The 567117-nt window shown below is 52.3% G+C and overlaps 7 protein-coding genes, 1 long non-coding RNA gene and 1 other non-coding gene across 51 annotated transcripts in view; 5 read left to right on the top strand and 4 right to left on the bottom strand.

Annotated features, from left to right (window-relative positions):
- The first annotated feature begins 25717 nt into the window (after positions 1-25717).
- PRRC2B (proline rich coiled-coil 2B) lies at positions 25718-113697 on the top strand. 12 transcript variants are annotated; one of them, XM_045082612.1, is made up of 32 exons: positions 25718-25922; positions 54485-54654; positions 55489-55666; positions 58675-58777; positions 61260-61332; positions 65028-65171; positions 67719-67960; positions 68420-68541; positions 68974-69116; positions 74127-74217; positions 76881-77067; positions 80697-81012; positions 82762-82946; positions 84928-85123; positions 91131-91347; positions 92059-94122; positions 95370-95566; positions 96047-96192; positions 96722-96863; positions 98576-98658; positions 99104-99292; positions 99440-99637; positions 100064-100150; positions 100864-100968; positions 101121-101313; positions 102109-102206; positions 103133-103260; positions 103812-104052; positions 106861-107040; positions 107610-107701; positions 109815-109896; positions 111139-113697. In XM_045082612.1, exons 2-32 carry the CDS (start codon positions 54540-54542, stop codon positions 111271-111273), a joined length of 6672 nt encoding a protein of 2223 aa, XP_044938547.1. In that variant the 5' UTR covers positions 25718-25922; positions 54485-54539; the 3' UTR covers positions 111274-113697. The 12 variants fall into 12 exon arrangements, with proteins under 12 accessions (XP_044938547.1, XP_044938546.1, XP_044938549.1 ...); XM_045082611.1 differs by having other exon boundaries at positions 54489-54654; XM_045082614.1 differs by having other exon boundaries at positions 54489-54654; positions 99107-99292.
- Positions 105893-105976, top strand: LOC123392838. Its single transcript, XR_006607519.1, has one exon. It is a non-coding gene; the product is annotated as a small nucleolar RNA SNORD62 (small nucleolar RNA).
- A 3607-nt stretch (positions 113698-117304) lies between the features above and the next one.
- On the top strand, positions 117305-133937 carry POMT1 (protein O-mannosyltransferase 1). Of its 6 annotated transcripts, none has more exons than XM_013058616.2 (20): positions 117305-117519; positions 118338-118489; positions 119478-119584; positions 120125-120175; positions 120675-120821; positions 121355-121466; positions 122059-122124; positions 122212-122305; positions 122532-122687; positions 123862-123992; positions 124466-124561; positions 125769-125861; positions 127416-127512; positions 129013-129105; positions 129428-129548; positions 129878-129975; positions 130730-130843; positions 131523-131649; positions 132572-132749; positions 133191-133937. In XM_013058616.2, exons 2-20 carry the CDS (start codon positions 118368-118370, stop codon positions 133363-133365), a joined length of 2178 nt encoding a protein of 725 aa, XP_012914070.1. In that variant the 5' UTR covers positions 117305-117519; positions 118338-118367; the 3' UTR covers positions 133366-133937. The 6 variants fall into 6 exon arrangements, 5 of the variants coding, with proteins under 5 accessions (XP_012914070.1, XP_004757144.1, XP_004757143.1 ...); XM_004757087.3 differs by lacking the exon at positions 117305-117519 and adding an exon at positions 117665-117932 and having other exon boundaries at positions 118338-118963; XM_004757086.3 differs by lacking the exon at positions 117305-117519 and adding an exon at positions 117665-117932.
- UCK1 (uridine-cytidine kinase 1) lies at positions 133933-139601 on the bottom strand. 5 transcript variants are annotated; one of them, XM_045082626.1, is made up of 7 exons: positions 139371-139600; positions 138852-139011; positions 137987-138083; positions 137641-137783; positions 137399-137561; positions 135722-135770; positions 133933-134118 (listed from the first exon to the last, which is right to left on the bottom strand). In XM_045082626.1, the coding sequence occupies exons 1-6, from the start codon at positions 139476-139478 to the stop codon at positions 135749-135751; spliced, it is 693 nt and encodes a 230-aa protein (XP_044938561.1). In that variant the 5' UTR covers positions 139479-139600; the 3' UTR covers positions 133933-134118; positions 135722-135748. The 5 variants fall into 5 exon arrangements, with proteins under 5 accessions (XP_044938561.1, XP_044938559.1, XP_004757145.1 ...); XM_045082624.1 differs by having other exon boundaries at positions 137467-137561; positions 139371-139599; XM_004757088.2 differs by having other exon boundaries at positions 133933-135217; positions 137467-137561; positions 139371-139598.
- A 2709-nt stretch (positions 139602-142310) lies between these two features.
- LOC123392824 (collagen alpha-1(I) chain-like) lies at positions 142311-146013 on the top strand. Its single transcript, XM_045082916.1, has 2 exons — positions 142311-142736; positions 145474-146013. Exons 1-2 carry the CDS (start codon positions 142311-142313, stop codon positions 146011-146013), a joined length of 966 nt encoding a protein of 321 aa, XP_044938851.1.
- On the top strand, positions 145971-182512 carry PRRT1B (proline rich transmembrane protein 1B). Of its 3 annotated transcripts, XR_006607461.1 has the most exons (6): positions 145971-146125; positions 157244-157704; positions 158489-158635; positions 176786-176829; positions 177431-181405; positions 181663-182512. XR_006607461.1 is itself a non-coding variant. In XM_045082634.1 (4 exons), exons 1-4 carry the CDS (start codon positions 146116-146118, stop codon positions 159770-159772), a joined length of 768 nt encoding a protein of 255 aa, XP_044938569.1. In that variant the 5' UTR covers positions 145973-146115; the 3' UTR covers positions 159773-161048. The 3 variants fall into 3 exon arrangements, 1 of the variants encoding a protein (XP_044938569.1); XR_006607460.1 differs by having other exon boundaries at positions 176786-181405; XM_045082634.1 differs by lacking the exons at positions 176786-176829; positions 177431-181405; positions 181663-182512 and adding an exon at positions 159623-161048 and having other exon boundaries at positions 145973-146125.
- LOC123392791 lies at positions 154032-155925 on the bottom strand. Its single transcript, XR_006607462.1, has 3 exons — positions 155213-155925; positions 154921-154996; positions 154032-154394 (listed from the first exon to the last, which is right to left on the bottom strand). It is a non-coding gene; the product is annotated as an uncharacterized LOC123392791 (long non-coding RNA).
- On the bottom strand, positions 176748-311015 carry RAPGEF1 (Rap guanine nucleotide exchange factor 1). Of its 17 annotated transcripts, none has more exons than XM_045082628.1 (27): positions 310771-311015; positions 243529-243668; positions 242823-242936; positions 238016-238194; positions 233446-233602; positions 221804-221892; positions 220971-221123; positions 220389-220512; positions 219808-219991; positions 218202-218693; positions 212814-213013; positions 210533-210691; positions 196679-196951; positions 195773-195865; positions 194003-194088; positions 190970-191081; positions 189116-189191; positions 186780-186864; positions 184906-184998; positions 183854-184039; positions 183100-183184; positions 182854-182948; positions 181532-181610; positions 181337-181438; positions 180086-180183; positions 179194-179322; positions 176748-178899 (listed from the first exon to the last, which is right to left on the bottom strand). In XM_045082628.1, the coding sequence occupies exons 1-27, from the start codon at positions 310829-310831 to the stop codon at positions 178749-178751; spliced, it is 3795 nt and encodes a 1264-aa protein (XP_044938563.1). In that variant the 5' UTR covers positions 310832-311015; the 3' UTR covers positions 176748-178748. The 17 variants fall into 17 exon arrangements, with proteins under 17 accessions (XP_044938563.1, XP_004757131.1, XP_004757130.1 ...); XM_004757074.3 differs by lacking the exon at positions 310771-311015 and adding an exon at positions 287981-289166 and having other exon boundaries at positions 210533-210688; XM_004757073.3 differs by lacking the exon at positions 310771-311015 and adding an exon at positions 287981-289166.
- An 88687-nt stretch (positions 311016-399702) lies between these two features.
- The window catches only part of MED27 (mediator complex subunit 27), a 192159-nt gene continuing 24744 nt past the window's right edge, over positions 399703-567117 (bottom strand). The window contains exons 3-8 of one of the 5 annotated variants that reach the window (XM_004757071.3): positions 527809-527939; positions 464683-464776; positions 428375-428482; positions 418575-418616; positions 402459-402536; positions 399703-400299 (exon numbers count right to left, since the gene is read on the bottom strand). In XM_004757071.3, coding sequence (XP_004757128.1) covers positions 400165-400299; positions 402459-402536; positions 418575-418616; positions 428375-428482; positions 464683-464776; positions 527809-527939 — 588 coding nt within the window. In that variant the 3' untranslated portion in view covers positions 399703-400164. Of the gene's footprint in view, positions 400300-402458; positions 402537-418574; positions 418617-428374; positions 428483-463508; positions 463678-464682; positions 464777-527808; positions 527940-538074; positions 538099-567117 lie in introns of those variants that run through there. The other 4 variants (XM_013058611.2, XM_045082635.1, XM_013058612.2 and 1 more) reach the window with 4 other exon arrangements.

The raw sequence follows: 567117 nt of genomic DNA on the forward strand, positions 1-567117 counted from the left end.
CCTCTTTAAAATGAATAAATCAATCTTAAAAAAAAATAAGTTAACAAAGAAAAAAATCAAGGAAAGCAAAGTCCCAATCTAGGGCTTTTTAACTTGTTCTTATTCGCGATTTTCAGAAGGCTCAAACCTCCCCTGAGTCGGGGCTCAGCTCAAGGGTGGCTGAGAGTCCTGACCACATCGGCCACCACCTACCCACTCCGCTGCTATCTTTACACCCTGTCATTACCTGACATTGCGGGTTTCTCTGTTTCTTTGTTTACTGTCTGTCTCCCCTTCCTGGATGCCAGCTCTCTGCAGGCAAGGGTTTTTGTCTGTGGTTCTCTGCTCTGGCCCCCATGCCTGGAACAGGGCCTGGGACAGAGTTGGTGTTTGACAAGTATTTAGATGGACGGATGGATGAACGGACAGATGGGGGGAGGGATGACGGACTGAATGACGGAACGGCTGGATCAAGCTTTGAAGTGAAACCAGGAGTTGGACTTTTAAGGGACTGGATCACCCAGGTGCCCCTGCCCCAGTACACAGTGTTGTTAATAAGCAATTTGTATTTTATTTTCTTTATAGTTCATACAAAAATATATTGGCCCCCTTAAACAGTATTAGTATTTTAATAAGAAATATAATAATATACTTCATCTTTTCCAGATTTTGACTTACTGCTTTTATAGGTATTCTAAGCTCTTCAGGTCATTTCAACGCTGGCTCGGCCCTGATGTCCTTGACAGCTGGGAAGACACCTGATCAGGACACGTAGGGATGAGGGGAAGAGTATCCTTGCTAAGAGCAGTAAACCAGGGCACAACGTTTTTTGTCAGTTCCATCTACAATTACATGGAAGTTTTCGGTTGCTTTTGGCTTAACTTTCTTTCTTTTTTTTTTTTTTCCCCAAACTCTGCATTATGCAGAATTGTGAACAAATTCAAAGTCAGACGGAGGAGTATAACAAAGTTCCCTCTGACCCAATGTGCAGCCATTCACTCCCACGACATTCTATTTTTTTTTTAAGTAGGTGCACGCCCAACGTGGGGCTTCAACTCACGACCTTGACCTGAGTTTGAGAGCCACATGCTCTACCACTGAGCCGGCCAGGCGACCCCCATCACCTTACTCTACAGCAAACCCCAACCATCGCACCCTTTCCCCCGCCAAGGATTCTATCTCTAGCTCTCCCAGCAGGATGCTTCTAAAAACACACCAACCGCAATGTCCCACCTGAAAACGAGAATCCCTTACTATCCTCCAATACCCACTGCGTTCAAATTCCTTGTTATCTCGCCGTATCATAAATTGTGCAAGACGGTGGTGATGAGGATTAATCAGGTTAATTGATAAGGTTTTTGTTTCACTTATTTCCAATGTGGTAAAATACCCATAACTGACTAATAGGAAGTGTCTCTACGTCTGGACGGTCCCCCTTCACCTCCTACACCTCCCCAGAGCAGCCCCGCCCCAGCCCCACTACTGTGCGAGTCGGCCTGGGCTGCAGGAACAGAATCCCACCTTTGCTGACCCTTCTGAAGGTTGGAAGTCCGAGATCAAGGCTCAGCGGGGTGGGTCTCAGGAATGGTCTCTCTTCCTGGCTTCCAGATGGCTCCTTCCCCGCTGTGTCCCACCCTGTGACCTCATGGAACCTTAATCACATCCTCACGGGCCCGTCTCCCAATGCAGTCACATTGGGGGGTGAGGGCTTCTACTTATGAGTTGGGGAGTGGTGGGGCACAGTTCAACGCATAACAGGCCCTGCCCCCACCTTTGCAACTTGTTGGAGAAACGTGGACGTTTGTTCCAAGAGTTTCCCGCTGTTGGAGAGCAAGGACTGTATCCTCTGGATAGATTTTAGTGCGTGCCTTTGGGCTCTGCTTTTCCTATAAATTAAGAGTTGGATCTAGAGGCTTCCAGGAGGCTCCAGTTTGGGGGCAGTGTGTGCGTGTGTGTGAGTGTGTGTGTGTGTGTGTAAGACAGTTTGTTGGGAGGAAGGGTTTTACTGTCTCAGGACACCCATGTCTGGTAGTTTCTCTGTAAGATGAGCAGAGGTCAAGGCTGAATATCTGGTTTTGACTGAAGAAAGGTTCATTTTCCACAATGTCTACGAATTGTCCTGACAAATGAAAGAGGAATCATATTTTTATGTCATTAACAAGTAGATCAAAAATCCATTTAAATTCTTTGTTTGGAATATTTTTTTTAAGATTATTTATTTATTTGTCAGAGAGAGAGAGAGCACGCGTGCACACAAGCAGTCAGAGTGCAGGCAGAGGTGGAGAGAGAAGCAGGCTTCCCGCCAAACAAGGAGCCCGATGCGGGACTCCATCCCAGGACCCTGGGTTCACGACCCGAGCCGAACATAGCCGCTTAACCAACTGAGCGACCCAGGCGTCCCAAGGTTTTATTGTTTTTTGTTTTTTTTAAAGATTTTAGTTATTTGAGAGAGAGTGAGAAAGAGCACAAGAGTAAGGGGAGCAGCAGAGGGAGAAGCAGGCTCCCCACTGAGCAGGGAGCCCGATGCAGGAGTCGGTCCCTGGACTCCAGGATCATGACCCAAGCGGAAGGCAGATGCTTAACCGACTGAACCACCCAGGTGCCCCTGTTTGGAGGATTTTTAAACAGATTAGAAAACTCTATTTCCGGGGTGCCTGGGTGGCTCAGTGGGTTAAGCCTCTGCCTTTGGCTCAGGTCATGATTCCAGGGTCCTGGGATCGAGTCCCGCATCAGGCTCTCGGCTCAGCAGGGAGCCTGCTTCCCTTCCTCTCTCTCTGCCTGCCTCTCTGCCTACTTGTGATCTCTGTCTGTCAAATAAATAAGTAAAATCTTAAAAAAAAAAAAAAAACCTCTATTTCCAACATATTTAAGTTTGCAGATGTAAGAGCTCTTATGTAGGACCCAATCATGTAATACTAGAAATATTCCAAATGTCCATTTTTCATAATGACCTGTCCCTAGCAAAAATCTGTCAAAAAGTAATTTTTGTGTCATCCTCTAGCAAACTTTCCTCCACAAAGTGCAGATAGTGTGTGTGTGTGTGTGTGTGTGTGTATGACAGATTTGTTGGCAGCACATTACTGAGAGCTATTGTCATCTCTGAAAAGGCCAGTAAATTTGAAACATGCGACTTTTTGTAAAAGAAAAATGCAAAAGTGGAAAATTTTTAGTTTAAGTTAGAGTAGTCCAAGTCTTTGCCTTGAGATAAGCAATGAACTTTTCTGTAATGCAGACATTTTTATGATCATCCCCTTCCTTTTTGAAAACCACTGAAAGATTCTACTACGTGAACTCTATTCTGGGGGCACCTGGCTGGCTCAGTCATTAGCGTGTGCAACTATTAATCTCAGGGTGGTGAGTTCAAGCCCCACATCAGGGGTAAAGTTCACTTTAAGAAAATAAGGGGACGCCCGGGCCACTCAGTCTATTGAGCCTCTGACTCTTGACCTCAGCTCAGGTCTTGATCTCAGCGTCAAGAGATCAAGCCCTGCATTGAGCTCCACACTGGGCATGGAGCTACTTAAAAATAACAAAATAGGGGCGCCTGGGTGGCTCTGTGGGTTAAGCCTCTGCCTTCGGCTCAGGTCATGATCTCAGGATCCTGGGATCAAGCCCCAAATCAGGTTCTCTGCTCAGCAGGGAGCCTGCTTCCCCCTCTCTCTTCCTGCCTCTCTGCCTGCTTGTGATCTCTGTCAGACAAATAAATAAAATATTTTTAAAAAATAACTAAAAAAATAAAATCAACTGTACTTGGTATACTTCTGGCTTCATTCCTTCCCCAGGAGTCACACAGGGAGTGATTTTTATTTTTTCTCTCCGTAACTGCCTCCCAGGGTCCTCGGTTCGCTCTGGTCCAAAGCAGCTGCCCTGTCGGTGATTATTCCCCCACAGTCGGGTTTGTTTTTTCCATGAATCATTGTTCTTATTAAATGACTCACTTTACTGCCAAGACCGTAACTTCTCCGGTTCGTCTTTGCTTTGGAGACTCACAAATTAAGAAGTAGCACTTTGGTCTTTCATTCGCGGAGCAGAATCTGGCAGATGCCAGAAAGCTGAGACGCGCTGAAAACACCTGTCGCCCCACCTGCCTGCGCGGGTGCTGGGCTGCCACCTGCGTCCCGGGATGTGCTGTCAGCCACCCCCCGACCTGGCCCTCCGATAGTATTCGCTGATGAAGAAAAACCATCAAGAAAGAAGGAGAAGGAGAGGAAGCGGAAGGGGAAGAAGAAGGGAAGGGGAGAAAGAGGAAGAAGAAGAAATAAAATACGTTTTAGTCCTTTGCCATGTTGTTTTTATTTTTGTGACAGTTCTTACTACAGATAGTTTTACTACGGCAGGAAGAACAGCGACTCCCAAAGGTACTTATACTTCTGATTTTGCTATTAAGAAACCTCACAGGGGCACCCGGGTGGCTCAATGGGTTAAAGCCTCTGGCTTCGGCTCAGGTCATGATCCCAGGGTCCTGGGATTGAGCCTAGTCTCTGCCCGGCAGGGAGCCTGCTTCCTCCCTCGCTCTCTGCCTGCCTCTCTGCCTGCTTGTGATCTCTGTCTGTCAAACAAATAAATAAAATCTTAAAAATAATAACAATAAAATAAAATCTTAAGACAATAAAAAAATAAAAAAGAGACTGGCTGGGGCGGCTGAGTGGCTCAGTCAGTTAAGCATCTGTCTCTTGGTTTCAGCTCAAGTCATGAGCTCAGTCAGGGTCGTGAGATCAAGCCCTGCATCGGGCTCTGTGCTGAGTGTGGAGCCTGCTCTGGGATCTCTCTCTCTCTCTCTGTGTGCCCCTCCCCATCCTTTAAAAGAGAGAGAGAGGGCGCCTGGGTGGCTCAGTGGGTTAAGCCGCTGCCTTCGGCTCAGATCATGATCCCAGGGTCCTGGGATCGAGTCCCGCATCGGGCTCTCTGCTCAGCGGGGAGCCTGCTTCTTCCTCTCTCTCTCTCCCTGCCTCTCTGCCTACTTGTGATCTCTGTCTGTCAAATAAATAAATAAAATCTTTAAATAAATAAATAGATAGATAGATAGATAAAAGAGAGAGAGAGAGAGAGACTGGCTGAAAACACATATCTCAAGTAGTCCTATGGGTTAATTAGAGCCCTGGGACTGGGGGAAGGGCTGGAGTTCTACTTTCAACATCACTATTACCCTGAGCTAGTCTTGGCCTTTTCCTAGATGCCTTCATTGTTCTTTCGTGGCTTTATTGACGTAAAACTCATGGACAGCAAACTGCGTTTAAAGCACACAGTTTGATGTGTTTTGACTGTACGCAGGCACCCATGAAATCATCACATCACTAGATCTCTTTTGCCTCCACAAGTCCCCTTTGTCACCCTCCTTCCCCCCTCCCCCATCCCCAGGCACCCACTGATCTGTCAAAGTAGACCCATTCACATATTCTAGAATTTTCTATAAATTGACTCACATGTCATGCACTTTGACCCCTTTCATTCGGGCTACTTATCCTGAGATTCAGAAATGTTGAGTGTCTCGGAAGTTCCCCGGGCTCACAGGCAGACCTTCTGCCATCTTCGAGGAGCATCCTTCCAGCCTGTGTTCCTGAAGTCACACCTCTCTGACACCAACCCTCCGGCCTCCCTCTTCAGAGGACTTGGGATTATACTGGAACTGCCCAGATGACCCCGGATGATCTCCCCACGTCAAGGTCCTCAACTTCATCATCGTGTCTGCAAAGCCGTGTAAGGTAACAACCAGAGGTTCCGGGGGTTAGGAGAGGGACATCTTTAGGGAGCCATTATTCTGTCTGTTATGGTTACGATGAACATCTGTGTCTAAGTATTTGTGTGGACATACGCTTGAGTTTATCTAGGAGGAGGATCGTTAGGTCACAGGTTAGTGTAGGGTTAACATTTTAAGAAACTGCTAAACTGACTTCCAAAGCGGTGTGCCATTTCGCGTTCCTGCCAGCCATGTGTGCAGGGTCCTGGTGCTCTACGTCCTTGGGATGGCAGGTTGTCTGTTATTGCTGTTGTTTTTTAAAGATTTTATTTACTTATTTGAGAGAGGTTGAGCTCAGGCAGGGGGAGCGGCAGAGGGAGGGGGAGAAGCAGACTCCCCACTGAGCAGGGAGCCCGATGCCAGGCTCCATTGCAGGACCCTGGGATCATGACCTGAGTTGAAGGTAGATAGTTAACGGACTCAGCCACCCAGGCACCACTGTTGGGTTTTTGTTTGTTTGTTTGTTTGTTTTTTAAGATTTTATTTATTTATCTGACAGAGATCAGGAGTAGACAAAGAGGCAGGCAGAGAGAGAGGGGGAAGCAGGCTCCCTGCAGAGCAGAAAGCCCGATGTAGGGGGCTCAATCCCAGGACCCTGAGATCATGACCTGAGCCGAAGGCAGAGGCTTAACCCACTGAGCCACCCAGGCGCCCCACTGTTGTTTTGTTTTTTTTTTAATTTGAAGGTCCTGGGACCAGGCCCCCACACTGGGCTCCTTGCTCAGTGGGGATCCTGCTTCTTCCTCTCCCACTCCCCCTGCTTGTTTCTTGTTTTGTTTTGTTTTTGTTTTTAAGATTTTATTTATCTGAGAGAGAGAGCAACAGCCAGAGAGAGAACAGAAGCAGGGGGAGTAGGAGAGGAGGGAAGAAGGCTTCCCGCCGAGCAGGGAGCTCGATGTGGGGCTCAAGCCCAGGACCCTGGGATCGTGACCTGAGGCGAAGCCGCCCAGATGTCCCATCCCCTCCCCCTGCTTATGTTCCCTCTCTGGCTGTCTCAGTGTCAAATAAATAAATAATTAAAAAAAAAAAAAAACAACAAAAAAAGATGGCTCCTTTGTGTAGAAAATAAAGGAAATTATTAATTGTAAAAAAAAATTTTTTTTAAGATTTTATTTATTTATATGACAGACAGAGCTCACAAGTAGGTAGAGAGGCAGGCAGAGAGAGAGGGGGAAGCAGGCTCCCTGCTGAGCAGAGAGCCCGATGTGGGGCTCCATCCCAGGACCCTGGGTTCATGATCTGAGCTGAAGGCAGAGGCTTTAACCCACTGAGACACCCAGGCACCCCTAAAAAATTTTTTTAATTAAAAAAATTATAAGTAGAGGTACTGATACTCGTGGATAGTTTGCCACCTACCAACTAAACCACATGGAAAAGGTAGTTTTTTTGTTTTCTTTTCTTTTTTTAAGATTCTACTCATGTATTTGTCAGAGAGAGCGAGCGCGGGTGCACACAAGCTGGGGAAGCAGCAGGCTCCTTGGTCAGCAGGGAGCCTGATGCAGGACTGACCCCAGGACCCTGAGATCATGACCTGAGGGGAAGGCAGATGCTTAACCCACTGAGCCACCCAGGCGTCCTGTTTTTTGTTTCTTAAAACAAAGGGAAGACACCCCCCTCCCATGTAGGAAATGAAACTTCTAGGACTTCGGCATGTTCTATGAAACACTGAGGACCCAAATACCGAACTTCAACTCTACTTTATACTCAAGTTTTTTACACTGTGAGTGGATTCCAGAATGACTCTTCCCCAACCCCTGGTGTGACCCGGGGCAGAGCCTTTTCTTCCTTGCCGGCTGTGTTCACGGGCTGTACCAGCCGTTGGCTCTTTACCCATCTAACGGCATCATTTCGCACTGTGTGAAGTATTTTGTCAACCTCTGATTGCAGAAGACTTCAGACTATCCAATGCCAGAGCAGGAGCGGGAAAACCACAGCCTCTGGCCTCCGTCTGGCCCACTGCCTAGTTTTGTGAGTGAAGTTCTTCTGGAGCCTGGCCACCCTCGTTTGGTGATTGTTCACTGTCCGTAGTGTTTTCACGCTGTGACAGCAGATGAAGCAGCCGCAGTGAGACCACATGACCCGCAAAGTCTGAAATAGTTACTCTCTGGCGCTTTTTTTGGCCAAGCCCAACAGCTAGAGTAATTTGGCCTTTTGTAAAAAGGAATCTCCAGCTTATATTGTGAGGAATATGTGCCTGGTAACGAGGAGATAAATACATGTGTAACCCGCTTACCTGCTGGTCGGTCTTCTAGCAATAAGCGCCTTCAAATCATATTCTTGGGGTGCCTGCCTGGTTCCGTTAACAGAGCATGCAACTCTTTCTTTTTTTTTTTTTTTTTTTTAAGATTTTATTTATTTATTTGACAGAGAGGGAGAGATCACAAGTAGGCAGAGGCGCAAGCAGAGAGAGAGATGGGGAAGCAGGCTCCCTGCTGAGCAGAGCCCGATGCGGGGCTCAATCCCAGGACCCCAAGATCATGACCTGAGCTGAAGCCAGAGGCTTTAACCCACTGAGCCATTTAGGCGCCCCCCCCCCTTTTTTTGAGAGAGAGATGGTGGAGAGGGGGAGAGGGAGAGAGAGAATCTTAAGCAGGCTTCATCCCCAGCACAGAGTCCCACACAGGACTCAGTTCCACATCCCTGAGATCATGAACTGAGCCGAAATCAAGAGTGGGATACTTAACCAACTGAGCCACTCAGGAGCCCCCAAAATAAAATCTTTTAAAAATATATATATATATTCTTTGTTAAGATTTATTTATTTATTAGAGAGAGAGAGAGAGAGAGTTGGGAGGAGGTTGGAAAAAAATCATATTCTTAAACCAGAAGTAAAGGGGAAAAAAGATCTCTGGGAGCAAGAAATCACTGTCACAAAGATCTTATAATAATATAAGATTATATTATACAATTGTTATAATAATAATATTAATAATTAATAATATTAATGATATTATTATAATCATAGTATCTTTTAAAAATACAATTGATAGGGGCACCTGGGCAGCTCTGTCAGTTAAGCCTCTGCCTCCAGCTCAGGTCATGATCCCAAAGTCCCAGGACTGAGTCCTGCATCGGGCTCACTGTTCAGCAGGGAGTCTGCTTCTTCCTCTGCTCCTCACCCAACTCATCATACTAGCTCTCTCTCTCTTAAATAAATAAAACCTTTAAAAAATTAAAAAATAAAAATACAATCCATAATAAACTTATTTGGTTTCTTAGCTCAAAGCATTTTATCAGCCACACTGACAGGGATAAGGGTAGAGAAGGTAAGGCTGGAGAAACGAATTATTTGAGGCAGACTATGACCACAGGTCTGGCAGCCTGATAGAAAGGTAACAGTATCCCAAAAAATAAGACAGAATTCTATTAAAGCATAGGACAATAATAAATATTAATAATAGGGCATGATCAGAAAAAGGTTAACTATATGCAAGATTCTCTATTTTAAGTCACTTAAAAAAAAATAAGATTGCTATGCTTCTCCCTCTCCCACATCCCCAGCTTGTGTTCCTGCTCTCACTGTCTCTTTCTCTGTCAAATAAAGAAAAACAAAACCTTAAAAAAAAAAGTAAAAAATTAAAAAAATAAAACACACAAAAACTTTGGGGCACCTGGTGGCTCAGTGGGTTAAGCGTCCAACTCTTGATCTCTGCTCGGATCTTGATCTTACCTAATAATAAAACAAACAAACAAAAACAACTTTGGCATTGAAAGGGCTCATTTTGGTGATCTGGAAAGCTAATTTATGGGGAAGAATTAATATTACTCTTAAGACGTTGTTTTGAAACGGCCTGTCAGATTCACAAACCGTGTTGTAACTTGTTATCAATTAACTGGCCTGGATGGACAGAGCTTGGGGGGTGGGTGTTAAAAACCCTTGTGTTTTATAATATTCCTCATTCACGAATGTCAGTAATCTTACAGGATCCATTTTGAGAAGGCAGATACTGATATTTTAACTTCCGTGGAGATTACACAAAACGTGCTGTGGCACAGAAACCATCATTCTTTGCCAGAGCATGTCCCTGGATGCCCTCTTGGGGAGATGATCAGCACAGCCTAATGACTGAAAGTAGAGGACCCACTGACCATGGCTCAAGTTCAAACCCTAGCTCTGTCATTGACTAGCTGGGCTCATAGCTCAACTCATCCAGCTCTGCTGGTCTTTCTGAAGTGGGAGTGATAATAGTATCTGCTTCGTAGGATTAGTGCAAGGATTTAACAAACTAATGCGGGTAAAGCACTTGCAAAGGGCCTGGATGCACACTGAGAAGATTAGCTATTTGCATAGTTAGGACTAGTGAGGATTATGAACATTTTAGCACACAGGCCCCCTGCTGGTTCACGAAGAACACAGGGAACTTTTTACTTTAGCAACTTAACCTAAGTGAAAATTCCCGGTCATTTTCCGGCAGTCCTATAGGGATGGGATAATCTTGCGTGTTTTTATCACCCTACATCAATGTTCATGACTTGGGATGCTCCTAATGTCCTGATTTGGGAGTATTTTCAAGGGGACTCTAAGGCAGAATGCAGTTCAGGTTGCCTTCCACCGCACCCCTTTATAGGCATAAGGGTCACTGTTCCCATGGTGACTTGGAGACCCCATCACGAAAGCGACTGACCTAGGGAACTTCACCTCTTGGGATCATCAAGTCAGTTACCCTCGTTGGACAAGAGATTTCTCACTAGACAGAAAAGCCAGCTTCAGCGTATTAAATACAACCGAGCGGCATCACACGCAGGGTCTCCCCCCATCTTTCCCGGCGGCTTTCTCTCTGCTAACACGGCACCTGCCCCATTTTGTGGCTGTCGCTGTTGCCATCCTTGCCGGTGCGTGTCAGTCCCGCAGCCAGCCCGGGGAGTCCCGGGGGCCTCGGAAAATCCCCCTCTCTCAGAAGCGCAGTCCAGGCTCTCCTGGGCCTCAGGCGTCCCCGCGAGGCAGAAAGACTTTTGGCTTTTTGCAGTGGTGGAGCTCTTGCGAGTCTTCGGCATAACTCCTTCAACCAGCTCGGGACGCTCTGCAGATGAGCTCGGTGCCACCGGTGTTCTTCCCTCCTGCAGGAGAATTAGTCCGGGACAAGGTGTCCTTGCCCCGGGTCACACGGCTGCCGACACGGGAAGCCGAGCGCAGGGTTCTGCCGGTCACGTTTCTCCCGGACCCTGGCCCCTGGCCGGAGGGCTCAGGTCCCGACCCCCAGGCGGCTCTCGAGGGGCTGCGCAGGCCGAGGGGCTCGCGGAGGGCGCTCAGGGCTTTGGGGCGCTTCCTCCGGTCCCCGCTCGCGAGCCCCCGCGCGGCTCCTCTGCCGCAGACACGCCGCCCGTCCGGTCACATTCGGTGTCCCGCACCTGCACCTGCTCCCGACGGGTCGTGCGCGTCTGCGGGAGCACTCCGCCTTCCGGGCCCGGGCCCCGGGGTGTCCCGTGTCCGCCGCGACACCTTGCGTCACGCGCTCTCCTCCACCCGAGGTCCCGCCGCCGTCTCGGCCGGTCCCGCGAGGGCCAGCCGCCACACCCCGCCTCGCCTGCGGCCCCGGCCCTCCCATCCCTCAGGCCTCGCCGGGTGACCTGCCCCAGACCCCTGGCGCCTGGGGCTCGCGTGGCGCCGCCCTAGCCGACAGCACCCGGAAGGGACCGCGGGCCTGCCCCTCGGGTCTCAGCCTCCCAGTCGTAGCTTGGCAAACCCCACCCCCCACAGCACTTCAGCCAATAGAAGCTGGTCACCGGACGACAGGCGGCGACTCTGTCCAATCGTATCGCGAAGAGAAGAAGCCAATAACGCCTCCAGGAGAAACGAGGAAGGCGGGGAAAAAAGGGGGTGTGGCCACGGGGCACCTCCTTCCATTCTGAGAAGCTCAGGTTGTGCGCCTGCGTGAGGGAGCCTGGGGCACTAAGGCTAGGTGGGTACCTAGGCTGGGGGTCCTGTCGTCATCCATTCGTTGCGTGAATCTTTTTAAAACTGCCTGTGCACACTGGGAGAGCTAATTTTTTTTATTTTTTATTTTTATTTTTAATTTTTTTTTTTAGAGAGTGGGGAAGGGCGGAGGGAGAGAGAATCCCAAGCAGGCTTCCTGCCCTGGGGCTGGTTCTCAGGACCCTGAGCTTAGGGTTAGGGTCAGCAGGATCTTGCAGGATCAGAGCCTAAATCGGGAGTCCCTTGTGTAATGACCCAGCTACCCAGACCCCGGGGGAGGAGGAGGGAGCTAGTTTAATTAAAACTAAACTTGCCACACTGATCCACTTAAACAAGGACCCGCTGCACGTGACATCTTCTGTTTGTTCTTTCTAAAACAAAACAAAACACCCCACAGCGTATTAAATTGTATTAATATGTATTATACAGATCGATCCTCAGCGGAGTGAAGGTGCCAGGGTCAATCCGTACAACACATATTAGTGAAGCTGAATAACAATCTGATTTTTTTTTTTTTAAAGAATAAAGATAAACACAAACAGAAGGATTATATTTATTCCCCTGGTACTCGGGTGGACCAGCCTGCGTCCTCAGAGGGTGGTGGCACGTCACTTCTGCCCTAGAACAATTTCTTTTGTTGTCGGTAAAGAGGTAGCAAAGGAGGGGTGCCTGAGTGGCTCAGTCGTTAAGGGCCCTGGGATGGAGCCTCACATCCGGCTCCTTGTTCAGTGGGAAGCCTGCTTCTCCCTCTACCACTACCCTTGCTTATGTTCCCTCTCTTGCTATCTCTCTGTCAAATAAAAAAATAAAATCTTAAAGAAAAAAAATGTAGGAAAGGGGCAAAAGTGTACTTAGACACTGGAGACAGACCACCTGGGTTGGAGCCCAGCATCTGCCATGGAGTGATCTCAGCTAAGTCTCAAGATCTCTGTGCAACTTCCTTATCTTTAAAATAAGGGTGTTAGCAATATCTCATAGGATTTTTGAGAGGATCAAATGAGTTAATATGAAAGTGCTTAGAACAATGCTTAATCTATAGTCAGCACTTAATCTATGACAATGATGTTGAGTGGGACGGTGTAGTCTCAGAGCAGGTAGGGGCTTGCTAGTGTCCTCTTTTTGATTAGTCTTTGAGTTGAAAAGATTAGGTTCCACATTGATTCAGCAAGCATGAGCCTTTCACCTCATAAAATTTACTAAAACTTCCTGAGCCTCAGAGGCACCTGGGTGGTTCAGTCGGTTAAACATCTGACTTAGGCTCTGGTCATGATCCCAGAGTCCTGGGATGGAGCCCGAAATTGGGCTCCTGGCTCAGCAGGGAGTCTGCTCATCCCTCTCCCACCCCCCACCCCGTGCACTCTCTCTCCCTCTGATAAATAAATGAATATTTGAGAAAGAGAGCTTGACAGTGCCTGACGTTTATTAGATGCTCATTCAGTAAATGAGACCCATAACAGAGACTGGTCTGTGTTCAGCATTCCTCACCTCCTTCTCCTCTAGGGCAACCATTAGACTACAATTCCCAGCCTTCCATGCAGTCAGGTGGGGCCACGAGGCTGAGTTCTGGTCAATGGAATTGGGCAGAAGTGATGGACACACTCCCAGACCTGCCCTCCTCGCCATTTCCTCGTCTGCACAGCTGGGAATGATAGTGGAATCATACAAGGAAGGTACCTGAATCCCTGCAACACCTCCTGGAACAGAGGAATTCAACCAGAAAAACACGTTTATTGTGGTGTACCACTGAAATGCTGGGGTTGCTTATCACAGTTGGTAGTCAACCTCATACACAGTCATTTTTTTTCTTTTAAAAGACTTATTTGGGGGTGCCTGGGGTGGCTCAGTTGTTAAGTATGAGTCTTCAGCTTGGGTCATGATCCCAGGGTCCTGGGATCGAGCCCCGCATTGGGCTCCCTGCTCAGCGGGAAGCCTGCTTCTCCCTCTTCTCTTCCCCCTGCTTGTGTTCCCTCTCTTGCTATGTCTCTCACTGTCAAATGATACATAAAATCTTAACAAAAATAAAATAAAAGATTTGTTTATTTGCGAGGTAGAGAGAGCAGGGGAAGGGGCAGAGGGAGAGAGAGAATCTCAAGCAGACTTCCCACTGAGAGAGGAGCCTGATGTAGGGCTCATTTCACGACCTTGAGATCATGACCTGAGCAGAAATCAAGAGTTGGACACGTAACCACCTGAGTCACCCAGGTGCCTCTACATAGTCATTTCTATTATTACAGTACGATTACTAATTATTTTACTTTCTTTTTCTTCCTCAGCACTCTGGTTTAGTTGCTCCAAGATTAATTATACTTTTTGAAGGTGTGCTGTTTTGTGAGGGCATTTTAAATGTGTGCCCGCTGCTGCTCAACAAGATTGTAAACCCTTCTCTGGGCTCCGTATCTTTTCTGGGCCCTCCCCCCAGCCCTGTGCCTCCCATCACGGCTCAACTCTTCCAGCAATACCTGTGGAATGACAAGAATGGTAAGTATCCATAGGTAGGTGGAAAATTTGTTTCCTACTTCATTGAATTCTCATCCCGCCTCTCTTTCTTTTTTTAAATTTTATTTACTTATTTTGTTTAAGTAAGCTCTATGCCCAGCGTGGGGCTTGAACTGACAACCTGGAGACCAAGAGGACCCAGGAGACCAAAAGTTGCATGCTTAACCAACTGGGCCAGCCAGGTGCCCCCCTCTCTTCTTTTTTTTTTTTTTTTATGGATTCCTTCGTTCGTCCATTCACTCATCGATTTAGCAACTATCTACTGAGCTCCTATTGTGTGCCAGGCCCAGTATGAGACTCAGAGATACAGTCCTAAGCATGCTAATGCCATCCCGGTCTGGGGGGGGGGTTGTCTTACAGTCTAATGGGCAAGTAAGGCAAGCCAACAGTGTTAGTGATATCAAACACTGGTCCATGAGCTTCATGAATGTTCTATCTGTCTTGTAAGCCATGGCTCCTGGTCCCTAGGTCCTGGTCCTGACCCAGTGAGAGCGGTAAGAAGACTGGTACTCTGACGGTTTGGAGGTGGGCACCCATGGGAAGGGCTCTTAAAGGAAGTGACGTCCAAGCTGAGGCCCAAGGGTTGAGTAGGATTCTCTCAGGCAAAGGAGGTGGTGTGGGCAAGGCGGGGGGTGGTTTACTCCAGGCAGAGAGAGAACAGGTACCAAGTCTGGAGACGAGAGAACACTATGACTCTGGAAAGTGAGGAGGCATAAGGAAGGCTGGAGGAGTCAGTAGGGGCCAGAGTAAATTCGGGAATGAGCATCTGACAAGACTGGCAGCTGGTCTTTGACTGGTTAATGCCTCCCCTGAAAGGGTTAGGAAAAGCAGGAGTGATTCAGCTCAGCCTCTCAGGGGTGGGACAGGGGATGAACACCTGGGAAAAGCCACTGTTTGCCACCATGAGAGAACTTCTGCAGGTGTGGACCCTGACCTGTGGGGACACAGCCCAGGGAAGCCCAGCTGACTCATTATTCTTGCTGCATTTTAATTTCCACACCTGGGCCCCACTGGCGCGTCCTCCCCCGACCCAGCCCGCTATTGTTTGTGTCAGGGGCCCCACCGGGATAATGAAAAACATGTACACCCAGCCCTTGTGAGAAGGGACTCACAGGGATCACCTCCCATCATTCTTTTTTTCTTTTTTTTTTAAGATTTTACTTATTTATTTATTTATTTGACAGTGAGAGAGGGAACACAAGCAGGGGGAGTGGGAGAGGGAGGAGCAGGCTTCCTGCTGAGCAGGGAGCCATGGTCTGAGCTAAAGGCAGATGCTTAAAGACTGAGCCACCCAGGCGCCGCACTGCCCATCATTCTTAATACACCTTCTTTAGACCAGCCTTGCCATCAGACAGCCACTAACCCCTCTGGCCCAGGCCAGTGGGACAGAGTGTGTGTCCTCACTCACGTGCGTTGGCTGGGTGGTACACAATAGATTCATCAAGGCAGCCTAGTTATTCAAACTTCTGTACAAAATTTCCTTAAACTTTCCTTTAATTATTTTCCCTTTTTCTTTCTTTCCTCCCTGGATCTAACTCATGACCAAAGATTTTGCTGCCAGTCAGATTCAGTATGGCACGGTGGTTAAGAGTAGAAACTTTGAGGGGCGTGTGGGTGCCTCAGTTGGTTAAGCATCTGACTCTTGATGTTGGCTCAGGTCATGATCTTAGGGTCTTGAGATCAAGCCCCGCACTGGACATGGAGCCTGTTTGAGATTCTCTCTCTCTCTCTGCCCCCTTGCCCTGGACACTCTCTCTTTAAAAAAAAAAAAAGGTATAAGCTTTGAAATAAGACAAAACTCGGTTTGACTCCTAGATCTGGTCATCGCTAGATGTCTGAGCTGCCATCTTCTCTGAGCCTTGCTTTTCTGGTCTGTAGAATGGGGACGTTAGATTCAGTAAGACAATGCAGGTCAAACGCTTAGCACATTGCTTGGCGTGGTAGGAGGAAGCCATTATTCAGGATTCAAAAAATGTTTATTGAGCTCCTACTCTGAGTCATGTGCTCCATAAATAACTCAAAGTGAGCCTGCTTCTTCTGGGGGGTTTATCTGTTCTGCTTTTAAATTACCATGAAGGAAACAAGCTGAAACGGGTAGTTTTCAAAGCATGGTCTGCAGACTCCTGGGCGTCACTGAGACCTTCTCTGGGACCTGCAAGAGTCAAACCTGTTTTCATAGTTTTGCCTTTTTCCCTGTGTCAACTGATGGTGCAAAAACAGAGGTTGGTGAAACAGCCAGCACCTTAGCGTACATCAAGACAGTCCCTCCCAGGTGTCCTCGTAGTTGTTGCCTTCTTCAGTTGCCTTGTTCTTGCAGAAAAAAATAAAAGCCAGTTCTATTCTAGAGTGTCCTTGTTGAAGCAGTAAAAATCATTTTATTAAATCTCAGCCCTTGAGGATGGACCTTTAGAATATTTTGTCCGACAAAATGGGAAGTACACAAAGGGCACTTTTCTGCACATACCAAACTACAGCGATTGTCTCCAAGCAAAGCACTTGGAGGATTGAGCTGCCAGTTGAAGTAGCTGCTTTTTTTCAGGGACCACCGTTTTTATTTGACCAACCTGGGTTATTCGGACGAGACAGACCTTTTTCTGAAAGTGAGTAAAGGGAGCCTGTTAATTCAAGGAAAGCCACTGCCAGGATTTGTTGCCAATAATACAGTTTGAACTCAAACAAAAGTTAGAATTTTGGAAACCTTGTGTCAGCCATTGTGAGCTTGTCAGTCTCCTAGTTAGTTTCTGTGAGAGTTGGTAGTGATCTTAACCAGTGTGATTTTGAAGTGAAATTACTAGGTTTGCCAGCATTTGGGAGATCTGCATGAGTCAGTGAAATCAGTATTTTCCAAAGGACCGATGCCTGATGTTACAGAATGAGTAAAGGATCCCAAGTGCAAGGGAAAGATAGACCAGTGGATTTCGAGATCACAGAGTAAGCAAAGTTCAATGTTATGGTTTCAGCTTCAACCTTGCCACTAAGAAACGAAAACTTGGCAAGTTTTGGTGCACTGTCAAAAACTCACATCCAGGGGCGCCTGGGTGGCTCAGTGGGTTAGAGCCTCTGCCTTCAGCTCAGGTCCTGATCCTGGGGTCCTGGGATCAAGCCCTGCATCGGGGGTCTCTGCTCAGCGGGGAGCCTGTTTCCCTTCCTCTCTCTCTGCCTGCCTCTCTGCCTATCTGTGATCGCTGCCTGTCAAATGAATAAATAAAATCTTAAAAAAAAAAAACAACAAAACTCATATCCACAACAATCTGAAAAAGCTGTTGAAGTAGCCCTCCTTTCTCCAATAGCATCCCTATGCCAGGCTCCATACTCTTCTTGTTCTTCAACTAAGACAACATATCACAATAGATTGAATTCAGAAGCTTCTTTGAGAATCTGGCTGTTTTCCATTAAGCCAGTCATTAAACAGATTTATTAAAAAAAAAAAATTAATGCCAGTTTCCTTGGCAAGGAAAAAAAAAAGGATGTTTTGGAAAATTATTTTCCTAAAACCATAGTATTTGTGTTATTATGTAAGGGGCTGATTGTTACTTTATTTTTTGTTAAAGATTTATTTATTTGACAGAGAGAGAGAGGGATCGAAAGTAGGCAGAGAGGCAGGCAGAGAGAGAGGAGGAAATAGGCTCCCCGCTGAGCAGAGGGTCCTGCGCGGGGGCTCAATTCCAGGACCCTGGGATCATGACCCAAGCTGAAGGCAGAGGCTTTAACCCACTGAGCCACCCAGGCGCCCCTTTAACTACTTTTAAAGTATGCAATTCACGGGCATTTAGTACCTTCACAGGGTCCTACAACCATCGGCTCTGTTTCCATATCTGTTTCATCTTCCCAGAAGGAAACCCCATGCCCATTAAGCAGTCACTCCCCTCCCCCAGCCCTGGGCAAACACTAATCTGCTTTTTGCCTCCGTGGATTTGCCTATTTCAGGGAATTGCATATTAACGGATCATACGACATGTGGCCTTTTTGTCAGGTTTCTTTCTCTTAGTGTAATGTTTTTGAGATCCCTTCATGTTGTAGTGTAGATCAGTACTTCATTCCTGTAAAATGGCTAAATAGTATTTTAGGGTGGATCTACCATGTTTCGTTTATCCACTGTCAGTAGATGGACATGTGGGTTATTTTTATCTTTCGGTTATTGTGAATAGGGCTGCTATAAACATTCAGGTATACGTTGTATTTGAACATCTCTTTTCAATTCTTTAAGGTATGCCTACGAGCGGAATTGCTGGGTCATAGGATAAATCTATGATTAGTTTTATGAGGACCCACCAGACTTTCTACAGTAGCCGCACCATTAAATGCCCACCAGTGCACTAAGAGTGCTCCCATATCTCTCCGTCTCTCCTGACACTTGTTACTGCTCATCTTTTCGATTAGAGCCATCCTGGTGGGTATGCAGTTACATCTTGTGGTTTTGATTTACATTTTCCAGGTAGCTAATGATATTGAGCATCTTTTCAGGTGCTGGTTGTCCACTTGTGTATCTTTGGAGAAAGGTCTTATTCGAGTCCTTTGCCCATTTTTCCTGTGGGTTGTTTGTCTCTGTTGTTGAATTGCAAGTGTGTATGTGTTGTTTTAAGATTTTATTTATTCATTTGGCAGAGAGAGAAATCACAAGTAGGCAGAGAGGCAGGCAAAGAGAGGTGGGGAAGCAGGCTCCCTGCTCAGCAGGGGCTCGATCCCAGGACCCCAAAATCATGACCTGAGTTGAAGGCAGAGGCTTAACCCACTGAGCCACCCAGGTGCTCCAGTTGCAAGTGCTTTTGATACATCCTGGTGATTAGACCCTTACCAGGTATCTGGTTTACAAATATTTCCTCCCATTCTTGGGTTGTCTTGTCTCTTTCTCGAAATCAGGTTAGATTTTGAGATCTATTCTTTGTCTAGTGCTCACCTTTCTGAGAGTTGTAACCACAGAGGGCAAGACATGGCTACTAAATGTCCTTGCCAGCGACTTTCCTTCATTCCCAATTTGTCACACCACCCCCACCTCCCGTGGCAGCCGCCGTGGTTGGTGTGGATGCTTCCTGGAACTCCGGGTTGGGGAACACTCTGAAACAGCTCACTGGAAAGGTGGACCTCAATTCAGGGGTCCGGCCAAGGACTGGTGCAGAAACCAGCAGGCGGGATGTCTGGCTGGTATTTGCCATCCCTGTCCTTTACTTGGGAGCCTCTGGGGAGAGCTGGCTCTTCCTTTCTTTTCTTTTTCTTCTCAAACTGCACCCCTCAATAATTGCTGCTTTTTCTCAGCTGAAGTTGCTGAATTTTCAATCTTACCCTCAATCTTCTTTAATCTCCGGTCTTGACTCTCTCCTACTTTGCCTCCTCCTGTCTCTCCCCTTGGTGGGAAAGGGTGGGCAGATTTTTTTTTTAAAGATTTTATTTATTTATTTATTTATTTATTTTTGAAGATTTTATTTATTTATTTGACAGAGAGAGATCACAAGTAGGCAGAGAGGCAGGCAGAGAGAGAGGGGGAAGCAGGCTCCCAGCTGAGCAAAGAGCCCAATGCAGGGCTTGATCCCAGGACCCTGAGATCATGACCTGAGCTGAAGGCAGAGACTTAATCCACAGAGCCATCCAGGCATCCTGATATTATTTATTTGAGAGAGACAGAGCACAGAGGGAGATTGAGAGGAAGAAGCCACCACTCCCTCCAACCCTGCGCTCCCCCCCCCCCCCACGGAGCAGAGAGACTTGACATGAGACTCAATACCGGGACCCTGGGATCATGATTGAGCCAAGCACCCCATGTGCGCAGATTTGTAAGAATCTGGTGTGATGTGTAAAGAAGGGACTGAGCTCTCTGCCCTGGACACTCCTTGTCATCCAGACCCTTATAGGAGGCTGTTTTTAGTCTCTGTGTGTTGAGTGCTGAGACTCAGATACTGCCCACTGTGGTGTGAGTTTCTAGGTCTGTGCAGGGCCCCCTGATGTGCGTTCAGACCCAAGTGTCGTATTTTTAGCTCAAGGCTCCCATTCCTACTGGAATGCACATTCCCTAGGTTGGGGCCACTTTTCCAGTGGCCACCAGCCAGCCTGTGCTCCTCTCCCAGTGCCCAGACACTCCCATCTCCAGGCCTTTGTTCAAGCCGGCCCCTCTATCTGGAATGTTGATGCCCAGTCTCTGATTAAACTCCTCTCTTCCTTCAAAGCCTGGCATCAAATGCACCTGCACCAAGAAGGCGCCCTCATACTCCCCGGCTGTTGGAATCCATTTCTCCCTCTCCCTGGACTATTATCCCCCCGCACACATACCCCAGTTAAGATGACTGAAATAGGGACTCACGCTTTCTCTCATGAGTGCAGTGCACTTCGGAGAATAGGTGCAGTGAATAGGAAAGCAGGCCCTTCCAGGAATCCTGGAGCACATGGTCACTACACAAGTCATAGGCCTCCCATTCCTGGATTGGATGGCAGGCTCCTACAATATCCTGTAGTACTGGGGAGCGAGGAAACCCCAGATCAGGCCCGGCCCAGTCCCTGATGACTCGGACCCTCTTCAGGGCCACGTCTGGCAGGTGTGAGAGCCGGAGAGATCAATTTTTCTTTTTTCTTTCTTTCTTTCTTTCTTTCTTTTTTTTTTTTTAAAGATTTTATTTATTTATTTGACAGAGAAAAATCACAAGTAGGCAGAGAGGCAGGCAGAGAGAGAGGAAGGGAAGCAGGCCCCCTGCCGAGCAGAGAGCGGAACTCGATCCCAGGACCCTGAGACCATGACCTGAGCCGAAGGCAGCAGCTCAACCCACTGAGCCACCCAGGCGCCCCTCTTTTTTTTTTTTTTTAAATTCTATTTATTTATTTATTTATTTATTTGTCAGAGAGAGAGAGAGTGAGCACAGGTGAGATCAGTTTCTCTTATTGCAGTTTTGTTTTGTTTTTAATGCCCCTTAATTTGGGAGCCTCTTGAGTGAAAGTGCAGATTTCTTTTCTAACCATTCCTCAGTGCTCTGACAGGCCTGGCCATGAGAGAGCTCAGTAAACCTTTCATGCCGTCGGGTGGAATGTCTTCATTAGACAGGATGGGTGGAGGTTTGGCTTAGGCATGGGGTGGGGGAAAGCAAGAGGTCCTGAGAACCTGAAAGCTTATGGACAAACAGGTTGCCGGGCAACCTTTCACTCCCTGTACACTTTCACAGCTCCTGCCCTCAAGAGGGGGTTTATTTCCCCTCCCCCTGGAGTCTGAGCCAGCCCTGTGACTCCCTCTGACCAACAGAGTGCAGCAGAAGTGACACCTCAAGGAGGCCTGTCTGCTTCTGCTTTCCCTGCTTTGGAATCCAGCTGCCCCGCTCTAAGAAAGCCCGGACTGTACCAGGTGGGGCAGAGGAACCAGCCGCAAACTCAGCAAATGGTGAGAAATAACAAGTTGTTTTAAGCCACTAGTTTTGGGGGCTGTTTGTTACACAGCAATGGAAGACTGACAAGGGACATCGTTCTCTACCGTGTCTGAGAATAAGAAGGGCAAACAGGAGTAACAGGTATGTACTCATGCCTTCTAGATGCCAGCTTTTGCCCATAGCCGCGGCACATAATCTCATTCTACTTGCACCATAGACCTCCTCCCCAATTTTCAGAGGCTCAGAGAGTGAGAGTCACTTGTCTAAAGACACACAGTAAGTGAGGATAGAGACAAAATTGGAGTTAGGTCTGTCTGACTCCAAATCCTGCACTCCTCCACCATGGCTCCATGCTGAAGGCCAGCCTGGGGCAAGGGCACAGACCCAGTGCCTGCTTCTGGGTTCACCCAGCACCGGGCCCACTGAGGAGCTGAGCTGGAGTGAGCTTGCCTGGGCCTCTGTGTACTACGGAGCCAGCGAGAGTATGAGAGTATGCGTGCCCATGTTGTGGACAATACTCAGGCTGGAGTGGCTAGAGGAAAGCTGGCCTTAAAGCCAGGTTTCAGGAGAGACCCCTAGAGTCGCCCCCGGGCCCTGTGCCTGCGCCAACTCTTTAATGCTGGCCCTGGAGTCTGGATGACCAAAAAACCTCTATTAACCACAGTGATAGGACAAGCATCTGGCAACCAAGAAGGGACGGGTGAATGTCCAAGAGCCTCCTTTTACCAATCTGTAAAATGGGGGCAAAGAGGCTGTGATAGACAGAAAGTGGGTGTTGGTACCCCAAGCCCTCGGCAGGTGTGCGTTCCCACTCCCAGCCTCTCTCTTTTTCAATTCTGCCACCAGCTCCGTGTGTGAACTCAGGCTTATCCCTAAGCCTGTCTGCATTTTAGTTTCCCCATCTGAAAGTGCTCCGTAAATGGGACTCTCCCCATTAAATGGATGAAAGAAGCTCAGCAAAGCCTTAGATTCTCCAGGCGATGGAGTGATTCATGGAAGCTCTTTTGGATTCCCCGTGAGGCCGGGACTGGACACGCCACCAGCAGAGGTCAGATTCCTTCTCTGAGTCTCAAATTCTCTCTGCCTTAAATTTTGTCTTCTTTCTTTCCATAGCCTCTCATTAAACACCTACTGTGTGCCACAGATTGTGTGCTGGGTGCTGGAGAATTCAAATGGAATAATTAGTGACTGTTTGGATGAGCTCCTAGTCTTGTAGGATGTATGCAAATGACGACCACAGGCAAGATGGGGACTATCATTGGAGAAATGTCACAGTGTGGTGGGGGTTAGAGAAGAAGAAGCCAGAGCACAGGGAAGAGAAAGAAGAGGGAGAGCATAAAAGGAGGTAGCTTTCCGGATGAGTTCAAAAACCACCACCACTACCACCACCACAATAGACCACAATGACAGGGTTTCGTAGATTCCACAAGAAATTCATGTGAAGGAGAGCCACATCTAGCCATACTGAGGTTCAACAAAGAAAATCATGGATAAAGAAATACATGTGTAAGTATTATGCAAAAATATTAAGTGGCAATATAATAAAACGCAGTGATCACATTTTGGGAAGAATTAGATTATAAATATGTAAAACCTGCATTAGGTCTCTAGGGATGGATGAAATTCCCCGTCTGCTCAGTTTTTGGGGGTCTGAAGAGTTTTCTCCACCCACACGCAAAGTTCCAAGATTCCTGAGATTTAAAAGGAAACAAACAAACAAACCCACAAATGAGGTAAACTGTTGCTCATTGAGTCATGCCAACTCTCCCCAGCTTTGTGCTGCTTGGTTCACTCCTTCCCTCTTCTCAGTAGTCCCACTCTGGACAATTGCTTTTTATAGTAACTTTGATGCCATGAGAAATGTCCCCTTGAATGTCCCCCTCGACTTTGCAGGCAGTCTCTTGGGGCTAAGTGACCCCCAGAGCCTTGATCCAACCCTCATGCTCCACTCCCTCTTTCTTTCTTCCTTTCTCTGGTCTGTCTGAGTCCTTGGTTCTGAGAAAGCCTGGACAGGCGGCTCCAGAGTCCTGGAGAAACCTCAGATGCCAGCCCTACCTGATGGCCTCCATCCATAGCCAGCCCCCATACCTGCTGGGGCATCTTGGCTTTGCTTTCCCTTAGGAAAGGCTCAAACTTCAAAGAAAGGCACTGCTGAATTCCAACCCTTACCCTATCATGAAAGCCAAATTTATGCCTTATCTGAGGTCACTTACCTTCTGACCTCAGTGTTCTTATCCAGAAAGCGGGAACAATAGTAACTGTCTCCCAAGTATTAAGAAGTTATCTCTTGTAAAGTGCTTAAAAGCATGGCTGGCCCAGAAAAGGTGCTCAGTAAACTGGCACCTAGCATTGTTGGTGTTGTCACTCCAGGGAAGTGCAGAAAGAGGAGTGTTTCCTGAAATCTCAAAGGGATTTGGATGCCGCCAGATCCTTGGGTTTTGCGAGTGCAGCATCTGGGGCCAGTGAACTCCCCAGAACCTAGCAGCCCTCCTGTCCCCAGAGGGCAGACCTGCCAGGGGAGCAGAGTGCTTGTTGACTTGACTTTATCCCCTTTGTGGTCATTAATATATCCTTTAATTATATCCTTAATATAGCTTCTGTCTTTCCAGAGCACTCAAGACTCAAGCTTTTCATCTTCTCTTCTCTCTTTTCGGGTAATTAAAAAAAAGATACCCCCCCCCTTCTTCCAGAGTCTACAGCCTAAAAGTCACTCATTTCTCCTTTCAACAAACCAACCGATATTTACATAGCACCTACTGTGTGCGGGCACTGTGCTCTGCTAGAGCTCTAACCCTATTAGTTAGGCTGAAGGGGATGGATCTTCCTCCCAGGTCTTGCTTTGTGGCCTTGGGCAAGTTACTTAACCTCTCAGAATCTCCATTTCTCACCCAAGAACTGGAAAAATAACATCTGCCCCAGGGCTGGATTAAATGAGACAAACCACTCCAAACCAAGGCACACAAGAGTTTGGCCTGTGGCTGTTGTTTAAAGTGTAGGTGAACAGGTGTCACAGACAGGGGCGGAAGATTTGGATTCCAGGTCCCAGCTACATTTCGGTTTTCGCTTTTGCAAATCATTTGTTTTTCTAATTGCCAATTTTTCGGAAAATCGAAAGCGAGAATTCTCGGTGGCTCTCCAGACTTCCGACTGCAGGCGTAACCAAGAGCGCGGAGTGCATTCTCCCAGACCTTTTGTTTTGCATTCACACAAATACACAAACGCCGAAGATGATTGGTTTCTTATTTTTCATTTTACAAAAACGGATACAGTATCTATATTGTGCAACAACGTTGCTTTCGAGTTAACAATGTATTGTTTCTGTTTCCTCTCGGTGTATACATCACATAACAAAATCTGGGCTCACTGTCTGTCAGGAAGCGCTGCAGTTCTGAAAGGGGAGGGGGCGGGGATCCGGGCTCGCGCCCCCTCCCTTCTCAACCCTCCTTCCGTCTGGGCCTCATCGCCCCAGGCTCCCTCTAGCCCAGCCCCCCTCCTTCCGGACCACTCATTCCGGACCCCCCTAAACCCCCCCACCCCCGTTTCGCCCCAACCCCCTCTCCTGGGCCGCCTCCTTTTTCCCTTTCCAGGGATCCCCTTCCCCTTCTCTTCCTGGGCCCCTTCTCCGGGCCCCAGTCCCAAGTTCCACCAGCTTCCCAGACCCCCTTCTCCCGGCTCCCTCCCCTAGTCTCCCCAGCCCCAGTTCGGCCTTTACCCTTCCCCCTCAGGCCTCTTCCCCTCCCCGGTACGCCAGTCCCCCTCCTCCCGTACCTTTTCCCTTGCATCTCCCTGGGACCTCAGCCCCCTTTCTCCAGTGCCTCTCCCCACCCTCTCCTCTCCCCTGGACCCCATCCCCCACTTCTCCCGTGCCCGGCCCCGCCCCTCCCGGGATCCCAGCCCCTCCTTCTCCCGTGCCCCTCCCCCCACGTCTCCCCAGGACCCCAGCCCCCACTTCTCCCGTGCCTCCCCCCCCACCCACGCCCTGTCCGGCCCCGCCCCTCCCGGGCCGGGACCCCCCCGCACCCCCCACCGCTCCTTCTCCCGTGCCCTTCCCCCCAGCCTCCCCGGGATCCCTCTCCTCCCCCCCGTCCGCCCGCTGCCCGGCCCCTCCCGGGGCCCCCAGCCCCCCCCTCAGGCCGGGCGGCGCGGCAGGGGGCGCTGCGCGGGCCGAGGCGCGGCTGCGGGCGGCGGCGGGAGGCGGAGGCCGGAGGAGGCGGGGGCGGCGGCAGGCGGGGGGCGGGGAGCCGAGCGCGAGAGGGAGGCGAGCGGCGAGACACAGGCTCCGAGGCTCCAGCGAGCGAGCGAGCGACGAGCGAGCCCGGGAGGGAGGGAGGGAGCGAGCGAGCGAGCGAGCAGCCGCGCCGCCGCCTCGCAATCCGCCGCCATCCCGCCGCCTCCGCGCCCGACCGCCGCCCGACCGCCATCGCCCGGCCCAGTCGCGCCCGCGGAACCAGACCAGGTGGGCCGGGGCGGCGCGGGGCGGCGCGGGGCGGCGCGGGGCGGGCCGGGGCCGGGGCGGCGGTCGGGCGCTAAGATGGAGGCGGCGCGGCGGCGCGGCCCGGCCGGGCTTTGTCTCGGCGGCGGCTGACTGACAGCGGCGCGCCCGGGCCCGGCCGCCCTCCGCGCGCGAGCGCCGCCGGGGGCCCGCCGGCCGGGGTGAGGGCCGGGGCCGCGGGGCCGGGCGGGGGGCCGGCCGGACGGGGGAGGCGGCGGCGGCGGCGGCGGCGGCGGGCTGGCCGGGCCCGGGCTCGCCATTGTTGTGCGGCGCCGCGCGGCCTGGGCGGGCGGCGGGGCCGGGGCTGCGGGGCTGCGGGAGCCGCCGCGCCCCGGGGGCCGCCTCCCGAGCGTCCAGGCCGGCGGTCCCGCGCGCCCCGCTGCTCTGGAAGGGGCCGGGGCGGCCTCCCCGCGCCCCCCGCCCCCTCTCCTCTCTCGGGCCGACCTGCCCGGGCACCACCCCGAGCGGGAATCCCGGGGTCGGGGCACCCCCCACGGCCGCAGGGCTGGAGGGAGGGGGCGGGGGGCGCGGCGGTGTCCCCCCCCCACCCCCCGCGGGCCCGCGGACTCGGCGTTCGGGGGGGCAGGGGGCTCGGAGCCGCCGCCGGCCGCGGTTTCCGTGCGCGAGCGGCAGGATTATTTTCGAAATACTTAATGCTCTGTTCCTGAGAATGTTTAATAATAAACAGGATGTCGCTGCTCGGGGCCTGCCAGATGGGGTTTTGTTGTTTTTGTTTTTGTTTTTTTTTCCTCCTTCCCTTCTTTTTTCGTTTTTGTCCCTTCTCCTAAGTCAGAAACAGCACTATTGAAATCGTGGGCCTCTGGAGTGAATTTGCCTATACAAAATTGGAAGGTGGCTTTCTCTTTTCTCCCTCGCTTTCTAAATATCGTGGGAGGTCCGAGCCCACCTTTAGGCAAGAAGAGGAGGTGTTTTTCCAGGGGATGGTTAGCTTGGAGGAAGCGGGGAGAACGGGGGCTGGGGAGGCTCTCAAGACTGTGTCATTTGCTAAATGGCTGCCAGGGAGAAACCTTCAGAAGCCTTTGGTTTCCACGATTGTTAAATTAGCCCTGAGATCTCCCCGCCACCTCCTTAAGATCGTGTGTGCATTTTATGTGGCTTTATACATTTTCTAGTTTGGTTTTGGGAACCATCCGTTAGAAGTCCTAGCGTGGTTTCCATCTGCAGCCTTCTGGCCCTGTGTACGGTGCTGTGTGGTGTGAGGGACTGGGAGGCCCAGGCTTTGGGGTGCCAATCCTGCTTCTGCCAGAGAAATCTAGGGTCCAGAGAACCTTCGCTGGCATAAATAGTGCATTCTCCGCCTTGTAGGGTTAGGGTGAGGGTGAAAGCGCTAGAAGAGCCTGGCACACAGTTGGTGGTAAATAGTTGTTTCTCCTGCTGCTGTTTCTGTACCTGCCATCACCCCCCTGGGATGGAATCCAGCCGCTTCGTTGCCACCCATAGGGCTGACCCGATCCAGCCGTGGATGCCACAGGTGCTGGGGCTAAGACACTCAGCCCATGGAACATCTCTCTCTGGGCCCTTGTGCATTCAGTGCTGGGCCTCTGTGGAGAGACAAGTGCCCTTTGGAGCCCCACAGGAACTGGCTTGTGTGGTAATGTTACCGTCCTTGGGTCTAGGGGTGCCTGTCCCTTCTAAAGGCAGGTCTGCAGCTTGGCTGAAGGCAGTTCTAGAACAGTAGGAGATACTGAGAACAACAAGCAGAGGCTGGGGACTCCTGCCTTTTGAGGATGACTGCTTTCCTTTGGGAATGGCAAATAATCACCTGGGGAGCCTGTGCTTGTTCGGGCAGGTGTCTCTTGGAGCCTGGATTCTGCTCCTTATTGGGTTACCTTATGCAAGTCCCTGAGCCGCAACTCCTCCATCTGTCTGTAAAATGGGAATAATTAATGCCTTGACTTGGGTATTTGTTGGGGCTCTTGTGAGCCTCACTTTCTGTTTGTGGTAAACTGCTTCTGTCCATAGGAGGGTGATGAAGATGTATGTTGTTTTTGTTGGTTGCCGAGTTTTCTGGTCCTTGCTCCAGTCCTGATCTTTTTCTCCCGTTCCTCTGGCTGATGGCCCTGTGACTTCCCCACCCTCAAATTCTATCCCTCGGTGATTTTTCTTTTTAAGATGTTATTTATTTATTTGACAGACATTTCACAAATAGGCAGAGAGGTGGGGGTGAGGGGGGTGGGGGTGGTGGGAAGCAGGCTCCCCGCTGAGCAGAGAGCCCAATGTGGGGCTCCATCCCAGGACCCTGGGATCATGACCTGAAGGCAGAGGCTTTAACCCCCTGAGCCTTCCAGGTGCCCCCCTAGCTGATATTTTTCTATTACGACTACTACTTAATGCCTGGAAGCACTAGACTGGCCTAGAACAGCTAGGCCGCTCACGACATTTATTGGTGAGCATAGCAGGGACTGAGGCTAACAGGGGAAATTGACCCCAGTCTTGGTGACAGGTGAGGGCTGGGACCCAGGCCAAACCTGTAGCTTGTTTGTAAATGTCCCTGGAGATCGTCTCTTGGGCTGAGTGATTCTGTAGTCTGTTGGGCATTTGTTTTGGTGCATTTTGACATTCCCACAACCATCTTGGTTTTGTTGTGTTTTCTTAAAACCTCCTTGGAACCTCCTCCAGGCCCACTGGCTGTGGAACTGAGACATCTTAGCGGGGCCATATCACCCTGTCAGTGTTCCCAGCTTCCTGCCTCTTGGCCCTTTTTTTCTATCTGATTTCATTCTGGCCAGGTCTGGCTCTGGACTGTTTTTTAGCTGGTTTGTTAGGGAAGGAGATGAATACCCTGCCCTCCCCAGCAATCTTTTGGTTTACCTGTGAATTTTCAGTTTTCGAAGGCTGCATGGAGGGGCTTTATTTCAGCTCGCGGGGGGGTTGGGGAGGTTTGGGGTCGGTGGGAAGAGGCTGTTGCTTACAGTGGCCTGGGTCCTCTCCAGTCTCCTTGGAGCCCAGATGGGTAAAGAGCCTGGGGAAGGGAGAGCCAGAAAACCCCGGGAGAGTGGAATTTCAGGAATGGCAAGTCAGAACTAGTTCCAGCACGGTCTGCTTGCCTGGCCTGGCCTGGCCTGGCTGAGGGATTTTTGTTAGGCCTGTTCACCATCCCCCACCCACTTTTAAATTTCAGTTCTCTTTTTTTGCAAAGGATTATTTTATTGTACTTTAAAGCTTTTTTTTTTTTTTTTTTTTTTTTTTTTTTTAAGCTTGCACAAAGTACTGACTCATGTTGCTAATGGCTGTATGCTGGTTATATGTCTCATTATTCTACCATTTAAGATTGATCATTTCTATGTTGGTTTCTGTTTCAAACCAGAAGAGGCCAGGTGGGCTAGTGTGGTGTATTTCTAAATTTGATAATGAGGCTTCTTTACCGTCAGGCATTTGTATCTTGTTGTGGTTTGGCAGATATCAGATAGGATCTGTCTACATGGATTTTAAAGCAGTATCTTCCCCTTGAAATATAAAATTTCCAGCAGAGATCTGTTGGGTTTTATGCTCTGAATTTCATATCTTGGTCAGGCCTAACTAGACTGTCTGCTTTTCAAGTCATGACTCAATTTCTTTCTTAAGAAAGTCGCATTTTTTCTGGGTCTTGTATAACCTTAAGAACCTTTGGTCTGTCATTTGGACAAAGAAAGGGATCGCCTGTGGTGCTCAGGGGAGAGAGAGAGAGACAGAGGAGAAAGACGGTGAGATTTCTGATGAAATAAAATTGGTTATGACAAGCTTTTAGGTTTTAAAGGTGCCATTTGGACCAGGCCTCCTCACCTGGGAGCTCCAAACCCCCAGCTCCGCTGTCGGTGGTACAGGTCATTGTTTTTCTCTGTGGCAGGCCTGCGGGGAACCTCTGCATCGGAGGGAGGCTGCCTGTGTGACTCGAGCCGTGAGTCTTGGTTGAGCCTTGTTGTTCCCTATACTTGTTGATGTCAACCGTGGCTGGGTTGTGCCCAAAAGATGCCGCCAGCGACCTGGGCTGCCTGCAGAGGGAGGGGCGGGGGTGGGGGGCAGAATGCGGTCGATCTGGATCTTAACTTGCTGGGGGTCTTTGACGGTCTCCCTGAGAGTGCTTCCTTCCGCTCCCACCTCTGCAGCTGGTTTTGTAGCTGTGCTCTGTATCCTTTCCTCCTCCTCCCAGAGAACCATTGGTCTTTTCCTCTTGGTGGTGTTGCAAAAGCAGTGATTTGTTGATTTTTGAAGTCCTTGTCCTGCAGCAGGTGCCCCTGGAGCATGTGGTCTTTGCCGGGCACTGCGCAAAGGCCTGTTACAAATGTTTTTCCCTATTCGTAAAAGTAACATTTTTACTGGGAAGGAAATTAGTGAAAAGAATAAAGATAAAAATACAAATACAAATCACCTGTGACCTCACCATCCAGAGAGAACCGCCGTAAAGGCCGGTGTATTTCCTTTGAGTGTGTGTTTGTTTTCTCAAAATCAATAAACTACTGTATATGCCACTCACAGTTTATAGTTCTTAACATTATAGGGTATTTTCCTAATACTGTTATTTTTAAGTAAGCTCTCCGCCCGACATGGGACTTGAACTCATGACCTCCGAGATCAAGGGTCGCATGCTCTACCCCCTGAGCCAGCCGGGAGCCCCAAAAATATATTTTAACAGTTGTATAATTGCTTTATATGGATATGCCATGATTTATTGAATCCTCTTTTGTTAGACATTTGAACTGTTGTTACTCACTTCTTGTAAACAGATTTTTAGGGCGCATCCTGACACGTACATCTTGGGGTGCATTGCTGATTATTTCCTGTGAGGGGCATTTGCAGAATAGGGAGGATGCAGGCTCCTTCTTCAGTCCTTTTTGGCACACAGTGGGTTTTCGCCTTCATCCCTTGTCACTTTTTTTTTTCCTTTTTTAAGATTTTATTTATTTATTTGAGAGAGAGGCAGTGAGAGAGAGCATGAGTGAGGAGAAGGTCAGAGGGAGAAGCAGACTCTCCGCGGAGCTGGGAGCCCGATGCGGGACTCGATCCCGGGAATCATGACCCGAGCCGAAAGCAGTTGTCCAACCAACTGAGCCACCCAGGCGTCCCGGCCCTTGTCACTTTTGACTCCAGCCTTGTCTCCAGGGTGGATTCTTTCCTGGGCCTCTAAGTTCTGAGTATCTCGGTCCAGGCTGTCTCAGTCCTAGCTAAGCCCCATGCTGAGTGAACCCTGAAGTCTTACTCCATTTACCGGGATGAGTCTGAACAAGTGTCTTGACTTAAATGTTTGCTGTTCTGGGGACACAGAGATGTGAGTGCCACACTTGGGTTCCTTGGGAGCTCATGGTCCAGTGGAGAGAAGGCAGCACCTCCTTAAAGAGGCCTTTGGGAGCGTCTCAGTGTGACTTTGTCATCATGCTCCCATGATTCTTTCCTCGCCTCTGTTGCTTTTCTTTGTAGTTCTTTTCACAGCTTTTATTTATTTGAGAGAGAGGTAGAGAGTGAGTGGGAAGGAGAGGAAGAGAGAATCTGAAGTAGACTCTGCCTGCGCCAAGCCCGTCATGGGGCTCGATCTCACAACCCCAAGATCATGACCTGAGCTGAAAGCAAGAGTCGGATGTTCAACCAGCTGAGCCACCTAAGTGCTGCTTTTCACAATTTTAAATACCCTTGTTTAAGACAATATTTTGTAGTAGAGTATACATAGGTTTATCATTTTTTTCCCAAAGGTTTATTTATTTATTTGTCAGAGAGGGAGCACGTACATGCACAAGCAGGGGGAGCAGGGGCAGAGGGAGAAGCAGGCTCCTCACTGAGGCGGGAGCCTGACACGGGCTCGATCCCAGAACCCTGGGATCAGGACCTGAGCTGAAGGCAGACGGCTAATGGACTGAGCCACCCGGGCCTCTCTAAGGTTAATCTTAAAAATTTTAACTGTTTTTTAAGAGTACCAATTCAGTGCCCTCACGTGCATTCCCAGTGTGGTGCAACCGCCGCCCGTCTCCAGAACTTTATCACCTTCCCAAACTGAACCTGTACCCTTTGAACACGGATCCCTCATTCCCTTTCCCTCAGCTCCTGGCAACCACCATCTCCTTTCTCTCTCTCTCTCTCTCAGTGGAATCCTACAGCGTTTGCCCTCTTGTGTTTGGCTTTTTTCACATGCTGTTTTCAAAGTTCATCCGTGCTGTAGTAGGTGTTAGGACTCCATTCCTTTTCACGACTGAATAATACTCCACATCCCATTTCATATATCACCATGTGTTTATCCGGTCATCTGTCAGTAGAGGACAACTGTTGCTTTTTTTTTTTTTTTTAAGCTTTTGTTTATCTAGTTGACAGAGAGAGATCACAAGTAAGCAGAGAGGCAGGCAGAGAGAGAGAGGGAAGCAGGCTCCCTGCTGAGCAGAGAGCCCGATGCGGGGCTTGATCCCAGGACCCTGGGATCATGACCTGAGCCAAAGGCAGAGGTTTAACCAACTGAGCCACCCGGGCGCCCCTAGATGACAAATTATAAATGCCCTCTTGCCCTTGATTATTGACTGACATTTTCCCCGGTGGAGTGAGAGAGGGAGTGTGGGCCACGGCTTCCTGGGGCTCGCTGTTCTCGGTGTCTGGCAGGGAGGGTGCCCGCGTGCAGAAGGGGCGGCGGAGCTGTGAGGAGGCTCTCATGGAAGTGTGCGGAGGAGTCAGGGCCACTCAGCCTGGGTAGGCGAGGGAAGGTCCTGGAACATGTAACAGACTTGAAGTCAGCGCCTGGCTGGCTCAGTCAGTGGAGCATGTGACTCTTGATCTCAGGGTTGTGAGTTTGAGCCCCACGTTGGGTGTAAAGATGCTTAAAAAACAAAAGCTTACAAAGAGAAAGAAAGAAGTAACCGTTGAAAACAGTATGCCAAGCCATGGAGTATTAAAAGTGTGTTTCTAAGTTGAAATCAGAATTGTGTGGGCTGCAGTAGAAAGCCTGTGGGTCAGCTTGCTTTCCGGAGCGCTGGAGCCCTTTGGATGGGAACCTGTTGTGTGAGTACTCCGCCGTGGCTGGTCACCAGCCTGGGGGAGGGCAGGTAGGACTCGGGCCCTGGGAAGCGGGAGGTGACTCTCCCACTGACCTTGCAGATCACCTTGGAGATGGCATCCTTGTGTAGAATGATGGCATGCATTTCTGCAGGACCAGCTGCGGAAAGAAGGTCATCCCAGCCGCGCTCCGGGGCTCCTTTGTGTCTCCTGGAGCTTGTTTCGGCCGGCAGGTGGTGTTTACACACAGTGCAGAGCTTCAAGAACTGCTCTGTCCTGGGCCGCACGGAAACGCACGCCTGTCTGGGAGGAGGGCCTGTCCCTGCCGCCTGGCTGACCTGCCGTGAGGGTGAATGGGCTGAGTGTTCACAAGTTGCTGGGGACAGTGGAGACCTTGTCCTCGAGCAGAAAGTGGGATTTTCTTCTGATATAAAATTAATTGCAAAAGTGTACATACTCATTAAAAACAAGAAAAAAACAAGTGTATGGAGAAAAAAATGAAAGCTCTTTCCTCCAGCTTCCCAGGCAGTAAGTACTGTTTATAGTTGGGCGTGTTTAAACTCCCAGACTCTAGATGCGCGTGTAAATGCGGCCCTTTGTAGGTAGGCTTCTAGAACACAGATGGGATCATACTGCTTTTCTTGTACCACAACATGCATTTTTAAACGTGTCAAGAGAATTTTTTCGGATTAATATATACAGATCTATCACACTTTCAGTGTTTTTTAAAAATAATATTTATTAAGTTTAAAAAATCTACAAGTGTATGAAGAAAAGAACCCCAAAATAACTTATAATTCCATGGCCCAGATGTTTCCAGTTTACTTTTTAAAAAAGGTAGAGGGGGCGCCTGGGTGGCTCAGTTGTTAAGCGTCTGCCTTCAGCTCAGGTCATGATCCAGCATCCTGGGATTGAGCCCCGCATTGGGCTCTGACGGGCTCCCTGCTCAGCAGAGAGCCTGCTTCTCCCTCTCCAGCTCCCTTCTGCATGTGTTCCCTCTCTTCACTGCCTCTCTCCGTCAAATAAATAAATAGAATCTTTTTTTTTTTAAGTTAGGTAGGGGCTCCTGGGTGGCTCAGTGGGTTAAGGCCTCTGCCTTCGGCTCTGGTCATGATCCCAGGGTCCTGAGATCGAGTCCTGCATCAGGCTCTCTGCTCGGCAGGGAGCCTGCTCCCTCCCCCACCGCCTGCCTCTCTGCCTACTTGTGATCTCTCTATTAAATAAATAAGTAAATAAAAAAAAATCTTAAAAAAAGGTAGTTAGAAAATATAAGCTGTATTAAAAGGTATAAGAGCTCTTTTTCAGTCTCTGCAAAGAAAACGCTATGAGAAGTTTCTTGTCATTCCTTCCAGAAAAGAAAAATGGCGCACATTATCCCCCACACACATTTATATTCTTAAAGCAGGCTTCCCTTTGCAAGTAATAAAATAACGTGTGCTCCGCGATGGTCTCTCCGACGGATTACGTCATCTGGTTAGCAATTGCAGAGAGTACTTTGTGCATATACTTGATTTAACCTCTTTCCTATTGATGGACATCTGGGCTATTTCTAATTTTTGGATGTTACACAATTTTGGTAAAATCCTGTCAGATTTTTCTTGAGGAACATATAATTTGTGTATAATAGCGTGTGAGGGTTTCTGCGGCGTGGACTGGACTTGGATGGCATTTTGGTAAGAGTTCTGCTGAATAACTTCAGAAAACTGCGTCCGTTTGTAAACAATAGTATATGAGAGTGAGTGTTTCTGGACCGTGGACTTCACTGAATGAGTGGCCTTTATGCATCATTTTGGATGAGCTTATTTCCCAGATCAAAGGCACTTAGTGTTTCAGGCTTGCCACAGTCCGGGTAGGATCCTGGATTTTGTTTGGGGAGCGACATTTACCGTGGTCTGGAGGCTTGGAGAGTTGGCCATGGCAGGAGGTGCTTTCCCTGGGGGAGCGCCAGGAGGGGTTGCGAGGAGAGGCACAGGGTAGCCTGTTCGCACAGATGTTTTCTTCCAGCCTTTACACACCGGAGCCTAGCCTCTCTGGAGGTTTCTGAGGCTCCCATTTTGCAGCCCTTGGTGGTTTTTTGCTGTTAATATTTCTCGCTGTGTGGGACTAACTTGGAGGCCAACCCTCTGTTGCATTTCCTGATCACTGCTGTCGTGCACGTCTGCTCAGCCACTCAGCCTGCTCTACCCCTTGGCCTCTCGGCCTGGTCTTTCCCCATCTGGTTATTCCAGGAAATCATGCTTCCTGGGTGAAGTGACCGCAGAGATGAAACCCCTGGAGATGCCCGGATGATATTTCGTCAGGCCAGGTGGGGAAGGATTTGTGCTTTGGTGAGAGAAAGTGCCCAGTGGGGGTGCAGTTTGGGATGGTGCCTCTGGCCCTGGAAGGTGTTGTCCCTAGCTTGACCTGAGAGAAGTCACCGGCAGAGGGGGCGTGCCTGGCTCCCCCCTGCTCCTTTCCTGAGGGGGGTACCCCTTGGCTTTGAGGTCCACTGCCTTCTTCCTGGTTGAACCCAGGTTCAACCGCTTGCAAGCTGGGTGATTCAAGGTGGTTTCATCTTTCAGAGTCCCTGTTCTCCTTGTCTGCAAAATACGGCAGTAACGCCTTCCTTCTGGATGGGGCGAAGCCTTCAGCAGGTCGCTCGCCAAAGTGTTTCTAAGGTACCTGGCACTAGGCAAGCAGGCTCGCAGTAAACAGTAGCTATTAATGGTTCCTGGATGCAACACCAGCCGAGGCCTAGGGGTTTGGGGTAGGCTGCCGTATACACTTGGGGCTCATTTGTTGACTAGATGTTAGTGTTTCTAATAGTGTGCTGGGCCCTGTGCTACATGCAGAAAACTGAGACCCAAATCAAAGGGCCCCTGCCATCACCTCCAGGAGCTCAGACCCCTTGACCAGGGGTCTCCCCGAGGGGCAGGTGCATCAGAGCACTCTGCGGTCCTTCTCTCTGTCCCAGGTAAATACCACCTTGCTGGGGTGTTGGGTTACTTGCTGCCGCCCTGTGCCGAGTCCCTGCTATTCCTGGAGAATTTGGGGTAAATACCTTGAGGAGTAAAGATGAGTGTGTTCAGGTAGTTGATGGGTGCGGGGCAGGCTCTGCAGCGTGCCAGCTATGACCCTGGCTCCCCCCGACTGGGCATCGGGCAGACGGGAGTGTTCGTTTCTGTCCCTCATATCTGCTTGCAGTAGGGGCTTCAACAAGTGGGGTACAGCCTTTGAGCCTCTGTTTCCTGCCAGATGGGATGAAACCTGTCTTAGAGTGTTTGCTGTGACTGTGGCCCCTGCTCAGCTCAGAAACAAGGCAGAACGTTGATTCTGTGTTGCTCAGTTTACCCAGACCTTAAAAACAATGTGTCGGTAACCATACAGGCTTGTTAAAAAAACCCAAACATTCGAGAAGTGCACAAAGTAGAAAATGAGTCATTTCATCCTGTCTGCTATCCCTTTTTCAGATCAAGAGATGACTGCTGTCTTGAGAACAGTTTTGTTTTCCACTAATGGGAATGCTTTAACTCTGCATATGAATTTTAAGTGACCGCTGGAAAACAGGAGACAGGAATTTTATAGGCACATTTTTTTTTTTTCCTGAGAGAGAGGGGCGGGGAGAGGGGGGTGGGGTGAGGAGCAGCAGAGGGAGAGCGAGAAGAATCTTAAGCAGGTTCCGCTCAGCGCAGAGCCAGACACAGGGCTTGCTCAGGCAGGGCTCGATCACGATCCCGAGATCATGACCTGAGCCGAAATCCAGAGTCGATGAAGTCGGGCACTTAACTGACTGGACCACCCAGGTGCTCTTATCATTATATCTTAATGTCAATAAAGACAAATAAAAGACATTTTACTTTACATATGGTTCCCCAGCATTGTCACTGGGTCCTTTCTTGTTCTCTTAAGGAATAAAAAAGGCCGTCACCTTGTTCTTTGCCACTCTGGATGAGTCAGGACACTGCGGGGTTGCTGTTGGTGGCTACAAAGAGCATAACAGGCGCATGCAGCCCCGCCCGAGGTCTTCTGGTCATATAGGGTTTGGTGGCGTCCTGGTAGTGGGGGGCAGAGTAGGCCGTGCACTCTGGGACGGGAACCTGTCTAGGGTAGGGAGTGGCACAGTGTGGTGTGTGAGGACTGGTGGGGGAGACGATGGGGTGGCGAGGGGGCGGCAGGATTGTGAGAAGAGAGTTCTAGCAGTGCTGGTCACATTGCTGTAAGACTCCTTACGAATAACAAGAGAATTACCTTGGTGTGTTTCCACCTGTGCTCCAGGCACAGGCGCGCTGGTGAAAGCCCCTGGGAACACTGGTCCCTTATTTTCGGGTTCTTCCTTTTAGTTACTTCACACATTGGTGGCCCAGTGACGGTAATCTTCCTGGGCTCCTGTAGCATTGGAGGCTCCCGGAATGAATAGCATGTGGGTTCCGGGGTCTGGTCCTTGGGCTCGTTGGAGATCGTTTAAACCAACTCGGTCCTTTTAGCCTCCCCGCCTTCAGCGCGTGTGGGTGAGTTAATTTACTTTCATCAGAGAAAAGGTGGATTTCTGGGGCCTGCGCTGTTGCTGAGCCGTCTCTGTGAGCAGACACCCCAGGGCCTGGAGCTCGGTATATGTGACAGGAGGGGCTTGACGGCAGAGGACAGAGTGACCTCAGCCCGTTCCTCCTTCACCTGTGGCCTCCACACCGGGACTTTAGGACTGCTCCTTCTGCAGTGGTGAGGACGGTCCTCTATGCAGTGGTGGTGGTGGTGGTGGCAGCGGCAGCGACCCCGCAGGCCTGGGGCACCTGCGGGGCTGCTTCCTCCCTCTGATTAAAGGGCGCCTTTCCCTCCAGGTGCAATGCCTTGTTGCTCGGGAGTCTCCTTTGGGGCTTGTCAGGAAGTCCCTGTGGCCTCTTTTCTGCCTCCTCCCGGTGGCGCTCTAGGCGTGCCATGGTCAGAGGAGGGCTGGAAGATGGGGCCCTTGTTTTGTGGTGAGTGGCTGTTGGAGGGCGTTTGCCTTCCGTCCTTCACCTGGGTGGGGGGTCTGGGGTCTCCTTTCAGCCTTTCAGTTCCTTGGTCCCAAACGAGAAATATGCTTCGTAGAAATGTCAGACAGTCCACAGATACTGGCCCAGGTGTGTCTACGAACCCGTACTGGGAATTGGCTTGTAGCATTGTTTGTCGTAGTATACAATTGGAAATAACGTTTCCTTTCTTTTCCTTTTAAGATTTTGTTTATTTATTTAAAGGTGGGGGACGCAAGCAGGGGGAGGGGTAGACAGAGCCCGACAAGCAGCCTCCCCGCTGAGCTCGGCCGCCTGATGCAGGGCTCAGTCCCAGGACCCTGAGATCATGACCTGAATCCAAGTCACGGGCTTAACGGACTGAGCCCCCCAGGTGCCCACAGTTGGCAGTAATTCCTACATCTCTCCGTAGGGCAGTGGGTAAATGTGGCACAGTTACACAGGGAAATACTAAATGTAGGCCTTCAAAAGGATGAGGAGGATTGGTATATTATTTTCTTAGATGACCAGGGTGTGCTCAGAGAAGAAGGTGAGCTGCTGCACACGGGGGAACTTCCCCGTCGGTAGAGCATAATTGACCGAGAGCTGCTGCTGGGTTCGTGTGAGCTGAGGGCCGAGGCTATGAAGGGTGTCCCCCAGGGCTAGTGGGAATTAGCTTTTGAGCTGGAGGGGCTCTTCTTGCATCCTTTAGCATTATTTGCATTGATGAGGCTGAATGTGTGTTTGTGACATCTAATGGTTGCAGAGAACCGGTCACAAAGGTCACCCGTGTGGATGTGAATGACATACATGCTTGTGGAGAGCGGTCCCCGGACCGGGCAGTCGGTGCATTTTTGGCTCTTCTGTGGCAGGTGCTTCTCCCAGGCTCTGTGTTTTGCTCAGCCTCCTCCCGAGTGCCCTGGCTGCTGGTGTTGGGGCCCTGGTGGCTCAGACGACTCTAGCCGAGTCAGTCACGTGTGTCTGCTCATCTGTCGGTGGCCCTCGGAAACTGCTTTGTTGATCTGGTTAGAAAGAACAATCCAATACAAATACCATCTCCAGTTTCTGTTCTCTGCTAAATCAGACTGTACCAGAAAGAACATAGATTTTAGTGGCATTTGCCGAGAGCTGCTCACTTGCTGATTCACCGCTCTCTGGAGGTGGAAAAAGGGAGGAGGAATCCAGTACAGGTGTGTGTGTGTGTGTGTGTGTGTGTGTGTGAGATATGTTTTTTTTATTTGCCAGGTCCCTGGTAAGTTGTGACCCTGGGAGAGAGAGGCCTGTGTGTGGCACATCTCTCCAACTGTCCCATCTCCAGCTGTAAATTGAAATTGTCTTTTCTTGTTGTTGTTAAATTAACCGCATTTTCAAAAGAGGAGTTAGGCCAGGAACTCTTACCAGACTGCAGTGGATTTCTAGTCAAGAGTCCTCTGCAGGCTTCGGCCCACGCCCGTGAGCTAGGTATGTAGGGACTGACCCCCTGGCCCATGAAGAAAGGAGCCATAACAGTTTAAGTTGGTCAGGAGTGATGACAAGGGTCACTGAAACTGTCCGGCAGGTACTGTGGCTTGGAACTTCAAGACAGACCCCTGTGGATGAGGAGCTTGGTACTGCCACACCTTCTGGGGCTCTGGGACCTCTGTTGGAGTCCCTCCCCGATACAGTGCCTGCCCAGATCCCACTCCAGCACACCCTTAATCCGCACCCTCCCCACGGCACCGGGAGTACTGGCAGAGCCTGGGAGTACTGTGGGCATCGTATCCTGGTGGCCCCATGATCATTCTCGGGGGCCCACTGAGTGCCTGTGTTTTGGAGCCGACTTGGATGTCAGGCTGACCTGGGTTTGAGCTCAGGTGTTCCAGTGTCCTGACTTGTCGGTAGTGACCGTGGGCCAATCTTGCAACCTCTCAGACTTAGTGTCTTGTCTGTAAAATGAGGTGCACATACCGTTTTCTTTTTATTTGACAGAGCACAAGTAGGGAGAGCAGCAGGGAGAGGGAGAAGCAGGTCATTGCAGAGCAGGGCGCCCAACTTGGGCCTTGATCCCAGGACTGTGGGATCGTGACCTGAGCCAAAGGCAAACGGAGCCACCCAGGCGTCCCCACATACCTTTTTCTTGGTGGTTTATCTGTTTTATTTCTTGGTTCAAAGAACTATTTTTTTTTTAAAGATTTTATTTATTTATTTGACGGACAGAGATCACAAGTAGGCAGAGAGGCAGACAGAGAGAGAGGAAGGGAAGCAGACTCCCTGCCGAGCGGAGAGCTGGATGTGGGGCTCAATCTCAGGACCCTGAGATCATGACCTGAGCCGAAGGCAGAGGTGGCCCTCAAATAACTATTTTTAATTCCATTTTATTCATTAAATTACTTTTGGCTTGCTCCTCATTGATTGTCTCTGCATCCCTCAGCATTAAGTCATGTCTTTTCTTCTTTAGGGAGAGTGGGGGCGGGGGCAGAGAGAGAGAGAGAATCCCAAGCAGGCTCCCCTGTCAGTGGGGAGTTCTACACCGGGCTTAATCCCACAACCCTGAGATCAGGACCTGAGCCGAAACCAAGGTCAGATGCTTAACCCACTGAGCCATCCAGGCGCCTCCATCATGTCTTTTTTCCAACTTCTAGAATTGGATGCTTAATTTTATTCTTTTCTGTTAGAAATTTAAGGTTTTTAGATTACTAAATGTCTTCTGAGTACAAATTTGTCTATTTTAAAAGTTTTGAAGTTTAGTGTTCTTTTCTCCATCTGTGCTTTTCTAGGTATTCTGCAGCGATGATTTTGAATTTCCCTTTTTTTTTTTTTTTAAGATTTTATTTATTTATTTGACAGAGAGAGATCACAAGTAGACGGAGAGGCAGGCAGAGAGAGAGAGAGAGAGGGAAGCAGGCTCCCCGCTGAGCAGAGAGCCCGATGTGGGACTCGATCCCAGGACCCCGAGACCATGACCTGAGCCGAAGGCAGCGGCCCAACCCACTGAGCCACCCAGGCGCCCCATCCCTTTTTTTTTTTTTTTTTAAGATTTTATTTATTTATTTGACAGAGAGAGATCACAAGTAGGCAGAGAGGCAGGCAGAGAGAGAGGAGGAAGCAGGCTCCCCGCTGAGCAGAGAGCCCGATGCGGGACTCGATCCCAGGACCCTGAGATCATGATCTGAGCCGAAGGCAGCGGCTTAACCCACTGAGCCACCCAGGCGCCCCTTGAATTTCCTTTTGATTCAAAAAAATTTTTAAGAGTTTTAAGGTTTCCAACCGATGGGATTATTTTGTACTTCTGCTTTCATTATGTCTTCTTTTATTGCACTGTGGTCAGAGATTTTTTTGCTTTTCATATTTTGGGTTTTTCCTTGAAGTTTCATATGTAGTCACTTTTTCTAGGGTAAAGATTTTATTTTTAAGTTATCTCTACTCTAGTGCAGGGCTCGAACTCACAAGCCAGAGATCAAGAGTCACATGCTTTGCTGACTGAGCTGCTGGGAGCCCTTGGTCACCCTTTTTTTTTTTTTTTTTTTAAAAGATTATTTGTTTATTTGGCAGAGAGAGAGAGATCACAAGTTGGCAGAAAGGCAGGCAGAGAGAGAGAGGGGGGGGAAGCAGGCTCCCCACTGAACAGAGAGCCCGATGCGGGGCTCGATCCCAGGACCCTGAGATCATGACCTGACCTGAAGGCAGAGGTTCAACCCACTGAGCCACCCAGGCACCCCCCCCATGATCACTTTTTGAACATGTTTGCTGATCTGCCTTAATTAGATCATCTGTTATCTTCTCTATTTTGAGTTGGCTGGATCCACCAAGGTACAGAGATTTTTTTCCCAGTGTTTTCTTCTTACAGTTAACGTTTTTTTCATTTTGAGGTAACTTGGTGTGTAATAGGTTTGTGCCTGTTGGTGTTTTCGTTATGGACTGCCTGCATCTCTGCTCTGCTTCTTTCTTGTGTGTGCTGCTTTCATTCAACATTGTATCTGCGAGTTTCATCCATGTCCTTGTGTGTGAGTTTATTCATTCTCGTTGCTGTATAGTGTTCTGTTGTGTGGATGTAGTATTGACTGGTTCTACTGGTGATAGACTTTCAACTTGCGTAAGTTCCTGTCCTGAGCCATTCTGCATGCTGCTGCTGGTGACGTTTGTACACATCTCCCGGGATGCGTAGATGTTCTCATGCTGTTGGGTTCATACCTAGAATGGAAGGGTTGGGTTGCAGGGGCGGCATATGGTCAGCTTCAGCGGACAGCTGACAGTTTTCCAGTGACTGTACCAATCGGCACGCCCCCTGGCAGTGGGTGAGAGTTGTCCTTGCCCCACGTACTCCCCAGCACTGGTGAGTGTGACCTTGTAAAGATATTAGTTCTCCTGAGTTTAAACTCTGGCTTCCATGTAATTCCAGTCAAGATCCCAGCAGGCTTTGCTTTTGTTGTTTCATTTGGAAATTGACAAACTGATTCTGATCGGGAAGAGCCAAGAATAAGTCAGGCATTCTTGAGGAAGAACAGAGCTGCAAGACCTGTCGTGCGAGATGTGTGGGCTTCGAAGAAGCTGTGGCAGTGAGGGTAGCCCGTGTCGTCAGAGGGATGGACAATAGGCTGACAGAATGGAACAACGATTCTGAAAGAAACTTCACAGAAGTAGTGGGTTTATGCCACAGGTACCACATGATAAAGGGAGAAGGTGGCCTTTTCCAAAAAGGCACTGGGACCATGAGTCTTAATGCTTCAGATCATATCCAGAATCATGCTTATGTGGATTATAGAGCCAACTGAGGAAGATGAAACAGTAAATCTTCTAAAAGAAAACATAGAATATCTTTAGGATCTTGGATAAGACAAAGTCCTTAAGTGGGACACAGAAAGCACTACCAGAATAGGTAAATTGATACATTGAACAACATTGAAACTTCTGTCTTCTCCTTTTTAGAAACGCTCCAGTAAAAGGCAGCAAATGCTATTTTGTCATTGCCCAGCGACCTGTGATAATCTGTGAGTTTATCCCATGGAACCGTCTGTCCTGCTCTCATTGGGTTGGGTGCTGACCTGCCTGTTGTGCCGCGGCCATCTTGGGCTTCCTTCGGTTGTCATCTCTGGGGCTTTGTCCCTCTGTTGGATCATTTGTTTCGTGGGTAGTTGGAGTATCAGTAACCGTGGCTATCTTAAGCGGCCTTAAACAATGAGGACGTGATTGCCTTAGGTATGTGGAAGTCCACAGGGGGCAGGTTTCCAGTTGGTTGGTCCAGTCTGCCATGTTGTCATTAAGGACAAGGTATCTTAGTTGTTTGGGTAGGTCACCGAGGAGCCTTGTTGAGCAGAGGGGCCGTAGAGGGAGCGGGTTTCTCTTAGAGCGAGCCTGGTGTGCCCCCCCCCCCCCCCGGGTGTGGGGCAGCCCTCGCTGTTGCTGGGGAGGGAGGAGATCACTTCCTCCAGGAAGTAGGAAGGAACAATGAGCTGCTGTGACATTTGTCTCTGTGTTGGATCGCTCTCTCGCTTGTCAAAGTATATTCCTCTGCAACTTTCTGAGGTGTACGTTTTGAGCCCTTGTGTGAGTCTGAAAGTGTCGTTTTCTTTTTTTTTTTTATTTCTATTTTTTAAAAAGATTTTATTTATTTACTTGAGAGAGAGACAGTGAGAGAGAGCATGAACGAGGAGAAGGTCAGAGAGAGAAGCAGACTCCCCATGGAGCTGGGAGTCCGATGCGGGACTCGATCCTGGGACTCCAGGATCATGACCTGAGCTGAAGGCAGTCGTCCAGCCAACTGAGCCACCCAGGCGTCCCTGAAAGTGTCGTTTTCTATCCCCACACTTGACTTGGTCAGCTGAGTATTAGATGCTAGGTGGAAAATCATTTTCCAGGGAGGGGAATGATGTTGGTGAGAAGTACAGAAGTGCCTCGTTGTTGCTCTTAAGACTTCTTTGTCATTTTGGTTGTTCCTCCTGGGATTTTTTTTTCCTTGTGGGTGGGTGGGGCACTTTCATAAGCTTTGAGGTTCTTCTCTTAATCCCCGATGTACTTTGATCTTTTGGTATCTGTTATTCTGAGCATTACATGGGTACTTGCAATCTTGGGTACTCAACCTGGGGGTTTTTCATGTTTTTTCTTTCTTTTTCTTTTTTTAAGATTTTATTTATTTTTTTGACAGAGATCACAAGTAGGCAGAGAGGCAGGCGGGAGTGTGGGGGGAAGCAGGCTTCCTGCTGAGCAGAGAGCCTGATGCGGGGCTGGATCCCAGGACCCTGAGCCAAAGGCAGAGGCTTTAACCCACTGAGCCACCCAGGAGCCCCTCATGTTTTTTTCATTTGATGAATTCTTGCCTTTTTCTCCAGGAAATCCTGTTTCTACACTCCTAGTTAAGTTTGGACCCCTGGGTTCATCCTTTAATTTTGGGGTGGGAGAGGAAGACCAGCATTCATCTTCTTGCTACTTTTTCTGAGATTTCCTTAATTATATCTTTCATTTCTTCTGTTGAAATTAAAATTTTAAAAAATGTAGAATAGGGGGCGCCTGGATGGGTCAGTGGGTTAAGCCTCTGCCTTTGGTTCAGGCCATGATCTCAGGGTCCTGGGATCAGGCTCTCTGCTCAGTGGGGAGCCTGCTACCCTCCCCCGTCTGCCTCTCTGCCTACTTGTGATCTCTGTCAAATAAATAAGTAAAATCTTTTTTAAAAATGTAGAATAGTTTGGATTTACAGAAAAGTTTTAGTTTCTGTATGCCATACTGCCAATTTCTCCATGTTATAAAGTTCCGATGTTAGTATGATACTTTGTCCCAACTAGTTAACCAACACTGATACGTTGTTGTTCACTGAAGTCTTTACCTTATTCAGGTTTTGTTAGTTTTTTACCTTACCTTCTTTTTTCTGTTCCAAGAGCACACATTTAGTTGTCTTTACTCCTTGGTTTCCTCCAGACTGATACTTACTGGATTTTCCTTGTTTCTGATGACCTGGACAGTTTTGAGGAGTACTGGCCCCGTGTTTTCTAGCATGTCTCTCCGTTGAGATTTGTCTGATGATTAACGTAAGGTGGTGGGTTTGGGCTTATCATATGTGTAATACGTCTTAGGACTTTTTCTGATTGTCCCTTACGAAAAAAATTCTGTTTCTGTTGTAGGAGTGTAGTATCTTCTCTTAGTTTTCTGAGGATACTCATTTTATATTACTTCCTTTTTTTTTTTTTTTTTTTTTTTTTTTTTTTTTTAATCTTTGGTTCCTGGCATTGTCTGTTTCTTCCAGGTACCTTTTGTTTGTTGTGTATTGGTTTGTGCCGTTTCACTGAGGCCTTTTGGATGTCTGTGGTCTCAGGCACACACAGCTGACTGAGGCCTGAGTGGCTGGGTCAGTGGGGGCTCTTCCCTGTAGGGTGAGTTGGTGGGAGGGCCCCAGGTTTTTGTATCTGTTGGGTTTCAAGAGACCACTCCTTGCTCTTTGCCAGCGGCAGCCTTGAGTGTGTGCAGCCCGCAGTGGCCACTCTTGGCAGGTGCTAGACCCAGCGTCTGTCCCTCCTCCCTCTGGTGTGTTTATAGCAGTGGATCTGCTATGGCGGGAGCGGGGGTGGCGGGGGATGCTTTCCACGGGGCTCAGACCAACCCTTCCTGCTGCCTGGCCTCCCTCTGCCAGCCCAGCTTCCAGCCTCTACAGTGACGTCATTCCTGCGGGAAGGCTTTGGGTATACACACAGTGACTGCGGGGACTCTCGTGCCCTGCTTGGCCTGTCAGCAGTCCTCTAGAAGCTTTCCTTAAAATCATTTTTATTATTTTCTTAAACCAGTAGCGAATTGGTTAAGAATTTAGTTAGCAGTGATTGATGACTCTCATTGCCGAACTCTTTTGAACTAGGAAAGAAGGACAGGGGCGAGCAGGGGCGCAGGAGGCAGGCGGCCCCGTGTGCTGACGCGTGTGCTGGTGCAGGGAGACCCGCCAGTGTACCCGGAGCTGGTTCACCATCGTAATTGCTGTATGTTTTAAAGCTTCTATCGAGCATGTATTCCTTTTGTTCCTGAAGAACATGATGGATAAACAAATGAATGGGGCGAAGACACCACCCCCCCCACCCCCCCACCCCCCCACCCCGCTTGGAGCAGTGTTGTCACACCGGTGTGTGATGGCACCGGATCCTCAGGCCGCTGCCCTGAAGCTGGGGCAGTTTTGCCTCCTTTGAGATGTAGACTCGGTGGCTGTCTTTATCTCAGGAGGATTTCCTCAGTGTGAAAGTGTGTCTCTGCCTCTTGGAAATTTATTACAGGGCCCACCACCAGATCCTAGATAATTCTCGGGTTTCTCATGGTGGTTTTGGAGGCCTGCATTCTGCATTGGGGCCCTTCAGCTGTGATGCACCTGAGTGGGGACAGGTTCCTTGGTCACAGGAGCGGGTGGAAGCACAGGTGGGAACCAGAGGTGGGGAGGAGGAAGGCTTCACCACTTGCACAGTCATCGGAGGGAGAAGTGTGTGTGAGGCTGACGGAGGGGCTGGGCAGCCAAGACATGAGGTGTGTGGATTCAGGGTGACAGCTGCCCTTGGCCGAGAACCTTCTAAGAGCAAACAAGCACCGGGTCACACGTGTCGTGTTCCTTCTCTCATTTATTTCTGATGTCAGACCTGGGAGGTGGGTAACACTATGTTCATCCCTGTTTAATCCACGAGGAAACAGCCCGGAAGGCATAGCCAGTGTGGGGCGGAGGCGAGATGCAAACCCCGAGTTTTGGAGAGATGAGATTGGGGGCCGTTTGGGGCCAGTGTGTTGGGCTGGAGGTTTGGTCTTGTCCATGGCACGGTGAGATCCTGATAAGGGTGTGATGGCAGGGGCTTCTGATCTGGTTGGGCCCTGGTTGGGGTGTGGGGGGGTGCAAGGGCCAGTCCGGAAGAGCTGTGTGTGGCCCAGGGAGTCAAGGGTGGGGCTTACAGACCCAAGAGTGCAGAAGACTGGGCTGGGGAAGTGCTTTGGTCTCTGCAGCACATGCCTTATTTCTTATTTTTAATTTCTGTTGCTTCCTGAACATGGGGGCGGGGTGTCTTTTCTGGTGGTAGCTAACAAACATGGGAACCAGAAGCCCCATTTTATCCCAAAGTTGTTCCCTCACCTTTATTTTCAAGCAGCTTGCTCTTAGAGAGGTTTGTGCTCTGTGTCAGCAGACACCCCTCACGGCTCTGCAGAAACCTAGAGGCTGCGTGTCTGCTGGCGAAAGGACTGGATAGTGCCACAAAGAGCCCAGCTTTTCAGACAGGCTGCTCCTCCCAGCTGGGCTGGGCAGGGGGGCTCACAGCCAGAGGACACAGAAGTATGGGTCCCTGCTTTTCTGACTGCTGCCCTGTAAGGAGCCTCTGAAAGGGGGAGGTGTGCAGGATGTTTGGCCTGTGCTGTTGGTGGGGGAGGTGGGGGAGTTCCCCTGCCAAACCCAGCCAGGATTCCCCTCCGCCCACCGTCCTCCGTCCCCAGCTCCTGCTCTGTCCTGATGCGTACGTGAAGCTCTTTCACTTGAACTTGCCTTCCTGTAACACGGTATTTTCCTTTACGGGTCAGAAAACTGCAGCCCCGCATCCACCTGCCTCCTGTTTTTGTAAATAAAGTTTTATTGGAACACAGCTCGGCCTTTGGTTTGTGTTGCCTGATGGCTCCTGTGCTGCAGTGGCCGGCTGGGTCAGTTGAGTAGTTGACGTGGGGTAAAGCCAGATGCGCTGTCCTTTCACGGGAAACAGTCGTGTTCTGGGGATGGGGTCTCTGCTGACAACACGTCCTGGGCACACACATAATGGCCAGTGCGGGTCTGAGGATTTGAAGTAGGGGGTGCGGTGCCTCCCTTAAGTTAAGGTTCTCCTTTGCCAGACGATGGCATGTTGGCGAGGGGTGGGCTTACTTACTAAGGTCGGACCTGGATTTTGTGACGACTCTCACGTGTGGCTGAGCTGTAACGGGGATGCTGAGCAACGAGCACGGCCTTCCTGGCCCCTCTGGGGGTTTTCTCAGGTGTCTATCCAGTCTGCTGTCAGTTTTCCGTTCCTGTTGGGTCATGTTTTTTGATATGTTTTGTGTCTTTGGGATCTTTCCGTTCCGTCTGTGCAGAGACACAGGCGAAGGCCGCCTTCGCCTCTCCCCCACCCTCAGGTCGGGGGCTCCTGCTCTGGCCTCACTGCGGTGGCGCGCATGCTGGCCTCACAGTTCCAGCGGGTCCCGAGGATCTTCACCCTGTGACTGCGCGCGGGGAGAGCAGGGCCGGAGCTGGAGCACACAGTAGGCCCTTCTTCAGTGTTGGTGACGTCTCCAGGTCCTGAGGGTTGAAGTCTGGTAGTTTTGTGACCTTGGACAATGTACTTCTCTGTCTGGACTGCATCTTAGTGTCTTCTGTAAAGCAGGCTGGCAGCCGTAGTATCTTCCAGAATGAGGGCACGTGGGTGCCCAGCAGGAGCCAACGTGTGGCTGCAGTGCTTCCCTGGGGAGTGAGTGAGAGGCCGGCGGGATCACCTGGCCAGGTGGGTGGCTGGAGCAGGCAGATACCTAGGCGGAGGGAGATTAATCCTGTCCCGGGGTGAGTCGGAGTGCAGGAGGCTTTCCCTCTGGCAGGCAGCTGGCACGCCGACTTGGTGACCTGTGTGACAGGTGGGGCTCTGTCTGCAGAGGCGGGCTGATATTAGGTTGCTTCTGTGGGCAGATCTTACGGGTGGTTCTTGTGCCAGGGGATCCTGGGCCTCTCAGAGCACTTCTTTAGATGACTTGCCAGAATATGCAGACCTGAATTTGCTTTTAAATGTTCTTTTCTTCAGGGCGCCTGGGTGGCCCTGTGGCATCTGCCATTGCGTCCCAGGGTCGGTCCCAGGGTCGGTCCTGGGATCAAGCCTTGCATTTGGCTCCCTGCTCAGCGGGAAGCCTGCTTCTCCTGCTCTCCCTGCCTGTGTTCTCACTCTTACTGTCTCTCTCTGTCAAATAAATAAAATCTTTTTTTTTTTAGATTTTATTTATCCATTTGACAGGCAGAGATCACAAGCAGGCAGAGAGGCAGGCAGAGAGGAGGAAGCAGGCTCCCCGAGAAGCAGAGAGCCTGATGCAGGGCTCGATCTCAGGATCCTGGGATCACGACCCGAGCCGAAGGCAGAGGCCCCAGCCCACTGAGCCTCCCAGGTGCCCCAAATAAATAAATTCTTTTTAAAAAAATGTCCTTTTCCTTGTAACACAAAGCTATCTTCCTGTGGATTTTGGACCTTTTTTCCCTTCTGCCTAATGGTGATATTTTCGTGCAGGGCAGCCCTTCTCAAAATGCCCCGGGGCCCCCTGGCATGCTTCCCTGGTGTGCCTCAGAGTGGCTGCCGTGGGAAAGAGCGGCGTTACCACGGAGCGGGTGGGGGGGCAGGCAGGACCCCTCCTGGCACGGCACCCTGGGTTCCTATCTGTTATATATGGAATACTGAGGATCCAAATTAGATTTCATTTTGGGGGGAAAAATGAATTCTGTTACCTACCAAAGGGAGAGAGAGCCGTGGCGACGAGCCAGGCTCTGTCCGCGCCCGTCTGCAGGGACCTGGTGTGCCTCAGCCGGTTCTTGTCCACGGGTTGGGGTGTGAGTCAGGCTTGTGTGAACACGCCTCGGACCCGCTGAGAAACACGTTCTCTCGTCTCGTCCGGCTTCGAGATTCACATCCAGATATTTGCCTGCACTTTTCTGCCATCTGGTGAGACCAGTCAGGCTGTGTTTGTGTGTCTCTCGATGGGTAGAAACTCAGCAGATGCCTGTGAGCTGTTCACACTCCTACGGACAGGTGGTGCTCCTGGCCTGGTGTTTGTGACGACCATGGGGCGAGCAGAGCGGCCCCGCTGTCCTGGAGAGGCCTGCGGGCAGAGATACCCAGATGATTGATTCTGTGCCCAGGGAAATCTGGCTTAATGAAAGAAACACTGTATGCTTCAAGGCCAGTGTCTGTAACCTTATCTTGTAAAGGATCAGGCAGTAAATAGTTTATGCTTTGTGGGCCCTCCAGGGCTCTGCTACATGTCCTTCTTGGGCTGACAATAACTTGGGGACTCCTGTTCTAAAGGAAAATGGCCTGGAAGAACCTCCCTCTGTGCAGTCTTCCTTAAAAAGTGTGCAGCCCCTCCCCCACAGATGCTGTTTCCATAGCGATGGGGGCTCTATCGCCTTGCCTGTTAGCCTCACAGCTTTAGGTAGGAATAGAGGACCCGGTACGGGATGTGTGATAAGAGATGACTACTTTGGCAGTAAATCATTTGTACATTCTCTGGCAGTGGGGCTATTAACGCTGATGTGTTTGATCTTTAGAACCATCTGGGACTTGGGAAATCTTGTCTTGGCCCCTCAATTCTGTAGACGGGGAAACGGAGAGCCAGGGAGGCCCACGATGTGTCAACAGGTGCAAAACTTGGTTAAAGAGTGGGAGGAGGAGGCGCTGCAAAAAATTGCATGTACGCGTTTAATGCAGGCCATTTGTCCAGCGTGTGCCGGTGCTCTGGCTTCCCCAAGGTGCACTGGTTGCCAGGGGAGGGGGAAGCATTTCCCCCGCACATAGTAGGTGCTCAGATAGTATTTGCTGAATGCTTCGTTTTCTCAGGAGGGTTTCAAGCAACAGTTGTAGACCAACTAACAATCCTAGACGCGATTCTAAGTTCCCAGGAGAATGGATCCTGTTTGCCCTGGGTTTTTCTTCATTTTTTTTTTCCAGGAGTGCCAGGACTGGGGGTGTGGTCAGGCTTCTGGTCTCCTAGTGCTTTCTGGGGGTGGGGGTGGGGACCGGTTCGTTCTCAGAAGGGTGTTGTCATCTGGAAGGCCCAGGAGAGCTGTCTTTGTCCACTGTAACCTCTGGCCACAGGACCGGGCGGTGCAGAATCAGGGAAAGGTCTGTTTGTGTCCGTGAACTGGCAGAAGTTTGGAGCAACAGATTTTAAGAATACTTTCTAGCCCTATTTGTGGAAACAGGTATTTTCTGGTCAAGTCTCAGAATTAAAAGACATTTGATGTGTAGAAGTTAAGCACATAAGGATTTCGTGTGGAAATACAAGTCCAGAATGGCTGGTAAATAATTTTTCCTTCCCTGGCCTTAGTCAGTTTGGTTTTTAGTTTAGTAAAGAACTCTGTAGTTGGATGAATTTAAATGAACAGTGCTAAAGCTGTAGTTCTGCCAGGTATGGGGCCGGGAAGGAGACACCTCGGATTTTATTCAGAAATGTTTGTAGGGTCACTGGTCTGGTCAGAGCTGTGGTCAGGGACAGCAGAGAGGTAGCTGCCAGGTATCATTTTTCATCATTTTCTGGAACCGGTTTCTTAATAATTAGCTCTGTGACCATGGGTGGTCACGTCATTCTTCTGGCTATACGGGGCACAGCTGGGCCTTCTGCTGCATCCCACGCCCAGCTCAGTGCTGGGCACACAGTGGTGCCTAATAAAAGCCTCTTAAATGAATGAGTGTTTTTCTGTTGTTGTAACCAATTACCATAACTCTAGTGGTTTAAAACAATGCAGCCGTAGGGGCCTCCGGGTGGCTCAGTGGGTTAAGTGTCTGCCTTTGGCCCAGGCCCTGCTCTCAGGGTTCTGGGATCCAGCCCCAGGTGGACTCCCTGCTCAATGAGGAGCCTGCTTCTCCTTCTCCTTCTCCTACCCGCCTCACCCACTCACACACACTCTCTCTCAAATAAAATCCTAAAAAAACAACAGTGCAAATGCATCCTCCTACAGTTTTGGAGGTCAGAAGTCTGAAGTGAGTCTTTCTGGACTACGTACAGTCAAGGTGTGGGTGGGGCTGATTCCTTCTGGAGACTCGGTTGGGGGGGTAGAATTCTTACTTCGCTTTTCTCCAGCTCCTTTTCTCCAGCTCTGACAGGCTTCTGCAGCCCTTGCTGGGGCCCCTTCCATCCTCAAAGAGCTGTCCAGCCTCTGCCCTGAGGTGCCACCGCTTTCTGACTCTGGCCCTCCTGCACTCCCTTCTAGGGACCTTGTGGGCTTGCACACATAATCCAGGATCATCTCCCTATCTCGCTAGCCTTCTGTTAATCACATCTCCAGAATCCCTTTTGCTGTGTAAGGTAAGGAAGTCACAGGTTCTGGGAATCCGCATGGGAGCTTCTGCCTGCCACAGAGTTTGTGAAAAGAGTACTAAGTAGAAAAGTCTGGAAGTGTCTAGACACAGTCCACAGGGTAATCTCATTTTGGGGGCCCTGCCCCCCTCCTGCTTGAGTTGTAGGGCCTCTCCCAGGCCACCCAGTTACTGCCCACCTGGAGGCCTCGGAAGGTGCTTGCTCAAGACTTCCTTTTAGACGCAGGGCGGGCAACCTTTTTCTACTTGTGGCATTGTGGGCCACATAAGGTGTCACGGATTCTTTGTTTTTTAAAACAAATGTGGAAAGTGATTTTTAAAAAAAAGATTTTATTTATTTGACAGAGATCATAAGTAGGCAGAGAGGCAGGCAGAGAGAGGGAAGCAGGCTCCCCGCTGAGCAGGACCCTGGGATCATGACCTGAGCCGAAAGCAGAGGCTTTAACCCACTGAGCCACCCAAGCGCCCCTTAAAAGATCATTCTTAATTTGAGGGCTTTTACAAAACAGCTCGGATGCTGACCAGTGTTTGCCAGCCCCTGTTCTAGACTGTAAGCTCTGTGAGGCAGGGGCCCCACGTCCCCATCACCATGGTGACAATCTCAAGGGCTTCTGCTAATAGAGGGGAGGAAGAGGGGGGAGGGTGTGTGTCTGTGTGTGTTTCACGTTCCTATCCGAATGATCTTTTGATTTGACAGAAGTGCCTGAAAGATCTCATCCAATCCTAATGGAGAATTTCAGGTTGATTTACATTTGAGATCCTGTTAAATACCAGTTATTCTGAGGAAAATCAAATCCAGTTCCTGCCCTGAGGGGCTTACCGCCCAGCGTGGGGGAAGAATGCTGTTGTTAGTTGTGACTGTTGGGCTGGGAGCAGAAACTCCCTGGAGCCAGCTCCGGGGAGGGAGATTTAAAGATAAAGGGATGTGTTATAGAACCTCGGGGCACCAGAATCAGGATTTGGACACTTTGGGCGAGTTTCCGTGCCTGGTCATTCTTTGCTCCTGGCCCAAGAGGCAGACACACTTGGGGAGGCTCCGACATGTAAGCTTGGGAGCTCTGAGCACTTTGTAGCGTTTGTGGTTTCTGCCTTCATTGAGGCTGACTCTCCTACAGATTTCATTCATTTTCAAGATTTATCAAATGAATGAAAGGCTGGATGTACCCAGTTTTGTGTAAGAACCAGCTTGGTTTGTCTTCAGCCTGGCGCCAGGTTCCATGAGCCTGGAGGTACGTGATGCCACTGTCTCCTGTTCCTTTTTTTTTTGGCCCCAGTTTGTAACTGATCTTTGCTCCCTGTGCTTTATATAAAAGTCTTGCATCATAATATATAGAATTTTATCGTCCTCCCTGGTTTGGCAGAGTGCTTTGCCAGCACACTGAAGGTGTTTCTTCTGGCCTGTATGGTTTCAGAATAGGGTAAGACAGCAAACCATCCTGCGGCCGCTGCCACCAGGCGTCCTTCATCATCAGCGAGCTGTTCGCTCTTACCTCTGACATGCCTTAGCAGTACGTCTGAGTGACTGCTGTAGCTTTAGCTTTAGCTACTGCATGTAGCTTTCTTCCGCTACATGAATTCCAGAGGGAAGTAGTGATCTCTCATACAAGTTTATTTTTCGTGATCCAGTTTTAGAAACTATAGCCAAGAACCTCTTGGGTCTAGGATAGAAGACATGGAAGCTCTTGGTCCCCAGGTGAGTCGCCTACCATGGGGCGCTCACTCACCCTTGGCAGGCACACGCTCAGTACCTGAATGAATGAGTGAGTAACATGCTAATATTTAGAGCAGCCCTAGGAGAGCAGCCCATAGGAAATGAGAAAGTGCAGAGGGAAGGAGCTGCCTTCTTGGTCGTCTTGTCAAAGTTTTCCAAGTGGAGGGGGCAACGGAACCCGAACAGCTCCCCCTCCCCCGCGCAGTCTCTCCTGGGGGTGCGTCTGTGTCCGCACCTGCGTGCGCCCCAGGAGCCCTGCTTCTTCTGTTGCCTGAGCCCGTGCTTTTTCTCTGGATGCAGGTTCTTTGGTTTGAGAAATGCACACACCTGGCGGGTCCTGCGGACCACCCTGACTTGCATTGCTTCTCTTGGATTTGGTTTTGCTCATCCTTGAAATGAACGGCCTTCATAAGCATGTTGTGTACGTCCCATGCTCTGCCCGAGTTCTGGTGTTAACGTGGGTGTGCTGCAGTGATGAGTATTTCTTCTCCGTCTTGAAGAGCTGTCCTTGACTTGGCCCAAGGACTCAGTGTGAAAAGGTTTACATTTCAGTGTCGTTGGTGAGCGATAGACTCTGGCCAATTCAGACAGAATAGGACTTCTTAACAGTTGGGAGTGGGGGAGGGACTTCCAACAAAATGTTCTTTAAGTGTGAACAGAATGGCCTGTGTGTGGTAAGGGCAATTCTCTAGAGACAGAATCCAAGGCTTTCTTCAGGTCTTCAAGGCTTTCTTCAGGTCTTCAAGGAGATCCGTGATTCCTGAAGAATTCAGTCTCCATTGCCTTGGGTGTTCTGGTGGATTGACGCTCTTTTTTTTCTTTTCTTTTCTTTCTTTCCTTTCTTAAAAAAAAAAAAAAAAAAATTTTTCAAAGGCAGATCGGGAGTGGTGCCGAGAAAAATTTCCTTACTAGATGACATTTCATCGCAATGTCCGATCGTTTGGGGCAAATAACCAAGGGCAAGGATGGGAAAAGCAAGTATTCGACTCTCAGCCTGTTTGATAAGTACAAAGGAAAATCCGTAGACGCGCTCAGATCCTCAGGTAAGATCCGGGGTGAGGCCAGTTCTCTACGCTTTTCCTTACGTGAGAAACCCCGGTTAGGAATGGTGAAGACCCAGAGTCCCCCTGGTCACACTGCCTTCTGGGCATGGAGTGGTCACCTGGCAGATCTGGGGATGCAGAACCCCACTCTCCCCTCCCCCCGGCCCCTGCTCCTGTTTGTGTCTGATTTTGGTGCCAGTTCCTGAGGCAGAAAGGGCCGCTGCGGACAGGAAATCCTGACTCTGCCTCCATGGATTGTGTCCTCCTGTGTCTTACCTCCTGGAAGCCAGGGACAGGTTCCTCTCCGTGGGTAGACTGGAACTTCATTTGCATTAGTTACCCTGTTTTAGGCTTCGTGGTTCTGATATTCTGGAGCGTGGGGGGAAGGTCCTGTTGACACTGTCCGCACCCTGGGAGGATTTGGGGACTGTTGAGGGCCCTGCCCAGGCCCTGCTCAGGCCCGGCCTGTGGCTAGGCAGAGGCTGACCCTTCTGTCCTGCTGCGAGGCGCCTCAGCTGCGCAAGGTGGTCACCGTGTGGGGCGGAGGCTTCTGGGCCCGGCTCCCTGCCCATGGTGTAAACTCCCTGTGCCTGCTCCTGCTCTAGTAAAATGGAAGCCTCGGTGCAGATGTCAGCCTCTCCCGTGGCTCTGAGGCCTCTGCCACGGCCTTGTGAAGCAGCTGAGCAGCTCCCTGACCGTTTCGTTGCTTGCAGGCAGGCTGCCCCTTGCGTCTGTTCGGCTGTCTTTGTCATCATCGCTTAGAGTGTGAAAGACCAGTTGCCTCCCGGCCTCTTTCTTCTGAAACTCGCCTGTCTCCACCCTCTGTCCCCACAGTTATTCCTAGACATGGCTTACAGAGTCTCGGGAAAGTGGCCACAGCCCGACGCATGCCACCACCTGCAAACCTGCCGAGCTTGAAGTCTGAAAACAGAGGAAACGACCCCAACATTGTGATAGTTCCCAAGGACGGGACGGGATGGGCAAACAAGCAGGATCAGCAAGACCCAAAGAGGTGAGAACAGGGGGGCAGGTGGGGGGGCTGTCACCAGAGCTTCATGGAGCGCCGCGGCCCACTTTGCTTCTGCAGAGGGCAGTGGCTGAGCTAGAGAGCTGGGGAGATCGCAGAGGAAGCTTCTTTTGCCCTGACTCCTGCTGCTTGGTTGTTTCTTGGTCTTTGCCTTCGTTTTCCTGGCTTCAGGAGCAGCAGCAGCAGGGCTTCTGTGGGCTGCCTCGTCCCCGGTGACCAGTGTCCCCCGTGCCTTATTAGGAAGGGCCTTATCAACCCAGAGGAGCTTATGCGGCGCCTCGGGGCCGGTGTCTGAGCCAGTGCGGGCCCCACGGACAGGGCAGGTGCCCAAGGGTACTCCGCTCCTGGTCGTCCCTTTGCGCCAGTTCTGGGGTGAGGAGGAGGCTGTCTTCCCAGCTTCGGGGATAGCAGCTCTCTGTAAAGACTGCTGCAGTTAGTTGCTCCAAACAGACCCAGTTAGGAAGGAGAACAATCCAGAATCCTCCTTATTCAGGTTTGGTATGCAGCCTCCCTGTGGGCTCGCACCACTGCCAGCACGGCACTTACGGGAGCCGTCGGCGGCGGGTGTGGCACCGAAGCCATTAGAGCAACAGCAACTGTAGGGGCTGCTGTTGGGCAAGAGAGGGGGTGTGGGGTGGGGGGTTCCAGCTTGGCCTCGGGCACGTGACCTGGGCCCTTCTCTCCCACTTTCCACTCTGGGTCTCTGCTGCTGGGCGCCAGCAAGCCAGAACAGTATGCAGGAGAGGGGATTTGGGATTTGTACAGGGAGGGGACCAGGGAGGGACAGGACCTTGCTAAGGCTGGCCCGCAGGACCTGCTGCTAGGGTTTGCCTGCTGGGGAGTGAGAACAGCACAGTCTGGTCTCCTGTGTCTTCCTGCCCGCGATCTCCTCTTGTGCTCTGGCTGCCAGTGCTCAGGATCCAGAGAGTAAAAGTGACCTAGAGTGCGGCCTGCCAACCCGTGTCCTTTTCTCTCACTGGAAATGGCTATGATGGCTTTTTTTTTTTTTTTTAGAGAGAGAGGGAGCGAGTGTGTGAGCGCAGGGGTGGGAGGAAGGGGAGGAGGAGAGGCAGAGGCAGAGAGAGACTCTTAAGCAGGCTCCAGGCTTAGTGTGGAGTTGGATGCGGGGCTCAATCTCACGACCCTGAGATCATGACCTGAGCTGAAACCAAGAGTCGGGTGCTTAACCGGCTGAGCCCTGCAGACATCCTGGCCATGGCGGCTTCTGCAAAACTTCCTGTACTTACTTCAGACAAGATGTAGAGAGTAAGCACATAGTTCAGTCGGGTGAGCATGGAGGAACAGTAAAAGTGGGGTCTGAAAAGCTGTTTTTACATTTTTCCAGTTGTTTATTTAGGGGTCATACAGGTTGGTGGTGAGGCCCAACTTTGAGGATCAGCCAGGCCCTGGAGCCTGGATAGTGATCTGCTTTGTGCGCTCCGGTGTCCTAGGAGATACGGGGACACCCGGGTGGTTGTAGGACATGGAGGGGCTGATGCAGGTCGGTCAGCCGGCACGGAGAGTGCTGGCGGTGGTCCGCCGCTGCTGTCGTCTTGTTCAGACAGTTGACGCCACAGACTCTGTACTGACATGGATATGGTACATTTCAGCCCAAGAGTTGACATGCCTCCATCCCAGTTCCAGAGAGTGAGGACAGGGCCCCACTCCCTGCTTATGTGGCTCCTGCCGTCATTGGCACAGAAAGGGCCAGGGGACCTGAGTGAGGCCGATCTTGCAGAAGCACATCAGCTAGGGGGAAGGTAGAGACGAGGCAGTGGACCGCAGGCGCTGATCCTCTGCTCCCCTGGGCCATGTCCTCCCTCGGGATCACAGGAAGGGGACGGGCTGAGGGCCATCACCACTGGGACTCTGTGCTTAGGTTTGGAGAACACAAAAGCGACGCTATGCAGAAGCTTCTGTTGTAGGTAGAAGGTGATGTGAGAGGAGATTGGTGGCCTTAACTTTGTGGTGATGCTGTCCACGGGGCTCCTTGGGTCATGTCGGCCCCCGCAGCATATACATGTGTAGCATCTGGCCTCAGCCTACTGGTGAGCCTCCGGCATCGGGGGAGACTGGCTGAGTGGATGGCGGCCCTCCTCGGGTCCTATCAAGCAGAACAAGTGACCAGAAGGCTCTGGGTGAGCGGATGTCGTCCTCACAGCCCCTGGTTGCTTGTGGAGTGTGCAGCAGCTGACACAGTCGTCTTTGCAGGGCCCTCGGGCCATACTTTGTCAACTTCAAAATTCCTTTTGACCCAGCAGTTCCACGTCTAAGAACTTAGACTACTGAATGACACAGAAGTATGTGAAAGATTTGTATTAAGAAGTTCTCATTGAAGTTTGGCCAGTAATGGGGGAAAAATTGGGGGTGGGGCCTATCCAGTTGTACTGTATCTCTAAAACCAGGAGTCGAGCCGTGTGCCTTCCCAGAGCACATTAGATACGTTAAGTAAAAACAAGTTACGGATTGTATGTGTGGTGTCAACCCACTCATGTTAAAAAAATACTATGCTAATATATATAGCAGAATCTGCTCGGTGTGCACTCTGGAGGATGAGATCGTGACAGATTCTGTGTTAGATATACTTATACATTTATTTTTACTCTGGGCACATATTTCTTTTATAAGCCAATGAGCAAAATCCCATCTCTCAAAGGCATCAGTCCCCTGCACTGCCGTGAGCGCTTGGTCAGGAGTCTGGGTCTCGGAGCCCCTTCCCTGTGTGACTCAGTTTCCCTGTTGGCGGCTCCTCTAGCCCTTGCTTATGGTGAGCTACCATAAGCTGCAGGGACAGCTCTGCCTGGAGGCCGAGGACCGTCCTGCCCAGCAGACGGGTGTGGCTAGGCCTTGGAGGGGGCCTAGCTTCTCGTGGGCTCTGCAGTGGGAGAGTCTGCTGGGGAGAGCTGATGTGCTGCTGCCCAGGCTCTGGGAGGCTCGGAGGGGCCTGTGTGCGCCCACACCTGTCTGACCGCCGTACCCCCCACCTTGTCCAGTTCCAGTGCGACGGGCTCTCCGCCGCCGGAGTCGCTGCCGCAGCCGGGTTTGCAGAGGCCTGTCTCCAGCTTACAGAAGCCGACACAGTCGAGCAGCCAGGAGGTAGGTGCCGCGTGACCTGCTCCTTCTGGAGGCAAGCCTGTCAGGGGGCCGTGGGAAAGGTTCACAGGACATTGTCACAGGTCCCCTGAGGTGACTTGAGTCTGCCGCTTTTGGAGAGAGGCCCCAGATCCAAAACAGAGTACGGACACCTAACTTGCTTTCTGGTGTCTTACCTTGAGGGGAGGTCACTGGGGTGAGCTCCAGGCCAGATCAGGGGCCCCTGGTCATGCTCCATGGGGACCGGTTAGGTCACAGGAAGGTTTGGGGGTCAGTTGAGAAACAAAATTAAGCAAGCTCCTTTACTGTCAGACCTCTCATCAGTGTCTTTCGTGTGCTTGTGTGTGCTGTGACTTTGCAAAGACAGTAAGTAGCACTCCCTGAACCCATCTGTCCTAGGAAACCTGTCTAACTTAACGTCTTTAGAGACAGGTGTTTCCAGGAACATACTTTGGGAGATACTGATATGTGGCCCTTCGCTTGTTGATGCATTTAAAGACTTCTGCTGGGGGCGCCTGGCTGGCTTAGTTGGTGGCACATGTGACTCTTGACCTTGGGGTTTGAAGTCACAAAGAGATTACTTAAAAAAGAAAATCTTAAAAATAAATAAATAAAGAGTGTTTTCCTAAACAGAAAACCAGGATTTAATCAGGCAAGGGATCATCATGTACTCAGGCCATCGGAGTCTGTGGATCTCGTGGGTCAGTAGGCCGATACACTTGGCTGTTAGCTAGAAACCCAGATGAGACGCCTGCAGATCTTTTAGACCACAAGACGTGTAGACCTAACATTGCGCAGCTGTCTGGAAAACGACCTGCACTGCTGTATTTTCGTTTAGTACTGCTCCCTGGGCAACAGAAGGTCTGAGATGCCATCCCCAACCACTGGGGGGAGTGTATGGCCTCGCCAGAAAGGCACCCTCCCCCACTTGACACCGAGCTGCGCTTTCGATATTAAAGGAGAAGGTGAGAGAAGTCCATACTCCCGCGAAGGTCCCCTTTTCACTGGCCTGAATCCACGAGTGCCTGGCGCCCAGCCAGAGTCCAGAGTTGCGCTCGGCTCTGTCTCCTGGACTTGGAAGCGAAGAGACTAGGGCAGCCTTGGTTTGCCACCCTTGCTGTCCGCCGGACTCGCCTTGGGAGCTGCTAGAAGTGGATCTGTGCCTGTCCCCCGGGACTGCAGAGTCTTGGCTGGGCCTGCCATGGGCCTGGTCTGCTGAGAAGAGCTGCTGACCGTGGCGACCAGCGTGCTGGTCACTCTGCCCCGGGCTCCACTCTTCCCACGGGATGGCAGTGAGAAGGGAGTCCCAGTATTTCCAGCAGCTGAAGCCTCGCCCTGAGAGACATGACAGCACTTGTTAGAGGCATGCCAGGAGTTCAGACGGCAACATTAGTGCCACTTCTCAGATCTGGAGCCATTCTCTTCCCGCTCGGTGCCTTTGGTGGGCAAAGGCAGGGGCACCATGGTGCGGGCTCAGACACCACATGGAAGGCTGTGGGATGCCGGACTGCCCCGTCCCAGCAGCCCTGCCCTGTTTCGTCACTGGTACAAGCCTTCTGTGGTCTGTGCGCAGGGGCCTGTGGCCATCCCAGGGCACCTGGCCACTCCTGATACCTGAATGGATCGTGAGACCTAGTCAGCTCTGCATGGAGAGTGAGAGAGACTGTGGTGGTGCTGGGGGCAGCGCTGGGCGGAAGGGGTCGGTACTGAATGTGAGGTCTGACCCTGCAAGTGTTGAGATGTTCTGCTGCGGCAGCTTTGTTTTGTGCATTTTTACCTTCTGTTGGGGGTGAGGGAAGCTGCTAGGTTGAATGCTCTCTGGGAAAGGCAGGTGGGCTCCGTGGCTGGGGACTCAACTGGGCTTGGGACACAGGCTGAGCGGGGACAGGTCCCGGTCCTGCCCTCCTCACTGGGACTAGTGACTGGTTTCTGAGCCTCAGCTAGGAGAGGACTGGAACCTTCCCAGGGTGTGGGTGAGTTTGCTCAGTGAGGTGTGCCTCGCATAACACCTCACCTGCCGGGAGCTTTCAGTACAGCTGCGTGTGAGCCCGATGAGTCCAGATCCGCAGAGAAAGGCCTCCCTTGAATTGCTGTGCCTCGTAGGATGACAGTAATTACTGAAGGTGGTGTAGCGGCCCCTCTGGACAAAGATGAGGCTCCGGGCTCTTGCTGGCCATGGTACATGGGTTTTGAGACATGTGCTGGAATTGGGGTCTGGTTGTTAACCTCTGGAACCAGGCACAGTAGCGCTGTGTGGGCACGAGAGGTGACCTGACAGAATGTTCTGGAGTGCAGTCTGAAGGGGACATGGGCTTGAGTCATGGCTCTGCAGCAGGACCAGGATGTGAGCTGGCCCTCCCCTCCGTCCTGCTCCTCACCTGTGCTGTGGGCCCGGCAGCTCCTGACCGTCTGGCGGCCACACAGGTGGGAGCCGGGTGGAAAGCCAGCGGCACTGGATTCATTCTCATTTCCTTCCTCCTTTCAGAACACAAATTCAGTGCCAGGTGGACCAAAGTCATGGGCACAGCTGAATGGAAAGCCAGCAGGACACGAAGGTGGTAAGTGTGGGCGGTGGTGTTGGCCTGGGTGTGTGGGAGGGACGGGTACCTTTTCTGGACTGTTCCCTTGGGTCTTGGCAGCCCTTGGCCTTGGGCTTTGTGGCATCTTTGTGACTGAGCTTCTGGTCCGTGCAGCCTTTCCCTCTGCCCCAGGGGTGGGAGCATAAGTCTGCCAAGCTTGTCAGCTCTGGTTTCCAGAGTGCTGTGAGTCAGGGCATCCCTCCTCAGGTGCGTGGGGAGGCTGGACACTGACCTGCCGCGCTCTGACCTGGCAGAGCCACTGGTAGAACTGAGAGCTGCTCTGCTGCGCGGCCGACAGGTGTCTGCTTCCTCTTGCCCCGGCCTGCGGGGAGGCAGTGTGGTGTGGTGGGGTGTGAGCTGTGGGCCTGGGCCCTGGGAATCGAGCAGCTTGCGTTTTGGATGGTGACATCAGACTTGCTACTGTTCACGGCCTGTCCGACCCGGGAAGCACTTGGGCCAGCAGAGCTGCAGCCAAAGCGGCCTCGCAGAGGGAGACAGGGAGGAGGAGGAGGAGGAGCTCAGCTCCCGGTGACTGCAGAGGGGACTTCCAGACTCCTCCCCACCACCGGTGACCAGAGCCCTCAGAGAATGCAGGCCCTGGCTCGTGGGTACTTTTGAGAGAAGCCAAAAATCCAGATTTTTCCGCATGAGCCCTCCTAACTTGTCCCTGTTAGCTTGAATATTTCTAGCACACTGCACCCATGCAGCTGCGCGATGCCTCCACGCTGCAGGGAGGGGGCTGCTGGGGGGCGTGGGTGGCCATGAGCGCTCTTCCTCCCACGAGAGCATGGGCTGCCCCGTGTTCTGCCCCCAGTCCTGGCGGCACCTTGGGCCTCCAGCATGCCCGACAGCCAGGGCTTGGCCAGCTGCCTTCTGTAGCTCGTGTAGAAGTGCAGCTGACGCCCACCTGCCCCGTGCCCTTCCCTGCTTACTGGCGCACATATGCCCCTTCTGGGAGGGAATTGTCGGTGCTTGGAGGCTCTGTCCTCAGTCTCCGGTGCAGAGTGACACATCAGTCAGCAGCGTGCTGCGTGCTGTCAAGTCCCAGCTCCTTCAGAGGAGCTCAGGGCCCGAGAGCTCGGCCTGCGTGGTCCCATCTGCGAAGGCATTTTAAGGATTCCAGTCTCTGGATGAGGTAGAGGGGGCTGATGAGTGGGGGACGGCAGGGGGAGGGCGGCAGCAAGTATCTCAGTCCCCTACAATTAGGTCTTTAAAGAGGCTTTATCAAGTGCACTCGCTAGATTGTCTTCACAGTAGTCTTTATATATAAGGCTTGAAATTTTAAAAAAGAGACTTATTTATTTGAGAGAGAGAGAGATGGTGAGAGAGGAGCACCAGCAGGGAGGAGAGGGAGAAATAGGCTCCCCTCAAGCAGGGAGCACAATGTGGGGCTCGATCCCGGGATCCTGGGATCATGACCAGAGCCGAAGGTAGAGGCTTCATGATGAGGTGCCCTGGGAGGCTAGAACTTTTTAAAAGTAGATCAGATGTGTTAATTTGTATATAGAAAGAACTACAGGGGTGCCTTTGGCTCAGGCCATGATCCCAGGGTCCTGGGATGGAGCCCCCTAGGACCCCGGCATTGGATTCCCTACTCAGCAGGGAGTCTGCTCCTCCCTCTCCCTCTGCCTGCTGCTCCTCTGCCTGTGCCCTCTCTTCTATCTATCTTTCTATCAAATAAATAAATAAAATCTTAAAGAAAAAAGAACTACAGAGGTTAAAAAATCCTAGTGAAGTTGGCACAAGCCGCGGAGGGCTGCGCGGCCGCCGTCCAGGCACTGATACCTCCGCCCTTCGACCTGGCCGTGCCGCTCTGTGGAGGTCTGCCTCGAGGGACGCTTCCTGTGTGCGAAATGACACACGGACAGGATGCTTCCTGCAGCACTGTAAGAGCAGAAGACTGGAGACAGTCACATGAAATGTCCACCAAGTTTTGGTGCTTTAATGAAATACTGCTTTCCAACAGAAAAAACCTTTTACACGGATCTGGCAGTGGTACATTCAGAAATGATGGATAGTATAGAGTGGCACATGCAGTACGTACTACTCTTCATGCAAAGATTGGAGATGAGGGAAAATACACTTCAGAAGCATGTCTGTGCAGTAGAGAAGAGTCTGGAAGGGAGCCTCAGGAGGGGAGGGAGTGGAACTGGAAGCGGCCTGTTTTCTGGGGTGTTGGAAGGGGCAGTGGGAGTGTTGGGGGCTCATCCGTTTGTGCCTTTCTCAGGCTGCTTTTGAACCTTGTGACTCTGTTTCCTATAAAAAATAAGACATGGTTCAGAAAATAATTCCAAAACGTGACAAAATCATTTGTGAATGTTGCATCGCTCTTCTCGGTGGCGGCAGACCCTCCCGTGTAGAAGGTGCTGGTCAGGCCTTTTCCACCAGCACCGGCTCCCCGGGGCCTGTGGGGTGCAGGCTGAGGGCGGAGGCTCAAGGGCTCCCGCACCACCACCGAGGGTCCCGCCTGGGACCCTTGGAGAAGTCCCCAGTATCCCCACCTCGGGTTTGCACACAGGGAACGCGTAGCCCTGGGGTTGGCGGCGGACCCCTCGAGCACGGACACCTTACGGAATGCTGTTGCTCTCGTTGAGATTATGTTTTTTGTTTTTTTATCTGTGAAGGTTAAGTTTAATTCATGCGTGGAGTGAGACCGTTGGGACTGCTGGGGCAGGAAAAGTATGGAGTGTTTTTAAGATTCAGATCTGTATTTTTAAAGTAAGACTTTCATATTTCATCCTTGTCAGTGGTTTTTTAACATGCCTGAGTGACTCTGTGAGTCGAGGTCCCCCTTCACAGAGCAGCAGAGCTCCTTCGTGACACTTGGAGATTGTCTCTCAGGTTAATCTTCGGTGAAGAATGTGTCGCCTTGTCACCCCAGCAGGTTTATGTGGCCCTAGATTTTTTCACTGAGTGGGTTGTGATTGAGTTGTTGCCTCGTGCGTCCACGCCAATCCCATGTTTCCGGCCCAGGCAGCCATAGTGCATGGGTCTGTGGGTCCGCCAGTGCTGCTGGAAGAGTACTTGGGGGGAACTGGACTTGGTCGTCTAGGGAGCCAGGCACGTCACAGTCGGAAAAAAGAACTACAGAGGTTATGTTTACAGGGTGCTGGGCATTTGGTCCAGATAAAAGCATCAGATCCCTCTGGACCCTGAAATGCACCATTTGTTATGAGGCATTCATCCGAAAGATGATTTCAGGTCCCGGTGTTCAGTGCGGGGAAGGGCTCCCAGAAAGTTAAAGAAGGGTTTCTTCTGAGGAGCCTGTAGTACTGGGGAGTGGATGGGAGAGCCAAGGAAGGATCAGACCCCAGAATCACAGGAGTGAGATGTTTATTGTTCACGAGAGTAGATCTGGGGTGGCGGCCGCCGGAGGGGGGCACAGGCACCTTCTGGTGGATTTACCTCTACATGAGAGCCATTGACCTCCTTTGGCTGATTTCCCCGAAGACCGCCCTTTTCTAGGAGCGGGGAAGGGTCTGGGCTGGAGCGGCTGTGATCTGCTCTCCCTTGCGCCATGTTAGCAGTAGCCCCTACAGGCCATCTGCGTCCGGCTCTCCTTGTCCCTAGGGGAGTACACGGCGCCTGCGCAGGCTGCGTGGCTTCCGACCTTCAGAGCTGCTAAGGCCAACAGCGTTCTTGCCCCTCACCAAGTCCTCTGCTTTTCTCGGCAGGTTTAAGGGGCTCAAGCCGACTGTTATCCTTCTCTCCCGAGGAGTTTCCGACGCTGAAAGCAGCTGGAGGGCAGGACAAGGCTGGCAAGGAAAGGGGCGTCTTCGATCTGTCGTATGGGCCAGGACCAAGCCTCCGCCCTCAGAGTAAGTGCACTGCGCTCCCTGTCTGGGCACGCGTGGGAACAGCGGACCGCCTGCCTCCTTCTGCCTTTCTGCGGCTTAGAAGTGCTCCCGGGCCCCAGGCTCTCTGCCCAGAAGGCGTGCTTACTGACCCTGTAACCTGTTCCCTGCCTCCGCGCGATTTACTCCCTAGGCTGGTCTGCAGGCCACTCCTCCTTTCTCCTCCTCCGGGTTGGGCCAGGCCTGTCTGCTCCGCACGCCCCCCCGCCGCCCATCAGTAGACATTCGTGCTGCTCTGCTCAGGTGCTCATGGCAAAGACAGACCAAGGGCCCGTTCACTTTGTCCCGGATGTTCAGAAGGCTGTTTTCTTTTTCTTTTTTTAAAGATTTTTTTTTTTCCTAAGATTTTATTTATTTGTCAGAGAGAGAGAGAGAGGGAAAGCGAGCAAGCACAGGCAGACAGAGAGGCAGGCAGAGGCAGAGGGAGAAGCAGGCTCCCCGCTGAGCAAGGAGCCCGATGTGGGACTTGATCCCAGGACACCAGGATCATGACCTGAGCCGAAGGCAGCTGCCCAACCAACTGAGCCACCTGGGCGTCCCTCTTTTTTAAAAGATTTTGTTTATTTGACAGAGAGCACAAGTAGGTAGAGAAGTAGGCAGAGGGAGAGGGAGCCGAGCAGGGAGTCTGACACGGGGCTCCATCCCAGAACCCCAGTATCTGACCTGAGCTTAAGGCAGATGCTCAACTGACTGAGCCACCCAGGTGCCCCTGGAGCCTGTTTTCTAAGCCAGGGGTTCCTAAACCGAGCCAAATCCTATCAGGAGCCTTCGCGGAGTTTGTTAAAAAGTCTGATTGCCAGCCCTGCTCCATCTCCAGCCAGGTTAGCGTCTGTGTTTCAGTGTGCCCTGCTGGGGATTGTTTGTACCCAGCCTAGGACTTGTCTCCACAATCCCCTCATCTGGGGTCTGGCCAAGGAGTTGCAGGATTATAGAGCAGTACTTGTAGGTAATATATATATACACACACACATATATATATATATATATATATATATATATATTTTAAAGGCCTTGAGTGGTCAGAGATTTAAGATTTTCTTCGGGAATGAGATTTTTCATCATTTCCGACCAGAGATTTTGAAATGGTTCTTTTTTGGGTGTGGGAGGGTGGAAGGCAGGGCATGATTAGGTCTTGAAACACGAGGGACTTCTGTCTTCTTGTCTTCATTAATCCGCAAGGCACCCAGCATCAGAACTGATGCCCTGTAGACGACGTCCTCACGAGGAGACACTTTAATGGCGCATGCTACCTTCTCAGTGGCCTGTGCTGGGTTATTTTGTCAGCTCCAAAGAATGTCACCAAATTCCTCAAGCCAAGCATTGTAGCTTTCTGGGATTAAAATAAGCTGCTTTGTAGGACTATAAAAAAAAATTAGACCTAGAAGAAGCTTCTGGGATCAGTTCCATCTGAAGCACATGTGGCCAGAGTGGTGACCAAAGCCCTCGCCCAAGACTGCATTCAAGGTGGTTGAATTGCTGGGAACCGACCCTGGTTTTGTGGCTCCTATGCTGTGTCTCTTTCTCTTAGGGGTCAAGTATTCAGGGACCTTGTGCTTGACTGAGAAGGGTCAGGCTCATTTGGTTTCTTGTTGGCCTCTGATTCCCCCAGAGCTTGTTAAACTTGACAGTGGGAAACCTCATCTGGGACAGACAGATGGGTTGGCAGGTTGCGGTCTGGGACCTGCAGGAGAGACCCCTGAGCGGAGCAGGAACAAGTGGAGGTGTAGGCCTGGTGGGTAGGGCCACAGACCCTTCCACACCCCAGCTCGCAGGGAGAGGGCTTTGCTTTACCTTATGAACTGCGGAATTTCTGACCAGAGCTGTCACGGTGAAACATGTCAGTCCACAGACCCTTCCACACCCCAACTCGCAGGGAGAGGGCTTTGTTTTACCTTATGAACTGTGAATCTCTGACCAGAGCTGTCATGATCAAACTGTTGAAACATGTCAGGACTGAGACCAATTTTCAAGGTTTTATTTCTAAGTAATCTCTACACCTACCTAACATGGGGTTTGAACTCACAGCCCCAAGATCAAGAGTCACATGCTATACCGACTGAGCCAGCCACATGTCCCAGGACTTACTCCAGTTTTAACGTAAAGCCAGGTGCTGAGCCTAGTGCTGATTCTGATGGTCCGTGTTTGTGGGGAAAATTAGCCCAAGGCTATTTTCATCAAGGCTGTCCTGATTTCTTTGTGTGTTAGATCTGTGGGTATGTGTGCTTTCTGTTAATTAACGGAAGACCATGTCTTGTTTATACTTGCCTTCTCTGTGAGTGGACCTTGTTTGGCATTTCTCTTACAATCAGACTTCCCGCAGCGAGTTCGTAGTCCCCGGCCAGGTGCCTGCCCTCCACCTTCCCTGACAGATTCAACCACTTGACTCGACTCTTCACTTTTGGGTTTTTTGTTTTTGGTGAATGAGGGGGTCTCTTGACCTTCAGAACCTCACACAATCCCTCCTCCCCCTTCCTCTGTCCCCCCACCCTTTTGCCCCCTTTCAATTTCCAGATGTGACAAGCTGGAGGGAGGGCGGTGGGCGAAACATAATTTCTGCCACGTCTCTGAGCGCCTCCCCAACTGAGCTGGGCAGCAGGAACTCGAGTGCGGGAGACGGAGCCCCCTCCTCGGCATGCACCAGCGATTCTAAGGACCCCTGTCTCCGCCCGGCTCAGCCTGTCCGCAAAGGGGCTTCACAGTTCGTGGGAAATGTATACCACCCACCTACATACCATGACATGCTTCCTGCTTTTGTAAGTTTCAGAGTATGCATTTTTTTCCCACGAAGTTGGATTGCTCGTGTCCAGCAGAACCTCCTCTAAGTGGTTGAATGTCCACCTCGGTTCTCCTCCCGGTGTCTTTGCCCTGATGTGCCCTACCTTGGAAGTTTGCATTACTTCTGCATTTTTCTCTCCCGTTTTCAAATCTTAAGGGTCTTCGGCGTTCTTTCCCTGGTGATGTGGACATTATTTGAGCCTTGGTTCTTTAGAAAAAGGAGAGGCAGGCATGCCTATGACTCCCCAAGTCCCCTGGTGTACTTCCTGACGGCAGGAAAGAGATGGGGGAGACGGGGGTAGGATTAACTGGGCAGCTCCAAGACTCGCCCTGTCTCTTCTTCCCAGTTTCCATTTTCTAAAACAAATACGAATGCAAGTGGAATTTGGCATGTGAGCCATTACCGGAAAATCCTGTTCATTGATGTTATGTTTCAGATGTGTTCACCGCAGTCATCAGAGAACCAGGGTACAGTGGAACGAGGATCTTTTCCCCTTCCCCAGCTCCGTCTTGAACCCCGTGTTCCTTTTAGACAGTTCCAGATGAATGACCAAGATGGGTAAGGCTTCTGTGTTACGTCCTGCGTGGAGAGCGCGCCCCTGTTAGGGGGCGTTGCGCGAGGTAACGGGCTGATGTACTGAGGCGCTCTGTCTTCTGCAGACCGCAGTGGGCCTGGAAAGCAGCCTCGAGCTGCAGGGTATGTGGGGTGGACGAGGTCGGGCTGGGCTTGTGCGTTTGGGACAGAGTTGACGTTCTGGAACGTGTTTGTGGCTGCTGCCCTAGGCGTTAGTGCCGAGTGTGTAAAACTGAGGCAGAGCCCCTCTTTGGTGTACTATTGTTATAGGCTTCTTTTAAGAGGAGACGATTCAAATGTTAAATGCAACTATGAGCCCTTGCAGTGTGGGACTTACTTTTGGGAAAAGTATTAGGTTTTGCTTCCATCTGTATGCCTGACATGAGGCCAGATATTTACTCTTCTCGCCCTCATCAGGAAGGAAAGCAGGCTGGGCACGACTCGCCCCATCCGCCCGCTGAGGCAGCTGGTGGGCCGGGCCCCGCGGCCCACCATCATCAACGCCGAAAACCTGAAGGGCCTGGATGACCTGGACGCCGACGCCGATGACGGCTGGGCAGGTGGGTCTCGGGGCTTTCCGGGCCAGAGCCACTCGCTGGGCAGTTGATTGGGTGTGTGTCTGTCAGCATGCGGGCGTGGGCTGTGGGGCGGGCGGCAGCCTCAGGTGCACCCCCGTGGGTGCTCGCTGGCTGTCCCTTCCTCACCGAGCCGTGTCCTCTGTTGGTCTTTGGTCTTGCTCTTAGCTTTAGGGGAGGTTTTGCTAACTTCCGAAGAAGACATTTTAGAATAGAAAAGTTAAACAAAACTATCAGTGGGGCAGTGAGCCCCAGCTTCCCATCACCTGGCTTCAGCAAGTACCATGCCCTGTCAACCTGCTTGTTTTCTCTTATAATTCTTTTTGTTTATTTGCTTTCAAATACATTTTAATTACATGGAAAGGTGCTCATCTTCACTGTGCAATTTTGACAGAGGGACACACGTGTGTAGCACATTTCCCATTGAGAAGACTTTCTGGAACTTTCCCCTGCCAGCCGGCCAGCCTTCCTCCCCTAACTCTGCCCAGGGCCTCCCCTTTTGTGAGGGAGGTTCCCTTATGAATAATATTTTCATTTGTCTTTGGCAAATACCCAGGAGTGGAATTGTTAGGTCAAAGGGAAGATGAGTGGTTGGGCCTGTGAGACCCACCCACACCTTTTCCCCGTGGTGCCCAGGCCAGGTGACATTCCTGGCAGCACGGTTTGAGAACTGGGTTTCTCTGCGCCCTCACAACACTTCCACGTGATTAGTCTTTTTAATTTTAGCCGTTGTAGTGGGTGTGTAGTGGTGGCTCCTTGTGCTTTTGATTTGCATCTTGCTGATGACTAATGATGATGAACAAGTTTTCATGTGTTATTTGGCTACTGGTGGTTTGTTTTTTTGAGCGGTAGGATACAAGTCACAGATACGAGTCATTTGCAACTTCATGTTTTACAAATATTTTTTCCCATTGTTTGCCTGCCTTGTTTTTTGTTTTTTTTTAAGATTTATTTATGTATTTGAGAAAGAGAGCATGCGCATGTGTATACAAGTGGGGGAAGAGGCAGCAGGGGAGGGAGGGAGAATCCCAAGCAGACTCCGTGCTGACCGCGGAGCCCGGCATGGGGCTCAATCCTCGGACCCACGAGGTCACAACCTGAGCCAAAAGCAAGAGTCAGACACAACCGACTGAGCCACCCAGGCGCCCCCTTGTCTGTTCACTTTTTTTTTTTTTTTTTGCATTGTGTTTTGATGAGCCAAAGTTTCTTTCTTTTGAAGAAGCTTAATTTATTAGTGTTTTTTATAGTTATTTCTTTTGTGTCCTGTCTAAAAATCTTTGTCTCTCCTTGACAACAAATATACCCCCTTATTGTCTATAGTTTCAACTCTCGTTTTTGGGTCTGTGGTCTATGTTGAATTAATTTTTGTGCATAAGCCAAGAGTCAAGGCTTGTTCTGATCTGTAAGGCTGTCTAGTGGTTCTGTACCACTTGTTAGGACTTTCCTCTTCCTGTTGAATTTTGCTCTGGCACCTTTGCCAAAAATCCATTGACTAGATAAGTGTGGGTCTATTTCTGGACCCTGTTTATTTCATTGATGTATTTGTTCATCCTGTAGGTTTATAGTAAGTCTTAAATTCAGGCCATGTAAGTTTTCCAGCCTTGTTCTTTTTCAAGATTGACTGTTTTTTTTTTTTTAAGATTATTTGACTGTAAAATCTTTTCATTCCCATATAAATTTAGAATCTGTCTATCATATTTACAAAAGGCCTACAGGCATTTTGGTTAGGACTGTGTTGAATTTATTTCTGGATAAAATGGTATCTTCCATTGATACCCAGGAATATCTTCCACCCGGGAGCTTGGTGAGTCTGACTTTTCTCAGCTGTGTTTCAGTTTTCAGTATGGAGGTCTTGAACAGCTTTTGATAACTTTATTCCTAAATAGTTTATGTTTTTTGATGCTGCTGTAAATGGCATTGATTTTTTAAAATGTAATTTTATTTTGTATTTGGTGTTTTATATAAACAGTTGATTTTTGTGTATGGACCTGTACCAAGCACTTTGCTGAATTAAACTGGATCAGTTTCACCAGGTTTTGTTGATTTCTTAGAATTTTGCCTACAAATAGGGGAAGTTTTGTATCTTCTTTTTAGATGATATGCCTTTTATTTCTTTTTCTTGCCTAAATGCATTGTGGTACTTCTAGTTCAGTGCTGTATTCAGGTTCTTTGTTCTTGGCCTTGGGGAGAAAGTGTTTAGTGTTTCACCGTTAAATCTGATGTCAGCTATAGGATTTTGGGTGTTCTTTATCAGATCGAGGGATTTCCTTCTATTTCTAGTTTGCTGAGTGTTTTGTTTTCTAAATCATGAATGGGTATTGAATTTTATAAAATAACTTTTCCTATGTCTGTCGTCATAAGATTTTTGCCCTTTATTTCGGTAATCTAGAGTACTGTATTAATTGATTGGTTGATATTTATTTATAAAATATTTTTTTAAAATTTATTTACTTGATAGAGCACAAGCAGGCAGAGGGAGAAGGAGAAGCAGGCTTTCTGCAAAGCAGGGAGCCCAACTAAGGGCTCTATCCCAGGACTGACCATGACCCCAGCCAAAGGCAGATGCCTAACTGACTGAGCCATCCAGGCATCCCTATTTATTTACTATTTAATTTAATTTATTTTATTTATCTATTTAAACCAACCTTGCATTTCTAGAATAAGCTCCACCTTTTGGTATGCCTAGATTCAGTGTGCTGATATTTTATTAAGGTTCTTGGTGTCTGTGTCCGTGGCAGATATTGGTCTCTGATCTTCTTTTCTTTTAATATCTATGTTGGGTTTTGATCTTGGGTTATGGTGGGCTCATAAGAGGAGTTGGAAAACATTCCTTCTTTACTTTTTGAAAGTTTCTGTAAGTTTGGTAGTATTTCTCTCATAAATACCTGGTAAAATTCACTAGTGAAATAATTTGACCCTGGAGTTTTCTTGATGGTGACATTTTTTGATAATAAATTTAATTTTTTTTGTTTAGTTGCAGGGTTACTCAGATATCCTTTGTTGTTTTTGTCAGTATTTAATAAGTTGTATTTTCCAAGGGATTTGTTCATTTCTTTTGAATTGAATTTATTGGTATAAAGTTGTTGATCTCATTCCTTTTCCTTTTGGCATCTGTAGGCTCTGTAGTGCTAGACCCTCTTTCATCCCCAGTAACTGGGTAATTTTCTGTTTCCTCTTTTTCTTACTCACTTCATTCAAGGAGGTGTTCTTTTTATTAATCTCCATCTCTCTCTCTTTTTTTTTTTTTAAAGATTTTATTTATTTATTTGACAGAGAGATCACAAGTAGGCAGAGAGGCAGGCAGAGAGAGAGAGAGAGGAGGAAGCAGGCTCCCTGCTGAGCAGAGAGCCCGATGCGGGACTCTATCCCAGGACCCTGAGATCATGACCTGAGCCGAAGGCAGCGGCTTAACCCACTGAGCCACCCAGGCGCCCCAATCTCCATCTCTTAAGAGGCAGTTTTGACCTTTAATTTTCTCCATTATTGGATTGTTTTCTATTTTATTTATCTGTTCATTTTCATTATTAGGGCTTTTTGGATTTCTAATTTAATTCCATCATAGTTCAAGAGCATGTACTGTATGGCTTCAGTTCTTTTCAACTTACTGAGACTTATTTTATGACCAGGACATAGTCTGTCTTGGTCACTGTTCAAGTGCATTTGAAAAGAATGCGTATTGTACAGTTGTTAGGTGTCTGTAAATATCAGTTTTGTTACTCTCAAGGTGGTTGATAAGTGTCCTTCAGATTTTGCCTACTTATCCTTTGTCTGATTCTCTCGGTTACTGAAAATGAGGTGTGGAGATCTCTACTGGGACCGTGGATTTATGTTGCTCCCTTGAATTTTATCAGGTTTCTGCTTTGTTGATTTAGAAGCTGTTATTAAGCATGTGCACATTTTATAATTTTTATGACTGGTGTATTGACCTTTTGTATTGTTTTTAGATGTCCTTTATCACTAGAAATGCTTTTTGTCTTGGGGGGTCCCTTTTGTCCCATGTGAGATCATTGCTGTAGTGTTATGTTTTCATGGTGTGGCATTTTTCTTGAATCCTTTTCCTTTTGACCCATTTGTGTTTGTTTAAACTGAAGATCTAGACAGCATATAGTATTCGCTTTTTCATCAAATTGGCTTTATAATTGTATTGGACTTTTTGTTTCCTTTTTTAAAAGGTATAGTTCATGTAACAAATTTCACATACCATTAAATCCATCCTTTTAAAGTCCACAATTCAGTGGGTTTTAGTACATTCACAAGCTTGTGCAGCCATTTCCACTGTCCAGTTCCAGAACATTTCCATTGCCCACAGAAGCAGCACACGGTACCATTCATCAGCAGCCACTCCCAGCTACCCCCCCCCCCACATCCTCTGACAACCACTAATTTACTTTCTGTCTCTGTGGTTTTGCCTATTCTGGACATTTCTTATAAATGGAAGCACACAGTATAGTGTGTAGCCTTTTCTGTCTGGCTTCACTGAGCCTGTTTCAAAGATTCATTTTGTTGAGCTGTGTGTTCATATTCATTTTTATGGCCAAAATACTCTTCCTCTGTATGGATCTCCCAGATTTTGTGTGCCCACTTGTCAGCTGATGGGTACTTTCTGTGCTCTGAGCCCCTCAGGCTGGGGAGTGCCCTAGGACACAGCAGCAGCTCACAGATCCCACTGACCATGGCTCTGTGTTTCTGGGTTGGACTCCCATCTAGTTTCGCCTGCTCTTTTGTTCACTCTTCTGTATCTTCTAAGACATTTGTAAAACATTTTGTCCAGATTTAAGAACTGTTGTCTGTGGAAGGGCTCTTCCGACCAGGGCTGCTTTGCTGTCACCTGAACCCAGAGCGGTCCCTCCCTTTACCTGCGGTGTTTGTTGCGGTGGCAGCGGGCCGGGTTGCCCTCCTTCTCCTTTGGGCCGGTATGAGTCCTGACTGGAGGAAGCCCCCAGCGTGGCACTCAGCCTTGGCTTCTCGGTCTCCCCGGCCCTGCTCCTGATGTAGGCCTGCACGAGGAAGTGGACTACTCCGAGAAGCTGAAGTTCAGTGATGACGAAGAGGAGGAGGACGTTGGGAAGGACGGCAGGCCCAAGTGGTAAGGACCCCCCCGTCGCTGCTCCTAGTGCCGCTCCCGGGGCTGGACCAGCGCGAGTGTGCGTGTGTCACTGCTTATCGGTGCAGCCGTGGGCTGGTCATCCTGCCGAGTCCATTTCCTGGTCACGGGCAGCCTCATACGGGCTGATACCGTTTCTCTTCTGTGGATGGGACAGCCGTGTGGGCCTGGAGCCGGGGTGTGCATCCCGGCACGGTTGGCTGGCTGAGCACTCGGGGTGTTAACCACTGTGCCGGTGTTTTCCCGAGTGAGTGTGTACACCACTTGCTCCGCAGATGACCTATGGATATGGGGCCCAGAAAGGTCTCTGCCAGGCAAGTTTGGGAAACCAACGGGCTTCACCTAACTCCTTTACTCCATTGTTGCCCAGAGCCTCTGACTGGCGTGCTAGAGCGTGTCAGGGATCTTTGGGGAGGTGGGACGAGCACCAAGTGGGGCACGCCACCTTTCCTGAGCTTAGTGACCATTTCATTCCGTTTCTCTTTTTTGAATCATTTCATTGGACTCATTTTACCTGTAATGCCCTTTGGAAAATACTTCATTGCACTTTGGTCCCTCTAGTTTTTGTCATAATACCAATAGATTGATTGGCAACTACTTTTATTTTTAAAGTAAATTCCATCCCCAATGTGGGACTCAAACTCATGACCCTGGGATCAAGAGTCTCATGCTCTACCAACTAAGACAGCCAGACTCTTTGGCTAGTACCTTTTTTTTTTTTGAAAGAGTTATTTGAGAGAAGGAGGAGAGAGAGCACAAGCAGGAGAGGGGCCGAGGGAGAAGGAGAAGCAGACTCTTGGCTGAGCAGGGAGCCTGACTCAGGGCTCGATCCCAGGACACTGGGATCATGACCTGAGCTGAAGGCAGATGTTTAACAGACCCTTGTATCCCGGCTAGTACTTTTTAAATAGTACCTATGGCTGCTTTAATTTGCTTTTTAATTTAATTTTTGATACCAGCAATTATGAGTGTTTTCCTTTGTGTGGGATTGCCTATTTCCTTTGTACATATATTTACTAGACTTACTGTATCTCCTTTAAAATGTGATTAGTGTTTTATATTGTTTTGCTATTAATGCTTTGATGTTTTTCTTTTTGTCAGTTTTATTGTCAATAACTGAATGTTTACATAGTTGAGTCTGCAAGTCTTTTTCTTTGTTATTCCATGTTACTTACTTAAAAGTCCTTCTAGAGGGAGTGGGTAAGGATCTTCTGCCACTTTTTCTCTGATACACAAAAAATAACTAATTGAGGCTTCTTTAACTTATTTTAATGCTGCTTGATTTTAACTGAAGCTTTGAATGCACTTGGGAAATCTCTATGGGTCAGTTCTTGGAACACTAAACCCAGAAGGAATTTTGAGCAAGAACTTAAATTAAAGGCAAAACCATACAATTTTACAGACTTACGGAGCCATCGGACACTGCTCCTCGTCTCTTTCAGCTGACGTGAATGGAATATTCAACTGAAAGAGTTAAGCGTGGGTTTGGACCCAGCTTCACTGCTGGCTGTGACCAAGGACATCTCAAACTGAGAGTCCCCAAACCATCCCCTCCCTGACTCTGCACTCTTTTCGGTGTTTCCTGAGTTGGTTGTGAGTCTCCTCCTCCACGCTCCCCGGTCTTCCTTAACTCTTCCTCGTTTCCCCATCCGTGATGGGTTCCTGACACTTCCCTGGACTCCATCCCTCCTCTTCATTGTCTCTGCGACCCTGGGAGCACATCCTTTCTTCTCCCGCCCTTTCAGAGGTTAGCCAGCTCAGCTCCTTCCTCCGTTCTGTGCCTTGTCATCTTTCCTGGTGCGTCCGGAGCCTTGTGTGGTCTCAGCGCCTCTCAAAGTGACGTCGGGAGTCCTAGCAGTTGCTGTCCCGCTGTGATCTAAGGCAGCTTCCTGGCCTCATCCTCCCGCTGCCCTCCCATGCCCGTGCGCACGGACACGCGAGGACACACACATACTAGCCACACCTGACCTGACCCGCTGCTTTTCGCTGAACTCCTTGACGTATGCCGGGCGCTGCTTTCGCACGAAAGCAGTGCTTGGTAAATGCCCGCATTTTTTTATCCTGGTGCCTTTGTTTCCCTGCAGCATGTAAAGGTGGGCACTGTGCAGACCTCCACTCCCCCCGGCCTCCGTTCAGAACCCCTCTTCTGCTCCGTGCCGTGTCTGCTCTGCTTCCTCCTCTTGCTCTGTCATGGCATCGTCCAGGGAGATCTCGTTTGCTGTTCTGAGGAAAATTGATTGAGCTCCTCCTTTATGCAAAGCATAGGGAAGGAGCCATAGTCTAAGAGGAAGGACCTTCCTCTGGGATCTCAGGTTCAAATCTGGTCGCTCTTCCTGGGAAGACAGCTCCCCAGCGTCTCGAGACTCTGTTACCCATTCTTTAAAATGGGGGAGAAAGGACTTAATTTCCTGTAAACCAGGTAATGGATGTGGACGTTTTTTGGTGTCAGAGTGACTTGGTAAATGTTGGTGCTGGGTTTTGGTGTTGCGGGCGTGTCCTCTCACCCACGCAGGCTAGGTCTGTTCCGGGGAACGACACTGGTGTGTGGACAGCTGGCCTGGGGATTCTTGAGGCCCTCTGACGGGTAAGACCACAGCGCACTTGGGCTGACTGGGAAAACTCACACTCACTGCGGTCTGTCCCAGGAGCAGTTGGGACCCCAGACGGCAGCGGCAGTTGTCCATGAGCTCCGCGGACAGTGCTGATGCCAAGCGTCCCCAGGAGGAAGGAAAAGACTGGGGTGAAGCAGTGACCCGTGTCGTCCGGAAAGTGCCAGAACCTCAGCCAACTTCTAGGAAACTTCACAGCTGGGCATCCGGCCCTGACTACCAGGTACCGTGGTCACTGGAGGGGTTCTGTGCCTGTGGCTAGCTCGGGAGACACGTGTGCTCGCGTGCACCGGCTCTCCTCAGACTCCTCTCACCGAGCTCCAGGACCGCAGCACAACGGGTGTCTGCTTGTCCGCCCTCTACAATTGCACTTCACGGAGTTCGTGGTTTCTGAGAAGTCCTAGGTGGACATTTCTCTCTCTTGATTTTTCATTTACAAAGTTTAGTTTTAAAAATTTGAAACAGTCACAAACTTACCAAAAAGTTGGAAGCACAACACAAAGAATATTTTTCTCTGAACCATTTTTAGAGTAAGTTGCCACCCTGGTCAGGCCCTGTGCCCTCAAAACACTTTGGTATTTATTTTCTGCCTCGTAGGTAACCACGGTTAAAACCAGGAAATCAGCATTGGTGCCTCACCAGCATCCGATTCTCAGCCCCATCCAGCCTGTTCTGTTTGCTCTGTCAGTGTCCTTGCTGCAGAAGAGTCCCCTTCCGGGTCATGGGCTGCCTCCGGTCTGGAGGAGCCCTCTGCCTCCCTCACGCTCATGGCTCTGACCCTTACCGAGATTGCAAGTCATTTATTTTGTGGAATTCACCTCCAGTTTTCAAGATTTCCATTTTTGGCTAGAACATCTCAGAGATGACACTGACTCTTCTTGTATCGCCCCATGTGACTGATCCCACTCTGTCCACACTCTGACGGCCACCACTCTGATTGCTCTCTTTTTTTCTTTTAAAGATTTGATTTATTTATTTGACAGACAGAGATCACAAGTAGGCAGAGAGGCAGGCAAAGAGAGAGGAGGAAGCAGGCTCCCTGCTGAGCAGAGAGCCCGATGCTGGGCTCGATCCCAGGACCCTGGGATCATGACCCGAGCTGAAAGCAGAGCTTTAACCCACTGAGCCACCCGGGCGCCCCTTAACTAAGGTTTTAATGCTCACCAAATTTCACACCATGGAGTTTCTCTCATCCACATTTGTAACTGATAAGAAATTTGTGGGGAGCTACTTTGAAAATATAACTATTCTGTTTCTCATTAAACTTCCGGTTTCCTTATTCATATCAGTGGGTTATAGTTTGTTCCTCTCCTTGTTCTGAAGCTCCGGCTATCTTTGATTTGGTTGTCAGGAGCCTCTTCAGGCTGGTGTCTGTCCTTATGTGTCCCATCCATTATTAAGCAGTTTCTTTGCTTTCTGATAGGAGAAGCTTTTTTCTTTTCTCTTTTTCTTTTTCTTTCAATCGTCTTTTTCCCCCAGGTAAGCTCTACACCCAACATGGGTCTTGAACTCACAACCCTGAGATTAAGAGTTGCATGGTTGGTCTACTAGGCAGACACCCCAGGATAGCTTTTCTAAGGTCATTTTGTGCTTACCTTGTCTTGCTCTGGAATCAGCCCTTAAGATACTTAGAAACCAATATATGGTATCAGGAATGCTCCCTCCTCCTGGGCCTGCTTGGCGGACAGGGTGGGGACAGGTGTGTGTGTATACACAGATGCGTGTGTACACACAGACGCATGTTCGTGTTTTCATTATTCGTGTATCTGTGTAGAGAGCCGTGACTTCACAGTGTTAGCTCTGGTTCCACACAACCCAGCTTGGTTCTTTCCCACCGTGTACCTGTAACTCCTCTTGCCAGCAGTGAGCTATCTGCTCCCGTCGTCCCCAGTGTGCTCGCTGCCGTGACCAGTCCCCGTGTGAGCGGTCTCCCGTGTCTGCCCCTCCCTCTCTCCCCTGCACCCATGCCCTCCTTGTCCTCTCAGCTGTCAGGGCCCCATCCCCCGCCCCACATGGATGCCCTGAATCTTCCTGCTGGGCCACCTCTCCTTGGGAATGGCCTCCTCACCCAGCTTGGTTGGGCTCTAACTCCCCACCAGCCGCACCTCCACATGGATACCATCGTCCTCCTGCCTGGGCTCTGACCGCCTGCTCTGAGCCACCAGGACTGCCTGGCGCCACATGCCTGCCTTGCTGGGCCATGCTTCAGGACTAAGGGATTGATTGTCCAGGAGGCACAGAGTTAGGTCTGAGAAAGGCATTAATTGAGATACATTTGGGAAAATAATGCCAACAATAATGAAATTGCCATTTTTAAGGCACTTCAGCACTTAAGGGACTCTGGTTCCACATCATATAAAATGAAAATGCTTTTATCTTTAGTCTTTTGTGTCAAGTACCTGTTGTGTGCCAGGCACTGTGCCTAGGGTTAGGGAACCACAAAAGTGAAACAGAATTGACACAGAGCTGTTCTTAGAAGTTACTGTGCAGTTAATCCAGATTTCATTCCTATCTGGGGGTTACTCAGTATTCCAAGAAGGTTTCACTTTGATCTGCTCATAAACAACAACGTGAGTTAACTGAGTCAACAAAGAAAAAAAGATCTCTATAATTTCATGCATTCAGGCTTCTGAAAAGGTCAGATGCTTTGCAGAGCATGAGGTCTGTGAAACGGCAGCTACTGTTAGGGCGCTCCGGGTATCTTGTGGAGTTCCACACGTGCCCTTTCATTTCTGGGAGCCCTGGGGTATGAGGTAAATGACGATGTAGGCCCTGGGGTGCCTACAGAGCGTTCAGAGCACGGGGGCAGGCCTGATCCTGGGCAACTTGAAAGGACAGTGCTCTCTCGCGCCCCAGTCCCATCTTCTGAAAGTGCTTCTCTGCTTCCAGGTTCCAAGTTCCTAATCCTCTCTGGTTGTCGTTAATGTCTCTTGATCACGAGTAGTTAACTTTCAGGAGGAAAGTCCTTGACTGCAGTGAATGTGTTGCATGGCACTTTTGTGGAGGGCCCACGAGCACGTGAGGAAAGGCACAGATCTTGTTTGTTGATTTTGGAGGACTGGGGACCCTTGTATGCATCTGCTACGAGCACCTGGCACAGGAGGCTGCTTTGGAGGGTCATTCCCCACTGGAATTCCGGTGACTGGTGCTGAATTACACCTCCCCGACGTCTGCTGCGATGCTCTCTGCCTGCAGCTCCACTCCCTCTCCACTCTCCACGTGGGGACCCCCCTCTCCAGGGCTGGGAGGGCGTCCCACTGGTTGCCCAGTGACTGGAAACCAGTGAGACTCAGAAGCAGATGAAATGGCCCCAAAGAGATGTTTTTATATGAAGAGTCACTTTGAAACCGTATGTGTGACGGTGAATTTTTAATTTCTTGTGCCTCTTTACACCGGAGGTTTCTATATTTTCATGGGAGAAAGAGGAGAGCCGTTTTGCAACTGAGATGATGAATGTGGGGGTGTCTGCTCCTTTCCACTAGCCGGGGAGGGGGCCCTGACGTTCTCGTGTGCGCATTAGCTGTGGTGAGAGCATCCAGTGCTGTTCCCCGTGTCAGTCACGGTGCAGAGCACTCTGCACGGCCTTCATTGCGCGTGCACTGTCCCTTGGGCCTTCTTTGTGCCCGGCTTACACAGGGGGAGCTAGGGTAGGGGACACTGGCACTTGCCCAGACCTCACTGCAGATTAGTAAAGGGCCAAGCAGGATTGAAACCCAGGTTCAGTCGGCACATGACTACTGCTGCCTCTTAAAGGTGCTCAGGGGTCTTGGGAAGGAGAGTTGATCGCATGGTGGGGTGGCCTGTCTCCTGGGCTCGGGCCCGTTGTTTCATCCAACTTCATTCTCTGGGCAGAAGTCCTCACTGGGCAGCATGTTCCGACAACAGTCTCTTGAGGACAAAGAGGACAAGCCAGCCCCACGGCAGAAGTTTGTGCAGTCAGAGATGTCCGAGGCTGTGGAGCGAGCCCGAAAGCGCCGGGAGGAAGAGGAGCGCCGAGCCCGGGAAGAGAGGCTGGCTGCCTGTGCCGCCAAGCTTAAGCAGCTGGATCAGAAGTGCAAGCAGGCTCAGAAGGCGGGCGAGGCCCAGAAGCAGGCAGAGAAGGAGGTGCCCCGATCTCCAGGCACTGAGAAGCCGCCCCCACAGGAGAATGGCCCTGCTGTGCGCAAAGGTAGGTGCTGGGCCTGGTCCTGTGAACCGGCCACCCTGGGCTGTTGGCCATGCTCTGTTTGCTTCTTCCCAACTTCCCGGTGCAGCTGGCTGCGCCCGCGAGGGGATGCGGGAAGCACGGTCGTTGAGTTCTGGCCTGAGTTCACATCCTGTTGTAGCCACACTTCGCCTCCCTGGTGCTTGTTTCCTTGTCTGTAAGACGGGATGGAGTAGTGTGTTCCTGCCCGCAGGCCGGGGCACGGCAGAGCACGTACAGAGAGCGCTGGGCGCAGCTTCCAGATACGGAAAGCGTGCGTGTTACCCACTTTGTCCTCATCGTCTTCGTCGCTCTTCTCGTTCCTGCCCCGCCCAGCCAAAGATGCAGGCTCTAGCACAGGGTCCTTAGCCAAAGATGCAGGCTCTAGCACAGGGTCCTTAGCCAAAGATGCAGGCTCTAGCACAGGGTCTTTTTAGCTCATTTAAGAAAATCACAAAGAACATACCTTTGTGGCATTGAGAGAAGTCCGCCTGCTCTGCTCGTTCAATTGCGTTCTTCCTGGCATTAATTGTGCAGGGAGTGGATCACGTGGCTCCGTAAGGGACGTTGAACTGCGCTGAGTGGCGGAGAGGGGCTCCTGCAGCGGTTTGAAAGAATACGGCCAGCTTTGTTCTTTGTGATTTCTTTCTTTCTTTCTTTTTTTTAAGATTTTATTTGTGGGAGAGGGGGAGAGAGAGAATGAGCCGGGAGAGAGGGAGACAGAGAAGCAGGCTTCCCGCTGAGCAGGGAGCTCGATGTGGGGCTCGATCCTGGGATTCTGGAATCATGACCTGAGGTGAACGCAGACACTTAACTGACAGTGCCACCCAGGCACCCTTCTTTGTGATATCCTTAAATGAACTAAAAGCCACTCTTTTTAGGAGAGAAGAGCCTGATGCTGGGTTCAGTCCCTGAAGGCTGCTCATGTGGGTCCTGTGGCCGGCGAGCTCTGAGAAACCCACAACTGTTCTGTCCGTTTACTTGCCCGGAAGTCTGGGTGTAGCCTGTGCCCAGTCCCAGTACTCACTGAGCTGGAGAGTCTGGGAAGCCGGTGCTTTGGTGTGAGCACTGCTCCGTTGAGACAGGTCCTCGGGCGGACCTGGGTGCTGCGTGTGCCCCTGCCCTGTGCTTCTGTGGCCTTCCTCTGGGACATACCGCCAGGTCTCTGGGGTTTGCGTGGGGTTTGATTGTCCCCTGCAACAGAATTAAGAATGCAGGCATTAATTATACTTTAATAAAGCTGAGGGACCCCCCCCCCCCAAGTGCAAAGCTAGAAAACTGGAATGGGGCCAAGAAAGAGGGACTGTTCTCTGCCTTCGCGGGGAGGAGGCGGGCAGGGAGAGGCGCCGTGACTTTGGGGTTGATGCCCGCTCCTTGGATGATGGCTGTGGGCTGTCCCGAGCTGGTGGCTGCTGTCCGCTTCGCTGGAGTCTTTTTCAGTAAAACCTCTCTTGCCTGGAACCCAACCCCAGCCTCACCGCACACTGTGTGACCCTGGCAGGTCACCGGACCTCTTGGCCCTTCGCTTTCTCGCCTCCAGAGGGATGGCGTCGCGGGGCGTCGGTGAGCTCACACGTGCAGGGCAGGTGTTAGCACGGGCCGGGGCTCGGGATTGGGGACCGGCCAGCCGTGGAAGGTCTGTGCCAGCAAGAACGAGAGTTTGCCATAAATGTTTGGCCAGCCCAGCTTTTTGTGAGCTCACTGCAGACATTTTTCTCATTATTTGTCCTCTAGGCTCTCCTGAGTTCTCTGCCCAGGGAGCCCCCAGCACGTTTTCAGAAGAAGCCCCCACGGCATCTCCAGCCGTGGCCCAGAGCGGCGGCAGTGAGGAGGGGGCCAGGGAGGCCGGCTCCCCCGCGCAGGAGTTCAGCAAGTACCAGAAGTCACTTCCTCCCAGATTCCAGCGCCAGCAGCAGCAGGTAAACAGGTCTGACAGCTCAGCGGATGTCCCCTCCCCCTTAGGGGAAAACAGCTGGCAGGAATCTGCCCTCGAATACCCCCATCATTGGCAGGGGGGCAGGGGTTGCGCCTGAAAACTTAGAGCCTTAGGAGAGTGGCCCTGGACAATTTTCATTTTTCCAAGTGATTTCTCCTATGAAGGAATAGAACTGCTGCAGGTAGCGGCCGGCCATGTTGTCCGATGTTGGCAAGGAAGCGGTGGTGGTGTTGGCGCTCACCCAAGCAGTGCGCTGTGGCTTCTCCTTAGACCAGTGGTGTCCACCCTAGCACCCTCCCAGGGAGAGAGGAGGCCCAGGAGGGCTTGCAAAGCTGTTGGAGAGGTGTGCTAGCTTTGGGCTGAGGATGTAGGTTTGTAGGTGTTGAGTTGAATGGATTCTGATCCTGATTGTGCAGCTTCTCTAGTCGGGCGTGGCCTTGGGGCCCGGAGGAATGAACTCCTGCCTCCGCTTGGCAGCCGGGCCCTCAGGGCACCTGCGGACTGGCTTATCCGTGCCATCAGTATCCCCTGTATTAGTCCCTACACCTCAAAAGGGACCTTGTCTGCCCTGGGGAGGATGCCGTGGGTCATTGTTGTCATCACACCAACTCTGGTGGCCCCGCTGGAGCACTCGCTCACACTCTGTCTTCAAGGAGGACGCGTGGAGGCACAGGTTCTGCTGACGAGCGGCGCGCTTAGTGGGAGACAGGTGGCATGTGGACATCACGTCGCCCGGCACCCAGATGTGGTGTCCGTCGTGGTTAGACATCACTGGGTGTGGATCAGAACATGTGTGCCTTGGGGAGACACATCAGGGTCTTCAGCCTTTTCTAGAATCTCTTTTAGTTGCTTTTAAAGCCTTTACCTCAGCTCCTCCTTTCCGCGGGCTCTCGTGAGGTGTTTTGGAAGCCCCTCAGCTCCTGAGCTGCAAACAGCACGTCACATCCCTGGTGCTGTGGCAGTGCAACAGTGTGAGCCAGCGCTGTGCGGTGATTCGCAGGCTCGGCGGGGAGTTAACAGACCAGGAGGATCTCCGAGGTAGCTCCAGCCAGACACAGCCGTGAGAGTAACGCTGTGGGGCGGGGGCAGGGGCAGAGACCGCTGAGTCCTTCCTCCAGAATAGAAGGGAGTCCGAACACACCAGGGCAGCTGAAGGAGCCGGCCAGACAGACCGTCTGGTCAGGTTCCCCGAGGGCCTGGGGGCCGGACAGGGGAGCTCTGCCTGGAGGCTGGCAGCCCGGAACCCTGTTGGTGGGTGCTGGTTGGGGGTCGCAGAGCTGTCTGGCGCGCCTGGCCCGGGCCTTCCTGTTTGTAGAAGGGAAGGGTGCAGCCGGTCAGCTCTTCTCCTTGTCTGCCTCTGCTCCTGACTCCTGCTGGAAGGCTGGTTTGGGGTGTGCTTGTGAGGGCGGCCCCGGGGTCAGTGATGCAAGGGGCGCAGGGCTGGAACTGAACCCTCACAGGGTCTCGGACCTTGACTAGAATGTTCTGCTGATACTCATCTGTTTGTGCAGCGACTTTTCTGTGTGCCGTGACTGGTGCTCGGAGGCAAGGGTGCCACTGCTGTGAGGGGAGACGGGTGATGTGAAGCCCTCACCTGCCGTCAGGGCATCAAGGGCGGTCCCAGGGCCGCAGGGCAGAGGCTGGCCGCCGGGGCCTGCCATGGACTGCGGTGGGGCTGCCCAGAGCAAGGGCAAACCTCTCAGTGCCAACCTGAAGGAAGAACAGGGCTGAGCCAGGATGGTGGAGACAGGAGCCTTCTAGGTGGAGGGCCCCATGGGGCATGGTGGGATTCGGGCTGCTCCGCCGAGAGCCGTGCGGAGCCGTCAGAGACTCCTCGAGCCTGGGCTTGGTGTGACTCGGTGGGGGGAGGGGGTGTGTGAGTGTATGTGTGTCATATGTGCGTACACACGCAGGTGCAGGCTCTGCCCCGGCCCATGTCTGACCTGGTCCTTCTTCCCGGTCAGGAGCAGCTGTACAAGATGCAGCACTGGCAGCCAGTGTACCCGCCGCCATCACACCCGCAGCGCACCTTCTACCCCCACCATCCCCAGATGCTGGGCTTCGATCCCCGGTGGATGATGATGCCTTCCTACATGGACCCACGAATCCCGCCCACTCGCGCCCCCGTGGACTTCTACCCGTCTGCCCTCCACCCCTCGGGTAAGCAGCTCCAGGGGGCCACGGGGGGAGAGGCTGGGAAGGTGTGGGGGGAGGGGCGTTCCTTCAGGAGGTAGACCCCCCCTGGACTCCAGTCTGGCCTCTCCTGCAGCTCACGGACCCGACTGAGCTGTGGCTTTCTGTTGTTGGCATACGGTCATGGTACCAGTCACATGGAACCCTGGGGAGTGTCCTTCCGGTCACGTGTTATACATCGTTTGAATTAGTTCTGGTGTTCTTGCTGTGTCGTTTAGTCCTGCTCTTTTTTTCTTTTTTAATTGAAGTTTATCTCTTTCCATTTGCCATGTTCTTTGTGCCTTTTTCCTTCCTGTTTGTCCTTGATTTGTCCTTCCCAAGGTTTGCATAATGCCATTTTTAAAAAGCAGCTTTTGGATTTCTTAATTCCTTTATTTTATTTGGCTTGTATTAACATTAATTTCTGTCTTTTCCTCATTAACTCCTTTGAAATTTTTCTGTTCTTTTTAACTAACTATTTATGTTGAATACCGAGGTCATTAATTTGTGATCTTTTGCTATAAGTATTATAAATTCCCACGAATGGAAGTTTTTTTTTTTTTTTAATACAGTTTTTTTTTTTTTTTTAAGAGATGTTATTTATTTATTTGACAGAGATCACAAGTAGGCAGAGAGGCAGGCAGAGAGAGGGGAGGAAGCAGGCTTCCCGCTGAGCAGAGAGCCCAATGCGGGGCTTGATCCCAGGACCCTGAGATCATGACCTGAGCCGAAGGCAGAGGCTTTAACTCACTGAGCCACCCAGGTGCCCCAGCCATGAATGGAAGTTTTAAGATAACAGCATTTTTATTGTTGTACAGTTTCAAATGTTAGTTTGATTTTGGCTCATCACCCTTTTTTCGTTGATGATTTTTAATGGTACGTTGTAAATTTTCTATTGAGTTTTAAGATTATCCTTGTGGTATTAATTTCTTTTTTTTCTTTTCTTTTTTTAAGATTTTATCTATTTATTTGGCAGAGAGGTAGGCAGAGAGAGAGGGGGAAGCAGGCTTCCTGCTACACAGAGAGCCCAATGCGGAGCTTGATCTGAGGACCCCGAGATCAGGGCCTGAGCCGAAGGCAGAGGCTTTAACCCATGGAGCCACCCAGGCACCTCTTGTGGTGTTAATTTCTAATGTGGTTGCTTTGTGTTTAGGAAATATTATTTGGACGATAGAGAAGAGGGATCAGGAAACCTCCCTATAAATGCCACACAGCCAATATTTTAGGCTTTGAGCACTACTCCATTTTACTGTTCTAAAACAAAAATGACCAGAGATGATAGTAATTGAACGAGCCTGGTCACTTTCCAGTAGAGCTTTATTTTTAACAACAGGTGGCAGGTCAGATTCACTCTAGAGCTTTTGTGCACCAACCAGTTCCTGTCTAGATTGCTTGGCATTTGTTGAGATTTTCTTTGTAGGCTCTTACATGATTTTTTTTTTTTTTTTAAACATTCTAGCTTTGCTTGAAAACCATGTTATCCTCCGATTGGACTGGCACGTTACCTGGAACTTGCTGACTGTGCTGTGTGCACGTACCTGTCCCACCTCGAGCTCTTAGCCCCGCTTGCCCTCTGACCGTGGATCGGTCAGATCCCTGAGCCTGTTGGGTTTTACTTCCGTTGTCCTGGAAGCAGACAGGCATGGAGCGACGTGTCTTGTTCTGTTCTTCCTGTCGTCACGTGGCACCTGCTGTCCCTGGTTGCTTCCTCCCTCGGATGTTCGCTCTGTCGGATATCAATGTCATCATTCCGGTTTTCTTTTCATGAGTGCTTACTTGGTATCTTTTTTCCATCATTTTACTGTCAGCCTCTCTGAGCCCTTTTATCGGGGGAGTTTGTACATAAAAGATGTGTGTGGTTTCACACTCGGAAAAATCTGACTTAAGCGCCAAAGTGCCTCACTTTAGATCTTGGGGATTATTATATTCGGATTTCCTACTTTCTGTGCTTTCTGTGAATCTCGCCTTTCTGTGCTTTTCTTTTTCTTCATATTTTGGAACAAATTTCCCTATTGTTTTGGTGGTTGTACTCTGCGGTCTGTTTCTACTCTGTTAGTGGTCACACGACACTCTCACGCACGCCTCCGACTTGCAGCAGCCAGTCAGCGTCCTGACTGCTGACCTGAGCTCTCGTGACCTCGTCAGTCTGTCTTCTTCTTGTTCCCTAGGATTTTAGTTCCGTGTGTTTCTGGCCACCACGTTAGTCATTACTGTTTGTGTTGCTTCATGGAATCTGTCCTGGCCGCATTTGCCTGTCCACACACTGGTTTCTTCACTGCCTTCTCTGTCGCATTTTCCTTCCATCGGGGTGTGGCGTTTCTCCACGAAGTATGTTCTCGTGAGTTCTTCGGGAGATTTTTCTGGCAGTAGGTTTTCTTTGCCTGAAAAAGTCTTTATGACACCCTTTCTCTCGCTGGGTGTAAAATTCTAGGTTGGCAGTTGGTTCTTTCAGGACCCAGAATATAGTATTTCCTTTTCTTCTGGCTCCCGATGCTGCTGAGGGTGACTCATGTCTGCGTAACCTGCTCTGTTTGCTCTCTGGCCACGGCTGTTTTTTTTTCCCCTCCAGTTTTATAGTTTTGGGTTTTTTTTTTTTTCGATTTTGTGTATGTATTTATTTGAGCACGCAAGCAAGGGGAGTGGGAGAGAAGCAGGCCCCCACCAAGAAGGGAGCCCACCATGGGGCTCAATCCGAAGACCCAGTGATCACGAGCTGAGCTGAAGGCAGACGCTCAGCTTACGGAGCCCCCCAGGCGTCTCCCAGTTTTATACTGTTATTTGATATTTAGCAGTTAGTTTTCATCCACGTTAACTGTGGGTTTTTGAAAGTGGCGACAGGTCCATAGTAACTAACATGGAGAGCGCGTCTGGTGACTCTTCGTCCCCCTCACGCTTTCTGGATGTGGTTCGGGGCATTCCTTATTCCTCTGGCCCAGACAGCGTTGTCGAGCATGGCGTCCGCGTACACATGTGGAGTTCCCATCTCCTTCGTGGCAGATTTCTGGGACTGTTTGAGTGCCAGGGGGCCATGCCTCTTGAAACTCACCTAATGGATGCGATTGTGACTGTTGATGGTATTTTCTCTGGTCACTACATTGCTGGTAGCAGAACACCCCTTCTTTGTGGGAGCCTTTCTGCTGGGCCTCAGCTCACCCTGGTTGCTTTTAAGATCTCCTCTTTCTCTTTATTACTGGAATTTTTTTTCTCAAATTTGTGTTTTTTTTTTAAAGATTTACTTGTTTATCTCAGAGTGTGCGTGTGTGAGCGGGGTAAGGGCAGAGGAGCAGAGAGAGATAGAGCGTCCCCAAGCCGACTCCCTAAGCAGATTCCCTGCTGAACATGGAGCCCAGCATGGGGCTGGATCCCAGGACCTTGAGCTCACGAGCTGAACTGAAGTCAGATCAAGTCTATTGTGCGTGTGCATCATAAATTTTTTTAAGTTCTTAATTACTTTGTTATGCTTTTCCTAATTCTTAAAACGTAATTTCTGGTGTTTATTCTGTTATTGAAGTTCTCAGGAAGGCACATAACTCTGACCTGCTGCGGGCTCGTGGCGGGCTGCTTCCCATATATGCTGGTGATTCCGGGTTGTGAGTTCATCTTCAGCAGAGCTTTATTTATTGTGGAAATCTAGTATGTCTCAAGTGGAGAGTCTGTCCCTCCGGGCTGGTTTTCCGCCAGCCTAGTACCACCTATTCCCCTAACTTGGGAAATTTTCTATGCCACTCTGGGCGTATAACCCTGAATCCTCCTCCCCAAAGCTATATGAAAGCCGGCATAGCCCCATAGTCCTAGGAGCAAACTGAGTTTTCCCCACTGGCCCAGACTGAGACATAAACCTCCTGTTTTCCGTACTAAGGAGCATACGTTTTAAAATCTACCTTTTGCATTGAGGGCCTCACCCTTTGAGGGTCTTTGTCTTGATCAGCATCCCAGTTACGGCACTCTGCAAAACCCCATTGCCCCTACCTGCTGGGACTGATGGGTGTTTCCCTGCTTCCGTCCAAGAAGCACCAGCTTGTGACTTTGGCCTGGGGCTGTGGTTTCAGCCCCTTGGGGTTTCCCGTGTTCTTGGGAACCTCTGTGGGGGCCAGGGTGGGGAGAGGTTTGACGCACTCTGCATGGGATCTTTGTGGCAGAGAGTGTCTGTGCTAGCGGGGTTTTTCGGGTCGTAAGAGCCACCACATTGCCAAAACCAAGCAAAACCAAGCTGACGTACAGTGTCGACCGCTTTAGTGTGCCTCGCAGTCAGCCCTTAATGAGCGGTCTGTAACTGCCGATTTCCAGAGAGGGTCTCTGCTCCTTGCCCCGCACTAACTTTATATCAGAGTCCTGCATCAGGGCCTTCCACAGCTACCGGAAAGCTTGAAACCCTCTGGCTTAATGTCAAACCGTTTTCCAGCCAGATCATCTCAGTAAAAGGTGGGCATAACATGGAGTGTGGCTGCAGATAAGCGTCGTGAAGAGAATATTTGAGAAATCAGATCTTTTTCTCTCCACAGGCTTAGGCCTGGTGAGACCTTTAATTTCTGCACGGCCACCCCCACCCCCAACCCCCCCCCGGCCCCAACTCGATCCACATGGACAGAGAGGCCTTGGGGCACACACCTTCCCCAGCCAGCATCTGTCTGGGCACGAGATGTTCTCTGTCTCTCTCTCTCTCTCTCTTTTTTTAAAAATATTTTATTTATTTATTTGTCAGAGAGAGTGAGCACTGGCAGGCAGAGGCAGAGGGAGAAGCAGGCTCCCTGCTGAGCAGAGAGCCCGATGTGGGACTCGATCCCAGGACGCTGGGATCATGACCCGAGCCGAAGGCAGCTGCTTAACCAACTGAGCCACTCAGGCGTCCCTCTCTCTCTTTTATTTTAAAGATTTATTTATTTGAGGCAGCGGCAGGGGCTGGGGGAGAGAGAGAATCTTCAAGCACACTCCCTGCTGAGCTCAGAGCCCACCGTAGGGCTCGATCCCATGATCCTGAGATCATGATCTGACCTGAAACCAAGTCAGACGCTTAACCACCTGAGCCACCCAGGGGCCCCTGTCCTCTGTCTTGTAATCACCTCAGGTCAGTTAATAGTTTGTCATCCTCTGTGTGTCCTCCTGCCCCCATTCACTGTACAAAAATGTGGAGAGCTGCGGTCAGTCTCAGGGCCAGAAGTAGAAGGAACTGGGGTGCTTGTCTGGCACATCTGGCGGGGCATCTGACTCTTAATTCTGGCGTTGTGGGTTTGAGCCCCATGTAGGGTGTAGAGAGGACTTAAAAATAAAGTCTTAGGGCCTGGATGGCTCAGTGGGTTAAGCCTCTGCCTTCAGCTCGTCATGATCTCGGGGTCCTGGGATCAAGTCCCGCATTGGGCTCTCTGCTCGACAGAGAGCCTGCTTCCTCCTCTCTCTCTGCCTGCCTCTCTGCCTACTTGTGATCTCAGTCTGTCAAATAAGTTAATTAAATTAAATCATAAAAAAAAAAGGACCTGAAACCAAAATCCCCTCCCAAGTCTTCTGGCTCAGGTTTTGGAGCAGGCAGAGCCCAGGTCTCCGTCCTTGTAAGCCTCTCCGGCACACAGCTCTGTTTCCTCCATGTGTGCAGGAGACCTTGGCGTCTGCTTGTAGGCAGACCCTCGTGGCTGACCCATTGGCCCCTCCGGCCTTCTGCTGACAGGACCAGCTCTCCACTGGACTATTTCTGGTTTCCCTCTGCCAGTTTGATGCCAGTTGATTCTCCACACGGGGTTCCGGACCTGGGAGCGTAGGCTGGACGCCACGGGTCCCCGACAGCTCTTTGGGACACTTAGTGTTGCACGCAGGTGTGCATTCAGAGGTTGTGTAGTCAGAGAGCATGGAGAGCCTGATGGTGATGGCCCGGGGTGCAGTGGGGGAAGCTGCTGTGTCCACGTGACGGGGTAATTGTTGTCTCCTTTGGACCTCTGGTTGCCCATGACGTTGGAACGTGGCTCTCTGAATGAGCTGGTACAAATGAGTTCTTTGCCTTCTTCAGGACTGATGAAGCCCATGATGCCCCAGGATGCCCTTGGGGGGGCTGGCTGTCGCTCTGAGGACCAGAGCTGCGTGCCCCCGCTGCGAGAGAGGAAAGCGGCCACCCTCGACCCAGCCCCCGTGTGGAGCGCCGAGGGTTACATGGCGTTGCAGAGCAAGGGCTACTCGCTTCCCCGGCCGGAATCCAACGACACTTTGGCCATGGACATGCACGTCAGGTGAGATGAAACATGGCCCTGTGGTCCTACATTTGAAGACAGAATCTCAATGTCCTGCTTGCAAGGGGCTCTGGGATGAAGCTCTGTCCCTGGAGGCATTGCCTGGAGAAAGGGCACTTTGCAGGGACTGGCAGTGCTCTCCGGGGATGGAGAATTGATGAGGTTTGCTCGAAGGCTTTTGTATGAGAGGCGATGACCTGCCGGCGAGACTGGCAGCGGCTAAGGAGAGGTCCCGGGTCAGAGGCAGATCTGTGGAACCTTGGGTCAGGGCGAAGGGTGGGGCTCGGCGGGGTCGAGTGCCCAGGTCATGGCTCCTTCCTGTGAAAGTGAAGCAAGCGGGCCCTGCTGGCCCAGTGCCCCAGACTCTCCACGGACTCCCAGCCTCCCGCCTGTCATTTGGACCAGAGGATTCCCAGCTGCTCTGCCTCCCTGTGGCTCGCTGAGTCCGCCAGCAGCCACCGCACTCTTCAGTCTGGATGCCAGGGGCCACCCAGCAATCTGTGGCCCAGCAGCTCTAAGACGTGTTTAAAGATAGAGCAAATGTTGGTGCTTGTGGAGGTTTTTTTTTTTTTGGTGGTTTTTTTTTTTTTTTTTTTTTTCATTTTCTTTTTTAAAAAATTTTTTTCTTTTTAAAACTAAACTCTGTGTTCAGCATGGAAACCAGGAACCAGGCTCCAATCACATTGACTGATTTTTCTGGTTCCTTTTCAGGAATGAAAGCTCTTACTCTGCCTCACCCGGAAGGTCAGGGGGCGTAGGCGCCCAGCGCGATCTCCTTGAGGAGAGAGGGGAGGAGTTCTTGAGTGCTTTTGACAAGAAGGCCCAAGCAGACTTTGACAGCTGTGTCTCTTCTCAAAGAATAGGCCAGGAGCTTTTGTTTCCACCCCAAGACCATGTTCAGGAAGCAGGTGCTCCTGGGGGTCACACCCCAGACCTCAGGTGTTCCCCGCTGGAGCCCGACTTTGCCCCAGCCGAGAAAAAGCCAGAGTATAACAATTGGGACGTTAGCCACCCACCAGAGGCCACCGACACAGCCAACAGCATCGAGAAGGGGGCGCCCCGGGAGGAGCCCTCATTTAACGCCTCCTCCTGGGAGAAGGAAGGGAGCCCCAACAATCAGCCGCCCCTGCAGCCTGAGTGGACGCCTGAGCCCCGGGGCCCCAGCGGCCAGCACCCAGAGCAGACCAGCAGGACGCGGAGGTCCGGGCCCATCAAGAAGCCCGTGCTGAAAGCCCTCAAGGTAGAGGACAAGGAGAAGGAACTCGAGAAGGTGAAGCAGGAGCTGGGGGAGGAGGGTGCCCGCATGGCCAAGGAGAAGGGGCCGGTTCGCACCGCGGACAAGGATGAGGATGAGGAGAACGACCCTGCGCTGGCCAATTCCTCCCCCGCCCCGTTGGAGGACCAGGGCTCCGCCCGCGCTGGCTTGGGCCGTGAGGCCGGCAGGTGCGAAGAGGACGAGAAGCCGGATCGGGCCTGGGAGAGCAGACCGCCCCGGGAGTCCAGCGACACTCCCCCGACAAAGAGGAACAACTGGATCTTTATTGACGAGGAGCAAGCCTTTGGGGGTCGAGGGCAGGCCCGGAGCCGCGGCCGTGGCTTCCGAGAGTTCACGTTCCGAGGGCGGCCTGTGGGCGGCGGTCCTGGCCTCTGCAGTGGGGGGGTACTCGGGGCGCGGGGCATCTACAGCGGCGGCCCGAGGAGCGGCCGCGGCCGGGGGCTGCGGGACCTCGGCCAGCCAGAAGACTTCCCCAGGGCCAAGCCGCGGCGGCGAATCGCCAGCGAGACCCACAGTGAGGGCTCCGAGTACGAAGAGCTTCCCAAGCGGCGGCGGCAGCGAGGCTCGGAGAACGGGAATGAAGCCTCCCTCCTGGAGCGGGAGGGCAGTGCCCTGAGGAAGGGGGACTTCAGGGACTCCTGGCGCTCCAGCAAGGTGTGCTCCGAGGACCACAGCAGCCTGGAGGCTAAGAGCCGAGGCCCTCGTGCCTTTGGCCGGGCGCTCCCTCCCCGGCTGAGCAGCTGCGGCTACGGGCGGAGAACCTTCGTGTCCAAAGAGGCCGCCCACTGGCAGAGCAAGAGCCCGGGCTCCTCCTGGCAGGAGTACAGCTCCCCAGATGCGTGCGGGTCCCGGCGACCCGCAGACAGGGACTGTGTCCCCGATGCCTACAGACATTCTGACTCTTTTGGTGCCAGGGCCTTCGAGGACAGCCGCCTGGAGGACAAGAGGCCTTTCTTCCCTGACGACCACACGGCCGACCCAGAAGGCACAGAGAACCGGCCGTTCCGGAGAAGACGCCCCCCTCGCCAGGACAAGCCACCACGCTTTCGGCGCCTCCGGCAGGAGCGAGAATCCCTGGGCCTCTGGGGGCCCGAGGAGGAGCCCCACCTGCCGGCAGGGCCATGGCCAGGCCGGCCCAAGCTCTGCCCCGGGGATAAGAGTGGGTCCCCCGAGCTCTCGTACCAGAACTCATCTGATCACGCCAATGAGGAGTGGGAGACGGCCTCTGAGAGCAGCGACTTCAGCGAGAGGCGGGAGCGGCGTGAGGGCCCAGGGTCTGAACCCGACCCCCAGGCGGATGGCAGCCTGCCCGGGGCTGCTGTGGGCGAGAAGAAGGAGCTGGCCAAGAGGAGCTTCTCCAGCCAGAGGCCCCTGGCCGACAGGCAGAGCCGAAAGCTGGAGCCGGGGGGGTTTGGGGAGAAGTCAGTTAGGCCAGGTGGTGGTGACGCTTCTCCCCGTTATGAGAGCCAACAGAGTGGGACGCCTTTGAAAGCCAAAAGGTAAAACACAAACCCAACCCTGGGCTCTTTTCTGTTGCTGTTGTTTTGTTACTAAGCCTGTTTTTTTAAGCAGCACTCCATGCATGCGTGTCCCGCCGTGTGTCAGGAGCCGACTCTGTCCCTCTGTTGTGCCCTGGGGCGGGTGGGGGGGGCTGCCTGCCAAGACCATTATGTATGAGCGTCTCCATCACTCACTCCTGCACTGCTTGTCTGCTTCTTTCATGTGTGGTTGTCATTGTTGTCGTGGCTTGGACACCAGAACTTAGAGTCCCTGCCCCAGTGGCACTTGTGTGGTGGCCACCCTGCTGAGGCGGCGCTGCCTATGGACGGTGCCAGCCTCCCAGATCCCTCCGCCCTGCGGCTGCTGTCACCCAGTGGCCTTAGGGGCCTCTGGCCTTCTGGCCCTGAGTCTGCTTCTCGACAGTGAGGAAATGCGGCCCTGCTTTGGGGATTAACCCCCTCCTTGTGGAAAGAGCCAGGCCATAACAGCAGGGTGTGAGGTGTCCGAGGCCCTGTGAGCATCTCTCATGGGACCTGGGGGTTTTGGGGGTTGATCTGTGCTCTGGGGCTGCTTGTTGCCCACAGACTGCCTGGAATCTGGGAAGGGGGGAGAGCACATGCAGGGAGTCACTTGGGTCGCCTGATCTCCTGACCACACACAGGCCACAGCTCAGGCTGAGGAAGGCTGCTTCCTACCTCCTGGCCTCCTTAGAATCCAGAGCCAGAAACCTGGGGTGGAGCTGTCTCAGAGCCCCAGAGGAGGGGCCCTCTGAGAATGCTGGTCCTTCCGGGTGTCTGCCCAGCCTCGCTGTCCCGGCCCCAGATGCCAAGACTTGGCTTTGCTTCTGACTTCTGCCGAGAGCTAGGGTCAAGTCTGGCTCCTTGCTGGCCAGTTTTGTGTGCCTAGGGCAGAAAGTTCTGTGGCTCTGCTCAGGGCAAGCCCTTCATTGTCTCCTCTGCACAGGCCCGCTGAGTGTGGCACACTTTGGGGAAGGAACAGAGGTGCTGAGCCCCGGAAGGGGCGGGGGAGGAGTGGTGCTCCCCGTGAGTGGGCAGAGCTGTTGAAGCGGTGTGTGGGGGGGGTGCCACGGGGCCTCGCACACCATGCACGGCTGCCGGAAAGCAGCATCGACCGAACGACGGGATGCTGTAGGTCAGGGCGCTGTGTCCGTGCGCGCTGGTGCACGTTCCCTCCTTCCCCGGCCTTCAGCCGTGTCCGAGCTGACGAGCTCCTCCTTCCTTTACAGGTCCCCAGACGAGGCCTTGCCTGGAGGTCTTGGTGGAGGCGGTGGTGGGAGCGGCCACTACGCGCTGGAGCGACCAGCCCATGCCACTTCTGACGCCCCCGACGTCCCCCGCGAGAAGGCAGAGGAGACCAAGCTGGCTGTTCAGAGGGCGGGTGGACAGGGAGAGACCATGGAGCAGTTTGACCTGAGCTACGGAAGTGAGTCTGTCCTCTCGCGACTTCAGAGGGAAGAGCAGCGGCCTCCGTGGGGCTGCGGCGTCTGCCCGTCGCAGAGCAGATAGGATTCCTCCCCCTTGTTGCTCCCAGCCTTGCTGATGCCCGGAGCTGCCCCGCGGTGTCCCAGTTTCAAAGAGGGGGAACCGCGGCCCAGAGAGGTTGAAGGGTTTGTCCGGGAGCAGAACTGGGAGTTTCTGTTTCCAGAGATTGTCTTCGTAACTGTAGTGCTCCTCGGGTCTCTGGTTTGGGATAACCAGGTGCCGAGGGGTTGCCGGGAGGGTGGAGAGAGCCCAGCGGGCTTTCCATAGACCCTGCAAGCATGCTCGTCCTGGAGGCCTGGAGCCGCCTACTGCCGGCCTCCTGAGCTGAACCGTCCTTGGATTCCAGCAGCTGGTAGGGCTGGGTTATCCTTTCTGCTGATGAATGGAAACAACCGTCCCTTCTTGTGAAATCTGGGTTCAGATTCCATCATTGAAAACTGCGGGTCCAGCCCTGGGGAGGAGAGTGAAGTGGGCCCCATGGCGGGTGAAGGCTTCATCGAGGTCCTTACCAAGAAGCAGCGCCGCCTGCTGGAAGAAGAGAGGAGGAGGAAGGAGCAGGCCGTGCAGGTGAAGGGGCCGGGGAGCTGGCGGGCCGGGACACAGAAACCCAGAGCCAAAGGAGGCGAGTTCTGAATGAAGCCCAAGATAGAAGAGGGGAAGGGGGGAGTACTTCTGTGGCCCCCATTGTCCTATGGGAGGAGGTGGGAGTATCCTGTTCTCCAAGAGGGTGATTTGTCCCTGGTGACGACGGTAGGACGCCAGCCTCCATCAGCCTCTCCAAGCCCGCTCTCCTCCCGCTGCTCTGGCTTGTGTGGGATGAGATTTGTCACCTGGGGCATCACGAGGCTCGGGGACTTTGTCCTCAGACGCAGTCAGGGCTGTCCGCTGCGCACACGGCCTCTGCGGCCCCTTCTGGGGCAGTTCAGTTGGCAGTGCCGTTCACCTGTGGTTGAGGCATCAGGAGGCGACTATTCCAGCATCTCTGGAACAGTTTCTGGTGGGGGCGGTTGGGGGCCCAGGGTGTTGTCCCTGCGAAGAAATTGTTGCTCTTTATGCTTCATGTCAAGACTGGACACATCATCCTTTTTCTCCTCAGATGCCCGTCAAGGGGCGAGGTCTTCCCTCCCGTATTCCTCCCCGGTTTGCTAAAAAGCAAAACAACTTGTGCCTGGAGCAGAGTGACATGACCGTGCCCGGCAGTAGCCTGGGCACCGAGATTTGGGAGAGCAGCAGCCAGGGTAAGAGTTGGGCGCTTGGGCTCAACTGCTTGGCTCAGGGCTGTCCTCTGGGCCCAGGGTCCCTTCTCGGGAGCATCCTGCTTTGGGGCTTTGAATGCCCATGTGGCTTTCTGGGTTCCCTGCCTCCTCTCCAGAGCCCCAGTGTCCCATGCAATCGCATCCCCACCCCCGCTGGTGTAGCCCCTGGACAAAAGTAGCTGCTCCCTGCCTGAAATTTGGGACAGGAGCACACCCCTCCGTGTGTCCAGTGGTCTGGATGACGAGAGCCCCGTCTCTGCTAACCCTAACCCTAACCCTTCCTTCTCCCCTGTGGAAGAGCTGCAGTTGACTGCTAGGGAGGCGGAAAGGGTCCAAAGCTTGCCTGTCTATGCTGCAAGCCGGCCCGGACCCCGACTCCGGGGGGTTCTGTCAGTTTCTCCTGATGCTCTCTCAGCAAGAGAGTGAGGGCACCTGATTCTTGGAAAATTTATTTCCCCGAACTTTAAAAACAAAAAAAATTCTAATTCAGTGTTCCTTTTCTGGTCTCTTCATTTTAAAATATAAAACCATTTCATTCAAGCAGGTTTTTCTTGAATGCCTACTCTGGGCAGAGCCTTACAGAGTACACAGGTGAAGGAGAGAAGGGAACACATGGTGCCTGGCAGGGGAGCTTAGGGTAACTCGTCTGTTTCCCATGTGCTCTGCGGAGTAGCCAAGGTCTCCAGAGCGCAGTGACGTGACCCCAGAGCCACAGGACAGACACCCGCAGTTCTGGGTTCTGGGTATTCTTTGAGTTTGACCATGTGATCTTGCTTCCAGCATGTTAGAACACCACCACTGGGGGAGAGGGGAGCCTGCCTGACTGAGCGGATTAAGCTTTTGCCTTCAGCTTAGGTCACGATCCCAAAGTTCAGGATTGGGCCATGCCCCGGGCTCCCTGCCAGCAGGGAGCCTGCTTCTCCCTCTACCCCTCACCCCCCCACTTTGTACTCTCTCGCACGCCCCCTCTGTCTCTCCCTCTCTCAAATAAATCAAATCTTAAAAACACCCCCCCCACACACACACAAAAACCATTGGTAGAAACGTAAGCTTTGATTGGAAGTATAATGATCTTTAAGCTGTCGCTGTCCGATGATTCGGTTGCACGTGTGAGTGTTGGTTATCACACTCTGAACGTCCGCAGATGCCTCCCCGCTCATCCCTCGGAGCGGGCAGGACTCCCCCTGCCCCTGCTCTCGGGGCTTCGCTGTTAGGCCTCTCCATCGCATCCCGGCTGCTCGTGGGCTGGGGGTATGGTTGCTGGATCCGAAAACAGTGCGTCGGGTTCTGTGGTCTGTGGCTTCTGTGGGACTCTTGCAGTGGTCCTTGAGCTGGCAGGAGTTGAGTGATCCTGGCTTGAGTCTTTGTGAGGGCTGCTGGCTTGTAGAAATGAATCCTTGGCTTAAGTGAGAGAAAGCTACGCTTCGCAGGGATGGCGGTGCAGAATCCTCCCAGATGGGGTGAGACCTGCCGGAGCACCCTGTTGATGGAGGACGAGAAGTGCGTTTATGAGAGTCTGAGCTTGCTGGGAAGTTGCGTAAAGCTCCCGGGGGTCCCGTCTCTCCGGCGCGCTGCTGACAGGGCAGGGAGGGCGGGTGGCGGCCTGGGTGTGTGTCGGCGGCACCCGGGCTCGTGGCTCCGGCCTCAGGCTTCCTCTGCGATGCCCTGACGCTCTGTCTTGCTCCCTCGGGCAGCCCTTCCCGTTCAGGCCCCGACCAGCGACTCCTGGACAAAAGCTGCCACTGCCTTCGGCAGCGCCGAGCCCGGCTCCGCCGAGGTGAGTGACCGCCTCGCTGCTTGGGCCCCCTGCGTGCCCACCGCAGCTGCGGAGCTTGGCCCCGGGGCCGTTTCCACAGGCCCCGGCTTGGCACTCAACTTCCTTCTTGACTTATCATCTGTGTGAGGGCCCGGTGTGAAGGGGAGGGGGTGATTAACCCGAGTGGGTGGGCAGCCGGGGCCTCTCGCGCGAGCTGGTGGTGGCGGCCGGTCTCTCTGACCTGGGTCACAAGGGCATGAGTTTGGCAGCCGTGTCCCTGGCACCCACTGTGTACCTTGTGCTTCCAGCCGTGTCTTCAGGTGTTGGCCGCCATCGGTGGGTCAGGGTAGAGGTCCGGACAGGCGTACTCGGGGGCTGTGTCTCAGCCACGGGCTTGGTCTTGCTTCCTGGTCCCACGCTGGGGTTCGGGGGTCAGGACTCCTGACGCATTTTGTCCGTCGCACAGCAGGGTTTTAAGAGCAGCCAGGGGGACAGCGGCGTTGACCTGAGCGCAGAGTCTCGGGAGTCGTCTGCGACCTCCTCCCAGCGCAGCTCCCCGTACGGCGCCCTGAAACCGGAGGACATGCACGGGCCTGGCCTGGAGCCCAAGGCTGACGGCCACAAGGAGCAGGCTCAGAAGCAGTCCGAGCCGAAGGTACGCTGGACGTGCGTTCACGGTGGCCTGGGCCAGGGCAGGAGGGGCTGTCACCCTTTGTCTTCCTCCCCTCTTCCTGGGGCTCAGGGGTTGGGGGTTGGGGTCCTTCCAGTGTGTGTTTCTCAGCGTCCCTGGTTTTCCATCAAGGATGCAGAACAAGGGTCAGGACAGAGCAAGGAGCACAGACCAGGACCCATCGGCAATGAGCGGTCTCTGAAAAACCGAAAGGGCTCGGAGGGGGCCGACCGGCTGCAGGGGGCCGTCGTCCCGCCTGTTAACGGGGTGGAGATTCACGTGGATTCTGTATTGCCGGTGCCACCCATTGAATTTGGAGTCAATCCAAAAGTAAGGCCGGGCTGTGTTTCCTTCCTGCCCTTCATCCTTCTTTTTATGCTTGGAGAGAGAGGAGGGTGCGGACATGGGGTTGTCAGTGAGAACAAGCAGCAGGTGGGAGCTAAGAGTACTCTGGGGGACGTGTCAGTGTGCTGGACACGGCAGGCACGACTGAGCTGCCTTCTGGATCATTCTTCTGGCACTAGCCAGGTTCTCAGGCTGAGTGGACGGGTTATTTTCACTGTCTCCATTGGGTTGCCCAGTGGGCACGGGCAGGGGGCACAGAGGGAGTGGCAGGGGGTGGCATCTTTTCTTGGATGCTGTCTGGTGAATGCTGCTCAGTCGATTTTTTGAGTCACTGAGACTGTGGGTCAAGTTGATGTGTGCCTCTGCTGAAAGGTGGGCCGATGATTTCAGTGGTCTCTTCGTCCTCCTCAGGACTCTGATTTCAGCTTGCCGCCTGGCTCTGCCTCTGGTCCTGCGGGGAATCCGGTCGTCAAACTTCAGGATGCCTTGGCCAGTAACGTGAGTGTGCTTCGCCCCCAAGCTCCTTTGTTCTCTGTGCTGGCAGGCCTGGAACGAAGGGAGCAAGCCTCCTGGGGGGCTGGAGGGCAGCGTGAAGCCAGAGGAGGGGACCAGTACCAGGTTTGGGGGTCAGCCACCTGACCTGGGTATGAGGTGTGCCCCATTTGCTAGCTGGTTGCACGACCTTGGGCAGGTTGTGTAAATGTTCCATACCCTGGTTTTGTGATCCTAAAAGGGGAGAATGTAATTCCCAAGGTTTGGTTTATTTGGCACTTCCCAATTCTCTGATCTTCCAAGTTCTGTGCTTACGTATGTGTGATGGGGCCGGGGTATTTTTATTCTGAGTAGTTTCTCACAAGCCCTGTAATAGGTTTATGGGCACTGGGCACGTGTGGGCAGGTCTTTTGAGCACATATCCAAAGAAATGCTACAAGGACCTCTTTAGTTTTTGGCGGCCAAGACAGGACCTGGGGTCTCTAAGCTGGGTTCCGGTGCCTCCGTGTGCCATGGGGTGAGCGCGTGGACGTGGCTCTCCATGGATTCTGCTGCGGGAGTCCGTGAAGGCAGCTATCTGGAGGAGGCAGCCGTGGTCTCTGTTGCTCGCAGCCTTGTCCCAGGGTCGTGAGCACACGAGGCCCGAACTGAAGGTGCATTTCGCTGCGCTGTCGTTCTGCCTCTGTGCCTGTCGTACCCCATGGTCTCCTCCTCTCCAGGCGGGCTTGGCCCCGAGTATTCCCATCCTCCGGCGCGACCATCACATCCAGAGGGCCATCGGCCTCTCCCAGATGTCCTTCCCCACCGCGGACCTCACCCTGAAGGTAACACCAGCACAGAGCGACGGGGTTACTGCCTGGGGGCCTTAGCTGGGGAAGAGGCCAGAGCAAGCAGCCCCACCCGCCGTCCCCCATCCTCCATCTGTGCCAGACACCGCCTTCCTGGTGGTAATGCTTCCGCTCGCTTTGCTTTTCAGATGGAGTCTGCACGCAAGGCTTGGGAAAACTCTCCCAGTTTGCCAGAGCAGAGCTCTCCCAGTGGGACGGGCTCAGGCATCCAACCCCCATCGTCTGTGGGAGCCTCCAATGGGGTCAGCTACAGCTCCTTCGGTGGGGTTTCCATGCCGCCCATGCCTGTGGCCTCTGTCGCGCCTTCAGCTTCTCTTCCAGGTATGCCCGCCCGACATACACACATACCCATCCCTGCCCGAACCAGCTCGGGCGGTCGTCCCCCATTCTCAAGAGAAGCTTGGATTGCTTGCGTTAAGGAGTGTGCAGAAGTAGGAGCTGGTGTGCAGTCAGGAGGTCATAGCTTCCCAGGCACTGCAGATAACTTGCCTGTCCCGCTTCCCTGCTCCCCTCCCCAGGGAAGCCGCTGGTGAGGGGCTCAGCCCCCTGCACTGCAGCCCCTTCGTCTGTGAGAGAAGACTGGCTGTCCACGGGTTAGCCGATGAGACGAGGTCATAGCTGGAAAGTGCTTCGTGTCAGTCAAGCCCTCAATGAGTGGGAGTCTGCTTCCCCACAGTGCTGGCGTTCAGAGGGCCAGGGCAGGGTTTTGAGGGCCCAGCTGCCCGAGTCCCAGTGATGCTGTTCCTATAGACCGTTTCTAACCCTCCTCTGTGGGCTTGGTGCGGGGGGAGAGAAGAGCCAGGGTCCGAGACCCGGGCCATGTCTGCAGCAGTGGGGTCATTCCCGACAGTGCAGGCCAGCGGTTGGGGGCGAGGGTGGGATGGAGCCCGTTGCCGCCCTGGGCCCTGATGCCGCCACCTGCCCGTGTTCCCCAGCAGGTGAGTCCGAGTGGGGCTGCTGGAGCACAGGGCCAGCAGCACGGGGCTAGCGGCACGGGGCTGAGCAGGTTCTGCACACACTCCCTCCCGCCGCCTTCCTAGGAAGGCGAGCACACGTGAACATTCGGGAACGGTGAGGCTTGACTCCGTTCTGTCTCCTCTGGGCTTCTGTTCGCAGGCAGTCACCTGCCGCCTCTCTACCTGGATGGCCACATGTTCGCAAGTCAGCCCCGGCTGGTTCCCCAGACCATACCTCAGCAGCAGAGTTACCAGCAGGTGAGGGCGGCCAGCCAGGTGGCTCCGTGGGGGACGGGGGAGCAGTGACCTCCTGCGTTGACCTGTGCATTGTCTTACGTCCTCGTCCCTCCTATGTAATGCCCAGCTCCCTGTCCGTCCTAGCAGCCAGGAAATGGTCAGTGAACGGACACAGGAGAGACGGGGAAGAGGAATGGAGCTCTGCACTCCAGACTCTCCGTTTCCCTCTTTCAGACTTCTTCCTGTGTCCTAGCTGGGGAATTAGCTGAAATGGAATTCTCTTTGGTATCCTTTGGTATCAGGTATCCTTCTGATGAAGAGAAGAAAGGCCTAGAGTCCCAGGCATGGATTCGTTAGAAAGAGGTAGTTTTAGAAATGTGCAGGCGTTTGTTTTCATGCAGGATGGGCGCGTTTTCTGTGCCGCAAGGGGCGGAGTTCTGGAGTCCCCCTCCTGAAGCTGTGGAGCCTTCGTACGGTCCAGCACCCTCTGGACCTCGGTGCCAGGATGGTGGCTCCCTTGGGCAGAAGCAGATTTGGGGACCGAGGAAAGAGGACTTGGCCCATCCCAACCTCTTGATAAAACATTTAAAAATATCACGCTGTTTAGATTTATAAGATGTTGATCTTCGCGTGACCAGATCGTACTGCACGCACTCTTCGTGTGCGTGTCCCGCTCACCGTTGGTTCCAAAACGCACGGCTGTCAGTACCTGTAGCTAGGATTCGTTCTCGCTGTTGTACAGAATCCACCGTAGGAACATACCAGCATTTGGGATTACGACACGTTTGCTTTTTCCCAAGAGCAGGGAGAGCACCGGAGGAACACAGCCCAGTGTGCATTCAGGGCAGTGTTCCTGCTGCCGCGTGGTGCGGGGGTGGGGCGCGGCGGGGGGACCGGAGCAGCAGCCTGGAGGGCCCCGCGGTTACTGCCCGGCTTCCCGTCCGCAGGCTGCCGCTGCCCCGCAGATCCCGCTCTCCCTTCACACGTCTCTGCAGGCTCCAGCCCAGCTGGGACTGAGGGGCGGGCTGCCCGCCTCCCAGGCTCAGGAGATCTTCAGCTCCTTGCAGCCCTTCAGGTGAGATGCAGCCTGGGAGGTCTGCGCCTGCGGCCTGTAGGCTCGTCCCCTTCGTTGTGCAGCTGATCTGCGCCTCTCTGCTTTTGGGGTGGAGGGGGGGATCGCAGTCACTTTGGAGTCCTTCCTAACTGCTGCAGAAGCTGCACGGGCTTGATGGTCCTCCCCGGGCTTTGGTTTTTTTCCCCACGTCATCCTGCCCCTTCCCAGCCTCTCCCTGTCCACCCTGGGTCTGCTCTTCCCATGTGTCTGAAGTCCCAGCCTTTGGCGTCACCCAGGTTTTCCCGTGCCTTATACAGCCTGGATATGTATTTTAGTATAGACGCTCAAACTGTGGTTTCTAGACCAGCACATCCCCGTCTAGGAGCCTGTTACAAATGCAGGTCCTCAGACTCTGTCCCAGATCTCCTAAGTCAGAAATTCGGGATGTGGGGAGCAGTGAGGCCAGCGGTCTGGGTCTCAGCATACAGGGTGTGGGGAGCGTGATGTGTGCACTTACTTGAGGTCCGCTGGCGTGCTCCCGCCTCTGACCAACCGCGTGTCTGGTTTTGCAGATCTCAGGTGTACATGCATCCCAGCCTGTCACCGCCCAGCACCATGATTCTCTCTGGAGGCACAGCCTTGAAGCCTCCGTACTCGGCGTTCCCAGGCATGCAGCCCTTAGAGATGGTGAAGCCCCAGTCCGGCTCCCCCTACCAGCCCATGAGTGGAAACCAAGCTCTGGTGTATGAGGGCCAGCTGGGCCAGGCTGCTGGCCTGGGCGCCTCCCAGTTGTTGGACTCCCAGCTCCCACAGGTTAGGCATTCAGTCCCTCCTGCTCAGAACGCTAGGCCGCTTTCTTTCATGACTCTTTTTCCTTTTTGTCTGCCTCTTGAGGTGTGGTCTGCTGCTTGTGACCCTTGTGACTGGTCCCTGGGCCGCTAGAACTGAGGACAGGTTCTCTGGCTGATGGGAACGGTGCGGTCTCCTATCTATCCCCCAGAGTGCTGCTGCTCCCACGGCCTCTCTCCACCCTCCTCCTCTGGGTCTTGGAGATGGGGTGCTGTCCTTGCGCACCCAGTGATGCATCTAGGCTGCTCTCCCTCCTCCTCCCCAAAACCCCAGCTCTGGAGCCTGTACTGTGCACTGCTCCACTAGCCTCCGGGGGGCTGTGGGTCCACATGATGAATCCAGTGTTCGGTTTCTCGTCTTCCTGTCCCGTGACCATCAGCAGTATGAGGCGGCTTTGAGTCTCCCCAGCACAGCTCCTAATCTAGCCGCTCGTGGTTTTGATGTCTGCATAGGTGATTGCCTGGTCTCTGTTCCACAGTCCCCTTGCCAGCAGTGCTCCGCTGTGCTCACGGTCCGTCTGGGCTGGTCAGTGCCGGAAGCTGTCCCTCTTTTGTCATCTCAGGCTTAAGGGTCCTGCCATTCACCAGCTCTGCTCCTCTAGCTCTCCCCGTCCAGTGACCCAGGCTCTGGCCACCTGTTTCCCACGTGCCCCAGTGGGTTCACGGCCTTCCCTCCCCAGCTTAGCAGAGCTGGGCCATTGCTTTTGCCCTCAGTCCTCCTCCGGTGTTGTCATCTCGGTAAAGTCCGGTCCTGTGTCTGCACAGCCGTCTGCGCCCGCGGAAAAAAACAGACCTGCTTGGGCTACGCACAGCCACGCACCGACAGCCACCTTCGGGAGCGCCCATGTCCCTGCACCTGGCCTGTCAGTCCCCTGCCCCCACGGCGGGTTTCAGACTTTCTCCTCCCCGCCTTCCGCCTGTCACCATGTGGCATCTGGCTTCCTGTGTCACTGGAGAGATACAAGCAGGGACAAAACGAGATCTTGTACAGAGTGCCCCCTGCTGGGTCTCCTGGCCCGGGGGTGGGGGGGTGGGGGGTTGCCTGGCGGTGCCTGGGCGAGGCCCTTCAGCCAGGCTCCTGCTCCTTCCCTCAGGCGCTGTGGGGCCTGGCTCTGGAGGAAGAGCCTCCTGTGGACACGCAGTTGACCCTATTATTCCCCTTATCCCCTCGTTAAAGAGACAAAACCCCATAAAACTTTTTCTTAGGACACCCGCAGCTCCTGATGGTGGTTTTTTCCTCTCAACCCCCCACCCCCGCACCAGCACCGCACCTGTTCTCAGGCAGCGTTCCTTCTGGAACCCTCTTCCTCACCTCTGTGCTCTGCGGGCTCCCTGTGCACCCTGGGCTCTGCCCTCCAGTCTCTGTTCTGCACCGTGGCTCTAAGTCCCAGCAACATGGGTCTTCCCAGTCCCACCGGGTGTATGTTTTCCAGCCTGCGGGCTGCCTGTCCCTTCTGCTCCGGCGTCCTACGGTATCTCAGACATAATAGCGAAGGCATCAAATCCAAAGCCTGATTTTCTCCCAGTCGTTATGGCTGTCTTGTCCATGTAGGCCGCTGCTTGCCCTCATGCCCTCTCTGATCCTTCAGGTGCTCTTGGCTCTACCTTTGGAAATTACCAGAATCCAGCCATTTCTTGGGCCCAAACGTTTGTTCTCAACACAGCAGCCAGGGGGCCCGTGAAACACAAGTGTAGCCACACCACCCTTAGCTGGAGCTCCAGCAGCGTGGCGCCAGCCTCCTGTTCGTCCTGCAGCCTGTCGTGTGCAAGAAGGAGCGGGGGTCTAGAGACTCTGGCGGCCACCGTCTCTGTGATGCAGTTCCAATAGATCCTTCTGATCCCCACCGTGGACTCAATGCAGGGGGATGAAGAGGAAAGTGACTGAGAGACAGCAAGTGGCCTCCCTGCCCCAGTCCAGAGTCTCCAGGCTCCCCTCCCTGTCGCCACGCGGTGCTGGACTTGACAAGGAGTCTCACAGAGCTTGTTGTCACCACGCCCCCCACCCCTGCCCCATACACCTTCTGCTGTCATAATAGCCTTCAGAAGCCTCCAAGAGTCTCCAGTTCCAGGAACCCTGAACCCCAGAACCCAGCTGAGTTTTCCATCACCTTTAGAGGCAAAACAGTTAAAGGGATTTTGCCTTTTTGTGCCTTCCAAAGGGGTACATAGATACACGTCCATACAGTATCTCTTCTCAACATAGCAGCCGGGATGCCAAATACATTTGCTTTCAGGGGTTTGTTGGCCATTCTTTCCTAAGAGCCCTCCTGCCCCTAGGCACAGGGGTTTGCTGCCTACAGTCCCCACGCTGGGTCTGCATCCATTGTGGCCCTGTCCTCGCTGTGCCCTGAGTCTGACCATGTCCTCGTGCTTGCCCCTGATGCACATAACGTGCACTCGGTAAGCCTTTGCTGGTTGGAAGCAGTAAAGTCTGGGGTGCACGTGGCCCTGTGCAGTCCCGGAGAGGAGCCTCTCACATCCCATGCCCCCCCAGGAACACCTCCTAGCGTGGCAGTCGTTATGGCAGTCTCCGGCAGGCACGGTCCTAAGCTTGTCTTCTCCACCTGCCTGGTTTCAGCGGTCACACTTGCCTCCGAGGCTGTGCCCTAGCAGAAATCCCGAACCTGTCTTACCGTGCACAGGCTGTGCTTGAATTCTGTGGAAGTGAGAACCTGATGTGTAGCGCGTGTTTGCTCTCAGGGTCACATGTAAACAGTAGTTTGTGGCTTCCTCCCCAACATCCATTTTCGTCTTAATTATCCCTGTTCTCTAGCAGCTGACGATGCCGCTGCCGGGCTCCCAGCTCCCCCTGCCACGGTACGGCTCTGGGCAGCAGCCCCTGATTCTGCCGCAGTCCATCCAGCTGCCGCAGGGGCAGAGCCTCTCTGTCGGGGCCCCCCGAAGAATCCTTCCACCCGGCTCCCAGCCTTCGGTCCTTACCACCAGCAGAGAGGTAAAGGAGGACTCCATCCCACTCTGTCCTGGGGAGAATCGTTGCTAGTCAGGAAGCACTCTGGGCAGGAAGTGCCAGAGGTTGGGGTGCGAGCTCTTGGCCTCACCAGACCACTGGTTTCCTGCTCATGGTAAAGTCCTCTAAGAACCCCATGGCGGGGCCCCCTTGGTTCCTTGTAAGCAAGGGACACGAGCCAAGACTCAGAGCAGAAAGATGTGTGGAGTTGACGCGCCAGGGGGGTTGCGCTGGGGCGTATCAGAGACTGGTCCCAGACGTCCCCACCGACCTTGTCTAGGACTGGGCTCCAGGCTCTGCTGATGGGCATTCTGGTGGTGCACAGTCCTTTCTTGCTACCCTACTGTAAGAGAACAAAAACGGGACAGTTCTTGGTTCTAAGAAGAAGCCTCTTGAACCCCAACGGGGGGGGGGGGGGGGGGCGTGGAGGGGAGTACGGATTCCTTTGGACAATCCCTCTCTACCCCCGGGGATTCTCATCGGCTGTGCACGGGTGAGGGCCGGGCGTCTCTGGGGCCCTCAAACAATTGCTCATTCCTTCTTGATGCCTTTAGTCCTCTCAGATGGAGATGAAGGGCTTCCACTTTGCCGACAGTAAACAGAATGTTCCTTCCGGAGGCTCCGTGGCGTCACCGCAGACTTACAGGTAAAGAAATGCCCTGGGGGTCGGATGCTGCGTCCCGGAGTCCTTGGTCTGGACGGGACTGAGTTGTTCAGTAGAGTCCTAGGCGCCCGGGGAGAGCTCTGGAAGGGCGTTGAGGCTGGTTCCCCTTTGAGGCCCCTTGTCACCTTGAAGTTCAGTGCTGGGACACACGCATGTTTTAGGCAGCCACGGGGAAGTTGTGAACTGGCGGAGTGGTTTTGCTTTTAGTCATCATGATAAAATGCTCTGGTTTGGGAGAGCTTTCTGGAAAGGTAGAAAAAGGAACGTCTGACGTTTTAATAGTGTAAAACCTGGCCTGACTATTCTCAGCTTTCTCACGAGGTTTTCCAAAGGATTCACTGGCTGGGAAAGTGTGCTCCCTGGAAGGTGGGAGACTTTCCTCTCCCGGGGCTGCATGTTCCCTGCACTGGCCCCCTGGTCCCACCAGGGCCTGTGGCTGCTGGCCTTGCAGGGCCGTCTGTGCCTCTCACGGCGCGGACTGGCCCCTTCTCTCTGCGTCCTTGATCTCCGTCTCTGCCTCCAGTAACTGCCCCAGGCCTTCAGCTGGGGGTGGCTTTGGGTGAGCCTGGTGTTGACTTACTGATCATGCTAGAAAGTCAAAGAACCCCTGGTTCTGCTGAGCTGTTGGGCCCTGAGGAGGAGTGTGCCGAGAGAGGGAGGCAGCACGCTCGGCCGGGGGCTCGCAGGTGGGTGAAGTAGGCTCTGTTGTACGCGGGAGATGCCTGGCGCGTCCTCCTGCTTGTGAGCGGGCGGAACAGACGTGCGGGACTTGCAGCGCTCCGTGGGAGGTTAGCAGCAGGGCGCCAGGGCGCCCCGAGGCCCGTCTGTTGGTGTACAGCTGCCCTCCAGTTGGGGAGCACTAACGCAGATCAGAGCACCATCTCGTCTTCCTGCCGCAGACGCGGTGCCGCTTTGCTCTTGGAGAGTCGAGGCCGCGTCCCTGCCCCCCCCCCGTCGGTCCCCTCATTCCCCGCTCCACCTGCATCTCCAGAGAAAGGCGTCTGTGGGACCTTTGCCTCATTCCATCGTCTTTTCTGTTCTTATGTCACCCTCTTGGCTTCATTTATTTCTGTTTATTGGTTTGTTTTGTGTTCCATCTTTTTGACATAAACCAAAACAACAGAATTTAGGAAAACCACGGACAGACAGCAGCACAGAAGGATGAGTATAATCTCGAGTGAGGAAGGCAGCTCCGTGGATAAGCAGATGCTGCCCTCCCCCGGCCGCTGTGGGTGGCACTGAGCAGCGTCGGGTCCCAGAGGCAAACCCAGGCTCACAGAGCAAGACCCACCCGTGTCTGCTTAGCGTAGGAGAACAGCATCGGGCCCTTTGGAGAACATGTAGAAGGTAGAAGTGCTCCCAAATGGCCTTTGTTTTGTCGGTGCTGTAGCGGGGTAGGGAAAATTGGTGTTTTATAGACTGGTGTTTTCCACGTTTTCTGGAAACGGGGCTTCTGAGGCATGCCCTGCCAAAGAAGGGTTCCCTGGTCAGACACCTAGGGCTCATGGTCTTCGGCACAGGGTCTGAGCGCCCCCGCTGTCAAGGGTCCTGATGAACTCTGTTGTGCACAGCACTTGTCGGGACTCTGAGCCCTAGTCGGCATCCAGGAGAACAGGTTGTCCGGTCAACGGAACACATTCAGAAAGATGTTCCAAAAGATTTTTGTTGCTTTTGGTTTCTCTTTCCACTCACCACACCCCCACCCCCACCCCCACACATAGACACATACACATGCACACTGCCTAAAAGAGTGAAAAGTAGGAATAAACTTGGCCCCATTCTGAAATCAGCTTCAGAGACCATTTGGGTCACAGAATGCTGTTGGTCCAGACCCTGAGAGACGGTCAGTGGCCATCCACCTGTCCGGTCAGTGCTGCCCACAGCTGGGGCCTCGGCCCCCATGCCCTCAGCCCCCGCACCCTCGGGTGCGTCTCTGCGAGCTGCTCTGGCACCCTCTGCCCTCTGGCTGGCTGAGGTCTTGGCTTTCCTCCGTCTGAGAGGGCGCTGCCTGAGCTAGGGCCGTGCCACATGCTAGGCTTGACTCGGTTTCTCTGGCGACGCGTGTGTTCTCACCCCCTGCCTTTGGTTTTTTCAGGCCTAGCTCTGCTAGCCCCAGTGGGAAGCCCTCTGGATCAGCAGTTAACATGGGCTCTGTGCAGGGACACTACGTTCAACAGGTAGAAGATGGCTTTGCAGACCTCCAGCCCTGGACACTTAGGCCTGTCTCCAAGCGCCAAAAGAGAAGGGACTGTCCAACCATTTGAGTGCTCCTCTTAAAAAGAGAGACGAGCCCTAGCACTTAGAGCATGGCGCCGGGAGCCGGCAGCCCAAGTCCCTCCTGGCGAAGGCATTTCTCCTCTTGATGGGCGTCTGGATCCTTCCTTGTCCTGCAGAGAAGGGAGGATGCGGATTCCTCTGAGGAGGTGGCGCCAGAAGGTGGACCTCCCTCCCTAGTAATTTGGGTTGTGAAGGCGCGGGGACTCGGTTAGGTGTGTGGGTCAGCTCTAGAAGCCGCGCGTGTGTGCGTGCGTGTGTTAGCTCTAGTAAGTGCTGTGTCTCGTCTGTGTCTTGGCTGGGTGGGGGTACCAGTGGAATGAGGCTTTCCCATTTTGTAACAAAAGGGGTTTCTTGGTGTCTTTGCCTTCAGGCACTGTTCTGAGCCGCTGCTCTAAAATGCCATGGGGTCCTGAGCTCACACCCGTCAGGCGTGGCTTTTTAATAAAACCGCATTCCTGGCTGATGGAGGCGGAAGTTTGATCGCTCATTTCACTCCTCCTAACTTGGTTCCCTGGAGGGTCGTTCCTTGAATTGCTTGGACTGAGCTGCTAAAGCTTTCTTGCAGAGGTCACACCCTGGTGGGGGGCAGAGTCGAGGCTGGCCACAGAGCTGCAGGTTCATGGGATCCTGATGGGAATCTCCAGGCCAAACGAGGGTTCAGGGGGGACGTTTCCGGAGAGCAGGAGTTGGGGGCAGGGTGTTGAAGACCAGGGAGGACCAAGTCCACGTGGTGGCCCCGTGCCCCTCTGCAGGCATTCGGGAGTTCGACTCGTGCGGTGCACTTGGATCTGCTCGAGGGCTTTTTACCCTCGGGGCACAGGATGCACTGATTTGAGAAGGCCCTTCCAAGTCAGCCTTGGATGTGTGCCTGCTGCACAGGCCCATGGCCATTGCAGAATGGTTCCCAGAGGACCCGGCACCTTCTTGCCTCCCTGAATCATTGCCTTCAGCACTGTTGGGAGGGGAGAGAGCAGTGTCCGCCCGTGTCCTTCCAAGTCTGGTCCTTCCACCAAAGGAATGGGCTTCTTAGGGTAGCTTTTTTCTGTGACTCAGAAGCAGGCAGGGGCCAGTGGGACTTATGTATCCAGACAGATGTTTCTGCATAAGGGTAACTGTCTTTGTCCCCGTTCATCTGTCCAAAGGCCAAACAACGAGTGGACGAAAAACCCAGCCTGGGAAGCGTGAAACTGCAGGAGGCCCCCTCAGCCGCCTCCCAGATGAAGCGAACCGGAGCAATCAAGCCTCGGCCGGTCAAAGTGGAGGAGAGCAAGGCCTGAAGGTGCTTGGCCACGCCTCGCCCCCACCTCGAGGACAGGGCTGCCGCTCAGCCTGGACACAGCCAGACTCGCAGACATCTCGGACACCTCGCCAGATCCACCGTCCAGCCACCTGGCCCAGACTGAGAGACCTCCCTTCCCCTCTCCACTCCCGAAAGCTCTGTGTCCAGCCAGCTTGCCCCTGTGGATGTGTGGCATTGACCTGCTCGCTTTACTACGAAGCAAACAAGCAAGCAAACGACCCCGTCCCCGTGTCGTCCCCGCCTCCTGTCCACAGTGACCGTGGAGTGACTCGAGCCTTTGTGCAGTACAGATGACCCCGTCCCTCCCCCTCCCTCCCTGCCCCCCCCCCCCGCACCCCCGGCCCCAGGCGTAGTGGTTTGGCAGCAGGGCCATTTTAGTTCGAGGCTTTTTGTTTTAAAAAGCAGCTAAGTTTTTACAAAGGAGAAAGGAAAAGAAAACAGAAACAGAAGCTATGTGTGCATAGCGGAACTTCTCTACACTCGCCATCCTTCCGCCCTCCTCCGACCCCGTACCGCACGCCCCCTCTCTCTGGGGCCGCCGCCGCGCCTGCCTGCGATTCCTTAACACAGGACTTTCGGGCAGACGTGCCCCCGCCCCCCGCCCCCCGCACTCCCTCAGCGGGTCAACTGGTACCGGTGCTCGCAGAAACCGTGGGGGGCACGCCGGCGGGCAGCTCCGTGTTCGGGGCAGCGAGGGAGAGAGGCGGGTTAGGCTGGTGTTTTGGGGGGGGGGGGTCCGGCCCCTGGCCCGATGGTCGGTCGCTGGAGCTTCGGGGCAGCCCAGTGAGGCCGGTTGCATTTTTGGCGTAATCGTGACACGCGGTTTCTGTCCCGGACTCTTCTAAAGCCAGTGGACATGCTAGCACGGGGCAGCTGAGGTAAATCCCGGAGATGCATAGTCACTGGTGTTTCCCGGGGCTGTCATCGGACCCTCACGCCCTTCCTGGAAGCCTTCCATAACACGCCCTCCTCCTCTCCTCCTGAGCCTGTCTCTTTTCTTGTCTGGGTCCTCCTGTCCCACCACCTTGCCCACAGCTGGCCCCTGGAAGCCACGAGGCTCCCTCACGAGGGGACAGGGCCCGGGGACAGGGCCGCGCGGCCGGCCACCTGCTGGGGTCTGTGGCCCGCAAGGCTGCTGCGCGAGCTGACTTTTTCCTCCTTGGCCCGGCTCCCACCTGCACACCCGGGTGCTGGGGGCACAGTGGCCTGAGCTGGGCCGTGGGCAGCCGTCCTGCCGGACAGCTGGGGCGGGCTCCGAGGGGAGGGTGGGTTGCGGGTCTGACTTTGCTCCACCGCAGCCGGGGGCAGCCTTGAGGAAAAAGCGTGGAGGGCCGCTGCCAGCAGGATGTTTGTGTGAGCCATCTCATGCTGGGTTTTTGTTCTTTCTGTTTTAAAATAAGACCTAGAAGGAAATCATCCCCGATTTTGTCATTCCAAGGAGAGGGGAAAGGAAATACCAAGTTTTATACATGCTCTTCAGGGTAACTAACTGGCCAGCCACGTTCCTCCACGACAGGGAGGAGGACCTGGCTCAGGACGAGCAGGAGGTGAGCGGCGATGAGGCCCTCAGAGTCCAGGCTCGGGTCACTGCTGCTGTGTGACGCCCCATGGCCCTGAGCGCTGTGTCCAGCCTACAACCCGGTAGGGAGCAGCGCCTTGGGTCCCTTTGCTGCTTTAAGGATTCGGGGTGCGTCCCGCCAGCGAGAGTGCTGGGTTGACGCGAGGGTTCTCCGGACAGGGCCGCCGTTCTTGAAAGACGCTCTCGCGCTTCCTGACAGCTTTGTGTCGCCCTTCCCGCCTCTGCCCTCAGACCGGGCTTCCGCCAGCTGGCCACCTCCATGCCTGAATCTTGATTCTGGGGTCCCTTCTCCGAAGGCTGCTCGCTTGACGAGTTGCCCGCTCTCGCCTGTCCCGTGTGCTCATCTGCTTTCTCTTCCCTGCCAGTGTGTGACCGCTGTCCCTGTGACCGGCCACCCTGCCACCGTTCCCCTCTGCTGCCACCTGCCTCCCCTGTCCGGCTGCCCCTGTGGGAGCCACACACATTCCCTGCTGCGCGCACACTCAGAAACACGGCCAGGCCCGCACACCTAGTAGCGGTGCATGTTGTATGTCAGAAGGAAGGAAAAGGTTTTCTCACTTTGCATTCCAGCAGAGCAGCCCTGGATGCTGTTGGAAACACAAGGTGTACCCTTCAGGTGGACCTGCCCTCAGCAAGACAGTGCTTCCTGTTTGAGAAAAAAATAAAAACGAAAGGTCACCTGTTCGCCAGCCCTTTCCTCTACCCTGGTATTTTCTCTCCTCCCCCTCCCCAATAAAAACAGAAAACACTAGAATTTATTTATATGTATTGATGTTGTAGGTCTAGGTGAAAAAAAGTAAATGTTTCACTGCTCTATTTATATATAATGTCTGAGTTCTTCCGTGCAGGAAAGGCCAGGAAATTGCATGTGAAGGTCAGTGCGTTCACCATCTCCGTGTGCTGGAGCTGCGGTCTCTTTCCCACTAAGATTCAGATTCTAAATTGGGCTTGGGGCAGAGGGCAGGGCTGAGGCCTGCCTGACCTCCCCACCCCACTCCAGTCCCTTCCTCGGTCTGATTAAATGCGGTGTTTAGTGCAGATAGGTTTTAAGGTGCAATATCTCCTTTTCATTTGGTTTTAGAACCAAGCTCAAGGTAATAGGGCTTAGGGTCTTACTTTGGTTTCAGAACCCCGTCCTCAGCGCATACACATGCAGAGGCTTCTGCCAGGATGCTACGGGGCCGTCGGTGGGAACAGGTGAAGACCAGCACTTTCCTTTCTGGGGCTTCTGAGATGGGGGCAGGGGGCAGTCAGAGACCCCTCACCGCACCTTTGCTGCCTCCTGATGCTGGCAGCTTGGCCCTGGCCATTGATGGTGCAACTCATTGCTTGGCAACCAGTGACCCCCGCAATAGTGTCCTTGCAGTGTCAACTACTCAGTGGGGGAAGTCCTGGAGTGTGGGGTCAAGTGTCCAAGAGGCATTACCCCCCACACACACCCGCCGCCAGAAACTTCTCTGCCAGTTATATTTGGTCTCGTTTTCTTAACTATTGCTTCCCCCTTTTTAATCCACACCATTACTATTTTCAGACTTGGAATTCATACACTTCTAGCTCTGGGTTCCTTATGAGGGAAACCAGAGGATGACTTAGGACATTCAGAAATCTGTTGAGTTCCAAAGCTGTGGCCGTTCCAGCCACCTCTGGGGATATTGGGGAATCCTGTGAAATACTGACCTCGGGTCCCCCCAGCTCTGCCCTTGCCCTCCTGTCTTCTGGATCTGCCCTCTGGATGGGTGATGAGGTTTGTGACTGACGCTCAGAGCCAAGGAGGCTGAGGATGTGCACGTGGGTGCACAGCCGTGGTCAGAAATGGCCCACTGAGGCAGTGTGTGGTAGACTGGTACAGCCCCTCCCTCCCAGCTGTTCAGTTCCTTTCCACCAAGTAGCTGCATGTTGCCTCTCCAGTCTGTATTTGTCCCTTTTCACTGCTTGCAGAGCAAGCCTGGGTTAGGTCTGTGGGAAATGGCCTTTGACGACCAAGGACACCAGTGTGTGCTGTGTCATGTTCTGTGCTGAATGGGAAATGCAGACTTCCAGAAAACGAGCTCTTCCTGCTTGAAAATGTGAGATGGACCCAAGAGATCACCTGGGACAGGGTGTTTCAGTGTTGGGGCCAGGCACTGTCCCCTAGCCATGCCCTCTGTCAGGACCACCAGTGCATACTTGGCTAGTGGTCTTCCAGGCGCATCTGACCATGCCGTTAACCATTTCCCCACCCTGGCTGCGTGGCAGTGTCCCTAGGACCCTGTCTTCAGCATGTTATGAAGCTTTAGAGTGGAAATTTCTATGAAGGCTCTGTGTGGGTGACTTTCTTCCATTGTTTAAAGGGGATTCTGTACTCTTAAGCTGTTGACCTCATGCCTTGCATAGTAAAAAGGGTTTGGGTTTTTGTTCTTGAGGGTGGTTTTGTTTTTGTTCCCTTTTGCTTTTAGTTTGGCCTTTCCTCTTTGTCTTTTCATGTAGACCAGATATTTGAAAGGGCAGACGATGGCTAAAGGTGTCTTGTGTTTATATATTTTTTGGTAAGCTTTTGCCTTGGATGGGAAATGGAATCATGGATTCAGCAGGCCATGGTGGCACACTCACCCTTTGCCCTTCCCTCCGGATCACTACCTGTTGTTTCTCCTTTCAAATATGTGATTGTACTAGCTCTTTCCATATGAAAGAGTTCTCCTTATTTAAATAAAAAAATTAAAAAAAAAAAGAAAAAGAAAAAGCCCTAAAGCTGAACATGCTTTCTCAGGCTGTGTGTCCCTCGATTTTCATTTGAGGAGAGAGACGGAAGGGTTTTTAGGGACATCTTCTGTGGAAATCGGGAGTGACTTGGCCGAAATGCTCTAAAGCACGGTGGGGGAGAGAAGGGATTAAAACCTCTAGACAAGGGTTAATATTCCAAATGGGTGGACGTTCGTGCCCATGCCCCTGGTGGGTGATCTCCGGGTGTGCAGGACATCTGCCTGCCCTTTGCCCTCTCCCGACTTCCCCCTAGAATTGGGCATGTCAGAGGAGAAGGCATCTGATTTGTTATGGTTTATTTTTTTAATTTTTAAGTAAGCATCTGACCCCAAGATCAAGAGTTGCGTGCTTTACCAACTGAGCCAGCCAGGCTGAGTTGTGTGAGCCATTTTATGCTCTGTCGTGGTTTTTGTTTGCTTTTGCCACTTCTGAGTGACCCTTATCTTTTGGATAAGGAGGAGAGGCTTATGCTGCACTTTGGTAGGAAAGAGGAATGCTCCAGTCGTGGGGAAGTGAGAGATCAAGCGCTTGGGTTTGAGTCCCAGCAGTGAATGTCGGGTCTGCCCCCAACCACCCCAGCTGCATGACTTGGAAGAACACTTCACCCCCTGGAGTCCCAACTGTAAAATGCCGATTTAACAGTACCTAACGTCCGGGGTAGTGTGGCCTCAAAGAGGTCATGGGCACCAGTTAAGAATGTAGGAGACTTCTAAATCACCCCTGCATAGAACACCTTCCATGAGGAAAGACTGCAGTTTCCTCCAGCGCCTCTTGACTAGGGAAGAACAGGGACCTGGGCACCGGCTGTCTCGGCTCTAGCGGCCAAACGGTTCCCTGGATTCACTGCCAGGGACAGGGGGTTCCCGGAACTTCAGGAGTCAGCCAGCCCCACTGCTCCGGGGGCCCAGGGAGCCCCCGGCCTCAGGCGGGGTGAGCCCCAGCTCCCTCCCTCTCCACAGCCGTGGGCGAGGCACGGGTAAGTCCGAAGTAACCCCACATTCTCCACCGGTGTCCTCTAACGCTGGGCTGACCAACATTCGCGGGGCAGAGAGATGGTTCGCGAACCACCAGCACTGTAGCTCTTCACCCTGCAGTACCCACCCGTGAGATGAACACACACGAGAGGACCGGGAAGGGGAACACTGGGGACGAGGGTGGTGGTCCCGCAGGTGAGCCGTCCCGCCCCGCCAGCGGGGGACCGAAGAGCGGCGGCGGGGGGAGGCAGGGCCGCGAGGGAGCCCGAGGAGCGGTGGGCCGGGGCCGGGGGAGCCGCGCGCCGTGCGGGAGCCCGAGGCAGCCGGGGCGGGGGGCGGGGAAGTGGCGGCAGCCCCGACCCCGCCCGCCCTCCCTGCGCGCGAGCGGGCCCGCGGGCCCCGGGCAGACCCCCGCACGCGAGCTGCTCGCCGGACTGCACTGTGATGCACACGGCTAAGACCCAACCGTCTCGTTTTTTTAAAAACACTGGAGGGTCCAGCGGCCACGGGGCTCCGGAAACACCAAAGCTGTCAACCGCGCACTACAGAGGCGGGTCTCCGCGCCGCTCCGGACCCTAAGGGCCCCGGCGGCGCACGCGCGGCGCTCTGACCCAGGGCGCACGCGCGGCGCTCTGACCCAGGGCGCACGCGCGGCGCTCTGACCCAGGGCGCACGCGCGGCGCTCTGACCCAGGGCGCACGCGCGGCGCTCTGACCCAGGGCGCACGCGCGCCGCTCCCGCTAAGGGCTCCGCAGGCCAGGCGAGTCGAGCGTCGAGCAGGCGGTGCGTGCGCGGCGCAGAGTGCCGAGCGGTCTCGCCCCGGCGCGCGACCAGAAGCCCTAACGGTGGGCGCCCCCCCGTCCCCCGGCCGGCGGATCCGAGGCGGGGTCGGACGCGGGGAGCAGCTCTGCGGGAACTCGACGGAAAGAGAGTACGTTTGAGGCGCCGGGGACGAGCGACCCGTTGAGAGCCGAGAGTCGGCGCGGGCCGCGCGTGCGCGGCTTGCGGACGACCTGGGCCGGGGGCGTCGGCGTCCGGCGGGACAGGGGGGCGGGGCCGAGGGCAGGTGCGCCCCTGGAGGGAGGGGGGCGCCCGGGCAGGTGCAGGCTTGGGAGAGGAGGGAGTGCTCCGGGGCGAATGAAACCTGCGGGAAGGTGCAGCCCGAGAGAGACAGGGAATGCCTGGAAGAGGAGTGGGGGCCGCCCCGGGCCCCTGAGGTCTCTGCAGAGGCGGGGACCGCCGCAGGCCCGATGCAGCTTTGTCCGGTGCGAGAAGGAGCGCCCAGCGAAGACAAGTGGCGCTCAAGGGAAGATGACGCCTCAGGGAGGAAACGGGGGCTCCTGGGTACAGACGCACCCTCGGGGTGCGAACGGGGGCGCCCAGGGGATGCGCTGCAGCAGCGAGCGGGGTGGGGGAGCACTGACGCAGATGAGGAGCCTTCTGGGGCCCAGGAGGGCGAGGTTGGCGAGGCCCGGGGTCTTCCCTAATAAGCAGCTCCTCTCCGGGAAGCGCTCAGGTGGTCGCGGGGTGGCTTGTCGAGTGACTGTTCAGTCCTGAGGCGCCCGAGTTCTCACCTTAGGTGACTGCTGGTGTCCTCCGGACTTTCTCCCAAGGACCCCCCCCACCCCCTCCAACAACGTCTGGTTCTTCGCGGTGCACCTGAGAGCTGCGGTGGCTGCCGAGCTCTTCCTCGAGTCTGTGAGCTTCTGGTTGCTGCTGCTTTACCGATGCGTCTCTGTCCTTCTCCAGGGCATCTTGCAGGACCCGCTTCTCTACGCGATGTTGGGATTTTTGGAGCGCCCTGTGGTGGTGACGGCTGACATCAATTTGAACGTAGTGGCTCTGACTGCAGTGGGGTTACTGAGCCGCCTGTGGCAGCTCGCCTATCCAAGGGCTGTGGTGTAAGCCAGACAACCCCATTCAGGACGGATCGGAAATTGTGATGTGTTCATGCGCTGGGGAGCGGCACTGCCCTTCTGAACAGCAGAAGCCAGAGAGTGGAATTCAGGGCTTCTCGGTGATGGGTGTTTGGGGCAGAGGAGAGGACAGTGGGTCCTCAGGACGGCACCTGCTGAGTCCACCTGTCACATTTGCCCTGTAGTTCTCTGAAACAGGTGCCCCTGAAACAGGTGGTACCCATTTAAAATCAGGGGTAGAGGATCGATGGGTTTGGAACCGAGTCTCCACTGACCTCCAATTGTGGTGCTCTAAGGACCGATGACGGCTGGTGGCATGACAGGGCCACTTGCGGTCTGGCTAACGTGTGGTCAGAGAAGAACATACATTGTGGAACCCATTAAACACACACAAAAGTAGGGAGAATAGTATAACCCCCACCATGTGTTCATCACTCAGCTTCAGTGGACTTTTTTGAGGCAAGTCATAAGCATGTTTCAGTAATTTGGTATCTTTCTAAAAGATGAGAACTTAAAAAACTGTATTAACGTTATCACGCCTAAGAAATTGACAGCAATGTTGACGGTATCCTTGAATGTCCCCAACTGTCTGAAAACAGTTGCAGTTGGTTTCTGCATGTCCCCCCATGACCCCTGCCTCTGGTTACCAGGTGTGATTCTGACCCTTAGTCACAGACGCAGCCCCGGGTCTGGGAGGCCCCTCAGTAGACGGCCTGCTCGCACGTCCCTCAGCGGACCCGGGGAGGGTGAATCGAGGCTGTGTAGGGTAGACACCGGGGTGTGTGGCTGTTGTCGGCGAGTTTTCCCTCCTGTCCTTGTGGATGCATGGCGCTGTGCCGCTGTCTGAATATTTGGGGACTGAGTGCAGGTGCAGTCAAATGAGCACACGTTGTTTGGAAACAGGGATACATTTACCCCCCACCTGTGCGAGGGCATCCGCTTCTAGTGACTGTCGCGCATGTTTGCTTTGCAGCTTTGATGAAGTGTACTACGGGCAGTACATCTCTTTCTACATGAAGCGGATCTTCTTTCTGGACGGCAGTGGACCACCATTTGGCCACATGCTGCTGGCCTTAGGAGGTAGGATTCGTTAGCAAGAGAAGTAGCCATTTTTTTTTTTTTTAATTTTTTATTCTCTAAAGATTTTATTTATTTGACAGATCACAAGTAGGCAGAGAGAGAGGGAGAAGCAGGCTCCCCACTGAGCAGAGAGCCCGATGCGGGGCTCGATCCCAGGACCCTGGGAAGGCAGAGGCTTTAACCTACTGAGCCACCCAGGCACCCCTAGAAGTAGCCCTTTAAAACTTCTAAGTGAGGGGCTCCCGGCTGGCTCAGTTGGTGGAGCACGTGACTCTTGATCTCAAGGTCGTGAGTTCAAGCCCCACATTGGGTGTAAAGATTATTTTAAAATAAATTAATAAATAAAGCGTATTTATAACACCTAAATAAATAAGTTAAATTGTGGTCATTTGTTTAAGAAATCATTAAACTCGTAAGTGGAATTTCTTGAAGGCAGAAACTGTGTCTAATTAGTCATCAGTGTTACCCTGCAGCTGTCAGGGTTTGGTACTCCCCAACTCTTGCTGCTTGGGGTAGTTTCTGACTTGTCTTTTGTTTCAGGTTATTTAGGAGGATTTGATGGTAACTTTCTGTGGAACAGGATCGGAGCAGGTAATAGGTCATTTTCACGTCCCTTGTGACTTTGGAATATTAGGATGGAGAGGGTTTATTAATCCGTCCAGCGAATGATAAATTCGGTACACGTGGAAGGGTTGTGAAAGGCCCGGCAAACATCTTAGTGTATTCTCACAGCGCGCACTCTGTCCTCGGTTTTCGGTCCATGGGGCAGCGTCTGTGTGTGGCATCTGATCGCAGTTATCTTTTTTCCATGGAAGTTTTGTCTCTTGCCTCAGTGTTTTGGGGAAAAGGCAGGGCAGATTTATAAACGAGTAAAGCACTAACTACTTTCAGAGTTATGAGGCATTACTGCACACGGCCAAGGTCAAGGCTTTTATCCGCAACTTACACATGCCCTTCTGACATGGTGCCTAGTTTGGCAAACTTGTATTTTGGGATCTGTGAACGTGACTCCATGTTTGAAAACACACCTGCGGCGTAGGAAGGTGGTGTGTGCCCCTTGTGGTCAGCTCTGCTGTGGTTGCTTTTCCAGAATACAGCAGCAACGTGCCCGTGTGGTCTTTGCGCCTGCTGCCGGCCCTCACCGGGGCTCTGTTGGTGCCCATGGCCTACCAGATCCTGCTGGAGCTTGGCTTCTCTCATTGCGCCGCCACGGGGGCCGCTCTGCTGATACTTATCGGTGAGACCCAGGCCTCTGCCTGCTCTGGTGCTGCTCAGGGAAGCCCCCAGCGTTGGCCCTGGTTAGGTCACAGCGTGCAGCCCAGGAGAGCTCGTGGGTTTAGTAGATGTGCCCCCGCAGGGCCTCCTCCTCACAGGATGAAAGGAAGTGTGCCCAGTCTGCCCAGATTTGACTCTGGGAGGGCTCCGTGGCCCTCCTCCCAGGGTGTGGGCCGGGAGAACTGTGTGGTCAGACTTGTGAAGCCGCATACATCCACGTACCACAAAGTTGGTATTCCTTCTGTACATGACGAGGATAAAGACTCAGAAAGGTTTGGTGACTTGCCCGAGGTCACACAGGCCTTGCTAGGTATGATTCACACCTCAGAACTCGCTTCTGTGGTTCTGGAGCCCATCTCCTCCAGCCACCCAATCCTGAACTTCCCATGGCCACGTTCTGTGGCCTGTAGAGGGTGTCCTTTCTGTGGGTGCACCCGTCTCCCTGTGTCTGCCCTTACTCCCTGACAGCTGACGTACGTGTCCTCTTTCTAACAGAGAACGCTCTCATCACTCAGGCAAGGCTCATGCTTTTGGAGTCAGTGTTGATATTTTTCAACCTGTTGGCTGTGCTGTCCTACCTGAAGTTTGCCAACTCCCAAAAGCAGAGGTATGCAGCGGGGGGCACGCCCTTCCTAGTTAACGGGAGGGAAGAGTCCGGGTGGCTTGTTGACCTGAAAGGGTCTGATGCCTTTTCATTTGGGGGAGCCGCTTGGGGACTTTGTGTCTTTCGCCTTCAAGACTGGCCCTTGGCTCTTGACTTCACAAATACATTCTCATTTTTGTGTAATTAATTTTTTTTTAAGATTATTTATTTGAGAGAGAGAGCAGAGTGAGCAGGAGAGAGCATGAGGCGGGGGAGCAGCCGAGGGGGAGGGAGAAGCAGGCTCCCTGCTGAGCAGGGAACCTGACGTGGGGCTCAAACCCAGGACCCCGAGATCATGACCTGAGCCAAAGTCAGCCACTTAGCCGAGGGAGCCACCCAGGCGCCTCTGACTTCTGTATAATTTAAACTAACTGGAAAAATGTTCTGGCCAAAAAGAAAAAATTTCTGTCGGGACTGAGATTTGAGAGACGACGGTGCGTCTTTCTCGTCGTGGAGCTCAGGACGGCCCTCTGATCCCGAGAGCTCTGGGGGGTGCGCCCCCTCGGGCCGTGTCTTGTGATCCGTTCCCAGCTGTGTTCTTCTGCTTTGACCCCAGGCCCTTCTCCCTGCGCTGGTGGTTTTGGCTGACGCTGACCGGAATGGCCTGCTCCTGCGCAGTGGGGTGAGTCCGGGCTGCGGGCCTCAGGCAGCCGTGGCCGCCTCCTCGTTCAGTGCCTTGTTGGAACGATTTCTCCTTGGGTCTTTTCAGCGTCAAATATGTGGGTGTTTTCACGTACCTGCTGGTGCTCGCAGTGGCCGGCGTCCATGCCTGGCACCTGATCGGAGACCGGACTCTGTCGCATGTAGGTGCCCATGGAGTGGGGCGAGTGGCCGTCCCGGGGTGGGCGGAGGTCGGTGTGATGTGAGCATCTGGGGAGAAAGTCTTCTCTAGAAGACAGGCTTTGTGAGCCTCTGGCCAGAGGCTGTGGGAAGCCTGGAGCTCTGCTGCCCGCTTCCTCCGGGCCTGCCTGTCTGGAGGGTGCACCTTCCCGAGCGGCTGGACATGACCTGTCCTCTGTGTGGCGGCAGGTCCGTGTGCTGTGTCACCTGCTTGCCCGAGCGGCAGCGCTGCTGGTCGTCCCGGCCCTCATGTACTTGTCATTCTTCTACGTCCACTTGACTCTGCTCTGCCGCTCCGGGCCCCACGACCAGATCATGTCCAGCGCTTTCCAGGCCAGCCTGGAGGTAAGGAGGGGCTCCACGGCTGCCTCGGAGAGGGGACAAGACTAGGCTCAGGGTTTTCTTTCTTTCTTTCTTTTTTTTTTTTTTTTTGAGAGCAAGAGCATGCTCCCCACGGATCAGGGAGCCCGATGCGGGGCTTCATCCCAGGACCCTGGGATCATGACCTGAGCCGAAGGCAGACACTTAACCGACTGGACTCTGAGTTTCTTATGTAAACACTGTCAGGCGTTAGGGGGGAAAACCAAATCAAGACATGAAGAAGCCGCTTTAGTTTTTCTAAACAAGCTGTGCATGTGTGGGCAGCGTGGAAACGGGCTATGGGTCAGCTCTTCAGTGTGGCCTGCCTGAGGACATGGCAAAGTCCCACAGATGCGGGGCAGATGCCCACACGTCACAGGACAAGCTCGCCTCTGGCATTCCTTCCTGCTGACTTTGCAGAGAGAGTGAGACATACCAGTTGGGGGGTGGTGAGGACTGGAGAGTCCGATGGGACCCACTCCTGACACCCAGGCATGTGTGTTTGGGCAAATTTCTTAGCTCATCCAAGTGCTCGGCTTCTCGCCTTTTTTTTTTTTTTTTTTTTTAAGATTTATTTGTTTGAGGGGAGCCTGGGCAGTTTAGTTTTCGGTGTCAGCCTTCCTGCTCAGCAGGAAGCCTGCTTCTCCCTCTCCCTCTGCCCCTGCTTGTGTTCCTTCTCCTGCTCTCTCTCTGTGTCAAATAAATAACAAAGTCTTAAAAAAAAAAAAAGATTTATTTATTTGACAGAGGACACAAGCAGGGGCAGAGGGAGAGGGAGAAGCAGGCTTCCCGCTGAGTGCAGAGCCCGTCCTGGGGCTCGATCCCAGGACCCTGAGATCACAACCTGAGCCGAAACACAAGAGTGGGACACCTGACCCACTGAGCCACCCAGGGAGCCTTTTTTTTTTTTTTTCTTCTTTAAAGATTTATTTACTTGAGAGGGTCTCACCTTTCAAATGGACAGGGTTGCACTTCTCGGAGGACGCCTGTGGCCGCTAAGCGGGAGGCTGTGTGGAAGGGTCGGAGTAGGTCCCGTGTCCTCATAGCTAGTTCTGTGACTCAACAACGACTGCCACCGCCCCAATACGCCCCCGCCCGGAGGAGGTGTGGCCGTCCAGAGGCTCTCTTGCTCACGGGCCCCCTCTTGCTTTTGTCTTAGGGCGGCCTAGCTCGGATCACGCAGGGCCAGCCCCTGGAGGTGGCCTACGGCTCCCAGGTCACTCTGAAGAACGTCTTTGGCAAACCCGTGCCCTGCTGGCTTCACTCCCACCAGAGCACCTACCCCATGATGTAAGGAAGGCGAGCGTTGTAAACCGGAGGTTGTAACGTGTTTGGCTTTTTCACGTTTCTGCTGTTACCAGCTTTGACTCGAAATGAAATCTCCGAGGAAGACGTTGAGCTCTCGGGTTCTGTTTATCAACAAACCTTGTCATTCCTGTGTATGGAGCAGAGGGACTCGGGGGCAGAAAGCCCGGGCTCTCCCACAGCTGCTGCGTGGCATGCACACCGGGCTCTCCCACAGCTGCTGCGTGGCGTGCACACCGGGCTCTCCCACAGCTGCTGCGTGGCGTGCACACCGGGCTCTCCCACAGCTGCTGCGTGGCGTGCACACCGGGCGCGTCCTGGCCCTCTCGGACGGACGCTTGCACGTCTCATCCTCGTTTCCGCCTGGACACCCTGCCGGTGGCGTCGGCAGGAACCTCGAGAGAAAGGCTGATGGCGGCCCCCGGCGGACACGTGGTTGTGTTGGTTCCTTCTCGCAGATACGAGAACGGCCGAGGCAGCTCACACCAGCAGCAGGTGACCTGTTACCCCTTCAAAGACGTCAACAACTGGTGGATCGTGAAGGATCCTGGGAGGTGCGTGCGGGTGCTGGGACCCCAGGGTGGGGCGTCCCTCGTGGCGCCCTCTCCGTGGTCGCTTCCTCCCGCGAAGCTTCGAGAGCAGCTCCCCGGTGCTGAGCCCGCGGTTCAGGGGTTGGACGCTTCCTCAGGGAACTGCCCCCCGCCCCGCCCAGTGTCTCCCCGGGAGCTCCCCAAGCTCTCTGCCAGCACCACCTGTGCTCCCCACGGCATTCCCTTGCTCAGGCCTCACGGACGGAGGACTCCCTTGTCCCCCTGCCCCGTCCAGTCCAGCAGCCCGTCCGTGGACTTCTGCAAACGCGGTCCCGAACCATCCTGGCCTCGGTCTCCCCCAGCCGTCTCCTGCTCCAGTTCTAGCTGCCCCACGTGGGCTTTTAAAATGTCACTCATGGCAGATCACGGTCGTGCTGAAACCCTTCCGAGCTTCTGTTGTCCCTCCAGGGCCACCCAGGGCCATCCAGACCCCTGACGGTGGCCTACAGTGCCTGGCCTCTGTCCCGCCTTGTGCCGGGGCCTCCTTTTTTTTTTTTTTAAAGATTTTATTTGTATATTTGACAGAGAGAGAGTGAGAGAGGTAACACAAGCAGAGGGAGAAGGAGAAACAGTCTTGAGGAGCAGGGAGCCCGATGCAGGGCTCGATCCCAGGACTTGGGATCATGACCTGAGCCCAAGGCAGATGCTTAACGACTGAGCCACCCAGGCAGCCTAGCCGGCTTTTACTTTCTTTTTTTTTTTTTCTTTTTAAAGATTTTATTAATTTATTTGACAGACAGAGATCACAAGTAGGCAGAGAGGCAGGCAGAGAGAGAGAGGAGGAAGCAGGCTCCCTGCTGAGCAGAGAGCCCGATGCGGGGCTTGATCCCCTGACCTGGGATCATGACCCGAACCGAAGGCAGAGGCTTAACGCACTGAGCCACCCAGGCGCCCCTAGCCGGCATTTTCTTAAAACCTGACTGTCGCTCCTCTGGGAGGCTGCCTTGACCACCGTCCTCTGGTCACAGGCACGTCGGCGTCCCGGTACCCCTAGTGGCGCAGCCCGGATGGCTGCTGGGTTGGCCGCTTGCTGCAGCCCTGTGAGGCGGTCGGCCATGTCTGGCTGCTCCACCGCGCCCGCCATCACCCTGCTGGGCCTTCGGGGTGCGTGCGTGGGGCACGGGGACAAGGGAGGCCCCCTGACGAACCAGCCGGCTCTCTGTGTCCGCAGGCATCCGCTGGTGGTGAGTAGCCCGCCGCGGCCCGTGCGGCACGGGGACGTAGTACAGCTGGTCCACGGCATGACCACCCGCTTCCTCAACACGTGAGTGCCCACGGTCGGCCCTCCCCGCGCTTCTCGGCTCAGCCCCCTGCTGCCCCACTGCCCCCACGCCGTGTCTGGCTCCCTCGGGGCAGCCCCGCGTGTAGCCCGCACTCCGTGTTAGGAGGCGCCCCCGGTGGTGGTGATGACGGCGCACACGGAGGGGTGGGGGGGAACGGAGCTCAGCAGGGGAGCCCGCAGACCCCGCGCCGCCCTGGACCCTGCAGCGGGAGGTGGCCGGGGGCGGGGAGTGCTTCGAAAGACAGGTGAGGGAGAGCACGGGAGGGCTTCCCATATAGAGCCAAGCGCGGCCACTTCCCTGAAGTTGAATGGCTTAAAGTACGCGTGAGTTCAAGAGGCGTTGGAATCCGGCCATGCAAGGTCCAGAATGGTCCCTGCGTTTCGGTGCTCGGCCCTTTCCTGACTTGACCCGCGCAGTCTCTGCAAACCAGCGTGCCCTGGTCTCCTCCCTTCCTACCTCCACCAGCTTCTCAGGTCTCTCCGGGCTCCTCATGCCTCCCAGATGGTGCCTCGAGTCCCTGTTTGCCCCAGGCTCCTGGCCTCTGGCCTGCTTCTCCCTGGAAGAAGCCAGCGCTTCAGCCGCCGCCCCGGCTGCTTCTCTTCCTTCCGCTCCCGCCATGGCCCAGTCGAGGCCTGATCCCTGTGCTGTCGGGGCCGGTGCCCTGATCTCCTGCCTCCCCCCCCCTACCCCCCACCACCGGTGGTGCCCTGTGAGCCCACACCGTCTACTGGCCCGGCCTCCCTTCTCGGCCAGAAGCCTTCCAGTGACTCCCACCACGTGGCCGTCACGTTCAGAATAATGTCCCTACTTCTCCCTGGCCACGGGCCCCTTGGGATCCAGCCCCTGGTGACTCCCAGGTGAGCTTTACTGCAGTCCCCGGGCTTCCCTGCTGTCCCCAGATGACCAACCGCAGCACCCTTGAGACCTTCACACCTGCTCTCTGCCTGGAATGTTCTCGGACTCACATCCCCTATGGCCCGCTCGCTGTGGTCATGCGTCAGCTGAAATGTCGCCTCCTCAAAGCCTTTCCCAGGCGCTCCTGCTCTCTCGGTTTTGTCGGTAGCGCCCCACAGCCTGGTACTCTTGGCCGTGAGTGTGAAGGTCTGCCTCCTCCGGGTGCGAGGGAGGTTCGGGTCCTCCGGAGCGCCCGGCACAACGTAGGATGAAGTGTGAGAACCACACAGATGAGGAAGGTGGCTCTTTCTGGACATTGGAGGTCGCCGTCCCTGAGGGCGTCTCAACCCCCCACATGTTCCTAGTCCCGCAACCATTTCCCAGACTGGCTTTGTCGCCCATGGTGGAGTGGTGACACCCGTGTGGCCTGGGCTGCTGTCTGTCTGACCCCGCCTCTCGGGTACTGCTCCCCAGGAGAAGGGCTGCCGTCTGTCTCGTGATCCGCAAGCCCTCAGACGGTTCCCCTCGGGGCCGCTGCTCCTTCAGGCGGAGTCGGGTTTGTGTCCGGAAGTGAGTTTTTGCCCTTTGAGGCGTCACCATGGGCAGGAGAAGCCCCCTCCACAGCACGGTGTGTTTTCCAGGCACGACGTGGCGGCACCCCTGAGCCCCCACTCGCAGGAGGTCTCCTGCTACGTGGACTACAACATCTCCATGCCCTCCCAGAACCTCTGGCGACTGGTGAGTCCCAGCTGGAAACCCCTCCGTGGCCATCAGGAACGTGTCCTTTCAAAAGCGCCCTTTAGAGTAACTGATTCAGATGTGAAATTTTTAGCCCTATAAAAAGACCCAGGTGTTTTCGTGGGAAGGGAGACGTCTCCATGGGAGGGACGAGCTGGCTGAGCAGGTGGTCTATGGTCTGTGCTGGCCGTGTGGCTCTCGGGGCCCTGCCAGGTGAAGGTGGCCTTGGCGGCCTCTCCAGCCTCAAGACCAGGCCATGGATGCACAGGGTCGGGCCTCCCCGGCCACCCTCCCTTGACCAAGAGGCGAGCCTCTTTCATTGAGCCTCGCCTGGTGTGAAGGAACACCCTGGTCACAGGGTTTCCCTGGGGACAACTGGGGCTCTGGCCGGGCCTCTGAGCATCCAGGAACACGGGCTGACCCCCTCCAGAGTCCCTCTCCAGGGCTGCACGCGGCCTGCTGGAAACGGTGGCAGGAAGAGACAGTTGTGTCCCCGGGTCCTTGCGCTGCTGTGAGTTCAAGGACATGCTCAAAAACGGTTTTAGTCCCGTGTGCACGCTAATCCCCTGCAGCAGCAGCCGCCCGCCGAGCACCGGTCTCCCGCCCTCTGTTCTGGGCTCGCAGGTGTGACCGGCAGGACGTGCTGGGTGCCGTGCCGCTGGCAGGCCCTCCCGGCAGAGCCAGGGGCTTCAGGGCTGCCGTGTGTGTCTGTGTGTGTGTGTGTCGGTGTGTGTGTGTGTGTGTCGGTGTGTCAGCAGCGTCCCTCCGGCCCCCGCCTCGCCTTCTTGGTGCTGCATGTGTCCGCCTACCTTCTGCTTCTCCCTCCTGCCCTGGGCTGTCCGCACGGGATGGGAGCGCTCCGCACCCGGGCCCCGTCACTGGGACCTTCTCCCAGGGGCCCACCCACTGCCCTTCTACCAGGCCTCGGACAGCTAACGGCCAAGCCCCCTCCTCTCCCGTTCCCGCCGGCAGCACCTTCACCCTGCCGTGCCCACATGTCCAGGGACTGCGGCTCATGTGGCCAGGAGGGAGGGCAGCCGACGCGGGGTGTACCGTCAGCCCGGCTCCTCCCCGCTCCCGCAGAGCCCTTGGGTCCTCCGGTCCTCCCTGACAGCCACACGCCTGCACGGGCCGTCACGGGGCTGCCATAAGATACAAGGCCAAGTGCTGTCACGATGTTAGAGGTTCTGTTACCTGCCAGCAGCCCCTCGCGCCCCGCTGAGGACACCTCAGGGATCATCTCCAACCCTTACCTGAGCCGTCTGTGCATTTGCCCGAGCGAGAAGGCCGAGTGTGGGGCTCTCTCAACTCTGCAGCAGGGCAGTGAGCCCCCGGCCCGGCCAGGGGCTTGCTGCATGGGCGGGAGCAAGGTCGGGGCAGCATCCTGTTAGCTCCCTGGAGCTTGGCCCCTAGTCTCAGTGTCGTCGGTGATCAGTGCTCACTTGACAGGTCAGGAAATCGGGGAAGGAACGAGCTCATTGACAGGACCTGCTCTTACAGGACATCGTGAACCGAGAATCCGACACGGAGGTTTGGAAGACCATCTTGTCCGAGGTCCGCCTGGTGCATGTGAACACCTCTGCGGTCCTGAAGGTAAAGGGGCTCCGGCTTTGGCTCACCCATCCCGGCTGGGGGCGGCTCATGGCACAGATTACCGGACCCTCCGGGCTGAACGGGCTCTTCACGGGCAGGACGCCTGGCTAAAGCCTTTGCTGTGTTACACGCACATGGCAGGGGCAGGATTCCGGCTTCTCAGACTGAATCCTGACGTGGCGGGTGTACGGGGGGGGGGGGGAGGCTGCCGCCGTTGGCGGCTGTGGATAGAGTGACCAGGTGGCAGGGCTGGTGGGGATGAGTGGGGTCCCCGGGCCGGCGCGTCATGCCCCGTCTCCCCCACAACCCACTGTTTCGCTAGCTGAGCGGGGCCCACCTCCCGGACTGGGGGTTCCGGCAGCTGGAGGTCGTCGGGGAGAAGCTGTCCCGGGGCTACCACGAGAGCATGGTGTGGAACGTGGAGGAGCACCGATACGGCAAAAGTGAGTCTGGCCTGCGGGCTTCCTGTCACTTTAACAAGACACCCCCCTTGCCCCCTGCCAGGGGCTCGAGTTCACTCGGGGACAGGACGCCATGCGCACTCCCTGCTGAGCCAAGCCCTGAACAAGCCAACTGTCACTCTGAGGTAGCGCCCAGGGGCAGTGCAAGCTGAGCCTTTTGAGTGGAAAGATCTGGATTTGATGGGGCTCCCGCAGATGGCCGGGAAGGCCAAGCGGAGCGATGCCGTGGGCTGTCTGAGAAGAGGGACGTGGGCTTTTCTCCAGGCTGCCAGTGCGTGGTGCCCCTGACCTTCTCCTGTGTGTCGTGCCAGGCCAGGAGCAGAAGGAGAGGGAGTTGGAGCTGCACTCGCCCGCCCAGATGGACGTCAGCAGGAACCTGAGCTTCATGGCCAGGTTCTTGGAGCTGCAGGTGACCGGCGGGGGTGGCCCGGATCTCCCTGGGGCACGGGCTTCTCGCCGACAGGAGCGCAGTGCTGGGGAGAGCTGCACCCTTCCCCTTGTCTTCCTTCACCTGGGGCCTGGCTGAGCAGGAAGGGTTCCTGGGTCTTGGCCGTAAGTGGTGGAGGCCACATGGTCGGCCCTGGGCCTGTGGCCTTGTGGGCAGGAATAGCCAGGAACCAGGCAGTCACACGGCCAGAGTATACTTGGAGTCCCCCATGGTCATGTCAGTGTGGCCCAAGGTCAACATGGAGAGCCCTAGTGACGTCAGAATCAGAAACCAGGGGTCCTGAAACGTCAGAATCAGAAACCCGGGGTCCTGAAACGTCAGAACCAGAAACCCGGGGTCCTGAAACGTCAGAACCAGAAACCCGGGGTCCTGAAACGTCAGAACCAGAAACCCGGGGTCCTGAAACGTCAGAACCAGAAACCCGGGGTCCTGAAACGTCAGAACCAGAAACCCGGGGTCCTGAAACGTCAGAACCAGAAACCCGGGGTCCTGAAACGTCAGAACCAGAAACCTGAATCTAAAAGTGTCCTTAGCACCAAGTTGAGTCCCTTCCCCTGACAGACAGGCTGACGGGGGCCTTGGGGTAGGACCTCAGCACCGCCTGTGCTGGGTGGTCCAGGTGAACGTGGAAGGGACACCCCCGCCCCTCAGACAGGCCTCCGAGCGAGGGTGGCTCTGGCGCTGTGCTCGACTCTGGCCTCTGGCCCCCTTGCAGTGGAGGATGCTGACGGTGAAGAGCGACGACTCGGAGCACAAGTACAGCTCCTCGCCGCTGGACTGGGTCACCCTGGACACCAGCATCGCCTACTGGCTGCACCCCAGGACCAGCGTACGCAGGCGCGCGGGCAGGCGGCGGGCGGGGCGGTCACTCGGGGCTCCCCGGGGGGGGCGGGGAGAGCAGCCGCTGCCTCCTGCGCAGGCCTGGCTCGGCGCGGGGCCTCCTGCGGGGCGCCGGCGGCGCGGGGCCGGTGCTTGCGTCAGCCGTGGGGGTGAGGTCCCGGCATGGCTGCACGTTGGAGGAAACCAGGCTTTACTGCTTTTGTGGGAGCGCGTTGAGAGTGGCTTTTAAAGTACTCCCGCGCTGTCCTGTACAGAGCACGGGTGGGCTCGGCCACCCGTGCTCTGTGCGCATCCGTGCTGTCCCTCCTCACGCCGTCGGACGAGCAGCCCGGGAGCCGGCACCCTGAGCTCCAAACACCTTCCAAAAGAGTTCACGCTGAAAACGCTCCCCTTCCTCCTCCTCGGCGTGGAGACGAGTGGCCACTTGCTGTGAAGTGGGGTCCTTAGCTGCGCGTGGCCCCGGGTTCACCCTCTGCGGGGAGCTGTTGTCAGAGCAGGAGTGTCGGCCTTTCCGGTTGCCTCGCTGCTTTGCGCCCTTCCTGCAGCAGAGGGCTGCGGTTCCAGCCTCCGCCCGGGTTTTGGCTGCAGGCTGGCGGGCACGCGGGTGCTCTCGGGGCTGGGTCCCTCCAAGCGGCTGGTGGCTGATGGGGTCCCCTGTGCCCTCACAGGCCCAGATCCACCTGCTTGGGAACGTCGTGATCTGGGCCTCGGCTGGCCTCGCCACAGCGGTCTACGCGCTGCTCTTCTTCTGGTACCTGCTTAGACGCCGAAGGTGCATCCGGGACCTGCCCGAGGGTCAGTGTGTCTTGCTCCTGGTGACAGCCAGCCTCACCAGCAACCTGGGTCTTAAGGCGATCTCCTTGTTTCTTCGTGGAAGGGGCTCAAATGTATCTTTTTAAGAAGATTGTACTTAATTTGACACAGAGAAAGACCCAAGAGAGGGAACATCAGCGGGGCAGAGGGAGAGGGGGAAGCAGGCTCCTGCCGATAAGGGAGCCCGAGGTGGTGCTCGATCCCAGGACCCCGGGATCGTGACCTGAGCCGAAGGCAGACACTTAACAACTGAGCCCCCTAGGCGCCCTGTGTTCTGTCTTCCTAGAGATAAAATGTTGCAGTTGAGCGTCCCATGTTGTGTTAGAGGCTCGTGCAGGGAAATGCAGGGGCCAGGCAGGAGTGGCCCTCTCCCCAGCATGTGAGCCCTGCCTCAGTGTTTGCTTGCTCAGGGATGGCGGACGGCACGGAGTGGTCAGCAGGCCCTGAGTCACTCGGGGGTGGGTGGTTTGCATAACAGAAACTGCTGTGGACCGTCTTAAAACAGACAAGGACAGGGGGAGCCCCAAAGGCCTCAGCAGTGTGGCAGCGTCCACAGTCTTTCCGCTGACTGCTGCCCTGGGGGCAGGGCAGGTACCCAAATACAGCCCCTCACAGCTCTGGCTGCCGAGAGTCCGACCTGCCTGCCGGTGATCCTGGAGGAGCCGGGGCCTCAGGGGGGCAGGTGTGGCTCGGGGGGTCGGGATGGTGAGGACCCCGCAGAAAGGTACAGGAGGTTCTTGGGACATTGTTCTTTCTCCAGAGATCATGGGAAGGGTTGGGGGTGGGAAACAGAGAGCGTGTGTACCTTGAAGACGAGGAAGGCAGCTCGTGGGACTAGCGGAGAGCCTTTGCACGCGGGGCCCGGGTCAGCAGCGCTGGCTCAGGGCAGCCTCTTGCCCCGCAGATTGCTGGCTGCGCTGGGTACTGGCTGGGGCTCTGTGTGCCGGCGGCTGGGCCGTGAACTACCTCCCCTTCTTCCTGATGGAGAAGACGCTCTTCCTCTACCACTACCTCCCCGCGCTCACCTTCCAGATCCTCCTGCTCCCTGTGGTCCTGCAGCACGTCGCCGACCACCTGTGCAGGTACAGGGCCTCGGCGGCTGTGCCCCCCGGGCTCCAGGTCCGGGGGTGTCCCAAGGGAGGACTTCGGGTGGCGTGGGAAGGGTTGGGGGCACCATGGGAGGCAGGTGTGGCCGGCTGTGAGGGGGATGCGGGCCGGGTCGCACGGTGTGTAGTGGAGCGGAACCCCAGTGAGTTCTGGAAGCGGGGCCAGAGGGCATGGACTCAGTGTTTTCGGGGGTCGGGAGCTGCACAGCCTCTCGGGAGGGCTGTGGTTCGATCACGCCGGGAGTGGGGACGCTGCTCCAGCGCTGGAGCGTAGATGGGAGACTCCGGAACATGCACGAGGCGGGGGTCACGTCCAGCGCCTGGGGCAGGGAGTTAGAGAAGGAGGGACAGGCTGTCCAGGGGGCCCGGTGCGCCTCAGTCAGGAAGAGCCTCGTGCCCATGCCCCGGTCCCCACAGGTCCCCTCTCCTGAGGAGCGTCTTCGGCAGCCTGGTGGTGGCATGGTACTCCTGCGCCTGTCACGTGTTCAACACGCTGCGCCCGCTCACCTACGGGGACAAGTCTCTCTCGCCGGGCGAACTCAGGGCCCTTCGCTGGAAAGACAGTTGGGACATTCTGATCCGAAAATACTAGGACGCGTGCACAGTGAACGTCTGGACTGGGCTCAGGCAGGAAGGACTGTCATCGAGAACCGTGGGTGTCTTTGACAGAAGAGCCCAGGCCGGGCTATGGTGTCCCGTTCTCCAGACGGTTGATGATGGTTAGTTTTGAGCCGAGTTTCTGCTTTACAGGCAACACAGAACATGCCCAAGGCGTCTACCGGCGCCTCTGGGCCCCCTGAGCTAACAGTGAGTGGCTGGCGGGGCCTCGTGAGGGAGCGGCCGCAGGAGGGGAGCGGGCCACGGTGGGGAGAGTTAGGGTCAAAGCAGCCAAGGTCCCGGGCCTGCGAAGCAGGGGCCCCTCTGCCTCGTCCCCAGCGGGGCCACGAGGTACCAGCGTGCATCACGTCCACGCCAAACAAGCTACTGAAGGACGGGCCCCGGACTCTGGCCACTGCAGCAGAGACCCTGGGACCCCTCACTGCTGCCGACGTGACAGGGGCACACGGCCAGCAGCACCACCGGCACGCTGAGCCTCGTGTCCCCCACAGGTACCCCCACCCTGAGTTTGCCTTCTGTGTACAATTAAAAAGGGACACACTGGCATTTGGTATTCTTTATTGATTCTCCAAAAGGGCACAGTAAGCTTGACGACTGTCACACGGTCATCAGGAAGTAGCCACGGCCAAGCTCAACTGGGGTCCTGTGTAGCTACACTCAGTGCTTGATGGAAGGAAACCAGGAGTGTCCGTGCAGCTTAGCCCATGGCCAGGGGAAGGCGTCACTTCTAAACAAACGGAAGGGAAGACAAACCAGGACGATTCCGGCCACAGGCATCATGCAGCCGGGGGAGGTGGGGCGTATGCGAGGAGACTGGCTGGCATTGGACGCTGGGCCCTGGATGGGGCCCCGGGCTACCTCAGGGAAGGCCTGTCCACTCAGCACCGGGGCCCCAGGTGGCTCCTGAGCAGGGTGGTGTGGAGACACGGGGCACCAGCCTGCCCCCCACCCCACCTGTGGAGCCGGGCTGGGCCTGGGTGAGCATGTGTCGTCTCCTGTGTTGGCTGCTGGTTAAGGAAAGGCTTGTTCCCGGGGCTCCTTCCTTGGCGCACATCCCAGGAGGAAGGAAAGCTCTCTGGCTCCTAGAAGGGGGTGTGCCCCGCTGGATCGCACCCCACGGCGGCAGGGTGGGTGGAGCATGAAACTCGGTTACTGGGTCACGACTCACATGGCAGAATAAATAACGAAAACAGTCACACATGTAACACCTAGAGAGGGGAAGTACTCTTTTCTCGACCTGTTTCAGTCTCGTGTGCGCGGGAACCGGATCGTCCTAGAGACAGTCCCTCTCGCCATGGGTTCCTGTCAAACATACGCTGGGACAGCCACAGCATCCTGGCCGTGTGCTCCGTGTTCCCAAAGGACATGACTGGCTCACCACACGTTCCAGAGCATTTCTCAGTAACTTGGACTTTTAACCCTCTAATGTGCGGAAGCAGGTGAAGATGTCGAGGGCGTGCCAACATCCCGTCGAGTGCGACAGGTGCGGTGAGGGCCACTGCGCTCCCCGCCCATCCTGTCCATACCGTATGGCGCCCAGAGGAAGCAGTGGTGGCGTTTAGAGGGGCGAGTGGGCGGGTATCTCTGGGCCTAACCCTGAACACAGTCTGCCAGGGGTCCTGCCCAGGAGGCTGAGCACCCTGCTCCTCAGTGGGGTCTGCTGCTGGACTCCAGGTGCGATCGCTTGCCAGCGGTCAGCACCCCAGGACGGTCTCCCGGCTCAGGAAATGTCCTCTTGTAGCTCCGCCCATTGGACCCTCGCTGCCATTTGCAGAGGTCGCCGCTCAGGATGTCCTGGATGTGCTGCACGATCAGGTTGATGGCCACTGTGGCAGAGACAGCGCGCTCAGCCCGTCCGCCCCCTCGACGCCTCGAGGCCAGGCTCGGGCTGCCACCGGTTCGCTGAGCCACCCAGCCCCGCGGCGGCTCAGGCGCCGAGAGCACAGGCCTCCCGCCGAGGCTTCGTGGCGGTGCCCTGAGTCTCGGCAGACAGAGAAGCGCTTGGTGGGAAGGAGCACAGTAACACGGCCTGGCCCGTCTGTGGGGGTTTCGGTTCACCAAGAGCCCAGAGAAAAAATACTTCCTGCTATGGCGCGAGTCCCCATCAACAGAAAGATCTGTTTCCAGCCTCACTGAGCTGGAACTGACAAGCAAGGCGGGTCCGTTTCCGCTGTCCAACGTGTTAAACAGATTTTTAAAGTATTCTTTGGATCTGTGCAATACACATACGTGGACGGGAACCCTCATCACTTCACTGTGACCACCAGGACCGGGCAGGGCCTGGGGCAGTGGACTGGGGAGTCAGGGCAGCCGTCAGGCCTGGTTCTTACCCATGTTGTCGACCCCTCGAGGGATTATCACGTCTGCGTACTTCTTGGTCTGCAAGGCAAAAAGCAGATCTCAGAAGCTCTGTCCCTCCAGGGACTTCTGGTTGTTCGACACCAGACTCCACGGCAGGAGAGCAGCCGTGGGGGGGCGTGGCGGGGACCGGGGGTGTGGCAGGTGGGGGGCTGGGACTTGGGTGTTAGGCAGGAGGAAAGGCTGAGGCATGGAGAAGACACACGTTCCTCTCCTGGCGTCTCTGATACGCTCGTGCACTTTCCTGGGAACACCACTGTGGGAAGAGGCCCCTGAGCCACGGGACCTGCGGCATCCTTCTGCCACTCGTGACCCTCTTCCTCTGGAACCAGGAACCCTTCTGCAGCTGCCCGGAGTAGGGAGCAAGGAAGGTCACGGCACACCCCCCGGCTGGCGCGTGCAAAGCCCTCCGCGCTACCTGTCCCCGTGCTAACACCGGCTCCCTGCCAGGTGCTCTGCAGGTCAGGGCAGGGACAGAGACACCAGGAGGAACCCGGCCACCGAGGGACCCCAGCCAGGTGTTGCTAAGAGGGACACACCCCAAGCAGGCAGAGCAGAGGGAGAGGAAAAGGAAGCCGTCTGAGCTGCGGGACAGCCCCGCGGACCGTTCCGTGTGGTGGGCATGTAGACATGGGCCACGTCCTGGGGCAGCGGTGTCTGCAGGCTGTGGGGACCCACGGAAGCCATGAGCACAGGAGGGCCAGGCTGGCTTCACGGGGGGGCGCTCAATGTGGGGTGCAGAAGAGCTGAGGAAGGTCGTACTGCAGGGGCAAGGGAGGGACACGGTCACCCTGGCCAGACTCAGGGTGTGGCTGCACATAAGGGGAGCGGGAAGTTCAAGGACGGTGCTGGGGCGCAGCCTCCACATAGGGTCACCTGGTGGCACTGGGTGTCCACACTTTTCCCATTAACTACCTGCTCTGCCAAATGCCTTTCCTTCTGTGAATGACAGAGAATACAATTATCAATTTACTTTTCTCACCACTTGCCAGGTGCTTCGGAGAACACAAACGTAAAATAAGGTTCTCTTCCACCAGCAGCTGACAGAGCCCATCTGTCTACTCAGCACAAGTGGGGATCCCGGCTCGGTTTTCTTTGCGCCATATTTTACTTTTAAGAAGCAACGTGTTAAGTTTCCCTTTCAAACTACCTATAAATCCCATCCCGTAAGAGCTGGAAAGTGGAGAGAAAGACACACAGCCGCAGGCCTCTGAGCACCGGCCAACAGCGGCCTGGAGGGACAGGAGGCATGGGTGGGGCCAGCCAGCGCCCACACCATGGCAGCGATGCGCCTGCCTGGGCGGGGGACAGGCACGAATCCCTGCCCTCCGTGCAGCAACCCGTTCCGAGGGGGCCAAGCCAGGCACAGCGAGCTCAGCCAGCCAGAGACGCCCTGGACAACAGACAGCAGGGGGCCGGGCGGGAGCAGAGGGTCCTCGGGGTGACACCAGGAGGGTCACGCAGGTGGCGCAGGGGAAGGCCTGAAGCAGGAGGAGCTGCGTGGAGCCGTGGGCCGAGGGCCTCTTGCAGGCAGAGGAAGGCATCTGCACAGACAATGCCTTTAGAGCGGAGAAGAGTCCCTGGGACGAGGTATAACGAGCTAACTTCGCCCTTCATAAGCCCCTGCTCCCCCACGATCCAGCTCTCACGGTACAGGGCGCCAGGGGTCCTCTTGAAAAGGGAGAAAAGGAGGTCCCCAAGCAAACGGGAGGGGTACCGGCAGGCAGAACTCCTCGAAGGCCGGTTTGACGAAGGTGGTGTACTGGGTCAGGATCTGCTCCAGGTCCCTCCCGCGCTGCACGTCCCGGAGAACTGAGGCAGGAGGAGTAAAGCGGTCAGGACGCGCGGCTGGCCTCAGCCAGAGGCAGAGAGAGGCCTGCATCCGCCTTACCTCTTCTTGACAGCCTGACGTCAGAGTCCGTGTCCACAAAAAGGCGCAGGTGGAACATGTCCCGGACCTCCTGACTGTAGAACACCAGGATGCCCTCGAACAGGACCACGTCTGCGGGGTAGACCACCGTGGTCTCTGCTAACCTGGGAGACGAGACCAGGACACGGGCCCTGCTGGAGCTACGGGACCTGGGCCCAGGCACAGACGGCTCGGATCCCCAGGAGACAGGGGTATGCCCAGAAACCAACAGGCCCAGGCTGATGCAGGGCCATCTGTGGACCCCACGGGGGCATGCTAGCTGGCACCCCCTGCGCGCGGCTCACCTCCCCGGAGCCACCTTGCTCACCTTGAATGGGTCACAAAATCATAAGTTGGGACCTCGACAGTTTTGCCCTCCACGATGTTTTTCAGAGTCCTGTGCATCAAATCGTTATCGAAAGCATCTGCAGGGACCGAACAAAAGGCAAGACTCTCCAGGCGTCCTTGTGCTGGGGATGGGGCCACCCTCCTCTGCCTGGTGGGCGGGTGGCCACAGCTGGGTGCTCCAGTTCCCTGCGGCCTCGGGAACATCTGGACTAGGCCCCACCCCCACAGTTTACATTCGCAGGCTGCTGTCCCACACAGAAGTTAGACCCGGATTTCCTGATCAACCAACACTGGGAGGCAGGTGGGTTAGGCATCTGCTTCTATTTCTGGGAAATAACCACCGACCGAGGCCACTTAGGCCTTCCTCCCGCTGGGAGCAAGCCACAGGGTGGGATCTAGCGGTGGCAGGGAAGGGCAGGCTGGCTCTCTCCTCTCATCTGTCCACCCCATTAGCACCCGAGCAGAACAGACACGGCCCTCTCATTTACCTGCTGCTTGCCCTGCTAGCCTCTCAAGGCCTTTGCCCCAGGGCAGGACCCCACACAGCAGCAAGGTGGGGGGATTTGTCCCTGACCAAAATCTTGGCATAGCAATGGTCCCCAAGGCGCCACGGAAGCAAAGACTTCCTGACTGGCTCCAAATGAGGGAGCCGGCAGCTCCTGCTGGGCCATCTGGGGCACAGAATGAGGCAAAGTTCTTCTGACTTAATCACACAGCCTGCTCCGGCTCAGGCTACTCAGAAATCTCATGGAACCACTGGGGTGTCTCTGCATCGCCTGCCGACCCCGGAGCCAGTCCCCTTGGTCTGTCCTCCCCACCCCTCCCCTCAGGGTCTTCAGCTGCACCTGGGTGGTCGAAATTGTACTGTCCCTTCAACGCCTTGGCCTTCTGTTCTGGGGTCAGGACCTTGTAGAACCTGTCTTGACTCAGGATGACCAGCTTCCGCTGCCGGTGGTCCACTTCGTTCTGGCCCAGCAGCTCCATGATCTTCTCACACACAGTGGACTGGAAAATACACAGACAGGATTCCCGCCTGGACCTGCTCCCGCAGGGTCAGCAGACCCTGACCCACCCGCCCCCGGAGGCCTGCCCACCAGGCCAGCGACAGGTGGGGCTGGCCTTGGGGGAAGGCCGCGGGGAGGTTGCGAGGAGCCCGAGGGCAAGCGCCCCAGGCCCTGCTTGCACCCCGGCCGTCGCCCCTCCACCCCTCGCCCCTCCACGCCCCGCCCCGGAGGGGGCGCCTCGGCAACCAGGAGCCGGGGGTCTCTTCGCCGGCTGGAGGCCGGATCGGCCCGCCCCGAGTCTCCGAGGGTCGGGGGTCGAGGTGGCACAAGCAGGCCCCGCCGGGCCGCCCAGCCCCTTACCTTCCCGCTCGCGGTGCCGCCGCTCACCCCGATCAGGAAGGGCCGGTGATGAGGGCGGTCCGCCTCCGGCGCGGCGCCCTCGCAGTCGCCGCCGCCAGCCGAAGCCATCCCGGGCTCCGCTGGCTCGCATCGGGTTCCTGGCTCCCGCCGCCTCCCCGAACCAGCCCGCCCGCCCGCCTCCGCGCGAAGGTCGGGAGACGCCCCCGGGGCTCCACTTCCGGGAGGCGCGCGGCGCGGCGGGGGGGGGGGCGCGGGGCACGGCGGGAGTTGTAGTCCGAGGGGACCGAGGACACTGCGCCTGCGCGAGGCGGGCCGGCTCCCCTGCCGCCAGGTTGGCCACAGCCCCTCTGGTGCTGCGAGTTTGCTGCAAAAGGTGAAAGCCCCTGCGTAGCGCCTCTGGCTGCAGGAGTCTCTAGACGGGTGGCCGCCTCCCCGGCAGAAGCGGTGACCACCTCCGTCCGCGCCCCCTACCTAGCGGCGTCGGCGGTGATCCCACCCCTGAGACTGCAGGGCCCCAAGTCAGCCTCCCGAGCCCGGAGTCGGAAACTTACCGACCTTACAGCCTCGTGGCCGTCACCCCCGAGCGCGGCCTGCCTTCAGCCGACCGGTCCGGCCCTCCTTGCCAGCGCATAGCCGCTTAGCCCAGCCTCCCCGACCCCTGCAGCCGGTCCTCCACAGGAGCCATCCGAGTTTCCTACCACGGCCCGGGTCGTGCCGCTGGTCCCCCCAAACCCGCCTAACCACTGCCTCTGCAGCCAGCGTGTCTCCTCAAGCCCCCAGTCACGTGACGGTGACTTTCGACCTCTGCATTAGGCAGGCTGTGAGCCAAGAAAGCCGAGCCCGAGTCAGCTGGGTACCCCTGAACCCCCGGGGCCTGGCACAGAGAAGGCAAATGCTGATCGATTCCAACTGTCTGTTTCCCCCAAGGCATCAAGACTCTGTGGACGGGCGCGCTCCTAATGCACTGTGAGCCCCGCATGAATACTTGATGAGGTGTGAAGCCGGTGAGAGTTCAGTAACATGCAGACCGGGGCCAAGCCGCTGGGTCACAGGCAGCTTCTCCTGATGGAGGGTGGGGTTAGGAGCCCGGATGCGAGCTGAGAGAGCGCTCAGCCCTTGGCTTCTGCTGAGTGACCGCTGGCAGCTATGTGATTACTCTGTATTTCTGTTCTCCCAAATGGGGCCATGCCATGACTTTTTAAACTGAGCATGTAAGTGGAGCTTGGGTGCTGAAAAGTAGAATTTCAGTTAGACCACAGAGAAGTTGCCATAGAGATGTTTATTAGGCACAGGTCCGGCCTTCAGGGGCCTCCCAGGGAAGTCAAGGCAGAGTGCCCCAGGCCTGGGCCCTTCCTCCCCACTGTCCGACCCATCCTTCCCTTTGGAGGGCTGACTCTTCCCAGCATCCCTCCCCAGCTGGACTGGGCGAGGCCAGTCTAGGTCCTCAGTGGCCCGGGCATTTCTCCTGGGAGGCCTCTGGCAGGTAAGCTATGGATTCTGCAACCTCCTGACTGATGCTTGTCTGGAGAGGAGAAGCCTGGTGAGGGCAGGCCCCATCTGGCTTGCTGGGCTGAGCCTCCCCTATGCACGGTAAACATTTGTTGCTCAATGGGGCACAGAGCTGCCCAGCCGTTGGGTTTCTCAGAAGCAATGAGGCAGGACTGGTAAAAGTGAATGGTGATATCCCTCAGGGATCCTCTGCTCCTGTCCTCACCATCCCCCGGCCCAGCCCTCCAAGGCTGCTCTCCTTCCCCACCCCCTTCAGCAGCCCCAATCACCTGCAAAAATGTCTGTTCGTTCCAAGTACGTCTTTAAACTTTTATGGAATACAGGCTGGCCACTTGAAGGGCTGACCAAGTGTCAGTGTTTTGTTTTGTTTTTTGTTTTGTTTTAAATGACATTCTTTTTTAAGATTTTATTTATTTGACAGAGAGAGATCACAAATAGGCAGAGAGGCAGGCGGAGTTGGGGTGGTGGGAAGCAGGCTCCCTGCTGAGCAGAGAGCCCGATGCGGGGCTCCATCCCAGGACCCTGGGATTATGACCGGAGCCAAAAGCAGAGGCTTTAAACCACTGAGCCACCCAGGCGCCCCTTGTTTTGCTTTTTAAAGATTTATTTATTGGAGAGAGAGAGAGAGAAAGAGCACGCACACAAGCTGGGGGAGAGGGAGAGAGAGAATCCTGAAGCAGACTCCCATGGAGCGTAGAGCTCCGTCCCAGGACCCTGAGATCATGACCTGAGCCAAAATCAAGAGCGCCTGCTTAACCAGCTGAGCTACCCAGGTGCTCCCGGTGTCCGTGTGCTCAGTAGTGTTTGGTGCCATTTTTCCTAATCTCAGATTCAAGCCGTGCTCATTGCAGAGCGCGCGCACACACCCAAGGAAAACTAAAATCACCCATGACCCCTCACCCAGGGAAAGCAGCAGTTCCGTATCCAGTGTCGGCTCTCTGGTCCGCTAGGGCTACGGCGAGACAGCGGGATGACAAACAAGGTCCGGTTCCGTATCTTAACTAGCAGCGAAGCCACACACCGGCCCTAGGCTATGGGTCCCGTTATTATCCCATTTTCCTGGTGGGCCAATCGAGGAGCAGAGAGCTCACCTGGCTGGCCGAAGGCTTCCAGTCAAGATAGCTAATAGGAAGTCAACACACCCACGTTCACACTCACGCCCCCCCCAACACCGAGAAGTGCACAATCTCTCTGTTTCAAGACAAGAAAGGGAAATACAATATCTAGGTCCTTGACCGAGGAAGCCAAGCTGCTCATGAAGGGAGCCAGGAGCAGCCCTGGGGGCGGGAACCAAAGCCGGTGGCTTTGCAAACGGCGGGAACCTGAAATGGGCTGCCCTCTGGTGAGCCTGAGCCCACGAGGATACCCGTGGCTCCAGGTGGAGCCAGCCCAAGAGGAACCCTGGGCACGCATCGCACGGGAGCCACCGACATGGCACAGAAGCCCCAGCCCCAGCCCCAGCCCGAGAAGCTGACACAGCGCGCCGGCAGCTGGCGACTTCCGAAAGGGTCCGTAGAGACAGATGCGGAACTGTCTTGCCTCCCAGGGCACAGGCCAGGGCGGGCGCAGGGCGCCTGGAGCAGGTGCATCGTGCTGCAGGTGAACTCACGAGTTGACGAAGGCCCTGAGGAAATCTGCCGCATGTTGGAACGGGCAACCGATGTGGCACAGGCGCCCAGTCACGCCCGAGGACCTCGTGACAATACCCCGATTTGGAAAGAGTTTAAGAAGAGCATGACCAGATGCAGCAGCCAGTCCCGAACGGGGACGCCCCGCCGGCAGCGGTCGCCAGGAACCGGCACCGTGCTGCCCCCCGGCAGCCTGTCTCTGGGCCTGAAACTCCTTTCAAATGAAAAGGTTAAGAACCACTTGAGAGGAAAGTGCTCGGAATAATGTGTGCGACCGCAGAAAAGATACAGGAAAGAACTGTAGAGTTTGAAAGAAACAGATGGGAAAGGGGAGCCCTCGTCTGGCTCGGTCGGTGGGGCACATGACGCTTGATCTCAGGGTTGTGAGTTTGAGCCCCACATGGGGTGTAGAGATGACATGAAGATAAAATTTTCCAAACAAAAAAACAAAAACAACAAAAAAAGCACAAATGGAAATGCTCATTGTGTGAAGACATAAAAATATATTTTTTAAAGATTTTATTTATTTATTTGACAGAGATCACAGGTAGGCAGAGAGGCAGGCAGAGAGAGGGGGAAGCAGGCTCCCTGCTGAGCAGAGAGCCCGACGTGGGGCTCGATCCTAGGACCCTGAGATCATGACCTGAGCCGAAGGCAGAGGATTAACCCACTGAGCCACCCAGGTGCCCCATAAAAGTATTTTCTAGAATGCTCCTCTGAGGGATTTATCTGAGGTTTTTTCCTTAAAATTTTTAAAAGCAACATCTATATCCGACGTGGGTCTCGAACCCACAACCCGAGATCAAGAGTCACACACTCCACCAGCTGAGCCAGCCAGGCACCCCTGAGGGCTTTTTCTGGGTATGATGGAATTTATGCGTCCTTGGGAGGGGAACCACAGGTGAGCGAGCATCACACCCGGGCCCGTGACATCCTCGGGTGTCAGTACCGATGCTCATGTTGATCCCCTGGCCACAGGGATGTCTGCCAGGGTTCCCGCTGTAAACTGACCTTCTCTTTGTACTTGGAAAGTATTCTGCAGGAGGTACTTCAAGAAGACCCACGTATTGTTTCTGCCTCACCTGCCAGGCTTAGCATCTGTTGGTGGGTCTTACCTGTGGCAATGATTACCCTGAGGTTCTAATGGTGATTTTTTTAAAAAAATTAAATTTATTTATTTTCAGCATAACAGTATTCATTACTTTTTCACCACACCCAGTGCTCCATGCAATCCGGGCCCTCTCTAATACCCACCACCTGGTACCCCAACCTCCCACCCCCCGCCACTTCCAACCCCTCAGATTGTTTTTCAGAGTCCATAGTCTCTCATGGTTCACCTCCCCTTCCAATTTCCCCCAGTTTCTCCTCTCTAACTCCCCATGTCCTCCATGATATTTGTTATGCTCCACAAATAAGTGAAACCGTATGATAATCGACTCTCTCGGACCCTGCAATTGCACTCCTGGGTATTTACCCCAAAGATACAGATGTAGTGAAAAGAAGGGCCATCTGTACCCCAATGTTTTTTTTTTTTTTAAGATTTTATTTATTTATTTGTCAGAGAGAGAGTGAGCGAGCACAGGCAGACAGAGAGGCAGGCAGAGGCAGAGGGATGCTTAATCAACTGCGCCACCCAGGCACCCATACAATTGACTTTTAAATGTGCTAAAAGCGGGGGCACCTGGCTGACTCAGTCAGTAACACATGTGACTCTTGATCTCAGGACCTTGAGTTCAAGACCCACCCTGGGGACAGAGCTCACTTTATTTATTTTATTTATTTATTTTTTAAAGATTTTACTCATTTTATTTGACAGAGAGAGATCACAAGTAGGCAGAGAGGCAGGCAGAGAGAGAGAGGAGGAAGCAGGCTCCTCGCTGAGCAGAGAGCCCGATGCAGGGCTCGATCCCAGGACCCTGGAATCATGACCTGAGCCAAAGGCAGAGGCTTTAACCCACTGAGCCACCCAGGCGCCCCTAGAGCTCACTTTAAAAATGTAGTAGAAACTTTGATAAAGAGCCTTTTTTTTTTTTTTTTGCCTTAGTTACCTCTGCACTATTAAGACTAAAGTCATTTTTTACTGTACTGAATTTTCCATCGCCACACTTCTCTGTGTAGAGTCGTGTTTCAGTCCGATGTCTTAGTTCTTCTCCCTGAATCAGTTCCCTCGGTTTATTTCTTTTGAGTTCTCAGGGGTGTTTCTGTTTTGTTTAGTGAATAATTCCTTTTTTTAGAGCGTCCTGTTCTTGTTTCCTGGAGGTCTCCCCGAATCTCTGAGGATCCTGAAGACAGGTTCTAAGTTTTCTTCTCTCTGCGCCGTGTACCCCAGTTTCTTCCTGTGTTGAAGAAGCTTCTGTGACCCGAGCTGCTGTCGTCAGATCCCTCCCGGGGGGGGCCCTCGCCTCTCTGATGACGTCTAAGAGCAGGGGCGACCCGCCAGATGGTTGGAAATTCTGAGCGTGTGGGGGGCCGTTTCCTAGGCTGAGTATTTTCATGCAGGAAGCCCTGGTATTTCTTTCCTTCTTTTCTTTCAAGATTTTATTTATTTGTTTGACAGAGAGGGAGACACACCCAGCATGGGAGGGAGCACAAGCAGGGGGAGTGGGAGAGGGACAAGCAGGCTTCCCGCTGAGCAGGGAGCCGGGTGCGGGGCTCGATCGCAGGACGCTGGGATCCTGACCTGAGGCGAAGGCAGAGGCTTCTGGACTGAGCCCCCCAGGCGCCCCAACCCTGGTCTGCCTGTATGTTTTCTCTCGGGCTGGTCGTCCTCCCAGGAGAGGATTCTTCTGTCCCCGCCAGGACGGTGCGAGCCCGCGGGAACCACAGCAGTTGTGCAGAACTCGGGCCAAGCAACTCCCTCTTTCGGGGGGAGCGTTTTGTCCCTGACGGCGTTTGGAATCACTGCGGGCGCTGATGTAAAGCAGAGCGACCTGGCGTCCCTCTCAGTGTCCTGAAGTCCCCTCCAGCGCTGCCCCTCGTCGCCGCACCCACGCGGCTTCTCTCCCGTCCACACCGGGGTGCGGGACTCCAGCCCTGCCCGCCGGGGCCGCGGCCCGCCACGGCTCACCACCCCCGGGGCGGTGCTCGCCTCCGGGCCTCCCAGGCGCTTCCCCTCGGGTCCCCGGGGACCCCCCTTCCGCTCTGGGGAGCTCGGCTCGGAATGGAAGAAGACGTGTGGCCGCTCGGTGCGCGCCTCTGGCCTTCGCGGGTGTTTGCGCGCGGACCCGCTCCGAGCCGCCCCGCCCGCCCCGCTTCAGGGCGTAGACGCGCTCGCGTCCTTCCCAAACGCCGATTTCCCGCGAAACTCTTCATCTCTGGGCCCTCCTGCTGCGGGAGGGGGCGAGGCCGGTCCGGCAGCCGCGACTCCCCCTCCCCCGGCTTCCGGCCCTCGGGGCAGGGGCGGGGCGCCCCCGAGGACCCCCCCCCCGGCCCCTCCCCGCCCCCGCTCGGCGCGCGCGGGGCCACCTGCCGGCGCAGCCGCGGGCCCTCCCGGCGTCAATCATTAACCGGCCGCGCAGCCGCCGCCGGGAAACCCGAGCCCGCGGCGCCAGGCGAGCCCGGCCCGACGGCGGCGGGAGGCGGGGCGCGGGCTGCGGGCGGCGAGCGCCATGGACGCAGGTGAGGGCTCCTGGGGGGTCCCGGCGCCCGGCCGCTTCTCCCGCGGGGGCCCCAACCTGGCCCTGGGACCCCTCCTCCGGAAGCCGGGACGCCGGGAAGATGCTGGGGAAAGTTCGGGCAGCTTAGGCGGTGCCTCCCTCCGGCTCCCGGGGCGCCCCTGCGGGAGGGGCGGGGGAGGGCCGGCAACAGGTGCCCCGCGCCGGGCCGTTTGCGGGGCATGTCTCCCTCTTCTGTCCCACGCCCCGTCCTTCCCCTGGGGACTTTGCCCGCCCCTCCGGCCACGCTGAAGTTCTTAAGAGTTAGGGCAGGGGGACCCGGCCGGGGAGGGAGGCGCTGCGGGACGGAACGGGGTGCGGAGACGGAGCAGAGAGATGGGCAGCAGGGGTGGGGCCGGGAGAGCCTCGTTCCGGGAGCTCCGACGGCCCCCCAGACCGCCCCTAGCGCGGGCCCGGGCCCTGCCCTCGGGAGCCCCAGGCTGGCGGAGCGGGGCGCGGTGGGGGGGGAGCTGAGGGCGGCGGGCCCGGAGCTCCGGGTGGGGGGTGCGCCCCGCGCCGCCCGCCTCCCGCCCCGCTCTCGGCTGGAATGTCCGCGGAGGAGGCTCGGGTGTCGAGAACCCGAGGCCGCCAGCAAATTTATTTACTCAGCGGCCGTATCTCCGCGCCATCGGGCCAGGTATTTGCCCCGGCGGGGCCCCGGGAAGCTGCGGTTTTTGTTACGATAACTGGGGCGCTGCCGGGCGGGCCTCTGCGGGGGCCCGGCCTCCCGAGAGCACCTGCACCTGGCGGGCCCCGGGGGCGGGCGGCCGCCTCGCTTCGCGCACCTGTGAAACGGGACAGGTGCACCTGACCGTGACCTGAGATGCCTAGAACAGAGCTGGCCAGAGCTTCACGGGTCTTGCTTTGGAGTGATTGTTACTCTTCTCATGGCACAGAGGCACCTGAGGGGTGGGGGGCGTGTCAGGGGCCTCGCGTTTGCTGGACCCCGTCCGCGGTCATACGGGTGGACTGTCGCGGGGCGCAGGGCCCGGCATCTCATAGATGTTCCGTCACGGTCGCTGCTGTTCCTGGCATCGCTGTTAGTGTCTTACCTGCAAAGCTCCATCTGCTCAGCGGCGACCCCCCCCCCCGCGCCCGAACCTGCTGAAAGCGTGGTCTTTTCATAGGGTTGGTGTGCGGAGTTGTGTTTCTGAGCCCCCAACACCACACAGCAGTTAGTGCCCATCACCAGCGTGCAGGATTGAGTGGCTGGCTGGCTGGGCGCCTCGGTGGGTCACCTAAGCAGAAGGCGGTTTGGGGGCTCCCTGTGGCAGGGTGGTGGCTCTGGGCTGAGAGGAAGCCTCCCGTGTAGACAGCAGATGGGACTTAACTCCATTCCCGTGTGTTATGTCTGTTGTTGTGGACTTGGTTGTTCAAGAGCCCCAGCCCTTGGTGGTGGGGGTGGGGGGCAGTGAGGTTGGGGCCCTGGAATTCTCAAGAGCATCTAAGGAGGCTGCTCGCCCACATCCCTCCCTTCTGCTCAGGCCACTGTCCCCTCTCCCTCTGTCCCCCCCGCTTCCTTCCAGCTCTCCTGTGCTCCTTACGGCCCCTTCCCATGCCCCGGTTCCGGCTGCCAGAGGAAACCTCTCTCCGTTATCCGTTGGCTTCTGCCGTGTAATAAAGCAGCCCCAAATGAGCAACGTCACATAAGAGGCATGTCATGTTTCTCAAGCTGCTGCAAATATTTGTTCTTTTGTTTTTTAAATTATCATGAGCATTTACATTTATTTTTTAAGATTTTATTTTTTGAGAGAGAAAACGTGCACAAGCAGAGGAGAGAGGCAGAGGGAGAAACAGGCTCCCCACTGAGCACTGTGTAGGGCTTGATCCCAGGACCCCGGGATCATGACCTGAGCTGACCACAGCAGCATAATCGACTGACCCACCCAGGCGCCCCTGCTACAAATATTTGTGAACAAGTCTGTATATGGTCCTATATTTTATTTCTCTTGGGTTAATACCTGTGAGTTGAGTAGTTGGACCCTATGGTCGGCATATGCTGAACTTTTAGAGAAACAGCTCAGTGTTGCCCGAGGTGGTTGCACAGTCTTCCTTTCCCAAGAGCTGGGATGTTTCACACACGCCAGAGCTCACTCGGGTCAGGGTTGTCAGTGGTTAATTCCAGCCATTCTCAGGAGGGTGTAGTGATACCACCTGGTTTTAGTTGGCATTTCTAATTTTCATGGCATTTCTGGTGCCTACTGACGCCGAGCATCCTTTGTGTGCCTATGGATGATTTGGATATCCTCTTTGGTGAAGTGTTCACACACCTGTCATCTGTTTTCTCCTGGGATGTTTGACCTACTGAATTGTGAGAGTTTTTTATGCCGTTACTACAACTGCTTTGCCTGATACGTGTGTTACGAATATTTTCCTCCCGTTCTGTGACTTGCCTGTGTATGTTCTTAGTGATGGTTTTTTTCTTTAAATATTGGCTTTTCAAAAACAAATCCTAGTGTTCTTAACACACAGTGTTATTAATCTCAGGTGCACGATATAGTGATTCAACAATTTCATAACTAGGGCTCATCGAGATACGTGTCCTCTCAATCCCCATCCCGTTCACCCATGCCCCCTCCCCACCGCTGCTAACCATCTGTTTGTTGTCTGTAGTTAAAACTCTCTCACATTCCACGTTTGAGTGAAATCATAGGGTATTTGTCTTTCTCTGACATATTTCGCTTACCATTATGTCCTCTAGCTCTACCCATGTCGTTGAAAATGGCACGATTTCATTCTTTTTTTTTTTTAAGATTTTACTTATTTATTTATTTATTTTAAAAAGATTTTATTGATTTATTTGACAGAGAGTGACACAGTGAGAGATAGAACACAAGCAGGGGGAGTGGGAGTGGGAGAGGGAGAAGCAGGCTTCCCGCCGAGCAGGGTCCTTCACCCAGGACCCTGGGATCATGACCTGAGGCAAAGGCAGACACTTAACTGGCTGAGCCACCCAGGTGTCCCAGATTAATTTGCTGTTTTATTAAGGCTATTTTTGTGCTTATATTCATGAGGGATATTGGTCTCTAATTTTCCTTTTTTGTAACATTTTGGCTTTTGGTATCAGGCTTATGCTGGCCTCATCGGATGAGTTGGGTAGTGATCTTAGCTCCTCTATTTAAAAAAAAAAATCTGTGATATTAGTGTTATCTTCTTCTTTGAGTGTTTGATAGACTTTAGCAGTGAAACCATCCAAGCACAGAACTTTTCTGTTTTGGGTAACAAATTTAATTTTTTAGTGAATTCACAAGTATTCAGAGTTCCTGTTTCTTCTTGTGTTAGTTTTAGAGAGTTGGAGAGAGAAATTTCTTTCATCTGTGTTGTCAGATTTGTGGGCACAAAGTTGTTCATGGTATTCTCCTAATCTTCTTTTAGTATCTGTAGGATCTGTGATGATAGCCCCTTTTTCATTCCCAACATGGTTATTTATGGTTTATTTCTTGATACATCTAGAGGTTTGTCAGTTTTGATCTTTTCAAACAACGAACTTTGACTTTGTTAATTTTTCTTTTCTTTTCTTTTTTTAAAAGACTTTATTTATTCGACAGAGAGACACACACACAGAGGGAGCACAAGCAGGGGAAGTGGAAGAGGGAGAATCAGATTTCCCGTCAAGCAGGGAGTCCAATCCCAGGACCCTGGGATCACAACCTGAGTCGAAGGCAGAGGCTTAACGACTGAGCCACCCAGGCGCCCCTCTTTTCTTTTTAAAAAGAGACTACAAGAGCCCATGCGTATGAGCAGGGGGACCAGCAGGGAGAGGGTGAAGCAGGAGCCTGATGTGGGACTCGATCCTAGGGTCCTGGGATCATGATGGAAGCTGAAGGCAGATGCTTACCCAGGCGCCCTGACTTTGTTAATTTTTCTATTATCTGTTTTCTATTTCATTAATTTTTGTAAAAATATTTTATTTTTTTAAGTATTCTCTCTACCCAGCATGAGGCTTGAACTCATGACCCCGAGATCAGGAGTCACACACTCCTCAGCCAGGCACCAGCCAGGTGTCCCTATTTTATTGATTTTTGTTCTTTATTATTTTCATCCTTTTATCTACATTGTGTTTACTTTGCTCTTCCTTTTCTAGCAAGATCCCCGGGTGGACTCTTATGTCCTTGATTTGAGATCTTCCTTCTTTTCTTCTTCTTTTTTTTTTTTAAAGATTTTATTTATTTATTTGACAGAGATCACAAGTAGATGGAGAGGCAGGCAGAAAGAGAGAGAGGAGGAAGCAGGCTCTCTGCTGAGCAGAGAGCCCAATGCGGGGGTCCTGCAGGATCCCAGGACCCTGAGATCATGACTCAAGCTGAAGGTAGAGGCTTTAGCCCACTGAGCCACCCAGGCGCCCCTGCCTTCTTTTCTAATATAATCATTTAAAGCTCTGTGTTTCCCTCTATAAACAGCTTTAGCTGCATCTCCCACATTTTTTTTTTTTTTTTTTTGACAGAGAGAGAGAGAAAGAGAGAGACCACAGTAGGCAGAGAGGCAGGTAGAGAGAGAGAGAGGGGAAAGCAAGCTTCCTGCAGAGCAGAGAGCTGGACGTGGGGCTCGATCCCAGGACACTGGGATCATGACCTGAGCCAAGGGCAGAGGCTTTAACCCACTGAGCCACCCAGGTGCCCCACATCTCCCACATTTTGATGTGTTGTTTTTTCATTGTCCTTCAGTTCAAGATGTTTTCTAATTTACTGCATGATTTTATTTTTGATCCATAAATTCTTTAGAAGTATGTCATTTAATTTTCAGGTATTTGATTCTACACAGATTGTTGTTCTTGGTTTCTAACTTATTTCTGTTGTGGTTGGTCAGAGAGGACAGTCTGGATTATTTTAATCCCTATAACACTGAGACTTGTTCCGTGGCCTGGCACGTGGTCCTTGGTGACTGTACCTTATGTGCTTGAGAAAAGTTGTTGGATGTAGGATTCGGTAAACATCAGTTGGGTTAAGGTGGTTTATAACTTTGCTCAGATCAATTATGTCCTAACTGATGGCTTGTCTAGTTATTGTATCAATTGCTATAGGACGGATATTAGAGTCTTTTGTTACTATGGTATATTTTGTTTGTGTATTTCTGTAAATTTTCATTTCATGTATATTGAATATTGAAGCTCTGTGATTAGGCACACATACATTTATAACTATTCTGCCTTCCTGGTGATTTGTCCCTTTTATCATTATCAAGGGTTCCTCTTTATTACTGATAATGCTCTGTCTTGAAAACTATTTTATCTGATATTGAAATCCACTTTAACCTTTTTTGCTTACTATTTCTGTGGTATATCTTTCCCACCCATGTACTTTCAATCTTTCTGTATCTTTCTGTTTAAAATGTGCTTGAGGGGGGCGCCAGGGTGGCTCAGTGGGTTAAAGCCTCTGCTTTCACCTCAGGTCATGATCTCAGGGTCCTGGGATTGCTCTGTCAAATAAAAATAAATAAATAAATAAATAAATAAATAAATAAAATCTTTTTAAAAAGTGTGCTTATGGGCATCTGGGTGGCTCAGTCGGTTGGGCATCAGGATCCTTGCTCAGCAGGGAGCCTACTTCTCCTTCTGTCTTTTCCTGCCACTCTGGGTGCCTATGCACTTGTACTCTCTCTCTCTGACAAATAAATAAAAAGAGCAAGAGCATGTGTGCACAGGAGCGGAGGAACAGCAGGCAGAGGAAACAGGCTCCCTGGGAGACCAATGTGGGGCTTGATCCCCTGACTCTGGGATCATGACCTGAGCTGAAGGCAGACACGTAACCGACTAAGCCACCCAGGTGCCCTGGCCTGTGATTTTTCTCTTCTGTGGCATCCTCGTCTGGTTTTGCTCTCGGGAACGCTGGCCTCATCAATGGAGCATGGATGTGTCCCCTCTGCTTCATTTGTGGAAGTGTTGGAGGAGGACAGCTGTTTGGTAGAATTCACCAGTGAGGCCCCGTGCCTCTGAACTTCGGTTTGTTGGGAGACTCTTGATGGACGGACTCTGTCTCCTCCTCTCATGGGTCTGTTTGGTTTTGTTGTATTTTCACAATTCTGTTTTGTATGTTTCTAGGACTTTGTTGATCTCTTTTGGGTTGCCCCGTCATTGTTACATAATTGTTCATAGTCTTTTTATGATTCTTTGTATTTCTGTGGTCTCTGTTGAAACATCTTGTGTTTTTGTTTTTTTTTCCCTTTGTGACAAATCTGTAGGTTTGTCAATTTTATCTTTTCAAAGAACTAGCGCTTAGTTTCATTGATTTGTTTTCTCTCTTTAGTCTCTATTTGTGCTCTCATCTTTGTTATTTCCTTCCTTTTCCTAACTTTGGGCAGCATTTCCCCCTGATTTCTTGAGGTGTAAAGTCAGGTTGTTGATTTGAGGCTTTATTGTTCTTCGGTCAAGCATGGATTACTACGAACTTCCCTCCTGGAGCTGCTTTGGCTGTGTCCCATACATTTGGGATGTTGTATTTCCATATTCATTAGTCATGAGGCATTTTGTTTTTTAATTTGCCTTTTGATTCCATCTTTAACTCTGTGGTTGGTCAGCAGCAAGTGTTGATTTTCCACATACCTGTGATTTTTCTAGTTTTCTTCCTGTAATTACTTTTTAGGTTTTTTTGTTTTGTTTTAAGATTGCATTTGTGACAGAGGGAGAGAGACAGCGAGAGAGGGAACACAAGCCAGGGTGGGGAGGGTGGGTGGGAAAGGGAGAAGCAGGCTTCCCACCGAGCAGAGAGCCCGATGCGGAGCTTGATCCCAGGACCCTGGCATCATGACCTGAGCCAAGTACAGATGCTTAACAACTGAGCCACCCAGGCCCCTCTGCTTTTTAGGTTCTTTTGTTTTGTTTTTATCACTGTGGCTCGAGAAGATCTTTGGGAAGGTTTCAGTCTTGAATTTATTAAGACTTGCTGTGGCCTCACATGTGTTCTGTACTGGTGATGCTCTTGTTCCCTGGAACAGTGTGTATTTCCTTGGGCTTGGGTAAGATGTCCTGTGTAGTTCTAGGTCTATCTGGTCTGACATGTTTAAGACTGGTGTTTCCTTATTGATAATTCTGTCTGGACATTCTGTCCATTGATGTATGTGGGCATTGAAGTTCGTGCTATTACAATGTTGCCGTCTCTGTTTCTTCCTTTTGATCTGTTAATATTTGCTTGTATACTGGGTACTGCTGTGCTGGCAGCAAACATGGTTATAATTGCTGTATCCTCCTGTTGGACCTCTGTATCCTTATGTAATACCCTTGTCTCTTATTACAGTTTTTGTTTGTTCAATTTAGTTAGTTAGTTATAGAGAGAGAGCAAGAGCTAGTGGGCGTATGCGTGTATGGGTAGGGGAGAGGCAGAGGGAGAGGGAGAGAACCTTCAGCAGACTCCATGCTGAGTGCACGGGCTCAGTCTCACGACCCTGAGATCGAGACCTGAGCCAAGACAGAGTCGGATGCTGAACCAACTGAGCCACCCAAGCACCCCACAGTCTTTGTTTTAAAGTTTACTTTGATATAAACACAGCTACACTCGCCTTTTTTTTGGTTTGCATTTGCACGGGATACCTTTTTCCATCTCTTCAATTAAAGTGTGTGTGTCCTTCCGTCTGAAGTCAGTCTCTTGGAGGCAGCATAGAAATGGGTCTTTTTTTTTTTTTTTTTTCCCCAGACACTCAGTGTCTTTTGACTGGAGAATTTATGCCATTGACACTTAATTATTTTTTTAAGATTTTTATTTATTTATTTGAGAGTGAGAGAGAACCAGCAAGAGGAGGGGCAGAGGGAGAGGCAGGCTCCCTGCTGAGCAGTTTTTTTTTAAGCTTTTATTTTTTAATGGATTTGAGAGAGAGCACATGGGGGGTGTGGGTCAGAGGGAGATGCAGACCCCCCCTGCTGAGCCCCCCCCCCCCCGGCTTTGTAGGGGACATTGGCATTTAATTAATTGATAGGTGTATACTTCTGCCCCGGCTTGGTGGTCATCTGGTGGTCCTTTATGCCGGTCTGGGTCTGTCCCCTACAAATGCAGCTCGGGGCTGAGTCCCACAACCCGTGTGGATCCGGTCTCGGGTGACTAATCGTCCCGTTTTGTTTGAGACTAAGGGTTTTCACAGGATGTGTGATTTCTGGTCGTCTGAGAGTCTTGGGGAAGCAGACCCACTGGTCGCCCCCGTTCACGTACACAAGCAGGGGCGCCCCCTCTGCCGCCCTCCCTTTCCAGGCGTTGGTCTTTCTGCTCCTCGGCGGCTTCTCTGGTGTGATCCGAAGCTGCCCCCTTGCTCTGGAAGGCAGGGAGAGACTGCAGGGAGGGGCCCAGATGGGCAGGTGGCGGGGTTCGTGAGCGAGGGGACACACAGAAGAGGCTCCTCGTGGGGGCCACAGGGTTGGCGGGTCACCACTGCCACATCTTAAACGAGTCTGTAGAGTGGCCTTAACTGGGCTCAGTCTCAGATCCTGTCTGGGTGGTGTCAGCACTGGGGCTGTGGGTTGTGACCTGGGGGAAGCCTGCGGGGCTGGGGGTTGGGGAAGCGAGCGGGGACCCACATTCCCAGGACAGGAGGGGGGTGAGGAGCCTCCGAATGCTGGGGCCCAGCTCCTGGGTTATCTATGCTCACATCCCCTCCATGGCCTCCCCCAACCCAAGAATTTCCTCACTCTTCCCACTGCGGGGCCCTTTCTGGCTTCCTTCCGTCGGGACGTGACAGGGTTTCTGGAGCGGCTTCAGTCCCCTGTCCTGCCCCATCATGTCGCTCGGGGTGGCCCCCGGAGCTGGAGGGAAATGAGAGAAAGTCTGTGGGAACCCACACCTTTGACGGTCGCTCTTCTGTTTCAACTCCACCGTCTGTCCACTTTGGGTCACTTTCAGTGTTTTCAGGTAGTTTCCTTTTGTATTTTATTTATTTGTCAGAGAGGGAAAGAGAGAGAGAGAGAGAGAGAGTGAGCATGAGCTGGGGGAGGGGCAGAGGGAGAGCCAGGCTCCCCACCGAGCAGGGAGCCCCATGCGGGGCTCGATCGCAGGACCCCGGGATCCCGACCCGAGCTGAGGGAAGCCGCTTCACCAGCCGAGCCCCCTGGGTGCCCCGTCTTCACCCCTGTTACCTGCACAGTTCGGGGGCACCGAGCACGTCCACACTGCCGTGCGGCCACTGCCGCCGGCCGTCCGTTCTCCGAAAGCGTCGGTCTTCCCCGCCTGAAATCCGCCTCCGTCTCACGCTGCCTCGCCCTTGCTCTCCGGCCCGTGGTAACCGGCGGTGGGGAGAGGTTTTTGAAGCCTCTGCTTGGAAGTTGTTTTTAAGAATATTTTATCGATTTACTTGAGAGAGAGCGAGTGTGAGTTTGAGCGAGTGGGGGAGGAGCACAGGAGAGGGCCGAGCGGGCTCCGGACTGAGCGTGGAACCCGCCGCGGGGCTCGATCCCACGACACTGAGGTCATGACCTGAGCCAAAATCCGGAGTCGGACACTTCACCGTCCGGACCCCCCAGGCACCCCTGGAAGGTGTTTATCAGTGTTCTGCTGGCCAAAGCGTGTCACATGCCCCGTCCACATTCAAGGGACACAGGGCTAGGGAGTCGCCACAGGTGACAGTGTGGAGCATAAACCACCCCCCTCCCCGCCCCCGCAGGTCTGGGAGTGACACCCTGGCTGCTGGGAGTGGGAGGCTGGGGCGTTCGCTGGGGTTCAGCACTCCTTGCTCTTGGGGACCCCTTCTGTTGAGGATCCCTGGCCTCGGACTCTGCCTCCCAGTTCCAGTGGGGGACGGTGTTGGCGGGGGTCTGGGAGGGGAGAAGGAGGCCAGGGATGGGAGGGGCTGGCTCAGCAAGGCTCCTCCCTCCTCTCCCGCTGCCGCTACAGCTGCTCACTTCTCTCTCTGCCTCTTACACCCTGGACGAGCGTTTGGGTAGTAAACGTCCAAAGCCAGGCCCCGGGCCGCCCGCCCTGCCGCGGGGCCTTGCCTGCCCACCCACGTCTCGCTGGCAGGGCCTTCCTGACACTCGGCGGTACTCAGCTGGTCAGGGTGCCCTTCAGGACTTGTAGAACCTGCTTGGGTATCTCCGGAGAGACACCCTGGGCAAGAAGAGTCTGTTACTTTACCAGCACAAACGGGTTTATTCAGGAAGAGCAGAGACTTGCAATTCGGGGCGGGTAAGCTGCGGCAAAATCACAGGCAAAAGTCCAACAAAGAAAGGAGAGGAGCGTGGCTTTATGGAGAGGGCGAACGGTTTCTCACCGGCTGAGCTGCTGGGGCGGCGGATTTCTCGTCGGAGAAGCAGCGTCCGTCCTTCCCCGTTGGGTCTGTCGTCGTGACTCCCTCCTGTGGCCGGGGCCTCTGCTGGGGTGTCTGAGTGATGGTTCTTCCTGGAATTGACGCTGAGGGGACAGTTCTCCCATCTGGCCTCCTGTCTCCGTGTTAGTGAGCTTTCCCTGTATGGGTTTCCCCAGGAATGAGAGCATGGATGCTGCAGGCCAGGGTCAGGGCTGGAGGGTCAGGGCTGGAGGGCAGCTGGGCGCCTGGGGGCCTCTGAGCTCTCACCCACCGACCCGCTGCTGGTGGGCTTTTCCCCACCTGCTGCTCTTCTCTCTGCCCCTTCTCCACCCCCATTCAGGCTCCTGTTTCCTCTGTGCCTCAGTGGGCATTTGGCCTGTAGTGACCTCCTGGCTCTTTGACGTCAGCCCATTGGCCAGGGTCTGCTACCCCGGTGGCCCCCATCTTCCCTGGCTCTCAAGCCAGGAATCGCTTTGGCTCAGCTCTTCTCAGAGCAGATCTCAGGGGCTGCCCTGGACAGATCCTCGCCTGGTCCAGTTGGCCAGCAACAGGGCCGCGGGCGCAGGACAAGTGCCCAGCAGCAGCCAGCAGGGGCAAGGCCTGTGTTCCAGCTCAGCCTGGTGACGCGCTGGCCGAGTGACGCCAGCAAGCCCCCTGCCCTCTTGTCCCACACTTGCGCTTTGGGTAGATTGTTCCAGCGCCCGCCGCGGGGAGAGGCCCGAGTGCGGGATGCGGGCGGGTGGGGATGGGCAGCGCCAATGGAACTTTCTCCCTGGAGGGGCGGAGATTTGCAGCAGGGAGGCAGGAGGAGTCCCACCTGGCTGGGGGGCACTTGGGGCTCACAGCACCTGGGGTTTCTTTCCAGGAGCCGATGCAGAAGGGGGCCGTGGCCCCGCAGCCTCGGAGGACCCCCGGAGCCCCGCGCTCCCGCAGCTCCCGTGTCGCCTGCGGCTCCTGGATGAGGACGGAGGGCCCAGCAAGGAGGTGGCCGTGGATGGGGGCAGCGCCCCCGCTGCGGAGGAACCTCCGGCCGATGCCGAGGCCGAGGCCGTGGCCGCTTCCCCCGCCCAGGCTGAGCCTGCGGGCGAGGCCCAGCAGGGCCCCAAGGTGGCAGCCGGCGGGGTGCCCAACATCGGCTTCGTGGGCGAGCCCCCGCCTTACGCGCCACCGGACCCCAAGGCCGTGCACCTGCTGTACCCGCCCTTCCCACAGGGGCCGGTCCTCTTCCAGCCCGGGCCCTCGCCCCAGGCCCTGTACCCACCGCCGCCGGCCGCGCCCCTGTACCCCGCGCCCGCTGCGCCGCCGCTCTTCGCACCCTTCCCGGTGGTGAGTGGGCCCGGCCCCCCGCCTCCCTCCCCACCCTGGGACCCCTGCGCCAGGGCCACTTATTTCCCGTGCAGTCCCCTTGTACACACGCACTTACCTCCCAGGAAGCCCCCTTTGCCGCCCCCCACTCGCCGCAGCCTCCTTCTCCGGGGAGAGCTTGGGAGATGGAGAGACGGAAAGTCACTGTCCGCGACCCCTGCAGATGAGGGACTTGCAAAGGACTCCGCAGCTTGAGGGGGTGGGCAAGCCTGGAAGGCTTCCCAGAGGTGGGGGCGTTTGAGCTGAGTTCTGAGGGCTGAAGAGGAGCTTTCAGGCAGTGGGGAGGAGGAGGAGGGGCTCTCTGGGCACAGGCCTGGGGGATGGCCAGGCCCCCCCTGTTCTGGGGATGATGGGGGTCAGTTCAGCTTCGTGAGGAGACAGGGTAGGAGGGTGGGGTCTCTAGTGCAGGCCCCAGGGCCTTTGAGTGGCAGGTGACTTGATTAGGCTTTTAGAAACACTGAGGGACCCCAGGGTGCCTGTCGGGGAGAGCTTAGAGGACCTGTGGTAGGAACCCAGTCAGGGCCGGGAGAGACGGAGACGGGCCCCTGGCTGTGCAGTCTGCAGAGCGCAGAAGCGAGGGGACTCCTGGGGGCTGGTGACAGGCGCGGTTGTGGCCCGAGAAGGCAGAGGGGGGCCCTCGCCTGGCCCCTTGGTGACCTGCAGCCTCACCTGTGGGGGTGGGGGGGTGGGTGGTGTCCCCGGATGACTGTCCCCTCAAGCGGGGTCGTGGCTTCCGTCCCCGCAGTACAATGGCCCTGTGGCCGGCATATCAGCCCCCGCCACCGCCGCCGAGCACAGGCCACTGCCCAAGGACCACATGATGGAGTCGGTGCTGGTGACGCTCTTCTGCTGCCTGCTCACGGGGCTCATCGCCGTCGTGTACTCGCACGAGGTAGGTGGGGGTGGGCAGGCGGGCGCCGGGCGGGGGACCTGGGGGGTCCTCAGCCCTCCTGTCTCCGCGCCACACCCCTGGAGAGCCGCTCTAGAAAATGCGGCTAAACCAGTTTGTAACGAAGGTGTGAATGACTGAGGAGGCCCGGACTGGCCTCGGCCTCGGTGGGGGCTTGTGTTTCACGGGCTGGAGGCCGCCGTTCGTCCGTCCGCCCGGTTCTGCCCGCCGCCCCCTTCCCGTCTCCTCGTCCGCCCCCTGCCCAGCTGCCCGCCTCCCTGGTCTCTGCTCTCCCTCCGTCACCCACTCACCCCTCCATTATCTGTGAACTCAGTCGCTGTCCCTGTCTGTCCACCATCTGTCCATCCGTCTGTCCGTCCATCTGTCCATCCCCTGAATAGCTTCCTTCCGTCCGCCTGTCCATCCCCTGCATAACTTCCGTCCATCTGTCCATCCCCTGCATAGCTTCCTTCCTTCATCCTGACGTTCCTGACCGGGCACGGGCTTGGTCCCTGGGGACCCGGTGATGAGGATGTTCTGGGAAACCAAGTAGGCGAGGCCCCAGGGCTTCTGCGTGGGGCAGAGCTGGCCCGCGCGCCGGTCAGGCTCCCCCCATCCTAGAGCTGGGGGGTGGGGGGAGGGCGGCTCTGGGGACTGCTCGGAGGGGACTCGGGAGGCCACCACCCAGCCACCTGTGAGCTCTGGCTCCCCCACTAGCCTCATGGCCCCGGCTGAGCCTTTGCTTCCGCCGCTGCAGAGTGGGGGCGACAGTGCCCTAGGCTGGGGTCAGTGTGACGGTGGCCCAGGCTGTGGCTCGGGGGCCGGGCCCATGGCAGGGGCCCAGGGGCCGGTGGCCGTGGCCTCCGTGGCCGCGGCCACGTCCCGCGCAGTGGCGCGGGCAGGTCGCAGGCATGTCAGGGCATCGGTACCGCGGGCCGGGCGTTGGGAGCGCGGGGCTCCGTGTCCACACCCGCCTCCGTCTCGTTGCAGACACGCGCGGCCCTGAGCAGGGGGGACCTGGCGCAGGCGGAGGAGGCGTCCCGCAAGGCCCGCTCGCTCTTGCTCTTCAGCCTGCTCTTCGGGGTGTTCGTGTCCGCCGGCTGGGTCGTCTACGTGCTGGTGGCGCTCTACCTGCCCTGAGGGCCGCGGCGACGCACAGGGACACCCAAGCCGCACGGACTCTGTGGACTCTGAGCCCTGCTGGTGGCCACCTGTCGCCTACAGAGGGGCCCCGGGGGCAGGAACAGCTGGGGTGTGGCGCCCTCGGCACAGCCCAGCCGCGGCGGGGCCTCACCCCTCCCGGTGGCCCCCCCGGCCGCGCCCTAACTGACCTGCTGCAGGGCCCGGGCCCGCCGCAGCCCCCGGCCTCCGTGCTTCCTCCCGAGGTCTTTCGGGGGCCGCGCTGGCTCGGCCCCCAGGCGGCCCCCAGGGCCCTTGCCTCCCCCTCCCACCCGGCAGACCCCCGGAGGGACCAGAGCTCTCCTTGTCCCCCGAGCCGACTCCGGCCCCAGCCACCTGCAGCCCGGCCTGGTGACCGAAGGCAGAGCCGCTGGTGTTTCTTCTTCCCCGTGGGGAGCCGAGCGGCGTCCGCTCTCCTCGGTAGCTCCCGGCGGATGGTTCTGAGCCCCTGCCCCGACCCCGGAGCCCCGCGCTCTCATGCCGACTCCGGTGCAGGAACCAGGGCCCCCGCGTCTGGTCAATAAACAAGAGGCCAGCCCCAGGGCCGAGCTTCGCCTGCCGCTTCCCGGCTCCCGGGCGGGGCGAGCGGCAGCATCTGTGCCTCGCCGGGCTCTGGGGCTGTCCTGGCTGCGGTCACTGAGACACTGTCTGGGGAAGGCAGCTCTGGCCGGGTCTGTTGGTTGCTCCTGTTGCGTGGCCCCTCTGCGATGTGACCCGTTTCTCAGGGGGCGGCTTCTCCCCTCCGTCCCGCCTCCTGCTGACTCTCGCCGCCTGCAGTCTCCGGTCGGCCCCACTCCCACTCCTCCGGGCCCTGACTTTATCGCCCACCCATGGAGGCTCCCCTGGGGGTCCCCTGTGTGGCGAGGGCCACCCTGGCCGGGGAGCACTCAGGTCGCCCCAGAGGCTGCTGGTGGCCTGTAGCGGTGCACATGTGTGTCTCCGCTTCGTGCCTGGTACCCCCCGGTCAGCTGTGGTCCTGAGAATGGCCTTCCGCGCTAGCAAGGCTCAGAGCCGTCTGCAGAGAAAGGGGGCTTGGGGAGTGGGGCGCGGAGGCCTCCTGCAGCTTCCCGGCCCTTGACCTTCCCACTTGTCCAGGCCCCGGCCCCGGTCCCTGCCTTCAGAGAAGCTCTTCCCTCCCTTCCCCGGTCCTTCCCTTTCTTCTCTTCTCCTCCCCCTTCCTTCCTTCCTTCTTTTCTTTTCTGTTTTATGAATTTTATTTATTTGGCACAGAGCACAAGCAGGCAGAGTAGCAGGCAGAGGGAGAAGCAGGCACCCCGCCAAGCCAGGAGCCCGATGCGGGGCTCGATCCCAGGACCCCCAGATCACGACCTGAGCCAAAGGCAGGCGCTAACCCACGGAGCCACCCAGGCCCTGGAGTTTCTGGTTTCTTGAGAAAATTGGGATTTCCCCATCTGTAAAATGGGGTGGGAGCGGTGCAAGCTGATCTGGGAGTGGTGGGCAGACTCGTGGGGACCCCACGGGTGTCCCGCACAGAGCCTGGACCAGCTGCGTACAGACGGTGGGGACTTCTGTAGGGTCTCCCACAGCCAGAGGTTTTGAGAGAGCAGGGAGCAGGCCCTCACCATGGGCTGAAGCACAGCCCGGAGCTTCCCAACCAGGGAGGAAAAGCCATTCATGGCGTTTTCCTGGGAAGGTGTCCAGATCCTCAAAGGGGCCTGTGACTCGAGATAAAAACCCATCCGCATAGCGAGGAGGAAGTCCCCCACCCAACCCCACTGAGCCACACCAGAAAGACTGATCGAGTGAGATCAACTGTGCCCCGACCGTGTGACCGTGCGCGCTCACAGCCTGCAGCTGCCCCGGGAGCTGCTGTAGTCAGGACCGCTCGGGGCGCCTGGGGGCTCAGCTTGTTAATCCTCTGCCTTTGGCTCAGGTCCTGGTCCTGGGGTCCTGGGGTCGAGCCCCAAGTCAGGCTCCCTGCCCAGTGGGGAGCCTGCTTCTCCCTCTGCACCTCTCTTCCTCTCCCACTTGTGCTCTCTCTCTCTCAAATAAATAAAATCTTTTAAAAAAAATCAGGACGGCATGGCTTTGCCACAGAGATGGGTCAGTGAAAAATAATAGAAAGCCCAGAAAACATTCTGAGTGTGTAGATCTGTGTGTTAATATCTGATCGAAATGGCATTTTTTAAGTATTGGGAGAGTCAAGGAAGGCTCTTACTACAGAGTTGGTTATCTGGTTGGAAAAAATAATTCTTTATAATTACATGCAAAAACAACTCCGAGACGGGTTAAAGAGCTAAGTGTAAAACAGCCCTCCGCTGGCGACAGAGGATGGCGGGGGAGGTCTGCAGCTCGGGGCGCTGGGCGAGAGGGGAGGCTGCTTACCCTGGAAAGCCACGGGGAGGACGGCGTGTCCGGCGAGTACGGATGTGGACCGCGAGGTGGCTTCTGCCGTCAGCCTGGGGCCGACCGGACGGGATGCGCCGGGAGCTGGCGAGGGACTCAACTCGGACTCTCTCACTGCCGGTGTGCGCTGTCCCCGGTGTTTGTGGCCTCCTGCAGAATGCACGCACCACGTGCTCACATGCGTGTACGCGCAAAGAACAGTCTAGAAGGGTACCTTCTCGGCGGCTGACAGCAGCTGCCCTGGGAGGGGGCGGGCGAGGAGGGCTTGCGCGGTCCGTTGCTGCGCTTTCCAACGGGTGGGCTGGTGCGTTGTGTCCCTGAAAGGACCCAGAAAGGCGCGCGCCTTTGACCGGGCAGCTCCAGCTTTAGGGTTTGCAGCGGGGAGGGAGGAGTCTGTTTCCCGAAGCTTCCAGTCCGGCCTGGGAGACTTTTATCAGACCCTGTAGTCACCAGAGCACCCCAAGGGAGGGCGCTGGGCAAGTCCTAAATGTCGGGTGGAACCGAGGCGGAGCGGGTTCGGGTGTGACAGCAGAGAGGTCGCGGTCGCCTGGTGTCGAGGGGTTCGCCCTGGGCGTGCTGAGGAGAGGCTTTCCTGCGGTCGGGTGTGTGTGTGTGTGTGTGTGTGTCCGTGTGTCCGTGTCCGCTGAAACGTGCAAGGAGATGCTGCCGGCTGCAGCCCCCCAGCAGCGGAGGGGCCGGCGGCTGTCCTCCGTCCTGAAGCCCGCGACCGTCTAAGTCGCGGCGCGGGTGGTAGCGAGCCCGCGCCCAGGCCGCGGCACCTGCAGCTGCCGACGGAGGGAAGCGGCTCCTGATGTGTTCTCCCTGCGGTCGCCTGACGCAAGCGAGTTCTCGGTTGCGAGGTGCACATATGTCTTTTCCTTCGTGGATGAGCTTCTTGTGGCTTAGGAAAAATTCCCCTATTCCGAGGTCATGAAGCTATTCTCTTCTGTGGTCTTCTAGCTCTGGGTTCACTGGTGGCGGATTTGCACATCCGGACCTGTCAGCTCCCCGGAGTAGACCCCAGAGGGCTGTGTCCGTCTAGTGTTGTTCTGTGTCACACTTCGTGACTGCGGTGGACGGCTAAGTCTTGAAGTTGGGAACATCAAGCCCTCCCACCATCTTTACGGGTCTTGGCCATTTAAAATCATTTGTATTGTGCGCCTGGGGGGCTCCGTCGTTAAGCCTCTGCCTTCGGCTCAGGTCATCCTAGAGTCCTGGGTCGACCCAGCCCTGCATCAGGCTCTCTGCACAGCGGGAATCCTGCTTCCCCCTCCCTGATTTCCCCTGCTTATGTTCCTTCTCTCCCTGTCTCTCTCTCTCTCTCTCTGGCAAATAAATAAATAAATAAATCTTTAAAACCATTTGTCCCTGAGATCATGACCCAAGCCAAAGGCAGAGGCCTAACCTACTGAGCCACCCAGGTGCCTATAAAACCAATTGTATTTTTAATGAACTTTAGAATTAACTTGTCAATTTTCACCAAAATCAAGATTGGGATTTTGACTAAGATTGTTTTACATCTGTGGATTAATTTGGGAACAGTTGATATCTTTACAGTGCTAACTTTTCCAACAAAAACGGTAAATCTCCTTATCTGTTTAGGTGTTTTTTTTTTTTTCTTTAAGATATTATTTATTTGACAGAGATAGACCATGAGTAGAGGAAGCAGCAGGCAGAGGGGGAAGCAGGCTCCCCACTGAGCAGGAGCCAGACGAGGGGCTTGATACCAGGACCCTGAGATCATGACCCGAGCCAAAGGCAGATGCTTAATGACTGAGCCACCCAGGTGCCCCTGTTTAGGTGTTTAAAACATTTTCCCCTTGATCTTATAGTTTTCTGTGTAGAAATATTGTGTATATTTTAGTCTTCCTGAATATTTGCTTTGATGCTACTATGAATATCAGTTTAATATTTTTGTTATTTGCTAGTATACAGAAATACAATTGATTCTTGATTGTTGACTTTGTATCCAGCAAGCGTTCTAAATTCACTTATTCTGATAATTTATCTGTAGGTTCTACTGAATTTTCTGTTTATACAGTATTATCTGCATAACGAGTTGTCTCCCTTCCCAAGACTTACCCCTTTGTGCGTGTGTGTGTTTGCCCTCCTGCACTGGTCTGGACCTCTAGGACAATCCTGGGAAAAGGTCCCGACAATGGCAGTCTTACCTTTCTTTTTTTAAGATTATTAATTAATTAATTAATTAATTAATTTATTTATTTGACGGACAGCAAGAGAGGTAACACAAGGTTGGGGAGTGGGAGAGGGAGAAGCAGGCTTCCTGCTGAGCAGGGAGCCTGACGTGGGGCCCGATTCCCAGGACCCTGGGATCAGGACCTGAGCTGGAGGCGGAGGCTTAATTGACTGAGTCACCCAGGCGTCCTGTTACCTTACCTTTCTCTTTGTCTCAAAGGCAGGCTTGCAACATTCAGCCTTTTAAAAATAATAGGTAAGTTTTTTCAGATTAAGGAAATATCCTTCTATTCCTAGTTTCCTCAAAGTTAAAAAAACTGTGCATGGACATTGCATTTTTACTAAATTACTTTCATGTATCCTCTGAGAAAATTCTGATTTATTCTGTTAATGTTATGAACTGATATTGATTTTCATTTCTTTTTTTTTTTTTTAAAGATTTTATTTATTTATTTTACAGACAGAGATCACAAGTAGGCAGAGAGGCAGACAGAGAGAGAGGGGGAAGCAGGCTCTCCACTGAGCAGAGAGCCCAATGCGGGGCTTGATCCCAGGACCCTGAGATCATGACCTGAGCCGAAAGCAGAGGCTTTAACCCACTGAGCCACCCAGGCGCCCCTGATATTGATTTTCAAATGTTAGAGCAGCTTCTCACTTCTAGAATAAGCCCATCTCGATACGATGTATTATCCTTTCTGCGTGTCACCAGATTCAGTGTGGTTTGTGTAGGAGTTTTGCATCTGTGTCCCTGAGTGAGACAGACTGTGATTTCATTCCTGCTATGGTTTTAGTATCAAGAGTTTTGCTGGCCTTGGGGCGCCCGGGTGGCTCAGTGGGTTAAAGCCTCTGCGTTTGGCTCAGATCATGATCCCAGGGTCCTGGGATCGAGCCCCGCGTCGGGCTCTCTGCTCTGCAGGGAGCCTGCTTCCTCCCCTCTCTCTCTCTGCCTGCCTCTCTGCCTACTTGTGATTTCTCTCTGTCAAACAAAATCTTTAAAAAAAAATTTTTTTTTTAAATTTAAAGAGTTTTGCTGGCCTCATTACGAGAGTTCAGACATGCTTCTCACTTTCTTCTTGTTTCGGGAAGTGTCGTGTAAGATCGCAGTCCTTCCTCACGCGTCCCGGGAGAGGAGCGCTGAAACCTCCCACTGGGATCTCCTCTGTCTGTTCGCTCTCACGGTTCTGTTGGCTTTTGCTTTCGATATTTTGAGACTGTGTAATGAGTTGCATGTAGGCTTAGGGTTGAAGATACCAATACTCATGTATTGTCGAGTATATCTTTATAACTCTAGTAAGACCTTTTGCCGTAAAGGCTACTTCTGGTATTAATACCAGCTATGCTAACTTTTGGGGGGGCTGTATTTGTGGGGTGTATCTTTCCAGTTTTTACTTTCAACGTTTCTGTACCATTACATTTTATTTATTCCACAGAGAGAGAGACACAGTGGGAGAGGGAACACAAGCAGGGGGAGTGGGAGGGGGGAAGCAGGCTCCCCGCTGAGCAGAGAGCCCGATGCGGGGCTCGATCCCAGGACCCTGGGATCATGACCCGAGCTGAAGGCAGATGCTTAATGACTAAGGCCCCCCAGGTGCCCCTACCATTACATTTTAGATAAATACATCATGTTAACGGCATACATGTTAAAAAAAAAAAGAGTCTGATAGCCTTTCAACTGGAGAATTCAGTCCATTTAGTTTTTGGTTTTTGTTTTTTTTAAAGATGTTTTTTTTTTTTTAATTTTTTTTTTTAAGATTTTTTTATTTATTTGTCAGAGAGAGAGAGAGGGGGAGAGCGAGCGAGCACAGGCAGACAGAGTGGCAGGCAGAGGCAGAGGGAGAAGCAGGCTCCTTGCCGAGCAGAGAGCCCGATGCGGGACTCGATCCCAGGACGCCGGGATCATGACCTGAGCCGAAGGCAGCCGCGTAACCCACTGAGCCCCCGGACGCCCCTAAAGATGGTTTTAAAGTCTACTCTCTACCTAGCGCGGGGCTCGAACTCCCCCCCCAAGAGCAAGAGTCACATGCTGCACGGACGGAGCCGGCCAGGTGCCCCTGTTTACGGCGTTTTGTTTGTTTACTTATTTAAAGATTGTATTTATTTATTTTAGAGAGAGTGGGCGTGTGCAAGTAGGAGGAGCAGCGAGGGAAAAAGACTGAAGCGGACTCCGCAGCTCGGGGCTCGATCCCATGGCTGTGAGGGCATGACCTGAGCGAGACCAAGAGTGGGACCCGTAACCGGCTGCCCCACCCAGGAGCAACAAATAACGTGTTTGGTGCATCTGGACGGCTCAGGTTGAGCTGTCCAAGTCTTGGTCGGATGCGCAGTGGGGACCCTGCTTGAAGATGCTGTTCCTCTGCGGCCCCCCCACGTGCACGCACATGCTGTCTCTTTCTCAAATAAGTAAATCTTATTCTTTTGAAAGATTTATTCATTTGACACAGAGACAGAGATCACAAGTAGGCAGAGAGACAGGCAGAGGGAGGGGGAAGCAGCCTCCCCCCGAGCAGGGAGCCCGATGCGGGGCTCGATCCCAGGACCCTGAGATCATGACCTGAGCCGAAGGCAGAGGCTTTAACCCACTGAGCCACCCAGGTGCCCCTCAAATAAGTAAATCTTTAAAAAATGTGTTTGGGGGCACCTGGGTGGCTCAGTCAGTTAAGAGTCTGACTCTCGATCTCAGCTCAGGTCTTTTTTTTTTTTTTTAAGATTTTATTTATTTGACAGAGAGCACGAGCACAGGCATGGGGAGTGGCAGGCAGAGGCAGAGGGAGGAGCAGACTCCCTGCCGAGCCTGTTGTGGGGCTTGATCCCAGGACCCTGGGATGGTGATGAGAGCCAAAGGCAGATGGTTAACAAGCTGAGCCACCCAGGTGCCCCATTCTGCTCTGGGCTTAATGTCAGGGTCGTGAGTTCAAGCCCTGTGTTGGGCTCCTTGCTGGGTGTGGAGCCTACTTCGAACAAAACGTGTTGGGATTGAATCCCACCACCATGTCTTTGCTTTGTCCTGGTTCTACCTGTGTCACAGTTCGTTCTCTCTCCTTTCCTGGCTCCTTCTAGATCAGCTGGTGTTACTCCATTTCTTCTTGTTAGCTTGGAAATTAGACCTCCTTTTGCAGCTCTGGTGGTCCCCTAGAGAGTACGTATTGCCTTCTCTTCTCAACGCCAGGCGTTCTTAGCACTTGTATCTTCTTCCTAGACCATTTGAGAGCTAATTCTAGAACACCTCCATGCGTCTCCTTCCTGAGCCCTCAGCATCGTTAGGAGTGTTGAGTCTCTGTACTTTAAACCTCTAAGATGAGACAGTGTTGTTGTCTTACACACTTAATGCTCGTTTAGGTCGGTCCGCACATTGGCTGCTTTTTGTTTATTCCTTCCTGTACGTCCAACCTTCCGTTTGGCATTATTTTCCTTCTGCCTGGAAACATGATTTTGGTTTTTCTTGTGTTGGTCTGAGGACGCATCCTGTTTTTGTCCGATGATGTCTTGCTTTTTACCTTCATTCTTGAAAGATACCTGGAGTGGGTGTAGGATGTCGGCGGGTTGCTTGCTTTCAGCACTTGGAGATCTCATTCCGACGACTTCTGTCCCTTGCTTTTGCTGAGTCAATCATTGTACCTTTGAAGCTAACGCACCCTGTTCTTGCTTCTCTGTCTGCTTTAATATGTTCTGCCTTTGGTTTTCAGAAGTTTAACTGTGCTGTGCTTAGATACGGTTTCTTTTTAATTATCCTGCTTGGGATAAGGCTTCCTGAATCTAGGGTTTGATTTTTCTACCCAAGGACCAATCAGGAGACAGAAATGATGGAATAATTTGAACAGAGAAAGGTTAACAGAAAGGACTGTGAACTAGGACAGGAGAGAACTAGGAAGGTTGAAGGAGAATGAGGAGAGGGACCCCTGGGGCTGAGGGTGAATTCCTGCGGAAGCCGATGGTAGGAGGGCCCAGTCCCCAGGGCCGGGATCCAGAAGTCCCCGGAGAAGATGTGGTTAAACAGAAACTCACGGTGTTGCCCAGACCAGAGCGGGGCCGGGGCGGGGTGAGCAGGACGGATCCTCGGCGGTACAGACGGACCAACGCTGGTGGGTGAGCTGGTGCGTGAGCAGTTGGGAAGCAGCCTGCTAGCCGGGTGGCACACGTCCTGACCCAGGAGTCAGACGCTCAACCACCGGGGCCACTTAGGCGTCCTGCCCTGGGGCTTCCTCTGTTCATGCTGCGCGTCTCCTTGAGTCCCTGGTTTCCATCGTATGTGAAAAACTGGAATTGACCGGAGGCCTGGGATGCTGCTGCCTCCCCCCCCCCCCGTGAGGCTTCGTCGTCACCTGCTTTTGGCAGGTGCCGGGGATGCCAGGCGTCCGCTTTCAGGGACAGAGAGGATTTGACACGGGCTCAGTCCCTCAGGGCGGTGTACTCGTGGTCTCTCCCTTCGCGCAGAGCGGGCGTTCCAGACTCTTATTTTAAATCCCTGCTATCAGAAGCGCTGCAGAACTACCAGCTTCCTCCGGTGGAACTGGCAGGTGCCTTTACTATGTGGCCCCGAGGGTCAAGCTTACATCTCTGGGTTTCTGTCTCCTGCTGAAGCCAGGACCAATGATTCGTTCGTTGGCTGGCTTTCCGACAAATTCGGGCAGTGACTGAAAATATTCCGTACAGCTTTCCTCGCAGGAGGGCTGGTCTGAATCACCAAGTCTGCATCTACCAGAAGTAGAAATTCTTACACATTTTTAGAATAAACTTGTCAAGGACCATATGACATCTTTTTGGAATTTCTCTGGATGCTTCTGATGTATACATTAACTGGGAAATGAATGACATCTTTGAGAAAGTTAATCTTCCCACCCACAGAAGATGTCCCCCTCTCAGTGTATTTTTAAATAAAATCTTATCATTTTTAATGTACACACTGAGGTTTACTGGATAAATGACATGTTTCAGGTGTACAGGGAAGCGTCCGACACTTGTGTCTCCTGTGAAATGATCACCACGGTGAGTCTGGTTAACGGGTCACCATACGAAGTTAGATGATGACTTTGGAGATCTACTCTGTCAGTGACTTTCAAGCGCCGTACAGTGTGGATTCCTCACATGGCCGGTCCTCTCGCCGTGGCTCAGAGCCAGAGGTTTGGGTGTCTGTCCCTTTTAACCCCGCCCCCCCGTTCTGCCTGCCTCCATCCTCTGCCTCTGGCCCCCCGGAGCAAGCAGCGAACTCGGCGATGCGTGTATCTTCTTGAGTTGGTGCTTTCTTCACCTCTGGATAACTAAGGGTGGGCTGACTCGCTGGCCATGGGGTAGTTCTGCTTTCAGTATTTCTGGGAACCTCCACACTGGCTTCCATGGGGCTGACGCCGGTTGACGCTCCCGGCTCTGCACCAGGGCTCCTTTTTCTCGACCCTTGCCAACACTTGTTGCTTTTCATCCTAGCCGTCCTAACCAGCGTGAGGGGAGAGCTCATCGGATTTTTTTTTTTAAGATTTAAAAATAATTTATTGGACAGAGACAATGAGAGAGGGAACACAAGCAGGGGGAGTAGGAGAGGGAGACGCCGGCTTCCTGCTGAGCAGGGAGCCCAGTGCGGGGCTCAATCCCAGGACCCTGGCTGGGATCATGACCTGACGAAGGTAGACGCCTAACCGACTGAGCCACCCAGGCACCCTCATTACATCGGTTTTTGCCATGAAGCTGTAGAAGTCCTTGTGTAGTTTGGGTATTAGCCCCACATTAGGTATGATTTGCAAATATTTTCTCACATTCAGTACGGTGCCTTTTCATTTTGTTGATGGTTTCTTTTCCTGTAGAAGCTTTTTAGTTTGATATAGTCCCGCTTGTTTATTTTTACTCTTGTTGCTTTTGCTTTTGGTGTTAAATCCAAAAAATCATTGCCAAGGCTGATGTCAGGGAGTTTTCTGCCTATGTTTTCCCCTAGCAGCTTTATGGTTTCAGGTCTTCAATTCAGGTCTTTACTCTATTTTGAGTTAATTTTTGTGTATAGTGGAAGAAAGGGTCCAGTTCCATTTTTTTTCTTAAGTAGCCTCCACATGCAGTGTGGAGCCCAATGTGGGGCTTGAACTCATGACCCTGAGATTGAAGATCTGACTGGAGAGAAAGAGTTGGATGCCTAACTGACTGAGCCACCCAGGAGCCCACATTCAGCTCCATTCCTTTGCATGTGGCTGGTCAGCCTTCCCAGAACTATTAATGAAAGACTCTCTTTTCTCCACTGTCTGTTCTTGGCTCCTCTGCTGTAAATTAATCAGCCATATATGCATGGGTTTATTTCTGGGCTCTCTGTTTCACGATGGGTGTGTGTTTATTTACAGTCTCTTTGAGATATAGTATGAAATCAGGGAGTGTGATGGTTTGTTCTTTCTTAAGGTTGCTTTGGCTATTCAGGGTCTTTTCTGGTTCTGTACAAATATTAGGATCCCCGTATTTCTGTGGAAAATGCCATTAGGATTTTGATAGCAATAATCTGTGCATTGTTTTGGGTAGAATGGACATTAAAAAAAAAAGATTTTATTTATTTGACAGAGACACAGCGAGAGAGGGACCACAAGCAAGGGGAGTGGGAGAGGGAGAAACTGGCTTCCTGCTGAGCAGGGAGCCCAATGCAGGGCTTGATCCCAGGACTCTGAGATCATGACCTGAGCCAAAAGCAGAAGCCTAACCAACTGAGCCACCCAGGTGCCCCTAGAATGGACATTTGAACAGTGTATTTCAATCCTAGGTACTTTCTTTTTGATGCAATGTAAATGTGTTATTAATGTCCCTTTTTGATAGGTCATTAGTGACTAGAAATGCAATCGTTTTTTTGTGTGTTGGTTTTGTATCTTGCAACTTCATTGAATTCATTCATTAGCTTCAAGTTTGTTTTTTTTTTTTTTTTTTTTTTTTTAAATTCGATCCCAGGACCCTGAGATCATGGCCTGAGTCGAAGGCAGAGGCTTTAACCCACTGAGCCACCCAGGCGCCCCAGCTTCAAGTTTTTTTTTGGCAGAAAAAATCTTTTAGGGTTTTCTATATATAATATCATGCCATCTGCAAATGAGTTGTACTTCTTCCTTTTCAACGCGGATGCTTTCTGTTTCTTTTGTTGCCTAATTGCTGCGGCGAGGACTTTAGCACTAAGTTGAAAAAACCTGGCGAGAGTGGGTACCCTTGGCTTGTTCCCAAGCTTGGAGGGAAGACTCAGCTTTTCACCAGTGAGAATGCTGCCAGGTGCGGACTTGTCCGATTTGGTGGCCTTTCTTATACTGAGGTATGTTCCCTACACCCACTTTGTTGTGTTTTTATCATAAATGGATGTTGACTTCTGTCACTTTTTCTGCATCTATTGGGATGATTCTATGACTTTATTCCTTCCTTTTGTTAGTGCAGTGAGCGGATCACATTGACTCTCGTGTACGTTGACCCGTCCCTGGAATCCATTCCGCTTGGGTCATCGTGTGCGCGACACTTTCAATGTATTGTTGAATTTGGTTTGCTCTCATTTACTGAGGATGTTTGCATTTGTGTCAATCAAGGCTGTTGGCCTGTGATTTTCTTTTTTCTTAAGATTTTATTTATTTGACAGAGCGAGCACACACAAGCCAGGGAGTGGCAGGCAGAGGAAGCAGGCCCCCCCGCTGAGCAGGGAGCCTGATGTGGGGCTCAATCCCAGGACTCTGGGATCACAGCCTGAGCTGAAGGCGGACATGTAACCAACTGAGCCACCCAGGCGCCCCGGCCTGTGATTTTTCTCTTCTGTGGCATCCTCGTCTGGTTTTGCTATCAGCGGGATGCCTCGTCAACAGAGTGTGGATGTGTTCCCTCTGCTTCTGTTTGTGGAAGTGTTGGAGGAGGTCGGCTGTTCGGTAGAATTCACCAGTGAGGCCACGTGCTTCTGAACTTTGGTTTGTTGTGAGGTTCTTAATGGACGGACTCCGTCTGCTCCACTCACTGGTCTGTTTGGCTTTGTTGTATTTTCACAATTCTGTCTTGTATGTTTGTAGGACTTTGTTGATCTCTTCCAGGTTGCCCGGTCATTGTTACATAATTGTTCATAGTGTCTCTTTATGATTCTTTATATTTCTGTGGTATCTGTTGTAACATCAATTTTTTATCTTTTTAAGCAAGCTCTAAGCCCAATGTGGGGCTCGAACTCGTGACCCTGAGATCCAAGGTCCCATGTTCTACTGACAGAGCCAGCCAGGTGCTCCTTCTCTCCCCTTTTTAGCTGTAACATCATTTTCATTTCTGAGGAGTCTCTTGGGGAGTCTAGCTACAGATTTGTTAATTTTGTTTCTTTTTAGTCTCTATTTCCCATCTTTGTTATTTCCTTTCTTCTCCTAGCTTTGGGCGTCATTTGTTCTTCCTAGTGGCTGAGGTTGTTCACAAATCAGGTTGTTGATCTTACTTTTCTCCCATCACCTCAGAACTGCTTTTACAGCACCCTGTACCTTTGGTACGTTGTGTTTCCATTTTCATTTGTTCAAGGGTTTTTTTTTTTTTTTTAAAGATTATTTATGTATTTGACAGAGGGAGAGAGATCACAAGTAGGCAGAGAGGCAGGCAGAGAGAGAGGGAGAGGAGGAAGCAGGCCCCTGCTGAGCAGAGAGCCTGATGTGGGGCTCGATCCCAGGACCTTGAGATCATGACCTGAGCCGAAGGCAGAGGCTTAACCCACTGAGCCACCCAGGTGCCCCCCACCTTTTTTTTTTTTTAAAGATTTTATTTATTTGAGAGAGAATAAGAGACACAGCATGGGGGTGGAGGGTCAGAGGAAGAAGCAGGCTCCTCACTGAGTAGGGAGCCCAGCAAGGGACTTGATCCTGGGGCTCCTCCAGGATCATGACTTGAGCCAAAGGCAGACACTTAACTGACTGAGCCACCCAGTGCCCTGTTCAAAGAATTTTCTTTTCTTTAAGATTTTATTTGAGAGAGAGAGAGAGAGAATGAGAGAGAGTGCAAGAGAGGGGAGAGGGTCAGAGGGAGAAGCAGACGCCCTGCTGAGCAGGGAGCCGGATACGGGACTCCATCCTGGCAGTCCAGGATCACAACCTGAGCCAAAGGCAGTCGCTCAACCGACTGAGCCGCCCAGCGCCCTGTTCAGGGTATTCTGATGTCCCCTTTGGCCCACTGGTTGCTCACTCTCCACATAACGCTTGTCCAGTTTTCTTTTTGTAACTGGTTTTTGGTTTCATATAATTCTGGTTAGGAAAGATGCTTCATGTGATGTCAGACTTCTTAAAAATCCTTAAGACTTGTTTTGTGGCCTGACATGTATGTTCCATGGAGGAGTCTCCATGTGTTTGGGGATGTGTATTCTGTTGCTTTGGGATGGAATGTTCCATCAAGTCCATCTAGTCTAATCTGTCCTTTAAGGCAGACGGTTCCTAGTTGATTTTCTGTTTGGATGATCTGCCCACTGATGGGAGTGGCGTACTTAAGTCCTCTATTATTCTATTGCTGTCCTTTTCCCCCTCTAGGTCTATTACTATTTGCTGTGTATAAAGGTGTTCTTGTGTTGGTTCTTATGTTGGTACAAGAGTGTTTACAATTGCTCCATCCTCTTTTTCGGAGGATAATGGTTTCACTTAAGGCTTATGATGCCAGCATAAGTGGGAGCCTTCAAGAATTGGTTTTTAGTTGTTGGTTGTATATTGGAACATATTCAATTTTTTTTTTTCCCCTGACTGCACAGCTACCTACCTTTGAGGATTCCTTTATTATTATTATTTTTTCGAGAGACAGGGCACAAGTTGAGGTGGGGGGGGCAGGCAGAGAGAATCCCAAGCAGGCTCCATGCCCAGTGTGGGAATGGAGCCCAGGGAAGGACTCAAGTCTCAAGACCCTGAGATCATGACCTGAGCTGAAATCAAGAGTTGAATGCTTAACTGAGCCACCCAGGCACCCCTAGTTTTTTTTTTTTTTTTTAAAGCCCAACATGGGGGACGCCTGGGTGGCTCAGTTGGTTAAGCCACTACCTTCGGCTCAGGTCATGATCCCAGGGTCCTGGGATCGAGTCCCGCATCGGGCTCCTTGCTCAGTGGGGAGCCTGCTTCTCTCTCTGCCTCTGCCTGCCTCTCTGCCTGCTTGTGTTCTCCCACTCTCTCTCTCTAAGAAATAAATAAATAAAATCTTAAAAAAAAAAAAAAAGCCCAACATGGGACTTGAAGTCAAGACTGTGAGATGGAGAGTCACACGCTCTACTGTCCCAGCCAGCCCAGCCTGGTAGCTTTCCTTAGTAATCTCGATTTTCCTTTTCCCTGCTGCGTTGGCTAGCTTCTCCAAGAGAGCGGTGGACAAAGTGACAGCAGGTCCTTAGTTTGTTCTGATTTTAACGGGAATGCTCTGAGTATTTTAACATTAAGTATAACGTTTGCATGGAATTTCTGGAAGGGGACTTTGATCAATTAAGTTTTTGATTTCTAAGAGTTTTAAATGAAAATTTCTAACAAAGGCCGAGGTGATTATATGTATTCTTCCTTCAGTTTGTTCATATGGTACACTCAGGAGGAGCTAGGCCATGTTGTGAACGTTTATAAACCCAGCAATCTCGGTGGGTTCGCTCGCACAGGGTCACTTCTTATGTGAAGTCGAGTTGGGGACGGTGGGGGTGGTCCCTGTCTGGTTCCCTCCGTTTAGAGCTCTGCCATCTCAGCATCTGGACTCGAAGTGTGTCCGGGTGGGGAAAGAGTGAGCATGAAGGGGGCACCCATGCCGAGTTCCCAGGCCCAAGTGACATGTCTCGCCCCTTGGGTCTCATGGACCTCCCTGTGGCGGATCTGGGAAGCACATCTCCCCGGTGCCCAGGAAGCAGAGGTTCACCAGGTGGGGGCACCCGGATAAGCTATGGAGCACGAAGGTCTGGAATGGTCGCCAGCTCACTGACATTCCGTCCTTACATTTAAGGGTAAGCCCAGCGTGGTCAGGGGGTATGGACTTCTATATGCTCCTGGCTTGGGGTTGCTAAGATTATTTTAGAAGTTTTGTGCAAGTATTTGCCTGTAATTTTCTCGGATGGTTGTCTGGGTTTGATGTCAAGACTATGTTCTACTCGACGAGTTGGGAGGTGTTCCCCTTTTTGTTCCCAGGCGCGTGTGCTTAAGACTAAAGCGACTTGTTCGGCATGAATTGTTGGTGAGCCTGTGTGGACCGGAGGTCTGTGAGCGGAGTTCAGGTACCTCCTCATGTGGCATTTACCATGGCTGTCATGGTTCGGTGGGGTGGGGGGTAATTTAGTTAAGAGCGTGAATGAAGGAAGGGGTCTGCGGAGTGCTTGGGACCCACATCTCTGTGTGTGCGCGGAGAAGTGATCGTACCAGACCCCGTTCCAGGTATTAACTCACTGCGCCTTCAGAGACCTGGGGGGTAAAAGCTGTCACCACCCCAGCCCCAGCTGGGAAGCCTGGGCAGCAGAGCGGGGGCCACTTACCTAGCGTCACACGGCCTCTCACTACAGACCCAGGACCGGAGCCCGTCTTAGCCAAGGGTGAAGTTCCTCCAGGGTGTCCCCAGCAAATGCGGAACCAGAATGACCCATGCCCTGCCTGACTGGGTTCCTAAGTCACGCGCCCCTAGTGGGTAAGACAAACTGACGAAGGAGGGGTGGTTTCCGGGAATGTGCGGGGTCTGCCTCTCCCGCTGCTGGAGGGAGCTGTGCGGAGCCCCTGCACCCCTCCCAGGGCCGGACACGGATCCGAGGTCTGAGCGTGGGGGGGGGGGGAGGGAGGTGTCACTCCCAGGTCCTCTGCTCCTGAGCTGCTGGGTTAAGCACGCAGGTTGCTTGTGCCGTGTGGGGGTGGCGGTGGGACCCAGGTGCTTCTCCAGTTTGAGGGCAGCGGCGTGCCCTGCGGTTCTGGGTGGCAGGTTCAGCACAGATGTCTGCACCCGGCCTGTGACCTCCTGGTCACCTGCAGGAGAGGGGCCAGCCCAGGTGGTTCTTGGTACTGGCGGCTAGTAGAGGACTCAGCAGCTGACCGCCTCTCTCAGATGCTGGGGGTGACACACAGGCTGGGTTGAAGTCCAAGGGCTCGGCACAGCAGGAGATGTAGCCCCGTCAGAGCACAGAAACCGGAACGTGGGGGGCTGTTTCCAAACCTGTGCATGCTGCCTCGGGGCAGGCGGGACACAGAATGGTACAGAAGGCATGCCTTCACAGCCCCTGCTTTAGGGGCTTTGGAAAGTAGCTCCAGGTACCTCTGTGCCCCCAGAATTCTACCCTAGAAATTTCAGTTTTGACCAGCAGGCTGGGGAGCAGTAGGGGACGTGCACTAATCCACTTACGGGGCACAAGACGGGGAGAGAAAATTCCAGATGGGCTGGTGGCCTCGGTCCCACCCTCCCCAAAGGGCAGAAGCCCCGCCCATGGGGGGGCAGCTCTATGGTCACAAGGACGCAGCTTTCATCCGTGTTTATTCTCCTTTCGTATAAAAGTTACAGGTTTGAAATGTCTGCAGGAAGATACCACCATCAGCCAGGTTAGTGGGGATACATATATATTACAATGTAATAGGGGGAGGCATGGAGTGGGGGGAGGTGCTTCTGAAAGGTTGGGTTCCTTCTGACCTGGCGTGCGGCCGCCCTTCCCTGGCTCCAGCACCGCCCCACAGGGAACACTGGGTACTGGTCCCCCAGACCGATCAGAGCCCAGATGAGTGGCTGGCACGGGGTGGGAAGCCTGCCAGGAAATTAAACGCACACGGCCCCTGCGGTCCTCACGCAGGGACCCCCGTCCCCCACACTGCCTCCCTCTGCCTGGCAGGGCTCCCAGAGGGGAGGGGCCGGAAGGTAAAGCCCCCATCCCCATCCGCGGACGGGCGTGTGAGATGCAGACCGACCCGGCATGAGTATTTGGGCCGTGGCGGCCGCCCCCCCGCACGCAGCAGCCTCTGGCAGCGCTGGGCCAGGCAGGGGCAAGACGGGAAGGGGGAGGATGCGACCTCAGTGAGGGGACTCCTGCCCCCGCACTGAAGAACAGCGACCACACGCTTTAAATAGGAAAGTGACACGTTGGGCCCGAGGCAGCCAGAGCACTGCCCGAGGGCGCGCCGCTGGCATTTCACACGTTCTCCCCTCTAGGTCCAGGACCCCAAAACGAGAGCGGAGAAAGCTGCTCAGAACCCAGGAAAGACTCAAAGTGACACGGTTGTTTAAGAAGTTCGACCCTGGCATTTGCTTGACCAAGTGAAGGCAGGTGAAGCCTTGGAGAAGCCAGCACTCAGTCAGCCAATCAGGACCCGAGGGGCAGGGGGACAGCGGCCCCTCCGTGTGCGGGGACCGCCCGGCGGACCTGCCTCCGACAGTCCACCTCACCAGTGAGTGCGGCTTCCAACCAGGAAGACGGGGAGAGCGAGCGGTCCCCGGGGCAGGGGGTAGGAGCCGGGCCAGTCAGCCTCAACAGGCACCTCCAGAGCCACGGCCGCCCCGTCTGCTCAGGGGCGCCCCGTCCTAAACCGGGCAGAATCGCTGCGCACCGGGGGGGGGAGGTCAGAGAGGCACCCCTGGGCCCCACCAGGATGGAGCAAGGTGGGAAGGGAGCCCCCGGGGGCCGGGGGACAGGAGACGGGAGTTTAAGGCACACAGCAAGCGACAGAGGAGGGACCTCGACAGAGGAGGGACCTGGGCCTTCCCCGGACAGAACCGCCCCTCCGCTCTCCGACTTCATTCACCCGGGAGGACGTCCGGCCCCGCTCGCTAAACCTCCACCCTCCCTTGCTCCATCGTCTGCCCCAGCTCCCCCAAGTGCCGGGCGGTCGGGGAGGCGAAGTGCCGGGAGGAGGACGGTTCTGAGGGCCGGTACCGTGACGGGAGCCCCGGCCCCGGCGCTGCTGAAAGGCCACCTGGTGAACCTTTCCGGGCCACGTCAAAAGCTCACACCATCTTGCATGAAGCAGCAGGGCAAGGAAAGTACAAGGAGCCTCTCGGGTCTTCTCTGCTTCCTGCCGACCCGACTGACAGTCCCTGGGGTACAGCCCCCACCTCTCAGCGTCCACTCATTTGTCACGGCAGCCGATTCGGGAGCCTCAAACGGAAGGGAGGGGTGAAGAGAGTGCCAGTGTGCCTTGGCCTGCCGCTCTCCCGTGCGGCTCCCAGGCCAGGGGGTGGGAGGGGGTGAGGAAGACGGAAGTGAAAGCAGAAACCGGAACCAAAACCAAAGCACGGGCTCACAAACCAGGACCGAGACCTGCCTGCTGGCTCCACGGTGGGCCTGGCGTCCGCTCCCGTGGAGAAGAGGAGCCGGAAGCTGCTGGGGCTCCTGCCCGGCACAGCAGAGGGCTGGCTGAGCCCTGGGGCCGGGACACGTGCAGCCTGCCCGGGGCCAGGTCCAAGGTCCCTCCCGGTCTGGGCAGCCCTCAGAGCCTCTCTCGAGCGCTCTCCTCGCTCACGGCACCTGCTCCTAGGTCTTCTCCTCCCGGTCTGTTTTTCTCCTCGTGATGTTCCTAGGTTTGATTTTCAGAGAGAGTTCCCACAGGGCCTCCTCCGCCAAGTGGTCGCTGAAGTCATTGAAGAAGTTTATGATGTCCTCATTTCTTCGGATATCATAGTGCCTGTGGGGGGCCTCCAGTCAGGACCGGCGTGGGGCCAGCAGGCCAGTATGGCCTCCCGGAGGGGCCGTGCGCATGGTCCCGGCACCCGAGCACCCCACAGGCGGAGGGAGGGCTGGTGGCAGGAGCTCGCTTGCCCTTCTGCACGCTGCCCTGGGGACCCCCCCATTCCTCGGGCCCCCGTGCTGCAGTCTCCCTGGGTGCGGCGGGCCCCCACCTCGGTGCAGACCCTGGTGTTCCTTCATCCCCGCCCTCCTCGCGCCTTGGGGGGCCCGGCGCGAGCGCCCCGGTACTCACGCCTGCTGGAAGCACCGCATGCTGTCCAGAATGTTGAACTGCTGCCACCGTTTGGAAAAATTCACCTTCCCGTCAATATAGTCTGGGTTGCCCAAGTGAACAAAGGTGAGGTCCTGCAGGATAAGCCCCCTGGGAGGACGGAGAGGCCCGGTCACTGCTCTGGAGAGCATGTCTGGCCTGTGTTGGTCTCTTCCTGCGTGAACTCCTGACCCAGAAACTCTGGGTCCGTGGGAAAGCCAGCTCGGGTGTGGGAGGAGCCTCGTAAAATTAATACATGAACAGGAAAAAAAATAGCAAACCCAAAGCCCACGAGAGAACGTGAAGCCGTAAGGTGAGTGATGGGGCCCAGGTGACACACAGCTGGGAGCCCAGCCGCCACCCCCCCGGGAGAGCACGGTAGCAGCCCCCGCCCGAGGCCATTGCGGAGTCTTCTGCTCCCTCATAGAGGTTCCCCGCGTCTACCCGCTTAGTAAGGGCTCTGGCGACAAACTGGTCTAGCTTTGACTTTTTCCACTATTGCCTTCAGCTTATGTGACGAGGGCTGTTTCCGCGTTTCCTCCATGCCTTGGCTCACCGTGGGGAAACGCTCTCGGGGCTCCTGGGTGACTGACTATAAAGCCCTCCGGCTACTGTAAGGTGAAGCCAAGGCAGAGGACCCTTGGCGGCAGGGCGGGGGAAGAGAAGTCCTGTTCCCGGAAGGAAGCATCAGTGGGCTGGGAGACGGGAGACTGGACCCTTCCTTTCTGTTCAAAACACCTCCGTGTTACAGTTTAAAACAGAAGTCCAACGTCTGAGCTGGAAACCCTGAAGGGAGGGTCTCTCTCTCTCCCGGTATGTTCCCCCCTCCCTGGGGAGCAGCCAGCAGGGCAAAGCTGCGGGGGGCTCTACTCACAGGTAGGGGATGCACGGGGGCTCCACCTCGGAGAGGGCAGCCCGGTAGGCACGGAAGGAGGACGAGCTGTCGATCAGTGTGCAGTACTCAGCCAGGCCCTGGGGGGGGAGGGACCGTGTGTGAGACCCTGGGGCCTGCCTCGGCTGCAGGGAGACCGGGCCTACTGTGGGAACGGGCTCCCGGGCCCGTGTGTGCCCGCCGCAGAACCCTGGCTCCAAGCCCCCACTGCCCGTGGCGTGTACGGGGCCTGGCGCCGGGCCTCCTGCTGGGGGCCGCCCCGCACTGTAACCCGCGGGGAACTCTCGAGCACACGGGACCGGTGCCGGGACCGGTGCCATCCCCGGCTCCGAGCCGGTCTTGGCTCCTTGCTGCACTCAAGACAGAGCTGCCGAGGCTTAGCAGGCGACCTGGGCGCCCCCCGCACACAGCAGGCGCTTCTGGCCCACCCACCCCGCTCGCCTCTTCACCTGTTAGCTACCTGACCAACACAGGCCAGACATGCGTCACCTCTTTGGGACCTCCTAGCTGTTTCTGTGGCAGCCACGGTGAAGGTCCCACACTTCTCCAAACCAGACTTACAACTGTCCCTTAGTGTCACCCCTTGAGGGAACACCTGGGTGGCCCAGCTGACATCCAGCCCCCGTGGGCTCTGCCTTTCTTCTCACGGAGCCTCCCCACACAAGGATCGAGGTCCTCACCGGGCCTCCCCAAGGCCCTCATGGTCCAGAGCAGGTCCCCTCCCCAGTGACACGGGCCGGCCTCTGTCCTGCTGCTTGCGCTTGCCAGTCTCTACACGCTTCTGTGCCTCTGCCCAGGGCTTCCCTTCCCGCTCGGAAAACTCTCCCTGTTTCGGTCTTGGTATGACTGACCCTTCCTCAGGGACCTCCCTGACGCCCGAACGGGCCACACCACCCCGTCCTTGCCCTTTTGGCATTACCCTAAAGAAATCAATAGGTCTGGCCTGTTCATAGTATGTCCCTAAGTTCGAGTGCTGCCGCCAGCCCAGAGCAGCCCCTCTAGAAGGAAGCAAGCAGTGAAGCAGGGACCCAGGTACGGGCCCGCAGCCAGGCAGCAGGACCCTGTGAGGGGACAACCCCAGCACCAACCACGCAGCCCCTCTGGACCCAAAGGTCGGACATAAGCCACAGCAAGCCAAGGGGCCGGGGGGTGGCTGGCGGCCAAGCGGACACCTGAGTGCCTTCCCCCAGGGCGGGTCCCCAGGGCCGGCCTGCCTCCCTCCCGGCCACTCACCTCCGAGGTCTGCTTCTGCCACTCCAGCCTGCGGATGGGAGCCGAGTCCAGTGCTGAGAGGATGGCCAGGTAGGAGTTAAAGTTGTTCAGCTTCCGTAAGTGCTGCAGAGAGAGGGAGAGGCGGCCATGAGGCAGGCCCAGAACTCCTGGGCGGGGTCCAAAGGAGCCAACTCCGGGGATGGCGGCCGCCGCTACCTTCATGATCTTGATGAACTTCAACAGCAGCCGCTCCCGGTCCTGGGCTTTTTCTTGTAACATGATTATTGACCGGACCCTGTAAGACCAAAGGGCAGAAGAGCTGGCTGAGCTGACTGGTCTCCTTTTAGACCCCTAGGTGGTCCTGGAGGAGAGGGAGAGACACCCGCACCACATGCCCGGGGCTTCCGAGACACCAAGCACAGCCCCCGATCTGTGCTCTCGAGGAGCTCACAGCATCCCAGGGACAGGCCAAGAGGTCACACACAGTGTGACAGGGACCTTGGGCCACGTGTGCTGAAGGACACTTTGGAGCATCCAAGTAGACTTTCCTGATGAGCGCTGACCCCAGCACTCTTGGATCTGGAAATGCTCCTCCTATGGCCTTGGGACTCCCTTAGGAGACGAGGGAGCATGGCGTTAGGAGGGTACCTTGAGAACCTCGGCGGCCACCACAAGCCCAGCCTCGCACGAGGACTTCACCGTGGCCTGGAGACCCTGTGGATTCACGGGGGGCCACTGCCAGGGCATCTGGAGCAAGCGCCGCCTCTGCTGTGTCTTTGGATCCAGTGCACACCCTGAGGACTATGGCTCTGGGGGGCCCTGCGCCGCCTCCTCGGAAGTCCCCGAGGGCTATGGCAGAGGCGGTACTCAGGGCTCTGTGCAGCGTCCGCCTGCCTACACACCACCACCTCCCAGGGCGGCTTGCTACGGCTCAGCTCACGTTGCTGGGGAGCGGAGCAAAGCTGGCAAAGTGGGACATGACCCAGGTCCCCTCCAACAAGCAGTCCTCGCCACGTTTAACAACTCATAGATGTTCCGGCAGTGGGCGCAGTGCTGGCTGCGTGGCTACCCCCGCTCAGGAGGCACCTTCAGGTCATGTCTTGAAAAGCTAACCATTCTGTTACATGTTGTAGTATAAACACATCTTTGGCTTCATTTTGCTTTAAGAATTCAGGCCTAATTAAAGTATTACTAGAACGTACGCCTTTGCTGTTCTCTTCAGGCAGCAGCCTGTGAGGCTTGGCCCTGAGGCTGCCTGGCAGTGGGGAGCTGGGCAGTGGGGAGCGCGGAATGGCACCGCAGACACCCCTGTCCCTGCCGCCGCCTACGGCAGACATTACCAATCGATCCTGGCACTCCTTGCAGCCGCCCCCTCAGCCAGTGGGCTCTCTGCTGCCTGCAGTTCCCAAGTAATGCCCAGGGCCTCGGAAGGAGCTGGGAAGAATAGGGCACCTCCTCCTGTGGGAGGGAGAGCACGGGGACCTGGCCAGACGCGCTGCCAGAGAGAACCGGGACTTCGCACAGCCACCCCTTCTTACCAGTAGGACATGTTGTTGAAGTGCTCCGTGAACTGGGTCAAGTTTGGGCTCTTCTCCTCATTCTGCTCTTTTGCCCAAAGCAAAACCTCTGGAATCTGGAAAAGGAAGTAGACTGGATGGAACTAGAGCCCTCTGGCTTCCTGGCGAGTTTCTCCTGCTGAGGGACCAGCAGCAGCTGCTCATCCCGGGGCAGGGGACAGCCTTCTCCGCAGCCCCCAGCACCCCCCCCCCCACTTCACTGCATACCTCTATTTTATAAAAGAGCTCAGCATCCAGCAGGGTCAGCTGCTCAGCTATTTCATGGCTGTGAAAGTCATGCAAAGTCCCTGGCCTAGAAGACAGAGACTCAAGATGAGCAGTGGGGACGGGGATGACCGGAGCCGGCTGGGCGCCGTCCTGCGGCCTCACGGCTGGGCGGCCAGAGCCAGCAGCCGCCCCAAGCCTGGCCCCCAGCAGGGCAGCACCAGATCGCACTCTTGCTGGGGACCATGGCACCTCTGCTGGGTGGGTCCCATGGCTTAGCACAGACAACTGTGCTGCATGAGAACTCGGCCGGACTCCACAGCCGGGGCCCAGCGGGGACAGACGGTGTCACAGGGATGAAGGCTGAAATGCTTGCTGGCCAGGCCACCAGCAACGGAGTAGGTCGTGGAGGTTCATAGGAAGGTTCAGCAGGGCCCAGAGGGCGGGCGGGGGTAGGGGCGGTTGGGAACGCACAGCTGCCCATCAGTGCCAGGAAGACAAGAGCCGACCACAGCAGAAATGCATGCACCTGTCTCCTGTCCCAGTAAGTGCCACCCCCGCTTCCTGGTTAAAAAGGGGAATTTAAAAAATCACCCATCATGACCCCTGGAGAAGAAGCCCAGCCCTGGGGAAGCCACGGGGCTGTCCAGAAGACCTCCTGTCACAGGGTCTGGGCAGAACCAGGACGTGGGGCTCTAGGGCTGGGAGGTGGCTACCAGGCACCACTCCTGCCGGAAGAGGACAGCTGGCGGCTCACCTGGCAGCTACACCCCGGGCTGCCAGGGGCTGGTCGGAGTTGGCACACCTGAGCAGCTTCTTCTGGTCCACCTTGTCCAGAATGTTCTTCCGGAGCACGCGGGCCAGGCTGAGCTCCCCGCTGCACACCAAGCGGAAGACCAGCTCCATCAGCAGCTTCAAGATCTCTTCTGTCAACTCCACAAGGCTAGAGGACCAAGGGCCACACAGTGAGGGGCCCTGTGTCACTGCCCAGGAAGAGGACGGCTACCACAGCGCCCACAATCCACCTCAGAATACTGAAGGATCATGTGGCAGCGACCAGCAGGGCTTGGAAACCTCTTCAGGGAAGAGAGAGAGCAAGAAAAGGCGTCGAGACGGCCACCTCAGAAGCACTGGGAGCGGTCCCACGGGTGACACAGAACGGCCACTCTCAGCAAATGCTTGTTGGCATGGGACAAGCTCCAGCACCCACGTGCAAGCCTGGGTCAGGGAGACTGTCCCACTCCAGCCCAGACCCTGAGGCAGCCCCTGGTCCCCTGGGTGGTGAGTCATTGAGGTCCCCGCCCGCAGGACGCTCCTGCACTCCCTCTGCACGGTTCTGTGCTCGGTGGTCAGTTTTGGTGCCGTCCGGGGTGGAGGCCATTCTCTCTGCAGGACGGAAATGCCTTGAAGGCAGGGCCCACGGTTTCCTTCTCCCCGGCTCTCCAGAGCAGCTGGACATGCGCTTGTTAAGTGAGTGCTGAGTCAGGGTGGGCGGTGCTGGGTTAGAGCAGGAGGCTGCCCCTGCCCACTGACCCTGTGGCTGCCGGGGACCAGGCCTAAGCTGCACGTGCAAGGGATGGCCCCACGAGGAGATCGGTGTGGCCCGTGCCTGGTCTGGGTGGCTGGGTCATTCTTCTCCAGAGTCCTGCTCAGGTGGGCAAGCACAAGCCTGACCCAGAGCCGCATGGGGGGGCCTCTGTGGGCACACAGCTTGGGGGAAGCAGATGAACGGGACAGGATGTCCCAGTCTAAGCAAGGGTGCCCCAGGCCTGCCGGGCTCCCTGCCACCTCCTGGGCACAAGCACTCACCAGAGCTCGTCCACCACCCGCACCAGCACGAAGAACGTGTTCTTGCTGACACGCTTCTTGAATGTGTCGGCAAAGGGAGAGAACTTCTCGTATGTGGAGTGTGGGTTAAGGAAAGTCATTCTCACACAGGCAGGGCTGGGGGGGACTACCTTGTCCCCGCTGCCACTGACAGGGCGCTTATGCGCAGGGGCCCTGGGAGCGAGGCCCCTGCCCCCAGGAGCTATGCCCGTAGGACAGCTTCCACTGCCCTTCCGTCAGGTCTCCCCGGGCCCCCAAGCTTCCCGTGGGACTTACTGAGACGCTGCAGGCCGTCTGGCTGGGCCTCGGGTGGTAAAAGGTGGCCACAATCCGCATGCCCCGAACACCCTCTCCACGGGACTGGGCGGGGTGTGTGGCCCACAGCCGCCTCCTGCACTCTTGCCCCGAGCTCCCTCCCAGTCCTCTCTGGAGCTTCAGACACCCCTTCCCCTCAGCAGCCACGCACCCAACCACCTCCAGTTCCTCCCCAAGGTCATGGTTTCTGCCTGGAGGAGCAGACTTTCGCCATCCCCTCATGTTCACCGTCGACTCTCCAGGCCCTGCCAGGCTCTCCTTGCCGCTCTCCAGGGACCCACGAGTGCTCAAGAAGGAGCCTCACAGCGCTGGCCCCAGAGCCTGCCGCACAGGGCTCGCTAGGCAGCTGTGCCCAGGACCTTGGTGCTGCGACGTCCCCACGGATGCCTGCAGCAGCCACGCAGGGCAGGTGCCGGGACTGGAGCTCAGGGGCATGGGGGCATGGGGTGGCCCCTCGCCCACTGAGCTGCCTTAGGCTCTCCAAGGCTGCTTCCCGAGTCACGTGATAAGTAGTACCATAACAGCATAAGTAATGTGCTAGTGGTTTTATAAAAAAGCAAGTAGTTTCATAGCTCAATAAGCCTCCGCGCGCATGAGCTTAGCATTCTGCCCGACACTAGAAGTTCTCAACAAGTGGGAGTTACTGTCACTTGCTGAGCCAGGCCTGGGAGCAAGTGAACGCGTGAGGCTCGAAGGAACATGTTTCTGCCGCGAGGACCGTCTCCTTCCATCTCGAGGGACCAGGTCCTCTAGGGCTGGGGCACAGGGACAGTGAAAGGAACGACAGGGTGTGGGGGAGACATGACCCGAGCCTCAGGGCACACAGGAAAGGGAGGCAGGCAGCCTCCCTCAGGACTTCCTGGCCTGAGCAGCAGCAGCAGCTGTCCGGCAGATGGCAGTCGTGGGCTGTGACACGGGGAGGGGGCGGGGCCGCGGGGCCGGGAGCCCGGGCTCTGGTTAGCCTCCGGGCTCTGGTTAGCCTCCGGGCTCTGGTTAGCCTCTGCAGGAGGAGCAGGTTTGAGAGAAAGTCCAGGACACTGGGTCCTAGGGCCCGGGGTCTTCCTCTACCGCTACTGCAGAGTCCCCCTGGAAAGGGCGAGCCAGAGACGGCTGAGGGGTAGGGGCCGATTCTGTCGGGACGCGGTCTGTCCACTGCGGGGTCTGCCACCAGGCAGGGTGGCTGTGCCTTCCCCCGAGGCTGCTCATGTGAGTCTTGACTCCCTAAGCCCCGCACACTTGGGACCCGTCACCTCAGTGGCCTGGGGCTCAGAAGCTGCAGGGGCCTGTGCTGGCACTCCCTCTGGGGTGAGTCAGCTGCTCCGACCTCCTCTTCAGGACTCCCTGGTGACCGCAGCTGCCGTCAGCACACCCATGACCCGGCACCACACGTCTCTCACTCAGCACTCAGACAAGGAAGGGGACTGCAAGAGAAAGCCTGGTCCGAGGCCCCGAAGCTAGGGCCTCTCTCTCCTGGCTGCCTCTGAAGGCTCTGCGCCGGCAGAGGCATGGGGCCAGGGCAGGGGCACCGCGGGGAAGGATATCTGTACTGCAGCTTCTTGATGAGCTCCTCCGGGGTGATGAAGGTCCTGTAGGTGGTCAAGAAGGCCTCACAGTACAGGACCAAATCTAGAGCAAAGAACAACTGATTAGTGGCGCCTGCTGCTGGCAGGGGACAAAGACGGGCAGCACGCCTGCTGCATGTACCTAAGATTGTGGGCACAGAGGAAATAATTCAAACTCATCCGCAGCATTACGAAGCTAAATCACAGGGAATACTTTAGATGGCAGGACCCAGGGACAAAAATCTTGGGAATTTCCACGTACTGCGAGACCAAGATAAGGCTGGTCTTCTCTGGCACAGACCCCCTTCTCCCGTCTTCTCTCACTTATCCCCCAGCTTGCCAAGTGGGAGATAAGTGCTTCCCCAGCAGAGCAGCGCAGGCTCAGCTGAATCTTGGCTCCTGTGCCCTGGCCTGCCTGGTCACCTCCAGGACAAACGAAAGCAAAAGCAACACCTGCTCCGGCATCCGAGGTCTGGCTGGGGTGGGCCTGGCCAGCAGAGCAGGTGTTGGGAAGGAGGCTCCTGGGCCGGGAACACACAGCATGGCCTGACAGCATCCTGCTCAGGCCCCTCCTCTCCGGACCCCTCAACTCACCAGCTCACCACCCACTGGGGCTTTTGTTCAGAGATGGGCTGGGTAAGGAGGCAGAGATGGGCCCAGCACAGGCCAGGGCCTGCTTCTGGAAGACCAGATCCAAGTCTGCATGCCCTGAGCCGTGGGCGATCCAGTGGAGAACCACCGGGGTGGTCTCTGGTCCACAGGGAACCACCTGCCCAAGGAATGTGCAGTGTGGCCCGGGGCCTCAGCCTCCACCATCCATCCATGTGCACGGGACTTTGTTTCCCTGTAGCCTCAATATCTCTCCATGACTGAAGTCAAGTGGAGGTCCCTGCTGGCAGCAGCACCTCCTGTCCTGGGCACCGCTGGCCACCTGGAAGGCTCTGGACTGCCCTGCCCCCAGGGCTCCCTCTGGCCAGGGCTGCAGCCGGCTGCCCCTACAGGACCGCAGAGCTTGGTGCCCTGAGCCGAGGATGGAGCCAGCTCCCCCTTGAGCCCTCTGGATGGAAATGACAGCTGTTCCTCTTGCCCAGCTGAGGCCGTTGCTCAGGCAGGCATGGGGGTGGGGTGCTGCGGAGGAGAGCGAGGGCTGCTTCGGAGCACGCTCGCTGCTTCCTGAATGGCCTGTGCCGTGTGGCCTCCCGTCAGCTCTGCACCTCTCCCTGCCCACCGGGACCTCTTCCAACAGGCAGGTCTGCTGAGGGTCTGCTGAGGCCAGGAAGGGACGGACGTGCCTGGCTTTGAGCTCAGTTCCCAGCACCGGGCTGTTGCCCCAGTCCAAAGAAACCGGGGGTGAAGAAGCCCCAAAGGGCAAAATAATGGCTATGGTAAGTTTGTTGGGGTCATTTCTTCTTTTTCCCTATTATTCAAATTTTCTGCAATGTGACCATTTCTGTACTGTTTTTGTAATTTAAAAATTCCTCAAATCATTCTGTGTACTCTACCTGGGGAAATTTACTACAAAAACATGGGACATGGTCATATATAAAAATAAAACTGGTGGGTGAGGGTTTCTGGATTGGGGCATTTTAACTTTTCGCACAACTGGCTTTAATACTGTTGTCACATCCCCTTTTTACTAACTTTCAAAGACATAGTAGGAAAAGGAGTGTGGAGGGGGCCCACGTTAGGACAGGCAGCACTCCTGGTGGAGGTCAAGGTCAAGGTCACAGCCCTTCCTCTCCCCTCCCTGCCGGACCCGATGCGGAGTGAGCACTCCTCTGCTAGCACGGAGTCCGCCCAACGCTAGGTCCCCTGCCTTCCCAGCCCTGCTAACGGGATCAGGACGCTGAATGGGGTGGCCGTGTGCTGAGGGGTCAGAACTCTCCTAGACACTGCCACCACTGTTCTGAGACTGAGCTCCGGACAGAACACGGGCCGGGGTCTCCTCGTGGAGGCCACAAGTGAAACTCTGACTGGTGTCTAGAATAACATAATGGGTCAGACAGCAGGAAAAGTAGAAACAGCTACACCTACGCGCTGCTGGAAGGTGAACAGTATGGGACGTGTTGTTACCCGAGGTGCTGAGCTCTGCCCTTGAAGCTCGCTCTCTGCGGCCCCAGGGGGGTCAGCATTGGCCTTCACCCACGGAGGGTGTACCCTGAGAGGGCTGGTCCCATCCCCAGGGGTAGGCTCTCTGCACAATGACTGCGGGTCACCAGGACCACGTTCTGACCCCCCCCCCCGAGGTCTGTGGGGCCAGCCCACCCCAAGGGCAGTGACAAGGACCAAGGCCCCTGCCCAGGGCGTTGCCGCACCTTTCCTGTCTGTCTCAGTAGCATGCACCAGTAGGATATCTCCGGACCCGCCACGGACGTCTGGCCCGTCGTCACCCTGCGAAGACAAAGCGAAGGAGAGCATGCAGCAGAATCCGGCCGTCGGGCTCCGGTCCGGAATGCCGAGGTGGAACAGAACGACCAAGCCGCGGCACCGCAGAGACCCTGGGCCGCACCGCCCCCGCCCTCCCCTGCCTGGGAGCAGCATGACCGAGCACAGAGGCCACTCTGCACTCCAAAGACAGGACAGACCAGAGCTCATCTGGGAGGTGGACGGCCCTGGGAGCTGGCCAGACAGCAGGGCACATTGCGCTGGGTCACAGCGGAGCTGAGGGACGACGGCGCCGACAGATCTCTCCCTCTTCACCAAGCCGGGGCCAGGGACACGAGGAGGGCCGTTCTCACGCTGGGAACGGTGGGACCCTCCCATGCAGGCAGGCAGAGCTGCACCAGCCACTCCCAACAAGACCACAGGGGCGGCAGAGCTAAGCCCGAGCACGGTCATGTTCCTACGACCGCAGCAAGCCGCCGCACGCTTCCGTCCGTTTCCCCAGGTGGAAGGAAGAGTCGCTTATCGTGTTACAGGTTCTTGTACAGGGAGCCCTCAAAGGAGTTTAAAGCGTCACAAAGATGTTTAATTGTCCCAGATGTTGCTAACAGGATATCGGCCGCCCTCTGCCAATCAAGGAAAAAGTCATACTTGCAGGTGGCAAACAGAGGCTTTAGCCCATGAACCTGCCCAAAGCCTGAGACAGCAGTCATCCGGCAGGCCTGCCTGACAGCCGGCCCCTGCCCTTCCACCTCTGGTTCTTTTTTTTTTTTTAAAGATTTTATTTATTTATTTGAGAGAGAGACAGTGAGAGAGAGCATGAGCGAAGAGAAGGTCAGAGGGAGAAGCAGACTCCCCATGGAGCTGGGAGCCCGATGCAGGACTCGATCCCAGGACTCCGGGGTCATGACCTGAGCCGAAGGCAGTCGTCCAACCAACTGAGCCACCCAGGCGTCCCTCCACCTCTGGTTCTGATGGAAACTGCCCCTCGAGCCCCCGAGACCCTCTATTTCGGAGATGCACCTGCCTCTCCAGGGTGTCCATGTTTTCACCCCTGGATTCCAGAGTCCCGAGAGCATCTTGGATTTCCAGCTAAGGCTGAGGGCAGCGGCCCATGACCCAATTGTTCAGAACTTTTCTGGCCAGGGTCACGAAGTGTCACTTCTCTCTGCAGAGAAGCTGGCTGCCCCAGGGACCCGCCAGCCCCACCCTGCCTGTTCTGTGTGTGCGCCGCCGCGCAGCCAGAGCCCAGAAACACAGTCACCCCGCAGGGCCAGGTCAGGTGAGCACATTAAGACGTTCCTCTGGTTTCCAGAATCGCCCAGGTCCTCCTTGCAAGGCACAGGACAGAGGCGGCTGCAGGCCTGAGACTTCTCAATCAGTCTGAGGCTCCCACCAAAACTACAGGGGCTGATTCGGTTGATACTGACGGGAAGGCAGCTTATGCTACTGAGGGCTCATTGCACTCGGCTTCCGTGCTGAGCACCCTACGCAGGCTCCACTGTTACAGTGTCCTCCAGAGTCCTGTCCTCTGGGGCTTAGAGATCGTACGTGACTTGCAAGAAGACTGACCGGAAGTGTCAGAGAAGGGGCAGCGCACTCTCTCCAGGAGGCCATCCACGTGCCCAGGATAAATGCTGAGTGCAGAGGTCACGAAGTGGGGAGGGTGCCAACCTCCCCTGTCACTGCCTTGCTTGGGTCCTTCTCTCTGAGACACCTCCAGGTTACGCTGTCCTCACAGCCCCCTCTCCCCTACACGGACCGCGCCGCACACGGCCTGTACTCACCTCTTGCTTGAGTGTCAGCCTGGCCATAATCTCACTGTGGTCGATGAGGGACAGCTCGTCCACTTCCTCCTCTGACCGCGCCAACTCTGAACCATCTGGTGACCTGGAGGCCCTAGAGGGAAGTGGTTTGTGTTGTAAGAGTCCAGCAGGCCCCGGGGTCCAGGACACCAGGGGGCTGTAGCTCTCTGCAAGACTCCGATTTACGATTACTCCTGACAGGTTCTTCTGGAACTGCAGCTCTCGTGTGCAGGCCACGGTGCTCCCCACACCCAGCATGGGGGCCTGAGTGGGGGCTGGAAGCCAGGCTGCAGACTGGACTGCCAACACCGCTACTGATGACCTGTGTGACCTTGGGACATTTCCTGCTCTCTGTGGATGCTCTGTCAATAGAAGGGATTAAGCAGGAGCCTGGAGAGCCTACAGGGCTCATTGGTTAAGCATCTGACTCTTGATCTCAGCTCAGTTCTTGATCTCAGGGTCACAAGTTCAAGTCCTGTGTGGGGCTCCATGCTCAACGTGGAGCCTACTTAAAAAAAAAAAAAAGAAGAAAAAAAACGAAAAGGAAAAAAACGATCAAGGTTTCCCTGAGCTATTTACATAAGTGATGGGATCAGTCACTGTCAAGGCCACCCTATGCACAGTGGGTATCCAAGGACAGGAAGAGCAAAAGGGCAAGTAGGTTGGAAGAGAGCTCACATGGCTATTAGCGTCCTCCCTCAAGTCTTTTCCAAAGGCCACATTCCTGCAGGACAGAAGCATGAACCAGGCAGACCGGCCCTTGTCCTTGGGATGCTGGGTGTGTAGCAGGAGAGACTGACTTTAAAACAATCAGCAGGGGCACCAGCTTGAGCAGGAAGACCCAGGCCAGTGTGAACGACCACAGGCCCCTGTGGCAGGACAGCCGAGCCGAGCCCCGCAGCACTGAGCAGAGCAGGAATTTGCTGGTGAGGGGGGAGGAGGAGGAGAGAACCACCAGCGGAGGGGACGTATGGGGTGGAGAGGGGGCATTCCGGGAGCAGACAGACCCTGGGTCTGCAGGCGCCCTGCCTGCCCCGGCATCTTCTCTCATATTCCCATTTTATTCTGATGAGTTCTACCATGGAGTCTGTGAGGCCCAGGCTGGCCTTACGGTCACGGGCCACATTTTTAACCCTAAGTATGTGAGACATAAAAATTTGTGCCTTCAGTAAGACAAGGATGGCCCAGAGCAAAATCACACACGGTCCTGGGAAGAACCATCTGCTACATGTGCCTTCAGTGTCAGGTCCGCGGTCTGGCCTCTGTGGAAAGAGGCCATTTTTGTAATTGCTTCTAAGCAGTGAATGTGCTCCTCCTTCTGCTTTTTTTTTTTTTCAAGGGCCATCTGCAATTCTGGAAAATGGTGCTCTTGGGTTCAGTGCAGCTGGAGGCAGGACCCGTGGGCTTCTGCTGCTTGGCACAGACGCCGTTTGCTACTAGGTGTTCAACTAGAAAACCCATCATCCCCTGCTTAATCCACGGGGAGATCTCAGCCCGGGCAGGCGGACCAGATGGATTCCACACGGGTAGCTCCTTGGAGGGGCCACGAGCAGGCTGGGCAGGCAGCCCTCTCCAGCAAGCCCCTGCAGAATGAGCGGAGTTGGTTTTTCCTCCTGTCTCTCGCTTTATTTATCTCATTTTATTTTCGCCACCTCTTCAGCCATTTATGCTGAGGCCTGACAAGTGCGTACTGCCTCGCTCTGTGCCCAGAACCCAGAGGTAGCTGAACCTTGGCCTGGAGAGGGAGGAAAAGCTTGAACTTGTGTAACAGTTCACGAAGAAGGCAATGTCCTCGTGAAGTCGCCGACGGCAGAGAGGGTCTGTGGGTCCTACATGTGGAGAAACTCACTCCGTATTTCTGAACCTGGTCAAGTGTGACTTGTGCTAATACTGAAAAATGTTATAAAAGATTAAAGAGACGTACAACTAAGTGTACTGACTCCTGAATGATCCTGGTCCCCCCAAATAAGCTATACAAGTTAATTTTAGGGAGAGTTGGGCAAATGGAAGATGGTTTACATGTCAGATGATACGAGGGAGCTTAGTATTAATTTTCTTAGGTGTGATAATGGTATAATCTGGTAGACTTTTAAAATATTTTAGGAGGAGGAGCACCTGGGTGGCTCAGCCAGTTAAGTGTCCAACTCCTTTTTTGTTTTTTAAGATATTTACTTGAGAGAGAGCGTGAGAATGAACATGAGCAGGGGAGGGGTACAGAGAGAGGGGGAAGCAGACCCCCCGCTGAGCAGGGAGCCCGATGTGGGGCTGGATCCCAGGACCCTGAGATCATGACCTGAACCGAAGGCAGACCCATAATTGATTGAGGCCCCCAGGCGCCCCTAAGCATCCAGATCTTGATTTCGGCTCAGGTTAGGATCTCAGGGTCATGAGATCAAGCTCTGTGTCAGGCGGGCTCTGTGCTGGGCAGCGAGTCTGCTTGAGATTCTAACTCTCTCCCTCTTGCCTACCCTCCCTTACCCCCGCATGCTCACTTGCCCTCTCTCTCAAATAAGTCTTTCAAGAAAATTAAAATCTTCTAGAAGACACACTGAAGAAGTTAGAAGCTGACTGTCACGTCTGTAACTTACTTTCAAATGGTTTAACACAATATACACATCTAGTAACTCACAAAATTTTTTGGGTGTGGGGGGTCTCTGACACCCCTTTAGTGCGCCTGAACTTGGAAGTGGCCAAGGAAGGTTGGCCTGGGATTGAGGAAACTATCCTGAGTCATCTGCAGAGTCAGCGGTATGTGAGCCGTAATCAGGAAGGCAGACGCACGCCAGAACGGACGCTTTAAAGGGTGCGATTGCTAGTGATTTTTCTGGCTGAACTGCACATTTCTGTACCTGCCATGTTTTCTACCCTGAACATGCAGAATTTTGCGAGTCAGAAGGAAAGGGAAGGAGGTACCCCGCCAGCTCCCACAGGCCTGGCGTGCTGGCAGGCAGGGGGCCGCCCTCCCCAGCCCAGCCTGCGGCTCTCAGGGAACCTCACTCTGCGGCCACTCCCTACCTGTCGCCGCCTCTGCTCTCCTTCCCCGCCGCGCTGCTGGCCGACGACGGATCTCTAGGATGACCGTCTTTCATAGCTGGTGATTCCTGAAAACAGAAGTGCTGGGTTTGTGACAGGTGGCCCACACCGGGCGGATCTGCTTCCCAGCATTCCGCCTGTAAGCGGCCCCAAGTGCAAGTTCCTACAGAGCAATCCGAGCTGTGAGCAGGGTAACTGTGAGTGCAGTCAATGACACAGGAGGGGAAGGCCCTCTTCGGCCTCACATCGCACCTCTGCGGACATAACAGGTACCCCTGCCTAGGACCTCTGTCAGCTGCCAACCTAGAAAAGCCATCGCAAGCACCTCTTAGAAGAAAGGACAGCCAGGGTCACCGCCACTCAGCCAAGCTCAGCCAGGCACTGCACTAAGGGCTTCGAGTACCTCTTCTCGCCTGGCCCTGACCAAGACCCTGTCCATTCACTGGCATCACAGCGGCCCCTCCCACCCCCGCCACAGGCTGGGAGAGGTCAAAGGCCCTGCCCAAGGCACGGCTAGAAGGCTGCAGCCTGCATTCAAACCAAGGGCTGTCTGCCCCCAAAACCTGTGTGCCCTGCCAGTGTGCAGCAAGCCTCAACTGACGTCCTAGTTAAACCAGTCCTCAGGTTCAAGTGCCTCCCAGTTATGGTTCCAAGGGGTCTAGCTGCTCAAGTGCATGACTGCAACCCCCTCTTCTCTAGCGGCCAGGCCCTGGGAATCTGGGCCCACCCCACTCGGTGACAACACGGCAATCTGGCACCCCTGGACTGCCACCGAGGCCACAAGAGAAAGCAGGGTGGCAAGAACACACAGATCATCCTCAGAGAGATCATCCTTCCCCTCGGAGAAGTCAGCACTGAACGTGGTCCCAGGTGGAGGGAGAGCCACGGAAGGCCAGCTAGGGAACAGCTTCCTTGTGTGGAGGCTGACCTGGGTGACATAGGGGCACAGGTCACCAGAGGAGATGGGGAGGAGGAAACACCAGAGGAGAAGCAGCTTTCAGGGACTGGGTCCCTGTCCCCGGTGGACAGAATCCCACTGGAGTGAAAATCCACAGAGTTCTAGGACTTGCAAACGTCTCCAGTGGGGGTGCCCCTGGTGGGCTTCGTGTCACCAGGAGTGACTAGACAGGCTTGGCCCTGTGAGCTGGTCACCAGGGAAAACTTGAGTCCTCATGGCGCCTCCTCTCAAGGGACTCATTATTTTGGAAGCTTTTGAACTTGCTCACGTTTTGCTGCAGCAAAACCTGGGAAGTTGACCACTCAGCAGAACGGCCATACAGAGCTGGGACAGAAGTCAACCGGGGGGGCCACACCAGGTGTTTCTCTACACTCTCAGGCGGCAGGTGTGTTGATACAGTGGGGGCTCCCGGCCAGACCTGCCCAGCTTCTGAGAAAGCCGTTCCTGTCGGGGGGGGAAGGGGCGAGCTGGGGGAAGTGTGAGGGGGCGAAGGCCCAGGGGCCCTGGCAGTGTGGGAGAGTCGGGGACGGAAGATGGACTTCAACACTGGCAGGGCGGGCTAGAAAGAAACCCTGGAGAGCAACCGATGTGTGGCCAGGCCTATAACATGCTGCCTCTGCGGATGTCCAGAAGACTCCTCGGCCAGGCCTGAAGCGCACCACACGTACTGCAAGCAGGGGGAGGACCTGCTCTGGGAGCCTCGTCCTCTCCCCACGGAGCCATGCAGGCTCCCGGCCAGGCAGGAGCAGGGCCCGGCCCGGCCGCATGCACGAGGCCGCCCTGACGTTACTTACGCCTCGAGAGCGAGCCAGCTCCTCGCTGCTCTGGCCAGAGGAATACAGATTGACGTATTCACCCTCACCAGCCTCCTCACTGGTGTTTTCACTCTGGGGGAGACAGGATGAGAGGAAATGCACATGTGACAGGCCTGCAGCCACCCCGCACGGCTCAGAGAGAGTGGCCTGCTGGGCCGGCCCTGAGCGGGACGGGACGCTGGGGAGGAGGAGCGGATGGCGGCAGCCGCCCTCGCTGCTCCTGGAAGCTTCTCCCAGGCCCGAGAAGGCTGCGCTTCGGTCACCCCTTGCCTCTGCGTTACGGGGAACACAAGTTTCCTGCGGGACCTTCTCCAAAGAGGTTGAGGGCCATTCAAACTGCCCCCAGGAGGCACTGCGGCCGCGGGGCCTGCGGACTTCCCGGCGTGGCGGGAGGAGGGCCGCGGGGGCAGAGGCCACACCGCCCAGTCGACACCTGCCAGCCCATCCACGGCCCCACGAGTGACACAGCCTGGCAGCAGGCCCTCCACCAGCACCACACACAACCGCACATGCAACTGGCCCCGACCGCTGTCAGAGCCCTCCGTCGGCAGCTGTCTTCCCAGCGCGTCGGCAGCTTTCCCTAACACACGACCCCACAGAAAAGCGGGAGCACTCTCCGTCTCAGCCTTATGAGGACGGTCTCCAAACGGTCACCAATTGTTTTTGGAAAATCAGATTCCCCACCTGACAGGAACTCTGTACAAAAGGTTCCCACTGCTGTTCTGGAAACAAGCTACTATGGCACCTTGTGACCTTCCAGGGACCCGGATCGTGCCCCACTGTCACCGGGGCGTGCACCAGCAACGGGCCTGGCTGCGGGAACAGCCACACCGGTCTCTCAAAACGGGCAGCCCCACGTGGAGGGGGTGTGCGTGGAGTTCTCACCGAAGGCGTCTGGGGCGAGTCAGTGAAAGAGGTTTCGGAAGGAAGGCAGACAGTGTTCCCATGAAAGTTGCTCTCCTGAGAAGATGAGAGAGGCCCGTCCACGGTGCTGGGAGGCAGACTGGCTACGGTTGGCCCCGCTAAGTCAGAGCTCTGAGACTGGTGGACGGGGGGGAAGTGTGGAGAGGAAGAGGAGGTAGGCGGAAGGAAAGGCTGAACGGAAGCCGGGCTGTGAGGCACGCAATCCTGGGAGAAGGACCTAAACACAGATCTAGACTACGGAAGCAAAGCGGAAGACAGACACAAAAACGGGAAGACGGGAGGAAGAAAACAGACAAGAGAAAAAGTCATTAGATTAACTCCGCTGAGCTGCACGGGCTGTGCACAGTGATTCGAACGAGGACCACCGATCAGGCCAAACCAACCCCCGCATTCCTCTGGCCAAGGTGGCCCAACCCAGGCACATCCTCCCTTGAGAAGGGCCCGAGGACCGACCAGCGCCATCTTCCATGTCTGAACAGTGGGACGCGGGCACCCCCAAAGAAAAGCCAGCCCCCACGCTGCACCGGCTATCCCACTCTGTCCTGTCCGAGAACCCAACCTGCCAAACCCAAACCCTGCGACGTCTTCAGGAACCTCCTGGCTAAATTCAGTATGTGGACTCATATACCTGGTCATATTTAGTCATTTTGAACCTTTTGCATGAAACTCCTTGGTTTTATCCCTTGAAAGTCCAACACTGCAGCCTTTCAAATACCATAATCCGCCTGAAATGCTTTTGAGGAGGGAAAGATTAGGCCTTAAAAATGGTTGGAAGGGCCGTATTATCAAAATGCTAAAAATTTCTGACTTCATGTCCTTTCCTATACAATCTTTTCTTTTCTTTTTGAAACAAATGACAGGGTCTTGCAGTACTTCTGATACCAGCCTAGAGCTGCAAGGCCACACTCTCTCAAACTCTCATCAAGACCAAGTCTGAAGTCGGGCGGGGGGGCAGTGGTGGTGGTGACAGTGGACTGCAGCATCTCAGAGTCAACAAGCGCTGTCCAGGCCTGGGCTCCGCTGTGGGAGGAGGGAGAGAGGAGCTCTGGGACCAGGGGCCACCAGGCTCAGAACCTGACGATGTCACCATTTCCGGCAAAGGGCCTGACAACCCGATGCTGTCACAGGCTAATGGGAGAGGGACATGTGGGAGGGTCTGCATCGGAAGTCCTTGCCGGGCCCACCTGCCCGCTGTAAACGTCAGAATCTGGCAAGAGCTGAGCTCAACATAAATGCTCACTCAGATGTTCTCTCCGTTTTCCCACTGGGTTTTCGGAACCCAGGACAAGGAAAAGGAGAAAGAAATCAAATTTTAAACAGGAGATTAAAGCCACTCATCTCCTTAAGTGTTTTGTGAAGTTACACTTTGCCCCGGACTGAGAGTGGCCACAACTCAAGTGACAGGCACACGCTCCCCTCCAGCCCGCCTGCTGCTGGCCCTGGCCCCGGCCCCTCCCCGGCTGGGCTGATCAAAGCCCCCGGCACGGCCGGTCTCCATCAGACCCAGGCCACCTGCCTGGGGTGCCTCCTCCCTCCTGCACATTCTTCTTCTCCACCTGACTCCTCAGATCAAGACTAACCTGTACATGGCCAAACACATCAGTGGGGAGAGCTGTCCACGTTCTGAGAGAGACACTGAGGGTGTTCAGCTGCCTCGTAAGAAGCTCTGTGTCCATCCTTTCTTTCTGAACGAGCTGCACGTGGGCAACCCCAGCTCCGTAGCTCTCAGACAGGGGTGGGGGGGCGGAGATGCCAAGCGCCCACTGTGCTCTCACCAGCCAGGTGCCACGTTGCACTGGCCTCTCCCAGTGGCCACCCAGGCCAACCCAACGTAGGCCTTGCTGGGGATGGCAGTGGGATATAGGATTTGGGTTCTGGGACTCTCCAGTGAATCCTTGGTCAACGTTCCCCATTGTGAGGCTCTCTCAATGGCCAGCGGACAGGAGGCCACCCCGAGGGACGCCCACACCGCCGCTTCAGGCAGTGGCTCTGGTCTCACTCGGGAGCCCAGCTCTCAGATCTCTAGTCTGCGCAACCTCAAGGGTAGTGCTGCTGTGCTCTGCTGATTCGTGCACAAATCCAACTACTTAAAGATCAATGTTGCTTAGGGTTTGTGCCTCCCAAATTCATATGCTGAAATCCTAACTCCCACAGATGGTGGTATTAGGAGGTGGGGAGACCAGGGGCCACCAGGCTCAGAAGCTGATGATGTCACCCACCACGTGAGAACACAAGGAGAAGACTGGGACCGAAAGGGGGCACCAGCCGTGCTGGAGGCCTGACCTTGGACCTGCAGCCTCCAGGCCCATGCTGTGTGTAACCACCCCATCTGTGCGACTGTGTCAGACAGCATGAACAGACTAGGGCAGATGCCAGTCCTTTCGGGAGTTCCTCACAGACGGCCCCTGGCCCACACGAGCTCACTCAGCACTCGAGCAGGCCCTGTGGCGACCGGGCAGCCGACGTGCCTACAGAAGCTAGGCCTGCGCGATCTCATGGTGCATCAGGTCTGACCGGACGAGCTCAGGGTGGCAGACGCACACGTACCAAGTGTGCCTCATCCAGGCGATGGCCAGGGTCACTGCGGCAGGCACATCCTCAAGTCACCCAGACTGGGTTCTGGGCCTTCTCTTTCTACCCATGGGACCTCGGGTACATGACAGACATTCCTGAGCCTTGGTTTCTTTATTTATTTAAGTCACCTCTACACTCAACATGGGCCTCGACCTCACGACCCTGAGATCAAGTCGCATTCTCCTCAGACTGAGCCAGCCGGGTACCCCAGTTCCTCCGCCTTTAGAAGGAGCACGGAAACCCCAGCACTCCCCCCGGAGGGTCCGTGCGCACTGTCTGAGCACGGCGCTGTGGTCCTAAGCACGGAGCCAGCCTGTGACGGTGTCCGCTCTCCCCCCCTCGCCTTCCGAAGCCCCAGTCTGGGAACCCTCCAGGCACCAGAGCTGGGCTGGTCACAGGGTCCACCACGTATCTACCCAACGAAGGGGACACGGACGCACTGACTGAGATTGCAACTGAAGTGTCCAGAACAGCGCCTGCCTCACAGCGGTGGCTTGGCTCTGAGGGTGGAAGGGCAGTGGACAAGCTGTCCCCACCACAGTGGGACACTGCTGGGGGCGGGGGTGGGGGAGGCTACGGACGTCCCAGGACGGCTGCCCCAAGGATGTGTGCCCCAGAGGAGCAGCGGGCCACCTTGGAGGAGGCCAGGACAAAGCCTCCTGGCCAGCTGCCCTTCCCCCGGACCCCCTGCAGCCCTAGCCTCCGGTATTTCAGCTATGCAGTCCTGCTGGGCCGGGAGCCAAGCTTGAACAATACCTTCAACGGAGTGGGGAGAGACAAGGCACTGCTCTCTGAGCGCCACCGAGCACCCTCAGTGCCCCTCCTGCAGCTCGGGAGGGGAGGGCCATGTTGAGGCGCATCGTCGCACCACCGTGGACAAGGTCCGTCTCTGCAGATTCCCCCGAGAAGTACTTCCCGGCCTCCAAGACCACATTTCCTCATCACGGCAGGGAGAAAGGCAGGGGGCCGCTGAGCAGAAACGCCCCTGCATCACCGCCTCGAGTTTATTCTGGGACCTGCCTGGTGCCCGGCTGTGCTTCTGACAGAGCTGCTGCTCTCTGTGGCGGGAATCTTTATTTATAGCCAGAGTGAGACCCGCTGAGGACGCCATACCACCGGGAGTGGGGGAGGGGAGGCTGCCTGGCTGGAGACTGCAGATTTCTGCAGAAGATCTGGGAGTGCCAGAGCAAGTTCCCAGGAAAGAAGCAGTTAGGAGGGGCTGCCTGGCCCCCAACGTCAGTTACGATCACACCATTAGCTCAAGTGCCAGCAAGGACCATCTGGGGAGGACGATGCCTGCTGGTCAGATGAGGGGCTAAGGGTTGGCAGGAATCATCTCACATCATTGACACGAAGGGCTATTGGGATCCTTATCACAAAGATGGAGAAGCAGGGTGACAGAGCGGGCCACACCTCACAACACACAGCCTGGATCCCAGGAGATGGGCAAGGGATGTCCTAGTCACGGAACACTCTGGGCACGGGACAGGCCCCAGCCGTGTAACCCTACAGCTCTGTGGGACTCCTACGACCTGGCTGGGAGCTCAGGCTTGGTCTGCAAGCCAGGGATGCAGAGACAACACCTGCCCTCCCGAAAGAAGATGCAGGAACAAGCAATCTGCTCTTTTGCAAACAGACACGTGAACGAACCGCCGTGAGCCTTCTGGGTGGAGGAATGATGGCTGAGGACATGTGTGCTGACCTGTGAGTGCGCGCACGAGAACGCAGAGCCACCTAGAGCTGGGCAGGTGGCGGTTTGCAAGGACACTGTCATCTCCTCTCTGGTTTGGCCTGAAAAATGACTAGGGACGAGCCCTGTGCTGGCAAGAAAGCAGGAGTGGAGACCTTGAAATGCAAAATTCTAATCCCTCACTCCAACAGTCATTCCGTTTAATTCCTGTGACTGTAGGGAGGGGGGCAGAGAGCATGCCAGCAGCTGGGGCCAGAGCCACGGGCCAGCAACCCTGCCGGGCCTGCAGCGGCCGCGCCTGGAGCTATGAGCTTTGAGGCTTTCAACCCTCCCGATCACAGGCGACACAATCATTCAAGTGAATGGACTCACAGTCGTAAAGTGTCTGGGAAGCACAGAAGTTGCCAGAGATTGGCCATTACTGCCTTCTCTTGGCTCAAGCAAGGCTTCTGACTTCAGTGTTTCTGAATGCTGCTTACCAACACAGACAGGCTACTGGACGGCTGGTTTGCAGGCTTACGTCTGGCTCCATCATTTGTGAGAAAACACACCCCAGGGCGGCTGCTGCTGCAGTGTGGTTTGGGCTTCCTTCCCGCACAGAGTATCACCGGGAACCACAGCTCAGCACTGGTCCTGGGCTCAGGCTCCCCTTAAACCAGAGACTGCGAGTGTCAACACGACACAGGGCTAAGCGATTTCTCTTGGAACGAAGTCAAGCTTTTAACCACTGCACAGCCCCTCTGCCATCTCTGGGGGATGGATCTCCTGCAGAGAAGCGCACTTGGTCTGGCTCTTGCGAGAAGGAAAGTCACCAGGAAGGACCCTCAATAACATCCCTCGTCACTGGGCGACACACTGGAAGAAGTGTGTTCCATGTGTCTCCTCTCTCCTTCCCCGGTCCCAGGCAACTCCCTCTTTACTGAAGCCTTCTTTGACTGGGGGGTGCGGGGGTGCCCTTTATGCCCAGAAGCAACTTCCTTCTTTGATGTCTTTGTGTTAATTTATAACAACTATGTTTTACATAACGTCAAGGGTAAGTTTCCAAAGCCAAGCAGCAGATTCTGAGGCTGATGCCACCAGCACCTGCCCCAGAGGCCGCTCTCTGCTCCTGGCAAGGAGAGCCACTTGTGTTGAACCTGCTGGGAGGGGTGATGGGACAGTATTCATCTCATCAAAGAAAGGCAACACCAGCATCACCCTGGATCCAAAAAATAGCTTCTTTTTGAATAAACTTCTTGGTGGAATCTATTTTTAAAAACAATTTGAACATTCTAATTACTATTTTACAATAAAGGATGTAAAACAAACAAACAAAAAAACACCAAACCCAAAATGTTTCTTGGGAGAGTTTTAGGTAGTAGGATTGGTGAAAGTAGAAACATATTGCAGGGACACCTAGGTGGCTCAGTCATTAACTATCTGCCTTCGGCTCAGATCATAATCCCAGGGTCCTGGGATGGAGCCCCGCATCGGGCTCCCCACTCAGCGGGAGGTCTGCTTCTCCCTCTCCCAGTTCCCCTGCTTATGTTCCCTCTCTGTTTCTCTGTCAAATAAATAAATAAATAAATAAATCTTAAAAAGAAAGAAAGAAAGAAACGTATTACATTTCCTCTCACGTGACATATTTTTGCAAGCTGAATCACAAGATCCTTCTTGAAAACACCAGATTTTGGGCTAATGATTTCATGGCTAGTAATATTCTTGCAAAAATCTCCAACACATTATAGGACGCTCTGTACGTTCACTAAATACTGACCTTGAGAACATCGACTCTTTACAGAAACGTTTAGTACGGACTAAAAAATGATTTAAATTCCATTCTAGAGGGCGCCTGGGTGGCTCAGTGGGTTAAGCCGCTGCCTTCGGCTCAGGTCATGATCTCAGGGTCCTGGGATCGAGTCCCGCATCGGGCTCTCTGCTCAGCAGGGAGCCTGCTTCCCTCTCTCTCTCTGCCTGCCTCTCCATCTACCTGTGATTTCTCTCTGTCAAATAAATAAATAAAATCTTTAAAAAAAAAAAAATTCCGTTCTAGAAATCTGACTGAACTATTTCTGCACCACTTGGACTTAACCAGCATGCCGGGGACTCTGATTTACACTCCTTCTCAGAAGTCTATTTAGAGAAGTAGCTACACTCTGAGGTGTCACGACACGAAGGATGAAAACCCTCTTCCTGCCGTCCAGCCGACACAGGGGCTTTTCAAGACGCCTTGTCCGGTCTCCACTATTGACCAGCAATCACGCAGTTCCTAAATATCAGACGAGCACCGTTCCTCCCAGTGGCGATCTGGCTTCTTCATCTCAGCTCTGAGACTCCGAGTGGATGACACGGTTCGGTTCTTCTCCTCCAGTTTCCCCACCGCTAGAGGGGATAAGCACGCAGTCCCTGAGCAGTGACAAGTGGCCTGGACCGTGAAGGTCCAGGCGAGAGTCCGGGTGTGAGGACGGCATCCTTAGGGTTCATGTCACCACAGGACCTTCACAAGGACCAGGCAGGTCCTTTTGGTGCCAGACCAGCTGGACTGTCACAGATGGAGTCAGAGCACGTCTGCACAAGGGGCTACAGCTATGTCCTGGGTCTAAAGCTGGTCCAAGAGCAATGACCCTCCAAGATACCACAAGCACCAACAAAAAAGCAGAAAGAAGTCTTCAAAATGAGGGGCAGAAATGGCTGAGTCACAGTGGCTGCTTTGCGAGGCTCCGAGGCTGATGGTCTCTGAGCTCTGGTCTCGGGCCAGCCAGCAGCCACGGCCTTATGGGTTAGCAGAGCAGGAAAACAAGAAAGAAGCTGGGTTCTTGGCCCCAGTCTGGGACCAGTGTGTCTGACGCCTGGAAGTGGATGAGTCAGCATCATGCTGTCGTAATGAAATGTGGGGAAGTGGGGAAGTTGGATGTGGTGACAGGTGGCCGAAGAGAGCTAGGTGCCTCCTTGGTCCCTTTTGGGTGAATTAAGATCCTTCTAGTCAGTTTGGCGTCACAAAGCGCTTGCCACTTGCTGGCTCGGCCCTGAGCTGCATACTGAGGCCGTGAGCACACCATAAGCCCAGTCCTTACCCTCAAGGGGATTTACGACTTTGAGAAAAAAAGAACGTGAACATTACGAAAGAAAGAAACACTTTCCCAGTGTGATTATATATTAAAATGCCTCCGTTCTTATTAAACGTCAATTGTGTGTCTTACACTGTTACATGCTTTACGTCAGGACAATTCCAGGCTCCCATCAAGAAGAGGAAGTGGAGGGGACACCCCACTTGATTTGGGGACAGCATGCTCAGGTCCACACAGCTGGTGAGGAAGAGGACGGTGGGGAAGAGGACGGGGGCCACGAGGAGGGCGGGACGGAAGACAGAAGCAAGTCTGTGCGGGGTGCTGAGGAGTTGGGGCCAGGAGAACAGGGGGTAGGGAGACCTGGGCATGGAGGTGGGCAGAAGGAGCTGGCGAGGCCACAGAAGGCTCCGCAGCGCTGAGGGGACACCGGAGCCTGGTGCTGAGAAGGGCGCATGGCGGCAGGAAGGCCAGCAAGGAGGCCGGGGGCCACGCCGGGGGCGGGGACAGGGGGCGGGGACAGGGGGGCCACGCCGGGGGCGGGGACAGGGGGGCGGGGACAGGGGGGCACGGACAAGGCTGGAGCAGAGGACCAGCTGAGGGCATGTACTCAGAAGTGCGGCGGGGCCTGGTGCCTGGGCGTGCAGGCCACGTGTAAACCTGCTGTGTGCGTGTGGCCGTGGTGGACGGGAGGGACGGCAATAACTCATTGCCTTGCTCCGGCAACTCAGGGGACGGTGGAGACGTTCACAGAAATAACCAGGATGCAGGGCGCCTAGCTGGCTCGGGTCATGGTCTAAGGGTTGTGGGACCGAGCCCCGCACAGGGCTCTCCACTGACGGGGTCTGCTTGAGAGTCTCTTTCTCCCTCACCCCCCAACTGCACATGTGCTCTCTAAATAAAGAAATCTTAAAAATAAAAGAGAAAGGGGTACCTGCATGGCTCAGTTGGTTAAGCACCTGCCTTCAGCTCAGGTCATGATCCTGGAATCCCAGGATTGAGTCCCCGCATTGGGCTCCCTGCTTCTCCCTCTGGCCCTCCCCCCTCATGCTCTCTCTCTTTCAAAATAAATAAATAAATAAAATCTTTAAAAAAGGGGGAAGAAAAAGAAGAAGGAGAAGGCGAAGAAGAAACAAATCATCAGCAGGATGGGAGCAGAAGGGTGCTGCTCCTGTCACGGCTTAGGGGTGTGGGATCTAATTTCCTACTGCGGGGAGCCCAGAGTCTCGTGAGATGGCTGCACCCGTGGCTGCAGAGTACACTCAGTGGTGAGCCCCCCAAATGGGGCAGAGCGCAAGTCTCTACAACTCCCAGGACCCGGAACGCCCCTGGCTCCCAAGGCTCGCATGCAGCGTGGCTCTCTCCCCCGCGCCCGACTGTCTGGAAGGCCCATGGAACAAAGCCCCTCCCCGGGGAGAGCTGGAGCTTGGAGAAATAGTCCCCTCCCTGGGCAAGTGCTGTCCACGGACACTCCCCTGCTCTCCTCTCTCCAAGAGAGTGAGCTCCAAGCAGGGCAGGGAGCCATAAAGATAAGGTGACCTCAGGAGGAAGCAAGGGACAGAGGCGAGGAAGGCGGGGGCTTCTTTCTTCCAGAAGACACACAGGGTGCTGTGCCAAGCAAGCCAAGCCTGAGGACTGCTTCATCCGGGTGGTTCTCTTCCCCCTGCCCTGCCCTGCGGTCTGTCCTTCACTCCTTCTCTCCCCACGCGGCCATTACACCAGTGTTTCCGCCCACGGCAGTCCCCACGGCAGCTGCTGGTCACCGCGAGGGACAGATGCAGCAGCGGGCCTTCAGGAGCTACCCCGGGTCTGAGGGAGTGGGCCCTCACTGTGGCACTGTGGGGGGACGGCATGGCAGAGACACCACCTGCGAACGGGCGCTCTGGTGACAGCATGCGTGCTGCCGTCCAAAAACCCGGGTTCCACACCTAGAGAGTCACCATCTGCTCAGAACGGGACACTGGCAGCTCTAGAGACACCCCCCACCCCCAAAACTGCCCTTGGTAACTGAACTCCTCAAAATGATACACACTTGACTTCCTGACCCTGAAGAGCTTTTTTTGTTTTTAAAAAATGACTGTTGCTGTGGATCCTGTTCAAGCTTCACAAAACCTGGGTCTTCCAGTGGCTTTTCCTATTCAGAATCATTCTGGAGGCCACGATGGTAAAGGGTATTTCCACAGATTCCTAGTACCCGAACAGACCTCTCGGTGACAGTACAAACCTGCACCTGCCGTCAGCCAAAGAAAGATGCACCAGAAGACAGTCTGGGGATGGAGGAAGGGGATTTCTCCGACAGCAACACTTCAATACCTGAACAGCACTGGCAACCTTAATGGTTACTGAGAGATTTTCTTTGTCTCTTCTTAACTTGTAAAAAAGTATTTTATTTGAGAGAGGGAGAGGGAGACAGAGGTGGAGAGGGGCAGAGGGGAGAGCGGGAGAAGCACACTGCCCACTGAGCAGAAAGCCTAACGCGGGGCTGGATCCCAGGGCCCTGGGATCAGGACCTGAGCTGAAGCCCCAGATGCTTCACCGGCTGAGCCACTCAGGCCCCCAGGAGAAAGTCTCACTACCTTGGTCAAGAGTAAAGTGAACGTAGACCCCATCCAACTTTTAAGATTCTTTTTAGATTCACAAGACCAGGATTCAGCAGCAGAGCCAATGCAAGCCAAAGAAGTACCAAGGAGAGGAGACAGCACGTGGGAATTCAGTGTGGAGGGAGAGGGCTCACAGCTGAGTGACCGGACCTGGAGTGGAAGCAGAAGGCAGGCAGCCAACATGGCAGGGCTGCGGGGAGAATGCAGGGGCAGCTCCGGGGGGAGCACTGACCAAGAGAGTCTGGGGACAGAAAGAGAGGACCCTTGGGACATGGCAGAGAGCCGTCTGCAGGAAGTCCCATCACTGAAGCACCTCCCAGCGCCCCCAGGGCCAGGCACGTACGTGGCCAAGGCCCAATGGGATTAGGCTGGGAACACGGGCCCAGCCTCCCTGGGCCTCTCGGAGGCTGCCCATGGCTCTCCACATCTTTCCTGCTCTCACTCAGTCCTAGTTTCCCTAAACACTTTACTGAACAGGGCGTAATGGCCCAGAGACCACACGTCGGGTGTGGACGCCTGTCTGCATGGATGCTCCACTTCCCTGGGATGCGGCATGAGCCGGGCAGGACAGACAGTCCACGGACTGCAAGCGAACACCCGTGGGATGAGTCAGCTGAGCAGAGCAGAGCAGACGCAGTGGAAGATGCTGGGCGGGGGGCACCCTCGGCCTGACCCTCAAGGGCCGTGCACAGGAGGGAGCGGCTGGGGAAGCGGTCTGCTTCAGTTAAGGAGTGCTGACCCTGAGGACGCGCGGAAGGGCTGACGAGGGGCACCACCCTTCAGCCAGCTCCCCATAACCTTGATCCCCGAGCACTCACCCCTGAGGCCCCTTCCAGAATGCACATTAGGCTTTCTGGCTCCCATCCTCCAGGCAGGTGTTTTTGTGTGGAACATCTCGGACTCGTTCTCCTGGACCTTTACCCCTTACCTACCTGAAATCCTAACCATCCTTCAGGCCACAGCCACCTCCCCTGCAGAGCTCTGCCTGACCTTGTGCTGGCTCTGCAACCCAGGGTGTTCCCACGGACAGCCTGTGACTCTCCTGGCCTTACTCACACGCTGCCTCAGGATCCCTCCTGCTACACGACCTGCCGGGGGGGGGGGGGGGATCCCTGTGCTTGCTGCGTAACTCATCCCGGAACACCGGGATGACGGAAGAAGACGTGTTTTCAGCCCCTACTTCAATTAAGCTTGGTCAATGCAGCTTTCCTGCTCTAATTCAAGAGATTTTGTTTTGTTTTCTTTTTTTTTTTAAAGAGAGAGTGTGACTGCACGCACGAGGGGGTGGAGGGGCAGACAGAGAGAGAGAGAGAGAGAATATCTTAAGCAGGCACCACACTCAGCACAGAGCCCGAAGCCAGGCCCGATCCCACAACCCTGAGATCATGACCTAAGCTGAAATCAAGAGTTGGACACTTGACTGACTGAGCCAGGAGGTTCCCGGGAGGTATTCAATGGTTAGAATCTTCCCCAGCAGAAGGAACAGGTCGCCGAGAGGGTGAGGCATCATCACATCTGACAACAGCTATATTCCCAAGGGGCCCCCCTTCAGAATTCCATGTTGGAAGGATGACACAGGCCCCGGAAGGACAGAACGATGAGATTCAGTAATACAGGGCTGCTCTGAGAACAACCCAAAGCCCTCCATCTGGGGCTCATCTCAGAATGCAAGCAGAGAACACACGAAGAATATGCTGGCATGGCACTAAACCACTTCTCTGGGGTGTCAGCACATCAGATGTCAAATGTCCCAAACATTCAGACCATTACTAATAGCTCTGGGGGCTGGGGGACTTTCCTTTTAAGAAATAAAGCCCCTTCCCGGGTGGCTCAGTTGGTTAAGCAACTGCCTTTGACACAGGTCATGATCCTGGAGTCCCGGGATCAAGTCCCACATGGGGCTCCCTGCTTGGCAAGGAGTCTGCGTCTCCCTCTCACCTCTATCCTCTCATACTCTCTCTCTCAAATAAATAAATAAAATCTTAAAAAAAAAAAAGAAAGCAAGCCCTTCAGTAGCTCACTCCCCAGGGCTGCACTGCAGCACTGGGACGGAGGATGCCGTCTTTCCAGCGCAAGGTGGCCTGACTCTCCCCTGCGTCCCAAGGGATGAAAACCATGACACACTCACGCCCCAACTTCACTGAAATACCCTCAAACTTTCATCAACTCTGTAGCAAACAGTTCTGATCACTGACAGCCCTCCAACCCCAAACTGTTCAAAAGGGACATTGTAGATACTTTCTTAGGATAACTCACACTTATTTTATGTTCAGAGTGGGAAAAACAGTCAAGAGCTGGATTGTGTAAAGGCCAAGTTTTGCAGGATTTGTGAAAGGAGCTTGCCAGAAATGCCTGCTGAGGAAACAGAGGGTGTCTGTGTGCCAGGGTAGGGCCAGGAGTGTGGAGGAACGGGCGTTTAGCCTTTCTACGGCAAGCGCACAGTTGCTCAGGGCTCTAAAAAGGTAGGCCCTAGCCCCCAAAGGAGCAGTGCATTCCTCACTGCAGGCAGGACTGTTTTAACGTGGGCCACGGATGGATGGTTCCCAAAGACAGAAACCAGACAACACCACACTGGGAGCCCGAGCTTGGCGAGGTCTCTGAGTCACCAGGCTGTAGAGTTCTGAAAAGGAAGTCCAGGCAGATGAAGCCCCATGGCCCAGCTCTCACGTGCAGAACAAGGACGGAACCGAGCCCAGAACCCAGAACTCTGAGAGCAAGAGCTGTAATAATAAAACTTTCCTGTGTGATTTTACTCAATCCCCACAATCACCAAATAAAAGACACGTGTGATCTCAAAGGAATGAAACGGAGGCAGGAGGCATAAACAAACTACCCAACGGCAAAGCCGATCTCAAGCAGAACCCAAACACGGCCTCAGCCAAGCTCTTCCCGGGCTGCTCAGTCTCATCTCAATACACTGAAGGAAGAACGTGGCCGTTCGGGTGTCTGGACAGACGCGGATTTCAGCAGAAGGTAACAGACCAGTACTTGCCTCTCCAAGGGTTAGTGCCCGCTATGTGTCGGAAGGAAACTGTTTACAGAAACAGCAGCGCCCGTTCCCCTCCCGCAGCCATGTTCCTCGGCAAGGTGACTGGGCAGTAGCTCCCGGTGAGTGGCAGAGCCCAGTTCCCTACTCCTGGAATCCCAGATCAGCCTTGTGATTCAAGCGAGAGAATGCCAGGAAGTGACAGACAGTGGGCCGGTTCTGAGCCTAGGCCCAAAGACCCCCGCATGCTCCCATCCGTTCCTGGGGCCGCAGCAAGCCCGGGCTGGCCTCACAGAGGCCGGTGGGTCCAGAGGGGCACAGCCACAGCCACTGCGGCTGGCAGTCCCAGCAGAGGTCCCAGAGATGTCGGTGAGGACAGCTAGAGCCAGATGGGCCGTCCATCACCCCACCAGCCTGTGTCCTAAGTACTGACAAACAGTTGCTGCCATTTTAAGCCGCAGAGTTGCAGTGCCTTACTACACAGCAGAAGTTAACCGGCAAGGCCCGTAGACTCAGACTCAAACTCTGTCCTTCCCTGGTAAGGCCTGCTCTCCCTGGCCTTGCTTCCTATGGGAGGAGGACTTCTCTTTCAATACAGAACACTTACAGGGCTGACGCACAGCCCAATGGTAAACCAGGGTAAAAAGGCCAAAGTATTTCTGCCAGCTAACACCTGAATGGTGATGCCGAGAGCGACCCACTAACGTTTCCCGGTCCCCAACCCCACCCTGCCTACCCCACCACTTCACACAGTCCCCTGGGCCACAGAGGACCAACTGCGCATGCCCCTTCCCATCTAGTGCAGGGTCTGCAAGGGGACAGAGTCAGGGCTGGGCAGTGGCACACAAGTCAGGAGGCACAGGCGACAAATGAATGCTCACACTCACGTTGCCAAGCAAAGAACAGCAGGGAGCGACTCACCGAGGGCACAGGCAAGGTGCCGTGCCGGCTGAGAAAGGAGTTAGAGACGGACACACTGATGCCCTGAGTGGCACTGCTGTCCTCGGGGGTGAAGGCCACTTTAGTTTGCTGGACACAGTAGGAGACAGAGGAGAGGGAAGCAGCAGCACAGGAGGCCTGCTGGACAGAGGACGAGAGAAGACAGGGAAGGAGGGAGAGAAGCGGAGAACGGTCAGGCGGGCACACACAGTCTCACAGGCTGCTGCCTAACTCTGCTTGGACGTTCTGGAGAGGGACGGCTTCTTGGCTCAGCAGAGGAATCCAAGATGCCCGCCTGAGTCTACCCGGACGAGAGGGTGCGCTCCTTCACCCCCTGCGAGGGATCTAGAAAGCTGACCGTCCTACCACTGGAAGTGGTGGCAATGTGGAAGGAGGCCAGGGGGGTTCGGGATCCAGCTCTGGCACGGACTTGGGGCCTCATGGTCCTCCCCTGGGGAGCAGACCCTGGGGTTATTCCTGCTTCCACAGAGGGTGCTGCTGGAGCCGGGTCGCCTGGCTTTGAACCTGGGTCTCACCATTTGGGACCTGTTTGGCCTCCGGCATTATTTAAAGCTCCGTGTGCCTCAGGCTCTGCATCTGTAAAATGGGGACAACTGTCTAGGCCCGTCCGTGTGTAAAGCGCTCAAAGCCAGGCCCGCCACACGGCACCAGGCCAACGGGCACAATGAGAACTACTATTTTTGCTGGTGAAAAGCCTTCCTGCGTCTGTGTCCGCGCGAGGGCAGCCACACAGCAGGCACAGCCCACGTCACGAGCCACGCCGGGCTGCAGCCAGAGCTGGGCTTGGTCCCCATCTTCTACTTCCCGTGGCCGGTGGGCTCCAGTGAAGTCTCTCTGGCTCCCTTAGCCTCAGCTGACTTAACGGGGGGTGAGGGTGTGTGTGACAGAGGCCATGGGGAGCACCACACAAAGCCAAAGAGAAGCCGCAGTGCGGACACAGGGGGCGCTCAGAAGGGCGTTGGCCCCACTCCTGGGCCCCTCGCTACTGCCCTGCAGCAAGGGGGGGGCTCGGTGGGCTCCCCGACTCAGGCTCTGACTCTGAGTGCTCCCTAGGGGTCTGTGTGAAGGCCGGGGGCTCCATGGTGCGGAGATGTCCGAGGATGACCGATGGGCACCTGTGGACACTGGCAGGAGGAGCGGAGATGTTTCAGATCTCAATGAGATCTAATTTGACTGTTCAACCATACATTCTAGGTCGGGGTTCCTGGGGCAGGTGTTTCTATTTCCATGATAAAGATGGTTTTCTGAAACATTTTCACAGCCACGTAGATTCATACTGGGGCATATTCAGGTGTTCATGGAATGGGTGAAGACCTGAGGTGGGTGACTTGCCCTGAGTGCAAGTCCTGAGACACAGCTAGGCCCGGGCTCTGCCCGGTCAGCCTGAGCTCACCAAATGCGGGAAAGCTCAGGGGCCCCTGGGGCGGGGCAGGGGCTCGAGGAGTAACCCAGGGTCAGAAAAGGCAGGCCAGCACCTCTGTGTCCTCTCACGAAGGACGAAAGATGGCCAGGCCCCTCTGCAGTGGGAACACTACCAGGCTGGCCCGGCCGATGAACGCTGACGGCACGTACAGCTCGGAACGGGTCAAGAATCCCTCTGCACTCCTCCCGGTGAGTTGCTCGGACTCGACCATCTGACCACAGTCCCCCTGGTTGGTAAACTGGGAGCCGTAGGGACAAGGTTCCGGAGGTACGCAGCAGGCACACGTGATCTGCCTGTCCCGGGCAGGACAGCCCTCCCTCTGTGCTGACTTAGGCTTCATTACCTATAGCCCCTACAGGGGCTCCTCGCACAGGGGCTTTTTCAGAGGAGCTAGGGTGCCACGCTGGGAACACAGAACGGCTCTGTGTAAGGCCATCGTGCTTCAATAGAGCTTGTTTCCACGGGGCCATCCCTGGCCAGGGTGGGGTGTCAGTCACTCCGCGTAGTTGGGCCATTATGTAAATCAAGTCCACAGATGGGCCTACACAGACCAGGCCCTGTGCCCTGATTGAGTCCCTCCTTTCTGGGAGGTCTATATTGGAGCCAGAGAAGAGAGGGAAAATAGAAGAGACTGTCAGCAGAGAAAGCAGACATTCTGAGCACCAGCCAGGCCCAGCTGCCCGGGGCTGCTCTGGGAGAGAAAGGCGCCGCCACCCCCGGGGTGGGGCGTCGGGGGAGCCCGGGGGAGGAAGCAGAGCGCCCGCGTGGGAAGCCGCGCGGTCCCAGCAGCAGAGGGTCCCCCGGCGGAGGGCGGCTTACCAGCTGCCGCTGCTTGGGGGGCAGGGCGGGGGGCGGCGCCAGCTCCTGCGGGGCCTCGGTGCTGAACGAGTCGTTGAAGCCGTACACCTCCATGAGGAGCTTGTTCTTCTGCTGGTAGATGTGCTCGTTCTGCGGCGTCTGGTAGAACACGGACGGCTGCGGCTCCGAGTAGTCCTCCAGCAGCTGCATGTAGGCCAGCACTGCGGGGTACACGGGGCGGGGGGGGGGGCGGCCCAGCATTACTGGGGGCGGCTGCGGGGCACACGGCTGAACCCCCCGCCAGCCCCAAGAGGGCCCCTCCCTGCCCGGCCAAGCCATGGCCAAGCCATAGCCAAGCCCACAGAGCACCCCGCCCCCACCATGCTGCCCAACCAAAACCCACGGCCACACAGCAAGGGTGAGCCCCACGCAGGCTGTGCCTCTGGCCGACAGGGACGCATCGGTGCAGGCTGGGTGACTCACACACAGCACTGTGGCGGAGAGGGGACAATGGGGGAGGCCAGGACCTGCGGGAAATCTCTGTACTTTCCACTCAGTGGTGCCCTGAACCTAAAACCACTCAAAAAACCTCTTTAACCGCTTTAGAAAGTAGTCTGTTTTTTTAAAAGCTTGTGGGGGACCCCCCACACTCCCCCAAAAGCCCTGGGGTTTCCTGGCACCCTGTGGTCGCACCCGAGGCTAGGCACCACTTCCCACTCCTCTGACCCCAGATGCGTGGTCTTCCTCCCCTCTTGGGAACAATCAGGGATGGGTGCATGTGTCCTGCCGAGCAGGCTCTCCCCTGCCTGTGGCTTGGCTTCCCCAGAGGCTCCGCACCAACCGTCCGCCCAGCAGCCCCTCCTTGTCTCTCCATGGCATCCTCTTAGCCCTTCCCATAGTCCTGAGCCACCTGTGGGACTGTCCCACATATGTGATTTTACCGGGCACCTACATGTTGGGCACCAGCTCAGGGGCTGGGATCACACCGGGACCAGCAAGCAAGTCTTCTGTTCGTGTGAGGCTCACACCCTCCCAGGAGACAGAAGACAGACCAGGTGTGAATGCTGGGGACAGAGAGTGAAGTGGTTCGGTGCTGGGGGCTCCAGAACACGGAGAAGCTATCTGAGGCCTTCCACACTGAGGCTGCAGACCGGGCAATGGCAAAGGCCGGGCCAGGGGCCCAGAAAGCAGGGCACAGCCAGAGAGGGGAGACTGGAAGGAGTGAGGCAATCACTTGGGAGGGTCAGGACAGGCCGTGGGAACGGGGCAACGAGGCCGACCTGCTGCCATACCAGTGGGAACCTACGAAGGGTTCCCCTCCAGGCTGGCCTGGAGCTGCTTTGTCTTGAGAAAACAACTCTGGGGCCATGCGGTTGTTTAGGTGACAGATTATGGTGTGGCTGGAGGTGGTGAGGTTGATGTGACTCAGGATACATGTTCAAAGCAGATAAAACAGGATTCACTGCCTGTTCCTGGAGAGTTGAAGCTACCGGAGGACAGGGCTGGCCCATGTCTGCCGCTGCCCCACCGGCGCCCGACACACAGCAGGGTCCACAGATATCTCTAGAATGAATGAGTGAACGAAACACACCTCATCTATCCCGACCACGTGACTTGCCAAACCAGGCAATGGCCCTGGGTGGGTCTTGTGAAGCCCCCACCGGGTAAACATAAAGCGATAGCCACTAAGTCCCGCTCTCCCTTCGAGCCCAGAGGCTACAGAACATCCTGGTGGGAGGCACAGCCCGTGAGGAAAACACGTGCACCCTCTCCCCCCTAAACCTCCTTCAGAAAGCCTGGCCCTTGCCACCCTCCTGCTCCCCTGGGGTAGCTCTGCCCGTAGCTTCAAGGCCGCCCAGGGGCAGGCTCCCTGACTCAGCCGGGCACCCTCATGGCCAGGGAGCCCAGCCACAGATGCCAGCAGGGGCCTTGACCGCCCGGGGAGGCAAAACATCTCAAGGACCCCGCCTCGCAGGCACCCTGTCCTGAGGCAGGCGCGGAGCCCTCAGCCGTTGCATGGGGGCATCAGTGTGCACCTCACTCCCACCTGGGGTTAGCAATGGGAGCCCTAACTCCAGAGCCAGGCCCTTCTACACGCTCTATAGGTTCGGGGCAAGTGATAGCTCGGAGTTGACTGTGTCCGGCCCTTTGGCCCCTCATGAAGCCGGGAGGCTGGGTGGGAGCAAGCCTTTTCTAATCCCCCTCTCTCTGTGGGACGGGAACCCACATCTGACCCTCCCCACAGCGAAGTCCAGGTCAAGGCTGGCCTGAAGTGCGGGACCGCCCTCCCGTTGTCTTGGAGGTGGAGGGAGTGAGGGAACTCCCTATAAGCACGAACATGTCCGTGTTTGCAGGGAAAATGCGGTTATGACCACTTGATCCGTGAGTGAGGAACGAGGGCTGAGGAGTTCCCTTGCAGGGCTGCGGCACACACACTAGGAGGGAGCTAGTGACGAAGGGAGCTGGGAAGACAAAGGGTCCCAGGTTTGGAGGCAAAGGAACTTTGGTGCGTGTATGGGCCGGCACAGGAACGGCGGCGGTCGACGGTACCGTCCAGAGCCGGGTGCTTCCCCCTGGGTCACGTCACAAGTGCTGGGAAGGAGCACCTGCTGGACACCCAGAAAAAGTGTCCAGTACAATTCCGCACAGATTCATTCTGTATTTTCACATGGCCTGAGGCTGGGGGCTTAACTGGAGACCCTCAGCTGGGGTCAAGAAGACAGGGAACACCCTTCTCTGCAGTGTCTTTTTGGTGCCCTTCACTGGAGGAGAGGGTGCAAAGTATCTCCTTTATTTCAAAGAATCAATAAGAAAGTCTTCACTCCAGTGAGCGCAGAGCAGAGCGTGGCTGTAACTGGCGGGTAGGAAATGGTGGTCTCGCCCAGGAGGGCACCGCTGCCTGAAGGCAAGTGTAGCTCGCCACCCCCTCGAGCCCCGTGATGCTCTTCTGGCGTGCTGCACGACTGACACCATGAGGTTCTAGAGGAAGGTGCGAGCCTTAGAAGGGGATCCCAAATGCCCACCGAGTGCTCCCTAAAAAGACTAAAACAGGAAGTTTCAGTAAGAACTGACCTTCCGGATGTCTAAGCGCTTGTTGGGACCTGCTCCCAAGCACAGAGACAGCAGTGAGGTTCACGACCTTCAAGAAATAAGTAAGACTGGGTCCATTTCAAAGGTAGCACGGGAGCTCCGAGAAGAGAGCAGCAGGTGTCACCGGGCAAGCTCGGCAGGCTGGCGTGCCAGCTGGCACCGAGGACTGCAGGCAGCGATCAGGAAGCTGGTCGGGCACAACGGGCTAGGAGGGCTGCCCTCAGCAAGAGGACCCTCAGGACATCAGTGCAACCCAAAGGAGAAGGACACTATGATATCAGGACTGTGTACGTCTGACCTTTGTCCAGCATCAGCCAAATACAAGAGATGATGACTCGCTCCCTCCTTTCCCACCAAGTGACTTTGCAAGTCTTCCACCAGGCCGAAGACAGAACTCCTCACGGGTTCCCACGGGGAGTGAAGAGTGGACTGGAGACTAGGACCAGGCCTCAAGTTTGGGGGTCTTTTCATGGGGCACAAAAAAAGGCCTCCTGCTGCCTGGAAGTTACTACTGAAACCCACACGGTCTCCACAAAGGAGGGCCGGGATCCCTCCTCCGCCGTGGGCTGGGAAGACCCAGATCTGCCACCCAGCTGCCAGCTGTCGCCAGCAAGGCTCAGTTCCTTTGCGCTCCGGTTTCTTCTATGAACCACGCTAGTATCACTGCCTGAAGCCAGCGAAGACTAAACACGATGGTGTGTGAAGCTTTAGCCCAGGGCGTGCCACACCTTAAGCTCTTAGTAGTTTTTCAAGGTTTGCAGACACAAGTGCTACAGACAGTGATGGAAGAGATAAAGCCTAAAAATAGATGTCTAAATAGAAAATATTTTTAGCCACTGGAGACTTGAGGCTGTTGGAAAGGGAAGAGCGGCTGCCTCCCCTCCTGCTCCTCTCCGCAGCCCCACATGGGCCGTGGCCCACACCTGCTCTGAAAGCCGAGAAGGTGAGGCCCCTGGCTCCATGGCCAGGCCACACCAGGCACCTGCTGCAGTGTGCACGATCACTCGCGCCCTGCGTTCTGGGTTCAGAGGATTCCGGGGAGAGGAAAGGGTGGGCACCCAGGGCGGCACACTGCTTGAGTCCAGGTAAGCGGGGTGGAGGGGAAAGGCCAACAGCTCTCCAGACGCCTGCCAGCGCAGAGGGAGAGACACTGAGGGGAACATCCCCGGCGCTGCCGCTGGCGGTCTCCCGCTAGCAGCGGCGGTCCCCTGTTTCTCACAAGTGAATGGCAGATGGGAATGACCTCCCCAGCCCTGCAGAGCCAGCTCTCCCTCCAGCTGGGGGCCGAGACCACCCTAGGCCAGGACGCAGCCTGGACGACACCCAGCAAGGAGCTGGGAGACAAGGCCCACCCAGCCGCCCTCGGGGCCGTCCCCGCCGCATTAACCGCTCCCCCCTTCTTCGAGGGTGGACCCCATGCCAGCTGGGGCCAATTAGATGCTCTCACTTGGGAATCTGGAAAGGAGAGTCAGTTCCTAGTTGGTGGACGTTCTCTGCTGGGCACGTCAGCTGAGGCCAGGGAGCCCGGGGCTGTGTGGCCCAGGTGACCACACATACATCCAAATGGTGACGGCCAGTCCGCCAGACAGATGGAGCAGTGGGCCAGTGGAATGGGGGACAGGGCGGGGCAGAGAGAGCTGGACGCCAGCAGGAAAACAATCTCTACTTGGGAATTTGATGGCAAAGCGACAGTCGGAAAATATTCCAACTACAAACATCTAAAATTTCAGCTCCACCCCCGGACCCTGGTAACAGCATAATTACAAATATGCAGTCTAAGAAACGTCCTCAGCAGCTCTGACCAAACAGCCTCGGGTTCTCATTCTGTGACAGTCCCTGTCTGCAAACAGAAGGCAGGCAGGGGACGGGGTACGGGCGGGGCGCACCAGCGACCTCCCTGAACAGCAACGCTGCACACTCTCAGGGCTCCTTGGAAACCCGTCTGTGGGCGCGGTGAGCTCTAACTCAATTCAAATGTTCGTCCCGCTTTACCCGGATGTTGCCGTAATGCTGTCCTGAAGCTGTGACCCTCACTGACTTCTCTGGCGCTGGGTGTTCAGGCCAGACACTCGGGGCTCTTTGGCGGCCTGAGAGCTGAGAGAGGCCGTAAGAGAGGTCAGCCTAACAAGCTCTACAAACCATCACCAGGACCGACAAAACAAGGCTCCCAGAAGTGTCCACATACCACAGGCCCCATCTTTTATGAAATTATGAGGCCGCTCATTTGATTCTGGCCTCACGCTTACATGCTCAGATCAAACGCGCCCGCATTTTAGGTCACAGAGTATGCTTCCTGACAACATCTCGACTAAAGCTTACTGTGTTTGTTTTTCTTCTCCGGTAGAGGAGGCGGTTTTTCCGGGTCACCTGTTGACTCAGGAGCAGTGAAATCACCCACAAACTCGACGGAGGCTGAGGACCCTCCTTGCTGAAAGGGGAGAATAGCAGCAAAGGGCGTGAAGGGGACGGACGGGACCGAGGCTGGGTTTGGCAGGTCGTCCTCGGAGATGTTGTCGTACTGGGAGGGGTGCCGCTCATAGGACACTCGGCAGCCAGAACTGTCCGTGGTCTGAGAGGCCGCACTCCTGCGCTTCTTCTCGGGGAGGGCGGGCGGCATGTCCATCTGCTGTCCCGCGGCCGACGGCCCCTCCGGAGGTGCTGGAGGCAACTGAAGAGGATGGCCGGGAAAAGGAGACCCAGACTCTCCCAAGGACTCCGGCAACGGGCTAAGGTTACAGGCCACTTGCTGAGGTATCTGGTCTGCGTTAGAGAGGTCTTGCTGAAGGAACTCATAGTCCGGATCGTAGTGATCTGCATTCACAACAGGAAAAACATGACTGTCAGCCACAGGGCCCTGCAAAAAGCAGCGATCCAGCTCTCTGCTTTATCCGATCCCATTCACTCGTGCGCGACACAAACACGATTTCTGTCTCATCTCTACCCTGTATTTTATATTCCTCATTCTTCTCCCTGCTTGAACACATAAAAGCAAGCAGGAAAATGACTGTTTGCTACCCTGTTCTTTGTATTTTCCTGTATTTTTTGAATTTCTTATTTAAAAAAGAAAGAAAAATGCGTGACCACTGTAGAATATGTGGCCAAAATAGAAAAAAAATCATGCACAATCCCATAATTTAACTATAATCTGTTTACATTTTAATGTATTTCCTTAAAAGTCTTTTTTCCCCCTAGGATTCTTTTTTTAAAAAACCCAACTGAGAAAATACCATGTGGGTGGTCTTGGATTTTGTCCGTTGACCAGTGTATCGTGACTGACTTGTCAGACTCGCGTGTTATCCCCCCACACACGCACAACTCCTCTGCTTTCCTACCACTGAGTTTCTGGTCTACCACTCCTCCCAATGATGCTGACATTAATGTCCTTGGATCGAAATCCTGCCACAGATCTCGAAGACAAACTCTCCAAGTGGAACGTCGAGCTCACGGGACACAAACAGCTCCGGACACCGCCTGCCCAGCTGGGTTCTGGACTTGCCTCTGCCCCGTCCCCGATATCCTGCCCCCCCCCACGCCCACCAGGAGGTCAGCACGCGCGGCTCGCTCGCCTTCGCCCTCCATCCGAAGTCGTCAGGGGCTCTCCCCTTCACCATCCCCTTCACCACCCAGAGCTCTGAGCACAGGTGACTCCCATGTGGGCAAAGGGAACCAGACTGCACACTGCAGATGGACTGTGATGACGGCTACCACCTGAGCATCTCCTCCGTTGAGGCACATGGTTATTGCACTCAAACGCCTCACCTCCTTGAGAGAGGTGGATGTCGGTAGCCTCACTCTGCAGACAAGGAAGCAGACTGACTGAAATGGCCAGGGCAGTACGACCACTGCCTGGCCTCCCTGTGTGACCCCAAAGCAGCCATCAAGCAACGATGAGACAGGAGGCGTGACCAGGATGCCCGGCGCTCACCGAGTGTTTCACAGCTTGTGTTCCGGGAGCACTGGCCGCTGTCCCTGTCCAGAGAGGACAGCTGCTCGTCCGACTTGCTGAGCTTGCCTATGCTGCTGCAGGGGGACAGGCGGGGCGACTCCCCGCCGTACGAGTGGCTGCCTCCTGAGAGTCGCCTCTGTGTGTAACAGTCCACGTCAAAATCCTCGTGTGGAGAAAGAAAGACAAGCGTAAGTCACTTCTGAGAAACGGTGGCAGGGCCCAGGGGAGAGGGGTCAGCACGTTTAGTTAGAGGAGACTGCCACACTCCGAAACCGGACGCAACAGCCCATCTTTGATGTAAACAGTAAAAAGCCAGGTCTGTGACTTCCGAGAAAGGAGCCCTGCTGAGTGCTGGGTCTGTGTAGCAAGCAAGCACCCTGGGGCCCATCTCCTCAGATGCCCTCAGGAGACACTCCTAGCTCCAGCCTCTCCACCCCTGCCCCCTCCCCGACGAGGGAACCACGACAAGGTCCTGCAGTCCTGCTGAGGCCGAAGACCAGCATAATCAGGGCTCCCAAACCCGAAGCCTTCCTCTGCCTTGCAAGACGGGGCTACATTACCTGCCTATTAATCCCAACAGGCAAACTGGAGCCGCTGGTGGCTCGACTCATGGGGGCAACGACAGCCACTCGGGTCGGGGATGGAGCCGACTGTCTTTTCTTTGGCGGCAACGCTGGCGGAGGACTGAAACAGATCAAGAGATCCGATCAAACCGGATAACCCAAACGAAAGCTCTTTACGAAGACGTGAGGATGCAGAACGTGGGAATGTTTCATTATCAGACACTTCCCGTCTACTTCTCACACTTCCACCTCCTGTCCCACTCCACCGCTGCCAAAATAAACCTATCAGTGCCAAAAAACCTAAAATTAGAAAAATCCTTTCTTTTCCGTCCATCATAAGTTGTACTAAGGCTACAAGGCACTCCACTGGGAGTTCTTGGAGTGTGTGGCAAGAGAAGGCTCTGCGGCCAGGCTCACGTCCTCCACAGATGCCTTCCCAAGGAAGATGAAGATTCCAAGGCTTCTAAGGAGCGAGGGGCTGGGTTCCAAGTTCTCACCCTCATGGCACCACCTTCACTCCTACATCTTTTCATCAGATTATGCCTTAGGTACAGAGGGTGCCAGAAATATAAAAATTACCTGTTATCAACCACCCGAATGCCAGGTAACGGGGGCTTGGGGGGTGCAACCTCCTCATCCGTAGAGTCTGGGAGAAGCTCGGTCGACTGGGACAGGCCAGTTGTCTTGTTTAGGATCTCCATCTCTCGATCTGTCAGGGGGAGCTCAGACTGGCTGGAGAATGAGAAACATCTGGGATCACAGAAGGTTACAGAGCACACACAGGTCCTGGGAGGGGCAGAAGGGCGTGGAAATAATGCAAGCCACCAGGCCGAGGACCAGGAGCCCTGGACACTGTGCCTGGAGCTCCATGGCAGAGGCGGGGTTTCGAGTCTGGTTTGATCACCAACACACACAGCAGGAGCCTGGCCAAGTCCCCCTGACCGCATCTCAGTTTCCTTGTCTGTAGGAAGAAACCTCAGACTACGTGACCTAAAGGCTCTCCAAATGCTCCAAATTGATCTTTTATATTTTTTTAGGCACTTATGCTAGAACCTGTTGCAAGGCCTTAAAACAGTCCACATGGCCCTCAGTTTACCTTCCTGATAAAGCTAAATGCTCTCAAGCCAAATCCCCCAAACCCAAACCTTCCAAGTTCACTCCAGTGATGAAAGGAAGCTCCTCCAGAAAAGCACAGGCGTGGGTCACGTGACACTTGCATGGTATCCCGAGTCACGTGGACTGTTAGCCTCAAAATCAGGCAACAATTCAAAGTGCATGTGAGCTATGCACACTTTGAAGTGATACGGGTGCCCACCCCAAGGTTGTCGAGAAAAGAGTACAGGCCTCAAACAGCCGGCCTACTCCGGCTCCCACTCTCTCCCCAGCGACTGGAGGGTTTAGTCAGAACTCACCCGTCGGGTTTGCAGGCTGGGGAACTGGGTTTCACTGGACTGGTTGGAGACGGATGCCCCTGCTTCTCGATGGTAAGTCTGACCAGCTCCTAAACCCCGCACAAGAGAGAAGTCATGAGGCGCTAAGAAAGCTCCTTGCTGCTTGGTTTCCCCCACAAGGTAGGTCACTGGTGTGTCCTCCGCCGCCTAGTCTCTTTTCGTGCCTACACATTTTCCACATACTAGAAATGCAAGTACTATTTGACTTAGGTAAGCTGCATGACTTCCCAAAATGTCCCCTAGCCTCCAAAAATACCTTCAGAGCATGTTGAGAAGTTTCAAACGCATAATGCCACTTCCTCTTGGAAGGGGGAAATGACGAACCCCATGGTCTCAGAATGACTACGTTCAATACACAAATTAAATCCCAATTCCCAGTCAGTTTGTGGTGGGGGAGAGCTCCTTTTTAGGTCTTGAAAATCACTGCATTCTGTAATGTGCAGGACACCGCCTGTGCTGAGGAGCAAACCTCTGGCACCGGGAAGGTGGTTTCCCAAAGTGAACTGCCGCTGGGCATGGTGGCAGCTGGTGCATGGGGGTGACCGGCTGGCGTCTTTGTCGAGGGACAGAAAGTTAACAGTGTATCACCCAGCAGAGACGTGACTTAGGAAAAAATATATATATTTTTAAAGATTTTATTTATTTATGTGACAGAGAGAGAGAGGTCACAAGTAGGCAGAGGGGCAGGCAGAGAGAGAGAGGGAAGCAGGCTCCCAGCTGAGCAGAGAGCCCAATGTGGGGCTCGATCCCAGGACCCTGAGATCATGACCTGAGCCACCCCGCGCCCAGGAAAAAATATTTTAATAGAAAACAAAAGAAAAAAGATCAGGACTTACTTTTTTCCCCAATTAGAATGCAGTTTCCCCCAGTGTGATAGGTTCTGATGATCACAAATCCTGAGCATTTCCGCCACTCTCCCCGGTCCAGCTGCCCCGCCCCAATGTTATTTCACTCTTTCTTTCTTTCTTTCTTTTTTTTTCTAAGATTTTATTTATTTATTTGACAGAGAGATCACGGGGGGGTGGGGGGGAGCAGGCTCCCTGCTGAGCACAGAGCCCGATGCGGGGCTCGATCCCAGGACCCTGAGATCATGACCTGAGCTAAAGGCAGAGGCTTAACCCACTGAGCCACCCAGGTGCCCCAATTTCACTATTTCTCAGAATACTCTTGCCTAGAACAAAAGTTCTAGTCCTCTTCGGCGCCCATCAGTTTCTGAACAGCCTTATGGAATCCAGTTCCCATGCCTTAAAATCCAGCCACTGATCGGGGACAGTCCGACAGTTTTTTGTCTGCTCATGGGGCTGAGCCCACCAGCACTGCTTTTATGACTTCGCACCCCGACAGAAGACACTGTACCCGCTACAGCCCCTCCTCACTTCCCCCAGCCTCCGCAGCCCTACTCCGTGTCACAATTCCCTTCCCCCTCCTGCTCAGCGTGACGACCTGTGTTTGTGTGTGCACGAGCGTGCCATTCCTTTTTGTTGCTGAGTTGTATTCCAATGCAGGGACAGACCTCCCTTTCCTTATCCACTCTCCCGTTGACGGGCATCTGGATAGGACCTACTTGTGTAGGGGAGGCGGGCGGTTCCAGCTGCTGAAGTTATGGAGGGGGCAGCAAGGGGCGTAAATGGGCAACATGTCTCTAAATCAGCCTGCAAAGCCTCTCTACACTCAAACCGCCACACGCAGGAATCACAATGTAGACAGTAACAACAGAGTTAATATCCTCCCTAGAGCAAGGGTTCTTTTTTTTTTTTTTTTTAAAGATTTTATTTATTTATTTGACAGAGAAGGAACACAAGCCAAGGGAGTGGGAGAGGAAGAAGCAGGCCTCTGGCTGAGCGGGGAACCCGATGCGGCGCTCAATCCCAGGACCCCAAGGTGATGACCTGAGCTGAAGGCAGAAGCTTAACCCACTGAGCCACCCAGGCACCCCAAAATAGCCCCCCCCTTTTAAAAAGATTTTATTTATTTATTTGACAGAGAGAGGAACCATGAGTAGAGAGAGAGAGGCAGGCAGAGAGAGAGGGGGAAGCAAGCTCCCTGCTGAGCAGAGAGCCTGACGAGGGGCTTGATTGCAGGACCCCAAGATCATGACTTGAGCCGAAGGCAGAAGCTTAATCCATTGAGCCACCCAGGCACCCCAAAACAGCCCTTATTTTCTTGTTTTGTTTCTTTACATCTTGTCAGTGTTCTACAGTGAGTATGTATTACTTCAGAAATGCTAATTAAAAAAAGAAAAACGCAGCCAACGGCACACACGGCTGGAAGCTACACGGCCCGGCCTGTGACAGCCGGCGCCCGTTCTTGGGGAAACAGGAGCAAGAGCTCTAAGAGTCGAGGGCTGGAGGAAGAAAGAATGTTCCTGTTACCACAACTTAGGAGCTGAACGCGATCTCACGGACGGTGAAGACCAGCTACCTAGCTGGTGAGCACGGACAGGCTAGGACAGAGAGAGGGCGGACAGACGGCGCGCCAAGGAGCGAGCAGGCAGCGAGAGGACGGGAGAGGCGGCTCGTCGGCGGGCTGCACGGCCGAGATCACAGAGTCAGAGGGCTCGCAGGGCCAGGCCCGAGTCCCGAAAGACGCGCGTCCGCTCTCCCTCTTCTCCACAAACAGGGCGAGAGAACAGGGAGAAGCCTGCATACTTGCATCTGCTGATGTAGGAAAAAAATTCCACTAATTCTTCATTGATTCACGAACAATTATAATTAGAATGTCATCTTTCTGGGGAGGCAGCTGTGTGAACTCCACTAATAAGCAATGGCACAAGAGCCCCGGAATGACGGGCACGAATGTGCAGGCGCGCACCCGAGTTCCAAGAGGACGACACGGATGGCAGGAGCTCCCTCACTCCGGTTTGCTGGCCTCGGCCTGCAGAGGATGCGGAAGGCGCAGGCAGCCTTTCTACCCCACCAACCTTCCGGGCCGAACAGTGAGACAAAGGACAGCCCTAAGAAGGTGCACGTCCCTGGCTCCTGGGGCAACGACCCTAAGCTCACACTCAAAGCTGACCGTCCGTTACTTGGCAAGAGCCTGACACCTCAAGCTAATGGCAGAATTTCTGAGCAGGATGTCAGACTTTGCAGTCCTCGTGAGGCACGGTTTGAAAGGACGGGGAAGGCGGTACCAAACTGTGTCCATAGCCGGTGACTGGAAGCAGACGGCTACCCAGTCACTGAAAAGTGGTTTTCAAAGGCCAAAAGGCATTTGGTGAGATGTCTTTCTAAGTGTATCGTACCTACTTTGGTGCTTATTTTATTCACGCTGAAACTGATCACAGGGCTGCTTCTATCTCAAATAACCTTCATCAATTCCAAGTATGAGCTGCGGTGCCCGCGGAAGAGAGGAGCGATCAATCCCAACTGCTCCTGTCTTCTCTCTGGCACTAAGACAGGGCTCCTGCCGGCCAGAGCAGACACAGGCCGCACACAAAAGGGCTCCTTAGGAGACGTGCCCATGGGCACCGCTCACATCGTACGACTCACTGCCATGCTGCCCCCACCATGAGGACACCAGACCGTGGCTGATGCCCTCCAAGTTTCCATATGCTGTCACCAAAAAGTGCCACCCTGCCATCAGTGGCCTGCTGTGCTGACCCCGTCCTCTCGCTGTCACCCTCACCCTGTCCCCTTGTTGTCTATCCTCCATCACTCTCTGGCTCTGCGAGAACTCTAGGTTCAGGTCATGACACGGGGCCTCTACTGATGAGCTTGCTCTAGGACAAGTCCTTCACTGAGTCCACTGGAAGCGCCACCAGCGGGACTTCCTGCACTGAAGCAGCAGAATGCAATCACAGGGTGTCCAGGTTTTTTATGCTGACAAAAAGGGACCTTTCCACCCACATCCTAGGTGTGAGGGGTGTGAGGCAGCAACAGAGCCAAACCAGTGTCCTCCCTCGCCCATGCAGTCAGGAACAGGCGGTCCTCCGCAGGCAAGGTGCACGCGGGGGCTGGGTGGTCAGTGACTCCTGGTGTCGGCTCTCAGGGGTTCAGTCCAGCCACAAGGCACTGGCTGGCATTCCTCAAACAGTCTAAAGACGAGGCAGCCAGAGGAGACCTCAAATTCAGTGTGAGAGGAAAGAAAATGAAGACACCGTGTTGATGAGGGTAAGTGAAAACCCCGGTGGTTGTGAAGGTGAGTTGGAAGTACCAGTAAAATCTCCAGATGTTTTGTCTCAGAGAAACCATGTGACCAGGCAGCAGCAATGAGAACAGATGGAGGTCTCCACCTCCATCGCCCAGCAAAGGGCACCCCAGCTCCTTCGAGGAATGGCTGACTCCAGGTCTGTGTAAGAAATGGACAAGATGACTTATAACTCAATAATAAAAAGATAAGCCAATGAAAAACTGAATCTCAAAGGATTTGAGCAGACATTTCTCCAGAGAGATATATAAATGACCAAGAAGCACACGAAACAGACCCAACATCATTAGCCAGGGAACTGCAGATCAAAGCCACCGTGCGGTCCCACTTCAAGCCCACCGAGACGGCCACATCAAGGGACAAGCGGGAACCAAGAGGATGCGGAGAAGCTGGAGCCGCTGGAACCCGCAGATACTGCTGGCGGGGCAGAGAGCTGACGCAGCTGCTTTAGAAGACACAGGAAGCAACGCGGGAGTCACCGTGTCACCTGGTGACTGTGCTCCGAGGTGTGTAACCAAGGGAAAGGATGATACACATCCACAAAAAGCCGGGTACGGGAGTGCTCGTGGTAGCATTACTCCTTATCACCAAAAGGTAGAAACAACACAGCCATCCAGATGTCCACAAATAAACAAGACGTGGGACAGCCACACAATGGGGTATTATTTGGCAATAAAAAGAACACACGCTCTCACATGGGTGAACTCTGAAACCATAACACAGACAGGAGCTAGTCACACAAGGCCACAGAGGATCCAACTTCCTTGACAGGCAAATCTACAGAGACAGAAAGTAGTCCAGAGGCTACCCAAGGCCGGGGGGATGGCAAGGAATGGAGAGCGGGTCTGGGGAGAACATAAAGGATATGAGGTTCCTTCCTGAGGGGATAAACATGTAAAATTGATTACGGTGATGGTTGTACAAACTGTGAACATACCCCTCCCAAAATCACTGTATTGTACATTGTAAGTGAGCGAATTCTATGGTCTGGGAATGAGATCTCAATAAGGCATTTCCTGCGCCACCGCCACGCCCAAAGAAAATAACTATCAGAGGAACCTCGAATATCTTTTCATATGAAAATGTAAGAAAACTCTCAAAGACCTCTAGGGTCATGCCACAGGGAACTCAGGAAACAGCCCGAAGATGTCTTCAGCGGCCCAAGATGAGGCCTGGGCACCAGGAAGAGTGACAACCACAGTGGACTGGAGCACGACCAGCACAGGCACAGCCATGAGTTCAAGATCGTATCTGAAAAAGCTCGGTTGACTGGTTGTGTTAAAGGATGCTAGGAGGGCACCTGGGTGGCTCAGTGGGTTAAAGCCTCTGCCTTCAGCTCAGATCATGATCTCAGGGTCCTGGGATCGAGCCCCACATCGGGCTCTCTGCTCGGCAGGGAGCCTGCTTCCCCCTCTCCCGTTGCCTGCCTCTCTGCCTACTTGTGATTTCTGTCTGTCAAATAAATAAATAAAATCTTAAAAAAAAAAAAAAAAGGATGCTAGAAACACTCACTATTTTGATAACTGGTAAATAAGGGAAGGAACTGAGGTCCGATCCTGCCTTTCCTCTGAGAATTAGAACTCAGAATAACTACAAATTGACACAGGAAGTCTGCCATTTAAGTGTGTCCCAGCTGAGTGATGATGGATTAACGGCACAAAGAATTAGAAAGTCATCATTTTGCAACTCCTAATCAATTAATGGATCTAGACGATAACCATCAATGGCTGCTAACACTGAAGAGGGAAAGAAGCCTTCTGATGGAGATGCAGGGAGGCCTAGGAAGGATTCAAAATACGGAAACCTGAATCTGATTCAGCCTCAGTTCTAGGGACAGAGGCACATGCTGAACAACACGGCACAGGTGCCACCAGCACAACCCAGAATGTGGGAGACTTTCAGCAGCAGCAACCAACCCCTTCTAAAAATAAGTTAAGTTACAAGGACAAAAACAAAGAGAAAAGGGATCTTTAGACACATTTTAATAAACTAGTAAGTATATGAGCTTTATTTTTTTCTAAAAGATTTTATTTATTTATTTGAGAGAGCACAGAGGAGCAGGGAGAGGGAGAAGCAGGCTCCCCACTGAGCAGGGAGCCCAATGCGGGACTTTATCCCAGGACCCTGGGATTATGACCAGAGCCCAAGGCAGAGGCTTCACCACCCGCTTCGCCACCTGTGCCATCCAGGCACCCGATGTGCGCGAGCTTTACTACATAGGAAACTACATGCTGTGTGCAGGCCAGGTTCAGCTCAGGGCTTGCTTCCTGTGAGGCCCTCAAGGTAAGAACGCTTTAAGGGGGGGCCTGGGTGGCTCAGCTGGTTAAGGGTCTGGCTCTTGATTTTGGCTCGAGTCATGGTCTGAGTCCGGGATCACAGCCCCCCACCCCACCCCTTTCAGGCGCCACACTTGGCAGGGAGTCTGCTTTTGGCCCTTGCCCTCTGCCCCTCCCCCTGCACATTCTCTCTCTCTCTCTCAAATAAACAAAATCTTTAAAAAGTCAAAATGAACAAACACCAAAGAATGTGTAACAGAGACCAAAATACAGCAGAAATCACTGTAGCCTGAGAGGCTTCAAATATGTACTACCTGGCCCCTCGCAGAAGAGCCTGCCTTGGCCTGGAGCTACACACGAAGGCATTTACAGACGTAAGGACAGACAGCTGGGATTTGCTTCCCATGGCGCAGGGGAGTGGGCTGAGGTACAGAAGACTGGCCGTGAGCAGACAACTGTGGAAGCTCTGGGACGGGCCTTCACTGTCCTGTCTTTTCCTCTGCAAATGCTTGTAGTTTTTCATCAAAAAATGTAAAATGGGCTGAATGAGGAATAAAAGAGATGGCTTATTTGAGATGTCAGTGTGGTAGTGACAGCTAGTTGCCCCTGCTACCTGTTCTTCCTTATTAACAGAATTTCAGCCAGACATGTCACCAAATTCTGGTCAATAAAATGTGAGTGAATTTCCTAAGGCCTTTGAGGAAGCACCCTTAAATGGAGAAGACACACCTTACTCTCTCTTCCTCCTCGTTGGCTGGAATATAGTCATGATGGATGGAGACTGAGCAGTCATTCTGGACCACGAGGTGGAATCCACGTGCTAAGGATGGCAGGCAGGAAAGCAAGAGAGGAGAGGACCACATCCCTGATCATCGTATGAAAATGTTATTTAACCTCAGACTACTTATCAGACTGTGAACATTTTGTACACGAAGGAGAAACACAGTTTTATCTTTTAAAAACCAGAATTATTTTGGATTTTCTTGTAGTCAAACCTAATCCTAACTGATACAGTCAGAAAAATATTTCTTTTGAAGTATTCCTGTTGTAGGTGAAAATTCTAATACAGAGAAACCTCACTAAAGTGGAGCTGGCTGGCTAGAAAGGGGAACCACACCACTGCCAACGATTTCAGGAAGAACCATCACTCAGAGACCCCAGCAGAGGCCCCCGCCACAGGAGGGAATCATGGCTACAGACCCAACAGGGAAGGACGGACGCTTCTCCGAAGAGAAATCCACTACCCCAGCAGCTCAGCCAGTGAGGAACCGCCCTTGCCCTGAAGTCCTGCTTCTCCAGGGGACTTCGGTCCAGGACAGCCGCTCCCAAAGTCCTGTCCATAAAGCCACGCTCCTTCCTTTCTTTGTTGGACTTGCCTGTGGTTTTGCCATAGCTTGCATGTCCCAAACTGCAATTCTCTGCTCTTCTCAACTAAACCCATTCTGCTAGTAAAATAATTTTTATTTTTTTAGGTTAACATATGCGAAGGGAGTCTGGCGTGGTACACAAGTCCAGTTTTGGGAGTGACAATTAGACGGTGGAACTGCAGGTGTTCCACATTTTCCTCCAAGGCTGTCAGCATTAGAAGGGTTAAAAAAAACCAGTGTGAGCGTCAGTGGTGTGTGTGTTGGGGGGAGCTGGAGGTCAGGGGAAGAGGCCCTCCGTCTGAGAACCGACGTCCCTGGGAGGTCTGCAGAGAGAACAAAGCGGAGCGCAGGGCGGTGGGTAAGAGACTGTGCTCCAGAGAAGAGAGGAGAAGCTGACAGACGGCAAAGGTAGGGAGAGCTGGGGCGCTGGCTGCCAAAGGAAGACCCGGGTCTCCTGCTGGAGTCTGAGGAGCTCGGCTCCCAACAGCCAGTGCCAGGGAAAGCTCGGGCCTTCACCTTGCTTCCTCGGGGAGTCACCATCCTCTCTGAGCCCCGGGCCGCGAGCAGAGCACCCGCCTGGGCTAGGTCGGGTCATAACGGCTCTGCCTCTTGACGGGAGACGCGTGGAGAAGAGCCACACCCACTGTGAAGAACTGGCAAACGTGAGCCATCCTGGGTACTATCGTTTCCACGGCTAACAGTACTCACCACCGTTCGCTGGACACCTCGCACTTACCAGCTACTTGATGTACACTGTCTTACTCAATCCTTCTTTAGTTCTTCAGGGTAAATATTTAAAAACCTACCGGAAACTCACAGAAGTATCTTGCCCAAGCTTACAGGGCTAACAAGTGACATTTAAACAATAAACTAAATATATTATATAACATAAATATAATAATATGTAATAAATAATATAAATAGTAAACTAAACAAAGTAATCCTGTAAAACACTTCTTTAACCTTTAAAAAAAAAAAAAAAGGATTCCATTTACGAACTGAATGAGTTACTTAAAAGGCGGTGACTCAGTTTAAAGGAACGTGCCAGCACTTCTACAAGTAGGATAAAGACATCCTCAGAAATCTGTTTCGTTTCTGCAGGGCCCTGACCCTCCCAGCCAACTGAGGCTCTCACAGCACCAGGACACAGGCTTATACGGTGTGCTCAGCCTGATGGGACACCGGCAGAGAAGCCGGAGGCCAGCCAGTGTGGAGGCAGGGCACGTGGGAGGCAGCCGAGGGTGATGGGGCAGGCCCCGGCATGAGGCAGGACCTTGCCCCTGACCACTGTCGGCCCGAGCCTGCTCCCACGCCTGTGAAGGGGCAAGGAGGCCCACGTTCAGAATGGTCATGAGCGTGAGGAGGGAAAAAGTGTCCGCTGCCGGTACTATGAGGCCCCGGCAACACACGCCAACAGCACAGTGTCTGGACTGTCGCTGTGGCCTGAACTGATCTGAACCCCTAAAGCCTCCAGGACTAAGCCGACTCCTGCACAGCCCTCTGCCTTTGGCCTGTCTCTCCCTCTGGGAAGAGTCACTGACCACCCTAAAAAAGGAAGGTCTCCCCAAAAGCCAAGTAAGACCCTGTGCCATTTTTGCTTTTATAACACTCATCCTAGTTACAATCCCAGATTACGACCTCTGTTGCCCCCTCCCCTCTTCCGACAGACGCGGCGTCAGGGCCGGGACTGCACCCGTTTTACCACTACATGCCCAACACCATCACACGGCCTGCGCACAGGCGGTTTTCGATAAATGCTTCCTGAGTAAATGAAACGGAACTGAATTCACAGAGCTCATCACCTACAGAGTCTTCCTTCTGGGTTAAGTATTTTAAAAACAACTGAGGAAAAGTTTCTTGTTTCCAGACACAGATGCGTTCACAATCTGTCAGTTTCTCTCTCTCCCGCTCTCACTGGTTAATTTAAGAAATCAGGAATGTGTCTTTTAGACATGTCTTTCAATGGACACTGTGGTGGTTTAATGATTCCATAACAGAAACTGACTGACTTGGGAACGTGACAAAGCTCTACACACGGAAACTCCACCTCCTCTGTTTCGGGCATTCTGACTGGTTCTGCACATCTCATTATCATGCGGCAGTAGGAAACCGGAACCATGTCACCTGCAGAACAACAACTTTCAATAACAGCATTTCCAGAAGCCTGGACAGGAAGAGCCAGAGCTGGGCGAGCCAGATCTCTACAGACTCTGAGGAAGCATGGACCCAGGTCACGTCTCCTTCTGCCCTGCCGGCCTCCGAGAGCTGCGGGGAAGATTCCGTGGATCACTATGTCTGAATGCACTCCAAAATCTGGACGGTGACAAAGGTCTTGCACAACAGCCACAATGGGCTATACCCTGAAGTCTCACTGGCCAAAACAGACGACGTGGGACCTCATAAACCTCGGGGAAAGAAGAGGGCCTGGAGCCATCAGAGGAGACTTGCTTCACCCAATCATGCCTCCCTCTAGGTGAACTCCATGACGCTCCCAGCTGACGTGGCAGCTCCTTCCCTAGAGCTGGAGGCAGGGAGCCACCAAGACCTCCCCAGTTGACACGGTTCACTCTGGAGCAATTCGAAACATTAAGCAATGCTTTCTTAGCCTTTCCTCTACCGTTTTTACCATGTGTGGGGCCCCTAGTCCACGCTCCAGAACCAGAGGAGGCAGCTTTCGGGAATCTGATAGCAGGGTTGGGCGGAGAAAGCACTTCTTACGGACCTCAGCTACAGTTGGGGGCTGAAGGGTGTAGAAAGGAAGATGACACGGCTACTTTTTTTTTTTAATTCCCCCAAGCCAAGAGATTCGTTTCTAAAGCATACACTCAGCACCACAAAATTAGTAAAAAGAAAAAAAAAAAAAAAAAGAAAGCAGTTACAGTCTGAGTGCTTAGTGTGTGCCAGTCTTTGTTCTAAAAGCTTTATATGTAGAAACTAATTTAATACTTCCCACAACCCTAGGATATAAGGCACTATTATTATACCCATTTTATAGACGAGTTAATTAAGGTACAAGTCTTTGAGTAAATCGCTCAACTTCACAGACTAGTAAGGAGTGAACTTGGGATTCAAACCCAGCCAGGCCCTAGACTAGCTCTCTTTCCACTACATAATATGGCCTCACAAGATAGCAGGGTCTCTACTTTCCCACTGCTCACAGCCCTAATCCTGACCCAAAGGCGCTCACCCACTTCATGCTTAATATCCTGCCTTGCTCCTCACCCACTAGGACTTATTATCTCTAAATCAGAGTTTGTCCCACGGACCCCAATTCCAGACCCTCTCCGGCCTTCACCTCCCACCTTAACTGTAATTCACAATTTCCCACCATGCTGTTTCTGACTTCCCTGGCTAGTAAAGTCACAGACTGCATCAAGGATTTCAAATCCAGACAGTTTCACTTCTTACTCATCTCAATCCCGCTTTTCTAACAAGAATCCCAGAAGTTCTTATAACATGAAAAGATAGTGACTGACTTGCTGAGAATTTTGCAAAAACAATTTCCTCTGCCTTTTGTCTAGCCAGCAAGCACGCACAGCCAGAGCTGTAATATAAAGACTCACTGAAGATTTAATATGTGCTCAATAAAGTCTGACTGCTTCCGGCAGCCTTTCCAGCTATGGAGACGAGCACTCCATTAGCACTTACATTGCTGTGTGAGCCATCTGTACCAGAGAGAAGTGAACGGCTATGGGACAGAGCAGTACACCCACACCGGAGATGCAGGGAGATGTGGTTCCAAGGTGTTTGGTTCGGGAACAAGGTCTTGTGTGACAGACGCCAGCAGGGAGGCTACCCGGCGCTTGCATCCTACCTTTACTCCGTCCAGCACAGCCTTGATGACTCCCTTCACGGTTGTCACCGCCTCTTTATCTTCTGAGTTCACACCTTCTAGCATCACTTGGTCAGACCAACGGATGAGGTTGGCGAGACTTTGGTACACTCGGCTATGGCAGGAGGAGAGGGCTGAGCTGGGGGGCAGAGAAGAGTTTGTAAAGAAAATTAAACGTCTAAAGCGACCCTCACCTGAAGCAACTGTTTAATCCAGTTCCTCGGGGACGAGGGCATGTTTCTCCATCTGTCTTTAAGAGCCACACCCCCTTTTTAGTAACACCCCCTACCCCCGGGGACCTAGGCCCTTACATCCCACAAATGCCATACGGAGCTTGATGTTCTAGTCTGTTATAAAATTTTTTCACTTCCCAAATGGAACATATGAAAATTCCACCATGAGTTTTTGTACTTCAAACTTCACACCCCAAGAGAGTCCGGTCTCTGTCAAAGAGCGCCCCCTCCTCCGCTCCTCCTCGCGGCTAATCACTGGTCAAAGCACTGTAGGAGTCTTGTTTTCCATCAGACTAACACGTTAAATGTGTCACAAGGAGCCCACAGGCAGGATCCGTTACTGCAGCGGCCTCTAGACGCGAGCTCCGACAGGTCTGTACGTCACTAGAACTCCCTCACCGGGCTCAGCCCCATCACCCCTGCAGTTACTCTGCGGCAGACACACCAGAGCAGCGCACTAAGAGCGTTTCAAGACGGCAGATGAGAGGCGAGGAGGCCCGTGGTGGGGGAGGCGTCGACTGCACACTGCGATTAGCCCTCACATGGAGCGCAGGGCCCGGAGACTCCTGGACGCCTCAATGATTGGGGAGGGGAGGCCCCAATGTAGACTTTTTAGATCTCCTACGCATTTTTTTAAAGTTTTTATTTACTTGACACAGAGAGACACAGCGAGAGAGGGAACACAAGCAGGGGGGGCGGGAGAGGGAGAAGCAGGCTCCCCGCCGAGCAGGGAGTCCATTGCGGGGCTTGACCCCAGAACCCTGGGATCATGACCTGAGCCAAAGGCAGACGCTTAACAACTGAGCCACCCAGGCACCCCAGATCTCCTACACATTTTTAGGTAACTAAAGATAATTTTCTCTAGGAATATGGAAAGGATTATTTTTCCATTTTAAATATTATATATTATAAGAGAGGAAGAGCAAAACTATGGAAGATTTGGGGGAGGCCCCTTTCTCCACTTAAAAAAGCAGCAGGGGGAGAAAAAGAATGAGGTAGACATTTAGAAGCCAAAGACAGAATTTTGAGAAAAAGATACAATATTGTAAGATATGATTAAAACAGGTTCTAAAAGGTTCTAAAAGTGCACGCAGGTGGCTCAGCAGGTTAAGCTTCTGCCTTCGGCTCCGGTCATGACCCCAGGGTCCTGGGATCCAGCCCCGCGTCGGGCTCCCTGCTTCTCCTCTTCCCTGCCCACCTCCTACCCCCCCCCCCGTGCTTACACTCTCAAATAAATAAATAAAATCTCAAAAAAAAAAAAAACAAAAAAAACCCACAAAAAACAAACCCAAAACCAAAAAACCCCAAACAGGTTGTAAAAACAAAGCTATTTCAAACAAAAACCTGAACCGAACAAGGCTCTGGCGAGGTCGGTATCAAACGACAACTTCCATCTGGCCCCGCATTCCACTCGGTGCATGTTCCAACAGGAGAAACCCAACAGCCAGAAAGAATGAAAGGCAGCTCCTCGGGTCCCATCAGGACCGAGAACAGTTTACCAAAGGGCCCGAGAGAGCCGGGGCTTGGCTGCCTCACAGAATAACAGGAGTAACAAGTGTTTGCTGGACCCACTCTCTTGGGAAGGAGGGTGGTGGGAGGGAGACGAGAACTCAGTCTTCCCTGGGGTGGGACATGAGGTGGCAGCATCCTGCGGGGGTGGGGTGTGTGTGTGTGTGTGCGTGTGCGCGCGCGTGCACAGCCAGCACTCCTCCTCGCTTCAGGCAGGGCCAGGTGAGGGCTCTGTGAACAAAGACTGCCGCCTTCTGCCAAAGCGCCCCTGGGGGAATCCCACCAAAGCACCAACCACACTGCTGAACTACTGGCCAGGATAAGCCGAAAAGGAGGCAGAGAGACACTCTTCCGTAGAGAGACACTCTTCCGTAGAGAGACACTCTTCCGTAGAGAGACACTCTTCCGTAACAACTTCTAGCTGCACCGAATGGCAACACTTCCCTGAAAGCATCTGACGAATCTGGCAACTGTGTTACCTTGGAAGCAGAATATTCCTGTGTTAGGGGCTAAGATACTCAGAAAGGGGGTTCCTGGACTGTGACCATGTCCAGTGGACCCGCGGCCAGTCTACTTCGGAAACAGAGCGGAGCCACGCACACTGAAGGCCAGCACCGATCCGGACGCCCCACCGCGCGGGAGAAGCCTCCGGGCGCTGCTCTCACTCAGCGGCCCAGGGACCTGTTCCAAGGTTGGTCCACCACTGTCCCAGCGCCCTAGGGGAGGGCGACCGAGACCCTGCCAGCTAGGACCCGCCCCACAGAGAAAGCTCGGGGAAGAAGCCAGGAAAGCACGTTCTCAGGTTATAAACTGCACTGAGAGGAATGACAGGACGGAAGAAATCGAAGAGGAAACTTCGAAGAGGAGCTATCAAGGCGACCAAGAAAAATATCAGTTGGTTTTACAAGAATTTCAGGAGGAAAAGTCCTGGAAGTGGGATCAGCCCAGGACTACCTGAGGAAAGTCCTCGCTTATCACGCCACATCCAGGCGTTTGCTTCCCTCTAGGAAATGGTTCTAGACATTTTATCACTAGTTCGTCAATTACAAAATACCTACAAAAATCCCCATAGACCAAAAAAAAAAAAAAAAAAGCCTCCAAACCAGCGTGCCATCGCTTGATCCATTCCTCCCGTGTTGGCGCGTCCAGAAGGGAACCGCCCGGGTCCAGGAGCAACAGCCCCAGCAGCCGCACACGCTCAGCACGGTTCGCTCGACCCCCCCGGAGAGGCTCAACGCCTGAGCCCCGATTGCCCACAGCCCCTCGGTCAGGCCCCAGAGTGGCCATGCTGTGCTCTACACGACTGCCGTGTCTCCTACCTGTGCCCACCAGCCTCAGGCCCTTGCCTTTCCTGCTCCCCTGCCCCGAAGGCCTGTCCAATTCCTACCTTTCCTTCAGGCCCTGCCCCAGCATCTCCTGCTCTGGCAAGTTCCACTGGACCACGGGCTCTCCTCTAACTCTCCCTCTTTCAAATCCCAACAGACCTTCCATTTGGTACCATAAAATTAGCACCTTATCACCTGTGGGAAAGTTGATTTTTTCCACAGGATTCTAACTCTCCCGTGGTAGGGACCACCTCACGGGTAGAGGTGCAGGAGAACAGGGCATAGAAAGCGAAGCCATCTACTGCCTCAGAGGAGAGCCGTGTGGGGCCCTCTATGAGCTGGGCACGGGGCTCACTACCAGGGAGACACAGTCCTCGGTCTGGAGGCCAGCACACAAAGCACTGTGGGTGTGTGTGTGTGTGTGTGTGTGTGTGTGGCAACTGAGCAGGGCATGCCGAGACCCTCAGGCTCCTCCTCGGGGACAGCAGCAAGGCCTGGAGAAGTGAGAATAGCAGGAAGGCAAAGCCATACCAATGTTTTCTCTGCCACCAGCTGGCCCGAGGAGTATAATCTGCAGGGGGCAGCTGGGACCCCAGGGCCGAAGCCCCAGGGCAGAGAGCTTCTTGGAAATAAAGACACTGTTTGCACTATCTCCCAGAAGAAGAAACTACCAAGTTCTGAAAGGGGTTCATAAAAGCTCAGTCTCACTGGGCTCTATGAACAGGAAACCATCTCAAGGAGCTGAAAACAGAGATGCGTTGATCCTGAGCAGGTACCAGAAAAGAAACAAAGCCAGCAGGCATCCTGACAGCCTCTCAAAGGAAAAGCGCCTGTGAGGCTCTCACATACGATCACATTTAATATTCCTTTCCTAACAACAGAGACGGGAGCAAGCTGCTCCCATCCTTTAAGAGGAAAATGCCCTCTAGCAGGAGAAGCGTTCCTCCACGAAAGCTCCTTGGGAAGAAGGCAGACTCCACGCCACCCACCTGGCTTCCAGGGGCTCCGGGCGCTGTCTAGGAGATCCTAGCTTGACACAATGGAATGTCTCATGAATCCATGCTCAAATGGGATTCTTCTCTCTTTTGGCCTAAGCAGCTAAGCAGTCGAGGTTTCTACCAGGCTAGGTATTAGTAAGATTTCATGCTCCCATAAACCCAAGGAAGGGTACTAGCTATGTGTCGTGTCCAAGTCTCAGCGTGATTACTGCCAATGACGCGAGGCAAAGAAACCACCACACACTTACCTGCGGCTACATCCCTCCCAAGGCAAGAGATCTCCCTCAGTGTCAAGGCCTCATGAGCCACAACCACCTCAACCTTGGGAGAGCATCAAGTCATAGCTGTGGAGGGCGGGGAGAGGGCCCCCTTTCCCTCCCAACATTCTCCCCAATCCCCAGAAGCCTGGAGTTTGAAGTGTCCCCACACCAAGACGCCCGTAGGCCTCCCTCGCTCTGACACAGCCAAGGACTTTGGCGCAACTTACCTGTGCTGAGTTCGAGGATCGCTCTGCACCAGCGGTAAGATGGCCTCCAGCACCTTGCTGGCTGACCCTGGAAGCATCTCCAGGACCTTCTTATCAATAGCCATTTTGTCCACAATGGTCTTAAAGTAGCGCAAGGCACTAACAACTTCCTTCTCTTTCTCTTCCAGCCAGCTCAGGTTCTGAAAGGAAATGTTAAGCATAAGGAGGGAGGAGAGAGATTAAAGGGAGCTATTTTGAGAAAAATAAAGTATGATTTCCTATAAACTAGCTTGACACTGGTGCAAACAGAAAAGGCTTCTTGCTGCAGAAACCAAGCCAAATCACCTTCTAAGGATTGCAATCAGGATACAGAGGCTAGGCTTGAAGGAAGGAAAAGGGAGCTTGCCCCAAGAAAGTTCACCGAGATCCTCCTGCATTCCCTCCCCAGTACAGACTGACATGGCCTGAGGTCTTAAAAATGGCTTCTCCTGCTCTACCTCACTGAGATATCGCCACTCATCTCATTACGTGTAGGGAGGACTAATTTGCTCACAGCTGTAGAAGCTTAGAGAACCAACAGTTAGATCTCCTCCCGGTGCTTATCTATCCAGTAAATCAAATCCAGAGGTCCCAGGCCTTTCAAAGACCTGAGGGACTATGCAAGATGGGCAGAGGCATTTGTGTTCAAAACCCGTCTTCCCAGGACCCCTCACTGGAGTCCCACATTCAACCCAAAGAGACAGCCCCCTCTCGAGGACATGACGCGGCTCTCTCAAAGGGTCTAGAAAGCCCGGGGTTAGAAGGGGCGGACGCGCTGAGGTGAAAAGGCAAAGGAGTCTGAGCAGGCGGCGGTGACACAGGCGCTGCCCGGGCGGCAGACGCGAACGGTGACACAGGCGCTGCCCGGGCGGCAGACGCGAACAGCACTCGGCCCCTCTGCTCCTGCAGAAAGCCCAGCGAAGAGGAAAACCACATACAGAGCCCTACGCTAACCAGCATTCAAATTCTCATGCCCAAATCTTTTCTCTACGACTACAGGATACCTCGAGTCCACAGTCAGTGGGCACACACGCACCTCGGTTCCTTTCCCCAGCCTCCCTCTCTATTGGCCCTAATGTCAGCAACCCAGGTCCCGGCTGGCTGGCAGGGAAGGGAGATCAGGGCCGTCTAGAAAACAGAAGCCCTAGCCGAGTGAAACGGGTTACATGTTCAGTGCAAATTACGACGGCTGTATAGGAGGAAAACTGCCACCTGTGGGCTCTTTGGCGTCCAGTGACTACATTAATAAAAGCAACTAAGGGCAAGAAGAACATCCTAGAAAAAGCTGATTTAAACAATAATCTGTAAATAGATGAATCACATATAACAAGAAGTAATTATGATTCGGAACACTAGCTCTCTTCTTAAACGATGGCGAATGTCAGTGTCAATTTATTTAAGTTGCCATGTTTAATGAATGGGAATATCAAAAGACAAATAGACAAATGGGATCAAGAAGTAAACAGCTTCTTCGGTGAGGCAACTTCCACCCTCAGTGGGGCACTTCCCCAAAGGTGGTCTGTAGACCCCAAGGATGATGTTTTCTAAGGGGAGGGGCACCCCTTCCCCACCCCCATCACTGGCCACTTTACCCTCACCTTTTCTTTTTTTCTTTTTTTAACAATCGGACACATTTATTCACTGTATGTTTCCAAGAATTCAGGCTCTTGTTTCCCACCTCATGGACCTCATGGAGATAGGAGCTTTCTGCTCTGCCACTGCCCGCCGGGGCCAGGAAGGACATGACTATGAAGGAATCACACCCAGACAGCAGTGTGACTGAAACCCCTGCTGGCCAGTCTGGCTAGAGGGCCCTGGCCTCAGCCCTGCCCATCTCAGCACAGCAGGACATGTCCGGGGCCAGGGATGGTGAAAGATGAGGAGGAGGCAGCAAACATCATGAGAAAATGTGTCGTCAGGTTTGCCAGGGAGAAAGGGGCTGATCTGGAGATGGGGGCACCCAAAAGGGGCAGGAGGGCACTTCTGAGCACAAAGAATCTTCCGGTGCTTTGCAGAGATCAAATGAGCCACTGAAGCGCCAGCCTGTGCCGCACTCCTGCTAAGGGAGCTGACAACTTAGCAGCGTCAGGTCCCACCCGCTGGGCATCCAGCCAGCTGTGCTCCCAGAACCATCGGCCTCCGAGCAGGGTCCGCCCGCAGCCCCTCCGCTTCTGAACAGCTCCGCGCCTCGCAAACGCAGCCAGCGGTCAGAGAGTTTACAGGGAGACTCCCGGACGGAGCTCGTGCTAGAGCTGGGAACCCAAAGCCTTGGCTCCGCTGATGTCACCTGGCTGTACCGGGGCATCCCCTCCTGCTCTGGGGGATGACGCCACTGTCCGTCCACAAACCCGGCAACTGCCTGAGGGTCATGGTGCTGGGGGAGGGCCTAGACCCGAAGCCACCACTGGGCTTGAGGTCCACTGGCTTCAGGCTCATCTGCAAAACAGGGAGGCTAATCCCTAACCTGGGTGACCTACAGAGCCTGATGTGGGGCAGTGAGTGAGAAAGCACGTGGAAGTAGTTCATAAAATAAAACCAGATTTTGATGGAGAAAACTTGGGCCAGAGCCCAGACTCTGTATATGAGCAATAAAGAAGCTTTTGCACATAGTTACAGTGAGGAGTAAACAGGACAGCGTGTAGAATCACCCAGGACAGGGCCTGGGCAAAGAGAGACCTCCGGGAAGCTGCAGATGAATCCGAATCTGTGACCTCCTGAGCTGCAGTTCCCCGGTATTTAAACAGGGAATGCTGGGGCGCCCAGCTGGCCCGGGCAGTAGGGCATGCGACTCATGATCTCAGGGTCATGAGTTCAAGCCCCACATTGGGTGTAGAATCTAGTTTAAAAAAAGTAAAAATAAAATCAACACAGAATGCCATGCATATAAACTGGGGTTAAAATGAGAACATAAATGGAAATATTCTCTAAGAGGTAAGAGAGCTAGTAAGTAATCAAAAATGATGATAGCCAGTGACAAAAGTATTTTCAGATTTCTCCAACAGCATCTTGTAAGTTCACACGTGTTGGCAGACTCGCCAACACTTCCACTTCTGCCTGTGGGCTTCTGCTAATCAGGTGTGTACTCACAGTCCTGGGCAGCTGACTTGGGGCAGAGCAGGGTGATTCAACCCTTCTTAAAGGATGACAACCAACAACTGGAGGAACTCTCTTCCCCGGGTGAAGATTGTACCTACAGCCCCTGCCACAGGACGGGCTCTCAGCCGCAGCGTTATGGATATCTTGCAGGGGATAACCCACTGCTGCAGGGGGCTGGACTGTGTGGGATGTTCACCAGCATCCCCGGCTTCTACCCACCAGACCCAGCAGCACCTGCTTTACCAGCCTAGTGCTGACAACCAAAAATGTCTCTAGACACTGCCAATGTCCCCTGGGATTTGCAGGAACTCACCCTGGGTGAAGGACACTTTCACACTCACGTGCCCCTGTGCCATCTCTTGGAGAGATGCAGAAAGGGGGAACCGCTCCAAGAACGGAGTGGAGTGACAGTCTCTTATCAGAGGGGACCAGCAGGACACAGCCGCTCTACCCCGGGCTGCCAGCGCTACTCTACCCAGCCAAGGACACTGCTTGGGGTTGTTGTTTTTGGTTTGTTTTTTAACCAAACTCAGCTCCAAGAGGTTGCTGAACAGACTGAACCAGAAAATGACTGTGCTGCACACCAAGTCTTCTACTTTCCTACTCTGCTGCGGTCCAGGGTTTCATCAATCTGTCACACAACCAACACTTGACCTTCTTCAGCCTCCTTTGGGAAAAAGGTTATTCAACAAGAGACTTTTGGACTTCAGACTTCAATGTTCTCCACTTTTAACTAGAATTTTACGATATTCTGGTCAAAACAAAAACAAAAATATAGGTACACTCCACGAGTCAAGGCCTACGTGTCTACGTAATGGGGCAGCATCTGCCGGCGGTGTCCAAGTGCAGGTGTGACATGCACCGGAGTGTTTGGATGCATTTGTCTATGGGCTTCCTTTTATTTTACATTACTACGGTTAATTCTGCTTCTCTGTTTCGTGTGTGAGTCGCCATCTGGATTTGTAGGACATCCCAACATCAATTCCGGCTCTCATAAAGAGGAAGCGCGGTGCCCCGCCAGCACTGACGAGGGTGTCAGGCGGCCCGAGCTCACCTCAGCTCCACTACCTCTTCCTGCGCGACAGTGGCTAAGGCTTCCTACCTCTACAGCCTCGGTTTCCACTTCTGCAAGGTAAGTTTCCACCTCCCAGGGTCGCTGTGAGTGTTCAGTGAGAGAATAAGTGCAAAGCACCGAGCAGGGGGGCTCAGGCAAGTCTGGACAAATGTTAGCAGCACAAAAGGTGTCCCCGGTCCTCAGTACTTGGTTCTGTGGTTCTCACCGCACACAGTCTCGCACATGTGTAACCCGGCGCCTGTCCCAGCAGACGCTCCTCCCTAATGAGTCCCATTCCCTGAGCAGCTCAAGGAAAGAAGAGCGGGTCTGAAGAGCTGAGACTCACCCACCTCCCCCAGAACCCGCCGGACCCAAGCAGTATACCCAAAAAACCCCAGAAAGGACCCCCAAGCTTTCGTCACGGAATGCTGAGCTCTCTCCAAAGACCACAGGGGCTTGGATCAACTTCATTTCACCCAAGGCCCCTTGGACTGTTTCCTGAACAGTGAAGCCCACAGCTGCCACCCAACTGAACACAAGGATATTGCAGTAGCTTTTTCCTTCCAGCCCCAAAACCACGGCCCAGGATTCTGCAGTAGAAGGCAAGGCAAACCCAATTGTTCTTAGCGTCACACTGACCTTCTGCCTCTGAGACCTGGAAGCCACAGCACTGGTGGACATAAATTCTACTGCCTGCTGCTCCAGATCCAAGGGGAGAGGGTAGCCCTCTGGTAGAAATCTGTCTGTTGCCTCCTGGAAGAGAGGAAACCTGGATTCCTACAGAGCTTGAAATGGCCATTTGAGGCTGCAGGGGGGGAGGTGAACGTCTACCGCTGTTCCGACACGGCCGGCCCAGCCAGCCCTGCTCAGGTTGCCAGTGCTTGAGGACATCCTTGGCCGGGCTTTAAGAATTTGGCATGTTTCAGAGCATGGGCCCTGAAGCCTAATGAAGGATGTTCTGGACGTCACACGCCTCCCTCTAAGTGTGCGTGTGTAGGGCAACACGGGGCCATCTGGGGCAGGGAGGCAGCACCACGGGGTGTAGACACGGTGGGCCGAGCTGTTTTACGTGCCCAGAGGATGACACATCTGGAAGAGGGGAACTGTTCTAGCCGACTGAGCTCGACTCTGATTAACAGGACAAACACTCACCATCCTACAGGCTCACACTGCGCAAGGACGCTGGCCGTCCCTGCCTGGCAGCACGAACGCTGTGGAGTAGGTATGGAGCAGGTGTTTGGCACGGAAAGCTGAATCCCCAGGGAATGAACTTAAAAACAGCACAAACTCCTACTGCTCGAAGGAGGCGAAGGCCGGGAGGAACACCTAGAGAGAGTCGGCTTACTTTGCTCACGGGCTTCTCCGGGGTTTTCACAGACGCCTCGGCTGGTTTTCCCTTCTTGGACGGCGTCCTCTTGATTTTGGGTGAGTGGAATTTGTCCTTCAGCTTCATGGTGAAGGAGGAGAGATGGGAGCGCTGGGAGTCTGGAAACAAGGAGGGGTGAATGGTTAGAAGCAGGGTAGGAAGAAGCTGTGCTCCGCGGACCTTCCGCAGAAATGAGCATCGTCCCTAGACAAATCTTCTTCCCTGGCTGTTTAGTTACAAAGGAAAGGAAAGACGGATCTACTGAAACACTTCTGCTCACGTGTTTTAATTTCTGCAATTTCCATCTAAATTAGGCTGTTCAGAATTGTGGAAGTCAAAGGCAGTCAGAATGGCTATGGAAAAAGAATCTGCCAGTATTCCAGCATCCTCTTTACTCTGTCTGATGAGCTGAGTCTAAGGGAACTGGCTAAGAAGCAAGAATACCAAAGCAGAATCATGGATGTGCAGAATGTAGGAACTGGAATGAAAGTCATACATTTTTGAGTCAACCTCCTTTTGAGGTTTTGAGTCAACGTCCTCGTTTCTGTTGGTTTAGGGAACAGCAGCAAGTGTCACAGGCACGGCCTCAGAGTCGGCACTAGAGACTGAAACAGCACTGAGGTGCCCAAACCCCCGGAACAGAGTGCGAGACTGGACGGTTTCTCTCCAAGGTCAGGAACAAGCCCAGCGTGCCCATTCTCACCATTCTTACTCAGTATCGTACTCCAGTACCTAACAAAAGTCGTCTAGCTTGGGAAGGAGGACATAAAACTATTTGTAGATGACCCTGTGTATGGAAAATCCCAAGCAATTCACTAAAAAACTATTAGCACTAATAAACCACAGGATCAATATACAAAAGTCTGTTGGGTTTCTGTACAGTAGAAATGAATGTTCCAAAATGAAATTTTACCAAGCTTCCATTTAGGGGCACCTGAGTAGCTCAGCTGGTTAAGTGCCCAACTCTTGATTTTGGCTCAGGTCATGATCTTCAGGGTCGTGAGACAGAGCCCCATGGAAGGCTCCCCACACAGTGTGGAGTCTACACGGGGTTCTCTTTCTCCCTCTCTCTCTAAAATAAATAAATAAGATCTTGGGGTGCCTGGGTGGCTCAGTCAGTTAAGAGTCTGCCTTCGGCTCAGTCATGATCCCAGAGTCCTGGGATCGAGCCTGCATTGGGTTCCTTGCTCCATGGGGAGCCTGCTTCCCCCTCTTCCTCTGCTGCTCCCCTTGCTTGTGTACACACACTCTCTCAGTCAAATAAAATTTTTAAACACTCTCTCAAGGGTCTTTCAAAAATAAATAAACAAATAAAATAAAATAAGATCTTCAAAAAAGCTTCCATTTATACTACAGGGAAATGATGGTTGCAGAGGGAAGGGGTTGGGAAGACGGACAAAATGGGAGAAAGGGAGTGGGAGACACAGGTTTCCAGTTACGGAGCGAATAAATCATTGGAGTTAGAAGTACAGCATAGGGAACATAACAATGATATTGTACCAGCGCTGTCCAGGGACAGATAGTAGCTACACTTGTGGTAAGCCCAGCCTAACATGTGGAGATGCTGGCTTACTGTGTCCTACACCTGCAACCAATGTAACACTGTGTATCAATTACACTTTGACAAAAACAAAACAAAAACAAAGAGTTCCCGCTGACAATATCATCAAAAAGAATAAAATACTTAGGGGCACCTGGGTGGCTCAGTGGGTTAAAGCCTCTGTCTTCAGCTCAGGTCATGATCCCAGGGTCCTGGGATCGAGCCCCACATGGGGCTCTCTGCTCAGCAGAGAGCCTGCTTCCTCTTCTCTCTCTCTCTCTGCCTGCCCCTCTGCCTATTTGAGATCTCTGTTTGTCAAATAAATAAATAAATAAAATCTTGAAGAAAAAAGAAAGAATAAAATGCTAGGCATAAATTTAACACAAAAAGTGCAAGATGCACACTAAAAACTATAAAACATGGTGGAAAGAAAGACAATCTAAATAAATGCAAAAGCATACCGCGTTCACGAATTAAGACTAGTATTAAAATGTCAATATTCCCCAAACTGATCTACAGATTCAATATAATCCCTTGGAGAATCCCAGATGGCTTTTTGCAGAAAATGATAATCTAATCCTAAAATAAGCATGGAAATATAAGAGACACAGAATAGCCAAAACAATGTGGAAAAAAGAATAAAATGAGAAGACTCATCTTCCTGACTTTAAAACTTCCTATTCAGAAGTTATAGTAATCAAGATAGCATGGTACTCACATAAGGACAGGCATATAGAATAATGGAATAGAATTGAGAGTCCAGAATAAATTGGCCACGTGTCTACGGCCAATCAATTCTTAACAAGGATGCAGGCTATCCAATGGAGGAATGAATGTTCTTTTCAACAAGTGATGCAGGCACAACTGGACATTTCACATACAAAAGAACGAGAACGAATCTGGGCTCTTACCTCACACCATATACAAAAATTAATTCGAAATGGATCAAAGACCTGAATGTAAGTGTTAAAACTATTAACTTTTAGAATAAAACCTAGGGATAAACTTTTTGTGACCTTTGATTTGGTGATGGTTTCTTAGAATGCCAAAAGCACAAGTGACAAAAGAAAAATCAAATGAATTGGACTTCACTGAAAGGTAAAATTTAAACTAGACTTACCGGGTCGCTGTTTTGCACCTACGAATATCAAATCATTAAGTTGTACACCTGAAACTAACAGGATATTACCTATCAATTAAAACATTTGTGCTGCAAATGATACCACAAGAAAACGAACAGACAAACTACAGAATGGGAGAAGATGTTTGCACTCCTACACCTGATAAGGCCCTGCATAGAGAAAACAATTGTAAGAAAACTCTTACAATTCAACAACAAAAGACAAATAATCCAATTAAAAATGACCCAGGGACTTCAAAAACCATTTCTCCGAATAAGATACACAAATGAGGAATGACCATACAAAAAGATGCTCAACATCATTAGAAATCAGGGAAATGCCGAAACCGACACAAGTTACTCCTTCAAACCCACGGTGCAGAGTAAAAGACACGTAGTAACCAAGCGTGTGATGGCTGGGGAGCTGGAACCCTCCTACACTCCTGCTGGAAATGTAAAATGGGGCAGCAGCTATGGAAAATATCTGGCAGTTCCTCATAAGATCAAACACGGTTACCGGACGACCCAGCAATTCTATTCCTAGGCATATGCCCAAGAGAAATGAAAATACACATCCACGTGATTCGTACACAAAAGGTCACAGGAGCATTACTCATAAGATTCGACAGATGGAAATAACTCAAATGTCCATGAACAAACACATAAAATGTGGCATACCCATACAACAGAGTATTGCCTGGCAATAAAAAGAAATGAAATCCTGAGACCTGCTACAACATAGACAAATTTGATAAAATTATGCAAAGTGAGAGAAGCCAGTCACAAAAGACCACTTGAAGGATCTTCCATTGATTTGAAATGTCCAGAATAGGCAAATTTATAGGGACAGAAAGTAGGTTCGTGGCTAAGAATGAGGGAATGGGAGAGGGAAGGAGAGAGGTTGCTAATGAGTTTTCTTCTGGGGCAGACATAAATGTTCTAAAATTAGAATCTGGTGACAGTTGTACCAAACCCCAGTAAATTACTACACACACACACACACACACACACACGTAATTCCACACTTTGAGCCAACTGTATATGTGAATTATATCTCAATGAAGCTGTTTTTATAAAAAGCAAAAACCCACTGAGTACTTCCTTCACCTCACCATTTACCTCAGTGCTGTCCAGGTCTGAAACCATCTTATTAAGTGATTTATTTATGTGCCTGTCTCCTCACAAGAATGCAAACTCACCTGAGGACCATAGCTGTGCATGCCTGCATCCCCCGTGCTAACATGGTACCAGGCCCATAGAAGATGCTCAGTAAACATTCAACCAACCAATCAGGAACTATCCCACAAAACAGACCGCTTCTTTTGATACTACCTGAAATTCACAGAAAATATTTGAAAGTAGTTGAAAATTAGGGGACAGAACATGATCCTATGCAATAGAAAAATAAATGCTTTGTAGTTTTAAAACTACAAGGCACCGCCCCTTTTTGATTTTAAAGATTTTACTTAAACATCAGAGAGAGAGAGAGACCGAGCAAGCACACAAGCAGATGGAGAAGGAGAAGCAGACTCCCCACCAAGCAGAGAACCCTCAGACTTGATCTGAGGACCCTGGGATCATGACCTGAGCCAAAGGCAGATGCTTAACTGACTGAGCCACCCAGGTGTCCCAGGCACCCCCCCCTTTCCATTTTTCCAACGGTTTACTATTAAAACACCCTTCCAAATAAATGACATAGAACCTTGTGCTACAGGTCTGTCACCATGTCTGTTACTGCCTGTGGCTTCAGAGAGACAAAGACTTTCCAGGTGGCAGGCAGGATCAGGTAAACTACCTGGTCTTTACCAACTATCTAGAAGCCCACTGCACTCTGGACCAAAGAGAAAAGCCAGAGCCTGACCTTCGTTCATATGCGGGCAAGCCAAACACGGTTTTGTAGCTGTCTGCTGGCAGGAAGCCCTTCTTGGACCCCAAAGGTGTAGAGAGATCCACAGGAAGCTGGTGCACCTCTCCCCGCACACGGAACAGCTCAGTACAGTGTAAGGAGGGGTTCTCGGCAGCTGCCCTTACACGTCACAGTCATCCCTGGGAGTCACAGCGGGGACCGGCATGGTGCGGCTCCTCCGTCCTCCTGTACCTTGCCTCTTCTCCCCAAGCAGGTGCGCCCCCCATACAGTCTGTGCCTCCTTCTTCATACTTCAGAATGATGTCACCGGTCCGATCATACACGCAGGAGTTAAAAGGGTAAGCTCTCAAGTCAGACTATCTGGGTTAAAATACTTCAAAATCACCTTCCAAGTCTTAGGTTCCTTTTTCTGGAAAACAAGGCTGATGGCCCTGTCCTTGAGATGGCCAACGTGATGTAGAATAAGCGAGGCACTGCCTGGGAGGGTCTTACCCAGGTGCCGGGCACATGGTGCCTCCGTGCTGGGAGCTGGCCAGACGGGACTAGCTGGAAGGGGCAGCGAGGCTGACCAAACTCAAGATGAATTCTCATCTCCCGTAGCAATCAGGTTATTCTGCAGCATTGAACTTTTTTAACTTAACAACTCTAAGTAATTGAGGGCCTTAGAAATGCCATCCTCCTCTTCCTCTAGCATGGGCCGGAAGTCTCAATCTGTTTCCCTCTGTGGCTGCACGTCTCCACTGCCTGCCTCAATGTCCCTACTGTCACAGTGCTAACCAGGCCGGTTCCCGAGCCAGGGGCGATGGTAGAGTAATGTCCTAATCCGTGGGACTTCCACCCACGCAACTAAGACTGAAAGCAGACCCAGAAAAGCAGACACAAATGGGGAAGTCTAGGCAGGATGCATGGTTTCTCCACCGGTCAAAGACCTCCAGAGACCTGGGCTGCCCGAGCCAACTTCCGCTTTGCCCGTCTGTGACCCTGAGCTGCTGTATGAACAGGCCAGATTCACCACCTGCCATCACAACCGGGCAGAACAGCAACGCACAGTGGGCCCCTAAAAACCTCTCAGGTTCCTGCACTCACGGAGCCAGCCCTGATCAGGACCCAAAAGCAATCAAGGGCACCTCCTGGAGGCAAGAAGTGTCTTACAGCACTTTCTCAACCTCAGCCTGAAATTCTAGTCCGTCTTGAGGCACAGCTGGCAATCCCTATCAGCATTTCAAGAAAGAACTGCATCCACCAATAAATGTCTCTCCTGGGAGTATTTAATAGCCTAGAAAGATGGACCTTTAACACTCAAGGTGTTAAATCAAGTGGAGAAAGCTGGTTCTTCGTAATGGTGACGGACCTCCTCAACTCTGGAAATAGAAGACAGCACTAACTAGGACAGATTCTGACTGGGAGGCTGCTTGTCATCTTTTCCTTGAAACAATGGGTCAACAACACGGATTTCGGGTGGCCTGCAAGGTCACGCAAACTGCATCTGCGAGCTGACAGAGTACTATAATGACCGGAGCTGGCGGGGCGGGAGGAAGCAACGGGTGACGTCTCTGCTAGGGTAATCTTGCCAACGGCACCAGACACGCACACGTGCACACACCCACTTCCTGTCCCTCTTCTTGAGTCCCTCAAGTGTATCAATCACCTGGCCGAGAGGCCAAAGCCAAGCTCCCACACTGCGGGGGTCTCATGTCGCTTCATCAACCACTCTCTTATTAGTCCCTGACTTCTTACTTAGTTACACTTCCGATTTTGTACACGTGCGTTTTTAGAGATCTTCTCATACTGAAATTAAAACAAAATTTTGAAAAATTCCACACACACAGCCCTTAGAATTAAACGCATCCATCCACTGACCTGGCCTATCAAACAGAACTTTCAGCAATGATGGAAATGTTCTGTATCTGCACCGTCCCACATGATGGCCCCTATGTCTACTGAGTACTTGAGATGGTGGCTGCTATATCAGACAACATGGCTCTAGAGGCAGAAAGTTTTCAAGTCCACTGATGCTACCACATGCCCCTTCATGATCACACCTTTCGACCCCAAAACGGGTAACTGTGACTCTGATTTTTTTTTTTTTAAAAGATTAACTTACTTGTGAGAGAGAGTGAGAAAAAGAGAATGAGTCCCAAACAGACTCCGCCGTAAGCATGGAGCTCAGTGCAGGACTTAATCCCATGACCCTAAGATCATGAGCGGAGTGGAAACCAAGAGCTGGCTGCTCATCTAACTGAGCCCCCAGGCACCCCCTCCTCCCCACGATTCTGATTTTTGTGTTTATCAGCACTTACTTTTTTTGACAGTTTATAAGTATAGCTTAATTTACAGCTTTGTGAATTTTACATAAATGGAAATATACTGTACATATTCTCATGTTTTTGCTTTTTCACTCAGAGGTAGGTCTGAATCTAAGCACACTGGAATATATGTACACGCTTTCACTTTCCATGGACACGGGGCTGTTTCCAGCTTCTAGAAACAACACTGCTATGAACATTCTCATACCTGCTCCTGGAACACATGCAAGCGCTCTCTGTGAACAGACTGCTTAACTACAGAGTATATACTGTATTTTTTAATTTTTTCTGGTCTGCTTTCTTTATGGCCTTACTTCACCAAAGCAAACAAAAAACCCTCCTCCACTCAAGAAGGAAACGCCATAAGCTGCTATTTTATGGTACTTTATCAAATCTTTGAGAGCAGCTTCAAAGGTCACCGAGAAAATTTAAGAGAACAGAGCCTCAGACCACTGTTCATTGCGGCATTTACAGCACGGAAGGTCAGAAACTCCCAGTGACTAATCTGCTAGTCATTTCTTCCAGAGGAAGGGTGGCTTACGTAGCCTCATGATTTCTGTATAAACGGCCACGGTGTTACTAAGAGCAGGCACTTTCTTGGGCAACCACGGCAGGACGCTGACCCAGCTGTCAGACGAACGTCAGAGGAAGCACAGGCTGGAAGAGAGGCGTGCAGCCTGCTCACAGAAGCAAATCTCAACAAACCCCCAAGCCCCGAAAGTCTCACCAATTTTTTCCTGAGCAGTCTGCCAGGGACCAATATTTCATTCACAGGTTTTCAATTTGCTCCTCAGTCAAGGCTAACAACAGTCTCTGCCTGGTGCCTACACATGTATGTATCAACTGGCGTTTCCAATGTCACTTGTGGCAGCAGCTGGGATCCCAACTTAGCAGCGGTTTCTGTCACGGCTTAATTTCACTCTGGATAAGGGCAGTCTCTAAATATCAGCCACATAAGGGAACACAACGTCAGGGTCAGGGTGGGTAACACTTTGAGGCAGTTCCAAAATTACTGCAACCGATCTTGAGAAACAGCGTGGCTATCAATTTCTTGTTCCCTACAGCGTACTGGGTTCAGAACCGTGGCACAACCAGGAAGGACCTCCATGTGTCCGCTTACACGAGTTCCCTCTAAAACTACCTACCCAAGCCACACTCCCCCATTTTCCAAACATGTAAAAAGAACAACTATAGTGGAGAAGTGGCTTGAGGACATTAGAAAGAACTTTTTAAAGACTTTTTCTTTTTAAAGATTTTATTTATTTATTTGACAGACAGAGATCACAAGCAGGCAGAGAGGCAGGCAGAGAGAGGAGGAAGCAGGCCCCCCACTGAGCAGAGAGCCCAATGCAGGGCTCGATCCCAGGACCCTGAGACCATGACTTGAGCAGAAGGCAGAGGCTTAACCCACTGAGCCACCCAGGTGCCCCTAAAGACTTTTATTTTTTTAAGTAATCTCTACACCCAACATGGGGATCGAGCTCACAACCCCAAGATCAAGAATCACATGCTCTACAGACTAAGCCAGCTAGGCGCCCCAGGAAGAACGTTTTTATTTATTTAAAGGTTTTATTTATTTATTTGACAGACAGAGATCACAAGTAGGCAGAGAGGCAGGCAGAGAGAGGAGGAAGCAGGCTCCCTGCCGAGCAGAGAGATGCGGGGCTCAATCCCAGGACCCTGGGATCATGACCTGAGCCGAAGGCAGAGGCTTTAACCCACTGAGCCACCCAGGGGCCCCGGAAGAACTTTTTTAAAGCTATCATTTCAGATTATTACTTATTTAAAATGTTACAGACTAAAGAAAAGCTAAAGCCAAGAGTTTGGGCTGAGTGGCCACGGCAGGCAACACAGGGGCTCTGGGGTCTGGCCGTCTCTGTTCTAACCCAAGCTCAGGAGCAGACATGGGCAAACTGTGTATCTCTCCAAGCCACAGGTTCCTCACCTACAGAAAAGCATAACCTCAGGGCTGGACAGGATCCTCTATGACAAGCACGTAGCCATGGACATGACCTATAGCAAATGCTCAGTAAATGGAGGCCATTACTGTTATCTGATCTCGTGGCCAGACCCCTGCCAACCCTGAGCTAAAAACAGCCACAGCCTAGGAGCAACCTGATGTTTCATTTTTTCCAACAATTTCCATATTAAAAGATCCTCTGTCTTACTTACTATAGAACTATTCATGTTCAAACAGAGGGAAAATACTATTTAGAGTCTTGCAACACCAAAACCCGCCTTTCTGCCATGAAAGTCGCTCGCATCACCCAGGCATTCAGGCGATCTATACAGGTAACTCTGAGCTGCTGTGGCTGATGCTGGAAGCAGTACATAGATCATTTTATCCCCCAGCAACAAAATTAAAAAAACTTGTTATAAAAATCCAAGCCCTGGGGCGCCTGAGTTAAACCTCTGTGTTCAGCTCAGCTCATGATCTCAGGGTACTGGAATCAAGCCCCGTGTCGGGCTCTCTGCTCGGTGGGGAGCCTGCTTTCCTCTCTCTCTCTCTCTGCTGCTCTGCCTACTTGTGATCTCTATCTCTCTGTCAAATAAATAGATACAATTAAAAAAAAAATCCAAGCCTTGCAAAAACACAGAATACATAACGCAGAAAGTGAAAAATCCCTCATAACTCTCCATATGGCAGAGCTGAAATATTTTTCAACTTAATATGTTGTGGGCATTTTTTCCCATGAGCACAGCTAATGTTGAACAATGTTCTGCTGAAACCTATTTAACCAAACTCCTGGCTGATGGTTTTTTAACTTTTGCTTCAAGTTATGCTAAATTGATAAAACAATGCTAAATTGATGAACACGCTCATGTTTCCTTTCTAGGCACCTGCAATAATGAGACGGGCCCCTAGAAATGGAATTGTTAGGTCAAAGGTAAGATACTATCCAGATGCCTGAGCTGGGGGCAGACCAGCAGGGACTGAGCCAAAGAGAGAGGCTCGGGGCAGAAGCAGAAGGGCCAGGGTGCAAGAGGAGGCCGGGCCCGCTACTGATGGAAGAGACCAAGCTCCACCTTGGATGTGGGCTCAGATCTGACAGAGCCACTGGTTCTGGTTCTCTTACATACCCGGTAAGGATGAAAAATAGACTCAGCATGGAACGGACACGTCACAGAAGATGATGTCCAAACGGCCAAGAGACAGATGACAAAGTGCTCCACTCCAACAGGCACCAAGAAACAATCAATTAAAACCACAAAGCGATACCATTACACACACACTCGAATGCATAAAAAGATCAAACAGAATAGATAAATAGATCAAAGTAGAAAATAGGAAATGGAGAGCGTTAAGCACTAAGGAGGATGGCGAGCAAAGGGTGGTGTGCACCGCCGCCGCGGAGACAGAGAATCTGGAAGGCATCTGACACCCATTTCCCCGGGGGCCCCACCATCCCACTCCCAGGTGTGTGCCCTTGTGAAGTCACCAGAAGACAGGTACCGGAATATGCAAAGCAGCAAGACCCGAATGCCCGCCGACACAGACCCCTGCACGTGTGGAACACTATGCAGCAGTAAGAACGCGTAACCTACACCTACACACAGAAACACGGGTGCTTCCTACAAATGTAGAAAGAAGACACACACAAAAAAGTACATTTTTGTATGATTCCATTTATACAAATACAAAAACAAGCCAAATTAATCTATGATTTTAGAAGTGAAGATAGCAGTTATGCTTGGGGTGGGGGAGTAAGCTGCAGGGGGCAGGAGGGAGCTATGGCCTATTTCTTTTTTTGTTTTTTTTTTTTTAAGATTTATTATTTTTTTTTAGAGAGAGACTGCACATGCGTGTACACGTGGAAGGGCAGAGGGAGAGAGAGAATCTCAGGGAGACCCCACGCTGAGCTTGGAACCTGACGTAGGGCTTGATCTAACAACCCTGAGATAGTGACCTGAGCTGAAACCAAAAGTCGAATGCTTAACCAGCTGAGCCCCCCAGGCGCCCTAGTCTATTTCTTGACCGGAGCTGCTTGCATTCTTGTGTTAGACTTGTGAAAAGTCTTGAAGCTGCATGCCAGATGTACCTTCCTGACTGCTGGTACACATCAATAAAAACCTGGAAGAAAGTAGACACAAGGATCTAAAGTTGTTTTAAAAGGGTCCATTTGATGTTTACATGGGTCAGATTGACAGATCATGTAACAATTCAAGGAAATCCTAGTCGCTGGAACAAACAAACATGTTTAACCCAGAATTAGTGTCTTCCCAAGTAACTCGACACCACATATCTCAGGAAGAATCTATGGATATCTTAGGAAGTTTCCGTTTCATCTTCATAAAAATAATAAAAGAACCTATACAAATATTTTTATGATCTTAAATCACCAGTAAATAAGTGTTTTCTAATTTCCTTTCCCTTATTGTATGGAAAATTCAAAGAACTAAATGTACATACATCTGTGTCCTACAGTTCGCTTTTAACCAAGAGTTGAATCGATGTATTTTGTAAGATAATAACAGCACCTATACATGAGGTTGGTCTAAGAAATAGACAATATTCAAGCTCGACAAATACCTGAGCCTCTCATCTGGATCAGGCCCTGGATGGGGACAGAGGAACTCTCCTCTGCAGAGACGCCGGGGAACTTGGTTTCACCAGTTGGATGGAGGAGTCTGAGTCAAGGAGGCAGATGGAGGCTGGAGGCATCCACGTGAGCACACCGGTGGCACAGAGAAGACACAGGACGCCAGGAAGCCAGATGGGAACCCCAGAGCCCGGCGCAGAGAAGAGGTCGGCACCTTGGAGGTGAGAGTGGTCTCTTCCTACACACAAGCTCCTGGTCATTGTCCTGGATGTCAAGATCAGGCAGCACAAGCACAAAACTTTGCCCGAGACTCCCTCCCAAACCTGCTGCCACTACATCCTGGTGAAACAGGAAAGTTTACTCTTCCAGCGGCTCAGGTCAAAATTTCTGACTCTGTTCTTTAGCTCACACCCACCTTCCAGTCCTGCAGCCAACTCCACACATCCATCCCGCCTCAGCCGTCCATCCCAAGTCTCACCACTGCGGCGAGTGGCAGCACTGACACCCTGACCCAAACCACAGCCACTCTGTGCCTAACCCGCCACCACAGCTGTCCAAGAACCCCTGCTCCTTGCCTTTCTAGTCTTTTCCACCCAGTAACCAGGGCGACCCTGTAAAGGGTCAAGTCCTGTTCCACCGCCTCGCTGCCCAAAGCCCTCCTGCAGCATCTCTTCTCCCTCAGAGAAAAAAGCAAAGCCCTTCAGAGGCCCACAGCCCCTCGCGCACACCGTTGCAGAGGGATCCGAACAAATCCACACACGGAAGTTTCCCCAAGACTTACTCCTTTTAGCAAACATTCATCAAATATCGACAAGTATTCCAGAGGAGAGGAAAGCGGAGCCTCCAGCTTGAGAACTGCTTCTCTCCTGGTGAGGCGCCATCAGCAGCTCTCGCTTCAAACACCCGCTATAGGCCGAGCACTGTGCAGGGAGCCCGCGGTCACCCCTACCCTCACACTAACACTGCAAGGAAAGGGCTTTCACTGCCCTTAGACACATGAGGAAACCAAGTCCCAGGGCCCCAGCACCATCCCCCAACCCCACAGGCAGCACGCACAGCACACAGCACACAGCACAGCCACAGCACACAGCACACAGCACAGCCGAGGCAACCCCCAGCGCACTGGCTCCTGTGGTGAGTGTTCAAGGTCAGCCCGCGCAGGGAGGCCTCAACATCTCCTCCCAAGAAAGTATTTTTTTCTCATCACCGTTTGGCAATGGCCTAGAGATAGATTCTCTTTTCTTTTCTTTTCTTTCTTTCCTTCCTTTCTTTCTTTATTTTTAAGATTTTATTTATTTATTTGACAGATAAAGTGGCCTAGAGATTCTTAAAGCCAATGGCCTAGAGATTCTTTTTTCTTTTCTTTCTTTCTTCCTTCCTTTCTTTGTTTCTTCCTTTCTTCTTTCCTTCCTTCCTTCCTCTTTCTTTCTTTTTTTTTAAGATTTTATTTATTTATTTGACAGAGTGGCCTAGATATTCTTAAAGCCACAGACTCTATAGACATCCCTAGATGCAAATTTGTCCCTTTCTCCAGAGTTTTATTTCTAGAGATGAGAGTCACAGAGAGCAAGAGAGAGTGGGGAGTGGGGGACGGAGCCGGGGCGGAGTAACGGTGCATTCTGAGTGAGCCCCCCCCCACCCCCGCACCAGCAGAAAGCAGACAGGGCCAAAGCAGAGCACGGTCCAGGCTCACGACCACAGGAAGAAGCGGAGTCCGCCCTGACCTCTGTCCCTGGGGTGGAGCTGTCTGGAGCCGCCTCTGTCCCTCAGAGGAACTTGCACGTTGGGACCGGTGCCAGTTCAGAATTCAAACAATGCTCCTCCAGGGCCTCACAGCATATTTTTTCACATCATGTCACCAGCAAAGCAGCCCAAGTTGGGGCAGGAAGGCCCGTGTATTTGGGGCTGGGCCACGGTGACAGGGCTCAGGCAGGGGCCCCGCAACAGTGCAGGCTGAGGTGCCTGGGCCGGCCTCAGTGCACTTGGCCCTGCTCAGGGATCCAAAGAACCCATTATTTGTCAGGCTACCTTCTGGACCTCCAGAGGAAAAAATTTTCATTTGTCAGCAAGTATGCTCTTTCTTTCTTTCCCAGGCAGCAGGGGGAGGAGAGGCGAGCCACGGGCCCCAGCAGCCCCTGGGATACTGTAAGAGGTGCTTACTGGGCAGAGAAGGAAGAAAGTGAAAGGCCAAGGGCCGCCTGGAGAGTCCGTCCCCTCCCCTGTCACCTGGGGAAACAGGGTGCCCCCCCCCACAGCCCACAGCAGCCCCCGGGCATCCCGTTCACCCCTCCCTCATGCACTCCCTCCATCTCTACACGCCAAATATGTGCAAAGAGCCAGGGTCAAGAAAGACCAAGACACAGCTCCTCCCTCCAGGGAGCACCTCCTAATCCCCGCGGGGGGGGGGGGGGGGGGGCGCGCTGGGAAAAGTCCTCCGTCAGGACACAGATGAGGAGTCCCACAAAGGAGACTTGACCAGCAAACGCAGCGGCTTTTCAGCTGCTCAAGCCGCTTGCAGAGCCATTCAGCAGGAGGACGGGCGGTGGGGGTGGGGTGGGGGGCTGTGGAAGGGCTCTGAGGCCCAGCGGCCTTGAAAGACAGCCCTGCCTGCTCCTCAGGGCAGGAGGAAGGGCTGGGCTCGGCTTACAGGAACAACTCCAGGCTTCCTTTCATGCAGGGACCCACAAAAAGCATCAGAGTCAGCAAACAGGTGCCGACTTGGAAATGGCCACAGGAGTCTCTGCGGACCACAGAGGGATCTGAAAATGACCAGTTCTCCAAAGCAAACTTCTGGCTTCCCAGGCACATGGGTGGAGGGCAGAAAGGGCAGGGGGCGAGGGAGAGGGAGCCTTTAGTCTCACCCAACCAGGGGCAGTGAATTTTTCTCTGGAGCAAAACAAGGAAAGGGTCTTCTCAGCTGTTCTTCAACACGAGTTTCTTCCTGGACCCTGACCCCTTGTTCCTGTCTCACAAAGATGTTTGGGGCAGGAGGCCTGTTCTGGCAGAAATATTGATTATGTATGATGGTCCAGACACACACTGTGCTCTTCACTTTCAGAAGCAAGTGCTGATCAATCCCATTCCTCCACAGTCACGGCCAAGGTGGCACCCGGGCAGGTACCAGGTGAGTGGCGGGGCTCTTGGCCTTGCACCGTGAGCACCAGAAAGGATCCGGAGTCTGCCTACCAAGGAGGCGGCGGAGGCCCTGGGATTGGAGGTGCCCCCATCCTGGGACCCAGTCATCCTGAACCAGGCCAGTCCCGGGCTCCTTCCTCCGTAATGGCTGAAGATGTATCAACCAACCTCTCCCACACATTTCTCCTCTTCATGAGACAACTTCAGAGTCATAAGTAAACACATGCAGAGGGCCAGGAAAAAAAGCCCACTCCAGGACCGGGGACACCCAGCTGTTCTCTTCGAAACCTGCAGCCACAGGAGGTCTCACCACCCACGAGAGGCTCTGAGGGCCCTTGACACTCTGGGACTAAAGTCAGGAGACACACTGGTTTGGTCAAAGCCAGAATTTCACCGGCTTAGAGCCTGACATCCAAACCAATTCACCTCCAGTCAGATGTACCAGCTCCACGTGCAGAACGCATTAGGTACCAAGTGACCACATAACGACAGCAGGGACCATGTCCAGCACCACCCCAGGCACCTCATAGGCCTTCCGCATTCAATTCTCACGGTGACTCTCAGTTTCCTGGTAGGGAAACTGAGGCTGAGAGGAGAGACACTCTGGGTCTGAGCCCAGCTTACATGCCAGCCACAGTCTTCTCGGGTGGAAGGGAGAAGTACCCTAAAGGTGGGTCAAGCAGAATACGGGCTCGGGGGAAGGCCGACTCACGCACACTCTGTCCCCTGAACGAACAGCCTGTTGTCTCCAGGTCAGGGCTCACTTCTAAGAAACCAGCTCTGGGCCTGGCTGCGCGCACTGCGGCCCTGCCCCCACCCCAGCCTCCCACTCAGACCTCGCATCTCAGGGTAGGCTCCCTCTTCCTCCTTTCAAAATGAAAGCCCAGCCAATACGCTGTTTATTAGATGTGTTCACAACTTTGATGCACGGGTAAGCAGGTCAAAACAAGAGTAGAAGACAAGACTTTCAGGCCAGTACTGCTTATAAAAGTGAATCACACCCTTCTGGAAAAGTCCAAGACCAAGATGGCTCACTCACGGCAGCAGCACATCAAAGACTTCCTTGCCGTGCTAGCTCCCGGGCTAAAAATACGCCTGCTGGTGAGATCTCAAGCAGTCTCTTAGCCCACGGGGGAGGCCAAAGTGACAGTCCGAGCCTCTCAACTCGGGAGGTGGATTATAGCTGGAACCCAGATGCTCTTTTTAAACAACTCCAAAAACAACAGGTTGCGGAAGAAAGTGTAGTTGAGTGACAGCTGGAGTTGCCGTTTGGCTAGGAAGCATTAATAAGGGGCTTTCCAAAGTCAAAAAGGCCTCCCAGTTCTCATGAATTTATACCTTTACAGTCTATGACTAATAACAAACCGGCGTCACAATGTGTGCTTCTAAAAGACAGTTCTTCAGGGGCTGGCCATCTCCCTTCCTGGGTCTTACACTCAGCCAAGTAACATCCTTTAACTCTCTCCGAAGTCTCTCTCTTGTTAGAACCCTCCAGAAAACCACCCACCTCAAAGAGTACCTTTATGAAAAACCCAGATGCTTCATTCTGGAATCCTCAGAGCAGGACACTATGTACATTTTTCAAGAGGGAACCTAGTTTTCCCTTGTTCTCTCTGGGCAGCTGTAGCATTTGCATCCCCTAGAACTGAAGTTCTTTGTAGAGGACCGAATCTTTCCACAGGAGGCAGTCTCTGTCTCAGCACGCCAAGGAGCAAGAACAAGCACAGGCCACACACACTGGAGAACGAAGAAAGCAGAGACTCATGTTCTCCAACTCCGTTCCTCGGAATCGGAATACACTTCCTCAGTTAAACAAGCTTAGAAACCGAATATGGGCCCTGCAGCCCCTGATACAATGCAGCACAACTTGGCTGAGCTCCTTCCGCCTGCCACATGCTGGGCATTTGGTGCCACAGAAGACCTGGCCCGGTCCGTGGCTGAACGGGAAAGCAGAGCCTGCCCTTGCACGGTTTATAAGCTAACCAAGAAGTAAAGCCATACACCCAGCGCTCCAACACGCAGCAGAGCAAGTCAAATGCTGAAGAAATAAAGCATTTCCTTCCAGAAAGATATGGGAAAATTCATGAAGAAAGCCCCAAGGCTGTAAGCCAAGCAGACATTACGGGAAAGGACCACGAAACGTGTGAAGAGACGGGGTTGCCTTGGGTAAGACAGGCATCTCAGCATCTCTGACAGACGGAACGGAGTGAGCCCCAGCAGAAAGGGTTAGTGGGCGACGCCTGGTCTATTCCTCCTGCTCACACGGACATAGTATCAGGTCCCCAAACCAATTCTGTGGATTAAAACATGAAACAGAACAGAATCGATCAGAAGGGACTAAGGCTAAATATCACCTTCATGCAATTTATTTCCATTACCACTAACTCAAAATGCTGAAGACCCTTCTCCTTGGGGAGTGTGGCACAGAGGATTTTCTCACTAGGACAATGAGGAACTGCTGCAGGGGAGGGGCCTGTAGGGGCGATCGAGACCACAAATCCAGTCCTTTCCCAGAGTCACAAGGACCCTGGCTGAGCGTCCTGCTCTGGGTCTGGAACCAAGGACCATGCATGGGCATAGCGCCAGCAGGTGGGCCGTTTCCAAGGTGGAGGCGATCGGTGGCTTTCTGGCCTCTCTTGACCACCAACCACAGTAAGAAATACTATAATCACATACACAAATGTATCAAAAATCTAAAAATTCGATTTCGACTGAAATTCAATTTCACTTTGAGGTCCTATGAATCAATTCTCTGACCAAACGGTGTCTTAATCCTTTCCCCAACTGAGGGTGAAGGGGAGGGCAGGGGAGGGAAGGGTCTGGGTCCCACCAGCAGCACTGGCATGAGCTGGTGCTGGTCAGCATGCCAGTTCCATCCCAACCCCCAACCCAGACCTCATGAATCAAGACCTCCGGGGGAGGGACCCAGGACCCGGGTTTTAACTAGTCCTCCAGGGGAACAGAGGACTGGGGGGGGTGGGGGTGGGGGGGGAGAAACTGTGACGAAATTCCAAATCTTGAGCGGAAGATGGGCAAGCTGCAAAATCAGCAGAGCCTAGTGCGCAAAGTGACGGGCAGGTGGGTCCTTGGACTCCAACAGGGAAGTTCAAATTTCACATCAAAACATTCCTCCGGACAAGCCCCTTCTGATGGGGAGAGAGGCTAGAAACACTGTGCCTGGAACAGGACTGCCTGAGCCAAGCCATGGGGTTTGAGGGGAAGGGACGGCCCTAGTCACCAATCCCAGTCACCAAATTCCAACTAACCAGCCACCCCAAGCGAAGATATTTGGCCGAAATGCGTCTCTTTAGTACAAGGCCCAGAGTGCAGGTAAGCCGGTCAGTATTTCTCAAGACCTACTGTGTGCGTGAGTGCTTCGGACAACAAACTTCATCCAGAAGTGGGACCAAAGTGATCACTCATTGCTTTCCCTTCTGCTTTAGGCCATGCATATTTATACCTGGCTACAGTATTTGCTTAGCATCTACTTTGTGCTGGAAAAACGTGGTTTCTGTCCTCAAGCCATTGCTCTAAGGCAATGATTCTCACGTGGGAAGAGAGTGGGTCAATGGCACGGTGTCTGCCAAAAGCATACACAAGGCAACTATACACAGTCATATTTGCAATCAGAAGAAAGCAAACCCGGGGCGCCTGGGTCGCTCAGTTGGTTAAGTATCTGACTCTCAATTTTGGCTCTGGTCATGATCTTAGGGTCATGAGGTCAGGAGCCTGGTTAAGATTCTCTCGCTCCCCGGGGCACCTGGGTGGCTCAGTGGTTAAAGCCTCTGCTTCGGCTCAGGTCATGATTCCAGGGTCCTGGGATCAAGCCCTGCATCGGGCTCTCTGCTCAGCAGGGAGCCTGCTTCCTCCTCTCTCTGCCTGCCTCTCTGCTCCTACTTGTGATCTCTGTCTGTCAAATAAATAAATAAAATCTTAAAAAAAAAAAAAAAAGATTCTCTCTCTCTCCTCCCCCCAAGCCCCAGCTCACACCAGTCTTTCCCTCTTTAAAAAAAAAAAGGAAGAAAGCAAACCTGGACAAAATACACAGAAGCTAGAAGCAGAGGGGCTGAGGTGTCAGAGTGTCCAAGATTAAGTCTGGGTGAAAAGCTACCGCCGCTTGGCCTAGCGACCTGGCCTGAACTCTGCTGGGTCCTTATTCCACGCTGACCCCAACCCACGAATTAATGGTTTTCTTAATGGAAAACAAAAGTATTTATAGTCCTCAAAACACATTCTAAGCTGATAACCATATTTTTATATTTAAGATGGAAAGCCCTGAATTTTCTAGACAGGAAAACAAAGTCGACTGGGAAGGCAAGGAACCTGCCAAGGACCCAGCATTCCCAAGCACAGGTTCCCGTTACGTGGGCTGTGGCGGGGGTCTGTGGAACCCTTCCTTAGGAAGGAGGAGCAATGGCAGGGGAAAATCTCATGGGGTCCAGCTGAAAATGTCTAAGAGCCACCAAATGACCATGGAGAAAACCGTGTCACTTCATTTTCTTCCAGGACGCCTGGGCCCTTTGTACCCACCCTGACCAAAATCCCCCAAAGAAGGTTTTGTTCTGCTGGCCCCAGTGTCCTGAGAACTAAGGGCGCCTTAATAATAAAAATACGCAGCTGCCAGAAAGCTAGCGGCTGTGCTTGAAAAATGCATGAAAATCAGTGGATTGAAAATATAAACGGGTCTACCCTCTGCAGAAGTCCGGCACGTGTTTGAAGGTGACCTTTCAAAGTATTTTGGTTCCAACTCTCCTTACAAATTGAGTATCACCACAAAGCAGGGACTGAAATAGATTTAGTTTCTTTATAATAATATTTTCATATTCTTTGTGATGGAGGTTGAGCGGTGTTTTAAAATTTTTCATCAAAACAAAAACATTAGCCCAGAACGGCGTGTCCTGAAGCTCGGTTACAGCCTGGCTGCCCCCCGGCAGGCTGGCCGCTCTGCTGCCAACACTCACTCCTGGGGGCGGTGAGCCCGAGCCCATCCGCGGAGAGGCCGGCTCTGAAATGCTCAAATATCCTCTTCCGACCGATGTACTAGAGCGCTGCTGGGGTTTAAATTCTGATCTCTTACCCAAAGAGGGCAATCTGGGAAGACTGAGCTCACACCTCTGTGCTCTACAGCTGACCCAGAGCCAACTCCCCAAAGTATAAGGGGCCCCTACTCAGGCCTCTCCCCCGGTACAAAGAAATCTAGAGCCCCACACTTAATTTAGGACAAATTTTTTTCTCCTTCCAGGGCTGTGGTCATGAGTGGCACGTGGCGGCGAGGTAACTGCCAGTTGAGGGGTCGCCGAGCTTGGAGAAGTGCAAGGCCTTTGATGACATCCAGTCTGGTGAAGGTCGGTGTCCCCAGCACTGGTCCCACCTGCCCGGGCCAGGATGGCCTCCACATGGCCCTAAGTGAAGAGACTCCTACAAGTCAAGTCTGGTCTGAGCTGGCTGTTGTGCGCCAAGAAGATCCTGTCCCATTCCCTCTCTCTTTGGACCAAAGGGAAACTCGTGAGGATGACTGTACGAGGTCACAGGGCCCAAAGGATTTCTCAAGCCCCTCGTGCTCAGTGCCCAGGGTGCAGTGGAGAGTCAGGCAGACATGACCCCAAGGCTTAGGAGGACCAGGGAAGAGACCTGAACGAAACACACCATCCCAAGTGGGCCGAATGCTTCCAGAGTAGGCCGAGGCCCCTCACCCAGCTGGAGATCGAGTGCTGAAGGACCTCAGCTCGGTGCCCCCAGAGGCAGACAGAGCCGGGCTTCTAGTGCAAGCCGCTTACGTGCAAAGTGCAGGAACACTGATGGGGGCAGTAGGAAGGCAGGAGAGGGTGCTCTGAAGCCATCTTTCACGCAGGCAACCACCATGAACCCTGCAAGGAAACTGGTTTAAACTGAAGCCAGAAAGATTCACGACAACTGCCCAGATTTTCCTTTTCTATAGGGGGTGTGTGGGGGATGTGGACTGAGGGAAAGTGTTTCTGGTAGAGGGACCAGCATGTCTGGAAGGCCCTGGCCCAGCTGGCTAGAGGTGAGTCAGGAGACCTGGTCAGTATGGCAGAGGGAGGGAGTGGGGAGAGGCGGCAGGCCAGCCTGTGCCAGCAGGGTGAGTCCTCGGGACCCAGGAGCCCGCCTGCCTCCCAGAGGTGCTCCCGGGCAGTGCGCTCTACAGAGGGGGACAGAGCACAGGGGTCCCAGCACACCTTCTTCTCCTGCTCTGAGGAGATCTCAACACGCTATCCACAGGGTGAGAAAGCAGCCACCCTGAAGTCCTCCTCCTTCCAACAAGATCGTTTCCCCAGTGTGCTGGTGACATTGAGACCAAATGAACTCCCCTAACCTTGTCTTAACAGCAAGCTCCTCCAGGTGAGATCCGAATGTGCAGGCGCGGTCCTGGGTGCCAACAGTACGCACGACGCATGGGAAATGAAAGATAAAGGTGTGAGCAGGAAATGCCGACAATAACCTCCCTCTGTCCAGACCGAACAGCTTGCGCTCCAAGGCTGCCTGCCCACCAGATTCTCAGCGTCTCACCCAGGCGAAGAGATCCTGAGAAGCCCAGGGGTCTGTCGGGAGCGCACCTCCCTCCCCAACCTCGGTGCCTACTATGCTGCGGAGAAATGAGCTGGGTAGGGGCTGGCTTGGCCCCGGGGCAGTGTGTCCGTCCACAGCTGACCAAGCCTGAGGGCTGTGCTAAGATCTCCAAGATGGGCAAGACACTTCAGGAACACAACTGGCCACATTGAGAGGGCTTTAATCGGCTTCCAAACAAACCACCTCCTTTGATGGGTGGTGGACGTCATCTGGTCACAAACGGGCAGCTGGTACAAAGCATGTCTGTAGGATTAAATAACGAACATCTGGAACCACCCCTCTTGTCCTGGCCCAAAGTGGGCAGCGATCTGGAATTCATTCCCAAGAAAGAAACCAGAGCATGTGGTTACCACAGCAGTTTGCTCATTTAGGGACACCAGAACACATTCCTCTCTCCTGGAAGTTAGGGAGTGGGAGGCTGGCTTTTCATGTAGGTTCTGCCACTAACTGGTTTGGTTAAACAGACAAAGCACACTTCCTCTTGGCCTCTTTTCTCCTCTGGAAAAGAAGGGCAATAAGCATAGATCAGTGGTTCTCAAAAGTCTCGTCCTGAAACAGCAGTGGCAACAGCGGCCTCACTTATGGAACGGGTAGAATCGGGATCTCCTGCGCCCCAGGCCGTACCTGCTGGATCAGAAGCTCTGCAGGTGGGGCTGGCCATCCGCTCTCACCAGCCCTCCAGGTGACTCGGACACACTCTAAGTCTGAGACCCACTGGCCTGGCTGATTTCCCTACCTACTTAGTCTCAGAAAGCCATTCTTCTTTAACCCTTCCCTGCCTGTACTGCTACTGACTTCACTTTCCAACGAGCATTGACAAAGTGTCTACACCGTGCCAGACACTGGGGACTCCAGGGGCACAACCCCAAGCCCACTTGGTGGCAGGCCCATGGGAAAGCTCTGAAGATGATGGACATGCACAGGGCCTGTTTTCCAGCTACCTTCCTAACTGTCTTCCTACAAAACTTACTCTACTTTTAAAAATAGGCTGTTCAGCATACAAGGAGAGATGCAAGGTACCAGCAAATAAAACATTATTATATTGCTACTGATGAAAGAAATAGATTATATACGTCCAATCATTTTTTTAAAGATTTCATTTATTTATTTGATAGAGAGAGACACAGCGAGAGAGGGAACACAAGCAGGGGGAGTGGGAGAGGGAGAAGCAGGCCTCCCACTGAGTAGGGAGCCGATGCAGGGTCCAACACCAGGACTCTGGGGATCATGATCTGAGCTGAAGGAAGATGCTTAATGACTAAGCCACCCAGGCGCCCCCATATATGTCCAATTAAATAAGCATACAAAATCAACTGGAAAATTTCTAGAAGGAAATACAAACACAAATAACATTTCTTTTCTCCTAAAACTATCTTATGACTCACAGTGTTCACAAGTCTTGAATGTTATTCTAGGCAAAAAATAAAACACCAAGTGACATTTTTAGCAGTCCATTTTGCTTTGGGAGGTACACACAGGAAATGCAAAATCAAAAACAAAAGCGCAAATGCTCTACCCTAAGAGGAAAGACGCAACCAAACTACCTTAACGTTAAAAATGGAACTAAACTTCGCTTCCTCCGTCATGCCTCAGGGGTCCTGCTAAAAGCATCTGCCAAGAATCTTCCTCCTCTCCCCTCTGTCCGGTGAGCAAGGTGGGCAAAGGAAACGCAGCCAGAAGGCAAGCCCCGGGCGTAGCTGTAGCCACCGGTCCTTAACACACCTGGGCAGAGAGCCTCCGGTCGCTATGGGTCCCACAGACACTGTCTCGGTCCGAACAAAATCCTCCTCAGTCGGTACTGTGCCATGGGACTGGACTCCTTAGAGGAGACGTGGACATCAGAGTTCTCCCCCAGTGCACAGGTCAACAAGCTCTTGTCTACGTTGGTTAAAACATGTACCTCATCACTGACATAACATACAGCTGCTTCTACCCAGAAGGGGGGCCGGGCAGCCAAGGCAAACCACAGAATTAAGGCACAAAGTGACAAAGCAACCCCCCCCCCCATGCAGGGATTTCTTTAGGCAACACTAACCACAAAACAAGAGGGTTTAAAAGAGAAGAGAATCAGAAGCTTGAAACTAAAGATTTACTGCAACTGAGCCATGGATAGTTTGGTTCTGAGTTTCCTAGTAGCAAAGGTAAAAAGGAATTAATTTGACCTTCCAAAGAAAATATATGAACTCAACAGAAGAGGGAAACTTTTCCCTGGTACGACACTCCAGAAGAAATTTCAGGGAGGATATAAAGTAACACCATGAATTTGGTCTTCAATCTTGGTTTTACACGATCTACAATGCTCTTCAAGTAGCCACTTAATACCTGTTCTCTATTAAACAAATCAATAGCCCAAATACTATTTGTGAATACATTTCTTAGGTTTAACCTCAATTATTAATATGATCCTGTCTTTTGTTTCCAGGAGCCCCAAGTAAATATAGAATCCGCCCTTAAAGAACTAAAATAACTGGGGCTTTCCCCACCTATTTTTGGCAGAAGTGAGATGTCAGTCACCTCGACATTGAGTTCTGAGGCCTGAACTTGGTGTGGTTAAAGCGCTGGCCACTCAGGCCCGACGTGCTCTTCGCCCACAGGAACGGGGCGCCCTCCGGTACCACCAGAACCTCAGCAAGCAGAAGAAAGCCCAAGTGGACGGCCCCCTGGGGGCCAGCCCTCACAGCTACAGAAGGTGGGGGACTGGGGCGGGAGAACCAGGAGCCCGCTTCCTCTTCAAGGAGCCTGATGCTCAGTCCGGCAGGCAGGATTAGAGGGAGGCTGCAGGGGGGCTGGACCATTTCCCACAGCTTACGGAAAAGTGGATGAGGTCCAGGAAGGCAGCAGCCAGACCAAACAGACCAGCAGGCTCACAACAAACCACAAGGTCAGGAACTCTTCAGCCTGGAGGAGGGTCACGGGCAGAACAGGGTGAACGAGAAAGCCACAGTCGGTATGGCCCCCAAATGCTGGAACGGGCGCCCCCCTGCTTTGAAGCTCCAGTGAAGCAGGCCCAAAAGGGGAACTCGGTGTGGACAAGAAGGGTCAGGCGGACCTGCATGGAGGAGGAGGGATGACCAGCGTGGCGGCTCGGGCTGACTTCGGGGGCACCAGGCACAAGCACGGGCCCTACCCTCCACGTGCGCTTCGCGGGAGCATGCTGGGCTGGCTGGGGTGCGGCGCCCACCTCGTCCCAGGGGGCGGCCACCAGCAGGCCAGGAGCAAGGCGCCTGCTAGCAGGGGCTCATCAGCAGTCCCTTGTCGGCGCCACGGAAACAGCGGCAGGAGCCCGCGGGGGATCTGCCGGCCAGACGAGACAGGGCGCACGAAGGCCTACAGGCTCACCAGGGCTGTGAGCTGAGCGCCCATCGGAAGGCAGGATGCGGGCTCAGCGTCTCCCGGGCAGTTCGGCCTCTTCCTGGAGGCCAGTTCCTTAGAAGGGGAACAGCTCGAGGTGAGGCCCGGCTGGACCGCTACAGCTCAGGAAACCGGGCCGATCAGCTTTCCCCCTCGGCCAGCAGCAAGGCGACAAGCAACAACACCCACAACACAGGCTGCTGTGAGCAGCGAATGAGAAAACATTTACCCAAGAACCAAGCTTTTTCACACGAGCACCCGCAGCAGACAGGGGTCCTCCCTCTGCTGGCCTCTTCTGCTTCGGCACAAAATAACAAACACCAAGGGCTACTTTTAGCCCCCCCCCCCTTTGCTCCAGGAGGAAAAACCTTCTCGACCTCTCTGACTGCTCTTCTACGGCCGGGGCTAACCACCACGGACACACGGCCGTGCAGACGGACGGACGGCGCGTGTACTCCTGTTCTCCGGAACCATGCGAGGTCAGTTCCACACCGAGCACGCTGTGTTCCTTCGAGTTCCTCCGTGAGCACTTCCCACAAACACGGGTACTCTCCGGCTCACTGCGGTGCGGCCGTCAACCCACCAAACATCGTGCGACACTTTCATGGAAGCTTCCACTCAGTCCACTTCGGCCAAGTGACTGATGACTGAAGGATTTAAGGTCAACTCTCAAGGGGTGGGGGGCGAAGCCCAACCTACCCCAGATTCCTGGAATTAGCTTGGATTTTTATAATGTTGAATATGAACCAATAACAACTGGGGTAAACTCTTTATGCCTTGTGCTATTTTTCTATTGCTGTGTGACAAAAAACGTGCATTTATTATGTCACGTGGGTCAGGTGGGTCAGGTCCCGACGATGTGCCTTTAAATGGGACCTCTGCAAGGCTGCGGTCAAGGTGCTGGCAGGGCTGAGGTCTCACATGGTGCTTAACCAGGGAAGGCCCGTGTCCAAGCTCCCTCACGTGGCCGGCAGAATTAATTTCCTCGGAGACAGAAGGGTAAGGGCTCGGCTTCTTGCTGGTTGGAGGATGGAGGCCACCCTCAGCTCCCTGCGACATGGAACGCCTTACTTGTCCAACACAAAGGGCGATGTCTCCAGAGTGTGTCTGCTAGCAAGAGTCTCACGTAACAAAACACAATTAGGGAGTGACACCCCATCACCTCTGCCATACTCTCTGGGTTGGCCCTGCTCACAGGTCCCTTCAGCTCAACAGACAACGGCGGGAACATGAGGAAGCCACCTGAAGGTCCGCCTGCCACATGATTAGTTTCTCTACAACTATCGAATCAAAACACGTTTATAGTTCAATGCAAATGAAACTAAAACCTTCCCAGTGCTGAGGTGAACAATACTGGCCCAGCGTAGGGCCAATGACCTCCTGAGACTGCGCCGCCAGGCACAATGCAGTGGAGAGCCGCAGGGCAGTGTTCTGGGTTCTCGCTCTCTCCCACTTTTCTCTCCTGCATCACTAGGACATTTTAGCTTCCCGGTAGTAGAACCACATCGTCTGCAAATTAAGACCAACATCTCGCTGTTCTTTTCTTCACCAGCCCTCCACCTGAAGTACGAAGAGTATATGATACATTCCACTGACCTCAGCCAACCCCATTATGTGCACTTGAAAAAACAGAGGGACACGCAGAACGGGAAGGAAGGAAGGGAGAGGGGAAGGATAAATATTTTGGGCAAGTCACTCTCTCTTCCGTTAATAAGCATATGACCCCGGGTGACAGTCGGGCAAGAGAGGCACGGAGACTGATTGCGCCGCCCCTTCTCGCCTTCCGTGGTGTGAAAGTCTCACCTCACTAACAGGATTCTGTGTTTAAAGAAAACAATTTTCTTTTTAGAATATGGTGCCTAAATATAAAACAAATTCTTACATTTGCTCAAAGGAGGAGTCAGCAAATGTCTTCTTTAAAAGGCAAGAGAGTAAAGATCTTTAGCTTTGTGGGGCACACAGTCTTTAAACTACTGGACTCTGACATTTTAGTAGGAAAACAGTTCAGCTGATTTGTGAATAAATGGGTGTGGCTGTGTTCCAATAAAACTTTATTTACAAATTCAGGGAACCAAGTGCATTGGGGCCTTGGAGGGGGAAAAGGGTGCTGAGCCCTGCTCTAAAGAGACAGCATCCTTTTAGTTCTGAAAGGATAACTGACTTTGCTAGTCTTCCACTGGGATTTTTAAGAGTAATTGTGACTATGCACAATTACCGCCTTGTGTACATTTATTCAAACCCAGCCCCTCCGCCTATATCAAGTACAGCTCCACCACACAGCCTGGCACCAACGCAGACCGCTGTCAAATCAGCCCTGGAACCACTGTGAAGCTGCCGTCCAGACCATCTAGGATCTGCTCAGCTCCTACTGCTTAAGCAACTGCTTCATCTCGGACACCTTTGCTGACCCCCTGGGCTGGTCACTGGGCCAGAGATCCTGTGACCATCCCACTGTGCTGCTGGTTGGGCTGATGGCCTCTGTTTTCCACTGGGCGGTGAGAGGCTTGGCTATGTCTATTTTGCTCACTATTGTATCCCCAGTGCCCGGCATTGTGCTAGACACATAGAAAGTCCTCATTAATATCTGCTGAATGAAGTAGAAGATTGGGTCCCATAACATGCTTTCTCGGCCCCCAGAAACTCTTCATTCTTGGCGCTTAAATGGCACTGCAAGGGCACGCGATACTTAGTCTAGGAGCAGGTTCTGCTACAAAGGAAGATACAAAAGAAGCTGAACATTTCAACTGTTGAAGTTCAAGACTATACAAAAATAATAAAACTACCAATAATATCAGTCAGTTTATTTTAAAAAGAAAGAAAGGAAGGAAGGAAGATAGAAAAAGAAAACAGGCCTCAAATGGAGTCAAGGGCCCCCATAACAGCAAACCAAGGGCTGACATCAGGAACGTGACCATTAACCCACTCAGTCTGCATTTCCTGATCTGCCCTGGAAAGGTAATCTGCATGACAGACCCCCACCCAGCCCCCAAAGGAAGGGGACCAAACCCAAAGGGATCCTTTCTTTCCTTTTACTAATAGCTTCCCGCCCTACTTCTGCCTATAAAGCCCTTCCATTTCACACATTCTTTTTTTTAAAGATTTTATTTACATATTTGAGAGAGAGAGAGAGAGAGAGAGAGAAAGCATGAGAGGGGAGTTTGCTTCACAAACGGGCTTCACAAGATGAGCCCGCTGTGGGACTCGATCCCGGGACTCCACCATCATGACCTGAGCCGAAGGCAGTTGCTCAACCCCCTGAGCCACTCAGGCGCCCCCATTTCACACCTCTTCTCTGAGCTCCTTTCTACTTGCTAGATGGGATGCTGCCCAATTCATGAATGTTCAAAAAAGCCAATCAGATCTTCATTTACTCAGCTGGATTTTGTTTAACACGTTAAGTCAAACTATTAACCACTGGCTTCTCAGCAAGACTGGAAAATTGGAGAAGGCAAGCCCAAGCAATGGGTTCAATTAATAATCAATTTTTTAGTGGCCAATCAAGTAACCTACCCAGGGAATTCTCTTCACCCTCCCCTCATGCCCGTTCTCAGCTGAGTACATTCCCCTTCGGTTTCATTTTTTAAAAAAACGTCTCGGGGCGCCTGGGAAGCTCAGTTAGTTAAGCGCCTGCCTTCAGCTCAGGTCATGATCCCTGGGTCCTGGGATCCAGGTGCAAATCCAGCTCCTTGCTCAATGGGCTGCCTGCCGCTCCCCCTGCTTGTGCTCGTGCTCTCTCTCACTCTCTCTGACAAATCAATAGATTGATCTTTATTTTTTTTAAAGATTTTATTTATTTATTTGACAGAGATCACAAGCAGGCAGAGAGGCAGGCAGATGGGGAGGAAGAAGCAGGCTCCCCCCCCCCGAGCAGAGACTCCGATGTGGGGCTCGATCCCAGGACCCTGAGATCACGACCTGAGCCGAAGGCAGAGGCTTAACCCACTGAGCGACCCAGGCACCCCAACAGATCAATCTTTTTAAAAAAAAGTCTCAAGAGTTAAGTGTACGGTGGTCCTCCGCTTTCTTAATTGGAAGAAGTAAAGGAGACATGGAAGGACATTAGCCAATTTGTACCACCAGCTTCCAGTGATCCTCTGTAGAACTCAGGGGTGCCCAGCTCCCGGGAGGCCACCAAGGATGACAGGTGTAAATGTACTGGGCAAATTCGTAAGGCCAAGGCAGAGCTCCCATCCTCCCGCCCTTCATGCTACCTATCCAGGGTCACCACCCACAAGCCTTAAAAGAAGTTCATTTTCATATAAACAGAAAAATCAACTTGTCAGCCTTGATACAGCAGCACCATGGGTCCCATTCACTGGATGGCAACACCCTGGAGGCTGCCTGTAGCAAGCATGAGTTACCCACAGGAGCACAGGACACAGCAGTTCTTCCAATAAATCTCACTCATGAATGGAGGTTTCCTGGGACCTCCTAATAGAAAACACTCTCATTAGGAGCCCAACTGCCCATGAAAAAGAAATATAATGAGCCTCAGCCAGGTCTCTGGTACTTTCTGAAGGTCAGGACGTGCACAGTTATCCCCGAGCGGAGCCCCATAGACAAGCTGCCCCAGAGAGGTCATGCCAGGCTCAGGGATGCTCTCTCAACATGGACTTGGAGCACTGTCCCTCCAAACTGCTCCCTCGAGCAGCCCCTCAAATCCCACAAGTTAAGAACTTCAAGGAGAACTAACCTGCACACACCTGCAACAAGGTTAACAAAAACAGGGAGAGCCCTAAAGGAACCATACTTTACCGTTCATATTTAAACCAAAGAAACAAGGGGGTTTCCTCCCCTACTTCGAGGCACTGTGCCACCCGTGAACACAAGCTAGAAATCTGGCTGTCATCCCTGACCCACCTCACTTCCTGTTATCCTTCAAACCCCACGGTCAGCAAGTCCTGCCCATTCGCCTCCAAATACCAGTGAACCTGCCCACCGCGGCCACCCCGTCCACACTGCATCAGCTGCCGGGATGGCTCCTGCAGCAGCCAGGGGCATTGGCTCCTGCTGCTCCAGGGCATTCTCCCACTGAAGCTGGGGTAATCTCATTAGAGCACAAATCTGACATCCGACCTCAATCAAGCTTTCACAAATGCACGCACTAGCGGCCCACTTAAAACACTGGTGGTGCCTGGGTGGCTCAGTTGCTGAGTCCCACATCGGGCTCCCTGCTCAGCAGGAAGCCTGCTTCTCCCTCTGTCCCTCACCCCATTCTCATGCTCTCGCTCTCTCTCAAATAAGTAAAATCTTCAAAATAAATAAATAAATAAATAAAATAAAACACAAAAAAACTTCTATGGCTTTTCAGCTTGTCAACAAAGGCTCTGGTCATCCCCACTGAGGGCTCCTCCCCCCTCCCACCGTTTTGCCTCAGGACCTTTACACAAGGTTTCCTCATCTAGACAGTCCCCAACCCACCCTCCCTCACTCTGCCTGGTTAACCCTGACTTAACTCTTCACATCTCGGCTCTGACCTGTCATAGAAGTTACTCATCTACAATTCTGAACCACCTTGGGGCTATTTGGGTTTCTGCCTTTCTCAACTAAGGACCCTAACAGGAGAGAATGAAGCCTGAGACGCTAAGGCAGGTACCTGTCGGGTGTAATGAATGAACTCTCTCTGCTGCAACTAGAATGACCCGCTCCCCGCCCCCCCGGGAAGATCTGAGAACAGTTTCTCAGTTCTGTGTTCTGTGGTCCCGATGAAGAACTCAGGTTCAGAAAGATTTGTGCCTAATGGGATCGGACACGGAGGAGGTACTGAAATAGTTGTTGACTGAAAATGAAAAAAGATTAATCAATGAACTACCCGCTCAATGCTTCCTTTCACTGCACTGGGACCCCTGAAATTTCAAGCTCAAGCCAATGAGCTCTCCAGCTGGGCACCGCCGCCCACACCTCCTCATCCGCAGGAGACACCTGAAACCACTCACACGACACCACACACCACACACAGCGGCCACCCACGGCTCAGGAACGATGGATCCCAGGACACTTTGCACAAGCTTTGGAGCCGGAGGGGGGTGGATACCCGTTCCAGCTAGGCCACTTGGGATAACCCTCAGTAAATTTAATTCCAAAACTGTTTCCTACCTGAAAATGGGGATGATACCACCATTTTAGCCACGGCTTCTCCGTAGCAAGGAACAGAAACCCAATGAACATGTTCAAGTAAAAAGAAAGGTTTAGGATAAAGAAGATGCAAGGAGACTGCTGGGAATCCAAGGACAGCGAACCAGCCAGCTGTCCGGAAGGCCGGGAACGAAGAAGGCAGGCGGCCCCGAGAACCAGCAGGCCTCATTTTCTTGCTGATGTCTCTCTGCACCTGCCTCCCTTCTCCCCAGAAGCCCACTCCCAGAGGGAGCTTCCTCGATCCTACAGCTTTAAAAACAATCTTTCTGCCAAGACTCCTAAGTGTGTATCTCTAGTACACCTAAGTGTGTATCTCTAGTACAGATCTCCCTCCTTTCAAGACTTCTTTGCCTAGCTAATGCACTTGTACCTCCACTCGGATACCCAGGAGGCACTGCTAACTGCCCTCCAGCCTTCCTCCACTGCCTCGCCCCTTGAATGAGCTGATGGCAGCTCCATCCTTACAGCCGGCTGCTCAGGCCAAAACCCGTAGGGTCGCCCTTGACTCCTCTTGTTCTACCAGAAACCCATGGGCCACGAGGATGGAGGCCCATAACCTAAGTGACTGAAACAAGGCCCAGCGCACAGCAGGTGCTCGAACCAGTATGTTAAACACATGCACGAGACGCTCCTGAACTACTACCTTACCTCCTCATAATTTGGGACGAGAGCATGGTTGCCTGCCTCCAGTTCTGAAAGCCTCTTCAGCTCAAGTGCCAGCCAGTGATCACACAGTCTAACGCCTGGATCAAACTCCTGCGCCAGAACCAATTGGCACAGCTCATCTTTCCGAGGCAGGCCACAGGACACAGGTCAGCCGCCAGCTGCCCGGGGAAGAGCCATTAAGTACAGAGGGTCCTCGGGGTGAGACCGAAAAAGAGCATGGCCATCTGGAGCCATTCGGGGGGGGGGGGGCGCAAGCTCTCCACAGACAAGCGCACTGCTGTGTTAGAGCGCGAGCCATCAAACTAGACACTGAGCCCCCAGTGCTGACCTTGGCGGGGGCTGTGGTAGTGAGTGCTGTTCTGCAGCGGCTGGCCCACCCGGAACGGCTGCATCTTCCTCTCAGGTCACGTGAACTCTCCCACTCCTTAACAGACTTGGTGACACGGTGAACTGGTACAGATACTTAGTACCAGAGGAACTGACTGCATTTGTGATTGACTGAATTGATCACCTTCGCAGGCAAGCAGGCGTTCTTTAGAATGCCTCACTGTTGGGGTAGCCTGGGTGGCTCAGTGGGTTAAGCCTCTGCCTTCAGCTCAGGTCATGATCCCAGGGTCCTGGGATCAAGCCCCACATTGGGCTCTCTGCTCGGCGGGGAGCCTGCTTCCTCCTCTCTCTCTGCCTGCCTCTTTGCCTACTTGTGATCTCTGTCAAATAAATAAATAAATAAATAAATAAAATCTTTAAAAAAAAAAAAAGAATGCTGTTCCCTTTTCACTGCTGAAGATTTGATAATCACCCACAGACGGGATGATTTCAATGAGCTGGCAGGTCCTGGCTCAGGTCCTGGCCAGGGCTGTGTCACCGAAGCCTTACCCAGGACCGGAGGAGCTGTTTCCAAGCTCAGTACCCATCCCCGTGCTGTTAGCAGGGAGCCTGGGCTCCTCACCCCCTGAGCCTCTCCCTTCCACCTAGCAGCTGCCCTTCCCCAGAGCAGAGGATCCAAGGCGAGGAGTCAGAGCCCAGCCACAGTCAGAAATCACACACCAGGCACGGTCTCTGCCGTGGTCACGCGGTCACAAGATCAACCCAAGACAAGATGCAGGGGAGGGACTGCATCTGGGCTCCTGTATGTCCACAAAGCAGGCAACGCTGGGCTGTCTTGGAACCTGCCCCCACAGGCTGTTCATGCAGACCAAGGCTTGTTTCTGGAAGGCTCAGAAAATGAAGAATACGTGATAGGGGCAATGTGCGGCCTACAAAGCCAATATTTCGCATACAACTCTGCAGAGAAAAGGTTTGATCACCCCCTGATATATTACAGATTTAAGGGGTTTCAAGGGTAATTTTGACTAGACACAATGTTCCCTTTTATACCCTGATCTTAGAAACTAGCCCGCAGGTAATCAATTCTACTGACGCAGGTACTCACCAAGCCATAGCTCTGGGTACACAATGTCAGAAATGAACCTGAGCACTAAGAAAATAATCTACAGCACCCTGCCGTGAGTAGGTGCTTGATGAACACAAACGCAGTGAATGAACGACTAAATGAGTAAGAGCTACAGGACACGTCTTGAAAGCAGAGAATAATCATGGCAGTGTGACAAATCTTCAACAAATGATTTACCACGTAAACAAGACGTGGTCTTCCACAGTAAGCACAGTCACAGGGGAGACGTGCGGGGGGCTAGCTCTCCACCAAGTCCTCCCTCCCTCGCCGCTCACACTGTTGGGCAGGCGTCATTAGTTGCCTTCCTTTTACAGACAAGCATACCGAACCGGACAGAAATTAAGTAATTTCCCCGAGGTTACATGATAAGTAAGTAGCGGGACTATTTACTCTCCCAGCAAAGTCTATCAGAAGAAAGACCCTCGGCGTCGGCAGTCCCGCACACCTGCACCAGCTCCGGGAGCTCAGCAGGCCGACAGAAGCCCCACTGCCCCTCTGTGCTGTGGGATCCTAACCAGGGGCTTTAAACAAGGGCAATGCTCCCAGGCTCCCAATAAGCAAGGTCAGAGAGACTAGAAATGCTTGATTTCATCTAATGACTCGCTTATCTGTTCCCTTTAACCAGAGAGCTTTAAAAAAATATCTGCACTGTGGTTTTTACTTTCTAACCAAATAGCATCTTTTCCGAGATTGCAGCCCCAGCCCCCAGCCCAGCCCAGCCCCCCCTCCAGCAGCTTTCCCAGGGCACTACGGGCAGAGCGGCCTCTCCAGCCCCACAGCCCACAAAGTTCTGGCGCTGGAGTGACAAGGGCTGTCGTGGGCTGCACAGCTGTCCCACACGCACACAGGGTCGGGACCCACGACACACAGGAAGCCACTGCACACAGAAATGCACCCTGGCGGAGGGTTTCCTACGCAGACACAAGCAGACCCTCTTCTCCCTAAGTGGACTGTTCAGGATCCTCAGATTCGTGAACTTGAGGGACGGTGACCTGCCCAAGGCTACTCAACCAGTGACAGAGTCCAAGTTCCCTGAGGCAGAGGCAATTTGTTTTGTTTTTTTTGGAATTTGGTCTCAGAACTGGAAGTCCAGCGGGGTGAGGAGACAGACACTGGTTAGGACTTGTTCTGGCGGGAGGAGGACCTGAACAGAGGCGGCTAACCCTGGGTTAGAGGCTGGGGTCCCAATGTCAAAGACAGAAAGAGTCAGGGATGAAGGCAGACATAACAGTCAGAAGTCCTCGAGGCAAAAGGGGGTTTGAAGGAGGCCTTGTAGACAGCGGTGACTGTCTAGACAGGCTGCCAAGAGGAAGAGGAGGGCCAGCAAACCAAAGACAAGAGAAAAGACTGTCAAAGGACATGGAGGGTCCAGCTGAGAGTGGGGACAGGAACCCTGTCAATGAAAGACCAACTTAGCCCACCATGGTGCCCTCAATGAGATTCTAATAAACACGTAGTCTATTCTCCGCACAGTAAACACATAAATCCCATAAGATAACCACCACCCTCAGTCCGTTCTGAGATAATAATCATTTACAAAAATACCCCCTTGCCAAAAAAGAAAAGAGAAGACTTGACACTCTCGTCTGCTCTGGTAAACCAACACTGTCAGGAAGGCAAACAGAGAAGGAAGGGGCTTTGCCATCAGAGAGACTAAGGACAAAGGTTTGGGCCCCAGCTCTGCCACTCAGTAGCTGTGCGATCCTGAACACGCGGCGAGGCCACTTCCCCACCTGCGAAAGGAAGAGAAGTGCACCCACCACACACCAACCCTGTGGGGATCCAGTGCACGTGCTTTGCTCACAGACGGCTGGAGGGGACTGTTCACAAACAAGAGCCAAAGGAGTCTCTGCCTCGCATCCACATCTTTTTGCTACGTGACCTGAGGCACCTCCCATCAAGAAGTGAGGTCCCTCTTCCCTATCCTTGAGTCTGGACTGGCCTTAGGACTTGTTTCCACCAGTGACAGGAGCTGGTGGTGACACTGGGCCAGTTCTGACCCCGGACCTCAAGAGGCCTTGTGTATGTCCCTCCTAGGAAACCTGCCGGATGCCCAGCGAGTGACCCGGCCAAGCCTGCCAGAGGCCCAGACGTGAGCCCTCCCAGAGCTGACTGCAGACACACGAGGAACCCCGACCTCAACCGCCATCTGCAGAAGCATGAACTAAATAACCAGTCGTTTTTACCCACTAAACACCGGGAGGATGTGTCCATGCTGACCACCTGTGGGAGCAGAGCTCCAGGACAAGGAGCTGAGACCATGGGGACTTCTCTCTTGCCCAGCAGTTCTCCACCAGGCTCTCCTTCTCCACGGGGACTTTCCCGCCACTATTCAATCATGCCATTATTCTTCCCTTTTAAAACCGCTTTCCCTTGGTGGGGGCGCCTGGGTGGTTCACTCCCCAGCATCTGCCTTCCGCTAGGTCATGAATGGGGGGGCTCAGCAGGGGGTCTGCCTCTCCCTCTGCCCTGCCCCATGCTCATGTTCTCATTCTCTCTTCCAAGTAAATAAATAAATAAAATCTTACCAAAAAAAAAAAAAAAAGCTTTCCCTTGGCCCCACTATGTTCAGCAACTACCACCCTGGCTCCCCCTTGCAGCAAAACCCCGTATAGAACTGGCTGTGCTCGGTGTCGAATTCCTCTCTGCCCCTTCTCTTCTAATGTCCTCATGTCCTCATGTCCAGGTTCCCAGTGACCACCATGGTCCAGTCTCGGTCCTCATGGGACAGGACTCCAATCAGCAGGACCTGTCCCCCTTGTTCCGTCCTAGCACACTTCCTGTCCTTGGCTCCTGGGACACCACAACCTCCAGCATTTCCTCCCACCTTCCCAGAGGGTCTTTCTCCTCACCCTCCTAATGCTGGAGCGCTTTGGGGCTCTCCAGCGCACGGCCCCTCCTCCTCTCTCACTTACTTCTTTGGTAATCTCTTCCAGTCGAGCGGCTTTAAACAACATCTTTATGTCAAAGACTCCAAGCCTGGGCATTTCTGACCTCTCGAGGCTTACACTCAACTGTCTAACAGCCATCTCCTTCAGCTCTCTAAAGACATCTCAAACTCCGCTCGAACTATCTCAAATGATTCCACACGCAGCTCCTGGTCTCTGGTCCCGTGCCCCATCTGCTCTGCTGGTGACCTAGTGTTCACAGCAGACAGAATGCTCAGGCCTGCGGCAGGGCCCACCCTACATGATTTTCTACTCCCTGACCTCAGCTCTCCCCACTCTCTGAGGCAACTCCACTCCAGCCGCGCGGCCTGTGCTCCCCTCGGGCTCTCTGCACCTGCTGCCCGTCTCCCCAGTAGCAGCTTCCCCTCCCTGGCTCCAGCCTCCTGAATGGAGGACCACTCCCCTGGCCGGGACTTCCTACCCACTTCCCTCCTTCTCTATATAATGCCTGTCATCCAACGAGACTCTGCGTTTTACTTGTTTATGTATATACTATAAAATCCAGAGGGCAGCGAGTTCTCATTTTCTCATCAGGCATTCTCCTGTGTCTAAAACTATGCCTGACGCAGGCCCTATTCCGTAAGTACTAGTTGAGTGAGCAAACATCCATCAATCAAGGAATGAATGACTATAGAAAACGGAGTTTTTTTTAATACGTGTCCCATTTTCCAGTAAAGGAAGCCTACTTAAGGCATCTACATTCAATAGCGCCGGGTTCTTCAAACCTGTCATCTATCTTCTCATGCCTGTAGTGATGCGGACGACTATTTTTATCAATAAAGACCTGAATGTGTTTGTGTTAGACTAGAAGCCAGAAGGCTCAGCTAAGTAATCCCGATTATCACAATGAGACAGCCAGAAGATGATACTTAAGTCGTCTTCTGGCCTGAAAACTTAGATTTTTTTTTTTTCCTAACTGATGAGTGACCTATTTCAGAGCTCGACTCATAATAATGACCGCAGACAGAAAAGGACCCCACAGAGAAGGGGCTGGCAAACTTCTCCTGCAGCCCGAAGCCCACAGCCTCCTGGCGGTTGTTCCGGGCTGCTTGTTTACCAGCTGCGAGGTGAAGACCGGTCCCCACACCAGTCCCCACACTTGGAGCTGGTTTCATTCCTGCTGGTTATGTAAGTGCCTCCGTAGTCGGCCCGATTGTGCCTCTTGACCCTGCAAGGTCCACAACAGTCACTATGTGACCTTTTGCAAAACGGACCCATCCCTGACCTTGGTGCCCTTCAGCTGTGGTCCACAAAGCCTCCAGATACAGTCATCTGGAATTTCAGTATGAAGTGACTTCTGAAATCAAGGGCCCTAGAAGCACTTGCCGAAATGGAGTTAGATATATCGTGGCCCCGGCCGCTGCTTCGACCCAGGGTAATGGTGACACCTTCCCCACAGCTGGGAAAGGAGCTGAACCCGGAAATGTACGTGTGTTCCCAGGGTGAAGCATACACAAAAGCCAAAGGCTAGGGACAGATATTGTTCTAAATTTGGAAACATCTGATGACAGAGCGAAGTTTCCTTCCCTTTTCTTACCCCACCCAAAACACCACCCCACACTTCTCATGAGAAAAATTCCTCACACTTATGTCTCCATTTCCTACATCTGATCGTTCGCTTAACAAAATCCAATTTATGGAAGTCCATTATGTATACAGATCTTTTAGACAGGAAGCCGGCAGCGTTACTGCAACATTACATCCCAACGTAGTACCACCGCGTTATTATTACAAATGTTACTGTGGCATATCGTGTGCATAGATATGACACAGCAATGCATCACATGCATAACGTATTGAACACGTTATGATATTTTACAGCATGGAAATATGGAACACAGGCCTAAGATATGCAATCATGAGACACACAATGCATGGCGCCGCTCTGTACCCTTGGCACATCCATATTATACCACAGTCTGTGACTATCCCGACACAGGGGGCACTAGCCACAAACTCCACATCGACTTCACACAAGTTACCTCATTTCTCTAAGCCTCAATTTCCTCATTGGTTAAACCAAGGAATCATTTTAGAAATTGTTTTATCATTCTCTTCTAGCTCAAGGCATCTGTGATTCCATTAGCGTGGTAAACAGATGCGGCTTCAGAACCACCTCCTCCCACCTAAAGGAGGTCCCATCCAACCATGGCCAAGCCCCACTGAGGGACAGGCTTAGACATCGCCTTCATCCATGATTATTTACCCTAGCCCTGATGCTGCATCCGTTGATCCAAACCATGTCGGCAGCACGCTGTTTAATAGCAATGTGCCGATTTTAACAACACCTGAGGGGTGCCTGGGTGGCTCAGTGGGTTAAGCTGCTGCCTTCAGCTCAGGTCATAATCGCAGAGTCCTGGGATTGGGCCCCTGCACTGGCCTCTCTGCTCGGCAGGGAGCCTGCTCCCCCCCCCCCCCGCCTGCCTCTCTGCCTACTTGTGATCCCCCTCAAATAAAAAATAAAAAATCTTAAAAAAAAAAAAAAATTGAACACCGCCTGAGCTGGCAGCCTGTCACACGCAAGCAGCTGGGGAGGACAGCAGGGGAGAGAGCCCTACAGGAGCTGAGAGGAAGAACTGCTCATTAGTCACACTAAGGGCGGTCATCACAGCAACAATGTGAACAACTCTTGGGGCCTCACTCTGTACCTTTCATATGGGTATTATTTAATACTCACTGCTCCCTGGGAGGCAGAAGAAAAAAAGTTGTGATGGTAAATGCCTATTCTTAAATAAAATCTCATGCTTCTCTTCTGTGAAACTCAGCACCTGAATGAGGTTGAGCCAAATCCCATGCAAAGAACTATGAGAAAAACAGAATCTTAAATCAAAACCAGATTCTTAACACTGATACTGAGTTTTGAACTGCCCATGCCCATCTCTGAGTCTCGTGCCATTAGATAACTCATCAAAACGACATTAGTAAATGTAAGTTTTACAAGATTAACAATTTTAAAATGATAATATTCAATGCTGATGTGCTTGTGGCTAACAGATAACCTGATCACTCATGAAAATACAGATACGTCCCTTAGGGACTTAAAGCTATTCCTACCTTCCTGGCTTAGGAATGTTACACTAGGGTCTTTCCTAAGGAAGTCATGCAATGTAATCACAAAATATATGAATGAAGCTACTTATCGTTGCCTCACCTATAATAATAGTGAAAAGGGGAAATAATTTCAATAGTCAGTGGCAGGTGAATGGTTTAATAAGTTATGGAATATTGACATAATGGAAATGTTACAGTCATCACAGTAGCTATGAAGACCACACAGAAGCATGAAATTAAAAAAACAACTTGCACATGATCCCAACTCTGAAAGACGCGCACCATGTGCAGCCCTGGAGAAGATCAACAGTAGCGGCGAACTCGACTTCCTCACTACGTTTTGGGCCCTTTAGATTTAGACACTCAACGTGCATTTTCTTCTTTGCGTCTGTCCATTTTCCCGAATCTTTAATAAAGTACCATCTTTTCAATTAAAAGGAAATGGGATTCTTCTGTATGTAACCTAAAAATAACACCAGTCATAAATACTTAAGGGACACTTACTATGTGCCAGGAGCTGTCTTAAGCACTTTACCGGTACTTACAAGAAAACTGAGGCCTGGAAGTTAACGAACTCACCCACCCAAGATCAGCCAACCAGCAAGTGGAGGAGCAAAGATTCAACCCCCGCATCCGGGCTCCTAATCACGATGGCAATACTACAATACGCAGAACAGGAAAATGGACGGTCCTGATTAGTTCAATACCCTTGTTAAAGTAGGAACAATTCAATGATGGTGGGCCCTGCAATAATCATTTTCAAAGAACTTCAACGCCATAAAAATCCCCCCATGTCCCGGGTGCTCAGCATGACTGATGCCTTCTCCAGACGCTGAACCCTCAGAGTGGCTGCAGCAGGAACAGCACTGGCCAGTGCAGATGGTCACTGACTCACAGACCTCACGAGCACCTCTGCTATCAGCTACATGTGGTCTCTTACACTGAGAGACAGAAACAGGCAGAATCAGGCAAACTCACATGGCGAGTTGGGGCTGGAACAGAGCCCGGCCCATGATCCACATTCGTGGATGTATAATAACAAGAATTACTATCATTCATTAAGTGCTTGCTGTCCGCTAAAGGCTGTATTATCTCATCTAATTCTCTCAACAGCCCTTCAAAGCAGTTCTTATTAATCTCCCACAGAGACCAGGAGACCGGTTTGGAAACAGCAGCAGTCACGTGGCTCACCTGGCTCAGCTAAAGGCACTGAGCTGGGTGGCCCGAGGGCAGCACCCAGCCCTTGTGCTTTCTGGTGTACTAGCTGAGAGGCTGACACCAGACACCCCTGGAGCCCCAAAGCCATGGAATAAAGACCAGAAAATGGATGGTGGGAGGTGGGCCAGGTTGAGCTTTGGCCAGAAAAGACATCAGTGTTAACTGCCTGGCACACAGGCATACGGCAGCCCTGGGTGCTTGTTCACCACCTGACTCTGCAGTGGCAAGTCTCAACACCACCACCGACTGGAATCCAAACAACGCTGTCTTTGCCCCTTCAGCAGAGGGGGACCAGGGAATGGGAGGAATTCATGTGAACCCCAGACTCCCTCCTCCCCTCCCCACCCCAGCGAGCCAATCTCCTTCTCCCCAGGCAGCCCCCATCAGCTCTTCCAGGAGGGTGTTAATTTCATGCGCTCAAGCCCAACTGTGTACAAACATGGAAATCATCAACATCTCCATTTACCAGGCTGCTGTGGCCCCAAGCTGCTGGGATTTCTGGAGGAGATAATTCGATTTGCAATTACTCCTGCAATTTTTAATTCCCCAGGAAACTTCTGCCTGTGTTATACTCCCAAGAGCCAAAATAGCCATTGTAAGCAACCCTTCAAATGAATTCTCTAAAAGAACAAACGAAGGAGCTCTGAGGGGACAGGATTGTAGGTGTCTTCAGAGTTCAAGTTCGCTCTAAATGGAAGGTTTCACCAGGTGTCTGGGCCAATGAATCAGCATCTAAATGTTCGCTATGATTTAAGTGCTTTTGTGAAGCAATCTTTTCCTTTCAAATGTGAATCTTTCAAACGTGAATAATCATCAATAGATTTACTCTTTGTAAATTCAGAACTGCTGCGGAACAGAGGAAGATGTACCTATTTTCAACACCAATGTCTCCCCCTGGAGCAGAGAAGGATGAAGAAAGGACATTCCCAGGTCCACGTAACCACCACACACCAGCCAGCGTTGGTAGCTAGCATTTAGTGAGCACCTGAGATGCACCAGAACCAGGCTCTGCCGTTCGTACCTCATTTATACCCGTGGTAGCACATCTGTCACCGAGCGCACTCACAGAAGGCCCCAGGTAACAAGCAACAGGCCCTGTGCTGGGGTGAAAGACAGAACTATAAGCATATAAACAGATCAACAAAAAATGCCTGTGGTGAGGGCTATAAGAAAATCACAGAAAAACACAGTCATTTGGAGAAGCCGTGGGAGGTGGGCACAGTTTGGGAATGGGATTACAAAATCCAAAATGTTCAAGGTTGGACAGCAAGCGTGGGGCAGAACTCTGGCTGGAAGTTCCAGGATCACGCTGGAAGCCCCTGCCTTCGACTACCTTCCATCCTTTTCTTTCTTCTTCTTCTTCTTCTTTTTTTTTTTTTTTTGGTATGGGGGCCTGCTAGAGCGCCCTATGGTATTACAGATGACTCACACCTTTATCAACCACTGCAAGCACCTGGTATTGTAAAACCAAAAAGAGCAGCACTGTTTTCTCCTTATGTTCTGGGTTCCAAGAACAATGAGAAAAGTAAGAGTAAGAGAGAGCACAATGCCAGTCCCCTCAAAGGGAGCACACTACACTGCACACTGTTTAAAGTCATTACAGGGGCGCCTGGGTGGCTCAGATGTTAAGCATCTGCCTTCAGCTCAGGTCAAGATCCCGTGGAGCCGAGCCCCACTTCAGGATCCCTGCTCAGCAGGAAGCCTGCTTCTCCCTCTGTCCCGCCCCCTGCTTGTGTTCACTCTCTCGTTGTCACTCTGTCAAATAAATAAATAAAATCTTTAAAAACATAAAATTAATAAAGTCATTACAGAGACATTTCTCTACCAGGTATAAAATGCTCTTGAGGGAGACAGCTAGCAGAGGTGGTAAGATTTATGTTTCTCGAACTAGTATTCTGTCACTTAAATTTTTCAACTTCCCAAGCACACAACCTAGAAACAGAAATGTAAATGACCTAAAGGGGAAATAACGATTTCTTGCTTTCGGAATGTATTCTGGGCTTGACCTTCCTCATTACAAATATCTGGCTCTGATTAAAGTCTATATTCTCAGAAGCCCCTGCCACTACAGGGCAACAGACTGGAGAGAGAAGTCAGGGGCGGCCTAAGCTCTTTGCATCAAACGCAAAGATATGTTTCCCGTTCACTTGCCCCCAAAGCAGCCACTGACACCATGTTGTTCTGCCCTGGAGCCTGGAGTCATCAGTCACACACTGAGATTTCAGTCATGCTGGCGTGTGCACAGATCAGGTCACTGTGGAGTCTGGGATGCACTAAATCTGATTCCTAAATACCACTCTAAAATCCTATTTCCAAAACATCAACAACCCTTAAAGACAGAGACAAACAGATAATACGGAGGACTGCCTCACAGCCTTGCGACTGTGGGTCCCCGGCAGGGCTCCACGGGACCCTGGATCAGGGAGACAAACTGTCCCCGGGTCTAACCCTGCACAAACCAACCAACCAACCCTGACACGACACCGGCCAAGACGCACTCCTGGTCAAAGGGATCCATGTGGACATAGAAATCAGGGCAGGGAGCTGCTCCTTCTTTTACCCCAACTCACTGCGGACCCTACCACCACTCACCATGCTCCCACAGCTCCTCTCGCTGGAACTAGTGAACATACATGCACAAACTGCAAAATAAAACACAGACCCCGGCTCTAGTTTTGTTTGTAAACTCGGCTGCTTCCAATGGAAATTTCAAGAAGTTTTAACTCTTATACATTTTTCTAAGGAAAACCAGAGACTACCTGAAAATAAATACATTAAATGCCTGTTATAGTAAGTGGTGCTTCTGAGTTGCCAGATTTTTACGACGATTTGCTTATTGGTGGCAAGAGATACCAGCCATGTGGCACTGAATTAGAGTGCTGGATCCTGACCCACCTCCGTAAATAACCATGTCTACTAAGATCCATTCTTCTGAAGGAGATGGTAGAATGATGCAGCCAGCAACCATTTTTTCTAATGGTTCCCCCTTTAGTAAAAATACATTGAAGAAAGTATAACAAACCTCATATATCTATTACTTATTAAACTTATCCTATTTTGCTTCTCTGTGTGTAGGTATGCACTCATTCACCTGAACCATTTTGGAGTAAAATTACAGACAATATAACCCTTCACCCCTAGACACTTCAGCATGACTATCCAAAGAAGGACATTCTTCTGCATGACTCATCACCATTATCGCACATAATAAAATTAGCAACAGTCCCCAGATTATCACCTACTACCCAGTTCACATCAAATTTCCTAAACGGTCCCCAAATGTCTTTATCACTGTTTCGTCCAAACCAGGACCCAATCAAAGACTGCTAGGGAGTGCCGGTTTCACAGTAACACGGGACACATAGAACGAATGATGGAAAGTCACAGGCACAGGAACCTGGCATGGAATTAGCAGCCTACCTACTTTTCCCTTTCAAAAAGAAAAATAAATTACCCGTAACTGGACCGCCAAAGACAACGACAGTTAACATTTCCTTATGTTCTCTTCCAGGTTGTATTTTCCACGTAAACACACACTCATATATACAGTTGCAATCAAACTGTCTGGCTGCCAGTCGAGAGCCAGCTCTACTTTTAAATGTGGCAACAGGAGGTAAAAGAGCCAAGACCTGAAGTCTGCAAGGCCAACAGCTGGTCTGAGGGGTTAATGACCATGAAAAAGGCAGCCAGGTGCGTGGGAAGACAAAACTGCCCTGGGACACGGTTAGATGGGCCCCCAGTTTCAAGGGCACCGTGGCAGTGCCCAGGGTCCCACTGGCGTCCTCCTCCCCAGAACTGACACTAACAGCCCTCTTGAGACACAGAGCGGGTGTCGGTGGAGGCTGGCCAGCAGCAGGGGCATCCAGGATGGGTAACCATGAGACTTCTTACAGAAAAGACTCTGAATTCTTTGGAAGAAAGACACTATATATTTAAAAGCTATTAATAACATCCTCTCACCGAACTGTTAAAAAAAATTCAAACTCCTGGATATCAAAATTTTTATTTGGAATATTTTTCTTCCTCTCTCTCTCTCTCTTTTTTTTAAAGATTTTATTTATTTATTTGACAGTGAGAGAGATCACAAGTAGGCAGAGAGGCAGGCGGGGGGCGGGGAAGGAGGCTCCCCGCTAAGCAGAGAGCCTGATACAGGGCTCAATCCCAGGACCCTGAGACCATGACCTGAGCCAAAGGCAGATGCTTAACCCACTGAGCCACCCAGGAGCCCCTGGGATATTTTTAAAGTTTAAAATTTTCAACCAATAGATACATGCTGCACTGAACACAAGCCTCCAGCCACACTTCATTCTCAGCCAAGCTGTGCTATCACATTGAGGTATGAATCATTTTATTCCTTGGGAGAGCTGTCTGTTCATTTTCTTTAAACTATGCTGACCTGCAGAGCTTTCTGGCATGAAAGGTGTTTCCCAAGCAGTTCCAGCTTTGATTCTGAGCCAAAATATCCCAATGCTGCCCCCTTCTTTCTGGAGATGAAGCCCAGGGCCTGCTTACCTTGCTTCCAGGGGCACAGACGGCTTCGTTTCCGGGGCTTCTGTTTCTCAGCAGCATTGCCCATTCTAAAGTCAGGAGCTCAAAGGCCCCTTCTGAGCCTAGGTGTCTTCGCTGAACAGAGTAAGGACTGAGGCACCGGCTGGAAGGGGCTTCCTCTCTCCCACATCCCAATCAGCAAGCAGCAGCAAGCCCTGGCAAACCCCCTCCAAGAAAAACCTGAATTCTGCTCACAGAGGCCCTTGCCTCCTGCCTTCCAAACTCCCTTCACTCCTGAGAGGAAGCCAGAAGAAAAGGCTTGTTATCGCCCTACGGGTGGGTCTCCGTCCCCGTCCATCCGTCCGTCCGTCTATATTAGGAAGCTCTTCCTCGGCCTTCCTCTGACACTGTTACTCATCCGCACAGCGGCCGCCTAAGAATGAACTGCATTTCCAAACACTTTCAGTGCTGCCTTTCCTTGGGGGAGGAGTGGGGAATCAGGTGGTCAGAGAGCTGAAAGCTAGAAACGGACCAGTTCGGGGTGTGCCATGAGAAACATTTCCCAAGATTTAGTGAGGAGTTCTTAAGAACAGGCTAGTTCACTTATCTTTACCTACCTCCAGAAAGTTTACATTTGAATCATTTTGGGAGGCCATGACTCCTTGAGAAGCAGCTAAATCACGGTCCTTACCTCAACGGTGTTCTCTCAAGTAAATTTCTAGTCATTTGTAAGGTTCAATGGTCAATCAACTGTTTCTAATTTGAGTTGCACTTTCTCATGAAAGCACAGTTAGGAATATGGTGGGGGACCATCTCCAGTCCACATATTAGGGAGGCAACCTGGGACTCTACCGGATGACATGAATCGACAATGAAACGCCACCCGAAGTAGGATGCTCACAGCACAGCCAATTTGACACGTCATGACTCGCACGAGTGCTTCAAGGGTGCTGCAGACCCTACTTGGCCACATGTTACCAGTTCCTCCTTGGAAGTATCACTACCACAAGCCCAGATCACTCACAGAAGGACAAGGCCCCCCAGACTCCTCCCCTATTCCACCCATGGGGCGGGAGGGAATCAAGGCCACCGAGCCGGTGAGACAGCTGGCTCTAGCTCCACGTTCATCCCTGGCTGGGAAAGCCACCACCCATTTCCTCGTGACAGGAGAAGGTGGGAGAGCAGGGGAAAGGTGCTGGCCCTGAGGGAAGCTGGCCTGATCTGAATCTCGGCAGGCACTTCCCAGCTGGGCAACTTTGGGACAAGAACTTAACCTCTCTGGACTTCATTTTATTCACTTATGTAACGTGTACAATTACGCTGCCGGCTTCAGAGGGCAGGTTAAAGGTTAAACAGGGTATTGAAGAAGTGCCCGGCACACAGCAGACATTCTTAAAGAATAGTTACTCTTGCTGGTTTTATTATTTTATTATCTGTAAACATCCAGCCCTAGATATGTTGAAGAAAAACTACTCACCCTCACAAGGGATTTTTTTTTTCCCTTATCAGGGTAAGATCTGCTGCAATATTCTAGCAAACAACTCATTCCTTTAGGGCAAATAAAGTTTCATTTACAACATCTGTACCAGCAGAATCACATTTCGACTGCAGAAAGTGGCCTAAACCAGGGAGGTAATACTGTGACAACCAAAGTTCTGAATGAGACTCCCCTCCGAACACGACATACTGGTTCAGAAGGGACCCAAGTCGGAGAGTCCGCAGGGCACTGATCACTTCTTGAGGGAAATCATGGGAAAAGCAAGGTACGGCTGTACTGTGCACAGTCACCTCCCCCAAGCGGCAAGGAGGCAGAGGCAGGTGCCCACCAGCTGATGCAAGGCTTTGTGCATGGACTTTGTCTGTGAGGAGGAAAGTCTGTGTTGGTCACTTCCTCTCTGGAGAAAAATACAACAATATGCGGAAGCGCCGAGCACTGTGGGAAGGTTCCAAGTGGGAGTTCCAGCTCAGTCTAGGACATAAACAAAGGGGAATGACCAGCCTAAGGTCAGGCCCACCAGAGCAGTAAGGCACAAAGTCTGGGAGCCAGGCTTCTGAGCCCTCTCGGCTCCGCTTTGAAGTGCCTTCCCCACCCAGCCCCAGAGGAAACCATCCACGGCACAGGCACATCTTGTGCCGTGTGTCATGGGAAGCACAGATTGGTATTTTCTTCTGACACACTCACATAGTCACAGATCAGTCACAGAATGTCACGGCCAGAGAGACCTCGGGGATTCACCCAGTAATTACCAACACCAAACTTAGGGAGAGCCAGATATACATGCTAGGGCCCACTTAGTTACCACTGTGATCAGGGCTGAGAAGTTCAGGGTAAGGGACACACGTCTAGCCGGGTAACCCAATCTAATCTGGGAGGTCAGGGAAGGGGGAGACTCAGAGGATCAGCAGGACATGCCCAAGCAAAGGCGTGAAGAGTGTTTTGGGTACAGCGGCATCTGCAAAGGCCCTACTGTACATGGAAGTAGACCAATGTGGGGAGGTAGAAGTGGGGGTCAGCTGGGGCAGGGTCTTATAGGTCATCTCATGAGCTTCAGGGTGTTCCTAAAAGTGTTGGCAAAACCATGAGTGTTCAGTTTGGTTCAGTCCACAGATTTCATCAAAACCATGAGTGTTCAGTCCACAGATTTCATCAAAGCCTCAACGAGTCCCAAAGGTTAAGGGGCGTCTGGGTGGTAGAGTCAGTTAAGCGTGAGACTCTTGGTTTGGGCTCAGGTCGTGATGCTCAGCAGGGAGTCCACTTGGATCTTTCTTCCTCCCGCCCCAACCCTCATCGTGCTCTTGTTCTGTCTCTCAAAAACAAAAAGACTTCCGAAGGTTAAGAAGCACAAAGTCAGTCCAACCCTCACATTCCAAAATGAGGAAACTGAGATCCACACAGGGAGACACTTCCCCAAGGTTTCCAAAGACGGGCAAAGAACCAAATCACTCTCCCAGTCTGGTGCTTTTCCACATCGAGCCACGGTCTTATTTCTGGCAGCGGTGTGCCAACAACGACAAAGTATCAACCCTCACTGAATACTGATACTGTATCCCAAACAAGGCTGCTTGGTTTCTGCCCCAGCAGGCCTGGCAGAGACATTCCACAGAAACGAACTGTCAAGTCGGCTGCTCCACCTTTCTTCAGGGCTAACCTAACCTGCAAAATACAAGGGGTCAGAACCTCTGGTTCCAAGGCATCCTCATGAGACAGCCGCGTGGGTTCTGAGGAGCTCAGCGGGGCCCGCTGGGTAACCACAAGAAGGGCCATCACGCAGACCCCTGACTGCTCAACCAGCACCCGGCCTTCTCAAGAAGCTGTTCTTTTGTTGTTCTTCAAAGTCAGGACTGGGCCGGGGATAAAATCTAGCCCACAGGACATGAAAGGCAAAAAGCCCACACCCCTAATTCTATAATTCTGCTGGGAATTGAGACAAACTATTTTTTTAAGTCAACAATAGTAATTTTCCTCTCTGCCACTTATTTCATGATAAACGGAATACTTGGGAAAAGTCTAACTACGTATGGAGAACACTTCTGAAACTTTTGATGCGTCCCAGAATTCTCAAGTGCGTGGACTGGCATTCGAGGCCTTGTGGAGTCTGGCCCCCAAATGACCTTTCCCACCTCTGACATTCCTCACTCTGGGGCTTTCACTTGGGCCAAGGACTCAATTCCACACCCAAACCCACTCCTGCTTGCCGGCACGGTCCCTCACCTCCTTCCTCTCCAGCTAAGCAACAGACCCTCGATGGGCAACTACACCGGGCTCCCACAGACTCTGCTTTGCTTGGACCACGACAGTGGCAGAAGAGGCAAAGCCCTCACCCCGAAAAGGCTCCCGGCCCTCCCTCCGGCCCTCAACAGCTCCTGACTTCCAGAGACAGAGTCACCCCCTGACTAAGCAGCTGACTCTCTCCAGCCTCTACCCTGAGCTGGGTGGGCACAGGACAGTCAGCCCTGGCCAGGCTTTCTGAGCTCTTCCAGAAGCACACCCCTCTCCAGTAAGCAGCTGAGCCCACACCCAACATGTGCCTTTAACCACTCATTCAACAAACACCAGTGAGCTTCAGCTATACGCCAGGCGCCCTCTGGGCCCTGGAGAAACAGGAGCTCACCTCCCAATGAGGGAAAAGATCACCAAAAGGCAGCAAACACATGCGACACATTAGAAGAAAGGAAAGAAAAGGATGGGCTAAGGAGACAGTGACAGGAGAGCGACCTCGGCCCCCCGGGGTAGGACAGGCCCCTGTGAGTGACAGGCAAACAAGAGCCAGAAGGAGTCGGGGCACAGACACACACAAGAAAAGCCCTGGGTTCCTCGGCACTTAGGGTCTAAGTGCTTCCCGTCGGGAACGCACCATGACCCAAACACTGGCTCCACTTCTCCGATGAGAAAACGGATGTTAGGAGGAGGGGTGAGCCGCTCTCCAAGGCCCACAGCCCGCGAATGACAGACGCCACATTTGGACACGGCTGCCGACCAAGGGTTCTCAGGAGGCATGCCGCACTACCCGGGGCCGTGAACCGCTAGTGCAAAGGCCCCGAGGCAGAAGCATACTTGGTATATTCCAGGATCACTTGAAGGAAAGCTCAAAGCCTGCTCAGGGGCCAGAGGACAGGGTGCCACCGGCCCTGGTAAGGACCACGGCTGACCTCCCCACGCGAGAGGCAGTCATTCAACAACTGCGAACATGCTTGATTTGATCTAACGAATGCCCCGGCAGCTGAATAAGGACTGGACAGCTGTGAGGCAGGAGCGGGAACCAAGAAGCCAGGGAGGAGGGGCCTCAGCGGTCCAGGGGAGACAGTGGTGGCCCGGAGGGAGCCGCAGGGAGGAGGCAGGCACATCGAAAGGCAGCCGAGGGGACTTCCAGGTGCCCTGGTGCGGGCTGGGGGTGGAGTCAGGGACGACTCCAAGATGGCTGAGCCTGAACAACTGGGTCAAAAAGGGCCTTATTTACTGTCCCGGGCACCCCAGGAGGAGCCAGTGAGGCAGGGGGTGAAGCGGAGAAGCGGGAGCTCGGAGCTTGCGAGACCCCTGCGAGGACGGTAAGTGGGCAGTCTGCAGCTCGGGGGAGAGTCCGGGGCCGGAAACAGGCATTATGGGAAACGACCAGCATTCAGATGGCATTTAAAGACCTGGGCCTAAGACTGCTGAGAAAGAAATCAGAGGACTCAGCCCTAGAACATTCCACACTGATTTTGGAAGAGAGGCGCCGGGAAAGGAGGGCTGAGATGGGCGTGTCTTCACGTTACTAGGACGCGCATGTACGGTGAGGCCGTCAGGAGCAGCTTGGAGACACCTACCGCCCTGGGCTCCAGTCCTACACTGAATGCTGGGGGACTCCAAACATCATTTAAATTTTTAGATTCGGTCTTCAAGTTCCAGATGTGTAGTTTTAAAGCATCTTGCTAATGATGACTAATACGTCAACCTAATTAATTAGCGAATATTCCGAGGCACAATATCCACTTAGCGTGAGATTCATCGAAGAGTTTCTTCATCACTGCCAATCTTCTCACCATCTTGTCAGAGCGAATTAGCTCCTAATACAGAGGACAAAAGCATGGACTGCCAAGTAGAAGCTGGTGTCATCCTGGTCCTTCTCTTGCTGTTCACTCGAACCGTCTTCACTCTCTGATGCCTTTGACACTTCCTTGTTTTGTAAGGGTTTTGTTACTGAGCAGCGGCTTCAGCCTAGCTCTCCCACATGCCAGCCAGGCAAGCCCCACAGACCTTTCTGGGCCTCAGCTGCTCGTCTGTATCAGGAGGCCACTACTGCCTCCCAGCAGAGCCATCAGGATGGTTAAACTCGGGGCGCCTGGGTGGCTCAGTGGGTTAAAGCTTCTGCCTTCGGCTCAGGTCATGATCCCAGGATCCTGGGATAGAGCTCCGCATCAGGCTCTCTGCTCAGCAGGGAGCCTGCTTCTTCCTCTCTCTGCCTGCTGCTCTGTGATCTCTGTCTGTCAAATAAATAAATAAAATCTTTAAAAAAAAAATAGATGGCTAAATGCATCATGCATCATGCAGCTTCTGGAATCAATGCCCAGAGGTTCTCTCTGACCTCCTCACGCCCCTCCTATTTTGAGGACATTTTAGACCAAATTCCTGAGACCCCTTCTGTCTTCTCCATACGTGGCTGTAAGCAGTGATCCCAGAGGCCGTTCCCTGCTCGCCCACCCTTCCGGCGAGAGCATTATCACCGCGGAACGGGTTAGAATACCAACTCTCAGCCCAACTCCAGACCTAGCGAATCAGACTCTGGGGGCCAGAGCCCAGCACTTTCAGGTGCTAAACTCTCAGACCCACTACGAAAGGTGGGCAGCATTTTGGGGACTCCTAGGTCCTCAGGCAGGGACCACCTGGCCCCAGAGGATTCTGTGATCAGTGCCTACTAACACACAGGCTGCGGGTTACCAATTTACCATGAATGCAAAGCTTCCGGTCTTTCCAACTATTTTCTTTAAATGTCAAATCTATTACTGGAATAAAAATGAAACTTCTTGTAAAAACTCAATCCCTATACTCCTTTCTATAACAACACAGAAAACAAAATTTCCAACTCAACCTCGACTAGTGTTGCTACATAATTATTTTTCAACTTTCCCTGTAAGGCCTGATACAAACACTGATATCCCTTCTAGCCATTCCAAAGAATATGAATTTAAGATCTGGTTAACCTAATTTTCATAAGGAAAACACATTCTGATTGTTGTATGTACATGTTTATTGTTTTTTAAACCAAATTGTCCCAGATTTTGATGCTTCCATGAGTTGAGTGACTGGAACATATGAAGTGGCAGATGCCACAGGGAGAATGGGACCCAAACCAAATTCAGCTGACCCTCCTGTGGCTTCTCTGAGCTTGATCTTGTGTTGGAACAGACCCTAGTTTTGAAATAGCTCTCTCACTGCAAACCAAGACCCTCTCCGACACAAATGTGGAGCTCAGCAGTTGTAAATGAGGCCTCCCCCAGTGTTTTCCCATCCAAACCAGGACACTTTGGGGAGTGACAGGGAGGGTGCTATTAATAACTGTGCCAGGACAGCAGGTGTAAGCCGGAATGCGTGATCGTCACCCCATCTGTCACAGTCCACATGAGCACAGCGATCCTTAAAGTAATTTTCCTCCGGTGTCCAGACAGCTAACCGTGAGCCGAGAATAGAGCTACATTTATTAGCTGCAGAGTCTGCCTCTTCGAGCAAAGGCTAAGTGCTGACTGCAGGGCGGAGGCTGGACCAGTTGCAGGGAGCTCCATGAGAGCAGGAGCCCTGGCTTACTGTCACCATTCCCCAGCATCGACCACCACGGGCGGCAGACAGTACGTGCTCAAGAAACCAGCTGAAAGAATGAATTAATGCTTCCCATTGTATTTCCCTGAATCTCAGATGTGTATCTCTTCACAAATTAACTTCCAAAACCAGGGTGTGCTCTTTCATAATCTACCTTGCTGATGGGAGTTTTCGTTTCCCTCAGAAGTGTTATTAAATGAATAATGTATCTTACAGGTGTTGGTGCCACAGGATCCAAACAACACAGTAACGGCCCATCAACCCAGATTCAAAGAGACACGTTACTGATACTCACGGGACCAGAGACCCTGTCGCAGCAACTCAAGGGGCAGCTCCCAAATGGAGTCTGCCTGGCCTGAAAATTCTTGAAGAAAGCCCTGACCTTGCTTCTCCATAGATTACCCTCCCCTCCCCGTCAAGTCAGTGCTACCCTCTCATGAAAGGGGACAAGAGCCTGGAACCTGCCAAACGGTGCTGGAGTAGACGCCATCTGTGTCGTCAGCCCAGAGTACGTGGCGACAGTGGTAACCAGGCAGGCGGGGATGGAAGCCATGGGCAGTGAGAGTCTTCGTTAAGGGCTGACACGCGCTAAGCACTCGCCATGTGCTGGTCTATAGCACCCACCAGGCTCCAGGGTCCCAGCGGATGTTCAGGCTCCCTGGGCTTCCGCCAGCCACTCTTGGCAGCGGTCTACTCAGACAGACACAGGGAGGGAACAAGAGGTTGCCCAGACAGCACTGGACAGTACTGTCTGTGGGGTCCTTGAAGGAGCCCAGCACAGCTGAGAGATGCAGGTACAAGGCAACGAGACCCACATTCGGTGGGTACAGGACCCAGCCCGGCTTAAAAGCCGCCTGCCCCATAGGAACCAACATCTCATAATCACACAGGTGTCCTCAAGGGACATGCCCAGTTGCAGGAGTCGCTGCGCTCAGGGCAGCCCGAAGTATGGTGTCCCACCAGTTTACAGACTATTTCTAGTTTCTCCCAGCGCAGATGCGATTATGAAACAAGAAGTCATTTTTACCATGAGCACTGTGCCCCCGTAATACAGCTGTCATACACCACAGTGGTTTTAACGTCTTAATTTAAAAAGACATTTAAGATTAAATGATTATGTAAATAAATACTGAGAAATATGTTAACCATGGCCATTTTTTATAAATTGTGGCAAAATTACACACAACATGAAATTTACCATCTTAACCATTTTTTTTTAAATTTAATTTATTGGGGCACCTGGGTGGCTCAGTGGGTTAAAGCCTTTGCCTTCAGCTCAGGTCATGATCCCGAGATCCTGGGACGGAGCCCCACATTGGGCTCTCTGCTCAGCAGGGAGCCTGTGTCCTCCTCTCTCTCTGCCTGTTCTACCTACTTGTGGTCTCTGTCTGTCAAATAAATAAAATCTTAAAAAAAAAAAGATTTAATTTATTTATTTAATGGAGACAGAGAGAGAGAGAGAGAGAGAGTGTGTGTGTGTGTGTGTGTAAGCGCACAGCAGGGGGAGCAGCAGGCAGAGGAAGAGGACAAGCAGGCTTCCTGCCAAGCAGGGAGCCCGATGCGGGACTTGGGACACGATCCCAATCAGGACCCTACCCTGGGATCAGGACCTGAGCTGAAGGCAGATGCTTAATGACTGAGCCACCCAGGCACTCCCCCTTCTTAACCATTTTTAAGTGCACGGTTCAATGATAATAAGTATAATCACACTCCTGCATACTCTCACCACCATCCAGCCACATCATTCTTTTTGTCTTACAAAACTGAACTTAAACACTGTTAACCAGTAATTCCCCATTCTCCCTTCCCCCAGCCCCTGCAACCACCATTCCACTTCCTTCCTGTTTCTATGATTTTGATTACTCTTAGGTATCTTGTACTAGTGGAATCCTACAGAATTTGTCCTTTTGTGACTGGCATATTTCATCTGGCTATAATGTCCTCAAGATTCATTTGTGACGAAACGTGTCAGACTTTCCTTCCTTTCTAAGGCTGGATGATACTGCCTGGTGCACACACCACACTGTATCTATTTATCCGTCAGGGGACACCTGCATTGCTTCCACCTTTGGATGCTGTGAAGCTGGGTGTACGGATGTCTTTCTGAGATCCTTTTATTTCTTTTGGCTACATACTCAGAAGTAGAACTGTTGGATCACATGGTAATTCTATTTTTAATTTCTTGAGGAATTGCCATACTGTTTTCCATAGCAACTGTACCATTTTACACTCCCACCAATAGTGTACAATGGTTCCAATATCTTTCTTTCTTTAACACGCACACACTACTGAAGCGTGGAAGAGCGTGATCTCAGGGCAGGAAAGAGGCGCAGGGAAGCATAAGGAGGCATGATCAAAGATCTGCTCCTGGGGCGCGTGGGTGGCTCAGTCGGTTAAGTATCCAACTCTGGATCTTGGCTCAGGTCTTGATCTCAGGGTTGTGAGTTCAAGTCCCTCCATCCCATTGGGCTCCACTTAAAAAAATCTGTTCCTTAACCCCACAGACCTTCTGAGAAGTTGCAGGCACTCTGTCTTTGGACTTCTGATCGGAGAGGACGGAAGAGAAGGCAGCTGTCCACTGGTGCTCATCTCCGCTGGTCGAAGTTTGCCTCAAAGAGTTTTAAGTCCCTGGCACTTCCAGGTCGTGCAGGCTGGGCAGATTTCTACGGTCTCGCAGGCTGCAGCAGTAGAGAGAAGCCCGGGAGAGGGGCCGGGGGAACACCGTGCGCAGCTGGCTGGCCCCCCGACAGAACTGATCTGGGGAGCAATGTCCGGATTAGACGACAGGTAAGCCTGACAGGATCTGGAGTTGCGCACAGAGATGTCCAATATAAACTCTATTCGGGTAAGGAAGAACCACTCGGATGGAATGAGCCAGACAACTTCTTTCCTCAATGACTGTCCCTGAGCTGGGATGGGTTCATGAGGCTCTAGTCAGTAACTCGGTCCCTACCTCTCCTCCACGCCATCTCGGAGCCCCCCCTCTCCGTGTGGTCTCTGTTATCTCTGCGGCCACAATGCCCCATGGAGGACGAAACTGGAGTGCCAGGGCACCTTGGACCCGAGGTAGGAGGGGTCTCAGGGAGTCCCGGAGTCAGGGTCAGAGGTCCGCCTCTGGAGCTGTGCATGTGGAAGGATGGTGGCCCACCCCAACGGCTCGTTTCTACACATCCTCACCAACACTTGTTATTTCCTGTTTGCTTTTTTTTTCTTTTGAAAGTGGGTGTGAGATGGTATCTGTGGTTTTGATCTACAGGTCCCTCATGACTGATGATGTTGAGCACCTTTTCAAGTGCTTACTGGCACTGGCCATTCGTGTGTCTTCTTTGGAGAGATCTACTCACGTTTTTTAATTGGGTTGCTTGATTTTTGTGGGTCAAATGTCATCTTTATCTATTTTCAAAAAACAGAGCTAGTTAATCAAGGTCAAATTTTAAGTAGATAAACACTGACTATGTGCATTCAATGGAATACTACTCAGCCATAAAAAGGAATAAACTGAGGAAAACAACTTCATGAATCTCAAAGGCACTACACTGAGTAAAAGAAGCTGATCTCCAAAGTTACATACAATGTAACATTCTGGAAAAGGCAAAACTAAAGGACTGGCAGGGGCACCTGGGTGGCTCTGTCAGTTGGGAGGCTGCTTTCAGCTAGGGTCATGATCGTGGGGTCCTGGGACTGAGCCCCACGTTAGGTGCCTTGCTCGTCAGGAAGCCTGCTCCTTCCTCTCCCTCTGCTTACTGCTCCCCCTGTTTGTGCTCTCTGTGTCCAATAAATAATAAAATCTTAAACAACAACAACAAAACCATACAGATGTAAAACAGACTGATGGTTGCTGGCAGTCAGGGGTGGGGGAGAAGGGTCTGACCACGGAGGGACAGCAAGATGGAACGGGTCTCAACCTTGATCGTGGCGGTGGTTACACAGACGGGGAGGGATCTCGGCAAACTGTACCCCCTTTAAAAGAAGGCCCGTTTAACTGCATGTAAATTAAGAAGTTGTCGCGCAGAGGGCAAAAGGGTTTGTCCTACCCACACAGATGTTATGCTAAAGCAGCTTACAGGCACCATCTCACGGAACCCTCACAAACCCCTGGGACTGTGTCATTATTAATGGTCACCTGAACCCAGGTCTGACCGCCCCAGAAGAACTAAGCCCTGATTACTTTGGACACATGAAACCCCACGTGAGCTCTTCAAGGCGGGGAGCAGCTGCTGGCTATGATTTCTCCTACAGTGGCAGCAAGTTAGCGCGGGTAGAACCATGGTAGAACCTGGGGCAACCCTTTTGCCCCTGGGACCGGGCCTACACACCTTCTGCCAGATCCTTAGCAGGACTCAATGATCTTAAAAAATTGGGGAATCACCACTCCATTTCCAAGTTCCAGGAAGGGATGCTCCACAGGGCACAGCAGGCGCGTGGCAGAGAGAACTCGGGCCAGTTCTCTCTCCATCGCCCAAAGACGCCACAGCTCCAGGCGTTCCTAGTGATGTGCTCCCCACAGAGGTTTCGGCGTTTCGGTCGCACAATTTCCTCACTGGAAGGTGCATTTCACCTGCCAAGCTGGAGCCAGGGAACTTGGGGCTTCCCGGCGACACAGGGCTGAATGTGCTTCAGGTCCCCAGCCCAATTACTATCTTGGTCAAATCTAAAAACTGCATTTTACAACCTTGCACATTTAAGGTAATTAATAGAGACAGCTCCCGATGAATAGAAAAAACAAGGAGAGATCATGCAGGAAACGATGCTTTTGATCTGCGCCTTCGGTTTTCTGATGAGCTCAGAGAATTAATATTTGTAAGGCACTCCTGACAAGCTGGGGCAGGAGCACAGATTAGTGTGGTTACGCTAATTAAGTGAGAGGTCCTGTAGCTCCAGGACCCAGTGATTAAAGAAAGTGAAAAGGGTTGACTGGTCTCTGGGCTCTTTGTAAACAGCCCCGTGCTGGGAGCGAGCTGTGCTGACAAACCTGCACAGAGACGACCCACATTCCCTCTCACCTGTCACAGGCGCCCAGGGGAACACGGGGGAGGGAGGACTCAGAACAATACACGAGGATTTCTCAATTCATCCTCATTGCGAAAATTTATCAAGGAGGAAAAATAAAGGGTATGAAATCACCTGCTTGCGGCATTCGGCACAATTTGCAAGCGACTTGTACAAGGGGGCCTTGAATGGCGTGCGGCATTTTAACCGGCTCAAGACAAGAGCACCATACTGTGACCATTTCACCTTCAAAGCTGAACGAAGACGGTTTAATGACCCTTGAGCGTCACCTCTGCAAGGAGAAACTGAGGTGGGGTCTCTTGGGATGAAGCAAAGCTACACCTGCAGGTCATTAGCGGGGCTCTGACCCCGAGAAAAGCTCCCACCCCTGACGCTGGCCTGTTCCTTCTAGACAGAGGTAGGAACATTATCAGATCTTCCTCAATCTACCCACATGTGCTGGGGCCACGTGCGGCTGAAATGAAACCCCGTCTACTCCTCCTTGAATGACCTTTTTGGAGGTTTATTTCTTAGTTATGAAAACCTATTCCCTGGAATTCAGCTTCCCCAAATGTAAAAAAAGAGAGAGAGAGAGAGAAACCCTAGGAGGAAATACCTCAACAGCCAAAGACCTCCCCTTCTTCTGTGAACGTGGAGGTCTGAATGTCACTTACATATGACCTTTTTCAAAGAAACTGTCATTTTAAAGCACAAGGAGCTATTAGGGCAGAACAAAAGCTAATAATGTTCTCTAGCACTTACGTGTCAAGATTCCGTTAATATGCTTTACGTCCATCATCTCATCTAATGCTCCCTCAAGACCGTAAGGCAGGCATGTTGATGTCTGTCTTCATTTCACAGATGACGGAACGGAGACTTACACAGGCAAAGTGACTGTCTAAGATCCCACCACCGCCCTACGGGAGAGCTAGATGCCAACCCGCAGGTGTGGGACCGGGAGGCCCAGGCTCCCCCCACCCTTCCATACTGAGTCCAGCCTCTCTCTCTCTGCAGGTGGGGAGCCTGAGAGCTCAGAGGTGCACCGATCGGGGCTGGCATGCAGAGCCAGGGTCCACGAGGCAGGTCTTCCAACCTCTGGCCCAGGCCCACAATGCTTCCCACAAGTACGAAAGCCTAAATCAAAAGTCTCCTGCACACAGCACAGGTGGCAGTCAGACTGTCAAACCCCTAACGGGCAACAGATGTCTCTGATCTTCTCAATACCCCGCACTGCCCCGGCGGACGACTTGGCACCCAGTGAGCACTGAGCCATTGACGCCGAGACGGGTGGACGGTGGGTTGGAGCTATTCTAGGTAAGGGGCTGTCCCCACTGCACACATCCAAAGCAGATTCCCGTACAATCTTTTCTGCAAATTCACTTTTTAAGTCACCTCTGAGAAACCAGAAGCTGCTTCAAAACCCTGCAGACAGATGCTGACACACCTGCACGGTTCTCAGAGAGGCTGGAAAGACCCAGGGGACGCCAAACAAAAGTTCCAGAGGGTGGCCCCACGCCAGCCTCCTGGTGGCCCTGGAGAGGACCCGCACTAAAGGTCCACGGAGCACACGCAGAGGAGGAGGGGAAGACAAGCAGTGCGAGAAACCCGGAGTCCCCAACCCGCTCAGCCTGTCACTCAGCACGTGACCTCAGCCAGTCACTTCTTGCCCTGCCGTCTCCCTTTCTTCAACTGGCAAATGGACACGATACCTGCCATTCTGCTCTTTGTAAGAACAGAATAACAAATCCACGCGCTCTCTGAAGGGAGAGCTCTTTGCCCAGTGCCCCGCACACACGGATCCGGCAGCTGTGGGCTGTCGTCCACGAGCACGAGGGACCCCAGAACGCTATCGCAACCAAATAAACAACAAAACCCAAAACAAAAGCAAACAAACAAAAAATGCTCACGTCTTCAGAAGTGTTCTGAAAGCTATAAAGGGTTATGAAATTTTTATTGTGATGACAGTTAAGTGCCTCGCAGTATCTGTATCGCTAAAAACCGACAAAACAACCCAATATGTCCAACTCCCCCCTTTACAGTGCAGACGGGGCCCACATGGCATCAGCACTGGAAACTGCTCTCAGCTGGGTTCGCCTGCCCAATCCGGTTACATCAGGGGCGCCAGAGGCTCGGGAAGAGTAAACCAGCTGCCCCAGGTCACCCGGCATGAAGCCGGGCTACCCGGCCCCCTCGGGAGCTGGAGCACGGAAGCCGGGACTGCAGTCTCTTCCAGCAACCCCACCAGCCTTATCTAGTGGCCCTTCTGGCGCAGCGACTGGCTCAGCAGCACAGGAGTCCCTGGAAATGTGGAGGCTCTTTTCTTTTCTTTTCTTTTGGGAGGCTCTTTTCTACCCAAGTCACAGCAGTCAGGAGAATCGTGTCCCCACAGCCAATGAAAACACAGATAAATGGGAAGCAGTCCTGTGGGCTGAGGTCCTGCCGCGGCCCCCACTCTGCATGGGACGTGGGGCAAATCTCAGCTATTCTCCTCCTCTGGACCCCACACACAAAAGGAAAGCTCTGTGTGTCTCAGTGTCCTCTGCAGAATGAGAAGCTCCTCCTTGCGGATAAATGCGACCGAGTGTGTAACACACGCAGCACAGAGCCTGGGACCAGCATCGCGGTAAGTGCGCAGGGAAAGTGAGCTGCTGCTGTCACCCGCGTTCATCACCAAGAGGAGGAGCTGAGGGCAGCCCGTCCACGACGCACGTACAACCCCCTCTCCACGCACAGGCAGCCGCGTGAAGGAGAGGGCACACGTGGGCATCCAGAGCCAGCAGTGAGCACAGCCACTGCCACCAAACAAGTTCTGGAGTTTCTGTTTGCCTGTTTGGGGCCAACTACATGGCACTTGGGACCCAGCCTGTCCCACGGTCCAGTGGGCTTCTGCTGTGGCACATCTGCACAGGCCTTCTCCGCGAGGCAGGCGGCGTCCGTCGCCGGCTCAGGGAGGCCGCGGGCGGGCTGCCTTCCTCAGCACTGGGGCGTGCGGCTCGCGGCCACGTTTCTCAAGCCCACGCTGATGGCACACATTTTTGAAAAGCCAGAAAGCAAATGCCTGAACGCCACACCCTCGTCTCCCGGCTTGGGAGGCAGCGCCCGCCACCCGGCACTCGACACCTCCGTGTCTCCTGTGCTTTAAAAGCGGGGCAGTCTCCTGATCGCAAAACTTAATTGGCAGTAAAAGGACTGTGGGGCCAGCAAGCGAGTGAAAAGCAAGGGGAAAGGTCACCCGCGTGGAACCGCTGAGAACGGAGGGTCTGAGCTGCTGAGAGGCAGTCCCCGGATTTTAGGAAGATGCATCCGGACCGCCAGCCAGGGCTCCGGTTCAGAGAACCATCACTGTCTTCTGAACCACAGCCTGGAAGAAAACCATGCAGAGAAAGAGGACCGGTGGCCATCGGATAGCAGACTTCCAGTCCAGCAGGGAAGTCTCTCCACTACGCCTTCGCCCACAGAGGAGGAGAGGGCGCGAGAGACTCTGCCAAAGCCCCATGCCAAAGAAGCGACGGGAGCGGGACACGCGGCCAGCCCACCTCCCCTCCCCCTCAGGGAGCGGGCTCCGGAACCAGAGCGGGTGGTGCGGGCGGTGCGGGCAGCCTGTCCTAGATAACATGCAGAGGCCAAGTGACAAAGACAAGCAGGCACAGAGCCTCTGACCGGGGCCTGGCCATGGCCAGCAGGCTGAGCGGGACCCGCATAAACCAGGGGCCGGTAAACGGAAGGGGGAGTCGTGATGGGTCGGTGAGCACGCTGCCAGAGAGCACCTTGGCCCCGTGTGTCCTGCAGACCCGCGTCTAGGAGTCAGCCAAGTGTGGCTCAGTCTCTCGCCACACACCGCAGAGCTTTCTCAACCATGTTCTGGGACTCTGATCTCAGCACCACCATGACAGCTCTGAGGAAACTACAGTTAAACAGCCGTCGACGTACATGGTTAACACAAACCCCCAACTATTAGCAGATCCCTGCCAGATTACTGGTCCTACTAATCCCCCAAGAAACATCCTAACTGGAAACTCAAAGCCCAGAAGAAGCTCCACTTAAAAGTAATTTTGAAATGCCAGGCTGGCTCAGCTGGTGGAGCATGTGACTCCTGATCTCGGGGTTGAGTTCGAGCCCCACAGTGGGTGGAGATGATCTAAAAATAAAATCTTGGGGCGCCTGGGTGGCTCAGTAGGTTCAAGCCTCTGCCTTCGGCTCAGGTCATGATCTCAGGGTCCTGGGATCAAGCCCCGCGTTGGGCTCTCTGCTCAGCAGGGAGCCTGCTTCCCTCTCTCTCTCTCTCTCTCTCTCTGCTTGCCTCTCTTAAAAAAAAAAAAAAAGACTACTTCTGAGACTTGGAATCAGAGACCTAAGTTCATTCTAGGATAGTATCACCTCAACTCATTCATCGTTCTAGCAAGTAGTTACTGAGCACCTCCTACATTCCAGGCACAGCCATGCAAGCCCGTGGTGGACCAGACAGGTACATTCCCTCAAGAAGCTAATAGTCAAGTCAAGCTCTCTGTTGATTTTTAACTTTCAGGAAGGAAAGCGAAGCTCTGGTTTCTGAATGAGCTGAACAATACCATTCTACCCAAGTGCTTATCTGGGGCCTTCCCATGGGACTCAGGATCTGCCAGAGGAAGAGACGGCACCAGGCGTCCAGAGGAAGCTGGTTTCGGTAGAGGAGGCCGCGCACATGCAGGAGGCGGGTTTTCACACTGTTCGGCGGAGGACCAAGGAGGCTCCTCGGAGGCCGTGGCTGAGCAGGAAGGATTCACTGTCCTCAAAGTGGCTCCCCATTACCCACTATCTAATGGCCCTCTTATGTACAGAAGAGGACCTGCTGCTTTCAAGCAAAACAAGGAAGCACTAACTCGAGTCCACCCCTTCCGAGCGCTGACCGAGAAAATGAGACCCAGAAAAGGAAAAGGGTTCCCCAAGGTCACGATGACGGGCCTCAGATTTTTAGTCAAACGGCCTGGAACAAAGAGCCAGCAACGAAGATGACAGATCCCTTAATAATTCCCAAACTGCAGGTTTTGTTTTTTAACCATAAAAGAGGCTTTGGGGCAAGGTGAGTGACAAAGCAGAGGAACACCTGTCCCAGCAGCACGGCGCCCGGAGGCTTCCCGGGCGGGGCTGCCGGGCCCGCTGCGCTTTACAGTGCGTCATCTTATTATGGCAACGGGGAACACATCCAGCTGGCCCGGGGTAAGACCGGCCCCATGCTCAAGACATTCTCCAAGCCGGGCTAATTTGGGAAAGGATTCTTCTGCAAGCTCACACATGACTCATCTTTCTAGGCCTCCTATCAGGTCTGTCGGCTGCAAGGAATCCCATTCAAACCACCGCTGCCAACAGCTGCTCAGGAGACCAGGAAACCTTTGGGGTTCCTGTGGCTAATTCTGTGCCGCGCCGGCCACATCGTGCTACTCATCTCCTCACAGGACTGCCAATGCTGCCGGTACCGTCGGTCTGATGTGCACCCTGGAGACTGCACTGGGCCTGCCTTCATTTAACCGAGGGGCCCCCACTTTGGTAAGATCAGAAAAGAAATGCAGAAACATGAACAAGAATCGAGATGGAGGGGCACCTGGGTGGCTCAGTGGGTTAAGCCGCTGCCTTCGGCTCAGGTCATGATCTCGGGGTCCTGGGATCGAGTCCCGCGTTGGGCTCTCTGCTCAGCAGGGAGTCTGCTTCTCTCTCTCTCTCTCTGCCTGCCTCTCTGCCTACTTGTGATCTCTCTGCCCAATAAATAAATAAATAAATATTTAAAAAAAAAGAATCGAGATGGAAAGCTGCTGTGTGTCCAGCACCACAGAGGCTCTAAGTGGTGCTCCGTGAAGGCAGAAAGGTGACCGGAGGCCCCGCCCCACTTCACCACAATGGAGCTGCCACCCCCTGCAAGTGGCCAAGGCCGCCCCGATCTCAGCTGCCCTCAGGTGCAGAATGGATATGCCCGGCCCTGACCCCACCCCGGGACGGTCCTGAAGAAGGCGGGAACTGAGGCGCGCTCTCGATGCGTTCTCAAAAACCATGGGACGCCGCAGAAATGCGTGAGCCCATTCTGATGTTCCTTTTGGACTGTGACCCTGGAAGGGCCAGCCTCCTGCGGACTCTGTGCCACTCTGAGGCGTCACAGTGTTTGCCAACAAGGAGGGACTCCGTGTAAGTGTGGCCCGTGTGAGTAAATGAAGGACGATCGGGGCCATAAAAACGTTGTATTTGTTGACTGGATTCATTTTGACCACAGAGACTGTTAATTGGGCGGGGGGGGGGGTTAGTGTTAAATTTGAAAGAAGTTTAAAATGGATCAAAATACAGGGACTACTGGGGGCACCTGGATGGCTCAGTGGGTTAAAGCCTCTGCCTTCGGCTCAGGTCATGATCTCAGAGCCTGCTTCCTCCTCTCTCTCTGCCTGCCTCTCTGCCTACCTGTGATCTCTCTCTGTCAAATAAATAAATAAACTCTTAAAAAAAAAAAAAGTACAGTGACTACTGATCTGCAAGGACTCTTTCCTTGGCCGAAAAAGCCTATAGCCTCATGCGACAGTACCTGCATTTTTCTCTGTTCTGACAAAATACACAACTGAAAGTTACTGTGAATGCAGTCAGCAGGCAATTTTCTTTTTAATAAAAGCCTCTTCACATACATACACTTGAGTCTGAGACACCAAAGTTATTCTGTCCTCCGGCAGTGCACGGGTGAGCCTGCCGCATCAGCCCCAGTGAACAGCTCGGGGGCACGGGGACCGAACGGGCCAGGGGTTTGCGGAGTGATAAAACTCCTAGACAGACAGGTCTACTGGGAACACAGGCCAGGGAAAGAGAATCTAAGAAAAACAAAAAACCAAAAACACCTGCACAATGTCCATCTTCAGGATGTCTGTTTTGGCTGCCCCCGTAAGAAGAAGGTAAGGCCCAGGAGGCAGCTATCTCTGTTGTACTCCAAGGGTACTCCAGGCCCTCAGGAGATGCTGGATGAAGTATCTGATGAAGGGATGAATGTGCGAAGCAGCAAGAGACTGAAGAGCTCAGGGAGGAGAACGGAAGCCGCTCTCTTCCCCACCCCTCCTGGCCCTGCTAACTCGACTCCACCTCCAAGGCTCACCTTGAATCTCAGTTCCTCACAGAGCCGGCTCCCTGACCCCTCCCGGCACCGTAAGTCCTATGGGACCGTTCCTAAGTTCCCCAGGACTCCCCACTGCCAGAGCCGGTGCCCGGGCTACACTGTGATGTCTGCCGAATTCAATGCCACATCCCCAGAGCCTGGTGCGGAGCCTGATGGAGCCCGTTAGTGCTGAATGGAGGGACTGAGGAATGAATCGGTGAAGGAATGGGGCAAGGACTTCAAAGTCCAGAGGAAAAGCAAACAGACACAAATGGCTTCTCCAAGGAAGGGGATGTAGACTCAAATGTCAACAGCCCAAGTGGGAAGAGCACCCTATCCCCTCCCCACCCACGGGGCCTTGTAGGAAACAAGGCCTCAGAGGTACAAGGGCGTTTTAACTTTTCAAGAGAACCAAAAATCTGAGATATAGGGGTGATTTCCTGATTTTTAAATACTGACCACCAAGTCTCCTTTGTTCAACAGGTGTGGATCGAATACAACACATCTACGGATTGAACCCACCAGCATTTAAAGAGGCATTTAAGGGGCGCCTGGGTGGCTCAGTGGGTTAAGGCCTCTGCCCTAGGCTCAGGTCATGATCCTGGGGTCCTGGGATGGAGCCTCACATCGGGGCACTGTGCTCAGCAGGGAGCCTGCTTCCTCCTCTCTCTCTCTCTGCCTGCCTCTCTGCCTACTTGTGATCTCTGTCAAATAAATAAATAAAGAGGCATTTAGGCTCCAGAAACACTAGGGAACATCAGTAGTGCATAGGCGACGTGTCTCTTAGAAGCACGGACAAAATGTACCTGTGTGCGCGACCAGAACCAGTCACTGACTCCTCTAAAGCAGCCTCTGGAGCAGCTACACACATCTCCTGCCAGCGTGGTCTTTCAAAACAGGTCCCTCTTAGCTCCTAGTGAAGAGCCTCTTCTCTTTGCCAGGCCCACCCACAAGCTCACCCCAGGGAGCTCCCTGAACTATCAACCTCCACGCCAGGCTTCTTCCTGGGTCCTCCTCTTCCTCTAAGCCTCACTGGACAGGTCCCAACCAGCCAGCAAGCTGACCCTCTGCTGCCATCTGGAACCCAGACTGCCTTGATCCCAGGTGAGGCCTGGAGCAGAGATGACCAGGGAAGCATGAACTGAGGTTGCCTTTCTGTGTTCCTAAGAAACTCGGCAGAAGGTGGCATGGAAGCCCCCTCCCGCAGCCAGGCACCGCGCGTACTGAAGAGCAGCAGAACAGACTCAAGAAAACCTCGCCCAGAGGCCGACAACGACTGCTTCCTGGGCGTCAGGCTCTGTAGCTTACCAGAGACTGCTCACTTGCTAACAGGAGTCCCCGCTTCGCCCAAGGACCTTTCCTTTGAATGAGATACTCTGCTGGTGACTTAAGAGGAGCAGGTCCGCTAGAAAACTTCAACAGAAATCTCGTTGAAGTGCAAAGGGAAATCCACCTACAAGGACCAGCAGAAACACCAGGAAGAGGTACCCTTTGTTCCAGGAGTGTCCTGGAACGTTGTCCCCTGACCACGCTGTGTGTGGATCACCGCCAAAGGCCTTATACCACAAGGACCGACTTCTTGCCAGCCTCAGAGCTTGCTTGCCCTGCTGCCTCTCACCCAGTGGGTCGGCCTCCTGAGTTTCCCACAGCCCCTGGTCAGCTCCTTTGAGTCTACCCTCTCCGCACTCCACCCGGGGACCCCCTACCCTCTCTTTGGAGCCTAACCACAAAGGGCCTCCCCCTTGCCCCGCCAGTGAAGCCCCCCTTTCCTGTGCCCAGGCCCAGCCCCCTGTCACAGGGCATTTCTGCTGGCCTGGGCGTAGGATGTTAGGCTAGGTCCGGCCCTCCTGGCCTCAGACAAGCCTCTCTGAAGCAGGCACTTATGGTGTTTGCATCTGCTGCAGCCCCGGCAGAAGGAGGTGCCTGAAGAAGGCCACGGGAGAGCCTCTGCTGCAGTGCACTGGCCTCGGGCCTCCCTGCTCCAGGTGAGGCGGAACACAAATGAAAACTCGTCTCATCCGAGCGCGCGGAGCTGCGCCAAACGGCTCATGGGATGACAGGTGCTTTTCAGCTCGCTTTTGACTTTGCCACAACGTTCACGTTTTTGGTAAGAAATGTATCCTTAGAATCAAAGAAAACCCCATTAACGTTATATGTAAAATAATCCAACTTGCCCAACAGTACCCTTCAGAGATGCTATTCACGGAGTTTCCGAGAAATGCTGCCCAAATTAACCCAAGATATTTCTGGGTTGGCACGTGGGCAGAGAGGCAGCTCGTGGTCACCGGGCATGGCCCTGAGCGAAAAGCTGAGAAAAAGACCCAAGAACCCGCCCTGAAGCCCTCGGCCCTGCCCCTGAGGAAGGGAGCCAGGCTTCCAGCCCCTCGGCCTGCTGCCGGCCTGCTGCCCTCTCGCTGGGTAGCCTGCAGGAACTCACTGCCCCTGCCGCGGAGCACGTAAAACCAGGCTCAAACCCTCTCCTACCCAGAACCTCCAAGGATTTACCAGGCGACACACATAAGGTGCTCAGCACCGCGCCGGATATACAGAAAACCCTCAGTAAAGGCAACAGAAATTTCCTTCCTGTGCTGAATCCGACCACAGCCGGCAAGTCCCCACCGCCTTCTGAGTCCGGCCCCGGGGCCCATCTCAGAATAGTATCCCGGTTCCACCTGGGACGCGCGCGAGCAACTTCCCAAACCAATGCCACCTGCCCCCACCCCCTGCAGCCCCCCATGGGCGCCGAGCTAAGCCGGCGCCCATGACAAGCAACGGGTGTCCCCCCACCCTCTCCCCGGCCCAGGAGCCCTGGCCCGCCCGCCCGCCCGCCTCCCGGGACCCAGGGATGCACCCTGCGGGGTGTCGCCGGCGAGAGACGCCCCGGGCCCCGCGGGAGGCATCCGCCCTCGCGGAGCCTTTGGGGACTCCACTCCCAGCACGGGCTTTCCGAGCTGGTAATCGGAAGGCAGCTCTCCGAGATTTCTAGGAACACACAAAGAGACGAGGCTGTCCTCGCCCCCAAAGCCGCAGGCTCCCCGGGGCCCGGCTTGCGGAGCCCGGCTCGACGCCGCAGGGGAAGGCGAGCGAGCCCCGAAGGCGCCCAGGCACATCCCGCCCGCTTCCCTCCGCCGCCAGCCCAGGGGCTCCTCCCGGCTACACGGGCGCGGCCGAAGTGACACCTCGTCGGGCTCAGCTCGGGCCACCGGGCACGGCAGCCGCGCGGCCGGACTCCCGCCCGCCGCCCCGCGGGACCGAGCCCGCCGCCCCGCCGCCCCGCCGCCCGGCCGCCCCGCCGCCCCGCCGCCCCGCCGGCCCGGGAGCGCGAGCAGGCCGGCGCGCCGAGGCGAGGCGGCCGCGGCGGGGCCCCAGGCCTGGGCGGCGGCTCGTCCCCGCCGCCCGCGCGCCCCCAGGCCCGCCCCGCCCGCGGCCCGCGCTCACCTGCTTTCTCGAGCTTGCCGGACATTTCCGGGCTGCGCCGGAGGCCGAGGCCGCCGCTCATGGGGCCCGGGCCGGGCCGCTGCGGGGCCCCAGGCCGGCGCGGCCGCCGCTCGCCTCGGCCCTGGCTCGCCGCGCCTCAGACCCGCGCCGGCATGGCGGGCTCCGCGGGCCGCGGCCTGTGCGCTCGGCCAGCGGCGCTCCCGCCCGCCCGGGGCCGCTGCTCCCGCCGCCCGCCGCCCGCCGCCGCCGCCGCTCCGCCTCCTCCTCCTCCTCCGCCGCCGCCGCCGCTTCCCCGGGGCCCGCGAGCCGGCCGCAGCGCCGCCGCCGCTGCCGCTGCCGCCGCTGCCGCCGCCCGCTTCGGCCGCCTCGGCCGCGGCCAGAGCGCCACCTGCCGGGCGCCCGCCACGCCGCCGCGAGCCCAGCGCCCCCTGCCGGCCCGGAGCCGATCGGGAGCCCGCCGCCCCTCCTGCCCCGGGTCTGGGACGCAGCGCCCCCTGTCGGCCCGGAGTCTCCACGCCCGGGCGAGGGAACTGACCCGCACCAGCAACCCTGCCCTCCTTGCTGCCTGCGCCGAGGCCGGAGATGGACCCCGACCAGGTCTCAGCGGCCTCTGCCTGTGGAACATGATCATCTCACGGAAGGCACAGCTTCCCCTGCCGACCCAGAGTGTCCAAGTCAGGGCTTGGGTCTAAAATCCCTGCCCCCATCACGCAGGACTCAGAGTCCTCTGCGGGACGAAAGCTCCTTGTCAGAGCCTGGGAATGACGCCCCCAACCAGATCGCAGTCCCCTCTCAGCCCCTGACCCTGCTACCCGAGACACAGCACTCCCTGCTGGCCTGGTCTCCAAGCGAGGGTGGGGGACCGACATCCCCAACGCAGAGTTCTGTGTCCTCCCTTGCCCAGAGCCTGGCACACCCCCTGACATGGGACACACTGCCCCTTTCCAAATTCCACCTCCGTACCAGGACCTGTGATTGACTCCACCCGGGATACAGAGCCCCATGCTGGCCCACACCCTGCCAAGTCATAGGACCAATCTCCCCTCCCATCACCTGGGACTCAGCAGCTCACCTGGCCAAGCCTAGGCTTGACCCACTCCACACTCACTGTTCCCTGCCGTCTCAGGGGCTCCAGACCCTCCCCTGTTCTTCCCCATCTGACACCCAGCACAGCCTGAGGTCAGGAGCCACCTGCACCGGCCTAGGCCTGACCCCACCCAGGATTCAGTGTCCCCAAAGCCTCAGAGTCTCCATGCCAAGGCTTGGGCCCGGCCCACTAGGATAAGTGACCCCTGCCTGCCCCACCCATATGACCCCCAGATGGGGATTTTGATGCATCATCCAGTCTGAAGCCCTGGTGTGGATGTTTTCTGGCATGGTGATTAGTTAATTTAAAGTCACTGATTTAAGAACCGGAGATCCTAGTAGGGCTAGGCATTGTGTTGGGTGCTGTGTGTCCTCTGAAAGCAAGCATGGGCCATTCTCTCCTCCAAAGAATTCAAACTTGGGGCATCAAAGTTAAGTTCTATAATGCAAGTATATCTTAGTAACAAATGTTAGTGACACAAGGGATGTTCGTGTGTGGGACACTCCTCTGCCCCCTGCTCACTGTCCCTGGCCCAAAGTAGAATCCAAAGAAGGAACACAAAACCAACTCAGCGAGTTTTCTCCCCATCCCCCTGCCGCCCCCACCACATAGGTAAATTAAATAATCCGTGATGGGGACAGGATTGGAGCAAGGTCCAGGGAAAGGGAGGAGGGTAGCTGACATTGTAAGAGATCCCCAGTTCTAGCTCCCTGCCTACTCCGGTGGGCTTACTGATTCTGTCCCTGAAGGCAGCCACGTTTCTAGAGTTGTCAGTTTCGGCCCTCGGGGAGTCAAAGGCAAAGCCAAAGACGAACAAATTCATTTCTCTTTTCGAGCTGATGAACAGCTGCTCTGAGCCAGAGTGGCACCGACCAGCTCCCCTTGCCGCCGCATCGCCAGGCAAAACTGGCCTTTGGTCCCACACCCACCTTCCCGACACTCCCAGCGCCGCTTTGATCCTTCTCGGGGACTGAGCTGAGACCGGCCAGGATTTCAGGCCCCAAATCCTAGGTGCAAAGTAGAGAATGAGACTGAACAAATACGTAGGCCCAGTCAGGGGTCCAATGAGTGTAAAACCAAATCTGTCCAGTAAATCATGACATATCCAGTGGCAAGGGGGATTTTCTAAATGACAGGTTTCTCTAGGGATGGAACTCGCCTAACAAAGATGATCCGTCAAAGGTATGAGCGGTTACAACAGAAGACGCATAGGGTCCTGACGCGGGCAAACTCCAGAAGCCCAGCTCTACCCACCTGGGGGTCTTCTCCCACGCTGCCCTTCCTGCCCGGTGCGCTCTCTCTCCCCTCTGCCCGGATGCTTCCTACTCACCTTTCCCTCTGCACCTGTCATCTCCACGGGGACCCCTTCCAGCCACTCCCAACAGGGCCAGCACTCTGCATTAGTCAGGATGCCTGATTTGGGTGTCGGAAACCCAGCTCAGGGACCAAAAGGGAGTTTGAGGGAAGCCGGAACTGGCAAAGCAGGGAAGGACCCACACGGCTACCTCTAGGCTCTGGAACCATGGCATTGCTCCTCTGGGTTGGCTCTCTTCCCTGGGGGGCGGTCTCTCTCCACACAGTGGCCCAGCTGGGCACCCGGCAGATTCATCCTGGGTCGTCCTGGGCCAGTGACCGCAGGGGAGGGGGTAGAATACGTAAATTGGCCAGACCTGGGGACAGCCCAAGTGCAAGAAAGCTCCCACTGGGTGCTGTAGAACCAACCTCCGCAGAGGGGAGGGAGGGGTGCGGTGCTCAAAGCAGTCCTGGGGGCTGGGGCGGGGCTCGGAGGGAGGAGACACGCTGACGGGCAGAGCCCGCAGACGACCGGCCTGCCATCTCAGGTGGCTGCGAGGCTCGCCACATCCTGTGTTTCTCCTCCACACACCATACCTCGCAGGAGTTCTCCAGTTTCTGGGACCTGTTTAATGCCTGGCCCCTTTAGGACACTGAATCCGCGCAGGTGCGGGCAGGCTCATTTGTACCCATGGGATTGGTGCGGGCAGGCTCATTTGTACCCAGAGGGGACTTGGTGGTGACAAGCGGAGGCCCATGCCATTGGAAGAAAGTGTTCCTCGTGTTTCCCAAGAGGAGGGGCCTAGCCCCCCAGGCAGGGCCGCGTGTGGAGCACCCAGAGGCTCAGGGGGCAGAAGCAGCGGTGTGGTGGGGCCCGAGCCTTTATTGTGTTTTCTTCAGGAAAGGCAAGGCAGGGCCAAGTCTATAGTTCAGGGTTGAATAAGCCCAGCGGGCTCTGGGAAATGGGGGGGGGGGGTCAGTCGCTTGGCCCTGGGACGATTTAGGGCAGGGGAAATCCTGGCTGGGTGTGTGAGAGGTGCACAAAGGCGTGCCCCCTTTCCCATCTCTGAGAACTGGCGGGGAGGGCGGTTTCTCCCAGGCCGGCAGACTCTGAGATGTCAGAACATCAGACAAAGAACGCGAAGAAAGATCGTTGGCCCAGGGACCATATCTGGCTCATGTGCTGAGAGCCTAGCCAAGGCAGCGCCCTTTCCGAAAGGGTCTCATTCCCGTCTTGGGGGCTGCAGACAAGCTTTAGCCATTGGGACAAGAGGAATTCAGGGAGACTGAGGCAGAAAACAGGCAAAGCGGGGCTGTTGGCTCCAGGGCTCAGCTGGGACGGTTGGCAGTCCATTCGCGGGGGCCTAGGACGGAGGTGATCCTTTCACGGCATCTTGACCGCTGGTCAAGGGAGGAGACGGGGCGCGTGGCGGGAGGAGTGATGGGGGCAAGGGCTGCCTGGGCTGCCGTGGGCTCTGGCTCCGCCGTGGTGCTCACGGGAATCCTGGGACGCTAGGGGTGTAGATCAGCGAGTGTTCGTTTACAAGGTACGGGTACCCATTTAATCATGGCTTCGCAAACAGAGAAGTTTACTGAAAAGCACGGAGGGGGGTCTCATGGGTGGGAATGAAGGGCAGGAAGCACCCCACTCCCACAGTCGCTCATCCACCCCCCACCCCTCCCCATCCCTTCTCTCCCACCCCAGCCCGTGGACAGACCCGGCTCCGGTCAGGGCCCCCCCCCCTGGTCCAGTCGGGATGGGCAGGCTGGTGGGGTTCCACGGTACAAACACACCTGCTAGGGTCTACCTTTGTGGGTCCAGTTCTCTGTCTTCTATGGTGATTATTAACCATCCCCTCGGCTGAGTGGGTAACACAAGGACCCGTCTCTAGTAAGCAGTCAGCCTGCTCCGACTCTCGTGTTCACCACTGGGCTACAACCTCCCGAACCCGGCTTACCCGGGTGTTTCGCGCGGTGCTCTGTCTGTTCCTCCCACCGCAGCTGTACCCTCTTTCCGTCGCATCTGACACCATGACACCATGACACCCATCTCATGCCATACCGTTCTCCCCTTCCCGTCTGATGCCATGCAATGCTGCCCTGTGCCATGCCGTCCCAGAGATATGTCCTCAGTGTGTGCCATATGTCCTCAGTGTGCTGGGCCTCATGAGGAAAACGGAGATGAACAAGACTGGGGCTCTGGTCTTTGGGAGCTTTGAGGGAGTTGGGGCTGGGGGCCTCTCAGGTCCCAGCCGGCTTCCCATGAGACTGGCTAGGACGAACGTTCCAGCAGGCAGTGCCCACCATGCTGTCTGGGTGCGGGAGTATTCGTGCCAGTTTGGAGCACTAGGAACGTTCAAATGGAAGAGACAAATATTTTAGTAACTTTAAAGGACCAGAGATTTTGTTTTCATTGAGATTTTCTGATTATCTGTTCATATGAGCATGAGGGTCCCACGCTCCCTCATGCCCCAGGACTCCAAAGAGTTTAATCTTAAGATCTGGTGCCAGAGCTCAGGGAACTGGGGAAATGGCCGCAGACAGACATCCTCAGAAAGGCAGGGACAGATGTCTGATCGTTACTCCACATCTAAACGGGCATCTCCCAGGCTGACCCCGGCAGAGCAGACACCGACTGGCTTCGTGCTACCTTTGGCTTTTTCTCTCACCAGTGGGGATTCGGGCCAGTGAACGGATTTCCCGCTCTCAGTGCTCCAAAGCTGGTCTGAAACCGAGGCATTTTCTCTGAGGACGCGTAAGGTAACCACAGCCTTGAGAAGTGCGTTAAAATGGGACGGTGGAGCCCACAGCTGAAGCCTGCCAGTGTGACGCCTGGCTGCTGTCATGTCCTTAAACAATTCGGCGAATGTTACAGATGGCCTGTTGAATGAGGAGATTGTGCAAGAAATGTAGTAAACAGTTATTAGCAAACAGCCCAGGCACGGGCTCACGCGTACACTCACGTGCATCTCTCCTGCCCCCTAGTGAACGTTTAGAATTCTAAACTCCATTGGCTTAAAGTCCTTTTTAAAGAAAAGCAATCTACTATCACTTTACGAGTCTTTAAATGTTAATCACAGAAAATTACGTGTTATCATTTAAAAGATAACAGAGACAAATAAAACAAAAGCGAAAGTCTCCCCTTTACTCAGGAGAGGGAACAGTTTTAGTGTATATCCTTCCAGACTTTTCCCTTTGAAAAATACCTCCACAGGCACCTTTGTGGTTTTTTGCACAAATGGGGTTATCTGGTGCATCTCAGTGTGCATGACAGAGGCTAGCTAAATGCTCGCCAGGCCCATTCGCTGGGCACACAGCCGCACGAGCTCTTCCAGCCTCCCCCTGCAGGTAGTACGGGTAACCTCATGTCCAAGCTCCAGGCAGTGGAAAGCGGTGGAAATAATGATTGCCGCTGCCATGCCCGGCCCATAAAAATCTCCCACACCTGATCCTCTGGTCTCTCTTCTCTTTCTGACAGTGACAATGAAAGGGGAGGGGCCCTGAACTTTGACACGGTGCTGCCCCTGCCCTCAGACCTGCGTAGGATTGAAGGATTATGACATGAGTCAGAGACAAAGCTGAAATGAATTTGCCTCAGTAGTGAGGCATGCAATCCACGACTTGCATTTTTCATTAAATTATATACATCTAGATATATTGAACACTTTTCATGCCCATACGGATGAATCTAACAGATAATTTTGTTCTTAAAGTAGGGTCCACGCCCAACATGGTGCCCAACGTGGGGCTTGAGCTCACGACCCTGAGATCATGACCCGAGCTGAAATCAAGAGTCAAATACCTAACCTGCTGAGCCACCCAGGTGCCCCTCTCTGATACTTTTTAAGAGCTCTAACATACATTCAATTGTGTGGATGTGTCAAAAGGTATTTAATCACTCCCTTCTTGATGGGCACTTATGTTGTTTCCACTTTTTAAAACTCATAAACTGTGATGAATATCAAGGTTGGTATAGCTTGTGTGCATTCATGCCAGTATTTCTGGAGGGCAGGCTCTTATTTCCTATCATTTTTAAAAATTTATTTATTTATTTATTTGACAGAGATCACAAGTAGGCAGAGAGGCAGGCAGAAAGAGAGGAGGAAGCAGGCTCCCTGCTGAGCAGAGAGCCCCAATGCGGGGCTCGATCCCAGGACCCTGGGATCATGACCTGAGCCCAAGGCAGCGGCTTAACCCACTGAGCCACCCAGGTGCCCCATTTCCTATCATTTTTGATAAGGATCCGGGAACACAACAACCTGGGCACTGGAGAAAGATCTGGAATAATTACATTTGGTTATGGCATGCATTTGGAGAGGTAATAAGAGTATAGTGCTTGAAATCTTTGGAGAAAGAAACAACCAGGTCCAAGTTCTGGTCCTGCTACTTGCTAAGCAACCTTGTACAAGCTACTGAACCTCTCCAGGCCTCCGTTTACTCACCTGTGGAACGGGGGTAGCGCTAGGGCCTGCCGTCTGTTGATGCTGCCGTCTGTACAATGGGGATAAGAAGTAAGGACACGAGCACTTACTCCATAAGGTGATCGAGGTTAAGCAGGGAGGGAAGGAAGAAACCACAGTGACCCTTGCGGGCTGGATACGAATGGGATGAGCCTTGCAAACATCCCAGCGTGATTCCTGGAGACAGTTTCCAGGCTGCCTTGCAGGGAGGGGGTACCCAGGCAGAGCGTGGGTCCAGGAGACAGAGCTGTGAGTCTGGGGCGTCCAAAGCAGCCAGACTTCACAGGACAGAGCGCCAGAGCAAGGAGGTGCGGGAGAGCTTCAGGCTCTCTAAAGCGTGGTGTGGGCCGAGAGCGCAGACTAGGCCTTGTGAGGCCGCCTGCTCCAGAGGAAGAGATGGAAAGGGCATAGTCCCCCAGACCCACTTTTTCCTTCCCAACTCACCTACCAGCTCAGGTCCCGTCTCCTTCCCAGGGGAGCTCTGCTAGCTGGAAGGAAAGAGGGGAGTAGGAATGGAGAAGAGGCAGTGCTGCTGACCGCTCGGAGCTCGGAACCCTTCTCTCCTGCCTCTGGGATGATTCTCAGGACGGAGCGTGGACCCTCCCTCCATTCCTCCGCCTGTTTCCCAAGATGAGCCCACCTGCTGCTGTCTACACTGGCTCATTACTGAATTGCAAAGTACCTTCAAACTTAGTGGTGTAAACCTGTGAGTTTTGTGGTCAGGAAGCATTCTTCCCGGCAGCCCACGCCTGCCCCTGGCACCACCAGCCAGGGTGGAGCAAGTTGGCTTTTTCCAGCACACTGGGGCCTCTGTGGCCCCTCTCTTGGCCTCTCTCTTTCTCCTGTAACCTCTTCTCTGTTTCCAGAGCTCGTCTCATTCCCCAGGGCTTCTCCGCGTGGCTTGGGTTTCTCATAGCATAGGGTCTTCTGGAAGATGCACTATGGACATGGCAGCTGGCCTCCGAGAGATGGGAAGCAGAAGTTATGGGGCCAGTGGAGGACATCCTCCCCGCCACCCCCGCCTCGGCACAAAGCAGAACCGCCCTTCTCATCTTCAACCTCGGCTCTCCTTCACCAAAAGCGGCGAGGCTCGTGCGGGACCTTCTGGGCAGCCTCAACCACTTGGGTTCTCCTGATGCGCTAGGTCTCCTGCTACCACTGGACCTTTGCACATTCTGTTCCTTTTGCCGAGGACACTCTTCCCCTGTCCTCCCCTACCTCCGTCCTTGTCCAGATGGCCCTTCTCACCCTTCAGGTCTCACTTGAAATGAAAGCCACCAGTTCCTAGCTTATCACTCAGCCAAAACCATATTTTATCAAACAAAATAGAATTTGTGCATGGTAAACTGCATCCCTTTGAAGTGTACAATGTGATGGGTTTTGACAGATGTACACACCCGTGAAATCACCACCCCCCATCAAGATATAGAACATTTCCACATTTCCATCACTTCCAAAGGTTTTCTTGTGTCCCGGCCATGGGTCCATTCGTCTACCACAAGCTGCAGGCAACCACTGTTTTGCTTCCTGTTACTCTAGATTCCTTAGTATTTTCTGGGATTTCTAAAAAAGATTTAATTAATTAATTTATTTTAGAGATAGGGAGAGGGAGGGAGAGAGCAAGCTGGGAGGAGCAGAGGGAAAGGGACATGCAAAATCCAAGCCGAGTGCAGACCCTGATGCAGGACTTAATCCCACGACCCTGAGCTCATGACCTGAGTCAGATGCTTAACCGACTGACCCACCCAGGTACCCCTTTTCTGGAATGTTATATAATGGAATCATATGGTGTGTACTTCTTGGCACTATCTCGATGTTATAATTTCTTGTTTGCTTTGGGGGTCCGCATGTCAGACACACAGGGAGAGTGTCTCGTGTGAATCTGCACTGTGCCCGAGGCCCGGCACGTGATAGGTGCTCAGTGAAAACTTGTTGAGGAAACCAACGTGACCATGGCCTTGGGGAGTGTCTCTGGGGCAAGAGCTATTTGGATCAGGGAGATCTTTGTTCTCTGTAGCCAGCTAAAAGGCAGGGAGCTTGCTGGCAAAAAATTATCTTCTGGGATACCTCTGTTTTGGGGGGCCTAGTGAACACCTACCCTCTCCGGCGCCCCATGCTCCCTGCCTTATCTCTGGACAGCGGGTGGGCACGCCTTTCCCAGCACACAGCTTCCTTTTGGAAGTCAAGTTATTCCTCTTTCCTTTAAATTTTAAAATTGTGGTAAAATACACAGGACGTGAAATTGACCATCGTAACCACTCTTAAGTGCCCAGCTCAGTGGTCTGGACGCACTCACGTTTCTGGGCAGCCCTCAGCACCAGCCCTCTCTAGAACCCTTTCATCTTGTAAAACTGAAACATTGTGTCCATTAAACACTAACTCCCCATCCCCATCCTTCCCCAGCCCCCCCACCCGGCACTCTGCAGGCTACTTTCTTTCTCTATGAATTCAACTTCTCTAGGTGTTTGGTGCCTTGGAAATCATATAGTACATGTCTTTTTGTGTTTGGCTTATTGCACTTAGCAATATGTCCTCAGGTTCATCCACATTATAGCAGGTGTCAGAAATACCCCTCCTTTTTTTTTTTTTTTTAAGATTTTTAATTTATTCATTTGAGAGAGAGAAAGAGAGCCGGAACATGAGCAGGGGTGGGAGCAGCAGAGGGTGAGGGAGAAGCCGACTCCCCATGGAGCAGGGAGCCCGACGTAGGACTTGATCCCAGGACCCCAGGATCATGACCCAAGCTGAAGTCAGACACTTAACCAACTGAGCCGCTCAGGCACCCCAATTTCCCTCCTTTTTAAGGTTGAATAATATTCTAGTGTGCGTGCATGTGTGTATCTCCCATTTTGCTTATCCGTCCATTCTTTGAAGGACCTCTGGGTTACTTCCACTGTTTGGGTGTTGTGAATAGTGCTGCTTTGAACACAGATGTACAAATATCTCTCCAAGATCCTGCTTTTGATTCTTGAGCGTATACAGATGTTTCCCTACTTACAATGGTTAGACTTACTGTTTTTTGACTTTACCATGCTGTGAAAGCAGGGCGCGTGCAGTAGAGAGCCATGCTTTGAATTTTGAATTTTGATCTTTTCCTGGGCCGGTGATATGAAGCGCGATGCTTTCTCATCCTGACGCTGGGCAGGGGCAGCTCCCAGTCAGTCCCGAAATCATGACAGTCAGCAGCTGATAACAAGGACCGCCATTCCGTACCCACGCAACCATTCTGCTTTTCACTTTCAGTACGCTTTTCTGTACACTACATGAAATCGTCAACATTTTACTATAAAACAGGCCCCGTGTTAGGTGATTTTGCCCAACTGTAGGCTCATGTAAGCATTCAGAGCACGTTAAAGGCAGGCCGGGCTAAGCTACGATGTCTGGTAGGGGAGGCGTATCACACGCATTTTCGTCTTGCAATATTTTCAACTTATGTGTCTTTATCAGAGTGTGACCCCAGCATAAGGTGAGGAAGACCTATATACCCGGAAGTGGAATGGCGGAACCACATGGAAATTCTATAGACACTTGTTTGAGGAGCCGCCATATTGCCTCCCACCGTGGCTGGACCAGTTTCTGTTCCCACCGTGGGGCATGGGAGTTCCAATTTCTCCACATCTTGGCCAATACTGGTTATTTTCTGTGGGTTTTTTTTTTTTTTTTAGGTTTTAATTTATTTATTCGACAGAGAGAGACAGCGAGAGCAGGAACACAAGCAACAGGAGTGGGAGAGGGAGAAGCAGGCTTTCCACCAAGCAGGGAGCTCCATGTGGGGCTTGATCCCAGGACCCCGTGATCATGACCTGAGCTGAAGGCAGATGCTTAATGACTGAGCCACCCAGGTGCCCCGGTAATAGCCATTTTAATGGGTATGAGGGCAAGTCACCTTCTGAGGATTGATTTTATCCCTCTCCAAACTCTCCTCCTGGGACACCCTGGTCTCCAAGCCATACAGATCTCAATGCTGGGAAACCTCAGCTCTGTCCACTCAGAAATTCCACAGCCTGGGAGTCCCTGGTGCAAACCTGAAGCAGTTTTGGTGTTTTCATGTCAAATGCATATTCACTCAATAGGTACGTCTTGCAGAGTTGGCCTTGGACGTGCGGTGGTCTCTGACAACCCCAGCTCAGGTAAGGAAGTCCATGGGGCCATCTTGCTCTGCTGGATAAGGAGAAGTGAGCCGAGAACACCTGTTGCTCTGCTTGGCACCATCCTTGCTCTGCTCTCTTCTCCCGTCTGTGTTTAATTTTCTGCTCTTATCTTATTTTATGAAACCCGTGAGCCATTCTTAATCGAGGTTATTTTTTCCCCTGCCCAGAACAAGGCAGGGTAAAAATAAATAAATGCAAAAATTGAAAAAAGAATGGTCTGTGGATATAATTAGCAGGAGTCTCTTCTTCAAACTGACTTCATCAAAATACTATTCTACAAAGTCTCAGAGATGGAACAGCCGCTAGCCTTCCTACTCTCGCCCCCTCCCCCAAGTGGGTGGGCATCGGGATCTGCTCTTCCCAGCAGCCCCTGCTCCTCTCTTGTCTGCACAGCAAGGTCTTCCCAAGGACACGCTGGGAGTGTGAGGCATGACGACGCCCAGCATCACCAGGCAGCCCTGGGGAGGCCTGTGGGAATTCCGGCCCCCATCTCTCTCCTTCCCTCCCGTCGGTGAACTGGCGGTGCTGTCCAGGGATCCTTGCCAGCCTGGCTTTCTTTCCTGCATCTGGCTCCTATCTGCCTCTCCGTTCTAGTCCTCTGGTTCCTGCTTGGCCCCCTCCACACACACCCCCAAACATCTTTATCACCCTTTTCATTTATCAAATGAACACCTGTTTGTTGTAAAAAAAAAAAAAATTTTTTTTTTTTTTTTTAGTTAACAGAAGTTAGAAGGAGAAAGGAAAAAGGAAACACCACTCTAAATCTTGCAATTTCTGCGATAACCACTGTTAATGTTTTGGCAGATAAGCCTTTCAAACCAGTTTCCCAAAGGTAAACCCTTTGAACATGAGCCCTGTGAGAAGCTCCATAGGGGAAAATGGCGATTCCACAGTCAAACGTCCCCAGGAAGAGCTGCATTTTGCTTTCCAAAGATCATAGCTCACCAGCAGGGTAAAGTTGCTAAATTCAGCTTTTTTTTTTTTTTTTTAAGATTTTACTTATTTATTTGACAGAGAGATCACAAGTAGGCAGAGAGGCAGGCAGAGAGAGAGAGGGGGAAGCAGGCTCCCTACTCAGCAGAGAGCCCGATGCAGGGCTCGATCCCAGGACCCTGAGACCATGACCTGAGCTGAAGGCAGAGGCTTAATCCACTGAGCCACCCAGGCGCCCCTTGGCTTTGCTTTAACCAGTTTCCGCCTTAAAGCCCTTCAGAGGGTCCCCCAGGAACGCAGTTTGGAAAACACTATTTTAGGGTCTCTCCTATGAATTGACCTCATGCACATGTATAAATGCACTCTTTAAAAAAAAAAAAGTTTGACCAAAAAAGCAGATTCTACTAAATAGACTTTTTTTTTTCCTACTCTATGTGTATGGGCATATGGAGCCATATAAGCAATGCAGTTTTAAAATTAATTTTTGATAGATAGCACATATGACTAGAGAACTCAGAGATAGATCCCCGAGAGTATGACCAACCCAGGCTCAGCAAAAGCACAGAAGAATTGAGAGAAGGAAAGAGCCTCTTTAACAAAAGTTCTTGAAGCAACCAGTCACCCGCAGGCAAAAATAGGAAGGCCTTAAGTCTCATTGCTTATACAAAAATGAGCTTGCAATAGGTCAGACTTAAACGTAAAAGTGTAACAGTTGAAGGGGAAAGAGGGAAAAAAACACTTGGCTCTAAAGGCTCTTTTAAGAGATTGAAAAGACCAGCTACAGATACCACGTATCTGATAAATGACTAGTATCTAGAATACACACAGTATTCTCCACACTCAACATTAGCAAAAGAACAAGCAACCCATGGTTGCTACAAAAGGAATGTCTGTATCTTGACTGTGTCAATGTCAATATCATGGTTAAGATGTTGCAAAACAATATGGTTTTACCAAGATGTTACCATTGGGTAGAGGGTACTAGGCATCTCTTCCTATTTTTCTTACAACTGCGTGTAAATCTACAACGATCTCAAAATAAGACTTTTTAAAAAATCCCTAAAGTATTCAGGAATGGAAGGTAGGTTTGCCACCCTCCCTGGGAGAACCACCATTATCAGTTTCTGCATCTTTGTCTATAAAAGTTGTGCCGTCTTTCCCTGGGTGCGTGTTTCATCGGACCCATTCCACATTGTTAGAGCTCACATCTTTTCTAATTGTCATCGTTAGGAGCCGCGTTATTGTGAGCGTCCTGGTGTATGGATCTTTGTCAGAAGTGACATTTCTGGGTCAGGAAATATGCATATATGAAATGTTGATACATGTTGCCACATTGTTCTTGAGAAAGAGTGTATCAATTTACCTTTCCCTGACAGGTTCGTCCTCTGGCTTGAACAATCCTTTTCTCTCTTCGCTCATCCACACTTTAAGTGAAGAAAGGGCACAGCCAGTGAAAACCCTGGGCAATCTAACCTCTATATTACATACAGTCCAGGCTGTCAGAATGAGAAACAAAGACACACCTTCCTTATTCACCAAATTCCCGAGAGGCAAATACATCGACTCATCGCCTAGACGGCCTTTTTTTTTTTTTTAAGAACAAAAAGTCAATGCTTTAGACTTAAAAAAAGATCAGCCTTTCCTAGTTTTGATATGACATTTCCTTTCATCTTTATCTGAGAAGCTTTCTTGAAATCCTTTCTATCCTAAGTTTTGCTGCTCGGAAAAAGAAACTATGCAATCTCTCATTTCCTAGACGGGAAAAGGTGATTTTTTTCCTTCATCCACCACATGCAGAACAGCAGAATAAGGGAACCCCTACAGTCAGGGCCAGAGGAAGCATCAGCTGGGTGATGGAGGACTTCCTTCTGGTCACTGACTCCCTGTGTTGTCAGTTACAGGTCGGATGGCTTGGGTCAAGTTATTTAAATACTCTTAAACCTGTGTCCTTGAATGTATAATCAGTATAAAAATAGTGACTGCTCACACGAGACAGGGAGAAAATATTTATACTCTAATTCAATGCCTTTGCAGGAAAGGCCAGACAAAGGGAAGCCAAAAGGAAGTGATTGGCAGAGTACAACCTGCTCAAGGGAAAGGCCGGACCGGAAGGCAGAGCTCCCGACTCCCACCCATGGCCGTCTAAGCCACTGTCACTGAAGTTGCTCTGAGCCTGCTAACTTGTTACAAAGTCAAGGGAGGGAGAGTTACTTGGTTGAGTGAACACCGGAGGGATGACATAGCGTGGTGAGTCATGATGTCACGCTATGGTTTTGCTGGTGTATCGATACAAAGGTTGCTTCTAGACAGACCAAGCAGGCAGGAGCAGTTCTAGACAAAAGGCTCCAAGTCCCCATGTCTGCCCCCCCCCACCCCGACGACTGTAACTTCTCAGTCTGGCTTTGCTACCAAATGTAGCAAAACGTTTCTGCAAAACGCACACACCAGAATCTGCACTCACAGCTTTTTTCCTTTAATTAAAATAGCTTTTATTGCTCTTCTTCATATTACAAAATCTATAACGCTTTCATGGTAGAAATAAATGTAAAAATACAGATACGCAGAAAAAAGGGGGAGGCAACCAAAGAAGCCACAATCCCCTGCCACAGCTCTGAACTAGGAAAACAGCTAAGTACATTTCAAGAAAAGAAGACATCTCAGAGAATCCTCGGCATTTTGAAAACAACAAATAAAAGCCAAGCTGCTTGGGATCTTCTCTGGGCCCGCACTGCATGCAAATTATCTCAGCGAGGCCCCACGATGGTCACCAGGTCCACTTGTCCTCGGAGTCCTGGCCACAACCACTCTGCTGTTCTAGTGACCAGCAAGCCTGCCACCCCTCTTGTCCTGTAGTCTATCTTGGCTTTATTTTCTTTCTAGATTGTTTTTAAGGTTTAACAGACATACAATAAAGATCTTTTAAAGATCTTTATTTATTTATTTGATAGACAGAGATCACAAGTAGGCAGAGAGGCAGGCAGAGAGGGGAAGCAGGCTCCCTGCTGAGCAGAGAGCCCGATGCAGGGCTCGATCCCAGGACCCTGAGATCATGACCTGAGCTGAAGGCAGAGGCCTGACCCACTGAGCCACCCAGGTGCCCCTAAAGCAGGATAATCTTAAGTGTACAGCTTGATGAAATTTTCCATGTGTGTACACCTACGCAGCCACTGTCCAGAACAAAAGCTAGAACATTTTTAGTGAACATCTCCCCCCCACTTTGTGTCTCTTCTAATCAGACCCTCCCGTCCCCCAGGGAAGTCACTGTTTTGACCTCCCCCACTAGAGATTCGCTTAGCCTGGCTTTGAACTTGATGAAATAGTAAGTTTGGGTCTTTCCATTGCTCTGATTCACTTCTGTTCTGCACGAAGTTCCTCGCTACTGGGCGGGACTCGGCCATCTGAAAAGTCGGTGACTGCAACCTGCTCATCCGTTCTGCTGTTGACAGACGTGCATGGTGCCTCCGGGGGTGGGGTACCACCACGAAAACAGCCGTGAACATCCTTGTGTCCGTCTTGCAGTGGACACAAGTGTGTGTGTGTGTCGCTACTTTCAAGCATTTCCCCCAAGTAGTTGTATCAATGCACACTCCTGCCGGTCTCTTGGCTTTGGGATGTGTGGTGACGACGCAGGAATGTGTGGTGACGACGCAGGCAGCTGTGAACGATACACCTGGAGGAGTTCCAGTATTTCCCGAAACGCCACTGCGGTGTTGATTTCAATCAGCAGGGGAGGAGGGGCAGGGTGTGGGCTGAAATGCTGTCTGTTTTCCTTCCCACGTTGTTACGCTGCCATTACATGGCACAGACACACAGACACACACACACGCACGCACGCACGCACGCACACCTGCACACCTGCACACCTGCACACCTGAGCTCAGGCGCCTAAACAAAGATGCCATGCCGCTCCTTGACCCAGCCCGATTTCTAGCCCCACCCGTCCCAGCATCTAGCAAGCTCGTGGAGGCTGCACACTGGCAGTGGCTGACATCGGTTCTGAGCGGGGTCTTTGTGTGCCCCCCCCCGCAACAGTGCTGGGTCACATGTCCCCAGCTCCAGGACGGGATGAGCGGGGACCTTCATTCCTCCGGACCTCCCCTCTGCTGGCCAGAGTCGTGCACGTGAAGCCACTAGAGGGCAGCACAGTCCTGCAGAAGGACAGTGCAGCCGGCCCCACCGTGGTGTGCAGGGACCGGAGCGGACACGGGCCAGCCCATCTCCATTCTCACCCCTCGGAGCCCACTCTTCCCGCCACCTCAGACCCTGGTGTGGTGGGCCGAGCCCCGGGGAGGCTGTCCAAGGACCACTTGGCTTCTTTCACTCACCACCTTGGAGACTTGGGGAAAACCATTCAACCCCCTGTGCCTCAGTTTCCACACCTATAAAATGGCAATAAGGCCTCACCCAGTTTGTGGGTCACCGGAGAGTTCTCGTAATGACATTAGCGGTGGTGACACTAATGCTGTGACACTAACTGTGACAGATTGTGCCGGACACCTGGCAGGTGCTTCCGAAGCGTTCTCTCCAATATGATCGTCACAGCTGGCCCCTGAGAAGCTGAAGAAGGGAAGGACGGCCAAAGTGACACCTGTGGCCAGGGGTCGGCCCTTGAGCACGTGCTGGGTGTCCTGCTCTTGGCTCCGCGTGCCCTGAGCCCTCCCTTCACACCGTCGCCCTCCGCGGTGGGCGCCGTCATCACCCCCACTGGACAGAGAGGAAACGGAGAGGCAAGACAATCCGTCCCAGTTTCGGGAGCCAGGTTGGGGTTCCCCTACCCCACTTCAGGCAGTCTGGCCACAGAGCCCCCCTCAGGGTCGCAGGGCAACGCTCAGCGGCCACTTGGAAGGCCTGAAGCCCTTCCTCCAAGGTGGTTGTCACCCCCCAGGTGCCCTTTGTCCCTGCCGTCACCATGCTGGAGAGCGGTGATGTCTATGTCATCACGGGGGGGCTCCCTTCACCCCCCCCAACCTGCGCTTCTTCCCCTGGAGTGTGAGAGACTAGAAGAACACCAGTGCTTTCTGGCCTTGGGGGTCAGGGTCAGCGGCCGTGGGGTCCCGTGGTCTCAAGCCCTCTCTCCGACTTCTTCCAAAGCAGCTCTCATGGGCTTTGTGTGTTTTATTCTATAAAAAGATGCCTGATGCTAAAATTAGCCAAACAAATGTTGAAAACCACAAGACTACATCATTTCTGAGGTCCCTTCTTGTTTTAAATATTTTATGAAAACCTTTCTTGAGGCTGTTTGTATTTTTAGCTATTAAGTTCAATTTACCTCTTCCCGATCAGGTGCAGATTTCTTGTTGTTGTTGTCGTTAACCCTAAGACTTCCTTTCTCGAGTCTCAGGCAGTCCCCACTCCGACATCTGGCTCTGGCACCCCCGGTTCTCCGTGAAGTCTCTTCTCATTCTGGGGCGGCAGCCTTGCCTGTCCCTGGGGAGCTGCCCACACGGTCACCCCGTGACATTACCGACCGCTTCCCTAGCCCAGAGCCGCGGTATTTCTCAAAGAGCACAGCAGCGAGGCGACCCTATGCCGTTTCGGGGACGGGGCACCGGGGTGTGCTGGGAGAGAATGTGTTATTAACAAGCGAGACCGGAAGGAGCCGCTCCCACGACACAAAGGAGAGTGAGCATCGTAGAGACACGCACGTTGTTTTCATGATCCTTTTCTGGTCCACGCTTCCAACCCTCTCCTTTGAATGCAGAGGAAGAAATTCCCCACTTTAAGCCACTCTCAAGGTGTATGACACAGAGGGTGAGACTGTACCCTGGTACCGGGAACATTTTGAATAGCGCCTATTCCAGCGGGAAGAGAGTGGGGCGGCCAGAAACAGCACTTTGCCTGTAAGTCAACTCTCTGCCAGCCCAGCCCCGAAGGCGAGCCTCACTCCCTCTGTGGGAACTTCTTCGGATGCCACTGGCCCTGAAGGACACCGCGCCCTTCCCCGAAAAGTCTCCCCTTCCCTGGCATAAGAATGAGACGATCAATCCACATCAGCAACCCATCCATCTAGAAATGTCCATTATTGGCCCAACGTGGACTACGTAGTGGTGGGTGCCTTGGGGTCACGGCAGGCATAAGGAAATCAACGGTCCCAACACGCGAAAGGGAATCCGGGCTGGACAGAGACAGGGCCTCCGCTCTGGGCACAGCTGAGGAGTGCACCCAGGAGAGAAGGCGGTTATTAGAACAAAATCCCCATCTTTGTCCTGGCCCTCCCTGGTGGCCCTTTGCTATGCTCACGGTGCTCACACACACACAGACCCTCCCGCAGCCACGACAGTGGGCCAACCTCTTGTACCCTCCCAGCCCCGCACACGCGTATAGTCCTCCCCCCCAACTCTGTCCCATAGCGTCTGGTCTCTCCCCAAACCTTATGCCACCCCTCAGACAGCCCCCAAAGGAAACTAAGTCCCTCCACCACGATCTGCTTCTCCCCCAGGACACCTGCCCTTCATGGCACAGGATAGCAGATCTAAGTGGGGGATGGATACAGTATTCATTTAATTTAGTTTTCCCCCCGACCATGAGCTCCATGTCTGTCTGCTCCCCAGCCCCCCAGGGCAGTGCCCACAATAGGTGCCCCGCGAAAGTTCGTTGAATAGATAAGAATGTCAGCCAGTGGGCTGACTGAGCCGCCGGACCCAGAGGTAGGGCAGGGGTGAAGGGGAAATCTTCCTGGGCAGAAACTGCCAGGAAAGCTTCCCAGGAGGTAAATCCTGTATCTGACCCAGGACTAGGTCCTCCCAGAGTAGGGGGGACACCGGTGGGCAGGGGGAACGCGGGACAAGGAGCTGCCACCTGGAGAAGGAGGTTGTGGCTAGAGATGGAGCAGCTGCCACTGTGTTCCGGGGAGAGGGATCCGCCTGGCTGCAGGGTCTGGCCTTGCCCCGTCCGTGGCAATGAACCTTTCAATCCTTAATACAACCACTGTTTATTGAGGGCCCACTCTGTGCCAGGCACGGGTTCCTGGATGCTGTGGGTACAGCTATAGGCGAAGTCCTGCTCTCACAGAGTGTCCACTCCAAGTGGGAAAGAGATATCCACTCATCTGTTAGTGGACGTCCGGACTTTCTCCCAGGTTTTGGCTGTCGGGAATTTACAAAAGATGGCGTATCAGTCCACTGGACGATCGCGTAGCAAGGAAAGGGAATGAGCCACTGACACACACAACATAACGACTCCGAGGGACAGAGAGCAGGTCAGTGGTTCTCTGGGGATGTTGAGGCCTGAGAGGGACCACAAAGGGGCACAGCGGCGGGGTGGGGGGCTTTGTTGTATTCATTTGCTGGGCCATTTGTAATTCAGCACCACAGCCTGGGTGGCTTGAACAACGAAGTGGTTCCCCCGAGGCCCCTCGCCTGGGCACCCGGGTGACGCCGTCCCCCTGTGTCTTCATACTGTCACCCGTCATCCCTCGGCGGTGTCTGTGTCTTGAGTTTCTCTCCTTATGAATACACCAGTCCTGTCATTGCAACCCACCCTGGTGACCTCATTTTAACGGAATCCCCTCTGTAAAGCCTCGGTCTCCAAACGTGGTGACATTCTGAGGTCCCAGGGGTTCGGACTCCCAACATAGGACTTTTCGGAGGACACGGTTCACCCCTAACAGGTGCACTGGCTGTCTTGTTGGTAGCGATGGTTTCCCAGGCGCAGAAAGTTATCAAAGGGAACACTTAAAATATGCCTATGTCAATTATTCCCCAACAAAGCTGTTAGAAGAACTAGTAAACAAACATATCACACTTAGACGAATATCCGTGCTGTGATGGGGGAGGGGACCCACGGCACGGAACGGGAACGAAGCCAAAAATGCTTCATTTTTCAAGGGGGAGAAGCACTTTCACAGAGGAACGGGACAGCAGCAGGGCACCCTGGTCAGGGGAGCACTTTCCCCCAAACTGCAGGGGACGTAGGTACTCTGTTCAGATGGAGTAAGAGTTCTTACTCCTTCCTATTTGGGCTAGAAAATAAGAATAAGAACTGCGTTTTTAAAAAACCTAGAGTTTATTTTCTATCGAGAGTGGTTTTCGGTTCGCAGCCAAACTGAGCAGAAAGTACAGAGATTTCCCATACACCCCGTCTCCTTCTCCCTCTCTCTCTCTCTCTCACACACACACACGCACGCACACACGCACACACGCACACACGCCTCCCCCACTGTGGACGTGCCCCTCTGGAGTGGCAGGGACATGTGTCCTATTGATGAAGCGACAGTGACACGTCATTATCGCCCGGAGTCCATCCTCTACATCAGGGGTCACTCTCGCCGCTGCACATTCTCTGAGTCTGGACAAATGTGTAGTGACACGAATCCACCCTGATAACATCCTTCAGAGCAGTCTCCCTGCCCTAATTCATCCCCCTCCTCCCTCGTCCTGGCCACCAGGAGTCTCCGTGTCCGCACAGAGCCGTCGTTCCGGAATGTCATGCGGTTGGAGTCCGATCACCCGCACTCCTCCCAGGTGGGCGTCATCGCCCCGTCACGTGCACCCCACTTTCATCGCCCTGTGGCCCCGGGGCACGCTCCACGGGCTGGACCGACCACAGTCTGTCTGTCCGCGCATCCGCGGAAGGACCCCCTTGGCTGTTGTGAGTTTGTTGTTTTTAAACCTCAGTTCTCATAAATACGTTTGAAATGGACGAAAACCCGAGAGAGAAAATACTGATACCACGTGGGTCAGAGGCAATGATGACTTTATTTTTTTTCATTTTTTATTTTGTAAAGATTTGGTTATTTTAGAGAGAGCGCACGAGAGAGCGAGAGAAGGGGCCGAGGGGGAAGCAGACGCTGGGCTCAGCACGGAGCCCGACGCGGAGCTCGATCCCAGGACCCTGAGATCATGACCGGAGCTGAGACCAACAGTTGGGGGCTCAACCGGCGGAGCCACGCGGGCACCCCAGAAGTGATGAGAGCTGTAAGACCAAACTCGCCGTTTTCGGCAGGTTTGGCGTAAGGCTTCATCTCACGAGTCCACTCTCAGGCACTCACTTATCCAACGTGCATCCGTTGAGCACGACCACGGGCCAGGCATTGCTGTAGGCCACGTTCTGGGGACATGCTTCGAACAACACGGGCAGAATGGAGGACCACGTGCGCCATCCTGTCTAGCGGGGCTAGAAGGTACCTGGGGTAAGAGAGTATTCTGAGGCCAGTGGGGCTCTCTGGGGAGAAGGCGGGACTCTTCTGGGATGACAGCCATCGAGACGGGGACCAGAGCTCCCCATTTGCCCACGACCATCCTGGCTCCCGGCTGTCATCCCGCATTAATTACTAACTGCGCCCTTCCATGCCAAGCACTCCAGCGCGGGCAACGCGGAGGGGCGGTCTTCCTGTCCTCCTTGGCCCGGAAGAGTCATATAAAATCCGGTGCCTCATGCAGAACGCAGAAGGCCTAAGAATCTTGCTGTCAATTCAAATCCCCGAGATCAGTCACCAAAGTTGGAGTTTTCTGGATTTAAATATTAATTTTGTCGATTGTATTCTTTAGATCAAAACTTGAAGATGTCTGTCTCAGGGGGAAAAAACTCCCAATAAATTATAAATTGAGCACATTATTTTGCAGATAAAGTCGTGGGAAGGAATTATGAACTGCGTATGGGGGTCCGGCAAAAAAACGTCTAAGGAGAAGATGTGATGCTCGGTTTTGATTTACAGTGTCTTTTAAAAAATTAACAATTGTTGCTTTTAAAAAATTGATCACCTGCTCCACGGCAGACGCTGTGCTGGATACTAGAGCATCAGTTAATTCCCTCCAAAGTCCTCCCTGGCCAGGGGAGCCCATCCACCTTGAGGGAGGAGGTGAGGAAGTGGGACTTGACTCCCGCTGTGCTGGGCTCAGAGCTCTCTCCTTCCCCGGGGCTGATGCAGCTTCTTGAGCCTCATGGGAAACAACCTACTCTCCCAGGAAATAGCTCACCTTCCCCTGAAAACTCGAAGCACATAAGCCATCGCTGTCAACCCCTTCCCCGAGGCACCAGGGACTTTCTTGGGCCCCTCCTGGGTCATAATCAGCCCCGACACCGGGGATGGAGTTCCGCACTCGGCCAAGTTTATTCATTTGTGATCCGCAACGTCATTCATTCGGGCACCTGGTGCCAGAGCTACAGGGGCACGCAAGACAGATGCGCCCACCCGTGGGGAGCTCACAGCCCTGGGGAGAGACCGACAACCACACCGATGAGTCCCTCATGAGAAGCGTTGAGAAGCAGGAATCACAGGCGCCACGGGGCACACGGCGGGGCCGAAAGCAAGAGCATCTAACCCAGGAGAGCTTCCTGGAGCAGGCGACATTGAGACCCAGAGGCCGGGTAAGAGGAGCAGGGAGAGTATTCCACAGCACGTGCGTGAGCCTGGATGTGTGAGAGGCCGTGGCAGCTTCTGCGAGCAGAGGGAAGTTCAGGACCGGAGGGTGGGGTGTGCGTGGGGCGGCAGTCACGTTGGACATTGTATTGATTGTGGTAACCACAGCAGTGGATCTCACCAAGCGCCGAGTACCTTATCGTTCGATTCCTTCCTCCCGCAGCCTCGGAGGAAGCACTGTTATCAGCCCCATTCTGCAGATGAGGTCACTGGACCGGGGTGGAGTGGCAGCTTGTCCCCGAATGTCACCAGGCTTGTCTGACTCCAGAGCTCATAGCCTCCACTGGGGCCCATTCGCTGCCTGGTGTAGCAGGGGCGTGGCTTTACCCCGAGGGCCCTGGTCGGGTACAACACAGGACTCAGAGGCCGGCACCCCGGCCTTCAGACGCTGGCCCATGGCATTGTGACCCTCCCACTTGGCCACTGCGGAAATTTCCAGGGCCCTGGCTCGGCTCGTCTGCAGGGCCCAGCTCTTTCACCCCTCGGCCTGCAGAGTCCCAGGTGCACAGAGGTGTTCGAGCCCCTCCCCACCTCTGCCTGGAAGCCAGGCCCGCTGCTGGGCTGCCGCAGGGCCGGAAGAAAGACCCCTATCGACTGGGGTCTCCCCAGGGTCCTTCCTTTCTTCCCTGCTTTTCTCTGTGGCCAGGAGACCTTCTGGCAGGGCCGGCGGGATGTGAAGGTGACCCAGGCTGCCTCGGGGAGGGCTCGTCGGAACAAAAGCCCGAGTAACAAACAGGAAGGCCAGCAGGGAATACAGTCGATGCTCCAAAGCGAGGTCACAAAAATGAGGTTTGGAAGCCAGCAGCTGTGGGGAGCCAGCACGAGTGGCAGGGGAAGGCTCTGCTCACCCCTTCTCTGTCGCCCATGGCAGGTGACGGACGGGGCCGTGTTGCCTCTGGCCCGCAGGATTGTGAGACATGCGGCTCTGGCCCGGGAAACCTGCTCCTGGGTACTGTGGGCACAGACCAGCTTGTCGGACTGGGCGCGTCTCTGCCCGAGCTTCAAAAGAAGAGGAGGATGAGGAGGTTGAAGCAAATGCTCTTTCCAGTTTTAGGAGGCTGTGAGGTTGGAGCCATCAAGCTTGGCCAAGGGGAAAGCCTGGGCCCCCCTGTCCCACCCGGCCTCCACCTGGCCCTGCAACAGGTGCCCAGTGAGCACCACGCCCAGCATCGGCTCCGGCCAGCAGCGAACAGGACACTGTGGTCACCTGAAACAATGACTCTGCAAAGACACAGGGGTCTCTTCTGCTCTCGGAGAGTAGCATGCTCCTCTGAAATCCCTTGTAAGCCTCGATGGTGTAAGGGACAGAAACCATTACCATCAATTTATACGGAAAATTCTGTGAGCCTTCCTGGACCCCAAAAACAATGTCTTAGGCTCTTCTGATAACCTTAAGACAGATCTTGCTAATGGAAGCATGAAATAAATGAAAGTAAAGCCCAGATGCTCACAGACACGGCTCAAAGCTATGGCGACTTGGTGCCGGGCCCGGAGCCTCCACTGTTCCCGGAGGAGAGGGTGGGGCCCCTTGCTGGGGGTGCCCTGTCTTATTGCGGTTCCCTGTGAAACCTATGCTGAGCGCTATTTTGCTTTTTGTCTTTATTTTTTTTTTGGAAAAGCAAAAATCCTTTTTGGATTTCTTTCAGTTAATGAAACCAGGTACTAATACAGGCTTTTTTGGAGCAGTGAAGGGGCACCGTGTGAACTTCTGAAAAGTGAGAAGTAACCTGTGTCCACTTTCCGGTCCCAGGACCTATGGCTACTACCTTTTGGGCAAATGAGTGAGTGACATTAGGGAAAAGGGTCTTCATAGAGGTGATGAAGTTAAGGCTTTTACGAGCCTTAACTTGAGCCCATCCTGGGTCACCCGTGTGGGGGCTAGACGTCATCGTGAGTGTCTTTGTAAGACAGGCAGAGGAAGGTGGCGCGCCCTCAGAGAAGGGGATGAGAAGCCAGAGGCAGAGACTGGAGTGATGTTGGCCAGGAGGCGGCCACCAGAAACTGAAAAAAAAACAGGAAGAAGATTCTCTCCCAGAGGGAGGAGGGAGCACAGCTGACACCTTGATTTTGACTCAGTGAAACCAACCTTGAACTTCTGGGCTCTTGAATGTCTGAACATCTCTCAGAACCATGACTGCATATGTTTTCTGTTGTTTTCAGGTGCCCAGTCTGGAGTAACTTGGTACAGCCGTGACAGCAAACTAATACAGAGGCAGGAGCTCTCAGTCTAGTTGGCTCATGGGGAAAGCAGGCGGTTTCAATCCAGTGCGGTCAGTGCCCTGGCGGAGGTGGGGACAGGGTGTGCTGGGCACCTGTGAGGGGGACACTTCCCCAGGTAAGCGGTCAGGGGCTGAGAGGACATCCTGATGGGGAGAACATCTGAGCTAGAGCAGGAGTTAGCGAGGGAAGGAGTCAGGGAGAGCAGAGCAGCGAAGAGGATCCCGGGCAAAGGGCATAGCAGGTGCGAAGGTCCAGAGGCAAATGACAGCATAGAGCATGAAGAAGCCAAGAAAGTTCCAGGGTGGAGGGCAGGGGGAATGGGCAGATCATGAAGGGCCTTTCAAATAATCCTGTTGTCAGCTTCCTCTTACTGAGGGCAGCTTCTGTGCCAAGCCCTGTGCTCAGAGTTTTGCAAGTACCATCTCATTTCACCCATGGCACACCCCTAGAAGACGGTGCTCTCGGTGGTCCCATTTTGACGGTCTAAAGAGAAAGGTAGTTCACGTCAGGTGCCCCAGCTGTGGAGCTCAGTCTCAGGGCTGGGTCTGACTGGAGCCCTTGCTGTCCCCGGCAGGTTACGTGAAGCACTTCAGACAGCTGCCCTCGCCAGCCGCTCTGGGGTGGGGGTTAGGGGGAGATGGAGGCCAGGGCTGTGCAGAGCTGAACGACAGAGTCTCAGGTGCATAGAGTGGGCCCTGGGGATAGACACTGGGCTGACCTACCCCATGCCAGCCACCTCCCTCAGGGCTCCTCCGCCCTTCCTCAGTGGGGCAGATGGGACCCAGAGGGGTCAGTTCCTGACAGGCAGAGGGGTCAGTTCCTGCCCAGGAGCTTGGGCCCTGTGGCTTCTCTGCCCAGACTTCCATCCTTCTGTATGAATCGTGCCTTTTAATTTTCTGAACTGTTGATGCTGTGATATCGGGGTCTTGCTGACCTTGGAGGGGACTGTCCCTCCCAGGGCTGGCCATGTCTTAGAATGGTATGCCTGTGATGATGCCCTGCCTGTGCCCCCCGGACCCGAGCCCCCACTCTTGGCCTCCTGTATGCAGCTCTCACGCTCCGGGTCACTCTCTGCCTGCCCTCATCACCCAGGGCCGGGTGCCAGACAGCCATAGCCCCCTGTGCCCCATAGCATGCTGCAGTGACTCAAACGGGTCCATCCTAAGCCTGGGGACCCCACTTTGCCTTTCCCGCAGAAACCACCCTGCGGGCTCCTGCTCGTGCTTTCCCTCGATCTCTCTTGCCTCCTGCCCCACACCGGCGCTTCCTCGTGTGGCCCCGCGTGGTGTGGCGCGCTCCCCTCCTTGGGATCCGGGAGGGTGACAAACTAGCCTTTCAGCGTGCTTGTCTCCTGGTCTGTTGGCCTCACCACACCCGAATAACAAGAAAACTTGCATTTTAGAACGCCTTCACCTGTGAATGCCTGTTTCCATCCCCGGCTGGGTGGACAGCTGAGAGCTTGCCCTTAGCAAGGAGTCCAAGGACGTGAGTCCCACCTCTGGCCGTTTGGTGTCTCCTTGCTGGCCTTGCTGTGAGGGAGGCAGGGCACAGGGCAGTGGTGTTAGGACGGCCCTTTGGCCCAGTCAGAAGCCAGAGTCTTGTCCAAGGTGCTGAACTGGGCCGGACACCGCAGCCCCCCACACCCCGACACACACACCCCGTTCTTTCAGACTCCTGACCTCAGACCACAGACAGACGCCACCTCTCAGGGACTCCTTGGGAGTGACTTCCTGTGCGAGAAAAGCCTCTGGGAATGTCACTCCCTCATCTCAGGGGCACGTTCCCAGCCTGTGTCTGGGCTGATCGGACAAGGCAGGCATAAGGAGAGTCAATTCGCCCTACCAGGAGACTGGAGACAGGACCAGAAATGGCACTGGGTCCATCTGGGGTTAGTGAGCTGCCATTTTTCTCAGGGAAGGAAGGAGCCAGGGCCTGTGCCTGGTTTCCGGGTCTTAGATTCTGCCCTGTCCAGAGCCTGGACTTCCCGGGGACACCTGCATCTTCTAATGTCCCCTTGTGCCCAAGAGTTGCTGCTTTTTACCTGCAAAGTCTGCCCTGGTAGCCCCAGGGCCCCACTGCCTCTCCCTACGACTTCACGAAAGCCTCCGTTTTACAGGTGACTCCCATTCTGGGGACACAGAGAGGTCAAGTGGCCAACCCCAGGGCTTGGGGGACCTGGGGCAGCCCGGGTGGCGTTGATGAAGGAGTCAGGCATTGGGCTGGGAGTAGGGGCCTTGCCTCAAACCACAGTAGCTCTGGGGTGCAGGGGTGTTGTGTGGGAGCCCAGCCTCATGGGCCAGCAACCCCCCTCCCCCACAGCGGGAGACAGAGCTCACTGTCCTGGGCACCTCGCTGAGAGCCCAGACTGTCCGCTCTGTCGCTGTGGCCACCCCAGCTTCTCCTGGGGAGAGACGAGAGACAGAATGACACCAGGAGAAGGCTGGCCGGCCAGCTGGGCCCTGGGGACCGGCTAGGGAGGCCTCCAGGCCTCTCTGAATTAGTCATCCTTCCAGGAGGCACACCCTTCCCCAGTGGCAGGCCTTGGTCACCGGACTGCAACCCAGGCAGCCAGGCCTCTTGCCCAAGCACATCCTCTTGTGACCCTTTGGTGAGTCCCCTTCCTCCCTCAGCCTGATGCTCTGTCGGAGCAAACATCTTTCAAAGGAAGATCAATGCAGGCAGAAGGATTTTTTGTTTTTTCCAAAAGTAACACTGAGGTTCTTTAATTAAACTCTCCATAAGCTCTTAAATCCAGGGAGCTTTTCTGGCTTATCTGAATGTTGGGCCCAGAAGATCAGAAGAATGACCGCTGGCCTGGGGGCAAGAATGACCTCTGTTCTGGGGCCTGTCCTCACTGTGGTGGCACCGGCTGCTTCTCCTGTCCCAGCCAAGCCTCGCTCACCTCCCCACTTGCTGCTCCCCCTGCTTCTGTCCGCTGGTCCCTACAGGGGGTGCCGACTACTGGCTGGGCGGCGGGGGCAGGGTGGTCCCGCCTTTCAGAAGACCACAGTCTAGTGCCACGAAGAGAAGGGACAGGAGAGCTTCGGCTGGCACAGGCCACTGAACTTTGAGCTTCAGAGACCCTTGGGACTGCCGCCCCTCCCACTTCTTAAGGGAGAGGGCCTACCCCAAGGTCGCCAGTGAGTTCCTAGCGCCAACCTTGACACTGGAGCCTGATTGGTCAATTTAATTATCTTATTGGGCGCCATTTATTTCCTGAGAACTTACAACACACCCAAGACCCTACCGGATGCGATGATCTCATTTAGCCCCACAGTGACCCTGGGAGGTGGGTACCCCTTCCTGCAGATGAGAAAATGGAGTCTACAGCTTACATCACTCACCCAAGGTCACTGGCTAGCCAGCCAGAGAGTAGGACTTGAACCCAGAGCTGTTAGGTTCCCCAGCGCACACGTTGACGGCTGCCGCACTCAGCTCGCTGAGCCCCGAAGGAACTCAGCGAGGGCACCCTGGGAGTCCCCCGCCGGCCTCAGCTCTCGCCGGGCCTGGACAAGGACAGAGCGTCCGCGCTTCCCCCGTGGAGTGGCAGGATGGCACATCCCCACGGGGTGCCTGCAGCCTTGGGCCATGGCCCCGGGGCCGCTGCCAGCCCTACCGCGAGCATCATCTGAGAACGTCAGGGAGCCCGGGCTCCCTGCAGCAGCTCGAGGGCTTCTCCTGCCAGTGCTCCTGTGGGCGCATCGCTCTGCATCCAGAGTGCCAGCAATCTGGTCCAGGAAGACAGTGTGAGAACCACGAGACCCCTCTTAGAAATCAAGGAAGGGCCCTACGGGGCAGAGCGGTGAGGGGCCATAGACATGGTCTGATCTGTTCTGCCTCTTTCCAGGTGGAGAGCCTGGGGCTTCGAACTGAGGCGGGGCTCACCCAGGGCCATCAGGTACGGGACATGGGTCTTGGGTTTCCAGGGGTGCAGCCAGACCGGGATAGTTTCCAGGACCCGAGCTCCCCTGCTCTCCCCTAGCCTGGAGGGGCTTGCACATGGAGGTCTCTGCCCTGCCCCCCAGGCACCAGCCCCAGAGGTGCAGCGGGGTAGGTGTGGGTGCTGCTCCAGGAGCCAGGCCCCTTTCACTGGGAGAAGCGGTAGCCACGGGCAGGTGGAGGGAAAGAGATGTGGAGCCCCAAACTGGAAAGAACCCAAAATGAGAGAAGGAAGTCAGCACGAGCCCAGAGGCATCGGGGTCAAAGGTCGGTCCACAGCCAGCTAGCTGTGGGGGGAGGGGAGGAGAAAGTGGTGCATTTCAGAGGGACCTCACTTCCCCTCCCCCTCCTCCTCTACCTCTTAGAACATCCCGTCAAGGAGGAACCTTCAGTTCTCCAGAAAAGGGACCCTACGAGGCCTCATTTCTCAAAGAGTCCATGTCCCCAAAGCACTCTTTCGTATCTGAACTTAAATGATTATGTGCTCAATCCCCATCTCTCCCGCCAAACCCCCGGCGCCCCCCCAGGTATGGGCCCCATCTGCCAGGCTTACAGTTGTGTCCCGGGGCCTGGCGTGGGGCCTGGCCCAGAGCGGGGCTTCATCAGCGTGTCGGATTGACGCACGGGCTGATGGCCGCTGCGTGTCCCCTGCCCGCCCCTGGCGTCCTTGGTGCTGTCTGGGGCCACAGAGCCAGACTCGGAGGGGGCCTCCATCCCGGAGGGCGTGTAGGGACAGGGAGTGCTGGCTTCCAGCCCAGGCCCTCTCCCAGGAAGTGACCCCTCAGGGTTGGCAGGGGGTAAGCTGTCGCTAAAGGCCTGGCCCTGAGGTCAGGGAAGTGTCGTTCCAGCCTCGGGGCTGGGGTAGTGGGACCAGGGATGCCACCTTCTCACCTAGCTCTTCCCGAGCTGCTGCTAAAGGTCTCCAGGGACCGGCTTCCTTCACGGGCTTCTCCCGCCTCTCAGTGGGACCTGCCTGCCCTCAACCGAATGTCACCTTTTCTAAAAGAAAAGAACCCTTTCTAAAGAACCCTCCGCTGTGGATCTCCTGGCCACCCCTAAACTCAGTGATGACAAATGGGGTGGGGCGGGCCACTGTGGGGGATACAATGGTGCTCCCCGAAGATGCTGTGTCCAGATCCCGGCGACCTGGGGGAACGTGGCTTGATACGGCAAAGGGACACCACTGATGAGATGAACTTACGCACCGCCTGGTTACGGGGGTGGGGCGCGGCAGTGTCATCACAAAGCTCCTTATAAGAGGGAGGAAGGGGGTCAGAGGAGGTGAGGTCAGAGCCCTGGCAGAGGTCAGAGACGGGAGAGATGGCTCTGAAGACAGAGGGAGGGGCCGGGAGCCAAGGTGTACAGATGGCCTCCAGGAGCCGGAGGAAGCCAGGAACAGGTTCTCTCCTGGAGCCTCCGGAAGGAGCCAGCCCTGCTGACACCAGATTGTAGGACTTCTGACCTCCAGGACTGTGAGATAACAGATGCAGAAGTTCGAAGCCGCCGGGTTTGGGGTAATTTGCTAGAGTAGCTTCAGGAAACGGACACGAGAACTCCCCGGCTTTGTACTTGCCCCCGACCCTTAATTCCCCTTTTATGGTGAAGCAATACACGGTCCAGTCCTCGGATGGATCCCCCCACCTTCACCTCGGGGCCTGGGTCATCTCATCTTGAATTTCTATTTCTGCTTCTCTTGAAAAGTGGACCCACTTCCTCCCATCGCCGGGGGCCAGAGTGCAGGGATGGCGTCCCCCGCAGAGCCAGGCTCTGGTCTCCTGTTTGCCCCGGTCGCCGCTCCCGACGACCGCCCCCTCCTGGGTCTCTCATTTGTACGGCCCGACTGCTCCCATGCAGACATTCAAAGGGTGTGACCTCCCGCCGCTGTGTTCTCGAATTCTCGATCTTTGCCCGCGGTGATCGTCCGTGGACACAGCAAGGAGCGTGTGATCCCACATTTCTCAGAGATGCCATTTCCCTGAAGCGGTTTTTGTAATTGCTTGAATGTAAGGAAGTTAGACTCAGGTCTAACTCTTGGCCGAACTGGAAGCCCCACGAGGGCACTCGCTCCCACACTAAATGGCCCCGGATGGCCCCGCTTCCTGTCCGGGTCCCCGTGGTTCAGTGGTGCTGTTGACCAAGTCTTAGTTCCTTGCCCTCTCTGAGTATCACCTGCCGGAAGCAGAGAAAAGAACAGCCCGTGCTGGTTAGAAATCTTCTCGAACAAGCGTAATGGGACCCCAGAACGCCCCTGTGGGTCAAGCGTGTCGACTTTGAGGCTTAGATTTTGCAAGCTTGAAATGGGTCCTTCGGAAAATATTTTACTTTCCATTTTTTTTTTCTTCTCGTCAATATTCTGGACGACTCAAGTTGCTCATCAAGTGATTTCTAGACGACTGAGGTATTTCCAGTATTAAAAATTTAAGATCACCAGCTTTGAACTCCCTCCCATCTTGCAGAATGGATCTTAGGGTCCTGGTGGGGTGAGTTGTTGGTGCTCCGCCTGAGGGCCCTCTGCCTCCGGCCAGCCTCTCCTCCGCTGCCCGAGGCAAGAGTCAGAGCCCTCCGGCTTCCTACCATCCTCCCCGCCCCACCCAGCTGTCCCCAGGCCATGCCCTTAGTTGCTGGCTCAGAAAATGCACACAGAAGGAAACTGAGGCACCACGGGGGAAGTCCGAGAGAGGCACCAGCCCCTCCTGACCTCTGGGTCTCCGGGTCTCCATCCTCCTCTCCCTGCCCGGCTGGGATGGGGGTGGGGGCAGATGGCAGGGCTGCGGTTGGGAGGGGCCCCTCTGGCTGCAGCCCTGGGGAAGGGGAAACAGGGTCTCTCCCTTTAAACACGGATTAGCAGCTCCCTCCCCCGCTCGCCTTCCTTAAAAAGAGAACTTGTCAAGGCTTACATCAATAATAGATAATGGTGCCTCGCTGTGGCAGGTTCCAGCCGGAGGCTGTTTGGATATTTTCTGGAGAATTTGTCAGCAATCGCGGGGCCCAGGAAGAGTGGGGGCTGGGGGCGGAGGCGGAGGGAGCCCCTTCATTAATTTTTCCTCATCTGCATTCTTGCTGTTAAATAATGTATCAGTGCTGCTCTGTGTCTGCGGCTCCCCCTCCTCCCTGAGCCGCCAGGGTCCTCCCCTCCACGAGAAATGAGCTCGTCAGGGACCTTGATGGCCAGGGGTCAGGGGGCAGGGCTGGGGTGTCTTGGCGAGGCCCCGCGGCCCCGCCGTGCTCGTCCTCCAGGACGCTCCGGAGCAGGGACTCCACGCCATGGACAGCATCAGCATCTAGCCACCACCTCGTCCGTACCAGGCCCTGGCCCTGCACTAAACGGTTTATACCGACAGCCTCTGGGAAATCCTCGCAGCGGCCTGAGGCCGATACGGTTACTAAACTCATTTCACAGAAGAGCAAAGTGAGGCTCACACAGGCCAGGCGGCTTCCCCGGGTCCCACAGCCAGGAAGGGGTGGAGCTGGGATCCGAACCCTGGTCTGTCTGGCCCTAAAGCCAGGGCTCTTGACCTCAAAACCTGCAAACCTCACACTTCCTTGGGGGCGCTTCCCAAGGCACGTGGGGGAGGTGGCCTTCCCTCTGACAGGCGGGGGTGCAGTGGGCTGGGAGAATGCTAGTGGGCTTTGGGGCGCGGGTGACCAGGAGGCCGAGACCAAGAGGTGGACAGTCCAGGTCACCCCAAGCGCAGACTGGCACCAGCGGGGGGAGGTTCTTGGGAGACGGATTCGTCCGCAGGAAGGGCTCCCTCACCCTGGAGCCCCGCGGAGACGGAAAGAGGCTCCTGGGGTGTAGTAAACACCTGTCGCTCGGGGTGTTTCTGAGAAGGATGTCACCTGCTGCCTGGGTTTATATCTGGAAAAACACCGATAGATCTCTACCCTGGCTGGGGACTGACTGAGTCAGTAGCTTCCTGCACCGCGGAGTATCACACACCTGGGAAGAATGATGCTGCAGGTGTGTTTTACTGACGGACAGAGATGGCTACAACTTTTGTGCCGTGAACAGCCCCGGGTCTGAAGCCCCGTGGCCCTCGATCCCATTCCCGTAAGATCGTGCCCACAAGGGCACCTATGAACGCGCCCACAGAAGCTCCCCGAGAGGGATACCATGTTGGTGTGGGGTGCTGGGACTTCTTTGCATTTTCTTAATTTCTTCGGAACATGTATTTCTTGTGCGATTATTAGGAGAGTAAACCGACTTGCATGTGAAGAAGCTTTGAAGGGTCCGCAGGAGAGAGAGAGAGAGGACAACTGCCCCCCCAGGGGCCCTGCCTGGAGCATCCGCGGTGACATGTGGCATCGTGTCTCCGTGCGTCTCTTATGACCGGGGTCACCATCAGCAACTCTGTGCCTCAGTTTCCCCATGCTCTCGGTCGGCACAGAGCACGGTCCGTCTGGGACTGCCCTTCATGCTATATCAAGTCTGTGTCAGGGCTCGCTTTTGTGGCAGATCCTTGAGCGGGGCCTGAGATCCAAACAAACACTTCAGAGATGTTCGGTGACTTACTCAAGGTCACACAGCTTTGAGGTGGGGCCGGCTGCCAGCCCGCGTCCCAGACAGACTTTGTGGGCCCATGACACCCATCCTGCCTCTGTTCCTCTTCGGTCTGAGGTGACCGACTGGAGGTGCCCAGGGCCAGGCCATGCGGTGAGGGCCTGGCAGAGAAATGGTGGCCTTCAGGTTGTGGCCCCCACTGGGGAAGAGAGAAGAGCTTCCCCACGTCCTGCTCGGACTGCCCGCTTCTGCCCACAGTGATTTTCACACTCGGCGTTTGGCCGTCTGCTCTTGCAAAGTTCTCATTTCTTCCTTTTTCCTGCAGTGAGGGCAGTTTCTGCAATCTCTAATCTCAATCTATAATCTGCTTTTTTTGAGATGTAAATTACTTTCTTAAAATTTAAATAATTGCCTTTCATTAAAAATGATGCCTTTCTAATTTTTTGTACTAAAATGTTTTCCCCTCTCAGCTTTGAGATGTAATTAACATGTATAGTGAGATGTAATCAACGCGTAATATTGTGTAAGTTTAGGGTCTACAACCTGTCGGGCCGAGAAACTTCTGACTGCAAAATGCTCGCTACCGCAGAGCTGGCGAACACCTCAATCACATCATGGTTTCTTGTCCTTGGTGTGGGCGTTCAGGGCTTGCTCTCTTAGCAACTTCCAGGTACGGAACACAGCGCCATCACCTGCCGATCCCCACTACACTGGATCCCCAGAATATATTCATCTCCTAACGGGGCATGGGTGCCCCAGACCAACATCTCCCCACTCGCCCGGCTCCTCAGTGCTGATGTCTGCTGTATCCTACTGCCCCTCCCTAGCGTTTGGGGTTCCACCAAGAGTCTCCTTTTCAAATTAGCCTGCGGTTATTTGGTCTGAGCTGAAAATGCCATTAAAAAATTATTTATTTATTTTAAGGGATCTCCACACCCAACGTGGGGCTCCAACTCACAGCCCTGAGATCAAGAGTCGCACGCTCTACCAATTCAGCCAGCTGGGCGCCCCTGCGCTGAAAATGCCCTTTGAGCTGAGAAGGCCATTGGAGGCTACCTGGGTGCAGGGGTGGTGGGACAGGAATTACTTGCTCTTTGGCTGGGGGACACACTCCACTCGCACAACCCTGGGGGATGCCAGGGGCTGCCCGGCTGCCCAGTTCCCCTCAAGCACCCAGCTAAGTTCTTTGCACATAAAACCTCGACAAGTGCCCCTGACATTCCTGCGAAGCAGGCGCTACTCTTATCCCACTTCACAGACGAGTAAACCGAGGCTGGAGAGAAGTGACTTGCTCAAGGTTGCCAAGCAGTGCTGGAAACCGAACCCAGCTGTGTCCAGATCAGAGCCCGACCTTGGAATCCCTGGACAGGAGCGGAGCACACACGGGGAGGGGAAGCCAGACCAGCAGCGTCTCTGAGAGAGGGCAAGCTTGTGGGGAGGCCCTGGCAGAGGCTGCCAATCTGTCAGCCTGAGGGCACACACACCTGCACCTTCCCAGGAGCTCGAGGGGTTCAGAGACAGTGATGCAGATGCACTAGAAATTGAGTTTATGGATCTATATGGGCTTGATGGAGATCGATGTAAGACAGAGGTAGCAGTGGGGTTTGTGGGTACAAACCCGGGTCTAGACTGCAGCTACGGTTATGAATAAAGACCCCGTGATCATTTCCTCATTTGTTTAGTACACATCTGTCGATCCCCCAGATGCATCAGGAGCTACGTGGGCTCAGGGAGACACACGTGTGAAGGGTCCACAGGGTCGCCCTGAGGGCCAGGGTGCCGAGCAGGCGGACGGGTGGGTCGCACTGAAGCAGATTCGGGACACAGATGCTGACTGGAGCAAGAGGAAGGTGCCCCTGGTTCTACTGGGCTGAGAGTGCGTAGATCTGGGGAAAGGGTCCTGGTGGGGAAGGCCGGAGGGGGGAGGGTCTCTACCCACCCCTGCGCATGTAGGCACATACATACACGTAAGTAGTTGAGGTATATTCAAGGTACAATCAAGTCCCCGGATCTTATACAGTCACTTCAATATGTTCTCCACACCCATATAACTGCTGCCCAGAATATCCTAGAAACCGTTTCTGATGCCCGTTCTAGCCAATCGCCCTCCTCTGCTGCTCTGATTTTTGGACCCATAGATCCATTTTTGCCTGTTCTAGGATTTCATTTAAATGAACCATGGACAGTGAGCCTGTCTCTAGAGTCCTCCACGCTGCTGGGCAAGGGACCAGGTCATTCCAGGCTGGGCGGTGTCCCACCAGAAGGTGGACCACAGTTCACCAACCATTCCTCTACCGGTGGACACTTGGGGTTGCTTCATGTTTCTGTCCACTATAACTAAAGCTGCGACGGGCCTTCCGAAGTAAGTCTTTGCGTGAATATGTGTTTCCATTTCTCTTGGGTAAAGACCCAGGAGGGGAACTTCGGGCCATGGAGGTGGACGCAGAGCCAGCTAGATAACGGCCGGGCCGTCCTGCGAGAGGGTTTCCACCTCCCTCCCCGTCAAGAACGGACGCCAAGTTCCCGTTGCTCCATCTCCCCGCCAACATTTGGTGTTGTCAGCCTTTGGGATTTTAGCCACCCAGTGGCTGAAGTCATACAGCATGACCTGGAGTTATCCAGGAGATAGAGAGGGGCTGGGAAGAAGGCGTCCAGGCAAGGGGGCGAGAAACATGGGGTGGGTGCGGGATGCAGAGTGTGGCGGGGGAGTAGGACCAGCTCCCAGGAGGGGCTTGCATCCAGCCAGGCCGTGGGCTGTGACTTGGTGGTGGGGGGGGGGGTCCTCGGGGAGCACCTTCTGTGTCTCCCTCCCACGTGGAGGACCCCAGTGCAGCCCGGGGTTTGGGCTCATTTGGCTTTGCCAGGGGAGGGAGAGGCAAGGCAGAGACACGAGCCCCATTTATAAAAGGGGCGGTGACGGGGGCTCTGCAGCCCCCACTCTGGCGTCCCCTGCTCGGGGTGGGGCTGCTGTCTGGCTCCAACCCTTCGGCCCCTGCACTGTCCTGGGCTCCCTGGGAGGCTGCAGAGGTGAGAATCGGGGCCCCGCTCTCAAGGCGCTCACAACCCAGGCAGTCCGGGGAAACCACTGCAAGGAATAATGAGTGTTTCCGAGGGCCCAGAGGTTCAAGAATGCAGTAAAGGTTTCTGGGTGCTGGGACTTGGCGGAGAACAATTCAAATCCCTGCCCTCATGGTGCCCAGGAGCTAAAACACATACAGCTAAAACGGAGAACCAGAGCTGATGACGTAATCACGGCTTCCAGGCACCACCTCCTCCTGCACACCAGGCTGGGGGAGGGGGGTCAGGGGGCCAAGGGGGACCAGGTGGGCACTGGCAGGAAGTGGCCCCAGCTGGGTTCCTTTGACACAGCTGCGTGACCAGCAATGTGGCATTGCTGCTCGACACCTTGGCTGCCTCTTCTACGGGAATGGGGGTGACCCTGTCCCCTAACTTGGGCGAACGAGAGGATTTGGAGAAATAATGCACTTAGTGGGCTGGGGCTCTCTTGGCCCCTTCCTCACAGCACTGCCTGGGGCCACCACGCCCAGGCGACAGTGGAGGCTCTTTCTCCCACCTTGCTGAAACGTGTCCTGGGGACCGTCCTGGGACCAAGGCTGCAGCTGACGGAGGGGTCCCACGGGGCACGGGATTAGGCGGAGGGAGGCCAGGGTCCCCCAAGCTCTGTAGGTCCAGGAGCAGATTACAGCACAAACAGGGCACCACACCCTGCCTCCCTGAGTGAGTCCATGTGGGGCCGTATTGCGCAGGGCCTGGCCCAGAGAGAGGGCGCTGGGAATGGGGGCTTTGTTGTTCTCGTCATTGCCTCATGACCAGAGGGGGACCTGCTTGCCCAAGGCCAGTCTCAGGCTGAAGCCATGTTCAAGAAAACCAAAGTGCTATGAGTTAAGTGCCGCCCCTCCGCCCCAAATGTATGTGCAGGTCGTAATGCCCAAGAACTCGTGGATGCAGTCTTCTTTGGAAATAGGGTCTTTGCAGATGTAATTAGCTCAGAGAGGCCACACTGGATCCTGGGGGCCCCTAAATCCAGTGGCCCATGCCCTTAGACGAAGAAGCAGAGACATGGGAACACACAGAAGGAGGCAGCGTTTGGAGTGATGAGTCCACAGACCACAGCGCCTGGAGCCACCGAAACCAGGAAGGAGGTCTGGTCAGAATGTTCGGGTCCTCCCGATGGACCGACCCTACCCACACGTTGGTTTTGGGCTCTGGCCCCCAGACTAAGAATCATTTTCTGTTGTATCAAGCTACCCCATTTGCAGATCCTATCAGCCTGCTCTCTTGTCTTCTCTGAGACTTTGCTAGAACCCCAACACACAATACCCCACACTCCTGATCCCCACCCCAGCCCTGCTTTTTAGTCTTCTCTCGGTGGCGAATCATCTTCTAAGATTCTCGAACTTGTTAATGCCTTCCTTCCCAACTACAGCTGAGCCCCCATGAGGCGGGGCTGCGTCCCCCACGCCCGGTACAGGAGAGCCCCATCCGGATTTGCCGGCCGGCTGGCTGCTTTCTTGCCCCCTGCAGCAGGACCATGACCCCCATGAGGCTCCGTTGTCTGTGTTTCTGCACAAGCGTGTGAGCTGGATTTGGGGTGGCAGCTCCCCTCTCCACAACGGGGCACAGAAGTATTTTTGTTTCCATCGACCCTGGTTCTGCTCTCCCCTGTGTCGGTGATTAGCACACGGTTTAATTGGCCTCGCAGAGCCCTGAGCTAAGTGAGGGGAGGGCGAGCGCGCTCCTTACTTCCCTGATCCGCGGGGACACGCCAGAACACAGTGAGAACCACCGTCTCTGCGGGGAGAGGCAGGGAGGCTGCGGGTTGCTGGGGGGCCCCACTCCCGGGGAACGGGCGGTGTCGGGGAAGCTGCGAGTCCCGTGTCCCGGCTGAGACCCTGCTCTCCCACCTCCTTCCTGCATAGTCTCAGCTCCCCGTGAGTCAGGGGCTGGTCTGCCCTGCGCCCAGCCAGCACAGCCCCCGGGGTGGGGGGTTGCTGTGACACAACCTCAGGGGGCGCCCTTCCCTTCGGCTTCCTAGCCCCTCAGCAGCCCTGGTCTCCGGAGCCGGCGGGAATCAAGCCATGTGGCACAGGAGGGAACACTCAGGCCTCCACGCTCAGACTTGCCAACCCTCCCCAACCGACAGGAATGCTTCTCACCTGATGGAAGCTTCCAGGCCCTCAGAAGCTCAGCTCAAATGCCAGTCAGGCAGTTTCCTCCCCTGCATGTCTACACTCCCTGCCCTTCGCACGTATACCAAGTGACGGCAGGGAACAACAACTCCTGTCCACCCCGTTGTTGCAAGAATGAACTGAGATGACTCATTCAGGACCCCCATTTTACAGATGACAAAACTGAGGTCCCAAGTGTGGAGTGATTGGCCTGAGGTCGCAAGCCTGTGAGCGGCGGAAACAAGCGGCAAACCCAGGCTTTTCTGACCCAGACCCATTGCCCCGTCCCGCTAAACTTCACCGTGGTGTCACGGCAGGTGGCCTTTGGGGCAGACCGCACGCCAGCCACGCTGCTGTGGGGTCGGGGACATCAGGGGACATCAGGGGAGGATCTCGTTCCCTGGGGGATGGGAGATCTGGAAGCCCCCAGGAGCGCCCCCCAGTAGGATCCCTGCTGTTCTTCCTGAGGGGGTCCCAGGCAGGGGCGTGGGTAGAGGAAGCGTACGAGCGGGCGCAAGAGGGGGGTAGCCGCAGACAGGTGTGGAGCGCATGGGACGCCCACTTCAGCAACTCCCAGACCCACGTCGGGGGCCACATGGGCCGGGCCGGCCTCCTGACCCTGCGCAGAGGAAGGGGTGGTAAGCCGCGAGGCCGCTCCGGCTAATGAGTGGAGAGCAGAGACTCGCAGGGGAAGGGGCAGCGGGGGAAGAAAGGCAGAGATGGAAGGTGGGAGAAGCACCCGGTTAATGGAGCTGCTAAGTGGTTCATATTTCCCCGCTAATGAGGACCCCTCTGCAGGAGGGAGGGGCTCGGGACAAGAAAGCGCCGTGGCCCGAATGACTCACGGCGCCGCAGCTAATGAAGTCACCGGAGACTCAGAATTCCTTGGGCACATCTGACACGGCTCCGTGGCAATGCTATTTTAATTCAGTCTGAGGATGACCAAAGCCGAGAAAGCACTATGTTAAGAGGACGAGCATGGGGGACAGGAATTTGGAGGGGAGGGGACAGGAATCTGGGGGGTTGTCTAACATGCACAAGGGACCCAGGAGGCAGGCACAGGTGGAGAGGGGGCTTCCGGACAATGTGTCTGGGAGGCCGAAATGAAGCAGCAGCTCGCAGGGAGAAGCAAGGGCTTGGAAGCAGGTGGGGCACACTGTCCTGGGAGGCGGCATGCACACCACAGACAGTCCCCAGACGCACTCACACATACACACACACCCCAGAACCCATGAACTAATATTTACCCAGCACCTCCTGTGTTGCAGGGCAGAGACCAGCACGGCTCCGATCCCACGGGGCTGAGGTCTCTCGGGCTCCCAGCTTGCGGCAGCACCTGCTTCTCTCAGCAAGAAGTCCACACTCCACTGGGTTCCCTCTGCCCACTCCTCCTCCGGACACATCTGGCACCACCACCTCGGTTCCCAGAGCGCCAGCCCTCTCGGTCCTTTCCCAGGTCCTCCTTCCTGGCTCAGGGCTTTGTACCTGCTGGTCCTTCCTCCCGAAACGCACTCTCCTGCCAACTCCTACACACCTTCAGGTCCCCGATCTAGTGTTACTTCCTCAAGGGGCTGTCCTTGACCCCCTAGATGAGGACAGAGCCTCGGACATTGTCCTAGTTTCTTTAGGCTGCCATGAGAAACTGCCATGAAATGGATGGCTTAAAACGGAAATTTATTCTCCCCCGGTTCTGGAGGCCAGGGAAATCAAGGTGTTGGCGGGTTGGTTCCCGCTGCAGATTCAGAGCTAATCCGTCCCACGCCACTGTCCCAGCTTCTGACGACTGCTGGTCATGCCTTCCCTCCAGCCTCTGCCTCTGCCCTCCGTCACCTTCTCTCCTCTCTCCCTCTCGGTCCCCTCCAGACACTGTCATCGCATTTAGGGCCCACCCTGTTCTGGGATGCTCTCATCTCCAGATGCTTACCCTAATTACATCTGCAAAGACCCTGATGCCCAATAAGTTTGCATTATGAGGTTCCAGATGGATGCAACCTTTGGGGGATCCTACTCAACCCACAGCCTGTCTGCAAAGAATCCATCGTAATTGGAAAGGAACTGTAACTGGTTGTCATTATCTGTTGGATGTCTGTGGTTTTGGTGAGACTTTCAGGTCTGGATCAGGCTATTCCTGCTGCCTTCATGGTGTTTAGCCAGGGCAGGTACTCCCACCTCCTTAGCCATCAGAGGTTTCCTCTCTGTGTCTTCAAAGACCTTCAGTTTTCCTTTAAATCTTTTCACTTTGCTTAATTATCTGCCAGCCTCACAGCGAGTGAGAGGACACGAAAGATTAAGGAGGGCCAAGAGGACTTTGCATCAAGGCTGTGAGCTTGGAGAAGTGAGCATGGGGGGATGTGGAGGCTGAGGGAATTGGAGTCTGGGCAAAGCATGAAAAAGTTTCGTTCTCTTAGAGAAATGGAAGTGGCTAAGAGTGAGCTCTGAACTCAGACTGGCCTGGGTTTGAAACCCAGATCACCACCTCCTGACTCAGGGATCTTGGGTGAGTTCCGTACCCCTCTGGGCCTCATTCTCCCACCTGTAATATCAGAAAATAGCGTCCAATTCCACAATGTACTGTCAGGATTTTTTGAGAGCATAGCACTGTGCCTGGCATGTGGCAAAGGCTCAATATTAATGATATTACATGGTAGAGGTCAGCGGAGAAGGGGGGAACTCAGAAAGCTGGGAATAGGTCCAGAACCCCTAATTCTGAATGTTTCTGCAAGCCTGTGAAGGCAGGACCACACCTGTCCTGTCACGATTGTACCCGTCCTAGCCCGCAGCACAGGCACCTGTACACAGAGGAACTTTGTGAACATAGACGGCTTGAATGGAAAGTTGAATGAATGAACCAATATGACCAATTCTTCTTTTCTCCAGCTGCAAAGGCCGATAGATTTCTCATTCATGCTTTTATCTCAGCCTGGCCTTTCCTGCTTTCTTGTGTCCTCACCCAGCCTCCAGACTGTGTTTGGACCATTGATATTCACAGAATTCTTTCCCGCGTTGATTGCTGACATGGAATATCCTCCCTACCACCAAACCCTACCGCCTTCCTCACCCCTTCCCACCTCTGGCGACACCACTGAGCTTCATGATTAATTCCCCTCCAGAAATGTTCTGATGAAGCCGCATACTTACGCCAGGCAGCTTCCCAGATCAAGGATAATTTCACAAAGCTGCTTTTCTCTTTGTGACCTGTGTTCATTAGCTGCTGCAAGGGTCATGCAGTCTGGCTGGTTCAGTGGGGCCACCTCTGAGCAGACAGTTGCCCTGGAGGAAAAGCTCTACCCAGACTGTCAACAGAGGGGAAGTTTGCTGCTGGCCAAACCCAGCAGCAAATTCCAGCCTGGAATCTTTGGGAGGAAGCAGACACCTGACAGGGGGAGGGATGATCTCAAAGGAAAAAAAAAATTAAGGCGATACTTCTGATATTTAGCCATTGGTTGACCCATAAGAATGGGATTTCAACGCAATAGGACCATCTGAAGTTGCTCTGATAGAGAGGGAAGAGAGGAAGAAGGAGCAGAACTTAGACCCAGAAACTGGTGTCTCATCCTGCTCTGCTACTTGTCAGCTGTGTGGCATGGGGAGAGTGGCCCCAACTTTCTGGGTACACTTGTTAAGTGTAGGTAATCAGGGTACCAGCTTGCAAGGAAGACATGGAGTTTCTACGTAGCTCTGCCTACTTTAGTGGCTGGTGCAGTAACAGTGCACTCTCAAAAGCAGCTCTTTTTACATTGACTAATAAGTCATGGGTCACTGGGAGAGTGCAACTCTCCTCTGGCTGGTGCCCAGCATTCATTTCTTTGAAGTTGTGCTTCTGGGGAAGGTACACAGGGGTCTCAGGAGAGCTTAGGGAAGTGTACATTAGTTGATACCAGAGAGGACCTCACTGGCCCCCACTCCCATCAGCAGATAAGCCTAGACGTGTCAGTAAAGAGCCTGGCACAGACAGGACACCGGGAAATACTTATGGGATGAATAAGGCAGATGTATCAGCTGACCTCTTGGAAGACAGAACTAGGCTTTAAGAAGTATTAGGTACGGGTGGGGGGAGAGGCAGGAGTGGAGACCTGAGAATGGGGACAGCAGAAGAGCAATACACAGTACCCAGAGGAGAGGAAGGGAACATTCTAGGCCTTTTGAGGGGAAAGTTGTGGCATGGCGGCCCAGAGCGCTCTCCGTGGTGCTGAAGCAACCATTGCCGGCTTGGGCCCAGCTGTCCCACTTCTGCCTGCTCTCAGTGAATCCTGGCCGCCTTCTTTTGGGAATTCTGAGCCAGAGGAAAAAGGAAGAAATGGAGATGGGGCAAAGAGTGTGAAGTGACACCAAACAAAGGCTTCTGGTCAGACACGACCATTGCCAGACTACTAGAAGGAGAGACTTTTGTTTTCACATTATTGCAGTCACCAGGCAATAACTTCCCCAGTGGGAAGCACGGGCACCTCTCCCACACCCACTGTGTTTCTGATGCCACCTTTATGGGGAAAGCCAAATCCACCACATGTCTCCAGACCTATGTTCTGTGCTCACACTTCTTCCTCTTGTCCTGTAGCTCTTTGCAGGCATTGCACACATTCCCTTCCTTTTAGCTCCGGGCCTTTTGCTCCCCCTCCATCATCTCATCATCTGACTCACCTCTCACATGCTTCAAGGCACATATCTTCCCCTGTATCTTATCCTCCAGGAAGCCTCTATTGACCATTTCAGCCCATTCTTCCCTCTCTCTCCTCTGACTTCCTACCAAATTTAGAGCCAAGGTTAGCGAGCAGTGCTTCTCTAGTTCTTCATGAGCTTTCTCTGTCTCCACACCCAGCTGTGGGCCCACAGGGGACCAGGTTCTTCCTTTTTTCATCTCTGCTCAGCAGAGCCAAGCCTGCGCTATGCATGAACATCGACATTAGCAGCAGCACCACCACCATGAAGAAGCACTAATGCTGTGCTTGGGCCGTGTTGATCCTTTTCATGCTTTATCTCACTGAGAACACAATAACTCTTTGAAGCAGGTCCTATTATTATTACCATTTATAATAGGAGGCTCAGCGGGATTGAGTAACCTGCCTGAAGCCATACATACACCAGAGCTTGGGTTCAAGCAAAGGTCTGTCTGGCCTCAGAGTCCAGCTTTTAACTGCCAGTCTATCTGATTCATAGCAATGACCCATAACTGAAACACACACTGAAACCAGCCCAGCTCTGCTGCTTGCTATGGTGAAACTGTACCTCCGAAAGAACCAGTGCTAGAAGATTCAGAGATGGCAAGGTTTTTTGTTTTTTGTTTTTTTTTGTTGTTGTTTTTTCCATGGTGGAACAGAGATCACTGCAATCTTTCCCTTGCTTCTAAGAACATTCTCATCACTTAGAAATTACATTAGTTTCTATAAACATTTATTAAGCAGCCACTGTATACTATGCATCCTGCATTACAGTGAGTACTGGGATAGAGAGACATAAATACAAGGCAAGTTGACACTGTCAGCCTGAAAACTTCTGGAGAAAGAATTAGAAAAGGACTCAGTGGCCCAGCCCTGTCTCTCTCCTGGGGGCTCAATCAATAGGTGACATGAGCTTCTATGCTTTCAGAAAGACCCTGGCATATTCTGAAAACTGCATGGGCTCCAAGGAAGAAAAGAAGGACATTTGAGCTGCATCTCTAGAGTTTTCAAGAGACAGTGAACCATAGACATGCCTTATCTGGTGGCTGCTTTGCTTTGTCAGGCTATTGAATAACATCAGACCATCCAGACAGCCCAAGCTTGTCCTTGAGAATAGGTTTCTGTGTGTGCACATATGTGTTTGTGTGGTGATGGGTGCACATGTATGTCTATGCACTCCTGCATTTTTATTTTCAATTAGAGACATATCAACGCTGACAAGGAACAGGAGCAGGAACATGATGAACTCATAAGGTTATTGGAGCGTGGGTGCACGATGGGGGAAATAAGATAAGTGAAAATCGATTTTCGTGTGTGTGTGTGTGTGTGTGTGTGTGTGTGTGTGTGTGTGTTAAAGCCCAGCCAATGAGAAAATGTTGCTTCCTCTGCTCTCAGAGCTGAGGGTGAGCAGAGTAAGGGCTTTCTGGGAGCTCCTAGAGTTGCAAGGTTGGGGTGAACAGGATGCATGTGAAGGGCTTGATCAAGACTCTCTCCCCCGCTGTCCCCCAAGATGTCCCTCTGGGCACTGCCTTGGCCTCAGCTTGTCGCATCCTGGTTTGTACCAAGCAGCAACCTCCCTGCTTCAAGCCTACCCCTTGAGCTACACACCACACCCTCTTCCCTACATTTTTCCCAAAGGAGCTGTCATCATGTCAAAAGCTCAGTGCTTTTTATTTTATTTTATTTTTTAAAAGATTTTATTTATTTATTTGACAGACAGAGATCACAAGTACGCAGAGAGGCAGGCAGAGAGACAGGAAGGGAAGCAGGCTTCCTGCCAAGCAGAGTGCCCAGGACCCCGGGATCATGACCTGAGCTGAAGGCAGAGGCATTAACCCACTGAGCCACCCAGGTGCCCCAGCTCAGTGCTTTTAAAGAACCTTTCTCTCCTTACTCTTTGGTTCTGCTCATTTCCCTGGGTCTTCTAGAGAACAGAGTGCATGAATGAGTGGTAATATATCCCTAGTGTTGGCCTTGACTTCAGGGTCCTGTTGATGGGAGGATTTTGATTGCTGGTTCAGTGGCTTCCTCCTCTCCTTGCTATAGACGAGTCAATGCCCTCATATGTTTCCTGAGAACAACTAGGGCCTCTCAGTTGCTACCACTCAAAAGAAGAATTTGTTCACTCACTGGACAAATCTTGGCACCTACTATGTGCCAGACACCATTACAGTTGAGAGGATCACACAGTTTTTAAATCCTTAGACAGAAAGCTTGGCTTTCATGGAGCTTGTGTTCTACCGGCAAGGGCAATGTTTAGACAGATACAGGGGCAAATCCAGGCTCTTCCACTTACCAACTGTCAGACCTTGATAAAATTACCTAACATCTCCTAGCCTCTATTTTTCATCTTCAAAATGCAAAGAAGAAGAATGTATCAGTTATCTACTGCTGCAGTGATGCTGCAAGACGAATAACCCCCAGGTCTCAGTGGCACGAGACAAGAAGCTCTTACTTCTCACACCCCTGGAGTCAGCTGGTGGGACACAGGTCTTCCAGCTCTGCAGGCTTTGGCTGGGCTCACTCTGGCATCTGGGGCTGTTAGCTGGGGTGGCTCAGGAGACTCAGTTCTACCTTATGTGGCTTTCATTCTCCATCAGGCTAGCCCATGCATGTTCAGAGTGCACTTGTAGAGTGCCAGAGTGAGCACAGACTCTGTTCTGTGAGAGATTTTGGAGCTCTGTGGAATCAGTTGCTAAAATTCCTTTGGGCAAAAGGCAGCCCCCTGTGGATTCCAGGGTGAGAGAGAACTGGCAAAAGATGTGGATGCAGAGAGAGGGTGAAGCCTTAACTCCGTTTTCTGATCCATCATAGACTTCCTCCCAGGCTCTTGGGGAGATGATCTAAGAAGGACATGAAGCCCTTAACCCAGCTCCTACTTCATGTGAGGCGCGAAAAAGGAGCTTAAAAACAAAAACACACAGGTTTGGGGGGAACGAGAGCAGGGTTCAAGCAGGTCTTCCTTATGATAACACCTCCCCCATACTCCACAATAACTGATGAATAAGAGCTGACTACGATGTCAGCTTCCAAACGCAAGGGCAGCAGATCACAGTACTCATTTTATCCCACCTGATAGAGGCTGATGGCTTCCCCTGGGGTTGGGCTGCTCAGGTGGGCCCCTCTCTCTAGCCCTCCCGGGCCTCTATTGTCAAACTAGAAGAACAGTTTCAGGGGCATGCTGGAAAAGCATTCTTGTTATTAAAGCTTCCGAAGACTGATGAGGAAGGCCGCCTTTCTGGGGATGATTACAGCACGGACCAGGGACATGAGTCGGGAGCAGGTGACCATGGAAAACTTCTAGCCTGTGTTGCTCCTGGACACACAGGAGACCTACATTTCCTAGCCCCAACTATTTCTTGCCACTGAGTTCTGCCAATAGGCGGAAGCAATATATGCCACTTCCAGGACTCACCCCAAAACCTTTTGCATGATCCCCCATAGCGTTCTCTTTTCTGGTGTCTTCATCAGATGCAGAGGGTCCAGTGAGGATCTCTCAGGCTTTAGGATGAGGGTGGGAAGGCTGTGGTCCAGGGGCCAAATCTAGCCCTCCATCTGTTTTTATAAATAAAGTTTTATTGGAACATGATCATGCCCATTCCTTTCTATTGTGGTCCGTGTCTGTTCCACACCACAGCGGCAGAATCAAGTAGCTGCCACGGTATGGCCTGCAGTGCTCCATATGTACTATTTAGCCCCTTCCAGAAGAAGCTTGCTGGCCCCTGCCCTGGGGGACGGTGGAGCCACTAGTTGGAGGGAGACTAGGTTCCCAGATGAGTCCATAGAGCACAGTGTCCCCTTTGCCATCAGCTCCACTGGATTGTGACATGAGTGAGAAAGACACCTTCACTGTGTTGGGTCTCTCAGATTTGGGGGTTATTTGCTGTTTCTGTTTCTTTGCTGTCGGTGTATGCCGCCCAGGGAGCTGTGACTTTGGGACCAGCAGAAGCATGGTTGTCAGCCCGTTTGCTCACTCTGTTCCCCTCACACCCCAGGCCGTGTGAGGGCAACGGTCGCCCGGCCAGGGTCCATGTGGGACCATGGTCACTCAGACCTGGTGACTTTTCAGAGAGTGGTGGGGGCCCCTGTCTCCGAAGGGAGTGATAAAGGACTAAGGGGAGCTGCAAGTAGGGACGGGGGGCCCGCACTGGTGCCAGCCTGCTGGCCTTGGAGAGACAGCCTTGCTCTCAGGAAAGTCATCTTAGGAAACTTGATCTTGAAGGTCTGTCTATCACTGGCTGCGCAGTCCTAGGTAAGTTACTGGACTCTCCCCTCCTAGAGTGGCTGGCGACAGGCAGTCTCCAGCAGAGGCACACCCCGCCTGGAGCGGCATTTGTGGAGTGTCACTTTTCTCCAGCTCTCACTGTCCACGCTCTGGGCCCTGGAAACATATCGCCTCCGAGGAGACCCCCTGGTCACAGCCTGAGGCCCTGGGCACAGCTGCACAAGGGGCCCACCAGGGCTCATCTGCAGACTGGGCTGAGCCACCTGTGACAGGTTTCCCGGGATTCTGACCCACGAGGACAGAAATGCAGCCGGCAGCCACGCGGGGCCATGCACCCGAGGCACAAGCGGGAGGATCCAACCCCCAGAAAGGAAAACCCAGTGTGTCTGGAAGCACCTGCCCAGTAGAACCTTCGGAGGTTCTGCATCTGTACCTGACTGCTGGGGCAGACAGCAGGTCTCTGGGCCACAGCCTTGGTCTCCAACACGTGGCCACTGAGCCCTTCAGGTGTGACAGAGGAACTGGACTTTGCACCACAGTGACTTGACGTGAGTTTAAATTCGACTCACGTTTATTTCACTACTTTTAATTCAAATATGGCGAGTGGCCGTCGTCTTGGGAGTCCTAGTGCTTTGCCGCCAACCTCTCCAGGCCTGGGCTGCCGGGCCCTCTCTCACCTTTCCTAGCCCACGCCCTCTGATGGAAGCCACCCCCAGTGGGGTTTCTCTGGGGCCCAGGGTCCGCCCAGCTCGGCGTCCGGGGCTGCACCTGCGGTGGGACCAAGTGCCAAGCCGGAAGGCCGGCGTGCGGGAGAAGCAGACAAGGCCCACGTTTTCTCCTCCATGGGTGTGGCCTTGAACCTCAGTTTCCGCCCACAGTCCCCACCGCACAGAGCTCTTAACAGCAGAACTTCCGAAACGAGCTGTTCTGGGAATACGCTTCCCAGGCCATGAATTCCTTAACCAGCATCATTTACTCTGCTCCTCCTCAGAGCTGCCTTTCATTCTGCCTCACCGTCGGGCATCTCTGGAAGTGGCAAAGAGAGCCAGGGAGAGGGGAGGGGACTGTCAGGGTTGGCAGGGCGCGGGGAAGCTGGGGCTGAGCTAGGTACGCAGCTGTCCTGCCATATTTGCTGGGTGACCTGGGCAAGTGAGTTAACCCCTCTGGGCTCCAGCTGACCCCTGTCGAGAAGGGCATGTGAGCCACAGGAAAGGCCGTACAGGGGGCACAGGGAGAGCAGCTGGGTTGTGCCACACATGGCCTGTGGACCCCAGAGACGACCAACAATTTACTTAAAATTATGCAGCCAGTGAGGACCAAACAGAGGCTAAATTCCAACCAGTCCTACCTTGGTGCCTTCACACTCTGAAAATAGGACCTGAACTCAAAGCCGACCTATAACCGCTGGGGCAGATGCTGGGGGGCCAAGGAGTTGCAGAGATGGGGAGCATCAGGGCACCCCAGAGCGGGAGGAGGGTGGGGAGGGGTGGGGCCGGCCCAAACCGGGACCTTGAAGCAGGAACCGTCATGGGGGTCCCCGGGAGAGAGTCTGGAGGCCAAGAGGCTGTGTCTCCCCGCCCCCAACTTGGCTGAACCGTGAGCAGATTCCGTGATCCTGACCGAGCCTTAGTTTCCTTGTCTATAAAATGGGCATGATCAGAGCAACGAGGGTGTCGGGAGAATTCAGTGCGCTCTTGCATGTAAAGCTGTGCCGAAGGAGGTGCACAATCGGGCCAAGAACCACCGTTCCGATTCAGAGGAAGGACCAGGAAACGGGTCGTGTCTTCTAAGAACAGCCCCTCGGAACCGAGGCGGAGAGGGAGCCTGCCCAGGAGCTGTGGTGGGAGTGAGAGCTGCTGAAAAGCCTCTGCGTGCCTGTGACCTTGGCCGGCCCCTCCAGGTTTAAAGGTCCTCCATGGGGAAGGTTTTAAAAGCTCCCCACCCCTTGCCTCTGTGGAGGGGGAGCTGTGGGCGGAAGTGGGGAGGGGGGGGGAGTCTGGCTTCTCTCCACCCAGACTTGCCCTGGGGTTCCCGAGAACCTTGAATTCATTAGCGGCTACAGCTCTGAGCCTTGATTAAAAAGCTCTGTCTTTCCCCCGTTTTTCCCTTCCCTCTTGGTTCTTTCCCGAGCAGCGATCTCAGTTTGCCGCTGGCTCTCTCCGGGTGGGCAGGAGGGCAGGCCCTGCGCTCAAGGCAGCCCCCGGCGGGGTCAGGGGTGGGGGTCCTGGGCACTGTCCCTCCCGCCCCTTCCCTGCTGGCTCCCCTCCCCTCTCCTCCTTCCTCTCCTCTGGCGCTCCGACCCCACCGCCCGCCCCCCGTGGCAGGCCCGGATCGGACACACCTGCAGTGCACATTGATTGCCTGATTAACGGGAGATTGATTGGTCCCCGCTGTCATTAGCATATAGTTAGCCATGACCCCTCTGCTTGGCCTCTGCTCTGACCTGAATGGATCAGTGAGCAGGATGGGAAATGGGACCCCAGTGAGGGGAGGGGCTGGGCCAGGGGCGGGGGCTGAAGGCTTCCCAGCGTCAGGGTGGAGGGGTGGAGGGTGGAGGGGTAGGGGAGGGGCCAAGAGGCCCCCTCACCTCACTTGGCCCAGAACCTTCCACTGGGACCAGTGGACCTCGGTTTTCCTCTCTTCTAAATGGGGAGACTGAACGCAATGTTTTCTAAGAAAGTTTTGCTGGAGTCAGAAGGGGGGGCCCTTGCCTCTCCGAAGCCTTCATTCTCTCCCCACTGTCCCAGCCCCTCTGTCGGCCTGGCCTGGAAGCCCCCTTAAGCTGAGCTCTTGCCTTCCTGAGGACTCTTACTTTGGAAGTCCTTCCGCCCTCGCTGTCCTGTAGGGGCAAGGCCCCAGGGGCTCCCCTAGCTCCGTGTGTGGCTGGGCACAAATGCGGAGTTGCGGAGCCTGGCCAGGTAGGGGCTACATATCCAGGCCTCCATCCCTCCGAGAAAAGCGAATTTGAAACTGTCCAGGGCACATAAAACATAAAACCGGCTCCTCACCCCATAAAATGAAGCCACAGTCCTATACGCTCGGTGGCAGTAAAGATCACAAGTTTTTCATAAAGCAAACCGCAGAAGCGCTGTGTGTTCTGGGAGCGGTTGGGAGGGGCACCAGGGCGTGGGGTGGGGAAGTCGCCCAGCCTGGGCAGGATCCCCCCAGTCCTCCGGGCCACCTTATGCGGGGCATGCAGGCTGGGCCCGGAGACAGCATGCGGGGTGGTCTCAGCACCCCTCTTGGTCACTTCGCAGCTCTGTCATGCTCTGCAAGCTCAGGCTCCCCTCATCCCTGAAATGGGAAGACATGATCTACCCTAGAAGTTTCCCTGAAAGCTCCCATGAGGTCACTGGCCCCGCGTGCCCAGAGCAGAGCAGTGGCCCACCGGCACAGTTATGCATGCCCTGTCCTGTGGTTTCCTTACTGATCTCCTGAACGCACCCTCCCGGAAAACAAATACACAGGATTCCTGAACGCTCTGAGACCACAGGAAACACATCACCTGCCTCCTGGGATCGTCGGCAGTGTGCACAGAGCCCGGCACATAGCAGGTGTGCAGACGCTGGCGAGGGGACGCATTCACACTTGAGGTTCCTGGGCTCCGTCCAGGATGCTGACACCCCGTGGACAGTGCGCGCAGGAGACGGCAATGCTGAACAAAATCAAGCCTCGACCACCCCTCTAGCTTCTTGGCAGGGAGATCCATGGCACAGTGGATGGCTGTGGGGGCCACGGAGGGGGCTGGGGAGGACAGCAGGCCCGGTGAGCATCAGGCTGGGCTGGGCAGGTGTCTGTGCCCCCCATGGCATCGGCAGCCCCCGGGGTGAGGTCACGTTTGCTGGGGCTGCTGTGACAAACCCAGTGGCCTAACCAGCAGACATTTATTATGTCTCAGTTCTGGAGGCCGAGAGCTTGAGGACTTGAGATCCAGGTGGTGGTGGGGCTGGGTCCTTCGGAGGGCTGTGAGGACCTGGCACAGCCTCTCTCCTGAGCTGCAGACGTGCCCCTTCTCCACGTGTCTCTTCACTTTGTCTTCTCAGTTGCGCCCATCTCTGCGTGCGAGTCTCCTCTTGTTGGAAGGACATCGTGTTGAATTTGGGCCCACCCCAGTGACCCCACTGTAACTCAGTTACCTCTGTCGAGACCCTGTCTCCAAATATGGTGACATTCTGAGACACTCGGAGTTAGAATGACAACATATGAATGGGGGGGGGCACATTTCAACACAGAAGAGGTCACTCTGGGCTCAGAGCGGCCGGGGCTCCTGGGGGACAGGAAGCAGCAGCTCTGGGGATGAGAACGGGCTGGGGGGCACCCAGCTTGGGGGCTGGGGGCCTCCAGCGGGGCCAGACAAAGATGGGGGTGCCAGCCTGGAGGCCGCCCCAGCTGGCTGGGCTGAAGAAGCTTCCTGTGAAGCCACAGCCCTTTGAAACATTGACTAATAAGGTTTTCTTCTCTTTCGAAGTTGAATGAGTCAGTAGCTTCATATAGGATCCCATCTGTCCGCCCCGTCCCTGCCAGTCGGATTCTAGGCCCCCGGCCAATCGAAAACACCACACTAGCTTCGTATGAATCTGCTCAACGCCGAGTTTTGGTGAATGTTCTGTTTTCCCTCGGCGGAAGAGAGGCCTCTTGACTGCCCTTCTGGGGGGGGCGGGTCCTGCCTCCAGGATGAATCTAGAACTGCTGCCAAGAAGCTTGGATGGCATCTGAATCAGTCACAGGAGGCGGCAAGTGACAAGGAGATGGAGGAGCTGAACGTATGGGAGGAGCTTTTCACGGAGGTGCTCGGGGCAGGGAGGGGGCCCCGCAGCAGGCTCAGCCCGTGGCTCATGCGGGGTAAGCCTCGCTTTGCCTGGACGTCTCCTGGTGGGGACTCTGCCCCTCGAGGACAGTTCCCGATGCCTGTCATTGACAACTGCAGAATGACCCACAAGGGCCTGGGGGGCCGGGTGTGTGTGTGGGAAGTGAAGGCAGCAGCAGAACTGGTCCCCCGTGGGCTCCGGGAGGGCGTGTGCCCCCCAGCGGGCGGGCAGCACTGGACGCACCCCAGGGCTCTCGCAGGCTGGGCACGTTGCCAGATGGGGTTCGGAGGGGCACGTCTGTGGCGGCCGGGAGCCCCCTTTTCCGTGGGACGGGGTGTGCGAGACCACTCAAAGTTCATGGGGGCGGGCCCCCAGAGGCTAGACTTCAGTAAAGAGCAGGTAAAACCCCTCAGGGGGTCAGTAGAGCGGCCCCAAAGCCCAGGCGCTTTGCTCGCAAGGGGCTCCCGTGGTGATCAGGAGACGTGGAGGGGTTGCGTCCTGCCCACGGCGGGGCAGAGGAGCAACTGAGGGGGCATCAGTTCCTGCAAGATGTGGCCCCCTGGGCACAGAGACAACAGCGGCCCACAAAGGAAGTGAGCCTCTGGGGGCCCCTCAGAGGACGGCTCAGCTATCACCCAATGCTCGCATCGCGTCGTGCACCTTGCCCCCGACCTGCTCTGACAGTCGCCATTGCTCCTCCACCAGCAGCACCATGCCGGCGTGGGGCTTGGCTCGCACAGGCGTTCACAAACCCTTGCTCAAAGGAACGAACGCGTGCCGGTAGTTCAGGATGCTTATCAGAGTGAGACGCAAGCCTATGTGGAGGGGTCAGGATGCCTGCCAAGGGCATTCAATCATCCAGATGGCTTCGAGACCCAGCTCTGGGTTCGAATTTCTGTTCTGTCATTGATTGGCTTAGTGGTGGCCTTGAGGAAGTGATCATTCCCTCGCTGGGCAGGGGTTGTCATCTGTTCCTTGTACGGGGAGGAGTCAATGAGACAGGACATGGGACAGGGAGCCCTAGGGACAGAGCAGGACAGTGCAGAGTGGGCTCGGGAGGGAGGGGGGCCATCTCTCCTGGCTAGTCTCTTGTTCTCCAGGCCTGGAGGCCGCTCACTCCTGCCCTAGGATGGGGGCAGGAGGGTTTTCTCTGGTTGCCCCTGAGCCGTCCAAAGCAGCAGCTGCCCTGAGCTGGCAGGACGGACGGGGCCCCGCCAAGATCTGGAAGGGCATCAGGCTGTGGGCACAGCTGGTGACAGTGGCTCCACTCTGGGCCCATGACTCTGTGGGAGCTGCCATCACCCCCACCGGCCTCGCTGCATCCACGGCCAGCAAAGACTTCAGGAGAAACCAGGGGATTGGGCTTCTTGTAGGACACAAAGCCCTCTGTGCGCCTGAAGGCCGCCTACGCCTGTGGGAGCTCTTCCCGGGGACCCCGGTGCTTCCCCAAAGTTGTTCTTCTCCCCTCATCGGACCCCATGAGACACCGGCTCGCTCATCCACCAGCAGCACAAACGCCAGTGGCTCACATACTTGCTGGAGCCTCAGTTTCCTCATCTGTAAATTGGGGGGTCATAACCCCTACTGTGCACAATGAGATGTTCTTGAAGTTGCCTGGCACGAAAGAGATCCCAGTCTCGGCTCCTTTCTCTCTGCCCACAGCTTCCCCCCGAGGGTTCCGATCCTATCACCTACATTCTAGAAGCAGAAGACTCCCCTCCAGGCTTAGGAAAGATCCCAGTCCCCTTGCAAGGGCAGAGCTAAGGCACAGACGGGCTTCTCCCCAGCAGGAGGCAGTGCTGGTAAGAGAAGCCATCCGCCCAGGGAACTCAGGGATAATGGTGACATTTCAGGACTGGCATTTGTGGAGGAGATTTTCAGGCTGAGGCTGTTTTGCCCGTGAGTCAATGGCTTTGATGAGAACGAGTTGGTGGGCGGCAGGAGAGGCAGAGCCACTGTCCCCCCAAGATGAGGCATGAAATCCCAGCCTCTCCACTCTCTGGCTGTGTAACCTTGGACCAGTCTCTCGACCTCTCTGAGTTTCCTCCTCTGTAAAACGTGGATGAAAGCGGGCGCTGATTCCTGCCCCACGGGTGGGGGGGTTCGCTGAGGACCACGCGGGCTTTACACGGGAAGCCTGGAGCCCGGCGCCCGGCACGTGGCGAGCACTCTGTTCCTCTTAGTCACCGCCGCTGCCTTTCTTATTTTCATTACCAGGAGCTGGCAGCGCGTTCGACAGATTCATCAGCCTCAAGCCGTTGTCTCCTAAACAGCAAGGCGGAGGGAATGTGGCTTGCGACTTGGGAGGGGCGGGCATTTCCAGACTCCTACCAACCTGATTCCTTTGAAAACATACAGACTTTTTTGCCCTTGGACTGGCTAATCGTGTTCACAGACGGACTGGCTTCCAGATGGAGCGGGGGGGCCCACAAGGCCAAGGGAGTTGGGCAAGGTCACCGTGTCCCACAAACTCTGTTCCCCCCATAAGCCCAGCTGCCTTCTCCCAGAGCCGCGCTGGCATTCCCGAGGGCCCGGCCAGTGAGGACAACGTGAGCCGAGACTGCGTCAGGGAACAGGCCAGCCGGGGTGGAGAGTGGGGGTGGGGGACCTCTCGGGAGAACTAGCCCTTGAGGCCGTGGGAGGGCTGGAATTTTCCAGGACCTTCCTGCAGGAGCGGCGACCCTGGCCAACCTGCCAGTCTGTGCGGAAGCTTCTGGCGCTGGCCCAGAGGCGGCTTCCAAACGCTTTGAGGCAGAGGGCACTGGAAGCCGGCCCAGGCTCCCCTGGTTCCTAGTATGGGGGCAGCAGGGTGGGGGGCACCGGGCTGACACGCAGTGGGAAGGAGCCAGCCGCTGCCCACAGGTGGAGGGGGTGGGCTGAGGAGGGCCTGGGCTGGAGGGGGCACCATGAGGGCAGAGCTGGGGGAGAAATCGTCTCTGCACCCGGTCTCCCCTGCCCACAGGCAAGCAGAACGAGGAGAAGCAGCAGAGCTGGAGGGGGAAGGAAGGGGAGACAGGAGGTGAGGGGACCTTCCCCGTGACCATTAAGTATGAGTGAGAGAGGGGGCCTTTCTGTGTCCCCATGGCTGGCAGGCCACGCTGCGGGACCAGGGAGCAGATCTTTGCCTATGAAATGGCCAGCATCTCCTCTCCCCTCCCTCAATACCACTTCTTGCTGCGATTCGCCATCATGCTGGTGGGAGAAGTCATGAGGTGAGCAACTGGCCACTGTCATACTCCTCCGACCATGTTCCCCCATCCCCTGGCCACACCTCTCCCTCCTCCTCCAGGAAGTCTTCCTGGATTTCTCTCAGCCCCACTGAGTGTGGGGGTGGGTCATTGTCCACCTAGAGCACAGTGAGCCAAGTCTGAGGGCCTGACCGTGTCTGAGCCGCTTCCCAAGCTCCCAGTCAGCATGTGCTGACAGACCAGCCTTTCCTCTGCAGGCGACTGACATGCACACGGCAGGGAGGGGTGGGGAGGGACGGCGGGGCTTCGGGTCTTTGTTTTCTGCTGCTTGAGCGGCACGGACGACGCAAGACTAATCTTCAGCAGAACGAGGAAGGAAACAGCGAGACTGTGCGCTGGGCGACAGTGCGGACCGGCCCCCACCAAGCGGGAGGGAAAGCCCCGGAAGCCAGGCGGGTGACCAGAGCTCTCCTGCTTTTCCCTCCCTCGCAGGCTAGAAAATGGGGCCCCGTGAGCTCCGTGACCACCTCAAGATATCACAGTGACTGGGCAGACCTGGGGCTAGAACCAGGGTTCTTTCCCCCGCACTGGGGATGGCAGACAGTCCACTGGTTGGCTCCCACGAGTCTGTCCGGCTGTGGGGAGCCCTGCACTGAGAGCCCAGAAGCCGTGCTTGGGCTCAGTGGGGATGCGCACGGGGATTGATTAGCGATGTCTGCCCTGGGTTTGGGCAGGGAGCAGTCGCCTGCGCACCAGCTGTTGCCTTGTTGGACTGTTTCCTGAGCTGGTAGGTGCCTTCCCGCCCTAGAAGTTGAGACATCCATGAGATTTCCCTGAGGCCTTACATGCCCACTGGACCTACAGCTGCCGTCCAGGGGCTTCACAGAGGGGCCCAGGGCACGGTGAGGACCGAGCTGGTATGTGCGCTGGGCATTCACAGTGACGCCCCAAGGCTTTATGCTCAAGGCTTTATGCACTTTGGCTTTGGGACGGAGCCCACAACAGGGAGAATGCTGGGGTTTTTACTAAACCTTTCCAGAGAACACCTTTTGGAGCTGGTCCCTATTATGGCCAAAGAACTCCCCCCGGGGTGGTGGATATGAGACGGGCTGGTGGAATGCAGACGCCACTTTCATCAAAGCCAAATGAAAGGCAAGCTCCAGTGACCTTTGGCTCCCATGACCTCGGGCTGCTTCCGCATCTCCAAGCTGCAGAAATAAAGTGCCCTCGCGGAGCCTTCTCACTGACCTGCTGCGGGACTGGGAGCAGCCCCGGCCCTGGTAATAGTGGTGTGGACTGCGTGTGTGCTGCACAACGGAAGGAGGGGCTGAGCAAGCGTGTTTGTACCCGGTTGGTTGGTTACCAAGTAGTTCATCTCATAAATCAGTCTTCTACCCTTGTTTGGTGCAACTTAATAAAGGAAAAGCTCAGTAGAATCAAGTTAGGAGGCCAGAAAGAGGCGTTTCCACGCCGTGTCCCTGCATGTCAATTCCAGGAAGAACCATCACTTAGAGACCCCAGCAGACGCCCCCGCCACAGGAGGGAATCATGGCTACAGACCCAACGGGGAAGGACGGACGCTGCTTCTCCGAAGAGAAATCCACTACCCCAGCAGCTCAGCCAGTGAGGAACTGCCCCTGCCCTGAAGTCCTGCTTCTCCAGGGGACTTCGGTCCAGGACAGCCCCTCCCAACGTCCTGTCCATAAAGCCACGCTCCCTCCTTTCTTTGTTGGACTTGCCTGTGGTTTTGCCGTAGCTTGCGTGTCCCAAACTGCAATTCTCCAACCAAACCCACTTTATCGGTAAAGTAAGCCGGTGGTGGTGTTTTGTAGGCTAACAGGTTGTATTACCTTCCGGGTCTGAGGGAGGGAAGGAGAGTCCACAGTCCTCACGCAGAATGGTGAAATCTAAAGAGAAAATGAAGAAAAGACTAAGAAAGACGACACTGACGGTAACGACAGTGCCAGTGCCAGGTGCCACCTGCCAGGGGCTGGCCTTGTGCCGGTCTCTGTGCTAAGCGATTCCAGTTGAGTTCTGCAGTAGCCCCATCCAAGAGTGCTACTGGTCCCACACTGCAGAGGAGGGAATGGAGGCCGGGAGAGGCTTGCCCAGTCAGTCAGTAAGAGTCGGAGCTGGGACTGGGGCCACTCTGCTTCTGACCCGTCTGTGGTGGGATCGGGCTGCCCTGGCTTTGCTGCGTGGAGGCTACAGTGCCAGCCCCTGGCTGGGAGAGGAGCTGGGGCACCTAGCCCAGGGGAGGCACGAGCATGGGCTGCCCAATTCCTTCCCTTGGTACCTCTTGGACTCCTGGTCTTGGACCTGGACCCTGAGCCAGGGCTGGGTCTCACCCAGGACATTTTAGACTTTCTGAATTGCTAGAACCTTTATAATTGAACAAATCACAATGGTACTTGGATCCACTGACGACATGGTATTGCCTGGCTTGTGGGCACGACTCTGGGCTGCAGCTGAGAACAGATACGCTCTACTGGCGGCCTCATGAGACAGGGTGGAGGCACCTTAGAGGTCACTCATGTGAGAGGTCGCCGTGCTCAATGAAGAAGGCGGCCCCTGGTGGGGCAAACCAGGGCCGTGCCCCGTCTTTCCTTTCCCCCAATTTGTATTTACTCTTCAGTCGATCACACATAAAAAAAAAAAAGGGCCCATGAGTATACATGAGTATATGAATTAGTGCCCACGAGCATACGAATTTTCACACACTGAGCACCCATGGAACAGCACCTCATGTCAATGCAAATTGAACAAATGTTTTGTAAATTTCTAGAACCTTTAAAAGACAGTTTCTTTCAAGCCCCAGTTGGGACGGCTGCCTGGGACAGATAGTCTTCAGAAAAGGAACATACATTATACAAAAAAGTTACAAATTGTTAGGACCCTTCAGAAAGTTGCAGACCTTACGTTTCTAGTACACACAGGGCTGTATGACTTTAACCTACAGGTACCAGGGAGGTTTCTTTCCCTTTTCTTATCTTTATGTTTGGAATGCTTCCTTTTTGGTTATTTTTTAAACGAAGCAGATGTACAATGTGTGCTCAGGGCAGAAATAGAGCCCATGCCTTGAGGTTGTGCCAAGTCATTTTGACCTTGGTAAATGTTCAAGTATAGCTTCCCTGGGAATCCAGGAGCTGTGCCACAGACATTAAAAGTTGAACATTTCTTGACTGTATCACTCAGAAGCTGCCACACATCTCTGGTTGTACTTTGTGTAAGTGGAGTGACACAGCGCGTGCTCACTGTGCCGGGTTTCCAGTCCGTGCCATCACGCTCGGGAGACTCACCCGTGCTGCCGCCCGCAGTGGCTCATGGGCACTTTGCATGACTGTGTAGTATTCCTTTGGCCGGGAGACCCTCCCAACCTTCAGCCATTCTCCTGTTGTTGGTTTTCTGGGTGGGTGTACAGGGACGGACACGCTTGTGTGTCTTTTCCCGAGTGTGCCCGTGCATTACTGGTTGGAGCAGAGCCACGGGGTGTTTATAGAAGTTTAAGCATTATTAGAGATTGGCACACAGTCTTCCAAAGTGGTGTCGTCCTCCCCATCCCCCCGCAGTGGATGAGGGCTCGAGCTGCTCCACGCCCTTGTCCACTCTTCTCCATCTTCTTCACTTTGGCTGTTCTGGTGGTGGTGGGCGGGTAGGGGCATCACACTGTGGCTTGCATTTTCCCAACGGCCAATGTTGGGCCTCTTGTTATATGCTTCTTGGCCATTTGGGAAGGCCATTTGGCCATTACCCTCTCTGTGAGGTACCTGTTCAGGCCGCGTTTTCTCCTTCCATAGCAAGTACCTTCGACTGGGTGGATTCCCTTCCCTTCTCTCAGTGGGCGTCTCTGTGGACGGGACATCCTTACAATAGTCCAACCTATTCATATTTTTCCATGTACGGAGAGTACACTTTGAATCCTGTTTAAAACATCTTTGTCTCTTCGGAGGTCACAAAGGTGTCTGCTCTAAGTGTTTCACTGCTTTGCCTTTCGCATGTAGAGATGCAATCCATCTGGAAAGTAGTTTTTTGTTTTTTAAACTTGTGAGGCTTGTTTTTGAGAGGACATTTCTACCCTCACTGTCCAGGGCTGGCTCTGTTGACTGTGTTGTGGGGAGGGGCTTCTGCTCTGGAAACTCTGTGCTTCATCGGTCAGTGTCTGTCTTTGCACCAGTCGCATGGTGTCCTAACTGCTGGGGCTTTATCTTGGGTCTGACACCTGGTAGCACATGTCTGCCAACCTTGCTCTTTGTTTTCACCATCTTCTTGGCTATTTTTTGGCCTCCGTGACCAGCCTATGATGGAGCCCCCCTGGCAGACAGCACCTCACACGTGTTGGCTCAACACGCTGCGGAGAAGGCTGAGCGTGTCCTGTGTGACGCTGCTGGGAGAGAACGCCTGGGAGCTCGTGCCCGGCTGCCGCTGGGATCTGTCCCTCGCCTCCTCCCTTCGCCAGTTTTGCTTCCTAGCCCTTTGCTGAGGTCCTACTATATGTTGAGTCCGGTCAGCCTTTCAAGCGCATCACCGATCCTGGGGGCGGTCCTGGGGACTCCTCCTCGCCCCCCACAGGGGCTCCGGGCTTCCTGCTCCCAACCCAGGGGTGCTTCGGGGACGGTACAGCTGGTGGGAGAAGAAGTAGAGGAAACTGCGGATCGGTTTCTGCTGGGAGAATGTGTTCCATCTAACGGCGTATGAAACAGATGTGGGGCGGCGCAGTCTGTCCCACGCGGTGTGGTTCTTTTTTTTTTTTTTTTAAGATTTTATTTGACAGATCACAAGTAGGCAGAGAGAGAGAGGGGGGGGGGGAAGCAAGCTCCCTGCCGAGCGGAGAGCCCGATGCGGGGCTCGATCCCAGGACCCTGAGAACATGACCTGAGCTGAAGGCAGCGGCTTAACCCACTGAGCCACCCAGGCGCCCCAGTGTGGTTCTAGTTCATGCGCGGGATGTCTGACAGCTGCGACACCGTGGATGGCCCTGGAGGACCTGATGCTAGGTGAGGACGAATTCTGTGTGACCCCACACATGGGAGGTCCCTGGAGTCCTCAAAGTCACACAGACAGACAGTGGAATGGTGGTTGTCAGGGACGGGGATTGGGGAGAGAGACGGGGATCGGTGCTTTATGGGGACAGTTTCAGTGTGGGAACCTGAGAAAGTTCTGGAGACGGATGGGGGTGGTGGAATGTACTCAGGCCACTGAACTAGGCACTTAAAAATAGTCAGAATGGTAAACCTGGCGTTAGGGACATTTTAGCACAATAAAAAAAAAAAAAAATCACAGTAAAACAGGATGTCTCTGGATTCACATCGGCACCGTCCTGGGTAGGCGCAGACTGACATGCTCACTTGCGGCCATCGTGTCCAGAGGGAGGGATCGCGGGACATTCTGATCTCTCTCTGCTTCTCTTTTTTCCTTGTCTTTTGGCACGAGATATGTATTGCTTTTTTTCATGCCAAAAAAACGTTAAATACAGAAAAGCATGAAAAAGAGAGAACAAACATTTATATAAGTATTGCTTTTGCCATTTGACCAAAAGAAAAAGTACCAACAATAAATACTATGAGTGAGGGAACATCGACGTCCTCGACCAAGCAGAAATATAGGGAAAACAAAGACAACCTAATTGTTTTGCAAAAACCCCCCAAGCCACGCTCTAACTGGAGAACACTCTGCAGCAGTCCCGGGCCTCTGCTGGGTCAGGGTCCGGAGGACTGCTGGACTCCTGGCCACCGGCAGCGCCGGCTGCAGTCTCCGGGGAGGCCCAGGTGCTGCCCTGTTGAAGCCCTGGGGGTTCACGGGAGCCCGTATCCCCAGGTTCTGAGAAACGGCGTTTGAAAATCCTTTCTCCGCCTGCCGCGGGCTTTCCTCCTGCTTTGTTGGGATCCTGGTCCGCGTCCGCAGTCCGAGTGCCAACCAGGTCCTGCGGGCGCGCCTCAGGCCACACTCCAGGAAGTGGGGCCGTCACCCCCAGGGAGCCCAGTGGAAGGCTGGCATGATGTGCTAGAAGATTCACCTCTCATAGGACAGCCCCATGTGCTCTGATGCTGCGGGACAGCGCCTTTTGCCTAGAGCATGTTATCACGGTGCCTCCCTCCGCGGGGACAGGGCTTGGCTCGGGCAGGCTGAGTGACGCACCCAAGGTCACCCAGCTAGTCGTGTCTGCAGGACTATGGCCTGAGGGCCCCTCCGGGGCTGCAGCCCCTCCCTGGTAGGCAACTGGGAGGGGCGTGTTCAGGCCAACACGGAGAGGAGCACCGGGCATGAGCCCCGCAGCCCTCGCTCCTGAGACGGCGACCATCACGGACAGGTGGTTGTCCTGTCGGAAGGGACTGCTTTCCCCGCCCAGCCCCCGCCCCCCCCCAGCATTCCCTTTAGCTCCTGACTTCCTGATGACTCCTCCGGTGATGACACTGGGGGTGGGGGATGGGGGAGCGGACAGTGGGGCAGACCCCACCCCCCACTCCCCACCCCTGCTCCCCTGCCCCCAGCTCCATCTGCACGGCAGTGGCGGTGGCGGAAAAGGCCTGCTCAGAATTCACGGCTGCTCAGGGGCTCATGAATTATGTACGGACGCCAGATCAATCCGTCAGCGCCCTGTCAGGGAGGAATCAAAGGCCCCGGTGGCCGGCGGACAGCTCTTTCTGCGAGGAGACACGAGCTTTCAAGGCCCGCCGAGGGGCCGCCGCTGAGAGCCCTTTGCCGGCGAGTGGGCCTGGCCCGTGGGCGCTGCGCGCCCCGCCCCTCCCCAACGAGCCGGCTCTGTCTCTCTGCCAGGCACGGATTTGACAAATGTCTTTAAAGGCAGAGGAGGGGGTAACACAAAAAGCTTGGGCCCATGTGTTTTGAGCCCATTCCAAGATGTTCCCTGTGAATAATTGATGCCAGTGCCTGGTTTGTCATGAGAAGGTCACCTTGGGTGGGGCCGGTTTCAGCCACAGCATCCCAAGCTTCCCGCGAGCTGACGAGCTGACGGGCTGGGCCCTCCTCCCCTGGGCCACCGTCCCGGTGCCAGGCAGACGTCCCGGTGCCAGGCAGGCGGGCCACGTAGGGCTAGTGATCTGGCTCCTCAACCAGAATGCTAGGCTTTGCTCTGTCCAGGCCCCAAGACTGATGGGGGGGGCAGGGGAGAGGAACCCCGGAGGGTGGTGTAGGAGGGCTCCAGGGCAGCCGGAACACATGACTCCAAACTGCCTGACTGAGGACAACAGAAATGTCTTCTCTCCCAGTTCAGGAGGCCAGAGGCCAAAGCGTTGGCGGCAGGGTTCCTTTTGGAAGCTCTGAGGGAGAATCCGTTCCATGCCTCTCTCCTAGCTTCTGGAGGCTGCCGGCAACCCAAGGCATCCCTTGGTTTGTAGACACATTACTCTGGTCTTTGCCTCTGTCCTCACATGGTATTCTGTCCTTTGTGTTTCTGTATCTGTGGCTCTTCCCTTTTTAGAGGGACACCTGTCCTCGGACTTAGGGCCCACCCTAATTCAAGGTGAACTCGAGAGCCTTATCTTAATTACATCTGCAAAGACCCTTGTTCCAAATCAGGTTGGTTCTGAGGTTCTGGGTGGTCACATCTTTTGGGGGCCACCATTTAACTCACTTCAGTGGGAGACACAGTTGCATGAGTGGGACAGTAGGGTCAGGACCGCCCAGCCTCATGGCTGCAGTGACCTCCTTTCAGAGCACAGCTGGGCCCAAAGCCCCACTGGGGACAGAGTCCCACGACCCTGAAAGGGAACCTCCAGGAACCAGAAGCTGCTTGGCTCTTTGATGCAGGCCACTGTCCCCAGGTTCCAGTTGCTCTGGGTTGGATGGGATGTTGTGGTCCCCAAAGCGCAGATCAGGAAGGTAAAATTCTGTGGGTCCCATGCCAGGGAGTGGCCGGCTGGTGAAGGTCAGTGAGCACTGTTGTGACTCAGAGGTCACCTTCTCTCGTGCCAGGCTCCCTGGCTGTGCTCTGGTCCCTCAGAGCTCCGGCCATGGGGGAACACGGTCTGCGATGTTTGTAGCTGTCCCCACCCCCAGCCTCCTCTGTCCCTCCCTCGTGCACACCCTGCAGGCCAGCCATCCCTGCCCTGTAGTCCACAGTTCTCAAGCCCGCTGCACGTTTGGAATCACAGCCCTGGAGATACAGTTAATTTAAATGGGGGGTATGTTCTTAACTGTTAAAAGTCTGGAAGTGACTCCAGTGCACGTCTAGGGACTTCCCATCACCCCTCTGCATTGGCTGCTCCCTTTGCTTGAGATCCGCTGGTTTCTATCCAGACCTTACTTCAGTGGTCTCTTGCTCGGGGAGGCTATCCTGACCTCTCTGTCTGGGTCTTCACCCCCTAGTAAATGCACCATGTACAGCTCCTTCCCTGGATGCAGCTCAACTGGAATCTTCCATTTGTGTATGTGACTCTTTGTTTTAGTTCTCTTCTTTTCAGAGAGAATGCCCCGGGCCAGAAGTCATAGAGTATTCTGTGAAAAGTAGCCTTAATGACAAGGGCTTCTTGTTCTCACCTAATTAGGTACCTTGGGTTGACTCAGAAGCTCAGTGATAGCAAGGACCCAGCATCTTCCTAATTTTCCACTTCCCCGGCATGATGACGGAACTTCACCTCATGGTGGCAAGATAGCTGCCACAGCTCCAAACATCACATCTTCCCACAAGGCCCACAGGGAAGAAGAGAAAAATGCTACTCCATACTATTCCTGTTAGGGAGTCAAAACTTTCCTAGAGGCCCCCAACAGTTCCCAGGTCCCAAATGACAGAAGTGGGCCACCTGCCCAGGTCTACAAGTAAGGAAGCCTGGGAAGGCAGATATTTGGGCATTTTTAGCCTCTGATTTGGGATACGGGCTCTAATAACAAGTGCATGGGCGCTTGGGTGGCTTAGTCCATTAAGCGATGCTGTGTGAGTCCTCTGATGGGAAGCGCCAGGGGCATCACATTCACAGAGCCAGAAGGGGGGCGATGGGTGCCAGGGGCTGGGGAGCTGGTGTGCACTGGGGGCTGAGCTCCAGTCCGGGGAGATGGAGAGTTCTGAAAACGACAGGGGTGAGCTTGCACAGCAGTGCGAAGGTACATAGTACCACCGAAGTGCATGCTTAACAATCGTTAAAACGGTAACTCTTATGTCCACGTTGCCACATTACCAAAAAGAAAAAAAAAAATCCAAGGTGAAGAAGCCAGTGGAGGAAGGGGCAGGTGGCAGGCAGCTGCCGGGGCCTGGGGGGCCAGAGTCGGGGAGAAGCTTCTCCAGCTGTTTGGCCTTGGGTCCCTTAGCTCAGGTGTCAGCATGCCAGGGAGCAGGGCCGGCTGGCATGGCATGGACAGAGGGAGATCCGATCTCTCAGATCATCGCTGTCCCCCCGCTCCTCCCCAACACAGCGGCTTGTGGAGCAGGGGATGCGTGGCGCCCGAGGGGAACGGTGTCCACAGGCTTAGGGTGGCCTCATCCTGGCCGCTCTCTGCTGGCTGTGGCTGCCCAGGAGCCTCCAGGACCGCGCTCTCTCCTGCTGGTGTGGCTACAGGTAATAGCCCGGGCCCTAGCATGCTCGCTGGCTGCCTCAGCCCTTCTTCCCCTCTGTCTCCCCCATGTCCTCCACGTGACCCCTGGTCTCCACCGACCAGCACAGCCTCTGCTGCAGGGTCCTCACGCCCTTGGCCGGCGTGCCCCACAGACTCTCTGCTGCCTCCAGGCACGTGGGGGCCTCTGCAGCCCATCCAGGCCTTGGGTGGGGGGGCATTGGGGTCAGACAGAGCCCACTGGACCCGTCACCATGCTGCTGAGGTTCCCCTGCGCGTGGGGGGCACTGCCTGGGAGGTGATCCCCTTCCAGAGTCCCAAATGTGAACCCGAACAGAAACCTTCCTGCTTGCCGCTTTCCTTCTGACCTATCCAAAGCAGCATCCCTCCCGGCCGAGTCTGGAGAGGAGGCGTGGGGACATGTGTGCTCACCTCCTACCTCTTGTCTCTTTGTCTCTTTCCACCTTCTGCCCCTCCCTGTCCAGTCTGGAACTAGAACTTACTTGGCATGGGCAGAGAAGGCTGGGCTTCGGGCTTCCTACGTCCCAGCATCCGGAGGACATGCAGGCCTAGATTAGCGGAGTCTGCCGCAGACACAGCAATGCGGGGAGGGCATCTGTGCGCTACTCCGTTGTCGCCTGGGGTTTATCCAGGTCTGCCTCTGAGACCTCTCTGGCCACCTCCAGCAAACCTTTTGGGTGGGATGGAGGGTCCCCTGTGTGAGAAGTTGTCCTCTGGGAGGGGACATTAGGTGACTAGCCTGACTCAGCGATAAGTCTCAGTGGCCTGGGGCAAAGCCACCATTCTGAGTTGGACAGTTACTTGAGTTTACCCTCGGCCTGACTCCTCAAAGATTTCCACCCATGTCCAGAGGACAGGGAGGCCATGAATGAAAATGTCCCAGCTGCTCCATCAGCTCAGAAAGATCCCAAGCGTTTGGAGGAGATCCCCCCGCTGGGACCTAACAGGGCACCACAGAGAGGAGGGAGCTCCTGCGGACAGCCTGGGGGAGCAGAAAACGGGGTGGGTCCCACCGAGAGGCTCGCCCTGATGCTGATTCTCCGCCACGTCCCAACACTGTCTCCGGTCCGTCAGGAAGACAATGATCATTTCCACCCGCTGCTTTCCGCGGCCACGCTGGGGGTGTGAGTTTCGGCCTTCCGGCTCCTCCAAGAGAGGTCAAAGCCGTGCTGGTTTCCAGACACGGCGTACGCGCCCGCGAGCAGAACCATCCATCATCGCCTGCAAACGGCCTGCCTCCGAAAGGCCACGTTATGAGGAGATGCCAATAAGTGTATTTACACTTGCTCTGCTCCATCAGGGCGGCCGTGCGGAGGCGTCTGCTGACTCTGGACTTTCCTGCTGCGCCCCCATGTGCTCCTCAATCCCTCTTCATCGATTGTAGATCGAGTCCACCCTGGGTAACCAATCACTGGAGGGCTGGTGGGCGCTTTTTTTTTCTTTTAATTTTCTGTATCAGGTTTAATTAAACCAAGGTGTGCCTGACCCCGTCAAATCACATCCAAATGGGTCTCCCTGCTACATGAGAAAAAACATCAGCATAAATCATTGATTAGTCTTCATTCAAACTAATCTATCAATGACTTTCTCTGGCTGGGTAGGCCTGGGGAACCCTTGGACACTTCAATGCAAACAGCATCTGGAAGCTTCTTTTTCAAGAGATCGGAGATGCTCGGGAGATGCCAGTCACTTTGGTCGCTTCGGAATCTTGGGGGGAAGCTGCTCTCTGTGGCCCTGGCTCGGCACTGCCGGTGATGGGTCTGTCTGGACCGTGAGCTCTATCTGGTGACAGCTGCGGGACAGGGGGCGGGGCGGGGTGGCCAAAACAGACACAGGCTCACAACATGCAGATAGATACAAGTCGTCGAGTGCTAGGAAGGAGGTGTTATGGAGTAATACAGGTAACCAGACAGAAACGTACCGTAATAATATGGAATTTTAACGCTTACACTGCCTTGGAGAAGATTTCAGGAACAGCTTTACACTGATAAATTTGAAAATCAAATGGAGTGGAAAAAATACTTTAAAAACAAAGTTATCAAAACTGCTGCAAGGAAGAAACCTTATCTGTTAAAGAAATTGAATCTCAAATTAAAACTGACAAAGAAATTTTCAGATGGCTTCAGTGGTAAATTCTACTGAACATTTAAAAAAGAAATAACATCCTAATCTTACACTAGATCTCCTGGAGAAAGAACATTTCCTTCCCAAGTCATTTTATTAGGTTATCATAACCTCCTGATAAGGACATTATAACAGAGGAGCATTATGGATCAACGGTTCTCGTGAAAACAGACATAAAAATACTTGACAAAATGTTAGCAAGTCAAGTAAAACAATGTTACAACCAAGTGGGATTTATTTCAGGAATGCAAGGTTGGCTTAACATTCAAAAATCAATCATAATAAAAACCAGAAGAAAAACGAGGGTATCATCTCCATCGATGCAGAAAAATGATCTGATGGGCCTCAGGACCATCCACAAGTGAGGAAGCTCTGAGAAGCCAGAGCTGGGGGGGGACATCCTTCACTTGATAAAACAGAGATCCTGGAAATCAACCGCAGACATCACACTGGGGAGCGTGTTATAGAGCGTCCCCTCCCCCAGCCGAGACTGGAAGCGAACGAGGTTTCTCACCATCGTTTTTATTCCACATCGTCCTGGGTTCCTGACCAACGTGACAAGCAAGGAAAGAAGTATAAGGACCGAAGGGACAGCAACTGCCATTAGCTAGAGACGCTATCATCACATACGTTAGAATTCCAGTAGAAATCTACAACGACAGGCTTGATAAGTGAGCGTAGCAAGACGGCAGGAGCAAGACCAATCATTCGGTTTCCTTCTTCCAGGAACACACGAGAAGGAAACAAAACAGAAAACAACATTTGCAATAGCGTACAAAAATGAAAGTCGGAGGCATCCGTCTGTGGAAGGGTGTATGGGACCCACCGCTTGACTGAATGGAGCCTGTGACCAGGCAACAGCTCTGCCCCAGCGCCAATTTCCTGGCTGGGATCTTGCACTCTAGTTCTATAAAATGTCCCCACAGGCTCTGGGCTCTTTGTGCAACTTCCCGTGAGCCTATCATGATTTCAAAACACAAAGTCTTTAAAACATGTATACCCTTTGATTTCATAATTCCTGTTTTGTGATTCTAGCCTCAGGAAAAATTTTACATGTACTCAAAGACTGAGTTAAAAGGACGGTGTATTCGTTTCCTAGGGTTTCCTAGGTTGTTTTCTGTGTGGCTTTGACAACAGAAATTTATTTTCTTGCAGTCTCTGGGATCAAAGTGGAGGCAGGGTTAGTGTCTTCTGAGGCCTCTCTCCTTGGCTCACAGACAGCCACTTTCTTGCCGTGGCCTCACACGTTCCCCCATCAGTCTGTGTCGCGTGTGTCCCCGTCTCCTCTTTATAAGGACACCAGTCATGTTGGATGAGGGCTCGCCTATACGACTTCATTTTACATCAATTACCTCTTTAAAGACCCATCTCCAAATCGGCACATTCTGAGATGCTGGGGGTTAGGACATCAGCATCTGAACTGTGGGGCGGGGGTGCAAGGCTGTCCACAGCATTCTCCTACCCAAGCATTACCTCTAGCAACGAAACCCGGAAACAGCCCACGTGCCCACTAGCAGGGGACTGGGGGAAACATTAGGTATGTGGGTCTGTGAGCATATCAGGCAGTTACTTATAAAGAGATGGAAACACATGCTTACTAGCAATTCACGACACTTCCAAGATACTGGCGAGTGGAGAGAAAAATCTAGATCTCTACCTGCAAGGGTTTGCGTGGAAGACTAATTGTGCTTCTCTCCGCGTGTTATGATGACGAGGAATGTTTTATTTCTCCTCTGTGGCACTTTTTATTTCTTTTATTTCTTGCCTTCTAAAAAAATGAACGTGCAATGTTTATGTGATAACTTCTAAAGAAAAACTTGTTAGGGAAGATCTTAACAGTATATTTTACTGTCCCGGGACTTCACCAGAGAAAACCCTGATGAGAAATTCCCATAGCCACTGGGGTTCTTCCTCATCAGCAAAGGGAGTAGCCGCCGGCTGATTTGAGTAGACCTGGATTCCTCACAAGGGCGCTGGGGCTCACAGCCTTACAGGATGGGGCCTGAGGACTGGGCTCCGAGCCCGGGAGAACTGAAGACAGCAAGACCAGTTCATTGACAAGGGCGCCAGTGCCGCTGGGGGTGAGATGGTGTGGGTGACCCTTGCTGCCACTGCCACGGGCACTGTCACGCCTGCTTTGGAAGGTCACTGCCCATCACCGGGACCCATCCTGCAAGGTCTCTGTTTCTCACCACTCACCTCTGGTGGAGGTTGGGGCAGGTGGGTTGGGTTGGGTCTGGGGCACTTCTGTGTGTTCAGCTCTGACAGTGGAAAGTGGGCTCTGCCTCATCAGGGGAAGCTGTCTGCTGACCCAGAAAGGGGGGTTTGGGTGCTGGTGACCAAACAAAATGGCACCCTCAGCTCTTAGGAACTAAGGGCGGGAGTCTGAAAACTATGGCCCAGGGGCTAAATTTCACCTAATGCCTGTGTTTATACAGCCCGTGAACTAAGAATGGTTTCACGTTTTTAAATACAGAAGTAAAAAAAGAAAAACAATCAAAAGATAAAGACTATTTCTAGACATGTGAGAGTTTTATGAAATGCAAGTTTCCATGTCCATCAAGTTTTACTGGTACACAGCCCTGTTTGTTTGCTCACCCATCGTCTGTGGTTGCTTTTGCACGACGATGGTGGAGTTGAGCAATTTCGATAGAAACGTGCAGAGCTGTCAATGCCAACCGCCGACTTCACAGAAAGTTTGCTGACCCCTGATCAAGACACCTCGTGGGGCTCGTGCCCAGGGCAGGATGTAGGACGGCTTCTCAGAGACAGAGCCACGTCCTCGACGTTTTTGGAGTGGTCATGAGTGTGCCTCAGCTGTCTTTTGGTCTCTGCTTCTCATTCCGTATCTAGTCAGAACTTCTGCAACCAACCCACCTCTTTCCCTTCTTCTCTAGAGCTTTCCTCTGTGGCCCCGTGTCTCTGCTTCCTCTCGGCTTCTGGTTTCGGTCGCTCCGGCGCTCCGGGCCCTGCCCGCCCCACGCTGCACTTCATGGCCTTGTCTCTGCGTCTTCTCGGCTCCTCTCTGTCTGGTTGGTCCAGCCTATCTAGGCAAAGCTTCTGACACCAGGGCCCTCTGAGGGCCAGGGGCCAGCGAGGGCCTGGCCACTCTTGGTCCCCTCCGCTGTGGCCAAGGTGGGAGCACGAGACACACGGTATGGACGCCCATGGCTGTCCACCCACGGGGACAGGCTTCCCTGTGAACATGGTAGTGTGTTGGCAGGTGCCCCCCATCCAAGCCAACCATGAAGAGAAGCAGACGTGCGATGTGTGCCTGAACACTTCTAGATGCGTTTGGAAGGGTGGAGGAGGGCTACGTGGGGCTGCTGGTGGCGTGCCGGCCACCCTTTCCACATACTGAGCCATTCATTCCTCAGGCACCTCGGGAGGGAAGCGGGTGGTCTGGCCGATCCGTCTCCCTTTCCTCCTGGCTCACGGCCCCATATGTTTCCCAGCCTGCCTTGCAGCCTGGTGAGACCGTGCGTCGAGTTCTGGCCACGGAATGCGTGTGGGTGTGATGCACGGCACGTCCAGGGCTGGCTCACAGACTGTCCCATGGGAATGCGTGCTTCCTCCTTCCCAGCATCTGCTGGCTGGATGCTGACACCACCACAAGCTTGGAAGTGACGCGCAGGAAATGGCAGACTGCCTGTTGGCCTAGGTCTCTGAGTCACCGTGTGGAGCGGAGCCCCTCTGGGATGCTGACTGTACTTTTCATGCATGTGGTAGATTAAACATGGGCCACACATTCTGTGACTTCTCCCTCTCAAAGAAGGGGTCTAAATTCCCTCCCCTTCGATGGCCTTGTTACTGCTTCGACCGATAGAATTTGGTGGAAATGACACTGTCCATTTCTGGGCCCACTAAACTTGCCGTCTCTTGTCTTGTGCAGAATGTCCGCCTTGCTGGAGAGACCACAGAGACAGGCCATACGGCTACAAGGAGAGATCTTGCGTGCACAGGGGGAAACCGGGAGACCCCTGAGAGGGAGAAGGCCAGCAGAAGCCAGCCCTCCAGGCAGCTGTGCCTAGGTACCCGGCTGACGGGTAAAGCCATCTTGAACTCCCCAGACAAGTTCAGCACCAGCCGAACCCTGTGAATGGCCTCAGTCAAAGCCACGTGGAACCCGAGATCATCCAGCCCAGCTCTGCCCGAGTCCTTGACCCACAAAATTGTGAGATTTAATAGAACGGTTGCCGTTTTAAGTTGGTTTTCAAAGTACATTTTAAAAAATAAATAAATCAGTAGATAACCAGAGGTGAATAAGAAATACATTCCTATTGTGCTACGGCCTGAATATTTTGGGGTTTGGAGACCTTCAGTAATTTGGGAGGTTCTGATTCGGCCCGTACTGCAGGTGGGGCACAGGGCGTCTGAGCAGCCCCCGAGAGCTGACCGGCAGGCGGCGAGGGGCCCGGTAAGGAGTCTACTCCGGGAGGTCTGACGGGGCTGGCTCGGCAGCCGACTCTGCTCCTGGGTCACGCAGCTGGGCCTGCCTGCTGGCTAGACCCCAGGTTCGTTCCGGGGACAGCTCTTTCCCAGGTGGACCACCTGAGCGTGAAAGGCAAGCCCTGCTGTGCAAATGCACGTCGAGGTGGTGCTCAGGGTCCACGAACCTCCGCCAGCCCAAGCCAGTCTGACAGCCACGCCCAAATCCGAGGGTGGAGGAAGTGCAGGCGCCCGGCTAGGTCCGGTGACGGTGCAGACACCGTGCTGCTGTGGGGAGGGGAGGAACCAGAACCTGCTCTTTTTTTTTTTTTTTTTTTAAGATTTATTAATTTATTGGAGGGATGGGGGGAGGGGAGAGGGAGAGGATCTTTCAAGCAGACTTCTTGCTGAGCGCGGAGCCAGACGTGGGACTCAGCCCCACAACCAGAGACCATGACCTGAGCCGAAACCAGGAGTCGGCGCTTAACCGGCTGAGCCCCCCAGACGCCTCAGGACGCGCTCTTAACACTCTAGTCCTTGTGCGACGGGACGTCCCATCTCGGGTATTTGGTTTGTCGTGCCCTCTTCGATCTGCTGAGTTCTCATCCCAGTAGGGAGCTGAGCTGTGGGTCCTCTGCCTGGGCCCTGAGCACAGCTCCCCGCTCCCCAGAGCCCCGGGGCCAGGCAGCCCACCTCTCCCCCTGGGCTCCGGCTGGCCGCCACTCACTGCCCCCCTCACAGGCGTGAGCAGCCTTTGGCCACCTCCAGTGTGCAGGGGCCCTGGGGGCCGAGGGAAGGTGGGCGCAGCCACCGGCCTGGGAGGAGGCTCTGGAGAGTGACCCCGGCTCTGGGGGGAGACGCAGTGCGTACAACCCAAGGCATTTTTAGCTGCAGACGTTAGCAGAAGAAAGGCTGTGTCAGGCCTGAGAGGCCCATCGTCCGCGATCACAGCTGAGGCTCCTCTGGAAAGAGGGGAAGGAGCCCCAGACAGGCTGGAGGAGCCATGGTCCGGCCGGGGGCTGCTCCCCAGCCAGAGCTTCTGAAGAAGCGGGAAAGTGCGGTGGCGACTCAGAGACTGGGGATGCCGACCTTCAGCCTCTCTGGGACAGAAGCCGCCTCTCCTCCCCTCTGGGACAGAAGCCGCCTCTCCTCCCCTTAGTCTCAGCCCGTCCGGTCCCATGGCTGCGCCCTCCACTCACCCTGGCGCTGTGGAAACCTCCGGGTCCTGGATCCCTTCGACGCAGGCTGCACCCCCTCCCCCACATCTCACAGATTTGCCAACGACGGCGGGTTGCCTGCCGCGGCGCCCTGGAGCTGGGAGACACCCTTGGGGCCCAGGCACCCGGTTCGGATGGTCTCCCTACTCCGACGGCACCAGACACAGGGCTTCCTGCCTCTTCTCCATCCTGGACAGCCCGGCCTGCTGGGTGGTGGAGGGTGTGCCAGGCGTGGGGGCGGGGCACTCGCCCGTGGCCCCTGTCTTCAGCCGACCAGCTTCCTGGACCAGCCTCTGGGTTTCCCAAGGATGCTCATGTCCCCGGCTCTTGCTCAAAGCCCATCCGACCTTCCAGGCTTATTCAGGAAGCCCCCTTGATACCCTCGATACCCAGGGCCCTCTTCGGAATTCCCAGGGGCCTCATGTCTGTTCCTCTCTGAGGGCCTTGTGACCTCACGGGGCCAGATATGTCCTGAGGGAAGGGCCCACCCCAGAAGCGGCACAGCTTTGGGGCACCACAGGCCTGAATCCCACCTTCTCTACTTCGTAGCCTGTGATCTGAGGCAAGTGCTTTATCTGTCGGTGGGCAGTGAGACTGGGGACCGGGGGAAGGTTCCCGTAGAGACGCAGAGGGGAAGCCGGCCAACCCCGCTGGGCTGCCGGCCACAAGGACCCGGACTCCGAGAGAGCTGAGAGCACCGTGGTGGGGAGCGGAGGACATGCCAGGACGGGGTGGGAGGGAGGAAGGAGCCAAGGTTCTGGCCTGTTCAGTAGCCTGCACGCCACAGGGGCCAGGCAGGCCTAAAGCTGGAGTCGTCTGAGTCCCGTGTCTTGACCAACCCGGGCCAGAGCTGAGCTTGTGGGGAGGAAGGCCTGGCGTGGCTTTGGGGCACCTGCTGTCTGCTTCTAGTTCCTCGTGAATGGTGCTTCCCAGTGATGAAACCTCCCTGGGAGTGGACGGGCCCCTGTGTCTCTGCACCTTCTCCCTCTTCATGACCCTTGGCCTGTGGCCTCAGCGAGTCCCGAACCCCATGCAGCTGAGAAACAGGAGGCCGTCTTGGTGTGAACACCGGCCTTGAAAGGGGAACAACACTGACAATAGCTTCATGAAAAATTCTGGCCCTTAGGACGACTGATTTTCGGGAGAACAAAACAGATCTGGTATTTCACTTCCTATTTCCCCCACTTTATCTTCTTAAAAAAACCCAAAACATCCACACATTTCGAAAGCCGGGCACCTCTGGCGGTAGCTCGGGACGGAGGCAGCCCTGTGAGCCTCATCCCACGGCCCCAGGTGAAACGATGCTGATTTTGACGGACAAACAAACCCTTTTCCTTCCCTCTGAAGGACATTCCATTTCAGCCTGGAAACCAAACATGGGGCTGGGCTACAAGGCGAGCACTTGGCTGTAAACAGACACCAAAGTATTGTCACAAGCTACGGCTGGCAGTGAGAACAAGACGAGGACAGTTGGCAATCGCTAACTTTTATCTAACGTGTTTGCTGAATCTGCACAAAATCCAGTATTGCTCTTCTAGCCTGCGCTTGTTTGCTTCTCCAGACAGGGAACTCACTACCTCAAGCAGCGGATCTGTGTAAAATATTGCAGGCATGTGTGTCCATTGTCTTCCCGGGGGTTCTGGCCACTGTCACAGCTTTCTGGCTTTCAGATAGTGAGCGCTCCAGGTGGCCACAGCCTAAACAGACTCCAGCTTCTACAGGAAAGAGGGGGAACTGGAGGGACACCCAAAGCTCCCAGAGTCAATGGGGGAGCAGAGGAGCCAAGCATCTCAGTTTTCACGGCAGAATGAAGATGTGACATGGGAAGGAAGGCGGCACCACCGGCTGGTCTGACCCGCTTTTTGGACAGGGAAACTCAGGACTATAAAACTCTCCCAGGAGGGAGCCAGGAAGTCAGCAGAGCATGGCGTCTGCTCCTTAGGATAAGGGAGGGCCACTCACCTCAATTTCATCTTTAAAATCCCACTAATCCTCCTGAGAGGCAGTGTGGCGGTAGCTGTGAATTTGAACCTTGCAGTCAGGAAGATGTGTGACAGCACCTGAGCGGTGTGACCTCGGGGGAGTGATTTAACTTCTCTGAGCCTGCTCTTTCATTTGCAAAAGCACCTCAGAGGTCTGCCATCAGGTGCAAGCTGGACCGTAGACACGGAAGGCTTGCCGCGGAGGTGGAGAGGCTCTGCCCCCATCATCTTCAGGGAGGGCCTGCTCCCCGGCTGCAGGAGAGCAGTGAGCAGGGGGGTCCCAGCTCTCAGCTCCTCTAGGGTGGGCCTGGGCTGTGGAGACCCACCTCAGCCATGTCCTTCGAGGATAGTTGGCATCCAGAGACTGAGACGTGGGGCGTGGGCCAGTGTGGGGCACGTGGACAGTTCGTGCTCGTCCTGAGCTCCCTCTCGGGGCTGGCCGGCATCTCGGGTCTGCCACTCCCTCCGGCCAATCTTCCTTCCGCCCTCCCCTGTTCACGGGTGTTGCAGGACGATGAACATCTTCCATCCCATCTCAGCACCTGCGCCCAGAGAACCCAACTTCCAGAGGTTTCTCCCAGTGCCAGGCGTGCGGCAGGCCTCCGGGGAGGGTCCGATTACTGTGTTATTATTGCTGTGACCATGTTATCGGTACTGTTACGAAACCCCTCCCAACTCACAAGTCGGGATGGAAGACAAGTAGATGAATTCAAAATCGGGTGGAGATGACAAACCAGAGCCCCAAACGAGGTGCGATATCCAAAGACCAGGGAAAAGGTCCTGTCCGGGACACGACTGCTTGGGGCCATCTGCCCTGAAGAAAGGCAGAGACTCAGCCCGGCAGCCAGCCGGGCAGTTAGAAACGCGCATGCACTGAGGTAAGAGAAAGAAGCTCAGGGGAAGAAGTGGTTTAAATGGGAGGTGACGTCATTGGTCACATGGGTTGCTCCTGAGTGTTTTAAGTTGGGGCTCGGGTGATGTCTGCAGAGCCAAGTTGTTCTGAGCTCAAATGCCAGCTTCTTTCCTGGTGCTCCTGTCGGTGTCGCCCGCCCATCTGAGTTCACGGGCGGCAGGGTGACAAGTCTCATACTCCCCAGCACATACAACTGTGTGAATCAGGGCTTGGGGGAGTGGGAACTCGGACCAGAATATCTCTTGGTATTTAGTAATGGTGGGAAAGGACACGGCGGTGGTGGGGTGGGGGGTGCCAGGAAATCGAAGAACTTTGCTGCAAAATGCTTGGTGAAAGCTTCAGGGGAGTCACTGCTGTAAGTGAACTGCCCTCTGTCCTCCCATGAACACCGTGAAATCGGCCACGAAAGGCCCTGCTTTCGCAGGTTTCTCAGGGATGGCTTGGGGCTGCACTTGGGGGCCAGTCGACCCCTGACAGAAAGGCGGAGATGGGGAGTCATCGATGTGGGTTTCGGGGACCCGTCTCAGGGGAAGAGGGGCGGCTCTTGTGAGAACCTGGGAAGCAGCTACTGATCAGGGCGAATGGATGATGAGGTCCTTCTGTTTCTGTGTCTCCCTTTAGGACAACGTGGGCGATCCAGAATATGCTGGGCAGCCCCGGGCGGGGAGCACGGTAAGTGTGCCTAAGCACGGTCCCAGCCCTCTCTGAGCCTCTGCTTCCAGAAAAGGAGCTGCCCTCCTGAGCACAGACTTGCAGAAGGGCTGCAGAGAGGGAAGTGGGGAGCTGTGCTGGGCCGTCCTCGGGCTTGGAGCCCCGGAAACCCACCAAGACCAACCCCGCCGGCAGCAGAAGTGCCTCCCTGTTCCACCCTGAATCCAGGCAGACACTGGGCCCCCTTCGGGCCCTTCCAGGAAGCTGGGGGGCACAGTCAGGAACACGCTCCTTGTGCTGGTGTCCAAATCCCTCCGCACCCGGCACCAGTTTCCCTCTCCCAGGAGCAGATGAACACAGGGAGGTTTTACATGGTGCCCGCGGAGGCCAGAGCGAGTGGCGAACTCAGGGCTCCCTGGTCCAGTTGGTACGGACCCACCAGAGGCCAGCCCCGGAGGAGATGCTGGGGACACATGGGTGACGGTCCCTGCCTTTCAGTGCCCAGGGAAGCCCCGGCTGTGCCGACAGGCACTGCGGCGAGCTGGGGACCGGAGAGGCAGGATTCACCCGCAGCACGGGGGGCAGCAGGGGGCGGGGAAGGAGCAGCCAGGCCGGGAGAGGAGGAGCCCAGGAGGGTGGGGCAGACACTGTTTGAAGGTGGAGGTGACCGAGGAGGAAGGGACACTAGGTGACACCAGGTCATTGTGGGGTCCTGCTTGCTCTCTTAGATCCTTCGCCCTGGGGGAGACCCGCTGCAAGCCGGCAGGACACTTGAGAAGCTCCTGGTGTGGAACTGGGGTCTCCTGCCCACGGCCGGGCGGGTGAGCGTGGACCCCTATCTCCCAGCCCCAGCCAAGCCTTCCGGGAACTGCAGCTGCCATTTTGATGGACACTTCCAGGCCCCCGGAGGCAGAATCACTTAGCCAAGACGCTCCTGAATCCCTGACCTACAGAAAATGTGACGTTCTCCAGGTTTTTTCCTACAGCCACTAAATTTGGGGGCAATTATTTGTTACATGGCAGTAGATAAGTAATACTGAATTTTATTTTATTTTTAAAGATTTTATTTATTTGAGAGAGAGAAAAAGAGAAAGAGATCACAAGTAGGCAGAGAGGCAGGCAGAGAGAGAGGGGGAAGCAGGCTCCCTACTGAGCAGACAGCCCGATGCAGGGCTCGATCCCAGGACCCTGAGATCATGACCTGAGCCGAAGGTAGAGGCTTAACCCACTGAGCCACCCAGGTGCCCCCTGAATTTCATTTTAAAGAGGTCTTTGCAAGGGGATCTTCAGAGGCTTGGTTTAAAAATAAAGCCCCAAAGTATTCTAGTTAGATGACGGGGACGGAGGACCTGGTTTTGGGTAAGTTCATCTGCTGATTATCCCAACACCACGAAATAAGGGCGGGGGATGCCGAGGTCAGCGGTGGTGGGTTGTGGAAGCGTCTCTCCACTGTAATGTGTGAGAGAGGCACACCTGGCAGGGGAGGAAAGAGCGGGGGCCCTGCTGTTTGCTGTGACTTGATGGCTTAATCAGGCGATCGATATTGTTCTCAGGGCAGAGGGAGTGGGGAGCTGAGATGAAAAATGCATGAGGGGCTGGGGGGGGGCTGGGAGGAGCACATGAAAAAGCCAGCTTGCTCTATCTGCCCCACACCAGCCGAGAAATTAAATCGGCGAGGAGGAGATGGACAGCCACGGGGCTGACTGGAGCGTAGAGCACATGCGTGCAAGCCACTGTCTCATCATAAGGCAGAAACATGCTCATTAAATCGCTTTTCTTGACTAAAGATGGATTCAATAACCTTTAGCAGTGTTAAACACCAGCAGACACCGAAATCGTGCAGGTCTCAAAGAGGCTGATGGAATCGGGGCGTTAATGATCTTGGGGACAGCAGCCAACAACACACAGGGGGAGGACAGCTCTCAGCGCAGGCTGGGCCTTCCGTGTGCCTGCGACAAACACCGCACACAAGAGCAAAAAAAAAAAGGCAATTAACTGGGACTCTCAATTAGCTCCTCGGGAAGGTGAGAAAGAGACACAGGGAAACAAGCTCATACAGATGACTATTTAAAAAAGCCAACTTCCATCAGATATCCTTATATAAATTAGGATCAAATTCAGCCATGACACAAGAGCCAGAACAATGGTGGCTTCAACAAGGTAGCCTAGCTGTCTCCCACACAAAAGACGACCAGCGATGGACGTCAGAGTTGCCTGCCAGCCAGGCTCCTCTGCCATCCTCAGCATGTGGCTTCTACCTCATGGTCTGTGATGGCTGCAAGAGTGCCAGCCATCATGCCCACACTTCAGCAGGAAGGAGGAAGGGGCAGAAATGACCTCCCTCTTCTCATCACCTCCTCAGGAATACCTCCCAGGAGTTGTACGTAACTACAGTCACATCTCAATGGCCACTCCTAATCGTAAAGGAGCTGGGATAGGAAGTCTTTTTCCCAGGTCCAAAAAGGGAGCTCTGCTGGAAGGAAGGATGGAAGTGTGGCTACTGGGAAGGCAGACGGGGGACTCTGGCATGCCCTGAAGTCAGAATACAGTCAGCGTGAACCAAAGGGAGGTCTCAGGTCAGAACACAACACTGCTCTGAGTGTGGCATGGGGGATGGGGAGGCTGACGATCAGGGAGCGTGAACCAGCCTGAAGGGGCAAAACGTAACACGACAGAGTGTTAAAAGGACATGGAATGAGTCATGTAAATTGTGACATTTCAGTTATGGCGCTATTCACGCTGCACAGTGTAAAAATGCTAACCTTTATCTAGACAAAAAACCAAAACTCACCCTGACCGATCCAAGTAGTCTACAGTCCGGCACGCCCTCAGCACCCTCATACTTGAGTCTTGCTGTGCGCACGGCTCTGCGCAGTCCTCAGTCTGGACCCTGGGCTCCCCAGTGTGGGAAAGACTGTCCATTGCTCTGAACCCCCAGTTAACCATGAAACAAGCCGTAAAGAAAAGCTTAGGTTCGTAATATATACCCACTGTGCGCTTAGAACCTCCTGGGGTAGGTAACCGAGTCAGACTCTGATCAAACCCTCACAGGAATAAAGATGACATGTCCCATGGGGTCGGTAAGGGCCAGGAAAGCCAGGCAGAGGGGCGTGTCGGTGAGGACGGGGTCGGGCTGGCGGGGACAGAGACAAGGAGCAGCGGCTTCCACAACAGACTTTCCTCCTCTCGTTCGTCTGAGCCTGGAGGTGGGCAGACAGGGCTGGCACGGAGCTCTGCGGGGCCATCAGACACCAAGTCTGCTCTGTCTTGCTCTGCACATGCGGCCTGCATTCCCAAGACCACTGCACGGTCCGAGACGGCAGTTCCATATCCCACAACAAGAGGAGGAAAAGGGAGGGGTGGGCCCCGTCCTGGGTTTCAAACAAGGTCACACACTCTGGACACCCCTCTTTTTTTTTTTTTTAAAGGTTTTATTTATTTAACAGAGAGAGACATAGCGAGAGATCGTGCAAGCAGGGGGAGTGGGAGAGGGAGAAGCAGGATCCCTGCTGAGCAGGGAGTCTGATGTGGGACTCGATCCCAGGACTCCGGGATCCTGACCTGAGCCGAAGGCAGATGCCCAACAACTGAGCCAGCCAGGTGTCCCTCTTAAATCAGAGTGGGGGCGTGGGTCCCCTCCCTCAACTCTGGGCTGTTAGAGGCCGGCTGGCTATCAGTGACGCTGTGAAACTTCCGAGGCTGGGGGTGTAGGAAATGATACAGAGTCTACATGGTTTTCTTGGGCTGCCAGCGCTTGGGGCCCAGCTCCACGGGGCAGAGGGGCCCAAGTGGAAAAACTGAGGCCCAAAGCCCCCGGCCAATGGCTGCATCTGCCTGTAGCCACGCAGGTGAGCCATCTTGAGGAAAGCTCCTCTAAGCCCTGCAGGGGCCGCCCTCGCTGGTCCCTGTGGTCCCCTGGGGCGCAGAGCTGAGCTGCGTCTTCCCAGCCAAGCCCCGCCCACACTGGAAATCTGTGAGCGCAGTATGTGGTGGTTGTAGATTTCGAGACACTGAATTAACAAACACACACTTTTTATTGATTTATTTTTAGAAAGATTCGACTTATTGACTTTAGAGCGGGAGCCAGTCAGCACGAGTCGGGGGAGGGGCAGGGGCGAGGGAAATCAGAGCCTGAGCCGAGACCGAGCGCCTGACGCCCAACGGGCTGAGCCACCCAGGCGCCCCCGCACCTTCTGATTTAGAAACGGGTTTGGGGTTACAGAAGAGCTGCAAAGGCAGTAGACGGAATTCCCATGGACCCTTCACCCGATACTAACGTCTTCCAATGACCACGTTTATCAAAAGAAAGAAACGAGCGTTGATGTGCTGCTGCTACCCTCAGAGGTTGTAGGGTTTCTCCTCTTTTCCTGCCAGCGCTGGTTTTCTGCTCTGGGACCCCGTCCGGGATGCGGCCCGTGTCCGTGGTCTCCTTCCGCCTGTGACAGCTTCTCTACGTCCTCGCCTGTCTTTCACGACCTTGACACTTTTCGGAGTAGCGGTCAAGTATTTTGCAAAATGCCCTTCAGTTTGAGTCTGTTGAGTGTTTTCCCAAGATCAGACGGGGGTATAGATCTTGGAGAAGAGCCCCACAGAGGGGGAGGGCCCTTTCCGTGCTGTCAGAGCCCAGCTACACCACGGCTGGTTCTGGCGACCTTGACCTTGATGGTTAAGGAGGCGCCTGCTGGGTTTCTCCACCTCTCCATGTCTTCACTAGCAGCAGGTCACTAAGTTCAGCCCACACTCAAAATGGGGGGGCTGAATCACTAAATTGGGAGAGGGGGTTGTTGAGTGGCAGTAGGTGACAACAGAGACGGTGGCACCCACAAGTGTCTCTGGGAGATAGTGGGCCGGGGGCTGCGTGGCAAAAGCCAGAGGGGGCTTGAGGGTGCCCCCCCGGAGAGGGCTTAGAGGGGAGCAAGGGGAAGGCTACTGGGAGCAAGAGGAAGGGGAGCCCTGTTACGTATGTGGCGCCGGGAAGCGCGAGCGCGGGGCCTGGGGGAACCCGGAAACCTGCCCGGGGGCTCGGGTAGCCTCCCAGGAGGTTCGCAGCACAGGGCTGAAGACACGGCTTCATTTCTTCTGGCTGCTGACAGCAAAATGCATGAGGAAGGATGGGTTAAAAAGGAAACGTTCCAGTTTTTTTTTTAAGACAACTGAAAGGCAATATAAAAGAGCCATAACTTGCCGGGTTTGAAAAGAAAATGGTTTCTCATTCCCAGCCTCTCCAGATGGCAAAAAAATCTCAAATCAAAAAATGGCCTCTGGGGCCACCTGTGTGGCTCAGTGTGGGTTAAAGCCTCTGCCTTCGGCTCATGATCTCAGGGTCCTGGGATCAAGCCCCAGGTCAGGCTCTCTGCTCAGCGGGGAGCCTGCTTCCCTCTCTCTCTGCCTGCCTCTCTGCCTACTTGTGATTTCTGTCTGTCAAATAAATAAATAAAAATCTAAAAAAAAAAAAAAAAAAAAAGGCTCTGGGCAAAGATCGAACCCAGGCAGGACCCTTGGTGATAGCTTAGACATACCCAACACAGCGCGTCCTTTTGCCAGGTACCAACTGATGGCCTTTCAGTTCCAAATTCATCCGTCACCGCCTGATCTAGAAGATGGATCCAGGCCCTTTACATGTTTTTCTCTCTGCTCACTGGTGTGATGCGAAGCATGGACAACAGACACTGCGAGAAAAGGCGTGTTCACCTTCTCCCCACCGTGGCTGGAGCCATGCTGGAGTGAGCTGGGGTCCCACAGAGGGAGGCTGCCCCCGCCCCGGGACCTAGCTCTGTCGCAATTCCCTCTGCTCGAGCTCAGTAGAAATTATGGTGGCTGCTTTCCTCGTCCCCAGGAAGATACAACTGCGGACCTCCAGCTACGTTAGATAGCATGCTGTCCCTGAGCCAATCACAACAAGTGTATGTGTGTGTACGCGTGCGCGTGTGTGTGTGTGCGTGCGTGCGCATGTGTGTGCGTGTGTGTGTCTGGGACCGAGACTGGCCAGGATTTCCTTACTGTGGGGTGGGGGCGGAAAGGGGGGACTGACGGAGCCGATCTAATGGAAGCACGTGGACTGATGAGGGAACAGAGGGGGGTTCCCCACAGGCAAGGTGAGGTTTTATTTTATTCTAAGAAGGGGTGACCCCAGCGTGGGGTCTGGATTCCTGTCATCATGTGCTCTCACGGGGCAGGTGCCAGTCACCACCACAGCTCGCGGTAGGATGGCATCGCTGACAAGGGCCTGGTGGCCTGGGGCATGGGGTTGTCATGGGGCTAAGGCTCATGAGGACCCAGAACCTGTACGCAGTGAGGTGTGGTTCACTCCGGATAAGTGCAAACTGTTAACCTTATCCCGCCAGCTTCTGATCGTCAGTATTTCCATCCCAGGAAGGAAGGCGGCCGGCAGGACTTTCATCCGCAGTGCCGTCAGCCCTTTTCCCAGCGGACCGAGCAAGGCGCCCTGGGGTCTGGCCAGACAGTCCGGGCTGGGATCCCTCGCTGAGGACAAGTTACACGGCGTCACACGGCGTCACACACTCACCCCCTTAAGGGCTGCCCAGCCCTCAGTGCCTCAGCCCCACGGCCAGGAACCAACCATGCAGTGAACTGGTTTTCTCTTGCTGGTATGGTCTCCCGGCCCCCCCTTAGCGACGGCCCCTACGTTTTTGAAAAAGTTTAGAACTACCTGCCTGCTTCCTAATTAGATCCCTACTCTTTTATGCTCGGAAGTTTTCTTGAACTTTGCTGGTTTGCAAACTAATGGAAAGAAACAGGAAGGACAGCAAATTAACGATGGCCTTTTAGCAATCATTAATTTGACCAACTACCCTTTGGAAATGAAAGGCCAGCGCCTATTAGCTTTAGGGGCATCGAGTGCAAAGTCAAATATCAAAAGGCCATGGCAAAAAAAGGGACCCCGTTCTAATCAAGGCAGAGAGAGGCGGCACAGTCACAGAAATGCAGATAGGATTGGGAAGTGGGGCGGCGGTCTGGGCTTCTGACATTCTCTTCCGAACACTCGCATTTTCGAAATGGTGTCTTAAATCTCTTGTGCTTAAGAGATGGTCTCCATGCACAGCCCAAGCTGCTCCGCCATGTCTGCAGGGGGCAGGCCATCCCCCGGCACTGCCGTCAAACTTCTGGATTCTTCTCTGAGGCTTTTCTTTGGTGGTAAGGAGAAACGGGAGGGAGGCACAAAGTCAAGGCAGGAGACAGAACAGGCCCCACACGGACGAACGACTTCCCCACAGTGTCCGCGCTCCTGCCTGCAATGATTCATTGACAAAGTCGTCTGTGCCGTAGGGTCCGCTCCCCAGGGACATGTCAACTATCCCTCGCACCGTAGGTACACCCAGTAGGTGCACAACACCTATCTGGTGTGGTCACTTGCAAGACTTCTGCACCTGGAGGGCCAAATTCACCGGCCCAACTACCCGATGAAGAATGCAGGCTCCGAGGATCAAGGGACTGGCCCAGGGCCACCTGTTTAGGACAGAGCAGTGCCTGAGACAGACCCAGTCCCTGCCCTCCAGACACTCGAGTGGGGGTGCGAAGGACAAGATACACTGCTCCCGTCCAAGGCCACGGATGCTCTGAGGAAGCCGTGGAGGCGACGGAAGGGACGGGGACACACGCACTCCCACAGCCAACGGTCAGAGAAGGGCTGTCGGACAGGGTGGCTCTCCCCGGGGGAACGCAACAGCCAGGCCGAGGTGGCGTTTATGCGGTCCTCTTCCATGCGGAGTGAAGGCGGTCTGGACTCAAGCTAATGGACGCGGTAGCGATGGAAGCAGTGACCTCTGCCGTCCATCCAGTATTTACGACCTGTGGCCCGTGTCCAGCGTACATAAAACCGGCAGCTATTTAAAACAACCTCCGCCAGCTGAGATCTCAGTGATGTAACACAACGAAGGGTCTGGGAGTTCACGCCCCTCACACAGAATCCGCTGCAGAAGCTTCTGGCTGGGAGGCCCACCGGGCCAGCTCTTCTCCAGGGAAGGACTCAGGGGTTCTCGATCTTTCCTTCACGTCCCGCTGCCATGTGGCGCTTCCGACATGGCCTCAGAAAAGAAGGAGAGAGCACAGGAGAGGCAGGCGTTCTTGTGGTGCTGCGGGTGCAGGAGACCGCCGCGGACGCTCCACAGCCCCACTGAGATGCAAGGGACGTGGGACACGCGGTTCTGCCAGGTGCGCTGGAGCGGGAGGTGGTCTGGACGTGCCACCTCACCCCCCACCCCGCCGAGGACCACGTCCTCAGTCAGGCGCGGGACGGGCATCGTGGCAAGACCAGGATCCTCGCGATCTCTGCGTGCAGCAGCGCCGCCCTCCGGTCGGAACCAGCCCCTCCGGAGCTCTGCAGGGAGAGAGAAGACGCGTCTGCATTCTTTCAGCCGCTGTATTTTGGGACCTCTGTGCCACAGCAACTTAGTCTTTGTGAAATGGAAAAAAGCAGGTTTCAAAACAGTACACAGGACGCTCGTATTTCTGGCAAAAAATGGACACGCACAAACAGAGCCACAGGAGGGTAGGCGGGTCCGGGAAGACCGACGGCGAAGCGGCCTGGTCATGATCGTGCGCTGGTGGGAATTACGGATGTTTTCCCTTTCGCTCATCCACGTGATCTAATTTTCTATAAACGGAACTTGCGCACTCCTCTAGTAATTAAGAAAGCAAGCGGACGGCTGGGAACCGGAGAAACGGAGCAGTACAGTTAAGGAACAAGCCGTCCCTTGGCGACAGGGCTCGCTGGTGGCCCAGGCCAGCTCCCAAGCTCACAGCCTCTCTCCTCCCTCCCCCGACCCCTTCCCCACCAGGGACACACGACTGTTTTGCCTCAGTCGGGCTGGGGCGAGCGCAGCGCCCGTGAAGCCTGTGGCCGGCGGGACCTGCCTATTCAGCTCGCACCGAACCCCAGCTCCTGCAGTCCCAGAAGACAGCCCATCTCCAGTGGAAATTTCAAACTCCATTAGCACAGAGACAGGCGGGAGCTGCTTCTGAGTAACTAATCAGCAGAAAGCTGCCGAGATGGTGCTATGCCTAGATGTGCTCGTGAACTTTCCGGTTTATCTCTTCTAGCACTAATGACAGGGAGCAGCCAACCTGCAATTTAAAATTCAACTTGAAAGTGATTTTTGAGGTTCCTTTCCACTAACTGAAGGAGCTGGGGAAGGAAACCGCCTGTCCTAGAGAGCGAAGCCTAATTACTCCCCCAGCAGACGCAGACAGACCGGAAGGACTGACGGCTGGCGGGCTGGGCCACAGCGCTCGGCTCCCGCTCATCTTCCAGGCGCGCAAGGGTGCAGGCTTGGGGGAGCAGCGGGCAGAGGGAGAAGCAGGCTCTCCGCTGAGCAGGGAGCCCGAAGTGGGACTTGATCCTAGGACCCTGGGATCACGACCTGAGCTGGGCAGATACTGAGCCACCAGGTGCCGGGGCACTGGTCCACCCTTTCCTGTCAAATGAAGGACAATGGAAGTTCCCCGAGATCAGCCTCCACGGAGATCGTGCCCACGGAGACGCAGACGCTGGAGGCACAGACGAGCAAGGTGAGTCGTCCTGCTCCGTGCTCTCGCCCACAGACCCGGTGGCCCGACGGCGCCTTCCGTCAAGTTGGCCAAGGTTCCGGATCTTGTGAGAATCCTGGTGGTGGGGCTGATGTCCCGTCTCCTCCCAACTAGGGTGACCTTACGAGGCTCTCGATTTAGCATCAGGCCCGCACTCTGCCAGTCTGAACGCAACGGAAAGTTTGCACATTAACACTGAAAGTTCATTGCTTCGTGCCTGCAGCTCGCCGTCAGTGGTGTGAAGTGGAAAAATATCACTCGATACCGAAAGGCCAATTCCTGATTTAGTTTAGGAAAAAAATCTGGACAGCCCTGCACAGACGTCCTCATTCCCCTCTGTCTGTTCCTCCCGGTCGGCCTGCTCGCGAGCAGGCGCCGGGCTGGCAGAAGGCACAGGTAAAGGCCTCCTCCTTATCACAGCAGGAAAGCACCTGCGGGACAGAGACACCCAAGCCCTGGCCAAGGGCACTCGCCAGCAGACACACCCCAGCAGGGCGGGGACTGGTCCCTTTCCCTTGGCCGGGAGGCTGCTGCTCTGTAGCCACAGGGACTGATGACGTGGTCAGTCCCATATCCAGCCCATATCCAGGGTGTACTGCTGTGTGAGACCCTCTCCTGGTCTACACAACGAGGGGAAATACCACGTACCCATTTGGGACGGAGCACCTGGCACAGAGCAGAGGCTGAGCTGCTGGGCGATGACTAAGTCATGTACGACCTTGTAGGTCTGGTCTAGAGGTCACAGCGGACAGCCTAAGAAGTAGCATCTGGGTAGCACACTCAGTGATGGGCACCTTCCTTTCTGGGAGGGGCACGAGGGACAGTTCTGGGACCCGATGCCTTGCTCCCAGAGGCAGCAGGCCTCCCAGCTCCCCTGCCACTTACCACCGTGGCGCTGGTCCCAAGCCACTGGTCTCTACTTCGGCTGACTTTGGGTCAACAGGTTCTCTGGACTTTAACGGTTGACACAAAGCTAGTCTGCCTGGTTTCTGTCTCTCTCTTTTTAAAAAAAGGTTTCATTCATCTATTTGTCAGAGAGAGAGAGAGCGAAAGCACAAGCAGGGGGAGCAGCAGGCAGAGGGAGAAGCAGGCTCTCCGCTGATCAGGGAGCCCGAAGTGGGACTTGATCCTAGGACCCTGGGGTCACGACCTGAGCTGGGCAGATAGTGAGCCACCCAGGCGCGCCTCGTGTCCCTCTCTTGAAGCACCAAGCATTCACCCTTCCGGCCCCCGCTACACTTCCTTTCAGCTTTCCTCTCTCAGCGCCGAAGAGCGCAAGTGCCGCAGTGGGAAGGCCTTAGGGGTTGACTGGCCCAACCCTTGTACTTTTCCTCCTGCTTTTAATTAGGGAAAGATTTTTAGGAAAGTATATAAAATATAGGAAAATTATAAAACACAGGAACAGAAGAGCAATCATCACCCGCATACACAACGCCCAGCCGCGGTGAGTGACCAGCTCATGGCCAGTCTTGGTTCGTCTGTGAAACCCCACCCCCCAGCTTCCCTCTCACACGGTCGCTCTCCGTCTTCACCTTACAGAACGCGGACAGGGTGATACCAAGGAATGGTGACTTGTCTGAGCCCCCACCACCGGGAGCGGGGGACCAGAGTTCAGGCTCTGGCCGTGCGTGCCCCCCGCAGCTGGGGGCCCGCCCCCACCCGCTGCTATAGGAACCTGCGCTAGAATTTGTATTTCTCTCTAATGGTGACACTTTCCTGCCTCAATACATTTATTTAAATGGAAACTTTACACCTTCCTGTACATGGGAAACAAGCATCATTTGTCACAAATGGAAGGTATCCCTAAACGTGACACAGAGAAAACAATGTCATTAAGTAGCAACTCCCGCTTGCCGGGGGCTCTGTCAAGCTGGCTCGTTCTCTCCTGAACGCGGAGGGTGGCAGGACTTAGACCAGGGGGTCTGCTCAGGTCTGGTGCAGTCAGGACCTAAACAGTTAAAAATCCACACAGCCTTCCAGAAGGCGCTCTCGTTACCGTGATTTCATCAGTGGCTCCCTCCCCCCTGCCCCACGCCCCCCATTTCAACACCTCTGACAGGTCAGCCAGCTGGCGGTCATGACGTACTGTCATTTCCACGTGCTCCAACCTGGTCACAGCTGGTGATACTGTCCTCACTGCACATGACAACGCACACAGAGACCCACGTGGGGGTGGGGGGCCAGTCTACATGCCATTTCAACGCCTTAGAAAGGACGGGCAGCAACAGGACAAGAGGTTGTCACAGACCCCACGGCCTCAATTCGGGATGTTCTCACAAAGCAACAAACAAGTGTCTTGTGAGAATAAGAAGGGAAGAGACCCGCAAGCCAGCGAAGCCGTGCTCTAGTCTGTCCCCTGCTCAACAAGGAGACCCCGGGCAGGAGAAGTTGCCAGCCCCCTTGGAACAGATGAAAGACGTTTCAGAGCAACGAAAGGCTGGCGTGAGCGACTCCTGTGTCACACGGGATTCTCATGAAGGCCTGTGTCGTGGCTGAACTGGCGGCATGTTGCCTTTCTTAATGGTTCATGAGGTCGTGGCGCCTCTCACGAGCGCTAACAGCTGGGACGGTATTCAGTCTGTCATCACTGGCTGGACGGGAAGCGCTCTTGCTGCTTCTCACCTTCCCAGACTGGGCACTGGAAGCATGCCCATCTCCTGGATGGGGTTCTCGGACTGCGGCCCCCAGCAGAGTCCCCCAGGGGCTTGTTGACCATCAGACTGCTGGACCTCACCCCACAGCATCTTCTTCCATTGGTCTGGGGAGGGGCCTGAGGCTCCGTGTTTTCACTCAGCCCCAGGGTGCTGCTGCTGGACCACACCCTGAGAGGCAGGGTCCTGCCCTTTCCTCCTCACTAAATCCCCTTTGTCCTTAGCTCCTTTGAGCCTGGAGAAGGCAGGTGGGGAGAGCGCGAGAGGTCCTGGCACACAGGGACGAACCACCCATTCTTTTGGACATCTCGAGAAGGCAGTGCCTTGCTGGCATCTTCATAGCAAGGAGATGTTGGGTTGGGAACGCTCTAGGAAACTCCCCCTTCCTTCAAGACCCTCACCAGATCAATGTCTCTTCATATAAATAGATTACGGCTTTCCATATTGGGGTCGAGGCTCTGCATGAACTGGGCCGGCATCTGTTCACAGTAATATTTAGGATAAAACATGGGACAAACAAGCCAGGCGTCCTTCTTATGCCTGCTTACATGTGTTCTGGCTGGTAACATGGGCAGATTCCTTCCCCTTTGGTAAGTATGTGTGTTATTGCTTTAGCAGAAAGAAACATGTATGTGCTTTCTTCCTCAAAAAGAACAATCCATTTTGCAAACTGCAAAAACATCTCTGAAATGGCGTATTTGCCAACACCGTCCTCTCTCCTAAAAGCAAGAAGCAAGGAAATGTGTCCTCGGAAAGAACAATGTTTTAAACACAGACATTACTAAGTGTTTGTTTGTTTGTTTGTTTTTCAAAAGGCCCAGATCCGCTCACATGTTCACTCAACTGAGTGCAGAAGGTGCTTTAAGAAATAGGAGACAAAGCCTTGTCCGGGATACAAAAGGTTTAGTGCTTATTAAAAAAAAAAAAATAAGTTACCAAACCAAACCAAACACCCAGCGTGACAATATGCATGAACACGGGCTCATTTAAACGATAACGGCTCATGAAAATGACTTAGAACACAGACCCAGGAGAATCAATTTGCCAGCGCTGCTAACATGCGAGAAAGAACAGGCTGCATAACTGTCTTATTCTGAGTTCTAAAAAGGTCCTCTCTGCCTTCCATAAACCAGTGACAGTGTATAATTAGTCCCAAACACACGAGATGGAATCTGCCAGGGAAGCAGCTCAGCCTTAACGTAGGACGGGCAGCTTGACGGTCGGGGCAGAGCGCGGGACCTGGGTCTGGGGCCGTGAGGACAGGTCTGAGCCATCCTCCGACGGAGGGCTCATCTGGGAAGGTGCTGGGCGGGGCTGACAGGCCCACCGGGCTGGGCCTGGGGCTGGGTCACTGTCGGCAGGTGTCGTGGAAGGCTTCGAGGGTTCGGAAATCCCTCCACGTCGGGGGAAGGCCATCTTGTAGAAACTTCCCGCAGCGCTGGCACGGGGCCTGGAACAGCTTTATGTAACTTCTTAACCAGGTCTAAAAAGAGAAGTGGGGAGAGAAATAGAAGAAATGGGACCTGGGTGCTTCCAGTGTCATCCTTCCTGTCAAGCCCCGTGACCTCGAGGCCAGAGAACTCAAATTGGCTGTGACCCAAAAGACGGCCCGTTATTTCAGAGAGCGCTGCACGCAGAGTCCACAAGGTCACAAGGCTACTGATTCTCAGTTCTGGTGCTGTCCCAGTGCCCCCCATCCCCGCAGCTGAGGGTATTTTTAAAATAGGAATTCCTGCTCCCAGGGGCAGGAAGTGCTCCCTGGAGGAGCGGCTGTGCACTGGCGCAAAGCCTGGGGCTCGGGGCCGCACGCAACCATGTTTCAGTCCTGTGTCCCGTGTCCCCTGAAGATGCGCACTGGTCCTCGCCCCGCTCCTGGCCGAGGAGCAGGCACGGACGCTGTGGAGGGAGACTCTGCGTCGATAACAGTGTTCGAACTCTCTCCTGAGGTCAACATGCCTTCTTCTAATCTGATTTCAGAGGTCATCGCTCACTGTCACAATGAGGCCCAACGCACCTGGGGGAGGGCGGGGACACCCTGGTGCCACCAAATAACATAATAAGAGGCGAATATACACTTGAGTGGTTCAGAGTGCAGGGTTCTCCCGGGCATCATACATAAGGATGAGACTCCCGTAACTCAATTCTCAGACTCAAGGAGATTTGCTACAAAAAAAAAAAGAAAAACAAAACCAAACCAACCCAACCCAAACCCCACCACAACAGGCAAGCAAGTTAAGCAAGTTCTCACTGTGATAGGGGCACATGAATCTCATCCTTTAATGTCCTCCTGAATTATGTCGATAAGAGAAAATTGCTCTTTCAAGAGGGAGGTCGAGTTTATTGATACAAATCCTCTGTCTCCACCACAGCTGCCTTGGCGGTGGCCGACTGTGGCCCATCGCTGCTGTCTGCCTTCCAACGGCCAGGCGGCCGAGGTTCTGGCTCTAAGTGCACGGTGGCGGATGACCGTTCAGCTGCACTGTTTATCCTCCAGTGGCGACCAAAGCCAGATCCTCCCCAAATCCCAGAGTCAGTTACCAAAGGGAAACTGGGCATAACAACATGTTAGGTTAAAAAGCAAGACCCTCTATCCGTCCAGAAGGGAAGAGCTCGCGGAGGCGGTCAGAGCACCATCCTCCCCCTTGGCTCGGCCGAGCGCCCGGGGCCGCTCGCTCACCCCGCAGCGCCGTGAGGCCGATCAATAAGTCGGGGTTGTGTCTTCCAAGAAATGAACTGCGGGTTCTCTAAGAAGCTCACTTGCTGAGGCAAACTGACGTGATGACGCGGCTGAGCGCTACTCCACCTGGCTGTCAACGCTGATTTGGACTTGCTAACAGGTAGGTCTTCCAGTAGGTCTCTAACTGGCACCTTCCCAGCATGCACTGAGAAGGGAGCTTCAGCCGCAGCCAGAGAAGGAGCCCACCAAGGGGAGAGCACGAAGCCATGTCCGCATGATGCGGACACGCACAGCTGCTATTCTGGCTGGAAGGACCTAGCGCGGGCCGGCCGGGGGGTCACATGGCAGACCTGGGCAGAGGCGTGCAGATGAGCCAGCCCCTGGGGCGGCGGCGGGCTCTGACCTGCAGCGCTCGCTGATGTAGGCAGTGCCAATGTTCTGGTTCAATTTCAAGCTACTAGTAATCGAATAACCAGGTTGCAAAATTCTCGACATTTCACAAGAGCTGGACGGAGCCGATTCCAACACACCAGTACAATGGCTGTCTGGCTGTTTTGGGGTCACTCCCCATCCTGAGCTCCAACCTGAGAATGTACATGTCTTGGGGGGCACTGCAAGAGTTGCCTTAGTCATTGGCACCTGCTCAGCGCCAAGCATAGGGTCTGGCATAGATGAGGCGCTCAATAAATATCTACTGACTAAATCAATGTGGGTAACTGTGTTGGGAGATCACTTCTGAAACCACCATTTGTTCAGCCTGACAGAGTACACCAGTTAATTAAGTGGGAAACGGATTCTCATAAATTCCTTCCCAGTGTAAAGAAAGCCTCAGTTCTCCAGGCTGGCCCGTCTCCCACAGCAAGGCCCCGCGGCCCAGAGGCAGAACAGCCATTTTCTGAGCTGCCCGCTCTTACTTGGGGGGAGCCAAGGTTTTCGAAGGAGACGTGCCTCCTGCGGCCACTCACCATGAAGGACCTGACCACGACGTCCGGCATCTGGGGCAGCTGGTAGTGCAGCAGGGCAGTGGTGGCGTGGTCTGTCACCTGGAACCAGGGACAATGACAGGGGTTAGAGGCCACTCCAAAGCAGCACGGAGAAAAGAAAACCAACGCGTTCCCTTTCTGTGATAAAGCGATCTGAAGGAAAGAGCATCTAAAACAAAATCTCAAGTACAAAAATCAGTGAACAAAGCTGGGGAGCAGGAGTGTCGTAGGCGGAGGACACCAAGCATTCAGGCCTGGAGGTAGAGGAGTGAGTTCCAGCAACAACTGGAAGCTGCAGCGGGGGGCGGGGGGTGTGCACCTGAGAGGAGGGCCATGGCCCACAGCCAGCGGAGGGGGGAAAGGCCAGCAGGACCCAGAGATTTTTAGCTAAGTCACTGCAGGATGAGACTGCACGGATGCAAAGAAGCTTTTCCACCTGTCCACATTCGACTTCATCTTCACGTTGGAACGACGTCCCCGGCGGGGAACTGGTCTTTCTGCTTCCTGTAATTCTCATTCTGTCTCACAGTTTGTTGTTGGAGAGATTTTATGATTCCATCACCCAGAATCTGGCAATTTCTCACGATCTTTCCCTTGGGTCTCACAGTTCCTACTACCCTTCCGAGGTGCCTTGCCACTCAAAATGTGGTTTTCTCTCCCAAAGTTGTGGCCCGTTTTCAGCATCCTGGTGGGCCATACCCACTATCTCCAAACTCCAAGTAGAGGCTTTATCAGCAGGGTTGAGGGCAAGACTGCTTTAGGCCTTCTAGAGGCAACCGGTGACCAGACAAGGCACCGTGGGCTGAAGCCCCCAACTACTTCATCTCTCTGGGGCTCAGTGTCCCTTCTGAAAAACAAAGGAGTAATCTAAGATCCCTTGTAGTTCTGAAATCTCTAATGCCTGCCACCAAGCAGCAAATTAATAATTAATACCTGGTCTGACAGTTGTTCAAAGTCCTGGTTTAGCTGACTGCCTTCAGTAGGATTCTGGTCATTGTAAATGTTATGGTTAAAAAACAAAATGAAACACACAAACAATAAAACCCCATGTAAAATATTCAACTCTGAGCAGGAGTAGCGTGGGTCTACCTGGTGTAGACTTCCCCAGTTTCTACATGTCCTCGGACACCACGTGATGTGTCAATGGACCTAAGCGGCAGGGGACAAAGCCATCAGGTGGAAGGAACCCAGAAAGGCTGCTCCAGGCTCCACGTGGTGAGTTTGCAAACAATCTAGTAGTCAGTCTAGCTGTGTCCACGCTCAAGGTCAGAGAGGCCACGCTCCAGACAGAGGACACAGGCTCCCTAGCTTACGGAACCTGAGCCTCACTTCCCTTAAATAAATGGCCGTGCGTGGAAAGCACCTCCCGCCCAGCCAGGCCGCAGCCCTGCCGGTCTCCTCTCCCTTCTGATCCTCTCGTCTCCGGACAAGCACTCTTTCCCTGCTGGACTTCGTGGCCTGCCTGGTGGCTGGTGAAGCCACAAGACGATTAGCTCTGCGGGGACAGGATCAGGCCCATCTTGTCCATGCTACGTCCCCAAGCCCTAGAACACCGCCCAGCACCCAGCAGCTGCTCAATAAATACATATTTGTTGGATCAAGAAGTAAACTAAAAACGCCCACTCGCCAAAGGCCACCTACCAGGAAGACCTGTGCTGACTTTCTTGGAAACATAAGCTACAGGTCACATATCCAACACTGCTGAGAAATTGTTACCCAAGTGACTTTCAGATAAGTGGTACTTATCCTTCCAAGTGCAGACTGTTTTTATTTTAAGCATTTCTGACAGACAGCTTTCTAAAATGAGCAATGCTTTTTTTTTTTTAAACAGTAGTAATGATAACTTGGCAAGATGGTGGGTGGTGATCGGTGGGGTGAAATTATGGCCATAAAAACACAGCAAAGCAAACTGGGCCCCACGGCCCCTGAGCTTGGAGGCTGCTTCCTGTCCACCCAGACCCACTGCTAAATAAAACCACCCATGCACATGCCATTTTGTGGAACATTTACGAAAGAGAGTTTCTGGAGAATTCTTTCTCCAGCCCTGCTGTTTACTTTACAATGCTTCTAACAAGCCCTGCCCCCCGTGTCAGTGCTGTCATAGCCGGGAAGCCAGGCGCTGCTCGCCCATGGCATGCTGTCCCCTAGTTACGGGGACGCTCCTTTCCCCAGATGCGGAGAGCTCATCACTAGTCCCAGGAGTCCCCTGGGACGGGGCTAGATCTGTCCACTTCAGCAGACTGAGCAACTGTCCTGGGGCCAAATTCCCCAGTCACACTGGCTGTCTAGAGGCCACGGCCCAGGTTGGCCTGCTTTGTTTGGCTGCATGTTTTCTTTGCTCTTCTTTGTAGAATTTTTAATAGGAAACATTGTATATGACCAACATATAAAATTCGGCAGCACACTGAAAGTTAACTGAGGTGGGTGTACTCTGCTCTTCATTTTAAAGAGGAGGAGACGGAGACTTCCAGAGGTTGGGCAGGCGGCTGCTCACACAGCTGGGGAGGGGCAGTGGGGGCCCCAAGCCTGGACCACCCCTCCCAATAGGGACCCCTGGCCTGCAATGCAGGTTCTGGAAAAGGCACAGCCCCAGGGGCCAGGGCATTATCTGCCTCGCGTCCCAGCCCAGTGCAGTCCTCAGTGCACCAGAGGCCCAATGAGAAGCCCAGGTCAGGAGATGTGCAAACGTGGCTGCTAGACAGCTGGGCACTTGAGAGCAGAACAACCGACCGAACGGACCAGAAAATCCTCCGGGTCCTGCTCCAGATCCAGCTTAGTGCTCTTCGGCCTCTGGCTCCTGGAGAGGGTGCCTCATTAGTTTCTCTATTAGTAGGCTGGCAATCCGGCCCAATTTAGCCACTTCTTCACAAGGTCCAGTACAAACTACTCCTTTATATTGCTAAACGGTGGCAGTTTTTCTTGTGCTGATACGATCATTTAATGTCCCCACTTTCCCATCACATATGACAGACATCTTACTAGAATGAGAAAGAACTGACAGATTTGTTGTATTTTCTCTCTCTTCCTCACAAGCTCCTTCACTACTGGTTTTGGGGTTCCTGCGGCCAGACTTGGGGGCACCAGACTCGCCCATGGCTGCAGAGTGCGGGGAAAGTCACCCGCGATGGCCTTCCTTTCTGTCAAGCATTCTACCTTCACTGCTTTCTTGTTTTAAACTTTTCAATAATGAAAATTTTTTTGTTGTTTTGTTTTGTATTTTGCTCAGCATCCAAGATTTTGAAGAAAAAAAAAAAAACCAGGCTGGGAGGCAACAAAAACATTTTGCTATTAACCAATTTAATTTAAATCTACTCTGTGCCAGTCCAGCCGAGGCTTGGGCCCCACCACAATGGCCCCCAAGTAAGGTACAGCTCCCAGGATTCCACCGGGAGATCAAAGCCACCCTGCCCGGTGGGGGAGGCAGAGGAAGGGCACTAATGCTTCCCGGAGGGGAGGCCATTCATCCCTCCAGTGAGTGCGGTTAGGAAAGCCCTGAGAACAGATCAAAGCAGACCTCAAGCTGAGCGGTGGCAAGGGAAGGTGGAGCAAAGTAACAACAGACCAGCAAGACAGGGGACCCCGTAGAGAAAAGCAGAGGGGACCTGATGCCAGGTCAGCAGCGAGGGCAGGAGAAGTTTAGGCACAGAGGGATCGGGCCACTCAGAAAGCAGTGGGCGGGGTGCCCTGTGGGCTCAGTCGGTAGAGGGTTCAACTCTTGATCCCCGGACTGTGAGTTTGAGCCCCTCCTTTGGGGGCAGAACTTATTTAAAAATAATAAAACCAAAAAGCAGTGAGCAGACAGCCATACAGGGGCTTTGCCGCCGAGAGCGGTCTCTTTCCACCTCCGGGCAAGGACCACTGCAGACCTGGGGCTCGGTGTGGGGCGCCCTCCCCCCGCCGGCTCACCACTGGTGGGTTCCTGAGGAGGGGACACCCCAGCGGCCATCATGGATCTGAGGGGCTTTATCAGTCCCCCCATCAGCTTCTTCTTCCTCCTCTGCCAACCAGGGCTTCCCGAAATTCTCTCCCCAGCGCAGACTGGCAGGGAAGGTCTTCAGGCACCCAGACTGGCGGGGAACTAAGCTCCCAGGGAGAAACGAATCTTTCAAGAGCCCTTGAAACAGCTGTCAGTCAACACGCTGGCGAAGGAGATGCCAGTCACAACAGGCTCCTGAAGCTCCTGCACCATATTGTGTGCGAGGAGCTTCTGCCGTCTCCAGCCCAAGCGTGAGAAGGTGCGCGGGACATCACGAGTCATGTCAGCCCAAGGCTACGCGGAGCTGCCTGTAGCTCCGCTCGAGGTGGTCTACACCACACAGCGTGGCAGGAGTCGGCGCGGGTCTGAGCGGATCTGAGTGTGGTCTGCTACATTTTAGCCGCAGGACCTCAGACAAGGGTTCAGCACTAGAACAGCAGCACCCGCCCTGCCGTGGGTCTTCCGGGCATTCTCGGACCCCATCCTCACGGCCCAGGCGGGAGGGTGCTGTGATGAGCCCGCCTGTTCCCGAGAGAGGAAGCAGTCCCGGGAGGTGTGGGGCGGCCGCTCAAGCAGCTCCAGAGCCGCACAGCAGGCGCCTGCGCCCCGACAGAAGCCGCAGGGGTGTGGAGAGGCAGCGGCACACCCAGGCGACCCCCTCCCTACAAGGGAAGGGCCCTCAGGTCTTGGAGGAGGCAGGACTCGGGGCCCAGCTCTTGCCGCTCATGTGGCTCTCCCTCTGCCTCTCGCCCCGTCACAGCCCCGGCGCCCATCCCACTGGGCCCCCCAGAAGGTCTCTGGGTGGAGTCTCCCTGCCACGCAGAATGAGGGAGGGCAGGGCGAACTTCTGAGAGCTGCACACACGTTAATGAAGGTGTGACAGAACGGGGGGGGGGGGGGCTGCTACCCAGAGGGGGTCCTCTTTTACATTTGGCTCATCGAGTCCAAATTCGTCTTCCCACTGGTGGCCTCTGGCCAGCTGCGGGGCCGAGAGCACAGGGCTGGGGCCGGCAGGGCTACTTTCTGCTGAAGGTCATGGCAACCGCAAAGACTGTGCTTAACCTGCTGGAGAAGAACAAAGGACGGAGAGGTGGCAAACAGAGTCGGCGACACACGGAGGGGGCAAAACTCTCAACATGCTCTCACTCCTCAGCAGTTTCCTCTTCTAAAAAGACCGTCCGTGCTGCAGATTTTTCTCGACTCGTGCTGGTGTTAAGCTGGAGACGCAGCCAGTCACCCGGCCTCGCTCACACGTGCTCCGAGCGCGCGCGCTCGCCTACAGCTGGGCACTCGTCTTACACAAAGCCGACTTTATAATGAAGCGCAGGGTGTCTTATGTGACGTACCGAAGACTCTGCTGAGAGCACCGCACAGAGCGGCCGTCTGCGCGCAGTGGGGGGGCCGGTGGCCCTCATGAAGGCGGGGCTGACCCAGGGCAGCGGCTGCCGGCAGCATCAGGAGACAGGACCATAGCTCTCGCTCGTCGCTAGCTTAAGACCCAGACTCAAACTTCGAAGTACTGTTTCTACGGAATGTGTGTTGCTTTCGCACCCTGTAAGGGCGAAAGATCCCAAGTTGAGCCTCTGTGAGTCAGGGAGCGGCTGCACTGCATTATTTGGTGGCCCGGGGCCTGTTCTCAGGGGTTCCTGGGCTCCCCAAGGGTGTAGGCATCACCCTGCCTGTGTGCGGCCCTCCAGGCCGGGGCGGAGGGCTCGCAGAGCAGCCGAGGCGAGGAGCACAGAGGTGAGGCTGTGCAGGGGGGCACCATCCCTCGGCTTCTAAAAGGGAGTCCAGCCAGGCTGGGGGCCAGGATGTGTGTGGTTACAAAGCTCCCCAAGGTGACTGTGACGGCAGCACGACTAGGGACCACAGATGAACGGGCCGCTGCGGGCCACTGCCTGCTTCCCTGCCAGCAGGGCGAGGGCTGCGGCCAGTGGCGCTGAGCCGGCTCTGGGCTCTGGCAGTGACACCGCGCTTCCTATTGCGATGGGCCAATAGCACAGAGCCAACTGTTTGCCAGCACACGGCCCATGGGGCCCAAGGCCACCCCCACTAAGCCAGCAACGCTGAGGCTTCTATTAAAAGTGTGTCCCACAAGATGAATAGGGAAAGTTAAGTGCCCAAGTGTTTAGGAGTTGCTTATTTAAAAGAGAAGCCTGGTTGAAGCCCAGATTCCGGCTTTCCTCCAGCCAATACCTGCTTCTACTTCCTCAGAAGAAAACATTCTCTGTGGCCTACATTAACATAACCAAAGGCAGCGTGCTGGGAAAGGTGATGTGCAGCTGTCAGGAGACAGGGTTCAGTCCTGGATTCATCGCTAATTATCTGGGTGACCTTGGCCGCATCACTCTCCCGCTGGCCCTGGTACAGGAGCAGGAGGCTGGATCACTGGCAGACCCGGGTCTAGGTTTTCAGTGGACTCCGCTGCAGGGCCTGGCTGCACGGCCTGAGGGCACATCCGTGCAGAATTCCACCCTCAGGCCAACCAGCGGGGACATTAAAGCCCTTTGTTCTAAAAAAGGATGAGCCTGTCTGCCCCACTCCAGGAACCCACCCACTGCCTGATGTGTGTGACCTACCACCTCAGCTTCTAGTTACCAAGAGCTCGGAGAACCCAGCTCAGAACCAGGGAGACCGTCGGCGCGGAGCAGCTCTTGGTGCTAGAAGCCTCCCGGATGGGCTTCAAGGGGGCACCAACCAAACACAGGCCACTTGGTTGTACCCACGCCGCAAATCAAAGAATAAAAACGAAACTTTCACTCACTGGATATGCTCGAATGCTCCACAAGGAGATCAGCCCAAGAGTTTCGGGTCTCTACTCAGGGTTCCGCCAACGACAGACCCCCCCCCCGCTTAAGGAGAAGGCCACTGGAACATCATGGAATGAGAACTTTCTGTGTGCGTCCAGCAGTCCAAGATGTGAACCTCGTGTGTTAAACGTTTCAAGAGACTGTGATCCCTGCCAGCAACACGGCTCCAAGGAGGAGCACTGGCTTTATGAAGAATAAGTAAAACCAGTCCCCGAAGTACCCACTCCGTGAAAAGAGAAGCCATCATGACTTCAAAATGGGAATGCTATGAAGTCAGCCCTGACAGTGCTGGGGGGCAGGAGGTTGGGGTGATGGGGAAGGGAGGAGGGAAATGCTTCTAGAAGTGAGCTAAAAGTGCAGTAGAGCAGAGGCAGGCAATTTCGTTTTTATCATGCGGCCCTAGTCTCCAATCTGCGCCCTGATTTGTATGCCGCGGGTTCGCCAGGCCTGGAGGCCCGAGGAGGAACCATCGCAGTCCGGAGGGACTAGGGATTACTTAGACAAGATCAATACTTCCCTCTCTGCCCGATGAAGGGGCCATCGGCACGGGCTTTGCAGGGCTTCTAACTGTCCCCCAGAGCCTGGCGGCGCGGCAGGGGTGAGAGCAGAGGCCGGGCTGTCCGGGTGGGAACAGGTGGACAGGGGCCCTGCTGCTTCATTTTGCTGGAAAAGTGGCCACAGTTTCAAGATCAAGCTCTGTGTGAGAAGGGTGAGACCTTGTCTGTAAAGTACCGAACACAGCCTGGGGCACGTGCCAGGGCCTCCGTAAAGGTGTCTTTTGTTTGGCTTGAGGGTTTCACTCTAATCTCTTTACAGCTGCAGCCAAGACGCACGGACACCCTGAAGGAGATCCCCCGAGCTGAGGGCAGACCAGTGGCAGACGGGAGGCCGAGCAACAACAGCCCCCGCATCTGCAGGGAACGTGGAAACACCATGGAAAGGCGTGTGAGGGCCTGGATGACCAGGTCCCAGCTTTGTCTCCCCCAAGCCCGTGACACGCTCCCACCCCGCCGGCCGCCCCAAGGACTCCTCTTCCCAAACCTGCTTTCCCTACTGCTCTGTGCTCAAGCTTGGGGGTGCTCCTCCCCTGAACTCCTTCTGTCCCTGTGCCTGTGCCCCAGCACCCGTGGGCGGCCCAGCCCTGCACTGGCCTGACTGGTACCAGGAGCCCCGCCTCACCTGGGCTGTGCTCTCTGTGAGGATGAGCCGTGCTGGGCTTGTGCGGCCTCCGTGGGCCTGGCTCAGGGCGTCCACGGGGAGGACAGTGCTCAAAAACGTGGCTCCACGCTGCCACCATGCACTGGGCGGCACGAGTAAGCGAGCGATAAGGCGGGTTCTATGCTTTCATTTTTGGCCAGCGGTGTTGGGGGAGCAGATCGGAAGGGGGTTTGGGAGTGGGAAAAGCTGAGGTCATGGGGTGCGGTGGGGAGGAGGGCCTGGGGTAACAGGAAAGCCCAGGGTGGCCATGAGGGAATTCTCCAGAGTCCCGACCAGCCTCATTCTGCCGAAGCCCTTGTGCGGGGCTGAGAGGAGCTGCACACACAAGGTCCTTAACATTTCCCAGGATTAAGGAATTAAAGCTCTTCATTTAGAGGAATGAAAAAAAGTTCAACGCTTTCCAGATGGTAAAATGCCAGATTCTGTTGCTGGCTGCCAGCAAAGTCCAAGCCCCAAAGATACCTGAACTGTTCTGTACCCACTTGGTGTGATGTTATTTTCTGCAGGAACAGCCTCGCAGTTAGAGAAACTCATCCAGAGACATCTGGGCTCCCAAGAAAATCCAGACAATCCCACCGACTTCCCTACCAAAGCCAAGGCAACCGCGGGGGAAAGGACCCAGTGTGCAGAGCACGGAGGGAGCCCCGCCCGCGGCCTTCTGCCCAGGAGCTCCTGGACGGGGCAAACAGGCTGTCAGGGCTGCTGGGCAGTGGGAACAGGGACTGAGCAAGGTTGAGTGGCCAGGCTTCCCTGAGGCTGTTGCTGGATTCTGACCTGGGGTATCCGGAGGCTCGTTCGTGCAAGCCTTCAGGAAGACATGAGCTCCAGAGAGACCGACTCCTACGGCAGAGAGCCATGATCCAGCAGGTGGGCCTGGGCTTTCCTGTTCCACCTGAACCGTGGAACTGGGTACGTGTGTGGACCTGAGCAAGGCGGTCTCGGTCATTACCACGATCAGCGGTGGTGGAGGGAGCCTTGCCAAGGAAGGTAGTGGGGTGTTGTCAAGGGGAAAATCAGCGATCCAATCTATTCTGGGCTTGGAAGTGTGTGAATATTCAAATTTGCCCTTGAAGAGAGACGGTGGTGATAGAAGGCATCCAGCTGTAGGGGGAGTGCGGTGATCCCTGCCAGCCGTCCTCGGCACCCGCAGCCCCTGGAGCTGACAGTCCCCAGCAAGCGTTCTCCCTCTCCCAACCTGGTCAGTACAGCCCAGCTGCCAGCTTAGGAAAGGCCGCCACTGGGGATGTCCCTGGGATCGTCTGCCTCCTCTCCCCCCTTGAAATGCGTCAACAGCTCGATGACACTGGGCTCCCACAGGCCCCCTCCCGCATCACCCCCGCCTGCTGTCGGCCCACCGACCCTCACGCTGCTGAGGGGTGCCCTCGGTTTCCTCTGTCTGGGAGCACCAAGACACACGAGTGAGGCGGCCATGGGAATCATGGAAACGCGGCACTGACTGCCACCATATCTGGTCTAAAAACATTACATTCTCCTCCTTGAGAAAAGTTAATCAGCATTTAAGAGAAAAGAACACTTGTCAGAGTGACGGGATCGGGAAGAAGTAGACGCCCCTTCTACAACTTGAAAGAGACCCTTTTTTTGGAGGCTGCAGAATCCTTGTAGGCGTGGGGGCCCTGCCGACGGCCTCCTGGAAGGGGGATTGCTGAGCGAGGGCAAGGACAGAGATGTGGTGCCGGGCCTTGGAGCTCTGGTCACAGCCGTCGGCGCTGCCAGGTCTGCCTGGCAATTCAGGGCGCTTGTGGAGGGCGCGTACACGGGCCCGCGGGACGCAGCTCGGATGTCAGAGACGGAGACTGGAAGTCACTGCTGCGTCTCGTCAGCGACATGCAATGCTGTGGCAGGCACGCATGCTCCCGTGACACCCGCCACATGGCCTCCTCCCGGAGAGCTGGTCCCATCCTCCGGGAGCCATCCTTGGTTGGGACAGCTCCCTTTCCTGCGGCCTGGCACTAGTGACAAGTGGGTCTATCATGTACTACCCGGGCGGACACTCAACCTGTGGGGAGTAATCGATGGATCCCTGGCTTCAGAGCAATGACTCTCCTGCGGATGACTCCGTCTCTTGCATGGAAAAGGCCCAGGTGGCCACTCGGTCAGCCCCCCCACCCCCGACAAAGTCTGTGCGAGGCCGAGGTCGGTCTTTGTCTCTGAGAATGAACCCATGAGGGAAGGCACGAGGAAGCAGACGGAGTGCTCTTGCCACCGGACGACCCACCCGTCCACAGCGAAGTTCTGAGGGCCCAGCCGCGAGAGGGCTGCTCTCCCTGCCCCGAAGCCTCTGGAACGACGACTGTAGGCTCCGAGCCGGACGTGCACGGGTGAGGACGCTTGTGCGGGGGACGCGCTGGTCCCCCCCGGACTGCCTCTCCCGTCTCCGCCGGCCCGTCTGCGACTGCGCACGCGGACCCCCTCTTTCCTCAGCCTCCCCGCCAGACTTAAGGCAGTAAGGAGCTGCAGACTTGCTCTCCCTCTCCCTAAGTTCCTGGATGAAAATGCACAGTGTTGGGGGAAGGAAGAGGTTAAAGATCAAAACGGTGACTGCCCCCGCAGAGTTTAAATGTCAGAAAAATATGAGCACGCCTGAAACCCTTCTTGCCTCTTTGTGCTTCTGCCCTTTCAGACAGCCCCTCTTTCTAAGCCCCACTCTCGGAGTCTGCTCTGCTGGACGCGCGGGCTATAAAAAGCCTCTTCGCCCTAGGACGAAGTGCACAGAGCCTCCGGGGCTCCGCAGTAAATGACGGAGCCTGTCGGCAGCCGCGGCCCCACAGCAAGCTGTCCCCGGCCCTCCGCCGCTCCCCTGCGCCCGGGGAAAGGGGTCTAATGAGGAAGAGGGAGAGGGCTTGCTGACAGTCCCGGCTGCAGACAAAAGGCAGGCCACATTTCGTTTCACGTGGTGGGATCTGCGACAGGACCTCGTGAGCTTGTCTCGGACCCAGGGAGTCCCGCGCGCACGGCCGAGGACAATGTGACAGGTGTGCTTTCATTCTCTTAGCTCCCGACATTGTCTTCCAGGGATGAGAAGGCAGCGGAAGCGCAGGTGGGCTCTGTGAGGCAGCCCTCCTCCCACCCCCTTGCTTTGTCACATTGAGGGGAAAGACCTGGGGGGGGTCCCACGTTCCCAGCAGGCATCTCTCTGCGGCGGCCACCGCTGCTGCTCGTGGGCAGGGAAACCCGCAGTCTGTAGAAACTGCGACCACACAATGACCGCCAAAGAAAGGAGGTCCTGGGGTTCTATACCAGAGCGATGCCGGGAGTGCGCTCCTCCAACCGTGCGGGGAGGGCCCGTGCCTGTGGCCCAGCTCCTGACTCTGGCACTGATCGCCACCTCCTGACTCTGGCGAGCACATTCGGGAACTCTGTTCTGCCGGAGAGATCCCTTCTCACCGACGATCAAGGATCCTCCTTGACCGTGTCAGTGTGGTCTGAGTGACCATGTCACTTCCCTATTTCAGACAATGCAGACAACGAGGGCTCCCCTGCCCGGTGTCCGTGCACGGGTGTGAGCAGACCGACGGCGGGCGGGGGGAAGCTTACCACAGAGCTCTCCGTGTTTCTGTGGGAAATGCTACCAGTAACACCGACCGGGACACCCGCAGTTTAAGTGGGTGACAAGAAGCAAATAGGGTCTGAGAAAAAGCTGAGGCTGAAAAGCAGAGTTTAGAAATGCTGCCAACGAATCTTTTTCTTTCGGCATTTTTGGGCCGGCGATGCTAGTCACCGTCCGGTGCATCGCACCAGCTTTGTTTTCATGGCACGGTCTGTCCTCTGTCCACCAACGCGGCCCGAGACGAAAAGAAAAACAAGCACGGACTGCCCTGCCTCTTCGGGAGGCCACCCTAGTGTCCTCCGTCCTCCCCACCAGTGTCTCCCGCACGCGTGTGACTTTTTCTTTAAACAAAATCCCAAACCTCTTCCATGTGATGATGATTAGCTGAAAGCGTTAAGGTTGAAGCTTAACTCTGTACCACGCTATTTCCCGATACGTTCCTGACTTGGACAGCGAAAAGACAATGTTTTAGTAGGGAAGACGGAGGACTCACGAACCCACCGACTCTCACCTGCCCCTGGGACAGGACAAGGACTTCAGTACGGGCAGGCAGTTGTAAACAGAGGACACTGTCTTCCGTCCCCAAATTGTGGTTTGTTGAGTACAGGTCAAGCCCATTTAGTTAAAATAGTCAAGGCAGGGGTGACGAAGGGCTTCCAGAAAGGGCTCTGCCCACACAGACAACACGCCATGCCCCAGGTGAGGTAAAATCCCCACAGACCGATCGTCCGATGCGCCACACAGACTGCGAGGGAGGCACGGCCGGCGCCCACGTCGCTCCGACTAGACTAACGTCAGATTTTAAACGCTGCTTCGGTGTGCGTTTGTAGTTTTCAACAAACACAAAGAGCACTTGGCAGGTTATTTTTAGGGGAGGTAGAATAAAAATACAGCCTGTCTCTCCACATCCATGCCTCACCAAATCTGTGTTTCACACATTTTACAACTTCCTAATAAACTTTCTGCTGGCATTCAAAAATACTTAATACTACAAGGAACATTAAAAAAAATGTATCTATGCAAAGGCGAGCATGTGCAAGCCCCTCGTACGTGAATGGAAATCGGACCACGGTGAAAAGAGCAGTTAGGGTCTGTAATGCTCACGGCTCCCTGAAGCTGTGGCCCAAAGGGGGTAACTCATTGCAAGGCCACAGAGGACACGGAGATAAAGCAGGCAAAAAACCCAAAACTGCTTTAGTGTTCTCTTATTAAAGCGAAACACGATGCAGATAATGACCAGGTTCTTTCTCTTTAGAACGCTTTTCCACCCACTGCTGGGGAAAAACACAACAAAAGCAGCCAGCATGGACAAAGTTATTAGCATTGAAGGCCGAGATGTTTGGCATACCGAGCAAGTAAATGCCTCAGGTCTGGTCGCCTCGATAAGAAGGCCAAGATTCAAATGTAGCCGCCTGTCCCAAAAGCCTACCTATGACCCCACACACCTTCCCTTTAGCTCAGCTGGGTAGAAGAGTGTTAGAAGAGTCAAGATGATGATTTTCTTTTCTTTTTTTTTTTTTTTTTTAAGATTTTATTCATTTATTTGACACACAGAGAGAGAGAGATCACAAGCAGGCAGAGAGGCAGGCAGAGAGAGAGGAGGAAGCAGGCTCCCTGCTGAGCAGAGAGACTGATGTGGGGCTTGATCCCAGGACCCTGAGATCATGACCTGACCGAGGGCAGAGGCTTAACCCACTGAGCCACCCAGGAGCCCCGATGATATTCTTTTTAAGGTAAACTTAATCGTGGACTAGAAAAGCTGCAAAGACAGTAAGCACAGTTCTAATGTCCCCCCTCGCCCAGGTTCACCCACGGTGACACCCGTCACGGCCCGGTACATTCAGCCACAGCTAAGAAACCAACACTGGTTCCTTATTAGGGACTAAGCGTATTTTCTCATTAGTCTCGCTTTCTCTTTCAGGATCCAGCCCAGGACAGCATGTTGTATTTAACTGTGACCAGACTGTGAAATTGTACTGCTTAAGCAGGCTCCCTAAAGGTGCGGGGTTGGGCCTCAGACTCTTCTCTGAGCCGCAGGCACCCGCCCAGCCTTTTGTGCAGAAGGTCCGGGAACAATGTGAAGTGATGTAGTAAACACCATTAGAGAGCTGGTCCATTATGCTGCTTTGTTACAAAAGTCCTACGCTCACTGCTCAGTGGGGACCAGGTTTCCTTCTGGGGTGATGAAAAGGTTTAGAACTAGATGAGGTAATGTTCCACAGCACTATGAAAGTCATGGAATTGTGTTAATTTTGTGTTATGTGAATTTCCCCTCAATTAATAAAAAAAGTTCTACGCTTTCTCTCTAAGTTACCCAGCGTCCCCTGGACATAACTAATACTCAAGTGGAAAGGATTTGGGCTCAGCTTTCAAAACTTCGCACCAACCCCTTCAGCGGACTTGAGAATAAAATCTGAATTCTGTCCCCAGACCCGGAGGCTCACCCCTGGCTCTGCCTCTGTCCCCGCAGCGTTCCCTCCCGGCCCACTGTGTGCTCCCACCGCACGGGCTTCCAACAGCTCTTAGAACGCGCTCCTCCACACGGGCCTGGTGAGCTGCGGCCGCCACTGCCTGGGGATCTCCTCTCGCGGCCTTTCAAGTGACCGGTGCCCTCGCAGGAGCAGCCCATCTCAGTTTAGGTCTTGCCCCGTCGAGGCCTCCCGTGGCTGCCCCAGCGTGAGGGGCCCCTCCTGCCGTTCCTGACGGAGTCCGCTGGGGAACGCCCTGCAGTTACCCTCCTTCCTTCTCCTGCCTCCCCGTCTGGTTTTCCCTCGAATTCTAGCACCCAGCAGAGCGCCTGGCTCATGGCAAAGGGGCCCAGTAAGTCATGACGGGGAGCCGGCTGGGGCCCGGAATGAATCACAAGCACCTCCGCCGCGCGTGCCACTGGACAGAAGCGGAGAAAGGAGGGAGAGCGGCAGACAGAGGCGGCCGGTGCCCTGCAGGGGAGCTGGCCTGGGTGCTACGGGGGGGGGGGCGGGGGGCAGCCCTTGCAAGCCCCGGGTGCCGAGCTGCTCCAGGGAAGGGCCCCGTCCACCATCAGAAGCCGGGAAAGGGTTTTCCCTAGTCCCATTTCTTCTGACATCTCCCGAACAGCATTTCACGGGGAATCCTGACATCAGAAAAAGAGGCGACCAGACTGTCAAGCAGGGGTGGGAGGGGGGTGAGGATGGGGCCAGCCCACCCCCCTCAGCCCATACAAGGCACCCGTGTAGACCACAGGGCTCTGACAAACTCTAAAAACCGGCTGAGCTTGGAGCAACTCAAAAGCCTCTGCTCCTTGTTTTTGTTGAAGCTATGGTTTCCATACAGCAGAAGTCACCCTTTGTAGGTGTGAGGTAACAGAAAGTACATACATACACTGTTTGATCTCTGCCCCTGGTACCTGGCATAGAGCGCCTGAAATCCTTATAATTTCCTAAGTGATAAGAGCACTGGGGCATATCCTGTTCTAACGAGGTGACTCTGGGTGGGCCCCTGGGTGGGGACTGGTCACCAGAAAGGCCAAGCCATGATTTGGGTCATAAGAGACTTAGAATTTTCTGTCTCGCTCCGCCTCCTCCAGAGAAAAGGAGTGGGGCTGGAAGCCGAGTTCATGATCGATTATGTCTACATGAGGGAGCCTCCATAAAATGCCAGCCGTGGGGGTTTAGAGCTGCCAGACTAGACAACGCAATGCCAGAAGACTGAGGCACCCCAGCTCCATGGGGACCAAGACTCCTGGGCTCGAGGCCCTCCCAGAGCTTCCTCCGGGTGTCCCTCCACCGGGCTATTCATCTATACCCTTTATCGTGTGCTCTCACAAGCCAGGAGACCTCGGTGAGCATTTCCCGGGTTCTGTGAGCTGCTCTGGCAGACTGACAGAGCCTGAGGAGTGGGCACGGGAACCTCCAATCTATCACCGATCTATCACCGGTGGGGCGGAAGCACAGGTCACCGAACTTGTGACTGGGGTCTGTAGCTCTGGGGTGATCGTGTCAGGCCAAGCTGAACTGGAGGACACCCAGCTGGTGTCCTGTTTCCGTGGGGACAAACCCCACATGTTCGGTGACCAGGAGGGGCAGAAGTGAAGTGTTTCATGTGCACAGTAATGGGGATTCACTGGAGACAAACACAAGAGGGAAGACACAATAGGGGGTCTTCCCTATACAGGAAGGAAAGCACAGATTTCTCTCTACAGTCGGTACATTATTAGATCCATGACTTTGGGAACATAATACAATGTGTAATCATCACCACAATTAAGACACAGAATATTCCAGTGACCCCGACACATTTCCTCTTGCCCCTTTGGTGACAATCTCCTGCCCTGACTCCCAGCCCCTGGACACCACCAATCTGATTTCTGTCCCTAAGGTTTTATCTTTCCCAGAATGTTTTATCAGTGGAATCATACCGTGAGCAGCCTTTTATGTCTGGCTTTTTCCACTTTTGAAAAAGCCTCTAACTTAAGACCAATATTTATACCTTTAAGCATTCATATTTCCCTTCCTGCTCCTGAATAAGAAGGAAAGAGTAGAGCTTACCTTCTGGAATACTTGATAGTTGGATTTGGACCATATATCCAGCTGGGGGGAAAGATATAAGACATCATCAGCATCGATTTTAGAAATGTCAGCTTCGAGAGAGGACACTGTAACCACTCTACACCCATCAGCTTGAACTAATAAACACAATTATGGAATAATAGGATCGTGGCATTGTGTATGCATCTTAAATGTCCTGTTTAAATTTCTTCTCTCTCAACCTCTCAGTGACTTAAGGAAACCCACAGAGGGATATAGGGAAGTGAGCAAGAGGCAACTGTTGCATCCAAGGCTGCATGAGCAGAGCCCCTGGCTCCCTTCTCTAACCTGGACTCCTACCATACTTTTCTTGCATGGCCATGTCGACCGTGTCTCAGGACCTTTGCACAGATTTCTCCCCCCCCCCAAACACTCACATGGCTCCTCCTAATTTTCTTTAGTTCAAATGTCAACTTAAACTTGAGAGTAGTTTTCCAGTTACCTTGTCTAAAATATTATTTCCATATGTATTGTCTTCTCATTGTTTCAAAAATTTGAGATTTTCATTGCACTTAGAACCACCTGGAACTTTCTTTCTTTCTTTTTTAAATATTTTATTTATTTATTTGATAGAGAGAGAGAGAGAGAAAGAGATCACAAGTAGGCAGAGAGGCAGGCAAAGAAAGAGGGGGAAGCAGGCTCCCTGCTGAGCACAGAGCCCGTTGTGGGGCTTGATCCCAGGACCCTGAGATCATGACCTGAGCTGAAGGCAGAGGCTTAACCCACTGAGCAACCCAGGCACCCCTGGAAGTTTATTTCTTTCGCTCATGTCGTCCTGGTGTGAGACCTAGCATGTCGCAGGCATCAGTAGGTCCGTGCTGAATGGAGGAAAACTAGCTCCCAGCTGCTAAGCACCTGCTCCACCCCAGTCACCACACTGGGCCCTTTACCCGCACTTGCTCATTTAATCCCCAGAACAAGCCAGTGCGGCTGGTCCCACTAGCAACCTTCCTTTCCAGAGGACGAAACAATGGTTTCAGAGCCATTCAATCGTCCATGGCAATCTGGAGGGGCTTCTTACGGATGGTCTCCCCTGAGGGCGCTCAAAGCTGGTTGGCATCAGAAGCTGCCGGGGTAAATTTTTTGTTTTTTGATATACAGATCCCTTGGTTCCTCCCCTGGAGTGTCGGAAGTAGTAGGCTTAGAGTGGGCCTGAGAATCTGTTCATCTGTCTGTCTTTCTGCTCCCCAAGCAGTGGTGGAACCTGATGGCTGGTCAGGCCAGGGACCCTTGATTGAGGGCACTCTCCTTCCCAAGTGAGGAAACTGGAGGTCGTGGCTAGGGCTCGAAGTCAACCTGGTTCATCCTCCTCGGGCTACACTGGATCTTGCACAGAGCATGTCAGCGGCTTACTTTAACCAAAAGGATTTTTGTTTTACAGTTTCATATGATAAATCAAGTCAATACTTGATGTATTACTTATTATTGAGTTTGAAACAAACTCTTTGTTTCATGAGTTTATACTAATAAATTAAGTAGAACAAAAACAGAATTGCCCCAATACCGTGCTGGGAGACAGCTCGAGGACAGTGCAGATTAGAAGAGTCAGTATGTCCCACGGGGGCTAGAAAGTCAACTATAATATGTGAGTTCCTGAGCTGAACAAAATGGGCGTCTTGGAACCTGCTTTTGGGGCAGGCCAGGGGTCACGGTGGAAACCCGAGACACGGCTGTATGGCCCGTAGGTTGAGTCACTGACTGTGGAGCGCCTAGGAACCCAAGCAGCAATCTCACGGGAAGATTCCTCTAAGACAGGAAGCAAAGTGTTGCACTTGACACGGGGGGGGGGGGTGTTTCACAGTTCTGTTTTTGTTCTGAGGAAAACACCAAAATCTGGTTTCCTGAAGATGGTCCTCGGAACTGAGAGGTGGTCTGCGCACAGGAGCCCACTCAGTCCTCCCTGGCTTCCTCCTGTTCAGAAGGAGTTGCCCGTACGCTGCTTCGTGTCTGAGAACTTTCAGGCCACAGAAGAGGTTGAGAGGATCCTGAGAGGGTTTCCGTGTCAGCTGGTTCGCGCCCAGGAAAAGGATCGGAAGAACTCCGCCCGAACAGTCCCGCGAATGGGTCCGCCTCTCCCGAACCCCTCCGGTGTTACCATCTCCTCCCTGGATTTCCAGAGAAGCCCCCAGCTGACCCCTCTCCTTCAACCCTGGCTCAGCTGCTCTTCAGAAAGGTGGTATCAATTTTCAGTCACTGCACCTCCCCCCCACCCCCCGCAAGCCAGCTGATTAAAAAAAAAATCTTTAGGTATTAGAATTTTAATTTGGTAGGCTAGCAATTTGTAGAGGGAAAAGTGACATGTTACTTCAATAACTTTGAAGGAAACCTCAAAAAAAGACAAATGGAATGAACCCCACACTGTCAATTCTGCTGAAGAAAACTGCCGGCCAGCATCCCGGGGAGGAGAAGGCCAGTTCCGACGGGCTCTCCGTGCCGCAGCGGAGCCCAGGGCTTACGAAATGCAGCACTTAAAGATTATTCAGAGAGTGCAGAATGAATAAGAATGATTTTTTGTATCTCTCAGTTCTGCCAAATCCCTGCCAAGATGACTGGGAGATGCCAAAGATTCTGAATTTTAGGGAGAGTATAACATCAGTGTCTCAATTCGGGACCAACACAGCTCCCTTCATTCGAAGCCGGCGGCTGTTTCGTCGGAGCTTCTCGGCTGCTTATCCTTCCTGCCCGTTCCCACCCCGTGTAGGCAGCCCAAGACCTAAACATGGGGCTGTGCAAAACGAGAGAAGAAGCGGCACATCAACCCAAAAGTTATAGCTTTTATTTAAAAGAGGAAATTATTAAAACAAAAAAAAAGAAAACCCACCCCCAACTCTTCAGTATCTGCAGAATGTTTTAATAGCGAAATCATCTAGGGAGAAATGCGCCCAAGTTTAATTAAGAGATGCACTCTCCAGCCTAATTGCGGCTTCTCAAACACACCACGCTCATTCAAAGGCAGTGGGCTGCTCTTTCTGAAAGGCAGTTTAAATATATAATTCAGGGCCCTGGGGAAGAGCCGCAGCCGTCTGGGACCGGAGGATGTCAGACAATACGCCCCACGCACCAGGTGCACACGGTAAGAAAGGGAGCCGGGAACAATGGGTCCCCCTATTGCTTCGACGGCACAGCAGGCAGTTTGGACTTCATTTTCTGCTAGATTTATGCCAAAGAAAGCCATCTAAGTGAGCGTTCTGGAGTCAGTGCCCTGCGTCTCCTCAGGGCCAAGAAGATTTCAGAAATTCATTTCAGGGAGCCCGGACTGACCCAAGTGAATATTTATCAGCATTAGCTTATGGACTGCAAAGGCGGGCATGGCTACCAATTTTTTTGCTGGCTGTGATATTCAAAAAGGAGCATTCTGGAAGCTGTAAACTTTCAGCTGGGTGAACGGGAAATTATTCTGAACTGTAATGTCAGGGAAAGAGAGTAAAGCACCTCTCAGTATTCTGGGGAAGAATTAGAAAGCTCTTAAAATGGAAAAGCCAGCCTTATGGTAATTGGTGGCTGAATCTGCAGTCTCAGGAGTAGCCTCTGGGACCCTGGGGACTGGAATGAGTATTTTAGGGGTAGGAATGTGCTCTATTCTCGGGTAAAATGGAAACAAACCCCACAGATGACCAACCACTCTAGCACAGACACAATCTGCTCTCAGGTTAAACATCAAGACGTCAAAAGCCCTCTCGACTAATAAGAATGGTGACGAGCAAACTGACTTATCGAAAAGAAAAATCAGAATGGCCTAGTATCAGATGGCACGCCGGCTATGACAATGACCGCTGCCATGGGCGCGGCTGCACACCCCGTGAGGGCAGACATCACTCACTGAGGACCAGGCATGCGTCCCGTACACCCCTGCGCTTCCTTCACCCCCTCCCTCCCTCCCTCCCTCTCTTTCTAAGATTTTATTTATGGGGTGGGGCAGAGGGAGAGAGACAAGCAGACTCCCCTCTGAGCACGGAGCCCAAGCATACGGGGCTCCGTTGCTTCCGAAATCCTCCCAGAGATCTGGACGGGGATGATGAAACTATCCCATCTCCCACAAGAGGACACCGAGGCTCCCAGAAGTTAAAGTAACCTGTCCAACATCACACGAGTAGTGGAAGAAAATTCAAAACCAGCTCTGTCTCCAGAGGCCCCGCTCTCAACCTGGGAGGAAGACCGCCTCGGAGCTAGAATTCAGGATGACTGCGAGCCCCACCCCCAAGCGGGGGCAGCTGTTGCGGGGGGGGGGGTGGCGCTCTTGCAGAAGTTCCACATGACAAATGTGCTTCGAGGCCCGCTCATGTGACAATCATCGCCACCGAAATTCACTTAGCAGCCAGTGGAAATTCTGGCAGCTTCTCAGAAAGTTACCAATTCTTCATTCCAAAAAATAGTACAAGGTACCATAAATGATCTAAAATTGACAATTCCAAATAAAATCCTTCAGCCTCACAAGGGCCTTCAACTTCTGAAGCTTTTATTTATGAACACTGTGAGGTCAACAGGTGGTGTGTCAGTGGGACAGAGGGCTGTAAACCAGGAATGGTCGGGCATCTCTCCATGATTACGCAAAAGTTTTCAAAACCATAAACTTCTACCCAGTCGCCTTCTTACTGTGCCCTGGCCTCCCTGGCGAATCAGGAAGAGAACAAGTCTCACCCCAGAACCGGTGCTATGGGTCTGCTGGTCTTCAACTTTCCCCCTGCGATCAGGACACACATTTGTTACTAGCAAGTGCTGAAGGCACAAGTCCGGCCCGTCCGCATGTGAATTAGACAGGAGGCCCCTTCCCCAGCTTTCCCCCCTTCCCCCATAAGTAACAAGAGGCCGTTTTTCTGAAGGTCGTCTGAACAATTTCAAAGGCTATAACAAATCAAAATGTTCCCTGCATCTAATATCAAACGGGGCTGATGCCAACACTTATTAGAGAAATCAGATTCAAGCTTCCCCAACCCCCTCGACCCCCACACACACACACATCCAACTTTGAAGTGGGAAGGATGCGGGGATCAGAAATTACCCTGGAGACAGCTCTGGCTGTCTTTGAAGGTTCCCTTTGATACCACTATTTCTTTCCTCTCTTTCGCTAGGAGGCTAAAAGCTGCCTTTTTTATTGATATGGGGTAATTAATGAAGCTATAGCATTAACATAACCTAAATCCCCTAATAAGATAAATTCAACCGAGACACACATTTTTTCACTTAAGTCTGGCGGGTATAAAGTCAGGACAATGGCCAGGTATTTCAACTTAAATCTGCCTTTTAACATGCTGAGTCATGGCTCTCTGTGCCTCCCTGGTTACAGTGAATAGCAGGCTGGTAAGTTTTAAAAAACATTTTTATATTTTATTAGAGGAATTACTCCACTAGAGCTTGGTCTCAAAAATATGCATCCCAGGTAAAGAGGCAGACGATGAGGGCGGCAGCAGGGGTGACTGCAAAGTGCAAAGTGACAGCCTCGCTGGCATTCTGATGGGGAAAAATCCTGCCAGTTCTGGAAAGCTGGGGCTCAGGGGTGGAGGGGGCACCGGGCCACTATTGTAGCAAGGGGGATAATTAAACCTTTCAGGAGGTGCTGGTTGCTTTGGGTTTGGGGGACACAGACTCCAGCAGTCATAGAAGTTCAGACCCCAGCATGTCTGGCTTTCCAAGCCACGCCCACGGCATCTGGCATGCATGGCTGAGCTCAGACTGCGGCGAACCCCCCCACCCCCCCACAAGCGCTCAGGCACCAACTCAGCAAAGTCGGACAGAACTGCAAGCGGCAATTTGGTCTCGAGGACCACACCCCATGCTCCAGGGGCTGCTTCCAAAGGTTACATTTTGTTTGGGATGGGCTAGACATTTCAGCATGTTAATTATACTAAGGCTTACATGTGTATAACTAAACGTAAGTTCACATACACCAGCATCAGTATTCAAAATAGAACACTAATAACGTCTGCATGGTTTTGTAAAGTGCTCTGAAAAGAAGAAGGGGCTAACCAAACTGGCTAGGACTCGATCCTGGGCAGAGCGGTCGTTCGGAGAGCTCCTCTGCCAAACGCGGTCAGTGTGCCTTTGCAACAGCAAGCGCCCTGGCCCTCTCAATCTTGCTATTCCCCGTGTTAGGGTCCCTGCTGACCACTTGGGCCAATGTGTGCAGCTGTGAAATGCAGCAAGAGGCCTCCTGTATCACATTTGTGATATGAGTCAGAGCCGAATTCAGGTTCCCAGACACATACTCATTTTCTTTCTGAGGAACACAGAACCCACGCTAATCTCTCATTAAGAAGACGCACACCGTGTGCGCACGCGTGCGTCTCTCTTTCATTTTCCGCACTACGACTCCACTCCCGGCTGCTTCTTTTGGTTCTCGTCTCTGATGTTCAGTTCTCCACCCTTCCACTCCGGCTAAAGCACTGGCACATCCCAAGCAGGCTTCTCCACTGTCCCCTCCCACACAGCTCCCCGCTTCTCCAGCACTCCAGGCACTGCACCATCTCCCTGGGACAGCATCACGGCACCATCTCCCTGGGACAGCATCACGGGACAGGGTCTTGGCCTTGAGGTGCTCCCAGCAGATGGAGCTCTGAGGCCTGGCAGGTGTGCCTGCAGGTAAGTCCCTGTGCATTCGAGGTCTCAGCTGCCCTCTCTGGAGAACAAGACTAATTTAAGCAGAACCTAGGACTCAATGACCACGGTGGGCAAAGTTTGCTTAGCATGACGCCCACGAGGACAACATACAGAGTACTTGGTGTTTCTATTAATTGCAAGAGAAACATGTCAACAAATAACATGATGTACTGATTCTAGTCCTAGAATCTAAAGACTGTTCAAAATTCCATGATGTATTTACGAGGCGGCTCCGGAGTCTGGGCTCATGTAAGAGACCCCGGGAAATGGGGACAGGATGAGAAAGGGGACAGCAGTAAGCCCGGGTGGAGGGAAGAGTGGGTGTGTGAGGTAGGTGAGAGCACAGAGCATCCCAGGCTGTGGGCCCTGAGGGCACTGAGGGCACTGAGAGTGAGGGAGAGAGCTGTGGGAGCCACAAACAGCACAAAAGGCTGGACAGTGAGACCAAACGTGCACAGAGAATGATGGCAGCCGAGGTCAGTAAGGAAGGCAGGGGTCAGATCACCTGGCATTTCTATGTGTTGCTGAAGAGTCTGGATTTTATTCTAGAAGTTAGGGTTTTCAGAAGCGTGTTCCGTAAAACGCCAGTGTCACAATATACTGAGATGAAAGGAAGAAACAATGAATTTGGGGTTAAAATAAGTTAGGAAAATACCCCATACTATATGCGCCTCTTGGGAGATTCATAGGACCCTAAGCAAACTGAAGTTTCCAAGAATTTCTTTAGTAAAGAAACCTACTGAACATTCTTGAACCCCAAGTTTCACAGACATTTTGACCATGGACTGCTTTGTGTCTAAGACCTATTAATATTCTACTTTCCTGCCTGCCTTGGGCAACAGGGGATGGTGCGAGCAAGAAATCATATGCTTGGATGTGTATTTTGGGAAGACCGCTCTGGAAGCCCGGTAAAGGACAGACCGTGGGAGGGAGACCGGAGGCGAGGCATGAGGCGGCCAGCGCACTTGCTCCATTGAGAAATAAGAACTGGAAGAAGGGGAGACGGGCAGGAGGAGCCCGATTTGGGGGAGATTTAAGCAGGGGAAAACCAGAACCCACTGACGGACTAGATTTGGGGGAGAGGAAGGATGGCTTGAGTGATGAGGGGGTGGTACAGCTACCCCCGATGAGGAACGGCGGGGGGAACCCGAGTTTCGGGAAGAAAGCAGTGAGCAGAGTTTTGGGCGGGCTGAACGTGAGGTGCGCCTGGGGAGGAGAGGTCCTGCCTAGACACAGGTCGGGAGTGGTCCCTGCGGGCTGACACAGGAAACCACGGTATGGGGCGGGGGTGGGGGGATGGTCGGAAGCGCCTGAGGGGAAGCATACATACGTGACGATTTTCTAAATCCCTTGTTCTAAGCGCACAATAAAAATGGTATTTGTGATTTACTGAGTGGTGCTAGGCGGCAGCGTGGTGATTGGTGGCAGCGTGCTGAGTGCTTTGCTTTACAGGGCTTAGTGAGGACACTTCCGGTGTGGAGGAACATACAGCGTGAAAGAGATCGGCCAAGTAGGTAAACCCTCACTCCTTGGACTCGAACTTCAGAGAACGCTTCCTCCGTCCCCCGAGTCCGCACCTCTCCTCGTGGCTTCCTGTGTTTCGAGCCCTCTCTCCCCAGTTTGCTTCCAAGTCCCTGGAGGGCAAAGACCCTGACTCAAACCCGGTGTGACTAAGGAGTCGTGAAGCTGGGACAAAGGCAACAAGAACCACATCTCACCCTGGCTGGGACCAGGGTTGCGGGGGCTTCTGACCCGGGTGGCTTCTGCGCCTGCTCCCTAGTTGGGAACAGCTCGAGTGCTGCCGCCGGGGTTCACGCATCACACGCACAGACCGCGCCTGCCCCAGGGACGCGTCTACTCCACACACGTGCGCTGAAGACACTCCAGTGCTTTCCCGAAAGGAAAAGGGCACTGAGCGCGTTGTGTCCAACGGGGAGAGTTAGGAGGACTGGGCCGGGTTCCTGAGGTGAGAGTAGCTTCCCTTGTTGACAACACTTGTGTGGGCTGTGGAGACGCGGGGTCACTTGCTCCAAACACAAACCTCATCGCTTTGCGGGTCCCAGCTCTCAGCGCAGGCACTGTTACGGGCTAAGCGACACTGGTGACCTTTTTTTGAAGAGTGTTCTACCTTCATTGCAGTGTGGCACTGGTACTAGCACTGGTACTAGCACGCACCACCACAAACTTTAAGAATTGGAATGGGCGGGGTGCCTGGGTGGCTCAGTGGGTTAAAGCCTCTGCCTTCAGCTCGGGTCATGATCCCAGAATCCTGGGATCAAGTCCTGCATCGGGTTCTCTGCTCGGCAGGGAGCCTGCTTCTCTCTCTCTCTGCCTGCCTCTCTGCCTGCTTGTGATCTCTGTCTGTCAAATAAATAAATAAAATCTTTAAAAAGAATCGGAACAGGCTCGTGAAGAGAAGGGAAAGCGCAGGAGAGAGGGTCTGATGGAGGCTCAGCACCGGGAGCGGCCCGGGAGCAGCCGGCTGGGGGTCTCAGGCGGAGCCCTCGCCAGGCTCCGGACGCCAACACAGACGAAGGCTGTCAGCTCCCATTAGCACCCTCTGAAGCTCCCCGGAGAGCCATACGGCCAGTGTGCAGTCAAGAGAAATTAGGGGTTCACATGGGTGAATTTTCCACGAGACAAACCACCCAAACAGCCGCAGTGTTCAGTGGGAACCTCGGGGGACAAGCCGCCTCCTCGGGGCTCTTTGTTAGTTCCATGGGAAGAGACCCTGAGCAAGTTGTAAGTCAAAGTAGCTCGAATTTTCCTCATCGTTCTAGGAAAAGCAAAATGCCGGAAATGCCAAACCCTGGGCTATTGATGTGCTGTGCTACCGGGGTGGGGGTGGGGGGAGAAAGAAAGAAAGAAATCCATTTCCTCAGAAGACACATTTAATGAGGCAACTGGGGTCTAAGGTGATAAATTAGAAATTCAACTAAGGGCATCAGGCTTAAAGGGAAAAGCAGAAGCTTGATGAAAAATGCAAGGGGAGAGAGAGAGAAATGTTTTTCTGTAAAATGTTCATCTTCATACTGAGAAACCATGCTTGTGGACCATTTCAGCTATGACTGCTGGTGTTTAATGTCATTCATTTGGGACTCGACTACGTCTGTTCTGGGACACAGAAAGAGAAAGGAAAACGAAACAAAAGATTCCAGAATGCTTACCTTGCCATCTTCGGTGTAGACATTCTCACTATATCCCCTTACTATTGTTCGATCAATGAACAGACTCCGCATGACGACGATCACTTTCAACACCTTTCCCAAGGTCACCTGTCAAAACACATGCATGCAAACATGAAAGCTTACACTCGAACATGCAAATGCATGAGCTTGGCAAGACTCGATGAAGAAGAAAGGCTCACCTCTCCCTCTCGTTGCTGACGGACGCAGGGGAGGGCCCTCGAGGGAGGGCCTCCTAGAGCCTTCGGGAACGAGCTCTGAACAACACGGCCCTCCTGCAGGCTAACTACACTGAGTGTACGTGAATTTTTGGCTTATAAATCTCAGGATAAGTTCCATATGTTTAATACCTGCTGGACAAAGTAAAATTTCTTTTTTTTTTTTCTGTCTTAAGATGATCTTTTTCAAAGGCTACCCTAGGATTCTGGCATCCTAGGATTTGGTAAGCACATTTGTTTTCCTATGATTTCATGGCCCTACGTACACCCATGGAATACGCAGAAGAACAGAGCGGAGAGATTAAAGGCAGGCGCCAGATGCCCACCCGGCTGAACTATCTATCTATAATAGCCCAGAGTAAGTGCAGAAGCGATTCTAGTAACTTCTGAAGGTAAAAGGAAAGTAGCTGGATTTCATCTCTAAAAAGGAACATAATCCTGGAAATACATTAAGTGCTTTTACTCTCTCAGAACCTAAGCACGTATTATGGATAAAAAAACAAAACAAAACCCATACACCTAAAAAAGAGTAGTTTCATATAATGCCAGGGAAAAAGTAACCTGCTGTGCTTGCTGGAAAGGGCTCAGCACTAAGAATAGAAACAGCACCTTCCTTTCTCTTGGGGGCTCATGTAACTTTTCTGATGCTTTACTGTACTTCTTCTGTTCGTTCCCCAGATGAGACCCTGGAGGCAGAGTGGGAACAGGACCCAGGCAGGGCCCACGGTCCAGCTTGTCTGACGGGGCTCTCATATCACAGAATGGGCTGAAAAGGCCCCCCCCCCCAAGCCTACTCCTCTGACCCAATATATATACTCTGCTGCTGCTGATGCCACCTTCAAGCACCCTCTCTTTACTTCCCTATTCTCTGCTGTCCGAATGTCCCCAGCAATAACCCTCCCCTTTCCTTGATGAGTCCTGGGTATCAGCAAATGTTCCTAGTATCTGGTTCCTTCAATAACTTCTAAGTGCTGAGAGGATCTCTCTGTTTTTGTGTGCCTAAAACGGTCCAGAATTATAAACAGCGTTAAGAAAAAGAGATGATACCCTTATTTACATTCAAGAGAATGTTCATAATAACATCTCCCTTCTGGATAGTACTTCCAAATACTGCTACACCATGTAACATTTAATGGGGCATCTCCTGAAGAACTAGAAATCACTAGATAAGGATGTCAGTAAACCACCAAGATAGGAGCCCCAACTCTCTCTAGTTCACATGGAGGCTGCACAGAGGAAGGGAGAGAGGGAGGAAAAGAATCAAGTTCACAGGTTTGTGATTCTAAGCACCAAAACTAAGGGCCTCTCACTGAGGTGCAACACACCGTCTCCAACAGGGTCGCCATTTTCAACTGCCTATTTTAATACTCTTTGCCAATTAGCAGAGATAACTAAGCTATTATTTCTTTAAAAAACCAAAATCTTAGGGCGCCTGGGTGGCTCAGTGGGTAAAGCCTGTGCCCTCGGCTCAGGTCATGATCTCAGGGTTCTGGGATCGAGCCCCGTATTGGGCTCTCTGCTTAGCAGGGAGCCTGCTTCCCCCTCTCTCTCTGCCTGCTGCTCTGCCTACTTGTGATCTCTCTCTGTCAAAACAATAAAAATCTTAAAACAAAACAAAACAAAACAAAACAACCCAAGGTCTAGCTAACCAATACACTGCCTCTGTCATTTCTCAAGTATTTTAAGATGGAATTAAGAAAAAAAAAAAAAAAACCCAAAACACACTAAAGGTACAAGAAATTTTTGTATTTAATTCTTGTTTTTAGAAGTGAATTTTGGTATTTTAAAGCTAACGAATACTAAAAACTTAACTAATAAATAGGCTTGTAATAGAAAAACCTAAAATTAGAGTAAAAAGGAAGGAAATAATCATTCACAGTCTGCCCTTCTAAACCACTAACATTTCAAGGGGATTTCCTTTCCATGTTTTTACTATCAAAGATTTGTGGATTTCAGAGAAAAAGAGGTCAGACTTGGGGTCACCAGAGGCAGAGGGGAGGGCAGGAGGAACTGGAAAAAGGGGCCAAAAGGCCCAAATGTCCAGTTCCGAGATAAATATGTCCTGGGGGTGCGATGCGGAGATGTTGACCACTGCCAGCGCTGCTGGGGGGTGAGAGGCAAGCTGTGTACCGCGTAACTCCTACCAGGTCCCATTACAAGGACAGATTTTTCTTCCTTTTATCTCTTCTTTCTACCGAATCTGTATGAGACGACAGATGTTGGCGGAACCTACAGTGGGCATCATTTCATATCAAACCACTGTGTCCTATACCTTAAACTTAAATGAGGGGTAAGTCAATTACTTTGTAATAAAACTGGGAGAAAAAAGATTTTCTGAGTTCTGTGTCTGAATTTTTAACATGGTTAAAACTGAAACTATAGGGGCACCTGGGTGGCTCAGTAGGTAAAGCCTCTGCCTTCGGTTCAGGTCATGATCTCAGGATCCTGGGATAGAGCCCCACACTGGGTTCTCTGCTCCGCAGGGAGCTTGCTTCCCCCTCTCTCTGCCTGCCTCTCTGCCTACTTGAGATCTCTGTCTGTCAAATAAATAAATAAATAAGCAAATCTTAAAACAAACAAACAAACCCTGAAACTATATATCTAATTTCAAATTTTTTATTTAAAGATACAATGTATGCATTGCTCTTTACTGCTGTGCAGTCTTCAAAAACGGCAGTCTGTGCTGCTGGTATTCTACTAACAGCGTCCATTTACAATTCTTTAACCATTCTCCTATTGCTGGACATGAGTTGCTTCCAAGTTTTCCCCAATATAAATATGCCTACAATGTGCGCTTTTGTTCACCATGCTTTTGCTGTGTTTGGGATTATTTCCTGGAGACAGCTTTGTACAATTATAATTACTAGGGCCAAAAGTACAAATTATTTAAAGTCTTCTGATGCAATCTGCCAACATGAGCCGTAAGGGTTATTTATGCCAGCTACGAAGGTACAAACATACCTACCTCAGTCCTCTCTTGTCAATAACAGGTACTATGAAACCAAAAGAAAACAAAGTCAAAGCCATCCCTGCCTGGAAGGAGCAATTTAGCTAATTTCTTGAACCCATTTATTTATCTAAAAAATGTTAACAAAGATTTATTTATTCTAGAGAGAGACAGTGTGTGCGTGTGAGTTGGGGGAGCAGAGGGAGAGAATCCACAAGCAGACTCTCCACTGAGCGTGGAGCCCAGCATCCCTGAGATCATGACTCAAGCAGAAATCATGAGTCGGACGCTTAACTGACTGAGCCACCCAGGCGCCCCGAACCCATTTATTATGAAATACTCAAACACATATACAAAGTAAGCAAAGCAGAAGAAAACACCTCCACCGACCCCTGCCCCCAAACTGTCCACCAACCACAGCTCTCGGCAAATCCTGTTTCCTCCACCCCACCTACTTTTCCCTTCCTGTGTTACGTCAAAACAAGAAACAGCCATAGTATCATCATTTCATCTGTAAACATACCCTTCTGTGTCTCTGAAAGGACTCTCAAAACAAACAAACAAACAAACAAACAAAAAATGCAAGACTACCATACCATCCCACACCTCAATCAACAATTCTTTTTCAGTATTATCAAAACTGAAGTGGTCAGGGTTCAAATTTCTAATAGTTTCGTAAATGCCACTTTTAAAAAAGTCTGCTTATGCCAGGATCCAAATATAGCCCACACAATGTGATTGGCCGACAAGTCTCAAGAGGCTCTCCTAAACTAAAGGTTCCCCATCTCTACCCCCACGCCTTATTTTGTTTGTTGAAGAAACTGGGTCATTGTTTTCTACGGCATCTCCCGCAGTCTAGACTTCGCTGACGGCATCCCCATGGTTCCTCCTTACTGTGTACTTCCTGCAAATTGGTGTGAGAGGGGATTCAGGCTTGATTTCTTTTGGCATGGCGAGTTCACGGGAGGTGTTAGGGTCTACCAATGGAGGCCAAGCGAACGTGGGTGTCTCAGCACGTGACGCTGGCAGGGGCTGACCCTTTATTTTTTTTATTTATTTTTAAAAATATTTTATTTATTTATTTGACAGAGATCACAAGTAGGCAGAGAGGCAGGCAGAGAGAGAGAGAGGGAAGCTGGCTCCCCGCTGAGCAGAGAGCCCGGTGTGGGGCTTGATCCCAGGATCCTGAGATCAGACCTGAGCCGAAGGCAGCAGCTTAATCCACTGAGCCACCCAGGCGCCTGGGGCCGACCCTTTAATTCACCAGGGTCTCCAGCCAGCCACATACTGCTGTGATCGTTCTGTCTTTGTTTACTGGCTGGGACACTTTTATAAAGAAAAGCTTCCCCCATGTACTATTTGGCTACTCAGTGATCAAGTCTGTTACACAGGAAAAGCAGGATAAATACTTCATTCTTTCCATTTACCAGTTTTCAAAACAAGGCATTGGTCCACTAGTTTCCTTCCAATGCAGACAGCTCAGTTTTCCACCCAGCATTATTACAAACTCATGGATATCAACATATCTGGCGTCTTCATACCTGATACAATCATTAGTCTTACGTTCTTACTGATGCTCACATTGCTCTGTGGCCCATGGGCGTCTCCTTGGTTGAGTCCCTCTGACACACTCTAGTCTCTGTGACGGCTCCCCTGCTATCTGGTACAGGCCAGTCCAGGTTGGTCCAGTACAATTCCTGCCTGAGGTCAGGAGTCAGCCATCTTCTCCACAGCCCTTGCTCTTTTCAATGGAAAATGGCATTTCAGGACCATGGCCAGGGCAAGAGGGGCAAAGAATGCTGACAGCTTAAAATTTTTGTTTTTCATTTTATGAGTATGAATTAGGTCTGTATTCTCCTTTCCACCTTCTCCCTCAGTGAGTGTTCCCATAGCTTGTGCCCCTACTAGCCTGCAGCAGTTGGTGGACAACTCCATCATCTCTCAAATCGGTAAAGCTCGATGAAGTTTGTCCATTCTTTCTTTTTTAAAAAGGATTTTATTTCTTTGACGCACAGAGAGCAAGCACAAGTAGGGAGAGCAGCAGGCAGAGGCAGAGGGAGAAGCAGGCTCCTCACTGAGCGGGAAGCCCTATGTGGGGCTCGATCCCAGGACCGTGGGATCATGACCCGAGCTAAAGGCAGATGCTTAATCTATTGAGCCACCCAGGTGCCGCAGGTTTGTCCATTCTTATTTTTTAGAAACCGAGAAAGGGGGGCACCTGGGTGGCTCAGTGGGTTAAGCCGCTGCCTTCGGCTCAGGTCATGATCTCAGGGTCCTGGGATCGAGTCCCGCATCTGGCTCTCTGCTCGGCAGGGAGCCTGCTTCCCTCCCTCTCTCTCTCTGCCTGCCTCTCCATCTACTTGTGATTTCTCTCTGTCAAATAAATAAATAAAATCTTTAAAAAAAAAAAAAAAAAAAAAAAAAAAAGAAACCGAGAAAGGACCCTGGTGCTCATCTGGGTGCAATATGCGTAGGCTTATGGCTTTCTTAATTTTTAGCATGGCCGTAATGCAACTATGTACACAACTTTGAAGCCTGACAGCGAGAGGCTCCAGAATCAGATGCACTTGGGAGGTCTCAGGGAGGCTGGAGGGCCTGGCCGGCCATCTACCAGCTCTGAATGTGGGCTTCCTCTCACCCGGCAAAGGTCACGACAGCTCCACCACAGAGTGACTGTGAAGGTCAGCAAGACAATGCCCTGGGCGAGGGTGAGGAACAGGCCAGGCGAGAGTTAGGTTCCCGGCAGTAACTGCCGCTTCCTCCACCCAAGACAGAGTCTGGATTCCGTGCAAGTGAAACGATTGAAGCTAGTTAACAGCAAAGCTGGAACCAGTTCAGTGATCTTGCCACTGATGTAATTTACCCTTCTGCTGTGGGACCTGGGGCTGAGAGAAAGTTGCAGAGAGAAGGTGACAGTGGTGCTGGGCCCTGAGGTCTGAATAAAAATATGCCTTCTGACGAATGACTGCCGAGTGGAGTCTGCAAGCCCGAGAGTCGGGGCAGTTTAGGGGAAGACATGGATGAAGCTGTCTTGTGCGCTGATCTAGACATACCCTGCTGACACCCAAAAGAGGCCATTTAGTGTGTAGGTCAAGCACACTGGGCTTCAGTCCCACCTCTGTCACTGGGCCCTGTGACTGATGGCAAGTCAAACCACCTCTCAGGCCTGTTTATTCAGCTGTGAAATGCGGAGGGACCGGGAGGGAATCATCGAGGTGGTCTGCCTGAAGCGTGGCTGCGGGTGTGGCACAGGACAAAGCCAAGAGCGGCTGAACTCTGATTCTCTTGATCCTGCTGTGGTGGAAAGGGCCACAGGAGCCTTTTCAGCTCCCATCGAGATGGAGCTTAATGCACACTGATGTTCTTCCCAGCTCTCATGTCACTCTACAAGGATTCAGATTCTCACGAATCCAGACTACGCTAGCTTCGAATGAAACTGGCTGCACCAGGATGTAATGACCTCGGAGTTCTGGTACCTGACCCGGCAAAGCATCGTAAACCGGCCAACGGACATCATCCCACAAAGCAGCCAGTGCCGGCCGTGGTCCTGGGCAAAACGCCCAGTGACAGGGGCTACAGGCTGATTCTTGGCAACTGCCTGGGATACCACAAATAAAGCTAATGCCACCTGGCAATGAAGCGGGCTTGCTGTTACCAAGGTAACACTTCTATTACCGAGCAGCGTGTTTCCGAAGAGCTCACTCACTACTCCTCCTGTGTCCCCAAGAGTGCTCAAATGTCAGGCTGGGAAGAGTCAGAGGAAGCCAGCGGGCCTCCAGGCCGGTCATCACCCTGACACGGAGATGCCCTCAACCGGGCCATCACTGCCTCACTGCCTGTGGGCTAGCTGTGCTCTGGGAAGCTGGGGCTGCATCGGTGGTCTTCTCTATCAGGTCTAACAGCCACCTGCTGAGCTGAATCCCAGTAAGAGAACTTCCTGTTCGTGATGGCATGGCAAGTCACAAGATAAGAAGGGAACGTGGGAGGAAAGTTGAGGATAATAGCAAAAATATTTAGTTGTGCTCTGCCACCAACTGTTGTAGAACACAGACTTAACAAATCTGGTACTTGAGATGTTACCTAGACTAGCAGACCACGTGAGCTTACAAGGTCAGAGGTGAGAGAAATGGCTCACTTAAAAAGTCTATCCCTTCGAGACTGGTGCGGGGAGAAAGGCACTTCGAAACTGAGCAGTATCTGTATCCAGGACACAGGGAGGTAGGCACGTCTGGCAGAGAGGGGAGGGGAGGGGAGCAAGAGGTCCTTTGCTGTGGAACCTGGTACCAGACACGACATCCCTGACCAGGCAAAAAGCAAGTGTATGTGAGGTGAAGGGGGCAGCACGACATCCGTCATTCAGACAAAGGCTGGAGGGCCGAGCTCTGCTTCAGGGGAGGGGTACGTTAAAAAAGGAGGGGTAAAAGAACTCAAACATGTGGTCATCTACGAAGGTTATTTTCCAAGTATAAACAAGGTCAAGTGGAACATGTAGGTGTCCTTAATGGGTCTGCTGTATTTTAAATGACGTTCGTTCGTCCAAGCGTCCTTGGAAGGGCGGGGCATCGGGAGGGAGGGAGAGAGAGGCAGCTCCACGGAGGCTCGGGACAACTTTTCTTCAATACAGCGTATTAAGAGCCTTCATCTTCGTACTAATTCCACACAAAGAGAAGGATAAAGTGAACAGTTTCAGCAAGTGATTACGGACACCTGTGCCTGTGCTACGTGAGACCCTTAGGGAAGACGAGGATTCAGAGAATCATATAACCTTAGAGCTGGGAAGGACTTTAAAAATCATTTTTCCCAACTCTCCCACTTTTAAAGGGGCGAACTGAAGCCTACGGAGGTTAGGGGTCCAGTATGGCTCCTGCCTTGCCGGGGGAACAGGGCTGGCAGGTGCCTTGAGTTAACTGCAGGGCACGTAAGTACTAGACCAACGTCACGCTCACGGGGCATGAAAAGTTTTGGGAAGGGTGGTGCGCTCCATCACCGAGCCCGTCTGGCATCATCAGAAAATGCTCCGTTTAGCCCCAGTCCAATTTAGCACACGTTCTGAAAGGTGGAGCTGGCTGTACAGACGAGTGGTCCACAAGCAGTATTTCATGGAACATTCGTGCAAGAGATGTTCTTAGATGCGGCCTAGAATAGAATGTCCAAAGCCCACGCAGGCTTCCCTGACCCCTGGGAGTCTTCCCCTGCACACCGCAGCCTCACTGACCTCTTGACTTAGGACGAGGATGGGGCATGCCCAGGAGGCCGGAGCTTCCCCTCTAAGAACCCTGGGAGGTAGCCAAGCCGGGTGTTTATCATTCTCAAGAGAAGGCAGCTGAGGTTTCAAAAGATTCGAGTCTAAGTTCCCTGTTTTCTGTGCAGGGCCAGAAGCGTGCTTCTCGCTGTTCCCTCTTCCCACGCCGAGCCCATGGCCCCCACAACTGCGTCTGCCTCACAAGCAGCGGCAACCAGAGTCCTGCTCCACCTCGTCCTCCGGCCACCCTGCCATCTTCTCTGGGACTCTGGCAAGTGGCATGAAACCTGGACTTGAGCTCACAAGACTCCTGGTTTCCCTCACAAATGGCTTTAAACTCACACTCTGGATCCCATCTATATGACCCTATTAAAGCACGTTTCATCTAATGTTAGCATTTAAAAAAAAATTTTTAGCATTTTTTAAACGTAACTTAGTGCTCCGACTTCTGCAGAGCTGGTAGGTATGTACAGTCCCAACACTCACGCTGGGCGAAGAGTTCTCCCAACGGCAGTCTTCCAGAAGCCACAGCAGTGAGGGGGACTGACAGTAGAGGTAGAGGGAAACGCGCTGTTGCTTCCTTCTAGGCAAACGCTCACACTGGATACAGCTACAAGGAAACAGACACAGACCCACCCCGAGGCTGACACTCCAGGAAGGCTGAGGTGCAGACCCGCTCTCTGTCAGCGGCCTGTGAGACGAGGCCGCCAGCACGGCAGAGAGCTGGCCGGTAACAGAATCGTAAAAGGGAAATGGGCGATGTGACTTGGAAGCCAAGGGGTCAAAGCAAGGGAGTGTCAGAGATAAGATGGATGTTCCTGCACGCTGAGGGCCACTCGTTTTGCTCAACGGGATGGACCTCTGATAAATGCAGCACAATGCGATATAAGGAAAAATGAAACCGGAAAGCAACCCCAACGTGTGGACTGGACTTGAGATACAGAGTCCTCACAGCCCCGAGACAGGAACTCTATTTTTCCTTTTGACAAAGGCCCAGGAAATAGGAGGCAGATAAGCCAACTTTAGATTCGGTCTACCAACAAGTCAGAAAATCAACTGCCAGCAAGGAAAGAAGGCACGGGAATTATGTTTATGAACTCTGGGACAAGTCATCTGGGCTGTTCAAAGCCCGTTCTCTCCCCTGTAAACCCAGGATCAGGTTGTTGTGAGAGGAAATGACACCAGACACATGCCGTACTGAGCAGAGGTCAAGCTGGGCTCCTCCCACTGGTCCCCTTGTCACTGGGGGAAAGCAGCACGGCGCAGGGGCAAGAGACGGGATTGGAGTCCAGAGACCCAAGTTCAAATTCTGCTCCTGCCACATACGGAGAGCAGCGTGGCCCTGGGAAAAGCAACCCCGGCGGAATTCTGGCTTTCTCATCTCTGAAACGGAATCTTTACGTGAACTGGACAGCTGGTGTGATCCGGTGCCAGGGTGGGGGGTGGTCCCTACTGGCCCTCGCTACATGGTAGCAAATGTTTTTAATAATTATTAAACACCTTGCCTAATAAGATGGGGTTTATTTTGCATTCAGTGGCGTATTCTGTTGAATGGACTCATTTGCGAAGAGGCGCCCCTGTTAACCATTTGGGCACCTGCCCCTCCCGAATCCCCCCATACCTCTCTTCTGAGGTCAAACCTAACCTGGCTGGAGGGGAACACTACAGAGGGTTGACTCATCTGCTGAGTCTGGCCAAAAGGTTTCCTGAGAAGGATGGCCTGAGAAATAACCTCCTATTTCATGTGCTGAACATAAATTTCCTTGTAATCTTCTTACCCCTGCTCCCTCCAGGTTCCCCTCAAAACAGTAACAAAAATCCACACACAAGGTAAAAAAACAAAAACAAAAACCGGAGTGGAAGGAGAAGGGCTGTCTGTCCTGATCTGGGTCTCCAACTACCTTGGGCTTCCCCTGCTGTTAGGAAAGATACCGCAAATCGTCAAAATAACACTTAGTGCACTCTAATTTATAAAATGTAACTTCAACTATGTAAGAACAGCTCTGCTGGGAAAGAGGAGAGTGCGGAACTGATGCACGGCCTGCATGAAAACAGTGTCCCAGTTCCGGGAAGATTTAAGGGACTGCAGTGGGGTTCAGGTTAGGTGACGAAAGGAGAAGCAGACTGTGTTCTCAAACTTACCGAAGATGGTCAGTTTCTCCTATCAGATCTGAAAGGATCTTCAAGGACAGGTGCACTTTCCTCGTCCCCGACACTGGCCATGCAGGTAAGGAACGTGCGATGGTCCTGCCTCACGGAGCCTACCTGTGCCAGGGAAGCTGCTGCCTCCTGTACTGGGGTGGGGGCGGGGGGTGGCAGAGGCGGGCCTGTCCAAGGGCCACCCTATATGGTGGCCTGGAACAGAAGGCTCTGCCCACTCTGGCTAGGCCAATCCACTGCCTCCTTCCAGAATTCGGTCTGCAGAGCATGAAGGGTGGGAAGAAGCCACAGCACCCATGAGGAGGAGGCCGTGGAGGAAGAGAGGGAAGGAATGAATGGGTGGGGAAGGAGAGCAGAAGGACAGACAGGTGCAGCCTGCAGCCCAGAGCGGCCTTTGGGCCACGAACGGCTTGCACTTTGCTTCCTCCTCTCCCTCCTGCTACCCGGTAGTGTTTACTCAATACGCAGGAGCACGCAGGCTGGGCAGCATGCACGCAGAGACGAGAAACACACACTCACGGGGCTGACGGCCGACAGATCCGTACACAAAGAAACATCATTTGCAAGAATTCTGAAGGAAAGGCAGAAAAGGGGATAGCTTAAAGAGAGGTTAGTGAGGTAATAGCTGTGTGTGCGAAAAGTGACGTTTAGATCAGATCATTCGGTTCACTCAAGTATTTATCCAACAGATGCCGCCACCAACTGTGTGTCAGGGTTAGAGAGTCTCACGCGTGGACATTCTTCGGGGGGTGGGTCTGGGCAGACCGCAAACAAACCTAAGACCATTTCACGCAGGGGCTGGGATGACAAGAAGGCTGGACCAGGGGGGTGGTTCAAGTTGGGCTGAAACCGAGCTAGTCCGTGTCCAGTGCTGGGGCACGGCAGCCCGGGCTGGGGGGACGCCTGTGTGAAGACCTGAGCAGGACAGCCAGGGTCCCAGGAGCAGAAGGGTCAGTGGGGCAGGTGACAAGGTGGCACGTGCTGACGTGGCTGGAGGCAGGCCAGGTTAGCCATCAGGTGCCTTGGAGGCTCTGGGAAGGAGTTGACTTCGGGAGAAACAGGAAGCCACCGCAGAGCTCTGGGCAGAGGAGTGACAAGTTTGCCGTGTGCTTTTACAAGACACGCCCCTGGCTGCTGCACGGAAGGAGCAAGAGAAGAAATGCAGGGGGACCCAGAGCAGGGGCGACGCTAGGAGAGACAGCACGAAGCTGATGGATCTAGGACACAAGTGACACAAACTGCAGAGACTGGACGTGAGGTGAAGGAAAGGGAGCTAGACGCTAAGGAAGCTTCCAGGTTTCTGGCGGGAGCACCAGGTCGACAGTTTTGCTACTTATTGAATTGAGATGAACAAGAGAGGAAAACCAGGCAGTGGGGAACATCACTTCCTTTTTGTCAAGCTGAAGGTACTTCTGAAATACCTGAAGGGAGATGTGTTAGACGGGCAGTCTGGAGATAAGGATTCACAGTTCAAGCTTACGAGTGAGGATAACAGTCGCTGGTTTTCAAGGCGCCTGCGTAAGTGCACAGGGGCTGAAAGCTCATCTCAACCCACAGCCCCGTGTGCGGGAGAGGCACGTCCGAGAACTGAAACAGGAAGGGTCCCTTCAATGAGGCACATTCCGGCCCAGGTGGAGGTGGTCCGGGGGCACATGTGCTTCTTGCCACAGGCATTCGAGTGGTACCGGCAGAGCTGTGTGTGGCACACGTGGCCCTGCTACATCCACTTCTGTTGATATGCTGTTAGGCAGCACTTGGCTTTTTAATATTTTGACTGTAGGATGTGTGCCAACTTGACCTTGGTGTAGAAAATTTTAATTCAAATCAATACAGGGACAAGGTCACTTTAAAATCCAATTAATATGAATGGGAAAATATGCCCCACGGTTCCGAGAGCAGAAAATGGAACAGTTGCAAGTTAGCAACAACAAAAGAGGCGTCCACACAAGGCCGGCCAGTCCTTCTGCGTTTGATAACACAGCTAGCTGTGTCCTTAAATACATTCAGGAGTCAGAAGACCGACAAACTTTTTTTTTTTGGGGGGGGATGGGCCTCTATTTAGGGTAGCTTAAATTTAAACTGTAGTTTGTTTGAAGAAAGTTGTAAAATGTACTGAAAACTGGACTCCTATAACCCGATTTTAAATAAATTAAGCCCTGGACTTCTCACCCAGAATCCCTGGAGACACCTAAGGCATTGCTACAGTCTGAATAGCAGCAGTTTGCATTTATATAGAATATGTCCACAAAACTGCTCACAACCGTAACCGTAACACGAGGGGAAACTGAGGCACTGGAATTTAGAAGTCTTATTCTCCCGCAAGCAATAGCCGACTGGGACGCCATGCCACGCTTCCTCCTCAGATGTATGCCTCTAAGTCTACACTTTGTTTCTTAGTAACGAGAAACACTTCTTTTATGCCCTGAATCAGAGTCTTGCAAGAAAAGATGGAACGCATTATTACTGGAGTCCTTCTGCCGCGCCACCGTCCCGTCTGGAATCTCAGGTTTTCCGCCGTAAGCCAAGCTGGGAGAGAACATAACTGATCACATGGCCACCTAACGAAGGGAAGACTGCTCTGGACTTCCAGGAACAACCGCAAATTACTTAAAACTGGAAGGAGATACTGGGGTGCGCCAGGGAAGGAGAAACTGGTTTCTCAACTGATCTTGCATGTAGACCTTAGGGAAAAGACAAAAAGGCTCCTGAAGGGACTGGTGCTCAACTCTGTGCGGAATGTCACACGCTTGGGGCAGCCTTTTGGGCCTCCTCGGGAGCCCTCTCGGAGGGAAGGTGCAGGTGTCCCGCACAGCGGGGCGCAGAAGGCCGCTTGCATCTGAGCCAGGCCGAGCTCACAAGACGGCTGTGTGCGGCTGTGCTTGCCCCTACAGACGACGCTGCAGCGACACACCAGAAGTGGCCCGGCTCTGCAGCCAGAGGACAGGCTGCCGCCTGGCACAACGTCGGCTCTGTCCTCCCCGCGAGGACTGCCTCAGAGGCTCAGTCACTCTGCACTCTCCTTCATTCGCAACAACGCAAACCCGCGGCCTTCCCATGCGCGCCCCCCCAACCTCCAGTTACCTCATCCGCTGCCAGTATTAATGCTCTTCACACGCTCATTACTCTTTAATGATGCCTGTTTGTAAATAGCAAGATGGGATGCAATTAAGCCATGAGAGGCTGAACAAACACACATACTAATTAGGATCTTTACAAGAGATTTTTTTTCATGTATAGACTGCAATTTACCTTTCATTAATCTAACTTAATTGCAATAGTGCACCAATAGAGAGTCAACACAAATTAAGTGCTCTAAATGATTTCCCTGTATTAAGGGTGAGCAAGTGATCCTTCCTTTGGGTAACAAGCCCCAGTCAGCAGCCGGCAGGCACTGAGCGGGAAAACATCACAGCTGAGCACAGGAGAAGGGTCTGGCTGGGAAGACGGGTGCTGCACCAGGACCATGACGTTGGTGCTGCAGATGCCAGGCGTTAATGAGGTCTCGGCCACGGGTTCAAGCTGCAGCCTCACTCCTCTCAAGGGTCAACTAGCTTTGCTCGGGTCCATGGTAGCAGACGACAGCTCTTCCATGTGTCAGCTTTCTGTCACTGGTTCCAAGACAGATTAAGTAAAGGTTTTGGATCAATCAGTTACAATCCATTCCCACTCCTAGAATAATAATGCCCGCGAACATTTGCTATGTGGCAAGGAAGTACACATAGATCTTTCTGTATGAAAAGGACATCTGTTATTTGCAGAAATTTAAGTTACTGTGCTTTATCCTCTAATTTCAGAAGGTGTGAAAGACTATACATTTGGCAACTAACCTGAAACAGAATATGATGGTGTATCAACATTAGATCTCTTCTGCAAAGGCCTCAAGGCACCTAACAATTTATTCATATAACAAATACTGATTGGGGCCCCTCTAGGTAACAGGCACTGGATCAGGATCAGGAAACTACTTTAGGAAAAAATGTCACTTGCCCTAGAACTCTTTTTACCTTTTACCTACTTTATTTGTCCTTCCCTAATCACTGATGCTATATAACCCACGTATCACCTTCTTCTCCTTGCCAGACGTGGACATGTATGGGTACACAGAGGCCCCAACTCCCTCCTGACCCCCAACTGGGCCAAGCACCACTGGCCTGGAACCCGAAACTCTGAAGAAAGCCAGGCCCTTAAAGGTCCAGGGTGGCAACATGGCTGTGGCTATCTCCCCCCAAAACCGAGACTGGACATTATGCTGTATGACTAAGACTGCATCAACGGGGACTCTCCAGGTCCTAAATTAAAAAGAAGTCCTAGAGGAGTTCACCAAGACATTTCCCAATGTGTATTCCATGAAAAGGAGGCTGTGGCCAACCATGTTGGGAAAACTCTATATAGCCCGTCCTCCTCTTGAAGATTCACAGCACATGCAAGCACATTAGATGTTCTAAGAGGACCACGAGAAAATGAAATCAGTTAAGGGAAACCCCACTGAAGTACAGGCGCAAGGCCAGAAGAGGGACCCGCACCACTTGACAGTAGTCGCAGGAGAACCATCACTTAGAGACCCCAGCAGACGCCCCCGCCACAGGAGGGAATCATGACTACAAGCCCAACAGGGAAAGACGGACGCTGCTTCTCCAACGAGAAATCCACTACCCCAGCAACTCAGCCAGTGAGGAACCGTCCTCACTCTGAAGTCCTGCTTCTCCAGGGCACTTTGGTCCAGGACAGCCCCTCCCAAAGTCCTCTCCATAAAGCCACGTTCCCCTGCTTTCTTTGTTGGATTTGCCTCTGGTCTCGCTGTAACGTGCATGTCCTGAATTGCTATTCTCTGCTATTTCTGAATAAACCCATTTGTGCTGGTAAAGTAACTTTTATTTTTAAAGTTAACAAAAGGAACCTTATTTCTACCTTTACTTAACCAGTTAGTACTTCCTAAACCTATGGTACATATCAATTTCCTTAAGAGTCAGTGTTCCAAGAAGTCCACTGTTCCATTACTAGCAGGAAACAAATCACCTGCCGAATTGAACCAGCCAACAGCAGCCTGGATCCCGTTCTTCTAGTTAGACACACACCTTTTCTCATCCACTCCCTGCAGACAGACACAAGACAGCAATCCTTCTCTCTCCCTTACCCCAGAGCTTGCAACCCACTGGGGTCAGACTCTCGTGCACGAGACCCACAGAGGCTCCAAGGATCGAAAACGGCTCCCAGATAGGCTGTGGATAAAAATCTATCAACTCTAACACATTTAATTACTCCCAGTTCAAGAACTTCCAAAGATTCACTCTTAAATTTATTTTTACGATTACACTGTAAGTCTGAAAACCCTAGTCTTGAAACAGCATCACCGACAGCCCTCACTTAATCGCTCTGGTAGATCATATATAAAAACAAAATAGAGCTAAAAAAAAAATCATTCCGTGTTAGTGAGCAGATGTCTAGCCCATTTGCAATTAATACGACCCACTTCCATACAATCAGACTGCTTAAAATTCCTGGAACAAGATGTAAAAGTTAAGATGCAAATGTTCTGATTTTAATGAGAATGAATGGAAACTATAAAATCCTCTCTCCCTTTGAGGGTAGGTACAATCTACATAGCAGTCCCAACCGCACACTAAATTTATCAACAGAACAATCATCTGATAGAGCCTGTGTGAAAGAGGAAAACAGAATCGGGAAAGTCGGGAGTATATTCAGAAAGCACTGCCTACCAAAATTAAATGTTAGCAAAACCATCATTCTTTTAAGAAGCTTTAAAGGAAACTGGACGCACTTCAGTGCATCCCCCCAGGTACCGGCTGGAATGGGAGCTTCCTGTATTTCTCTGAATCCAACGGGACCCCTTCCTGGACAGAAGGAGAGTGACAGAAAGCCCAGGACTTTGGCGCTTCTTGGATCTCAAGTTCAAACCCTAGTCCCACCACTTAATGTGACCTTGAACTCATTATCTACGCTCTGGGTCACAGTGACGTGCAGTAACATCTCGCAATGGGGGCCGGTTGGGGAAATCAAATCACTAAGCATTCAGAGAAGCAGGGCCAACAAGAGGGGCACACGGCAGGCACTGATGGGGTAGCAGCGCTCAGCATCATAGTCACAGCGGCGGCAGAGGCACAGTGTTCTAGGGTCACAGGTCTCCCTGTGAGTTTCATGTCTCCCTGCACGGCAAGCTTTCCTGCCAGCTCACCACAATCTTACCCATTCCTTGACGGTGCAGTTGTGACGTCTCTCCTGCAGTCTGTGTTTTCACTGGCAGCAGCGGGTGGGTTTCTTAAGGCCAAGTCCCACCCAACCCCTTCGGAATCAGACGCCCAATTCTGCTTTATCCTGTGAGCACCGGGCTCAAACTGACCTCTCCCACGAGCTCTGGGGACTCCAGTGACTCTGGTGAGGTGCCCAACAGGGGCGGTACTCAAGTCGGTCTTTGTGGGATTAAAACAAACACAGAACACGGAACTCGCCCGGCGGTCATTTGTGCTCCTCGTGTTCATTCGCTAGTTCGGCAGCTGTGAACAGGTGCCCCCTCTGTGCTAGGCGCAGTTCTGAGCCTGGGAAGTAAGAGTTAGAGCAGGAAAGAATTCGGTAACTTTATGTTCTCCTGGAAGACCTCCCCATCTAGTGGGGGGCTTGCTCAAGGCTGGGAGTGGAAAGGCAGACACCAGGCACTGACCCCCACCTTTTATCTTCTGTGACTGGGGCAAGCTCTGGGGAAACCAGGCGCCCGAGAAGTATCTGATGACAATGGTGAACAAAATCAAGATGGGAGGCTTCAAAAGCACAGCTAACATTCTAGAGATTCTGTGCCAGCTCAGAAGCACCCAGAAATGAGAAGCTCTGTGGGACAGCAGAAAGAACATGCAACTTAGAGTCAAACTGACAGAGGTTAAACCTTAACTTTGCCACTTACGTGCTACATGCCTTTGGCAATTATGTTGTCTTTCGGTGTAGCACCTACGTGGGAAGGCTGGTGTGGGTTACACTGCAAGATAGCATACTCCTGCACTTCAAAAATGCTTACTGGGCACTCAGCATGTGCTAGGCACTGTTCTAGGCAGTGGGGATAGAGCAGTGGCCAAAACAAGGTCTCTGCCTTCACAGAGCTTATATTCTAGTGGGTGGAGATTGACAAGAAGTTAGGACCATGCCATACGGTCAAACGCTGTGAGGAATAATACAGCAGAGGCAGAGACAGAGTGGCTGAGGGTGGGTAGCGTGCTGTTTTAAAATAGTGTATTCGCGGAAGACCTAGGAAACTTCAGGAAGTGAAGGAGAGAGCCGGGGCAGAGGGCACAGTTGGTGCAAAGGCCCTGAGGCAGAGGCAGGCCTGTTGTACTCTAGGAGCCATGAGAAGGCCAGTGTGACTGTCGTGGAGTGAGCCAGGGGCCAGGAGGTAGGAGATGGGGCCTGACCTAACATGGGAGAAGGGGGCGGTTCCTGGTAAGGCCTCAGAGTTCACGGCGAAGAGGTCTCTAAGTGTGATGGGAAGCTAGCAGAGTCTTCTGGGCAGTCTCCAGCTGCAGAGTGTAGAGATGACAGAGGTGCCAGGGCAAAAGCAGAGATGCCATTTGGGAGGGTGCTGTCATAGCCCAGGTGAGAAAGAAGAGGTAAGAGAGCTCCGAGGGTTCCGGTTTGGGCAGCAGGAAGGGAGACGTCACGGACTGATGCAGGGGCCACTAACCAAGCACGATGTCTGCAGATGCGGGGATTTGAGGCTGAAGCCCAGCGAAAGACCTGGACTGAGGCTGTCAACTTGGGTGTCACCAGCTAACAGAGCATATTTAAAGTCATGGGGTATCTGAGGTCATCTAGGGAATATGAGGAGGGACCAAGTCCAAGAACTGAGCCCAGGACACACTGACGCTTTGGGAAGAGGGATCCGTGAAGACTGAGAACCAGTGTGCAGGGAAGGGAGGAGAGACCCTGAAGGAACAGCAGGGGCTGTGATGACAGATGAAACCCGAGCAGCCCCACTTGGGCGAACCGGAGAGATGGGACATCATACCTCCTGTAAAAACCACAACCAACAAGCAGCCACCTTAAAAACGGACACAAAGACCATCGCTGTGTAACTTTAGAACTGTGAGGCAAGAATGAGGGGCAAAAACAGAAGGTAAGTCTTTTAGTGTTTAAAAAGGGTCCCACATGATCACAAGAGATTTCTGAACAGAAACAAAGGAATTTTCTTATTTACAATGTTTGTGACTGACAGTCATCACGGCAACTATGTCATGAACAACACCTATGAAACGCCATGATCCTCACCGAAGGTCCCGCAGAATCACTGCAGGGCCCCCAGGACACCCTAAGCACGCCACCTGGGGATGAACGGTAGTAGTGGAGGCAGCTCTCACAACAGCCCCCCAGAGAGGTCTCGGAGCAGCTCTGTGTTGCAGGGAAATGATGGCACAGAGGCCAGGGGACCACGCGGGGTCATGCGGCCGGCAGCGGCCCGGCCAGGAACCGGACCCCAGCGCTGGCTCCAGAGGCCGCGTCCTCACTGTGGTTTGCTTACGAGGGGTTGGGTTAATGACGATGATGACCACCACTACGCAGATGACTGCACACAGCACAGTTCGCTCAATTAATTGTAATTAAAATGAAACATTATATAGTTTATATAATTAATACTACCGTAGACCATATTAGTGTAGACTCATACTCATCTTTTAATCCAATTGCCAATGGAAATAGATTGTGTATGTCACTTTTATTAGAATCGAGCGACTGTTTTATCTCAACGCCCAGACAAAAGGACAAGATTAACTGGAGGAAAAATCAACTGTGTAGATTGGGATTAGGGAATAAAGTAAAATGCCAAGATAAACTGCTTTTAAAATCAGCTGAAGATTTAATATAGCTCTGGAAGGTTTCAATTATTTACATGCCTGGTCTATGCAGTGTATATCTGGGCTAATGAGATTCAATTGCTGTGTATAAATCTGAAACAGGACAACCTGATTGTCTAAAGGAAACAGCAGCTTGGGCTCCTGTGTTAATAACTCTTCAAAACAAAGATTATGATTTGGGAAGAGTAACATCATTTTGGCTTCGCAGTATTGATTGCAGCGGGCGCCAAGAGAAACGGCTCCATTTGGTCAAATACAAAGGATGAGGCCGGGTGCGAGGGATTTGGAGACTCTATTGATCCGTATCGTTGTTCTTCTAGTAACAAGACCAACAGTAATAATGTACATTGTCTCTCTGTCCTAGGGTGATTATGAAGCCCCAGGGGAACCCTCCTTCTTTGTGAAGTGCCCGACGTCTAGTACTGAGGGCCGCGTCATGCCACATGGTGACGTGGACACACAGACGCCCACGGGTCATTGGCCAGAACACAGCACCTCCCCTTTAGGATTTTCAGGACGGCTTTATGCACTACCAGATGATACTGTAGGTACGGTCAAGTGCATTTTAAAGCGAACCGATCCATTTCAGATCAATCCATGGCATCTCTGTACAGAGTATATTCCTTTAATACAGGCACGCGCAGGGTTTAGGAACATAAAGGAAGAAACATCTTAGCCTGAAACTTCTTGACAGGTAACATTAGATCCCAATCTTAAAGAATGCAGAGCAGTTTGCCAGAAAGTCAGGAGGTGGACAAGAAAGGCAGAGCTAAGGACAGGCACGAAACACAGAAGCAAACAGGCATGGAGAATTTGGACTGTGTGGTTCTCAAGGAGCCTCTGGAAGCACAAAGGTGTTTGCACTTGTCACAGTAAGTGGAGGAGAGCCATGGAATTCAGCAGCTTGGGGCCAGAGACACTAAAACATCTGCAATACGTGGGCCAGTTCCACACCATGGGAATCATTCCATCCAAAATGCCAACCGTGCCTCCCCTGGGAGCATTCGAGAGCACTGAGAATGCCCAGGTGGGGGAAGGATGGGCGGAAAGGTAAACTGAGGCCAGGTTACAGAGACCCCACAGGCTTCGCTACGGAGGAGGGCTTTATATCCTGCAAGCCAACAGAGTAGGGCATGGGCAAGGTGAGACCCGCCCTCTGGGATGATCAGTCGGATGTGGCAGATGGGAAGGAGGCAGCATGTCCAGAAACGAGACCAGGAGACCAAATGGATGGCTATGCCAAGAGTTCCGGCAACAGGGTGGACAGCAGGGCAGAGGGGCCGAGGCGCTGGCTGGAAGACGCCGGACAGGAGGGACGGCACATCAGGAAGTGTGTCTGTGGCATTCCGCGTGTACGGAGATGCTTACTGCCAGAGATGACAGCTGGGGTTATCTTTCACATGGTATCTGACCAGTGTTTGTTACAAGAATGAAGTAAGTACTGGACAGAGGGCTGTCACACTGGGGGCAGGGTATAAGACGAGGAGTCTAGAAACCAGGTACCCTGAATTAAGACCCAACACTTAGCAATGAATACAACTGAATTAGACAAAAAAAAAAAAAAAGTTATGGTAGTTGTGGTATGGTGCATTCCCCTCAAGCCACCGTTCACCCTGCCTCACAAAGGTAGGTGCCACCTGTTTCTACCAGACATTAATTTCATATAAAGCACTCAAAATATTTTTAAAGTAAAATCCATCCCCTTTGGAGTTGGAATAGCTTCCTCCAACATTTATATTCACTATCATAAACACTGACTTAAGGAAATACACCTGTTAAGGTTGATGGAATATGCTTCCCATTACTTGGGGGGCACACATGCAGTTGACATGTGTTGAGGGAAGTTATAGATCTGAGTTTTGGGCTTTAACGGGTATCATTAGAAATTGCACCTGGGTGGCTCAGTTGGTTAAGCAACTGCCTTTGGCTCAGGTCATGATCCCAGAGTTCTGAGATTGAGTCCCACATCGGGCTCCCAGCTCCACAGGGACTCAGCTTCTCCCTCTGACCTTCTCCCCTCTCGTGCTCTCTCTCACTGTCTCTCTCTCTCTCAAATAAATAAATAAAATCTTAAAAAAAAAAAAAAAAGAAAGAAATGGCAGAACCTGACGACTACTGGCATACTGGTATTTTGGGGTGTGGATCTAGGGTGCCTTTGGGGGCTTTCACTAATTTAGAATAAGTATTTCCTTCTTCTTCTTCTTCTTCTCTCTCTCTCTTTTTTTAAAGATTTTATTTACTTATTTGACAGAGATCACAAGTAGGCAGAGAGGCAGGCAGAGAGAGAAGGAAGCAGGCTCCCTGCTGAGCAGAGAGCCCAATGCGGGACTCGATCCCAGGGCCCTGGGATCATGACCTGAGCCGAAGGCAGAGGCTTTAACCCACTGAGCCACCCAAGTGCCCCTAGAGAAGTATTTCTAGAGAATCATAGGAAAACTATCAAACTAAACATACATTCAAATGACAAATGTTAAGTGCGCCACTGCCTCTGGGAATGACTATGTTGAATTTGCAGCTACAGAAAACCAAAGACGAAACATATACCTAGAAAATGGTATTTGAAAACAAGGAAGAAGGAAGGAAGGAAAGAAATAGTATAAACTATTCTTTGAAATTAGTTCTAAGAAAAAACAATGCTTGTGTCAGAAAATTATATAACTCAAAAAGAAACATTTTTAAAGACCCAGTCGTCAGTAAACTGTAAACCAGATTTAATGCCCAAGCATTTTTTAAGCCACTCCATCCTGGTGCCCAAAAGTATCTAATCCACCTGCTTCCTATCCACGGCGTGCACGGCCAGCAGCAGAATTTCCAGTGCTGAGCTATAACCTGGAAGCCACCAGAAACTCACCCGGAAGCCATTCAGTAAGACATACTGAATATAACAAGAGGACGCAGAGTAGAAAGAAGTACTTACTCTAAGAGTAGAAGCTGCATCAGCAGGTGACCGACCAGGTAGCCTAAAGAGACAGGACTCGGGGCTCTAGCTGGGGTTTAAGTGCAGTGTAATTAGCCTTCTCGGGGCACCAGGCGCCCTTTCTAATGGAAGCCACAGCCCCTGTCCCTCAGGAAGAAGCACGGAAGCAAGTGCTTCTACACACAAAAACTGCAGAGATTTCTGGAAGCTTATCCATCACCTCCCAGGGGGTCAAAGACCAAGGTTAAGACCCCTGCCATTACAGCAACAGCTAATTTTAAAAGATTAAGTAGGAACGGGTTAGGGAGCCCCCACAAAACATCTGTATGTTCTAACAGAAAACTGTATCTACACAGAACTTAAAACCAAGCGCTTTCAAAGCCAAAGCCAAACACATTTAGCAGAAGCACTACACATACTTTGCCTAAGAAGCCTCAAATCAAGTGGGTCCAGAAAAGTCACCGAGGCCACGACCCCCTCTCTGTGTCCCTAGCATGGTTTCCCATTCCTGGGGTGCTGAGTCCCAAGTTTGGTCTCTGGCACCAGGGAAGCTGGATACTCCGAGGGTAAGCGGCACGCCCAGCAGGTGAGGGCTTCACTCAGCTGATGTCCCACCAACCAAGGAAAGTCTGAACTCTCGAGTCTGACAGACTAGCGTCTGAGCTGTCACACTGTCACTAACGATTGGGGGTTATCTTTCAGCTGTGTGCCCTGAGCCACCTAGCACCTGGGGTCCCTGCTGGGGCCACGTAAAGAACAGAGCTACAGCCTGGCATGGACAACACGAGGAAGAAACATCTAGTATCAGGACAGCCTCTGTGCCCAGTGAATTCTACACCAGGAAGGACAGTGTTTCTTTTACAAATTAGTCCTGGAATCATGCATGATGACATAAATGCTTATTTATTATGTGGAACGTTAACATGGTTCTGAAAGTCCAAACTATACAAAAAGTACGTTCAGAGCCCTGTCACCTCTCCCCACACACATCGGACCTACTCTCTGCCCACACACCTCCCTCTCCCCACGTTCTCTGCCGCGGCTTCACCTTTCCTGTGTTTCCCCTTAGAGACAAGCAGATGATGGTTATCGGGTATCCTCTTCCTCACCAAGAAGGAAGAACACTTTTGCTTTTTTTCTCCCAACAATATATCCTGGAACTCACTTCGTAGGAGTCATAGAGGTCTTTTGTATTTAAAAAAAACAACAACAACAACAAAAAAACACCACGGAGCACTGAGTGTTATACGCAAACAATGAATCATGGGACACACATCAAAAACTAATGATGTACTGTATGGGAACTAACATAACACAATAAAAACAAAAAAACCAGGAACGGCGTGGCCCCATGGTGTGGCTGTGTCATAATTTATGCAGCCCCTCTTCTCTGCTGGGGCATGGAGGTCATTTCCTGGTTTTGCAGTTACAGACAAGCTGCAATTCATAAGCCCGCGAGCGTGCATGCTTGTTCTGCAGGCATGTGAGCGGCGCGCCTTCCTGGAGTAGCACTGCTGCGTGGAAGGTGCAATGCACGTGCGGGTGTGTCGGCCACTGGCCCAGTCTGTCCACAGGGGATGCAGCGCTCTGTGGTCCTCTGGGCCCACCAATCTTTGCCAGTCTGGAAGTGAGGAATGATACCTCAGTGCAGTTTTAACCTGCATTTTCCTACTGACGGGAAGGGTGAACATCTTTTCCTGCATAAGTGCCATTTTACGTCTTTTGGGGGGGGGCATGAACTGTCTCCCCCCCCCCCCCCGCCCCCAATTTTGTTTTTTTCCCCTTTATTTTTAAGATTCAAAAACTGATCTTAAGGATGTTAGCTCTGCCTCTGTGATACATGTTGCAAATATTCCTCCTAGACTGCCGGCTGCCTTGACTCTACTATATGAAGGCTTCTTCCTTTCTGTGATTGGGGCCCTACCCACTGGAGATGCTACCTTGCCCTTATGTTAAAGTTTCATACGTACTTGAGTGCCTACTTTATTCTGCTAGCCTGTTTGTCTATGGGTAAGCCAATGCCACACAGAAGTTTTAGAGTATGTTTCAGTGCCCAAGAGACAAGGTCTTCTTCAGTGTCTTCCGATCCTCTCTTCCATGTTTCTCTTCCTTATGACCTTTACTATCAACCCCAAAAAATCTTTTCGTGATTGCATTAAATTCTTCACATTTACTGATGTGTACGGTCTCAACTTAGTCACATAACCATACCGCCATCATGGGCTCTACCTTTCCAACACCACCTCCTCTGAGTGATGCTGTCTTTGCCAGCTCACTCCGCTCCTGACTGATGGACTGTATTCAGGAGGGCTTCTATTTCTGTTCTCATGCTCACCTTTGTACCTATACGTGTCAATGCCCGCAGACTCCCATTTTTCTTAGTATCTCGTTTCCCGATTTTTAATGGTGTCCTTCCGTGGTCACTAACACAAACCCAAACAGTCTTGGACCAACAACTGAACACAGTCAGTCCCTAAGCTCAGGCTCCCCACCCAGCCATGCGGGGGTGTAGCTCACCCCGGGCAAACTGCACAGAGAATTCTTGTACGTTTAAAACGGTCTTTCCAGGGACGCCTGGGTGGCTCAGTTGGTTAAGCAGCTGCCTTCGGCTCATGTCATGATCCCAGCGTCCTGGGATCGAGTCCCACATTGGGCTCCTTGCTCCGCAGGGAGCCTGCTTCTCCCTCTGACTCTGCCTTCCACTCTGTCTGCCTGTGCTCGCTCTCGCTCGCTCTCTCTCTGACAAATAAATAAATAAAATCTTTAAAAAAAATAAATAAATAAAACGGTCTTTCCAGGCCTTGCTACTAGAAAGACACACACATCGTTGATTCGCACCGTCTCTGAAAACGTCAGTCCATCACTGCTCTGCTCTATGTATTGTTTTGGAGACATCTGATGCCAATCTAATTCTTCTGCCTTGTGAGTTATTGTGATTTTTTTTTTTTTTTTTTTAAAGAAGCTTTGAGGACTTTCCCCTCTGTCTTTGAAGTCTGCCGGCATTACTAGCATGTACCTGAGACTTCACTGCTGCTGGTCAATTTCCGAAGCATCCGGCGAGCCCTTCCGAGGTGCTCATTCAGCCCTTCTTGAACTCAGAATATCTTCTCACAGTCTTCCATACTCACATCGGTTCCATTCTTTCTTTCTCTTCTCCACAGACTCTGATTATGTCTGTGTTGTCTCCTTTTTGCCTGCGTCTCACTTCAACCACATCCCCCCTGACCCGTGCTGCTTCTCGGTCTTGGTGTCTGTCACTCTCCAGGTTGTTCCCGCCTTGCCTCAATGTTCTCTATTCAACGTCATGTGAATATTTTCTTCCTCAAAGATCTTGAAATTTAACCTTAATTTCCGAGACAGTTTTATCATTTTCTTCCAAGTTTCCAGAGTCTACTAAATCCTTTTCATTTCTGTTCTTAATTTCTGATTCAAGTCTTTTTCCCCAAATGCTTGAGGATATTAAAACCAGTTCGGTGTGCCACACTAGACAGTTTTTTTTCTGCTCTGTGGTGTCTTTCTCCTTGGGGGGTGCGGCACATCTTCAGTTGAGGTTATGTATTTGTTCGACTTTTCATTATGAAAAATTTTAAATATCTAAAAAGTGAGAAGCACGGCAGAGTGAACATCCATATTCCCGTGAGCCAGATCCTGTGACTGTCATTTTGTTCTGCTTGCTTTATCACAGACTCAGTCACCCATCCATCCGTCCGTCCATCCCAGATTCACCTATCTAGTCATCTATCAGCCCATCTTGTTTTTTGGATGCATTTTAAAGTTGCAGTCATTAGTATACATCATCCCTGAACACTCAGGCAAGCACATCCTCAAGTGGAGTTTAACACTGATTTAACTTTTTTTTTTTTTAAAGATTTTATTTATTTTACAGAGATCACAAGTAGGCAGAGAGGCAGGCAGAGAGAGAGAGAGAGGGGAGGAAGCAGGCTCCCTGCTGAGCAGAGAGCCCGATGCGGGGCTCGATCCCAGGACCCTGGGATCATGACCTGAGGTGAAGGCAGAGGCTTTAACCCACTGAGCCACCCAGGCGCCCCTAAAAATTTTTTTTGAGGAAAAATTTGCCTGTAACGAAATGTATCATCTTTAGTGTAGCAGTCTCTGAATTCTGAAAAGTGCATACAGCCATATAACCCACATCTCTCTGAAGATACAGAACTCCTGTCCCACCACAGAATGTTCCTTCCTGCCCTTCCCAGTTGATGCCTGCTCCATCCCTCCCAGGGGAATACTCTTCTGCTTCTATCCACCTTAGTCGTGGTCCGTTCTAGAACTTCATGTAATGCAACTACGCAGTATATTCTCTTCCGTGAGGCGTCTTCCCCTCAGCAAAGCTTAACAGTGAGGACACAAGGGATACAGTGCAGTAGGATTGTTTGTACTTTCTTTCTTTTTAAATCACACATAGTTTGGAGGGCGGGCATTCTTGGTGTTCTAATTGTGCTTACTGTGTAGTTTCTGCAGTTGTATTTGTTTTTCTGTACTGTTTGGAGAATTTGTGGAGAGACTTGAATTTAGATGGCCATCCACAGGGTTTCTGTGCACACGTTCAGACACAAAGGAAGAGAGACTGCTTCATAACTGCCCAGACTGAAAAACGATCAAGATTCTGCCACACCTGCTTTATCCGTCCCTCCCCTTCTGCTGCAGTATTTTAAAGCATACCTCCTACATCATGTCGTGTCAGCTCTAAAACTTCAGTATCCACCTCTAAAACACAAACCTTTTGTTTCACTTAACAAAATTACCCCAAATTCCTTGCGATCAGGTGAAATCCAGACGATGAGAAGAGCACTTGGATTGCTTGAGAAAATTTTCTCTTACAGTTGGTTGGCTGAATCAGGATCCAAACGAGGCCCACACTTCACGGGCTGCGGAGCCTCCGCAGCACTCCCTCCTCTTCTCCCATCACCGACGCTGCCGAAGATACGGAGCTACCGGCCCGGTATGCTTTTCCCCATTCCTTTCCCTTGTACTTTTTGACTTTTTTTTTTTTAAAACCTCAAAGTTTTCTATCACTAATACGTTTCCATTCGTATCACCGCCATTGCAACAAACACTTCTGGAACCACCTTTTTGAAATTTAGTTCGATATACTGCTTTGAATATGCTTAGCAGTTGAATATACTTCTCCCTGAAGTAGTAGTTCTCAAACAGTTTGGTCTCGGGACCTCTCTACACTCTTGAAAATTACTGAGGACCCCAAGGAGCTTCAGTTTCTGTGGGATATGGCTACCAATATTCACCGTATTAAAATTAAACAGCAATGTTTGAAGATGGAGCCAATCAATGGGTGTCCGTGTGATGACATTGTGTTATGCAACAGAAGTTCTAGAAAATGCCGCTGTGGATGTGTGGGTAAACAAGAGAAGGAAGGACAGCGACGTCTTGGCGCCGCCACCAAATCAGCTCTGGTTCTGCAGACCTCCTGAAAGGCTCTCCATGACGCCTTGTTGCCAAACCGTGATTGAGAGCTGCTGCCACAAAGAATGCATCTGATCTTTGGAAACAAATGTCTTTTGGATCAAGGTTTGGTAAAGCAATTTTGATGTGCCCAAAATGAAGTAGAACTAAAAAACAGATTTAAAAAACAATTTAAATTTAATTTACTTAGCAAATAGCATATTATTAGTTTCAGAGGTAGAATCTAATGATTCATCATTCTAATATTAACACCCAGAGCTCATTACATCAAAGGCCCTCCCTAATGCCCAATGCGTAAATGTCACCTAATTACCACCCCCACCTCCCTTCCAGCAACCCTCAGTTTCTTTCCAAGAGTTAAGAGTCTCTTACGGTTTCCTCCCTCTGTTTTTATCTTACTTTATTTTTCCTTCCCTTCCCATGCTCATCTGTTTTGTTTCTTAAGTTTCACATATGAGTGAAATCATGTGGTATCGTTCTCTGACTTCCATTGTTGAGCATAATACCCTTAGTTCCATCCACATCATTGTAAATACAAAGATTTCATCCTTTCTGATGGCTGCATAATATTCCACTGTATGTGTATACACACACACACACAGACCATATCTTCTTTATCCATTCATCTGTTGATGGACATCTGGGCTCTTTCCACAGTTCAGCTACTGTGTTCACTGCTGCTGTAAATACTGGGGTGCGTGTGCCCTACTGAATCAATACGTTTGTATCCTTTGGCTAAATACCAGTAGTGCAATTGCTAGATCATAGGGTGGTTCTAGTTTTAACTTCTTCTTTTTATTTTTTTAGATTTTATTTATTTATTTGAAAGTGAAGGCGAGAAAGAGAGAGAACATGAGCTGGAGGGGCAGAGAGGGAGAAGCAGGCTCCCCGCTAAGCAGGGAGCCCTACTATGGGGGACTCGATCCCAGGACCCTGTGATCATGACCTGAGCCGAAGGCAGACACTCAACCCTCTGAGCCACTGGGGCGTCCTTATTTTTAACTTTCTGAAGCACCTCCGCACTGTTTTCCAGCGTGCACTCCCACCAACAGTGTGAGAGGGCTCCCCTTTCTCCACACCCTCTCCAACATCCAGTTTCCTGACTTGTTCGTTTTAGCCATTCTGACTGGTGTGAGGTGGCATCTCGTGGTTTCCATCTGTATTTCCCTGATGCCGAGTGATGTTGAGCATTCTTTCATGTGTCATTTAGCCATCTGTATGTCTTCGTTGGGAAAATGTTCAAGTCTTCTGCCCATTTCTTGACAAGATTTTTTAATAAATCTTACAAAACGGCATTTAAAAAAAAAGCATTTAACAAACAATTCCAATAATGTTCTGTGCTGTGACAAAAATGCCGACAGACGGGTGGAGTTTCCGCAAGTGACTGCTGTTGCGTCACAGAACGTCAGCCGCCAACGGCCTTCAGGAATGTCTGAAGGTCAGCTGAAGTCACCATCTGAATCTTTCTATGTCTGAGGAAGGCACGTTTTGCTACTCTGGAATTGCTGGTGGGTGGAAAGGAGTTTAACCACCTAGGAAAACCCTGTGGCGTTTTCATGGGCGGTCACACGTCGCATGCCCTAATGCAGGGTTTCTCCACTATGGCCCTTTGATTTGGGGCTGGACGGCCCTTCGAGGGTAGGGGGGTGGCCCTGCCCGCGGTAAGATAGCTGGCGGCAGGTCTGGGCTCTCCCCTCTGCATGCCAGGAGCACTCCTCCCCCCCGAGCTGTGACAGGTAAACGTGTTTCTAGACTTTGCCAAATGTTCCCTGGGAGGCAAAAATCACCCCGGCTGAGAACCACCACCCTAAACCGAGCACTCTGTTCCTAGGCGTAGCTGCAGGGAAACCCAAGCCTGGGGTCCCAAGGATGCGAGCAAGAACGTTGAGAGCAGACTGCTCACGGTATCAAGACCAGAACCACAGCAAACCAACAGCCACGGACAGGAAGAAGGGTAATTAAATTAGCAATGTAATAGAATATTTCATTTTAGCAAAATGAATACGCTGTAGCTAAACCAACTATTTGAATGATATCAAACAAACAAAAAAAACACTGAGTGAAAAAATTAAGTCCCTAGAGACAACATTTGATAGCTTTTAAAAATAATTAAGAACAACAGGCAGAATTAAAGAATACATCATTCAAGAACACATACGTATGTGTTAAAGCTTCCCTCGTGACAGGCAAGGAAGCAAAGGACGCGTGAAGGGGAGGCTGACAGCTCCCTGCGGGGCAGAGGCAGGGGACGGGACGGGGGTGCTGCTCACCTCCCTGCGGGGCAGAGCCAGGGGACGGGACAGGAGGGGCTGCCCACTGGGTGTACACGCTGCAGGTTAAATTCCAGCTCTGGAGCGGAGTGGCAGGTTCACAAACGTCACTGTCTATCAGAGAAATACGAAAGGGCCACACCGCATCAACGAGGGCAGTGTGTCCGGAATCAGGGTCATGATCAATTCAATTCTACACCTAAGGTTAAAATAAAACTCGAAATAGGGGCGCCCGGGTGGCTCAGTGGGTTAAAGCCTCTGCCTTCAGCTCAAGTCATGATCTCAGGGTCCTGGGATCGAGCCCCGCATCAGACTTTCTGCTCAGCAGGGAGCCTGCTTCCCCCTTCTCTCTGCCTGCCTCTCTGCCTACTTGTGATCTCTGTGTGTCAAGTAAACAAATAAAATCTTTAAAAAAATAAAATAAAAATAAAATAAAATTTAAAACAATCTGATTCCTCCACACAGTCCGTGATTCTGGTCCACCACACGGTCTCATCTCCTCTGCTGGCTCCTGAGCAGCGCCCACAGCCACGCTCTCCTCTCCCGGCGCTCTGGGTACCACTGAGGAAGTGAAGGAATGCTTTAGGAACCCGGCTCAGAAAACAGTCTGCCGCCACAGCTGGGACTTAGCAAACAGGCTCGCCTTCACCGGGACTCCACGGATACAATGGGTTGAATATTGGTTCTCAAAGGAGCTGCAGAGATGATCTGAGGCTTCGGTAGGGCACCTGTGAGACGTGTCCCTGGGGCTCTGTTCTGGAGCCGAAGAACGGGAGTTTCTGTGCTGTTGCCAGGGATGTGCATTTCCCACAAACAAGACTAGTGATTCTTGGATCTAACATTTGAGAACTATGGAACCCAGTGGAGAAACCAAAACCCAGAACAGTTAAGCAGTTAGCTGTTCAACAGTCTTTCCTACCGTGAGAGCTTCTGAGAGAGCAAAATGAGATAGTCAGTCTGAACGGTTTGAAAAAGATGCGTTATTCAAAAGCAATGCATGAACATGTTGAAGAAGTTAAAGGTTAGTGAAAATGTGTATTTAGAAAGATTGATAAATGAGTTTTATCTCGTGTAAATCATATAACATCAAGAAAGATTAATTTATAAAATATCAAGGTATATTTCAAATATCATGGTTAAGGCTTCATTTTTTCCTCCTTTTCTACGTTCGTATACCTAGTAGATCAGTCAAACATTGTAGATTAATATTTTAAATGCCAAAAGAAGCCAGCTGCTTGTTCTAGTCTCTGACTCAGTTAAGCTCTTACAATATTTTGACTGTTCGAAGAAAATTAATAATGGGATGTTAGGTGGTAGATTAACTGAAACTAAATATCAACAGAGCTAGATTTATTTTTGGATGGCTGAACTCATCCCTTCAAAGAACGGAAACAGGATTGATTATATCATGAGTTATTAACTTACACAACACCAAAACAGCCCCCTCCACCCCCCAACAGAGCAGAGAGCCAGCCACAGTGCATTTAAAGATTATGTAAGAGGCTGAAAGTTTCTATTTCCCATCAGCTAGGACTCGGGGTTTACAGGATACAGCCAATTACCTAAGGCTCACAAGGATGCCAGAAGAAGTTAGGGCGATAATGATTCTGACAGTCTGGAACCAAACTAGCACCAGAGCTGCTGCCTGTCCCCTGAGCAGCAGGCCCCCTGCAGCCAAGATGGACAAACTGATACACACGGAAGAGAAAGATGCTTTTCTCTGTCATCCGCGTATCTATGCAGCAGACACTCCCTGAGCAGCTACAAGTCCTCCCTTCCATCCTCTAGCCGCCCTGCCCATGATGCCCCATCTGGGGGTCCACACATGTGAAAGGGATACTACATACACGTGCATCAAGTCGAATGCAGCGCCCAGGCCGGAAGCTGGCCCTGATGCCTACAGCCAACGAAGAAAGGTTGGTTTTGCTTTTGATGAGCCAAAGTGACCCCAATCCCCCAGAAAAGTACCAAACTTGCACCCTCCCTTTCCCCCTTCTTCACTGTGAAGAAACCTGATGCCAGACTGGGGCTCCCGATTACAGATCTTGGTGCATCTGAGGCCCTCCGCTGCTTCTTGGTGGCTTGCTTGGGGGTGGGGGGAGGGAGGATCAGAATGGAACACCACACCTGCCTTTTGTTCACAGATGCCCTGGAGTTCGATGACTTTAAGTCGTTTTACTGTGTATGGAAACCCCCCTGGCAGGTACTCACACACCCAAACTAGAAGAGATCTGGAACAAGTCAGCAGAACGTGCTGACGGCAGAAGACAGGTCACTTTATCAGAGCCGTTTCCAGGCCCCCACCTAGGCCACAGTGGGCACCACACCATTGCATTCCACAGCTCGAGTGGCCCTGAGGAAAAAGCGGTCTGTTCTGCTCTGCTCCCAGCACTGCCCCTCCTCCTCCCGATGGGGGCCTACACTGGCTCCGGAGCTTGGGCTAAACGGCCACCTGCATTCTGGTGCCAAAACGCTCAGGTCCCTGTTACTCTGAAAGCACAGCTGGAAACAACCCAAACACACACAGAGAAAGAACACAGCGCGTCCAGTCACAGAATGGATCATTACATAACCGTGAAGATGACCCAACTAGCAGGTACGAGCCCCAGCAGGTGTGTCCTGGCTGACTCGGGATCCACCCCAGAAACCACACACAAGGGAGGGAGGGAGGGGGAACAATACACACGCATGACACTATTTTTATAAGGTTCAGAATTCCACAAAACTAATCTGTGTATTATTCAGGAAAGCATGCCCAGCTGGCAAAAGGCATTTAAAGAAGGAAGGGAAGAGCTCGAATATCAGGATGGTGGTGACTCCGGGTGGAGAGGCGGGGACTGGGAAGAGGCGCAGATTGGTTATGCTCTGCTTCTTAAATTGAGTGGTGAGCTCCTGGGGTTATCGTCATGCTTTATAATCGACACTTACTATAAACATTCATTTGTATATAGGAAATGACATAATAAAACTTGAAGAAGAAACTGCCAGCTCAGTGCCCGGTAGTCCAAATCTCACTTGCCGCCACCAAGAGCTATAACCGATGGGAGGAGGAAAGGACCCTGGAGCCTTGTAACGGGACACGTGGACGTCTCCCTTACCAGGCAGACTGCCGCTTTCCCAGCCCTGCCGCTCTCCTGCGGGGAATCACCTCCTCCACCCCACGCAGTTCGCCACGGCAGGACTTCCTTCCCATCGCAGACAAGTTCAGGAGAGCCCGGCAGGAGCACTCCGTCCGGGTTGCAGCACGGGCACAGGATGGAAGGCAGGGGCTGCTGAGTCATTTGGGCCACAGTGTCCCCCCAGGGCCGTCACCCTGCTCTGGACGCCCCAGGGCTGCCCTGGTTTTTGTCCCTCCTGGCACAGCACCTCTACCTTCCGGGCTGTGAGCAGCCAGCATCATTAGAAAGCAAAACAAAGACAGAAACGAGCCCTTTTCTTGCTTAAGTTAATCAGAGCAGGTTTCTGGCTCAGGAGGAAATGTCATTTTATTAAAAGGCACGGGTGCACTCTGCACCTTGGCCGAAGCAGGTACAAGGAGACATCAGCAGACACTGCTCCTGTGTGTCCTGAGTCACCAGTCCTAACAGTCTGTCCTGGTCGCTCCTGCTCACCTCCCGAAGCTTTCCAGAATACACTGGACTCCAGACGTATACAACCCACCCAGACTCATCTCCGGAACACACCCCTCCCAACTCCTGCCCGCACCTCCCGCGGGTGCCCTCACTGCCTGCGGTGCTGGGCCCGAGCACCCTCCGCTGGGCACGGGCAGCCGTGGCCGAGCGCGGGCAGACAGGGAGCGGCTGGCCCTGCCCCTCCGCCCGGCGAGAACTCCCTCCGGCCTGGCAGAAGGCGCCCGTGTGCAGCAGCAAATGGGCCAGAGGTGCGCGGCCTGATAAAATGCCGTCTTGTCAAAGTAACAGTCAACGCGAGCGGTTATGTTAAAATCATGGTTACCCACCCCGCGGGCTGATCCGAATCAGCTCCCCCACTGCTCCTCCTCGTGTGAGCTCTGTGCCCCTGGGGAAGGCGGCAGCTCGCTGGCGAGATGCAGAGCGCCTTCTGAGTGAGGCACACGCGGGTCCAATGGGGCTCCTCCCCTGAATCGAGCCCCTAACCTCCTCCCTCGGGGCTGTCAAAACAGCAGCTCCGTGGGAAAGCAGACGGGGTGACAGTCGCAGTGAGGTAACAGGCCGCTTCCTTGGGTGGAAGTAACTCATCTCAGACCTGTTCTCAGTTTACCTACGACCTTGCTCCCTCGGCTGTCTCCCTTCAACGCCGAGTCCCCACCCCCACCAGGAAATGGAAGCCCAACGACCCAGAAATAATTTGAACAAACCTATTTCACCGAGGATGCTCTCAATTTTATCTTCATTAACTCCTTGGTCCCTGTCAAGGACGCTGAAAGCAGGATTTATGTTTTAGCTGCTGGGTCTGGAAGATCTCAAAATTTTGACAATTTGTACATTTAACTGAGGCAGAAGATATTACGTGCTTTGTAGACAGATACAAATTGTTTTCCTTTTCTATTAAAAGAACACTGTAGGGGCGCCTGGGTGGCTCTGTGGATTAAGCCACTGCCTTCGGCTCAGGTCATGATCTCAGGGTCCTGGGATCGAGCCCCATATCTGCCTCAGCATCCCTGCTGAGCAGAGAGCCTGCTTCCCACCCCCTCTCTGCCTACTTGTGATCTCTCTCTGTCAAATAAATAAATAAAAATCTTTAAAAAAAAAATAAAAAAGAACACTGTGTTACCTCACTCACTGTATTTTTTAACTGAAAGAATTTAAGGTAGCACGAGGCCCAGATGCTCACTAATTTTTTTCTCACGAAAGAGATATCACCCATTTAATAAACCCACATCTCTTCCTGTCTTTTTTCCCAAAGATTTATTTATTTATTTGTCAGAGAAAGAGAGCACACAGGCAGGCAGAGGGAGAGGCAGAGGGGGAAGCAGGCTCCCTGCTCAGGACTCGATCCCAGGACCTTGGGAACATGACCTGAGCTGAAGGCAGATGCTTAACACAGTGAGCCACCCAGGCATCCCACATCTCTTCCTTTCTTAGGAGAAAGCCACACACACACACACACACACACACACACACACACACACGGCAAAGGCTGTTCTGCTCAGCGGAGCGGCTAGAGGGAGTCGCAGCTCGTCCCAGGTGACTGGCTCTTTATAAGATGGTGCCAAGTGAAACGCTGAAGTATGGGGAGTTCGCAAGAGGCCCACGCGACAGCAACTGCCAAGACACAAAAAACGCTCAGTCCTGAAGCTCACCTCCCCGGTTACCCATGGAAAACCACCACTCTTGATACAATTAATTCTGCTTTTTGTAAAATGTGGGGCCCCTCAAAATCTGTTCAGAAGTCTTCTTCAAGCACACATCACAGAGTGCTAGAAGAGCTTCACACCCCTGAGCTCTCTGTGCCTTCCTGATTACTAGTCAAACCCAGCATTTCTGTCTCAGCGTATTTCCCAGTCACACCTGCCTTTGGGGAAGTCACGGAAAGGCAAACACTGGCGGTGCTGTTGTGAAGCCAACTTGCTCAGAGCAAGTCAAAACCAGAAACTAGGTTGGAACCCATCAGGGATAAGGTCCCAGAACACTTGCTTCAAGTAGCACACAATAGATTTTATAAGTGATGTTCCACAGAACCTGTTCTACGTTTTTTTTTTTTTTTAGATTTTATTTATTTGAGAGAGAAAGAGAGAGGGAGAGCACATGAGTGAGTGGGGGAGGAGCCGGGGGCGGGGAGAGGGAGCGAGCGTCAAGCAGACTCTGCGCTGAGTGTGGAGCCTGACACGGGGCTCAGTCTCATGGCCCATGAGATCACGACCGGAGCCAAAACCAAGAGTCAGACGCTCAACCAGCTGAACCACCAGGAGCCCTGAACCTGGTTCTATTTTAAGATGGCGTTTTTCCTAGCAGGATCCAACAGTTGGGCATACCTTTGAGACAATAGAAAAGATTCACCAAAGTATCCTGAACTGACTGACGGGCAGAAGGGTCTTACAGTGTATTTCCTCTCTGGGTCATTCTCACGTGGGCTCTAGGGTTTCATTCAAAAGCCTGGTTTCTATGCGCAGAATTCTGAAACTACAGGATACAGTGAAGAGAAACACGCTATTCACCATCAGACTGGGAGTCAGTCTCCATTCTCTGGATCCTATGACACAGAGCTGGAGACTTGATCTTGAGGCCAGTCTTCTACGTGGCCCTAGAGACAGGTCAAGCAGAACTTACCAGAAGCATTGCTGATGTGCCATTGGGCCTGGATAAGTGGATGGACATTTCAGGAAACATCCTGTCAATGCGGCTGATCACGTCATCAACATACCTGAGTGGGAAAAAGAAATGCACACGTCTGAACTGGAGCCTCAGTCAAAGAACCCAAAGCTACAGTGTCCCGAAGGCTTCCCTCTTCAGCTGTTCATCAGTGTGATGCAGTCAAGAAGGCAAGTGGGATTTACAAGTGTTTTTACAAAAAATACTACTCCCTTGTTCCTCCTTTTCAGTGCCAACCATTTTTAGTGCTTTCTTCTGGTACTTACTGCCATATTTCTATATGATATGTTTTTAATGCCAGTTCTTGCTTTTTCATTTTATTTTTTTGTTTTCACTTAAATTCTAGTTAGTTCACATACAGTGTGATACCACTGGCAGGTGTACAACACTGTGATTCCACAATTCTGGACACCCCCCGCCGCTCCTCACAAGAGCAATGCTGAATCCCAACCACCTATTTCACCTCCCCTCTGGTGAGCGGCATGCAGTGTGTTCCCTATAGTTAACAAGTTTGTTTTTCGGTTTGTCTCCCCCTTCCCCTCCCCCTTTGCTCATTTATTTCTTGAATTCCACAGATAAGTGAAATCATACGATATTTGTCTCTCTCTGGCTTCTCTCACTTGGCATAGTACTCTCGAGCTCCAGCCATGTCGTTGCAAATGGCAAGATTTCGTTCTCCTTTACAGCTGAGTAATATTCCTGTGTGTGTGTGTGTGTGTGTGTGTGTGTGTGTGTGTATTTCCCTTTATCCATTCTTCCTCTATCCCTCAACGGATGGACACTCGGGCTGCTTCCATAATTTGGCTATTGTAAATAATGCTGCTATAAACACCCTGGTGTGTGTATCCCTTTGAGTTAGCATTTTTATATTCTTTGGGTAAATATCTAGAAGTGAGATTGCTGGATGGTAGGGTGCTCTATTTTTAACTTTTTGAGGAACCTCCGTACTCTTTTCCAGAGTGGCTGCACCAGCTTGCATTCCCACCAACAGTGCTAGAGGGTTCCCCTTTCTCTGCACCCTTGCTGACACCTGTCATTTCTCGTGTTGTTGATTTTGGTCCTTCTGACAGGCGTGAGGGGTATCTTATGTGGTTTTGATTTGTACTTCCCTGATGATCAGTGATATTGAGCATCTTTTTATATGTCTGTTGGCCATCTGGATGTCTTCTTTGGAAAAATGTCTATTCATGTCTTCTGCCCACTTTTTAAATTGGATTATTCTTTTTCTGGGTGTTGAGTTTTATAAGTTCTTTATGTATTTTGGTTACTCACCCTTTATCTGATATGTCACTTACAAATACCTTCTCCCATTCCATAGGTTGCCCTTTAGTTTTATTGGCTGGTTCTTTTGACTGTACAGAACCTTTTTACTTTGATGTACTCCCAGCACTTTATTTTTGCTTTGGTCTCTCTTGTCTCAGGAGACCTATCTAGAAAAAAGTTGCTATGGCTGATGTCAGAGAAATTACTGCTTACGCTGTCTTCGAGGGCTTTTATGGTTTCAGGTCTCACATTTAGGTCTTTAATACATTCTGAATTTCCTTTTGTGTGGAGCGAAGGGGAATGGTCCAGTTTCATTCTCTTGCATGTTCTGTCCAGCTTCCCCAACACCATCTGTTGAAGAGACCGTCTTTTCCTTACTGCATCTTCTCTCCTGCTTTGTCAAAGACTCACTGCCCATTCTAACTGTGGGTTCATTTCTGAATTTCTATTCGTCTTATTGATCTTCCTGTCTATTTCTAAGCCAGTGCCATACTGCTCCAATTACTGTGGTTTTGTAATAGAACTTGAAGTCTGGAATTGGGACACTTCCAGCTCTGCTCTTCTTTTTGAAGACGGCTTTGGCTCTTCAGGGTCTTCTGTGGTTCCATGCACATGCTGGTATTATTTGTTCCAGTTCTGTGAACAACGCTGTTGGTATTTTGATAGGGACCACATTAAATGTGTAGATTGCCTTGGGTAGTACAGACATTTCTAATCCACGAACATGGAGTGTCTTTCCACTTCTTGGTGTCTTCAATATCTTTCATCAGTGTTTCCTAGCTTTCAGAGAACAGGCCTTCCCCTCTTTGGCTAGATTTATTCCTAGGTGTCTTACTGGTTTTGGTGCAACTGTAAATGGGATTGATTCCTTCATTTCTCTTTCTGCTGCTCCATTACTGGTATATTGAAATGGAACAGATTTCTGTATGTTGGTTTTATATCCTGTGACTTTACTGAATTCATATACCAGTTTGAGCAGTTTCTTGATGGAGTCTTTTGGGTTTCCCATATATAGTATCATGTCATCTGCAAATAGTCCAAGTTTTAGTGCTCCCTTGCTGGTCTGGGTGCCTTTTCTTTTTGCTGTCTTACTGCTGTGGCAAGGATGCTTTTTCATTTTAAGCATGACCTAGTAACTTTCTTCTACAGAGATCAGAATTTAGCTGTCACCATCTTGGCCGTTGGGCTCCACTACAGAGGCTCCTCCCTCTGCCCTTCTGGTCTAGGGACAGTAGGAGCCTCGCTGTCTCCTGTTTGGCTTCTCACTTGAGTTACCGACATAACTAATTCCCTGGATTGAATTCTCTTGGATTTAGATACCTGAATTCCTATCTTGCTGGTTGGACTCTAATTCAAGTTATATCATAGTTTTTGCTTAAGTCAGTATTTGGTGTGTACATGCTAAAAATCTCTGCATATATATTATTTATTTATTTTTGAGAGAGAGAGACAGAGACAGAGAAAGAATTCTGAGCAGGCTCCATGGCCAGCATGAAGCCGAATGCAGGGCTTGAGTGCATGACCCTGAGATCATGACCCAAGCCGATGTCAAGAGCTGGACACTCGACAGACTGAGCTGCCCTGGTGCCCCAAATCCCTGCATGTATTTTAAGTAGCTGAGCCACACAGGGGCGCATGGGTACATACATTCATTTGTACAGCTTCCTGTTTTGCCTTGATTTTCACTAGGTTAGTTCTCTCTGAGCCTACTACAATGTTACCCGCGTTACCCCCGAACTCTCTGCCTGACTCTAAAACTTCTCTCGCTACGGTCAGACATATCAGGCAACCTGTCAGTTCTGTTTTTTTCCTGGACACGTTCCTCTGAAAGAGAATCTTCTCTTTTTCTGGCCCAAATGGAACTTTTATCTCTCAAGGTTTACTAATCACCGACACTAAGTACTTAGCACGGTGGCTGGCACATACTACGCTCGTACTGGGCCATCACGGGCCTGCTCTGCAGAAATGCCCTCTCTTAGCGGGATGAACTCTCCCCACCAGTGGAGGCTCACTGTGATGACGTCAACCCACAGCACCAACAGAGCAGGGTCTGGCTCACATCCTCTGAGAATAAAATCATACCAGCATCTGTGCTCACCACCCAATCACACTGGGGAGGTATAATACAATAGCTGAGATGCAAAACTATCTATTAAGAGCTTTGTATTGGATTTCGAATCCATTGGGCATGTTAAATTAAATTACATATCCATTAGATCAGGGACATATACAAGGTATGTTCTCTTGGGAGAAGAGGGAGATTAACTCTCCACTCACAGCATGACGATTTCAGCTCAAAACCGGGGGCTCACAAGAGATAAGAGACAACATAATGCCATTTGTTAAAAAGTGAACACCAATGTGTCAGTTATAAAAGGCAGGGAGTAATTGTACTGAGGAACCGATCAGGTTTTCCTCAGAGAATGTCCTCCAGCTTCAGACCGGGAGCTGCAGGGAGGGAAACCCGCAGGAGGCCCAGGGCTAAGTAACACGGACAGCAAGCAGACCCGAGCAACAGTGTGGGGGGGGGGGTGCGGAAAGCCCCTTCCTCCTGGGAAAGGGAGTCGATGGGAGACTGAAACCTTTCGAGTGTGTGAGCGGCTTTTAGTAACTCAGTACCAAACGGCTCTCTCCTACCTCTAGAAAGGACCGTAGGATAAGGGCCAGGCCTTGAAAAGTGAACTAGCTCAGAAAGAATGAGCGGTATTTCTTAAAGCAAGGCCCCATGCTGTTGATTTTTTTTTAAAGATTTTATTTTTTAAAGTAATCTCTATACCCAATGTGGGTCTCAAACCTACAATGCCAAGATCAAGAGTCACATGCAACACCGACTGAGCCAGCCACAGGCTCCCACCAATTCCGTTCTTTTTTTTTTTTTATAAAGATTTATTTATTTATTGTGTGTGTGAGAGAGAGAGATTGAGAGAGAGAGTGCGTGCGAGAGAGTGAGCGGGTGAGCACGTGCGCATGGGTGCGAACCAGGGGAGGAGCAGAGGAAGAGGGATACGCAGGCTCCATGCTGAGCACAGACCCCAATGCGGGGCTCAATCCCATGACCCTGAGATCATGACTTGAGCCGAAATCAAGAGTCAGATGCTTAACTGACTAGGCCAGACAGGCTCCCCCTCCCATTCAGTTGATTTTTAAAATGGCGGAGGAAACAACCTTTCCTGTAAAGAACAGACCACGACACTGCATGTCACCTCGTGCAGTCCCCTTCTAGATTTGTAGATTCATGATACAACCTTGGCTTTAGGCGTAAATGCTATAAACAGGTAAAAAGAGGGAAGGAAGGAGGAAGCGAAATCATGCTGCGTCACTGCCTGATGTTTTTTGAAATGGTGGATGACACAAGGCAAACTTCATGTCAAGTCACTGGAAACACTCCTGCATTTACATATTTCTTTTCTAAATCTGTGTGTATGGTTGAAACCCAATTACTTCAGACTCAGCAGGAAGCAACAATCCACTGTCCTGTGTGATTGGAGGTCACTGCAAAGCATATGCTAATGAGGAGGGGGCGGGCAATGTCTTCGGAACCAATCCTCAATCAATAACCATCATAGCTGTGGACAGGAGCATGCAAATGAACACGTGGGACTTCAGTACAAAGGTACCGTCATAATCTGCGCTCCTCTGTCCCTTTCACCTTGAAGGTTTCAAAATGCTTTCTGGAAATCCTGGCTCTTTAGGAGGCTAGAGAAATAGGGGGGCAGTTAGGTTATGTGACGATTCCGGAAACCAAGCTCAGAGTGGGGATTTCCAGGACTCCATACCAACTACTTGACTTCGATCACTTGTTAGTGAGGGCCAGAGCTCTACATGAGCAGATAAGAAATGTCCCCTGCCTTTCTGGATTCCTTCATTTACGAGATCTCTAAACACAGGACAGCAGAGAGATCTGGGGCAGAACGTTTGGTTTCCTCTCCCATTGGTGATCTCAGATGAAGCTCCGAAAACTCAATCCAAAGGTTTTGTGAAGGAAAAATGAACCTCAAGGAAACTGTTTTTCATTCACACGCCTAACATAAAGGAGATGCAAATTTTCTTTTTACAGGTGACATTATGTATTTGCCAAAAAGAGAAAGAAAGTCAGCTGCGTTTTTTAACTGAGGAAAACAATGTCTAAATCCTAGAAGCAAAAATCAAAACATTTCATTTTCAGATACACCCAACCTTTAAAACGCAAATCCACCACCAGTTACTTGACAGGAATAAGGAAAGCTAGGAACATCAGATGATAGAGAGCTGAAGAGAGAATGACACCTTCCTTTTGCTGCAGGGGTGTGGGGGTGGGGGGGCTGGCAGGGGAGGGGAGGGGAGGGCAGGCTGGCAGGGGAGGTGGTCTCTGCCGTCCCACCTCCTTGCCAGCACTTCAGCACTTCTAGGGATGTTGCCTCCTGAGCCCGCGAGCTCGCCAGCGTCTGCACAGAGCTCGGCAATGTGTCGCGTCCCACTCTGAGTGCAGGGCTGAGGACAGGTAGGAACAGCGTGCTCTCCTCCTACACGTCCACCATATGCTCCACTCCGTTCTGTGGCAGGATCAAATTCCCTTAATTTTTACCTTTGGAATATAGGCAAACAAGCAGTAACACAGCAGCGGTGACTAGTTTACACTTGAGCAGACGCGGCGCGCGAAGACATTAATTTAGTGCCAAATTGAGCAGTGAGTCACAATTTGCACATATCTGTCAACCTGTTAACAGGGTAATAACTTGGAAAGATTGCTGTTCCTATTTACATTACCGAGGCCTTTCGAAACGGAGAGCTGCTTGATGCTCTCCTCCTAGAGCACTTGGTCGGTGAGCCGGCTTCTGGTCCAAGAACTGGGCTAGAAACACGAAGTCCTAGAAATCACAGGTTCAGATCAAGGTGTGATTCTGAACGTCAATATTTTCAGGCAGGAAGTTAACTTTAAGCGATTAGAGAATCCAATCTGCCTGCTCTCCCCAGTTCCAGTCAGACTCTCAACGGTTTCCGCTTCAATTTTTTCCAGTGCAATCCACCCCGGCTGTCTCGACTCGGTAAAGGCTTCCTTAGGACCAAGCTTCCATCTCAATCACTTCAACATCTTGGCAGCATCAGAAATGATGATGCCATTCTCAGATTTCTAACATTAATTTCTGAAGCCCTATGAGCCTTGTTCTTTCTGACTGTCTTCAAGTAGTGTGGCCTGCTCCTTTCAATGTCCTTATTCAGAGAACTGAAAAATACCAGGCACTCGGAGGTCCTCCCGTCAGAGGACCCATCACTCTACAAATGACTATGACATCTCCAACAGGTGGCTCCCCCACCACATCCCAGGAGGCCGTCCCTGAACCGCCACCCCAGCATCTCCACCCACGCACCCCACTGCAGCCTCGAGGAAGGACCCACAAACACTGCCTCCGAAACCTCCAGGCTTTCTGCAAACACATAAAGACTATCAGGTTTTCCAATTTCTTTTATCGGTGTCTCTTAATCTTCCCGGGTCATGGAATCCTCTGGAAAGGTACTGCAAACTAAAATGCACATCTGTACAGCATTTTACATGCTATATTTTACATGAACTGGAGTTCATGGGCCCCCTGAAGTCCATTCCTGAACCCCAAGTTCAGAATAACTGTTCTCGGCCTGTTTTGGAATGGAGGTATCTGGTTTTTCTTCTCTGTTTCTGAATGGTGAGCTTTATTTTTCAACAAAGCCGCCTTCATTTGAGAAATAAGCTCGTTCTTGCTGCAGCCCAGAAGTGAACACACTGAAGCAATCGGGGTACAATGACTCAAACAGTTCTTGTGACCCTAAAATCATGTTTCCACGATGGGTGTCCAAGGTTAGTTTTTGTTTGTTTGCTTGTGTTTGAACACCTGCCTCTTACTGTCACTCAGCCCTTCCAACAAAGTCAAGGACCTGCTTCTGTGACCTTAGAGACCATCCTAGAGCGAGTATCCATTTCTGCCCTCCAAAGTCGCATCCCCATGCTTTCCAGAAGCTCCTTGCTAGTATCAAGAAAGAGGTCTCCACCTTCTGCATCACTGCGTAAGACATGGCTCGATGCTGAGCTTAGGTCTCGAGTCCTGAGAGGGCCAAGGAGGCTCCTACCACTCTCCAGCCTCAGCCGGCCTCCAGCTTCCACGAGCCCGAGCAGGCTTGCACTACCTTGCACGCGGTGCACGCTCCGCGTTCTCCGCTTGGAAGTCGTCCCACAACCACTTCTGCTCTCAGGCCGGGTACCCAGCCCACGCATCAAGTTTGGTTTCCAGCTTAAATGACACGTTCCCAGGGAGCCCCCCCGGACCTTCCCCTCAGCCCCAGCTGTCAGTGTCCCCGGACCTTCCCCTCAGCCCCCAGCTGTCAGTGTCCCCACCTCACTTCTAATTCTCTTTGTCGCTCCTGTCCCAGGTTCATGAAGCAATTTTTCTAGTGACTATTTGCTTAGTGTCTGTCTCCCTGAAAGGATTCTCTGCGGGCCGGCTGGCTGCTTTGCTTAATGCTGAATCCCAGCACCTCGCCGGTTACCCACTAGATGCTCCTTAAATATTGGCTGAATGAGTGGACAGGGCATTAAAAGCCAGCCATGGAAGCCCAGGCCAGGCAGGAAGGAAACCATTAAAATGCAGAGTTCTCTGCCACGGATGGAGATCGGAGGTGTGGACAGGGCACCACTTTCGCCACCAAAAAACACTAACTAGAGCAACCGGAGAGCTCTAGGGATAAACCTCAAAGAGAGCAGGAGAGAGTCTTCAAAGTCTTACATCTTTACATGCAGCTACAAAATCCCCACATCTGTTGTAGTAGAAGCTCAATGCCTCTTAGAAGCAAGAGGCTTCTAAAGAAGTGCACTGTGTTATTGACAGGCCGGTTTCAAAATGTCGCTTTTAATGAACTAATTAATTCTGCAAAAACATTCGTACGAAGATGCGTGCTACCAAACTGGGATCACGATACCAAAATGATGACAAAACAGAACGCAGAAGACATTTCTAAAGACACCAGTTCTGCAAAATATTAATTTTCTACTCCACACATTAAAATATATTGCAAACTATTTGTTATTAAAAGCCTTAAAATAATTTGCTGGACAGATGGCTTGGTTCTCTAAAGTCTGACCCCTCCTCAAAAGGAAAAGAAAAAAAAACCCAACCAACAAATCTGGACTCCAGCCAGGGATCCCGTGTTGGTGAGACGTTTAGCAGCTCAAACCAGATTTAAATAGCATCTACCCCACACAGTGTGTACGACACATGCTGTTCATTTTCTCCACCCATATGAAATCTGAAAGCTAGGAGTGCATGTATTAATAAACCACCTTTTTGGGGAGAGGGTAATGCCCAGCAGCTATCTAAAAGAGAACCGTTGCACGCTCTGAAAACGATTCAAGATTTCCTCCACACCTGTCCAGAACGATGAGTCCAAGAGGGCTGCCAGTGGGTGGGAACAGAAGGGGGTTTAATTACTGCATGAGAACGAAGCTGCCTGAGACTCAACAATCGGTCTCAGTATATGCTGAAGGAAGAAGATGGGAAACCTATGGCCAACTTCTTGGATTTGTAAGATATTTGGATCGTGTCTGTGAAAGCCTTCTGGTTATTCTGTCGAGAAAATTAAACGTATTTTCTCGACTGTACGCGAAAAGGCAAGGCTAGATGTACCAGAGACAGGAATGAGAGCTTCTGCTCAGGCTTCTTCTCCATACTCTGCTGCGCCGCTTGGCCCTCCCTGCCCAGAGTACCAACTGTGCTCTCACTCTCGCCTAGAGAAACACTCAAAACTTCACAATCTCCTACAGAAACTCACCACCAGCAGAGAGAGCTGCTTCCTTGGAGTGACACGGTGGCCAGGTCAGAGAAGTGGAGGGAGATTTCCCTTGGGAACTTCCAACGATATGAATATGTTGCTGGAACAAATGCAGGGAACCACCCAACAAAAGCTAACCTGCTTTTCCTCAAGCTAAAATCCATGCACAAAGACCCATCACATACAGAAACACAGAAACAAACCTGCCTGCCTTCCTTCTTCCCAGGTAGGGGCCACGTGTGTACGAACTAGAACACATGGCAGATACCATCATAAAACCACGTGATTTTAGCACGATTTAGAGAGGTCATACATTATTAAACAGTCTTATTAGATCTATTAATACAGATGTACTGAGTGCCCACGGTGCTCGACAAGCAATGACTGTGTTCGGGGAATGCTGTTAAATACTCAGGACAGAAACCGTGCAATGAGCTGCCCACAGAAGGCTTTCTGTGAGCACCGGATGGCTGGAGAGATGGCTCTAGCCCGTGCTTTCTGCTGGGGAGTCAGGATGAGCAGGAAAGCAGGCAGCGCTTTCCAGTTTTCCCAGTACTTCTGTGCTCCTTACCTCATCTGTTCGCTCACCAACTCTGGGAAGTAAGAGAGACGCGTCCAAGACTCCCATTTGATAAATGACAGAAAAAAGAAGGTCAAGCGACTTGCCCAAGGGAGCGGCGCAGGGGAGAGGCAGAGCTGAGCCCCGATCCTATGTCTGATTCCTGTGCACCACTGTACTTTCATTAGGTCTGCAGGAAAAACAAATTTCATTTTTGTCACTCCCCAGACTTTTCATATAACAACAGAGAAATTTTAGGAGCACATTAACGAAATGAAAGCAATTTATGTCCCTTCTTCCCAGTCATTCAGGAAATACTCACTCGGTGCCTAAGTGAGCAGGGGAACAACACTGAGCAAGGTGGTCTCTATCCTCACGGGGCTGACGCCCCACTCGCAGACAAGCCATTTTCCTTCAAGGCCACAGGCTGAGCTCCAGAAAAACAGGATAACTAAGATAAATTTCCTTCCATTCTCCTATTGGGTTTTGACACGGCGACCCCCAATTAATGTGCAAAATGTCAGGTAGCAGGAAGGGGTGAAACACTTGTGCATTTTACATTAATGACTGAACACTGATTCCGGTATCTGTGGGCCCCAGTGTTTCCTAAAACATCTGGACAGTATATTAAGCTTAGGAAAGGATTATAATTTCACTCAACATCTACCTCCTCTACAAGCCCTTACATGTTACAGAGAAAGAGAACAAGCAAACAAACCCAAACAAGAAAAAACCCATATTGAGCTTTCCAGCAACACCAATTAGCAATAGTTACTAAATCAGTCATCTCTGGTCCGAGCTGGTGAGAGGACACTCGGAGCTCAGATGGGCAGTGGGGCATGTGTGAACAAATGACGCCGTGAGAAAGCACCCCCGGGCCTCTGACTTTCAACCAGGGAGCTGGACGAGGCATGCTGGAAAGCTATACCCCTTCCCAACTTCCCACGGCTTTCCTTCCCAGCCCCGGGTATAGCCGAGGCCTGGTTTGCCAGGGGTAGACTGGCCTGTTCACACTGGGCACTTCTTGGCAATGCTTTCATGGGTGACTGTGTTCCACTAGTTCAGAATTTGCTGCACACGCACAGGACAAGATTGGGATCCTATCTGACTTTTAGTGTACCTGAGAACATATGTGGTAGGTTTCAGGAAGAGAAATGTCAAAGGTTATGCAAATAATCGCTGAACACCTAACTTGTTCCAACCACAACAACACATTAAGCAAATGCAGAAATGGCCAGAAACAGCCAACACATTTCAGGAAGACACAAAACTAACCCTCCAAACCCAATCCTGGGACAAATTTGTTTGTACAAGTTTTACTTTCATTCCTCAGGCCATCGCTGCTTGAGGAGCGAGTCAGAGGCCCACTCGTCTCCAGTCCCTGCCAATGATTTTGCATTTAATACACATTTCGTAAGCGTTCCGTGGACAGGGCCGGGTTAAGCAGAGTGGAGCAAGGCTAAATAAAAAACAAAGTCAGCAGAACCGTGTTCTGTAATGGCTCCTTTAATAAAAAGTAAAAAATTCGAAACCAGATTCAACATCATTCGTTTAACAGGGATTTCCTAGATGCTGTAACCGTGGCTGCGGGCAGTTCGGAAGTGCACGGCATTCAGACAGGATAAAGCAATCACAAGGACAGGACCGTCCCCGAGAAATGGGGGCCCCAGGCTCATCTTCTGTCCCTGTCCTCCTCCTCTTTCTTTGCAAAGGGACCAGCACCCCTGAGCTGCAGGCAGGGCCACTTCCTCTTGGACCACTGTAAGCACTAGTTTGCTCTTCTAAGGCCACTGCCGAATTCACACTGGCCTCGGATTACAGTCCCCACAGTGGGACGTGTACATTCACAAAGCAGTGCATGAGGTGCTGTTACGTGGCGCAGATGGACAAGCGTTTTTCATCTGAATGTATATGTACACAGAAAAATACATACTAGCAAATAAAACCTGTGACTCCATTTCCAGGATGAGGCTACCTTTTAATGATGAGGTTATTTAAAGGAAAATATTATGCAAATAACAGAAGAGCCGACCAAGGTTATGGCAAAAATCCTAAAGGTGGCTTCTAGATGACTGAGTAGAGAAAGCCCCTTCTAGTAAGGCAGGTAATTAAACAGCCTCGGTCAAGGAAGATTTTGCTTGTCTTTGTAAACTGTTTTTTCCATTCTAAATATATCTTCACCTTTGTATCTTAAAGGAAAGGAAAAAAAAAGATCTTCAGGCATCCATCTAGAGCTACTGAAGAGAGAGAAATGGATAAGCAAACCAGGAGGGGCCAGGATGTTTTGGTCAGCTATCCCGTGGAGCAGGGGCTGGGGACGATCCATCCCCTGGGAGCTGGCTACCCTGGAACGTGTGTCTGGGAATGTGCAGTTTGGGCATGGGAAGGGAGTCTCCGTAACAGAAAGTCAGATGGCTTTCACACAGGCAGCAGCATGGATGGCCACTGGCCCCCAAATACCTTTTGTCATCTAAAAGGAGTAAAAAATTGTGCCATGACACATCTCTCCCAGTGCCGCCAGAGCTAGGGTTCTACCTGAAACAGGTGGTGATGCCCGCCGGCCCTGAAAAGAACTCTCAGAGGGCGCCCTCTACAGGTGTATACTGGCCTCACCAAACTACAAACAACACTTCTCTTTACTTCCCTGAACTGAGAAATCCCGTGGCTGTCCTTTCAAATCCCGTACAAACTCTTACACGTTGCAAATCAGAGGAGAAATAAAGTTAATCAGTTTGACCTCCTGCTCACCCACGCCATCACCACTCCTCCGAGCTCTACCCACGAGTTCAGTCCCTGCGGCCCTCAATTCCAAGGAAACTTTCCTCTGCCCAGGGAGAGGGGAAAACTTCAGGGGAATAAAGCCCATCATTTATAAATAAGGAAGGTCATAAGAATGATTTAAAAGACAAAGAAAAGAATAATGGCTTAGAAGGGCCACTACATCCAGAAGACACAACAAATCCTAAATGCTCCTAAACGGAGACGACAACAGGCCTTTCTTAGTATTATTAAAAGAAGCAGATGGGAAATCAGTAAGACAGAACATCTGAACAATGTATTCAACTAACTTGACCTGAGTGACATATATATCCTACATCCATCCCCAAACAGTAGAATATACACACTTCTCAAGTGCAAAGAGAATATTCCCTCACACAGACCACAACCTGGGTCTTAAAACAAGTCTAAAAATCATGCAGAATATGCTGTTCTCTGACCAAAAACAAGTCTAAAAATCAGCAGAATATGCTGTTCTCTAACCACAGCTGAAGTTATAGATCAATAACAAAAATATATCGGAATTGGGGCACCTGGGTGGCTCAGCTGGTTAAGCATCTGCCTTCGGCTCAGGTCATGATCCCAGGGTCCTGGGGTTGAGAGCCCCACATTTGGCTCCCTGCTGAGCAGGGAGTCTGCTTCTCCCTCTCCCTCTGCCTGCTGTTCCCCCTGCTTGTTCTCTCTCTCTGTCCAATAAATAAAATATTTAAAAGAAAAAAATACATATATGTTTAAAGCCTCCCAGATATTTAGAAATTAAACAACCTACTTCCTAATAACTCGTGAGACAATGACTCACAAAGAAAATTAGAAAATATCTTGAACTGAATAATAAAAGATATATGAATATGTGTAGAATGCAGCCAAAGCCATGCTTGGAGGGAAGTTTATAGTTCAAGAGAGCTTACGTAAACAACAAAAAATGAGTGAAAGATCAAAGATCTACACTTGCATTTTAAGACATAAGAAAAAGAAAAGCAAATTAAACCCAAAGTAAGGAGACGGAAGGCAATAATGTATGTAAATAAATGAAACAGAAAACGGACAAAAAGTAGAGAAACATCACTGAGATCAAAAGCAGATAATTTGAAAGAAACTAAGTCAAACTGAGAAGTCTCTGGCTAGACTGATCAAGGAAGAAAAAGGAGCAAAGACAAAATTTACCAATATCAGGACTGAATGAGGAGATACCACTCAGACTCCAGAGATATCAGAAAGGTAGTAAGGAGTATTATGAACGATGTTACGCCAATATACTCAGTGGCTCTGATGACACAGATAGCCCCTGAGACATAAATCAGACAAGTGATTAAGAAGAAATAAAAACTTAAGGAGCTCTGATATCTACTTCTTAAAAGTTGAAGTGGTTAACAAAAACTTTCTCAAGAGAGAGCTCCAGGCCCACATGGGTTCACTGGTTAACTGTATCAAAAATTTAGGGAAGCAGTATCATGAACTGTACAGAAACGTTCAGAAAAAAGAGGAGGGAACGTTTCTCAATTCATTTAATGGGGCCAGTACCCTCCCTGAAACTGAAATGAGAAAAAGCCACTACAATAATATATTCCTCTTAAACAAAGACACAACGTTCCTTAACAAAAGCCGGGTCTCCTCCTCACTTCTGCCTTCTCTTTGGAGCCTGGGCCCGATCTTTCTGGTTGGGGAAGATGGACAGGAATCCGACCTGAGGAGCTGCGGGCCCCCAAGTGCCGAGCACGCTCCCCAGCGGTTGATTTTCAGCAGGGCGACCTCATACAGCGAAGCCCTCTGGCCTCTGTATTTGCCCATCTGGATTATTAAGCATTTCACATGCATTTGAATATAGAAATTATTTGGGGTATATTTAGATCTGTATATCACTATCAAAAATAAGATATTTCGCTCAAAATAATTTTTTTTTTTTTAAAGATCTTATTTGTCAGAGAAAGATACAGAGAGAACGCGAGTGCACAGGCAGGGGAAGCAGCAGGTAGAGGGAGAAGCAGGCTCCCCGCTGAGCAAGGAGCCCAATGTGGGACTCGACCCCAGGACCCTGGGATCATGACCCGAGCCGAAGGCAAACACTCAACTGACTGAGCCACCCAGGCGTCCCTCAAAATAATTTTTGGATAGAAAATATTTTCTTTTCTTATTGAGAGGGAACAAAGAGTAAGTGAGGAAGGCAGGAGTGCAGTTCAGATCAGGTGATCCGGAGCCCCACTGGGTGGGTTCAAGTCCCACTTGAGGCTCCACTAAGTGAGGCAAATTACTGGGCTTCAACCCTCCCGAGATGAGGATAAAAATAGTATCTTTCAGGGGGTGGTTGTGAGAACCACAGGACATAAAGCACAGGAAGAATCAGTGCATCTCCTAGCATCTCTCACACACGGTTAACACTAGGTTCGATGATGATGGTAAGTGGACACATCAAACCCTCACCTAGAATCCACGTAGCGGGGTCCTTTCGCCAATGTGTCCCCCATCGCTCCTCCATTACCCCATGGTGTGTGGGGTGGGGGGTATGGGAAAGCCCGGCTCTACCCCTCTCTCCTGCTCACTTGGGGGCTCACTTCTGTCTTCAGAAGAGGAAGGTCTCTGATGGTCCCTCCAGTTCTAGTCAGGTCGGTATACATTTCCTCAGAGTGCGCTATGCGCACAAAGAAACAATTACACAGCTTCAAAGACTCTCCATCTTTGAATGGTACATCCGGTAATCATGCTAGAAAACTCAGTCCATCAGAATACCCTATTCCTTAGCCTTTGCAAATAACTGGAACATGCTGTCTTCATCACTGTCTGGGGCGGGGGGTGGCCACTGCTAGATACTTCTGAAGAAATCTGTGACCAGAAAAGACCACTGTAGTTAACTCTTAGCACTAAAAGACGAGTGTCTTAACGAGAGCCCAGGAAACAAGAATTTTGTAATCAAGGAAATTTACAGGAAGGCCCCCCCCACTGCGGTTCACAAGTGAACGCTGACTGTGGCTGTGTAGGCTGCTCTAATGTGGCCAAGGAGGATGTTCAGAGAACATGTGTGATTAAAGGGTACGTGTCTGGTATGCCTTTCGCTTGAGAACCTCAGCATAAAATAGATAAAAACAATTATTTATTTAAACGTTAACTGCTTTAGAAATACAAGGAGCATATGCACCCAGGTCCTTAAGTGCCTATATTTCCAACACCCACTCTTTAAACAGATCTGCCACGAGAATAGACGCAGACATAACTCAGTTTGATCTGTCATATCAATCACTCCACTTAATTCTCCAAATATCACCGTATGCATCTACTCATGAAGGTGTAACTCGAGCTCTGACCTGGGAAGAAGTGGGCGGGCGCGCACGTGTGTGTGTGTGTGCCCATGCACGCGCGTGCAAACACACGCACATGCAATATTCCAGTGGGCAGAGCAGATTATTCAAGAGTTCAGGACACAGCTCATTAACGATAAAACACTGTCAGTTTCTCTTGCTCAGATCCCACAGTTGTCTTCGACAGGGAGGACCGCAGTGAATCACCCTGTGAATGAGTCAACACCACTACGGTGTTAACGTCAACTGCTTGGAACAATGTTAATATGGAGGACTATGTGCAAAAAGGACACATAATCATTCCATTCGGGTGGAAACAGGTGCCGCACCAATGTGAACAGTAAAGGGATGACGAGTCGGAGGGTGTGCACAGAACATGAACCAACCAGTAATACGTTCTGGAAACAAGGAGGACAGAGATGTAACAACAAGGGAAGAGAGTGTGTCTTTAGCCGAGATGAGACAGATGACATAGTTACTCCTAAAACATGCAAATGAAAGTTGCCGAGGGAAGACAGATCAATTATTCTTGGTCGATGAGAATAAGAGGAGAGAGAGTTCTGGCAGGGAACACGGAGGTTCAATATTAGGCAAAAGTTTACAAGAGGAAGGACTGCCAGCAGAGTGGAGAGGCTGCTGGGAGAGGCAAGCAAATGACCGCCCGTAGAGGCATTCGGGGTTAAAACTCGACACCTGCCTAATTACGAGTGGAATTATTCCTGCCACAGTTGACAAGAACGGGAGAAATGTCCCATTAGAGAGGTCTATTTGGATCTAAATGAGAATGAAAACAAGGCGGTTAAACTCCTGCTCTGCAACATTCTTAACCCTCCGGTATAAGTGAGGGTTTCGCCCACTGGGCAAACTCTTGACATTTCAACCCATCATATGCCCCTTACAATGGCCTTGCATATGCCGCAACTGGCAAGAAATCAACACAATGGTGACTCCGTTCAGAGGAAAGAAAGGCTAGCTGTCTGGAAGGTGGCTCTCAGTAATGCACATCACAACCACTGAACAATATTTCTTCCCTGCCTGAAATGCTCTCTGACATTTTTCAGCCCTAATTCAAAGGTTTCTTTCTTTGTTGAGTTCAAAACAGTAGCACATTATTTGTTGTTAAACAATGTAAAGCATTTAAGCTTGATTAGCATGACTCTAAAACTTTTCATCATTTTCATGAAAGTTCCAAGGGCCTGCTGACAGCCATGGGAAATAGGGACTTTTTCTAGATATCCACAGTAAATAATGATCCACCACTGGCCTCTGCATTCCGAGGCCTAATGAAGGCAGCAGGGTGTGTGACTGAACTTCCTGCCTTCATTAACTAGCTGAGGAGTCTTGGGGAAACTCAGCTTTCTACATCTCTTCGCACCCAAAGAGCAGCGCCCATTCATGACCACTGGGATGGTACCTCCCAAAGGCTACGGAGGCCTTCTGCTTGCTCTCTACGGTGGACGTGTACACTGCTATTCTAGCAGTATTGCCTCCACGAGGACTGAAGGCACTTTAGAGAATCAATTCTTGCTTGGAAATATATTCCACAAGTTGACAGATTTGAGAATTATAGTAATAGCCCCCAAAGGAATCACATAATTGTGGAGCTGGGCAGCAACCGAGAGGTATCTAGTCCAAATTCTTTACTCTTTGGAGAGTGAAACAAGGCACCCAGGGGCTGGCTGACTTGTTTAAAGCCTTCTGGCTGGCTGTAGGCAAGGCTGAGATGAGAACTCAAACCTTCTGAGACTGTCCTGGATAGAGACCCTTTCAAATGTGCCCACTAATAAAGATTACGAACCAGTAAACTCTTCTAAGAGATTTAAGAGCCTCTTTTAGCCACATGTAAACAAGTGTTCCATGTATTTTCCCACTGCATTTCTTTTTTATAATATTCATACCTACTCTTGCTTTTCCAACAGTAAATTCTAGTCACAGTTTAGGTGTGATTGAAACTACGCCACGAGGTTTTAGGGAATCTTCTTGATCTCTTTTCAAGCACAGATTTGGGAGAAATAATGAGTTTGTGTTTAAATGTACACTTGGATGTACTCAAATCAGTCCATGCTGGGAGCTACCCCATGCTCAATTAATAGCTGCTTTGATATTTTCCGAAAAACTTTTGGAATAAAATAATAATTCAGTCTTTGTAAAGATTCTCAGCATTCTTCCCTTCAGCAAAGAAGAAAAGCTGGACGGCATACACAGGAAGATAGTTTCATCTCATGTGGATTTCAAGTAACTGGCTAATGATTTTCATTCCGCAGATGTGGATGACATTTCAGCATTGATTCAAGCACACTTGATTCATCTATTTTGGTTTGCGAGAAAGTTTCCAATCCAAAAATAAAACTTTAAAAAACCAAACATGTATTTCTAAAACCTGTGCCGCAATGACCAGTAAAATATTGGAGCATAATGTCCAACTAAACCATTTTCAAGCCATACATCACTTTCTGTTTGGGTCCTACCCAACTGTTTCAAAGTTCATTTTTACGGTGTTCAGGGATAATAGCAACTGTATCATTCGCAGAAGCCATGTCCAGTCAATTTCTACAGAGAGCAAATGGAATTTTTCCAAATAGATTAAGTTTTAGTGTGGAGAAAAAAGACCCCCTGAGGTTAGTATTTCTGAAACAAAATGGCCAGAAATTAAGTTTAGATAATTTCAAGGGATATTTTTCAAGTGTGACTGGTTCCAAATGGGAGGCCCACCATCTTAAACTTGAACTTTTTTAAAGCCCCCAGAAGCAGCAAGCGGGGGTGGGGGGGTTTAAAAAAAAAAAAAAGATGGGAACAATCAAGATTCCTATATCATGGCAAAAGTGTTTTGACCACCAGTGGCTGTAAGGTGCGAGACTCAGCCCTCACGGGCTACCCCCACTGGCCCACTGGTCCACAGCTACGGACACTGCTTTTTCATTAGCAAGAGCTTCTGATCCCTCCCGCCTGTCTCTTTGGATGCCTAAAATCAATGTCATCTGTTTTTATGAATGTCTTTCAAAAACGACGGCCTCCTTATTCCTAACAAGAAAACAATTTGATTTTTCATTAATGTAAGGAGCACCGACTGAAGACTTCTGCTTCATGTTTATCTTTTTTTTTTTTCCCCTATTTCTCCTCCTGTTACATAAGCATCGGCTCCTGGCTGTTGTTACTATGTGTGCTGCCTGTTTCCAAAGGCGTTGCCCTGACAACCTGAAGACAACCGGCTCTGTGAGAGGGTCTTCCACAGCAAGGCCGGTTAGGCCAACTTTCATACTTCCTGGTTCCAGACTATGTTCCAATCTGTAACGGCATCAAACACCAAGCAGGGACCACAAAGGTGTGCCAACTGCCCGCCCGGCGTGAGCGCCTCTGGTTGACCGTGAGGCTGTGGAGGGGGCAGCACAGGCGCAGGAAGGGCTGCAAACCATCGGCTCCATGAACTTGGGCAAGTGATCGTTAGAGCTGCTCCTAGCCCAGCAGCTTGTTCGGATTCAATAAGGTGTTAAATGCTCAGACTAGGCCTGAAGCCAAGTAATAAATCACTCAAGAAATCCCAGCTGTCAGGGACACCGGTAATGGTGGCAGTGGAGGCGGCCATGATGTCGCTGATGGTGGCGGAGGGGGTGGTGATGGTACTGACGGTGGTGGCGAAGGTGGCATGACAGTGAGGCAGCATCTAGGCTCGTCTGTACCTTGATTAATTTCTTCAAGGTCAAGATGGTCAAGGAAAGTTGCATCCACTGAGACAAATCACCCTGGCCACATAGCAGGTCCACAAGTACCAAACCATGGGAGTTTTTAACGATGTAAGAGCAAGAGGAAGAAGAGGTGGTGGTGGTGGGGGGGTTGGCATCATGAATGGTACCGAATCCCCACCCCAAACTCTTCTTATTTAAACCTTGAACCAAGGACACACAACTCTTATAAGATGGTGGTCTGTTTTAGAAAACGAAAAGCAGAATGTTTAAGCACAAGGGATCAAACTGGTCCGCTTTGATGGAGTCCTTTCTGATACAAGGACATATTAACCATATTTCAAGCTTTCCCATGGCACTATGCTAATGCCTGCTCAGTGTTACATCTGAAATCCTGCAACCCTTCCAGCAATTCTATACTCACTTATTTTAAACTCACTGTATTTTCTCACACGCACCCTTCTCAGTAAAGGTTTTTTGAAAGTGGAAGTACATAAACTTAGAGCCTGTATACGATGAGTTATTTATCTGGATCTGTATCATTTGCAGGTATTTTCAACTTCAGCAAAAAGGTTGGGAAGGTGAAAAAGTTGAGATCCCTTAATCTTTTCTTTTGAAAATAAATTATTCATGAAGCTCTTTCCCTCATTCCCAAATGGTTAGGTTTAAACAATTGCTTAAAGTGCTGTTTTTAACTGAAGAACACATTATTCATAAAGCCTACAGCCCAGGAAACACTTACTTGCTAACTGGTCATTTTCATCTGATCAATGACTTCGCAGTGTTGAAACATACCACAGTGGAATGTGCTTCCAGCACGGGGCCAGTGGCATTAAGTGCCTGCCTCTCATCAACAAAACAAGTTGGTTAATGGTCATTTTATGGTCCAAATATTACCCTGAAAATCTATTACAGTGTGGCTTGGTCAACCCTATCTGAGATGATTTGGGGGAACTAAGCACACTGGGAACCTTCCTGTAACAGGTTAATGGATCAATTTATTTATTTCAAATTTGTCCTTTTCAAGTTGAAAAACCACTAAAGACTTTCCAAGCAATCAGCTCAATAACCAAGTCATGCTGATCTGTTGATCTTGGCCCTTCTCTGTCATTTACGGTTCCTGGGTCAGTGCTGCTGGCTTGCTGCTGGCACAGGAGCAGAGCCAGCCAAGATGCAGAGCTTCGATCTGTCTCCTGGGAGGCTCCAGGTCGCTGAGACTCTCGGACTACCTTATGTTCAAAGGCATCGCTGGGCTTCACCTGTTTTTTAATACAATCCTGAAGTTAAGAAAGAGCTCAAATCACACACACACAAAAGCATTCCATTTAAATGACAAAGCCTAGGCCACTCCCATTTGTTAACAAGTACTACCTCAAATTTCTCATTAAAGTATGCCACTAATTTTAGTCCTCCTCCTCCCTGCCCCCATCTGAGAGTTCTCTTTAAAGTTAATAGCTATGAAACATGAAAGTCCCAGTGACGGTAACCAAGCATCGGCAAAACAGCTGGTGACAATCACAGACTCAGGAGTCTCGAATGTTTCTCAGTAACCGCGGGTATCTAGAGAGGCCATCCACTTCACAATATGGTTCTGACCCCTGAGATGAAGGGTGCATTCCTGCTAATAATGGTCCCTAACTCGAGATTTCAACACCAGGCAAGAGGAAGTTCTATTTTTGCTGATTTCAGGTCACACGCAATAAGGTCACGAACTCACTGTCGGCCCTACCAGAAGGAAGAACGAGTTTAAAATTTCTTAGGATTCTTTTCGCTCTTTTAGCGACACTTCTAATGACATGGTTGGCAGTAAGAACTCTGGAGTCTGTCAGTCACCATGGTGCTGCTAGGTGTCATGACATAGCAGAGAGACCCTGACTGCCCAAGTCCCGATCTTCACTCTGACACTAACTAGCTATGCAACCTTGGCCAGGTCACTTACCCTCTCTGTGCCTCAGTTTCCTCCTCTGTAAAAGATGCACAACAGAGCAGCCCCCTTATCTGCAGTTTCAGGTACCCGCAGTTAACTGTGGTCCAGACACAGACGGCCCTCCTCCTGATGTGCTGTCAGAAGGTCAGTGGTAGCCGAGCACTACGCCCCCATGCCCACGTCACTCCCCGCTCTGTCCCATCCCACAGGCATTTTACCAGCTCACATCCTCACAAGAAGAAGGGTGAACACAATATATTTTGAGAGAAATCACACTGGCACAACTTTATGACAATACATTGTTACACTTGTTCTATTTTGTTATTAGTTACTGTGGCTAATTTCCTGCAGCGCCTAATCTAGAAATTAAACTTTCTCATGGGTATGCAAGAATTGGAAAAAGCATAGATGATACAGGGTCCAGTACTAACTGCGGTTTCAGTTATCCACTGGGGGTCCTGGGACAGATCTCACACAGATAAGGGGGAGACTACTGCAGTTCCGACCTCACAGGGACACGGAAGGACGAGCTGGAGTAGCAGGTGCAGGGGACTTAGGACAGAGCACGGCACCTGGTCAGTGCCAGCCGCACGCTCGCCAGAACTACTCTGCGCTAACTGTGCGGCACTGTTCCCCGATCTCGGTTTCCTCCTCCGTAAAACAGGAAGAATAGTAATATTTTTCTCATGATGTGGCTAAGTAACGAGGCACGTGATGTGCTCGGCACAGGGCCTCGTACACATGTGCTCGACACGGTATGCGGCAGCGATCATGGAGCTTCTATCAGTAACCGAATGCTTTCTCACACTGCTCTCTGTGCGCGAGTCTTCGTGCCTGAATAAACGATATGCCGCAAGCCTACTCAAAATGCAGCCCAGGGCCATTCCAACTTGTGACTGTTAATTCAAAAGTATCAGAAAAGCATAGCACTGTTTTCAGAATTCTACTTCGCCAAGAAATATCCCTTAAATGCATCCCCCATGACACCATGACGAATCCACAAAAATGCTCAAGGGGTACTCGCGCACGGAGAGCTGTAAAATGCACCTGGAGGGGTACATCCCTTCTGCAACACAGGCTGCATTCATAGCAGAGACGCCCCCTCGGGAAAGATACCTGCACGTGGCGTTACAGTCTGTCTTAAGCTAACAGATACTGATCCTTACAAGAATCCTAGTATGCAGAGCTGATGGAAAGAAACCTAACGGCAGTAAGTGGGAGGCCCAAGGTCCTCTAACTGTGAAGGGGCAGAGGCGGGGCAAGAATCTTGCTTTGCCTCTAGCTCCAAGTCCATCTTTCCTCCTGCCGTACGACCGGGCTGTAGTGGAAATGCTCTACCTGCGAGTCTAGAGTCTACACTGTGGTACATGACTGCTACTCTTCTGTCTCCAACCACAGTGGATGTGTGTGTGTGCATAAACATGGCATAATGAGACTCCAGGGCAGAAAGGCAGAGAGCAAGACACCACCACTCTTCTCTGGGACAGGTAAAACTGACTAAATTTTTTGATATTTAATTCAGTGCATATTTCATTACCATTCTAGTATCTTTTTTTTTTTCCCTTTAAGTAGGCTCCATGCCCAGCATGGAGCCCAACTCAGGGCTTGAACTCATGACCCCGAGATCAAGACTTGAGCTGAGATCAAGAGTCACACGCCTAACCAACTGAGCCACCCAGATGCCCCTCTAATATCTTAAGTGGAATTAATTCTTGCATTTTTTTTTTTTTAAGAGAGAGGGAGAATGCATGCATGGGAGGGCAGGAAGAGCTAGAGGGAGGGAGAGAGTCTTAGGCACACTCCATGCCCAGTACAGAGCCCAACATGGGACTCAATCCCATGACCCCAAGATCATGACCTGAGCCAAAATCAAGAGTTGGGTGCTGGGGCACCTGTGTGGCTCAGTGGGTTAAGGCCTATGCCTTCAGCTCGGGTCATGATCCCAGAGTCCTGGGATAGAGCCCCGCATCGGGCTCTCTACTCGGCAGGGAGCCTGCTTCCTCCTCTCTCTCTGCCTACTTGTGATCTCTGTCTGTCAAGTAAATAAAATCTTCAAAAAAAAAAAGAGTTGGGTGCTTAGCCAACTGAGCCACCCAAGTGTCCCTCCTCTTGCGTTTTTTCCCCAGCTATGTGCCCTCAACATTTTAGAAAAAGATTTTTCTTTTACTTGTTTTTCAGGGTAATATAAATCATGGTTAAAAGGGTTAGTTTGGGGGGAAAAGTTTCACAATGTCTGGGCTGGCCAGAGAGAGACAGGGTCTTTTGTGCTCAAGACCTCCGATCTCCTGTTATAGGGCCACCACTATTCTGAATTCAGGAGTGGATGAGATGTCCCTGACAAGGAACTAGAGAATGAAGAGGAGCTTCTGCTCAGGTGGAAATGCCTATGAGGCACGTAGCTCAGGTTGGGGCGGGGGGGAGTGAGAAGGCAGCTTGTGGGGTGGCTACTTCGACAGTGGTCAGGGAGGCCTCTGAGGCAACAATGAATTTGATGAGGCAGCATAATTCTGGAATCTCTCTAAATCTCCTCCTAGAAACGGGACAGGGCAACTAGAAGAGTGAGAGATGGATGAATCTTTAGTAAAACTTGATTTTAAAAAATTCTCCACGAACCACAAAATACAAGTGGACAGGACTGCCAGGGTCAGCGGCTGCAAGGCTGGGTAGAGTGATGGGAAATGGGACAAATGATTGGCCTACAGGCCACAGAGCCTCCAAGCCACCAGGAAATGCCCTCCTCCAAAAAGCAGGACCCCCTGTGAGCAGGAGCCCTGTAGTGGGGGGTGGAAACCACTGGCACACTGAGTGCCTCCTCTGGGGTCTGAGTACAGATGACACGCACACCCGAGACGGAGTCACTGAAGGCTGCAGGAGGGTCAGCCAGGGCTGCTTGGGCAGTAGAACCAGCCAGCAACACTCCACTCAGAAAGGCAGATCTTCCTCCTTACGCACGTGCTAGGAGGAGCGATCAAATGGAACAGGGTAGGAAACCCCGAAAGGCAGGAGGACAGGCTGTCCAGAGCGAGGGCAGAGTAGCAAACACAGCACTGAAAGGCTGGGCACCCAGCAACCATGTCTTTTGTGAGCTGGGAAGGCCACTCTGGCCACCAGGCTCTGTCCACGGACCTGCCCTCCATCACACGGGGACACAAGAGAAATGATCTTGCCCTACTCAACACAGTAAGACAAAAAAGGTGCAATGAACAAACAGTCCACACTATGAAAAAGTGACTGCAAGCAAATGAAATCATAAAAACTAACCGGTTTGAAAACTAGCACAAGTCAGAAATAGACGTTCTGAGGACTGAGATGGCCAGACAACAGGAACATATGACAGAAAACTGAGAAACCTCAGTAAAGTGTGTGTGGGGGGGGAAGCTTTGGGAATAAAGAACGAATTAAAAGAAAAATAAGAGCAAAGACACCCCGGAAAGCACAGAAGAGAAACGGAGGAGAGGGGGAGACAAGGGGGTCACGACACTCGGAGACACTGTGTCGAGTGTGAAATAACATTTTGGAGACAATTGGGGAGCCATGAATACAGACTGAGTAGATGATAAAGGGCATTTTTGTTAATTTTGTTACATGTGGTGATGACATTTTGACTATAAAAGTGAATGCCCTTATGTGGCAGAAACAAGTATTTGGGAATAAAATGGTGTAAGAGATTAGCTTTAAAGTAATATAGTAGTGGGGCACCTGGCTGGCTCAGTCAGTACAGTGTGCAGCCCTTGATCTTGGGGCCATGAGTTCAAGCTCTACATAGGGTGGAGATTACTTGAAAATGAAATAAAAATAAAATAAAATAAAAATAAAATATTACAGGGGGTGCCTGGGTGGTTCAGTCAGTGAAGTGTCTGCCTTTGGGTCAGGTCATGATCCCAGGGTCCTGAGATCGAGCCCCACGTGAGGCTTCCTGCTTGGTGGGGCACTGCTTCTCCATCTGCCTCTATTGACTCCTCCCTGCTCCGCGCTCTCTGTCTGAAAGAAATAAAATCTTAAAAAAATAATTACAGCAGGAGCAACAATTTAAAAGAGAGAAAAAAAAAAAAGAAAGAAAAAAAGGATACAGAAAACATGTCCAAATGACAATGATTTAGGATGCAGGAGACTGTCCCATGGGAGTTCATTCTACTATTTTCTCCTTTGATGCATGTTTGAGACTTGAAAGAGGGGGTGGTTATCGGGAAAACACGGCAGGCAGAAGGAAAGACAGTGCTGAGGCACATGGAGGGAACAAGCATGGAGATTTCTAGAACTGGGGAGAGTCTGTGGCTAGAACAGGGCAGGACGGGGGAAGTGGATGGGGAGAAGGCTGTAGAACCAGGGAGGGGCCAGATTGGTCCACAAAGGCCCACTAGGAGGAGTGTGGAATATTTTCGGAGTGTGCTGGAAAGCCGCTGGAGAGTTTAATCATTAGAGAAACAATGACTTTGACATCGTGAAAAGACCGTTCTGGCTGCTGCGTGTCGGAGCAAGAATCGCAGCAGGGAGACAGGTGCGAGGGCTGTGGCGGCCACACGAGTGACGACCCAGAGAAGGGAAGGTTTGGAGATACTGCTCCTGGGCTAGACTGGCAGGGGGGGAGGCCAGGATAAGAAAAGAGACGTTGACTCTTAGATGCTGGTCTTGCCTTAATTATCTGTGGGATCATAACTTTCCCCCCAGAAACAAGAAGAAAGCTCTGCACCCTCTACAGTCATCTCTAAAAGGTGTTCTATGCAAAGGAGCCTGTATCTCTAAAAAGAAAACTCAAAAGCACTGTCAGATTTAAATCACCCTGGGAAGTCTGATTTACATGTACCCCAGCTGAGGCCACTCCCAGCCCACAGATAATAAGGCCATAAACGCGCAGACTTTGCAGGCAACTCGGAAAAGATTTTCCCGCAAGGCCAACTGAACTCCCTCACCTTCAGAAACCTGTCCATGTGGGTAACTGCTGTCTCCCTCCCAACCCTCTTAGTTCTAGTACAGACGTCTTCTAATTGGATTTGTTCCATCATGAACCTAAAGGTTTCAAATCTGAGAGGTCTGAACCAATGAATATTTATTTCAGATCCTTTTGGAGGAATGAATACTAAAATGATCTGTCCCTTCTCCCTACATGGGAAGTGAGGTCGAATATCATATTCCGATTTCCAACTGGAGCAAGTCCTCTACACAAAGCAGTGTGTTCAGATTTACTGGAGAATGACAGCTGCAGCTGTCACGTTGCTGTTATTCCCGTATCAAATGCCGATTTCCAGAGATGTTGCGCTATAAACAAAGAGTGTCAACGAGATACCCGTGTGGTTGAGGGACAAAGTGTAGAAACACCTCCAAGGCAGCACGGAACAAATGTCCCCTCCAGGAACAGATTTCTCAAAAGCCAGATCCTCCTCCTCAGGGCACTGAAGTCCAAAGTGATGCACCCACGGAACCTCTGCGGTGCGTGGTCCGCAGCCCGAGACACCAGGCCTCGCAGACAAGGAGGCTTATTAGTAAATATCCACTGAACGAATGAATGAACGTTGTCTTTGACTCTAACCATTCTTCTCCCCTGAACTCTCAAGTCCCTGGGCTGAATGAAGACAGCCTTAAGTAGGGGTAATACTCCTGGGGGAACAAGGTCCAGAAGACCGTGGCTGACATCCACAGACAGCTATTATAGCACAAAAGCTACTGTCTGGACCCCCAGCTGCCTACAGTCTGCTCTATCAGTCCTGCCCAGAAAACCAGGAACAAATTATTCACCAACCTACAGGGGGAGGAGCAGGAAATAACTAAGTCACTGAAATCTTTTTAAGAGGAAGGTGGATGAAATGGGTCACCTCTCTGCCCCTGAAGAAAAGAGGCCCTGTGGGCATGCAGGTGAGGGCTTGAGAGGGAAAGCCAGGCAACCGGCTTCCTTATCGAGCAGCAAGTGGGCTACAGGGTTGACATCTCCTAGACCTCTAACAAAAGAAGAGTAAGGAGCGCCTGGGTGGCTCAGTGGGTTAAAGCCTCTGCCTTTGGTTCAGGTCATGATCCCGGAGGTCCTGGGATGGAGCCCCAAGTTGAGCTCTCTGCTCGGTGGGGAGCCTGCCTCCCCCCACTCTCTGCCTGCCTGTCTGCTGGCTGTGATCTCTCTCTGACAAATAAATAAATAAAATCTTAAAAAAAAAAAAAAAAGAAGAAGAAGAAAAAGAAGAGTAAGCAGCTACACTATTGCAGATAAAAAAGTGGGAACACTGCCCCCCCCCCCCCCCGAGCAGCTCAGTTGGTTAAGCTCCAGGTGTTGGTTTCGGCTCAGTTCATGATCGCGCAGTCGGGAATCAAGCCCTTCCCGGGGCTCCACGCTCAGCTCTGAGTCTGCTTCAGATTCTCTCTCCTTCCGCCTCTGCTCCTCCCCCTGCTCACTCACATGTGCCCTTGTGTGCTCTTTCTCCCTCTAAAATAAATAATAAAATCTTGTTAAAAAAGGCAGGAACATTGAGAACACCTACTTCCTTTGTTTAAAGCATTTAAAAACAATAAAAATTAAGCCGAAAAATGTATGCGGGGAGAAAGATAAGAAACGTTCAATCACTGTTAATCTAGCAACCCCCTTTAAAGGAATTTTAAGGGTATCCCGTCATAATATAATCAATCACTAAACATTTAGAAATAAACTTCATGGCTTAAAAAAGTTGATAATTTTTCCAAAATGGATTATGTTCTTTGCCACTGAAATGTAAAGAAAGTAATTACCATAGCAGAATTCATAAACAATTTAATATAGCAATAAAATTTCAAACACCCATGCTCAGAGCCAGAAGACAGCTGACATTAATCACAAACCATCTTCTTGTCGCCAATTTCCATCTGAAAAAAATCTCAATTCTCATCTGCATACTTGCTTCAATAGTTACCTAGGCTTCCCTCTTGCCTCCTTGGGAACCAAACCCTGACTACGACAGGTATCGCCCTCGGAAGGTGACAGATCCCCATCTGGAGGGTAAACCAGAAGCAGTCTGACGCTAACCACAACCAGGGGAACTCTGGGTCCCCGGGCAACGACAAGGATGCCCATGGGCATGTGGGGCAGTCAGCTGCGGGGAAGGTTTCCTTTGTCTTAATGGGGGCTCCAGAAGAGGCAGAACCACCTAAGTCCTTGACCCCATCGTGACCGGACAGGCTGCAGCCCTGTCGTGACTGCTGAGGAGGGAGCTAGCCTGGCAAGGCCAACACGTTGTGGATGGCAGTTGGAAAGACGATATCCATGAGCTACCGAATTACTGTATTTCCCTGGATTCTAAGATACATTTTCCTCCACAGTTAATCATCTCTGAAGTCAAATCAGATGTGCTTTGTAATCAGAAGTGCGGCATAGTTGAACTGACAGATCTTCCTTTCTTAGTGGAAGGAAAAACAAGGGCGCATCGTACAGCTGGAGACCCCTTAGATTTGACTAAACGCAGCGCGACGTAAGTGCACCACCCGAGTCACCAGAGGGACCCCGCCTTGGAACTCACCATAGAACAAACTGTTCCGATAAACAAGTTGTCCTACTGTTTAAATGACACTGGGTTTTCTGACACCTGTGAAGGCAGCTTCCAGGCTTCGCTGCTGTCCGGATTCAGTCCGGATTCGGAAATGCTCCAGGGCCCGCTGAGCCACATCCTCATTCCCGCCCTGGACTGCCTGCTCTACTGCGAGGCTGAGGTTTTAATGACCCTGGGCACTCAGGATGTGTGATTATACCTAACTACACAAATTTTTACAGCGTGAACGAAGGGCCCTTGGAGATTGCCGAGCTTAATTCTCTCAATAAAGGAGAAAACTCGGGCCCAGAGAGAAGCGAGCACCAGTAAGTGCCAGAGCCCGCGTGGAATCGAGGAGTTCTGACCGTGTGGTCTGGGCTATCCAGCACCTCCCCTCCCTGGGGCTCCCGTGCCCGTCTGCCCAGAAGTGCAGCGCAGGAGAGAAGAACGGGTAACCGAGGGTTAGGCTCAGCCAACAGTTTACTGTCTCCTCCGGTTTGGGCTCCCAGACCTTCTTTCCACCCTGGGGTCTCTCCCACTACCCCCACTGTGTCCCGCTGGGCGCCCCGCCCTCCACTTATACCTTCACTAGCGGCTACATCTGTCACTAGCGGCTACATCTGTGACCACTTCCTCAGTGCTGCTTTTCTAGATCTCTCCTCCATTTCTCATCAGTTCAGAAGGGCATCCACATTTTTTAAGACCAGCAAAGCCCATAAGTACCAAGGAGAACTGTGTGATTCAGGTGTGAAAAGCTTGGGTGGGAGTGGGTGGTCGACAGAGCCCAAGTGACACTGTCTGTGTGAGCGGTTCCAAGTTGAACTCTCCTGTACATTCTCACTGACCTTTAAGCCAATGTAAAACACCAGAAAAAGAAACTTAATTACTTTGCAGTCACTTGTAAAACTTGTTTTGGTTCCTGTTATTTATTTTTTTTATCCTGAAATATGTGATTTGGAGAAGGTCTGTTGAATACTTACGTAAGTTTTTATAATATCCTGGAACCAATATTTTTTAAAAGGAATCTGTCTCCAATTTTATCACCAAATAAATGGCAGCTTTGCATCATCTCTCTAATCTGAGAAGTTCACCTAATTCTTAATATTGTAAATAGTGATCCCTCTGTGCTCCGTAGGGCTGTGGTTGGTGCAGGGGTGTGGCTGGTGCAGGGCTGTGGTTGGTGCAGGGGTGTGGCTGGTGCAGGGCTGTGGCTGGTGCAGGGCTGTGGCTGGGCCACGCAGACCACGGTGCTCTTCCTTTACTCCTGCTGGCCAACCCTACTGCTGTTAACATCGTCAACAGACAACGGGCAGAAACAAAGAGAATGGTTTTGCTCCATGCTGGAACACTCAAGGAATGAACTGACAGAAAAGAAAGGGGCCTAAAACCCATAGCTACAGAGAAGCACAGTTTTTTTTTTTTTTTTTTTAAAGATTTTATTTATTTATTTGACAGAGAGAAATCACAAGTAGGCAGAGAGGCAGGCAGAGAGAGAGAGAGGAGGAAGCAGGCTCCCTGCTGAGCAGAGAGCCCGATGCGGGACTCGATCCCAGGACCCTGAGATCATGACCTGAGCCAAAGGCAGCGGCTTAACCACTGAGCCACCCAGGCGCCCGAGAAGCACAGTTTGATAAAAGTCCCAAATTCTGATCTAGCTCCTGCTTCTAAATAAACAAGCTTCGTAAAGTTTAAGCAAATACCATTTCTCTGGGTTTCAGTTGTCCAGTTTAAAAAAAAAAAATACTGTGGTCTAGAGCGAGTCATTCTTTTTTTTTTTTTTTAAACATGATTCTAATCAATTTATTTATAAAAAATATAAGACAGCTAGAGCCATTCATTCATTTAACCAACATTTACCACATCATATACTGTCGTCAGAGCCGAAGAGCAAAGATGAACAGGATCCAGTCATGCCCTCAGAGAGTCCACAGCCTCGAGAGGCGAAAAGAAACATGAGCACCTCACTTCCAGCGAGATGAGGAGCGACAAACAGAAAGAGATGTCAGGGCACGAGGATGATATGGACGTCAGTGGGATCAACTGTAAGGAACAGGAATCCACTGAAACCAAATGCAGGACAAAGGGGAAGGAAGTCCACTGGCAGGACACCCAAATGTCTCTCACAGACCCGAATAACAGAAACGCTGCCAGCTCCAAGAGACACAGCTTAGGAACTGAGGGTGTTGGGGTCTAGGCAGCATCTGTCTGTCTGTCTCTCTCAGAGCTAGCTTTATCTGATTCTCTGGGGACTTGGTGGCCGTTCCACTCAGCAGAGTCTGTGAGGGAAGGCTGTGGGGTGTGGGATAGGCAGGTCCTCCAAGAAGGCAGAGGTGGCGAGGGCAGCAGTAACAACTGGTACAGACGATGACCGTCCACTCCAGGAGAGAGTAGTTCTGTGAGGACCAGAGTGGTACTATAGAGGGGAATTGAAAGAGCGGTTAGAACCCTAGTGGTCCAACTTCTCATGGTTAGAAGCGAAGTAAATTCAGGTGAACTAAAGTCAGGGGGGCCCGAGGCCTCTTGGCCAAACTGAGAAGGCCCGGGAAGGGCCCAGCCCCTTGTCTTTCCCTCTGTCCCGGAACCTAACCACACTCGAGCTCTAAAACGCTTTCATGCGAGAGATTCAATTATCCCCTCCATTATCCTGATCAGTTGATGATAAGTTATGCTCTTAAAATCAAAGGCCAAGAAAAAAAGAGGAAAATGAGAACAGATACTGGGCAGTGGGTGCATTAGGTTATTTTGTTCCTGAGATGAGTGATGGGGTTATTCCCAGGTCCCTGAGGACCAGTCCTGCAACCAAACCGGAATGGATGCCGTCACTGATCCAATCGTCCAATCCTGTTGGCGGGGGGTGGGGGGGCCGGGGGGTGGGAGTGGGTGGGGGGGCGCGCTGGGGGGCTCAGTTAAGCATCTGCCTTAGGCTCAGGTCGTAATCCCAGACCTGGAATCAAACCCCGAGATGGCGCTCTGCTCAGTTGGGAATCTGCTTCTCCCTCTCCCTCTGTCTGCCCCCACCCCACTTGCATGCTCACTACTTCTGTCTCAAATAAATAAAATCTTTAAAAAAAAAAAAAAACCCTCAAAAAAACCTAATCCTACTGGGAAAAACAAGGCAATCTAGGAAAGTGAGCGAAGAAATATCTTCAAAGTCCCTTTTCTTCTTTGACACACTAAACGTCTGACCAATTTGCTTCCTTGCTTGCTTTTAAAAAAACCTGTAAATGTAAACTATTTACAGTGATTAAGGAAATAACTACCAAAAGGCATGCAACCAAATAACAAATGAGCACAGCAGTAAACTGAGCCGGTTCTGCATCTAAGCTAAGATGTTATTATCTAATCAGGGAAGACTGAAAAACGGATCATTATGCTTTAAGAACACTGTAATTATAAGAGGCCTTCCCCAAATCTGCTCTCCCAAGCCCTGATCACAACACAGTTACTTCAAGATTCAACTTGCAGGAGCCCCATCTAAACAGGAAAAGCACTAATTGGGACTCTAGTAGCAGCCGCACTACTTTGATGTCAGTTATAAGGCTGAGTCTGAGCAGAATTCTGGAAGGCCTTGCCAAGCCCGGGAGTCAGGAAGGTCACCCTTAGGCCACTCGTTATTCCAGTCATGGTTTCTGGGACTTCAGGCAAAGTTGCTTCTGCAGGAACATTCCGCATGAGACACATCCTCTGACGGGGTCTCTGCTCTGTGCCAAAGAGCCGTGAAGTGGCAACGACTATGCCAAATTAGGAAGCGGCAAATCTAGAAGAACCCAGGGCAATTAGTACTGCTAAACTGTCGAAAATTAGAAAACTGGGTTTCTAGTGGCCATTCTGTCACTACGGCTGTGGCCTCAGGCCATCTTTCTGGGCCTCATTTTCCTCATCTGTAAAAGTTAAGTTGGTCTAGACAATCACTATGGAGTGTCCAACTCGTGAAAACCAAGGTTAGGGCAACCTGATTTATCCAGCCCCGTCTGCGACAGGCTCTCTGAGTGGTCCAGACCCATGTGCTCTGCCGGCTGGCCCCTGGGGAAGGCTTCTTCCCTCCCTTTGAAACCGGTGTACGGATCTTTGTCGGGAAGGTTCTGGAACCCAGATCCAATCAGCTCTCTAACAGCTTGGGGATGCTCTGGGTCCATGGAAAAGAGCATCTAAACTGTCTCAAAACTGAATGCCCCTAACATAAAAAATTTTTAACTTTAGTTTTAAAATAATTTGAAAACAAGTGGATTAGTTATTACTGAAGGATGCTAGAAAACCCACTCTGTTTTGAAAATTGGTAAATAATGGTACAAAATCGAGAATTTACTCGCCTGTCCTGTTGGGTAATCAAATAGTTGATAATGGCAAGTTTCTCTTTATAGACGCAATAGAGGCACAAAGGATGCGGGCATTAATCCATCCCCACTGCGCACCCTGATGAACCGAGACACTGCGCACAAACGGCCGCTAACATCAGCAGGGAGAGGGGTGCAGGGCCATCCTTTGCCTCCTGATAGAAGACACCGCCACGGACGACACAGCCTTGCCAAAACCACCAGGCAAAGCAAACCGGACTCTGACCGACCTTCTTGGTCCAGCTGGCAATTATGGTACCCGATGAGGACTCCATCCACGCAATCAGCAAAACCCAGGCTAGGGGGCTCTAACGGACAAATGACCTGGTCAGAGCAGGAACAAAAGTCTGTGTGTGTGTGTGTGTGTGAGAGAGAGAGAGAGAGAGAGAGACAGACAGACACTAAGAGAGACAGAAAAAAGAGAGAGAGAAATGTTGTGGGGGAGAACTATAGAATAAAAGACACAGAAGGCCCTGCAACCAAGATGTGGTCTTTATTAGGATCCCAAGTCAAACAAAATGTTTTTAAAAATAATAAAAAACAGGGGTGCCTGGGTGGCTCACTAGGTTAAGCCTCTGCCTTAGGCTCAGGTCATGATCTCGGGGTCCTGGGATCGAGCCCCACATTGGGCTCTTTGCTCAGCAGGGAGTCTGCTTCCCCCTCTCTCTCTGCATACTTGTGATCTCTGTCTGTCAAATAAATAAATAAAATATTAAGAAAAATAATAATAATAATAATAAACGGAGACCAGTGGGACTCTGAGGGCTGGCTGGACATCTGAGGTTACAGAACTCTCGTTAGTTTTATTCTAAGTGGGGCACCAGTCTCAGGATTACGTATTTTCGGGTCCTTCTACTTCATGGACATGGACACACTGAAAGACTTAGGATAAAGTGATGGGTCTGAGGTTTGCTTCAAACTAACATAGAGGCTGGTGCCTGCCGGGGTACCCGACGCATTTGCCACAAGCTTCTGTTACTTCTGCGCACGTTTCAAGTTCTCCATCACAAACTTTTAAAAAGTAAAGCATTTAAAAGAATTACGGGGGGAGAATGGACAGAGCACACGGGATTAGGGCAGTGAAACCGTTCCGAACGATGACGGTGCATCCATGTCATGGCATCTGTCAAAACGCAGAGCCCGAAGGCCACGAACAGGGAGTCCGTGAAGCTCAGATTCTGGGTGGTGACGAGGGCCAGTGGAGCATCTTCAGGTGTAACAGATGTGCCAGGCTGCTGGGGGACTGTGCACATGGGGATGCAGGGGAGTATGGGGTAACTCCTTGCACCTTTCCCTCTGCTCTGGTGTGAACCTGAAACCACTCTAAAGCTGATTAAGTTAAAATACTAACAGACCGTCCCAGGCACTCTACCACAACGCAGAACCCTGCACCATAGTGCGCCTGAACTCATACTGGCAGAGACACCCTGCTACTCGTCCAAACAACTACAGACCTGGACGAACCATCTCAAAGGGGATCTTTCATTCAGCCTTACCGTTACATATATAAAGAGCTTCCGGCAAAGAAAATGTCATCTCTGTTTTTAATATGGCTAGGTCATCTACACTCCTTCTCCCACAGCCCTTGCCCTTTGTTTAATAACACAAAACCTTAAAAATTATGCCAAAAAAGAGCCCATCGTACGCGGAAATGAGTTCCGGTCCTAAGCTTCGTGTACGCTGGCTGATCTGGCTACAGCTATCTGGTGACAACCTGGTGCGCAAGTGGGAACAGGCAAGTGACACCCCACAGAGATGACGGCTGTCACCTGCATCTCGTGCCTTTCCCTGTTTCCCTCCGACCTAGGTCTTGGGCCTCGGGAGCTCCCGAGGGTATCATGTGGCTCTCTGGAGGCAGAGGCCAGAGGCTGGAGACACCCCATCTAGGTCAAACAGGAGACCTACCACCTTCTTTCTTGTCTCATCATCTTAAGAACAACATCAGACCAACCAATGAACTACGACAGATAAGACCCAGAGTATCTTTGTAAGCGCTTGTTTTATGCAGATTCAGAAATTTAACCTAAATGTGTTTATCTTTCTTTCTGTATTAGAAGCATATGATATATAAAAGCAAATATTCAGTTTTTCCAATTAAGTCACCTGACTTACTGAGTATTCTATTGTATCACAATACTGCCACTGAATATTTTTTAAATCCCTGAGTTTTGTGACTGAAAGAAGATCACTTAGGGAATCCTGGGCTTAGTGCTATTTACTACGTCCCTGGCCCAGCGACCCGCACTTAGCAGGTGCTCAATAAAGTATCTGCTGAATGAAGAAATGAATGGAGCTCTTGATTTAACCTCACCCCCCATTTCGGAGAGAAATCATGTGACACCCCCATGGAAGTACATCTGCTCAGTGGCAGAGCCACGCACCTGGAATATCCCCTCTCTTGGAAAAGGGCTTTCCCACCAGACATGCTACCTCCTTATAGAGTAGCACCTGGCACCAGGGAGAAAGATGGATGGATAGGTAGATACTTAATAGAATCCAACCCCCCCCCCGCACAGGACTCAACAGGGTCTCCTTTTTCCCTCCAGACCTTGAACTAGCTGGTCTGCCCAAACTGACATTTCCACTTTTCATTTGAAACATAATAAAAGTTTACAAATCTCCAATTCAGAATTCCAGCTCAAACTGTACCTGCTTATTTAAATGTTTATTGGTCTGCAAACTGACAAAGTACAAATATATCGCAAGCAAGAAAATCGCCGTTTCTTGTGGGGGAGGGATGGAGACATGCACGCGTACAGACACATGTATCTACGAGCTACAGTGTGCAAACGACCTTTAGAAAGGGAAGTGGGTGGAGGGGAGGGGAGGGGAGAGTGAGGAGCCACCGTTCACAAAAGCAGCAGCTCTAGGCACTAACCCGCTTTAGAAAGGCGCCAGCCACCCAGTTCATCAAGTATCAAATGCCGGACCAGGCAAACATTTCCTCCCACTCAGGGCACGCCTGATCTTGACCCCAAATCATGGACTACCGCACTCAGCAGAAGGTTGCAACGGTGACGAGATTCCAGCATTCAGGAGATCTGCAAACAGACCGGCAGACACCAGCTCATATCCACAGTCGGCTACTGCATGTGTCTGCACTTTGTCTTTCCATAAAACAAATGGGACCTTAGGGCAAAGAGGTAAGGGGTACAAAATAACACATCACTTTTCACTTATCAGGAAGGATCTGACAGGAGACAGTTAGGCTTCCCAATTAGTTCCTAAAAATCAGTGCACCATATTCAATCATGTTGTGAATTCTGCTCGTCTTGGAAGTGATCTCTTTAAAATGGGTTTTGACTGTTTTGTGGAAAAGCTGTATAGAAACATTAGCCTGCCTAGTCCCATTTAAGAAAAAAAAAAAAGGCACCAGAAATGTCGAGCTTTTTAACTACTTCACTGCTATAGCCTCTTTAGTTCAATGAATTCTGACACCTCTCAAAGTAGACAGCAGTCAGCAAAGACACAATTTAATTCCTTGTTAGTGGAAGAAACAGTTCAATGGAGCACATTAGGAACTAAAATCCTGGAGGAAGAGTTTCAGTCACCCCCAATTTTTGACAGAATTTTTACATTTTAAAAGCAACGATTAAACCACAGATTTTTCCACCAGAAATCAACGCAGCTTTCTTTATCAAGAGCTAAATCTGGAGGAGGGTATCATTTCTTGAAGCAGTAGGGCTCCTAACTGCAACAAAGAACACCAATGACATTGTTTCTAAATATATAAATATAATTTCAGAGATGCTGGCTAGGACTCACATTTTGCAACTATATGAGACTTAATTTCACACCTTGTATAAACATTTGCTCATTCACAGCGACTGTTGCAAGTTTTAAGGAAGCCACTATTTGTTTTGGATCAATTACAACAAATGACATGCTTCTGATTTTTGCACAGGGTGATGGCTGAGGACGTTCTCCCTCAAAACTGGCACATGACATACGTACAGCCCCATGGGGTCTGGGCTCCCGCGCTGAAATATAACTAAAATGTCATCTCTGGTAATGAAGAAGTCAAATGCATAAGAAAAAGCACAGATGATCCAAAATTCCTTTTTCCCTCAGTTTGTTTATTTTAAACTATGGCCATTTGTGAGTAACAGTCCTAACGGATGCAAGCTAGAGAGTTCTTCCTTCACCAGCTATTGCAAGGAGAAGGAATTACTGGATCAGAGGGGCTCCCGGAATTTACAACCACCTGGGTGGCTAAAGCTGGTCCGCACCCACAAGAGCAGGAAGGCAATTTCTCACACTGACAGCATCACAGAGCAATGCTGCCAAGCGAGGAAGGAGGACCCTGATCAGCTGTGAGGCCCCAGAATCATCTTCCTACCATCCACAGGGAGCAAGAGGGCCTTAGGGAGAGGGGCACGTTGCCAGGTGAGGAATTACCATGATTTCTAACAAAACAGTCCTCGGAGATCCAACCAAATTTGACCACTGACTGACTTGTTCTCTTCCCACTTTATAAGGAAGCAACAGGGAAGGTGACAAACGGGATTCTCATCAGGAGAGAAAGCATCCAGGGAAAGGACCTTTCCACCCTCAGACCCCCCGCACCAGCCCACATGTACGCATGTGCATCAGCAGCGGGAGCAACGGTGGCCGTGGAGCCGCTCATAAGGTACTTCACACGCCCTTCCACGCAGCCGCCGCTCCACTCATGGAGCCCCGGGGACCCTCTCCCACTGTTTATGCCCTTGTGTAGTGCTGCGCCTCGCCCCCGAGTCTGCGATGATCTTGGGACTTGCTTTAGCTACTAAAAAGGAAACTCGCCCTGAAAGGACAGCACACTTAGGGAAGATTTTGAGACGTGGACGCAACCCTGGAAGAGTAAGAGCCAAGCTGCCAAGCAAACTTTCTCATTTCCCAGCCACTCTGCAACCTCTCCCCGCACTACAGCGGCACTGCCACCTGCCCGTGAAGACGTGCTCTTACTCCAGCTGCGGCTCTCTAGGGCGGCCTGGAATACTTACAAAATTGGCTTTGACTTTTGTGTGAGACAAATATATGGAAGTTTATTACTACATTAAACCTAGACTTGCCTTCCAGTCATTAACAATGAATATTTTTAGCATCTAAAAATGAGCATCTCAGACAGATATGTAAATATTTAGCACCATCCTTTTGAGACTGTTAGGCTTTCATTTTCGATCACGCAGAGGTATGCAAGTGTTTTCATTAATAGTCTAATTATATCATATATTTTCATTCCACAAAATATTTTGCTTCTATATTTGAAATAATTGAATTCATTTGTGGTAATAAATTTTCTAAATGGACAATTTAATAATTGAAATGAGCACATATTGTACCCCTCAAAACAATTTATAAAACAAGAATGAATGTTTCTATTACATAACTGCCCACGATCAGTGGCTTGGCTCAAGGTCATGTAGCAGTTTCAATTCCCCACGTGGCACCAGTGGATTCAGCTGTATCTGATGAGGGCCAGTCTTTGACCTCTAGTGTCAGGAACAAGTCCAGGCATGCTCACTTGGCGTTCAAGGCCCCAGCCCGTCTTCACAAACGAAGGGCAGTGCTCCCCCTTCTTTTGTGCTCCTCTGCCTGGAATACATTTTCCCCAGAGACCTCCATGGCTAACCTTTGCCCTGTCACATTTCTCAAATGTCCCCGTCTCCAACTAAGTCTCCTCTCACCGTTCTTTTAAAAATGGGACCCACCTCCCCGCGCCCCTCCTATCCTGCTCCACGCCCTGCCCGCAGCGCCCATCACCTCTAACATGCTCTAGGCTTCTCATCTGCTGCGCTGGTCGTCCACAGGCTCACTCGCTGCCAGAAGGCAAGCATCACGGGGGGGGGGGGGGGGGGGGGGGGGGGGGGGGCGGCTCTGTTTTGTTCCCGGAAATACCCTGAGCACTGAGAATGGTGGCTGCTTGTTGAATTAAGAATGACTCATCTGCCAGGCACTGTCCTGGCCACTGGGGCTACAGCAGTAAACAAGACAAACAGGGCGTCTCATTCTTGCAGACATTCTGGCCAAATAATCAGAACAACAACAACAAACCAAGGTCATGCACCAGTAAAGAGTGCAGAGCACTACAAAGACCACAGAAAGGGGGTCTGACAGCACGTGACTAAGGAGTGACTTCAGGCCTCTCAGAGGCGGTGATACCTTCAGGTACAAAGTAGAATAAGAAGATATCCGCCCCTGTACCTGCCCGTCTCCCTGATCTGTCGAGGCCTCCTAGGAGGTCTCCACCTACTCTCTTTCCCCAGGCACTCCCTTCCCTTCCATGGTCAGCCATTTACACGACGCGCCTTGAACTCAACTTCTCTCGTATTTATTGTAAACCCAGTTTTCTCTTGGTTGGAAACGCAGGATCTGCCTTTGTCTAATGTCTCCTGAATGAGGTACACAGTAGGATTTTGTTTTGGGGGACAATCTGAATCTTTTTATTTTAAAAAGTATTTATTCCATTGGTGTTCACTGAAAACACAAGACACGGTCTAAATCTGGTCATCCTATTTGGGGTTTTCAGCTATTATTACATTGTGTTTTTATCTCCTACAATACAACTGTCTTTCCTGTTGCCTTGGGGGCGGGGGGATCGTGCTGCATCTTTTTTTTTTTTTTTTTCTTTCTTTAAGTCCTTCTAGGGGTTTCCTTTCTAATTTTACGCTATGTACCTAAACCTCTATTTCTCAATGTTTAGACATATTCTCTGGCCCCCAAATAAGAAAACTTGCCTACCCAAACTTAATTCTATTTGCTCTGTATTTTTATACTCCCATAATTTTTCACACTTACCTTCCGATATACTATTATTTCTGGCAATCATGTGGCCTTCACTATATATTTAAAGTGACCGATGTCTCCGCCGATAATTCGCCACAGTGCAAACGGGTTATACTCCCTGTGTCTAGGACAGAGCTTGGTAAGTAACAGGCATATTTGCTGAATGAACGAATGGACGCCTTGACTCACTGGATTTTTGTCACAGTAGATTTTTAAAGAAAGGTTTAAACCATGCCCCGCACCACCCTCTTATTAAGAACTGCTGTCTTTCTGTATAATAAAACCTGGCTGAACAGCAAAGTCTTGGGTCAAACTTTTCACCCAGACTTCGCAGCCTCACTCCAGCGTCTCCTGGCACTGAACGCGTTCTACGGCCAGACCACGAGGGAAGGAGTCCTGGAGCCTTCTGATCCCTTCCCTGACCACCAGTTTCCAAAGAAGTTATGATCCCTCCTTTCACCGGTGCATCTTTTGCTGGTTTTAACTTTTTTTTTTCCTCCCATGAGGTGTATGAGCAGAGGCCTGGCACAGAGACCAAAATTTCCTAAGTCTGGGGAACAGGGAAAAAAGGCACGGATGTAAGAATGAGCAGAAAGCGGTGGGGGTGAGCGAGAGTCAGTCAGAAGTGTGAGTTGATGCGGTGTGTCCGGAAACTACCCCAGCGGAACAACTTCCTGAGAGGGGCAAGGGGGCCAGGTGGGAACGGGGCCAGGCGGGAGGCTGAGCTCTCTCCAGAAGCTGTGTTCAACTCCGAGAAACTTCATGAAAACGTGTTCTGTCACTACCTTCCCCCAAATATCACACCTGACAACGCATGAGATCAAAATGTTTTCCTGATGATATTAAATCAGTCTTTCAGGTATTTCAAAGGCATTCTTATTTTCTTGCAAATTTACTCAATTTTCTATCTCCTCTTGCTTTCTGTTTACATTATCTCAACTGCCAGGAGGACAATATTTTGACACAACAGCAAGCAATTAAAATGCTATGGGCAGTCCCGAAGAATCACAAGTGAAATTGGTCCTCTCCCCACTGGAACAAATTCCAGAACACCTCATTAATCTAGATTCTACTGAGGCAGTGGGGAAAGCAGTCTACTAGGAAGCAGGATACGGGGAACTGAGTCAGGCCCGTGTCCTGGCTCGGAGTCAGGAGCTGTCCCTGCCTTGGCCTCAGAGTTCCCAGTTACACAAGGAGAGGACATGCCGAGCTCCTGTGTGGCCAAAAGCTGCTGTGAAAGGTCAATTTGTGTCCATTAAGACATACCTGAAATGGGTGACTTCTGGGTTTACAATTTTTTAAAAAGTACGAGCTAGGAAAGTTACTTTTATAAATGTGCCAGAAACAAAGTAAAATGAAATTATGGTACTTTAAGTGGTCAAATTATAAGCCTTTTCTCTCTTTTTCAAAATTTTCTCTAGCACAGTGATAACTCACATTTTCTAATTTTAAAAAATGACAGAGTAAATATTGAGAAAATATTCGTTAGCCATTTAGACATGCCTGTTTACATAGGAATCGTTAATACAGCAACTGTTTTTGTCCATTAAAGAAACCATCAACTTAGCAAACGAGCCTAGTTCTGAGCAGAGATGCGCAGAAGTGTGGGGAGGTGGAATGTTGCTGGGCGTCTTTACACTCAGCACCTTATTTAAACTTTATAACAACTACAAAGTGTAAATACTGCTGCCCCTATTTTGTGGGTGAAGAAACCAAGGTCTATGGCGATTATATAAACTGGCAAAAATCAGAGAAGAACACACATTTGTAACACTTTGAAAATACCTCATTATTCGGTCTTCACTAATTCAGACTGGGCTTTCCCTTAGCAACGCCATGAAGCAAGGAAGCCTCACTCGTTCCGACACTGCCCCTGGAACTGCCGTCACAGACAACAGTGGGAGCCCGGGATCTGCCTCGACCCTCCATCCCCTAAAACTGTGTCTTAAGAGGTCTTGGCAGTGGGTCTGTGCTGCCAATCACAGTCTGATACTACCCCTTTGTAGGTAAGGTATGTATTATTACGTTTTTTAAAGACAGACAGAATGATTGGTTGATTGGAGAGAGGGCATGAGTGGGGTGAGGGGCAGAGGGAGAGGGAGAAGCAGACCCCCCGCCGAGCAGGGAGCCCGATGAGGGACTCAATCCCGGACTCCAGGATCACGACCTGAGCCGAAGCCAGTCGCTTAACCAACTGAGCCACCCAGGCACCCTAGATACGGGTTATTTTTTAAATGTGGTAAAACACATGTAACACAAAACTTACCATCTTAACCATTTTTTAGCCATGTTGTGGTAAAAAACAACAAAAGGTTACCACGCTAACCATGTTCAAGTGTGCAGTCCGGTGGCACTGAGTACGCCCACAATGTCCTGCTACCAGCTCTCTGATCTTTAATTTAACTTGTTACTATGAAAACGTTTGAACAAATCCAAAGGTAGAGAGAGCGGTCTCATCAACTCATAAACGTCAGCTTGCTTTCCCTACCCGTCCCCCATATACACATACTTTTTCAAAAATTAAAATAGAGTAACACAAATTCACAGAGTGCCCGCATGGCTCAGTTTGTCGAGAATCGGACTTGATGTTGGCGGAGGTCATGACCTCGGGGTCCCACGACTGAGCCACGAGTCAGGCTCCGCACCGAGTGTGGAGCTGGCGGGGGTTGCTCTCCCTTTCCCTCCGGCTCTGCTTCTCCCCACCCACCCACACACTCTCTCCAAGAAAACGAACACCACAAATTCGCTATCAACTGACCCATAATCCACTTCAGCATGATACACTTGTGTCTTGGCACTTAGCACCGCCTCAGGAAGCAGCACCTTCACCTGCGAGGTGACTGAGCCAGCAGCACCCGGCTCCCGCTATGGCACTGGCTCCGCACTACTCAAGACTACCTGAGCCAGAGCCGCCCATGCTCCTGCTTACGTGAGCCGCACAGCAGACTCCCCTAGTCCCACAGAACCAGCCCTGCCTCCGGTCTTCTTCGCTGCCCCGCCCCGGCCCACCGCGCATTTCCTTCCCATACCCTCTCTGTTTAAGACAGGCTCTGCCTCCTTCAAAGTCCGGATCCAGTCTTGTTTGCGACGGGCTGGGGCCCTTAACAGTGTTCTCCCTTCCCACAGCTGAGCCCCTGGATACCTTGGAATAAATACTGGTGGCTCATCTTCAACAACTCTGGTTCTCCAAGGAGTCAACGGCTCTGGAACCTTCCTGCTCTGATGGCTATCCTGTTTTGTCCAGGGGCCTCCACCTGGATTCCCTCTTTCGGACCAATCCTGAGGTTCTTGACGACCTGGGGTCCTGAAACTGCCGACTACCATCTCCATGAGACCAGGATCTTGTCTGGCTAGGCATTCCAGAGCTCTAATATATGGAATAGTTTCTAGTATACTAATTCCACAAACGTTTAGGGCATCCGACACATTTTCCAAGGACAAGGGCTGTCTGTGATTCCAAAAATGGTTCCAAACCACAGACTGAGTCCTTCTGGATCCACTCTTTGTTCATACAGCCTACCTGGCCACTGATCGCAGTGTTGCTCTAAGGGGGTGTGGTCTTCTGGTTCACCCTAAACTCCATGCTCTGCAGTTCTGCCCCAAGGCCCACAGCCTGACCCAATCTAGGATTTCTGTTACAAAAGGAGATCTGGCCAAATCTTACTTTCCAGAGGACCTCAGCTCACAACAGTCTCATGAAGGACTGAGTATACAAATCATCAGGAACTCATATTCTCTGACCTGCCTCTGAAGAGAATTTCAACCTCCAATGGGACTGCAAGCTCCCCACAGCCCAGGGCACATATCACCATGCGCCAGTCAGACATGGGGTGGGAAACCCATAAACATTTGTGGTCAGTTCATCGATCAAGGTCATTGGCGTTACAGGGGCAGGGAACAATAAGAAATTTGGAGGTGTGCTAAAGAGCAGAGCAAAGTCAGTGTTGTCTCTTAAATCATAACCCAGAGGCACTAAAAGAAGAGCCTGTTTTCCCTTCCAAGACAAATTCTGACAGTTTTCCATAACTGCTACTTGTACCCAAATATCTTTAAGGCATCCACACAAAACAGCAGACGCTTGCTACGTTCAAGCACAGCTGCACTTCAGAAATGGCAGGTGCCGTCAGAGACCTAAGTCTGCACCTGTTGAGACAGAAATACCCTCAGATACCCCCACTCAGAACTTCTTTTGGTCCTTTTTGGTTTTCAAGGTAGGCTCCACGCCAGCACGGAGCCCGACGCGGGGTTCAAACTCATGGAGATCGAGACCTGAGCTGAGACCAGAAGTAGGATGCTTACCCAACTAAGCCGCCCAGGCGCTCCCGTTATGTCTGAAGGCAGAGCTGCTATCCCCACATTCTCTAACCCATCCAGGAACAAGTTAAAAGCACCCCAATTTTATCAGGTGCACTGGGAATCCAAAGCAGCCTGTTTTCTAACTCCCTATTAAAAGCAACAAAAACACTTTCAATATTTATCCCTGCCCGCACCTCTCAGAGATCTGAATCAAACTCAGGAAGGGAAACAGGCAAATGTGGCCTGTAGCCCATCTGCCCTCTCAGAAAGCCAGGGCACTCACAGCCTAACGTCCTGTTTAAGGCACCACACTTAACGTACATAAATTAATAATTTTCAAAATTAAAATACAATAAAACACACAACACAAAATACATAAAATGGAATTTAATTTTCCTTGAAGGTTCAGGAAGGAACTCATAGATTTTTCAGTGTCTTGGATTCATTAATTATTACTAACCAAGACACTTACCAAAAATGCCTGTTAGTAGAGCTTTTAGAAGTTCATTTGGTGACCTCTGTTACGACATTTGATTATTCTTCATTGCCCAATTCCCATGACATTATCTGGAAAGAAAACAATGTCCTCCCATGTGCACTGCGTGTCTGTGCGTGTGTGAGCACAGGTGTGCGTGCGGATGTGCACAGTAGAGAACAGACGTGCCAATGCGAGACGTAATTTTATCTCAGTCTAAAACTGAGGGAAAGAAAAGGAAGGCCGCATTACTGTTTCCACCATCATTAACAGGACTCTTTCTGCCTCTCAGGACACGGCCGTGGCAGACAGTGAGTGGCACGCAAACAGGAACAAAAATCTGTAACATTCTAATCTACCGATACTGCAGTTCTTGTGTGCCCACTCTTAAAAGGAACACACATACTCAAGCGAAGGCTGATGCTGCAAGCCCGCCTCGCCACAGAGCCCCTCGCGGCCCCGCCCTGGGAGCCCGGCGGACCAGCCCGCCCACAATACTCATTCCGTGGGGTCCCACCACTATTACTGTAAGTAACAATGATCGTAAGAAATGAGCCGCCGGCACTTACCACGTGGTCACCATATGGTGGATACGGCCCTCCCGCCCCACGGTCACCCCTCCTTCCCTGGTGAGGAAATGAGGGGTGAGGGAAGTCGAGTCACACACCCCGAGGCACACAGAGACTGAATGGGAGACCCCGCGTTCAAACCCGGTCACCTGGAGAACCTGCTTTTTTAGTTTATGTCCTTGTTTATTTTCATACACACTGTGTTCTAAATCCCCAGTTGGACGGTCGATTTCTAAGAACAGGGGCTCTCCGTATTCCTTACGTAAGTCTGCTGATAATAAATAACAGTAGTTGGTATTTATTAAGGGGAAAAAAAAAAAAGAAGGAGCAAAGCTTCTCCCTTGCAAACCCTTACTTTCCATGTTGAAAGGCTACACCTAAGAAAGATTAATACTAAGGGGGAAGAGGTAGGACTGAAGACCCATATTCTGGATCTTAGCCACACAGTAAGAGTCTCACAGAGGAGGAAGACACAGTGGACGTGGAAACCACCATGCAGCTCCCTTTCCAGAAGACCCGGCTGTCCAGCCTTGGGGCACAGTCGACACGCAAGCTCCAGCTGTCAGCTCATTCAGGGCAGGTATCAGCTGCAGAGAGCCCCTTCTCTGCATGGACACTAATTCCCACAGCCCTGAAGTGGCATCACATCCCCCTACTGCTGATCGAGGGGCATACTGGGGGCCAGGTACTAGACAGAGAGTCCTGGCCAAGGTCTGGCTTACAGCACGTCCCCTCACTGGGTCTGCAGACCCATCCGGCGGCATGGAACTGAGATCGACACACCTGGAAGTTGGTGTGATCACCACTTTAGGTCCTTGGTCTGCGGGTTAAGACCTCCCGGAGTGGGCAAGGCCAAGCCGATGTTTGACACTCCCCTGGCCTGTCCCACTCCCAGCCTCGGCCAAGACAGCAAATCAGAAACAATACTGGCGCCCAGGGCAACGGCAGGGGTTAAGTGCCACCGCGAAGGAGCCATGGGATGCAGGGGCACAACCTCTATCATATCTGCTCAACTAGCCAGTGACCCCTGCAGAAACCAGAGGGATCCTGGAGGAAGACTGCAGACCACGGAGAGCTCAATCAGAGAGGCAGCCCTGATCCTGGCCGCTGTGTCAAATCTGCTGTCCTCTCTAGAACACAGTAATACAACCTCTGATCATATACAGCCACTGACTTAGTGAATGCATTTTTTTTCTATTCCAATCAAAAAAGCTATCAGAAACAGTTCACGCTCCATGGAACACCGGACGGCACAGGTTTACCGGCTCCGGCGGAAAGCACACTTCCGCCCTCCCGGATGTCCAGACCTCCCTCAGATCAGCACAGTGATCCACGACGTCCTTTGCGTCATGTGGATCAGGTCGGAGGTGCAAGAGGCGCCCCAGTCATCAGAGACCTTGGTCAACACAGGCTCTGTCTTCCATCCATCGAATGTTTGGAGATCCAGGGGCCAGCAACATGCCAGGACATCTCATTATTGAGAGACAGATTTCTCACACGCCCACACATCTGCCGGGTGTGCTGCGGCCCCGACCACTCTTTGTCTGGAACGATGCTCAAGGCTGTGTTTGCAGTGGGCAGCCTTGAAGGATGAGGTAATATCTCCATAAAGAAAGAACAGGCTTGCTCCCAGGCTGCTGTAATGCAGTGGGTCCCCAGGCTCAGAGTTCCCTCCTGCGCTGTAACGCACCGAGTACAGGCATCTCTCTAAAGCCCCCTGTGTCAACCCACGGGAATGGGGTTCAAGGAGCCAATGTGACCCTGCTGACACTCTTGACGACTCATTTTGCTGGGACTTCTGTCAGCCTCCAAGTCACTGGGATAAGCTAACGTTTTAGCTTAAAAGGGGGGTCAGGAGGGTGGCAGGGAATAAAAGTGTCAGACCTTTCACAGCTTTTAATACCTATCCAAAGTAGAACACGTATCATTACATTCTGTACCTCTTATCACAAGGAAAGACGCCCAGTGTCTGGTGCTGGGCCCCTCTGGGTGCTGTCCAGAGGTTGAGCAGGCCCAGTAACAATCAGCTCTAAGCCGGAGGCAGCACGTGTGGGGCCGAGCAGAAGCAGAACCGGAGGCTTCAGACCCCAGGGTGCCCACCAGGTTGGGCCCAGCTTTCCTCCCACAGCCCATACCTATGGCTGTGTAGGGAACCCCGTCTGATCAGCTAAAGGAGGAGGGAAAAGGCCCAGTCTGCTCTACAGATAGGCCGCCTGGCTGTGTGGGTAACAATGCATGGCAGCTACAGTCAGATTCACTTGGGGGAGTCAGGAGAGACAGCAGGAGGGTGGGGGCTCCCAAGAGGTAGTGCTTTGAGCAGTGCACTGAATGGAAAAACAAGGGGCACGGATGAGACAGAGACTCACAGACCGTGGTGAGTGGTCAGACTGTCAAGGGTCTAGAAAAAAAGACTGGAAGGCTCTCACAGGTCAGGTCCTCTCCCGGGATCTCCCAGGCAAACAAGGCTTTGTCAGGCCTGCGTCACAGCTGACAGCCGCCCCCTGCCCGAGCATACTTCCTCCTCATTCCCTTCCCAGGGGCTGATCCCTACTAAATATACTGTACCCCCAATTCCACCTCAGCATCTGCTTCTGGAAAGCCTTACCGAGGACAGGGGTGCATACGAGGCACAGCCCTGCCCTGAAGATGCTGTGGCTCCTGGAGCCCCAGGGCCCCCACCTCCCGCAGTGCCCCTACTTCCCAGCCGGGAGCCTGCACAGGGTCTGAGCCTCAGTGTCGTCAAGGAGAGGACCAGCACCCCTGAGAGCACAAAGGAAAATCTAAATGAGTGCCTTTCCCACGGCTCCCGTAATTAACCAGTCCTACGGTGCTCCTTCCCTCTCTGCAGACCCAGCTCTGGTCGGTGATCTCTCATCTCATTTCTTTGAACTCTGAGTCTATAAATCTGGGCTCATTTGTAGAACAGAAATATCTGTTCCTACTGGCTGATAAACTATTGCTTTTCTGCCAAAAAGCGGTGCTAACAGGGCAGAGCTCCAGGGCCACAAGGAGCGCTGAAGCAGAAAGCTAGAATTCTTAGTACGCAAATGCCGAAAGCAGCCCTTCCACCGGCAAAGAACCAGAAACAATGGGCCGTGTGGCTTCTGCCAGGTTTGCAAGCAAGACCCAAGGAGAAATCAGCAAAGTGTCCCACTCGGGGCAATCTCAGCATAGCACAACAGGGATGGCGGTGTGCGGCTCCCTCAGAAACAGCAATCCCCCCTCCCCCTCCCCAAGAAAAGACACCATGTTTTACTGCGCTCGTTGTTCCTCTCTCTCTTCCTTCTCTATCACTCTCACCCACCCAAGAGGGGATGCAGTGGCCGAGGCTCGGCTGGACCATGACAGGAACAAGGGTCACGAGCTCCCGGTCCTGGCACTGCTCTTAATGCCCCTCTGTGACGTCTCTGAGGACAGTACTTCGCTACCTGAAGAGAAGTTTCCTTCACGCTGAAATGAGGGCAGGGAAGTAGCTGCCTCCTGGCCCTTCCGGGTCTGGGTTTTCCGGACACTGTAGGCAAGTCCCTCAACACTATCGGACGGAGCTCCGCGGGGAGGACGGCGCCACATCCGGTCTACACGTCTGGTGAAGGAGCTGCACTGAGTTAACTGGTCTTAGGAGACCTTTAAATGATAAGTAGCCTTTGTTAAAAAATAAAGTGCCAAAAACTGGGGAGAGGGAAGCGATTCGTAACAACCGAGCCTAGTTCCCCATCTGATGTGTAAAGTCAAGTTTGGTGCAGGGCACACCGTGGGGGTTGGGGGAGGGGACTGCGATCTAATGAACAACAAAAACTGGGATTTCTGGTGAAGAAAATGAAAAGGATTTTGGAAACTTTGTTTACTTATTTCAGTTATTCTATTACATTTCTCATGGTGCCCAAACCCACCCAAAGGAAAAAAAAAAAGAAAAGAAAAAAATCTCAATTTTGTTATATGTCAGATAGAAGAGAACATCCTCCTAGGGCTACTGTGCTCAGGATTTACGTTGGCTTAATGATGTAACAAAAATGAAGTGAAACTATTTAAGGCTATGAGGAAGTCACAAGGATATTGTGCTTGGGGCACTGAGATATAAGTGTAGGAGTAGGTGAGTGGCACTAGGGTTGGAGAGACGACCAGTTACTGAAATTGTAGCTAAGGACCCTTCAGTTTCTCCTCTGGGGGCATTAAGTGCCAGCAAGCCTAACTCCTTGTGTGGGGAGTTGGGGCAGCTACATAGACAGCCCCTGGCTGCAGGGGCTTTCTGTCAGAACCCTGAGAGATCCATGCAGGAATACCTCTGCCTGAGCCCCAGATGCAGCAGAGTAAGAGAAGTGAGGGCCATGAGAAGCTTCAGCTCAGGCATGCACAAGGGAGTTCATCTGTGAGCAGGGCACACAGGGGAATCCCAAAAGGCTGCCCTATCGTATTTTCCTATGTCCACCATGATTAGAGACTGGAGTCTTCTACAAGTTTGATCTGAGACTCAAGCCTGGTAAAGTTTCTCATGGTTACTAAAGAGTTAAAAACAAGGTTTCTAGGGGCAAAGATGGGAGGGGTAAGAGAGAACAACCACGAGGAGGGGCCCGCCTTGAAAGGAGAGCCAGAGAAGGGGCCTTTGTCTCAGACCCACTTCCACAGCAATCTCCCAATCACATCATGGCACCCATGGAAGACACTGATAGGACCCCATGCGGATAAGCAGCTGCCTGGGTCCCAGCAAGTCTTCTTCCGAGTGGCGGGGAGTGGTATCTCTTCAGCTCTCTGAGAGGTGGGCTCCAGGAGAAGAGCTGGGCAGAAGGGTAAGGGTGCAGGGGTGGTCTTCCCCAGCAGGTCCAACTTCTGTCTTCATGACTTCTTGCCTCTGCCCCTTTATACTGTCTCTTTTTGGGGGGTACTGGGCTGCGAGCCTGTCATAGGCCATTCTAATGTGAGACACCAGTAGTGTATTTAAGTCCATTTATGGGATATTTCAAATTTTCCAAGGCCAGTCCTCCAGGGAGCTTTTCCTGGTTCCCTAGGGTCAATTTCATGTCCTTTTGGGTCCAAATGGCCTCTTGACTTGTCTCTCCAGGACACTCTTAAGTTCCTTAGAGGAAGGTTTATTCATCCCTGACCTTATCTAGTACCTAGCATTATGGAGATTAGATTTTATCTGTTGAGTTTTAAAAGTTAATAAAAGGCAGAGCAGGCTGTAAGTAAATACCAATTAAAGAACAGCAAGAGGCTGGACTCTGGTGGTTGGAAGACAGGTCCCCTACCAGAAAAATCAGGACAAACTAAATGAAAAAACCTGTCCCCAACACCAACCAACCCTAGACTCACAGCTGTGACACAGGTATAAGAAGGAGGATAAACAGGGTAGAGAAGCACCACGGAACGTTCCAGTAAACCCTGGAGGGTTCAGACACGGGGGCGCTCCAGTTTGTGACCACTGTTTCCTCTGAATGCCCCACAGCGCCCGGTGAAATGATGAGCGCACACGAGCTACTGGACAGACACTCACCAACCAGTCAATGTGTAATAACTTACCCATGACAGGATCTACATTAAGATCTTTCCAAAGCCATCAAAGTACCTTTCTCAAAAGTACGTTCCCATGCAGTAGGCCTCACCTTTTTTTCCGCACGTCACCGAAGAAGATATATAGATGGTAAATAAGCATGAGAAAAGCAGCTCAACATCATGAGTCATGTTAAATGCATGTTAAAACCACGATGTGCTACCACTACATACCTCTTAGAATGTCTTAACATTGGAAGACTGACCATACCAAGTGTTGGCGAGGACGTGGAGCAACTAGAACCACAGTCACCCGGAAAAACAATCTGGCCATTTCTTAACGTGTTAAACATATACCTACCACATGGCCCAGATGTGGTATTCCTAAGTGTTTACCTGAGAGAAATGAAAGCACATGTCCATATAGAGATTTGTACATGAATATTTACTTGCAATAGTAAAAAAATGAAAATCACCCAAATATCCAGCAACAGATGAATGGCTAAGCAAAGTGTGGTCATATCCACTCAATGGAATGCAATGTGGCAGTGAAAAGAAATGATCTGATACATGCAACAGTAGAGATGAACCTCAAAATAATTACAGTGAGTGGAAAATAATGCACTGTTATGATTCCATTTATATAAACGTATAGAAAATGTGAACTGATATACAGTGACAAAAAGCAGCCCAGTGGTTACCTGGGGATAGGGGTGCGGAGTGAGAAGAATTATAGAGGGACATGAGGACACTTTCGGGGTGAACAGTATGTTCATTATCTTGATACCGGTAAGTAAGGCAAAGGCTTCGTAGGTACATACGCATGTCAAACTGTATACACTTTAAACAGGTACAATAAAGCTGTTAAAAATGTAAGACAAAAAGACTACATATCAGATTTGCAATGCACTGAACTGTGTAGTTCTGATTTACATAAATAAATTTAAAAGTGTCTTTAATGGCAATGCAACACGCTTAGAGATACTAATTTAACTAGAGGAACCAAACCGCAAGGTGTGTTGACCCAAGGGTCCCAAGCTAAAACTGGTCGGGAAAGCTACTGGCAGCACTGGACACAACTGCGAGCCGATGAAGAACCAGCCAACTTCTGAGTTCTACATTCTAGCAGGTTCCCTTCATGGCATTAAGCCACAGGCAATAAGCTCTGCCAAGTCTCCCCACAACAGTCATTCCCCTTGACCTAAAAACCTTCTGATGATGGTTTCCCAGATCCCCCCAACCCCGGAGCGTTCTTCACACCCCTCCAGAAGAAGCACTTCTGAATCTCAGAAGGAAACAGGAATCTTCCCAGGAGCCGTTTCAATGTGGCCACGACAGGGCCTCGCCCGCATATGATTCTAATGTGCAGCCAGGGCTGGGACTCACTGCTTGAAAGGCCCCTCATCTCTGGAGAAGGGATCGCCACGTGTGGTGGGCTAGTCCCTCCGCTTGGGAGCCCGTCGCGTCCACCACAGCCCTACTGGGTCTGCCTGCGCCCTGCTGTACTGTCTCCAGATTCAAGGTCAGTGGCAGCCCTGCACTGAGCAAGTGAACCGATGCCGTTTTCCCACAAGCATTCACTCCCTTCATGTCTCCGCATCCCATTTTGGTAACTCTTGCAATATTTCAAGCTTTTTCCTTAGCATTATTTCCATTACAGTGCTCTGTGATCAGTGATGACGCCTCTCTGAAAGCTCAGATAACAGCCAGCAATCTTCAGCGAGGAAGTATTTTTTAATTAAGGTACGTGCACTGTTCTTGGATAATAATGCTATTGCACACGTAGCAGAACTGCAGTAGAGGGCAAACATAATTTTTATATGGACTGGGAAACCGGAATTTTCATTTGATTCGCTTTACTCTAATATTCAGCTTATCTTGGTGGTCAAGAACCAACCCTGCAATATCCCCGAGGTAGGCCTGTACTGCCCAGCTTGCAGAATGTCCCCAGAGTGAGGACTGACCTTGACAGCTCATCCCAAGGACCAGCAGGCCTGAGCTCAGAGCTTAATCTAGACTGAGAAACTGCTTCCGAAGAGAGAGACGGCGACACCCTTCACGAACTTGGGGAGATGCTCTCCCTAGCGCCTCAGGAAGCCAGACGTACGGTCTCAGCTGAAAGAGGTTTTCTTACATTTTCTTACTAAAAATGCCTGAATGGGGACTATCGGAGCAACTATTGTCACCTGATCAAAATCCACCCTACCCTAAGAGCCTCAAGCAAAGAGACAAAGCCATTTCCCACTCACACTTGTTCTCATGTTACTGAGACCACTGGACACGTCAGCGCTCTATATAAAGAACACTTTTCATCACAGGTGAACAGAGAAACGGACTCACTGCTTCTTGGTCACTTGTAACCCTAAATAGGGACTTTTTGGGCAAAAATCTATGGGCCACTAACAGCCTACATGGCAGAGAGAGAAGGAAAAAGAGATACACAGCAAGAGACCACCAAAATTACTTTCCATTAAGAAAGACCAGAAAGACTTAAAAAAAATAAAAATAAAAAAGTTTCAGTTCCCAACAGTGTTAGCTGGGAATGACGGAGTGCAAAATATCAACAACCCGGAGACTCTGGATCTTTGTTATGCAAAAATGGATTTTTAAAATCCAAGGTGGGGGAACATTGTATGTACAACCACCCATTCTTCTCTTCCTTCACCAGTAATGGCCAGAGTGATGTCATAACCACACTAGACAGCTGTCTTCCTGGATAAAATCACCTTGTAAAGGAGAAATGCAATTAGTGGATAAATGAAATATAATTTTTAAACTGATTCTACAGGCTGCCACGTTTGACTTGGTCCTTAATGGCCAAGTTGTTTATTATAGTTTTCTGTTTTATGTAATTTCTCTTTGATTCAGTATCTGTGGAAGACACTGAGACTTAAATCCTTGTCTATGTCACACCATGCCCGAGATAAACATAGATGAGCTGAGAGTGAGGCCAAGACCAGGACAAGGCAGTAAGGGGCTCAAGTGCCACCAAGACCGGCAGGGAGGGCGGGGCGGCAGGGCTCCCCCATCTCCTCCTGCCCGCCTCCTCTGGTCTCCCTCCTCCACCCCGGCAGATTCTATCCACTCTCGAGACTTCCCCTAGCACCCTAAGGAGCTGATTACCAAAACTATTTCTTCAACAACAATCCAAGTTCCAGACCTGTATTTTAAAAACACTGATTGTGAAAATGTTCAAGTACACACAACAGCTGATCAAACTGTAATGAGCTCGTCAGCGGCCTCATGCTCTCTTCTCCCAGTTTCCACAGTTCGGAGCTGGTTTTACCGAATTCTCCCCACCCTCACCCCCACCCCAACACACACACACTTCTGAGAAAGGGGAGGACGGAGTGTCTCAACACAGGCCATCATATCACTTCACTCAAGACCTGTGAGCTCCTCCAACTTAACATGCGTCAGACAGAACTCACGTTGTTTCTCCTCTGTTTACACAGCAGGACTTCTGTACTTTCAGAGTTCCAGCCGGATGGGGCAAACACCTAGCCTGCAGAAAGTGCTTGGTCGATGCTTACAGAGTGACAAGTATAAACACACACGCGCACGTGCACACACACACAGAGGCACACGCACGTACGCGTACATACACACAGACACAGTAGGGGACCAGACAGCAAGAAGCAAAGGTCCAGACGGAGGGTCTAGCTAGTAAGACAGGATCCAGGACTTCCTACTGGCTTCCTGCCAAGGGCCAGCACTTCTGAGTATGGAAACCCTCTGGCTGAAGCAGGAGCAAAGTAGTTCTGTCCGTCCCAAGTGCGACAGTCCTGACAAGCTACAGATTTCAGCGCGCGGCTATTAGTAGAACTAAATATGGTTCTCTCAAGGGAAGAAAAGGATCTTTTACAACATATATGCTAATGAAGCACAACGACATAGAGCATTTAAAACAAAATGTCCCTATATTTATTCTCCATAGACAGATTTTTACATTAATATTTATGAGGGATTCCTCGTTTATTTCTCCCAGAGATTTTCCTCCTGCCCAAAGAGAAGGGATAAAAGATAAGTAACATGAACCAATTATCTTTTAAACAGCTACAAAGGACCACCTGACTTATCTGCTACTTGATTAATCTTCCTAATATAATATACCACTTTCCACACATCGGCCCCGCTCCTGAGCCCCCAGGGCCCGCCGCCCCCCGCGGGAGCACACAGCAAGGCCTGCTTGCCACCCGAGCCTCCAGATCCAATCCTATCTGTCCTCACTCAGCAGGGCCAGACCGGCACCTCCAAATCCTCCCCCGGAGATATTTCTGTCGGTCCAAATGGCACCTGGTTCCCAGCCATTTAAATACCCAACACTTACACTTTCAATTTACTAAGAGCCACGAGCGGTAAACAGCTTGTAGAAAGATGTTCTCAGCCTTATCGGCCAGTGGGCGTGGGGACAAACGGTAGCTCAGAGGGGAACCAGCCCACAGGACATGCTTGTCCAGCCCTCGGTGCCCGAGACAAGGCCAGGCGGGAAAGGAGAGGCAGGGGGCCCCAGTTCCCAAGGGGTTTCCAGTGTAGCCGAAACACAAGGCAGACAGTGAGTGGCAAGTGCCACAGGAGAGCCACAAAGCCAAGCGTCACAGGGGTTATGAGCTGAAGGTTTCTTCCTGCCCAGTCCCTGGACCACCTTTTGCCTTCCCCAGTCAGTAACAGACTGAGCGACACACTTGCCTTCTCTACCTGCCAATAACACGAGCGCAAAGTCACACGAGAAAGGACATGGCAGGAACCACCACTGAGTGCGTCTCCTCTGAGCCCCCCGACGAGACGCTGGGAATGAGGAGGGCGAGCAACCGGGCGGACTGGACACACAGGGGGACCGCTCTGCACCGCTGGCCTCAAAATGCCTTTGGATTCTATTTCGAGGCAAATGGAAAACCAATGTGAGCAGCAACAAAAAAGCGGAGGGAACGGATGAAATGGTGCTGGGGCGGTTAGACTTGTACGACACAATCGGGCAAGGCCCAGGCTCTTCCCAGCCCCTGCTGCTCGGAGCTCTGACCACAGAGGGTTTCTTCCCGTCACTGTCAAGCGGGCCTTTCCGAGTCACAACCATAAAACCTTACAAGAGCCAGGCACGCTCGCTTCTACCACCCTTTTAACCTTCGTATGGAAAACTGCCTGAAACTCAGAGGCTGGAAACAGTTTTGTTGATGAAACAGAGGAAGACGACGAGGGTTGAAGATCGTCGCCGTGTGCACACTCCGATGCAAACTCGGGACCCCGACGAGACGAGGCTCCGTGCTTCCGCGGTGGGGCCGGTACCTCCCACCGTTCCAGCGGCAGTGCCAGTCTTGCAGGGAAAAGCAAGAGCAGCCCTGAGCCAGCCCGCTGAAGCACGGCGACGTGAATAAGGGAGCTTCTGCCGCGCGGTTATTGGAAACTGATCTCTTCCTTATTAATATGGTCCCGCAACGGAGACAAAGATTTCTCCATGTTCTAGAATGCAAACAATGTTTTAATCTTTAATTATATTCTCAATTTCAACTCTTCTGGAGAGTTACAGCCACCAAGGCCTAGGATTATTTCTTTATTACACAGCCTCTCAGTGGTATTTAATGAATATTGTTACTTAATACTTGCCGGTAGGGGAAAGAAGGATTTAGTGAGTTCCTACTTAAGTTTTGATGACTTTTCCGAAACTCACAGACACAGAGTTCTCTACTTCCTTTCGGGGACACGCCGTACAGGCAGCAGGCTTGCTCTGCTCAGCAGCCCACGCTCGGGAAGAGGCAGCCTGTGGACTGAGGCTCCCCGCAGAAAGGGATTCAGGATACAACGCTCTGTGTCTCTAAGGCTCGTGGCAACAAACCAGGGTGCTCCTCGTTCCTGGTTTACTCACTGCTGGTCTGCTCAGAGGCAAACTAAACTCCAACAAGAAGAGACGCCAAATATTCTTATTCGGGGCTCCCATCATCATCTACGTTGAAGAATTTAATATAAACTTATCAGCACAGAACCAACTTCTGCCCTCGACCAAGTTTCAAGAGCCTCATGAGGCAAAACAAAGCTCAAGTCGTCAGGAAGAAAATTAGGTCCCTGCAAGGACATGCGTCCACCTCAAGCATCTGTGTCAGGGTTGCTGTAATGGCACAGCGACTACGGAAGCCTCGAGTTTCATATCTGTGCGGCCGAGGGACAAAATCACGTTCCCCCCTCCAAAAAAAAAAAAAAAAATTCTTAAAAATCAGCAAGAGGAAGGGTAATGATGTGATGGCCAGGAAGCTACAGGGGGTCTGGGCTTGCAGCAGTCTGTCCTGGCCAACACTCACCTTGCTCAGTTTCAACATCAACGACCACGAGAAGCTCCCACTCTCATTCACCGCTATCGCCAAGGACAGATTTATGCCACTGCTTTGCTCTCCGTGATTCCTGTTGGTTTCACATTAAGCAAAAGACAACACGAGCCTCTGCCTTTCAAGAACAGAAGCGGCATTTACCACACATCTTGGAAAGAATCCAATCATCTGTATAAGCACCGTGTGTAATTTCAAGTCGATGATCTTCCTGGGAATTAGTGTGTAAGGCAGTGGCAGAAAATGAGCCTCTGTCAGTTAAACTCCCACAGCCAAATTAGAGGCCCTACCGAAGGCAATCTGTTGTTCAAACACTGGAACCCCGAGGTGTACGCGCCGTGTCATTATCCAGGCTACCTCCCGAACTGGTGGCATTTCTCCCCAGCAACACTTGTCCCACATGCTGTTTCTGTGGTGGTGTTTTTGTTACTCAAACCTGAGGCAGGTCATCCAAGAACAGGAGCATGAAGACTCCTCGCCCTCTGAGAGGTGGTAGGTACTACTGAAGCAGACACAAAATGTTAAGGAAATGGTAATGGAAGACTCCAGAGAACACCAAGGAATGGCACTCAAGCGATGAAATGCTATGAACCACGGACACACACAACAGAAATGAATCTCCAAAACACCATGCTGAGCAAAAGAAATCGGAAAGAAAGTATGCTCTGAAGGTCTCTACTTATGCGGAGTTCCAGCAGAGGCAAGACTGGGGTATCGGGATAGAAATTAGGACAGTGGTGGCCTGACGGATAAACTGGAAAGAAGTATAGTCCACTCCTTCTAGAAGCCCTGCTGTCAGGAGAGAGAGGAGCTGGGAGCTGGAAGAAGTGGGGTGACGAGCGGAGTGCTCCCACGAGAGGGTGTGGGTAAGCGCGTTTGCGTACTACTAGAAACGAGCTAGGAGAAAGGGGAATCCTGATGGCGTGGGAGTGAGAGGACACCCGCGGTCGAGTGGCTTGGCAGAGCCGAGAGCGTGGACCTAGTGGGGAAGAGGACGGGCTGTCCCTGGCTGGGAGCATGGACAGCGCCTCCCGAGTGACTAGAAGACAGGTAGCCTATGGCAGGAAAAGTGCTCTTAATGGAGCTGGCAGCACCTTTTCAGGAAGGATAACATGACACAAAAGAAACCACCCGTCCCCACAACTTCCAGGGGACAGTAATACTTTGAAAGATAACCCTTCTGTAGAACAATTTTTGCCCTCAAATCTAAGTGAGATTTATGTGTGGAAATACAAATACGTAAGTATTCGCTCGTCCCACTCCCACCGACAGTCGGCACTTCATCAGGTCGCCGCCAGGGGTCCCAGGCCACTTGGCTCGACAATCTTGACCAAAACCGTATCCATGTTAACACGAAAGCGCGCCGAACAATGGGTCGCGAAGTTGAGACAGCTATCTAAGGGAGCACAAGCAAACATGGCCGCATCTGACATGTATTAAACACACAGATACCGCAACCGTCAGCTGATCTCATTCCTACAAGGGTCAAAAGCCTGATGTTTACCAGCAACAGGGGACACAGCTCCTTTCTGAAAATGACAGGGCCTTTTCCACAATGGATTCAACACTCGGGGGGAATCAGAGAAGTGAGGTGGCTTCATCAGTGCCCTCCAAATGCTGACATATGGTAAAAGATCTTTCATCATGAACAGCATCTTTGCCTTCTTAGAAGCTTCCTTGGAGGAGGAGAAAGATATGAATCATTAATCCCATGAATCACTAATCCTATGGGAACTCTGGCAGAATCAGCGTCTTCAAAGACTACTACTGTTCAAGCCGACTGCATTTAAAAAACAAACACACTGTACACCTCTCCTGCCCCCACACCGTGCCTGTGGTCTCAGCACAGAGCCCGTGATTTTGTTGTGGTAGCCTTCCTGCCATCCAAATGATGACACAAGGCAGTGCAGAAACCCATCTGTCACCGCATCACCAGAGTTCCAGAGGAGGGTGAGTATGGAGTCCAGTGCTGGTCCTCCAGTGGCTTCCTCCAAGGAGAAATGAAACCTTTCCTTAGAATCCTGGGAGCCTATGCGAGAAGCATCGAGCTCTCCTGATGAAGTCAAGCTTCCATCCTTCACCCGGCAGTGGAGAAATTCACCAACATTTGGCTAGGCCTCCCTACATGTGGCTCTCTCAGCGCCCTGCCCGTGCCTTCGTGAGCACTTTGGGATGTCATTAGGGCTTGGCACACATTACGAGGATCCCCTGCTACTTGTTTGTTCCTCTGCTTCTGCTCAGAGCTTTGTGAGAGCCAAAACTGTGTCGTATTCATCTCCAAATTCCCAGCACAGTGCACAGGACCAAACACTTGTAGGCCCTGAGTACACATTTGCTGAATACATAAGTGAATGGGGCGTACAGGCTCCGCCATTCTTCCCTCGGTGCAATGACTCTCCTCCCTGGCAACTGCCGTGGTTTTAAACGACGACCACAAACTCTTTGACAATCTTCCTTCAAAAGGGAGAGCCTCATCCCCTCCCCTTAAACATCAGACTTAGTGACTCATTTCTAACCAACAGAATGGGGTGGAACTGATGCTGTGTCTTTGGAGACTAGGTCCGAGAAAGGATCGGCTCTGCTGGGCTCCCTGCCCTGGGAGAAGTCACCTGCAAGTCATGGGGGTACTCAAGTCTCCTATGGAGAGGGACGGAGCCCTCTTGTCCACAGCCAGCACCAACTTGCCTGCCGTGTGAGCAAGCCACCCTGGGCAAGACCCTCAAACCTCAGTCCAACCTTCAAATGACTGCATTTCTGGCTGAGATCTGACTGCAATCTTCTGAGAGACTGAGCCAGAACCACGCAGCCGAGCCACTCTCAGATTCCTGAGCCACAAAATATGTGACAGGTGTTTACTGTTGTCAAACGACCATGCTTGGGGGTGATCTGTTATGTGGCAGTAGGTGACTGATACACAGAGTTTGGGTGTTGTTTTATAAGGGATTTCCTTAATGACAGAGTTAGTTTATGGTCATGCCGTGCTTGTAATAAAAATTTTGTAATTAGCAGTGTTCTACAGAATACATCCAGAACATGACTGATTAATATGCAAATCTAAATGTTCTGCAGATAAAATTACACTACCTTCAAGTCTAACAACTATATTCAAGAAATGTTGAGATGTGATACAGAACATTACAATACAATCCTTTTTGGAGGATGTTTCTTATTTTTAAACATTATATTTACATAAGAAAAGTTGAGAATTATATCCATCAAAACCTTAGCAGTAGCTTTCTCTGTGTGATGGTGTTATTATGTTTTCCTTTAGTGTCACCTTTGGTTGGTTCAAGGCCTACAATATGTACTTATTACTAGTGGCCTATGTTTTAATTTAAAAATTTTTTACAATTCAATTAGTCCAGCACTATGTCTTATTGGTATTTCTATTTCTGACTCTAACATAATAAGAAGCATGTAGTAGGTGCTCAAGAAAAGTGCACTGAATGTCCTTTAGCTATATACCCTGCCTACTGGACAGGTCTCTGAAGGGACCGTGAACCCCAAAAGCTCAATGATGTGAAAAAGCAGCAGTCAATTTTCACAGGAAACAAGCTACTGAGTATAGGAAATCATTCCGATGTTGTATTCTTAGTACACGGCAACAACTTTTCTCTTTGACACTAAGTATTTTGAGTGATTTGTTATAAATTTATAATGACAGTTGTGAACACCTCCTTTTTTTTTTTTTTTTTTTGGCATGAGAACAGAGTCTGTTGATTGCCTTGGTGCTTAAAATAGTTTCTAAGTGTCCTCATAATAGCATGTCACCTGTAAACAGGTTTCAAGCCAATGCAAATGAACAAATGGCGAACAGATGGACCACGAGCTGACTTTTGTCAAGAGAGAGTTAGCAACAAACACTTTCTGGCTCCAGTCTTATGGGACCATTAGAAAGTCTTTCGCTTCTCGCCAAACATCTTGCCTCCGTAGACTATCCATGCAGGGAAAATGACAAGTTACAACGCCCATTAGACTTTAGAGAGCTGAAAGTTGAAGGTTCGCAGAATCACCAAGTCAACATATGAGGAACCACAGATCATGTTCCTTCAGAAGCGCCTACCAGTGAAAACTCTCACTCTGCATCACTCAAAGTGTCTGAAAAATGCGCACCTGGCCATGCAGTAGCAGAAAATCACCTTTTGGAAGCCGGTTGGTTATGTTCATCTTCTCCTGGAAGCAAATGTTAATTATGAAGAAAACCTGAAAATCATAGAAATGGTGGTGCGAGTGTCCAGGGATGAGGGAAAAGATCCCGAAGCATCCTCTGTGACTTCTCAGCTCTCTGCTGGCCTCTCTCCACCTCAAGTCATCTCCTTGGAGAGGCCTTCTTTGACCACCCAATCTAAGCACTTTCCTCAACCTCAACCTTTACTACACTATGTGTTCCTTTCTAAGCACCAATCATAACCAGAAATTATTATATTAATTTGTTAATTTATCGTTAACTAGAAATTATTATATTAATTTATTAATTTGTTGAGGGGTGCCTTTTTTTTTTTTTTTTTTGGTCTCTTTCCCCCTGCAAACAAAAGCTTCAGGAAGACGGGGCCGTATCTGTGTTGTGTTGTTCATGACTATAACTCACAGTCTAGGACAGTGCCTACAGATAGGAGGTACAATATTTGCTCATCAAATGGAAAATAAGTGAGATCTTGTATAAAGGCAAACAACGGAGTCTCACTGAAAACGCTCCTCTGGATGGAAATTTTAAAATGTACAGCTGATCCCTGAATGACACGGGTTGGAAGTGCAAGAATCCACGTATCTGTGATATTTTTGTCGCTACAGTACTCTAAATGTATTTTCTCTTCCTTATAATTTTCCTAATAACATTTTCTTCTTTCCAGCTTATGTTATTGTAAGAACATAACACATTTAATATACACAATACATGTTAATCGACTGTTGATGTTATTTGTAGGCTTCCAGTCACTCTTAGGCTATTAGTAGTTAAGTCTGGGGGGAACCAAAAGTTATACAAGATCTTTGACTGTGCCTGTGACCCCTGCATTATTTGAGGTGTCGACTGTAGTTTGTGACTGAGGATGTAACCGAAAGGGGGTACAGTGGGAGGGCAGGACAGGACAGGGAATGTGTCTAAAGGCCCAGGCCAGCCGCTGGCAGTGCTGCCTCGCTCCGGGGAGTGTGTGCGCTCACAGAGAAGCTATCAGCAAAGACTGGTGTGTTCACACTGCCGAGTCTCACAAAGTGAGCCCTGGCCTTCACGTGCTAGGGCTTCGAGCATGAAGTAGCCCCACAGGTCACGGATAAGTCTCGTGACTATGAGTCACATAGTCACGAGAACACTACCCAGCAACGAAAAAGAACAGACAATCTAGATGAGTCTAGCAGACATTATGCTGAGCGAAAAAGAGCTGGAAACTGAAAATTATGTACTCTGCAGCTCCAGTGACATGAAGTTCAAGAACAGGTTAAAAATCAACCGTTCGAACAAGGTGGAACAGTGCTAAACCCGGGTAGGGAGGTGGCACGTGCACAGACCGGGAACATGGGGGGCCCCTCACGGGATTCTGGAAGCCATGGCCACATGGCCTCATCGGGGTCGAGCTCCACGGAGGTACCCACATGTGAAAACCATCACTGAGTTGGACGTTTCTGAACCTTACAGTGTCTCCTATCTCTACTAGGATAAAGAAGGGCTCATATTTTGCACATTTAAGAGAACGAGTGAGCCTAGCATGACTCGAATCCCAGCTCCCCCAGATTCTCTGAGTGGCCTGCAGCTTCTCAAAACGTGCCCCTGAGCTGTGTCATCGGTTAGATAAGGACAACCGCACTGGGGCTCTGCCAGCTCTGGGAGTGTGACAAGGAAATGAAGAAAAGACTATGAGGTATCTTGAAATCCTAGGTGGGAAAGTCACACAAAATATGTTAATTAGGAATCACACAATCACTGCTTCACGTAGGATCTATGCAAACGATTTTACCTGCGTGCTGGGTTTCTAATCTTAGCAGGTACCCTGGCAAAAGGAAGAGCAATTTCACAAGAAACAACTTTCCACTCCCCACAAACAAGCACCAAGAAGAGTTCACCCGGGACGAAAGAACTGTTGCAAACCCATTACTCACTGAGGCGGTAAGACAAGAGTAGTAGGCTGAGCCTTCGGCCTCCGCTTGGCGGACACTCCCATCTGGTTAGCCGAGCGCTTCAAGGACTGCTGATTCAAGAGGCCAGACGCCAGGCCTGCGTGGTACTGCAACTGCACGGGCACACAGAACAAAAGGGGAAGAAAAACACCGTTGGGTAAACGCAGGCCAAGGGGTAGGAAACTATCACTGCTTGATGTGTCTTACCCCCTTAGAATGTTTTAAATCACGGCGAATGCAGCGGCTAACATTTTGCTTCGAGGAATGTCTCTGTAAGGAGCTCCTGAGACAAACAGGAAGAGAAGAGTGGACAGGGCTGCTCGTCACAGCATTACCTGATGGTGAGGAACCGGGGAACTCCTGAACACCCAGCAGTAACCGGGAGCTCGGTTAAGATATGGAAAGAAATTTATGACATTATTTTGTGGAATAAAAAACAAAAACAGGTACACTCTAAACAGAGAAATGCTTAAAAAAAGACAGTCTCTCAAATGTTAAACGTAACAGGGGCGCCTGGGTGGCCCAGTGGGTTAAGTATCCAATTCTTGGTTCCAGCTCAGGTCGTGATCTCAGGGTCGTGAGATCAAGCCCCCGTGCCCCCACGTCAGCTCCACACTCAGTGAGAAGTCTGCTTGGGATTCTCTCTCTCCCTCTCTCTGCCCCTCCCCCGACTTGCACTGTCTTTCTCTCTAATAAATAGAATAAAATCTTTAAAAAAGAAAGAAAGAAAGAAAGAAACATTAACAGCACATTCCTAAGTAGCAGAGCTTGAATAATTTTTCTTCTTTATTTTTCACTACTATTTTATATATGCTTTATATAAATGGTTTTTCAAAGCCCATGCCATTTTTTCTAAGAAGATCCACAGGGACTTCTTAAAGACAAATTAGTTCTGGGAACTCTTGCTTATAATAAAAACCACATAACTGGGAGTCTTCTGCATTAACTGGGAGCACAACCTGAAACACACCCATGGTGAGCCCCAACATTCGCTGTCTGCTGTCTTCAATGCTGAAGATACAAGTATCAGTGGTAAGGATAAGCTCCTGAGTGTATCTTACAACAAAAAGCATACAAATGGATACAGGATGGAGGAGTTCCTCTCACTCTGTGTACAGGTAAGTGGAACAACAGTGCCGGTAAAGATGCAAAATACTTTCAGTAAGCTCCAGGCCCACATCCTTTGCTTTGTTCTGGACAAACCACTGAGCTCTGAAGTTACTCAGGACACATCATTTTACCTCTCTAGACCTCCATTTCACTTTTGGAAAAGAGAAGTGACACTGCCTAATTCTAAACCCAACAGGACTTCCAAAAAAAAAAAAAAAATCCACCTTATTGAGTTAAAATTTACATAAAATAAAATGCATACATTGTAAGTGTACAGTTTGATGAGTTAGGATAATGTCTATACCTGTGAAACTGTCACCCCAATCAAGGTACAGACAATGAGACAATGTCCATCCCTAAAGAAAGTTCCCCGAGGTCCCAATGCAGTCAGTCTCCCTCCCCTCCCCACCCCCATCTCCTGCCATCAGGATCCTTTGTTTTAAAATACAACTCATCAGTCTCACTCTTTGCCAAGTGAGGCGCTTACATCCAATCTGACATGTGACAGTGACTGCTATCTTCCTTTTTTAATCCCATACTTTGGTATTTTAGATCTTAAGAGTTGTCATCGATCTCTCGATAATAAAATCATCCTTGAAAGGTATCCCAATTGTGAACAGATGTAAATAAAACATTCAAATGTGAAAATGCCAAGCTAAGAGTCTGGATTGAGACCATTTATAACATCCAATATGTTTCTTCTTCCCTTCTCAAATTAAGCAAGGTCCTTCAAACATTTATTTAGAATTAACTAAACATACAAATAGTAATTCACTCTTTAGCTCTGAATCAATTTCTTTTCAAAATGCTCTTTCAAGGCATAGATTTCCTTTGCAGAGTCAGCTACATTACAGTTCATGGTAATGAAACTGGTGACCACCATATCAAAGGGGCCGGGCCCTGCATGCAAAGGGTAATGATGTTCTGAGAAACAGATGGCTGACCTAAAGCCGGTGGGCTGCAAACAAACAGAGAGAGCAAGAAAACAGAACGAAATGAAATGATCTGCTTCTTGAAAGTGGTCATAAAAACGAAGATATCCAGTAACCCAGTAAGACTGAAATGTCTGTTTGGAGCATCCATATTGCTTTTTAACAGGCTCTTGATTTACTTGGTCGATCTGCTGGGGGAGCCTTACGGCTGCACAACACAAGACAAAGATGTATCACATTCATAATAAAAATGGAACTCGTCTCAGGGTGGAGGGGGGGCATAATTCAGCTCTAACAACTCATCTTAGACCAATGAATTTTGCTCAAATTTGTTTTTCTCCTACAGATTTCTTAAATGGGAAATCAATGGAAGCAAGGGACAGGACAAGTTTGAAAGACAATGTTTCAAAATGTCAGCTACTTGGGTTTCGATCTTCCCCACCAGAATTTGCAATGAGTGCAATATGCATGGGCCTTTATGGAATTAAAGGGAAAGACAGCTTGGCAGGGGTCCCCTCCTGGCTCAAGGAATCGTCTCTCCTTTTGGCTCTCCTTCTTCTTTGTATCTTATTAGGATCCATGCAAGCTCAGCCATTCCGACCCTGCTGACTCTTTGAGTGGAAGAGTCCTGCTAACTGCGCACAGTGGCAGGGTGATTTTGCCCACCTGGCATCATTTTGATCATTTGCTCAAACAAAAAAACCCAAAAGAGCAGAAATGCATGCTAGCTGCTGTCTTTTAAAGGGTGCCTTTAAAATGTCTGTCATCTTGGGCACCTTCAACAGACACTGCACCTCTAAGAGCACACGGAGAGGGACGGGCTCCTCTTTCCAGAAAAATAAAACCTGCCCTTCGACGCTGACTCACCATGATTAAGCGACATCATGCATACGTATCCGTATCCCAGTTTCCAGGAACACAGCTCCGACTGTCAAGATCTATAAGGGGCCCATTAAATATTTACCGAACCATCTTTATAATGGGAGAAAAGGTCAAAGTTAATAAAACTGACAGGCAGATCCTGTCCAACTGGATTTATACATTATTTAAGCACCAAATACTCCATTCCATGAAACACAGTTTTGATCTGAAAAGACTTGGAAAACGTTCACTCAGCCGATGGTTCTAAAACAGCAGAAGGGAGTTCAGAGCAAATCCACAAATTAACATTAAGAACATATCACTCCCCAAAATGCTGCCATAAGTTTTCAATTACAGGTTCTGTAATATTTTCTATAAAAATATATTTCAATAAACATACTTTGTTCCAAATGTCTGTGGCATGGAAACAAGTCTATTTCAAAAAGCAACTTATCAAAGTTCTAATGCGATTTTTCTATCCAAGATCATTTCTCCACTGACTAGGCAAGGATAAAATGAAAGAGAGTGAGAAGGAAAACAATCTATTCTTTCAACTTCCACCTCACAGGGTTGGGGAATGGGAATGTTGGTGTGGAGAGTATTATTTACTGGTAAACTGCCATTCCCTGCTAATAGTGATTTCAGTGTTCTTTGGATTTAGAGAGCATTGCTCTCAGCTGCAATTTTGCTATTATGGTCAACTTCCCATTTTCTATGATTGACCTAGGACTTTTCGGTCAGTTCTCAACCTGTAGCCCTTTCTTGCCTTTTTTTTTTTTTTTTTTAAAGATTTTATCTATTTACTTGACAGACAGAGATCACAAGCAGGCAGAGAGGCAGGCAGAGAGAGAGAGAGAGAGAGGAGGAAGCAGGCTCCCTGCAGAGCAGAGAGCCCAATGTGGGGCTCCATCCCAGGACCCTGGGATCATGACCTGAGCTGAAGGCAGAGGCTTAGCCCACTGAGCCACCCAGGTGTCCCCCTATAGCCCTTTCTAATCAATTACATCTACTAATTACCTCTATACCTGGAACATCTCAACAACTCATAATGAGCTGCAAAACACCTCTCAGAATTTGGAAAACTTTGATTTGTTGGCTATTTTCTTTAAAGTAACACTGTTTGGGCACCTGGGTGGCTCAGACAGTTAATCATCTGCTGCCAAAGTCTGCTTCTTTCTCTCCCTCTCCCCCTTACCCCGCCCCCCGCTCATGCTCGCTCTTTCTCTCTCTCAAATAAAATCTTTTTTTTTTTTTTAGATTTTATTTACTTATTTGACAGAAAGAGAAATCACAAGTAGGCAGAGAGGCAGGCAGGCAGAGAGAAGGGGGAAGCAGGCTCCCCGCTGAGCAGAGAGCCTGATGCAGGGCTCGATCCCAGGACCCTGAGATCATGACCTGAGCCAAAGGGAGAGGTTTAACTCACTGAGCCACCCAGGCGCCCCTAAATAAATAAAATCGTAAAAATAATAATAATATTAATAAAGTATATTGTTCTGGTAATATTAAACCAGCAAAAGTGCCAAGGTTTAGAAGATAAGGTCACCATAAAGGCTCCAGGGCAGACCGACAAGTCCTGTAACCAGCATCCTCTTTGAAGGTGTGCGACTGGCCTCAGCCAGTAACAAGGGCTGTGTGAGCTTACAAACACCTCACTTCCCTCTCGACAGAACACGTGCTGCATCTTCTCCTCGAGCTCCGAAGCTTCACTCCTCCGGTTTCTAAAGGAGTTACCTGGGTATCTGGCTTCACAATAAAATGATGAAAAGATGTCCCCATAATTTCACACAATAAGCTCAACAACGCTTTGCACCCAACAGGCTCATTCTTTACAGAATCTGCTTTGAAAGAAGTCCCAATTTCTGAGGCCTAAATTCACTTAGCTTTAATGGTTCAAATTACAAATAACAACACATACTGGAAGGAAATATTATTGAAGTATTGAATTATTATAGTATTGAAATATTATAAAAAACACGATTCAAATGCAAAGTTTCTTTCCTCTATCTTGGGTTCAGAGAGTCGGATGAGCAAAATGTCCTCTGGTCGGCTCCCGCCCTGCTGTCTTCCACCCTGTACTGAATGTTCCTCTCTGCTCCAAAGCAGAGGATAATGTCCGGTAACGGACAGACGTTTGAGGGGCAAAGAGGAGAGTCACCACACCCATCACATTCAATATACTAATTAAGCCAGTGGCATTCAATTTGGTCTAGCACATAAAAGCTGAAATGTTTGCTAAAACCTCCCTGGGGTTCGCGGTACACAGCATCTATCCATTCCCAAGATTATCCTATCTGTGCCATATGGCCTGAATCCTGCTTTAAGAAAACCTGACATTCAAAATTCTCAAAATTCCTAAGCCAGGTCAGGCAAGGGTTGATTCTTCCCGCTGTGAAAATCATGATCTCCTTTTCCAAGATTCACCAAATGCTTCTTTTGGGGGAGGGAGGTTGTGAAAACAAACAAACAAACACGAAACAAAAATACAACTCTCCTAACCTTAAGACAGAGTTCACTTTATTTTTAAAAATCAATTTATGTATAATTTTATGCAAGTTTTTAAGAATACTGGCAAGATTTACTGGTACCTCCAGTAACTAAACCCTTTGGGTGAGGAGTGAGACAGAACTAAGTTAAACAAACTCTGGCTGGCTTAGCCGAGGGGCCCATGGGAGGGACGAAGAGCTCAAGAGGCCACAGTGCCCCACCACCTCCTCCCCCAGTCCCTCCAGGCCAGTCTCCCTTCTCTGAGCACAGAGCTTTTGCCCGTCACCGGGACTTGGCAGCCAGGAAAGGCAGCCTTGTGTTATTTCTTGGTCCAGGAATGAAGCTAAGCTAGCCACCTGGGGAGACATTTCTGGAGGGTGCAGACCTTGTTATTGATTACTCTGCATTCACAACAGCATCAGGCTATTGCACTGCATACAGGAGAAGCTAATGAATTTGTCAACTGGTACGTGGACTGGCAGATCAGTGAAACGCTACGGCCTGGCCTGGCCTATCACTGTAGCCAATATAGAGAACACAATGGCCCCAACAGACAGTCCTCTTAAGGCTGGGCACTTACAGAAGCAACACACTGCTTTGCAGGGGCTTACTGACAGCGCAGAACCACAAAGAACCCCTCTTTCCTCTTATTCTAACTGCCCAAAATAGTGAGTATGTCTAAACCTCTGTAGGGGCTTGAGTTCAGGCAAAGGCATCTTTATGACCTCAAATCATAGTACTCTAATGTCAGAGGAGGCGCTTAGGGGCACCAACCTCCACCCACCTCCCATCCCCATTTTATAGGAGAGGAAACTCAGGCCTTAGAGAAGTCATTGGCCCAAGGTGACAGACACCCGAAGGGGGAGGGAAGCCGTTAGGATTCACTTCCCTGGCCTTTCTCTGGGAGGGAGGGCGTGGGGCGGCGGGGGCTAAGTGTGCCACATCTTTCCACCTGGAGGACCTGACATGTGCTACCTCTTCCGGCAGGAGAGCGCGGTGCCTCTTCCCAGACAGGGAACTGAGAGCGTGTTCTGGGAGAACGGTATTAGCTGGCATCCCTGACATCGGCTCACTTGTTTGCTCCCTTCACTGGGACCCCTCTTAGGGACCATGATGTCACAGGTTCTTCCCTTCTACTGACTCCGCTCATGTCTCAAGCAGGGAGTATGGGAAAGTTCTAAATTCTATCATCTTAGGGCTTTAGTATCATTCATGGTTAAAAACCATGGAGAAAAGAAATCAAGAAATTGTAGAAACCTCAATACTGTCCAAAAATCTAAATTCTAGACTCAGCAATAACACATTTAACCTTCCTGGCATCTCTGCTACTTACTGTTCTCTGATGGGGCAATGGTGCTACTGCCTAACAGGTTTGTATAAATTCTCTTACTGGATGGGAGAGTGCACACGTATAATCTGTTTCTACTCAGGGATTCTCTTTGAGAACATGTGTAACACATCATGAGAGCAATAAGCACGGACATCAGCCACAGAGCATCACGTCCCCTGCAGATCCCCGACCCTAACAGCCGGCACCGGCCGGCACGAGAGTGTGCTGAAAATCCGTCTCAGATGCAATGGAACACACCAAAGCTCACACCCCTGATCTCAAGACAATGTGACACGGGGATCGAGTCACAGCCTCTACAGCGGGGACACGCGGGTGCGGCAGGGTGGGTGGGGGTGCGGGCCACTGGGACCCTCAGGCAATCCCCGTTTCCCCTAGACCGTTAACCTAGAACCAGGGTTTGTGCAAAACCAGGAACGCTTCATCCCCACTTTGAGTTGCAAGACCTTTGTCCCTCATTATTGAAATATATTTTGTTTCCAGCTAATGAGAAAAAAACACGTATTACGACAAAGCGCTGATTCTTCTTTTGAACATAACTCTGAGCAGAGAAACAAGCAAGCCTGACTGTTATTATCTGTGCCAAGGAAAACAGCTACAGAAAAATACCATAAATCTAATTGTTTTGCTTGGGGTTTTATCCAAATATTAGATAATGGTATTAGCTTCTTTCCTCCTTTTAACTCCTAACGCTTCTTTCAAATAGCCAATATTTTTAAAAAAAAAGAAAGAAAAGAAAAGAAAAACAACCTTAGATTTGAGCCTTTATGGGTAAATGATCTTTTTACTTGGTCAAAACAGCATCAATAAACCATAAGAAGGAAGCCTCCAATTTATCTGCCTATTTGTCCTCTACTGGGAAGCAGGGTTTCAGGCCTTTCAATTACTAGGACAGCAGGACCCGTCAGGGCTGCACTGCTGCCGACTGCAGCGTCATTTACATGCCAAAGGCCATTTGGGTTTCTTTCCTCCTGTGCATGAACCCTCAACTGTCCCAACCTCACAAAATGTCAGAGAAGCGAACAGAGAGGATGTGTAGCAGCCTTTTACTTTCTGAAATCTCTGTAACGCTTAGGGTCGTTTAGATTGGTGCTGCTGGTGCGTCCAGGTCTCGCACCTTTATTAACAGGCCTCTGCCCGCAACTGCCGTTTACCCTACAGCTGTGTGCGCGCTATCGCACTTCGGAGATGCCAGCCAGCGGCAAGAGATGTCACTCACCCATCTGAGCGGAGTCCCTAACGAAGCAGGCTGTGAAAGTGGCTAAAAATGGAGGAAAGCACCAGCCAGGGGCTCCCGGTAAAGGAAGAGAGTAAGAACACAGAAGAAAGCCACGAGGGAGCGAGGGTGAGGGCACCCTGGAATCCGTGCCTCCCTGTCTCTGCTCCTCCCCTCGCACTTCACACCAGGCCCTCAACCTTGCCGCCCGGCGTGCTCCTACACAGCAGCGCACAGGGTCATAAAGGGAGCGCGCTGGAGGCTCACCGGACCGCTTACGATGCGGCAGGAACTGGAAACAGGATCCAGGCAAATGAGACAACGTGTCAACGAGAGAATGCTCACAGTTCTTCGAGCACGGAGACAGTGAGTGGGAACACGCCCTCTGAAGAGGGAGGGCCACGTGGTGCCGTCTCGTTCACCTGGCCTCCCGCGAGAGGACAAAGTCCGTGGCGGATGGGTCATCGCGTCCTGTCTCCCAGCGAAGCTTGAACCAGCCCAGAACAATTACCCCTTTACCCACCATCTACTCAGCAAACACAGAATGTGTGCTTGACCCTGTTACGACTAAGACAGAAGCGGCAGGGAGGAATGACATATCCCGGAATTACCTCTATGCTTGCAGCAGAAAGGCTGGACGCCGGTCTCTAAATGCACACCCACGGCCTGGCACGGAAGTCGAAAAGAGGAGGCTGGGCTGTGTCTAAGACCCTCTGCCACTGAAATTCTATGACGTTATAAATATTTCTCTTAAGAAAATGCAGTTCTGAACCTGACTTCCTAATGTAAAAATCAATGCTGGTGAAATTTAAATAGATTTATGAAGCGGGAGCACGTCCCCAGTCACCAAAAGTCTCCAATGGGGGCAGTTAGCGAGGGGGTGGGGAAGAGGCTGTCTACGCGATCAGCTGGAACCGAGCGCAGGGCAGAGGCCTGACGAGCATGGGACATGTACAGACACACCAAAATACCTTGTTTGTTCTTCCCAAAGCATTGGGGGGGCACGGGGGGGGGGGACTGAATAGTCCCAGGTAACACACGTATCCCCGGGTGTTTCTCTTCCTTGCCCCCCTCTAAAAGAGGGGGAATGGTTTCAACTGAGAAATAGTAAAATGGAAACCACCAGATCACAAAACCAGACACTGAATGCTCAGTTGGCACTCACGGATTCCAGTCAAGAAGCCACTAAAGATGATTTTTTTAAATGACCGATCCGATAAATATAAAATTATGATTAGATCATGATTAGATTCTTATCAAACCTCTCTCTTGGGCCGTAAAAGATGGTCCCTCTGTGCCTTCCAGTCAGATCAGGTTTAACTGGAGCGCAACTCTATCATCTGCCCACGTCCCCACGTGCCGTTTCCGCTCCCAGCACGGCTTTCCTTCCCGTCTCCTGCAGCCCGCGCCAGCTTCCTCCGCTGTCCGCCGGGGAGGGATCGGGTCAGACTTCCCTCCAGCCCTGGCGCGCCTGGCATATGAACTAGGGAGAGGTAGGGAAGAGGGAACAGTAGTACAGAGAAAGGGCAGAGAAACCTTGGGAGGAGAAGGGAAATAGGGAGCCACGTGATCATGGACTTGAGGATCTAGAACTCTGGTGTCGGACACAGTGAAATGAGCGCGAGGCACGAGGCGGAGGAGCCGCAGTCGGAGGCTGAAGCACGCCTGAAACGCGCCAAAGCCTGAAGCACGGTGACCAGCACATCCGTGGGATGGTCACAAGGGACAACACCCAGAAACTCTCGAACAACGCCGGAATGACTGACTTTTTTCCGAAAACAGTAGAATCATCATCTTTTCATCAAATACTGTCACCCCAAACATGTCGGATAATAAACTGGTAAGTGCGACAGAAAACAGGGAGGAAATGCACCCCACAGGCTGCTCCGAATGAGTAGCTGTGTAGAGGAGGAACCCCAACCCAATTGTTACTCAGTGGAGGAGAACCATCACACTGCGGGTGCCCCTTGGCCGACTCTGAGTAAAACTCACTACAATCCAGGACAACCGTACGAGGCCTGCAGAGACGCAATAAGCACTCTAAATGAAAAGCAACCCAGAGGGGTAGTTGCGAAGCCCTTTCTAATATACTGTGCAAACTGTTCTTTTTCATCTACACATGAACCCAAATGCCCAGAAAGTTGGCTCAACCTCAGTGCATTCAACCATCAAGTTAGAGAGTATTTCTAACACAACCCACAAAGTACTCAGCACTAGAAGACCGAAGTCTCTTCTCCAGACTCCCAGGACTTGTCTCCTTCTTCATAGGACTGCTGAAGGTTTTTGTTGGTTTATGTTCTGGCTGTGACAGTCTACAAGTACTGAAAGTAGAAGAAAGTAGGAGAAGTATCAGAAGAGGCAAAGCAGAGGTCAGCCTAAGTGGCAGCAGAATTTTCCTACGATAAATATAGGACTGTAATTTTTTTTGTTTGGAATTTTAAAACCCTAAATCATACTTACCAACAGTGGTTATGTTTATGGTTTATGATGAATAACGGGTTAGAGCGAGTTTTCTACCGATCAGTGTGACCAAGGCATGACTTCTACTCTTGTTAATCTAATGAAGAACGCAGGTACGCAGTTCCACAGTCTGGATATAACCCAGCAGGCCCTGCACTGAAGTGTGTGGCTGGGGATGAGCTGCTCAACTTTCCAGAATTGCTGTTCTTTCTCTTCTATTACTGGGGATAATGGTGCTACTCATTACTTACTACCTGATTCCTCTAGAAACAGCCTGTGGTTTCACTGGGGCAAAACTACACTCAGTGAGGGTTAAATACACGAAAGTGTTGAGCAAAATGACGGCACAAAATACATACTCAGTAAAGGCTAACTCTGAGTACGGCGCCTAACAGGCCGAGATGCTGAGCATTAACAATCAGACTGAGCATCACAGTGGTCGAGCCAATGGCTGGAAGGCACTGCTGACCAAAAAAACCCCAAAACACCTTGGAGGAGCTGGACCAGCGAAAACCAGGCCTATTTCGGGGTGGATCTGGGGAAGGGGCGTGTACAGGGACAGCGAACGAGAAGGCTAGAGCCCCTGCTCTGATGTGCAAGTTACTTACGACCATGATGTTTGAGGACCTATTCAAACGTGCCAAATTCTGCTGTCAAGAGCAAAGCAAGCAACCAGACGCATCAGCAGCACCGAGCCGGGAATGGCCAAGAAGGAATGTTAACGACACTTCCACCACAACCACATCCATCCAGAAGAAGATCTCAGATGTGGGAAGGAGCTTTTTGGGGGACCAGGGGTAAGAATGTAAGAAAAGGCAACCGATGCCATATCCAGTGTTTTATTTTCATCCACGATGCTCAAATAAATAGGCTGCCTTTCCCTTAAGGACCTGGCATGCAGGGACCTGAGAAGAGCTGAAGCTTGCTCGAGCCAGTCCAGAAGCCTTCCTAAAACACCTTTTATAGGGCTGATCGCTGTACATTACAGTATTTTTTGCATATATCTATCTTTACTCTTTTTCTCAACTGTAAGAATCAAGAGAGCCGGAACAGTCTCATCAGCACCAGTAAGAGGCAGGGTCAGGACTAGAATCCAGACAGCCCGGCTCCAGGGTCCCTGCTGTCACTACTCCGCCATACGACACTCCAGAATTTCAGCTGTTCTCAGGAAGTATTTTTTAAACAAATGAATATATAATTAGCATGAGAAGAGATCTGAACTCAATGTCAAAGTACGGTAGGAATTTGGATTCTGAATCTTGCACAAGGTCCCCACTGAGAGGGAAGATGACAGGGTTCTCCTGCCTCCCCTACTCCCCAGCTCAGCCTTTTGAGGCTGCAACGAGCAGTCCTACTCAGTTCATCAAGGTTTGCCGTGCGGCCTCATGGGAAGTGGAGGAAACTGGAACTGTGTCCACGGCCAGGCCTCCGGACAGCAGGAAGTGCTCCGACAGTCCCCAGTCCTTCTCCCCCTGCCGCTGGTGACTTCTGACGCCCTGGCCGCTTGCTGCCGCTTCCGACTCTGACCGCAGACCACCGCTCCACACGCCCTCACTCATGGCCAGGCCTTGGCCTGCTGCTGCATGAGTGAGTGTGCAAACCCGTGTGTACACACCTTTTCACACACTTAGTGCCTGCTGGTGTCTCAAACAGGAGAAAGAGAGGACAGGACAAGAATCTGCCAGTATAGAGCATCATTTCTCCCCTCAGCATAGAAATGTATAGCAAGTTCTTAAAGTCAAAAGCTTTCTCGCCAACATAGGCACCAAAACCCCCGTGACAGCAAAAACTGACGTGAACTGATGGGAGTCTATGTAAATCTTAATTTATCTCACTTAGTGTGAAAAGTCTAACATTTTGCTACACAGTATTTGATTATAGTATTTCTCCAGACCCTGCTGGAGAAATTAATGTAAAATGTGGTATATGAACCATAGTGCCTTTCAGTAATCCAAAATATTCTAAAATCCAAAATACATTCTGATCCCAAGAGCTCTGGAACAGGAGCTGGGGACCCGTGCTGTGCGGCAGAGCGCAGGGTACTGGGCACAGCGCCCGTGCCAGCCTGTATTTCAAAACTGCTGGCGGCCTCTGACTTAGGCACCCATCTCTGATCTAAGTGGCCACAGCCAGTCTCCAGGGACACAGGGCAACAGAGCGAGACAGCCCACCTCACCGGAATTCCGCTGCCGCCGCCACTCCGGCCAGCTTCCTTTCCGAGAACACCCACGCTCACTCCTGTCTTAGGGCCCCTTTCACTCACTGTCCTCTCTACCCGGGACACTCTTCACACGCTCTTCCCTGGTCTTTGGGTGCCTGACTTCTCGCGCACGTCTCAACCTGCCCTTTCCCCTTCTCACAGAGCCTTCTCTGGCCCTCTCAACGACCGGAGCCTCCGAGCTCTCGCTCGCACACCGTGGTGTTTTATCTTAATCATAGGAAACCTGAGCACGCGTTTTACACATATTGTCCTTTTCTTTGTTTAGTGTGTATCTCCCCAGCCTCACGGCCACTCCTACCCCCATCCCACACCAGAACATAACCGCTCCATTAGGACACAGGCCGTGGCTACCTTAGTCACTATTACAGCTCCAACACCTAGAACGGTGCTTGGCACCGAATTGTAAATAATTACTTGCTGAATAAATAAGAAAGCATTCGGACAACGCCTGCAGGCACTGCGGGCCCTGTTCACAGCCAGACCCAGACGCCCTGCCTAAACGAATTAAAAATCCATATTACTCCCAAATGGTATGAATTTTTCACATCTTCTGTGGACTTTATTTGGTAGACTCCTGGGGGAGGGGTGTCGCTGAAGGTTCTAAGCAGGGAGTGGTACAATCAAAGGGCACTACAGCCTTCAAGTCATTTTTCAAAGCACAGCCAGAGATCATCTGCATCAGAACCATCTGTAGCAAGCTGGCCAAAAACACAGATCGCAGGCTCCAGCCTCAGAGCGGCGGGATCTGCACCTCTGCCCAGGCACCCTGGAATCAGCACCGGAAGAAGCAAGGCCGGCAGCATGAACGCACTCCGTACGCGTCTTAGAGTCACAGTACAATCCTGGAAATGCCTGTGACTCACTGATTGATTCTGCAAGTCTTCTCCGCCGGGGAACCAGCAAGAACACACTACAGAGGGAAGCCTCAGGCAGGTCACAGCTGGCTAATGCGAGGCCGCAGCCCTCGTCGGGACACCACACAGACTGGGGTTTGCGACACGGAGGCAGTGTGCTTCCACCGCTCAAGAGGCCCCCATCTCTGCAACTCCCATGGGAGACCTGGCTGTTCCACGCGCATATCGTTGAAGAGCGGTGGGAAGGGCAGCCCAGGGACAAACAGCAGACTCAGAGGGAGCTTTAGAATGCTGGTGCCCTGTTCTAGCATTCGGCTACCCCTGATTAGGCAAATACAGAACATGCAGTGCAGGAGTCTGCAAACAGTTAAATTTTCAATCTTTATAAAAAAGAAAATCCATCAGGTTTGATTGATAAGTGTACTTTTTAAAACTAAGAGTAAAAAAGTGAAGATTGGCAACATTTTTCGCCATATAATTTGCTTTCTTTGCCTTTTTCCACAGCACTGCACATAAATCAAAGAAGTGTTAAAGAGGCCCATATATCACCAACTGGCATTTCAAAACTATTTACCAAGTCTTTAACAGACACAGGCCAGAGTTGGGAAAAAACCAGGACCAGGGAGGTAGAAATTAAAGGGAGAAAATTAACTCAAACACTGACAGAGAGTTAATTAAGTTTACAAATAACTCTCCAATGAGCAAATTATGATATTTAATAAGAACAGGGCTACAAAACATGGAGGGTTGTGGGAAGGAAGACAAGCCAACAGAGTTTTCCAAACAAGAATAATGTATATTTGAACAAGCTGCCTTTCTATGATTAAGCACAGAAATCTGGAACAAGGCAGGGGAAATGATGTTTTAATAAGGTATGAAACAGGCTTGTGAGCTGCATTCTGCATTAGCCTTGCAAAAGGAGAAAAAAAAGAAAGAAAAGAAGATGGGGAGGGTTGGTCCGAAGGCTGCAGGTCAAGGTACACAGGCTTGCCTGTGTGCACCGCTGCGGAAGGGGACACAGAGGCCAAGAGAGGCAGATTCCAATGGGCTGCATTTCCTACACAGAAAATACGAGGCTCTCTTAAAGGCAGAACACTTAAATCCGTGGCTTAGGTCCTAGTTTTCAAGGACAGGAAGAGATGTGAAAAGGCTTTACCTGTCTCCCTTCATCAGCTCAGGTTGCTAGAACAAAATACTGGACTGTCCACGTGCCTGACTCAACAAACATTTCTTTCTCACACTTCTGGAAGTCCGAGATCCGGGCGCGGGCAGATTCTCGGTAAGGGCTCTCCCGCTGCCTTCACATGGCCACCACCTCACTGTGTGCCCACATGACCTGCTCTTCGCAGGCCCCCAGAAAGAGCGCTGGTCTCTCTTCCTCTTCTTGCAAGGACACTAATCTTATTATGGGAGACTTACCCTCAAGACCTCAGCTAACCTAATTACCTCCCAAAGACCCCCACCTCCTGATACAATCACACTGGGTTAGGGACTTCGATGAAGGAAATTTGGGGGGACACGAATGTTCTATCTGTAACACTGTGCATCTGCTCAAGAGACACAAGGCTGGTGAGCATCTGGTCAGCCACTCACCACTGCTCCCAGAAGTAGGGGGTCTGCACTGGCTCCAGAGTCACCCGCCCTCCTTGCCGGGGCAGCATCACTGTCGGGCTCTCTCCTGTCCCAGCACAAGGATAATGGCTCTGATTCTAACGGAGTGGCTGCTTCTTTGAAAAGTTCAGCTTTTAACACTGCCATCTCCCACCAGGTCCTCCCGCCCTCAACCGTACACTCCAGAAAAGCTAACTGCTAACAGCCGTAATAACAAGAGAGCTCCGCTGAGAAAGAGGTTTCAAAGCCAGCTTGTACGTAAAAGAGGGAAAAAAAGGTCAGTCTTTTCTTCTCAAGAACTCGGCATTTTATCATTTCTCCCTCCTGCTACATAATGAAATATTAGCATCAGATGGATCTTCTTAGAAAGCATACTAGGGACCGAGAGACACATTACTCTATTTCAAGCCAGCAATGTGCAAATGTCTGCACAAATTTCTTAGAATCATACCATGAAAAGGAGACCTTCCTGGAAAATACAAGCCCATTACATCAAAAAGTACTTTTTAAAAATACGTTACGATGTTATCAAAGTAAAGCAAAAATGTATATAGAACAGGAGCCAGGGACACCTGGGTGGCTGAGTCAGTTAAGCATCTGCCTTTGGCTCAGGTCATGATCCCAGGGTCCTGGAATCGAGTCCCACACTGGACTCCTTGCTCAGCACGGCCTGCTTCTCCCTCTGCCAGTGCTCCCCCGCCTGTGTGCTCACACGCGTGCTCCTGCACTCTCTCTGACAAATAAATAAAATCTTTTTAAAAAATAAAAATAGAAAAAAATAAGACAGGAGTCAGAGGTCTTCATGTGGAACATGGTAGAATGAAGTCATGTTCACCCTCACTCCCTCCCCAAACCACTAAAATGACAGCAAAGGAATAAACATGGGGTGTCGGCCCACAAGGACAAAGCAAGCAGGGAGGAGACAGGAGCAGGAAGAGGCTGACCCTGTTTCAGAAGACAAGAAGCCAATGGGCCAGCACTAGCTCAGCAGAGAGAAGGATGCTGAAAACTCACCCAGCAGGGGGAAGGGGCGGCAGGAGGGTCGAAGAAGTCAGCAAAAAAACAGCCGAACTGGAATGCAGAATCCCCAAAGGCCAAGCATGCACAGGCACCCCGTCCAGTGGACGGTCCGTGTGGGGCGGGAATGAAACAGGTCGATTGGCCAAGTCTCTTCTAAACAGCCAAATGGCTGCTCCCATCAGAAGTCAGGAGGGGTACGCTCAGGAGAGGCTGACCTAGAGAGGCTCGGGGCTCACGGACAGCCACAAACCACAAATCAGGCGGAAAGTCTACACTTTGAACAGCAAGCCAGCGCCCCAACCCAAGCCCTCGCAAAAAAGGAAAGACAATCCTAGTACACTACAGGGCTCAGCTGCGAGCACTGCGGACTCATAATCTGATAAAAACTGAGTATCAGTTAAAGCAAACTGATGGACAGAAGGTGGGATATGAGAGTTAAATCACTATCTTCCATGCTGGGGTGCATAGATAACGTCTAAAATAGCAGCCCAAGCTACTTATTTAGAACAACGTCAGCAAGCATCCAAAGTAAGAGCTACAAAGAGTTGTAAGGAGCTTCCCCCCAGGGAATGGCATGTGGAACGGTGGGCTAATGCTTATGTTCTCGGTCTTATAGGATTACTTACTCATCTTTTTGTATTCCTTTGATGAACATAAAAATCATACTGGGGGATAAAATAGAGCCTCCAAGTTAAGCAGGTCCTGAAAACGTGAGCCCCTCCACACTACAAAATGTATGTCACTGCCTGGGGACTATTAGTTTCCTAGAGTAACACTTAATTTTATTACAAGTTTTACTGCGACAGTTAAAGGTTTTTACAATAGCAGATGCCAGCCCTCCCACACACCAATTAATTTGCAGATTCACTCAGGTTGTAGAAATAATGAGGTGTGGAAAGTGCTGCCATCAGAAGCTGGAAGCGTTGGGCGAGGTCCTGAGCCGGGGCCGCCCGCCAGAGTAGCCTTCCCTCCGGCTGTGCTCGCCCACCCTGAGCCTGAAGGACCCACCCCTGCCCCCCAGCGCCCACCCACCCCCTGCTTCAAATTCAGACCAAGAACAACATGGCAACCACCTTGAGAAATGGAAGACAAGGGAAAGATTCTAGAGGCATGCGAGGGAGTGAGAGACCAACCATGCCTCATGAAACAGAATCATGGTTTTTAGGCTCCTTTTTATAGGTTCTTGTTTGGTGTTTACCAAGAAAGTAAACTTTTCAAAAAGATATGATGTGGCACTCTGAATTCAACTTTGGACTGTAAATTTGGCAAAACCACCTATCAAGCCCACACATTTGATTTTTTCCTACTTTCTGAAAGAGCTGAGCCGAAGTAACCAATGTTGTTTCAAAACACAGGGGTTGAAAATAGTTACACCGCTTCTGGCTCTGCCAAGGAACTGTCTTCCTTCTCATTTTCACTTAAATCCTTTTTTTTAATGACCTAGACGAGAAGATGAAGAAGACGACACTTTTTCATTTTCACCTATGCAAATAGCATTTGGTCCAGAACAAGTTCTCAGCTGCAGAGCTGAACTCCTCACAGAGCGGACAGGTCTCCGGAGGCAGAGCTCCCCCAGGAGGGGCGCTGCCCCCCATCACTGTGGTCGGTTCTCCTGCTTCCCCTCCGTCTCTCAGAGACGGCCCTTTTCCACCCCGTCTCCCTCCTGGCCTCGCAGGTCCTGTCCCTAAGCCTCGCGGGGAGGCCAGTCTCCTCCGGGGAACAGACTGGCACTGCACCCCACGCTGAGCCTTCTTTCTAGTCTGTGATCAACTGTCTGAGTGTGAAGAAGCCTTTCAAAAGGCTTCCTGCTTTGAGAATTCGCCTTTCCAACAAATGCAATAGGCGTCTCCAGCAGGCTGACAGGTAGCAACAAGAACACATTTTCTTCTTCCTCACAACCGATCCAGACTAGAAGTGGACGATCCCTCAAATATCATTCATTCCCCACCAGCCAAAAGCAGTCTCTTCATGGTGTGTGTCTCTCTAAACATGTCACTCTATTAAGAATGCCCATCAGAGCCTCTGGATTTCGAGGACAATAATTTTCTTCACACGCTTAGGAAAGCAATCCAAAGTTCCCCTGACATTTTCTGACCCAGCATTGTCTGTAAAGGGCGCAGGTTAACAATGTTTAAGAAAAGATCACATACAATATATAAATCATGAAGACTCCTGGGACATTGTTTGGTCCGGGCCTTCAAATTCAATATCCTATCTCCATGAAAAGAGATCGCTTCCCTTTTCACTTGCGCACCATACTGGGCTCAAAAAGCACCCTTAAAATGCCAACAAAGGCATTTTTGGATCTACAATCATTTGACATTTTTTCTAAGAAAATTTAAATTTGAAAAAACTTGGGTAAATTTAGAGTCTTATGAAGTACCACCCACCTCCCCTTCCACTCCCCTAAAAAGGGCAAAAAAATTCATCATCAAAGGTTACCCTCCGTCGAATGTCATCAGAGCGTGGCATTTCAGCACATACATTTGTGTATATAAATCCCCAACTGTTCTGAGAGCTCTGCCATCGCTGGCGTAACCAGATGAGTTAATAATGGAACGGCGGCCTTCCTAAGCTCTTTCCTATTTCCTCCTCATGTCAGTAGAGCTCAGATCCGTAGTGCTCTGCCTAAGGCTCTGGATCCCAGCCGGCAGAAAAGCGAGAGGAAGACACCTTCCTTCCTTCCCCACCAACTTCCCTCCCTCCTCAAGAACCCAAGGACGTTCATAACTTGGCCATTAAAAATACACTATTTTTATTTCGGAAGTTCAACCATAACACATTCCATTCTTTAAAAATTTTATGGCATCCACACTTTCAATTTGAGATTTTTCATTCATGCTAGGTGAGCCTCTTATGTTCTACATTAAATGCAAGGCGTGTGTGATCAGCACTATTAATAATATAACAGCGCCAATCTCCGAAGAAGCAACACAGGGCCGACGACGCACAGCCCTGTATGAATAGAAGTGGAACCGTGAGTGCCACCGCAATCTTTATTAAATATACAGGAATAAAGAATGTGACTTCCTGCCCAGCCCCTCCCTAGCTCAAGAATCAGGAGGTATTTTTCCCTTCTTCCCCAAAGGCATAACATATCATTCGCTCTCATAAATATAAACACATGCGAAATAGAAAACAAGTGATCACCTTTATTAGATACCAGGTAGAAGGGAACAGGGAGTCTGAAAGTACACATGGACAAATCAACATGATAAATTCATCAAAAAGCATCAGACTCAAGGACTTTAGGTCACTGAGGTCACCTATTCTGATTAGAACAGTAAAACAAACTCTGGTTCTCACTCCCCCAAGAGCTGGTTTCCTGACAAAGCCTGCCCTTTCCTTTGACGCCATCACAGTGCTCTGTCCGAGGGTGCAACTTGAGAGACGTTCTCTAGAGAGGTCTGCAGAAGCAGCACAAGGTGCACCTCGCTTCCAGGTCTGAAACGTGCCTAAAAATGAGCACGGGATGAGCACTGAATCTCCAAATGACAGCTTGGGCTCTTGTCATGTTACCGTAAAGACACTTAACGGCACGCCCTCCTTCTCACCTCTCCTGTCCCAGTCACCTTAGGGATGGCTGGTCCCTCCTCCCGCACACGGCGGATTCAGGCGGAGCACCTAATGAGGCACTCACTGTGGCTCGCACCCTTCTCCTGTCTGCCTAGGAACACAGTCGGTGAGAAAGAGGCCCAAGGCAGGAGGATGTTACGTGTGCGTGTTTATTATAAACCATCAAACTATCGCTTGTAAAAAGCAGGGACCATTGGTGCTGAGAATTCAGCTCTTAAAACGACCTGTGAGAGCAGCCTAACTGGTGTACAGCATAATAACCCACCAGAGCGCACGCACACACGTGCACAGTCATACACACGTACCTCAAATGAGAACATGTGAGCTGAAAAGATGAAGCAAGACTCCGTGTCTAGATAACTTCACAAACAGTGAGAACAGCCCCTCAGTGTCCCCGTGCACCAGGCTCTTCACCTTCATGACACAACAAAGGGGAAATGAAGCCCCGTGCACCCTTAAGGAGAGAAGCTGAGAGAAGTGAAGTCACCTGCCCGGTCAAACAGCTGATCTCGGATCCCAAGGAGCCCAGACTGTAAGTTTCATTACGAAGCTGCACAGCCCTGCCCAAGAGAATTCCATTTAGTCCCTCATGAATGATAGTAATAAGTAATAATAAATATATACGGTGAATCTAATATGCCTGGCACTGCTCTAAGGGCAACACTGGAAACAAGCAACCAGCAAAACAGAAACTCCCACCCCTTTGCAGAGAACATTCCAGAGGGGGATGGGAAAGGTGAGCAACCAAAGGCGGAAGTAAAACATGCAGGTGATTACGTCAGAAGAGTACGGATGGAGAAACACGCAGGAGGGAAGCAGATGGCGTGGAGGGGCAGCAATATTCAACGGGGTGGTCAAGGAAGGCCTCTCTGAGAAGGCACCACCTGAGCCAAGACCAGCACACCTCCATGGCCCAAACCTCAGAGGCGGAGCCTCCGCTCATGACTGCTTTGGTTCCTTTGGGCGCATAAAGGTGGGCGAGCAGGCCTCTGGCCTCATGGTTTTCACACAATGGCTAACTGTGGTGGGTCCTAAGCCTGGACCTCCTATCTCTCCAGTTCAGTTTGCCAAAATTCATTCCACAGAAGGAGAGATCCTTCTGACCCTTCCCAGTCACACACGGCCTCCAGCATTTGGTTCTCTGCTTCTGATCAGTGCGGGACAAGCGGAGGCCTAGAAGCTCGTACTATAGAGCACGAGGCACTTGGTCTTTGCTGGTGGGGCAGGTGCACTGCCGCATCTACCCTGAAGGCAAGCCCACAGTATCTGCCAAAACGGAAAAGGCAGCTGTTCCTGGGCCAGCATATCTCTCTCTTTTTTTTTTTTAAGATTATTTATTTATTTATTTGACAGGAAGAGAGACAGCGAGAGAGCAAGCGCAAGTGCGGGTGTGGGAGAGGGAGAAGCAGGCCCCCTCTACCAAGCAAGGAGCCCAACTCGGGACTTGATCCCAGGATGTCAGGCTCATGACCCGAGCTGAAGGCAGACGCCCAAATGACTGAGCCACCCAGGCGTCCCAGCAATTCTCACTCTAAAATTTGACCATGTATCTGGGCAAATACTTACATACTAGGGTGTTTGGTGTAGCACTGTTCGTAATAATAAACCAGAATAAACCAGAAAGCACCTAAATTCCCTCTATGGCGAATTGGTCATGATACACCCATAGAGTAGACTCTAACCAGCTGCTCAGAAAAGAAAGTGTTGAGGGTAACAAGCATGGAACAATGGCCTTTCAAAAGAGCACATACAGTAACCGTACTGTGGCCAGGGATGAGGATGCCTCCCAGCTCAGAAATAAAGGGTCGGGATGCAGCCTACTTATCCTCCAAGCTTCAGCCAAACTTGAAGACTGCTAATCTGCACGACACCAACTGTGGGGCACATGTGGTGCATCTAGGCAAAATGTATAGAGCTCACTGTGCTATACCCATCACTTGTCTGAAAGCCTGAAGTATTTGCAAGATAATGAGTTTAAGAGAACCGTTAAGATCACGGCCAAACCTCACCAGGGGAAGCTCTGTGACACCCAGACCATTAGCGCCCCTCCAAAGGGGAACAGATGGTCGCATTGGTTCCCAGAAAAGCCTGAATGGGGCAGGGGCAGAAGCCTTCTCTTCACATGTGGGCAACAACCAGGCCAAAGCTTCAGCTGGCCAGAAGTCAACTAGCGTACTGTCCCCAGACCTGGCCAGAGAGGCAGTAAGGCAAGCTGCAACGTGGGTCCTCAGTCAGGGGCTGCGCGGCCCACCCTCCTAGTCCAACTCAGCGGGAGCTGACATCCTGAGAAAAGGCTCTCAAAGACCTGCAGGCTCCCCAGAGGGGGGCCAGGGGGTGGAGGGACAAAATTATGTTCATGAGCTGGATGCTTTAAAGCAGAAAGAGAGACATTTTGGAAACATCTGAAAAGAGCTAGAGAACAAAAATTTTCTCTAACATTTAATAAACAGGAGCACTTCATTCTCCTAAGCATTTGGGGTGCACTCAGAATGTGGGTCTTTCAGTTTCTATGCTACTGTGTTTTAACTGTACTCGTCATGACCGAGTCCGCCAGCTAGCAGCCCGCTTACTGAGAGAGCACGCGGAAAGAGTTCTGGGTTTGAATCCTGGCTCTGCCACTGACTGCCAGGGTGATGATGGGCCAGCGCCTCCCCTCTTTACCCCAGCCTGCTCATCTGTCGGACACAATGTGCAACCGCTTCACGGGCCTGTCGGTGCGAACTCGAGCACGTCCGGCACTGCAGCAACGGCAGCGACTCTATTCCCAGCTCCAGAGCCAGGTGCCAGGGACAACCTCGGGACACTTACAGCCTGGAAACAGAGAGAGAATTTAAACAGATAACCCCCTAAACTACAAGTGAATGACCTTTGCCACAAATGCCTCAAAGGAAAGGCACAGGTGCTAAAAGCCTACGCCAGAAGGACATTTCCAGCAGGAGGAGGAGCATGTGAAAAAGCAGAGGCAAGACAGGCTGGCATGTTAAGACACTGAAAGAAGGGAGCGTGTGTGAAGCGTTCATCACAGCGCCAGGAACAGGCTTAGCACGCAACAAAGGCTGGTAGTAATAACAGACCCTGTCTGGCCACAAGCTCGCCCCTTACCATCAGACACGGTCCTCCACTTACCGTGGCGAATGGTCAGCTCAAGTTACAATGCATGTAAGCAAATGTGAAGTGAGTGCGATCTTATTTTATAGGCTCACTATACCTAGGGTCACCATTTACTGGTAACCTTCTGAAACGACTTTTTGATTCAGCATCACCTCCTGGAACGAGCGCATGAGCTGTCACAGCGGGGCAAGAAGCTCTTCCAGCTCACGGTTCAGTTAGGTACCTACATACCAACCACCTCGTGTAGCCCAAGGCGCCGGCACGAAACACCAGTGAGCTAGGCTTTTAAAACAGTGGCTCTAGCAGTTGAAAGCCTAGTTATTGGCATACAAAACAAACAGCAAGCAATTGAAATCCATGGAGTGGTTGGTAATTCCTATTTCAAAATCTCAAGCTTGGCTGGCACGGAGAACAGATGGCTGTGTGATATGCAAACACATCGGCGGCAACCACGGGCTCGCACCGGCTTTGGTGGCACTGAGAGCAAGCTGGAGCTGCCGCGCCGGTGTGGGGAGGTGAGAACAGCCTGGCAAAGAGTCTCTGGGGAACATCACGAAATGAAAAAAGGCAGAAGAGGCAGGGCGCCTCGCCTCCCCCCTCTCCCCCGCCCCGCCACCACCCAGGGGTTGCAGTCCCGGCAGAAGTGGTGTGTTTCCTATGCACACGCTTTGGCTGACACAGAGCATGTTCCCTTCCCGGAAATGAGATGAGAATGCAGGTTTCCAGAGCCTGCAAAGACGTGCCACCTGCCTCCTCAACACTAGCTAAATCCTGCCCGCTCTGGACGGGGTGAGGAGCAATGAGGGCCCCATCAACACAAGTAAAATGTAAAGAATCAATAGCAGTTACAGTTGGGAGAATAGGCAGCTCACCCAGCACAAGCTGCTATTTGATTTAAAAGAAAAAACAAAGGCCCAAAGAGAAAGTGGCTTCACCAAAGCTACGCTTTTATCCTTCATTCACTCATGCGTCCCTTCATTCAACAACTACTTACGGGCCGCCCCCTGAAATGTGCCCCGCGCCGTCTAAGCACTTGGGAAACATCCACGAAATACACAAAGAACACCTCCTAGCAGAGGAAGCCAGGCAAACCAGAAGCTCTTTTCCAATATACCTAAAATATATGTATGTCAGAAGACGACATGTGTTCGTGTTCAAAATGCGCACAGTCGGGGCCTGGGGGAGGTGCTGCAAATGGCGCACCTGGCGCCTGAGAGGGTGAGGGCTGAGCAGAGAGCTGAGAGCGAGGATCTGGACTGGGGTGTCTGGCGGGAGAACGGCCGGCTCTGAGGCCCTGAGGGGAGCTGCAGCCACCTCGCATGGTTTAGAATCGGCAAGGAGGCTGCGGCCGGGGCCAGGAGAACAAAGGGAAGAGGAGCCACGGCGGGGCACGGCGGGGCACGGCGGGGCACGGCGGCGGGCGCATCAGGGCTGGTGCCGATGGCGCCGCGGGCTCGCGCGCTCTCACTCGCGGGAGCGACCGCACGGCGTTAACCAGAGGAACATCACCTGACCTTCCTGGCTATCGGGCTCTGACGGCTGGTCCAGAATGGACTGCAGAAGCAGGGACAGCCCACGCGGCCAGGCAGGCCCAGACCAAGAGCAGCATTCAACAATGGCGTTGGGTGTAACTAAGTGCTATTCTTTTGGTCCTAGTGCTTTCGACTTGGATTTCTAAATTGCAAGGAACACCACAGAACAAAGAAACTCTCCACGGAATAAATGGTTAATGATTCCTAGATGGGGAAGAACTTTCCAAGCTTGAGAGCAAAGTAGGAACACGAGGGGAACAATTAGATTAGATGTTCGAATGTTGTCACTTTATCATCCCGCTGGCCACGTACCGCGTGCGTGCACTGTGTCAGGCACTTTGCTGAGAGCCAGGAGAGCTCTGGGAAAGTGAAGCGTACGGCTCGTGGGCCTGTTCCCCATCGCTTCGTTGTAAAACATAAGCTCCTGGCTCCCCCGTCTCCTTCCCTCTAGAAAAGGAACAATAATCATTGTACACACACCGCAGGGCGGTGGGGAGATCAGGTGTGCTAATTCATGCACGACACCTAGCACAGTGCCTGGCACAGGGCAAGTGCTCAGTAAACACAGGCCACTGTCATTATCCGGTGCCTCAGAGCAATCCTCCCACTGGCTCCGCGCCACCGTACAAATGGAAGAAATTGAGACAGGCTCCCACCGGGGTGGGGCGGGGGCGGCCTGGACAGGGAGCCGAATCCTCGTCTGGGCTATCTAATGTCAAAGGCCACACCGCATATACTTTAGGAGGGAGAGCCCTACTTCAAGCAAGCCCATGGGGAGAGCGGCGGCTGAGGAAGAGGAGCCAGGAGGCGTGTGTTCCTCGCACAAGAATCACGCCCCAGCAGCCGCCATGTGCCATGTCAGGGTGGGGCCTGGGGACAAAGGCCCACTAGACTGGATCCGGCCTCCAAGAGCTCTCAGGAAGTCACCCTTCACCTCTGTGACTATAGCTCCCTCCCTTTTATTTCTTTTTTTTTAAGATTTTATTTATTTATTTGAGAGAGAGAGAGGGAAATAGACTCCCCACTGAGCAGGGAGCCTGATGCAGGGCTCGATCCCAGGACCCGGAGAGCATGACCCCAGCCCAAGGCATGCTCAACCGAATGAGCCACCCGGGTGGCCCAGTCCCTCCTTTTTAAAAGATGGACCTTGCTGGCCTCTCTAGCCTCTCCAGCTCTGAAATTTCAGGGTTCTGTGTTTTTTTCTTGTTCTGTTTTATAAGACCACATAGGAGGAAAAGTATCGATAAAGAAGTAGGACATTTTGCTAAACAGAAAATAGACAACCTCTATTGTCCCTCACACACGTTCTATGATGTGATAAATTCCACCCATACTTCCACACCAGTACCAAGCACTTACACATCACTTCTCAAAACACTGTCAGACACAAACAGATTGACTTGTGAGACTTCGTCTTGTCGTGCTCAGTGCCAGTCCCCACACGTGGGCCCATTGACACTAAGCAAACCTGGGCCTTTCAAGCCGCTGGGGCCGCCTCCTCTTCCCTGCGGCGGGGAAATGAATTATTAAAACATGAAAAAGCAAGCGCCGTCACCTTTTTGCTTTATTTCCCTGTGGGAGAATGGTTTAAACTGAATCGGCGTGAGGCCGCGTGGCAGGTGACTGGAGAGGAGCCGGTCATCAAGCCTGCGTCTGTCCTAGGACGCAGAGGGGTAGGGCTGGCCCTCGGGCTCTCCCAGGAGGTGTCACCCGACGGCAGCCCGCCCAGGCAAATGTCACGAGAAAGCTATAAATAGGGTTTGAAATCCATACGCTGGGCAAAAGCAGCATGGGGCAAACAGCGAGACAGCATGTTCCCTTTCAGCCCTGCCTTGACGGGAAGAGACGGGGGAGCTCACCGACTCCCAGACCTTGCACCAGTCCCGGCTTGACTCTGGATCAAGGGCACGAGGGTCCCAGGAAGGGTTAAAAGTGGCAAAGCGTCACACTTGCTCAGCGGACTGCTTCCTTCCCTGCACGTGCTGCACGGGCACTCCCTGGCACACACGCAGGCCTGCACCAGCTGCGGCCCTTACCCGGCAACCCCCGCAGCCGCTTTATGCTCCCCGTTGGGCTGAGCTCGAGACGACGGATGCTTACCTTAGCCCTTTGCCTCGTTCTGGGATGTGGGGACAGAGGGAAGCGCCAGCAGGCTTGCTCCAGAGAGTGAGGGGCAGGACACCGGGCCGCTGCTCATAATCTGTTGGGCATGAGACTCAAGACCCAGCCATGGGCAGTGGCGAATGAACGGGAGGACCAGAAGCAAGCGAGTGCAGTAGGAAAAGAGGGGCAGAGTAGGAGAGAACGAAAGCACAAAGGCAGGTCAAAAGAGGGCGGCCAACAGCTCAAGGGCACCAGTCAGGGCCTAACCCAGCGGCGCCAAGGGCGGAAGGGAGGAGTCGCCCACAGGGAGCCCAGGCAGCAGGAGCCCAGGCTCAAGAGGCACTAAGGGACACGGATGCTGCTATTGCGTGTGCATGTCTCCACGGCGCTCACACCCACTGTCTTTCCCTGTCCGCTCTGTGATCTGGCCACAAGGAGCCATCCTGTGGACTCTGAGCTTTGGAAAGAATAAGGCTGTATGCACGGGACAGCATCCCACGGGCGTCTGCCTTAGGGAACTGGGCTCTGTGCAGAAGGGACTGTCCTGCCCCAGAGCGCCTCTGGAGCCTCCTGGCCAGGCCTGCGCCACAGCCCCACAGCAGTCGGCCGGCCTTCGGGGCTCGCACGCCTCGGACAAAGCTCTCGTTGAGAGCTAACCCCTGCTACTGAAAACTGTGCAGCCACAGGATTTGCAGACCAAAAAAAAGATTATGCTTTACAATTTTTAAATATTCAGTGTGGCTTCAAAACTTGGGACCGAAGTCCAAATTAGTACTGTGTAGCAGAGAAGAAAGGGGGAAAATTCTGTCTGAAGCCACCATGTGCAAAGCACATTCATGGGGTCTGGCCTATGGTGGCAGCTGCCACTGACTTTCTTCTTCTCGAGAATGCAAATGATTAAGTTAGATTAAATACCTACTTTGCTTAAATACTCTTGATAATGAGTTTCTTTCCTTCTTTTAAGGGTGTTTGATGTTGGCAGTTGATGGATCTTGAGTTAAATTGTTTTAATTCAAAACAGCACCATCTGTTGTTAGGATCTGCCGGCTCAAGAGAGGAGGCAAGAAGCTGCACTGCTGAGAGCCAGAGAAGGTGACAAGTCCATGACGGAGAGATGTGTGCAGGAAGGCAGGTGGCGGGGTGGACAGAGCCTTGCACGTGGGGGGCTCGGAGACCGGGGTTCCTGTCTCTGCTCAGCCCCTGAGTGGCCACAGATCTGGGCCTCCGTGTCTTCCTCTACACAATGGTGACCATTGGGGCAACAGCAATCCCTACTGGCAGCGACAGTTCCTAGTGCATTCTAATGCCAGCCACTGAGACGTGGGCTGCACTAAACCCTCCCATTTATACCTATCCTACACCTTGCTTAAACTCCTGATGCCCGAGAGCATGTGTACTAATGTTTTACAGCAGAGAAACCAGAATTCAGAGAGGTGGGGCCCCTTGTCCAAGCTCACACAGCTAGGGGTCGGAAAGCAAGGAAGCTGTGTCTCCAGAGACTGCGCGAGGAACGGGGGCACCGCCGTGCCCAGCGGCCTTCAGGATGGAAGAGGCCTTCGATCCCCTCCACCAGGACCCAGAGTCTAGGGCCACGCTCCACACTGGCTCTGAGGCGTCGCTGAAGCCAAACCCCAATGAGGCGACACACTTCCGAAGCCGGACTCTTGATCCGCGAGCGGGCTGCGGCAGCTGGCAGTCCGGCTAGACGGGTCGGATCTAGTACGATCCACCTGCAATGCACACCTTGACCGAATATTGACGTGAGCTGGAAAAATTAACCAAAACTGGACTAAGTCCAGTGGAAAATGCCCAGCATTTGATTTTCTGAAAGGCTAGCGAGGTATCTTTCAAGACATGGTGATTTGTTGGCACCGTGGCGCTGTACAAAGGGAGTGCTCGTGTCCCCGTGAATCAGGTGAACACCACCCTGGCCAACTCGACACCGAAACGAATTAGGGAGGTCAACAGACATTCCACAGACCACCAGTTTCCTTCTGGAGGGGCAAAGGACGTTTTCTAATAACTTCTGAAGCAGGCAAACGTAAAAACTCTCAGTAATAAAAGAACTACTTCCAAACAGCCTGAATTTACTCTTCAGAAATCTGTGCGGTCAAATTTAGGTGGGCAGGGGGACAAGGAAAACTCCAGCATCAGACTGGAGAGGTAGTGGAGTGCTTCAGAAGAGAAAGAAAAAATAAGTCATAGGAGAAGCCCCAGATTTAGCTGCTACTATCACAGTTACTTTTACTGCCAGACCTGGGGTGAATCATTTAACCTTTTGAGGCTCAATTTTCCCATCTACCATGTTAAGATTAAAATAAATAAATAAATAAATAAAAAATAAAAATGTCTACCTTCTGGAAAGAATGCACACACCGCTGAGAATCCTGGATGATGGCTACTCTGGAGGACCTGGGGGAGAAGGGTTTAGCGAGCGGGGGCTCACAAGTGCCCCTGCTCTGCTGCTTGAGCTAGGGGTGGGTACGCCGGTGTATGCTTTATTATTAGTTATATACTTCCCGCATCCCTATTTCATATATAAATAGACTCATTTCTTATATGTGAAATACTTCATAATTAAAAAAAATAAAATAGAAGGAAAAAAACTGATTTCTTCATAGTGAAGAGCAGATGAAAACATATGCTATCGGAAAAAAGTAAACTGGAAGAAATGACTTTCATTAGAATGGAAGTTAACCGATATAAAAAGGAATGCCAGGGCGCCTGGGTGGCTCAGCGGGTTAAAGCCTCTGCCTTCGGCTCAGGTCATGATCTCAGGATCCTGGGATCAAGCCCCGAATCAGGTTCTCTGCTCAGCAGGGAGCCTGCTTCCCCCCTCTCTCGCTGCCTGCCTCTCTGCCTACTTGTGATCTCTGTCTCTCTGTCAAATAAATGGATAAAATCTTTTAAAAAAAAAAAAAAAGGAATGCCAATGGTCAGGAACGTATTTATATAAGTCAGGACAAAGACTCTCCAGGCAAGAGACCCGACACTGGACAGCAGGGCAGCCAGAGCATGTGTGCCGATAAGGACAAGTGACCACACACGCAATCAGAAAGGGCAAAACATGAAGTAGCGACAGGCAAATGAAGACGCGCAAACATCATCTCTTGTCCGGGACATGCTGAAGATTTTCCAGGCTGACAGCCAGTGCTGACAAGAAGCGAGGAAAGTGGTGGTCACGCCCACTGGGGGGTCAAGGGTGTCAACCAGAAGAGTTCTTTTCTCCCTTATATTCGCTATATTTTCCAAATTTCAACAGGTACCCTATCTTTCATAATTAAAAATGCAATTTTTAGGGTACCTGGGTGGCTCGGTTGGTTAAGCAACTGCCTTCGGCTCCGGTCGTAATCCTGGAGTCGTGAGATCGAGTCCCGCATCGGGCTCCCTGCTCGGCAGGGAGTCTGCTTCTGCCACTGACCTCTCTCTCCTCTCATGCTCTCCCTCTCTCTCAAATAAAAAAGAAAATCTTTAAAAAAATAAAATAAAAATAAAAATGCAATTTTTAAAGTAATTCAGAAAAGGCAATGAGACAATGGGAAGGAAAAGCAAAAGGGAGAGGACAAGAGGTGGACGGGACAGACAGAAGGAGAAGACGGGGCAGACGGAGGAGAAGGGAAGGTGAGCACAGTCTGAGGTCTGGAATTGGGCAAAACCTAAAGACTTGCGGTGGTCACAGACTCCCCAGGTTCAGTCTGTCCTCGGTGAAACAGGGACAGCAATCCGCTCGCTGCAGAGCTGCTTCTAGGCTCGGGAAGCACCGTGCACACAGCGCACCCTGCGCCGTGTGTGACATCTTGTGTCTTGTCAACGAACTCCATCAACACTTTCTAGACGCATTCTTCTTACTTCTCACCACCACCTTTCTCGGTGGTCTTTCATCAGAAATGCCCAGCAGGGGAGAGGAGTGGGGGAAGCTGGGGGGGAGGAGAGGGGGCACCTAGGCCTGCCCAAGGGCGAGGGGTAATGGGAGGATGTGGAGGAGCACACAGGCTTCACCTCTCCCCACCCATGCTTCTGGCAGCCTGACTGCCCACTGCGCCACAATTTTCAGTCCGCAAGCTAACTTTGTTTCTAATTATCTGCTTTGCAGTTGGATCTGCTGACCTCACATCTGAAGGACAGTCCTGTATCTGCTTAAATGATCAAAAACAGGGCACATTTATTTTACCCACAAGTCCCACGGTTGGAAAATTACCTGTAGAACGGAATCAAATGAAGACCCTCACTTCATTTTTTTCACTTCCAGTTGGTTTTCACTTAATGAGAAGTATATCATTAACAAGGCAAAAATAAAATTATTTAATTCAGTGGAAAGGCATTAAAAACAGGGAAAAAGCTTGATTCCGAATATTACCTCTCAGTATCCACCAGAATTAAATTTACATCGATTCCAGTGAAAAGTATGACAAAAAGTCACAGACAAGAATGGCAGGGAAGGGGCACCTGGGTGGTTCAGTGGGTTAAGGCTTCTGCCTTAGGCTCAGGTCGTGATCCCAGGGTCCTAGGATGGAGCCCCACATCGGGCTCTCTGCTCAGCAGGGAGCCTGCTTCCTCCTCTCTCTCTCTCTCTCCCTGCCTACCTCCCTGCCTACTTGTGATCTCTGTCAAATAAATAAATAAAATCTTAAAAAAAAGAAAAAAGGGAGGGAAAAGATGTGAACATCTCACAGCTACTTTCTTAGTTTAAAGGGACAAAAGACAAAAAGGAAAGGACCAACAGATTTTACTAAACCAACTTAAAAAATTGCTATGTTAAAAAAAAAATGGGCAGACAAAAAGAAAAAAATTGCTATGTTAAAAAAATATACAGAACAAAATCTAAGGCAAACAACAAATTAGGAAGAGATCTGCAAACCAAAAAAGGCTTAATATTAATAGTTTCAAAGAGCAACAATGAAAAATATTTGTACAAAATATGCCAAGACGTGTGTTCGGGAATACTCCGTGAAGCATACTTAAGTGTGAAACAAGCTGGCGCCCTGTCTAGGACAGAGCCGAGGACGCGCGCTCCGCAGCACACCCCAGCACGGAGCCCGGAGCTCTGGCATACCGACCATGACTTCTCAGTTACTGAACGAAAGGCAACGGTGAGCTGGTACGTTCAGGTAGGGTCCCGCATCTGTTTCCCGCAATCTCACAGAAGCACTCGTCCACACAAAGCTCCTAAAGGACCACGCGCCAAGCTGTGAAGTAGTCCTCTCTGAGGCACAGAGGGAGGGGGAGGGAGTCCCACCCCAACTATTCATTTTTCACTTTCCAGACTTCTGTGTTCGTTTGCTTGCTTTACAACAGATTTATCTCATAATTCCAAGAAAACCAATACCGTGGCAGCCATTTCTAACTGCCTGTCAACATCCAATCTCCTTTACTTTCTCAGTGACTGAAAGCCAAGTTTTTAAGCAGGACCCAATGCTGTCCAACCAAAAGACTGCATTTCTCACCAATACTTGTAGCGTATTAGTGCAGTCAAGTACCTCAGTTCTGGCCAATAAGATGTAAGCAAAATGTTCTGGCAGGTTCCAGGAAGATTCTTAAAACTCATGCACTCACTCTTCTTCACTCTTTCTTCTAGGTTGCTGCTGGGGGTGAGGATGAGGCAGCTGGAGCTCCAGCAGCCACACTGGGCAACTTGGGAATGCAAACCATGCACAGCAAAGCAACAAGATAAATGGAACCTTAGTCCCTGGCAATATGGAACTCCCATATTGCCCTGGAATTATTTGGAGAGGACCATGTTATTTACAACCAAACCTGATTCTGATAAAAATAAATTTCTATGTCTAAATTTAGCAACTTAAAAGACAATGGATCAGAAGTGACAAATGAAGAGAAGAAAAGCAGCACATCTATGTTATAAATATAAAGGTGGAAGTTCAACCTCAATACCAATTAAGGAAACAAACTAACACAGTAAGCTGCTATGGTTCACGTCTCAACTAAATACAGATGGGAGTATTCTTGTTTTATTTTGACAATTTTTTCCAACGCTCATGAAAGTGCACTGAAATAGACCAATTAATATTGCTACGGACTGTAAGCTGTCATTTCGAAATAGTCATTTTGGAAAGCAATCTGGTAATACATACCAAGGGTCGTTAAAAAAAAAACAAAACCCATCCCTCATTCCATGTCCAAGGTAGGAAAGACCAAGCTCCCTCCTCCCTGCTCCCCACTGACTGCAGCTATCGAACTGGCTGGAATGCGTGGAGCAGTTACTGGAGGATTCTGAGGAGTAATTAGCAACAGGTGAGTCAAGGAAGAAGACCAGAATTCGAAGTACCACGGAGCCAGCGATGAGTTTATCAACCACGATCCTCAGGCTGGATGCAAATGCTGCCCCAAACTGGAAGCTACATCAGTGCAAAGGTTGATGCTCCAGGAACAGTTCTCTAGTTCCAGCTCAAGGAGTGGGAAAGGGTCACCTAGTTCAGAGAAAGTACGCAAAATCAAGTGTTGGCTTTGTCTTTTTTCCATTTTCTTATGTCCCAGCCCCTCAGCCATCAAAGCAGCAGTGGTGACAACAGCATCAGCAGCTAACAGGACCTAAAATCTCGAGATTTTCATTCTCTCTACCCTCCTATTCCTTTGTCCCAAACGGAACAGGGAGAATCTCATAGTGAAGAAGGGCAAATAAAGCCCCAGTTTTTTGGCAAGAACCAGAAAGGAGAGACCTAAAGAATCAGAAATTATAAGACAGACTGCAGAAGAAGTACTTGGGGAAGCAAACTCATAAAGTTGTTTATGAACGCCTGTCTTCCTCCCTAAGTTCTACCAGCATGGATTTGACCCTAGGGAGCACAAAACAGACTCTAACAACTGAACTACAGGACAGACGAACACCAAGTCACAGACTCTGAGGGACACACATGAGACAGACCAAAGAGCTGCATAAAATCTCTGAAAATAAAACTGACACTGAAACCACCACCCACAGACGGTGGATCTGGACTTGCAACCCAAACCCAACAAGGGCCAACTGCCTCCTAAAGCAAGAATGTTCACATTCCCTCCCCCCACCCCCAAATCCATATTCCCAGAAGAATTTAAACAACTTCCGAAGATACTATTAAAATGTCTAAAATAAAATCCAAAATCACTTGGCATATAAATGACAAGGAAAATCTCAATACACATAGGTAAAGATAGCACTACGAGATGCCAGAGATATTGGAATTTTCTTTTTTAATTTATTTAAATTCAATTAATTAATATATAGTGTATTATTAGTTTTGGAGGTAGAGTTCAGTAATTCGTCAGGTGCACAGAACACCCAGCGCTCACTGCAGCCCCTGCCTTCCTTAATGCCCATCACCCAGTTACTCCAACACCCCACCTCCCCTCCAGTAACCCTCAGCTTGTTTCTCATGATTAAGAGGCTCTTATGGTTTGTCTCCCTCTCTGATTTCTTCTCGTTTTATTTTTCATCTCTTCCCCTAGGCTCGTTTTGTTTCTTAAAATCCACTCATGAGTGAAATCGTACTTCATTTAGCATAATATCCTCTAGGCTCATCAACATTGTTGCAAATGGCAAGATTTCATATTTTTTGATGTCTGGGTAATATTCTATTGTGTATATATGAGACATTGGAATTTTCTGACAAAGACGTTAAATGACGAATATAAAAATGCTCCAACAAGTAAGGGCAAACATTCTTGAAATGAATAATAGAAAAACAGTCTCAGCAAGTAAACAGAAGATACAGAGAACCAAACGGAATTTTTATAAGTAAAGAATGAGCATACACACACACACACACACACACACACCCCTTACTCCACGTTTGTAGTGGTTCAACTGATGATTTATGGCTTTATAACCAAGTTTATCCCAATCCTGAAGAACAAAAAATTCCATACCCTTTTACCCAATAATTGTACTTCTGGGACTCTATCCTCCAAGGGCCACATTATGTCCTCTAAGAACTTTCTAAAGTTCTCCTAAACAAAGATGAGACGTTGTGCACAAAGACGTTTATTCCATCAATATTTGTAACAGTGCTAAACTAAATATCCAACCTAACAGGGAAATGGTATAGGAAACTATGGTAGAACATTATACATTTTTCAAATTTAAATTTTCTGAATACTATATATTAGCATATAATATCATAAAAAATTACTAAGATATAATGAGAAATGAGAAGGGGGTAGTTTTTATCATATATGAAAAATAAACACAATAAAGTGAAACACAGAAACATTTATCTCAAAAAAACGAGCAGAAGGAAAGAATATTAAAGTGTTTAACAGAGCTAAACTCAAAGTAGAAGGATTACAGATGACTTTTTTCTTCTGTTTCTCTGTTTTACAGATTGGGATAATGAGCACACATTACTTTGAAAACAATAATTAACTGCTTCCCACACACGTGCAAAAATGCAAAAAAAAAATCCTATCTTGCAGACATTCTCAACATTCTCTCTCTAGACACTAACTTTCCAACCCAAATTTTCCTCCCAAGAATGAAAAAAAAAAGGTTTCCTGAATGCAAGAATCTCAGTCGCTCTTGTTTCTAGTCCTCCAGTCAACTACTATGGCAAGGGAAAACATTCCCCCTGCTGACAGTTCATAAATAATGTGAAATTTTGCAGAACTATTCAAATCAGACCAGTCCTCCTTATTAGGAAAAAAAAAAAATTAATATGACACATTTGCAAGAACACCATTCCAAAGTAGCTTGGTCTCTGTGGACAATTACAGAACGTCAAGCTGTCACACAGAACACCACTAATAACTAAACTGTTCTTTTGATTCCCCATAACTTAAAGGTCCCCACCCCCACAAACTGTCAAGGAGGCCCCTTCCCCTCCATCTGTTCTATAGTACCGGGCTTCACATGAAAGGCCAACAGCAGAAGCCCTCTGGACCCGTCAGCCTGGCTCATCAACCACACGGAGGAGCCAACCCATTCTGCCGCCACGGCCTGTCCTTCATCCGACACCCCGCGAATGGGGCGGAGAGCAGGGCTTTGGAAGCACACTGGGGTGTCATCCGTGCACGTTAGGATTTCCGTGAACAAAACAGACCAATTCTAAGCCATGGCAGAGTAGCTGTGACTAATTTTCAGGATAAAAAATGCACCCTGGGTTTCTGCCCTTTAAGCACTAGGGTAGCCGCCTAGTAAATTAGAGCTGTGCTGTTACAAGCAAACAGTGCCGAAGGAGAGCACAAAGTCAACTATGGCACCCGGGCGATGGGGTGTCTTCTTCAATCTTCCTGAAATGTGATTAAGCATGACCTTTAAGAGTAGTGGATCGACCAATCAATTTGGGTGAAACAAACTTGCTGGGGACACCGGAGTGTGCCCTGTAGAGGGAGGAGCCCACCACAGCAGCAGGGCCCAACCACCTCACTGCACAGGAAAAGTTACCGAGATTTATCTCAATTGATTTTACTTGCAAGAAAAACACATCATAAAACTGCAACCTCAGCAGGACACCAAAGGTCGGTCTTGGCTTCTGGAGGGATGAACTTGATATCAATAGTTATTAGGACACATTCATACAAGATACACAAGAGAGATGGAGAGAAGATGCTGGTAATCTTACTTAATCCTGATGCGGCCCTAAATCAGGCTCTGCAGACTGTGGGAAAAATCAAGGAAAAACTTCAATATTCCTGAGATGAGGTTCTGTACGCATGTGCTTGCATCTGGAGGCAGAAGAGCAATGGCAAGCTCGTGATTCCAGACTGCGGGGCGGGGGGGGGGGGGGGCAGGCGTCCTGCAAGGAGCCGGAAGGTCACCCGCCCATGCTGCTTAGCTCCTCCCAGTTCTCGGTGACAAATCGGTAAGATGTGGTTGAAGGTCTGGCAGAGTGCTGGGTGGGCCTAACTGGGAACACACGTGGGATCTTAGAGTGCTTGGATTGGGACAGGCTCTTACACTCAGGTAGGGCTGAGAAAGAAACAAAGCATTTCAGGCACTCTGCAGCCCCTCGAGTCCTCTCTGGTCCACCAACTCTCAGCAACACTAGTTCCCAGAGCCCCACGTTACCCTAACCACACACTCCATCCTCAGTAAAAGTAGCAAATGGAAAACCCTGCCAGAAAGAAATGGAGGAGATCCAAAAAGAACAAAAAGAGGTAAAATTTCTTTAAAAGAATCCAGAATTGGGAGATATATTTGTGTGTATACACATACACACACACTTTGTATGATCCTAAAATAAAGGTATTCCTTTTTCTTAAACCTAATACCATAAAGAGCCCTTGAGTTCAAGCCCAAGACTGGAGAAATAAATCGTCCCCTAGACTGCGGAATGGGCTGATCATATATATTACCAACTTAACAAACATTAGGGCATTATTTATACTATAAATGGCTCTTCATTACAAAACAGGAAACAAGAGTTCTGGTCACAACAAGGTGATATGGGAAACATCCCAGAAGAAGTGAGAGCAGGGGACCTTCAGGGACAGGGAGGACCTGGGAAGGAGAGGAGAGAATATGGTGTTTCGGAAGAGGCATGACATCAGCAAAAGGGAAATCTGTAAAGTACAAGGTATGTTCCAAGGACAGAAAGTTGAACCATCTAAAGGAAGATGCATGGGAGGCATCCGAAGGGAGATGAGAGGCAGTCAGGGTGGGCCGGGGTCTGGATGCCAGGCTTGAGGGCAGTTGCCAGTGGGATCACCACTGGAGACGCTGACGTATTTGGCTGACAATGTCCAACATGGGAAGTCACCTTAAGAGACAGGGTCCAGGCCCTCCTACATTCACTGGGAAAAGAACACTAGGAAATCAACATAAATTACAGATGTAGGGTATCTTTTTTGACAATGAAAGATACTAACAGCAACAACTGTAGCATAATGCTTGGAAGCTTCCAAGGCTGGATTTCTTGCTGCTTCCTCTGGAGGGAAGCCCCCGGGAAGCCCCCCACCCCCCGCCCCAGACAGCAGCAGGCTGGCCCCCACTGCCTGCGAGCCTCTGCTCCTCACGCAGGCCCAGCCCCCGCCCCATCCGAAGGAGCCCTGCCCATCTCTCCAGCCTTTCATCCTGTGCTATTTTCCCTCTAAAGCACTTATTACTGCCCGATTTTATTTATATATTTCTATTTGTCTCCTCTGCCAGACTGTAAGCTCCATAAGAGCAATGACCTTGAGACATTTTTTTATGACTGTATTTCCAGCATCGGAGCATATGGTAGGCACTCGCTAATACTGGATGGATGACTGAAAAAACTCAGCAGCGGCTCCAATGTTTCTCAACCAGAACTTGTCCGGGTGACCCCAGGCTCCACACACACACACACACACACACACACACACACACATACATAAATACCCACCACCCCCCACACACACACACTGCTGCAAATACTCCAAGCAGCGAATCCCTTCTCAAGTGTCAAGACAGTAGCGTCTCTAACCAGTTGTGAGGTGCACCCGAACAGTGTGCTCCCCAGACCAGCTACAGCACGTGACGCTGCCAATTACTTCCCGATAAACTGGATCAGATGCAAGGCTATGGCTGTAACACCATTCACCTGCATTTCGGCAAGCTTTCTCGAGCATAAAAGGAAGGACTAGAACTATAGCTAGCTGGTACGTGGATTCTGGAAGGATTAACCCAAATGCCACATGTACTTTATTGTGAAATCTGATAACGTTGGGGAAAAAAGAACGCTTGTCTTGGCCAGAGACGGATTCATTTTGCTGAGGGTCCGCTTTCTGCCTGATCCCATCTTTATAGCCAATACTTTTCAAAGACCGGTCCTACCCGCTGCCCACATCCCTGAGCCAGACATCAGGACTTGGAAATATGTACAGTTAAATAAATGAGGGGGCAGCACTGATCTGTATAGCTCAAGGGGCCTTCCAGCCTCAGGATCCGTGTCACCCAATACAGTGGCTACCCACGTGTGACTTTTTAATTTAAAAAGTTTTTTGTAAAGATTTTATTCATTTATTTGAGAGACAGAGAGTACATGCTCGCGCGAGCACACAAGCAGCGGGGAGTGGCAGGCAGAGGTAGAGGGAAAGCAGACTCCCCCTCAGCAGGGAGCCTGATGCAGGCCGATCCCAGGGCCCCAAGATCATGAGCTAAGCCAAAGGCAGACACTTAACCCACTGAACCACCCAGATGCCCCTATAATTTGAATTTAATTAAAATTTAATAAAACTTAAAAGTCAGTTCCTCATTTACACTAGCCCCATTTCAAGTGCTCACTAGTTACACGTAACTAATGGCTACCACATGGAAAAACCCAGAAATGAGACGCGTCCATCACCACAGAACATTCCACTGGCGAGAAGTGCTCTAAGTGCCAGAGAAAGAGCAGGTCACATGCCACACCACGACCTGAAGAGTTCCAGTGGAGGAGACTAAGGCATCAGAGCAGGCCCCTTCCCTTGCTGTCTTAACTATGACAAGGACATTCAGATTATGATCAACTGTACAAAAGATGGTCAAAACAAACTGTGGTCCAGGAAAACGGGCAACAGGAGAAGACGGCTGCCACTCACTTTCTGACTAATCCCATGCAACCCACGCACTCGCTTTGGCACGGCGGGGACAAGCTGCACGCAGCTCTTCCGAGCAGGGAGGGAGGCCAGAGCGTCAGCAAGTACCCAGATCTGACGGCTCTCCGAGCAGTCACCTTAAGACAATCTTACTCTTTTACATTTCCTTTACAAGCGGTCAGCTATTTGTCTACAAACTTCTGCTTCACAAGCAAAAACAAAACATCTTGGAGAGGAGCTGACATTTAATCTGCAAACAGTCCCTATTTTGAGGTTTAATAATAAAAGATTAATTCAGCACCGTGGCTATCCCGTAGTGATGCAGTATGTATGTTTTTGAAGTATATAATGGCTATAAGGAATAAAGCCGTAACTCTTTGTAGA

Source organism: Mustela putorius, unplaced genomic scaffold (genome assembly GCF_011764305.1).
Source record: "Mustela putorius furo isolate JIRA1106 unplaced genomic scaffold, ASM1176430v1.1 tig00000596_pilon_pilon_pilon, whole genome shotgun sequence".
NCBI classification, from domain to species: Eukaryota; Metazoa; Chordata; class Mammalia; order Carnivora; family Mustelidae; genus Mustela; species Mustela putorius.

What these genes read in the sequence shown, in the direction of transcription:
- RAPGEF1 (XM_004757073.3), bottom strand. Translation starts at nt 288,044, where the DNA reads ATGGGCAATGCTGCTGAGAAACAGAAGCCCCGGAAACGAAGCCGTCTG. An exon ending in CACAAGCTGTGAAACACTCG is followed by an intron (nt 218,694 to 219,807) that starts GTGAGCGCCGGG and finishes TTGTGAATGCAG; the next exon opens with ATCACTACGATCCGGACTAT. An exon ending in ATCAAGAAGCTGCAGTACAG is followed by an intron (nt 184,999 to 186,779) that starts ATATCCTTCCCC and finishes CCCACACTCCAC; the next exon opens with ATACGAGAAGTTCTCTCCCT.
- LOC123392824 (XM_045082916.1), top strand. Translation starts at nt 142,311, where the DNA reads ATGGCACAGAAGCCCCAGCCCCAGCCCCAGCCCGAGAAGCTGACACAG. An exon ending in AACTCCTTTCAAATGAAAAG is followed by an intron (nt 142,737 to 145,473) that starts GTTAAGAACCAC and finishes AGTCCCCTCCAG; the next exon opens with CGCTGCCCCTCGTCGCCGCA.
- PRRT1B (XM_045082634.1), top strand. An exon ending in TCTTCGCACCCTTCCCGGTG is followed by an intron (nt 157,705 to 158,488) that starts GTGAGTGGGCCC and finishes CCGTCCCCGCAG; the next exon opens with TACAATGGCCCTGTGGCCGG. An exon ending in CCGTCGTGTACTCGCACGAG is followed by an intron (nt 158,636 to 159,622) that starts GTAGGTGGGGGT and finishes GTCTCGTTGCAG; the next exon opens with ACACGCGCGGCCCTGAGCAG.
- UCK1 (XM_004757088.2), bottom strand. Translation starts at nt 139,478, where the DNA reads ATGGCTTCGGCTGGCGGCGGCGACTGCGAGGGCGCCGCGCCGGAGGCG. An exon ending in GTACAATTTCGACCACCCAG is followed by an intron (nt 138,084 to 138,851) that starts GTGCAGCTGAAG and finishes CGGTCCCTGCAG; the next exon opens with ATGCTTTCGATAACGATTTG. An exon ending in TCGAGGAGTTCTGCCTGCCG is followed by an intron (nt 135,771 to 137,466) that starts GTACCCCTCCCG and finishes TTTGCCTTGCAG; the next exon opens with ACCAAGAAGTACGCAGACGT.
- POMT1 (XM_004757086.3), top strand. Translation starts at nt 117,726, where the DNA reads ATGAAACCTGCGGGAAGGTGCAGCCCGAGAGAGACAGGGAATGCCTGG. An exon ending in CCAGGTTCTTGGAGCTGCAG is followed by an intron (nt 129,976 to 130,729) that starts GTGACCGGCGGG and finishes GCCCCCTTGCAG; the next exon opens with TGGAGGATGCTGACGGTGAA. An exon ending in CATCCGGGACCTGCCCGAGG is followed by an intron (nt 131,650 to 132,571) that starts GTCAGTGTGTCT and finishes CTTGCCCCGCAG; the next exon opens with ATTGCTGGCTGCGCTGGGTA.
- PRRC2B (XM_045082612.1), top strand. Translation starts at nt 54,540, where the DNA reads ATGTCCGATCGTTTGGGGCAAATAACCAAGGGCAAGGATGGGAAAAGC. An exon ending in GCCATGGACATGCACGTCAG is followed by an intron (nt 91,348 to 92,058) that starts GTGAGATGAAAC and finishes GTTCCTTTTCAG; the next exon opens with GAATGAAAGCTCTTACTCTG. An exon ending in CCGAGCCCGGCTCCGCCGAG is followed by an intron (nt 98,659 to 99,103) that starts GTGAGTGACCGC and finishes TCCGTCGCACAG; the next exon opens with CAGGGTTTTAAGAGCAGCCA.